General features: G+C 39.1%; 2 protein-coding genes and 1 long non-coding RNA gene across 4 annotated transcripts; 1 reads left to right on the forward strand and 2 right to left on the reverse strand.

The window, feature by feature from the left end:
• The first annotated feature begins 23,521 nt into the window (after positions 1-23,521).
• Positions 23,522-87,813, forward strand: SLC5A8 (solute carrier family 5 member 8). 2 transcript variants are annotated; one of them, XM_055336582.1, is made up of 15 exons: positions 23,522-23,951; positions 29,427-29,492; positions 31,508-31,559; positions 36,673-36,740; positions 37,703-37,857; positions 40,485-40,625; positions 43,604-43,733; positions 46,509-46,597; positions 47,706-47,818; positions 50,304-50,371; positions 70,081-70,167; positions 73,663-73,865; positions 79,730-79,833; positions 83,898-83,977; positions 84,238-87,813. In XM_055336582.1, exons 1-15 carry the CDS (start codon positions 23,601-23,603, stop codon positions 84,358-84,360), a joined length of 1,830 nt encoding a protein of 609 aa, XP_055192557.1. In that variant the 5' UTR covers positions 23,522-23,600; the 3' UTR covers positions 84,361-87,813. The 2 variants fall into 2 exon arrangements, with proteins under 2 accessions (XP_055192557.1, XP_055192558.1); XM_055336583.1 differs by having other exon boundaries at positions 84,241-87,813.
• Positions 87,814-113,213: 25,400 nt separating this feature from the next.
• ANO4 (anoctamin 4) lies at positions 113,214-440,479 on the reverse strand. Its single transcript, XM_055336489.1, has 28 exons — positions 440,370-440,479; positions 334,316-334,507; positions 316,295-316,399; positions 300,435-300,571; positions 297,661-297,819; positions 264,095-264,195; positions 260,423-260,467; positions 250,732-250,863; positions 220,703-220,809; positions 208,546-208,601; positions 206,051-206,172; positions 202,190-202,324; positions 200,808-200,904; positions 196,394-196,454; positions 174,966-175,048; positions 172,112-172,252; positions 169,158-169,322; positions 156,597-156,633; positions 154,441-154,552; positions 153,407-153,464; positions 153,171-153,268; positions 151,284-151,426; positions 136,645-136,797; positions 134,851-134,998; positions 128,583-128,702; positions 117,682-117,787; positions 116,051-116,246; positions 113,214-113,853 (listed from the first exon to the last, which is right to left on the reverse strand). Exons 2-27 carry the CDS (start codon positions 334,368-334,370, stop codon positions 116,055-116,057), a joined length of 2,868 nt encoding a protein of 955 aa, XP_055192464.1. The 5' UTR covers positions 334,371-334,507; positions 440,370-440,479; the 3' UTR covers positions 113,214-113,853; positions 116,051-116,054.
• Positions 440,480-560,872: 120,393 nt separating this feature from the next.
• Positions 560,873-564,197, reverse strand: LOC129516978 (uncharacterized). Its single transcript, XR_008665913.1, has 3 exons — positions 562,529-564,197; positions 562,134-562,218; positions 560,873-561,476 (listed from the first exon to the last, which is right to left on the reverse strand). It is a non-coding gene; the product is annotated as an uncharacterized LOC129516978 (long non-coding RNA).
• Between the last annotated feature and the right edge of the window lie 1,214 nt (positions 564,198-565,411).

Here is a 565,411-nt window from a genome sequence, read left to right on the forward strand (position 1 = left end):
TAATTACGAAGGTATCAAAACCAAGTTTTCCAATTTGGATTTAGAGATTTGTTTTAATTTACTATGCATCATTTCCAAGCTCCTTGACCTTCTAGATCCCCTAGACCATTCTTTTTTCTCTTTTCTTTTTAAAACTATATTTTTAAATTTATCTGACAGAGAGAGAGAGAGAGAGAAAGCACACGCATGTGAGCACAAACAGGTAGAGCAGCAGAGGGAGAGGGAGAAGCAGGCTCTCTGCTCAGCAGAAAGCCTGATATGGGGCTTTATCCCAGGATCCTGGGATCATGACCTGAGCTGAAGACAGACACTTAACCATCTGAGCCACCCAGGCAACCCCTTAGCCCATTCTTTTTTTTTTTTTAATAAATTTATTTTTTATTGGTGTTCAATTTGTCAACATATAGAATAACACCCAGTGCTCATCCCATCAAGTGCCCCCCTCAGTGCCCGTCACCCAGTCACCCCCAACCCCGCCCACCTCCCCTTCCACCACCCCTAGTTCGTTTCCCAGAGTTAGGAGTCTTTCATGTTCTGTCTCCCTTTCTGATATTTCCCACTTATTTTTTTCTCCTTTCCCCTTTATTCCCTTTCACTATTTTTATATTCCCCAAATGAGTAAGACCATATAATGTTTGTCCTTCTCCGATTTGACTTATTTCACTCAGCATAATACCCTCCAGTTCCCTCCACGTCTAAGCAAATAGTGGGTATTTGTGTTTCTAATGGCTGAGTATTATTCCATTGTATACATAAACCACATCTTCTTTATCCATTCATCTTTCGATGGACACCAAGGCTCCTTCCACAGTTTGGCTATTGTGGACATGGCTGCTAGAAACATCGGGGTGCAGGTGTCCCGCCCTTAGCCCATTCTTAATGAATACATATACCAGCCATGGATACATACCACGGCAAACAGAGGGTGCAGGCAAGCTAATAATTTGGTCCCCCTTCAAAGTGATATTACTTATGTTTGTATTCAATACCCAGTCAAGCTTTCAGAGGAGACCCTTGGCTGACAGTTGATTGCAACCTTGTGTGAAACCATGAAGAAGAGTATCAAGGTAAGCCATGCCTGGATTCCTGACTCACAGAAACAGGGAGATAATAAACATGTGCTGTTTTAAGCCACTACATTTGCAGTATTTGTTACACAGCAATAGATTAATCTTTCAGAGACCTTACCATCTGTACTGGTCAGAACTCTGGGCTGCAGGCAACAGAAACCTACTCATATGTAAAAATGAGATTTATTGGCTGACATGCCTGAATGTCAAAGGGTATACCAAGTACCCTCAACCTCAAATCTACTAGAGGGGACTATAATTGACTCTTTTGGGGATATATGCCAGTATTGGACCAATCATTGTGTCTAGATGGATAGAGTGCTCTAAATAGATGGCTTGAGTTGCCCATATACGCTGGTAGTAGGGAAGCCTCACCATGAGGCTGAAAGCCTCACCATGTAATAATAGAGAGTTATAAAAAGGAAAATTGAAATTTCATTTCTAGAAGAGCAGGAAGTATATAGGGCAGGCAAAAGAGCAGCTGTCTACCGTTCTGTCTTCTACTCAGCATTTCATGAAAATATTGCTTTCAACTTCATACAAACATCTCCAGAGAAAATCTGGTAAATATGGAGTACTGGACTCTATGATTTTGGTGATTAAAAAGAACTTTTTACTTAACAACGATGTGCATTGTAATACACACAGAAGAGTCCAGATGGGTGAGTTTTCATAAACTGAGTGTACCGTTATAGCCAGTACCCAGATCTAGAAATATTACCGTCACCACAGAAGCCCTGCTGCATGCTCTTTTACAGTCATTATCTGCACTCCCCTTCCCCTTTCAAGGATAACCACTGTCCAGGAGCACCTGAGTGGCTCCATTGGTTGGTTGGTTTTGGCTCAGGTCATGATCTCACAAGTCATGTGATAGAGCCCTGTATGGAGCCCTGCATGGAGCCACATGTCAGGTTTTGCTCCACTTGGAGTCCACTTGGGATTCTTTCCCTCATCCTGTCCCTCCTCCTCTGCCCCCTCAACCCCACTTAGGTCTGTTCTCTCTCTCAAATAAATAAATAAATCTAAACAAACAAACAAAAAAGAACCACTGTCCACTTCTAATAACATTGATTAATTTTGCCTATTTTAATATTTTATATAAAAGGAACAATAGTATATGCTCTCTTTCACGTTTGACTTCTTTACCCAACATTGTTTTCAAGATTCATCCATGTTGCTATTATGGTTCTAAATTACTCATTCCTATTTCTGTACAGAATTTCATTGTGTGACTACATTAAAATTTATTTATCCATTCTACTATTGATGTGCTCTCAGGAAATTTCCATTTTGGGGCAACTATTTAGAGTGCTGCTACAAACATGCTAGTACATGTTTTTTTGGGAACACATGTATGAATTTTTGTTAGTTATATAAATAGTAGAATTGTATACATTAACTTTAGTGCCAAACAATTTTCCAAGAGGTTGTGTCAATTTTTTTTAATAATAAATTTATTTTTTATTGGTGTTCAATTTGCCATCATACAGAATAACACCCAGTGCTCATCCCTTCAAGTGCCCCCCTCAGTGCCCGTCACCCATTCACCCCCATCCCCCACCCTCCTCCCCTTCCACCACCCCTAGTTCGTTTCCCAGAGTTAGGAGTCTTTATGTTCTGTCTCCCTTTCTGATATTTCCTACCCATTTCTTCTCCCTTCCCTTCTATTCCCTTTCACTATTATTTATATTCCCCAAATGAATGAGACCATATAATGTTTGTCCTTCTCTGATTGACTCATTTCACTCAGCATAATACCCTCCAGTTCCATCCACGTTGCAGCAAATGGTGGGTATTTGTCATTTCTAATGGTTGTGTCAATTTATATGCTCACTATTCGTGTATGTGGATTCTGATTGCTGCAAATATTTGCCAAGTCCTAGTATTTTTCATCTTTTTTCATCTTAGCCATTCTGGCAGGTTAGTTGTAATAACATATTATGGTTTTAATTTCTAGTTCCCTGATGACTAATGAAGATTAACACTTTTTAATACACTTATTAGCTATTTGGTATCATTTTTAAAGTAAATCTTCTAGCTATTGTCCTATTGTCTTTTTCTTAATAATTTGTAGTTCTTTATATATTCTGGATATAAATCATTTGTCAAATATATTATTGCAAATATCTTCTCCAACCTTATGGTTGCTTTTTCATTCATAACCTTGTCTTTTAATGAACAAAATTCTCAATTTTAACATAATCTAATTTATCAATTTTTCCTTTATGTTTAGTGGGTTTTATTTTCTATTTAAGAAACTTTTGCAAACCAATTGCAGCAATGTTTTATCATATCTCAGTGACACTTTAGGGGCCACAAATTTAGTGACTTCTCACTAATAATGGACATCAACTTAGGTTGATATTTCAGTTATTTTTGGAAGACCCTTGAGTTTTTTTGTTTGTGGGTAGAACCTAATTTAGCCAGCAAATTGTGTTTTGGAATGTTACATTTTAGTAAAATGTTATTTTCATCTATTTTTTGGAAGGTTATCTTTTTCACTTTTCAAATTGGAAAGGAAACTCAAAGTGTTGGGCAGCCCTGGTGGTGCAGTGGTTTAGCACCGCCTGTAGCCCAGGGTGTGATCCTGGAGACCCTGGATCGAGTCCCACGTCAGGCCCTCTGCATGGTGCCTGCTTCTGTCTCTGCCTCTCTCTGTGTCTCTATGAATAAATAAATAAAATCTTAAAAAACATTTTAAAAAAGAAAACTAAAAGTAATATTTACTTTGTGAGAGATAGGCCTAAAGAAAAAAACCACCCGTTTACTACAATGAGCTTTTGTTAGATGCTTTTTGGTAGCAAATCATTTACTCTCTCTTAGCCACAGTAAACACATCTGCAAGTTGGGGAATAATTCCTCCCATCTCAATATCACAGTGTTTTAATGAAAATAACAGCAACAGTAATAACAGTAACAATAAAATGATAAAATGCCTGCAATACACCAATTCTTTACAGTGTAATTGACATAGGAAGACACACTGTCAAGAAGTTTGGCAAATAAGAATGAGTATAACATAGAATCTGAGGCTTACTGCCCACTAAGAGTGATAGGAAGGTATCAAAAATGATTGCAATTATGAGGAAAATACAGTCTCTTCCATAAATTGTTCTGGTAAAACTGGATAGCTACGTACAAAGGAATGAAACTGGTCCATTTTCTTATGCCATACACAAAAATAAAATCAAAATGGATTAAAGATGTAAATGTGAGACCCAAAACCATAAAATTCCTGGAAGAAAACATAGGCAGTATTTTTTGACATTGGCCATAGAAACATATTTATAGATATGTCTCCTTAAGCAAGAGAAACAAAGCCAAAATAAAGTATTGGGACTAAGTTAAAATAAAGCTTTTGTGCAGTGAAAGAAACCATCAACAAAACAAAAAGGCAACCTACTGAATGGAGAAGATATTTGCAAGTGATATATCTAGTAAGGGGTTAGTATCCAAAATATATAAAGAACTTACACAAGTAAATGGCCCCACCAAAACAGTCTGATTAAAAATGAACAGAGGACTTGAGTAGACATTTTCCCAAAGAAGACATGCGGATGACCAATAGACACATGAAAAGATGCTCAACATAGTAATCATTATGGAAATGCAAATCAAAACCACAATGAGATATTACCTCATATCTGTCAGAATGGCTAGTATCAAAAAGACAAGATATAACAAGTGTTGGCAGAAGGAGTGGAGAAAAAGATGCACTGTTGTGAGAATACAAATTGGTGCAGCCACTGTAGAAAACAGTATGGAGATTCGTTAAAAAATTAAAAATAGAATTTTCATACATTCCAGTAATTCCATTACTGAATACTTACCCATATATACCAAAAACACTAATTTTTAAAAGACATATGCACCCCTATGTTTATTATAACTTCATTTACAATAGACAAGATATGGAAGCAACCCAAGTGTCCATCCATGGATGAATGGGTAAAGAAGATGCCTTGTATATATATGGAATGGAATAATTAAAAGGGCATACAAAAGGGCCTTAAAGATCATGAAATCTTTTTTTTTAAGATTTTATTTATTTATTCATGAGACACACACACACACACACACACACACACACAGGCAGAGACATAGGCAGAGGGAGAAAGCAGGCTCCACACAGGGAGCCCTATATGGAACTTGATCCTGGGACTCCAGGACCACACCCTGGGCTGAAGGCAGGTGCTAAACCGCTGAGCCACCCAGGGATCCCCATGAAATCTTGAAAAGAAAAAAAAATCATGAAAGCATTCAACAAATGAATGGATCTAGAGTATATAAGGCTAAGTGAAATGAGTCAGAGAAAGACAAATACCATATGATTTCACTTATGTGGACTTTAAGAAATTAGACAAATGAACAAAAAAGACAAACAAATATAAAACCAGGGTCTTATATACACAGAACAAACTGATGGCTGCCAGATGGTAGGTGGGTGGGGGGTGGGTTGATGAAATAGATCAAGGGGAATAAGAGTGCACTTATTTTGGTGAGCACTGAGCAATGTATAGAATTGTGGAATCATTCTATCATACACTTGAAACTAAAATAAAATTGTAAATTATGCTTCAATAATAAAGATGTTCAAAAATGGAAGCAAGAAAAGGCTTTTTAGAGAAAGGGATCAGTAATTTTGCTTAACTATTCTGTTGAGGTCTGTTCAAATATCTCCCTATTTCAACAAACCCTGAGATTTTTTTCAGGAAAAAAAAATGATTGCAGTTTTTCATGGAGAAAGTTAATTTACCAGGGAGTAAACTCATTTGAATTTCTCTAGAGAAATCTTCTTTCTTATACACTTCTTCCCAAAGAACAGCGAAAGACTTAATAGAGTTACGTGCCGATGATAAAACTAAGCCAGAGATAGAGCCAAATATATAAAATGTTTGGTAGTTGAATGCAAATCCTTAATCTGACACTAATATTTGATAACTTACACAAACTTGTGGTTCTGTTTTGTTAGTTTCTGCTCAGAATCTGGCTTTCTCATTGATTATTTTGGAAGGCTAACTACTTTTTTCAAAGCCTGCCATTAATTAAAGCCATTTTAGAACACTCTAAGCAGACAGCCCTTTATAAAGCCTATCAGAAAACCTGTCTGCTTACTTTTTAATGTTATTTTAAACCCAAAGTGGCATTAATCCTTCTTGGCATCACCTCACTTTAAAAGACTTTAGACTGTCTGAAATCATGATCACCTTCATGGAAGACTGTTGTCATAAGTTGTTTACATAGAAATGCCCTTGATATAGGCTTGCCAGAGTTAGCTAATAAAAATACAAGATGCCCAGTTACATTTGAATTTCAGATAAATATCAAATACTTTTTTAATATAAGCATGTTCCATTTTTATGCTTAAATTCAGATTTAGCTGGGCATCTTGTAATTTATCTGCAATCTCCACCCAGGTATTGAAGATAATTTAAAGAAAAGGATTTTAAAAAAAAAAAGCTGCTTTGTATAAGTGGCATTACAGAACTAGAAAACACATCTAAATGATATTTTTTTTAAAAAAAGGATCACCTTATCTTACTATGAGACTTTACACCTCTATAGCCAAGAAAAGTATGCATCAGGAGACAACAAACCACAAAAATATGTGTATTTCATTAGCATATACTGTTTATTACATCTTGACCAGTCTCTTAAATTAATAAAGTCTCTTGTAACCTCTCTGAAGTCAGTCTAAGTTTATTTAATGAGTCAGATTGACTTAAAAAAACACTTTAGGAAGTATGATATGTAAAAAGTCATACATATTTAATATATACAACTCCGTGAGTTTGGGTAGGTCCACTGGTTTTATGCAAATATCGTAGGGAACAACGAATAAAACAAATAGAAAAATTGTACTACTATGCCAACAAATGAAATGGGGAATTTCCCATTGGAGATTAGTTTTAACTTTGATTAGTTCCTGGTCTCCACTTTGTTTCCTCTGATTTCAGTGGTGGAGAGGTACAAGAATCTGGAAGGGAGCGCCGTAGAGTCTCATGCCTTGTTTAACCATTATCTAGTACTAGCAACTTGTTCTTACATAACCCAAGCAGTAAAACACCATCAGCATACAGAGGACTTGACTTGATAGAAATGAGAGGGCTGGGACTGGGATGTATGAGGCATGCCTTCAAGAAATTTTGTGTCCTTTTAAGTATTTTAATAATGCCTTATATACAGTCAGTGTTTTCCTGACACGGTATGCCTTCTATACTCAACATGAATTTCCTTTGAGTTACATTTCCTTATGCTCTTGGTAGCTATAGTTTTATTTTTTTAAGTGAAAGTTTACTTTTCTGTGGAAGGAAATGAATAGGGGAATTTTGCCAGAAGGCAGGCAAGGCAATAAGGAGGTTTTTTTTTTTTTGTACTGTCAATAAGAAGTATCTTTTAAAAACGTAGACTTTGTTTGATGAGCCAGTTATTTTTTTTTTCAAGAATTGTATCTCAATGAGTACAAAGTGAGATTCCTGAAAGTTGGGAAAAAAGTTGAAGATTGTTACTGTTTTTGCAAATCTGATCTTGCAAATCTAAATCTTGCCTAAGGACAGAGTAATTAGGGGATTAAAGATAAAAGACTTGTTAAGAGATTCAAAGAAAATAAGCAAATAAAAAAGAAGAGAAAAGCAAAAGATTACATAAGAAAACACTTTATACACTATGTGACTTGGCTATGAATAATTATATAACCATAGTAAAACATATCCTGAATTTTTCTCTAACAAAAAATTATGATACATCTCTATGAGGAAAATTGGGAACAGGATGTGTGTGTGAAGATGAAGAAACGAGGGACCTGATAAGGGCACTAAATCCTCAGTTTCCCTGGTAGGGGGGTAATAGAAAATACCTAAGCCTTAAAACATCAAGAAATAGCTATAGTACATAGCTACTTAGAAACCTGGGGTCAATACTAGAAGAAACAGCTAAAAGAATGAAAAATGGTTTTTCAGGAGTGAGGACTTGTCGGACCGGGGTGCTTTAGCTATAAGCCTTATAGTCTCATTTGACTTTTTAAAAATCATATACATGTATTAGCTTAATTAAATTAAAATTTTAATAAAACCAAGGACACCCCCCAATAAAACATGTCAAAATTTTTAAAATAATAAAACAAAAGGAGGGGACTGTTTTAGGGCATGGTGTGGGAATATATTCTTAGTTCCAAACATGTTTTGTAAATAAATAAATAAGAAGACTTAGATCCATCAATAGATTATAGAAAGATAGATATAATGTAGACATCCAGGTAGATATCCAGATAGGTATTAGAGAGATATATAAATATAGAGAGACATATATAAATATATTACTTAGCCATAAAAAAGAATGATATCTTACCATTTATGACAAGGTAAATGGACCGAGATGGTATTGTGCTAAGTGAAATAAGTCACAGAACAAAAAATACCATATTATATCATTTATATGTGGAATCAAAAAAAATGAACAAAAAGCAGAAATAGACCCATAAATCTAGAGAACAAATTGATGGCTGCCAGAAGGGAGGAGGGATGGGCAAAATGGGTGAAGGGGAATGGGAGATACAAGGTTCCCATTATGGAGTGAATAAGTCATGGCAATAAATGGTAGGATCATAGGGACTACAGTCAGTTGTATTATAATAGAGTTGTTTGGAGACAAATGGCAGCAACACTTGTGAGCTTGGCATAATGTATAGACTTGTTGAATGTTGTACACCTGGAACTAATGTAGCACTTTGTGTCAACTATACTTCCATAAAAAAAATGCAAAAAACAGACTTTAGGAGCATAACCTAGTCATGAGGATGGGACTTTCTACCTTTCAAACTCAATCATGGTATGAGATCCACCTTAGGAAATTCTAGATTCAGCTTGGCTTCCCCCACCTGGCTCTCTTGCTCAATCCTTTCCTGTTATATATTGGGGGTGAATAGCATTATTGCCTTTTGGAGGATTGCAAAGCAGTAGCCTAACAAAGCTAATGTTTCTAGGACCAACGAACTCAGTTTTCCTAGAAATAAACATGGGGATGAAGTTTTGAAACCTAATGAACCTTTTTATGATCAGAGAATGAGTTGAGAAACTCAAACCTCCTTTCTTCCTTTGCTCTTTTCAAGAAGGTGAAGGGGCTTGTGATGGCACAGAGAGGGGAGGCTTTGGCCAGATTAAGCACACAGGGTGCTATGGGAAATAAATAAAATTGACAGTAGATTCAGTTTAATGAGACTTTCAGAATTCTTTAGTCAACTTTCAAATTTGAGGGAGATAAGAGAAAGCTCTTAGTCTATTAGGTTAACACTTGGGTTTAGATTGGGGTGGGTGCTTTCCACGTGGCTAACAAAATTCTTCCAACTTCTAGAATTTGAAAAACAGCCAGGGCTGAGCTGGGAGCATTTCTCACCACTGTGCTAAGCCAAGTTTCCCCTAGGACCCAATTATCTTTTGGCATCAAACAACCCTAGGCCAGTTAAAGTTTCAGCACTCCACCTGGTCTAGGTGGCTGCCGTTTTGGAGAAGAAAGGGGCAAAGGGGTTATTCACATTGCCAGTGAGCAGAGCTCTCACAATGTGGGAAAGCATTCCTTCCCTTCTACCTTTACAAGAAAGGAATTTCGGGTGTTTGTTCTCTGCTATTCGCCCTTCTCCTTATCCCCGAGGCTCTGGGCCTATTTGGTATAGTAGATTGTTCTGTACTAGTTCTGTTGCTGAGAGGACAACAATCCCTAGAGATGATTTTCTATTATTATAGATTTTTTTTGCTTTCTTCTTTTTTAAAAATATTTTATTTATTTATTTTGAGAGAGAGAGAGAGAGAGAGAGCACGAGCAAGCGAGAGGGAAGGGCAGAGGGAGAGGGAGACGCAGACTAGCAGGCTCTCTGCTGAGCGGACATAAGACTCCATCTCAGGATCATGACCTGAGCCAAAGGCAGATGCGTAACCGACTGAGCCACCCAAATATCCCTTTACTTTTCTTCTTAAGTCCTAGCTCTACAATGAGAATATAAGATTCTTGAAATTGGGGCAGCCCGGGTGGTGCAGTGGTTTAGCGCCGCCTGCAGCCCAGGGCGTGATCCTGGAGATTCAGGATCGAGTCCCACATCAGGCTCCCTGCATGGAGCCTGCTTCTCCCTCTGCCTGTGTCTCTGCCTCTCTCTCTCCTGCTCTGAATCTCTCATGATTAAATAAAATAAAATCTTTAAAAAAAAAGATTCTTGAAATTGAAAATGGTGAACAGATCTTTTGATCTGTTTATTTTATTTGTTCTGATTCTATCATAGATCTTACACAACAGACCGTACTATATATGCTATGTGTTGATGATGACATTTACAAGTACTTTCCTCTATTTAAGCAGAATATTGAAAAATAGCCATCATAAAAAACCTGGGTTAGGTCTTCTTTTTGCTTATCTGCATATTCTAATTTTTCTACAATGATTGGGGGTGGGAGAGACCCTCTTCCTTCAATAACATTCTTGCCTCCTAAAAGGAAAAGAGGCCACAAATTGTATTGGAACATTAAAACTAATTTAAGTACATATATATATATGTGTATATATATACACACATTAAAAAATAATCGAAGCTCTTTTATTGAATACTTTATGCCAGGAACTACTTTAAGCACTTGATATGTGTTAGCTCATTTAATCCTAAAAATTATTCTTGTAATCACTGATGTCTCACATTATATTAAGAAACATCCTATACTCAAAAGCTGGGTTGTTTCCTGATTTTACGCAAGCAGACTGACATACTTACTTTATAATCCTAGTCATTATGTTACAGTAACACCTGTCTGTACATTCATTTGAAAGGCTTTAGGGAAATGGTCAATATGTTGGCACAGAGGTGTGCCTTCACGCCATCATGAAATCAGGACTCGTACATGTCACAAGCACAAACACAAGTGAACTAAAGAAATTATTTTTAATTAGTGGAGGTTTTTAAACTGATGGTCTACTGGGTCCCACATCACTGCCTCATGACATAACAAGAACTCGCTCACCAGGTGACAATTCTCCAAATATCCCTCTGCTTAACTAATTCATAGTAAGGAGCATGGAGGGACCACACGTGCCCTTAAAATGATTCTATTTAAAGTGAAATATAGCCTGTGTCGTGGAGTTTTTGAGGTTGGCCTTCTAGCTCTGAGGATTCCCCCATCAGACGGGGCACTGGAAGCCACCTGAGATTCTCTGATCTTGCCAGGGAAGCGAAAATCATACGTAATGAAAGCAGAGAAGTTGGTGCCAACCCAAGGCCAACCCATCACCCCACCCAAACCAGAAAAGCAGGAGCTGGATGCCATGGAATGTGCTAATTCCTCCTGCCAACCAGGCTGAGGGCTTCCTGATGAACAAATGGACTTGAGAGAACAGGTCGTGCCACCACTGTCAAACTGGAGCAGCCACTGCACGAATAACAGAATCTATCACTTTAAAGAAAATAATAATCATAAAGACTGTTAACAATGAAAACAATCCTACCTATTTAGATTGGCCTACTGACATTGTAAGAACATTTCTCCACTGTGGCCCAGAGTGAAGAACAGATGCTATAGAGGGAAGAAGTAGGAGTAACTATCGTTGGCAGAAAGAACAATCAGAATTTCGAAGCTGGGAAGTCCTAAGACCTTCCATTTCCCAAAGAGGAAACAGAGGCTAAAGAGCTTCAGAGACTTACCTGTGATGACACACAGCACAGTCAGTACCGGAATCCAGATTTCTGGACTTACCGTTCAGTGTGCTTTCTCTTGGATATTGCCTTTTTAAAAAAATAAAATAATGTAACATTTCGGAAAATGGAAAGTTTAGGAAAAAAATGCCCATGATCACAACTTTCCAATAACTACTGTCATTTTTGTTTTCTTCTAATGTCATTATTTTCAAGTCTTTAACGTAACTATAATCATTAATCATTTGTTTCTCTTTTTCAAACCAAAAGAATACGCGTTTTCTCCCTTAAAATTTAAGTGAATTTTTATGTTCCTATTATTACTTTTTTTTCTTATAGTTATGAACAGTTATATGAACTATATGTTCCTATAGTTAACATATAGTGTAATAATAGTTTCAGGTATAGGGTTTAGTGATTCAGCACTTACATACAACCCCAAGTGCTCATCCCAAGTGTGGTCTTTAATCCCCATGACCCATTTAACACACTCATGCCCGTGCACCTCCCCTCCAGGAGTCTTCAGTGTGTTCGCTATAGTTAAGAGTTATGGTTTGCCTCTGTCTGTCTGTCGCCCTTTTCCCCTCACCATGTTCTTGTGTTTCATTTCTTAAATTCCACATGAGAGTGAAGTCATATGGTTATTATTGAATGTCTATAGGCAGCAGTGTACCATTCCCTGTCCCACAGAACTAACGTTCTAGTGAGATAGAGATAGAATACATAAATAAGGAATGTACAATGTCCCCCAACCAATGAGGATAATTTATTTCTGAATAAAGGCCCTTGTGGGAGAAAATGTAGCTCATTTTATCATAGGCTGAAATTGTAACTAGCATTAATTTCAATTGGAAAAACACTTTTTCTCAAAAGTCCATTTATGCTAAAAACAAAGCCAATCCTGTTAAAAATAGACACAATTCTACCACAGGTGAATAACTATCCTAGGACTGTGCTCACAAAGCCTCTGTATGCTACCCAGTGTTTATGTAATTAAATGTTTAAAAAAAAGTAATAAAGAATAAAGACATGAACGAAAATGGTGTACAAAATGAATACTTCCATGAGTACTTTAAAGGGAGAAGCATGAGTGCTTATGCCAAACGTGCCCAGTGGCTTCCTAGCCCAAGAAGTCCGAATCCATCTTTCCGAATGTGAAGAATGACTCATGAGCTGAAATGAAGATATTACTTCTTGTAACATCCCCCCTACCTCTGCTGCAAACACAGTTCTATCCAGCACAGCAGAACTGAATAAAATCGTGGCAGGTAGTGGTAAGGAAACAAACATTCAAAAATATTTTAAATATTTTAAATATATTTTAATAAACATGTATGTAAATGTATATGTACCTTGTGAGTACAGTCCATATATGTATGTATACTACTATACAGAGTATAACTAGTAGGTTAGAGTCTCTCTGGTTCAACCTCTTCTGGAAGTGGCATTCAGTCTTTTGCTGGGGTGGAGGAGTAGCTGTTGCCCACGTGCCCAGGGTAGGGATAAAATTTCCTCATATATAGATTTTCAACCAATTCTATTTTCAGCACCCCCGTCCCCAGCACTCTGTCCCCTTCAAGAACTATTGCTACTGCCAATTCCTGATCTTTTGGGGATTTGGGGGACACAAATAACTCTGCTTCCCAGGCTTCCTACTTTGTTGGCTTTAATTTTAGCTTCCTCTCTCTTCTAAGTAAGTTTCTACTTATTCATCTGCTTTCTAGCTCCCAAAATTTTATTCTTCTTCTTTTGTTTTTCACTCTGTTCCTCTTTTATGGCCTATGCTATTTTTGTTTCAGTACAGTCATGTCGTTGAGGTTTGAGAGGGAACAGAGGTGGATACGTGTTCAATCTGTCATGCTGTTTAAAAACTAGTTTTCTTTTAAATTGTAAAGTATTTGCATACAGTTTAATGAATGATTATAAAGTGGGCAATCATTGACCAATGCTCAAATCAAGAGATAAGACGTTGCCAGCACCCTGAGCACTCTTTATGTGTCCCTTCCAGAGGGCAATGAGCTCCCTCTCCCCAGAGATAATACCATTCTACCTTTTACGATTACAGCTTCCTTCTTTTTCCTTATGGTTTTACCACTGTTTGTAATCAATGTGAAACAACACAGTCCAGTTTGGTCTATTTTGGAATTTTATATAGAGTCCTACAGTGCATATTCTTTTGTGTCTGACTTCTTTTGGCCAACTTTATCAAATTCTACTGTGTCATTGCACACATCCATTTTGATCATATGCGGATACTACAAACTCTTAATCCGTGTTACTGTGGATGCACTTTTGGGACTGTTTCCAGTTTGACGTAAACCTTATTGCTATGGACGTTCTTGTGTATACTCCTCGGTGCCCAGATACGTAAATTCCACTTGGTATACAATGAGAATTGAAAATTTGGGGCCACATTGCGTGAATACCTTCATCCTTATATTACCAGTCATTGTACAGGGTATTCATACCAACATTGCATGCATGTTTGCATGTTCCCACTGCCCTACATCCTCACCAATGCTTGGTGTTATTTGACTGTAGTTTTTGCCAATTTGGTATCTGTACAACCTGACATACTTAGCAGGAAATACAGTTGACCCTTGAACAACGTGGCTTTGTACTGTGTCTATCCACTTGTCAATGCATATATTTTCAAAAAAATACAGAACAGTACGTAAATGTATTTTCTCTTTCTTATGATTTTCTTAATAACATTTTCTTTTCTCCTAGTTTATTCTATTGTAAAAATACAGTATATAATCTATATCTACACACACCATACAGAATATATGTTAACTAACTGTTATTATTATTGGTAAGGCTTCCTGTCAACAGCAGGCTATTATTCAGGGAGTCAAAGGTTATCTGTGGATTTCCACCATTCAGTTAGGGTCAACGCCCCTAACTCACACATTGGTCAAGAGTCAACTGTATTTTGCTTAGTTTTCCATGTATCTGCCATCACTTTATCACTCCCACTTTTTGAAAGAATTTTTAAAACTCCTCCCTCATCAAGGTCAAGCTGTAAGGCGATCTATATGCTTCATTGTTTTTTTCTTGGATGTGTTCCACATAGAGCTTCCTAATCTCCCTGGATCCCCGGTTTCCTCACCCCCATGTCTTCCTCTTTCTGCATTTCTCCCTGTTTTTATAGAGCACATTCTCCAGAAGCTTCATAAGAAATGTGTTTGAGAATACAATTTTGGAGACCTTGCATATTTGAAAACATCTTTATTGTCCTCTGACATTTCCTTGGCAGTTTGACTGGGGTAGAATTTTAGGTTGGAAATAATTTTCTAAAGAATTTTGAAGGTACTTTATTGTCCGCTAGCTAACAATGTCGCCGTTGAAAAATCTGATGTGATTCTGATTTGATCTGTATGTGACTTCATTTTTTTTAATCTCTAGAACCATTTAGGCTTGTTTATGTATGAGGTTCTAACATTTCAGAATGTTAGGTCTTGATGTGGGTCTTTTTTTAAAAAAATATTTTATTTATCTATTTAAGAAAGAGAGTGCATGTACTTGCAAGCTAGGAGAGGAGCAGAGTGAGGAGGACACAGAATCCCAAGCAGATTCTGTGCTGAGTATGGAGCCGAACATGGGGCTTGATCCCAGGATCCTGAGATCATGACCTGAGCTGAAATCCAGAGTCTGGTAGCTTAACTCATGTAGGCACCACGGTACTCCTTTTTGTGGGTCTTTTTAAGTTCACTGTCTATATATTTGGTGAATACTTTCAATCTGAAGAATCATGTTCTCAAGATTTGGGGGAAATTTTCTTGAATTTTCCTTTGATAATTTCCTCCATTCTCTCTCTAGAGTTCATAAAGTCAAGTTTTTGACTCCCAAGAGTGAATTTCTAAATTTCTCCTGTGTTTCATCCCTCTGTGCTTTTGTGCTGCATTGTAGAAGGTTTCTTCAACTGTATCTTCTGACCTTTCAGTAATTGTTAATTTCTACTTCTGTATTTTTTGATTTTTCAAGAGCACCTTCTTATCCTCTGCGAAATTTAATATCAAACTCTTCACATTTCACAGCATGCAGAATTCTTCTTGTTTTCTCAGAAAATAATAACTCTAGATTTTTAGGGTTTCCCTTTGCTTCCTGCATTGACTCTGTTTTTTTTCTTTTAAAGATTTTATTTATTTATTTATTTATTTATTTATTTATTTATTTATTGAAAGAGAGAGCATGAGCAGGAGAGATGGACAGAGGGAGAGGGAGAAGCAGACTCCTTGCTGAGCAGGGACCCCTCCATGCCAGGGCCCTGGGATCATGATCTGAGCTGAAGGCAGGATGCTTAACCGACTGAGCCACCAAGCACTCTGTAATGTTTCTTTTCTAGTTTGTTTTTATCTCTGTCTTTCATGCAAAGGGTTTTTCTCTAATGGATAGTGATCCCTGACTATCCATTTGTATTAAGGAAAGAGGCACTAGAAACTAATGGGAAAGTGTGCGAGGGCTGAGCTCATTGATGAGAGGGCAACACTGTAGGATGGTCGGGGGGGGGGGCGGGCTGCTTTTTTATGGAACCCCTGAATGCCAGCATTCTCTTGGGCTGCTTGGTTACCTCAGGAAAAAATCCTCTCCAATCCTGCCTGAGGAAGGATACAAATCTGGGAGTCCTCATGCTGGGAGTCTTATAGAGAAAAGAATGGGGAGGGTGTCTCGCCATTCATTATACAAATTTTCTCTAATCTCTGTCCACTAGGAAACTGCCCCACTCTAGTCCTTAAGCTGTAATACAGGTGTCCTGAGCCAGAGGTTTTTTTGTCTTTTACTTTAACCTTTCCAGATTGTATCTGTAGTTTTCTACCAAGAAGAAGGGAGAGGCACTTGCTTGACTACTGGTCCCAAAGCACTCCTTTTAATTTTTATTTTTATAAATTTATTTTTATTGGTGTTCAATTTGCCAACATATAGAATAACACCCAGTGCTCATCCCATCAAGTGCCTCCCTCAGTGCCCGTCACCCAGTCACTCCCCCACCCCGCCCACCTCCCCTTCCACCACCCCTAGTTCGTTTCCCAGAGTTAGGAATCTTTCATGTTCTGTCTCCCTTTCTGATATTTCCCACTCATTTTTCCTCCATTCCCTTTTATATTCCCCAAATGAGTGAGACCATATAATGTTTGTCCTTCTCCGATTTGACTTATTTCACTCAGCATAATACCCTCTAGTTCCATCCACATTGCAGCAAATGGTGGGTGTTTGTCATTTCTAATGGCTGAGTAATATTCCATTGTATACATAGACCACATCTTCTTTATCCATTCATCTTTCGATGGACATCGAGGCTCCTTCCACAAGAATACAGTTGACCCTTTGGCTATTGTGGACATTGCTGCTATAAGCATCGGGGTGCATGTGTACGGGCGTTTCATTGCATCTGTATCTTTGGGGTAAATCCCCAGCAGTGCAATTGCTGGGTCGTAGGGCAGATCTATTTTTAACTCTTTGAGGAACCTCCACACAGTTTTCCAGAATGGCTGCACCAGTTCACATTCCCACCAACAGTGCAAGAGGGTTCCCCTTTCTCCACATCCTCTCCAACATTTGTGGTTTCCTGATTTGTTAATATTCCCCATTCTCACTGGTGTGAGGGGGTATCTCATTGTGTTTTTGTTTTTTTTTGTATTTCCCTGATGGCAAGTGATGCGGAGCATTTTCTCATGTGTGTGTTGGCCATGTCTATGTCTTCCTCTGTGAGATTTATGTTCATGTCTTTTGCCCATTTCATGATTGGATTGTTGTTTCTTTGGTGTTGAGTTTAATAAGTTCTTTATAGATCTTGGAAACTAGCCCTTTATCTGATACGTCATTTGCAAATATCTTCTCCCATTCTGTAGGTTGTCTTTCTTTGGGTTTTGTTGACAGTATCTTTTACAATTGCACCCAAAAGCATAAGATACCTAGGAATAAACCTAACCAAAGAGGTAAAGGATCTATACCCTAAAAACTATAGAACACTTCTGAAAGAAATTGAGGAAGACACAAAGAGATGGAAAAATATTCCATGCTCATGGATTGGCAGAATTAATATTGTGAAAATGTCAATGCTACCCAGGGCAATTTACACATTTAATGCAATCCCTATCAAAATACCATGGACTTTCTTCAGAGAGTTGGAGCAAATTATTTTAAGATTTGTGTGGAATCAGAAAAGACCCTGAATAGCCAGGGGAATATTAAAAGAGAAAACCATAGCTGGGGGCATCACAATGCCAGATTTCAGGTTGTACTACAAAGCTGTGGTCATCAAGACAGTGTGGTACTGGCACAAAAACAGACACATAGATCAATGGAACAGAATAGAGAATTCAGAAGTGGACCCTCAATTTTATGGCCAACCAATATTCGATAAAGGAGGAAAGACTATCCACCGGAAAAAAGACAGTCTCTTCAATAAATGGTGCTGGGAAAATTGGACATCCACATGCAGAAGAATGAAACTAGACCACTCCCTTGCACCATACACAAAGATAAACTCAAAATGGATGAAAGATCTTAATGTGAGACAAGATTCCATCCAAATCCTAGAGAAGCACACAGGCAACACCTTTTTGAACTTGGCCACAGTAACTTCTTGCAAGATTCATCCATGAAGGCAAGAGAAACAAAAGCAAAAATGAACTATTGGGACTTCATCAAGATAAGAAAAGAAGCTTTTGCACAGCAAAAGATACCATCAACAAAGCACTCCTTAATATGAATCTTCTGGGTTTTCATTCTACCTCATACCCCACCTTTATAGAAGTATATGGCCCTTCTGATTTCTGACTCTTCCTTGTACAAACTGCTTCGTTCTTGTTGGCTTCCTTTCCTCAAGGTATTTCACAAGTGAGGAAAGCTGAAACCTATGTCACTTTCCCTTCATCTGTCTGCATTCATTCTTCCCAAACTGTGGCAAACCTTTTATTGGCGTTCATCTCATCTTGCCTTCACCCAGTCCTTATGGGCTGACACCTATTTTTACTCCTTTGATGCCATGTTAGTGGTGATTTATGAGGTACTGGGGTATGTACAAGGAATATATTTTAGTACATGTTTTTCTTTCTTTGTGTATAATTTTCTGTATCCAAAAGAAGACTTGAGATTCCTTGCAATAAAAGATACATACATAGGAAAGGGTGAGACTTGGGGAAAACAACAAAAATCAAGTAGCAAAAGGAGGGAAATGTCTGTGCCAGAAAAGCAGGCTAAGGATCTGGGCTTTGATAGCACAAATATTGACCTTACTAATAAGCTGCTGTGGCAGTTTGCTAAAAGGAGAAATGTGAGGAGTTTCATAGCCCCTATTATTTAGCAGGAAGCATACCAAGACATTAGATAAGACTTTTCCTGCTAAGTGTATTGGGTTGGTAGATCCCATTATTTAGTAAAAGTACCTACCAAGACAACTCAGAATTGATTACATAGAGTTGGTTCGAGTGAGACTCAGATAAGAAAGGCACAAAAAAAGATGTGTGTGGGAATAGAGATGCTAAGTACTGATTCATATACATCTTTCCCAACACAAATCATGTGATAATGGCAATTGTACTGAAATTTCCAACTTTACTCAATATTCCTAGGTGGAAGGATGTTAAGAAAGTACTCCTAGAGGAAATTGTGTGCGTTTTATCTTTCTTTGCCAATTTAGAAAGATATTCTGAATTGTGATTGCTATTTCAAGGTAAATAGGCAGACAGTAGAAAAGCATATTGGTAGAACACTTTACTTTTCCTCTCAAAAACAAGAGGACCCCCCCCCTTGGTAAGCATATGAGTAAATCTGGATTCAGGATCCAATAAAATCACTCTCAGATTTCCTAATTTCACTTCTGGAAATTTTGGGGGAAATTCTGGATACCAACAAGCATCGTAAAGTAGGATCAGTACAGTAGATTTAGCATGTTTTTAAGGTAACAGTGATAGGTTCTGGGGGTTTACAAAGATGGGCAAGCACAGTCCCTTTTCCCAAGGAGCTTATCTTCCATCCACAGGAGATAATAAAATGGCATAGACTTTTAACAGAGGAGACACCTTTCAGAGCTTACCACCCTCCTACGTGGAGAACCAATCCCTCTTCCCTATCCTCAGGGTGAATCTATGCAGCCCATAATGAGAACCGTGCTCTTCTAGACAGGGATGATCAGATTAGAGGTCTGGGGACATGTAACCAAGGCTGCACCAAACGGATTTCTTCTCTCAGGTATTTATTTATTTATTTATTTATTTATTTATTTATTTATTTATTTTAAAGATTTTATTTATTTATTCATGAGAGTCACAGAGAGAGGCTGAGGGAGAAGCAGGCTCCCTGCAGGGAGCCCGATGCTGGGGGTGGGTGGGGGGGTAAGGGTAGGGGTGGGGTGGGGATGGGAATTGATCCCAGGACTCCAGGATCACGACCTGAGCCAAAGGCAGAGGCTCAACCACTGAGCCACCCAGGGATTCAGAATTAGAATTCAAATGTGCTGATGATTCTGTGCAGTCCACTGAATTAAGGGGATTTTTGACCATGTACCTGTGGCAATGCAGAGAACACATCTGGAGAAAAAGCGGGAAAAAATTAAGCTGGCATATAGAATGGCTTTCCAGTTCCTGCTTTTGGACTCATAGCATCTATAAGATGCTCCTACATTAAGAGCCTTAATCAAAACAACTGTAGTACTGTACTACCATGAGGGCCAACAAATGAGTAAAAACATGCTAAGAGGGCTAAAATAGTTGAGAGAGTATAGCAGGTGTACTGTAAAGCAGGTGGGATTAGGAGATCTTGTTTCCTGTTGAGTTTGAGTGCCAGGCACTGAGAACAGGAGAAAATGCTGTGTCTGTCCAAGAGAGTCATAATAAGTGCAATGATAGTAAATTTCACACAGTTGGCACATAATTCCAAGCCACATATTTGTTTAAATGATTGAACTGCTTGGGTTTAGCTTCTATTTCCTTCTTTATTTCCCTTTGAAAATGTTATACAAATAGTGCCAGCTCACAAAAAAATAAAATCTGAGATGGCTTTCTTTGCATACTGGCTTGGGTTAAATGCATTCTGTGGATTGTTTACCAAGGATCAGCTGGTAAATCATAAAGATGTATGACAATGAACAAGGAGGGCCTGAAGTAGAACTATGCCACGTACTTTTGACTGGAGGGTGTATTTTACAGGAAAAACCTGGGAGTCACATTGCTTTACAAGAGTGACTCGGGTATTTGTTAGTAATATTTCAAGGCAAGCCACCTAAAATATCACTGGAAATGATCTTGTTTTCCATATCTTAGCATCTTCATTTAAGTGTACATATTTATGTCTGCATTTAACATCTATCTACATTTGAACTCTACAAAATATAGCATTGTGATTCGAAGAACAAATTCTGCTATCAGACCTGGAATAAAAATCTTAATTGTCACCATTTCCTTGGGCACATGTTTTTTTTTTTCAGATTTTATTTATTTATTCATGAGAGACACACAGAGAGAGGCAGAGACACAGGTAGAGAGAGAAGCAGACCCCGTGCAGGGACTTGATCCAGGGACTCTAGGATCATGCCCTGAACCAAAGGCAGATGCTTAACCACTGAGCCACCCGGGTGTCCCGGGCACATGTTTTCATCTTGCTAAGCCTGTTCCTTCATTTGAAAAATGGAGATGATTCCTACCTCAAGGGTAATTTTAAGAATTACACTAGTAATTGCACAAGATGCTAAGCATGTTCTATGTCACATAAAAAGGCTCCTTAAATAGGTATTATACTATTATAATTATACTCTTATACTATCTCTATTAATAATATAGAAATTATCATGTTTAGAAGAGACTGTTCAGGATCAGAAATATTTATTGAATGAAAAGACAGGCACCAATAGGTCAGATTTCTTCCTCTCCTTTGTGTTCGCTTACCTGCCTAAGAACTGCGACCCTCAACTCAGCGCACACCGTCACCAGAATCGCCCATTCAGTTATCAGATAAAGCGGTCTAGAAACTAGGTGTATCTTCTCGTAAGAACCCGGACTGTTGAACTGTAAAGCTAAAAGTACAGGCGTGACAACTGTCCTTCGACCCACGCCGCCTTATTTAAACGGTGCGTCCACTCAGGTGCCACTGGAGGCTCCGCGCTCCCTGCGGATCCGACGCCGGACGCAACCCGAGGCTCCAGTCCCCGTAGGTGTCCGCGGCGCTCGGCCTCCCGGCCGCCTAGCCCGAGCCGCGCACCGGGTGAGGATGCAGCGAGGCGGGGGCGCCCCCCCGCAGTCCCGGAGGGAGGAGCTCGGCTGCTGCGGGGGGCGCAGAGGCCGCTGGCGGCGCCTTCCCGTGTCCTTACCTCCGCAGGGCCGCTCGGGGTCGGTCCGGGTCGGACACCTGCGGCCGCCTCCAATCCCCGCCGCCCCGCCCGCAGCGCCGGAATAAGAAGGGAGCGCAGGGCCGGTCCCGGTCGGACACCTGCGGCCGCCTCCAATCCCCTCCCGCCCCGCCCGCAGCGCCGGGAATAAGAAGGGAGCGCAGGGCCGGTCCGGGTCGGACACCTGCGGCCGCCTCCAATCCCCGCCGCCCCGCCCGCAGCGCCGGGAATAAGAAGGGAGCGCGGGGCCGGTCCGGGTCGGACACCTGCGGCCGCCTCCAATCCCCGCCGCCCCGCCCGCAGCGCCGGGAATAAGAAGGGAGCGCGGGGCCGGTCCGGGTCGGACACCTGCGGCCGCCTCCAATCCCCGCCGCCCCGCCCGCAGCGCCGGGAATAAGAAGGGAGCGCGGGGCCGGTCCCGGTCCGACACCTGCGGCCGCCTCCAATCCCCTCCCGCCCCGCCCGCAGCGCCGGGAATAAGAAGGGAGCGCGGGGCCGGTCCGGGTCGGACACCTGCGGCCGCCTCCAATCCCCGCCGCCCCGCCCGCAGCGCCGGGAATAAGAAGGGAGCGCGGGGCCGGTCCGGGTCGGACACCTGCGGCCGCCTCCAATCCCCGCCGCCCCGCCCGCAGCGCCGGGAATAAGAAGGGAGCGCGGGGCCGGTCCCGGTCCGACACCTGCGGCCGCCTCCAATCCCCTCCCGCCCCGCCCGCAGCGCCGGGAATAAGAAGGGAGCGCGGGGCCGGTCCGGGTCGGACACCTGCGGCCGCCTCCAATCCCCGCCGCCCCGCCCGCAGCGCCGGGAATAAGAAGGGAGCGCGGGGCCGGTCCGGGTCGGACACCTGCGGCCGCCTCCAATCCCCGCCGCCCCGCCCGCAGCGCCGGGAATAAGAAGGGAGCGCGGGGCCGGTCCCGGTCCGACACCTGCGGCCGCCTCCAATCCCCTCCCGCCCCGCCCGCAGCGCCGGAATAAGAAGGGAGCGCGGGGCCGGTCCGGGTCGGACACCTGCGGCCGCCTCCAATCCCCGCCGCCCCGCCCGCAGCGCCGGGAATAAGAAGGGAGCGCGGGGCCGGTCCCGGTCCGACACCTGCGGCCGCCTCCAATCCCCTCCCGCCCCGCCCGCAGCGCCGGAATAAGAAGGGAGCGCGGGGCCGGTCCGGGTGGGACACCTGCGGCCGCCTCCAATCCCCGCCGCCCCGCCCGCAGCGCCGGAATAAGAAGGGAGCGCGGGGCCGGTCCGGGTGGGACACCTGCGGCCGCCTCCAATCCCCGCCGCCCCGCCCGCAGCGCCGGAATAAGAAGGGAGCGCGGGGCCGGTCCCGGTCCGACACCTGCGGCCGCCTCCAATCCCCGCCCGCCCCGCCCGCAGCGCCGGAATAAGAAGGGAGCGCGGGGCCGGTCCCGGTCCGACACCTGCGGCCGCCTCCAATCCCCGCCGCCCCGCCCGCAGCGCCGGAATAAGAAGGGAGCGCGGGGCCGGTCCGGGTCGGACACCTGCGGCCGCGGGGCCCCGGCTGTGAGCGCGGCAGGGCGAGCATGGGCGCGGCGCGGGACATCGGCAGCTTCGCCGTGTGGGACTACGTGGTGTTCGCTGCGATGCTGCTCATCTCGGCCGCCATCGGCATCTACTACGCCTTCGCGGGGGGCGGCCAGCAGACGTCCAAGGACTTCCTGATGGGCGGCCGCAGGATGACCGCCGTGCCCGTGGCGTTGTCCCTCACCGCCAGCTTCATGTCGGCCGTCACGGTCCTGGGCACCCCCTCCGAGGTCTACCGTTTTGGGGCCATCTTCAGCATCTTCGCCATCACCTACTTCTTTGTGGTGGCCATCAGCGCCGAGGTCTTCCTCCCGGTGTTCTACAAGCTGGGGATCACCAGCACCTATGAGGTAGGGGGACAGTGGGCTGGGGACGAAGTGGACGGTCGGGAAGGGCTTTTCAGGATCGTGGGGGGATTTTCCGGGGGGGGGGACTCACTACCATAGCGGAATCTCTCCGCGTCCAGGTCCTCACCTCCGCTGCCCTCCCCTTTAGGTAGCCCGGTAGAGGCGACAGGATCTTGGAGGTGAGCTCAGCGAAGCAGGGCGACTTCCGAAGTAAAGGCACTGATTCCGACTAGTGCTCCCTAAGGCCATTCCTTGTCTGCTTTAACATCTTTGATTCAGAGTCAAGGGGAAAGATTGTAAAACTTTTTATTTGGGGGAGAGCAAGTTGTTCAAGTCTTAGTCCCTCCTCCTCAAAGGGGACCCCCTTGTCCCAGGCCCACAGTCACCATTGTCATTCCCAGGACCCGGAATAGAATTTGCCCCCCTTCCCTTGGTGCCCTAACCCATCTCAGTACCTGTGTGTGCGGCCAGATTCTACCACTCACTAGCTGGGTACACCTGGGTGACCCATTGTGCCCACTTTTTCATCCCAGAATGAAAATAATACCAATGACCCTACCCAGGCCTTGGGAGGATTAAATGAGGGGACTCAAGTGCAGCACTCACAGGAGTGTCTCCAGCCCGGCGAGTGCGGGATAAACGCTTGCTGGCTGAGTTTTTGTGGCGGTAGTGGCAGAGGTGGTCACCTTGGAGTCCCCCGGAGGATTTGGCCGCAGGGCTCTTAGCCTCACCTTCTCCAAATGTGGAAAGATGATGAAGGAAAACCGTCTCTCCTGTGGTTATAGTCTTTCTTCAGTTTTTGGAAGGAAAGGCTTTGCAAAGATGGGGATATTGGGTTTAGTTTAAAAAGCTATCAAATGGCACCTGGGTGGCTGGTGGTTAAGCGCCTCCCTTCAGCTCAGGGTGTGACCCCAGGGTCCTGGAATCAAGTCCCATATCAGGGTCTCCACAGGGAGCCTGCCTCTCCCGCTGCCTGTGTCTCTCATGAATAAATAAATAAAATCTTAAAAAAGAAGAGCTGTGGAATGGGAGTGTGGGATGGGGGATAATAAAATCTCAAGGCAGTAGGGGGCCTGTTTAGTGCCCTCCGTGGTCTCCTTTACCGAGATACTAGCCCATGAACAGCATGGACAAACCTGGTGTAGTTTCCTCTCTCACAGGTCATTATCCAGAGGATGCTGATGCTACTTCTTAGCAGTCACCTCAGTCTTTGAGTTTAGGTTACTGTCTCCTCTAAGTCATGGGAAGGTGATTTCCTAATGAGGCTGGTTCAACTGGTGCTGGCCACGGGGCCTCAATGGCACAAATGTTGGTGACATAGTGCCTGGCTATAGTGACGCCATCCAGGGCAAGGCACCCGTGGGGCAGCGGTGCCTTCCCTTCACTCTGCCCATTGTGTTTGGGAAAGTTTAGTCATCATCCCGGAGGTGAGCAGGATGGAATTTCTCTGTTTTACTCATAGGTAGCAAATTGGCTATCCCAGGCCAATCTCTGTTCTCTTTTTTTTTTTTGACCCTTGCGGTGTTTTGAAAGAAAATTAATTTAGCATTTATGATGTTGCAAGGTCAAATAGAATTCCAGATTCTAGCATCTTTTGAAAATTTAGAAGCCTGGTGACATTGGGCTCACATTCCCTGTGTGCAGAAACTCCAGTTTTAAGGCCATGACTCTCACTCCCTGCTAATTTCTACATTGAGGCCTCATCATTGTCAGTGCCTAGTTACTTTTTTTTTTTCAGCCTGATTACGTTCTTATGATAGAGAAACCTCTGTCTTCTTCTTTTTGTCTTCCTCAAAAATGCAAAAGGGGAAAGGGAGAGGGGTGAAGGGAATACTTGGTTTGGAGGGAGATGTGAGAGGACTTATTTCTTAGTGGATATGAGGGATAGTCCAATATTTTAATATACGAACATCTGGCCGATCCACTTGTGTGTGTTCCCTGATGAGCCCTTACCTTAGGCAGTTTGAGTCCGTGAGCTCTGCTCTGTAGTTAACCAACTCCAGGACTCAGAAAGAGCTTCAAGAACCTGGCAAGAGGACTTCAGTCCCCAGAGGTGAATGCTCCTCTCATAAGCACTGACCTATGCCTCCTCGGAGCAGTGACATTAAACCAGAAACAGAGTTCCCACATTTCTCCCGTGGTGGAGGCTGTTAGCAGGATTCTATCTAAAACGTCGCAAAAAGTTAATGTTCACCGAACGCTTAATACACATGTGGCACTGGGCAGCATGTTCTACACACGGTCATCATCCAACTCAGTACTCAAAAATGATCCTGAGGAGGGGGGCTGCTCGGAGAGCCCCGTTCTGCAGGTACAGTTAAGCTACAGAAGAGGGTGAGGCCAAGTAGCCTGGAGGCCATGCAGTGATGTCTACTGGCTACTTCTAAGGCTTTGGTAAGTCTGTTTATGCCCCCCAGGCAGGGCTTATACACGCAGGGAGAACAGGAGAAGCAGAATAGAACACCTAGAGTCATGTTCATGCTGGCGGTGCCCCGCGGCAGGTGTCAGCAAGGTTAGAGCACGTGCTTTGTCCCTGACAGTTGGCCACTGCAGACACTTTCTTGTGCATATTTTTTGTTGGTTTTATGCTGAGAGTGGAACCACCTACACAGAATAACAAGTCCAGCATTGAGTAATACCCTGGCATTCTTGCTCAACTCCGAAATCTCTTCATAAGAAACTTAAGAAATCTTATGTTTCTTTAGCTAGAATTGACTGTTCAGAGCACATTTGTCATCTATTTATCCCTGTCTTCAAAGATTAGGCCTGAGAGATGTTTAGCCACTAGCAGACCTACAGACTAGTAGTATGATGCAGGAATCCAGTTTCATTCCCTGCTTCTGCAAGATTTTCTGGATCCATGAAATCTGTTTGTTGGAACTGAGCTTTCCAGAATATATGTGTATGTGTATGTATACATGTATGCACATATATATGTATATATAGATTATATTTATGTGTATATATTATTCATATGTAGTTATGTTAATAACTACATATGGATTTGGATACCAACTTCTTTTTTTAAAAAAAGATTTTATTTATTCATGAGAGACTCAGAGAAAGAGGCAGAGACACAGGCAGAGGGAGAGGCAGGCTCCTGTTAGGAGGTCCTGGGATTATGCCCTGAGCCTAAGGGAGATGCTCAATCACTGAATCACCCAGGCATCCCTGGATACCAACTTCTTAATATCTTAGTTTTGAATAATAGTTTATGACATTTCTCCATCCATTTATATCATTTGAGAGTCTCCAAACCCCTGCAAAGTAAGAGGGAAAAGAATTAATACTGTGATCCTCACTTTTAAGAGGAGGAGCTTGAGATCTTCAGTGACTACCCCGAGTTTGTGCAGTCTATGAGGGGGACTGGGTGGAGGGCTGGAACTCATCCTAAACATGACACTGTGGTGTATAATTTTTTTTCCCTGTCAATTGTTTTGGAAGGTCCCACTGTGTGTCAGTGCCACCTACTCACTCAAAGCCATGTTCAGTGTGCTAACTTATTTATTTAGAATAATGTAGTTGTTCCCTGCCCAGGTTTGGGCATTGAATGGCTCTAGACTTGAATTGTGGTTCTGAGAGCTGTTAGGTTGCAATTTTGGTGTTCTCTCTGATCTCCGGTGCCCTCCCTGCTAAGAGGTAGTAATGGCCTCGGGGTTGTTGGGAGAACGTCCAGTGTACACAACGAGTACTCTATAGCCCTCACCTGTGATTCGAGAGCAAAAACATCTGGTGTCATTTCCCCTGATTATTACTTATGTCAGTTTTCCCTTCCTTTCCCCCCATGGTATATGAAAAGACTGTTTTCAGCTTTAAAATTCTAAGGGAGTAATAATATTCACGTTAAAGAAAATTTGAGATCCTAGCTTCCTTTTAGTTCTAAAATTCTATGATTCTAACTCTGTAATATATTATGATATATAATGTAAGAGATGAGCAGACTATATTTTAAGATATAACAGATGTCAAGGAGAATAGGAAAAATTAGCAGGGTTGTTGGCTTTGAACAGAAACTGACAGTCTGATTTAAGTAAAAAATAATAATTTATTTGGGAGGATATTGGGATAGCCCATAGAACAGAGTGAAAAACTGAACAAATAGTCTGTGAAAAGGACAGAAGCCAGAGAAGCCTCTTGAGGCCGCTGTCAGGATCAATCTACTTCTGCTCCAATCATTTTTTCTTTATATTTTACCTCCAAGATCCAAATACCCATTGGAAAGAGGAGCCAATTGGCTGAGTGTGGGTCAGGTGACCCTCCCTGGGTCAGAAGAGGCAGGGCACCTCAATGGACAAGTCCATCACAATTGCCTGCTGTGGGAAATGGCTAATTCCCAAGTGAATCAGGGAGGTGTCTGAAGTCGATACCAAGAGAAAGAGAAGAACAGCGCTTTGCTTATTCTAAAAATGCAGAATATAATCCATTTATTTGATATTCTGGGAAAGCCAAAACTAGGGATGGAGAACAGATCAGTGATTGCCAAGGTTTGGGGGCTGGGGGAAAGTATGATCATAAAGAAACAACATACCAGAGTTCTCTGAGGGCAAGAGAACTGTCCAGTTCTCTGAGGGCAAGAGAACTGTCCTGTGTGTGTTAAACCCAATGAACCGTGCTTTAAAGCAAGAGTAAATTTTGCTGCATGTAAAGAAAAATAGGAGGACATAACATAGGAATACGGAAGACAAATCCCTTATGAAGTTGCTTAAAATGTCTTTTTTAAAAATTTAAATTCAATGTAGTTAACATATAGTGAGTATATTATTAGTTTTGGGGGTAGAAGTTAATGATTCATCAGTCTTATCTAACACTCAGTGCTCTTCAAGTCACGTGTCCTCCTTAATGCCTGTCACCCCCTTACTCCATCCTCCCACCCTGCTTCCCCTCCAGCGACCCTCAATTTGTTTCCTATTGTTTAGAGTCTCATATGGTTTGCTTCCCTTTCTGTTTTTATCCTATTTTATTTTTTCCTCCCTTGACCTGTGTTCATTTGTTTTGTTTCTTAAATTCCACATATGATTGAAATCATATGGTATTCGTCTTTCTCTGAAATCTGATGGATTTCACTTAGCATAATACCCTCTAGTTCCATCCACATCTTGCAAATGACAAGATTTTTTTTTTTTTTTTAAAATGCCAGTGAGAACAACTTTACTTTTTTTTTAATTTTTATTTATTTATGATAGTCACAGAGAGAGAGAAAGAGGCAGAGACACAGGCAGAGGGAGAAGCAGGCTCCATGCACCGGGAGCCCGACGTGGGACTCGATCCCGGGTCTCCAGGATCGCGCCCTGGGCCAAAGGCAGGCGCCAAACCGCTGCGCCACCCAGGGATCCCGCAAATGACAAGATTTTATTCTTTCTGATGGCTGAAGTTCCTTTGCATCTCTAACTCTTTTCCTTCTTACGCAGCCATTTTTTTTAAAAAGTATGTAAAGTTTTCACGTATTAACCATTTTTTCCTTTTTTTTTTTGGAAACAGTATTTAGAGCTTCGATTTAACAAATGTGTTCGTCTCTGTGGAACAGTCCTCTTCATTGTTCAAACAGTAAGTTACTCTCCACGAGCTTGCTTTACCTTTTGTTGTCTAAAATGTCATCAACCAAGGCATCCAGGCTAAGCTTACACATGAAGGATAAAAAAAGAGGTGTTAAAAATAGGAGGAAACCAAAAAAAGGGAAAACACTCATCGTTACACTGTGTCAACCCTTGAGATCATGAAAGAGTGTTTCAGCAAATGCCCCACTTCCTGGAAAAAATGATGGTTTAAGGGAATGCTAAATATTACATTAATCAAACAATAGTGATGTTGCTTCAGGAGCATGTGCCTTTTCCTATCCCACCTCCTCCTCCTCTTCTTCCCACCAAAGCGACTGAGGTGTTGTCATGGCCAAGATGACAAAGATGTTTCAAAGAGCTGAGGTAGCTGATAGTAGGAATCGTAACAAAGAGAAAGCAACTAGTACAGTTTCGTAGTATTTTTGCAGCATGTTCAGTAACAGGTTTGAAAAATAATAACTGACATAGGAAGACAATAGGAAATAATTTCATTTGCTCAAGAGCATACTTAAAAAAAATCAGTACTCTTTAAAGAAAGGAAACTTAAGCCCTGATTGAAGGAGTTACTGAGTGTAAGACAACAGAATCCTGCACTCTGAGGTTTTTAAAGTTTGAAAGTTTTTAAATGACGCAATCCAGTAGTACAAGGATATGTCAGTATAGATTTACTGGTTGACAAGAATGGAAAGCAAAGATTTGCCAAGCAATCAGTGACAGAGAAAACTTTCTGCTTCTCATCCAGGTGGCTGAAAGCTTGTCATGATTGTTGTGTCATTCATATTGATCTTCCTCTTGGCAGCTGCAGGCTTTAGAGATGAGTTTGATAATGCAGGTCCAGGAAGGAGTTCTTGTTTGTTCTCGTCCCTATTTGTAATTCACTTCCCGAACCACAAGCTACCTAAGCATTTGTAAATGATTTAACTTGACTCTATTTTATATCTCTGTAAATTGCATAACTTATATTGGTCCTTAACGCTTCTGGCATAAAAGCAAGGAACTCTTTGGGTCTGGTAGAGGTTCTGACACAGAACTGAGGGTGGTAGTTTGCATTTACCGACTGTTCAGACCCTCTCTGGATCATTTTTTAAAAGAAATTCCTACAATGAAAAGTGGGGAACAACTGTCAGGAAGATGGTCTGTGGTTACGTTTCCAAATCTTCAACTTGGTCGGGATAAGGACTGTGGAATGCTAGTTCATTCTTGCAAAAAAGGGGAAAGCTTTAGCATCTCCTATTTGAAGGACTTACTTCCATTGATATTCCCATGTAATATAACCATACATCCAAGTATTATATAATATGGCTTTTTCATAATATGTTTTCATAGAATAAACATAGAACCATAGGACAATAATATGTTTTTATAGAGCGTAAATCACATAGAATATATATGATATATTTGAAAGATCAAATGCAATAGAAATTATGTTCTGAGAAAAAAGACCACATTTATCATACTTCTGTATCCCTGATTGATAAATATTTGCTAGATGTATGAGTGAAAAATAATATATAATATAGAAAAGATGGAATACAGTTTTTGCTTTTGGGATTTGTTTTAGTGCAAATGTATACTTTTGTATACTTAATGAGCATGCAAACTTTTTAATATTGGTTTCTAAAATGTTCACTATTTTTCCAATTAGTTACACAATGATGAATAATAGTTTGAAAGCATATGAATGAGGGACCATCTCCTTTTAAATTTGTATTCTTTCTTTCTAATTGTTTGCATTGAGGAGAATTGATATTAAGTTTAAGGTGATGGATCAGTGACTATCTGCACTAAGCACCACGTGAAAAGTCCATCATTTTAACAAAGTTGGTGATATGAGATTTTTGTGACCTATGACCACATCACAGAAAAGGAGTATAACATTTTTAAGTCACAAACAAATTTTATTAAGTATACTGATACTACTGTTTTAATTCATTATTGAGTTTATAAAAAATATTGGTTTTTTTTATAATTCATACAGTTTATTTGGTTTCTTTTTTTCCGTAGATTCTGTATACTGGAATCGTTATTTATGCCCCTGCCCTGGCTTTGAATCAAGGTATACTTTAGAATTACCCATTATGTCACTCACATTTTGGGGGTCATTTTTAATAGAACTTATTCTCACTTTGGGGAGATGGGGAGATGGAGGAATGTTTCCAGTAACCTGCATCAGCTTGAGGAGAGGAGCAAGATGAGTTTATTGTTTACTGTAGCAGCTTCTTTGGGTTCCTGGACTGATAGCTCCAAAAGACCTATGATTAATAGAAGGGCAGGCTTCCATTCCTTCAGGATGAATACCCACTATGGTCTAAATCATGAATGGCTGCAGTTTCTTCCTTGGTGGCTATAATCTGGAGCTGCAATCAAAAGGCTTCTGTGTTACTCAGCTCCATCATAAAATCTGGCAGGGAGAGAGCTTTTCTTATTCTCATTTCTCACGTGGTCCAAAATGCAAGAGAAGGAGATCTATGTGATTTGAAATATCAGATCACTCTTAGTGACAAAAAAATGAAAGATGGCGATGGTGTCCTTTTAAACAAATGGATGAAGATGGTCCTAACCAACATACTACTTACTCTACTCTGGATTTGGGCAGATCAAAGCCATGCCACTGGAATAGTTCACTGAGGCAAAGGTGCCTGTTAGTCATATCCTTAAAAGGCTTTGGGAGCACCCCATATCCTTTGTATTCTTATCAATCCGATGTGAGTTTATCTCTAAAACTTCCTTATAAAATGGACAAGTGGACTCTGATGGGAGAAATGTGATGCAGTTCCTGGAGTTAATATAAAATGGAAAAGCTCCACTAAATCCACACTCTTTCTTGCTTTCCTGTTAGGTAGACAGTAATTATTACCTGAGTTTATAAAGTACAACAGTATCATTACAAAGGACAATTCCATTATATAACACGCTCTTGAATTCTGAATGTCAGGCATGTTCCATGTCAATATTACCAACATCATGAAGGGATCATGTCATGTATAAAGAACAGAGCCATAAACTTCATAAGTTACCTATTGGCTATAAGTGTAATTAAAGATGTGGCTTTAGGGTTTTAAAGTACAGTTCTGGCATCTATGAAGAAATCAAGGACTCTGTTATTCTCGATTTATTGAGCCATTCCCTAGGAATTAGGACCAAGAGACTGCATTATTACCACTTGAATATCAGTTGTATATTTTACTGTGACCGAGGAAATATGCATGAGCATATATGTAGTACTTGGTGTGCAAAAGATGCTCCATAGAAAGTTGTTTAATGTTCTCTTGGTCCAATCACTTAAAAAAAAAAACAGAAAACTTCAAACATACACTGGAAAAAAAGAGAATGGTATGCTGAACTCTAACGTACCTTTAAGTCTACACTAAAAATGATCCACTCTTGGTTCAATTCACTGTTTCCCTCACTAGATTGTTTTGCTGTAAATCTGAAGCATTTCATCGTTTCATCTGAATTCAAAATCTTTTAAAAATAAGGAGATGCTAACCTTTTCCACTGAGGTATAACTGACACGTAACACTGTATTATATTATAATGATCCAAGATTTGTATATATTGCAAAATGACTACCACAATGTCTAGTCAACATCAATCTTCATACATAGTTAGAAAACTTCTTTTTCTTGTGATGAGAGCTTTTAATATTTACCCACTTGGCAGCTTTCAAACACGCAATACAGAATTATTAATTATAGTCACTGTGCTGTCCATTACATCTCCATGACTTATGTATTTTATAACTGAAAGTTTGTACTAGGATGTGTTTTGTAAGCACAATTATACCATATTCATATCTAAAATATTAACATTATTTTTAAAAATATCAAAATGAAGTCGGTGTTCAGATTTCCCTGATTTTTTTCAGTGTTTGTTAGTTTCAGGATTCAAGCAAATTTATGTAATTGCAATTAGTTGATTTGTCTCTTAAGTTTCTCTTTCTTGCTTTTTTAAAAAAAGATTTTATTTATTTATTTGACAGAAAGAGAAAACACAAGTGGGGAGGAGCATATAGAAAGGGAGAAGCATGATGCAGGGCTCCATCCCAGGACCCCTGGCTCATGGCTTGAGCTGAAGGCAGATACTTAACCGACTGAGACATCCAAACACCCCTCTTTCTTGCTTTAAATTTTTTTTAAAGTAGGCTCCACATCTAGTGTGACACCCAATGCAGGGCTTGAACTTAACAACCCTGAGATCAAGACCTGAGCTGAGGGTGCTTAATTGACTGAGCTATCCGGGGACCCCTCTTGTTTTTTAAAATTAAAAACCATTTTTTTGTTGAGATTCAGTTTATACATAATAAAATACACAGAAATTAAGTGTACAGTCAGATGAGCTTTAACAATTGTACACAGTTGTGTGATCACCACCCAATTCAAAATACAAACATTTTCAACGTCTAATCTCAGAAGACTTTTTTGTGCCTCTTTATAATAAATCCCCCCTGCTAACCCAACTGCCACTTTCTGATTTTTATCACCCTAAATTGGTTTTCCTTGTCCTTTAGAGTTTGTGTAAATGGAATAATTGAGTGCCTTTTTTTTTTTTTTTGGTAACTGGTTTCTTTTGCTCAACAAAATGTTTCTGAGATTCATTTGTTGCTATAAGTTGGTTCAGTTTAACATATTAGTTTCTAGATGCCTGGATAGAAGACTTAAAAAAGTAGATCCTAGCCAGCAATAGTTGTTTTAACCAATATTTTTCTTTTAGATATCATGGTATAGCTCAGACCACCTCAATGGCAAAAATTTGGTCTTACTAAGGAATCTGCTTGATTGCTAAACACTTTAGACCACACAATTAGCATTAGGTTACATACATCTTACAACAAATATTACCTCCTCTTGTTAAAATAAGCCAATGTGGGACTAGGAACGAAAAATGAGCTGTGCTTAAGTTCCTAAATATCATAGCATCACACTCAAAGAAATCTTATCTTCCCCTTAAATAGTTCTCGTCCTATCAGATTTTTAAAATGTTAATAAAATAAAAACATCCCTGAAAATATATTACCAGAGAGAAAAGAAATTGAATACAACTACAAATAATTTGGGGGGGCGGCAGCACTTAGTCTACTTCTTCCACACGTGATTTGTTGTCATCCCCTTTGAGAGATGACATCCCTTCTGTCATGGCAACATCACCATCATCAGCAGTGGGGTCGCCTTCATGGATAACAAGACCAGGTTTGGTCATCCTGTAGATCCTGGTAGCCTGTGTTTGGAGATCTGCTTTTGACACATTTTTATTTCTATTTCTACCTTGAACCTGTGTAGTTAAACATACACTTGTTATGACCCAGAACAGGGCAGATGCGTGTATGAAATATAAGAGACACTGGGTTGTACCATTTTAGGTGTCCACTGCACAATGTGTGCACATCCAAGTTACTCCAGGTGTGCTTTTGCCCTGGCTTTGAGTCAAGTCAAGATACATCTAAAATTTACGAATTATGTCACACATTCAGGACTAATTTATTATATAGGGAAACAATAGACTTTTGTATATTAATCTTGTATCCTGCAACCTTGCTATAATCACTTACTAGTTCCAGGGTTTTGTTTTGTTGTTGTTTTTTTTTTACATCAATGATCATGTCATCTGTGAACAGAGAGAGTTTTATTTCTTCTTTCCCAGTCTATATACCTTTTGTTTCCTTTCTTGCCTTACTGCATTAGTAAGGACTTCTAGTACAATGTTAAGAATGAGCAGTGAGAGGGGGCATCCTTTTCTTGTACCTGATCTTAGTTGGAAAGGTTGGAGTCTCTCAGTATTGAGCAGGATGTTAGCTGTAGGATTTTTTAAAAAGTATTTTATTTATTTATTTGAGAGAGAGAGTGAGTGAGTGAGCAGGTACCATGGAGGGACAGAAGAAGAGGGAGAAGCTGACTCCCCACTGAGCAGGGAGCCCACCCTGGGACTCAATCCCAGCACCCCAGGAGCATGACCTGAGCCGAAGGCAGATGGTTAACCAACCGAACCAACCAGGTGCCCTTGCTGTAAGATTTTTGTAGACCGTCTTTATCAAGTTGAGAGACTTTTCCTTTATTCCTAGTTTTACCGAGACATTTTATCATGGACATTGCATTTTGTGCAATGCTTTCTCTCCATCTTTTGATATGATCATGTGATATTTATTTTTCAGTGTGTTGATATAATAGATTCCATTAATTGAGTTTTAAATACTTGACTAGCCTTGCATACCTGGGATAAATCCCTCTTGGTCATGGTGTATAATTCTTTTTATACTCTTTTTGGATTCAATTTACTAATCTTCAGTTTGTTGAGGATTTTTGCAACTGTGTTCGTGGGAAATATTGGTATGTAGTTTTCTTACAATGTCTTTATCTGGTTTTGGTATTAGAGCAACCCTGGCCTCATGGAATGAGTTAGGAAGTATTCCCTGTGCTTCTGTCTTCTGAAAGAGATTGCAGAGGCTTGGTATAATTTCTTCCTTAAATTGATAGAAATTACCAGTCAACCCATTTGAGCCTAGAGCTTTCTGTTTTGAAAGGTTTTTAATTATTGATACAATTCCTTTAATAGATATAGTCCTATTTAGATTATCTATTTCTTTTTGCATGAGGTTTGGCCCATTGTGTCTTTCAAGGAATTGGTCCATTTTATCTAGATTATCACATTTGTGGGCAAAGCTATTGTTCTTCCATTTAAAAAGAATGTAATATGCCCTCCACTTCTTAGATAAATGATAGCAAATTATACAACTTTTCCCCTTCGTGGTTCCATCTTAGTAACATTTACAACTTGTCTGGTAGAATAGTGTGTTTATTTGAACCATGATGACACATACTTTATGACCCCGTTCAGTCTGGATAGCTACCTCATAGTATCAACTTGTTTCATAGCTTTATTATAACATAAAGGATTTTTCATGTATTTAATTTAGCCAATTTTGGATCTAGATATAGTCTCTGAGGATAGAAACCAGGTCCATTTAACTCATTGAGTAAAATTTTAAACTCCACTTGTTTGGGGGCATTTTATGAGATTTGGGCCTAGTTTTAGGTAAGAGTAGAGAGGAAAGTAGAAAGATAGGTACCCCATAAATGATATAGATTTCTACTGATGATTTTTTTGAGAAGTATTTTTATTTTACATGTTTCACAGTTATGCGTGCATTTTTCTTTTCTTTTCCTTTTTTGCAGTCACAGGATTTGATCTGTGGGGCGCAGTAGTTGCAACAGGGGTGGTCTGCACATTCTACTGCACGCTGGTATGACAAGAACATTACTTCTTCTTTCACTCACCCACTTGTTTTGCAAAATTGCAAATTCCAATAGTTGTATTCTACAAGCTGGGTTTCATACATGCTCTCCTACTCCTGCCTCTCAACTTTGCATTGATCATAACTGAAACTTTTGTCTTTTATTTGAACCATTGCAGTGGTCCTGAGTCTTGTCTCCTAATTCAGCCTTACCGTGCTAAATTACTATAGTTGTGTTCATATTGTTCCTCAGCTTAGAAACCCAAGATAACTTTCCATAGCCTATAGGCAGGAATCATAGTAGAAATATATAACAACCAGATAGTATGGACACTGATATTATGGCTGCTAGTCCCTAAGCAGTGGTGCAACTCTATGGCATATCTGATATACTAAGTCTTATGACTCTAGTTGCTGGATCTTTTAGAAGATGGGGATCTCAGGGAGGGAATAGTTCAGCCAAGGGCATAGGGACTGGAGGGAGACACTTGGGAAGTTTTTGGCAGTGGCTAGTACAAAACAATTTTAGTATTTCAAAAACTGGTATGACTTTCTATTTGCATACTTGATTGCATATCAGCCCTGCCTATAAGATAAAATCTATGATATTGCCATCTGCAATTTGACTCTGAATTTTCTTCCCAGCAATATCCCTATACCATTTCACTGTGCTTCAAAATATTTATCTGGCCACACTCAACATGTCATGTACTTGGACTTATTTATACTTTTGCCCATGCTACTTTATCTTCTGGAATGAGCTTCATCTTTGCCTCTGCTTCTGTCTGAAGGCTTGGCTTAAATCACACTTTCTTTTGAAGGTTCTCCCAACCTTACTATCTACCACCTTAAGTGTATTCCTTGGCCAAGATCTATGTTTTCATTATTTTTGTCCAGCATAGTATATAAGCATGTAGATGATTAATAATGTCTGATACAAGCATTAATCCTAATATACTTTTCCCTCAAAGGGTGGTCTTAAAGCAGTTATCTGGACAGATGTTTTTCAAGTTGGGATCATGGTGGCTGGATTTGCATCTGTGATTATACAGGCTACGGTGATTCAAGGTGGGATCAGCACTATTCTAAATGATTCCTATAATGGTGGAAGATTAAACTTCTGGAAGTAAGTTGCTGTTTACCTTCTGGTCCATAGAACACACCTTTTATTTTTTTATTTTTCTGTAAAAATAATCTCATTGTTGAAATAGTAAATTTACATCAGAACACAAATAGATGGCTAAGAATGTGGTACAAAAAATTGAAGCTGACAAGTTAATGTGTGAAGTGTTTCCATAAGGTCTTTAACAGGTTAAAACAGTCAGATAGTTAGTTACCTGGTACTTAGGATGGTGCTTCCTCCTAAGAAAGGATTGATAGTGAAGGAGTGTTTTTCTTCCAAACGTTAAAATCTGGAACTGTTCAAAGGGTAGAATAGAGTAATTCAGGAAGAGATAGTGTAGAAATAAGAAAAGAAACCTCTTAAGAGAAAAACACTGGAAGACCCTGTCATTTTGACAGCTTTTTGTTTCAAGCAGCATAGAGAATTTTTCTATTGATATTGCCCTGGCAATATATGGTATATTATTATTACATTTCATAACTGTATATATGTATGAATATTTTATAATATTGTATGTTATTTCTAGAGAATTGACTAGGGAGTTATGACTAATGTCTCAAGCCAGTATATTGTGTGATTTAACATATCTTAAACAGCTACGTAGGCTTCTTAGAGAAAGACCAATAGCCCAGATATTTCATCACAAATATACCACACAGCTTAAAAGAATATTTAAAACAACTTCCACTGTGGATCAGTAATATCATTCTTGTTATGTTCAACATGAAGAGGAACTCATTTTTACATGGACTGGCTAATTTCGTCTTTAAGCAGCCCTACTTTGAGACAGGCAACCTGAAATACTGGCAAGAAGAAATAAAAAATACTTCTAACTTGGTAGCTTTTTTTGGTTTGGTGAAAATGGTGCTAATGATTGAGAAGAGCCTTTCAGAGATTGGACAGGGACAACATGTTAATTTGCAGAAATATTTTGAATTATGATGAATTAACTTCAACTATTTCAGTAATCTTTTTTTTAACCTCAAGATTCAGATTCTAAGGAAGAGCACCCCAATTGTCCTAGCTTGGGCATAATTCCATTCCTCAGTTGGGGAAGAGCAGGACATTTTATTGACAACCATTTAGACTATTTTATGGTGATTTGGTCATTTTCCCAAAGCAAATTTGGGTTGCTGTTACTAGAGGGCAGGAGAATGGATACCAAGAAGCAGAAACAACTGATGGCCACACGCTTGATTATGCCTAAATCTCTTCCTAGTAGGCGAGATTGAGGGGAAGGAGTGTGGAACCAACACCTTTTCTGCAAGGTAACTCACTGTGTGCAAAGGCAACCCATACTGCTGCATTGAAATGACAACTTATATATCAATAAGAGATTCTTAAAAGTAAGATATTAGATACTTTTATGACTTTTTCTTTGGAGGCTGCCAACCATTAAATAATAATGAAAAGCTTTATTGTGTATCCCTTATGAGTCTGATAATGTTTGAGAATATGGTGGGCAAAATATTTGCTCTGGTGGTATTTTCTGTATGGTCTGTAGTCATCATATGTATTCTGTGGATATATTCTGTAGGGACCAAAACCACTAAACTGGGTGTTCTAAATCCTGTCTTACTTACCTTAGGTAGCTTCCTGAATCCTTTTGGCTCTTGACTTCCATTAGCTAATATAGTAGTTGTTTTCTCTATGGGTTAAAGGGTTAATACCCTTGAAACATTTAAAGTTTGATATGAAGTGTTAGAGACTGGAATAGAGGCTCTTATATTTCCATATAAATGCTGGGATATACATAAAATTATAACATTTTATTCAACTAATCTTAAATATAAGATTGAAATGGATTTTCAGAATTCCATAAGTTTTAGAAAGTTTCTATGAAAGCCAATTTTGCAGAAATTTGTCAAGCTCATATTGTGTATCATGGATGAACAGAATCATTCCTTCCAAGAAAATGCATTAAGAAGAGTTAAAAGGCATATCAAATGTCGAAGTTGAGCTTTCTTTATAACAATATTTTTGACTTAAGTCATGTCATAAAGTGATTTTTCACTATCAGCATTTAGCTTGTGCGCACAGGATTTTAAGAAAGCATGATTATAATGCCATGGTAATTTTAGAACATGAAAATCTTTAAACTGCATTAACTGAGTTCTTAAGCTTGAATATAAATTAGAAGTATGACTGTACAGGTGCTGGGAGAGGAATTATATATGCAAAATGTATCAATTTTATGTTCATTTCAGTACCATACCTATCGCTGTTATGCACTAAAGAATTTCTCTGTTGCTCTTTTTAGTTTCATGCTCTTCTCTGATTATAGTATAGCAGACTTGTTTTTTTAAATTATTTATTTATTTAGTAGAGTTGTTTAAATAACAATTTTTAAGGTCACAGAACAATTTTTATGAAAGCTCAGAATAATTAGAATATTCATTTTCCCTTAATCCCCTCGAGTTTCTAGTTCTCCGAAAGTATCCATTTTTATTTCATTGAACTTAAGTTAGGAATATTTCTGCATTTTTATTGCTTAATGAATTTGTACATATTTACATCTGTATGCATATTTATGTAGGTATACATTGCTTGCTTCCAAAAAATATTCTAGGAGAATTTTCTGTAGTTTTTTTCTGATATTTCAGGTTTGTTTTCTGTTTCTTTTCATTTAGTTTTGATCCTAATCCTTTGCAAAGACATACGTTCTGGACAATTATTATAGGAGGGACCTTCACATGGACCAGCATCTATGGTGTCAACCAATCCCAAGTGCAGAGATATATTTCCTGTAAAAGCAGATTCCAGGCAAAAATGTAAGCCAAACTATGGTATGGAAATCATTAATAACTATCAGTTGTCTTTATTGAGACTCTTTGATTAGTCAAGCTTTGCTCAGATTTAAGTCTTTTGTATCATGAAATTCCAAGAAATAAATGAGATATTTAGTTATAAAAGGATCAAGTAAAACAAAGTGGTACTGTATATTTTAAATCAGATATTTGAAATATTTAAAGTAAATCTTATCAAATAAATAAGGATTTATTGTGTTATCTTATTTGCATAAGGAATTATGGAGGATAAAATTTTTATAAATATATGCTCTTATTGTGAAGGAACTTAACATCTAATTAGGAAAATATATACAAGTATGCAAAAAGTGAAATAACAGTAGAAAGGCATGACAGCTCCATGGAACAATATAACAACAGAAGAAATGGTCCAGGACAATATATTGCTAGATATGCTGGTATATCTTATTTTTAGACACAGTCAGGGGTTTATAACTCTGATCTAATACTTGCTACTTGAGTGATATTGGTCAGGTTACTTAGTCTTCCTGAGTCTCAGTTTCTAAACTTATAAATTAGCGTAAAAAATATTATACATCTCATGAGATGTATTGTAAACTGCTGTGCTTGGCACACACTTAGTAGGAGTCCAGTAAATGTGACCTCTAATCAGGACTGAAGACAGAGAATGGGTGAGAGATTCCTGTCAACCTGGAAGATCCTGAATAATGACCATATGTGGGCAAGTGGAGAATAGTGGGAGAACATTCCAGATAGACATTGATTTGGACACAACCCAGAGGTCAGAAGGATGACATGGTCAGGGAATTCTCAGGCCCATCTTGGTTTGAGCAAAGAGCTGGTTCTTTCTCTCAGATCAGTGCAGTGACTACCACTCCCCATGGTGATATATAAAGCTGGCTGAGCCCACAGACATTTAGGAACTTAAAAATTACAAATACATTAAGAGTAACAGGGTGGTTGGAGTAGGACAAGGAATGGAAATTCTATTTCTATTCAAAGGAGAACATGAAAATATTGTGATATCATATGTCATAACTCAATATATTGAGAGTAATTAGTTTAGACATTTTCTGTCTTTAGAAAATTCTATAGTAAAAGATCTACACAAAAATCAGTACAAGTAACCAGATATAAAATCCTTCAAAAGTGAGCTGAGGAGTTCTGGTATTTTAAGGAACTTTGAAGTAATGTAATTTATACATCCAGTAATCCACTGGACTTTAAATCCATACTAGAGCTGATGCCTCTCCCATATTAATTGTGCACATGCTCTTCTGTTCTTTTTTTTGAAACGTGAAACTCAAATGGTCTATTTTATAACTAAGAGACCAGCATTAGAGCTCCTGAACTGTCTTAATAAGAAGCAGTTTCCCTTGGAATGGCCCTGAGCAGACTCCCCAAGCTGAGAGGAACCATTTTATCCTATTTCTTAACACCGGCTCCAGGGGAAGAATGAATCCCAGTCAAAAAGTTAAGACCTACTGACATTGATTGATTCGGGACTGTATCAGATGTTGTTGATAAGTCATCTATGTGAATGGCATTAAAGTCAAATAAAACTATATAGTAAAATATTAAACTCAAATATGAACAAGGGTGTTTGAGCAGGAAAGTGTCTGGGTATATTTTCTGATGATTTGGAGAAGAGCTGTAGTTATATGCTATTTTTAGACAATAGCAAAACATACAGTAAATTTAGTCAGTCAAGGGAAAAGGCTAGCAATCTGTTGTTTCGCACCCGTTGAAGGTGGGTTCTCTTGAAACAGACTCTGAGATGGAAGTTGGCATGCCAGAGTCTGTGAGGGACTCACTACCTGTGGAAGAAAGCAAAGAGAAGAAAGCAGGATTGGCCGTAGAAGTTGGATTGTAATGCCTTCTCAATCAAGGCCTTAGGGGAAGCTGTGAAGCTAGGCTGGCCCCAGATTTGTCCCAGGTTAGGGTGAGGAGACTGGTTCTTTAAAATCGTGAATCCAGTAGTCATTGGACACAGGCACCTCAGGGAAGGAGGCATGACTTTGGAGGTTGTACCTCTCTTCAGCCTAGGGCAGCTTGTTACAGTATCCCCTACAGCACCACTGGGGGGAAAATGTAGATACCTCAGCGAGAGCAATGTTTACTATTCAACTGACTATCAAGACATAGAGCTCAATGCCATTAGCACTCGTAATATCAATAACTACCTTTTAACAAATATTATTACATGCGAAGCACTGGGCTATATGATACATACTATTTCATCTTATAACTTTGTGAGGTAGGCATTGTTGTCTCTAGGTGTAAACGAAGAAGTGGAAGATCAGAGAAAATAAATTACTTGTCCAGGGTCACATATAGTAGACAGAACCAAGATTTATGTTCATATCTGACCCCAGTGCAGTTATACAAACCTTTACAATCTCCTGGAACACATGCCAGGTATTATGATGTTGAATATTTGGAAGATACCTGTTCAAGGAATGCAGGGTTGCCTTTCATACTTATTAGATGATATTACAAACCACATTTAAACAACTTTGATGAGTTGCTACGTAGATGCTAACAATGTTTAGCAGTTTATAACTGCATTACTCTTAATTTTTTAAGTTTTTTTTATAACTGCATTACTTTTAAAAGGAAAATGAGTAATAGTTACTGCTCTGGTGACCCTTAAAAATCTTTATTTCATGACATGAAGCCCTGAAGTAGCATAACTGGATACCATTATGCAGCTGATAATGTTCATGGAACTCTGACCAGGAGGATACATTTATTCAATAGAAAACCCCCCATCTATTCCAAGTATTTCCAAATACATTGTTGACTGACAGCAAAGGCAGAAGTTTAGGCTAGAATAAAATAGATAGCATTTTTTGATAACCAAAAGATAATGTGCATTTGTTGAATAATCATGAAAATCTCTCCTGTTTATGTAACAAGTTTCCTAATCTTTGGGATGGAAATTACAATTGTCATTTGCTGGTTTGTTTTCACTTCCTTAGGTCTCTCTACATCAATCTTCTGGGACTCTGGGCAATCCTCATCTGCTCGGTGTTATGTGGGCTTGCCCTATATTCCAGGTACCATGACTGTGATCCTTGGACAGCCAACAAAGTATCTGCACCAGACCAGGTTCAGTACCCTGTTTTTCTTACATGTGCATTAATGATATCCAGAAAGCTTGTAATTGGCAGGACAGAGTCTTACTATTTTTGTAGAGATACAGCAAATGAGTACAATATCATCACATTTAAATTTCTAGAAAGCATTTGGCAAAAATTTATTTTAGCAGGCATAGCAGGAATGAAGAATGCTGTATCCAAGATTAAAATATTTAAATACCTGGAAAATTTCAAGCCTAGTGTTAAATAGAACTAGGTCAAGGCTGGGAGTAGAAATGTAAACACAGTTAAAGAAAAAACCAAACAAACACAAACCATGATAGTGTAAAACATTTTGTGTGTATTCTTAGATCACTTATTCATCAACATTTTACCTTCCAGTTTTTAAATGATAGAGAAACAGATCTAATGAATGAACATTTATTGAGTATTAACTATGAGATGAAATTCTGTGCCCAGAGCTTTGCATGATTTATCTCTTCTAATTCTCATAAATAGTAGTTCTAATTTTAGACATTAGGAAATGAGTAACTCACAGAGAGATTATATTACTTGGCCAAGGTCACATAGCTGATAAATAAGAATAGCTGCAAGTACTCATCGTACTATTATAAATGCTTTATTTAAATTTCAACTTTGAACCCCTAGAGCTATACTTTGAGGTAGGTGCCATGATTATCTCCCTTTCAAAGATGAGGAAACGTAAATCATAGACAAGTTATATAATAGCCAGTAAACCTGGAACCAGATTTCAAGCCCAGGCAGGCTGCAACCAGAGTCTTAACTTTAACCTCTATGCCATATACCACCTTCCCAGAAAGTGTAGCTAGAATTCAAACCCAGGACTGCTGGACTTTGAAGCTTGAGTTCCTTTTCTCAGAGTTCTTGCCAACATTATTTTCAGAGACGTTCTTGTAAATCAAGAGCCCAGGAGCCTCGTTAGATTGAAGATAGACTGGATTTTATGTTGATATAAATGCATCACATACTACTAGAAAGATGCAACTTTGTGTAATTGGAAAATTAGAGCCTTCTTGAGCTGTTCATCTGCACCCTATATTCACATGTATCCCTCTGTTCATAAATGGAGCTTTCCCATTTGCTCAGATAATCTAAGAATCATGTTTGCTCTTCCCTTATATTCTCTCTTTCTGTGATTTTTGTCAATCTCCTTTTGTTTGTAGTTTCTATCACGAAGACAATAAGGATGTTAAAAATGTTTCTCATGTATCCTCTCCTGTCCTTGGATAACAACAACAAAAAATGTCTACAAATTCCTACCCTTGAGACTCCTTGTCATAGACTGCATTCAGGATGTCTTTCATGCATGCACCTTTAAAGAGCCTGTGCTATTTTTTTTTTTAAGGAATGCAGTTTCCTCCTACTTGGATGATTCCAGTATTGTGTTAATTGTTGAGGAGCTAACTCAGTTAACATTTCCCTGGGGATACAATGGACATAAGGCACACTCTGTAGAAAGTCAGGTCAAAATCATAACCTGAGCAGAGCAAAGATACAATTCTATGACACTCTGCTGGAGCTCACCCTGAGGAAGCAAGATTAATGTCTAGATACAATTTTACTATTTTTCCATCAGTCTCACCTGGCTGATTCTGTCCCTGAGGGGGCCATTCAGAATATGAAATATCACATCAAAGACTTTTGAGAAAGTTGATGTTAGAGTAGAGGATTTTAGATCTCATTATAACAATGACAATGGAAACTTGACTTTTGCTTATGTGTGGAATATTGTTAAGATATCTTGGGGAAATTGGGTCTTGATTTCATATACAGATAAGTGCTGTTCTTTCCGAGAATAAAAAAAAAATTAGTAAGCTTTGGATAAAGTGGAGACATTCTTAAAATGACACAGACCCTTGTAGCAGTGGATGATGTTCTTTCATGTCCCATAACAAACTATTGTCAAATGAAATCAGAAGAGGCTGTTAAGATAGGACGTGACATCCACTCTATACAATCAGAGACGGAATCAAGAATGTTTCAGTGCAACTGAGGGGGGAATCTCCTTCTAGAAATTATCCTCTTAGGACCCTTTTGATTTAAAAAAAGCAGTTTTGTCAAAAGACTCTCATGTAACATAGTACTGGAGTACTACACCTTCCCTTCCTTATTTAATATTTATTTTAAAGTAATTTATCAAAAATTAAGTTGATATCATGAACTTTTTAAAAAGAAGCAAGTTTCAGGAACTTCCTGAGGTTACTCCACTTGTCACTATGTCTCATACTGTATATGGCTATAATTACACTTTCAATCCTGAGTAGTTATTGAAGTTCTCAAAGATATCTTTGAGTCATCAAGTAAAGTTAAATTAAGTTAAATGAATGCTGCTTACTTAAGCATAGAGATATGTAAAATATTTCCTTTAAAGTGATTTATTACTCTGAAGAATGAGAATAGCTACCTTTTATCAAGCATTTACTGTATTCCATGTACTATACTAAGAGCTTTACAAAGGTTATGTAATTTAACTTTTATAGCAAGTCTATGAGGTTAGTATTATTACCCCTATTTTACAGATGAGGAAACTGAGTCTTAGACAAGTAACAAAATCCATTTCTGTCTGAACTCAGAACCCATATCCTTAACTACTGTGCCATTCTTTCAAGTGTTAACACCAAAAGAGTTTACTTTTTCATATTTGAAAATTTCAATTATGTGGAATAGGTTCCTTTAGTTCTTGATGAACACAAGATAAATGAGGCATTGGTTCATTTTATTTGATAGCAAATAGCACTCAGGAGTAAATTTTGGAATTTTTCAGCTCATGCCTTATTTGGTACTGGACATCTTGCAAGATTTTCCAGGACTTCCTGGACTTTTTGTGGCCTGTGCTTACAGCGGAACGTTAAGGTATGAACTATGACTCTAACAACACATGGTTTCCCCATTGGGATCTTTCTTTTGTTACTGGATATTTTGGGAGATAAAGCTGAATTCTGGACATGAGCACAAATGCCCCAACTTGGGTAATCTACTCCATGTATCCTTTCTGTTGGTCTCACTCTTATCCCTATGGACTGCCAATCTATTATCCTCAGTCTCCACTTTTAACTTGGTCTCTACTGTCTAATACATCATCACATACTCTGTAGAGTCACCATAATAATGATCAGTTGATGGTAGTTTTCACTGGTCATCAAAAATGGGTGCCTATAATCTTGGTTTGAAATGTATGTATAGCTGAAGCATGGTCAAATGGAAAATTAGAATGAAAACCTCCTATTACATGCTGAGTAATATACACTGTTCAAAAAATCTTGTTCTGTGTTTGAACTTATTCATTGTACTTTCTTCCAGTGTTTGTGCCAGGGAATTCTTATTATTAACCATGTACAGCATATGTGTCTGAGGATCCAGGAAATTAATATTATTGATATTTATGACATAGATTTGTGAAAATTTATGACAGTCCTTTCTATACACAAAGAAAAATATATTTTAAAGTATATAGTAGTACTATACTACTATTATATAGTAGTACTATGTGGTCTGTGTGGATTCTTTCTATAGAAGCTGAGGATTTATTGCAAAGTGGAACCAATATAATATTGTTCTTTTTTGCCTATGGATCTTGCCTGAATCATTCTTGGATGATAACAGCTTCCAGAAAGTGGGTGTTGTGATCATCAAAAATACGGCAGAAATCTGGTTATATTTCAGAAATGATAGTTTGTTCCCCCTGTCTTATTCCTATATAAAGTATTATTAAGGTTAAAATATTATACATCAAGGGTGCCTGGTTGGCTCACTTGGCATGGGACTCCCTGCCCAGCTCAAACTCTCCCTCTTCTTATTCTCTGTCCTCCCACTCCTCCCTGCTTGTGCTCTCATAAATAAATAAATAAATAAATAAATAAATAAATAAATAAAATATTTTTAAAATAAAATAAAGTATTATATTTTATTATAAATATATATAATATATATAAAATCTTATAAATCAATTTTTCTCTTACAGCACAGTGTCCTCCAGTATTAATGCCTTAGCAGCAGTAACTGTGGAAGATCTAATTAAACCTCACTTCAGATCACTCTCAGAAAGGTCTCTCTCTTGGATTTCCCAGGGAATGAGTGAGTTTCCATTTCCACAATTCCATTTTGCCTCCAGGAGATGATTTTTAAAAATACCTGAAATTCTTTTCCATGGAAGATACAGAGTTAGAACTTCCAAGTATAAATGTATATATACATATGCATACCTCTGACTAAATGTAGTCATGCCATATTTGCAATCAAGATTTGAGGGACACTTCAAGCAATTAATTGTCAGGGGATCACAAGGAACAATTTCTAAGGTCCTTATATGGCTGTCCTTCTTTTCTCATTTCTTCCTATCCCAAATTCTTAGCCACAGAAAAATATTCAACCCTTTTCCTTTTCAAACTTTAGCCAAGGGTTTTAAGAAATACCCTTAGTTTGGAGCCAAGAGCCACACTTCTTCCTTATTACCTAAGAGGGCACTATCAGTTTAAAGTACATATATTTTCCATGTGTATGAATTGAAGATAAAGAAACAGTGTTCTGCTTTTTCACTTGATTATCTATTCGGTCTGTACATGTAGACTGACCTGGAGATAGTCATTTAAATTGTACAAGGAACTTCTATCAATAGATTGTAGCACCTTATTATGGGTTAAATATCAGTTGAATGGAAATATCAGTTTAAGACCTCAGTTCCCAGATGTCCCAAATGTAACAATCTGACTCAAAGAAATTTGTCTAGCATACTTCATTCTTTATGTTTGACATTGTGATTATATGTGTTCTGGAATGAATGACTAACAGACTTGTTTTTTAAAAAGAATGTTTAACCTCAATCCAGTAACACTAATAGGCTGTCAAAGAAATAGTAAATAATATCCTATTTTGAGCCATAATTCTTTATGTAATTGTCTCGACTATAGCCTGGAATAAATACTTAATTTATATTCTCCAGTGTCCTTTAAATTTAAATAGCATTGCATTGTTTTATTATGCACCCAATTTTAATCCTGGAGCATAATTTCAGAATGATACAATGTTTCCTGAAGAGTATTTAGATTAATTTATTATGATTATTGAAGCTGTATGATTTTAAATAGAAGCTTTTGAAGCCAGACAGACCCAATCTTGCTTTACCAATTTACTAGCTTCAAGTAAACCCAATAACCCAATACGGCTTGAATTTTTTGTATGAAAGGTGAAACAAAAAATATTCATCTTGTGGGTACTACAAGGTTTAGAGATAACAAATATAAAATAAGAGGTACTAACTGGTGCTCAAGGAAGGAAGTTGATAATAATAACAAATGAATTCTACTAGTATAGATGAGGTGTTCATTTACTTTGAAGGGTTATATATAAGTCATTGTCTTGAGGTATATATAGTAAGAACGTCACAGAGAATAACATGGCAAAAATAATTTGAATGTGTTTCCACTAACTTTGAATACCAAAACCCCACAGTGGTGACTAGTCATGAGCTATCAGAGAAGAATCAAGCTAAATATGTTAGAAATACTATTGACATTAGGATTTGGAGGCACAAAAAAATCATTGCAACATGAGCTCTTTGTAAAAACTTAATGCAAAATTTCCTTTCAGGTGCAATAAGGGTATTTACCCAATATATTTAACAAAGATGTGAGTGCTAGTGTAAATAAGATAGATGTAAGGATGCAATAACTTTATGATGAGCAAAGTTATCATTTCTTTTTTGTGTGTGTTTTGATTTTGATGTGTGGGAAATTATATTGACAGATTTCAGGTGATTTGTGCTGAATGGAAATATTCAAAAATAAAAACGTGGAGGCATGTGTGTAAGTTTTCCTATAATTTTAAAAGTAAAACATGTGTTTGGTAAAAATCTAGAAAATACTGAAAGCCAAAAGAGAAAAAAACATCCCATATTTCATAATCTAATCAGTAGTGGTGGCTTGAGAATTTCTATAAAGTTTGGGGAAACAGTTTGGTAGGATGGGTAATATATTTGATGCCATCTTTCTTTGCTATTTAAGGAAAGGCTTAGAGATATTGATGGAGACAACAAGAGGGCTAGAAGTCTTAAACCACCCATTGGTATGGATTGTCACTTCCCAGAATAAATGAACACTTCAAATCAGAGGATGCTAATTTCTGATGTTTATTACTCCTTCCCCTCCCCCATCATGTCATACAGAGCAGAGCTGGATTGTGTCCTGTTTCTGGCAAACTGAAAACAGAGACCTGAGCCTTCCTTTATAAACAAATGTTTATGGAGGATTAGATTAATAACACAATAGTTCTTAGCTTTTAAGTCCCTATAGTTAATGCTAGGGATTTTTTTTTACTTATATAACCTGATGTCATTAATCCTAGGTCACAATATCAGAATTTTCTTTCCTACTTGCACACTGCTGATCCTGTAGGAAAACACCTCTTCCTTTTTTTTTTTTTGTTTGGCTGACTTGATGTATGTGGTCATTTTTCACCACAATCATATTAATTACTTTGAATCAAAGGTGGGGTAACTTATTCTGCTGAGAATTGTAATCCTCTGGGTCTGAATTTTACACTGGCTCTTATATCATCCATCTAGGTGTGCTGTTTGGAGTTCTGTGCATAGGAATGGCTGCACTGGCATCACTAATGGGAGCTTTGCTGCAGGTAAGAGCTACTTCTTCAAGGTTTGAGTCATAAAAACTGAATTCTCCTTTTTTAAAAAAAATATTGGTATGACCGTCCTTCCAGTCTTCTCTATTCATCTGTACATAGCCATATCAAAGAACAGAGTTGACTAAATTCTTTAAAATTAAGCTTTCTATTTTGGTATAATTGTAGATGTATATGCAATTTAAAGAAATAATACAGAAAGATCCCATATACCCTTTACCTAGTTTTCCTCAAGGGCATGAACTTATATTGATTTTTTTCCCTCTTTCCTTATGGATGTTCAGTTTCCTTATGGAAAATTTTCCATTGAAAAAAGACAGCACCTATATAAAAGAATCAGTTAGGTAGGGTGTCTGGGTGGCTTAGTAATTTGGGCACCTGACTTGATTTTATCTCAGGTCATGATCTCAGGGTCAGGGGTTGACCCTGCTCAGCTCAGAGTCGGCTTGCCCCTTTCCCTCTGTTCCTCCCCTGCTCTCTCTCTCTCTCTCTCTCTCTTCCCTCTGTTCCTCCCCTGCTCTCTCTCTCTCTCTCTCTCTCACACACACACACACACACACACACACACTCTCTCTCTCAAATAAATAAAATCTTTAAAAAAATCAGTTAGGCATATTTGTGTGAGCTTATTTCTGGTTTTTCTATTCTTTTCTATTAATCTATGTGTCTGTCCCTCTGCCAGTACTAGGTGGTCTTGAGTTTTGTAGCTTTATCATAAGTCTAGAATCATGTACACTAACTCCTTCTACTGTATTCTTATTTTTCAAAATTGTTTTAGCTATTCCAGTTCCTTTGCCTTTCCATCTAAAGTTTAGAATGATAAACCATTAGCCACCCTTACTAAAAACAAAAGAGAAAGGACTCAAATTAATAAAATCACAAATGAAAAAGGAGAGATCACCACCAATACCAAGGAAATACAAATGATTTTTAAAACTTATTATGAGCAGCTATACACCAATAAATTAGGCAATCCAGAAGAAATGGACACATTAATGGAAAACCAAACTACCAAAACTGGAACTAGAAGAAATAGAAAACCTGAACAGGCCAATAACCAGGGAGGAAATTGAAGCAGTCATCAAAAACCTCTCAAGACACAAAAGTCCAGGGCCAGATGGCTTCCCAGGGGAATTCTATCAAACGTTTAAAGAAGAAACCATACCTATTCTACTAAAGCTGTTCGGAAAGATAGAAAGAAATGGAATACTTCCAAACTCATTCTATGAGGCCAGCATCACCTTAATTCCAAAACCAAAGACCCCACCAAAAAGAATTATGGACCAATATCCCTGATGAACATGGATGCAAAGATTCTCAGCAAGATACTAGCCAATAGGATCCAACAATACATTAAGAAGATTATTCACTATGACCAAGTGGGATTTATCCCCGGATGCAAGGCTGGTTCAACACTCATAAAACAATAAATGTGATTGATTATATCAACAAGAGAAAAAACAAGAACCATATGATCCTCTCAATAGATGTAGAAAAAGCATTTGACAAAATACAGCATCCATTCCTGATCAAAACTCTTCAGAGTAGGGGTAGAGGGAACATTCCTCAGCATCTTAAAAGCCATCTACAAAAATCCCACAGCAGATCTCATTCTCAATGCAGAAACACTGGGAACCTTTCCCCTAAGATCAGGAACAAGACAGGGATGTCCACTCTCACCACTGCTATTCAACATAATACTAGAAGTCCTAGCCTCAGCAATCAGGCAACAAAAAGACATTAAAGGCATTCAAATTGGCAAAGAAGAAGTCAAACTCTCCCTCTTCGCTGATGACATGATACTCTACATAGAAAACCCAAAAGCCTCCACCCCAAGATTGCTAGAACTCACACAGCAATTCGGCAGTGTGGCAGAATACAAAATCAATACCCAGAAATCTGTGGCATTTCTATACACTAACAATGAAACTGAAGAAAGAGAAATTAAGGAGTCAATCCCATTTACAATTGCACCCACAAACATAAGATACCTAGGAATAAACCTAACCAAAGAGGTAAAGAATCTATACCCTAAAAACTACAGAACACTTCTGAAAGAAATTGAGGAAGACACAAAGAGATGGAAAAATATTCCATGCTCATGGATTGGCAGAATTAATATTGTGAAAATGTCAATGTTACCCAGGGCAATTTACACGTTTAATGCAATCCCTATCAAAATACCATGGACTTTCTTCAGAGAGTTGGAAGAAATCATCTAAGATTTGTGTGGAATCAGAAAAGACCCCAAATAGCCAGGGGATTTTTTTTAGCCAGGGGAATATTAAAAAAGAAAACCATACCTGGGGGCATCACAATGCCAGCTTTCAGGTTGTACTACAAAGCTGTCGTCATCAAGACAGTGTGGTACTGTCACAAAAACAGACACATAGATCAATGGAACAGAATAGAGAATCCAGAAATGGACCCTCAACTCTATGGTCAACTAATATTTGACAAAGCAGGAAAAACTATCCACTGGAAGAAAGTCTTTTCAACGAATAATCTGTATTTCTAAAAAATGTTGCTTAGATTTTGATACAATTGCATTAAACCTATATATTAATTTGGGGGAGAACTGACATCTTTACTATGTTGAATCTTTGAATCCATAAATATAGTATATCTCTTCAGGTATTTAGGTCTCTGATTTTTCTCATATCCATTGTGTAATTTTCACTATATAAGTCCTGTATATGTTTAGTGAGATTTATGCCTTACAATTAAAAAAATTAGGTTTTTAAAAAAGATTTATTTGAGAGAGAGCAAGCATGAATGGGAATAGAGGCAGAGGGAGAGAATCTCAAGCAAACTCCCCACTGAGTGTGGAACCCAGTGAGGGGCTAGATCCCACAACCCTTCAGAACATGACCTGAGCCAAAATCTTGAGTTGGATGTTTAACCAACTGAGCCCCCAGGGGCCCCATAATTTTTTTAAAAGTTTTTATTATATTTCCAGTATATTAAGTAACATATACAGTGGTGTATTAGTTTCAGGGATACAATTTAATGATTCAAAAATTCCGTACATCACCTGGTGCTCATCATGACAAGTTCACTCCTTCATCCCCATCCCCTGTTTAATCTATCCCCCAACCACCTCCCCTCTAGTAACCATCTGTTTGTTCTCTTTAGTTAAGAGTCTGTTTCTAGGTTCATCTCTCTTTCTCTCTCTCTCTTTTTTTTTTACCTTTGCTCCTTTGTTTTGTTTCTTAAATTCCACATATGAGTAAAGTCATATGGTATTTGCCTTTCTCTGACCGACTTATTTCACATAGCATTATACTCTCATGCTCTATCCATGTCATTTAAATGGCAAGATTTCATCTGGTTGGCTACTATTCATATCTATTATATTGTTTTGTTGAATTTAGCCATTCTGATTGGTGTGAGGTGATATCTCCCTGTTGTTTTGGTTCACATTTCCCTGATGATGAGTGATGATGGGCATTTTTTCATGTGTCTGTTGGCTAATATCTTCTTTGGAGAAGTGTTTGTTCATGTCTTCTGCCCATTTTTTATTGGGTTATTTGTTTTATGGGTGTTGACTTTTATAATTTCTTTAAATATTTTGGATACAAACCCTTTATCAGATACGTCACTTGCAAAAATCTTCTCCCATTCAGTGAGTTGCCTTTTACTTTTGTGAATGGGTTTCTTTACTGTGCAGAGGCTTTTTATTTTGATGTAGTCCCAATGGTTTATTTTTGCTTTTGTTTCCTCTGCCTCCAGGGACCTATATAGAAAAAAGTTGCTGTGGGCCATGTCAGAGAAGTTACTGCCTGTTCTCTCCTAGGATTTTTATGGTTTAAGGTCTCACATTTAGGACTTTCATCTATTTTGAATTTATTTTTCTGTGTAGTATTAGAAAGTGGTCCAGTTTCATTCTTTTGCAAGCTGCTGACCAGTTTTCCTGACACCATTTGTTGAAGAGACTGTCTTTTTCCCATTAGATAATCTTTACTGCTTTGTTGAAGATTAATTGACCATTTTCTGTTGTGTTTCATTGATCCATAAGTCTCTTTTTGCATTAGTCTCACACTGTCTTGATCACTACAGCTTTGTAATATGACTTGAAGTCTGAAACTGTGATGCCTCGAGCTTTTTTTTTTTTTCAAGCTTACTTTGGCTATTTGGCATCTTTTGTGGTTCCATATAAATTTTAGAATTGTTTATTTTAGTTCTGTAAAAAAATGCTGTTGGTATTTTGATAGTGATTGCATTAAATGTGTAGATTGGGTAGTATAGACATTTTGAGAACATCTGTTCTTCCAATCCATGAAAAGGGAATATATTTCCATTTCTTTATGTCATCTTCGATGTATTTCATCAGTGCTTTATAGGTTTCAGAGAACAGGTCTTTCACTTCATTTGTTAAGTTTATTCCTAGCTATTTCATTGTTTTAGGTGTAATTGTAAATGGGATTGTTTTCTTAATTTGTCTTTCTTCTGCTTCATTATTGGTGTATAGAAATGCAACAGATTTTGAAGATCAGTTTGGTATCCTGCAACTTTATTGAATTTGCTTGTCAGTTCTAGCATATTTTTGGTAGATTTTTTCAGGTTTTCTATATACAGTGTCATGGAATCTGCAAATAATGAAAGTTTTACTTCTTCCTTACTGATTCAGATGACCTTTATTTCTTTATGTCCTATGGCTAGGACTTCCATAACTATATTGAATAAAAGTGGTGAGAGTGGGGGCCCTGGTGGCTTGAACAATTGAACATCTGACTCTTGATTTCAGCTCAGGTCATGAGATCAAGCACCATGTCAGGATCCACACTCAGCACAGAGTCTGCTTGGATTTCTCTCTCTCCCTCTCCCCACTTGTGCATGCTCTGTCTCTAAAATAAATACATAAAATTAAAAAAAAATTCTTGCTCCTGACCTTAAGGGAAAAATTGAGTTTTTTCCCATGAAGAATGATGTGATCTACAGGTTTTTTATATATGACCTTTGTTTTGCTGAAGCATGTTCCCCCTAAACCTTCTTTATTCAGGATTTTTACCATGAATGAATGTTGTACTTTGTGAAATGTTTTTTTTTCAGAATCTATTGAAATGATTATATAGTTCTTATTCTTTATCTTATTGATGTGATGTTTCACCTTGAGTGATTTGTGTAGTTTAACTACATTGAGTGTTTTCACATTGAGTGAATATTGAACCACTCTTGTAACCCAATGATAAATCCCACTTGATTGTAGTAAATAATATTTTTGTGGTAAATAATTTTTAAAAAATATTTTATTTATTTATTTATTTATTTATTTATTTATTTATTTATTTGAGAGAGAGAGAAAGAGAGAGCGCACAATAAAGAGTAAGGGCAGAGGGAAAGGGAGGAACAGATTCCCCACTGAGAAGAGAGCCTGATGAGGTGATCAATCCCAGGACCTTGAGATCATGACCTGAGCTGAGGGCAGATACTTCACTGACTGAGCCACCCAGGTGCCCCTATAAATGATTTTTCTTTTTTTTTTTTTATAAATTAATTTTTATTGGTGTTCAATTTACCAACATACAGAATAACACCCAGTGCTCATCCCTTCAAGTGTCCCCCTCCGTGCCCGTCACCCATTCACCCCCACCCCCCGCCCTCCTCCCCTTCCACCACCCCTAGTTCATTTCCCAGAGTTAGAAGTCTTTATGTTCTGTGTCCCTTTCTGATATCTCCCACACATTTCTTCTCCCTTCCCTTATATTCCCCTTCACTATTATTCATATTCCCCAAATGAGTGAGAACATACACTGTTTGTCCTTCTCCGATTGACTTACTTCACTCAGCATAATACCCTCCAGTTCCATCCACGTTGAAGCAAATGGTGGGTATTTGTTGTTTCTAATGGCTGAGTAATATTCCATTGTATACATAAACCAAATGATTTTTCAATGTATTGTTGGGTTCAGTTTGTTAGTATTTTTAAAAAATATTTTTACATCTAAGTTCATCAAAGATTTTAGCCTGTACTCTTTTTTTGTGATGTCTTTATCTGATTTTGGTATCATGGTAATGCTGGCCTTATAGAATGAATTTGGAAATTTTCTTTCCTTTTCTATTTTTTGGAACAGTTTGAAAAGAGTAAGTATTAATTCTTCTTTAAATGTTTGGTAAAATTCACCAGTGAAGCCACCTGGTCCTGGATTTCTGTTTGTTGGGAGTTTTTTGATTACTGATTCAAGTTCTTCGCTGGTAATTGATCTGTTCAAATTTTCTATTTCTTCCTGTTTCAGTTTTCATAGATTATGTTTCTAGGAATTTATTTCTTCTAGGTTGTCCAATTTGTTGTTTTCACAATATTTTCTTATAACTGTATTTCTGTGGTGTTGATTGTTATTTCTCCTCTCTCATTTGTAATTTTATTTATTTGAATCCTTTTTCTTTTTTCTTTAGGCTTATCAGTTTTACTAATTTTTTCAAAGAACTGGGTCCTGTTTTTCATCAATCTGTTTTATGATTTTTTAGTTTCTATATCAGTTTCTATATCATTTTTTCCTGCTCTAATCCTTATTGTTTCCTTCAATCTGCTGGTTTTAGGCATTGTTAATTTTTTTTCCTAGCTCATTTAGGTGTAATGTTAGGTTGTTTATTTGAGATTTTTCTTGCTTCTTGAGGTAGACCTATACTGCTATGAACTTCCCTCTTAGAACCACTTTCTGGAAAGCTTTTGAACCATTGTATTTTAATTTTCATTTGTTTCATGTACTTTTATATTTCTTCTTTTGCTTCCTAGTTGACCCACTTATTATTTAGCATGATGTTACTTAACCTCCATGTATTCATGGCCTTTCAGATTTTTTTTTCTTGTGATTGACTTCTGGTTTCGTAGTATTATGATCAGAAAAGATGCATGGTATGACCTAGATCTCTTTTAACTTGTTGAGGTTTGTTTTGTGGCTTAATATGTGACCTACTCTGTAGAATGTTCCATGTGCACTTGAAAAGAATGTGTATTCTGCTGTTTGACAATTGAATGATTTGAATATATCTGTTAAATCCATCTGGTAGTGTGTCATTCAAAACCATTGTTTGCTTGTTGATTTTCTGTTTAGATGATCTGTCCATTGTTGTAAGTGAGGTGTTAATATCCCCTAATATTATTGTATTACCATTAATTAGTGCATTTGTTTGTTACTGTTATATGTATTTTGACATATTTACAATTATTATATCTTCTTTTTGGATTGTTCCTTTTATTATTATATAGCGTCCTTCTTTGTCTCTTATTAGAATCTTTTTTATTTTTAAAAGATTTTTAAAATTAATTAATTAATTAATTAGGGAAGGGGCAGAGGGAGAGGGTGAGAATCTCAAGCAGACTGTGCTGAGCATGGAGCCTGATGTGGGTTTCAATCTCACAACCCTGAGAGCATCACCTGAGCCAAAATCAAGCCACATGCTTACCCGACTGAGCCCACCCAAATGCTCTACAATCTTTTTTTTAAAAAAATATTTATTTATTTATTCATGAGAGACAGACAGAGAGAGAGAGAGAGAGAGAGAGAGAGAGAGAGAGGTGGGGACACAGGCAGATGGAGAAGCAGGGTCCACGCAGGGAGCCCGATGCAGGACTTGATCCCTGGTCTCCAGGTTCACTCCCTGGGCTGAAGGCAGCGCTAAACTGCTGAGCCACCTGGCTGCCCTAGAATCTTTTTTTAAAGTCTAGTTTGTCTGATATAAGTATTGCCTCTCCAGCTTTCTTTTAACATCCATTTGCATATGGTTCTCCACCCTCTCATTTTTAATATGCAGGTGTGTTTAGGTCTAAAACGAGTCTCTTGTAAGAAACATATAGATGGGTCTTGTTTTTTTTTATCCTGTATTTTGATTGGGACATTTTTTCCATTTACATTTAAAGTAATTATTGATAGATATGTACTTATTGCCATTATATTACTTGTGGTTGTTTCTAAAGACTTTCTCTGATCCTTTCTTGTCTTTTCTTCATGGTTTGCTGGTTTTCTTTTTCTTTCTTTCTTTTTTTTTTTTTTGCTGGTTTTCTTTAGTGATAAATTTAGGTTTCTTTCTCTTTATTCTTTGCATATTTATTAGCATTTTTTGATTTGTGGTTACCATTAGGTTTGTATATAACATCTTCTGCATATAGCAGTCTATATTAACTTTGAACCTATTCTTTACTCCTCTCCTCCTCAAGTTTTAGGTATATGTTGTCATATATTGCACCCTTTATTTTGTGAGTTCCTTAACTGATATTTTATAGAAATATTCACTTTTTTTTCTTTTTGTGTTTCCTACCTTCATGTCATCACTTTTGATCTTTCCTTTCTACTCATAGAGTCCCCGTTAGTATTTCTTGCAGGGCTGGTTTATTTTATTTTATTTTATTTTTTTATATAAATTAATTTTTTTATTGGTGTTCAATTTACCAACATACAGAATAACACCCAGTGCTCATCCCGTCAAGTGTCCCCCTCAGTGCCCGTCACCCACTCACCCCCACCCCCCGCCCTCCTCCCCTTCCACCACCCCTAGTTCGTTTCCCAGAGTTAGGGCTGGTTTAATGGTGATGAACTCCTTTAGTTTTTGTTTGTCTGAGAAACTCTTTATCTCTCCTTCTTTTCTGGATGATAGCCTTGTTGGATAGAATATTCTTGACTTTAAATTTTTCCCATTCAACATTTTGGATATATATCATGCCAGTCCTTTCTGACATGGGAAGTTTCTGCTGGAAAATCTGCTAATAGCCTTAAGGGGTTTCCTTAATATGTAACTGTTGTCTTTTGTCTTGCTGCTTTTAAGATTCTTTTCTTTATAACTATATTTTGCCATTTTAATTACAATATGTCTTTGGTGTGGATATGCTTTTGTGGATTTTGTTGGGGATTCTCTGTGCCTCCTGGATCTGGATATCTGTTTCCTTTCCTAGATTAGGGAAGTTTTCAGCTATTCTTTCTTTAGGTAAATTTTCTGCCCCCTCTTCTCTCTCTTCTTCTGGGATTCCTATAATATGAGTGTTATTTGCTTGATGGAGTTACCAAGTTCTTTAAGTCTATTGTCATTTTTCATAATTTTTTTCTCTTTTTTTTGTTCAGCTTTATTACTTTCCATTAATATGTCTTCTAGGTCATTGATTTGTTCCTGTTTCTTCCAGCCTGCTGTTCATTCCATCAGGAATGTTTCTGATTTCATTTATTAGGCCCTTTATCTCTACTATGTTATTCTTTATCTCTGTGTTAATGTGATAAGAAAAGCATATTTCTGATTTCATTTATTGGGCCCTTTATCTCTGTTATATTATTCCTTATTGCTGTTAATCACTTTTCTCAAGTCCAGCAACAATTCTTATGATCATTACTGTAAATTCTCTATCAAGAATGTTACTTGTATCTGTTTCATTTAAATTTCTAGCTGTGGCCTTGTCCCATTCTTTCATTTGGGACAAATTCTTCTGTCCTCTCTCTTGTCTAAATTTCCATGCCTGCTTCTGTGTGTTAGAAGAGTCAGCTATGCTTCTTGCTCTTGAAGGTAATGGCATTATGAAGAAGAGGTTCTATAGCTCCCTGTGGTGTAGGGTCACCTGTTCGCCAGGGCCTGGCACTTCACAGAGTGTTTCCACTATGTGCTGGGTGCACTCTGCTGTGTGTCCTGACCACTTTATCCCTCAGGCCAATTGTCTGCATAGGCCCTCTGCCTGTTGTGAGCAGTGTTTATTCCCTGACCTGGAATGTGGGGAATTTTAACTAGGTATATTCTGGTCTCCTTGTGAAATGTGACCTGTTGCCACAGCTGCCAGAACTGAGGCCCTACAGAATTCACAGGTAGGAAGACATGGTGTGGGCAGGGGTTTGGGCCAGTCTTCTGTGGGAGAGGTCCCACTGTAGTGGGACTGAGGCAAGTGTGACTGGGATGGGCAGTTCCAGTGGAGTGTGTGTGTAGGGGGATGTCTTGGTGGAAGCAAGTTAGGTAGTGAGCGTCAGCACTATGTCAGTGCCCACAGGTGGCTCTGTGTTTATGCTGAAGGGCAGTGGAGGCCAGTATCTTTGTTCCCAGAGGGGTCTCTCCATGAATGCTGCCTCTCTGGGACATGTTCCAAGAAAAGCAAATAACCTCCCCTACTATGTGCCCCAGTTGCTCTTGGGGCTGTTTTCATGCTGTATATTTTCTGGCTATTTGCCCTGTCTTCTCTCCAAGAGAAGCCCCAATGCCTCTGGGCTCTCCCCAGCCCACTGACCTTTAAAACTCTAGGCTTTAAGCCCTGCTGGTTGCAAGAACTTATGAAATTCAGCTCTTTTCACTCTCCAAGCCAATTACTCTAGGGAATCGTCTTCCTCATGCACTCCCCTGAGTGATAGTCTGTCTCTTGCCCTTCCCTGGGACCGCAGCTCTCTTACCACCACAGTTGCCACAGTCTGTTTCTCTCCCAAACCATGTCTCTGCACTTCCTGCTTTCTCCCATGTGGTCTCTTCTCTACCTCTAGTTGTGGAGTTTGTTCTGCCTCTCTTCAAGTTGATTTCTGGAGTATGTAGGAGGAATTGATAGTTATATAGTTGTATTCATGGGACAAGAGGATCCTAGGGTCCTCCTACTCTGCCACTATTTTCCGCCTTAATTTTTATGAGTCATTATAAATGATACTGTATTTTTAATGTTAGTGCCTATGTGTTTGTTAATATGTAGAAATACAATTGATATTTGTATATTTCTGTTGTATCCTGAGACCTTGCTGAATCTACTTATTAGTTCTTGGTATTTTCTACACAATCATGTCATCTTCAAACAGAGAGAGTTTTATTGCTTCCTTTCCAATCTGTATATATAGCTTTTCTTTCTTTATTGCACTGGCTTCAACTTCCATATAATGTTGAATAAGAGTACTAAGAGTACATACCCTTTCCTTGTTCCCCAGTCTGGATGAAGAAAGCATTTAATCTTTCACTCTTAGATATAATGTTAGCTGTAAGACTTTAGTAGATGCCTTTACAAAATTGAGGAAATTCCCTATTTCCCATCTTTCTGAGAGTTTTTTTTTCTTATTATGGATGAATGTTGAATTTTGTCAAATGCTTTTCCTGCATTGATTGATATGGTAATATGATAGTTTTCTTTAGTCCTTTTACGTGATGAGTTACATTGATTGATTTTGAAATATTTAGCCATCCTTGTACTCCTGGAATAAACTTCACTTGGTTGTGATGTATATTTATTTTTATACATTTCTGAATTCTATCTGTTAACATTGTGTTAAGGATTTTTGCATCATGAGGAATATTGATCTGTAGTTCTTTTTTTTTATAATAGCTGTGTCTGGATTTGACATCACAGTTATTCTAGCTTCATTAAATAAATTGGGAATAATTCTATGTTTTCTTTTTTTTATAATAATAAATTTATTTTATTGGTGTTCGATTTGCCAACATACAGAATAACACCCAATGCTCATCCCGTCAAGTGCCCCCCTCAGTGCCTGTCACCCATCCACCCACACCCCCCACCCTCCTCCCCTTCCACCACCCCCAGCTCATTTCCCAGAGTTGGGAGTCTTTATGTTCTGTCTCCCTTTCTGATATTTCGTGCCATTTCTTTTCCTTCCCTTCTATTCCCTTTCACTATTATTTATATTCCCCAAATGAATGACAACATATAATGTTTGTCCTTCTCCGATTGACTCATTTCACTCAGCATAATACCCTCCAGGTCCATCCACGTTGAAGCAAATGGTGGGTATTTGTCATTTCTAATGGCTGAGTAATATTCCATTGTATACATAGACCACATCTTCTTTATCCATTCATCTTTCGATGGACACCGAGGCTCCTTCCACAGTTTGGCTATTGAGGACATTGCTGCTAGAAACATCAGGGTGCAGGTGTCCCGGCGTTTCACTGCATCTGTATCTTTGGGTAAATCCCCAGCTGTGCAATTGCTGGTTCGTAGGGAAGGTCTATTTTTAACTCTTTGAGGAACCTCCACACAGTTTTCCAGAGTGACTGCACCATTTCACATTCCCACCAACAGTGTAAGAGGGTTCTCTTTTCTCCGCATCCTCTCCAACATTTGTGATTTTCTGCCTTGTTAATTTTCCCCATTCTCACTGGTGTGAGGTGGTGTCTCACTGTGGTTTTGATTTGTATTTCCCTGATGGCAAGTGATGCAGAGCATTTTCTCATGTGCGTGTTGGCCATGTCTATGTCTTCCTCTGTGAGATTTCTGTTCATGTCTTTTGCCCATTTCATGGTTGGATTGTTTATTTCTTTGCTGTTGAGTTTAATAAGTTCTTTATAGATCTTGGATACTAGCCCTTTATCTGATAGGTCATTTGCAAATATCTTCTCCCATTCTGTAGGTTGTCTTTTAGTTTTGTTGACTGTATCCTTTGCCGTGCAAAAGCTTCTTATCTTGATGAAGTCCCAATAGTTCATTTTTGCTTTTGCTTCTTTTGCCTTCGTGGATGGATCTTGCAAGAAGTTACTGTGGCTGAGTTCAAAAAGGGTGTTGCCTGTGTTCTCCTCTAGGATTTGATGGAATCTTGTCTCACATTTAGATCTTTCATCCATTTTGAGTTTATCTTTGTGTATGGTGCAAGAGAGTGGTCTAGTTTCATTCTTCTGCACGTGGATGTCCAATTTTCCCAGCACCATTTATTGAAGAGACTGTCTTTCTTCCAGTGGATAATCTTTCCTCCTTTATCGAATATCAGTTGACCATAAAGTTGAGGGTCCACTTCTGGATTCTCTATCCTGTTCCATTGATCTATGTGTCTGTTTTTGTGCCAGTACCTCACTGTCTTGATGACCACAGCTTTGTAGTGCAACCTGAAATCTGGCATTGTGATGCCCCCAGCTATGGTTTTCTGTTTTAAAATTCCCCTGGCTATTTGGGGTCTTTTCTGATTCCACACAAATCTTAAAATAATTTGTTCTAACTCTCTGAAGAAAGTCCATGGTATTTTGATAGGGATTGCATTAAACGTGTAAATTGCCCTGGGTAACATTGACATTTTCACAGTATTAATTCTGCCAATCCATGAGCATGGAATATTTTTCCATCTCTTTGTGTCTTCCTCAATTTCTTTCAGAAGTGTTCTATAGTTTTTAGGGTATAGATCCTTTACCTCTTTGGTTAGGTTTATTCCTAGGTATCTTATGCTTTTGGGTGCAATTGTAAATGGGATTGACTCCTTAATTTCTCTTTCTTCAGTCTCATTGGTAGTGTATAGAAATGCCACTCACTTCTGGGCATTGATTTTGTATCCTGCCACACTGCCAAATTGCTGTATGAGTTCTAGCAATCTTGGGGTGGAGGCTTTTGGGTTTTCCATGTAGAGTATCATGTCATCGGTGAAGAGGGAGAGTTTGACTTCTTCTTTGCCAATTTGAATGCCTTTAATGTCTTTTTGTTGTCTGATTGCTGAGGCTAGGACTTCCAGTACCTATGTTGAATAGCAGTGGTGAGAGTGGATATCCCTGTCTTGTTCCTGATCTTAGGGGAAAGGCTCCCAGTGCCTCCCCATTGAGAATTATATTTGCTGTGGGTTTTTCATAGATGCCTTTTAAGATGTTGAGGAATATTCCCTCTATCCCTACATTCTGAAGAGTTTTGATCAGGAATGGATGCTATATTTTGTCAAATGCTTTCTCTGCATCTATTGAGAGGATCATATGGTTCTTGGTTTTTCTCTTGCTGATATGATGAATCACATTGATTGTTTTACGAGTGTTGAATCAGCCTTGTGTCCCGGGGATAAATCTTACTTGGTCATGGTGAATAATGTTCTTAATGTACTGTTGGATCCTATTGGCTAGTATCTTGTTGAGAATTTTTGCATCCATGTTCATCATGGATATTGGTCTGTAATTCTCCTTTTTGGTGGGGTCTTTGTCTGGTTTTGGAATTAAGGTGATGCTGGCCTCATAGAATGAATTTGGAAGTACTCCATCTCTTTCTATCTTTCCAAACAGCTTTAGTAGAATAGGTATGGTTTCTTCTTTAAAGGTTTGATAGAATTTCCCTGGGAAGCCATCTGTCCCTGGACTTTGTGTCTTGGGAGGTTTTTGATGACTGCTTCAACTTCCTCCCTGGATATTGCCCTGTTCAGGTTTTCTATTTCTTCCTGTTCCAGTTTTGGCAGTTTGTGGCTTTCCAGAAATGCGTCCATTTCTTCTAGATTGCCTAATTTATTGGCGTATAGCTGTTCATAATATGTTTTTAAAATCGTTTGTATTTCCTTGGTGTTGGTAGTGATCTCTCCTTTCTCATTCATGATTTTATTAATTTGAGCCTTCTCTCTCTTCTTTTTAATAAGGCTGGCTAATGGTTTATCTATCTTATCAATTCTTTCGAAAAACCAACTCCTGGTTTTGTTGATCTGTTCCACACTTGGCAGTCTCTTTTTATTAGCATATTAGACCATCTTTTATACTTAATGTAATTATTGGTATGTTAGAGTGTAAGTCTGCCATTTTTTTTATGTTTGTTCTTTTTATTTTTTCCCCTTGCCTTCCTATGGGATACTTGCACATTTTTTAGAATCCATTTTTATTTAGCTGTGTTGTTTTGAGTTTGTCTCTTAGTATATAGCATTTTCAATTGTTGCTTTAAGTAATACATTATATAAACTTGATACAATCTACTTGTCATTTTACCAGTTTGAGTATAAGACCCAAATCTCCCTTTATGTCTGTTTATCTAGTTTTTAATACAGTTGTCAATTATTTGCATAAAATTTGAATTATATTAAAATTTTATCATTTTTGCTTCAACAATGAAATGTACCTTAGAAAATTCAAGAGGAGAAGGAAAGCCTATTATATTTAGCCATATCTTTGCTTATTATATTCTTTCTTCTTTCCTGATATTCCAAGGTTCTTCCTTTTTATCATTTGTTTTCTTTTAGAGAACATTCCTTAGCCACTCTTTTAGCATAGATATACTAATAAAAATGGTGTTCATTTCCCTTCATCTTAATATGTATTGATGTCCCCGTTATTCTCAAAAGATATTTTTGTGGGGTATAGGATTCTGAGTCCACAGTTCTTTTTATCCAGCACTTAAAAAATATGTGCTACTTTCTTTTGGCTTCAATTATTTCTTGAAAAATTTGCTGTCACTCTGGTTATTTTCTTTATTTTTATTTTTATTTTTTAAATTTATTTTTTATTGGTGTTCAATTTGCCAACATATAGAATAACACCCAGTGCTCATCCCATAAAGTGCCCCCCTCAGTGCCTGTCACCCAGTCACCGCACCCCCGCCCACCGCCCCCTCCACTACCCCTAGTTCGCTTCCCAGAGTGATTATTTTCCTCATACAGGCAAGGTGTCATTTTTCTCTGGCTACTTTTAGAATTTTTTCTTTGTTACTAGTTTTCAGAAATTTATTTCAGTGTATCTTGGCATGTATTTCTTTGGGTTTATCCCATTTGGAGTTTGCTCAGCTTTTGAACCTGTAGGTTTATGTCTTTTGTAAAATTTGGGAAGTTCATACATTATTTCTTTGAGTACTTTTTATTTTTTTATTTTTTATTATTTTTTATTTTTTATGATAGGCACACAGTGAGAGAAAGAGAGGCAGAGACATAGGCAGAGGGTGAAGCAGGCTCCATGCAGCGGGAGCCCGACGTGGGATTCGATCCCGGGTCTCCAGGATCGCGCCCTGGGCCAAAGGCAGGCGCCAAACCGTGGCGCCACCCAGGGATCCCCTCTTTGAGTACTTTTTAGCTTTGCTCTGTCTTTTCTCCTCTAGGGCTCTGATGACATGGATGTTAGATTTTTTTGTTATACTTACACAGATCCTGGAAACTAATTTCATTTTTTAAAAGACTATGTTCTCTCTATTGTTCAGATTGGGTAATTTCTATTGAGTTTTCTTCCAGTTTGCTAATTCTTTCCTCTGTCTCTTCCATTCTCTGTTGAACCCATCTATTGAGATTTTTATTTTATTTAGTATTCTTCAGTTAAAAAAAATTTCCATTTGATTCTTTATATATGCTGTTTTTGCTGAGACAGTCTATTTTTTTCTAAGACCTTCTGTTTGTTTTTTTTTTTTCATTTATTTCTAGCATGTCCTAATTCCGGAAGCAGTCTTATTATGGCTGTCTTAAAATTTTGTCAAATAAGTCTGATATATCTATCACTTCTGTATTGGCATATATCAAATGTCTTTTTTCATTCAGTTTAAGATCTTCCTAGTTCCTGCTCTAAAAGGTGAATTTCAGTTGAAACCTGAACATTTTCATATTATGTCATGGGACCCTAGATATTACTTACACCTTCTGTTTTAGTTTGCTTTCTCTGACACCACTTCAGCAGGGTAAGGGAAAATAATACTTTGTTACTGTCAGGTGGAGGTAGAAGCCCAGGTTCCCTATTTGGTTTCTATTAATACCTAGTAGAGTGACTTATTACTTTTCTGGGTGGAAGTAGTCTTCACTGACACCATGGTGAAGGTGATCTTGTCACTACTGGGCAATGCTGAAAGTCCTGATTCTCTGGTAGACCTCCTATGACCTTATCCCAGAAGGAATGGAAAGGGGTACTTTGTTATAGGCTTGTGGTGATGGAAACTAGGCTTCCTAGTTGGCCTTTTCTGATGTGTGTTAGGGGGAACACTTCATTCTATGATATTTGGCTGGAATTGTACAGTCATTTTCTAAAACTTTTCTGTCTTGTTTAGCTGCCCATTTTCTGATCTAGGTTTTCTGTCCCCCAACCTCCACACACCTGTTGTCATTTCTGGGTTACCAGCTTCTTCAGCTCTAAGACTGGGATATATCAGGCAAAATAGATGCTCAGAGAACTCACCACTGTGTCATTCTTCATGTCCCAGAGGCCCTAGCCTGTCTGACCTTTTGTTATTCTCATATTTGTTTTATATGTAATGTCCAGGATTTTTAGTTTTACAGCAGTATTCTTCTTCAGCATTTTCACTCTTTATGGTTTCAATTACCTATGGTCAATTGCAATCTGGAAGCAGGTGTTCCTCCTTCTGACTTGTCATCAGGTGGTCAATAGTAGCATAAACTGCATCATTTACCTCACTTCATTTCATCATGTAGGCCGTTAATCTCATATCATCACAAGAAGATTGAATACAGTACAGTAAGTTATTTTGAGAGAGAGAGAGAGAGAGAGACCACAGTCATATAACTTACATTACAGTATATTATTATAATTATCCTATTTTATTATTAGTTATTGTTAACCTCTTACCATGCCTAATTTATAAATTAAACTTTATCAAAGGTGTGTATATATATAGGAAAAATATAGTATATATAGTGTTCAGTACCATCTATGGTTTCAGGCATTCACTGGTGTTCTTAGAACAAATCACTTTCAGATAAGGTGGAGCAGACTACTGTATGAATAGAAAGAATAGGAAAAAATATCTGCTTCATCTTTCCAGAAGTGGAAATACCTAATATTTTCCCACCTAAGGTTTCCTTCTCTTTCTGTGGCATCTGCTAAATTTTTTGTTAGAGAACATTTTGTGTTGGAAAGCTCTTGCCTGCTTCTCTGGAGGTGTTGGAAGGTAGAGAACAAACTAATCTTTAGAATAGCCCCTTCTTTCTGAACCTTGCATGAATTACACTGTTTTTAGTGTCAAAGCCTCAGCATAGACTTACCCACCCCTATCTGGGGTATTATTCAATTGTCTAAGTCTTATTTATTTTTCAAGTTTCAATATAAACATCCTTATACAAAAAGACCCTTTCTGTTCCCTGGATAAGTTTGGGTATCCCTCTTCTAAATATTCTCAAAGTACCTGTGTTTCTCTTATTCTTATTTCCATGATCATACTTTATTGCAGTTATTTATATGATGTCTATTTTACTAAATAGTGTATAATTCCATAAAGGTAAGAATTTTTTGTCCAAAGTTGTATCAAATATCTGGTGTCTACTGCAGTGCTATGACATTTAACAAATTTGGATTGAATGTACTCAGTTATGTATTTGCCCATAAACATCCACTTATCTGATTCACCCCAATTACTTCCTGGAACTTCTCTGGCCACATGACCACCTGGGCTCCCTCTCTGGGACTCCTGGACTTCCCCATGTCCAGAAAGTTGAAGGTCAAAACTAAGCAAAGCAGGTCCTCCAAACTCCTGCTTTAGATAGACCTAAGGCTTGGGTCCATTCTGATTGGTTATTGCTTATGGCATACCAGTTAGGAAAATAGTTTGATCTCATCCTGATTATATAAATTAATAAATGATGTCCAAAAGCTCCAAGCTTATCTAGCATATCTAAATGTGCTTTTTTCCATAGTCTGCATTACTGCTTATAATTCTTATTGTGGTTGATTGGCCTTTTTTCATATATCAGTTCTGGCCTGAGTATATACAGTGAGGTATTCTAGTACTGTCATCATAACCGTGGGCCAGTTCTTCCTTGCTTCATCTCTAACCAAGGTATTATTTCTTGAGACAGATCTTTTATGGGAGTATATTCCTTGTGCCTTCAAAACTGTCTCATAAGTCACACTGTCACACCTGCTTCATGGGCCATGTGACTTATTTGACATTTTGTGGTGAAGTCTGTATTCCTTCCTACTGGGCTCTGGTTCGAGAGAAGTTGTGAAATGACTCCCCAGGATTATATTCCCAAAACATATCCTCCTCAAACACTAGCTCTTTGTCACCTGTATCCACACCCCATTCCCTAGTTCCACAAGGTAGGCTTTACATTTTTTTTTTTAACCAAGAACTGCCATCTATATCCTATAAAATTTTTCTTGACTTGGTATTTTTTCTGTTTTACTGATTCTGTTATTAAGCCCCTTTACTCTGTAGACAAACCAGTGTGTTCACTAATCCTTATTTTATGGTTCTATTCACTCTTAAAAATTAGCCATTGGCTTATTGGGAACTCACATCTCTTGGAATTTTCAGCTTTTGCATTTCTCCATTATTCTCATTGTAATTGTAACTTTTTTTTCCACTAGCATGATTTTTGGCATCTATACATCAAAGCAAAGGTTGCAGTTAGCCAATTCGATTTTATTTTATTTTTTATTTTTAAAGATTTTATTTATTTATTCATGAGGGAGAAAGAGAGAGAGAGAGAGAGAGAGAGAGAGAGAGGCAGAGACACAGGCAGAGGGAGAAGCAGGCTCCATGCAGGGAGCCCGATGTGGGACTTGATCCCCGGGCCTCCGGATCACGCCCTGGACCAAAGGCAGGTGCTAAACCACTGGGCCACCGGGGCTGCTCTAGCCAATTAAATTTTAAATCTTTTTTGACATGATTTGATCAATCTTATTTTTTTAAATGATCATAGTTTTCATTTTAATTCCATTCTTTGGGAATCAAGGATGGCTCTCGGTTTCATTGCCAGCTGTGTTCACTTACAAATACTTATCCACAGTCTTGTTTTGCAAAAGTTTTGAAACTATCAAAGCACAAAGAAGTGATGTGATTGATTATTATCATTGCAAGAACAGTTGGGAGAAGTAGTATCTCTCTTGGCTGATGAATTCATATAGGTGTTCCCATTGTCTTGTGATTCTATCTCTTTGTATTCTTCTTCCTTTGTTGAGGATACCTGAATGAATAGATGGATAGTTGAGATTGGGAAGCAGAAGCATTTCAAGTTCTGATCACCTATTTGCCAATGACAAGGGCGCCATGATTTTCAGAGGGAGATTGACTACTTTAAATCCTCATTCTGATGAAATTATTTTGAAACACTTGGTATTTGAGATTGCTAGTTGCTGACTTTTTATTATTTTTGCAGGCAGCACTCAGCATATTTGGCATGGTTGGTGGACCACTTCTGGGCTTGTTTGCTTTGGGCATTTTGGTTCCCTTTGCCAACTCAATTGTAAGTATAAAGAATGAATGTTGTGTAAAGCTTCTTTCCCAACAATAGTAGTGTTTCCACAATTTTTTCTCAATTAGAAAGTTATAGTTGCTCTGATATCTGTCATTAGTGACGTGATGACTTAAAATACTCATACTGACTTCGCTGGAGTATAAAATAAAGTGCTATGCACTGGGACTCTGCATATATGAAGCCAAATGGACACTGCCAAAATTATATATTTTATAAATATTGTATAGCTAAATCATATATTACAACATAATTATATAACTAACAAAAATATAGAATATATAACATAACTAAAGAATATATATTATGGAACAATGTATATTGTATGTAATATGTATTATAACTATTATATAATATAACTAAAGAAGCAGCATTTATCTTTTTGCCCTTCTTGGAAAAATCACTAGGATTTATGTGATGAACATTTTTAAAATTTAAAATCAATTAATTAACATATAGTGCATTATTAGTTTCAGAGGTCACTAAACTCTGCCTCTGAAAATCACAAGGATTTAAAAAAAGGAGATCAGGGCAGCCTCTGTGGCTTAGCGGTTTAGCACTGCCTTCAGCCCAGGGCGTGATCCTGGAGACCTGGGATCAAGTCCCATGTCAGGCTCCCTGCGTGGAGCCTGCTTCTCCCTCTGCCTGTGTTTCTGCCTCTCTCTCTCTCTGTCTCTAATAAATAAATATAATCTAAAATAATAATAATAAATAAAGATAAATTTAAAAAGATCAACAGGCTCAAACATGAAATATTTAAGGATAATAGAGCTGAGGATACCTGTGAATAGCCAGAGTGCAGCAAAGAGAAGCAATAAGATAAACTCTTCACCACCTTGACCAGAATGTTTATATTCCTGATATTTAAAGCTATGGTCCCAATATCATGGTCCCGGCCCCAGAGGTGTGATCATAATTGGGAATAAGTATCCAGAATGAGGTGATATCTCTTTTCCACATAGGCACTTCTGTGCCTTTTTTAAAAAAAGATTTTATTTATTCATTCACGAGAGACACACACAGAGAGAGGCAGAGATACAGGCAGGAGGAGAAGCAGGCTCCACATAGGGAGCCTGATGTGGGACTCAATCCTGGGAATCCAGCATCATGCCCCCAGCCAAAGGCAGACGCTCAACGGTTGAGCCACTCAGTCATCCCACTTCTGTGCTTTGAAGTACTAAATTTTGTTTGGAATGAATGAGATTGAAGTTATTTCTATGAAAGCCAGGGGAAACTCCACTGAGTCAGTCCTGCTATAAGCTGAAGTTCAGGAAAAACTCATAATATATGTGTGGTGGTTTCATACAGACATAGAATAACTTCAGAACTCTGATTTTATATTTGGAATTCCATTTTCTTCATGAGGCACTAGGGATTGGTAAGGTAGATACTAATAAAGGCTATTACCATTATTATTAATGGTATAATTCTTAAAGAAAATAATTCTCAGCAGATGGTGACGACACTTATAGTAAGCATAGCATAATGTATAGAGATGCTGAATTACTGTGTTGTATCCTGAAACTAACGTAACAATGTGTGTTGACTGTACTAAAAAATTTTTTTAAAGTAATTCTCAAAAAAAATCATATAAAAAGCTAGTTTGGCAGAAATGAATTACAATGAAAGAGAGTAGTTTGAATCTACCTCAGAATGTTGAAACTTTGATTAGAGTCTTTGCATTATGAAATGCACAGTGCTTTGTTGAGTGTCTGAAACATTAGGAGAAACATTAGGACTTTTGGTTTTTGACATTTACAGCCACCATGGGTGGGTTGCCTCCAGAAAAGCTGTAGCAGACTAGGTCCCACATAACCTTTACTCAGGAGAAGTATGATACTATTCCTATCGTAGAAGGTACCCATTTTTACTATATCCATGTCTTTCATCAGCAGAATACCTACCCTTGCTTTGGAATGGACTTCCTGCCTCCCCCTCTCCCTCTATCCATCCCTCCCATCCTCTTCTTGTCCTTTTTTCTTTCCCTTCCTTTGCTTCTCCTTTCTCCCTCTTTCCCTCTCTTCCTCTCATTCATTCATTGAATATTTATGAACTAAGCACTGTCCTGGGAATAGAGAGCACTGAATATTTCTGCACTCGTGGGCTTTATGATTTTGTGGATCCTTGATCAAGCCATGGACAATACTGAGAATAAGCAAGTCTGGCCTGTCAACAGCTGGCCACACTACTATTCCAGCTTCATATTCCTGCAAAAATTTATTGCATATCTGCTGGATGTCCAGCACTGTAGTTAAGTGCTTGGGTACCAAAACAAAACAAAATGTAATTCTGCTTTCAAGGTTCACAGCTTAATGAAAGAGCTCAAGTCTTTGTTCCTGACATAAATCCTCTGATCTTGTCATCAGCCTTCATTTTATCCCATCAACAGACCATTCTTTTTTTCCTACCCTATGATTTTGCTTATGTTTCTCCCCTTACTTCATCTATTCCCCCCTGACCTCTCTATGGGGATCCCAAGGCACAAGCTGCCCTGACTTGTCTGGTCAGTATTCTTAAAGGAAGGGAGAGGGACACCTGGGTGGCTCAGCGGTTGAGTGTCTGCCTTTGGCTCAGGGTGTGACCCCACAGTCCTGGGATCGAGTCCCACATCGGGCTCCCTGCATGGAGCCTGCTTTTCTTTCTGCCTGTGTCTCTGCCTCTCTCCCTCTGTGTCTATCATGAATAAATGAATAAAATCACTTTTTTAAAAAAAGAAAGGGAAATTTTCACCACAGAAGAATAAAGAGTCTTACCAGCTGAAGGTTTGCTTTTGTCCCTATCATTTGGAACCAGGGCTTAAGTCATTCAAGGTCTAACAGAACACATGGATACTGATGAAAAGCATAAATGAGGAACTCAAGTTTTCCAAAGATTGAGAAATCAAGTATCTTCCGAGAGGACATCTCTTCTTGTCTTTAGAAATACTTGGTGTGGTTGTACACACCAATCATTTGTGAAAACTGCTTCCTATTTTCCCCCTAATTATCCCAAAGCACAATTACAATCATGCATGTTGTTAAGTATGGGAATAAACTCTACATATGCTTTCCCCTTCATAGTCTCTTGTTGATTTGGCATACTATTTTTTCAGAGATTAAATAAAAATAAAGGGGGCAATTGGCCTACTATCAACCATGTGATTGTTGTAGTTATTTGGGTGTGAAGAGAGGAGGAGGCTAGAGCAGAGTGCTAACTGTGGAAACAGAATAGAAGGAATGAATTATGAGACTGACAAAACAAAAAGTAAGCAGGATAAGATAGGGATGTGGAAAGGGAATGGGGTTGTAGAGTGTCCAGGGCTCTGGGCTTAGGGATCAGTGGCCCATGCTGCCCTTTGCAAGAGGCAGGGACCTTGAGAAAGAGAAGGATTTTAGGAGAGAAGCCAGTAGATCTGGTTTAGGACCGTGTTGAGCTTAACTTTCTAATGTTAATTTCCATCTCAGAAAGCTATATTATTTTTCTTTCAAAAACACTGTTGTTTTGCAGGGAGCACTTGCTGGTCTGATGGCTGGATTTGCTATTTCTTTGTGGGTTGGAATTGGAGCTCAACTTTATCCTCCACTGCCTGAGAGAACTATGCCATTAAGCCTTGAAACCTATGGCTGTAACAACACATACAATGCGACAAATTGGGTGACAACCACAGAAATGCCATTTACTAGTGCTTTTCAAGTACACAATGCTGAAAGGTATTGAATTAAGCTTTTTAATGTCACATTTTAAAGAAATGCGTGTAACAGGTAGAGAACCCCAGTTGCTTTTTTGTCTTGCTGCAGTGCTGTGATTTTCCCTAATTCTGAAATAGGTAAAGCCCTTGTGGCTTTCTCGCTGTAGTGTTTTGTTCACAAACAGCAAAAATTGCTATATGTTCTTAATTTTGATAGAAGCTTCTGCCTCACAGAACTGGAGAAGACTTGAATAGTGACAAAAAAATTCTGTTATGGGTAAATGCTACCAAATATCAGCTCTAGTTGAAAGCAAAATCATCTTTTTCAATTAAAAATGTTTTAAAATGAAAAGCAAAATTATAAAAGAAACTTTGCTTATATCGTTGTTGAGGTATAGCCTTTATAGTCTAAAAGCTACAATCATCTAAATATGTTAGATCATTGCCATTTGTTTAGGTTTAAAGATTCCAAATCTTTAGAGAACTGGCAATGAGTTGCAGTTGTGATCAACTCACTTGCTTGAGTTTTGTTTGTTTGTTTTTTAAAGATTTTATTTATGTATTCATGAGAGACAGAGAGAGGCAGAGACAGAGGCAAAGGGAGAAGCAGGTTCCCTGCAGGGAGCTCGATGTGGGACTTGATCCAAGGACCCGGGATCACGCCCTGAGCCTTAGGCAAACGCTGGGCCTCTGAGCCCAGCCACCCAGGCATCCCGACTTGCTAGAGTTTTCTGTATGCAGTGTACTTTTGGGCTTCTGGATCCTTATGTCATGTGATTTAATGAAATGATGTCTATCTCTTGGTAGGTGAGTGTTTTATAATATAGTGGACATAAGGGCAATACTTTAGTGGACAATTAAATGTCCAGCCTTAAAGCATAAACCCCTTGAAATATTCAAGGAATAGAGATGAGGCTGCCACTCCCAAATTATTGCCTCCAGTTCCAGCTTTCCCAGAGTGAAACCATTAAAAACTCATTCCCTTTGGGTCAAGACATGGTGTCTCCCTCTTATACTGGATGCACTCCTGAGAGAAGGAATGTGACTTATTATTAGTGATTCAGGTTCCAAGCAAAACTCAACTAAGAGAATGCTTTTGCCAATGGAAGTTCAAGGCTGGTAAATGCTGCACAGGTAGAGAGAAAAGGTAGTTCCAGAGCTTGAGGCATATTTGAGGAGGTTTGACTAGGTGGGGTGCTTAATGTATTTCAGTGACAATTTGAAAGGTGGCAGTATGGCATAGATTTGGACTATGAATCAAAAGACCTGAGTTTTTCAGATGCTCTTGCTATTGTCTGGGGGACTCAGAAAAGATAGTTGTCTGTATTTATTGTTTTTCCATTTAGATAACAACATCTGTCTTACCTTCCTCACAGACTTTTTGTATAGACCAAAGCAACAAATATTTATTGCCATGTATAACAGAAAATGAAACATGCAACAAAAGCACTTTGAAAAAAAAAAGGGAGTGAGGGGGGCAAGGAAATGCCGGGAGCAGTTTCGACAAGCACCGAAGCAATAATATATGTGGGGGAGGGGAGATGTAGTTGTTAGAATTAGAAAGGGAGAAAAAAAATAATTGAAGGTACATGGGAGGACATTCAGGATGTCCTTGTTTTACGATTTTGTTTAGCATTTATCCTGATTGTGTAAATATGTCTCTTAATTTAAGAGTCTGCAGCAAAACAGTTATTTGGATTTGGAAACAAATATATTAGCTGAAGTTTAGTATATGCCTGGTACCATAATAACTGGTTTTATATGTTAGCTTACTTATAAAATAACAGGTAATAAGCAAGAATGCCTAAGAATGAACTATCTATGCAGTTCTTGGCTGGCCATTTAGGTAGTATCCCAAGAAAGCCTTCCCCTCCTATTCACAGTGGCTCCTGTCTACTAGGAAGTTATAGTTTAGCTGGAGAGAGTGTGCTAATTTACAGAAAACAATTCAGTAAGCACAGTAAGTATAAAACTAGCATACAGGAAATAGTAATAAATACTTGATAAATATTTGTTAAAATAATGCATAGACATGGAGTGATTAGCATCAAGACTTTGGAAAGATACAGAGGTTGTCTAGAAGCAGAGGGTCTGGAAAGTTACAGAGAAACACCAGAAGGGAAATCGGGCGGGAAAATAAACACTTAAACAATATCCCGTGTTAAGTGGTATTCATAGGCGGTCGAGAGAGCAGAGAGGGGGCAAGCCTAACCCTTCCTAATGGAGTCAAGGAAACCTTCTTAGAGGAGGACTATGTGAGCGGGGGTTAATCAGGTGAGCAAGGTTTGGTGGGAAGGACAGAAGGAAGTGGGTATCACATGACAGAGAAGCAGTATATGCAAAGGCATGGAGGTCTAAAGTCAATATGGCATCATAGTCGATCCCACCCAGTTTGGTGTTGCTAGACTATAGGTGAGGAGTAAACGACACAGCTGAAGATGAAACAAAATACCCTTTGGTTGCCTAGATTCTGTGTTTCCATAACCTAGATTCAGTATTTAGTCTTTGACGTCCCAGTGCTTGTATGTATTGATAGATCATTGTAGTTTTAACTTACATTTCCTTGATGACCAGTTATAGTCAATATCTTTTTAGATGTTTTTTTGGCCATTGCCATCTAGATATCAACTTCTGTGACTTGTCTGTTGAAATCTTTGATCCAGTTTTAAATGGATTCTTAGGTTTTTTTCTTATTTATTTAGGAGTTTTTGATATGTTCTAGATACAAGATATATTTTGAAATAATTTTCTCCTGCTTTGTGTGTTGCCTTTTTACTCTCTGAATTATACTTTTTGGTAATCAGAATTTCATTTTAACTAAGTTCAACTTAAAGTCTTTTTTTTTATTTTAAGTTTTTATTTAAATACCAGTTAGTTAACACATAGTGTAATATTAGTTTCAGGAGTAGAATTGAGTGATTTATCATTTACATAGAACACCCAATGCTCGTTACAACAAGATACCCATCACTCATTTAACCCATCCCTCCATCCACTTCCCCTCCAGTACACCTCAGTTTGTTCTCTATAGTTAAGAATCTGTTTTATGGTTTGCCTCTCATTTTTACCCTCTTTGTTCATCTGTTTTGTTTCTTAAATTCCACATATAAGTGAAATCATAAGGTATTTGTCTTTCTCTGGCTGGCTTACTTTGCTTAACATAATACAATCTAGCACCATCCACATTGTTGCAAATGACAAGATATTCATTTTCACAGTTAAGTAATATTCCATTGTATATATGTACCACATCTTTATCCATTCATCAGTCAATGGACTTTTGAGCTCTTTCCATAATTTGACTATTGTTGATAATACTGCTATTGATAATGTTGATAATAAACATTGGAGCTCATGTATCTCTTCAAATCAGTATTTTTGTATCCTTTGGTAAATACCTAGTAGTGCAATTGCAGGATCATAGGGTAGTTCTGTGTTTAACTTTTTGAGGAACCTCCATACTGTTTTCCAGAGTGGCTGCACCAACTTGCATTCCCACCAACAGTGTAAGAGGGTTCCACTTTTTCCAAATCCTCACCAACATGTGTTATTTGTTGTGCTTTTCATTTTAGTCATTTTGACAGGTGTGAGTTGATATATTATTGTAGTTTTGATTTGTATTTCCCTGATGATGAGTGATGTTGAGCATCTTTTTGTGTCTTCCAGCCATCTGGATGTCTTCTTTGGAGAAATTTCTATTCGTGTCTTCTGTCGATTTCTTAATTGGATTATTTGTTCTTTGGGTATTGAATTTGATGAGTTTTGTATAGATCTTGGATACTAGCCTTTGGATACTAGCCTTTGGATACTAGCCTTGGATACAGATCCTCCTCTTGGATCTGGTATGTCATTTGCAAATATCTTCTCCCATTCTGTTGGTTGCCTTTTGGTTTTGTTGACTGCTTCATTTGCTGTGCAGAAGCATTTTATCTTGATGAAATTTCAATAGTTCATTTTTTTTTGCTTTTGTCTCCCTTGCCTCTGAAGATATGTCTAGCAAGAAGTTGCTATGGCCAAGGTTGAAGAGGTTGCTGTCTGTGTTCTTCTCTAGGATTTTGATGGATTCCTGTCTTACATTGAGGCCTTTCATCCATTTTGAGTTTATCTTTGTGAGTGGTACAAGAGAATGGTTCAGTTTCATTCTTCTGCATGTGACTGTCCAGTTTTCCCAGCAGCCTTTATGGAAGATACTGTCTTTTTCCCGTTGGATATTCTTTCCAGCTTTGTCAAAGATTAGTTGATCATAGAGTTGAGGGTCTAATTCTGGGTTCTCTATTGTGTTCCATTGATCTATGTGTCTGTTTTGTGCCAGTACCACACTGTCTTGATGATTGCAGCTTTGTAATGGAGCTTGAAGCCTGGGATTGTGATGCCACCAGCTTTGGTTTTCTTTTTCAACATTCCTCTGGTTATTTGGGGCCTTTTCTGGTTCCATAAAAATTTTAGGATTATTTGTTTTAGCTTTTTGAAAAATGTCAGTGATATTTTGATATGGATTGCATTGAATGTATAAATTGCCCTGGGTAGCATGAACACTTTAACAATATTTATTCTTCCAATCCATGAACATGGAATGTTTTTCCATTTCTTTGTTTTCCTCAATTTCTTTCATAAGTGTTCCATAGTTTTCAGAGTACAGATCCTTTGCCTTTCTGCTTAGGTTTATTTGTAGGTATGTTATGGATTTTGGTGCAATTGTAAATGGGATCTATTCCTTAATTTCTTTTTCTTCTGTCTTGTTGTTTGTGTATAGAAATGTAACTAATTTCTGTGCGTTGATTTTATATCCTGCCACATTGCTGAACTGTTGTATGAGTTCTAGCAATTTTGGGGTGGAGTCTTTTGGATTTTCTGCATAAAATATGTTATCTGTGAAAGGAAAGAAAATATCATGTCATCTGTGAATGGAAAGAAAACCTGCAAACTCATTCTATGAGGTCAGCATAATCTTGATCCCCAAACCAAAGACCCCACCAAAAAAGAGAATTATAGACCAATATTCCTGATGAACGTGGATGCTAAAATTCTCACCAAGGTACTAGCCAATGGGATCCAACAGTGTAAAAAAGATTCTTCAGAACAACCAAGTGGGATTTATTCCTGGGCTGTAAATGTGGCTCAACATTCGCAAATCAATCAGCATGATGCATCACATTAATAAAAGAAAGGACAAGAACACATTATCCTCTTCATTGATGCACAGAAAACATTTGACAAAATACAGTATCCTTTCTTGATTGAAACTCTTCACAGTGTAGGGGAAAAGGGAACATACCTCAATATCATAAAAGCCTTCTGTGAAAAGCCCACAGTAAATGTCATTCTCAATGGGGAAAAACTGAAAGCTTTTCCCCTAAGGTCAGGAGTATGACAGAGATGCCCACGCTCACCACTGTTCTTCAAATGTCACTTCTTCACAAAGGCTTTCTTTGACCACACATTAGAGTGTAGTTCCTTTTTTCCACTCTGTTTCACATTACCTTGTTTTATGTTCCTTATAGCACTTTCCACCAGTGGAAATAATTATATTTATTAGTTTACTTGTTTGTTATATTCCTTTCTCCATGAGAATGCAAACTTTATGAGGGCAGGAGCCTTATAAACCTTTTTTTGTGGTAGACTTTCCAATGACAAGAACAGTGCCTGGGACATAAAGCAGAGTTGAATGAATACACATGGACATTTAGTATTATAGTATATGGTCAAGGTTAAGTCAAGCTTTTAATTCTTTATCCAATAAGATAAAGTTAGAACAGCAGATTATGACATTAAAAACATTGTTAAATATTTTATTTTGACTTTGCCATGCATGACGATTATTGAGACTGCCTTAGTTGCTAGTAGCATCACATGAAATCTTACAGGTATGCTTTTGTTCTATTTTAGGACCCCACTGATGGATAACTGGTATTCTTTATCATATCTATACTTCAGTACTGTTGGAACTTTGGTAACGATGTTCATGGGAATGCTAATTAGTTTACCAACAGGTAACTTTCTAAACATTACTATTGTTTTTTTTTACCTCTTTTTAAAAAAGATTTTATTTATTTATTCATGAGAGACACACAGAGAGAGGCAAGACACAGGCAGAGGGAGAAGTAGGCTCCATGCAGGGAACCTGATATGGACTTGATCCCTGGACTCTGGGATCACACCCTGAGCCAAAGGCAGATGCTTAACTGCTGAGCCACCCCAGGCATCCCTGTATTTACCTCTATATTGGTTTTTATTATTTTTTAAATAAATTTATTTTTTAATTGGTGTTCAATTTGACAACGTACAGAGTAACACCCAGTGCTCATCCCGTCAAGTGTCCACCTCAGTGCCCATCACCCAGTCACCCCCACCCCCCGCCCACCTCCCCATCCACCACCCCTAGTTCGTTTCCCAGAGTTAGGAGTCTTTCATGTTCTGTCTCCCTTTCTGATATTTCCCACTCATTTTTTCTCCTTTCCCCTTTATTCCCTTTCACTATTTTTTATATTCCCCAAATGAATGAGACCATATAATGTTTGTCCTTCTCAGATTGACTTATTTCACTCAGCATAATACCCTCCAGTTCCATCCACGTCAAAGCAAATGGTGTGTATTTGTCGTTTCTAATAGCTGAGCAATATTCCATCTCTTTTATAGTATTTATGTTATTGCTCTATAGTCCTTTTAACAATTAGTTTACTTATTCCATTTTCCTCATGGAGATCTGAGTGCCTGTATTTGATTTGAAAGCAGAAGATTCTGTCTGAACCTTTGTTCTGCTATTTACTAGCTGCATAAACTTAGGGAAGTCCATATAGCTACTCTGAGGCTCAGCACTCTTATATGGTAAGTGAGGATGGTGGTTATTGACTTGCCTATCTCACATGTTGCTGTAAGATAAAAATAAAATGCTTGACAAAAATCATACGTAGGTATCACAGTGCTAGGGATTTTACATGTGTTATTACAAAAGTCCTGTGTCATGGTCTTTTCATTGTCCTAGGCTGACGTTTTGTAGACTGTAATGAAGTATACACCTGTAAAGAATGATAATTACAGTCCTTACATATAAACATAGGGTGAGGCTTTTTTCTCACATGTCCATAAACTTTAAAAACATTATTTAAAAAAAAAACAGACTGCTACTACACATAGTTTTCATTGCTCTCTGGGATTGCTATAGAACTTTTATCCTGGGACTTCATTTTGTCCCCATTCTGTGAATTCCCTTGGTCTCCCTCCTGTGTTGGATTCTCTGCTGCCTATATCCCATTATTCCTAATTCTTGTTTATCCCCTTAATTGAATGGAGCACATCCTTTAGTGTGTCCTTGAGAAAGGGTAGACAAGAGGTTTTGAAGATGTGGTGTCCCCAGAAAAAAATGTCTTTAATTCTCCCTTCTACTCGATTGATCATTTGTTCAAGTAGAGAATCCTAAAAAAATAACTTTCTTGTTTCTGAGAGGATGTCTTAATTTCCTCTGAGCTCATTATGTTATTGAGAATGCCAGGGGCATGCCACCTGCTGGCCCTTTGCATGTGATCCGTTTCACAATGACTGCTTTGCCCTAAGCCCTTGTGAGGGTCTTTTTGATCTGAAGACCCATGTCCTTCAGTTTGAGGATATTCTTCTATATTATTTCTTTTGTAATTTCCCCTGATTTTCTGTTTTCTCTTTCTGGAAACTCTAATCCAATGTTTGAGTCTCAGACAGTTATCCTAATTTTCTTTTCTTTTCTCTCCTATCTTCCATCACTGTGTCTTTAGGTCTACCACATGGGATACTTTTCCAATTTCTTTTCCAATAATTCTCAAAGGAGCACTCTGATCCAGTTTTAAGAATAGTGTGTAAGGAAAGGAGGGCAGGTAGGAAGCTACTGCAGTAATCCAGGTGAGCAATCATGGTGGCTCAAGCTCAAAGCAGGGTAGTAGTGGAGAGCTGGTGAGAAGTACTGGGCTCCTTGATTTCCTACATCCCCTCACCCCAGTACATTCATGGCATCAGAGTGGGGGAAGCAGCCCCACTGCCCTCTTCATCAAATGTGCAATAACTAGTCAGAAATCCTATATATTGTCCTAGAATGTCTAATATCTTTGCTTTATGCTACAAAAAAGCTACCAACACTGTACCATTTGATAGAATTCTTTTTTTTAAAAGATTTTATTTATTTATTCATGAGAGACACAAAGAAAGAGGCAGAAACATAGGAAGAGGGAGAAGCAGGCTCTCTGTAGGGAGCCCAATGGGAGACTCAACCACAGGACCCTGTGATCACAACCTAAGGTGAAAGCATAAGCTCAACCACTGAATCACCCAGGTGTTCCCCACTTGACGGAATCCTATCAGTCATTGTTTTGTGGCTCCTAAAAAGCACTGCCTTTCAAACTTCTGTGATACTTATATTTATAATTAATAAATTATATTAATAATTGGTGGTAATATTCATATAAGCATATCAACAATTATATTAATTGTAATTATCATATATTACAATACATAATTATACATTTATAATAAAGTTTGTAGCTATTTATTACCTCTCAAATAGTTGTTTTAAACTATTCTTTCTTTTCAAAAAGGGCTTTACCTTTCTTCATAAATAAAATTATCAACACAATAGATTTATACCTTTGTCTGTTTTCACATATTTTAAGACGGATTTTAAACTTTTTGTACCAATAACCCAATTATTCAGATCAGGAATACACCTAAACAATCTCTCCTTGTACTATTTGACCTTAGACTGTTACTCCACTCATTCCTTTTTTTTTTTCCCTTTAGGACAGTGGGGTATCAGAGCATTCCCTTTGAGTACTCCCTTTTTCCTTAAAAGTTTTTTTTCTGATGATCATATACAATTATATCTTTTGTTTTATAAAGTAATGCTTCATCTAGGTGAACAGGCATCCAGTGATAAAAAACAATTCAACTTTATCAATTTCACAAGTGACTTATTCTCACTTCACAGCAGTAGTGAGCACCTTGGGGAAAAAAATCTAGAAACATGAAATCCTAACTCTCCTTGGAATATAAATAGGAATACTAGGACTCAGTAAGAATTCAGGCCCTATAGATTTGGTTGGCATTTCATTTTCACCTAACCATGTACTGTGCACCGTGAGTGAGTCTGTCTCCTCATCCGTAAAGTGGAGTAAATAATGCCCTAAGTAGACCTTGAACTCTGACTGCAGTAATTGTTTTACTCATCTACAGGACCTAATAGAGTCTCTAGCCCATGGTAGGCACTCCACAGTGTTGCATGAATTAATTTAAGATTGATCCTGTCTCCAGAACAGCAGAGGTTCCCATAATTAAAAGCCTAATTTTGTACTGAAGTGGTGGTTCGCAAATATTAGAGGGCACGACGACTACTTTGGAAATTTGCTAAAAATCAGGATTCAGCAGCCCCACCTCAGAGTTTCTGACAGTTTCTCCAGGTTGGAGTCCAGGAATCTGCAATTAAAGTACATCTGCTGAATGATTTGTACAAAAGTAGTTTGAAAACCATACAGTTTTAAAAAGCTTTATCTTTGATGTACAAATAAAATACCAAAACAAAGAATAATGTTAGGGAAGAGGAGTTGAATCAAACACCAATGATCATATTGATTTTTATTTAATTTATTCAATAATTCATAATTTCCTGCATTTCTTTATGCACATGTACGTTCATAGCCATCAAACTGGGGAAAAGGTACCACCTCTGTCTGAAGTAGAGACAAATGGCTTGATATTTTATTGGTGGATCATAGAGGATGTTTTTGAATAAGTTTCCCAACAAGTATGGGGCTCTGGGTTAAGCACCATATAAAGTAGGTGGCTTGCATTTAAGAGCCAACTCGCTCATCCTTAAACACTAGACTTATTTATCACAGTGAGCGGCTTGCAGAATCTGAGACTGAGAGAAGGGAAACAGTGAGCCAAGTCTTCAGCACTACGTAAAAGATTCTCTTTCTCTGTGTGTTTTATGAGTGCATAGAGTTGAACTTGCACAAGTTGGATGCTTGCATGATGGGCCATGACTGGGTGGTTAGGATATCTTTTTAACAATGAAAATAATGTAAATCTTTTTCAGGAGGAAGAAAACAAAACTTAGATCGCAGATTCCTACTAACCAAAGAGGACTTTTTGTCCAATTTTGACATTTTTAAGAAGGTAAGTTGGCTTTCTTTCTCCTTAAATTAGTAAGACTGTGCTTTTATCACCAGGATAGAAGACTAGTTAGTCGTCAGATTCTCTTTTGAACTCTGATGGACAAGGAAGGAGCTTGCCTTATTCTTTGATGGTCTATTTCTGTTGTATCTCCCGTCTTTGATAGATTACAAAGCTGATTTAGAGAAGGAAAAGCAGTAACAATAATTTAGAAATGAATAGTGCCTTTTTCTAATCACTATGTTAACATTTTCTTTTGGAAGAAGCATATTTTAAGCTATAAATCTCACCCAGTAGAAGATGGTGGAACTGATAATCCTGCCTTCAACCATATTGAATTGAACTACACAGATCAAAGTGACAAGATCAGTGGGACTCATTTGTGAAGTGCCTGTGACCTAGGTGATCTTAAACATTGATTTAGTTACATATGTTTTCTAAGATAATTGGATCAGGTTTAGATTTCTTTTTGGGGGGAGGGTTCTATTATGAGTAAAGTTTTGGGGGGAGGCTTTTGGGGAGTAAAATTTTGTTAAAGCAAAGTGCTGACTCTTCACTTACTATACTCATTAACTGTTGCTACTCTGGAGTTGAGTTTCAGCATCAGCATTTTCCTCTATTTCTCTCTCTCTTTTTTTTAAATGAAGCTGTAGTTTTAAAAGTTATGACCACATATATGCTGAAGGATTAATACACACATATACACACATACTTGTTGGTCAAAAGACAGTATTCTTAAATTTGGGCATTATTAGAAATATTTTCCTTGCATTTGATGCTAGCATATAAATTTAAGGTTTTGCCAAAATCAGAAGTAATACTGAAAAGAGCTTTTCTCCTTCTATGAGATACCCTATTTTTAGGAAACAATGAGGTGACAGATTTACATTGTCTAGATCTTTGCTTCTCATTGATTCATATCAGCCCTATCAGGGAGCATATTAACCTTGGAACCAATTCTGGCTCAGGAGGGTGGTAGTCAAGAAGCATCCTGTTTGGGGCAGAACATGGGTCCCATGATCAATGTCTTTTTGGTGCTATGTATCTATTCTTGTGCCTTTTCACTAATTATCTGGAGCTCCTGGCTCACTGGCTGCTTATATTGCCTTACGCTCTGGTTCTTACACACAATCCTAGTTTCTCAGGTTGTGTTGTACACTTTACTCTGCTTGCCTTCCTATTTCCCTATTTACTCTATTGCCTTGGGTTTGTCTTGAGATACCCCATGTGAATCATGCTACCCCAGACCTTGGTTCACTAAATTCCAGACTATAAATTAGAAACTCATATGAGCCTGATATTAACAAAAGTACTTTCAACAGAGGTATTTAAGAATTTGGTGACCAAAGAACATTTATGTGATTCAGATGGTTAAATTTTGTGGAATTACATGATTATGTTGAATGATATTAATTTGCATGTCATCTAATTTGCAGTCAATTGATTTTAAAGGTACATAAGCTTAGGAGTCTTAAATTATGTGTATTCACCCATTTAAAGAGCTAAATTACATAGGCAAACACTACTGTTTTTTTAATGTTCTGGAATTATTAACCGTATGCTGTGTTCCATGCTTTAAAATTTCAAGTAGCAATCTCAAAGCTTGTTTTGTTAATTTTGCTGCATTTCTAGCTAAAAGTTTGGTCACAGATTTTTATCAATATTTCTTTTTCTACAGTTGCCACATCTATTGTTTAGAAATGTGTTTCTTTTGTTTGTTTTACAATGTTTTAAAATAATGTGAGAAACATTTAGGCACATTAAAAATATTTTAGAATTAAATACTTTTTTGCTTATTTTCTGATATTTAGGAAAGTATGTTCTGTACATTTATAGGTTGCCAATGGAAAACATTAAGAAATCAAAAAAATAAAGTAGTGTTTATCTAAAGCAAAGAGATTTATATAACATTTAAATTAATGATGTGTTCAGATATTTCATATGTGTATAAATGTTAATTTTTAATCAACATATTTGTAAGCATACATCAAACTTTGTAAATCTTTCTACAATTTTTTTAATGAGTAGGAAGATATAATCTTATTTGTTTTATGCAAGTGCGATTTGAACTCACTATTTATTTACTAAGTGTAAGCACAAGTCTGTAGAATGCTTCAATTTTGGAAATCAAAGTCCAGTTATTTAAATAATTCTTTTGTTTATCTAACTGCCGAGGGATATACCGTATGTTCGTAATGAGAGATCTGAGACTTCCATTCTTATTCACTTTTTTAAACAAAATATATCTCGTAACTTTGGGAACTGTTGGTATTTTTACCTTTATAAACAAATAAGGGTGTCAGACCAAATTCTTAAGAAATAAAAGTACTGTTATTAATTATGAAATATAATTTATCTTATGTGAATCTTTGGGTAAAATCAAACAATGTAAAATGCTACTATATCATAATGTAAATGAATCATCTAATGTTCTTAATTATTTCTGAATCACAACAATCCCAACAGGAAGGAAAAGCAACATAATTAGTCTGTTTTCATTTCGTCATTGACAAATTGACCTTGAATTTATCCTTAATCTCCTCTACTGATGGAATTTAAGACCAAACACTTAACTACCTTACAGAAATAATGTGAGTATAAAAGATCAGATAGCACTTTATTAGTTCAAATAATGTCACTTAACATTTTAATATGAATGGAAATCAAAATTTGAGTCAAGCTCACCTGCCAGTTTTAAAAAAAAAGACAAACTGTTCATAATTTGCAGTGTAATGATGTGGAGATAGTTCCTTCTCTAAAAAAATATGTGCCACAGAAATATTGAACTAGATTTAGGAATTAGCAAGATTATTCAGAGAGAATGAAACTTTAAGAAAGCTACAGACCAATTATATTCACTCAATAGAGAAATGAAAATTTTATATGCAGGATTTAAAATGGTATAAATGTATATGCATCTATTTGATTGCTTATGCATTAATTTTCTCTCCAGACCAGTAGTTTAGTTCTAATGAGGGCAGTTTTGCACCTGAAGGAACATTTGGAAATATGTGAATACAGTTTTGGTTGTCACAGCTGGTGATGAGGTGCTACTGGCATCTAGGGATAGAATTCAGGGACGCTATCAAACATCCTATGACACATAGGCTAGCCCCTCTCCACAGCAAAAAATGCTCCTGCCTCGAATATCAGATTGTTGCGTTTAAGAAATCCTGTTTTAGAGGCTAAGGTTGCAATCGCGATTTTCCCTAAGTCACACATGTTGGTTTTGTTCCTTTAGGGAAATCACCTTGACTCTTTTATCTGATTATTCTCATCTACAGATTAGGATTAAGGTGTCACTGGCATACACCATGTTATGAAACAGAAAAATGACCATATATATGTTTTCATAGCATTTTGAAAATATTAAGGAATATAAAATTGTAATTATGAAAACAACTCTTAAGAAAGTTTCATTTTGCAACATGATTTCCAACATTAATACATATTAAGATGAAGGAAATATTAAATATAGGAATATGAAGATTTCATAATTTTGTTTTATTTATGAAAACCTCAGAAATTGTAGTTTATTTGTTAACCACTCAGTGTCTGTCCATGATGTAGACTCAAGGGAGGGATGGACTTGAGATGAGGAATTAACTCTGTGTCAATTCCTGTAGAAAATTCTTAGTTTTTTCCAAGAATAGTTGTTGATATAGAATCAACTGAGTGCACACACAGTACTGAAAATTCAGTACACAGTTTAGTTATTGTAAAATTTACTTTTATATTTATGTGCCCATTGTGAAAAATCCTGAGGGAATTGAACTTATGATGTAAAACGTTTACATGTCTGACTTTTCAACTTGCTGATTAAACTCTCTACAAATGTCTTTGTTGTTGTCTTTTCTTGGGGAAGAAAATGTCAGATTGAATATAATTAAATTTATCAGCTTTTAAAGAGAGTTATTTCCACTTTACCACATAAAGGACTCTTTATACTACATACATATTATAAAAGTGTAAGCAAATAAACATGCAGGACTTTTTGTCACTGGAGAATATTTTATGCTTTAAGTTATTAACACTATTTGAAAATAAAAAGTAAGGTCTTCAAGAGTGAAAATTTCTTAGCCACTATCTCTTTGGATCTTCCCTCCTCCCATTTTCTCTGTCATATAATTCTTTAACTTCTATTAGAGGACTGGCATACCTCTTTATCCTATCCTCCATGTCTCCTATTCTGGTTCATATTTTCTATCTTTTTATATTTAAAAATTTCAGGATGTGTCCACACATATATATGAAAGGTCATTTTCTCTTCAGCTTCTCCTAACTGCTACTTAATCTATCCATTGAGTTTTCCATTTCAGTGACTTTATTCTCTTCATTTTTAGAGTTGTGTTTTTTCAAATTTTTCAAAGTTTCCTATTCTTTCCCAACATTGGGTTCTTCTTTCATTATGATTCCCAAATTTTTCCTTTATAACTAATAATCTTAACCATATTTATTATTACTGTTATGTTATCTGAAACTCTTGATATGCTAATTCTTTTACTTGTTCATTTGCTTACTCTCCACCTTAGTGGTTTCTTTCCTTGTGTAGTTGATCATTTAACTGAAAGTTTATCTTCAGCAGAGGTTGTAATTTTCCCAGTGAGAGTTCCCTGGGCTCCATTTAGTGAAAGTCTGTACAAAGAAGTGTTTAAATTATCTTTGGCTGTGCCCTTGTTTTAACTGCCTTCTACCAATCTTACATCATTATCTCAGGTTAGGGCTTCTGTCTTAGGTTCACAGTATCAATTTTCATCCCTTATCCATGTAAGGCCTGGGGTTTAGGGTTGGAGCTTCAGTTACTTTGTGCCCCATCAAAGACTTGGAAAGAGACAAACTTTCTTTAAACCTCTTTCCAAGTCTTTAAACCTCCCTTTTAAATAATGGGGCAGTTCTTCAAGGCTTCAGGCTTTCAGGGATATTTGGAAGAGTGTTCTCACTCTTCCACATTCTGGAAGCAGAAACCTCATCTTTGCCCCTGTGAGGACCAAAGAACTCATCAAGAACTATACCTTCACAGGTTATTCAACATCTGCTGATACCATTGCTATGGTTATGAATTTTTTTTAAATGAGGTAAAATTGGTATATAACATTATATTAGTTTGAAGTATAACCACATAATTTGGCATTTGCATACCCTGCAAAGTGATCCCTGTAATTAGTTACCATCTATCACTATAAAGTTGGCACACTTCGTCCTTTGCCCACCTCCCAACCCTCTTCCTTTCTGATAACCATCAAAATAATTTTTGTTTTTAAAGATTTTATTTATTTATGGGGGAGAGAGAGAGAGAGAGCGGAGCATGTGAGAGAGAGCACAAGTGGGGATGAGGGGCAGGTGGGGAGGGACAAGCAGACTCCCCACTGAGCAGGGAGCCTGATGTGGGGCTCGATCTCAGGACCCCAGGATCATTACCTGAGCTGAAGGGAGATGCTTAACCGAATGAGCCACCTAGGCGCCCCCAAAAATAATTTTCTTTTCAATATTGGGACTGGTGTTTCCCTTTTTGTTTTTACAAGTTTGACTATGTATTAAAATTTATGTTTTGTGACATATTTATCCAGAATTTCTGTGTTTATAGAAGGAGGGGGGATCCCTCTGTATGAGTATGGAGCACAACTTCTTGAAAATCCTGTTCTTATTATTTTTTTCATTTTCTTAATCCTGGGCTGTGGAGGCATAAGGAACTATTTAGCTCACTTAGCAATTCCGAAACAATGTGTAAAATAGTGTAATCTTTTATAAACTGAACACATGAATGCTGAGGTACATGGAGAGTCTTTTGTTTTTATATAAAAGCTTGATAAAGACATAATTCACATGCCATACATTTAACCAATTTGAAATATACAGCTTGATGCTTACTATATTCCCAGCATTATACAACCATTGCCACAATCTTAGAACATTTTCATCACCCACAAAAGCAGCCCCATATCCATTGTAGTCACTCCCCATTTTTTCCCAGCCCCCTTAGCCCTAGGTGGCCACTGATCTACTTTCTGTCTTTACAGATTTGTCTATTCTGGTCATTTTATATAAATGAAATCACACAATATGTAGTCTCTTGTGACTGGCTTCTTTCACATAGCATGTTTTCAATGTTTATCCATGTTGTAGCTTATATCAGTACTTCATTTTTATAGCCTTATGGCTATACCACATTTTATTTACCCATTTCTCAGTTGAAAAACATTTATATTTTTTCCATGTTTAGGTTATTATGAATGATGATGCTCTGAACACTGTGTACAAGTTTTTGTGTGGACATATATTTTCATTTCTCTTGAGTATGTATCTAGCAGTGGAATCACCGGGTCATATGGTAACTATGCTTAACCATTTGAAGAACTGACAGTTTTCCAAAATTTTTGCACATTTTACATTTCTATCAGCACTATCTAAGAGTTCTAATTTCTCTACATCTTGAAAAATGCTTGTTATTAACTATATTTTTTATTACAGCCATAGTGAGTGTGAAGTGGTATCTCATCATGGTTTTGACTTGCATTTCCCTAATAGTTAATGATGTTGAACATCTTTTATTGTTTATTGGTCATCTGTGTGTCTTATTTGGAGATATGTCTATTTAGACCCTTTTTAATTGGCTTGTCTTTTTATTATTGAGTTGTAAGAGTTTTTTGCATATTCAATATTTGTCTTTCATCAGATAAAAAATGTGCAAACACTTCTTCCATTCTGAGGGTTGGAGAGTTTTCTTTTGATTGATAGTGTCTGAGTTATAGAGAAAAGTATTTTGAGACCTAAACAGAAGTAACTCTAATGTGATTTTAGAAAAATATAAAGCCTCCTAATCATATGCTTAAGGCAGAGTCGAAAACATGATGTTCAAATTAATAAGGCATGCAAAGTACGGTGCAATTTATAATAGGACCAGGTGTGAAGGTAGATGGAGGGGGAAAAAGGAAAGAAGTAGAGAGACAAAAGATAGAGGAGAGAGAGGTAAATATATAGATTTACCTTCCTGCTGAGGCCGTACATAGTGTCACTATGTAATGTTGCATAAAAGCTGGGATACCTAGGTGAAGCCAAGACTGCAAAAAGGTGATAGGAATCAATGAGTTGAAGAGACAAGGGGCTGGCTCAAGGAGGCCATCTACAGAGGAGGTAATCAGGCAAAGAAGAAAGGTATGCGAGGAGGTTCTGTGGAAAGTATAATGGTGAGATAGAAAATTTAACCAATGACCTTCTGTATTCCCTGGAGCATTCATTTACCTCTTTGGCTCTTTCTCACATTCAAATAATCAGGTCTTTGATATTTATAGCTCACAAAAGGGAGGCTTCAGGAAATGCCAGACAAAAGAGGGATTTCTTGGAGGTTTTGAGTGTCAGAAGTCTACCTTTCTAGGTTAATAAGGATAAAATATCTTAGAAGATAAGACCTTGGTTCTGAAACTTCTAGGGTAGAAATGGACCCCCTAAGCTGGAAAGGTCAGAGGGAAGCAATGAGAATTAATTCATTGGTGTCTTAGAGGAAGGGTCTCTGTGCTCTACTCCATGTGCTGACCCAGGCATGGCAGCAGCAATGCCTGGCAGCAGTAGTTTGAAAACCAACACAACCCATGCCCCAACTCCTAGTTAGAGATTAGAGCCACAAGACCCTAGTAAATACATAGCTAAGTGGTGTGTCTGGGCAGGCTGGGAACTCGGGGTGTTAGAAAAACTTTATCATGTTTCATGAGCACTGAAGCAGAAATTGCTGCATTAGGTGTCCAGATGCATAGGACTTTCAATAGCCTAAAATTTCCTACAATCTATATAGTAGAAGAACAACACAATGATTTCTAAGCTCCCAAGGGCAGCACAGAGGTAAGGAAGAAAACGCTTATGAGAATTAGGCTCAAACAGGCTAAGATCTACTTAGACTAGCGATCAAGGATTTTATGGTTTCCAAACAGAACATGAATATTATAAGCTTAGAAATTAAAAAACAAAACAACAACAACAACAAAAACAAGCAGGCGAAGGAGTGGTGATGGGAGGAAGAAATACCTTCTCTTTTTTTAGCAAGTAGTCAATACTCTAGCTAAAAATGGATTTCCGAGGGGAGGGGCAAGATGGCGGAAGAGTAGGGTCCCCAGGTCACCTGTCCCCACCAAATTACCTAGATAACCTTCAAATTATCCTGAAAATCTACGAATTCGGCCTGAGATTTAAAGAGAGACCAGCTGGAACGCTACAGTGAGAAGAGTTCGCGCTTCTATCAAGGTAGGAAGACGGGGAAAAAGAAATAAAGAAACAAAAGGCCTCCGAGGGGGAGGGGCCCCGCGAGGAGCCGGGCTGAGGCCGGGGCGAGTGTCCCCAGGACAGGAGAGCCCCGTCCCGGAGGAGCAGGAGCTGCACCAACCTTCCCGGGCGGGCGGAAAGGGGCTCGCAGGGAGGTGGAGCAGGACCCAGGAGGGCGGGGATGCCCTCGGGCTCCCGGGGACACTAACAGACACCTGCGCCCCGGGAGAGTGCGCCGAGCTCCCTAAGGGCTGCAGCGCGCACGGAGGGACCGACCGGAGCAGCTCGGAGGGGCTCGGGAGCGGCTCCAGGGAGGGAGCTGCGGGGCGGGAGCGCGAATCCAACAGCGCAGGCCCCGGAGCACAGGGCGCCGGGACACAGCCCAGGATCCGGCCTCCCCCGGGACAGGCAGAGGCCGGGAGGGCCCAGGACAGCAAGGACGCTCCTGCCCCGAGCTGAGCAGATCAGCGGCCCCGCCCCGGAGCCTCCAGGCCCTGCAGACGGAGAGCCCCGGAGTTACTGCGGGAGCTGAGTCCAGGGCTCCAGAGCTGCCATAGCCACTGCGGCTGTTCCTCCTGGGGCCTCACGGGATAAACAACCCCCGCTGAGTCTCACAGTGGCCTCACCTGATAAACAGGATAAACATTAGTCACTGAGCCCTACACCAGGCAGGGGGCAAAGCAGCTCCCCCAAGAGCTGACACCAGAAAATCAGCACAACAGGCCCCTCCCCCAGAATACCAGCGAGAGGGACAGGGGAAAAACAAATTATTGACCAAGCAGCACTGGAAAGTTCCAGGGGGAAGTCAAGGGACTTACAGTAAACAAATGAGAGGCTACTCCCCCGTGTTTTTTTTTCTTTTTGATTTCTGTTTGCTTCCCCCAACCCCTTTTTTTCCTTTCTTTCTTTTTTCTCTTCTTTTCTTTTTTTTTCCTTTTCTTTCCTTCTTTCTCTTCTCCTTTTTCTCCTTTTCCCAATACAACTTGTTTTTGGCCACTCTGCACTGAGCAAAATGACTAGAAGGAAAACCTCACCTCAAAAGAAAGAATCAGAAACAGTCCTCTCTCCCACAGAGTTACAAAATCTGGATTACAATTCAATGTCAGAAAGCCAATTCAGAAGCACTATTATACAGCTACTGGTGGCTCTAGAAAAAAGCATAAAGGACTCACGAGACTTCATGACTGCAGAATTTAGATCCAATCAGGCAGAAATTAAAAATCAATCGAATGAGATGCAATCCAAACTAGAAGTCCTAACGACGAGGGATAACGAGGTGGAAGAACGAGTGAGTGACATAGAAGACAAGTTGATGGCAAAGAGGGAAACTGAGGAAAAAAGAGACAAACAATTAAAGGACCATGAGGATAGATTAAGGGAAATAAATGACAGCCTGAGGAAGAAAAACCTACGTTTAATTGGGGTTCCCGAGGGCACCAAAAGGGACAGAGGGCCAGAATATGTATTTGAACAAATCATAGCTGAAAACTTTCCTAATCTGGGAAGGGAAACAGGCATTCAGATCCAGGAAATAGATACCCCCCTAAAATCAATAAAAACCGTTCAACACCTCAACATTTAATAGTTAAGCTTGCAAATTCCAAAGATAAAGAGAAGATCCTTAAGGCAGCAAGAGACAAGAAATCCCTGACTTTTATGGGGAGGAGTATTAGGGTAACAGCAGACCTCTCCACAGAGACCTGGCAGGCCAGAAAGGGCTGGCAGGATATATTCAGGGTCCTAAATGAGAAGAACATGCAACCAAGAATACTTTATCCAGCAAGGCTCTCATTCAAAATGGAAGGAGAGATAAAGAGCTTCCAAGACAGGCAGGAACTGAAAGAATATGTGACCTCCAAACCAGCTCTGCAAGAAATTTTAAGGGGGACTCTTAAAATTCCCCTTTAAGAAGAAGTTCAGTGGAACAATCCACAAAAACAAGGAATGAATAGATATCATGATGACACTAAACTCATACCTTTCAATAGTAACTCTGAACGTGAAAGGGCTTAATGACCCCATCAAAAGGCGCAGGGTTTCAGACTGGATATAAAAGCAGGACCCATCTATTTGCTGTCTACAAGAGACTCATTTTAGACAGAAGGACACCTACAGCCTGAAAATAAAAGGTTGGAGAACCACTTACCATTCAAATGGTCCTCAAAAGAAAGCAGGGGTAGCCATCCTTATATCAGATACACTAAAATTTACCCCGAAGACTGTAGTGAGAGATGAAGAGGGACACTATATCATACTTAGAGGATCTATCCAACAAGAGGACTTAACAATCCTCAATATATATGCCCCAAATGTGGGAGCTCCCAAATATATCAATCAATTAATAACCAAAGTTAAGACATACTTAGATAATAATACACTTATACTTGGTGACTTCAATCTAGCACTTTCTACACTCAATAGGTCTTCTAAACACAACATCTCCAAAGAAACAAGAGCTTTAAATGATACACTGGACCAGATGGATTTCACAGATATCTACAGAACTTCACATCCAAACTCAACTAAATACACAATCTTCTCAAGTGCACATGGAACATTCTCCAGAATAGACCACAAACTGGGTCACAGATCGGGTCTGAACTGATACCAAAAGATTGGGATCGTCCCCTGCGTATTCTCAGACCATAATGCTTTGAAATTAGAACTAAGTCACAACAAGAAGTTTGGAAGGACCTCAAACACGTGGAGGTTAAGGACCATCTTGCTAAAAGATGAAAACCAAGAACCATAGGATCCTCTCATTAGATGCAGAGAAAGCATTTGACAGAATACAGCATCCTTTCCTGATCAAAACTCTTCAGAGTGTAGGGATAGAGGGAATATTCCTCAACATCTTAAAAGGCATCTACGAAAAACCCATAGCAAATATAATTCTCAATGGGGAGGCACTGGGAGCCTTTCCCCTAAGATCAGGAACAAGACAGGGATGTCCACTCTCACCACTGTTATTCAACATAGTACTGGAAGTCCTAGCCTCCGCAATCAGACAACAAAAAGACATTAAAGACATTCAAATTGGCAAAGAAGAAGTCAAACTCTCCCTCTTCGCCGATGACATGATACTCTACATAGAAAACCCAAAAGCCTCCACCCCAAGATTGCTAGAACTCATACAGCAATTTGGCAGTGTGGCAGAATACAAAATCAATGCCCAGAAGTGAGTGGCATTTCTATACACTAACAATGAGACTGAAGAAAGAGAAATTAAGGAGTCAATCCCATTTACAATTGCACCCAAAAGCATAAGATACCTAGGAATAAACCTAACCAAAGAGGTAAAGGATCTATACCCTAAAAACTATAGAACACTTCTCAAAGAAATTGAGGAAGACACAAAGAGATGGAAAAATATTCCATGCTCATGGATTGGCGGAATTAATATTGTGAAAATGTCAATGTTACCCAGGGCAATTTACACATTTAATTCAATCCCTATCAAAATACCATGGACTTTCTTCAAAGAGTTAGAACAAATTATTTTAAGATTTGTGTGGAATCAGAAAAGACCCCGAATAAGCCAGGCGAATTTTAAAAAGGAAAACCATAGCTGGGGGCATCACAATGCCATATTTCAGGTTGTACTACAAAACTGTGGTCCTCAAGACAGTGTGGTACTGGCACAAAAACAGACACATAGATCAATGGAACAGAATAGAGAACCGAGAAGTGGACCCTCAACTTTATGGTCAACTAATATTCGACAAAGGAGGAAAGACTATCCACTGGAAGAAAGACAGTCTCTTCAATAAATGGTGCTGGGAAAATTGGACATCCACATGCAGAAGAATGAAACTAGACCACTCTCTTTCACCATACACAAAGATAAACTCAAAATGGATGAAAGATCTAAATGTGAGACAAGATTCCATCAAATCCCAGAGGAGAACACAGGCAACACCCTTTTTGAACTCGGCCACAGTAACTTCTTGCAAGATATATCCACGAAGGCAAAAGAAACCAAAGCAAAAATGAACTATTGGGACTTCATCAAGATAAGAAGCTTTTGCACAGCAAAGGATACAGTCAACAAAAGTAAAAGACAACCTACAGAATGGGAGAAGATATTTGCAAATGACCTATCAGATAAAGGGCTAGTATCCAAGATCTTTTTTTTTATTTATTTATGACAGGCAGAGAGAGAGAGAGAGAGGCAGAGACACAGGCAGAGGGAGAAGCAGGCTCCATGCACCAGGAGCCCGGCGTGGGATTCGATCCCAGGTCTCCAGGATCGTGCCCTGGGCCAAAGGCAGGCGCCAAACCACCTGCGCCACCCAGGGATCCCTAGTATCCAAGATCTATAAAGAACTTATAAACTCAACAGCAAAGAAACAAACAATCCAATCATGAAATGGGCAAAAGACATGAGCAGAAATCTCACAGAGGAAGACATAGACATGGCCAACATGCACATGGGAAAATGCTCTGCGTCACTTGCCATCAGGGAAATACAAATCAAAACCACAATGAGACACCACCTCACACCAGTGAGAATGGGGAAAATTAACAAGGCAGAAAATCACAAATGTTGGAGAGGATGCGGAGCAAAGGGAACCCTCTTACACTGTTGGTGGGAATGTGAACTGGTGCAGCCACTCTGGAAAACTGTGTGGAGGTTCCTCAAAGAGATAAAAAATAGACTTGCCCTGCGACCCAGCAATTGCACTGCTGGGGATTTACCCCAAAGATACAGATGCAGTGAAACAGCAGGACACCTGCACCCGATGTTTCTAGCAGCAATGTCCACAATAGCCAAACTGTGGAAGGAGCCTCGGTGTCCATCGAAAGATGAATGGATAAAGAAGATGTGGTCTATGTATACAATGGAATATTCCTCAGCCATTAGAAACGACAAATACCCACCATTTGCTTCAACGTGGATGGAACTGGAGGGTATTATGCTGAGTGAAATGAGTCAATCGTAGGACAAACATTATATGGTCTCATTCATTTGGGGGAATATAAATAATAGCGAAAGGGAATAGAAGGGAAGGGAGAAGAAATGGGTAGGAAATATCAGAAAGGGAGACAGAACATAAAGACTAACTCTGGGAAATGAGCTGGGGGTGGTGGAAGAGGAGGAGGGCGGGGGATGGGGGTGGATGGGTGACGGGCACTGAGGGGGGCACTTGACGGGATGAGCACTGGGTGTTATTCTGTATGATGGCAAATTGAACACCAATAAAAAAATAAGTTTATTATTAAAAAATTAAAAAAATAAAAATTGATTTCCATCTCAATGCTTTTCACGATCTCTTTCCTTAAATTTAGTCATCGGGGTTCACTGTTCTTAGCATCCAGAACAGAGTGTGGCCCAATAAATGCTTGTTTAGTGAATGAATCAATACAATTCCTGTTTCTTAGAGCTTTCAATCACCTTTGGATTTGCTTGTTTTTAAGTGAGTGTCACTTGTTTAGTTCTCCAAGAAGCAGAGTCTAAGACAGAGTTTCATGTGTTTGCTGTTTATTAATGGAGAGCCTTTAGGATTAACACCTGTTGAAGGAAGACTAAAAAAGCAGATCTGGACAGAGGTGGAGGTTGAGCTGCAGTTTTTATCCAAGAACAGTTTCTCCAGAGATTCTAAAGTGAGAGGAGCCCTTTAGAGTTATCCCGAGTTGGGCCAAGACAACCAGAATTTCATGTTCCTGCATCAATCACTGATGTGGGTTATCACAGGAAGGGGCCTGGTCTTGGAGCAGGTGATCCTTTTAATGCAGCAGTTAAGAAGGGTCTGAGAGAGGAAAGCTGTCTGGCTTTACTACCCACAATGCCACGGCAAGAAGTCCTTCACTGAAGGAGGATCTCAGCAGTGTACTACAGTGTCCACTTAAAATATGCTTCTTCCAAAAGAAAATGTTAACATAGTGATTAGAAAAAGGCACTATTCAATTCTAAATTATTGTTACTGCTTTTCCTTCTCTAAATCAGCTTTGTAATCTATCAAAGACGGGAGATACAACAGAAATAGACCATCAAAGAATAAGGCAAGCTCCTTCCTTGTCCATCAGAGTTCAAAAGAGAATCTGACGACTAACTAGTCTTCTATCCCGGTGATAAAAGCACAGTCTTACTAATTTAAGGAGAAAGAAAGCCAACTTACCTTCTTAAAAATGTCAAAATTGGACAAAAAGTCCTCTTTGGTTAGTAGGAATCTGCGATCTAAGTTTTGTTTTCTTCCTCCTGAAAAAGATTTACATTATTTTCATTGTTAAAAAGATATCCTAACCACCCAGTCATGGCCCATCATGCAAGCATCCAACTTGTGCAAGTTCAACTCTATGCACTCATAAAACACACAGAGAAAGAGAATCTTTTACGTAGTGCTGAAGACTTGGCTCACTGTTTCCCTTCTCTCAGTCTCAGATTCTGCAAGCCGCTCACTGTGATAAATAAGTCTAGTGTTTAAGGATGAGCGAGTTGGCTCTTAAATGCAAGCCACCTACTTTATATGGTGCTTAACCCAGAGCCCCATACTTGTTGGGAAACTTATTCAAAAACATCCTCTATGATCCACCAATAAAATATCAAGCCATTTGTCTCTACTTCAGACAGAGGTGGTACCTTTTCCCCAGTTTGATGGCTATGAACGTACATGTGCATAAAGAAATGCAGGAAATTATGAATTATTGAATAAATTAAATAAAAATCAATATGATCATTGGTGTTTGATTCAACTCCTCTTCCCTAACATTATTCTTTGTTTTGGTATTTTATTTGTACATCAAAGATAAAGCTTTTTAAAACTGTATGGTTTTCAAACTACTTTTGTACAAATCATTCAGCAGATGTACTTTAAATGCAGATTCCTGGACTCCAACCTGGAGAAACTGTCAGAAACTCTGAGGTGGGGCTGCTGAATCCTGATTTTTAGCAAATTTCCAAAGTAGTCGTCGTGCCCTCTAATATTTGCGAACCACCACTTCAGTACAAAATTAGGCTTTTAATTATGGGAACCTCTGCTGTTCTGGAGACAGGATCAATCTTAAATTAATTCATGCAACACTGTGGAGTGCCTACCATGGGCTAGAGACTCTATTAGGTCCTGTAGATGAGTAAAACAATTACTGCAGTTAGAGCTCAAGGTCTACTTAGGGCATTATTTACTCCACTTTACGGATGAGGAGACAGACTCACTCACGGTGCACAGTACATGGTTAGGTGAAAATGAAATGCCAACCAAATCTATAGGGCCTGAATTCTTACTGAGTCCTAGTATTCCTATTTATATTCCAAGGAGAGTTAGGATTTCATGTTTCTAGATTTTTTCCCCAAGGTGCTCACTACTGCTGTGAAGTGAGAATAAGTCACTTGTGAAATTAATAAAGTTGAATTGTTTTTTATCACTGGATGCCTGTTCACCTAGATGAAGCATTACTTTATACAACACCAGGGTGATATTCTCTAAAATATTGCACAGCCAGAGAAAATCTAGGTTTGGCTTGAGTTGTAGGATATATTAAAGTAATTCAAATTATAGCAAAATATTGACTAGAGCAGTAGTTTTCTAGTGGTCACTGGCCAACAGTATTAATACCACTTGAGTACTTGAAACAAAATTCTCTGGCCCACCTTAGACCTACCGAATTAGGAACAACAGTGGTCCAGGTGATTGTAATGCATACTAGAATTAGTTTGAGAACTGCTGAACTGGATGATAATGATCATTAGTAGGAAAAACAAACTGGTTTATGACTAGCAAATAAGCCATAAATGATTCCTTTGAAAATTGTTCAAATATTTACTCTATTTTGTTCACAGTATTTGCATATTTAACTTCAGCCCTTCAGTAGGAACCTCAACTTCCTAATTAGTGAGGCCTGAATGAATGAAAATTAAAAATTATCTCTCTGGGGGCTGATGTCTAGGCAAGCTGAGTGCAGCTCTACAGAGGACCATTAATAACAGCTCTGTATTTACCCTTCTCCCGCTAGTAGATTGAGTATATCAGGTATTCAAAACCACTCGTGTAATGAATGTGTTGTTAAGCAAGCCTTCTTAAATTTTTTTGTGAAATTTATAAAACTGTTATGTAAATCTGGACAATTGATGGGCAATCTGGAGAAATTACTCAATATCCCTGTTGGATAAAACAATATCGGTCATTTAAATCTGAGTCACTTTAATTTCTTCACTAAAGGATTAAAGTTAATGTCTTACACTTGTCCCTTTCACGATAAAATGTATTTACAGGAAAGTGAGCTTGAATCAGTTACACGCTATAAACCACCATGTCTCCCTCTCAGATTGATTGATTGATTGATTGATTTGAAGCAGCACTGAACACTTGACTGTAGGTGTCACACTCTGCTAGCCATTGAGGAAGGTTATGGTGTGGTTCTTGACCTCTATCATCTACAAGCTATGTGAGGGCACAACAGACATGCATGTGCTAGCTAAGCAAAGAGTCTGAGTGAACTTCCAGCAAGAGAGGAACTAGGGACACGACTTGTTGAGAGACATACTTGTGGAACAGTTGGAGTTTGAGTTGGACTTAAAGCTAGAGATGATCTGAACATGCAAAGAAGAGAGGGAATATGTTTTGTATGGAGTAGTACAAGCAAAGCTTTGAGAGGGGTTAAGGCATCCACTCTTCTGGGGGTGTGAGAGGTAGTCCTGGTGAGCATGGAGATGGGACTGAAGTGAAAAATGTTGTGTAAGTAGAGTGGCCAGCTCTGAAGGCCAAGATGCAAGTGAGGTCTTTTACCAGAACTTTCCTGATAATCATTTGAGGTTCTGGAGCATTGAATCTAGAAAGGTCTGCTGCCCGGCAGGGGCATTTGCTATCTTCTTAATCTGTCTCTACTGTACATTAGAATAATTACAGTGCTGACACTGAAGCAACAAGAGAAGGGTACATGGGTTTCAATTTCCTTTAAGAACTTCTGGAAAGCTGGGATGCCTGGGTGGCTCAGCGGTTGAGTGTCTGCCTCTGGCTCAGGGCATGATCCCACAGTCCCGGGATTGAGTCCCACACTGGGCTCTCTCCATGAAGCCTGCTCCTCCCTCTGCCTGTGTCTCTGCCTCTCTCTGTGTGTCTCTCACAAATAAATAAACTCTTAAAAAAAAAAAGGAACCTCCGGAAAGTGGTACATTTGTAGAAAGATGTCCTTTTAAAAAATCAGCAAAAATAAAATTTTGTCAGTTCCAAGATGAACCACCCTTGCTATTTGGATAACTTTATATCTGGAATCACTATTCCACTTCAAAGTGGAATCACTTTGAAGGATCCAGATGGCTGAAGTTTTAATGAGGATTACAGTATTGAAGTAGGATATTTCTAATATTCTAGTCTTATAAAAACTTACAAGATTCAGTACATTAGAAAATCCTCAAATTATGGCATATTCAATATGCATGATATTTAAAATATTCCACCATCAAGACTGGGAAAGAAAGTTTAACGTATTTTTTGATGGTTATATTATTTGTTTTTGCATGCATTCATCCAATAAACATTTGATTTCTTTTTTTTATTTTTCCAGTTTGTTGAGATATAATTGGCATACTGGAACATATACATGTAAGGTGTACAGCATAATATCTGACTTGCATATATTGTTGAAATGATTTAAGTTTAGTTAACATTTATCACTGCCCATAGATACAAAATTTTTTTAAAGGTTGTTTTTCTTATGATGAGAAATTTAGAGATACACTCCGTTAAAAACTGAAATATTCATTCATCTTTTGATGGACACCGAGGCTACTTCCACAGTTTGGCTATTGTGGACATTGCTGCTATAAGCACTGAGGTGCAGGAATGGACAAAGAAGCTGTGGTCTATGTATACAATGGAATATTACTCAGCCATTAGAAACGACAAATACCCACTATTTGCTTCAACATGGACAGAACTGGAGGGTATTATGCTGAGTGAAATAAGTCAGTCAGAGAAGGACAAACATTATATGGTCTCATCCATTTGGGGAATATAAAAAATAGTGAAAGCGAATAAAGGGGAAAGGAAAGAAAATAAGTGGGAAATATTAGTGAGGGTGACAGAGCATGAGACACCTAACTCTGGGAAATGAACAAGGGGTAGTGGAAAGGAAGGTGGGTGGGGGGAGGGGTGATGGGCACTGAGGGTGGCACTTGACAGGATGAGCACTATGTGTTATGCTATGTGTTGGCAAATCAAACTCCATTAAAAAATAGACTAAATAAATAAATAAATAAATGAAAAAAGAACTGTGAAATATACCATAAAACAGTATTAATTATAGTCCTCCTGTTGTACATTATATCCCTAGTACTTATTTATATTTTTAAAATGTGATATAATAGATATAACATTATATTAGTTTTAGGTGTACTATATAATTCAATATTTGTATATATTTTGAAATGATCACAGCAAGTCTAGTTAACATCCTTTTCGACAGCTATAATTTTTTCTTATATTGAAAACACTTAGGATTTATTCTCTAGCAACTTTCAAATATGAAATACAGTATTATTAACTATAATCACCGTGACATATATTATATCCCTCGGATTTTTTTATTTTATATATGGAAGTTTGTGCCTTTGACCACCTTCACCCATATCACTCATCCTCCACCTCTGACTACCATCAATCTGTCCTCCTTTTCTATGAGTTCAGTGTTGGGGATTTTGGGGAGTTAGTTTTTTAGCTTCCACATCTAAGTGAGATCATATAGTATTTGTTTTTCTCTTTCTGACTTATTTTGCTCAGCCGAATGCCCTCAAGGTCCACATGTGTTGTTGTTGCAAACGATAAGATTTCCTTCTTTTAACAGTTGAATAATATTCCATTGTGTGTATATCTACACTCACACACACATCTATATACATAGCTATAAATGTATATCTAGATATCTCATAATTTCTTTAGCCTTTCATTCATCAATAGACACTTAGGTGCTTCCATGTCACGGCTATTATAAACAATTCCCCAATAAACACGAGTGTGCAGATAATTTTTTGAGTTAGTGTTTTTGTTTTCTTTGCATAAAATCCCAGAGTGGAATTGTTGGATCATGTTTTCTATTTGAAATTATTTCTATTTTCAGTTTTTTGAGAAACATCCATACTGTTTTTCATAGGGGCCACGCCAATTTTATTCCCACCAACAGTGCACAAGTGTTCTAGTTTCTCTACATCCTCGCCAATGCTTGTTATTTCTCTTCCATGTGATAATAGCCATTCTCACAGGTGTGAGGAGATACCTTATTGTGGTTTAGATTTGCACTTCTCTGATGATAGTGATATTAAGCACCTTTTAATATGTCTGTTGGCCATCTGCATGTCCTTTTTGAAAAAAAATGTCTAATCATATCCTTGGCCGATTTTAATTGGATTTTTTATGGTTATTATATTAGTTCCTTTTTGATGGAAGTATAAATAACATACAATATTAGTTTCAGGTGCACAAAATACTGTTTCAACAATTCTATGCATTACTCAATCCATGATAATTGCAGTCATCATCTGTCACCATACAACGTTACTGCAATATTATTGACTATATTCCTTCCCTATGCTGTACTTCTTATCTCCATGACTTACTCATTTTGTAACCAGAAGTTTGTATCTCATAAGCTCTTTTATCTATCTCACCCATCTTTCTACCCACCTTCCCTGGGCAACCACTAGTTTGTTCTCTGTATTTTAGAGTCTGCTTTTTTGTTTGTTTTATTTTTTAGAGTCCACATATAAGTGAAATCATAGGGTATTTGTCTTTTTCTGTCTTTTTTTCATTTAGTATTATTTTAGGTCTATCCATATAGTCACAAATGGCAAGATCTTATCCTTCTTATGGCTGAATAATATTCCATTATATATATGTAATATATTATAAAAGTGATATATATATAATATATATTCCATTATATATAATATATATTATATACATATATATCACTTTTTTATCCATTCATCTATCAATGAACACCTGGGTTGCTTCCATATCTTGGCTTTTGTAAATAATCCTATAATAAACATAGGGATACACATATTTTTTCAAATTAGTGTTTTTGTTTTCTTCAGTAAACATGCAGTAGTGGAAATATGGAATTACATTGTATTTCTATTTTTAATTTTTAAAAGAACTTCCATACTGTTTTCCAAAGTGGTTGCACCAGTTTACGCTTTCATTAACAGAGCACGAGGATTCCTTTCTCCACATCCTTGCCAATATTTGTTATTTCTTGTCTTTTTGAATCTAGTCATTTTGACAGGTGTAAGGTGGTATCTCAATGTGGTTTCAATTTGCATTTCTGATACTTAGTGATTATAGTCCAATAGTAATAATTTTTGCACTTGTTTCCCGTGCCTCAGGAGACCTGTAGAAAATGTTGCTAATGCCCATGTCCAAGAGATAATCCTCTATATTTTCTTCTAGGAGTTTTATGTTCTCACATTTAGGTCTTTAATCCATTTTGAGCTTACGTTTTGTATATGGTGTTAGAAAGTGATCAAGTTTCAGCCTTCTGCATGTACCTATCCAGTTTTCCTACCACCATTTATGGAAGAGAGAGTCCTTCCCTCATGTATATTCTTGCCTCTTTTGCTATAGATTGATAGACAATATAAGCTTGAGTTTATTTCTGGACTCTCTATTTTATCCCATGGATATATGTGTTTATTTTTATGCCAGTACCATACTGTTTTGATTATTGTGTCTGTAGTATATCTTGAAATCTGAGGTTATGATAGTTCTAGCTGTGTTCCTTTTCTTTTCCTTAAGATTGCTTTGGCTATTCAGGGTCTCTTGTTCTGTACAAATTTTAGTATTATTTGTCCTAGTTCTGTGAAAAATGTTGCAATTTTGATAGGGATTGCACTGAAGCTGTAGATTGCTTTGGGGAGTATGGACATTTTAACAATATTAATTCTCCCAATGAGCATGCAGTATATTTCCATTTGTTTGCATCATCTTCAATTTTTTTGATCTGTGTTTTATAGTTTTTAGACTACAGATCTTTCACCTCCTTGGTTAACTTTATTCCTAGGTATTTCATTATTTTTGGTGTAATTATAAATAGGATTGTTTTCTTAGTTTCTCTTTCTGCCACTTTATTATTAGTGTATAGAAACAGCAGATTTTTGTATATTGGTTCTGTATCTTGCAACTTACTGAATTTATCAGTTCTAATAGTTTTTTTTTGTGTCATCTTTAGGATTTTATATATATAGTATGCCATCTACAAATAGTGACAGACTTACTTCTTCCTTACCAATTTGTATGCCTTTTATTTAATGTCTTATTGTTGCTGCTAGGTCTTTCATTACTATGCAAATAAAAATGGTGAGAACAAACATTCTTGTTCTTGTCTTGTTCCTAATCTTAGAAGAAAAGCTCTCAGTTTTCATCATTGAATATAATGTTAGCTGTGGGTTTCTCCATATATGGCCTTTATTATGTTGAGTTGTCTTCTTTCTAAATCAACTTTGAGAGTTTTTTTTTTTATCATGAATGGATGTTGTATTTTGTTAAATGCTTTTTATGCATCTATTGAAATGATCATATGGTTTTTATCTATTCTCTGGTGAATGTGACCTCTAACATTGATTTGTGAATATTGAAACACAATTGTATTTCTGAAATAAATACTACTCGATTGTTGTAAATTATTTTCTTAAAACATATTGTTGAACTCAGTGTGCTGATATTTTGTTGAGGATTTTTGCATCTTTGTTCATCAGTGGTATTGGCCTGTAGTTTTCTGTGGTGTTTTTTAAAGATTTTTTATTTTATTTATTCATGAGAGACACAGAGAGAGAGAGGCAGAGACACAGGCAGAGAGAGAAACAGGCTCCATGCAGGGAGCCCGAAATGGAACTCAATCCCAAGTCTCCAGGATCACACCCTGGGTCAAAGGCAGCACTAAACCACTGAGCCACCTGGGCTGTCCTCTTTTTTGTGGTGTTTTTGTCTGTCTTTTAATTCCAGCATAGTTAACAAATAGTGTTATTATTAGTTTCATGTGTACAATATAGTGATTCAATAATTCTATACATTACTTAACACTTACCATAATAAGTGTACTCTTCAATCCCTGTCGCTTATTTCACCCATTCCCTCACTCACCTTCCCTCTGGTAATCATCAGTTCTCTACAATTAAGAGTGTGATTCTTGGTTTGCCTCTTTTTTTTCTTTGTTCATTCGTTTTGTTTCTTAAATTCCATATATGAGTGAAATCATATGGTATTTGTTATCTCTGACTGACTTATTTCACTTGGCATTATACTCTCTAGATCCATCAATGATATTGCAATGGCTGAATAATATTCCATTATATATTTATATGCACATGTACCATATCTTCTTTATCCATTCATCTATCAGTGGACATGGGCTGCTATTATAATTTGGCTGTTGTAAATGATGCTGCAATAAACATAGGAGTGCATGTATCCCCTTCAATTAATGTTTTTTGTATTTTGGGGGTAAATACCCAGTAGTGTGATTACTGGATACTAGGGTAGTTCAACTTTTAACTTTGAGGAACCTTCATATTGTTTACCACAGTGGCTGCACCAGTTTTCATTCCCATCAACAGTGTAAGAGGTTTCCTATTATTCCACATCCTTGACAAAAACTTTTGTTTCTTGTGTTGATTTTAGCCATTCTGACAGAGGTGAGGTGACATTTCTTTGTAGTTTTGATAATGACTGCCCGAGCATCTTTTCAATAATGTCTATTGGCCATCTGTATGTACTCTTTGGAGAAAGTCTATTCATGTCTTCTGCCTTTTTTTAAATAGGATTATTTGTTTTTTGGGTATTGAGTTGTTACCAGTTTTTTATTCTGGATACTAACCCTTTATTGGATATGTCATTTGCAAATATCTTTTCCCATTCTGTAGGTTGTCTTTTAGTTTGTTGATTATTTTTTTTTGTCGTGTGGAATCTTTTTATTTTGGTGTAGTCCCAATCGTTTAATTTTGCTTTTATTTCTCTTGCTTTAGGAGACCCATCTAGAAAAATGTTGCTACTGTCCATGTCATAGAAAGTACTGCCTGTGCTCTATTCTAGGATTTTTTTTTTATGGTTTAAAGTCTTACATTTAGGACTTTTATCCATTTTGAGTTTATTTTTGTATATGGTGTAAGAAAGTGTATCAGTTTCATCCTTTTACATGTACCTGACTGGTTTTCCCAACAACATGCATTGAAGAGACTTTTTCCCATTGCACATTCTCTACTGCTTTGTTGATTAATTGACCATGGAATTGTGGGTTTATTTCTGGATTTTATATTCTGTTACATTGATCTATGTGTATTTTTGTGCCAGTACCATACTGTTTTAATTACTACAGCTTGTAATATAACTTGAAGTCTAGAATTGTGATACCAACAGCTTTGCTTTTCTTTTTCAAGATTGCTTTGGCTAGTCAGTGTCTTTTGTGGTTCCATATTAATTTTAGGATTGTTTGTTCTAGTTCTGTAAAAAATACTGTGGTGTTTTGATAGGGATTACATTAAATGTGTAGATTGCTCTGGGTAGTACAGACATTTTATGAATATTTGTTTTTCCAATCAATGAGAAGGGAGTATATTTCCATTTCTTTGTGCCATCTTCAATTTCTTTCATCAGTGTTTTATAGTTTTTAGAGGGCAGGTCTTTTACCTCTTCAGTTAGGTTTATTACTATTATATGTATTAGTGGTTTTTGATTTATGGTTACCATTCAGTTTATATGGAACATCTTCTGCAGATAGCAGTCTGTATTAAGCTGATGGTTACTTAATTTTTTTTTGTTGGTTGCTTAATTTTGAACTCATTCTTTGCTCCTTTCCCCTCCTTGTTTCAGCTGTTGGGTATCATCTTTTATATCCTTTTTGTTCTATGCTTCTCTTGACTGATTTTTACAGATTTGCTTAAATTTATTTTTTTTATTTTTGTGCTTTTTGTTTTTCTTAGTCTTATTTACGGTTTTATTTTCCACTCAGAGTCACCCTTAACATGTAGGGCTGGCTTAGTGGTCATAATTTTGTGGTCATAATTTACACTTTTGTTTTTCTGGGAAACTCTTACTCTCCCCTATCCTGAAAGATTACCTTGCTGGATAAAATATTCTTGGTTGCAGTTTTTTCCCTTCCAGTACTTTAAATACATCATGCTACTTTCTTCTGATCTATAAAATTTCTGCTGAAAAATCACCTGATAGCCTTATGGGCTATACATACATAAATGAAAAAATAATAAAATAAATAATTCCTGGGGATATAAGGCACAGCATATTGACTACAGTTAATAATATCGTATATTTGAAAGTTACTAAGAGAATAATCTTAACATTTCTCATCGCAAAAGAAAAAAATTTTGTAATTCTGTTTGGTGATGGATATGAACTAGAGTTATTGTGGTGATCATTTTCTAATACATACACATTAAATTATTACATTGTGCACCTGCAACTAATGTAATGTACATAAATTATATTGTGGTTAAAAATGTGATTACAAGAAATTAAAAAAATCTGTAGTATTAAAAAAAAAAAACAAAGTCATGGGATTTAGCCCCTTCTAGTTTTCAAGACCAGACGTTATAGGGATTCATTTTCTCCACGTGGGCTCCCTGGTGCTCTCCCTTCTGCAAGGCTGCAGCTCCCTCCCTCATACAGGCAACTCCTGACACTGTCTTTGCCCTTCCTAACCTCCCCAATGAACTTCTGTACGTTTACTTGTGGAGTTTGTCTCTGGATCACTTTCTGGTTTATTTACTTAGATGTGAGTGACACCTGGTTGTAAACACGGGATGAGGGGAGCTTAGGGTTCTCCTACTCCCCATCTTCCCAAAGCTCTCCAGCATGATACCTCTGTTTTGTGTTTTGTTTTTCAAGATTGCACTAGCTATTCAGTGTCTTCAGTGGTTCCATACAAGCTTTAGGATTGTTCTAGTTCTGTGAAAAATGCTGTTGGTATTTTGATAGAGATTGCATTAAACCTGTAGATTGCTTTGGGAGTATGGACATTTTAACAATATTTGTCCTTCCAATCCATGAGAATGCCACTGATTTTTTTAATGTCAATTGTTTCCTACAACTTTACTGAGTTCGTTGATTAGATCTAACAGTTTTTTAGAATTTTAGTCTATATATTTTCTCTCTATAAAATCTTCTGTAAATAGAGACAATTTTACTTCTTCCTTTGCATTTCTGAGGTCTTTTATTTTTTTGTCTGACTGCAGTGGTTAGGACTTCAAGTGCTACGTTGAGTAGGAGTGGTAAGAATAGGCGTCTTTGTTCTTGCTCTTAGAGGAATAGCTTTCAGCTTTTCACTATTGAGTATGTTAACTGAGGGATAGCCATATATAACCTTTATTATGTTGAAGTATGTGCCTTCTCTACCTAATTTGTTGGAAGTTATTATGAACAAATGTTGAATTTTCTCAAAAATTTTCTGTGCATCTATTGAAATAATCATGATTTTTTTCTATTGATGTGATGTATCACATTTATTGATTTGTGTATGTTGAACAATCATTGCACTCAGGGATAGATCCCACTGTATCATCGTGAAAGACCCTCTTTTTTAAAAAAAATATTTATTGAGAGATAGAGTATGCATAAGCAGGAGAGAGGCGCAGAATGAGAGGGACAAGCAGACTCAGTGCTGAGTACAAGCCCAGGACTCTGGGATCATGACTTGAGCCCAATGCCGATGCTTAACCAACTGAGCCACTCAGGTTCCCCTGTGAATGACCCTCTTAATGTGCTGCTGAATTCAGCTTGCTACTACCTTATTGAGAATTTTTGCATCTTATTCATCAGGGACATTTGCCTGAGGTTTTCTTTCCTTATAGTGTCCTTCTTTGATTTTGGTATCAAAGTACTTCTTGCAAAATGAGTTTTATAGTCTTCTGTCTTATTCGATTTTTGTTAGGAAGATTTGAGAAGGATTGGCATTAATTCTTGCTTAAATATTTGGTAGACTATACCATTGAAGCCATCTGGCCTGGGCTTTTCTTCATTGGGAGATTTTTGAATGCTGATTTGATTACCTTATTAGAAATTGGTGTGTTCAGATTTTCTATTTCTTCCTGATTCAGTCTTGGTAGGTTGCATGTTTCTAGGAATGTTTTCATTTCTTCTAGGTACTCAAGTTTGTTGGCATGTGGTTGCTCTTAGTTGCCTTTTATGATCTTTATATTTCTGTAGATTCAGTTGTAATGTCTTTTTCATTTGTAATTTTTGTTGATTTAGTTTTGTTAAAAGTTTGTCAGTTTTAACAAAACGGTTTTATGAAAAGATAATCTTGAAATTTTTTTCTATTTTTTATTTATGCTCTAATATTTCTTTCCTCTGCTACCTTTGGGCTCAGTTTTTATTCTTTTTCTAGTTCCTTATGGTGTAGAGTTAGGTTGTTTATTTGAGCTAATTTCTTGTTTCTTAATGTAAGCATATGCTGTTATGAATTTCCCTCTTAGAACTGCTTTGTTGCAACCCATAGATTCTAGTATATTGCGTTTCCATTTTCATTTGTTCCAAGTTATTTTTAATTTCTTCTTTGATCCATTGGTTGTTCAGGAGAACATTATTTAATCTCCATGCATTTATGAATTTTCCAGTTTCTCTCCTTTATTGATGCTAGTTTCATACCAGTATGGGCAGAGAAGATACTTGGTATGATTTCAGTCTTTCTGAATTTGGTAAAACTTATTTTGTAGTTTAACATATGGTCTATCCTAGAAAATGTTCCATGTGCATTTGAGAAGAACGTGTCTTCTGGTGTTGTCAGAATGTTTTCTTAGGTCCTTTAGGTCCATTTGGTCTATAGTGTTATTCAAACCTGCCTTTCCTTATTGATTTTTTTTTCTGTCTGGATGATCTATCCATTATTGAGAGTGGGTATTGAAGTCCCCAACTATTGTATTGCTGTTCATTTCTCCTTTTAGCTCTATTACCTTTGATTTATATATTTAAGTATTCTGATGCTGGGTGCAAATATTTATAATTATTACATTTTCTAGATGGAGTAACCCCTTTATCATTGTATTATGACCTTCTTTGCCTTTTACCATTTTCGCTTAACACCTCTTTTGTCTGATAGAAGTATATCTACTCTTGAATTTTGTTTTGCTGGTTACCATTTATTTGAAATATCTTTTTCTATCTCTTCACTCAGTCTGATGTGTGTTTTTTAGGCAGCATGTCATTGGATTTTATTTTTGATGCATTTAGCCATTTTGTGTATTTTGAGGACCTGGATCAGGCAGAACTGCATCCCACCAAGCTTCCTGGTCATGGCTCTGCAGATAAATAAAACCACTGGCTGGGATGACTTCTTGGGCATTGTAGCTGGTTGCTCATTTTTCCAAGAACTTACTGTTGGTTGTTGCAAGCCCCTCCACACTTTTCCACCCAATCAGATTTCCAGTGGTCAAGTCCTGCTGTTTCATCTGTAATTCCTCTGGGGAAAATTGGAATGGGGACTGCTAAAAAGTAATCTACAACACTGGGGGTGCTGGATGTCCACACTGGGTTCTCTCCCCTCTCCCCGGAGGAACTGTAGGCTTAGGGGAGACCTGTTGGCATAGCACTGTACCAGCCTGGAGGAGGGGCAATGTAGTCAGCATGTAGCTGTTTCTCTTACTCTTCCAATGTGTTTTTTTTTTTTTGGTCTCCATGTGGGGAGATAGAGAGGAAAGGAGGAAGAGAGGAAGAAAAGAACTGTATGTCAGAAACATAACAGGAATTGTGATCATAAGAAACACTTGGAATAGCAAAGGTGGAATCCACAGGCAAAAAAAAAAAATCTGGCTATAGTGTTAAGTTCAGTTTATGCTCAGACCAGATAGAAAGTGATACTTAAATGTTTACTTCTTTATCTTGACCAGTGTGTTCAGTAGTCCTCTACCTAGGCTCTGAATGTTCATGGTCCATTCCAAATCCAAAGAGGGGCTCACAATTCTTTCCTTTGCCCTGGCTGCTCTCCCTGTCCCAAGGATTTATTGGGCCATGAGCATGGAGCTTCAGGCACAACAAACAAGAGTTATAGGCTGAGTCCAGTGCTGTGAGTTTTGTCTTATTGGAATGTCTCTTTCATTTCATCTCTTGAGACTTTTCATGGAAATTCCTCTCCCTGGGGCTGCTGTGAAGTATTTCACAGTCTTCTTAGCCAATGATTAAAAAGAAAACTCTTTCAATGGCCTTTTGTCTTCAGTTTCCATAAAGTGTATCCTTAGTTTAGGCCCTGCTAGGGTTGGAATTTCACTCCTAGGAACACCAGGCCATGGAAAGACAAAACTAAGAAATAGTTGAAGTTCTGGCCTGCCCAAAGCCACTCTGACTGACTGCTTCTATATAGGCTAAGAAAACATCTAAGGTCTTTGGGAATCAATCAGCTGAAGAGAACACACATCTAAGAGGGGATAGTGCTTGATGGACATGGTAATGGGAACACTCTCATCCCTTTAGCTAACATAGGCAAGATGATAATATAGTTCAAGAGTAGGTTCTGCTATCTCCAGAACAAGAGTTACCACAACAGGAATGCTTAGAAACTTTTTTTTTCCAAACAGATGGCTTCTTCCTTAGGATTAACAGACCAAACTAGTGTAAGCAGAGTAATCACGACAGCATAAATGTCATTGGCTATATTTCCTTTTTCTTCAACAAAGTGTGTCAAGGTCAACAAAGTGTGTGTAATTTTCCAAGTTTTTCTGAGTGATTTCTAATTAGTTGGGTTGGTACTCTAAAAAGGTAGCATAGAGACAAGATGGAAAAGGTGGATTTAGAAAAAATATAGTCTGTCTCAAAGGTGAAGTGATTTCTCAGGAGTGTGTGGGAGTAATAAACCTTTCTTTAAAGATCTCACTCTGATTTCTCTTATTTTATGAGAAAAAAAACATGATAGAATTTCAGAAGGCCCAACTGAAAATATTCCGTGTGCATAAATTTATTTTAAATTTTATTGCATCACATTATACAAGCATTAAACATGGCTTCATGTTGATGATTATTTAAATGTGAAAATTTATCATTCATGTCATTACCCTTTTGGCTATTTACAGGTAAGGAATTTCTATGTACTTTATATATCTCTGTATTTGTATGTACATATGTAAGAATACATGACTATACATATGTACACACAGAAATACATCTATGGCCATACACATAGCTATAGATATGTCATATATAATAATCTCCTCAGAAAGATCTGAAATTAAAAAGAAAGAAAAAAATTGTAAACAGGGTCTTGTCTGTATCATTTGGTGACATGGAATTAGGACATTACAACATTCTAGGAATGTGTGTCCAGGTGTCTGAATACCCTTATTCGCCCAGTGTCTGTAAAATTCATATGGGGTAGAATGCAAAAAAGGTAGCAAACAGGCTGAAAAACAGGCCCAGTATACAAGTTCCCCTTGGTTTTAAAAACTTGAGAATGTAACTGCCCATGATGTGCATGCTTGCTTGGTCAAGAATGGTCTATGGATAGATAGCAATTGTGTGCTGCAACGTGATTTCACAGCAGCATGATTTGCCAGGTAGTCCTTTAGGTGCTGACCCCCCTGCTGCTGCCAATGTCTGCGACATGCACTGCAGTTGCATTTTAGTCATTCACTTGAATGTGCTTTTGCACAGCTGGGAGAAGTAAACAGAATTCAGGTCCTTGGCTTGGAAATGAACTATTACCTAGGAAGAAAAAAGAAGTCATTGAAACCCTAGGTACACACAATGGCTTAAGAACACAGTGTACAATGGTTGGTTTGTACTCACCATGAGTCAAAGGCACTCAAAGAATTTGTAACCCCAAACTGAGTCAGGTATGGTATAAACATTATTGTGCCTGCTTTACAGATGAACAGACTGAGTCAGAAAGGCAGTCTGAAGCAAGGTGACATCCTGCCAACTGTTGGGGGAATAGAGACAGACAGACAAACACTATGCTTTCAAGCAAAAATTAGAAATGTTCTCTGGGGAGATAGCAGCCCCCAGTGATGAGGCCAGAAGAAACTCCCAACTGGTTACCAGCCCTGTAGCCCAGAGTGGCCCCTAGATGGAGGTAATGCTACTGCTGCACCTTGGTCTCTAGCTACTGGAGCTCCTGGGAGCAGCTCTCTTCTCCGATGTCTGCCTCCTACTCTCAAACATGGCCACCTGGATAGTCACTCTTTCTCCTTGGATGGCTGACCAGAGCCAGAGAAGAGGTGATCAGAATGGGGTTTGGGGCCAGGGGCTTGGAACCAATTCTAGGATCCCAGAAGGTTAAAGTTGCATAGGCTCTTAAAGTATTGCTCAGTCTAGCTTCTTTACTGTCGTAAAATGTGGAAATCAAATCCACATGAACACTCCATTCCAGGTCATACAGATAGAGAATGGAAAAGTCTAGAATCTGGCAGACTATATAACAAAATAGTTAACAATACGAACTCCGCCTAGTATTCTATAGCATTTTATTGTTTCACATATGTCTCATATACATTGCCTTATTTGAGCTGCATATTGGTTCTGCCAAATGAGCAGGCTCAGAAAAATTAAGCAATTTTCCCAAAATCACAGACCCAAATGGCAGATCCGGGAAATGGGAAAATTACTGTTACAAAAAATGTCTTGCCTTTAGTGAGACCAAGGCCTACTTTGGAATTGAGGGCGGGGGTATTGTTCAATATCTATATACCACTCTTATCCCTGGGGGTCTGGGTGATTTCCTACAAGTCTACCCTCATCTCCCATTCATAACAGCCTCCTGGACTCTTTACACATATCTGGGACGACACAAATTCACTAACTTAACAACAAACATCTCTACAGATAGCTGCTACACATTAACTGGTATGGAAAGTGAAAAACCTAACTTTCCTTCCTGTATATTTCATTCTTTTAGAGGCCAAATTTTGAACAACATTTTCAAAGTTCGTCTTCAAACCAGTGGAGACAGAGAAATGAAGGGTGAGGAAGGCAAAAGAAATGCCATAATGTCAGATTCACAGAGTACCAGAACTGAGAGCTCATCTAAGCATTTCATCCTTAAAGAAACTTAAGCCCAGAGGTTAATGTACTTGCCCAAGGACACACAGCCAATAGATTTGCCAGGGAGAAGGTTTCAAGACAACTTTCTGCTAAGATATGTGGGAACATTCTGAAACTTCTTTACACTGTTTGTCACCTTAATCCACTTAACCTTTATTGACTGAATTGCATTAATGGGTGCCATGTGCTTAATGCCATGTTAACTAGTAGGAAGGATAAAATCACCACCCAGAAAAACTTTCCTAAAGATGTTTACCATTCTGCTGGGGAAGCCTGATAACTATTGGGAAAATCATAAATTAACAATACAGATCAATATATATGCCAATACATGTAGCACTGATGTGATATTCAGAGAAGTTTATAAGAAGTGAGTCTCACTGGGCTGATGAGTCTGGGGAAAACTTCTTAGAGGGTATGGTGTGACATGGATCATCCTGGGAAGAAACGATAAATGTTTCCATAGAAATGTTTTCTTCCTTCCATAGAGGGAAGGCCATCTTGGGTGGGATAAAAAGGTGGCTTTAATATCCTCAAGGCAACATGACTCTTCTTTCTGCTTAAGGAGAATCGCCAGACTGGGAGTAAAAGGGAGAGAGAAGGTTTATTTCAGGGAACACTGAGGCCAACTCCTAAAGGCATTGACTGCCAGGCCAAAAGTGGCATTGGAGGTAGATAAGAGTTGTGCAAAGGGAAGAGAAAGTTAAATTACACAATTGAGAAACAATCTGGTTTGGGAAGCTTCTAAGGAGTTTGATTCCTATCAGTAGGACAATGGCAAGCTTTGATTCAAGGGAGTTTAAAGCATCCCTTTCAACCCAAGGAGAGGTTTTAGACTATGAGCACACCTCTCACCTACCTGGTCACGGCCACTCATTGTGGTGTGCTTTTCCATTTTTCTTCCTCTCCTTCCGTTCTTTCTGGAGACGCTCCAGTTCTGCTTCATACATCATCTCCTGAATCAAGTACTTCTCTCTTCTCATCCGATCCCTTAGATCTTTTGGGAGGTCTGGGATCAGATATGAAATGAGGTGCTTTATACAAAACACGAGATGCTAAAAACATAAAGGAGAATACAACACGTTAGATCTATTGCACCTCCTTAGCTGGAAAGAGATCTGGTAGGTGGTATAAGAACTCTTATTCCAGGGATGTGGAGCCTCTTGAGTGTCTGGAAAGTGGAATAAGGCCAGAGAATGTATGTGAGGAAAGAAGATCACAGGGATCGTGAGGACTGAACTTGGTCTGATGACACCTCACAGGGAATGAGGAAAGGAATCAGGAAAGAAGGTAGAGGAGTGGTCAGAGAATGCAAAGGAGAGCCAGAAGTACCTATACCATGGAGTCAGAAAACTCAGGGTTGAATCCTGGCTTTTATTACTTAAGAAATGTCTGCTTACCTGGGAAAAAGTCACTCTGAGTTTCAATTTGCTCATGTATAGAACGGGCATTATTGTGAAAATCATAAGAAAATGTTCAAGATGCTTTATCTATTGCTAAATTCACTTTGCCAATTTGACTGCAAGAATGATCAATAGGCCTTAAGAAAATGATCATTTCAGGAAGAAACTTTTTCTGGCACACTGCCACAAATTCTTTACACCTGACTTACTAACAGCTGAAACTAGAAACACTGTCATTTCTGTTTGTCTATATGATAATGACCAGTAAAGTACCAGATGATAATTTAATGACTCTCATAATTCTAAAGTATTAGATAAGTGAATTTCCAGGGAAGAACAGCTTATCTTTTCTTGGTTCCCTGGAATGAAGGAAAAAAAAATGATGGAAGAAGAGTATAGGAAATGTCAAGTCTAAGGCAAGAGGCAGTCCTGGTTTGCATTAATCTGGCTTTAATATTATGTGACAGGAGATGAAATTTCCATTTATAAAGTACAGTCATAGAAATGCAAATGATTTCTAGTAGCAATTTTCTTAAAAACTAAAAGAAAACAGGCAATGTATTTTTACTGACATATAAGTAATTGCTAGGTAGATATAAAGTTAATTTTGAGTCTTAGATAATGAATACTTATTTATGTCCTGAATATAAGTAATGTCATGATGACACACAAAGAGAGGCTACCATTTGTGTGATACCCAGCTTAGTTGTTTTCCAAACTATAGCCCCTGAACATCTACATCAGAAAGAATCACCTCGGAGGGCTTGTGGAAAGCAAATGACAAACATGATGTATCTGAGTCTGTAGGAGTAGGGATGGAAAAAACTGCAATTTTCCTAACGTCGAATAACAATGGTCCTAGAACATTAGAATAATGATTTCTGATGTATCCACTAACAATCAACAATGGACTTTCAATCGTTTCTTGGACAACTCAAGGTGAAGAAAAAGATTTAAAAAAGAGGCTATATAATATTACTATAATACTTCTGGACATAAATAACCACGTTGAACATTCTCACACTTGCATTCATGCATTATTCTTAGTTACTTAATTATGGCAAAGGAATTGGTTAAGAGAACATACCTCAAATACAATGATAAAAGCCAATCGAGCTGCTAGAACATGCCAGAATTGCAATGTGTAGCCATAGGGCACCAGTGAGTGCGGGGGGTCACGGTAGTCTCGGTATCTATAAATACATAGAACGAATGTTATGTTCCGAACTATGATTTTCTGACTCCCAAATCTCATTCATTCCCACATGTAGTCCTCATTCATGATAGATAGTTCAAAAAAGCTTCTCTATCCTAGACATTTGTCACTTATCCATTATTTTTTTTTCTTCTGGTAAAAGAGTATCTCTTCTCCTCTGGTGAATTATTCATGTGGCTTAGGCAGGGCTCACCTTCATCCCTGACCCCAGTTCAAAAGATGACTCAGACTTGATCAATGAGACTCCTCATCAGGGCTTCTGTTAGAATGGTCATTTAGTGAATTATAATTAAATCCATCATAGACTGTGTGTGGAGAGAGTTTGCTTAGAATGAGGTCATGTGAGGGCAGCCCGGGTGGCTCAGCGGTTTAGCACCACCTTCAGCCCAGGGCATGATCCTGGAGGCCCAGGATGGAGTCCCACGTTGGGCTCCCTGCATGGAGCCTGCTTCTCCCTCTGCCTGTGTCTCTGCCTCTCTCTCTCTCTCTCTCTCTCTCTCTCTGTGTCTCTCATGAATAAATAAAATCTTAAAAAAAAAAAAAAAGAATGAGGTCATGTGAAACAATGCAGAGCCAGTAGAGAAGCAGTGTCTTGCTGATGCTGCTGGAGGCTTGCGATCCAACCATTACTAACATTAGTATCATCCTGCCAACCTCCAGTTACCTGAACCAATGATGTTCTTTTTAAGTCAGTTTATACTGGATTTTTGCCACTTCCCACTAAAAAAGTCCTTTCTTTTTAAAAAATTTTTTATTATTTTTTAAAAGTCCTTTCTAATATATGCTCCAACTATAACTTTTGAGTCTGTATCAAATTCCACAAATATTTGTTGAACACCCATTAGGAAGTAGGCACCTGTCCTAGGAACTTAAATCTGTGTGACTCCACTTTATTTTTGCCATTATCATTACTATCACAGGTAGAAAAACTGAAAAAATGATTTTCCATATTATAGAGTTTCATGTTTCTTAGCCCAGTATTCTTTTCATTAGCCCCAGAAATGTGGAAAGATCTGGAGATGCTAATTCTTCTAATGATTCTGTGTGTAAACACACCAAATTCCCGTATCTGAGGAAAAGTTATGATTATCAAGGTGCTCATTTAGATTGTTCCTAACCTCAGGGTCAGCACTAAGTTGTGTATGAGGAGACAAGATAATTCCTGTGCAGAGCATCTTTTTTTTTAATTACACACAATTGACATACAATGTTATATTGGTGTCAGGTATAGAACATACTGATTTGACAATTCTATACATTAGTGCTCATCACAATAAGTATAGTCACCATCTGTTATCATTCAATGTTAGCACAATATTGACTATATTTCTTATGCTGTACTTTTTCATCCTGGGACTTATTTTATAACTGGAAGTCTGTATCTCTTAATCCCCATTCTATTTAGCCTATTCCCCTACCCACTTCCCTCTGACAATCACCAGTGTGTTTAAGGGTCTGGTTTTTTTGTTCATTTATTTTTTTTTAGATTCCATATATAAGTGAAATCATATAGTATTTGTTTTTGTCTGGCTTATTTCACTTAGCCTAATCTCCTCTAGGTCCATCCATAATGTCAAGATCTTGTTCTTTTTCATGGCTGAGTACTATTTCACTTTATGTATAAACTACCTCTTTAGGTACCTCAGCGGACTCTTGGGTTGCTCCATACCTTAGCTATTGTGAGCAATGCTTCAATAAAATGGGGTACATGTATCTTTTCAAATCTGTTTTCATTTTCTTTGGGTAAATATCTAGTGTAGAATTACTAGAGTATATGGTATTTCTTATTTTTTGAGGAACCTCCATAATGTTTTCCACAGTGGTTGCACCTATTTACATTCCCACTAATAGTGCACAAGGATTCCCTTTTCCCTGTATTCCTGCTAACACTTATTTCTTGTCTTTTTGATACTAGCCATTCTGGCTGGTGTGAGGTGATATCTCATTGTGGTTTTGATTTGCATTTTGCTCATGGTTAGAGATGTTGAGTACCTTTTTATTTCTCTCTTGGTCATCTGTATGTCTTCTTTGGGAAAATGTCTATTCAGATCCTCTGCCTATTTTTTAGTCTGATAGTTTATTTTTTTGGTGTTAAGTTCTTTATATATTTTGGATATAAACCCCTTATCAGATGCATCAATTGCAAAAATCTACTCCCATTTACTAGGTTGCCATTTTTTAAAATTTAAATTCTATTAGCCAACACATAGTACACCATTAGTTTCAGATGTAGAATTCAATTTCCTTTGCCTTGCAAAATCTTTTTATTTCCATGTAGTCCCCATAGTTTATTTTTGCTTTGTTTTCCTTGCCTGAGAACACATATCCATAATTTGCTGTGGCTGATGTCCAAGAGATTACTGCTCACCCAAACTCTCTTCCAGGAGTTTTATGGTTTCAGGTCTCATATTTAGGTCTTTAATCCATTCTGGGTTTATTTTTGTGTATGGTTATGAGAAAGTGGTTCAGTTTCATTATTTGCATGGAGCTGTCCAGTTTTCCTAACACCATTTGATTTTTTCCCCCACTGTATGTCTTGCCTCCTTTTTCATAGATTAATTGACCATATAGATGTGGGGTTATTTCTGGACTATCCTTTTCCATTGATCTATTTGTCTTTTTTTGTCCTGTGCAGAGTATCTTTGAAGAGTATTAAGGACTATAGAAATGAGCTGTCACTATTATCACAATCATCCTATTAATTATCATTAATAGTTATGGTAAATAATAATAGTGTATTTATTTTGTCAATAAAATTATATTTATGATGAGTATCTAGTGCTGAGATTAAAAATCAATCTATTAGTGCCTTTAAGCTGTTGGTTCTCTCTATAATGATGAGGATTAGGTAATTGCCTAGAATACTTTTATTCTGGTATATAGTTACATAAATAGCTCCTGTCAAAGGTCCAATTTATTCAAGAATAAAAGTTCTAACTTTCTTTTACTTTTTGCAGAGCACAACTAGTCAAGAATCAAAGTGTGTTTTCTACAATTAAAATAATGTGATTCCTATTGTCTTTAGCTACCTATATTTCAAATATAATCTGAATAAATATTCTAGAAGAAAAATGGCAGTATGCTTTTAATTATACATATGGTTGGTTATTTGGTAAACATATATTTATAAAAGGAGGGGACCTGGGATGCCTGGATGGCTCAGTGGTTGAGCGCCTGCCTTAGGCTCAGGTCATGATCCTGGGGTCCTGGGATCCAGTCCTGCATCGGGCTCCCTGCAGGGAGCCTGCTTCTCCTTCTGCCTGTGTGTGTTTCTCATGAATAAATAATTTTTTTTAAGGAGGGGACCTGAATATTTCAAGAGTTACCCTCATTAACTCCTTAAACTTAAAAAAAAAATTAACTCTAAATTCAATTAGCCAACATAAAGTATATACTTAATTACTTCACTAAAACAGAAAATTTTCAGAACCTACTGCTCCTTTCTTATTTATGCCTTAGCTGTGCTCTTGTGCCCTTCATGGTGACTGCTCAATCTCTCTTAGCTTCTCAGACTTTGTTCAGCTTTACTTTTGAAGAATATTAGTAAAGCTCTTTCTCCCCAGATCTCTTCTAAATTCATTGGGTAGAAAATCATGGTGTTATCCCCTAGACTCTTTCCAAAGACACCAATGTATTGTCCTCAAATTGCTGCTACACATTTGTAGCAAATAAATGAATTCATATATACATCTGTATAGTATAGTACAACCATTCATTAAAGTATGAGACTAGAAAGATAAAATACTTTTTATGACACAGCGAGAGAGATTATCAAACATGACTCTATTTTTAAAATTGGACATATATGCAAGTAGTTGCCCCTGCCCTCACTCCCATCCTACTGTTTGGCTCTCTGTGTTTCAGTTACCACATCCTCCCTGCCAGTCAGTAGGCACATGATCTTCTTTCTATTGTCACAAGGTCAACGGTAGCCTAATCCTAGGGCACAATGCCTATATCATTTGCCTCACTTCATCTCCTCACATAGGCATTTCATCATCTCTTATCATCATGAGGTGAAGGGTGAGTACAGCGCTAGATATTTTGAGAGAGATACCGTATAGCTTTTCTTAACAGTATATTGTTATGATTATTGTTATTGTTGTAAATCTCTTACTGTGCCTAATTTATAAATTAAACTTTACTATGTAAGTGTGTAAAGAAAAAACATGGTATATATAGGTTTTGGTATCATTCAGTTTCAGGCATCCACTTGGGGTATTGGAATGTATCTCCCACCAATAATCGAAGACTACTGAAATATGCAAAAATGAAAACACTTGTTTTTAGGTGGTGATCTTGCATTTTAATTAATAGATTTTTTATATTTTTTAAATTAACATTTTTTACATTTTTAATATGTAGAAAGCACTTATATTCATGGTTACGGTGAGTTGGCAATATATCAGATAGTTTCTTTTTTTTTTTTTTTGACATTTGGATGGTTAATTTATTTATATCTTATCCATAAACTAAAACTCTGTGCAGCCACTGAAACTGACATGGAGTATATCCATGATTTCTTCTTTTTCTTTTTTTTTTTTTTTTATAAATTAATTTTTATTGGTGTTCAATTTACCAACATACAGAATAACACCCAGTGCTCATCCCGTCAAGTGTCCCCCTCCGTGCCCGTCACCCATTCACCCCCACCCCCCGCCCTCCTCCCCTTCCACCACCCCTAGTTCATTTCCCAGAGTTAGAAGTCTTTATGTTCTGTGTCCCTTTCTGATATCTCCCACACATTTCTTCTCCCTTCCCTTATATTCCCCTTCACTATTATTCATATTCCCCAAATGAGTGAGAACATACACTGTTTGTCCTTCTCCGATTGACTTACTTCACTCAGCATAATACCCTCCAGTTCCATCCACGTTGAAGCAAATGGTGGGTATTTGTTGTTTCTAATGGCTGAGTAATATTCCATTTTATACATAAACCACATCTTCTTTATCCATTCATCTTTCGATGGGCACCGAGGCTCCTTCCACAGTTTGGCTATTGTGGACATGGCTGCTAGAAACATCGGGGTGCAGGTGCCCCGGCGTTTCATTGCATCTGAATCTTCGGGGTAAATCCCTAACAGTGCAATTGCTGGGTCGTAGGGCAGGTCTATTTTTAATTCTTTGAGGAACCTCCACACAGTTTTCCAGAGTGGCTGCACCAGTTCACATTCCCACCAACAGTGTAAGAGGGTTCCCTTTTCTCCGCATCCTCTCCAACATTTGTTGTTTCCTGCCTTATTAATTTTCCCCATTCTCACTGGTGTGAGGTGGTATCTCATTGTGGTTTTGATTTGTATTTCCCTGATGGCAAGTGATGCAGAGCATTTTCTCATGTGCATGTTGGCCATGTCTATGTCTTCCTCTGTGAGATTTCTCTTCATGTCTTTTGCCCATTTCATGATTGGATTGTTTGTTTCTTTGGTGTTGAGTTTAATAAGTTCTTTATAGATTTTGGAAACTAGCCCTTTATCTGATATGTTATTTGCAAATATCTTCTCCCATTCTGTAGGTTGTCTTTGAGTTTTGTTGACTGTATCCTTTGCTGTGCAAAAGCTTCTTATCTTGATGAAGTCCCAATAGTTCATTTTTGCTTTTGTTTCTTTTGTTTTCGTGGATGTATCTTGCAAGAAGTTACTGTGGCCAAGTTCAAAAAGGGTGTTGCCTGTGTTCTCCTCTAGGATTTTGATGGAGTCTTGTCTCACATTTAAATCTTTCATCCATTTTGAGTTTATCTTTGTGTATGGTGCAAGAGAGTGGTCTAGTTTCATTCTTCTGCATGTGGATGACCAATTTTCCCAGCACCATTTATTGAAGAGACTGTCTTTCTTCCAGTGGATCGTCTTTCCTCCTTTGTCGAATATTAGTTGACCATAAAGTTCAGGGTCCATTTCTGGATTCTCTATTCTGTTCCATTGGTCTATGTGTCTGTTTTTGTGCCAGTACCACACTGTCTTGATGACCACAGCTTTGTAGTACAACCTGAAATCCAGTTGTTGAGAATCTATATCTCGGGACGCCTGCATGGCTCAGTGGTTGAGGATCTGCCTTGGGCTCAGGTCATGACCCCGGGGTCCTGGAATTGAGTTCTGCATTGGGCTCCCCGCAGGGAGCCTGCTTCTCCCTCTGCCTATATCTCTGCCTCTCTCTGTGTGTCTCTCAGAAATAAATGAATAAATCTTAAAGAGAATATGCATCCGTTTGTTCAGCCCCTGTATAGTATACATCCATTTGTGGATCTATCACAGAGCTCTGCTAATTTGTGCAAAAAGGAATGCAATGTACCTACACTGGCACTTAACTTCTGATTCTTGGTTTCAGAATGAAATTTTTAGGAAGTTCCAGTTTTCAGAAGCAGCAGGTCTCTGGCCTTCCTGCTCTCTAAAGCTACTGTATCATAAAGTCAAGTTTCTCTCTAGAAAACTCCTTATTGCTATGAGTGATGCTAATGAGTCTGGCTCTCTTGTGCTTCACTGCCCACAGCTGTCTCTCCAATCATGCGCTCGCTGGAAAGCACACGCAAACCAAGGCTGGGGTCTGCCTGATGTTATGATCTTAGGTAATTAATGAAACTTCTATGGACATCAGTTTTCCCTAGTAACATAATTAGGGTCTCTCCATCTCACCAGGATCTATAAGTGTTGACTCTCACTCTTTTCTTTTAGTTTGCAGATGACTGTTTGAAGCAGAGCTCTCAGTTGAAGTGCTATCCTATACTCCTGATCCCACTGGCCTTTTCAATGAGGCAGGGGTTCGAGAGGTGCTCAGATGTCATTTGCGCCCCACACCTCTGTTTTTGATAGAGTGCTTTTTTTTTTTTTTGTCAAATGACTGGGTACATGTTTATTGTGCAAACAAAACACTTCCCTGGAAACAGACAGAAAGCCAAGCTTCAAAGCTAATTGAATCAATGTTTTACTTCTCTAATCTTCATTTAGTATCTTCAGAGAAACTAAGTGGTCCAGCAGTGTCAATGTTTGCAGGAATTTTTCCAAGTGAGTTAGAATTGTTTTCAAAACATAACACTTGTAATTTCTTGGCTTCAGTTTTACGTGTGGGAAAAGCAGGACGTTCCCACTTAGATTATGGCTTGTAAACATTTTTTTCCAGTTCCAGGTATACTTAATTCGTTCCCATTTTTGAAATGTAAAAGTACATGTACATTTGAAAGAACAAGAGTGAACTTCTCATAACCGCCATCTAAGGTAAGTCCTAGAACGTGGTTAGTAACTTAGAAATGCCTTGCTGGCAATCCCAGATACCCAGAGAGATAACTGCTATTTAATTTTCTGCTTCTCTTTATAGTTCTACTACTTATGCAAGTGTTTCTGAGTAAAACTGCTGAGTTTGTCTGCTTTGAACTCTATATAAATGAAATCATAATGTATGTGTTATTTTGTGATTATACCTTTAATTAATATGCAATTTTTGAGTTCTCAATTCTATTCCATTTTCTATTTATTTGATTCTGTGACACCATTACACTGATTATAATTTTATACTAATTCTAACATAAAGTAAATCTCTACTATTATTCTTCAGAAGTATCTTGACTATTCTTCATCTTTTGCATTTCCATAGAACATTATTTTCAACTTCAGGTACAACCTCATCATATTTAATTTTTTAAACTAATCTCATTGATCCATTCATATTCTTCTCTCTAACCTTTATATTTATTTAATACTTAGTATGATAAACCCTCATGTCTACCATGTAACGCAAGAATTAAAACATTTTCAGGAACTTATTATACCTTACCTTCTGCTCCTGATTTGGCCTTGATGGTTTATATGTTTCAAGGAATTTATCCATTTCTTTGAGGCTGTCAAGTTGTTGGTATATAATTGTCCACTGGTCTCTTATGAGCCTTTGTTTTTCTGTGGTATCAGTTATCATGTATCCTCTTTCACTTCTCATTCATTTGAATATTTTTTTTCTTGGAAAGTCTAGCTAAAGTTTCGTTTATTTATCTTTACAAAGAAGAACTACCTCCTAGTTTCATTGATCTTTTCTATTTGTTTTTAGTCTTATTTCTACTCTGATTTTGTTACTTTCTTCCTTCTCCTAACTTCATTCGTTTGTTCATTCATCTTTCCTTCCTTCCTTCTCCTGGAGATATAAAGTTAGGTTGAGATTTTTCTTGTTTCTTGAGGTAGGCATTTATTGCTATGAACATTCCTCTTAGAATTGCTTTTACCACATCTCATATGTTTTGGTACATTATGTGTCTATTTCTAAATGTCTCTAGCTATATCTTATTTCTCCTTTGACCCATTGGATGTTCAGTAGCATGTTTAATCTCCACATATTTGTGAGTTTTTCTAGTTTTCTTCTTGTAATTTCTCATTTCATACCATTGGCCTTGGGATCAGAAGAGATGCTTCATGTGATTTCAATCTTCTTAAATTGTTTAAGACTTGTTTTGTGGCAGAACATGATCTATTCTATTTCTTTTTATTTTTAACTTAAATTCAATTAACATATGATGTATTATTAGTTTGAGGTTAGTGATTCATCAGTTGCATATAACATCCAGTGCATATTACATCAAGTACCCTCCTTAATGCCCATCACCCAGTTACCCTCATGATCTTCTGTTTTGTTTCTTAACTTTCACATATGAGTGAGATCATATGATAATCATCTTTCTCTGACTGAGATATTTTGTTTAGCATAATACCCTCCAGTTCCATCCATGTTGATATAAATGGCAAGACTTCATTTTGATGGATGAGTAATATTCCTCTCTCTCTCTCCGTGTGTGTGTGTGTGTGTGTGTGTGTGTGTGTGTGTAAACACCACCTTCTTTATCCACTCATCTATTGATGGACATTTGGGCTCTTTCCATAGTTTGGCTATTGTGGAAATTGCTGATGTAAACAATGGGGTGAGGTGCCCCTTAGGATCACTATGTTTGTATCCTTTGGATAAATACCCAGTAGTGCAATTGCTGGGTCATAGGGTAGCTCTATTTTTAACTTCTTGAAGAACCTCCACATGTTTTCCAGAGTGGCTGCACCAGCTTGCATTCCCACCAACAGTGTAAAAGGTTTGTTCTCCTTTCTCCAAATCCTTGCCAACATCTGTTGTTTCCTGACTTGTTAATTTTAGCCATTCTCACTGCTGTGAGGTGGTATCTCATTGTGGTTTTGATTTGTATTCTGGAGAATGTTTCACATGCACTTGAAATGTATGCATTCTGTTGCTTTTGGATCGAATGCTCTGTATATACCTATAAAATGTTGTACAGACCACTTATTTTATTGACTTTTCTGTCTGGATGATTTATCCTTTGTTGTAAGTGGGGTATTAAAGTTCTCTACTATTAGTTTAATGCTATCTATTTCTCCCTAGGTCTATTAATATTTGTTTTATATATCAGGTGTCTATTGGTTGGGTATGTTGGGAAATGTATCTTCTTGTTGGACTGACTAACCCTTTTATCATTATATAATGATCTTTGTCTATTACATTCTTTTAAAAAAATCTGTATTTAAAGCAGACAACATAGCTATCTCAGCTTTCCTTAAAGTTTTATTTGCATGGAATATCTTTTTTAATCCCTTCAGTTTCAGCCTATTTGTGTCCTTACATCAGAAGTGAGTCTCTTATAGGAAGCAAATAGATCAGTCTTGTCTTTTAATTCATTCAGCCACTCTTTTGATTGAAGAATGTATTTTAGAATTTACATATAAAGTAGTTACTGATAGGTATGTACTTATTTGTTAATTATTTTCTGGCTATTTTGTAGTTCCTCTCTGTTCCTTTTTTTTTTTTTCCTTGCTCTCTTCCTTTATGATTTGATGGCTTTCCTTAGTGGTGTGCTTGGATTCCTTTCTCTTTCATGAATCTATGAGGTTTTTTCTTTGTGGTTATTACAAGGCTTACATATAACAACTAACAGTCTATTTTAAGTTGATAATTATTTAGGTCAGATTACATTATGAAACTATATTTTTTTACTCTACCTCCAACATTTTGTTCACATTTCCATATTTTTATATCCCTTAACTAGTTAATGTAGTTATAATGATTATTACTAGTTTTGTCTTTTACCCTCATACTAACATTATAAATGATTATTTCCACTTCTTTTCTATAATATTTACCAGTGAAATTTATGCTTTCATCTATTTTCTTGTTACTAACTAGTACCCCTCCATTTCAGCATAAAGAAATTTAACCTTAGAAATTAAAGATTAATTCCTTTAACCTTTGTTAGGCTGGTCTGGTGGTAATGAAATCCTTTAGCTTTTGCTTGCCTGGAAAACTCTTCATTTCTCCTTCAGTTTTGAAGGACACTGTTGCTGAGCAGAATTATTATTCATTGGCAGTTTTTTTTTCCTTTTGGCACTTTGAACAGATCATGCCATATCCTTCTGACCTATCAAGTTTCTACTGAGAAATCTGATCATTTTATTGGTGGGGGGGGTTTCCCCTCATAGTGTAACAAGTTGTTTTTCTCTTACTGCTGTAAATATCCTTATCTTTAACTTTTGACATCTTCATTATGTCTTGGTGTGGGTCTCTTTGGATTACTCTTATTTGACTCCCTGGATCTGGATGTCTGGGTTCCACGTGAGAGATTCTGTTTTAATTTACTAGGTCACAGTTGGTCCAGAGGAGATTTTAAAATTCTCCAGTGGATTTTAATGCATGATCAAGGTTGAGAACCACTTCTTTAAACCCATTCAGTCAGAAAGGGCTGTCTAAGCAAAACCTCCCCATGGCAGAGCCAGCCCAGGTTTGGCTGAGTGCCATCCTCACCTGCAGTACTTGAGAGGAGTACCGGAGAACTCACTGCCATCAGACTCAGGCTCAGATCGGTTCTCAAAGTCAGAAATTAGAAACACAGATAAACTGGCATTCACATAGCCAACCATGCACCTGAGAGAAAATGAATTATATAATTAGAGCTCTGGTCACCTCTGCATCCAATTCACTGAAGTCTCTACTTCCTACAAACTCTTGCACTTATAAATGCCTTTAGCTGGCTTTGCCTTGTCATAATCATTCAAATTAGGATATACTGAAAAACCCTCAGGAACAAGTCATTCTTTTATTCTAGTTCTTCTTGTTCAAAGTCATCATACAGACATCACTATCCCAATCAATAGATGAAAGACAGTACTGCATGATTAGTATAAATTACAGGTAAGCCACAGTTTCTTTCCTTGATGATGTAAACACACATGCACACACAAACACATTCCTTTATTAATGAATACCTGTATTCTCTCATAATACCCTGAATGTGACTGGTGTTACTACGCCTCCCCTCCAAACTCACATCCCTTGCTATAGTCATGCTAGACTATATTCCCTGCATAAGCTTTCATATCTCTGTTCAGTTTGTCTTTTCTCTTGGGATTCCCTCTTCATTTCTTTCTAAGTAGAAATTTTTCAATGACCAATTGAAATGGCACCCCATCTGGGAAGATGTCCTAATCTTCCCAGAAAAAGACTCATTTCTTCTTCTATATGGTGCTGCCTATATCTAACTTCACCATTACTGTACATATGGGTTTTCTTTAGATTGCAGTTGTTTTTTGGAGCAGAACAAGTGTCATAGGTATTTTTATATCCTAGGGCAGTTTTGTGTAGTGTAGGAATCCAGTAAATATCAAACTCAATTGATTTCATTTGAGGAAAGCTAAACTATCAGAGATAATATCACAGTCTTTAGAATGGATCAGAAATAAAGTTATTGTCTATATACCTTAGGGTTAATAAACTTACTGAGAACATGGCTTTTACTCTGTGCTAGGAGTCAGTATATTTCAATACTAAAAACTTGGGTTTGAGGGTCAAATTGTAGCTTTTCTGCTTTCTAACCATGCAAATTTAGTAAGTTATATAACTTCTTTAACAAAAGTGACTACCTGATAGAGTCATTGTGGGGATTAAACAAAATGATACATGTAAAGCCAGTGACAGAGTGCTTAGCCTATAGCAAGATCTTAATTAAACGTGAGTGGCTACTATTAATTTATTTCTTGTACCTTGCAGAAGGTACAATAAATAAATATTGATTTAATGAAAAAAATCATAGCTTTCTCATTCTCTCCATTAACTTGTCTGGCATGATTATTCCAAGATGCTGAACACCAAATCAAAATGATGACACAAACACAGACCCGATAGTACATGAGTTCTGTGTGTTGTCTTGCGCAAGACAAATCACTGAGGTTTTATCATGGCCTTAAAAAATGAACCAAGGGATCCCTGGGTGGCGCAGTGGTTTGGCGCCTGCCTTTGGCCCAGGGCGCGATCCTGGAGACCCGGGATCGAATCCCACGTCGGGCTTCCGATGCATGGAGCCTGCTTCTCCCTCTGCCTGTGTCTCTGCCTCTCTCTCTCTGTGTGTGACTATCATAAATAAATAAAAATTAAAAAAAAAATGAATCAAGCAGAAGTACCCATTTATCAAGTCACTGATGGGTGAAACAAATGTTCAGTGGGTGTGTAACATGCCTTAATCCAACCAGCAGCAGGTCCCCCCTACCACTCTTTGCAAGGGTAATTTGGAATAATGTCTCCCTCCTCTTTGAACTGCCTGGAACAGGACATGAAAGCAAATTAGTGCTTTGATGATTATTAGCTGTCATAGAGAGTGAGCCGGTTTTTGTGAACTATAGAATACAGCAGAATCTTCTTAGGAGCCAAACAGTGGGAAAGGAAAGGAGCTCTGGAAACTGGCAGAAAACATGACCAACATTGAAATGAAATATTCACAACCCCTCCTGCACTCTTTCTTAGGTGCAGCCCTGTGGCTTTACTGAGATTAAGCAGTGTCCTAATGGCTGCTCTGTCCAAAAACTCGATTGAGAAAAATCTAAATTTAAATAAAATACCAGCTTCATGGACAACACTCTACTTTCAAAATAAAGAGGATATATCTCTGACCTATTTATTAAGCATATTCATGTACTGTCAGTCATAAATCCAAGTTGAAAATGTGCCTTTGGCGGTTCTGTATTCCCATGTACAAAGCATGACACATGGATCTAGTATGTGTCCATATAGTTATCAGCTGTATAAGTCTTCCTTCCATTTCCTTTCCATAATCAGGAAGGAGAGGGACTGCTAATATTGAAATATCTGGGCATTTCTCAAAGTCTTTTCACTGCGGTAGAATCTTAGCTATTTTCCACAATAAATAGTTGAGGGTAGTCATCAATTCAGGGAAAGATTTCCCACAATTCCTTGTATGAAGTTCAGCCAATGGCATTCGTGTGTCAGTCTGGAGGAAACAGGCAGTAGCAGATCCCATGTCGATCCCTATCTGCTGTCAGGAGATCACTATGCCTCAATGTGGCACACCACCAGCTCCAAGTTAGAGGAAAAATGAAGTAGTAACTAGAAAAAAACTATCAGACAAAGGAAGGGTTTCTGTGAATATAAAAACACAAAGTTAATTTTCTTAAGGGGTGGGTAGAGGGCCCCTGAAGGTATTTCCAAGATAGGAGATTCAGAAAATATTTTATGTAAGGGTAGTATTGTTTGAATTATGATGCATGCCTCTTTCAAGTAAGTTCTGTGAAGACCACATTTATTTAAATGTGAGAATTCTGGTTTAAAAATCATTCATGATGTACTGTTTCCAGTCCTTTACTATAAGGAAAAAGATGAACTAATGATCATTAGTAATGAGTTTTAAGGGAAAGAAAAGAACTTGAAGTTGATTTTTGAATTTGTAGAATCCAGCTTAAATTGCAGAGTGTCTTTGAACTTTGCGATTAAATGTGCCTTTGTGTCACTATATCTAAAACCTCAAACAGAATGGGGGTAGGGTCCAAACAATGAAAAAGCTAGAAGAAATAAGATCTGGTTTATGCATTTAGAGTCAAATGTGCCTTATAGATAATAAATGACAAATTTATGAATTTATTTATAGATAGGCTAATAAGATGACAAAAGAAAGTGGACTTCTGACTTATTGCAATAAATAATGAATAAATAAATAAATATGACATGATAAAAGAGTATTATATAAAGCATTGTCAGCTTTATGTTTTTAAACAAAACCTTGTAATTGGTTATGATGTTGATCTATTGACTTACAATTTGCAAAAATATATTCCTTATAATTTATTAAGATATTTGTGGTTTGTTCTGTGACAGTTTGAGCATTGCGCTCTTGATCAAGTCTCTAACTCCTTACAATCTTTTAGTTAGATCACTAAATCAGATATATACCTCACAATAATCCTAAGGCCTGCACATATTCTTAGAGAATGTTCCACAACTCTGGCCTGATAACAATGTAGTTAATTACATTCAATGGATAGGAGTGGAGGGCTCAAAATGATTTTTTTGTGCTGTTTGAAAAATAATTTTAGTTTGTTGACTGAAATTCAACTCTGATCGACAGAACAGTCTTATAGTATACACCTTCAATTTTGCTTCATAATTTCTATCTCCTGATGCATACCAGAGATGACTTTAGTTCTCTAAGCACTTTTCTAGAGGGTTCAAGTGAAGATCTCCTGAAAGAGGAAGTGACTTTATTTTGTAAGCACTGAATAAGCTAAGCATGGGCATTGGTCCAGTAATCTACCTAGGCAGGGTGCAGCAAAAATGCCTTAATAAATGTCTTAAGAGGAAAGATGAAACACTTGAAAGTTTCTTGTGTACCCACTGTGTGGAGAATATTGCCTCAAATCACGGTATTCCTCTCATGTTCAGATCTGGCTAGAAAATGAGAACGTCTTCCCCTCTATGGCACTGAAAATGCATTCACTGACCACTCATGATAGCAGTGAGATTGTGGTTGGAAGTCCCTCTGTCATAGGGACAAGGGCATGTGACTGACTGACTCTGGGCATATGCATCAAACTCTCATCTTTGGAGAAGCCAGCGAAAGCTGAAAAAACAGTAAGAAGAAGGCTTTGAGGCAGTCTGGAGTTTTGAGGTTGGCTTAGTTGGAGTAACCTTGATTTAGAGGCAGCTTCAATTGAAATGTGGCATTTCTATAGGTGAATGGGATCATAACAAGTGGAATTTGACTATGCACATACTACCCCAAAAGCCTTTTACATTCTAAAATTTGACAATGCTGCTCCGCCATGAGTTCAATCATTTCTAAAGCATTTCCAAATGGGCAAAAACCAAACCAAACCAAACCAAACCAAAACCAAAAACAAACCAAAAAACCTTAAAAAGGATAATAGTGTAGCTGGTGGGGCAGAAAATAAGATTCATGAATAAACTTATACAAATTTAACTATTTGAAAACAAGAAACATGACTAACGGATTAGAATATAGAATGTATATCTATAAACATTGAAAATGGCAGAAGTCTCTTAAGGGAAAGAGAAAGGTTATATGTAAAAAAAAAAATAGTCCAGGTGAGCCCCATAAAACTGAATCAAGGAGACTGTTAAATTTTAATCTCCATGAACATGTCTTAACTCTAATAAACTCTCAACATTCTAAAGCTTTGATTCAGTATCAACTGCACATACATGTTCCTGCTTTATTTTTTGTGTTCCACCCAAACCAAGACAGGTTTCATTATATTTGCAATTGAGAAAAAAATTAAATAACCACTGGGACTTAAACCCCTGGGGAGTTAGATGAACTGGATAAACATTTATTGGCAATTGCCCCTGGGCCCTGTGGTTCAGAATGGAGAGCACTGTATGAGTCTAGGCTTTGCCTTCATGTGGGTTCTATCAGTTACTCTGCTTTGTGATTCTGGATTTAATCTCTCAATCTCTTTCTGTTCTTCAAAGTGAGGGTAATAATGCATGTCCCACTCCCAGGGTTGTTTTGAGAATCAAATGCAAAACAGACGGGAAAGTGGTTTAAACAAAGGCAAGCTTTTCTAGGCTCAGCCAAGCAGAGAATGTCGGCAATAGAATTAGAAAGAATAAGTGAATAGTATAACATGTCTTTAAATCTCTTAAAATGGGATGGTATGTTCACTTAAAGTTGCTAGATAATTAGCGTCTAATGGCCACATGATTATTATAGTAAAGAACTTTATAGAAGTCTCTTTGAATAGCTAGATGGTAAGCTTTATTACATTCAATCATCTATGCCTTAAAGCATTCATGTAGGATTAATAATGAAACTGGACCTAGGCTAGGGGTGCATGAATTTGGCTAACTTGATTTGGTAGCACTTTATTCCTTGGGGCTAATCCAACTACAGTGGTTATACAGGATTAGTTTAGTTCTGACTAGTAAACCAAGAGGCAGGGCTGCCTCTGTGAATTGCCATAGCCCACATGGGATAATTTCTGGGGTGTTAAAAAGACTCCCAAAACATACTCCACTGTGATCTACAGACATCTAAATCCCACAATTAGAACAGAATTATTTTATTTTAGCCAAAGATTTTTTTCCCATTAAAGTATGTTAAATTTATTGTCTCTGCCCAAAGTTATAGAAACGAAATCTAGGGGACATGTTTTAATTTTGCCTGGAATTTACCTGACCAGAAATACCCAGAAAGCTCTGGCTTTTGGGAATCACTTAGGTGATGCCATAGAATTGGATTTGCCTTGGGTAATATGTACATTGGTCAGGTCAATACCCAGGAAAGAATCATTCAGTTACTTATTCCACAAATATTTATAGAATACTTCTAGGGTACTTATAACATGGTTGCATATTTCCCATGTAGAACTTCCAAAGTCTCCATATGATGACACAAGAGGAATCAAATTGTAACTATCCTCTTACAAACTCATAAAGATGGCACAACTGTATACTAGAGTATGTGCTAATTTTTTTGGCTCAGAACATGAGCTTTAGCATAGCACTTCTGAATTCACAGTAGGCAAGGGTCAGGGGTGGGAGAAATTATTAATTCCACCTAAAACTTGGGTTACCTATGTTGAGCCCCATCTTTTCAGTAGATGAGAATGTATTTTCTTTGGCTGGTAGCGTCATCATAATTCTACCTCCCCCACTGCTGTCCTTCTCATCCTGGGTTACTCCAGTGCAGAAGCTTCTGTCTGAGTGTGCCAGCATCACACCGTGCATAGGAAATGGGGACTTCATGACAGTTTTAGGACAAACTTACTTTTGTCCAGCTTCTCCTTGGCCTGCACAAGGTCCATACTTATAAGCATACACCAAACGAGGGATAAAGTCAGATGTTATCGCTATGACAAATGCATTTGTAATAACAGAGAGAATGCCGATGCCTTCAAGGATTCCATACCAAATTCCTATTCAAAAAGAAGTGTTACCAGTGAGAATGGGGAACATTAACAAGGCAGGAAACCACAAATGTTGGAGAGGATGTGGAAAAAGGGGAACCCTCTTGCACTGTTGGTGGGAATGTGAACTGGTGCAGTCACTCTGGAACTGTGTGGAAGTTCCTCAAAGAGTTAAAAATAGATCTGCCCTATGAACCAGCAATTGCACTGCTGGGGATTTACCCCAAAGACACAGATGCAGTGAAACGCTGGGACACCTACACGCCGATGTTTATAGGAGCAATGTCCACAATAGCCAAACTGTGGAAGGAGCCTCGGTGTCCATCGAAAGACGAATGGACAAAGAAGCTGTGGTCTATGTATACAATGGAATATTACTCAGCCATTAGAAACGACATGGAACTGGAGGGTATTATGCTGAGTGAAATAAGTCAATCGGAGAAGGACAAACATATGGTCTCATTCATTTGGGGAATATAAAAAATAATGAAAGGGAATAAAGGGGAAAGGAGAAAATGTGAGTGGGAAATATCAGAGAGGGAGACAGAACATGAGAGACTCCTAACTCTGGGAAATGAACAAGGGGTGGTAGAAAGGGAGGTGGGCGGGGGGTGGGGGTGACTGGGTGACGGGCACTGAGGGGGGCACTTGACGGGATGAGCAATGGGTGTTATTCTATTTGTTGACAAATTGAACACCAATAAAAAATAAATTTATAAAAAAAGTGTTATATTAGTTCAAGACACAATAGCAGAAATAATAGTATAAAAACTACTGGGGAAACTAATTTTATCAGTCCTTTCAAATTACCCAATACTGATGCTTGTAACCAAGAGTAAGAATTTGTACTTGCAGATACTTTGGCTTTGAAGAAGTTTTTGTGGATGTGCTGATGCTCATGACTTACTGACTCGGTCAGGATCAAACGTAAGTCAGAGAGTTCTCATCAGCAATAAGGCACCAATACATTACCCAATAAGATGGGCACTCACACTGTCAAGTCACTATCAGGCTGGGAGCTCCTGAAGGGTGCAGACAGCTGGATGGGCCCAGCCCCTGTTGCGTTGATCCAGGGTAGGTGCTCACTGAATGTGGGTTTGTTTCATATGGAGGTTAAAGGCCACTGTGAGCCAAGACACACTGAGTGCCTGCTGGCTCTATACTAAGCATTTGATGCAGAAATGAATAAAAGATGGTCTCTGATCTCAAGCAGCACTCAAGAGGCTGCATCTGATTCAACTCAGCCTCTCCTGTCAAAGGCCAAAGCCATCTTCATCTTTAGAAAAACTGGATTGAGCTTTATGTGACACAGGGAAACATTTGAGCAAGGGCAAAACAAAATAAAGCAAGTGGGAGATTACTTTAAAAAGGAAATAAGTGATAATAAATAAAAATCCTAGATTCCAAGTTCAAATAACCAAATTGAAAGTCTATTTAAGCACAAATTCTCCAGTACTGGAAATTATAAATTTCCAAATAGGCAGCTTTATTTCTTGTCCAATATTATTTAAAGCTAACATAATTATTCTTTTGCAAGAATGAGTTACTTCATCTTACATGGAAACAATTAGTAAAAAATTTAAAGTTGATGTCTGTTTTTATTTTATCCACCAGATGGCTAATATCTTTAAAAAAAAACATCAAATCCAACTTACCTATGTCTTTGGCCCTTGAAGCTAAAGGTCGCCTCCACTGTGTGACAAATTTGTAAGCATCCAGCCGAATTTCAATTATGTTATTCAGTAAGGCCAGAAGTGGTGCTAGGGGAAAAGCTGCCACGAAGATAGTTGTGAATCCAAACTGAAGAACTAGAGAAGAAATAATGAAAAAGAACAAAGAGTTTTGTTTTTTTCCATTACTATTTTCAAAAGGATGATAATCTGAATACAAAAAGTACTTGGCTAAATGGATGATTGCATAGCTTGTTTTTGTCTTTTTAGACTATTTTAGAAAGTAACAAGAAAATACTGTGATAATTACTTCACATCTATCAGCTCATTTAGTTTTCACAATAACCTACCCTTATTTTACATGTGAGGAAATAGAGGCATTAAGAGGCCAAGTAACTTGCTTGACACACAATTGAGAAGTAATTCTAATGTGAGTACTGTGATTCCTGAGTCATGAAGAGCCTGTTGACTTCATCTCTGTGGCAATGCCACCTTCGGGGTGTTACCCATCTTTGATCACATTCATACCCCATGCCTATGCTGCTGGCTCTTCACCCACCAATAGGAACAGGCATCTCCCTTAGTTTTCTCCTTGGTTTCACCCTTCTGCTGACTTTCTTCTTCTCTTGGGTCAGTCCATCTACTCTCATGACTTCATTATCACTATCTCTGATAAGGATTCTCAATTTCCTCTCTCTCACCCTGAATCTTAGTGGGGAATTTCCAGTTGTGTGCTGTTATGCTATAGAAGCAACACTCTCCAAACCTTGATTCAATCATAAACCTCAATCTCATCCTTAAATCTGTTCCTCCCTTCATGTCTTCCTTTCCGTCAGATTAGTCTTGCATAAATACCAGGTCTCATCTAGCTTACCTTTCATGACCATTAGTCTCCACTCTTCCTACTAGAGGTCAGACTCTCACGTTCTAACGGACTTCTCTGCCTCAGACTTTCACCTCCCTCCCTCATCTCATTGCTGTCAATATTGGTTAAAGCCCATAATCATATCAATCATCTCCCTATTTTGAATGTTTCAGAAGATTGTCTATAGATTAAATCTTAAACTTTTCACTGTACCATTCAAGGATCTTCCAAACCTCATTTACAAACATACCTCATGCCTGGACAGGTTTCCCAAATAATCCTCTATTTTAGTCACACTGGACTTCTGGTTTGATGGGGCCATATCATCTACTTAGTGTTTTTATTCATACGATGGTGAGATTCGATTCTTCCTTCAAGGGTAAGCTCCATGTGACCTCTGGGGAACCTCTCATAATTGTAATTATTGCTTCCTTAGTAGCTCCTGCAACTCTGCTTATAGTGAAGAACTTACTTATTCTTGATTTTATGGCTCTTTTCCTGTATGTATGGTGCTGATTATTATGTTTAAATCTCTGATCTATTCTGAGTTCATTTTTTGTAAGTGATGTAAGACAGGAGTCCAATTTAATTTTTCTGCATGTGTCTATCCAGTTTTTCTAATACCATTTGTTGAAGAGACCATCCTTTCCCCATTAAGTATTCTTGGTTCTCTTGTCAAATATCAGTTGATCATACATGCAGGAGTTTAATTCTTGGGTTCCTATTTCATTCCATTGGTCTATATGTTTAATTTTATGGCAGTAAGATACGGTTTTTGTTACCATACTTATAACATAGTTTGAAATTAGGAAGTGTGATATTGTCAACTTTGTTCTTTTTCCACAGGGTTGTTTTGGCTATTCAGGGTTTTTGTGGTTCCATACAAATTTTAGTTTAGTTTTTGTTTGTTTGTTTCTGTGAAGAATGCCATTTGTATTTTAATGGAAATTGCACTGAATCTACAGACGGTTTTGGGTAGTATGGACATTTTAACAATATTAACTCTTCCAATCCATGAACACAGGATGTCTTTCCATTTGTGTCTTTTCAGTTTCGTTCAGCAAAGTCCTGTAGGTTTCATTGTACAGATCTGTCACTTCCTTGGTTAAATCTATTCCTAGGTACTGATTTTGATGCTATTCTAAACGGACTAGTTTTATCTCTTTCAGATGTTTCATTATTAGTGTATAGAAACGCAAATGATTTCTGTTGATTTTATACTGCAGCTTTACTGAAATTGTTGATTAGTGCTGACAGGTTTTTTTTTTTTTTGGTTGAATCTTTGAGATTTCCTATATATAAAATCATGAATTTCATCTGAAAATAGTGATAATTTTACTTCTTTTCTGATTTGGATGTCTTTTCTTTGTCTTGCCTAATTGTTCTAGCTGGGATTTCCAGTACTTCATTGAATAAGAGTAGGGAGAGTGAATATCCTTGTCTTGTTCTTGATCTTAGAGGAAAAACTTTCAATTTTTTCTCCACTGAGTATGTTAGCTGTGGGTTTATCATATACAGTCTTTATTATGTTGAGGTATGTTCCTTCTATACCAAATCTGTTGAGGGTTTTTATAATGAAAGGGTGTTGTATTTTATCAAATGCTTTCTCTGAATCTGTTGAGATAATCATATGATTTTTCTCTCTCATTCTACTAATGTATTATATTCAACTTGCCTATTTTCAACCAGCCTGCATCCCAGGGATAAATCCCATTTGGTCATGGTGTTTGAGTTCAAGAAGATACTAAAATGATTAGTTTACTAATATTTTGTTGAGAATTTTTGCATTTATATTTATCCAGGATACTTGCTCATGGTTTTCATGTAGTATCCTTACCTGGGTTTGGTATCAGTATAATGCTGGGGTTGCAGAATGAGTTTGAAAATGTTCCCTCTGCTTTTTTTTTGGAATAGTTTGAGAAGGATTTGTTATTAATTCTTCTTTAAATGTTTGGTAGAATTCACCAGTAAATCCATATGGTCCCAGGTTTGCTGTGGTAGGATATTTTTTATTACTGACTTAATCTCTTGCTAGTGGTCTATTCAGATTTTCTATTCCTTTCTGATTCACTCTTAGAGGTTTTACGTTTTTAGAAATCTATCCATTTCTTCTAGGTTATCTAATTTGTTGGCATGTAATTGTTCATTATAGTCTCATAATCCTACGTGTCTTTTTTCTTAGCTAAAGGTTTGTCAATTTTATTTTTTCAGCAAATCAGCTCTCAGTTTTGTTGATCTTGTCTATTGTTCTTCTGGTCTCTATTTCATTTATTTCTGTTTTGATCTTCATAATTTCTTTCCTTCTGGTAACTTTGGGCATAGTTCTTTTTTTTCTAGTTCCTTGAGTATAGTTAGGATATTTGAGATCTTTTAAATTTCTTAATACATGCATTTATTGCTATAAACAGTATTCTCAAAAACTGTCTTTGTGATTTCTGAGAATGATGGCAGAGTAATAGGATGCTAAGCTCACCTTATATCTAGATATACCTAGTTAATACCCACATCAGTAAAAATAACCCAGAAAATGACCCAAAGATGGGCAGAACATACTTTCCACAGCTAATCATAGAGGACAGGCTATATCATAAAAGAGTGAAGACACCATTGATAACCAAACTGACCTGTAAGACCATCCACTGGAGGAAGTGACACCACAGGCATGGAGAAAAGAGAAGAGTAGACTTCATATGATGCACCCCAGGTATGGGGAAACAGCCTTGGGAAGATGAATCCCCATAACATCTGGCTTTCTAAAAACTGATGAAGTGAAACACCTCTGGATTTCAAACAGTGGGGTGTAACACCTGGAACTTTTAAAAATTAGCAGCTCGGCTCTGGGAGATTTGGAGGGTGATAGGAAACTGAGTCCCTGCCCTTAAAGAGACAGCACAACAAATGACTCCATTGAGATACAGCATAAAAGCAGCAATTGAAAAACACCTAGGATATATGGGAAATTTTATTTACTAATATCAAAGCATGTGCTGGAAAGGCAGGGATCTTCAGGAGACTTCTTCAAGAACAGAAGAGCTGGTTGAGTGCCATTTCCTTCCCTGTCTCCTAGCTTAGATACATGGATACCTGTGAAAATCATCATGAACACTTTCCACGTAGCTTGCTAACAGCTCACTCTGCTGCCATGCTCTCCTATGAACATGCCCCATCCAGCCCACCAGTGGCAGGAGTACATTTAAGGCAGTTCCAAAGAGGTGGCATGTGTAAGCAGCCCCCACAGTGACCAGCAGCACTCCAAAGTGACTCATGCCCTGAGGAGAGGGGAAGATAAACCATACTTACCAGTCCAACTGCAACCCCAGCATTGGGCACATATCTGGTTTGACTGCAGGCCCCGCCAAACAACAAAAGCCTCTCAGGGGACAAAGAAGTGGTGTACCGTACAATTTGGTGTGACTACAACCCTAGCAAATGCTTGGTTTGACCTACTCAAGCCCAAGATGGCCCCAGACTAGCCCACTAACAAAATAGAGACTAAATGGTGCCCACAACAAGCAAAGAGAGCTATTGAAGATGACTGAAGGCAAACATGGTTCAGCCCCAGTAGTATGGCATACAAAACGCACATAGGAGATACTCCTGAAGTGCCCAATTCTGGTGAACAGGGGACATTGCACTGTAGGTCAGTCCAGGATCTCTTCTTCAAAAGGCCACTACTTTCAAGACCAGGAGATGCAGTTGACTTTCTTAACACATAGAAACAGACACAGTGAGTTAGTTAGACAAAATGAGACAGAAGAATGTGTCCCAAATTAAAGAACAAAATCATAGCAAAAGAGCTATACAAACCAGAGATAAGCAATATGCCTGATAGAGAATTTAAAGTATGGTCATAAAAATACTCAGTGGACTTAAAAGTGGAGGATCTCAGTGACACTCCAAAGAAAGAGACAGAAAATATAAAAAAATGACCAATAAGACATGAAGAACTTAAAATAGCTGAACTTAAAAATACCCTATAGGAGATGAATATAGTAGATCAAGGGAAGCAAAAGTGACATGGAGTACAGAATCCTAGAAGACAACCAAACTGAATAGGAAAAAAATATATTAAAAAAATGAGAATAGATTAAGGGAATTTAGTGACATCATTAAGCAGAATAGCAGTCTCATTATGGGGATTCTAGAAGGAGAAGAAAGTAAAGGATGCAGAAAAGTTGAGAAATGAAACTGAAAACTTCCCAAATCTGGGGAAGGAAATAGAAGTCCAGATCTATGAGGCACAGAAAGCCCCCAACAAAATCAACCCAAAGGAGGTCCATACAAGACACATAATAATCGAAATGGCAAAAAGTAGCAATAAAGACAAAATTTTAAAAGCAGCAAGGGGAAAAAAATTACATACAAAGGAAACCCCATAAGGCTATCCAGTTGTTTTTTCAACAGAAACTTTTCAGGCCAGAAGAAAGTGGCATGATATACTCAAAGTGCTGCAAGGAAAAACTTGTGGCCAAGAAAACTCTATCCCCCAAGGCTATTATTCAGAACAGAAGGAGAGATAAAGAATTTCCCAAATAAAAGTTATAGGAATTCATCACCACTAAACCAGTCTTACAAGAAATTTTAAAGGGGACTCTCTGACTGGAAAGGAAAGACCAGAAGAAGGAAAAGTAGGAAGCACAAAAGCAGTAAGATTAAGTACATCTGTAAAAATCAAAGTATTCACAAAATAAAAGGATGTAAAGTATGACACTATATATCTAAAATGTGGGGGAGAGGGAGAAAATTTAGTACTTTTAGAATGGGTTCAAACTTAAGTAACCACCAACTTAATATAGATTGCTATATGCATAAGATGCTATATATAAACCTAGTGTTAAACATGAATAAAAATCAGTAATAGATATACAAAAAAAATAGAAAGAAATACAAGTGTATCACCAAAGAAAGCCATAAACCTGTGAGAGAAGAGAGCAAGAGGAGAAACAGAATTACAAAACAACCATAAAAATCAATAACAAAATGGCACTAAATACCTAAATATCAATTACTTTGTACACTGATTAAACAATCAAAAGACACAGGGTGACTGAATGATTAAAAAAGCAAGACCCATCCATATGCTGCCTACAAAAGATCCATTTCAGATGAAAAGACACATGCAGATTGAAAGTAAGGGGAAAAACATTTATCATGCAAATGGAAAGCAGGGTAGCAATATTTATGTCAGACAAAATAGACTTTAAAACAGACTGCTTAAATAAATTTAAAAAATAATAAAAATTAAAAATAAGCAGCGTGCAAAAATAGATACAAAACACACACACACACACACACACACACACACACACAAAACAAACCAGACTGTAACAAGAGAAAAAGGGACAACTACATATTTATAAACAATTCAATAAGAAGATACAATAGTTATAAATATTTATGGGCCCAACATGGGAGCACTCAGATATATAAAGCAGCTATTAACAAACATAAAGGAAGTAATCAGTAATAGTACAATAATAGTATAAAAATCTACCACTCCATTTACATCAATGGATAGATGTTCCAAACAGAAAATCATCAAGGAAAGAGTGGCTTTGAATTGACACATTGGAAAAGATGGGTTTAACAGATACATTCAGAACATTCCAACCTAAAACAGCAGAATACATACTCTTTTCAAGTGCACACAGAACATTATCCAGAATAGATCACATTAGGCCACAAAACAAATCTCAACAAATTTGAAAGACTGAAATTATATTATAACTCTTTTCTGATCGCAATGCTATGAAACTAGAAATCAAACACAAGGAAAAATCTAGAAAGAACATAAATATATGGAAGTTAAATAATATGCTACTAAAAAATTAAATGAGTCAACCAAGAAAGCAAAGAGGAAATTAAAAAAAAATGCATGGAGACAAATGAAAATGAAAACACAGTGGTCCAAAATCTTTGGGATGCAGCAAAAGCTGCTCTACAAGGGAAGATTATAGCAATACAGACCTATGTTGAAGCAAGAAAAACCGCAAATAAACAATCTAGCCTTATACCTAAAGGAGCTAGAAAAAAAGAACAAACAAAACTCCAAACCAGTAGAAGGAAAAAAGTAATAAAAATTAGTGCAGAAATAAATGAAATAGAAAATTTAAAAAATATTAGAACAGATCAATGAAACCAGGAGATGATTTTTTTGGAAAGATCAATATAATGATAAACTTTTTGCCAGACTCATCAAAAAAAAAAAAGACTCAAAATCAGAAATGAAAAAGGAGAAATAAGAACCAATACCACAGAGATACAAAGGATTATAAGAGAATATTATGAAAAATTACATGCCAAGAAATGGAACAACCTAGAAGAAATAATTTCCTGGAAATATATAATCTCCTAAAACTGAATCAGGAGGAAATAGAAAATTTGATAGACTGATTACTAGCAACGAAACTGAATCAGTTATCAAACAACTTCTACCAAATGAAAAGTCCAGGACAGATAGCTTCACAGATGAATTCTATGAAACATTTAAGGAAGAGTTAATTCCTGTTCTTCTCAAACTACTCCAAAAAACAGAAGAGAAAGGGAAACTTCCAAATTCATTCTATGAGGCCAGCATTACCCTGATACCAAAACCAGATAAAGATACTACATAAAAAGAGAACTACAAGCTATTATCTCATAAGTGCAATTATTCTCAACAAAATATTAGCAAAGCAAATCCAACAATACATAAATAAATCATTCACCATGATCAGGTGGGATTCCTAGAATACAAGGGTGGTTTAATATTCATAAATCAATCAACATGATTTATCATGTCAATAAGAGAAAGGATAAAAACCAGATGTTCATTTCAATAGATGCAGAAAAGGCATTCAACAAATAAAACATCCACTCATGATAAAAAAAGAATCCTCAACAAAGTAGGTTTAGAGGGAATGTATCTCAACGTAATAAAGGCCATATCTGAAAAACCCACAGCTAACATCATACTCAATGGTGAAAACAGAGCTTTTCCCCTATGGCCAGGAACAAGACAAGGATGTCCACTCTCACCACTTTTATTCAACATAGTACTGGAAGTCCTAGGCACAGCAAGCAGACAAAAAGAAAAGGCATCCAAATTGCTAAGAATGTAGTAAAGCTTTCATTATTTGCAGATTACATGATATAGATATAGGAAACCGTAAAGTCTTCACCAAAAAGCTACCAAAACTGATAAATTCAGTAAAGTTGTGGAATGTAATATCAATATACATAAATCTGTTGTATTTCTACACACTAATAACAAAGTAAAAGAAAGAGAAGTTAGGAAAGCAATTCCATTTAACAATTGTACCAAAAAATAATAAAATGCCTAGGAATAAATTTAACCAAGGAAGTGAAAAACCTGTACTGTGAAAACTATAAAACATTGATCAAAAAAATTGAAGAGGATGCAAATGAAAATGTATTCCATGCTCACAGGTTGGGAGAATTAACATTATAAAAATGTCCACACTCCCCAAGGCAATCTACAGATTTAATGAAATCCCTATCAAAATACAAGCATCATTTTTCATAGAACTAAACTAATCCAAAAATTCCAAAATTTGTATGGAACCACAAAATACCTTGAATAGCTAAAGCAATCTTGAAACAGAAGAACAAAACTAGATATATCACAACCCCAGATTTCAAGATATACTACTAAGCTATAGTCATCAAAACAGTATGGTACAGGTGCAAAAGAGACACATAGATCATGGAACAGAATAGAGAGCCCAGAAATAAGCCCAGTTATATGGTTAAGTCATCTACGATGGAGGAGACAAGAATGTGCAATGTGAAAAAAAATCTCTTCAACAAATGTTGCTGGGAAAATTGGACACCTACAGATAAATGAATAAAATTGGACTACTTTCTCACTCTATATAGAAAAATAAACTCAAAATGGATTAAAGATCTAAATGTGAGATCTGAAACCATAAAAATCCTAGAAGAGAGCACAGGCAGTAATTTTTCCAACATTGGCCATAGTAACATTTTTCTAGATATGTCTTCTAAGGCAAGGGAAACAAAAGCAAAAATGAACTACTGAGAGTATATCAAAATAAAAAGCTTTTGCACAGCAAAGGAAACCATTAAGGAAACAAAAAGACAACCTAGTGAATTGGAGAAGATATTTGCAAATCATGTACCTGCTAAGGGATTAATATCCAAAATATATAAATAACTTATAACAACACCCCCCCAACTAATGCAATGAAAAATTGGGCAGAAGACATGGAAGAAACATTTCTCCAAAAAGGACATACAGGGCCCCCTGGGTGTCTCAGTGGTTGAGCATCTATCTGCCTTTGTCTCGTGTCATGATCCTAGGGTCCTGGGATCGAGTCTTGCATCAGGCTCCCTGTGGAGAGCCTGCTTCTCCCTCTGCCTGTGTCTCTGCTTCTCTCTGTGTGTCTCTTGTGTATAAAGAAATAAAATCTTTTTAAAAAAGACATACAGATGGCGAATAGACGCATGAAGGGCGTTGAACATCACGTCATCAGGGAAATGCAAATCAAACCCACAATGAAATATTACCTCATACCCATCAGAATGACTAAAATAAAAACCACAGAAAACAACAAGTGTTAGGGGGGGGTGTGGGGGAAGAAAGGAACCCTTGTACACTGTTGGTGGAAATGCAAACTAGTGCAGCCACTGTGGAAAACGGTATGGAGGTTCCTCAAAAAATTGAAAATACAATTATCATATGATTCAGTAATTCTACTACTGGGTATTTACCCAAAGACTACAAAAACACAAAATCAAAAAACAATGCACCCACCCCTATGTTTATTGTAGGATTACTTAAAATAGCTAAGACATGGAAGCAACCCAAGAGTCCACTGATAGATGCACTGAATGGACAAAGAAGGGGTGGTATTTATATACAATAGAATATTACTCAGCCATAAAAACACTGAAATCTTGCCATTTGCAACAACATGGTTGGACCTACAGGGTCTAATACTAAGTGAAATTGGTCAGAGAAAAACAAATACCATATGACTTCATTCATATTAGAGTTTAAGAAAAAAAAAAACAAAGAAAAAAAAAAAGACCAAAAACCTTGACTCTTAAATATAGAGAACAAACTAGCAATTCCTGTGAAGGGAAGTAGGTAGGGTGATGAGTAAAGTAGATGGGGATTAAAAGTACACTCATCATAGACGAGCACTGAGTAATGTACAGAACTGTACTGTACATCTGAAACTAATGTACCACTGTATGTTAATTGTACTGGAATTTTTTTTAAACTGTCTTTCCTATACATTTTGGCATTTTGTATTTCCATTTTCATTTCTTTTGAAATACTTTATTTTCCTTTAGATTTCTTTGATCCATTGGTTGTTCAGAAGTGTGTTGTTTAGTTTCCAAAATTTGTAGATTTAAAGCTTTCCTCATTTTGAGTTTCATACCATTGGGGTTGGAATAGTTAGTTGGTATGATTTCAGTCCTCTTATTAAATTTGCTCATTTGTTTTGTGTCCTACCATATGATCTATCATGGAGAATATTCCATGTACATAAGAGAGAAATATGTATTCGGCTGCTATTGGATGGAACGTTCTATGTTCTATATGTGTTTAAGCCTACTTGGCCTAAAGTTTGGTTAGTTTCCAATGTTTCCTTGTTGATTGTCTACCTGGATGGAGACAATTCACTGCTGAGAGTGGAGTATTAAAGTCCCCTGCTGTTATTATATTGATGTATTGATCCCTTTATTATTTTATAAGAGTTTTGTCTTGTTCCCATTTTTGCCTTGAATTCTATCTTGTCTGACACAAGTATGGCTAATCCCACTTTCTTTTGGTTTCTACTTGTATTCCTTTATGCTGAGTCCATGTGTGTCTTTAGAGCTGAAATGAGCCTCCTAATGGCAGCATATGGCTCTTGTTTTTTAATCCATCCAGTCGCTTTGTTCCTTTTAATTAATTGGTGAACTGAGTTCATTTACATTTAGAGTGACTATTAATATGTAAGGATTTACTACTGTCATCTTACCTTATGCCTTCTGGTTGTTTTGTACTTACATTGTTTATTTTTCCCTTTCTGTCTACCTCTTAAGTTTGTGTTTTCCACTGTGATATGCTCAGTCTTTTATTATGCTTCATGAATCTACTCCACATTTTTGCTTGGTGGTTGCCATCTGGCTTATATAAAATATCTCATAGGCAAAACAGTCCATTTTATGCTGATAACAACTCATCTTCATTTGCCTATAAAGCCTCCACACTTTTTACTCCCCCCTTTTCATGTTTTTGATGTCACAATTTACCTCTTTTTATGCTGTAAGTTCACTAATAAAGTATAGTAGCTATAGTTATTTGTAATGCTTTTTTTCTTTTAACCTTTATACTATAGTTAAAGGGTTAATACACTATCCTATTATAAGGTTAGTTTTCTATTCCAAATTCATTTTTCACCTCTACCAGAGTTTTGTGTACCTTCATATGGTACCAAAGTCACCAATCAGCATCTTTTCATTTCAGCTTGAAGAACTCTTTTAAGCATTTCTTGCAAGGCAGGTATAGTGGTGGTGTACTCCTTTAACTTTTGTTTGTATAGGAAACCCTTAATTTCTCCTTCATATCTGAGGGATAACTGCCAGATAAAGTATTCTTAGTGGGTAATTTTTATCTTTCAGTAAATAAGCAGCTCTCCTGGCCTGTGGAGTTTCTGAGAAATCTGCTGCTAGCCTAATGAGGATTCCATTGCAGGTTACTTTTTCTCCCCTGGATGCCTTTAAGATTCTTTATTACTGATTTTTGACATTTTCGTTATAATGTGTCTTGGAGAAGGTGTTTGGTTGATCTGTTTTGCATTGAGATAACATGGTGTTCTATTAGCTTTGTGCACTTGTATGTTCAATTCCTTTCCCTGATTTAGAAAGTTCTCAGCTATTTTTTCTTTAAATAAACTCTCTGACTCCCTCTCCCTCTCCCTCTCCTTATATTTGCTATTATGATTGAATCTGATACCTCTCATAGGGTTGTTCCATTTTTTAAAAATCTGAGTTCTCTATCCTCTTCTGAATTATTTCTATATTCATATCCTCAAAGCCATTTATTTTTTTCTTCCATCTGACTTGCTCTGTCACCTAACCCATGCTCTCTATTGCATTCTTCATCTTATTCACTGAATTCTTCTGCTCCAGAATTTCTACTTGGTTCTTTTTTAATAATTTTAATATCTTTGATAAAGACGTCCTTCTGTTCATTAATTTTATTCCTGAACTCACTGAATTGCCTTTCTGAGTTTTTGTGAGCTGACTGGAATCCCAGGATCGAGTCCCACATCAGGCTCCCTGCATGTAGCCTGTTTCTCTCTCTGCCTATGTCTTTTCCTCTCTCTCTGTGTGTGTCTCTGATGAATAATTAAAATATTTTTTTAAAAATAAAGAAAAAAAAGTATGACTAAGTATTTCCCTCAAGTTGCTGGGTTGGTGTAACAACTTTAACAATATCACCAAAAATCAGCGAAATTCACCACAGTAATAAAGAAGAAACATTTTAGTAGATTAGGAAAATTATTTGATAAAATTTAAGCTCTTCTTCTGTGTGAAGAAGAGAACATTGGGGAGTATCTGGGAGTAGAAATGCAAAAAAGAAAAAAAAGAAAGAAAAACCCTACATGTGCCTCAAGATGGAGGTATCAAAGAGAAACTCCACCTGCTGCATAATTTTGCTTCAGGTATACATTCTAGGAATACTCTACACAATGAAAATAGAGTTTACTACCTGTACCAACACAGAAGAATCTTATACACATGTCATTGAGTGAAAGAAGCCAGTTATAAATCAGTCCATATTGTACAATTTCATTCACATGAAGATAAAAAAAAGGGCAAAATTAATCTATGGTATTAGAAATCAAGAGAGTGGTTAGTAAAGGTGTTATGACTTGGAGAGAAAGCAAAGAGCTTTCTTTGATAATGATATAATGATAACATTCTATTTCTTGATTGACCACATGACATGGCAAACATTTTCTTTAAGGAGCCAGACAGTAAATATTTCAGGCATGGTAGGCCAGACAGTCTCTGTCAAAACTACTCAAGTATATGGTTGGGCAAAACCAACTATAGATAATATGTAAATAAATGGATTTAGCTGTGAACCAATAAAACTTTATTTACAAAAACAGGCAGTAGACTCAATTTGGTCTGAAGGCTATAATTTGCCAAATTCTCACCTGTAGAGATTGGTAAATTTGTAAAAATTTATTAATCTGTACAGTTCTTTATATACTTTCTGAACTATATATTATACTTCAATGAATACATTTAAAAATATAAATAACAAAGCAGGGAAGTCATGAAGAAAACAAAATGAGAAGAACAGAAGGAAACAGGGTTCACTAGTCTGCTTATGATGCTTCTGAGATTTGTTTCCTGCTGCAACTACTGCAGTATTTGGAGCACTACTAATTCTAGCCACATAAAAGTTTCTTTTCAAGCACTCAATATACCAACATTATTGTTCATTTCCTTCTTTATGGGAGAAAGTCCATTAAAAGACCTCAAAATGGTTGGTTCTCTTAATGAATTTCCTTTATTAAATTTTATTATTAATGCCCACATTGATTTCTTCTCCTAAATTATATCATCCTCCAAGAAACATCACTAGATACTTAAGACATAAGCAATCTAATAACATTAAACATCAATTCCACCTCTCTTTTAATTTTCAGATTTTCCCAGAACTACTACTTTCAGAAGTCACACTCTCGCCCATCCCTAGCCACTCTTACCCCAATGTTACAGAGCTTAATCATAATTTTAAAAAGACAACAACTGGTACACACTCAATATATTTCCTAAGCAATTTTTTTTAACTTTTCTCCCCTGGGAGAAGAGAACAGGAAAATAATAATGATGATACAAATAACATGTACCAAGTGTATCCTATGAGCCTCGTCATTGCTCTAAGCCCTTCTGTTCATTAACTCATTTAATCCACACGAAAACCCTCTGAGGTAGTTACTTTCATTATTATCCCCACTTCAGAGGTGAGAAAATTGAGATAGAGATTGTCTAAGGTTTCATAGTTAATAAGTGATAGAGTTAGGATCTGAACCCTGGTATTGTTTCCATGGCCTATGCTCTTGGATACATTGCTTGGGTACATGTACAACGTACAAGATAAATAGCTTGGGTTTGATTAATAAAGAAATCTAATTCCTTAAATGTAAGTGTAGCATAGCTTAAATGTTCTCAGCTTCCTGCCATCCCCACCAAGAGAAATGGCTGCTCCCCATACTTGCTGCTGATGGATCCTGCAGCATCGACACTTTACTGCACTTACCCTTTATATCTCTAGCTTTCTCCCCTCTAGCCCATGGACTCTTTAAGAGTGGGGACCATGCCTTATTCCTTCTTGTAGCTCCAGTGCCAAACATGGCATCTGTTTGGACATAGCATAGCTCAGTAGATGTCTGCTAAATGAATGAATCAATCATGCTGTGAGTGATAACTCCCCCCCCCCCTTTTTTTTGGTTCACCAAGTTTTCCAACCCATTTTTGTTTCCTGGTGATTGATTATGAGGGACAGGACACGATGTCATGAAGAGGTTGAAGGGACTAGGCTTTTGGCAACATCTCTATGGATTGAGCTTCTTAAAGTAAGAAACTCCCTCCTCTGCATTCAGCTAGAGAACCCCCACACACTGCTTGCCTCAATGATAGAGGGTGCATGTCTAGCTGAATATAGCTTGGGATCTAGAACTGGCATTTAGAATTAATAGGATAAAACAGGAGATTTGCATACTCATTTCTAAGTACTCATCGAAGAGTCCATACGCATTCATGGGTTGAAGGTTGTAGTCCTTTTCCCACTGTGGGAAACTTATTTTCCTTTCAGGTCCGCGTTCTTGTCGTACTTTCCTTCTGGTCCACCAATTCTGAATTAACCTGCACAACAAGATCAATTCCTTAAAAAAGAAATAGATGACTATTCACAAGACCTAAGTAATAAGACAGAGTTCAAATACAGAACCACAGTTTAAAAATATTTAGGATAGGGTGCTAAGGAAATAAAAACCTTGGATTAGGAAGACAGTATCAATGGCTATATCTCATGCATTTGTACTTGCAAGTGAACAGAATGACTTTCTAACTATTCGTGAAATTGTCTCATGTTCCATGTTGCCTTGGAAGGTTGGGTAAGGGACTAAGAACATCTAGAAACTGATCCTCTAGCACCATGGCAACACCCAGACCTCAGAGTAAAGGAAGGTTTGGCCTAGCTGACTTAATTCAGGACCCATGGGCAGTCTTACCATGTGGACGCTGACCTGCATATTCTGACTGAGGGCCTGGAAGTTCTGCAAATCCACTAAATGCTTCCTCTTTTGGCACACTGAAGTCTGCGCATCCACAACTTGCCTGCTTTTAGTGTGAGCTCGACAGGGGCTCTGATTCCTGGTAAAATGCATCTTACACTGGTAAGGTTCTCACATTAATCCTCAATAATGTTCAGGAGTGCATCTTATGATATGGAATAGGGCTGAGGAAATGGGTGTGGGGATCAGGTCTGCATGCTATAGGGGACAAGGACAAATTGAGGGGTAACCAAGAGTAGACATGCCAAAAATAGCCCCCAAACAAATTGTGAAATAAAGGAAATAATGGGGTGGGTATCAAAGACAAATGACCTCCTTCACAATTTTGCTCTTTATCCATATTAGACTAGAAGATAAAATGTTCTCTTGATGTCTCTGACATTTTAATAAATTATGGCTTATACTTTAAAGTAGCATGTAGTGCTAATTTTTAAATTTTATGCATTTATAAAAAAGCTTTATAGAAAACATCAGGCACTTGGAAAACATTTTCTAGAAATAAATCTAAGAATGGAAAATTGCTGGCATAGGTTTTGAGAGCTAAGAGGTGACTTTTTCGAAGTGAACCAAGTTCTAGCTAATTGCTTTGGATGAGTGGTCCTCCTTGAAACCTAGAGTTCTCTAACCAAGCTGACATGAAAACCAGTAGGTGTGGAATTAAAGCAGAAATAGAAGTTGCTGATTTATGTTTCTTTAAAACTTCACTGACCAGAGCTAAACAAACAGAGCAGAAGTCAAGGTTACCTTTACAAAAATGATTCAACTTTTTGCCTGTTGTCATCAACTTAAACTATTATCAACTAGATGATCATATTTTTGCTGGTTAAGATACGTTGACTCCAGTTTCTTTTCTGCATCCCTAAACTTTCCTCTTTTCCATAAATTCCTTTACTGTACAGTTTGAATTTAAGGTCATTTTAAAAAAATTACCAATCCTGATTTATCATGGGGGTGGGGGAGTAGAGCTCTAGTTAATGGGTCATAACTAGTGAGAGCCTCGCAGTGCTAGAGCTTCAGGGTCGGAGGCATTATTTAAAGAAGCTGCAAGCAAATGTTCAATATTTAGGGCCCCACGGAGACTTTGTTTAAAAGAATATTCACTATCTGTTGATACTCCTTATACTGAATCTTCCTAAAGAGCCAACGTTTATTACTTTCATGACTGCCTTTGAGTCACTGAGCATGAACACTGAGCTCTAGGCACGTGTACTGGCCTAACTGCTGAGTCTGCATTGCTTATCTTACTTGCCACACCTAGAAAAGCCAATAATGAGCAATGCTGCATCTCAATGGTAGAGGTCTATGGTACTTACGGGTAGCCAAGTTCCATGAAATTATTCCAGGTCTGCTTTAGCACCATTATAATACCCATTTGCATACAGAGATCAATAAGGCATCCACTAGGGTGGCACTGCGAGGTAAGCAAACACAGAGATTCCAGAATCAATGGAGAGGAAGAAAGAGTGTCTGGTTTCTAATTTGCACAAAGTTGCCCGAGACCATTTACTGCAAGGGGGTAGAAAATAAGGAGTGATGGAAGGATACAGACCTCTTCTAGTCTCCATCTGTTTATCAGCCTCAAGTAGGCACCTGGGTGTCCTGTAAATCTTCAACACACAGAAAAACAAACCATTAGTATCTGTAGGTCTAAGTTCTTGTTGACTATTATGCTCAGATTGGCACACCCTCCAGTGAAAAGGACTGGTATAGTCAGGTCTGAGGGATTCAGGAAACTGCAGGGCTGTTGTACGTACTGCAGCTCCTGGAATTCTCCAGGGAAAATTTTCCTTCTGAACTGTCTGGGCTGCTGACCACAGAGGCCAGCCCTTGCTGCTTGCATGTGACTCTGAACATTTTCTGTTAAATAAGTGCTCTGGCCTGTGTAACACACAGCATGTTGGACTGAAACACATTCTGATCTTTTTGAATAATAGTTTTTTTTTTTTTTTAAAAAAAAAAAACAACTTTACTGTTTGACTAGAAGTCCACACTGAAGTAGCTTGATACTGAGGGAAGCGACTGTATCTGTCCCACCAAAACCCAAAAGTCACCCGTTTCTGGTTCTTATCTCACAAAATATTTCCCAGTGCAAAGGAATTTATAGGACATTGACTACTTAACACAGGAGCCTTTCCCAATCCTAGCACTGCTGGATTCAGAAGCTGACCACTCTCCTCTGGCATCCTGTGTCAGCTCTTTCCTGTCTGGATATCCTTCCCTCTGTGTGAAGGCAGATGTCCAGGACACACTGCAGGCCACCCTCCCCATTAGGCCTCCTCCTCATATAGATGTGAGATCCAGGGGCCTAACTCAGGTGCAGAGGGAGCCCACAGGTTTTAAAATCCATCCTTCACTTGTACAAATGCTTTTCCTCTGTGAACCTTAGCAAGAAATGGTGCATAGGTCACTTGTGAGTGGAGCCACCATTCTCCAGGAGGGGAATGGGAAGGGAGAGGAGGAGGCTGATCACTTTTTACCCTTTTATGGATCACTCTAAAGGAGGTGCTCCTCTGTCACCCTCATCAGCGACCGCTGAGTGCTCTGTCCCTGGCCTGCAGAACCATGGAGAGACCAGGTCCTTACCTTCCAAGAAAGAATGCGATGTAAAATGTGGAGCTGTTCAGATTGACAAACTGAAAGAGAAACATCTTCAGGGTGAAGCTGTTCTCCCACTCGGACTCTGTGCGAGGCTGTTCTGTGGACAAAAGGGGAGTAGAGCTTGCAAGGTTGCACTTGACTCCTCCTCAGCTCCCTCTGCCCCACTCCCTGTACACAAAGGGTGGGAGCAGAGGTGTCCTAAGGGAGCCACAGGAGACCCCAGTTTGCCTATGTATGGCGTGTGATGGAATGGACCACCCATGGGATCCTCAAGCTTGCAGAACAGCCCCAACAAGGGTGCAGGGAGCAGCACTGACTGATGTGTGAGAGGGTACGAAATATCTGGTTTGTTCTGCTGTGATGGGGTGTTCAGAGAGCCTGGAGGAGACACAGCCAGGCTGAAGGGGCCTCATTCCCTTTTGCCCTTAATTTCCACCTGTGGGGTAGGGTCTGGGTGGGGTCAGGTCCCCTCCTGGATCCTTATTAATTCCTTCTTCTCAAATTCTATTCTGGTGAAATGCCTGGTGCTGCTGCATAAGAGGGAGGCAGACCCCCTCTCAGAATGCTGAGACTATCTGACTTCTGTGCCTGTCACCCTCATCCAACATTTTTCATTCTTATAGACAAAAACCAAGGGGATGACCTCATTTTAGAGCTTTAATTGTATATCACCATCTGTATCTTACAGTATCCTGACCTCAATCAGGCACCAATTCTCATCTCCTTGTATTTTGACTTCCATAAAGCAAATGCTCTTTGGACAGTGTTAGGAATCAAAATATGAATCAAACGTACAACTTGACACCTCACGTCAAATGTACCTACCTTTCCTTCCCTAGGAACTGCATCCTCAACCCAAGCAACGCCAAAGAAAATGTATTTAATGCCATCGTACGTTCTCTGTTTCCATATTTCCTAAGCTTCTAACTGCTTTTTACTATTTTACACCATCAATTCCTTTTCCGCTAATTATCACTCAAAATGCTTGCTGCGAGCATATCTGAGAAGGGGAGGGAGAATCATATTTAACAAGGCTGTTGAGGGAAAAAAAGACAAAGTATCTTTAAAGGGTTTTAGTTTTACTTCACTTCTGCTACTGAACTATTGGTTACACAGGAAGGTCTCTCAGGTTGTCAGGCAGCTGGGTGGGTGCTCAGGCATCCCAGCCACAGATGGGCCAGGGCTGTATCTCCTTGGCACCTTTGCAAGCCTGGATCAAGGTGCCACTGGACACAATCTGCCAATGCAGTTACCTCTTCTGTGGATATAAGCCTCTTTCTGCCTTTTTGGGCAAGGGGTGGTAATGATGGAGGATTTTAATGACATTAAAGGAGACATGCCTGGTACCTAGCTAGCTCTGTATCTGGCAGATAGAAAGGCTCAATCAATGGCATCTTGTATTATAATGATTATTATAAATAAAGGCACTTTTGTGATTTCTTCCCCCTCCAGACAAGCTACCTATGGGAACGTGCTACAATAGGTGTATGTGTGTGGGAGCATGTAATTTTCTCAACTTGCATAGAGTAAAATGACTAATGTTTCATTAATAAAATTGGGACAATCTCTACATCTTGAAAACGTGGAAAATGTGCAGGGTACAGTCAGCTACCAGATTGTTCTAATGCTTTATGAAGTCAGAGAAGTGTTCTCAGGGGTGACTTGTCCAGATGAATGTTATATCTATAAATGTCAGTAATGGTTAGGCGGCCTACATTCCTGGCAAAAGGCCCCTAGTCTTCAAAGCAATTAACCTTGCTGTGGATTCATGTGCCACGAAAACCTGATCCATCTCTAATTAAATAAAAATTATAGGCGATAGCAAATGAACTCTAAATGGCTCTGGGCATTTTATTCACTCCTTTTGTGCTACTATATTTTTTGTGCATGAAGAGAAAACCTGCTTTAAATTACATTAGCTCCTGAGAGATAATGTTTATGACTGGTTTGAAAGCTTTAACTAGGAATGATCCCCCAATTACTAGATGTATTGAAAATGTCCTGTTGAAGGCAAAGAACTAATGTATGCAATTCAAAATAAAAAGAATATATTTCTTTTCAGCAGTGTTTCAGAGACATCTTTAAAAAGATAATTCCCAGACTACAATACTGTGCCATGAAATTAGAAGGGTCTCACTTACCTAAATTTGTCAGAAGAAGTGCAACTTTTTCATAGAGCTGTAAAATAAATTTCATATATTTAACAAAAAACCCTGTTGATGCTATAAAATCCATAAGTATAAAGGAAATAGGTAATCGAGTCATGAGTGAAAATAATTTCATTAACTGTCTGTTACTCAACAATGAAAACATTGTAAACAAATAGTTGTGTCCTTTCAGGGCAAGAAAGAAATGCACAAAGTCCCATTTTACTATTTTAAAAATCTCACTGTCTATGTGGGAGTGGATAATTCTGTGGCAACAAGGGCTCGCTGCTTCTAATTACCAGCTTGGTAAGGGATGCTGGGCAAATCACAACATCCCTGGACCTCGGCATCTCTAGGACTGATTCCGATGGCAAGATTTTGTAATCTCATTGTTTATGGACTGCTGTATTTTCTAGATGAGAGCATTCATAAATACAGAAGTAATGAAACCTTCCTGGGAACTCCTAAGGTTTTGATACTCTTGTTTTTCCATTAGTGCATCAGATGCATCCTTAACTCACCCAGCCATCTGGCAAATGGAGGGTCCTAAGAGGGAAGGGAAAGTGTGTGTGTGTGAGTGCATCTGCACACATGTGTATATGGAAGTGCAGGGGGTACAGTTCAGGGAAAACCCAGCTCTAGGTGATTCCCCAGAAAGGGTATAAATCGAGAAAAAGAACAAATGTCTTCTCTAAAATGAGAGATGGTAAGCTGGAAAGGAAAACTAGACAAAGGGATTGGAAAAACATGAAAATTAAGACCACATTTAGATTAAAAGAGTGAACATACATTGGTTAAAATTCCCTAGGCTGGAATTATGACTCTTCTTCCAGCCAGCAAGCTGTAGCGTTTGGGCACATTACCTCCTTTCTTCTTCAGACCACTGTTTTTCTTTTACGTGACTGAGAAAGGGTATTAGACTCATTGACCTTAAAAAGTCCTTCCAAACTTTTGAATTCTCTTATCCAAGACTTCTGCTAACTACAGAATTAGGTAAAATACTGATTGTAGGACTCTAAACTTTCAGCAAGGACTATAGTTTGCTATAGTAAGATAATTTATATGGTCAAGGCATCAAATTTTGTGTATAGAAGCCACAGGCTCTTGGAGTCAAAAACTAAAAGAAATCGGTGTGATTTTCAATAAGAAATCCTGTGGTACAGTCACACATTTTATCTGAAAAATACCGGTTAACCACAGATCAGGACAGATGTTTTAATAAACTATATTTTTACTGTTACAAATACACTCTATCATTAAAGTTAATTACGTAATTTCCAAGGAAAATTAGATTTGACTAGTGAGACACCCTTTTCAAAATACAATTTTTGATTATCCAGTTTATCCTTTCTGTCTTTTGTGTTGACATGCTTTTGTCTATGTGCCTCACTTTGCATTCTTGTCCCACAGGTCTTCGTAGCTGGTGACATGCCAATGTTATTTTGGTTTGGACACTGAAAAAAATGGGACTCAAAAAAGGAGCAGCCTGGAAGTCAAAATATGATTAATATTAACCTTTTGAAAAATAAGGCAAAGTATACAAGGACATCACTGGGATCCATGGTATCTGTGAACATTTTGTAAAAGTTTAAGATGCACACAGATGGACAGTGAGGCTTTGAGCAGGATGCAACCACAAAGGGCACATAAGCAGAGGGCCTGACAGCCAGCAAGAGACCTTCAGATGAGTGCTTTCTGGAAAAGGTTTGATTTCTCATCAGGCAGTTGAGATAGAAATCATGGATGGTTTGTTCTGATAAAAGCAGTAGAAAATATGTTTCAAAACTGGATGCCACAAATTGTGAGTTAAAATCTGTGATTGTTGAAAAGCTTTCTGATCTTAGGTACATTTCCACAAGAAGCTATGAGTACTTCTATTTTGATCTTGTCTACCTAGTCAGTGCATGTGGGCTTGTTCTGATGCAAGCCGTATTTTCTGGTTCACTTTTTGGAATAAAACACTGTGGTTTTCACTGTTCAGAGTATAATGAAATAGCAGATTCTTATTGGTATGGCTGGGTAAAAAGGATGGTTATAACTTTTAGTTTCCTCCTGGGATATACTCTGTTGGCACCTTTTGTTTGTGACAACCATATTGAGATGTTCTTTGGTCCCTAGTGAAGAAGCATAGGATTTAAATTGTATGATAAGGAGCAAGAAAAATCCAACCTATTCATTCCATCTCTGAAGGATTTATTTTTCAAGAAGAAATAAGATGAAAACTAGGAAGTGCCCCTTACCCAGTCATTAAGAAGCATAATATTTTGTTGGGATTCAGAATACTTTTTTTTTTTTTGAAAGGGGGCTCTACTCTGGGAGCTGAATGTAGGGCTTGAACTCATGACCCTGAGATCAAGAGATGCTTAACTGGGGATCCCTGGGTGGCGCAGTGGTTTAGCGCCTGCCTTTGGCCCAGGGCGCGATCCTGGCGACCCGGGATCGAATCCCACGTCGGGCTCCCGATGCATGGAGCCTGCTTCTCTCTCTGCCTCTCTCTCTCTCTCTCTCTCTCTCTCTCTCTCTCTCTCTCTCTCTCTCTCGCTGTGACTATCATAAATTAAAAAAAAAAAAAAAAAACTGGTCTTTCCGGGCAGCCCCAGTGGCGCAGCGGTTTAGCGCCGCCTGCAGCCCAGGGCGTGATTCTGGAGACCCAGGACCGAGTCCTGCATCGGGCTCCCTGCATGGGGCCTGCTTCTCCCTCTTCCTGTGTCTCTGCCTGCCTCTCTCTCTGAATGAATTAATAAATAAATCTTAAAAAAAAAAATAGAGATGCTTAACTAAGTCACTCTGGTGCCCCCAAACGTAGAATATTTTTATCAAACAGATTTTATTTTTAAAGTACATACTACATAAGAGTAAATACATGAAAAACCCCCAAAACAAAAACGAGTAAATACACATCATAAAATCTAGAAAATATGCACCCCTTATAGAGCTACTTCTTCAGTTAGGGTTGGAAAACAGGGTATGTGACCTATAACAATATTATTTAAAAATTAGAGGCCATACTGAACATAAGTTAAAAACCAATCTAGCTCTCAAGGTCTTTATATTCAATCAATGGAAAGTATTAATGATTCATGTCTAAAATTTTTTTTTTTTGGCAAGACCAGTATGGCCAAAATTTTAAATAGTTGAAAATAATTTATGTAGCTATAAAGATGGGTATTGTAGGGTCATGAAAATATCTTAAATTGAGTAATTTCAGAAGCCAGCAGATAGTTTCGTCATGAACTGGTCAAAACTACATTATAGTTACTAGTCTGTCATTTGTCACTTATGTGATACTTGCTTCTTAAGGACTTACTTTTTTATTTTCTGCATATTCTGATGAAAACCTTTCCAAACTATATTACACACTCAGTTGCCTTCATAATGAAACCTGCAAGGCTTCAGAGGGTAAGAGAGGACTATGAATGTGTGTGCTGAGCTGGGGATGTCATCAGAGAAGGGCTGAGGACAATAAGCTGATTGCTTCTCACACAAAAAGGTCTTGGATGATGCTTCTTTGAGAGTTCTTACGTATGTTTTTTTTCTTTCTTTTCCCTTGCTATGGCTTGTATTTTCTGCCCTTGTCAGAATTCTTGCCTGAGTAACTTTCTGTATTTCTAGTCTGGTGTTGGTGAGAATTGGAACACCTAAGGTGTTCACCTGTACCTGAAATAAATGAAAATACCCCTTAAGCGTATTCGTAAGAATAGTACATGTGTAGACTGTACATCATCCATTTTGGTGACTCTGAAATGCTTGTTAGATAAAACATGGAAACGCCTAGTAGTCTAGCTTCCAGCACATAGTAAGTGCTTTGTGTTGTCCATAACTATATAGTTTCCCCACTTCCTATGCTCCCTTCTCCATTTTTAGTTTACTTTCTCTTTTCTTGGTTGTGTCTCAGGAAGTAGAGATTGCGGGATTTCCAGTTAAAGCATGACTCTGACAACATTGGTATCTCTGCTCCAAATGTATGAGCAACCATGTATTTATAGAGTCATCACATGTATTTATTTCTTCAGATGTATAAATTAAATTTTAACAAGACATTAGAGAAAAAGAGAGCTTTAATTCATTGCAAATTACCTGGACGCAGAATCTTTCACTGCTCTGGCTGTTTGGTTAATTTCACTATGAATCACCCCCTTCTCAGTGCATATATTCCACGATTAGCTTTAAGGCTAGCAGAGTCCTGGAGGAGAGAGTGCCAGGGTGCCACACATGCACTCTCAACCTCCACTTGACCGCAGAGTTACACAATCATATGTCAAGTGATCAACAACTACCCTTTTATCATTTTTAGCACTTCTGGATTCTGAAACTTATTATTTCTAAAATAATAAAGAGGTTCCTGTGTATTTTAATAATAACAATAAATGGTAATAGTAATAGCAGTAATAATATATCAACTACTTCATTAGTGATTACTAGTTGACTTAACAATGCTAAATTAAGTTGTTTACTATTATTATAAATTTTTAAAAAGATTTTATTTATTTATTCATGAGGTACACAGAGAGAGGCAGAGACACAGGCAGAGGGAGAAGCAGGCTCCCTGCAGGGAGCCCCACGCAGGACTCAATCCCAGGATTCCGGGATCACGACCTGAGCTGAAGGCAGACTCTCAACCAATGAGCTCCCCAGGCATCCCCAATGTCAGTATTTTTATGTATAGGTTGACCTCAAATCTAACAATGTCAGCAAATAATGTTATTTATTCTGCAAATAATAACACAATTTACTGCATATTCTGCATACTGCAATTTATGCATATTTACTGCATACTGCAATTTACTACTATGTGCTAGGCCATGTTCTAGACACAGGGAAATAGTAAGAGTAAAAAAAAAATAGCCAAAAGTTTTTGCCCTCATGGGCCTATATTCCAATGGAGAAGACATATAATATTAAATAAATTAAAAACAGCATATTTTAGGGTAATAAGTACCACAGAGAAATACAGAGCAGGCAAGGAGACAGGAAATTGTCAGGTGGCAGGAACAGGTTACAATTCTAAAACTGAGTGACCGTGGAAGCCTTGTATTAGAAAAGTAACATCTGAACAGAGACACGAAGGAGGTAAGGGAGCAAGTCATGCAGAGGCCATGGAGAAGCTATTCCAGGCAGAGAGACAGGCAAATAAAAAGCCCTGGAGTGAGAGCATGCCCAGCACATTCAGGGAACACAGGGAAGGCCAGCCTGGAGCAGGACGGGCAGAGTGAGCAGGGAGGAGACAAGGTCAGACATGTTGCTGGGGCCAGAAGCAGAGGTCACAGGAAGACACGACCTTTTATTCTGACACAGGGGCTGGCTCACAGGTAAGACGTGCACATGAGTTGTTGTGAGGAGTCTAAATGTGGGAGCCAGGAGACCAGCTAGAGAGCCACCAGGTGGGGGCTGCTGGGGTCGTGGACCAAAGGGGGACTTAGAGATATGTGAGAAGTGCTCAAACTCTGGAGACAGGGAGAGAAACAGAAGAGTCAAGGGTAATGCTAAGGTTTCCAGCCTGAGCAGCTGCCTCAGGGGAAACTGGAGGGATCGACTCTGGAGGGAAAAGAGGGAATTCGGGTGAGGACAACGGGGGTCAGTTGGATGTAGGAGTTGGGGGCTCAGGGGAGGCCTCCAGGCTGAAATACAGAACTGGGAAAAGCCCGAAATTAACCCAAGCACCATCTGGAGGTGTCCCTTGAGGGTTAGCTTAAACAATGCTTTGGATACCCACCACTTTCCTGTCACTCAGAATCAGAAGGAAATGGTGGGAGGGGTGCCTGGGGGCTCAGGTCCTGATCTCGGGATCCTGGGATCAACCCCTACCTCGTGTCATGGGCCCCCTGCTCATGCTCCCTCTTCTCTCTCAAATAGATGAATAAAATCTTTCAGACTCCTAAGTGCCTCCGTGGTTGAGCATCTGCCTTCAGCTCAGGTCCTCATAGTCCCACTTTGGGCTCCCTGCTGGGAGCCTGCTTCTCCCTCCGTTTGTGTCTCTGCCCCTCTCTGTGTGTCTCTCATGAATAAATAAAATCTTAAAAAAAATAAAATCTTGGAGGAGGGGCAAGGTGGCAGAAGAGTAAGGTCTCCAAATCACCTGTCCCCACCAAATTACCTAGATAACCTTCAAATTATCCTGAAAATCTACGAATTCGGCCTGAGATTTAAAGAGACCAGCTGGAACGCTACAGTGAGAAGAGTTCGCGCTTCTATCAAGGTAGGAAGACGGGGAAAAGAAATAAAGGAACAAAAGGCCTCCGAGGGGGAGGGGCCCCGCGAGGAGCCGGGCTGAGGCCGGGGCGAGTGTCCCCAGGACAGGAGAGCCCCGTCCCGGAGGAGCAGGAGCTGCACCAACCTTCCCGGGCGGGCGGAAAGGGGCTCGCAGGGAGTTAGAGCAGGACCCAGGAGGGCGGGCATGCCCTCGGGCTCCCGGGGACACTAACAGACACCTGCGCCCCGGGAGAGTGCGCCGAGCTCCCTAAGGGCTGCAGCGCGCACGGCGGGACCCGGAGCAGCTCGGAGGGGCTCGGGCGGCGGCTCCGCGGAGGGGGATGCGGGGCGGGAGCGCGAATCCACCAGCGCAGGCCCCGGAGCACAGGGCGCCGGGACACAGCCCAGGATCCGGCCTCCCCCGGGACAGGCAGAGGCCGGGAGGGCCCAGGACAGTGAGGACGCTCCTGCCCCGAGCTGAGCACATCAGCGGCCCCGCCCTGGAGCCTCCAGGCCCTGCAGACGGAGAGCTCTGGAGTTACTGGGGGGGCTGAATCCAGGCTTCCAGAGCTGGCCCCGCCACTGCGGTTGTTCCTCCTGGGGCCTCACGGGGTAAACAACCCCCACTGAGCCCTGCAGCATGCAGGGGGCAGAGCAGCTCCCCCAAGTGCTAACACCTGAAAATCAGCACAGCAGGCCCCACCCCCCCCCCCAGAAGACCAGCTAGACGGACAAGTTCCAGGGGAAGTTAGACTTAAAGTATACAGAATCAGGAGATACTCCCCCGTGGTTTTTTTTTTTTTTTTTGATTTTTGATTTGTTTGCTTCCCCCACCCTTTTTCCCCCTTTCTTTCTTTTTCTTTCTCTTTTTCTTTTTTTTCTTCCTTTTTTTCTTTTTTTTCTCTTTTCTTTCCTTCTTTCTCTCCTCTCTTTTTCTCCTTTTCCCATTACAACTTGTTTTTGGCCACTCTGCACTGAGCAAAATGACTAGAAGGAAAACCTCACCTCAAAAGAAAGAATCAGAAACTGTCCTCTCTCCCACAGAGTTACAAAATCTGGATTACAATTCAATGTCAGAAAGCCAATTGAGAAGCACTATTATACAGTTACTGGTGGCTCTAGAAAAAAGCATAAAGGACTCAAGAGACTTCATGACTGCAGAATTTAGATCCAATCAGGTAGAAATTAAAAATCAATCAAATGAGATGCAATCCAAACTAGAAGTCCTAACGACGAGGGTTAATGAGGTGGAAGAACGAGTGAGTGACATAGAAGACAAGTTGATGGCAAAGGGGGAAACTGAGGAAAAAAGAGACACACAATTAAAAGACCATGAAGATAGATTAAGGGAAATAAACGACAGCCTGAGGAAGAAAAACCTACGTTTAATTGGGGTTCCCAAGGGCACCAAAATGGACAGAGGGCCAGAATATGTATTTGAACAAATCATAGCTGAAAACTTTCCTAATCTGGGAAGGGAAACAGGCATTCAGATCCAGGAAATAGAGAGATCCCCCCCTAAAATCAATAAAAACCGTTCAACACCTCGACATTTAATAGTTAAGGTTGTAAATTCCAAAGATAAAGAGAAGATCCTTAAAGCAGTAAGAGACAAGAAATCCCTGACTTTTATGGGGAGGAGTATTAGGGTAACAGCAGACCTCTCCACAGAGACCTGGCAGGCCAGAAAGGGCTGGCAGGATATATTCAGGGTCCTAAATGAGAAGAACATGCAACCAAGAATACTTTATCCAGCAAGGCTCTCATTCAAAATGGAAGGAGAGATAAAGAGCTTCCAAGACAGGCAGGAACTGAAAGAATATGTGACCTCCAAACCAGCTCTGCAAGAAATTTTAAGGGGGACTCTTAAAATTCCCCTTTAAGAAGAAGTTCAGTGGAACAATCCACAAAAACAAGGAATGAATAGATATCATGATGACACTAAACTCATACCTTTCAATAGTAACTCTGAACGTGAAAGGGCTTAATGACCCCATCAAAAGGCGCAGGGTTTCAGACTGGATATAAAAGCAGGACCCATCTATTTGCTGTCTACAAGAGACTCATTTTAGACAGAAGGACACCTACAACCTGAAAATAAAAGGTTGGAGAACCACTTACCATTCAAATGGTCCTCAAAAGAAAGCAGGCGTAGCCATCCCTTTATCAGATAAACTAAAATTTACCCCGAAGACTGTAGTGAGAGATGAAGAGGGACACTATCTCATACTTAAAGGATCTATCCAACAAGAGGACTTAACAATCCTCAATATATATCCTGAATGTTGGAGCTGCCAAATATATCAATCAATTAATAACCAAAGTTAAGACATACTTAGATAATAATACACTTATACTTGGTGACTTCAATCTAGCGCTTTCTACCCTCGATAGGTCTTCTAAGCACAACATCTCCAAAGAAACGAGAGCTTTAAATGATACACTGGACCAGATAGATTTCACAGATATCTACAGAACTTTACATCCAAACTCAAGTGAATACATATTCTTCTCAAGTCCACATGGAACTTTCTCCAGAATACACCACATACTGGGTCACAAATCGGGTTTGAACCAATACCAAAAGATTGGGATTGTCCCCTGCATATTCTCAGACCATAATGCCTTGAAATTAGAACTAAATCACAACAAGAAGTTTGGAAGGACCTCAAACACGTGGAGGTTAAGGACCATCTTGCTAAAAGATGAAAGGGTCAGCCAGGAAATTAAGGAAGAATTAAAAAGATTCATGGAAACTAATGAGAATGAAGATACAACCGTTCAAAATCTTTGAGATGCGGCAAAAGCAGTCCTAAGGGGAAATACATCGCAATACAAGCATCCATTCAAAAACTGGACAGAACTCAAATACAAAAGCTAACCTTACACAAAAAGGAGCTAGAGAAAAAACAGCAAATAGATCCTACACCCAGCAGAAGAAGAGAGTTAATAAAGATTTGAGCAGAACTCAACGAAATCGAGACCAGAATAACTGTGGAACAGATCAACATAACCAGGAGTTGGTTCTTTGAAAGAATTAATAAGATTGATAAACCATTAGCCAGTCTTATTAAAAAGAAGATAGATAAGACTCAAATTAATAAAATAATGAATGAGAAAGGAGAGATCACTACCAACACCAAGGAAATACAAACGATTTTAAAAACATATTATGAACAGCTCTACACCAATAAATTAGGCAATCTAGAAGAAATGGACGCATTTCTGGAAAGCCACAAACTACCAAAACTGGAACAGGAAGAAATAGAAAACCTGAACAGGCCAATAACCAGGGAGGAAATTGAAGCAGTCACCAAAAACCTCCCAAGACACAAAAGTCCAGGGCCAGATGGCTTCCCAGGGGAATTCTATCAAACGTTTAAAGAAGAAACCATACCTATTCTACTAAAGCTGTTTGGAAAGATAGAAAGAGATGGGGTACTTCCAAATTCGTTCTATGAGGCCAGCATCACCTTAATTCCAAAACCAGACAAAGACCCCACCAAAAAGGAGAATTACAGACCAATATCCCTGATGAACATGGATGCAAAAATTCTCAACAAGATACTAGCCAATAGGATCCAACAATACATTAAGAAAATTATTCACCATGACCAAGTAGGATTTATCCCCAGGACACAAGGCTGATTCAACACTCGTAAAACAATCAATGTGATTCATCATATCAGCAAGAGAAAAACCAAGAACCATATGATCCTCTCAATAGATGCAGAGAAAGCATTTGACAAAATACAGCATCCATTCCTGATCAAAACTCTTCAGAGTGTAGGGATAGAGGGAATATTCCTCAACATGTTAAAAGCCATCTACAAAAAGCCCACAGCAAATATCATTCTCAATGGGGAAGCACTGGGAGCCTTTCCCCTAAGATCAGGAACAAGACAGGGATGTCCACTCTCACCACTGCTATTCAACATAGTACTGGAAGTCCTAGCCTCAGCAATCAGACAACAAAAAGACATTAAAGGCATTCAAATTGGCAAAGAAGTCAAACTCTCCCTCTTTGCTGATGACATGATACTCTACATAGAAAACCCAAAAGCCTCCACCCCAAGATTGCTAGAACTCATACAGCAATTTGGTAGCGTGGCAGGATACAAAGTCAATGCCCAGAAGTGAGTGAGGCATTTCTATATACTACCAATGAGACTGAAGAAAGAGAAATTAAGGAGTCAATCCCATTTACAATTGCACCCAAAAGCATAAGATACCTAGGAATAAACCTAACCAAAGTGGTAAAGGATCTATACCCTAAAAACTATAGAACACTTCTGAAAGAAATTGGGGAAGACACAAAGAGATGGAAAAATATTCCATGCTCATGGATTGGCAGAATTAATACTGTGAAAATATCAATGTTACCCAGGGCAATTTACACGTTTAATGCAATCCCTATCAAAATACCATGGACTTTCTTCAGAGAGTTAGAACAAATTATTTTAAGATTTGTGTGGAATCAGAAAAGACCCGAAATAGCCAGGGGAATTTTAAAAAAGAAAACCATAGCTGGGGGCATCACAATGCCAGATTTCAGGTTGTACTACAAAGCTGTGGTCATCAAGACAGTGTGGTACTGGCACAAAAACAGACACATAGATCAATGGAACAGAATAGAGAACCCAGAAGTGGATCCTCAACTTTATGGTCAACTAATATTTGATAAAGGAGGAAAGACTATCCACTGGAAGAAAGACAGTCTCTTCAATAAATGGTGCTGGGAAAATTGGACATCCACATGCAGAAGAATGAAACTAGACCACTCTCTTGTACCATACACAAAGATAAACTCAAAATGGATGAAAGATCTAAATGTGAGACAAGATTCCATCAAAATCCTAGAGGAGAACACAGGCAACACCCTTTTTGAACTCAGCCACAGTAACTTCTTGCAAGATACATCCACGAAAGCAAAAGAAACAAAAGCAAAAATGAACTATTGGGACTTCATCAAGATAAGAAGCTTTTGCACAGCAAAGGATACAGTCAACAAAACTAAAGACAACCTACAGAATGGGAGTAGATATTTGCAAATGATGTATCAGATAAAGGGCTAGTTTCCAAGATCTATAAAGAACTTTATTAAACTCAACAGCAAAGAAACAAACAATTCAATCATGCAATGGGCAAAAGACATGAAGAGAAATCTCACAGAGGAAGACATAGACATGGTCAACATGCACATGAGAAAATGCTCTGCATCACTTGCCATCAGGGAAATACAAATCAAAACCACAATGAGATACCACCTCACACCAGTGAGAATGGGGAAAATTAACAAGGCAGGAAACCACAAATGTTGGAGAGGATGCGGAGAAAAGGGAACCCTCCTGGACTGTTGGTGGGAATGTGAACTGGTGCAGCTACTCTGGAAAACTGTGCGGAGGTTCCTCAAAGAGTTAAAAATAGACCTGCCCTATGACAGCAATTGCACTGTTGGGGATTTACTCCAAAGATTCCGATGCAATGAAACGCCGGGACACCTGCACCCCAATGTTTATAGCAGCAATGTCCTCAATATCCAAACTGTGGAAGCCTTGGTGTCCATCAAAAGATGAATGGACAAAGAAGATGTGGTTTATGTATACAATGGAATATTACTCAGCCATTAGAAACGACAAATACCCACCATTTGCTTCAACGTGGATGGAACTGGAGGGTATTATGCTTAGTGAAGTAAGTCAATCGGAGAAGGACAAACATTATATGTTCTCATTTATTTGGGGAATAAATAATAGTGAAAGGGAATATAAGGGAAGGGAGAAGAAATGTGTGGGAAATATCAGAAAGGGAGACAGAACATGGAAGACTCCTAACTCTGGGAAACGAACTAGGGGTGGTGGAAGGGGAGGAGGGCGGGGGGTGGGGGTGAATGGGTGACGGGCACTGAGAGGGGCACTTGATGGGATGAGCACTGGGTGTTATCCTGTATGTTGGTAAATTGAACACCAATAAAAAATAAATTTATTAAAAAAAATAAAATCTTTAAGAAAACAAAAGGATATGGGAACCAACACTGTTGAACTATGTCAGAGTCTGGTCTGGGCCTTCAAAATATGTTTTCTCTGAGTCTCCAAAGGGTATCCATACAGGGTTAACTCACTGGGTAAATGAGGGAACTAAGATTTGGAGAGAGCTAGTGGCTTGCCTAATCTTCCCCCGTAGGAAACCCTGGAGCCGAAATTTGCCTCAAGGCTTCTCAATCCACAGAACTGAGTGCATCTCCTGTCAGGCAGTTTGCTGCCCAGCCATCAGCTCTACGTGACAGGCTGGGTCCCTCTCCCAAGAGAAGGAAACTGCAGCCCACATCTCTTCTCCATCAGGCTAGTTATCTGGTTATTCACTTACCACATTCAGCAGCATGATGATGCAGAAGTTGATGCACACAGCAGTCCCAGTGGTTGCAACCTGAGAGTTGTTCCTGATTAACGCCCACTTAAAGGCAGCGAATGTGCTGACAGTCACTACCCGGTAGATGACGATCCCAAACACGGCAGCGATCACCACACAGATCTGGGAGGAAGATGGAGACGCAGTGAGCACCAGCAGGGTAACGTCCCAGGAGGAGGGTTCGCTCCCCTGCAAAATCCCACCATTGGAAAACAAGAAAAGGAAATAAGGCAATGGTGGTATGGACTCAAGAAATCGCAATAAAATGCTTACTCTTCTTTGTGGTTAATACTCTCCTGCCTGTATTTTCTTTGTTGTTCAAACAGAAAAACCATAGTCCTCGAAAGCTGATAAACGCTGTAAGCTGGGGGGTAACATCATATTGAGCAGGTATTAGATCGAGCATTTTTATTATAGAAATCTTATGATGTCGTTCTTCTTTTGGATTGTTTTAGGATAAAAGCAAAGGCTTATTGGTGACATGTAGGACTCTATCTTGTTGAACGCCACCTTCTCTTGTGTCTGGGGCCTCCAGAACCTTTTGTTGTTTCAGATGGGCACATCTTCAAGACCATTCCTTTGCCTAAAGTGCTGACCATCCCCTATGCCCATGCCAAATGCTCACATACATGTTTGTGCATGTGTGTACACACACACAGCTTGGTTAATACCTACTCCTTCATACCTCAGCTCAAGAATCCCTTCAGAACTAAAACTCTTCATGACCCTCAGACCTTCTAGTTGTTATATGGTACCTATACTCTTCTTTTAGCATCCAATTTATAATTTCTAACAATTTGTTAGTTTGATTATTGCCAGTTTCCCCCATCTAGAAAGTATAATAGTTCCTCACCCTGCTGCCCTTATTTATCTATGGGGGATATTTTTAAGGCACCCAGTGGAGGCCTGATACCTCAGATAGTGCCAAACCCTATATACACCATATTTTTTTCCTATAGATCCATACCTATGAGAAAGTTTATTCCACAAATTAGGCACAGTAAGGGATTAACAACAGCAACTGATGATAAAAGAGGAAAATGCACTGTAATAAAGGCCATGTGAATATGGTCTCTGTCCCTCTCAAAATATCTTATTGTACTGTACTCACTCTTCTTGTGATGGTGTAAGACAATAAAATGCTCACACTATGAGATGAAATGAATAGGTATTGTGATGTAGCATTAGGCTACTACTGATCTTCTAAAGCTACGTTAGAAGGATCACTCGCTTCTAGCCTGGGGTTGACTGCAGGCACTAAATCCCAGAAGCAAAGCTGCAAATAAAGGGGGTGGGGACTACTTTAAGTTCCATCAGGGCAGACATAACATCTGTTTTGCTTATCACAGAATTCTATAGTACCTTAGCATAATTACAGGTGCACAGTAAGCATCCAGCTATCGGTTGCTGAATAAGCCAACGGCGTGAGAGGTACGTAATTTCTTATTAATCAGCTATGAACTCCACATTGGGCAATACTTCTCTGAAGATTTCATGGTACGTGAAAAGAATACAACACATCTTCTATATACTGGGAATCTTAGACTCCAAAAAGTTTTGTGTCTTTCATTAGGTGACTCAGTGTATCAGAGTAAAGGCCTTCACCTACTTAGTTATCAAAAACTTTAAGCTGGGCCTCAGGATGGAATCTGCTGATTTAGACATTGCTTTTCTTTATAGAAGCATTTCTCTGTTTTACACCAACTGTTTTTGGCTTCCTAATGAGTGACATGTTCGCTTGAGTATAAACTCTAGCTGGAACTGGCCAAAAACAACTGACCACATCTTAATCCTTGAGTTACTGCTAGGAAGATAGGGGAAATGTATATGGAATTTCAGACAAGTGTGGCAATATGGCAGAATGGACAGCTCACTGGACTCAGTCAGAAGTTGGGTCTGGGTCATAGCTCAGCTTCCACCTAGCATTGTGACCGTGGGCATGGAGTTTGCCCTCTCTGTGGCTTTGGCTTCCTATGCTCCATGTCGCCCATATGAAGAGTAGAAAACACTTACTCTATGTCTACAGGTCTTGTAAGAAACAAAAAGCAAGACAATATCTATGAATGTCCTTAGGAAAGCCAAGGCTTGACACAATTGCTTACAGAGCAGTGTTGGTAGAAAGGTGTGGATTTGAATATTGGTCTGAGCCAAGGGACTGCTGGGCAGGCTGCCCACCCTTTTGTCTCCCTGAGTTTATTTGGCTAAAAGGGGTCAGAGTGTCTAGATTTGCTGTCATCTTGTCCTTCCTCATCTAATGGTCTACAATACCTATTTACACACTCACCATTTGGAAAGAGGAAAGGAGAATCCTAACCACCCCTTACTGTTCTAAAATGATGCTTCTGAAAAATCAGCAAAAGTTTTGTTTGGTGATTAACAGGGTCAAAGTTGATTGCCCAGTGACTTTAGGAAAAGCCAACAATCCAGGTTCAAGTTAGTGTTTTTCAAAGCTGACATGACCATTATTGAATCTGGAAATCAATTTTAGGGGGATAGATCTGGCATTAATAAAAGACTATACTAAAAATAATAATCAGAGTATTGTATATTGCAGAGGTGAACACTGTTTCAGTAACTCTGCTTAGTTTTGTGCATCTTCTGGCATAGCATATGCTGGGTCATGACAGAGAATGTGTTTCTTACACAGGGAGGCAAACAGAATGAATTGGCACTCTTGGCTATTTACTGGCTGAATAAGCCCCTTCACCTTCTGGGCTCTGAGTTGTTCCATCTGTAATATGGGGACACCAGTCCCACTTCTGACCACCTCATGGAGTCATCATGACGAATAAATAACAGAATATGCAAAAATGTTTCGTAGAATTATGCAAATGCCTGATGTGATTATTGTTGTTATCACACTACAGGTATGTACTTTATGAAACAAAGAGTTTTGTAGAAAAGTTTCAAACCATAAAAAATATCCCAGATGCAGAAACAATAAGTCGGCTGCATTTATCTGCAAATGCTTGGTATGGTTCTGGCTTTCCCGAGATGGGATTCATTCGCTCCTTCTTGGAGTACTTAGCTTCAAACTGGGGCCGTATTTCTTCCTAAAGAACAGAGACACATTTTTTAATGCAATGAAGAGATATATACACAAAATAAAAAAATATTAAGAAAACCCTTTTTTACTCTAATGTAACAAGCCAGAATCAACAGCTACCACTCTCATCAGTCAATCAGTGAGGTGGACTCAGAGACCTAGGTTTAAATGTTTGGAAATTGGCCATTTGAAAAAAATCTAAAGGGGTGATGATCTAGACTTCTTGTCACCAAGGCAATGCAAATTTAGACTAATAGTTAAGGGTCTCTGTTATCTTATTAAACTGTGAAGAAACAAATAGAATTAGCAAAGGGACCACCTCTGCTAGGAATAGACCTAGCAGTTTGAAATAACTCTTAACCTTTTACATTTATTACCAGGGAATGATACAGACACCAGGGCAGAGAAAGTTTCTGAACAGCAAAATGTCTAGAATCCACGTTGTGAGTTAGGACGGTGACATAAGCCATAGTTTTCTCCTACAATTAAAAAAAAAAACTTTTTTTTCAATTGAAGCAGCCAAAACCAAAGACTTCTATGTCTACAGGTCTCGTAGGAAACAAAAAGCAAGACAATAAATATGAATATACTTAGGAAAGCCAAGGCTTGACACAATTGTTTACAGAGCAGTGTCTGTAGAAAGGTATGGATTTGAATCTTGGTCTGAGCCAAGAGACCAAGGTAAAATCTACTTTTTAATAAATTCCTGTAGGAGTCATTCACCTTGAACCAGTAGATTTTCAATGTATTAATTGGTTTTTTGAAAACAAGGTAAACATCTTTCAAATCCAGTTAAAATCAAGGCAGCCCTAATTTTGAATCAAGTTGAAGTTTTGTTTCATTTAGTGGAGCCCCATCTATTGTGAAAAGCTTCTGACTAAAAAAGCAACTACGGGATTAGAAACAGGAAATCAGCAAGAGGGTATATACTAATGGGTTCTGGTTAGTTAAGTACCTCGTCTATATGAATGTCTTACAAGAGGAGGGGAAATGAGTGGAAAATCTGGTGAAACAGAGATTGACTCAATCTAGGCAGAAACGCTCAGGACTTAGATGCAAAGGCTGACAAAGAGGGAAGAAGGAGCTGCCACGAGAGAGGTTACAGATGACAGGCACAGTCTGGCCATAGCCCGTCTGTGTAGGAGGAAGGGCAGCCTCACTCCTGCTGCAGCATAAGCCCAGGGCTGGACTTCACCCAGTGACGGGCCATGGGCGAAGGGCAGGGGGAGATGCAGCCCTAAACAGGTTCTGCTATCTTTTACTTATTTTAGGAAGTTACAACTTGAGAATATAAACAGAAAAGACCTGGAATCTTCTGGTTCTTTGGGGAACTCTGAATTGACTCATCTAAGTTACTGAGTTCATTACCCAGGGACTTGAGGCCAATCCTGGAGCCAGACCTACAAGTCTGGATGTTATGGGGATAAATTGCGTCTCCCCTTGCCTCCCCCTGCAAATTCATTTGTCAAAGCCCTAATGGTCAATAAGTAACTCAGCATGTGACTGTCCTGGGACAGAGCCTTTCCAGAGGTAATTAAGGTCAAGTGATGTCATTAGAGTGGCCCCCTAATCCAACATGACTGGCTCTTTATACAAAATCTAGGCACGGACATGCACAGAGAAATGATGATGTGAACACACAGGAGGGAGGTGGCTGTCTATCAGCCATGGAGAGGAGCCTGCAACAGATCCTGCCCTCGGGAGGCACCAACTGCGCTAAGGCCTCGATCTCAGGCTTCTGGCTTCCAGAAATCTGAGCAACTAATTTCTTTCTGTTGCTTAAGCCACCCAGTCTGTGATCCTCTGTTAGGGCAGCCCCAGGCAACTAATACCCTGGGTTATCCATGAAGAAGGCATACAGCAAGTCGGGGCTTTTCTGCCCAGCAATCTGAGTGCCACAGGCTTGTATACAAGGCATTTAGCCCCTTCCACCAAGGAGGCCTCTTGGGGAGTGATTTCTCCTGAGCATTTACCTACTTCCAATACTTCTAAGGCTTCACGGCTCTGTGCTCTGTCCAGGGTTCTGGAACGTTCACAGAAACCTGTCCTTGGAATTCTCTTACGAACTTTGCTTTCCTTGTCCCCAGAGCCTTAAAACTAGTATCTCCTGCTAAAGTAAAGTAAAGTAAAGTAAAGTAAAGTAAAGTAAAGTAAAGTAAAGTAAAGTAAAGTAAAAAGAAAAATTGCTACTAATTCTTCTGATGTGTCTATTGACAAGTGAAATGCTTCACTTAGCCATGGAGTCTTAATCTACTAAGCAATCACAATGTTGTCTCCTTTTAAATTCTGCTCATTTTTATACTACCCAAAGGTATTTTTTCTTCCTTCCTTCCTTCCTTCCTTCCTTCCTTCCTTCCTTCCTTCCTTCCTTCCTTTTTTCTTTTTCTTTCTTTCTTCCTTTCTTTTTCTTTCTTTCTTTCTCTTTCTCTCTTTTCTTCTTCTTCTTCTTCTTCTTCTTCTTCTTCTTCTTCTTTCTTCTTCTTCTTCTTCTTCTTCTTCTTCTTCTTCTTCTTCTTCTTCTTCTTCTTCTTCTTTTCTCCTTCTCCTCCTCCTCCTCCTCCTTCTTCTTCTTGTTTGTTTGTTTGTTTGTTTGCCAAGACAGGTATAAAAATGCTTTAGGGGTAACCTGACTTCTCGCCCAGAGCTGAGAGTAATGACTTGGGAGGACAGTGTATTTGTCGATTTGCTTTTTGAAACAATCCGAGATTAATAAAACAAACCTCCTCTTCTTCCCAGTCAATCAGATCCCAGTCATAAGCAATCACGGCTCGCCGTCTTTTCCAGAACTCTAGGAAAACTGTGGCTGGAACAAGCAGAGAAATACGAAGACGTGGTTAAATGAAACAAAGCTGTTAACTGTCACTGAATAATGAAGTCGTTGCAGAGAACGACAGTTGTTTGTGCAAGCATCCATGAATATCAGGATTTCTAGCTAAGCTTCATTTAACAAGGACCTTTTCTGAGAATTACTGAGCTGGTGTCAAACATAATGAAAAATTAAAGATTTCATTTAGAATTAAATTAAGCTGATTTGCAAGTCAAGGCAGGACAGACTTAGAATAACAAAGCTCCTGGGACATAAACATACAGAAAACCAAGTTACCAACATCTTTCTTATGGATAGAATATTTATTTTTAAAAGCAACGGGCAGGTAGGGGCATAAAAGCCAAAATAAAAACTGAGCAGTTTACATGCACTTGACTGGCAGTGATTTCTTGTCTCCCAAAGCCTCTGCACAACAGGATCTATGTAAAATGTATTTTACTATTTAATTGAAAGAAGCAATTTCACTCTACTCTTTTTCTCCAAACCATTCCTTTGTTGTCACATAAAAGTTTCCCTTGCATGCAAATTCTGTTAAGAACCTTTTTCATTGAGGTATATGGGTACCTGGCCTTCCCACCCAGAGACATCTGGAGGTTTCTCCTCATTCAGCTAATGCTACTCAGTTCAATTATACAACAAGAGAGGGGAAAAATCATCAAGACTTGACCTCGCTGCCTTGGAAGTCACAAGCCAAATGCCAGGACACACGATACATGCACATACACACACCGTCACACTTTGAGGATGGCTGCAACTAAAGGTGAACATGGAACGGGTGGGTCCGTCACTCTTCAGCCTTTTGCTATAGTACTTAGACTAGCAGAGGCAAGGGTCAGGGCCAGCCCGGCAAGCAGGATTTTCTAATGTAGGCCTGTGTATTAACCCAAAAGGGTTAAGAAGGCTGTACACTTGCTCTCTGCCCCACCAATTATCTTGTCTTTGCATGTCCCCCTCACCCCGGGACAATTCTTTTAGTAAGTTCTCCGGTCACTCAAGCAAATGGACTTTCTAAAGATTTTTCTTTTTTTTCTTTTCTTTTTTTTTTTTTTGTCTCCAGGGTCTCCCCTGTCCTTGAAGGGACAATTCTTCACTAAGAGTCAGGACTGTCCCCTGTGGCCTCAAAGAGGCCCAACGGGGGACCATTCTGGGACAGCCTAAGGCCACAGGATACCCTGTGCATCCAGGCTGTCTTACTGACTGCTGCTGCTGCTCCACCCAAGCCCTATCAACTCATCCGTGCATCTCATCTGAAGGAGCTGACGTCTAAGACAAATCAGGGGCTATCAGAAACAGTCCATCACCTTTCTTCTCCCTAGCACATGCTACATCCTGCTTGGAGGAGAGAGAAACTCTAACCAATAATTCCCTTTCCTCTCTTCCATTCAAGAACTTGAGAGTATGAGAAGAAGAAACTAATTGCTTGTATAATTGCCATTCTCTTGTGTTTTTGTGTGAAAGTTCATTCTAAGAAGATCTGCTGCTACCTCTAACCATGAACTAGGATCTCACCAAATATAGGTGGTCTCCTTTCAAGGCAAATCTTCAATCCCACACTCTTTATTATTCCACCTGTGATTTAAATCCCCTTGCCCCCCCCGGGAGCCCCCTGCACTTTGAGTGTGCCTAGTTATGTGTGGCCTTATGTAGTGAATTCACATTTTCCTCTTTGTCTCATTTGAAGCTGGTTTTATGTTAGCATATATAATTTGTCTTCTACTGCTAGATCACTCAGTACAATAAGTGTGATTAAAAAGTATTATTTCTTTGATGGGTTGATTCTTACAAGACTTAAAAATTCCTAAGTGGTTTGTCACGGTTTTCTACTTTACAGAATTCTTCCTGCAAAAAATTTTGATCCAAAATACTTTTTTCGAAGTATCAGAAGGTTTAATCTCACTGCTCGTATTCCGAGCTCCTTAGATTCCAATCTATCTTTCTATACAGATAATGCTTTTTTGAAAATGAGGTCTAGGCCTCGTCTGAGTGTCAGGGAGGCACACCAACTATAGAACAAGCCCCCATTTACCAGCACAGGATACAAGGCTCCTAATGACCCTGCTTGTGCCTACCTCTTTGCCCTAACTCATACTCTAGGCTCCAGGCTCCCTTACTAGCAGTCTTCACACCTGAGCTCTTACATCATTTTCTCAGCTTTGTCCATGCTATTTCTTCAGCTTATAATGTTCCATTTGGCCAAGTCGTACTCCTGCTTCCAGGTTTGGCCCTATGAGTTCTACAACCACTCCCTTTGAACCTTCTCTATACCCATGCTGAGCTATGTAGGTAACTCTGGGTCAGTGCTGAGCATAGCACTCAGCATTTCAAAACAAGAGAAAAACTTTATCATTCCTATCACTAGTCATGGGCTTCTTGAGAATAAGGGCTATGTATTAGCTGCCCCTATATAATTGGGACCAAGCACAGTGACTGGCATCCACAGAGGCACAGTAAATGGACAAATGACATGCTGTCATGAAAATGAATGCAATATGGCAAATTATTCTTTTCTTATTTATCTAGGCCCTATACAAAATTAGGGTAATTAGGGTATAAGTCTGAAAAACATGCAATTATATCTTGTGAATGCTTTATGCATCAGTGATGGTTAAATAATAAGTTACTAACATGAAAACTTAGTATCCTTCTCTTTTGCCTTGCAATAAAGTATCATTCTTTTTTCTTTTTTTTTCTTTTTTTCTTTTTTTAGTGAGTGAGAGAGCAAGAGAGAGCACAGGAGCAGGGCAGGGGAAGGGGCAGAGAGAGAGAGAGAAAATGAACCTCAAGTAGGCTCCACACCTAGCACAGAAGCACAGAGCCGGACACTGGGCTCCATCTCATGACCCTGAGATCATGACCTAAGTCAAAATTAAGAGCTGGATGCTTAACTAACTGAACACCCAGGTGTGACAACAACATTCTATTCTAATTATTACTCTTATGACCTTGTTGCATGGACCCTGAGGCAAGGACTTCTTTCCTTTGAGATGCATTATTGCCTTGTTCCACATAAAAGGACTATTGCCGGTGTTGCAGCCATCCACCTATGCTGTAGCTCTCAGATCTCCTTACTGTTAGATGTGGGCCAAAGAACAGTTCTCATCAGTGGAATGTGAACAGAAGTAATGTGATGCATGCCACTACTTGCCTGTTGATATCTTAAGACACTGAGGGTGTCTTTTCCACATTCTCTTTACCCTTTTGGATAGGTGGAACCCAAATGACTCAGGTGATATTATGCCAATGATGCCAAGGCCTGGGAGGATGGCCAATAACTTGTTTGTAGGAATAGGAGTCCCCAAATGACCATGTGATGGAGAGCTATCTGCCAGCCAGGAATGCTTACCCCATCTAATTACTGAGACACTGCACGAGGCATGAAGATGAAAAAAACTTACAAGTTACTTCTCTTACAGATTTTAGGGTGACATTGAGCCACAATATCTAAAACAGCAATAGTCTTAGTGATAAGATAGAGCTTTGTATGCTCTCATCTCTCTACACTCTCTTTTCTACTTTATACTACCTGTGGTACCGGTTAACCTACCCAAGAAGTTCATCTGAGGTGTTAACATTGGTGCCAAATAACAATCCCTTCACAACATTAGAAAAATCTGAGACTTCTGAATTTAAGTCTAGGTAGAATCATACACAGTTGAGAAGGTTGTCACATGTAGCCCATGAAGGATACAAATAGGACATAACAGTGTTCTGTAAGCCATGCTCCATTGCCATTTTCTTAAATTGAACAATTACTGTCAATTTCAAATGAATTTGTGGCAGACTTCTATGCATTTACCAAAACCATTTCTTGTCTTTCTAGGCATAGTTAGATTACATTTTCCAGTCTTTATGACAGTTAGATGTGGCCACATTTTGGCATATGGAAAGTAAGCAGAAGTGATGATGTATGTCAGCTTTGGACTAAAAAAATTAGGAAGTGATTATGTCATCTCTATGCTTCTTTTCTCCTTTTGAAGGGTGAGTGGAGAGGACTCTAAGGATCCAGAAGAGTATAGAGCCATAAAATAAAAGGAACCTGGGTACTTAAATGACTGCATAGAAGGCTGACAACCAGAAACATGTGGTTGGGTTTCATGTGCATGTTTTTCTTTTTTTTAATGATTTATTTCATTATTTGAGAGAGTGTGAGAGAGCAAGTATGGGGGTGGGGGTTGGGAAGGGGGGTGAATGCAGGGCTTGATTCCACAACCCTGAGATCATGACCTCAGTCAAAACCAAGAGTCAGACGCTTAACCTACTATGCCACCCAGGCGCCCCTCATGTGCATGGGTTCTGTTAAACATCTAGGTTTTGCTTTTTGTGTATTACAGCAGTTAACTGTAGTTATTCTAATGGATACACGTTTTTTTGGAAAGTACAACTATGGTTAACATTTTGCAAACAGGACGAAAAAAACCCACCGCGTTATTATTTTTGATGCCTTTTCTAAGGCATTTAGAGAGTTATGCAGGGAAATATCCCCTTTCAGCTGCATACCTTGGGTTCCATGGCAGGGCTGAGATACTGCACTGTTCAGTCATTTTAGGTCCTATGTTTTATTTTCTCAAAAGTCTGTCAAGGTGGGTATTATTTTCATCATCCTATGAATGAAGAATCTGAGATCCAAAGAAGTCACATGGCTAGTATATTACAGAACTGGGATTTGAGCCAAATGTGGCTTTTTTTATTTTTTGGTTGGGGAACTTAAAACAGCACATTTATTCTCTTATAGTTTTAGAGGTTAGAATTTCAAAATCAAGGTGCTGGCAGGGTTAGTATCTATTGGAGGCTCTGAGGGAGAATATCTTCTATGCCTCTCTCCTAGCTCCTGGTAGTTGGTGGCAATTTTTGGCATCCCCTGGTTGCAGAAGTGTTATTCCGATTTCTTGTCTGTCTTCACATGGCATCCTAGCCTATGAGTGTCTGTCTCTCCATTTCCTATTCTTGTAAGGACACCAGCCATCCTGGGAATACAGTATGGCCTTGTCCTAAGTTGATTACATCTTCAAAGACCTTATTTCTAAATAAAATCACTTGCATAGGCACCAGGAGCTAAGACTTATACTGTTTTGGAGGACACAATTCAAATCATAACAGAGTTATTTGGGCTATCAAAATGACCAGGGGAAACTAGCAATTAGGGTAAGAGCCAGGGATGCTACCTGTCTTGTAGCTAGAAGGTCACAGTCTAATCTGGGGCCTCTAATTTCTATTGAACCAAGAAGAGCCAAAAAGAAAAATAAAGCCTACTCTTTGAACCATAGGAGCACTTTGTTGTAACTAGTTATAAAAACCAAAGTACCATACCCCTGGTATAGTTCTCTGTGAGAGTCTGGCACTTACTCTCTATCCTTCCCTTAGATCTATTCTTTTCTTCTGGAGGCCTGGAAAAACCCACATTTATTCTCAAAATTGCTAGGAATACATGATGCTAGTATTTTTGCCCTTGGTAACATAATAGGTTTTCAAAGGCCTAATTTGATTCTTCATTTGGAAAATTTATAGCCTGGTAGTCCAGAAGAGAATTGTGTCTAATGCTAGAAAATTAATTATAAAGGCATGTTTACTTCTTATTTTTGAAAAAAAAAATACCCAAGGGCTTTAAGATCCTATAGTTTAACTTCTTTCCTTAACTTGTCAAAAGATTATGTTCTATTTGTATAAAAACAAGAATTGAACTGTGGCCAGCAATAAAATGAGTAGTATATAGGAAAAATAAAGGATGATTTTTATTTCGGTAAAGTGACCTGCTGTGTGATGATTCAAAGCATTTTCAGAAACTTGATCAGCATGATTCTCTTCCTAGGAAATCACACATAGTAATTTTTCTCCCAATTCTAATTTCCTTCTTTTTAAAAGTAAAATGAATAATACTAACAGATTTCATTATTTCTGTCCTTTATAACTTTCTGAGAATGTTCATTTAGAGAAGGTACAGGGGAGTTACATGGATGTGCTTCCCAAAAACTTAGAAATAGAGGAATGAGGTCACCCCCTGAGAGCTTAACTCATAAAATCTACACATAATGAATGAGCTTAGGGAGGAGTCACAAACTCAAATGCTAAAATGACCAGATCAGTACAAAACCTAAAAGAGGAAACCACATAACAGGAGTGGTCAGGAATGGGACCAGTGGGGAGTGTGAGTACCAAGTGATAGGTGTTCTTCAGTTTCCATTGATTACATTGTGGTCAGATATTCAATTTTTTCAAAAGACACTGTAAACATGTACCTTCATGTGAACTATCTCAGTTTCAAAATCATAGTTTATTTGTATATTTTTAAAATTGGTGAGGGCCAGAGTATTTTTTAAAAGATATTATTTATTTGAGAGAGTGGAGCATGAGAGAGAGTGCATGAGTAGCAGATGAGGGGCAGAGGGAGAGGGACAAACAGACTCCCTGCTGAATAGGGAACCCAATGTGGAGCTCAATCCCAGGACCCTGAGATCATGGCCTGAGCCACTGAGTGCCCTAGAACCAGAAGATTTTTATTAGTTGCTAATTTGCAACATCCGGAGTGGGCTTTGGCAATAATAATGCAAGTGAATGTAAATGAGCGAGTAGAGAGTTTGTAAAACACCCCAAAATGCCAAGATGAAGTTAATCTCAGGATCCAGGAAAAAATAGGAATGTGACTATATTTAAATGGAAGCTTAATTATTGGTATTAGAACCACTCTGGAGAAAGTTAATGTATCTAGATAGGGGGTTGCCAATCTGTAACTTAGGATAAACAAGGATCTTAGAATACAAATTTTGCATTTTGAGCTAATGTAGGATATTAAAGTGGTATCCTGACATAAACCCATCTCTAGGGGTATTCTATGAAATGAAATAAAGATGCCTAATATTCAGCAGAAAAAATAGTTCTTGCTCCTATTTTCCATTCATTTAACAGTTATTTACTGCATTCTTTTGATGTGCTAGGGGTTTTGCTAGCTGCACCAGTTTCCAAGCTCAAACAGCAGATGATGAGTAATTTGGCTTCCTAAGTATTCTGATACAGGAAGAAGGTGCTCTAGATGGTCATTATAAAATAATATTCTCTACCATATACTTGAATTTTCACATTCTGGATTATGCACTAGTGTTTGAAGAGTTTAGAAGAGGTGTCTGTAACCATAAGAGACTCTTAACCTTAGGAAACAAACTGAGCTGGAGGAGAGGGGTGTAGGGGGATGAGGTAACTGGCTGATAGACATTAAAGAGGGCACCTGATCTAATGAGCACTGGGTATTATGTAGGACTGGTGAATCACTGAACTCTACCTCTGAAAACCAATAATACATTATATGTTAATTAATTGAATGTAAATTTTAAAAAAGACTCCCCCCCTCAAAAAAAAAGAAGAGGTGTCTGCCCAAGTTCAATTATCTCTGGGTATTCAAAAAGTGCTTCTGAAAAAAAAAAAGTGCTTCTGAACTGGTAAAAATGAGGCTACACCATGTCAGTTTCCCCAAGTAACTGCAATTGCTTGAGGCCCTGCCTCAGTGTATGCTTCCCTTCTATAAAAAGCCATCAAGCTGCAGGAGACTGAGGATTTTTGCTTCTACCCATAAGGATTAACTGCTCAATATAAGAAACTGTTTTCAGTACTGGACAAGAGATAATGCAGGACTGTGATCCTTGAGAGAAAAAAAATAAGTAAGGTAAGCCTTAAGATCACACCAGCTCATTGTTTGGAAGCCATTTACAGGATACAATTCAGGTGGAGGAACTCAGAGGTCTTACTGAGCTCGGGAGATTAGAGTGGAGAGTGAGGTGGCAAGAGTTTGTGGGGCAGAGTACCAGAGAGAAGGGAACTATATTGAAAGAAAGCTCAAGGTATCAGTAACGAAGTCATTTCTGCTCTTCACATGCATGGAGGAAAACTACATGAGGTTGTTTGATGGTAGCTAAACAATCCTCAGAATTCATAGAAAGAAAAAAAAAAGAGAAAAAATTCATAGAGAGCTGAAAAAACGTTTACAATCTCACTAGTCAGAGTATGGAGATGTTGCAACACATAGCATGTATAAGAGGCCTCATAAAGGTCATCCCTTAGTAGTGGGTCTGGACCTAACCTAATAAGATAAAAACAAGTCTAAAGAAGATCTAACTGGACTGCAAGTGAATTAAACTGCATACCTGAACAAAGTAAACAGTTAGGAAACATAATGAAAAACAAAATTCAACACTTTTCAGCATTTAATAAAAAATTACTAGACATACAAATAAGCAGGAAAATAAAGCCTATAAACAGGAGAAAATTCAACCAATCCCAGGGAGACAGCCCTGGGAAATTATAGAATAAGGATGATAAAACAACTGTTATAAGTATGCTTTATATGTCAAGAAGGTAGATGAAAACATGAACACAGGGATCCCTGGGTGGCGCAGCGGTTTGGCGCCTGCCTTTGGCCCAGGGCGCGATCCTGGAGACCCGGGATCGAATCCCACATCGGGCTCCCAGTGCATGAAGCCTGCTTCTCCCTCTGCCTATGTCTCTGCCTCCCTCTCTCATTCTGTGTGACTATCATAAATAAATAATAAAAAAAAAATTAAAAAAAAATTAAAAAAAAAAAAGAAAACATGAACACAACAAGGAGAATAATACTAGGCATAAAAAGTCCAACTGATTGAGATTTGAGAATGGAAAATGAAAGTTATGAAAAGAAAAATACAAAGGATAGATTAACAGAAGATTAGACTTCAAAAAAAGATCGGTAAATCTGAAGACAAATCAATAGAAACAATACAAAAAGAAGTAGATAACACAACGACTAAAAAACTGAAAAAATGTGAACAAGGCATAAGTGACCTATAGAACAATACTAAGTGATTCTGGAAAAATTTCAAAATTGGATAAAAATGTAAACTTATTGATCTAAGAAACTTAATGAACCCCAATTGTAAGAAACACAAAGAAAATGACACAAAAGCACATATCAATCAAATTTCTTAGAATCAAAAGGAAAAAGGCTTCAAAGCAGATACAAAGAGAGGAAAATATTTTTTTTTAAAGATTTTATTTATTTATTTGACAGAGAGAGTGAGCAAGCAAGCAGGGGCAGAGGTAGGCAGAGGGAGACAGAAGCAGGCTCCCCCCAGAGCAGGGAGCCTGATGCAGGGCTTGATCCCAGAACCCTGGGATTATGACCTGAGCCAAAGGCAGATGCTTAAGCAACTGAGCCACCCAGGTGCCCCCAAAGGAGGAAAATCTTATATAGAAAAAAAAAAAAGAAAGAAAAGAAAGCAGATATCTTATAAAAACTGTGCAAACCTCCATGTAATGGAAAGGCATCCCTTAAGGCAGGGTTTTCAATCTTGACACAACTAACATTGTGTTAAGTATTTTGATAATATAAGTCATTATTTTACATCACAGCATTCCATATGTTAGTGGTACTTTAATTTTCAGATTAAACGAGAATCTGAGATAAAACTATAGATGAGAATGCTGAAATAGAACTGTCAGATGATTTTCCAAAAGAAACTTAACTAGGTTATGTGACTTCAGGAAAAGATAGATTGTAAATTTAGCAATGTTTCTCAAACTCAACACTATTGATATCTCAGACCATTTGATTCCTTGTGTGTGGGGGTGTTGTTTTATGCATCGTATGATGTTTAGCAGCATCCCTGACTTCTGGGTACTGGATCCAGATGCCAATATCTTTCTCTCAGTTATGACAACAAAAAAATGTGTCTACACATTGCCTAAAGTCTCCTGAGAGGCAAAAAAATCACTTCTGATTTAGAATCTGTACGCTACAGTATTGAAAGAAAACCCTGCCCACCTAGAATTCTATATCCAGCAACTATACCCATTCATGATAAAAACCCCATACCCTAGAAATAGAAGTAGAATTCTTCAACTTGATAAAGGGTATTTACAAAAATTTACATTTTCTATCATACTTAATAGTAAAAGACTTAATACTTTCCCCCCAACACTGAGAACAAGGGAAAGAAGTCTGATATCATAACTTCTATCTAACATTATCTTGTCAGTGTAATAAGGCAAGAAAAAAATAAACCCATTTGGATTATTAAAAAAGAAACAAAATTATACTTATTTATAAATGTCATAATCATCGATGTTGAAAATCTCACGGAATCTACAAGAAAGCTGGTAGCAGCTATAAATGAGGATATTTATAGAATATGAGGTAAATGTACTAAAGTCAATTGTATTTTTATACAGTAGAAATGAGCAACTGGAAAGTAAAGTTACAGAAATAAAACTATTGATAAAAAGTCAAAAATACTAAATAAATAGTGATAAATTGAACAAAATATCCAAACCTGTACATTGAAAATAATTGCACAGAGAAATAATGGAATACCTAAATAAAAATTTAAATAATGTTCATAGATAGATATATTTGATATTGGGTTTTCAACCTTCCCAAAATGATCTCTTGATTCAACTCCATCACAGTCAAAATATTAGCATCTTTTCTGGTAGAAACTGACAAATTGATTCTAAAATATACAGAGAAATGCAAAGTCCCTAAAATAGCCAAGACAATGTTTAAAATGACTAACACTTCAAGGATTACTATTATACTATAATGATCAAGACAGTGTGTTATTGCCATAAAAGTACACATATCCCAAGAAAGAAAAAAACAAGGACTAGACAGCTTCACTGGTGAATTCTACCAAATATTTAAAGAAGAATGAATACTAATCCTTTCTCAAATTCTTCAAAAAAAAAAAAAATAGAAGAGGGGGTACCATTTCTTTTTTTTTTAAGATTTATTTATTTTAGAGAGACAGAAAGCAAGAATGAGCAAGTGGGGGGAAGTGGTAGAGGGAAAGAAACCCAAGCAGACTTCATGCTGAATGTGGAGCAGATGTGGGGTGTGATCCCATGACCTGGAGTTATGACCTGAACTGAAATTCAGAGTTGGATGCTTAACTGACTGAGCCATCCAGGTGCCCCAAGGAGGTACCATTTCTAAATTCATTTTGTGAGTCTAGAATTACTCTGATACCAAAACCAGACAAGGATGCTACAACAAAAGAAAATTACAGGGCAATATTGAGATGAATACAGATGCAAAATCCTCAACAAAATATTGGTAAATCACTGAGTTATATGTAAAGGGATAACTAAATTCTACTCCTGAAAGCAATATTACACTATATGTTAACAACCAGAATTTAAATAAAAACTTAAAAAAATTAAAAAGTAAAAAAGAAAATATTAGCAAACCAAACTTAACATTACACTAAACTGATCATTCACTGTGATCATGTGGGATTTACTCCAGGGATGCAAGGATGGTTCAATATCCATAAATCAATCAACATGATACACCACATTAACAAAATGAAGGATACAAATCTTATAATCATCTCAACAGATATAGAGAAAGCACTTGACAAAATTCAACGTTGATTTATGATAAAAACTCTCAACAAAGTGAGTGTAAACGGAATGCACCTCAACATATTCAAGATCATGGAGGACAAGCCTACAACTATTAACGTTACACTTAATGGTGAGAAGCTAGAAGTTTTACCTCTAAGATCAAGAACAAGACAAGGATGCCTACTCTTACCACTTTTATCAACATAGTACTAGAAGTCCTAGCCACACCAATTAGGGAAGAAAAAGAAATAAACAGCATCCAAATTGAAAAGGAAGAAGTAAAACTGTTACTACTTGTAGATGACATGATACAGTGTGCAGAAAGACTAAAGATTCCAGTAAAAAAAAAACTGTTAAAAAACATTAATAAACAAATTCAGGAAAGTTTCAGGATACAAAAGCAATATATAAAATTTATATAATACATAGCTGCATCAAAAAGAATAAAATAGCTAGGAATATATATATATATATATATATATATATATATATATATATATATAAGGAGTTTGGAAGATCTGTACACTGAAAACTAAGACACAGTTAAGAAATTGAAATAAGACACAATTAGAAGATACAAAGACACAAAGAAATTGAAGAAGACACAATTAAATGGAAAGATATTCCATGTTCATGGATTGGAAGAAATACTAATATTGTTAAAATGTCTATAAGCTATAGATTCAATGCAATCCCTATCAAAATTTCAATGGCATTTTTCACAGAAACAGAAAAAAAAAGAAACAATCCTAAAATTGTATGGGACCATAATAGACCCTAAATAGCCAAAGCAATCTTGAGAAAAAACAAAGGGAAGCATCACTCTCCCTTAAAGAACTACATATAGAAACTTTGAATTGTCATTAAAATAAGTTTATTTGTACATGCAGTCTAAACATAAAGAATAAAAGAAATCCCATAAGCTGAGAGATACAGAGAACAGATTATGGTTTCCAGAAGTGGGGAAAAAGAGTGAAGGTGCTCAAAAGGTATGGATGTTTACTATAAAATATAAAACTATAAAATAAATGTCATGGGAATATAACATATAGCATAGTGAATATAATTAATAATACTCTATTGTTCATTGCTAAGAGAGTAGATCTTAAAAGTTCTTTACAAGAAAAAAGTCTAAAATGATATGTGGTAATGGATGTTAATTAACTAGTGTTATTGCAGTAATCATTTTGCAGTGTAAGCAAATATTAAATTATTATGTTGTACACGTGAAACTAATACATCAATTATAGCTCAATAAAAATGATTTTTTTAGGAGTACAGATATAAACAAAAAAAATTCCAGATGTAGATCCACACATATGTGGGTAAATATCGAGGAGGAAAAGGATAATCTTTCAACAAGTGGTAGTGGAACAACTGGCTATCCATTTATACAAAGAAATAGATCTGACCTTCACCTTAGATATAAAAATCAACTTGAAATAAACATGAATCTAAATATATGAGCTAAAACTATGAGCTTTTTATGAGAAGATATAGGACAAAATCTTAGAAACCTTGAGTTTGGCAAACATATCTTATTTTTTAAGATTTTATTTATTCATGATAGAGAGAGAGACACACACACAGGCAGAGACACAGGCAGAGGGAGAAGCAGGCTTCATACAGGGAGCCCGATGTGGGATTTGATCCCAGAACTCCAGTATCATATCCTGGACCAAAGGCAGGCACTAAACTGCAGAGCCACCCAAGGATCCCTGGCAAAGATATCTTAAACAAAAAAGTAAACACATACACAGAAAAGAAAAAAAAGTAAAACCTCTTGCTTTTCTAAAGGCACTATTAAGAAAAGGAAATGCAAGCCTCAAAATGGGAAAAATATTTGCAAAAATATATAAAGAATGCTTTTAATTTAAAAGTAAGAAAATTCAATAACAAATGGATAGCATTTCTATACACTAACAATGAGACTGAAGAAAGAGAAATTAAGGAGTCAAACCCATTTACAATTGCACCCAAAAGCCTAAGATACCTCGGAATAAACCTAACCAAAGAGGTAAAGGATCTATACCCTAAAAACTATAGAACACTTCTGAAAGAAATTGAGGAAGACACAAAGAGATGGAAAAATATTCCATGCTCATGGACTGGCAGAATTAATATTGTGAAAATGTCAATGTTACCCAGGGCAATTTACACCTTTAATGCAATCCCTATCAAAATACCATGGACTTTCTTCAGAGAGTTGGAACAAATTATTTTAAGATTTGTGTGGAATCAGAAAAGACCCCAAATAGCCAGGGGAATTTTAAAAAAGAAAACCATATCTGGGGCATCACAATGCCAGATTTCAGGTTGTACTACAAAGCTGTGGCCATCAAGACAGTGTGGTACTGGCACAAAAACAGACACATAGATCAATGGAACAGAATAGAGAACCCAGAAGTGGACCCTGAACTTTATGGTCAACTAATATTCGATAAAGGAGGAAAGACGATCCACTGGAAGAAAGACAGTCTCTTCAATAAATGGTGCTGGGAAAATTGGACATCCACCTGCAGAAGAATGAAACTAGACCACTCTCTTGCACCATACACAAAGATAAACTCAAAATGGATGAAAGATCTAAATGTGAGACAAGATTCCATCAAAATCCTAGAGGAGAACACAGGCAACACCCTTTTTGAACTCAGCCACAGTAACTTCTTGCAAGATACATCCACGAAAGCAAAAGAAACAAAAGCAAAAATGAACTATTGGGACTTCATCAAGATAAGAAGCTTTTGCACAGCAAAGGATACAGTCAGCAAAACTCAAAGACAACCTACAGAATGGGCGAATATATTTGCAAATAACATATCAGATAAAGGGCTAGCTTCCAAAATCTATAAAGAACTTATTAAACTCAACAGCAAAGAAACAAACAATCCAATCATGACATGGGCAAAAGACATGAAGAGAAATCTCACAGAGGAAGACATAGACATGGCCAACATGCACATGAGAAAATGCTCTGCATCACTTGCCATCAGGGAAATACAAATCAAAACCACAATAAGATACCACCTCACACCAGTGAGAATGGGGAAAATTAACAAGGCAGGAAACCACAAATGTTGGAGAGGATGCGGAGAATAGGGAACCCTCTTACACTGTTGGTGGGAATGTGAACTGGTGCAGCCACTCTGGAAAACTGTGTGGAGGTTCCTCAAAGAATTAAAAATAGACCTGCCGGGATCCTTGGGTGGTGCATTGGTTTGGCACCTGCCTTTGGCCCAGGGCGCGATCCTGGAGACCCGGGATCGAATCCCACGTCAGGCTCCCGGTGCATGGAGCCTGCTTCTCCCTCTGCCTGTGTCTCTGCCTCTCTCTCTCGCTCTCTCTCTATCATAAGTAAAAAAATAAAAATAAATAAAAAAATAAAAAATAAAAGAAAATAAAAATGGGGCCATATGATTAACCTCCTTTAAAAAAAAAATAGACCTGCCCTACGACCCAGCAATTGCACTGTTGGGGATTTACCCCAAAGATTCAGATGCAATGAAACGCCGGGACACCTGCACCCCGATGTTTCTAGCAGCCATGTCCACAATAGCCAAACTGTGGAAGGAGCCTCGGTGCCCATCAAAAGATGAATGGATAAAGAAGATGTGGTTTATGTATACAATGGAATATTACTCAGCCATTAGAAACGACAAATACCCACCATTTGCTTCAACGTGGATGGAACTGGAGGGTATTATGCTGAGTGAAGTAAGTCAATTGGAGAAGGACAAACAGTGTATGTTCTCATTCATTTGGGGAATATGAATAATAGTGAAAGGGAATATAAGGGAAGGGAGAAGAAATGTGTGGGAAATATCAGAAAGGGAGACAGAACATAAAGACTTCTAACTCTGGGAAATGAACTAGGGATGGTGGAGGGGGAGGAGGGTGGGGGGTGGGGGTGAATGGGTGACGGGCACTGAGGGGGACACTTGACGGGATGAGCACTGGGTGTTATTCTGTATGTTGGTAAATTGAACACCAATAAAAATTAATTTATTAAAAAATTTTTTTAAATACAGTCTTCATGTTCTATTACCTGCTTTGAAAGACTAACTTTTAATGGCAGCTTATAATTCCCTTAGTGATTCTTCTATTGTTGGATACTTATTTTGCCTATTGTATATAACTAACACTAGGAAAACATATTTATGTATAAGGCTTTTATTCTGTAATTTAGATCTTTTCTAAAGCCCAATTCTGCATAATATTCTGACTGAACATTGTTACAGCCTCCTAAGTGGCCCAACTTCCACTCCTCCCCTGCTGTTGCCAGAGTTACTTCCCAAGCACAACTGACGATGTCACTCCCCAGCTTATAATTTCAGCTGGCCTTCTGTTGTCTACAAGGTGAAGATATGGTTCCCTGTTGAAGCACAAATATCTTATGATAAACAAGCCTCAAGCCTCAACATATTCTCTGCTATGGGTTGAACTGTGTTTTCCCAAAGCCCCAATGTCTGAATATGACCTTATTTGGAAATAAGGTAACTGCAGATTAACTAGTTAAGATGAGGATAGGCTCTTAATCCAGTGTGATTAATCCAAAAGATGACCACGTGAAGCCACAGTGACAGGGAGAATGCAGGTGAAGAGGGAGACAGAGATTGGAGTGATGCACCCGCAGGCCAAGGAATGTCAAGGATTGCTGGCTGTCATAAGAATTTAGGGGAGAGACATGAACAGTTGTCCCCTTAGAGTCCTCAAAAGGAACTGACCCTTTTCATACCCTGATTGTTGACTTCTAGTCTCCAGACAAGCAAGAGAATAAATTTCTGTTGTTTTAAGCCATCTGGTTTGGGGTCCTTTGTTACAGCACTCCTAGGAAACTAATACATACTAAATATCCCTATCGCATTGAATGGACTCCCTTTTCAGAGACTTGCCCATGTCTGCTGTTCTCAGTTCAGAATGTTTTCCACACCTCCCTTCAACCCCACTCTTTGCTTGGCAAATTTAAGACACAGTTTCAGGATCCCCTTTTGAATGAAACCATCTTTGCTTTTCCTTTCTGCTTCAGGAAGTTGGCAGCATGGATCACCATTTTCCCATTGTAAATTGGACTTAATATACTATAGTATAATTACCAACTCACCCTTGACATACTAGGAGTTTTTTAAGAACAGAGATCACATCTTACTCATTTTTGTATACCCACTGCCAACTGATAGTGAGAATGCACGGTCTGCTGAGTCATGAAATCTTAACATATCCTACAAAAGGTACATGACATAGTATACAGACTTTGGAATGACTTCAGTTAGGCAGACCAAATCTGGTTTAAAATCCAGGCTCCATCACTTAGCAGTTGCTGGGTCATTGTGGGCAAATCACATGAGCTATCTGAACCTTGATATGTTCATCGATAAGATAGGGATTATATATTTCTTCCTGGTAGGTTATGAAAAATTGATGAGGTGCCATATGTAACTACACTTACACACCTAATAGGCATTTAGTAAATATACATCTTTTAAAAATATATATTCACTATTTTTTTGTTTTTTTTAATAATAAATTTATTTTTTATTGGTGTTCAATTTGCCAACATACAGAATAACACCCAGTGCTCATCCTGTCAAGTGCCCCCCTCAGTGCCCGTCACCCATTCACCCCCACCCCCCGCCCTCCTCCCCTTCCACCACCTCTAGTTCGTTTCCCAGAGTTAGGAGTCTTCATGTTCTGTCTATATTCACTATTTTTGTTGGACATATACATACGACTATAAAGTCAGTGTACATATGTAGAAATAAAAAGCAAGTATTATAAAACTTATTTTCAAAACTGAGATATACTTCATTTACAAATTACTGACAGACCATATAAAGAATCTTTGAATTTCCATGAAAATAATCACAATCTTGTTATTTTGATTGGAGAACATGGACCTTGATTTATTTATTTACTGAGGGCAATTTAATTTTTGGCAATGAAAGTAAAAGGAAAAGAAAACAGAAAAAAGAGAGAAAACCCCCCAAAATGAAGAAAAGAGAAAAATAATCTGCTTCCTGACAAGTCTCTGCCAACATCTAGGTCCCTAATGACTCATGTTTTTCCCCCTAGGGAGAAAGCTAATTTAGGCCAAAATTGTTCAGTCTCTTCAATCTTTCTGAACAAAAATGAACAATGAGGAAAGAGCCACACTGTGGTTTAAGCCCAGAGCCCTCGGGTCACAGTGTACCTTGAGGGTCCCTGGAAGGCCCCTGCTATCACAAAGGTAGTGAGTTCTGTCAAGCTTTTAACCCCACACAAAGGCCCTTCCCAGCTGCTGAAGACTGGTTCCAAATGGAGCCCTGTTGTTTTTCTGGTGAACACGCAAAGCAACAGAACAAACACATCAACCCCATCCTTCAGAGGTCTCATAAACCACTCACGTCTGTTTTTAACATCTCTGTATCCAGCAATTTACCCAAAATAAAGTGCATTTGTTTTCTTAAATGTAACTTGTCAGTCATAAAAGATGAGCCTGAGATCTTAACCTGAGCTCTATTAGAACTGACACACTTTTATAGAGCATCACCATCACAAAACAGTATAAATGGGGCTGGGGACAAATGTAACAGACCTTTTTGATCTCTGAAGCAGAAACAAATAGGGTTACAAACAGTATATGATCTAGCAATAGAGTGTAGAAGCTAAGAGCGCCCAGTTTAACTCCTGGTTTTGCCACTTTCTAGCTACTACCCCAGCTTCCTCATCTATCACATGAGGATAATAACAGTACCTTCCCTCAAATGATGCTATAAAAATTAACTGATTAGGATGATGTCTAGCACATAGTAACCCCTCAATAAGTGTATGCTATTATTAAAGATATTATTGGCCATTCCAGATTCCTGCAAAAAGCACGGACCCATCTACAAAGAAACATGTGGGGTAAATCATTCTTTTTTTCAAACTGTCACATTTCTGGGACCCATACAAGATTTAAGCAGTAAGCTGTCAACTAAGACAAAGCAATTCAGAGGATGAATTATTCCAGGCTTGCCTTGCCTAGAGTGTCCCTAAAATGTTCCCTTCTGCCCAAAGGCTATTGCAATACATCTATCAGATTTTTGCTGGATACCCTCTAAGGCCCAAGGACTGTCACATTTCTAATCTACCCATTTGCAACTCAGAAGCTTCTCAGCTCCAAGTTCTGGGCAGCCACCACCAATTAACTGAGGTTGGCAAGGATAAAATAACTATTTGTTATCACCAGCATAAGACATTAAAACCTGCAAAGATGGGATCCAATTCCCCTTATAATGGTGGTACTGGGTGAGGGGTAGGGAAGATGACGACCTATGCCTATAGACAAATGTCATTATACCAAAATTTCACTTCTCTAGACTCTCAGAAGATAAACTGGGAGAAGAAAACATTATTACAGTCAAAATTGGTGAAGTACTAAGTAAATAAGGGAGTTTTGTGTATTAATCCTTCCAGTAAATTACTCTCTATTCCTAAGAATTAACTTATTACATAGTAGACTCATGGGCCAAAGCAGAGCTGCCCAACAGGTATGCTAGGGATGATTATAGGTGTACAAGAGGTAATAATCCTTTCATCTCTTGGGGCAGGTAAGCAAAGGTACTTAGGGCAGTATCGCGTATCTCAGTATGCTGTGCAAATATTGCCGTTTCATATGTGTGTCATGACTGGAAAAAGCTTGGGAACCACTGGTTTAATAGATGATTGCATTTTCTACAGTATCCTCAATGGTAACTATGGCAAAGCTTAAGCACTGGGTGGCTTATTATATATACTTCCTATTATGGTTACCAATACAAATATATTCTAGAAAAACCCAATACACATTCTTGATCTGAGAGCTCAGTCCCATAACCAAAATTCTGTTCTGATTAGCTTCCTTTGTTTGCAAGGGATGGAGAGGCACATGCATTAAGGTGTAGCACAGATAATGAGGGCTCTTCACAAGTCCTATCAAGGAATCCCATGGGAATTAAAAGACAGCCTATTCAGAGACTGGATACAGAAGCCAGCAGTTTGAGAGACTTCAGCCACAAGAGATCCTAAGTCCTTACCCTGATATCCTAATAACACAATTTGGCTACATTCTCTCTTTCTCTTTGGGAGGCTCTCTTGCATTTTCTCCCAGTTGGCTACCAGTGACCTTTTGGACTCTCTACTTTATATATTTTTCACTAATACTTTGCTTTTGCTTTTTTCTAGGTTCTGATTTCTCATAACTTCAACCTGCTCATAACTTCTTCTGATCCCTACTTTTACCTCATGGTCAATCTCAATTTCCTTCTTTCTCCCCCCTTTCTGTCCTCTCTGGATCTTACAGTGTCAATTCCTATTTCTGACTCTGTCTCCACATTTTTCAATCCACATTGAAATGTGGATTATTCTTGAGAATAAGCCCATGGGTGATCTTGCCAGTTCTTCTTTGGGCAGAACCTTAGTTTTTCCTCCAGGCTATGGTTTGACTAGGTTCTTGGGCATCATGCTCCTTCAACAGAGCTGTAGTGGGAGAAACAATTTTCCTTTGAAGATTTCTAGATAGGGAAAACAGTATATCTAGAACAAGCCTCCTCAGGAGAACAAGATTTTTATATTTTCCATTGTCAAGGAGACCATTTAAACACATTCATTTTCTTATTTTTTTAAATAATTTTTGATAATTTGCTTCTTTTTCCCATCCATCCATCCAAAAAATGAAACTCTCTGTCTTCAAAAGAAATGTATGGAATTTGGGATCCCTGGGTGACTCAACAGTTTAGCACCTGCCTTCGGCCCAGGGTGTGATCCTGGAGACCCGGGATGGAGTCCCACATCAGGCTCCCTGCATGGAGCCTGCTTCTCCCTCTCTCTCTCTCTTCTCTCCCTCCCTCCCTCCCTCCCTCTCTCTCTGTCTCTCTCATGAATAAATAAATAAGTAAAATCTTAAAAAAAGAGAGAAACATATGAACTCTCCAATAATTATAATGATCCTTGAGGAACACAAATCTACTAGGGGAGATAAACTGTGTTTGCAAATCATTTTAAGTGTCTGAAGAATACCCAAAATCAAATGTTACAAAGTTCAAAGGACGAAGATGACAATTCATCTAGTCTCTGAAAGATGGAGAAGATCTGATGTTCATTCCAGACAGAAGGAACAACATGAGCCTAAGGCTTGAGTTAGCAGAGTTTTGTAATATCAAAACAGAGATTCTAGCAGAAATGTGTAATAATTGTGAAAAATTAAATTAAAACCAAGTTGAAAAAATAGAATGTAAAAAAAAAATCTGTCTTTCATTACTGCTCACTTACCCTTTCCACAGGGAAATCCTCTCTTCAAAGGTAATAACCATAAACTGCTATAAATTTGCCCAGACTCTTTTCTATACTACTAAACCAAAACATTAAAATGATTTGATGAGAAAGATACTAAAACTTATTTTTCGAAGTAGGTTAAGTACTTTCTTTGGGTTAAGAAATTCTTTAAGTGAATGTTCCATCACATTTTGTTATCATGGAGCTGTTGACTTAAACTGATGTAAAAGAACTCAATTCAGTTTTGTAAATAGCTCTCATTTTTAGGGAATCATTTTAACCAGAACTGGAAGGAAGCCAGAGGTGAGTACTCATACATTAGGGGGATGAAAAGATTCCACTCACAACAGAAAGTCCCACATACTTCAATGAGTACTTAGATCTTCACCAGATTTTTTTGATATACTATAAATTTTTGTCTCCAACAGAAGGCGAATTTTACTTTAATAATGGAATATTGACGAAATTGTCAAAGGCTTAAGAGAAATCAGATGTATTTCTCCTCTACAACACTGCTTTTTAAATAAACTAAATGATTTTTTTTAGCCTCTCGTATCTAATGGAATGGCCGACTGAATTTACTTAAGCCTCTTTCTTTCACATTTACATGACAAAATCAAATTTCTGAAAGAACATGTTCTAGAGCATATATGGGGAACTCAAGTTACATGGATGCAGGACACTTACCCCAGACTGCCATGAAAACAGCAAAGAATACAGTGGCTCCATTATCAAAGAGGTGGGTCACCTGGGAACATTATGAATCATAGTTAAACTAGTTTCTCATATACCAAGTTTCAATTCACAGTTTTTCAAAATAAAAATAAATGAATTTTGCGATGTTTCTTTGGGATATTTTCCTTTTGGATCATAATCAAGGAGGACGTTCCTCCAATTATGAAGTTGTTTGGGTACGTAAGGAGGATCTGTTCCCTTTACGTAGGTATCATTAAGTTGAACATAAATTTATCAACAGCCCCAATACTGTTAAGAACTTTCTTTGATGCCCCATAAAAACTATTATACGTGGACATATGTATATTATATACTTTTACTTAAGACTAGGAAGGTATTATTATTGCTGCTTTAAAGCCTTCTGATTTCTATTTTTAATGCCTCATTTATTCACTTGGAAAACCTGGCTATCTTGTCTGTGTAGTTTTGAACAAACATTTTCTGGGCTACCCTCTGGATTTTAGTATTACAAAGAAGAGAGAGTAGACCATTAACAAAATCCACTTCCACCTTTATTAAAGCCTCAGGTAATCACTGTATTTACCTATTATATATAACACAAAGACAGCTAGCAAATACTTTATTGCCAGATAATATATTCTATCACAAACACCACAGCAGAAAGCTATTTGTCCTGCAAAACTGCCATGGTCATTTCTACCTCCAGAATAAATCACACCAGTGTCATACCAAATTGAAATGATGACTGATACATTCATAAAGCATAATCTTTTTTGGGTACTTTATAGCTCTCTATAAAATATACTTTACTGTCCCTTGGAGAATGTGCCAACTATAAACAGGTATTTTCCTTTTATGTCAGAGTGTAAAGTATTTCAAAATTTTCCAAAAGTTCTTCTTTTTCTTTGAACATAGGAGAGATAAGCAGCATTCAAATACCTCATGTATACAAAAGGCAAAAGCCAATATTTCGTATGCCAGAGGGGAGTGTTAAGTGGTATGTTGCATATCATATAATGCACTGAACATTAAATCAAGCCTGAGACTTCCAGTGGTATGTGGCTGGTGTGCACTCTCTATTAGGGTATTTATAGGGTGTTGGTGGAAGTTGTAGCTTGTGCCATCAGATTAGATTCTGGAATCAGTTGTAGTGGTCATTGTTTTTGGCTGTTCACATTGTCTTTCTCCTTCCTCCTGGTAATAGATGCCTCTCATGTAGGTCCCTATGGGCATGTTGCTCAAAGAGAACCAATTAGAGTCCTTTCCTGGGACTGATATACAAACATCTGGAGAGGGACATTTTTCTGCTGTAGTTACTTGGGAATATGTGAATCAGGAGGGGTGAGTTAGTAAGGATTTTTGGTTCCTACTAAAACGGTACGTTAAAATAGCCTGATGGCTCCCTTTGCCAAAATCAACCCTAGGGAAGCAGACAACAGATTCTGGGAACCAAAAAAACACAAAAACAAAGACCCTAAGGAACCCCAGGGGAGGTGGAAAGTTGCCTTGAACTGGCGTGTGTGTGTGTGTGTGTGTGTGTAGGAAGTGGTGGTATACAGGGAGAGTTAGTGGCAGTTCCCTAGCAGAGTGGAAGCTTATCATGGAACAAAACATAATTTCTACTCTAGCCTCTCCCTCCATGGTCATTGGATATGTCTCCCATCAAATCAGCTGCAGCAGGCCAAGCCACAGGGGCTGGTTCTTGGAGTAGTATCAAGGATGCTCAGAGTTCTGACTGGCTGAGGAGAAAAGGAGATGCTCCCTGGCCAGCTGGCATTCTCTCCTCAGCCCAGGTCCTCTTAGACTCCAGGACTGGTAGATTACAGTCAGGGGACAGTGGCTCCACCCAATTCTGTTTTGTTCTAGGCAGATTTAAAAATGAAACTCTGACCAAAAAAGTCCTCTGGAAAAGTCAGCGCACGGAGCCTGGGACAAACTGTCCTCTCCTTTCTGTAAATTCACCAGGACTGACAGCTGAGTGCCTGGCCTCTGACCATTACTCAAAAGTGGTTGACACCTCCAGGGGATAGGCATGCACAGGCCAACATAATGAAGTATTTGGGGAGGACAGCGGACTCCAAAGAATTCCAAACTAGGCAACATCAATGTTCTGAAACTGACATTCTGTAACAGCAGACCAAGCATTTTTAAAAAGCATACAAATTTGCTTAAGGAGATAAAGAAGATAGAAATCTCATATTGTGGCAGTCGGTAGCCACCTTCCCTATCATGTGACGAGAACCTGTCTGCAGAAGGGTCATGCAGACAGAAAGCCAAAGAGCGACATCTTGGAGGACCAGTTTAGGCCTGGAGGCTCTTGTTCTCAGTGTGAGCTATTTTAGTATATTTTCCAGTGAAATGAGCCAATAAATCCCTTTCTGCTTAAGCCAATTTAAGTTGGGTTTCTGATCTTGCAAATGTAAAGGCCGAACTAAAGCATTCCTGACCAGCAGAACAGCCATTGATTAGAGTGATCTGGGCTCTGACTTGATCCAATATTCCTATGTATCCTCAGTCCTATGAAATTGGTTTGGCATTTCTAATAAATGCTTCTAAAGGAAACACTATAGACCTTCAATTCTTTCATTCTTAGACTTTTTCAGTTTTCATTTTACTAAATTTTTTAAGGCAAGACCAAATCTAAAATCTGGAATCCAAACATCTTGTAGCCTCAGTATGGCACAATGATATGTTTTGCAGTCAGATAAATCAAGGCCTAGCTACTTATTACTGTGTGACCATGGATGACTAATTTTTACCTCTGAGTAAAATAAGAGTAATAACATCTATCTTGAAGTTGCTGTAAGAATTAGAAATAAAAATGTAGGTTGCCTAGATACTTTTATATCTACAGCCCAGCTATTATTATAATTAATACTGTTCTAGATCTTACGTTCAGTAGAATAACTGTTCAACTATCTCCTATAAAATCGGAGCACTCTGAACTATCTATGATGAACCTTTCAGGGAATCATCACAGATCTCCTAAAAAGAAAACTTCACTCAAGTCCTATCTTTTCATGTAAAAAACAAATACCCTTAAACAACAATAACAATAAAAGACTGGCTTTCTGAGATTTCCCCCAAAGCAGAACTTTTGCACCTGCGTCATTCAAGCTTAACTCATGATCTTTAAACAAAATTATATTACTGACCAAACTCTTGATTCTCATCAGATCTGTACTTCCTAAGCTCATTCTGTTAAATTTGTCCTCACTCGCTCAGATCTATCTGTATGTTCTCCAAAGGTAGGGAGAGTATTTTGTGTCTTTTTGGTCCCTTGCAAGCACTTATCTAAATCTTTCGAATATCACAGCTGGCTGCTGTGGTTTGGGATCCACCCATATAGACTGGCCACTTGCAGTGCTATAGACATCATGGATGGGCAGCCTCCTGGGCTGTCTGTCAAATGTTTTCTCATTTAAAACAAAACTCTGCTATGCCAATAGTATAATCAGATAGATCCAAACTGCAGGGATTGCAGACATTCAGTAAAGTCTGAAATGTATCTGAAATCTGAGCAAGTCAACATGTAGTAGTTTTGGAAAAGTCTTTAGCAGCCCATACTCAGCTATCGCTTTGTATTAGTGACACTGCCCATAAGTAAAAAATAAGGAATTCGATGAATGAGTCTAAAATTTTAATAAAGTAAGGCCTAACATGATAAAGAGACATGCAATAACATATAATAGATGTAATGGTGCTATGTATTTGTTTTTTTTCAAAGGACTTTTCCATATATGTACTATCTTCTCTGGTCTTCATGATGAGCCATGGGGCAGAGAAGGCAGGTATCATCACTGCCTGCATTTTAGAGATGAGAGAGCTCAGCCTCAACGAGACTGTCTGTGCACACGGTCAAGGAGGCAAGTAGCTGAAGTAGTCTTGAATCTAATTTTTTTTTTTTGACAACAACAATAATGAAGGAAGAAAGTCATGGCAGCTCTCATTGACAAAGAGCTTACCATCTGCCAAGCACTTTGCTCTGTACACATTTTATCTCACTTCTTATAACAATCGTATGAAACAGGTATCACATTCTCCATCTTACAGATAAGAAAACTGTGGCTCAGAGGTAAATAACTTGTTCTGGGGCTGACAAGTGGTAAAGAGCAGAGTCAAGATCTGAGTCTTTCTCTGACTCTACCAACTGCACTCTTTGCAGTATGTATACTGTAGCTTCCTGTGATGACAATCAGAGCTAATACATTTAAAGTACATATACAGTAAATATATATATATATATATTTGAATTAGAACACCAAGTGATAGAGTAATTCTCTCCTACAATATAAACTTGAGAATCAAAGACCAGAAATGACAAAAAGAATACAGCTACCCTCTGTTCCTCATGAAAATACATGAAAAATTCAATCTACCCAGAATGCTGCAGATTTGAAATTACCTTGGCATAAACGCAGCTGTCTGATAGCCTCATGAATGGACAGTATTTATCGCACACAGGACACATGATGATATCTGTAGCTTGGCAGACTTCTTTACTGGAAAACAGAACAGAAAGGACTGCTTTTTAAACATAGCAGAGCATGTTTCCCCCTCCAATTTCACCAGAATCCTTAACCACTAAATAATATCCAGTAGATTAGATTTTTGTCTTTAGAAGCTTCCTAGTCAGGGATCCCTGGGTGGCGCAGCGGTTTAGCGCCTGCCTTTGGCCCAGGGGCAATCCTGGAGACCCGGGATTGAATCCCACGTCGGGCTCCTGGTGCATGGAGCCTGCTTCTCCCTCTGCCTATGTCTCTGCCTCTTTCTCTGTGTGTGTGTGACTATCATAAATAAATAAAAATTAAAAAAATAAAATTAAAAAATAGAAGCTTCCTAGTCATATCTGTTATTAATGTAAACAAGTGCCTGCACATTTTAATAATTTGATAAACCTACTCATTTATGAGGCTGTTTCTTGGTTTTACATATTAATAAGTTAAATTCTGAAAATACAGGAATCAAAACACTGGATGTTATGCCCTAAATTATACAAAAGTCATTCACAACATTGCACAGATTTGAAGCAATTTCATACTGAACTGTAGGAACAGTCAGGTACCTAAAAGTGCCTGCCTCAATCTCTATGTGCATGATAAGTGAAAAGTAATAATGGAGGGATAAATAAAAATATGATGCATTAGTTCTAGGGAAAAACTACATTCCTATTTAACAATTTCACCAGAAAGTAAAATATTTTTGCAGGTGGGAGAATCAATCAACCACTTTTACTTTTGCAATCACTTCTAAAAGGCACATTTATTATTTAAGATCATTGTCCAGCCTGGCAATAAAATCTCTGTGAATACCTTAAACTGTATCTGGTGAGAGAGCTGAGATAATAATCCTCAACAGTGAATTCTCAAGGCCCAAACAAGTTGGTATGATGTCTTTCTGGCTTAGGTTTAAAGGGTCCTTGTCAAACACAGAATTCATAAAAAGGACTGTCAACCCACCATTTTTTGCAGGATTAGCAGAAAAAGGTAAAAAGTCAGAGAAAGAGAGACACTTTTAGCCAGCGAAGGAAAGCCATTTTTCCATGGACACAGAGTAGCCTATAGGTCCATAAAGGTAAACTCTGCTTTCTTGGTAACTGAAGACAACAGCCACACTGGCAATGAATGGATGGAAGATCTAGTGAATTGAGCCTCCTGAATTCTTCCCAGCAGGGAATGAGAAGGAAGTGAGGAGGAAAAGTGGGCCCACATATGGGAAGATCCCCCAAAGCACCACCACCCATTTCTAAATAGAAGCAAAGGCAGGCTTACCCAGAGCTTCCCCTACCTGACTTGGCAGTGATCCAGAGTGATGACTCCATACAAAAAGACGAACAGTCCAATGAAGGCAGCTGGGAAGAGCATGCCAGTGTACCAGCCCAACCAGGCAAAATACAACCCAATCTTCTCTCCAAAGTACCGCCTGTTTAAGACATGAGAGCCTTGCATATCATAGTGAAGTGTTTAGAGTTTAGGCATTATAATACTTTGCTTAATCATTTTACTTTGTAGCAGCCTTGCTGATAAATAATGCATCCAAGAGAAGAGAGCGCTTCACCAAATTAAGGTTGTGGGCTTAAATTTCTTCTTCTTTTATTATATATCAGAAACAGAATGAGCCCTTCCATAAAAGAACATGATTATACACAAGCTTGTTCTCAGAACACAGAATAAACCCATGCCCATTCAGGAAGATACAACACTTAATACAGAACCAGGAGAATTTGAAACATGAGAGACAACACATAATCTCATCTTTGCCGTTTCTGAGGGTATGCTTGTTTGTAGCACATGTATTGTGATTACACATATCTTTAAAAATAGGAAACAAAGTTATTGTGAAAAACTTTAAACACCCCTTTCAAGATTTCATAGCTTTCTAAGATGTTTACAATGATATGATCACAAGATATTAGAAACTCTAATTATGGAGATTCAACATGAGTTGATACTGAGAGCAACTTTTCCTTTTAAGTGATGATTTTTCACGTTTCAACATCTACCTCAACAAATACTTCTCTGAGATTAACTAGTCTGCATAGTCCCCTGCAGTCTGCAAAGTTTACAAATATCCAGGGAATTCCTTGAATTTCTTTGCCTCTCAACAGCTTTATTTCATTGGAAAATGAAAATAAAGTTGGAGGTTAATTCTTTTTAGTCTAATATAAGAATATTCCAATTATTTTTTTCATTCTCATTCTAAACAAATGTTGTTTTGACCACCAGTTTCCAAATACTGGCTTCTGCTTTCCTCTTAGAATGTCCAGTAGTCCCTAAAAGCTCCTTAAAGATGGGGTAAAGATTACTTATTTATCCTAGCTTTCACTGTGTCCCAGAAGAAATTTTCTACTCTTGGAAGACTTTTCCAACAGACATTCAAATATGCAGATACATTCTTTCATTCATTCCACATATAAAAAAACACCTTCCCTGTGGCAAATATTGTGCTAGGAGCTGAGGATACAATGATGAGCAAAATAAGGTTGGTCCCTGCTCTTGTGCAGCTCACAGGCCGACAGAGGAGACAGATGTCAATCACTTAAAGAAATAAGTTTACAATTAGAACACTGGGAAAAGGGCTACAAAAGTAGAGGAATACAATTCCACAAGGACATAAACCAAGACCATGTGACCACCCTAGTTAGGGAAGACTTCTCTGAGGAGATGATTATTAACCAGGTGGGGTGGGGACAGGATAGAGTGCTTCCAGCAGAGGAACCATGAGTATAAAGACACTATGCTAGAAGGGACCAGATCAGTGGGCCCGGAACACTGATCACGAGATGTGGGCTGGTGAGATAGGTGGAGGCTGGGTGGGTCTTACAAACAATGTTAAATGCATTGATCCTTGTCTTTTTAAAATATTTTTATTTATTTATTCATAAGAGACACACAGAGAGAGGCAGCGACATAGGCAGTGGGAGAAAGAAGCAGGCTCCTGTGGGGAGCCTGATGCGGGACTCAATCCCAGGACTCCAGGATCACGACCTGAGCCAAAGGCAGACACTCAACCACTGAGCCATCCAGGTACCCCCTGATCCTTGACTTGGGAGAATGGGAAAATCCTACGAGAGTTTTAACATTCAAGGGACATAATTCGATTTATATTCCAAAGAGATCACTCTGTCTGAGGGTAGAGAATAAACTGGAAGGGGCCAGGGTGGGAAAGAGGGAAACCAAGTATGGGACAACAGCCATAGTTCAGATTATTAGGTGAAGGACATAGTATGACAGAGGAGGTCCTGGGATGTGGCCAGAATTGAGAGACATGGGGGAAACAAAATCTATAGGACAAGAGCTATTTAAGAGATGAGATTCCCTAGATATCCACAACTTCATTCTACTCAAATATTGCTTATGCTTTTCATTTCCCTTCCTTTTGGCCAATACAAATCCTACTCTCTTCCAGGCTCAGCTCTACAGAGCTTTCTACAGAGGTACCAACCCATACCTATCCTTTCCATTTTTCCAAACTCTTATGAAATTTATCACCCTGGAGCACCTGGATTGCTCAGTTAGGCGTCTGCCTTTGGCTTGGGTTGTGATCCCAGGGACCTGGGATGGAGCCTCACATTGGGCTCCCTGCTCAGTGGGGAGTCTGCCTCTCTCTCTCCTTCTCTCTCTGTTCCTCCCCCTACTCATGCTCTCTCTCAAGTAAATAAATAAAATCTTTAAAAAAAAATCATCTCTGGAAGGTATCATTGGTTGCCTGATCCAACCCCCAATCTCCATTAACAAAACTTATCACCTCCATCACACATTTTACCTAATTGTGCATAGTCTTGTATTGTTTTCTACTTGTTTCAAATATGCAGAGACTGTTTTCCTGAAGAAAACTGAGTTTCTCAGAGACTATTGTCTTTGGCAATAGTATTTAGCATCATACTAGAAACACAATGGGCAGTTAATACTCATTGACAAACTGCAAAGTCTTAAAATACTGTCAGGGAGGGCAGATATTTTGTTGCAGCAATTCTCTAATTTTTAATCAGTGTAATCCTGCAATATTGGGACCGAGGCTGGGAAGACCCCTGTGTTAGCATGTATTGAGACTCATCAAAAGAAAATGATCTTATCTCAGAAAATATTTTCCACTCATCCTGATCATCTGGATCATTTGTTACTAACACAAAAAGCAGTACACATTTCGTCAATGACCTTGAGTAACAACAGGAGTAAATGCTTAGTAACAATGACTCTGGCAGGAAGAATGATGGCCCGGGGAGACAAAATGTAAAGTGAGATGTCTTACTACTCCATTTTCCTCTGGGCTCATTTTTAAAAAGATTTTATATATTTGAGAGAAAGAGAAAGAGCAAGAGAGAGAGAGAGAGAGAATGCATGAGGGAGGGGTTGGGGCAGAGGGAGAAGGACAAACAGACTCCCTGCTGAGCAGGGAGCCCATGGTGGGGCTTGATCCCAGGACCCTGGTATCATGACCTGAGCTGAAGGTAGATGGCTAACCAACCAAGCCACCCAGGCGCCCCAGTTCTGGGTTCATCTTTTAAGGGCACTAGTGAAAGTAAAACAAATGTGTGGATTGTTGCTACCCAATCTTAATGATCAGTCTCTAAATAATAAGACATCAGAGTATAAGGCTGCCATAGCAGAAAGTTGGACATAAATAGTTAAATAAAAAATATACTTCCACTGTACAATTATCAGAGGTTAAAAGCTGATAGGCTAATTTGACTTGCAGAATTAAAACAATCTTGAAAAGTTGTTAGTGGAAAATTACAATAAGCCTGTAATGTATTAGAAAGACAGAACTCCATTTTTCCTACTTACACAGATAGTAACAGATATTCCATTTGTCACTAATATATGCAAGCACACCACCTTTCTGCAATTACCAATAGTTTGTAAATAAGGGTCATAGATGACCCGTTCCTTATAAAGTCCTGTTGGGGGGGGGGCTGAGCTGACCTCACAGGCTCCTTCCTAAGGCCTTTTTGGAGGAAGCCCCATCCTCATCAGAGTGAGGTCTAGTTTCCTAAGAATGACCCATGTCCTCTGATGAGTTGCCTTCTTGAGATGAAGCCAGATTTGAGTAAGAGCTGTGTAACTCCGAGTTTCATCTTGTCCCAGCCGACAGTCTGCCCTAATCGTTCTGTGCAAGTTTAATGTTTGCAGCTGATTAAGAACTCACCTTACAAGATCCAAAGGCTGGTATTTATACCACACGCCCCAGGAGGCCCAGCACTCATAGAGCAGATGTCGGTGGTTTTCCGCTCCATGAGTTCTAATGGAGTTTTTACTTCTGTAACTTCCCTGGGATAAAAACACAACTGCCAGTGAGGTTATACCCAAAAAAGCCATAAAGAAAAGCTGATAGTAATACTAGTCTCTTAACGGCAGAAGTAATGATAGGGGTAATTTAAAAAAGAAATGGATCCACACTACTGAAAGGAAAAGCGGTTATCGTGGACACAATCTTGGTGATGCTCCCGTGATTGTAAAAAGAACATGCTTGCTAGGAATCAGGCAGGTTTGAATGGATTCAAATTCAGCTCTGCTACTTTTTATGTAGAAGGTCTTAAACTCTCTGAGCCTCAGATTCTTGGTTCATAATGGAACTAATACCTGCCTTATTAGGTTTCTTTCATGGTTTAAGTGAATAGAGTGTCTTGCCTAAAGGTCATGCCCAAGACATAGCTCTCTTTTCTGTTTTGTCTCAAAACAGAGTAGTTGGTAAATAGCCATAGCTGTACACTTGCCTTCTCTACACAAAACCCCTAAAATATAAAAGCTGGATGTAACCTCAAAGTTACAATTCAAATCCAATTCAGCCATCTCAGGGAACAAATGAGGAGACCAAGGGCCAGACAAGCAGAGGTTTTTTTTCCTGAGTTCAAGTTAGTGGCAATGCTAGTTTCACAAACAGATAAAGTACTCTCTAGAAGTGGACTAATTTTTAACATTAACCTGAGAAGTTCTTTCTTAGTGGAAGGTGAACAAGGCTGAGCAACTAACTCAGGTTCTAGTTTCAGCTCAAACAACAACTCACACAGGAACTAAACAGGGCTAACTTTTCTCTAAACCTCTCTAAATTTTTAACATGAAACAAGGGGAACAGTATCTCTGCCCTTCTTGCTTTTATGCCTCTGAAGGTTATTATGATGTTAAATAATATTATTAAGTTAAACTGAGAGGAAAGAGTCAATAGACAGATTATGTTACTGTTGCTGCTGTTACTAATTTGGAAGGTCTCTTCTTAGAGAACATGGGGCTTTGCTGAGATATGAAAGCCAAAGAGAAGAGGCCTTGAGCTACTCTGTGGGGTTTTAGAGCTGCATCTTCTCAGACATCCTCCTACCTGCCAACTTCTCACCAAACAGATACTTCTGCTTACCTACCATTGCTCAGACACCGCCCTCACCAAGGGGAAGGGCTCCGCTGTGGGAGGATGCAGTTGTCACTGAAACATTTTTTGAGAATGCCAGCTAATAACTACAGGAAGCCACATGATATTTTTTGGGGGGGAGCAGAGTGATCTGTCTTTAGAGTTCAAAAATAACCTATGTGTGGCTTTAGAAAAACTTTGGGTCAAAATGTTTGCTTTTGTCATCTGAAAAGGATCATTCCAAAAATGCTTCAGGGGAGTCTGTGAATAGCGTCTTGGGCCAAAGCTTCTAGTTTTCTTACTGAATAAGATTTGTAAAATTCTACATCACCTTTGCATCCTTGTGGTGTTTAAAACAACAGAAACAGCACTATAAGCAACCCTCCCCCGCCCCCCAAAAAATAAAGGTATGCTTTGGAAAGAGTTGCCATTTGGGAACTGCTGGAGCTGTTCTCCAAGGTTTACCGGCAAACTGTTCACATTTTTTTTTTCTAGCAGAAGACTTTTGGAACCCACTCCTAGGAGTTCCAGCCTAGCTATTTGTGAGAACCTACAGGGCATGGGCTACGAGAGTCATTGTTGTGCTCTCCGCATCACACAGTAACTGATACAAAGTAGAGACTCAATACCAAATATCACGAAGATGACAATGATCTCTCACCAATCATGAGGACTATGTCCCTTAAAATCTATGTGTAAAAGAGAATTCTGAGTTAAATAACCCAAGATTGAATGCGGACAACAGAGTTAAGGGTAATCACAGGTACATTTACTAAAGTCCTCATATAAGACAAAAATCATGTAGCAAATAAAAAGAATATCAAAATTTACATATCTTAAATGAGCAATAATAGGCACAATACTCTTCATTTCCATTCATCACCCTTTGGGTACCAGAGACTTTTCAAGATGGCTCCTTCCTACTCTAAGGAATCATCATAGATTTCTTTGTTGCAGAGACTATGTATTTCAGGAACATTTTCCTCATGGGTCTGGTACCTCATGCAAATTTTCAATGCTTCTTTAATTTTATGACTTTGAGTCCCCTCAGCAATTCCTCTGGATTTGTTCTCATTGACTCTTGATTAAGTATTCTTACAATTACATAAAACAGATATATAGAAATAAATCTATGCTGGAGAAGTGATGTCACAATGCAAATAGGCCCTCCCTAATTATCCACTGAACAAATTAAATTCATTCTGAACAAATGTCATATCAGCAAACTCAACTGATGACTAATCCCAGAGCTGATTTAATAACAAGAAATTGACAGAGGAGGAGGAAAAGCAGGACAATACCTCATGCAGAGGAAATGCAGCTTCATAGGAGCCATTGGTAAGCAAACGATTCAGACCTAAAACAACAAACAAAAAAATTCAGTTTGAATTAATATTGACTCTGACTCCTCATTCAAGATGAACGTAAGGATGGTACTTTTTAGAGAAAACAATCTAGGCTTCCAAAAGTGATTCAAACCCAGCTGGGGATCCCAACAGTTTAGAAAGTTTCCTAGCTATCTGCTAGGAAATTGGACTCAAGCGCTGGGAAATTAGATTTTCAAATAGAAACAAAACAGTGAAGCATACCTAGTATAGTGCCTGGCACAGAGATGGGAATATACTGAGAAAAGTAGATGAATCTATCATATAAAAAAAGTTATTTTCTACCAAGAGCTCTTTTTATAATTTTCATCCAGAAGCTTCAATGTGGATAAATCTAACCCTTCTGCATTAGACTAGTGGTATGATTTTGAAAAAGTCACCTTGTCCTCAGACCTCAATTGTCTCATACATAAAATGGGGAAGAGGTGTTGGATATGTGGAATTTTTTTTTTAGAGACATCATGTATCACAAGGGAGGGAAGGGCAGAGGGAGACACGGAGAGAGAATCTTAAGCAGGCTCCATGTTGGGCGTGGAGCCTGATGCAGGGCTCAACCTCATGACCTGACTGAGGTTAGGACCTGAGCTGAAATCAAGAGTTGGACATTTAACCAACTGAGCCAACCTGTGCCCTGGATATGTGGATTATTTTAAAAAGAGCTTTATTGAGGCCTAACTGATATACCATAAATGGCACAGATTTAAAGCACAGAATTCGGGAAGATCTGACTTCTATATGCACACCTGAAACCATCAGCACATCAAGATAGTGGACATATTCATACCCCAAAGTTTTATCATGCCACTTTGTAACTGCATTCCTCTCTACACCATCTCCAAGGCAGACACTGATTTGCATTCTGTCATTATCAGTTTGCATTTTCTAGAGTTTTATATAAATGGTATTATAGAGCATTACTCTTTTTTATCTGAATTCTTTCACTTGGGATGATTATTTTGAGATTTATCCATGTTGTAACTCTTTTTTTTTATTGCTTAGCATTCCATCATATGGATATATAACTATTTGTTTATCTATTCCCCTTGATGTTTGTTTCCTGTCTTGAGCTATTACAAATAATGCCACTGTGAGCATTCATTTAGAAGTCTGTATGGATATCTGCTTTTATCTCTTTTGGGAAAATACTGAGAAGTGGAATAACTAGATCATATGGTGGATATATATTTAACATTATTTGCCATCTGCATATCTTCTCTTGTGAAATATCTGTTCAAATCTTATGCCATTAATTTTATTATTGTGTTATGATTTTAATATATTCTACATGTTTTTCATTAGACATATGCTTTGAAATTTTTTTTCTCATAGGATGTGGATTCTCTTTTCATTCTCTTAAAAATATACTTCAGAGAGTAAAAGCCTTAATTTTGATGAAGTCCAATTTATCCTTTTTTTTTTTTTTTTTTTTTTTTTACAAATTGTATTTAAGAAATTCCCAACTAACCCTAAGGCCACAAAGATTTTCTCCTGGAGTTTTTATAATTTTAGGTTTTATATTTAGATCTATGCTCCATTTGAGTTGATTTTTATATATGGGTTCATTTTTTTTTTTTTTTTTGCATCTGGGTATGAATTGTTTCAGCACCATTTGTTGAAAAGAGAATCCTTTATACACTGAATTATCTGAGTCTTTGTCAAGAATCAATTGTCCACATATGTGTGGCTCTACTTCTGGACTCTATTCTGTTCCACAGATCTATTTGTCTATCTTTACATCAATACTACACTCTTTTGATTACTATAGGTTTATAATAATTCTTGAAATCAAGTAGGGTTAGTCTTCCATTTGTGTTCTTTTTTTTTTTCAAAGCTATTTTGGTTATTCTAGGTTATGTAATTTTATTCAGCTTGTCAATTTCCATAGACACATACACATGCACAAGGTTGGGATTTTGTTTTTTTCTTTTTTAAAGATTTTATTTATTCATGAGAGACACAGAGAGTAGAGAGAGAGGCAGAGACACAGGAAGAGGGAGAAGCAGGCTCCATACAGGGAGCCTGATGTGAGACTCCATCCCGGGTCTCCAGGATCAGGCCTGGGCTGAAGGCAGCGCTAAACCACTGAGCCACCTAGGCTGCCCCAACCTTGGGATTCTGACTGAGATTGCACTGAATCTATAGATTAAACTGGACAGAATTGACAATGTTGAGTCTTCTGATCTATGATCAGGGTATATTTATTTAAGTCTTAAATTTTTCTCACCAATGTTCTATAGTTTTCAATGTATATACCTTGCATATATTTTTTTCTTTTTTAAAGATTTATTTATTTGAGAGAGATGAGGAGAGGCAGAGGGAGAAAGGAGAGTCTCAAGCAACCACACTGAGCATGGAGCCCAACACAGGCCTCCATCTCACGACCCCAAGGACTATGACCTGAGTTATAACCAAGAGTCGGATACTTAGCAGATTGTGCCACCCAGGCACCCCTTAACATATCTCCTGTCAGATAAGTATTTCATATTTTTTGATGTTATTATAAATGGTATGGTCTTTAAAATTTTAATTCCTTAGTTGCTGGTTTATAGAAATACAACTGAGTTTTGTGTATCAGTTTTGTTTCTTGCAACATAGCTATACTCACCCTACTAGTGTTTTTGCAGATCCTGTTGGAACTTCTATACACATGGTTATGTCATCTGAGAATAAAGACAGTTTTATTTCTTTTTCAATTTGGATGCCTATTATTCTTTTTCTTGTCTTTCTTTTTACTAGCACTGGCTAGTAAAATGATGAATATGAGAGCAGACATATTTGTCCTGCTCCTTATCTTGAGGAAAAAAGGCATTTAGTTTTTAACATTAAGTATAATGTTAACTATAAGCATTTTATAGATATACTTTACTGAGGTTGAGGAAATTCCTTTCTATTCATAGCTTGCTGAGTTTTTATCAGGAATGAATGTAGGATTTTGTCAAATACTTTTTCTGTGCCTCTGGAGATGACCATATTGTTTTCCTCTTTTATTTTGCCAAAGTATTAAACTATGTTGATTAATTTTTAAATTCTAAGCTAACTTACAGATCTGCATAAACCCTACTTGGTCATGATGGATTATATTTTTTATATATTTTTTTTATTTTAAACTTTGTTTATAATGTTTGCCTCTATTTTCATGAAGGATGTTTATTTGTAGTTTTCTAGTATAGTCTTTGCCTGGTTTGGGTACCTGGGTAATACTGCCCTATTCTCCATATTTCAATTTTGTGAAAGAGTTTAAAATTGGTATTATTTCTTTCTTGAATGTCTGATAGAATTCACCAGATAATCTGGGCAGGTAGGGGTATTTTTTGTGAGAAGATTTTCTTTCTTTCTTTTTTTTTTAAGATTTTATTTATTTATTCATGAGAGACACACACAGAGAGAGAGAGAGGCAGAGACACAGGCAGAGGTAGAAGCAGGCTCCATATGCAGGGAGCCTGATGTGGTACTTGATCCTGTGACTTCAGGATCATGCCCTGGGCCAAAGGCAGGTGCTTAACCGCTGAGCCACCCAGGGATCCCTGTGAGAAGATTTTCAAGTACAAATTCAATTTCTTTAACATATATGGAGCTAATTGGGTTATTTCTTTTTTTAAATGCTTATATACATAAGCTCATTTTTTTCAAGTTTTTATTTAAACCCAAGTTAGTTAACATACAGTGTTATATTAGTGTCAGGTCTACGATATAGTGATTCGACACTTCCATACACCACCCAGTGCTCATCATGGTGCACTCCTTAATCCCCATTACCTATTTAACTCATCCCCCCACCCACCTTCTTTCTGGTAGCCATTAGCTTATTCTATAGTGAAAAGTCTGGGTTTTTTTTTTTTTTTGGTTTAATCTCTCTTTTTGTCCCTTTGTGCATTTGTTTTGTTTCTTAAATTCCACATATGAGTGAAATCATATATTGTCTTTCCCTGACTTATTTTGCTTAATATAATACTCTCTAGCTCCACTCATGTAATTGCAAATGACAAGACTACCCCTGCTTGTGCTCTCTCTGTCAAACAAATAAATAAAAGTGTTAAAAACATAAATTAAAAAGCTGTAGTAATCAAAACAGTATAGTACTGGCACAAAAATAGACACATAGATCAACAGAACAAAATAAAAAACCCAGAAATGAACCCACAATTATATAGTCAATTAATCTTCAACAAAGCAGGAAAGAATATCAAATGAGAAAAAGTCACTTCAACAAATGGTATTGGGAAAACTGGACAGCAACATGCAAAAGAATGAAACTAGACCATTTTCTTACACTATACAAAAATAAACTCAAAATGGATTAAAGACCTAAATGTGAGACCCGAGACCATAAAAATTATAAAAAAGAACACAGTAACTTCTTTTACATCAGGTATGTCTCCTGAGGCAACGGAAACAAAAGCAAATATAAACTATTAGGACTTCCTCAAAATAAAAAGCTTAAGCACAGAAGGAAACAATCAACAAAACTAAAAGGCAACTTATGGAATGGGAGAAGATATTTTCAGATGACCTATCAGCTAAAGGGCTAATATCCAAAATATATAAAAAACACAACTCAACACCCAAAAAACAACCTAATTAAAAATGGGCAGGAGATATGAATAGACATTTTTGGAAAGACATACAGATGGCCAATAGAACTGACAAGATTCTCATCATTATTTACCAGGAAAATGCAAATAAAAACTACAATAAGATATTACCTCACACCAATCAGAATGGCCTAAATCAACAACACAAGGTTATTTTTTTCTTGAATGGGTTTTGATTATTTGCATCTGTCCAGAAATGTGTCCATTTAAGTTGTCAAATTTATTGACAAAAGGCTATTCACAATATTCCCTTAATATATCCCCAACTTTTTTGGTGGCAGCACCTCTACTATTCTTGGAAATTTAGGAATTTGTATTTTCTCTCTTTTCTTTCTGATAAGCCTGACAAGAAGTTTACATTAGTTTTCTATCACTGTGTAATAAATTACAAGAAATGTAGTAGCTAAAAACAAGAGCCATTTACTATCTCATACTTCTTTTGGTCAAAAGTCCGGGCATGCTCTACCTAGGTTCTCTGCTCTGGGTCTCACAACATCAAACTGCAAGTTTGGGCTAGACTGAATTCTTATCTGGAGGTTCAACTACAAAAGGATCCACTTCCAAGCTACCTTGGATTATTGACAGAACTGATTTCCTTGAGCTGCTACATTCATGACGACTTGCTTCTTAGAAACCAGCAACAGAGAGAGGGAGTCCCTGTTGCTGTAAGAGGCTGAGCTGGGGACAGGCCTAAACACTCTTTTAAAGGGCTTTCCTCCTTATGTCCCACCTAGGATTTTAAGTCAAAGTCAAACTGATTAAGAACTTTTTCACATCTGGAAGATCTCCTAAACTTTTCCACATAATGTAACACAATCACAGGAGTGACACAATCATCTATGCAATATTCCATTTGTTAAATGTAAGCTACAGTTTCTACCTACACTTAAGGGGAAGGAATTACACAGGACATGACTCACTGGAGAATCACCTTGGGTGTGTTTACCACAAGGTTTATAAATTTTGTTTTGTTTTTAAAAGAAACAGCTTTTGGTTTCACTTATGTTATCTACTGTTTTTTCTGTTTTCTATTTCATTCACTTCTCTTTTATTATTTCCTTTCATCTACCTATTTTAATTCCTTTTTCTTTTTCTTGTTTCTTAAGATGGAAGGGGGGTCATTAATTTTGACATTTCATTTCATATATAGGCATATAGTACTATACATTTCTCCCTAAGTAATGCACACTTTTTGTATATATTGTTTTTGTTTTTATTGAGTATAACATACCAATTTTTCTTTTTTCACTGATGGGTTATTTAAAAGGTATTAGTTGTAAATATTTGTAAAATTTTCAGAGATTATCTTCATATTAACATCTAATTTGTGTCCTCTGTGGTCAAAAAACAAATCTGTAGGACTTGAATCCCTTTAGATCTATTAAGTCTTGTTTCATGTTTCCAAATATGGCCTATCTTGTTAATGTTCTACATGCACTTGAAAAAAAACAAATAAGATGTGGTCTATGTATACAATGGAATATTACTCAGCCATTAGAAATGACAAATACCCACCATTTGCTTCGACATGGATGGAACTGGAGGGTATTATGTTGAGTGAAATAAGTCAGTCAGAGAAGGACAAACATTATATGGTCTCATTCATTTGGGGAATATAAAAAACAGTGAAAGGGAATAAAGGGGAAAGGGAAAGGAAAAAATGAGTGGGAAATGTCAGGGAGGGAGACAGAACATGAGAGACTCCTAACTCTGGGAAACGAACTAGGGGTGGTGGAAGGGGAGGTGGGCAGGGGGTGGGGCTGACTGGGTGACGGGCACTGAGGGGGGCACTTGATGGGATGAGCACTGGGTGTTATTCTATATGTTGCCAAATTGAACACCAATAAAAAATAAATTTATACATTTGGGGAATATAAATAATAGTGAAAGGGAATAGAAGGGAAGAGAGAAGAAATGGGTAGGAAATATCAGAAAGGGAGATGGAACATGAGAGACTCCTAACTCTGGGAAACGAACTAGGGGTGGTGGAAGGGGAGGAGGGCGTGGTGAATGGGTGACAGGCACTGAGGGGGGCACTTGACAGGATGAGCACTGGGTGTTATTCTGTATGTTGGCAAATTGAACGCCAATAAAAAATAAATTTATTATTAAAAAAATAAAAATAAATAAGTTTATAAAGAAAGAAAGAAGAAAGAAAGAAAGAAAGAAAGAAACGAAAGAAGAAGAAAGAAAGAAAAAAGAAAAAACAACAGGTATTCTGCTATTGTTGGAGTGATCTAAAAGATTAATTATATTCACTGATAATGTTGTTCCGGTCTTCTAACCCCTACTGATTTTCTATTTATTCTATTAATTACTGAGAAAGAAGTATTGAAATATCCAACTATAAGTGTGGAATTGTCTATTTTTCTTTGCAGTTCTGTCAGTTTTTGCTTCATGCAGTTTGAAGCTATAGGCTTTTAGGATTGTTATGTCCTCCTCATGAATTGATTGAATTTACTTTTATCCCTGGTAATATTCTTTGCTCTGAAATCTATTGTGTCTGATATCAATATAGCCACTTCAGCTTTATTTTGGGTAAGCATGTTATAACTTTTTGGAACCTTTTACTTTTAACCCATTTGTGTCTTTAAAGTTTCTTGCAGGCAGCAAAGAATTAGGGCCTTCTAACCTCTGAATTTTGGATTGGGATCTTTAGAACACTTACATTCAATGCTCTGTGAATTAGGAGGTATTCCAATTTCACTGAAAATCCTTTGGGGTTGTTATTTCACTGGGTTTGGGTAGTTTCCTGATATATATGCACTAATTAGTACTCTGCTAAATACTTGAAGAGAGCCCTCTGATGATCTTCAGGGTTTCCTCTTGGCAGAACATTCTGCTTTTTTGGTACTTTGTTCTGTGAACTCTATTGTTGTCTTGTTGGACTCTCAGTAACATCTTCTCAACTTAGAGTATACCAGGTTCTGACTGGGTTCTTCCTCCCTGGGCTGCTATCTAGAAACTATGCCAAAGTTGTAAACTGATGCAATCGTAGCACTCATCTCATTTGTTTTCTGTCTCTCCGGGATCCCTATTCTTGGCTGCTGAATGTTCAGTGCCTTGAAAAGAATGGACTCCTACATTTTTTTTCTGTGTTTCCTTTGCTTGTTTCAGGTGGAAAAGTAAATCTTGTGGCTCCTATTCTGTCTTGGCCAAAAGTAGAAGTTACATGTGTTGGTCTTTCAGATCAAGACTTACGCTACTTCCTAAAATGAACCTCAAAGATGATGACTAGGAGGATGTCTCTCTGGTGGCTAATAAGGAAATGCCCCCTATCCTCTGGATCCTGGTAGAGTCCAGAGGCTTAGCCTCCCTGGGAAATGGAATATGTACTGATTCACTTTTTATTGATGGAAGGTCAATCAATGTTTAGGTACTTTTAATCACAGTAACACAGTAATGTGTTTTAAGATGACTGACATTAACATTAAATGTCTAAGAAAAACACCTGAAATGCAAATACCTGTAGGGCTTTTGTATTTTGCCTAGCATGCAGGAAGCCCTCAATAAATAACCTTTGTAATGAATGAATAAATGATTATGTGGAAAGTTCTGATTTCCTGGAGTCTTTACTGAGAATTCCACATATCTCATCAATAAACTTTCAAACATCTCAGATGTTAGAAAAAGCAGAATTCCCAGGGACCTTTAATAAGAGACCTTGATAATGACCCCTCTAATTTTATCATAATTTATCAAAGTCCTGTGAAGTGAGAAAGTGGTTAACATTTGAAGTCTACCACTTCACTAATTTCCCCTTTGAGCACCAATTTTGAAAATGTAACTCAATTTCAAAATTTACTTTATGTACTCACACTGTTAAATAAATCCCTGTTGATCTATTAATTGCTCTATTTTGAAAGTGGATTTCAACAGGTTTGATTTTCACAGTTGTAATAAATTCAGAGTGAATCTGGAAAACTTACATAATAGTAGTTTACACTCCAGGAAAATGTCTTTAGGAAACATGTTTACAAATCAGTAGTTTTGTGTTATCTTAATCAATGTTGGCTCATGGAAGATGCCACTTTCACTCATATATAGAATTTAAGAAACAAAACAAATGGGCAAAGGGTGGGAAACCAAGAAATAGAATCCTAATTGTAGAGAAGAAACTGATGGCTACCAGGGAGAGATGGGTGGGAGAATGGGTTAAATTGGTGATGGGGGTTAAGCAGTGCACTTGTGATGAGCACCAGGTGTTGCATTAAATGTTGAATCACTATATTCAACACCTGAAATTAATATAACACTGTGTTAACTAACTGTAATTTAAATAAAAAATAAAAGACACTGGGATTCTTAAATAGAATTCTCTTTCAACAAATGAGGGAAATTTTATAAAGGTCATTGCTTACTAGTAACAATACAACACTTCCTGCATTACTTCAGAATATTTACCTCAAATCGCTGTCTCTGTCCTTTTGGATCCATCCTGACTACTTGTAAAAATAGCTCACATTTTGAGATGCAAAGTTAAGCACAATAATTGCTGAATGGCCATGTTGTACACAATTTTGACTCTAAGAATGCTGATGGTTAGACATTAATCATGTTTAAAAGATTTTCAATTCAGTTCAACAAACACTCCTACTCTATGCCAGAACTGCACTAGGCAATGATGATACAAACACCAACAGGGCAACTTAATTATAATTAAGGAGCTTATTGTCCAACTACCAATTTTTAGGAATAGATTCTCAACACACTAGTGTATTCTAATAAATTGTGAGGTGTGATGCAAATTATAACATCAATGTTAGTGAAGGTACTGTTTGCATTTTGTAAAATAATTCAGAATAGCTACTGCTATAATCATTTCATTTCCACTCGTTTCTTAGAATTTTCATGATACAATGTTAATTGAATAGGTATGATAAAAGTGTAGTATACCCTAAGTTTGTTAAAATTACATGGGCAAATAGGGGCTAAATATGAAAAAAGTAATTAATGAAATATTTAAATTATTTAATCCACCAAAATGTTAACAGTGGTTCTCTTTAGGTGGTAGAATTTTCATAACGTCACTGAAAATAAAGAATTCAAGATAATAAGACTTGTACATGATTAATTATCAAATAAACACTCCAAGTTAATTGCCATAGGAATTCACGGAAAGAGAGAATTCCTTCAGTGACCTTCCAATGGTCATGGAGGACTTCATGGAGAGAACGTGTCTCAAGGATGGGTGACTGTTGCAGAGAACACAAAGATGTACCAGTCCACAACCCGGCTAATGTTAAGAAAGATCTAAATCAGGTTTGATTTTACCATACCCACCTGGAAAGACTCTCACTGAACATATTATTTCAGATGTATCCAGATTTGGACTAGATTGCTATCATTTTCTATTATATTTTAATTTATGCAGCTTGGGATCAGAGTAGTTTTTGGCAGCTTCAGCATACTAGTGACTCACACTGAGCTTGCATTCAACTAAACCTCTCAAGTCTGTTCTCTCATGATGTTGTTGAGCAACATTTCTCCCACACTGTACCGGAGTCGTTGTTTTGCTGAATTCGAGTGTAGGACTTTACATTTACAAACTATTAAATGTCATCTTGTTGGATTTGGCTGAGATTTCCAGATCACTGAGACCTTTTATGCTCCTGACTCCAATGACAAACATATTTAATGCATCCTTCCAGAGTCCATCCCACCTGAAAGTTTGATGGTCAGGCTGTGTAGGCCATGTACCCGTTATCAATATATTTGCTCCTTAGTTCCAAGAACACTGTCATTGCCTACCTTGCAATAATGGAGTTAGACCTTGCAAATACTTCTCCTTTACCAGGTTGTACAATGATAAACTTTGTCAGCAGAAGGCAATGAAAATACCCTGGAGGAAGAAGCTTGTCTTCCTGGTACCTGTGCTCTCCTCAGCAGGCTTCTGCAACACATGGCTTCTATGGTACCAACTTCCTGCAGGGCATGGTGGCCGGTAGGTAGCACATAGCACCTCCCCAAGGGCAGGTATCTCCTTGAAAAGCAGGGCTGTTGTGAAACACCTCCCAGTGAATGGCTTCCCTGGAACCCCTCTAGGCAGTTTTCTCCGTGTTCCCCCAGAAAACTGCTTTGCTACCTGCTTTGCTGTGAACCACAGCTATACCACTTCCAACAGAGTCTGGATCTCAGCTTTGTGGAGGGCATCTTCCTAGGAGTGGTAGTTGCCCCTAACACCTGCTATTTCTTTATTCCCTACAGTTCTCCTTACCCTTCATAAACCAATCCCTGATGACTCTGACTCGCTCATAGTTTTTATATTAAACTTTCCCTGTAAAAATTATGTGTGATTTTTGTCTCCTGACTAGACCCTGAGAGAGACGGCTCATTATTCATACTATTGATAAAAATCTTGTTTGGACAGAGTTAAGGACAAAGCCACCTGAATCCTGCTAATATATGTTAATCTGTTTAATAATGGAGACAATTTGGTAATATGGAAAGGTTCTCACAAAAATGCCCCAAATATAAATTATGAGTGTCCATCAATACATGAATGGATAAAGATGTGATAAATATACATACACCACCCCTCCCCCACACACATAATGGAATATTATTCAGCTGTAAAAAAAGAATGAAATCTTGCCATTTGCAACAACATGGATGGATCTAGAAGATGTAATAGTAAGAGAAGTCAGTCAGAGGAAGACAAATAGTATATGATTTCGCTCCCATGTAGGATATAAGAAACAAAACAAAGAAAAAAGGAGACAACCCAAAAGACAAACTTTTAACTAGTTAAAAGAGAACAAACTGGTAGTTACCAAAGGTGGGAGGGGTTGAGTCAGTGAAATAGGTGAAGAGGATTATGGTACACTTATCATGATGAGCACTATGAATAGAATGGTTGAATCCCTATATTATACACCTTAAACTAACTTAACACTATGTTATTTATACTAGAATTTTAAAATAAATTTAAATAAAAATTAAAAAATAAAATACATATATATGAATTATGGAAGCTGTTTAATGGGGAAGGTGATTATTTGGAGAATTTCCTTATGTGTGACAGTTCATCTGTGCACTTGCCTAAAATAACTCCCCCCACCCTGCCATCTTCCCACACCAGCCCCTTCTTGTCATCAGGTCTCAGGTCAAACCCCAGCTTCTCAGTGAAGCTTCCCCTGACCACTCCATCTCATCTTGAACTCACTATTTCCATTTTTTCATGTTACTCACTGTATTTACTTATTTGTTTATTGTCAGCTTTTAACTTCTTAAACATACACTCTAGGAGAGAACCAGGCCCAATATCTAGTCCAGTGCCTGGCACATAACAAGCACTCCATAAAAGATTTGTTAAACTGAAAGAATTTCTCCATGATCTTAGGTAAATGAGGTAACATGCTGTTTTAAAGAGATCTAAGGATGTAATAAGATTTTTACACTTGTGAGTTATCCATCTAGGGAGTTAGAGATTTTATAAATGATGAGCAGTTCTAGAATCGTTATATGAATTTACCACTTACCAATTTTGTTTTTTCCTTCTTCATACTTTATTCTTTGTAAAATATGATGTACGATTCTACTTCTTGTGGCATTGTTGAAGAAAGTGTCTTTGTTGTGTATGATGAAGCTGCACACACATATTGAAAACACAAGCTGAAGGTTAATGGGAGGTGATGAATCTAATCTTTGACATAATTTGGTGTTACTCATAGAGGTGTCTTCAGTCAGTCATAGAGAGGTTAGTCTGGAACATCACTAGAGAGCCCAGAGATCACACCAGGGACAGGAGGCTCACACCTCTCAGGAGTTTTGGTTTCAGTCTCCTGAGCATTAACATAATTATGCCAGGAAGGAGCTGGAGCTAAACGCAATCAAGAAACCTTAAAATAAACTAGTAGCAAGTTTAGGCCTTATATCTTGCTTTTTTCCTCAGGAAGGTCATTAGATAAATTCACTAAAAATTTATTTTGTTTTTATCCCCTCCTGTCTCCCACCCACCCCCTTCCATGTCACAACCACCTGGTTTTCAGAAAATTTAAGATCTGAAACTGGTTTGGATGGTGAATATAGGAGTTAGGTAATGAGCTCTGGTCTAGCTCAGGACCTCTGTTCCTTCCCCATGTTTCTTGCTAGATGGGACACCTCTTTTAAAGCATATACTTAAAATCGCTTTCTTTCTTAGCCAGCGGCTGACCCAGCCACTGAAGTTTCTCATAGGGCTCATACACACACACACACACACACACACACACACACACACACACACACCAAGACCCTGGTTTTCCACTGGATACTCCTACCCTCCTGAGAGGTTTTCCAGGTGACAGAGCTTCCAGGACCATATAATCCAGCATGAAATGGCCATGTCTCCCCTTCCTAGCAATGTGTTAAATGGTACAATACTAGACATAACTGTAAATATAATTGCTTCATAAATTAACTCAGCAAACTTTTGGTACCTCCTATGAGTTGGACACCATAGAAGGTATGGTATGTTGGCAGCCACTGCCTTCAAAACCCAGCTCAGAAGTCACCTCCTCCAGCAGGTCTCTTCACTCCTCCAATGCCACTCCTTCTCTGCAAAGAGTTCAGTCCCTCCTCTGTGCTACTTCTTATCTTGTAAGCACATAGATTTATCAATTATTCAGTATTATCATTTGTTTCTTCATTTGTTCATTCACTCATTCCTTCAGCAACTGTTTACTGAGGGCTCTGTCTAGAGTACTGATTACACAATAGTAAACAAAACAGATAAAATCTCTGTTCTTGAGAGGCTCACAGTCTAGTGGGAAAGACAAACCATAAAGGAAATGAACATGATTGTATGGCAGAGATGGACAGAATCAACCTCCCTTTGCATCTCTGTATCCAACACAGGGCTGTGAACTCACTCAGGACAAAAGGCTGAATCATACTAATTTCTGTAGAACCAGCGTCTAGTGAGTAGCTGGTTCAAATACAGGTACAGGTTTTTGGATAGCAGTAAGTAAGGGCCATTGGTATGCACATTGGGGAAACTGCTATTTAATGTTTTTTTCAAGAAGATGGATTCCCAAGAGTAGTTCAAATATCAGGAAGAAGAGAGAAAACTGGCCTAGAGAAGATAGTCCAGGCATGGGGTCTAGTTTGGGAACAGCTGGGAATGTGAGTTTGGGGTAACATACAAAAGGAATTTATTTACCAGAGAATATGAAAATAAAATGCAAATCACATAAGCTGATTCCCCGGAGAAGTATTTTCCTCTCACTTTTACTTCCCTAGGAATCTGTTATAAAATACTGTTCTCAAAAAGTAATTTGACTTGGTGGATAAGAGATAAATGCTATGTGGGTGAATGAGGAAGCTGCAGAGCTTAGCTGGTATTTTCTTTAGGGTTTTCTGAAAACATTTTAATGCATCAAAGAGGAAGAGAGGAAAACTGAAAGTTACATTTAATGCAGCTCCTTTTATTTTATCTTCCTCTGCGTTTTCACCTTATTTAAGACAGAACATTCCATTTTAATACCAAATAAAGATGCCATAAAGAAATAGACAAATAAAAAAGCCCATTTTTTGACTCACAATACCAGATGATAACTGAAAACTGATAAGCATGACCATGCTTGACAGGACAATTCTGGCCTAAAAGCCCATGTCCTTCCTCCATTAAATGGTTTTCTGCTTTCTTCTCCTTTTATAGCACCACATTACATTTTGTGAGCTCATGTAATAGTTCTCTATAATAAGCACTGCAGATGAGCTTCAAAATTTTGTTTTCCTATTCCTTACATCTAGGTTGTACCTGGAGCCTGGAGGTTCTATAGTGGGAACAAATATATAGGGCACGTGCCAGGCACTATTCTAAGCATCCTAGATATATTAACTCATTCAATTCTTACAATCACCTGGGACACAATATTTTATAGCTTCATCTTACAGGTGAAGAGTCAGAGACAGTGAGTGATGCACCCAAAGTCACTCAACTAAGGGGGAGAGCCAGGATTTCAACTCAGACTGTCTGGCTCCAGAGGTTGCCTTCTTACCCATTCACCTGTCTCTCTGTATTAGAAACTTTCTGATTCCTGGAGGCTGACTTGCCTTGTGATCAGCCCAAGAGTTGCTCTACTTAGAATTCTTTCCTTGCTTCCACTCATTCCTTGAGCCTCATTTCAGGGCACATCTCCCTCTAAGGGTGTTCCTTGACCGAAAAGCGAGGTGGGCTACAATATGAGAGGGAAGGAGAAAACCATTTAATGCATAAGGAAGATGACCTTTAAGTTCTAACATTGCCCCTACTTCTCCTTAAGACTTTGAAGTGAGACAGTCCATGGACTAAACCCTAATTTTGTCACTTACTATGTGGTATTGTAACTGCCTTTCAAGTTCCCTGGATATTGGTTTCCTTATCTGTGAAATGGAGATAACACTGTAATTACCTAGCTTTTTGTAGACTCAGATGAGAAGTCTTGCAGAGCCCCACTGTCTGGCATTTAATAAGGTCTTGGAGTTAGCTGTCATCTCGTTGCTGTTGCTTCATATAGAAACTGTCTGCCTAACATACCTGACTTCTCTGGATGAGCTTGTTGAGGGCAGGGACTAGCCATGCTCATGTCTGAATTCCCAGCACTAGTATAGGGTGTGGCCCATGACAAGCCCTTACAATTGGCTCACATGGACTGACCTGGAGAATACCTGCTAACATTGGGGACTATGTGACTAAATATCATTTCCTTTTATCTTGGCATCTACTGCTTCCTGGAAAGATTTCTACCCATTTCATCTTTCCAGCTATCACCTGAACCATTTTCTGCATGTTACCAAAGGATTTTCTTACAGAGTGTGAAACAATCTCATTTTCTCTGTCACACTTTCACATTGAAGGGCCAAGAGAAGGCACAGTGATGATTCTTGAAATCATTGCTCTCAAGCTTTCCTTAGCCACTTAGCCAAAATGACCTTCTTCAAATGAAATCACTCACATACCCACATGCACACACACATCTTTTAGAAACGTATTCTATAAGTATGCTTACCCATGTACAAAGTGACAGATAATCAAAAACACTCATTATGGCATGGGTTATAATAGCAAGATTCTAAAAAATGACTTAAATAATTCATCAGTGAGGATTAAGATAAATTATTATACAACTTAACAATGAAATATTCTGCATCTGTAAAGAGACAGAGGGTGTTCAGTATAGATATAAAAAAATCTTCAAGATACTACAGGAGAAAACAAGGTTCAAGAAAATCCCACAGCCATTTGTATCAATCAAAGAGCCAAACATACACATATAAGGAAGTAGATATAAATGTAATGACATATTTATTTGCTTGCACATGCACAGGCTGACTATGATAAGGACACACAGACATCCAGAAATACTAGCTGCCTCTGGGGAGAACTGGAGAACTGGATGGCTGGAAAGGAAGGAAACTTCACTGACACATTTAAGAATTTTTTATCATATGCAAATACTACCTATAAAAATATGAAATATTTTTAAAAGAAATTTTTAAAGGGAAAATGCAATTTCTGCTCTAGGTTTGTTCTCTACTTCACCTTGAAGGATAAGGAGTAGAATAAACTGAATTGGCAGAGGAATAATTATGTGATCAAGACTCTGCACATATATCTCCTTATACTACCCTTTGGAACAGTTATGTAATATGCCTGAAGTCACACAACTGAGAAAGTATTCAAAATCCATCTGTTGGTTCCAAATTTTCCTACTCATTTGTAAAAGGAACTGCTGAGAGCACATGCCTGCCTGTATGCATGTGTGTGTGAATAGGACTTTCTAGATGCTTTCATCTTGCCCCATGAGGAAGGCCCTGCTGACCTGTCACCAAATAATAGGCAAACCTGAGCCTAAAGTTCCTATTGACTCCCCTTGAGGATTTCTACTCCTGCTTTCTCTGGAGGTGAGCCACCCTCAGTTTTTACTTGAATCTCCCAATCTCCCCCTTGCTAGAAAGGGCAAAAACTGGAAGAGAATATGCCATGAAATTATGTTTTAGCTACAGACTCCCTGAAGCTGTGGTTATTTCCACTCTGTTATATGTTCTCCTACAGCCAACTGTCCACAGGAGTGTTGGAAAGTACTGTGATATGCTGGTTGCAAACATCCTGTAAAATTCTGCTTGTTCTGTGCAAAGAACTGTTCACTGAGAGTGTAAAAGTGGTTAGGGGGTAGAAAGGGTTATGGGTATCATGCATGTATGTATTTTGAGTGAGGGTAATGCAAAGGTGGAAAGAACCTAGTTTCTCTCCTCAGAGGAGCCTCTATTCTTATTAGATGAAATGAGAAACACAAACATTCAAGGGTGTGAATTGGGGAAAGGTATTCATTAGAGCTGGGTATAAAATCAGCTTATCATCAAATGTGTTATCAACTAATTTTTTAAAAAATTTTCCTCTCAGGCAACAGCTATTAAGATATGACCACACTTTCTTCACAATTAATTTATATGAACTATCTAGAGCCTAGTGCTATTGAATAGGAATTTCTGAGATAATGAAAATGTTCTTTATCTATGCTGTCCAATATGGTAGCCACTAGTCACATGTCGCTAATGAACATTGAAACTGTGGCTAGCACAAATGAGAAAGTAAGTTTTTACTTTTACTTAATTTAAACTGATTAAAATTAAAATATAAATAGCCACATGCAGCTAGTAGATAGACAATTGCCTCAAATATGGAGCCAGTTTGAACATGTGGTCAAAGCCTCAGTAATGGGATCCTTATCCTGCATTTCCCTTTGGCTACAAAAACTGGAGCAGGACAGTGAGCAAGGGGTGACAATGCCCTATAGGACTGTGTATAGGTCTTGGGTTCAAGTCTTCCTCTTCATTTTAGTTGTATGGCTTGGGGAAGTCAATGAGTTTCTCTGGGATACAGTTACTTGTCAGGAAAATGAGGGTCATACAGTCTTAGTTGCCCAACAATGGGGTTAATCACAAAGTGAAGCTATAAAGTAGTGAGATAGATCATCAAACCTATGTGGTAGATGACTGAACTCCACACAAGTCTAAGAGACAACTTGAACCCGACATGTCCCAAACAGAACTCTTGATCTATATACCCTTGTAAGGTAAAAATCTGCTTTCTCCCTCACCTTTCCCAATTTAAAAAATGGCACTGTGGCACATTCACTTTCTCAAGTCACAAACTTGAGATGCATCCTCTATCCTCTCTTTCTCTAATGTCCAATATTCAATCAAATTCTTTGAGTTCCTTTTCCCAAATGTTATCCTGAATCTGATCCTTTATCACCCTCTTTGCTTTGAGGTTGTTTCCAAGAGCACTGTAATAATTTCCTAACTATTCCAATTTCACTTTCTACCATCAGTTCATTCTCTACCTAACAAGGATCTTTTAAAACAAATAAAATATCACCTCCTCTTCTATTTAAAACTCTTTATCAACCTCCTATAGATTTGGAATCAAGCCTAAACTCCTTTCCATGGTCTATATGCTCCTGCTACATGGTCTAGTCCTGCCTACACCAATGGTGCTTATCTCTTCTCTTCATCTTGCTCATTATAAACCAGCAACACTGCCTTTTCTTCTGCCCTTGGAAGAAACCCAGCTTGCCACTGTCCAGGGCTTCTGTTCATGCAACTCCCAGATTTTTGCACAACTTGTTTCTTTACAACATTTAGGTCTCAATTTAAATGTCATCTCTTTAATACCTTAGCTAGGATAGTTACTCTCCTGTCTCACAAGTCTGTCTGTCTTTCTCTCTTCCATTACCTTGCTTTTTTTTCCTTATGTTTTACTCTCTGAATTTTTTAAGGGGTGGGAGAAGATGCATCTACATTTTCAATGTCTGCCTACCTTTCCCTCTAGAATGATTGCAACAACATATTGACTCCACATGAACCAGTGGAAGAACTGGCCAGCACAACTGCTGGGTTAACCCAGCACAACTGCTAACATAAAAGAATCATGAGCAAATAAAACGTGTTTTAAGTTACTAAATTTTCTGATAGATTGTTATGGAGTAATAGGTGACCAATATGCCAGTCTTTTCTGATGGCTAAAGTTGTATTCTTTCATAATACAAAAGGAAAAGTGAAAGCTAATGCTTTGAAAAATATTTCAGAAAGCTTTCTCAATTAAAATTTTAAATAGGGATCCCTGGGTGGCGCAGTGGTTTGGCGCCTGCCTTTGGCCCAGGGCGCGATCCTGGAGACCCAGGATCGAATCCCACGTCGGGCTCCCGGTGCATGGAGCCTGCTTCTCCCTCTGCCTGTGTCTCTGCCTCTCTCTCTCTCTCTCTCTGTATGACTATCATAAATAAATAATAAAAAAAAATTTAAAAAAAAAATAAAATAAAATTTTAAATAGAGATTTATTTTTTAACAAGGAGAAGCAAAGGTGATACAGTTAACCGTCACTTAAATTATGTCCTCAAATTAATGAAAATCTAAGGAGGAACAAAGCAACCAATTAATTTTTTATGTGACAAACCTATTTTGAGAGTTTTTTTGGGCTTTAGGCACTGTGGTGCAATAATTAACTTCTTAAGTTTAATTGTTATGAGTAAAAGGATGAGATAACTATCAGGCCAAATACATAATATACATAATATTCAGAGTTCTCACCCTTTGGTAAAGATTTTAAAGCCTCTCCCTAGGATTAAGGTGATAAGCTGCTGAAATTTAAAGCAATGTGATATATTTTTCTTTTTCCATTGGTCATTTCTAATTGTACTTCATGACATTATCTTTTCTATTTGAACATTAAATATAAATTAAGAAATACTTGCTCTTGAGACTTCCAGGTAAAGATGGGAAATTAAATACTTGCATTTAATTTGGCTTTCTCTCAAAAACCCATGAAAATAATAGTAATATGTGTATGTTTACATATAGGCATAAACCCTCAAGCAACAAAGCAGAAAGCAACAGCAATAAAATGTTGGAATGTGAGAAGCAGACTCACAGGTAGTAACAGACTTAGCAGATTCCCAAACCAGCTTTGGACAATACCAAGAGCAGTCATATTTATACTACAAAATCTCATAAAATTTTAGAACTGGGGCACCAGTGGCCTCTGGAAGCAGGGTGAAAGGGATGTCAAAATAAATACTGAGATTGAAAGCTCTTTAGGAAGATGTTAGATCCTGAGATTTTTCCCTGTACTTTAACAGAAGCCCAGAAAGTTGTTGTTTTTTTTTTTTTTTTTGTGAGAGTTTTTTGTTTTTGTTTTTGTATGGGGTAATAATACAGCCCCTGAACTGTAAGACATCAGACATGGTTAGGGGTAGGGAAACTGGTAATGAAAACTGGTTTTCACTATGTGAATGTTTGCATCCTAGAAGCCAAGATTCCCAACGGTCTTCATCTGCTTAGGCTTCAGAACACTGGCAGCCAGGTTTTGACTTTCCAAGCAGGACACTGGCAGAGACTTCTCTGAAGAATCTGACCAGCTAAAGAGGAAAGATCAGAAGAGAAAGGGAATGGGGACTCCAAAATGAAACCCACCAGCCATTTCCCTACAACAAAATTACCAGTTGATGGGTCTCACCCACTACTCTGAAATTGTACTCAAGTTTTACATTTCCTATTATTTAACATCGACAGAGAGCCAAAGATTACTGGGTATCTGAAGAATTCACTAAGATAGAGAATAACAGAGAGAGCAAAAGCAAAACAGAAAGAAACATGTTAAGGATATTAGGCTCTGTGAAGTGGTGAAACATTAAAAAATATCATTATTCTCAGAAAGTTAAGATACTGTTATTGTAAAAAAAGGTCAAAATAGGATTTTAAAAAGCCAGAATACCATGAAATTCAAAATAGTCTTTGTAAATTAAAACAAAATGACAGCAAAATTTAAAAACATAATAGAAGCATTTGAAAATAAGTTGAAATCTTCTAGAAAATAAGTTCAGAAAAATCTCCTAGAGCAAAAATTTACAGATTAAAAAAAAGGAGAGAAAAGACAGACATGAGAGGATCAGTTAGGAATCCTATAAAGAGGGACGCCTGGGTGGCTCAGTGGTTGAGCGGCTGCCTTGGGCTCAGGTTGTGACCCCAGGGTCCTGGGAAGGAGTCCCACGTTGGGCTCCCCATAGAGAGCCTGCTTCTCTCTCTGTCTGTGTCTCTGCCTCTCTCTGTGTGTCTCTCATGAACAAATAAATAAAGTCTTTTTTAAAAAGGAATTCTACATATAAAGAAAGAAAAAGGGATAAATGATAGGCTAAATTCAAAAATTATTCAAGAGAATTTCCTTCATTTGCAAATATCTTCTCCCATTCTGTAGGTTGTCTTTTAGTATTGTTGACTGTATCCTTTGCTGTGCAAAAGCTTCTTATCTTGATGAAGTCCCAATAGTTCATTTTTGCTTTTGTTTCTTTTGCCTTCGTGGATGTATCTTGCAAGAAGTTACTGTGGCCGAGTTCAAAAAGGGTGTTGCCTGTGTTCTCCTCTAGGATTTTGATGGAATCTTGTCTCACATTTAGATCTTTCATCCATTTTGAGTTTATCTTTGTGGATGGTGCAAGGGAGTGGTCTAGTTTCATTCTTCTGCATGTGGATTTTCCCAGCACCATTTATTGAAGAGACTGTCTTTCTTCCAATGGATAGTCTTTCCTCCTTTATCTAATATTAGTTGACCATAAAGTTCAGGGTCCACTTCTGGATTCTCTATTCTGTTCCATTGATCTATGTGTCTGTTTTTGTGCCAGTACCACACACTGTCTTGATGACCACAGCTTTGTAGTACAACCTGAAATCTGGCATTGTGATGCCCCCAGCTATGGTTTTCTTTTTTTAAAATTCCTCTGGCTATTCGGGATCTTTTCTGATTCCACACAAATCTTAAAATAATTTGTTCTAACTCTCTGAAGAGAGTCCATGGTATTTTGATAGGGATTGCATTAAACGAGATATTTGCAAATAACGTATCAGATAAAGGACTAGTTTCCAAGATCTATAAAGAACTTATTAAACTCAACAGCAAAGAAACAAACAATCCAATCATGAAATGGGCAAAAGACATGAACAGAAATCTCACAGAGGAAGACATAGACATGGCCAACATGCACATGAGAAAATGCTCTGCATCACTTGCCATCAGGGAAATACAAATCAAAACCACAATGAGATACCACCTCACACCAGTGAGAATGGGGAAAATTAACAAGGCAGGAAACCACAAATGTTGGAGAGGATGCGGAGAAAAGGGAACCCTCTTACACTGTTGGTGGGAATGTGAAATGGCATAGCCACTCTGGAAAACTGTGTGGAGGTTCCTCAAAGAATTAAAAATAGACCTGCCCTATGAACCAGCAATTGCACTGCTGGGGATTTACCCCAAAAATTCCAATGCAATGAAACGCCAGGACACCTGCACCCCGATGTTTCTAGGAGCAATGTCCACAATAGCCAAACTGTGGAAGGAGCCTCGGTGTCCATAGAAAGATGAATGGATAAAGAAGATGTGGTTTATGTATACAATGGAATATTACTCAGCCATTAGAAATGACAAATACCCACCATTTGCTTCGACGTGGATGGAACTGGAGGGTATTATGCTGAGTGAAGTAAGTCAATCGGAGAAGGACAAACATTATATGGTCTCATTCACTTGGGGAATATAAATAATAGTGAAAGGGAATAGAAGGGAAGGGAGAAGAAATGTGTGGGAAATATCAGAAAGGGAGACAGAACATAAAGACTCCTAACTCTGGGAAACGAACTAGGGGTGGTGGAAGGGGAGGAGGGTGGGGGGAGGGGGTGAATGGGTGACAGGCACTAGGGGGGCACTTGATGGGATGAGCACTGGGTGTTATTCTGTATGTTGGTAAATTGAACACCAATAAAAAATAAATTTATTATTTAAAAAAAGAAAAGAAAATTTCCCTCAACTGAAAAAGAGTAGTTAAGTTGAAAGAGTCCACTGATGATTCAATAAAACAGATGAACACAGAGCCACCACAAGACATGTGACACATGTTGAGAACACTGGGGACAGAGAGAATACCATACAAACTCCCATAGAGGAGAAAACAGGTTACAATAGAGAGAATCAAGAATTGGAACACTTTTGAAGTTCCAAGTAGCAATATTGAATTTTGGAATCAAAGGAACAACACGTTCAAAATTCTAAGGGAAAAGTATTTATGATCAAACAATCATAAAGAGTGAAACACAATAAATATGTGCACTAGTTTGCTATAGCTGCTCTAACAAAGTCATAGAGATTAACAATAGAAACAATAGGAATTAATTTTTTCCCAGTTCTGGAGGAAGAAGCTGCCTCAAGGTTAGATGTAATTACTTTTTATAAAACTAAAAGATTGTGGGCAAGAAAAGGAGAAGGAAAGTTGTAGGAAAGAGGACGAGAGAAAAAAGTGGTATCTTGGAATTGCTAAATTATCTTCATGTTTAACAATGGACAAAGAAAATCAACATATGTGGAAAACCCGTATAGCAAAATTATCTATTCATATATTGTGTACATGTGTTTATTAATGGACAAATTTACTTAACATTTACCATAGACATATATACACTGTGCTAATTTCACATTACACAGGTATTATGAATCTCAATTTACAAATAAAAGAATTGAAGTTCAGAATCCAACAGCTTGTGAGTGTTACAGGGCTAGGATTCGGGGCCCAGGTCTCACAGACGCCAGAGCCTGTGTGAGCTCAACCACGAAGCCTTAAGGACAGACAACGTGAGTCATTCATCCTTGTCCAGCCCTACACAGTGCCTGTCAGAACTGTGCTTGATGTTGACTGAACTAAAATGGATACTCAGGATGCAAACATGAAAGCTCTGCAGTATTAAAATCTATTAGAGATCACTGTTATTTCCCATTCAAAAGTGAACCAGAATGAAGAGGAAATCTTTTTTTTTTTTTAAATCTATAACAACAAGTTTGGAAACCTAGTAATTTCCTGATTAATCCTCAGACCAGATAAATCCAATTTAGAACAATCTAGGCCTCAACTCTCTACTAATTAGGATGCTACTGTAATTGAGTCAATAGTAAGGTTTTGCCAGATTTACTAAGGCAATTGTCATTGCATGAATTGATCAGTCAGTGATTCATCTCTTAGTCTGGTTTTGGTCAGGGGCCTTAATTTTGTATTCCCTTATTGGAGCTGAATAGGACTGAGTGCTGACCAAAGGGACAGATCTATCTGCTTTCTTGCAGTTCATCTATATTGTTGTGGTCAGCAAAGACCTAGAAACCCTGCCAAGCAACCACATAACTTGAGAGTTGGTAAAAATTTATTTTCCATAATTCCCTGATCTTTTTTCTTTTTTGACATTTTCCCCCCTTCCATTTTAGTGAGATCCTTTGTCTATCCTGGCAATAGGCAAAGTACCCCCCCCCCTTAGCTCTTCCCTCCTCTCCTTTGTTTTTTAAAACTTTCATTTTACCCAGGGACATTTTAAATGCAGATAACTTTAGTCAAAGAATTAAAGTTTACACCATAGAACTCCAGGTATTAGAGGTTATTGCTGTCTCTCGCTTAGCTCCCTCCTCTGTAATGCCTGAGCAGGGACTCTGCCAACTAGAGTTCTATTTTGTGCCTGGCTCTCTGATATGGCCTGCTAGTTGGGGGCCCTACAGGGAGACTGGAAGGGGAACAACAGTGGGTGAAGGGATCTGGTCTTTCTTATTTGCCTACTGTCCTGTCAATGTTGCTCCAGCAGTGATTTTTAAACCTCAAAGTGGCAAGTGGTTCCAGTTTCCATCTTAGAAACACCCCAAACTAGACTCACTGCATTGCCCTGTAACCCAAAGGTACTAACACCAGCAGAGCAGCCTTTTCTCCTCAGTGGTGTGGGGGTCAGTTCCAGGGAACAACCTTCTTTGAGCTTCAAGGTTCTGATAAAACCCAACCTGTTCCTCCAGACCCCCTAGCCCTAGAGGCCCTAGCTCCTTCCTGCATCTCCTGCAGTTAATATCTGTGTGGACTCAGCACTCCCCGTGTCCCAAGTGATATTTTAGTTCTCTGATACTTATTTAACGGATGCCCAACATTAACCTCTCTGTTGAAACAACTGCAGGGTTTCAGTTTTCCTGAGTGGAGCCTGAGAGGTCCAGGGAGCTAGAAAGAGAAACAGGGGAAAAAGGCCTTCTCTCTCTTTGAAATCACATACAGTATAAACAACCATCTAGCTAGTCTGCTTGTTAATCTGACAGGAATATTATCATGGTATCAAGATGGTTTCTGAATTTGAATTTTGGAATATTTCTATTTCAAATCTTATTTCTACCCTATATACTTTTTCTCTCTTCTGCCTGTCTTTGCTAACTTGTAAGGAAACATTCCTTCCTAAAAGTATGGAGGGTGTTTAAAACAAAGCAATACAGTCCAGGACATCATCTGAACCCCAGAAAAGCTCACAGACTAATGTGTTACATAAATGTGACAAGACAAAATAATTTTGACAGAAGGTATTCCTGGGTAGATTGCTTTATTATTCCCAATTTGCTGCTTTTCTCTGTGAAGATTGTATATCCCTACCCATTATCATGGACTCACAGAGGAGTACGATTTCCCCTCCCATCTCCATAATTGGCCCTAAGACTTATTTTGGCCAATGGATTATGAGCAGGAGTGATTACGGCACATCTAAGCAGAAATTTTAAGAGCCAGTGTGTGGCTTTGCCATCGCTTTCTCCCTCTGCCCCCAGAATGCATGTCTTAGGTAGAGGTTTTATCTTTAGCCAATATCCCATAAGAAAGAAGACATGTAAAGCAGAGCAGAGCCCCAACTGGCCCAAAGCTAATATATTATGTGAGCAAGAAATACGTAAGCCACTTTGAGTAAGACACTGGGATTTGAGGGATGTTAGTGCAGCAGAATCTAGCATAATCTGACTGGAACAGTCAGGTGATCCTGTAATTTATGGCTTAATTGACTCTGTCCTGAAGAGGATGGATTTTTTTTCTCCCTCGTGGAGAAATTATGCCAGTCCACAATAAAGTGATGGGAGAGAAGGGTGAGGTTTGTGGGGAGGAGAGGAGCAAAAAGCTGTGGAGGCTTCAGTGGAGGAGGGATGCTTTTGTCAGAGGTAGTAAGGGAGGGTGTGAAGGAAGAAGAGATGATAAAAAATGGTTGCTGAGACCATGTACTTGGCTTTTTTGTGTCCTTTGAGAAACTTTAGTAAAAACTGGAAATCCCTTCTAATTACTTTTTGCTGCAGTATGTTTTGTGTCACATGGAGATATGGAAACAAATAATCATGGTACAATATAATCACTGCCATAATCACAGTATTTACGAAGGCTAATGGGCCCAGAATTCTAACGCCATCTGAATGAGACACAAGGGGTTTCAAAAAGATGACAACATGGGCAGCCCGGGTGGCTCAGCAGTTTAGTGTCACCTTCAGCCCAGGGCATGATCTTGGAGACCCAGGATTGAGTCCTATGTCAGGCTCCCTGCATGGAGCCTGCTTCTCCCTCTGCCTGTCTCTTCTCTCTCCACTCTCTGTGTCTCTCGTGAATAAATAAATAAAATCTTAAAAAAAAATAAAAGGATGATAACATCTGAACTAGTTCCTGAGGGAAGAACAGGCTTTCACCAGAAAGTGAGGAGAAGAGCACACTTTAGGAAAACACACTGGGAGTCACAGGACAGTTAGGTAGCCACGGCTGCTGTATGGTAAGAGCTTTCAGCACATTCAGACCAGGAAGCTGGGAGGAGGGGAGGAAAGTAGTTTTAAGTGCCATGCCCTAAGGAGTGTGAACTTGATCCCAAAGGGCTTAGGGAATCTTTGAAAGCTGTTAGGCAAGGAAACAATGCTACCACATGTGACAGTCAATTTATTCACTACTCAGGGATGAGGAAAGGTGCCTGGTTATGGGAAGAGGAAGGGTAGAAATCCAAGATATTCTGCTTGCCAGTCTGTGGGCTGTGAATTATTGGAGGAAGGATGTCCTAACTATACAAAGGCCTTATGTGGGCTAGTGGTAGGAGCCTTGCATGTGACCCCGCTACAGGGGTATGGTGGATATGGCAGTGCAGAAAGATGAAGAAGGTGAGTAGACTTAATAATTGTTCGTGCAAGAGTTGGTGGTCACTTTGATTAAGGCAGTGGCAGTGAGGTCAGAAAGAAGGAGCTAGGCCAGAAGGACTGAGTAGCAATGGTGGATGATGAGGAGGATGGTAGTGTCCAGGTTGGTCAACATCCAGTGGTGATACCATTAGTCAGGGGTAGACAACAGAAAACTGATGGTATGGGTGTTATACTAGGGTGAGAGAAGTGGGAAATGAAAAGAATCAAATTTATAAAGACATTTCTAAAACATTGTTCTGAGTTAGCAGCCATTTGAATAAAGTACTATTCGTGAAGGCCACAGGTTTAATTCCTCTCCCTATTCCCCCCCCCCCCCCCAACCTGTGCTTTTCTCAGATGTGAGATGCATCCTGTGCAGGCTCTGGATTTTAGATGGTTCACAAAGCAGCCTCCCCAGATGTATTGCTTCCCATAGGGTGAGGTCAGGTGAGGCCAGGCCAAGAAGGATGTGTCAACCTGGAGCCTGCCCCCAAATCACCAAGGCCACTTCTGGTCTTTATGGGCCTCTCAGGTCTACCCCCAACCCCAAAGACACTTCTATGCCTACCAAGTAGCCAAGCTGTTTGCAGGAGACATGGATGGCACCTGGACATGGGGCTGATGTGTCCATGACAGGAGCCTATGGCTCTTCAGCATGGGGCAGAGCTGTGGCTAGGAGGAAAAGAGAGTAGGCCATGAGGCTCAGCGGGGGCAGGGGGGCATTTTCCCCATACCTCACCAATGCAATGAATTTCTAAGAATCCTGAGAACTTAGAACTTTAAGTCTTCATGATGGTATATTTCTCAAGGTGGTAAAAGAAACTGTTGTACTTGTTAACATGATTTATCACTTCTAATTATTTCGATGTATGGTCTATAAGCTTCATTTGTACTCTTGCCCCAAGCCTTACAGTTGTTACAAATGAAGATAAATATGAGAGCCTGGGTTGGAGTACGCAGGCAGAGTAGATACAAGTGAGCTTGTAGAATCTGACTGTTTGGGAGGACTGCCTGCTTTTCCTAGCTCTGTAACTCAGATCATTGACTAACCCTCTCTGCTCCATTTCTCCATTTCTGGGTGGCTATAACAACACTACCAGTCTCATGAGTAACCTGATGTCTGGTAAGTGCTTGGTGAATATTAGCTACAATATCTTGGAAAGAGCATGGGTTTGAAATCAGGCAGATTTGGGGTTACCCAAAGTCTGCTTGTTACTGTGCAGCACTGGATAAAGTACTTAACATCTCTGAGTCTGAGTTCTACTTTCTGTAAAGAAAGGATAATGAAATTACATTGCAGGGCTATGGCAAAGGTCAAATGAGAAGATGAATGAAAAACAGGCAGGACAGAGCTCTCCCACCTCCCCGACCTCCCTTGTTCCTCCTGATGGCTGTTCCAGATGATGAAGCACAGCATAATGCTTCAACATGCACTCCATCCACAAATGCAGTGCTAGTCCCGTTGCTTCTCTTTTTGTTAACCCCTGCTTACTTTATTATATGTAAATGTGGCAAAACTTCCCTTTTCCTGTAAATTCTTTAAGTTGTCTTTCTATCATTTTGTGAGTAAAACAGCATCTTTCCCATAAAATGTAATATGCTCAAGTTAAATATTTAAAATAAAAATACGTTCACGGATACAAATACACATATGAACACAAGATAGCATTGTCTACTACAGTATAATACTTGGCACACAATACATTAAAAGCATTTGTTGAATGAATTGACAAAATAAATTAAACATAACACCAACAAATGGAAAGATATTCCATGGTGATGGACTGGAAGAATTGATACTGTTAAAATGTCCATATTTCCCAAAGCATTCTACAGACAATGCAATTCCTATCAAAACACCAATAGCATTTTTCATAGAACTAGAACAAATAATATTAAAATTTGTATGTAACCACAAAAGACCCTGAATATCCAAAGCAATCTTAAGAAAGAAGAATGAAGCTAGAGGTATCACAACCCCAGATTTCAAGATATACTATAAAGATACAGTCATCAAAACAGTATGGTACTGGCACTGAAACAGACACATAGATCCATGGAACAGAACAGAGAATTCAGAAATAAACTCATGCCTAAATGGTTAATTAATCTACAATGAAGGAGGTGAGAATATATAATTGGGAAAAGACAATTTTTCAATAACTGATACTGGGAATACAGCTACCTACAAAAGAATGAAACTAGATCACTTTCTTCAATCATACACAAAAAAAAATAAACTCAAAATGGACTAAAGACCTAAATGTGAGACCTGAAACCACAAAAATCCTAGAAGAGAACACAGGCAATAATCTCTTGGATATCAACCTTAGCAATGGTTTAGTAGATATCTTTCTCAGGGCAAGAGAAATACTTGCAAAAATAAACTATTGACACTCCACCAAATCGAAAAGCCTTTGCAAAGAAAACCATCAACAAAATTAAAAGACACCCTACTAAATGGGAGAAGATATTTGCAAATAATATATCCAACAAGGGGTTAATATCCCTATATAAAGAACTGATGTAACTCAACAACAAAAAACAAACAAAAAAAGCTTGAAGCCAAACCAAAACCCAACTAATCTGATTTTAAAACGGACAAAAAGCCTGAATAGATATTTTTCCAAAGAAGATGTATAAATGGCTGACAGACACATAAAAGAGTACTCAATATCACTCATCATCAGGGAAGTGCAAATCAAACTACAATGAAATATCACCTCACACCAGCCAGAGTGGCTAGAATAAAAAATGCAAGAAAAACAAGTGTTGGAGAGGATGTGGAGTCAAAGGAACCCCTCATGTGCTGTTGGTGAGAATGTAGAAAACAATATAAAGTGTCCTCAAAAAATTAAAACTAGAAATACCATATGATCTAGTAATCTCACTACTAGATATTTACCCAAAGAAAACAAAAGCACTAATTCAAAAAGATATATGCCCTATGCTTATTGCAGCATTATTTACAATAACCAACATATGAGATCAATTCAAGTGTCCACCCATAGATGAATAAAGAGATCTCACTCACACACACACACAATGGAATATTACTCAGCCATAAAAAGAATGAAACCTTGCCATTTGTGACAACATGGATGGACCTAGAGGGTATTATGCCATGTGAAATAAGTCAGATAGAGAAAGACAAATACCATCTTATATGTGTAATCTGCAAAAACAAAACAAATTAACAAAGAATCCAAAAAACACCTTTTAAGTATGGAGAATGAACTAGTTGTTGCCCTAGGGGAAGGGTTGGGGGAATGGATGAAATAGTTAAAGGGGATTATGAGGTATAAACTTCCAGTTATAAAATAAATAACTCATAGAGATGAAGACTACAACGTGGGGAATCTAGTCAACGATACTGTAGTAATGTTATATGGTGAACAGATGGTGACTACATTCACCATGGTGATCACTGTATAGAATTGTTCAATCAATACGTTGTACACCTGAAACTAATATAACACTATATGTTAATTATACTTCAATAAGATGTATTATTGAATGAATGAGTTAATAAATGAAAATCTATTTACAGGTCAGCCTGGGTGGCTCAGCAGTTTAGCACCGCCCTCAGCCCAGGGCGTGATCCTGGAGCCCATGTCAGGCTCCCTACATGGAGTCTGCTTCTCCCTCTGCTGCTTTTCCCTCTGCCTGTGTCTCTGTCTATGTGTGTCTCATGAATAAAAATAAATAAATAAAATCATGTAAAAAAACTATTCGCAGATGGATATATGGCAAAAAATGTCTAAGTGACTTATTCACAGTTCGTCCTATGGATACTAAGAGAACACAGCTAACTAACTACTAGGTCTCCAGACACCCAAAACGTGTCTGCACTTTCCACATACCACTAGGTGTATCTTTTGCCCTTCAACTAAACTCATTAAGTTATGTCCTACTTACTTAAAAGAAGCTGTGTCATCTTCAGAAACATAAATCTCAGACTGTGTGGCTTGTTTCATTTTCAACTCAGTATGAAACTTCCCAGGATAGATATAGGTTTCCTCTGACTTTGTGGATCAATAAAAAAACCTGCATATTGAGGATCCTAATGCCAAATAAGTGATTGCAATAAAACACGTGTTGTGAGACCTGCCATAAGTCATGGGGGCACTAAAAGAACATTAATCCTATCTAAATCAATATCAGTATCTCTTTGCCTAAAGGACTCTCTAAAGATTTCAGATTGATGAAAACACCAGAAAAACTCCAAACAGAAAATATTGAAACAGGCACATGCTGGAAGAATCTGTAGCTTCAGCCATCCATGGTGACAGGAGTTAGAAAACAAATGTACGCATATTACTGATAAATGTTAAATGGTGGTGTATCCTGCCTTTAGTCAGTTTGGGCTGCTATAACACACTTCCATAGCTGGGTGGGTGGCTTCTCAATTGAAATTTATTTCCAAGAGACTGGAAAACTGAGGTAAGGTGCTAGTCTGGTCAAGGTCTGGTGAGGGTCGTCCTCTTCTGGTTACAGACGTCTGGTTGCATTCTTTCATGGTGGGCATTAAGTTAGCTCTCTGGCCTCTTCTTTAAGGCACTCATCCCATTCCTGAGGGCTCCACCATCATGACCTAATCACTACCTAAAGGTCTCACCTCCTAATACTATCACAGTGGGGATTAGATGTCAACGTATGAATTTGGGTGGGGGGCGGGAAGTGGGTGACATAAATGTTCAGTCTGTAACATATCCACAACACTGAATAACATTTAGCTGGAAGAAATGCTTTTCCAGTTCAGGTCAGAGGTTCAACTCTGCAAAAATTAGTCTTTGTCATCTCAGACTTGCCCTTTATACATTGACTGCAGTGTATAAATTTGCAAATTTTCAGAGATTCTCCCAAGAATTCTTATTGTACTTGTGGTTCTTCTTCATCATCATTGTCACTATATTTACCAATTGTTGAGTGTTTTCTATGGGCCAGGTACTGGACTAAATATTTTACACAAATCATTTCATTTAAGGTCCCTAAATCCTATTGCCACAACCTTCTCTTCCTTCCTTCTTTTTTTCCCCTCTGCCAGAACTTACCTGTCTTCTGTTCTGGATCTCTGGGGCTTTGCAGATTGGCCAGTCTATATAGCTGTGTGAGGCAGAATAATGTCAATAACTTAATCCCTAGAATCTATGACTATTTTAAGCTACATGGCAAAGGGGAATTAATATTCCAGATAGAATTAGGGTTATTTGTCGGCTGACTTTATGGTAGGAAGATTATCCTGGACCATTAAGGCAGGCCCAGTGTAATCACAAGCATCCTTAAAAATGGAAGAAGAAGGAAGAAGAGTCAGAGAAGGAGATGGTATGACAGAAGCAGGGTCAGAGTGAAATGATGTGACGTGAAAAGAACTCAACCACCGTTGCTGACTTTGAGGACAAAGTAACAGGCCCAGAGTCAAGAATGCAGCAGCCTCCAATGCTGGAGGGGGCAAAGAAACAGGTTCTCCCCCAGCAACTCCACCAAAGAATACACCTTGATCTTAGCACAGTGAGACCCATGGCAGACTTCTAACCTACAGGACCATAGTACATTTTGCTAAGTCATGAAATTCATGGTGATTTTTTTTTTACAGCAGTCATAGAAAACTGATATATAATGTCAAGAGGATAAGACTGGAGCCAGAGTGCCTTACGTGAGAATCTATGTCTTACTACTTACCCACTGTGTTTCCTTGGGCAAGTCATTTAACCTCTCTGTTCCTGTTTCCTCCTCTATAAAAGTAGGGATAGTGACTATACCTCATTCACAAACCTAATATTCAACAAAATCCCTACTGTTGTGTTGAATTGCTCTCTCTGAAATTATCTGAGTTTTGAGGGAGGCCTTCTGGAACTACAATGCTCCAATGAACAACTAATCTTAATGCTGAAGCCTCTTAGGCTTGCATACAATTATGGCTGATAAGCAACCTGTAGGTCCAGTTTGGGTGATAACATGTAAAATGACCAAATGGCATCATACAATGATTTATAAAAATGAGTATCCACAGGTTTGCTTTTATTGTTTCTCAAACACAAATACACACTGAAATGGAACATGAGGCTATTTGCTTTTTAATTGATTCTCAGCTATAATTTTTGTAGAATGTAATTCAAACAATTGAGATTTACATGAGGTTAGTTTAGGATATACTGTAATATTTTGATGATGTCTAAACTCCTCCAAAATGTTATAGCCACACGCAATTAGTTCTCCAGAACCATGCTGAGGTACCTACCAAAAACAGCCCTACACAATGTTTGCTCTAAGGGGTTGGTAAGGAAATTGTTCACTGCTTTATTCACAGCCCTCCCCACTTTCCTTGTGTAAGAATTTTATTTCTTTCAAATGCTAGGAAAATGCTAAAAAAAAAAAAAACACCTCTGCTTCACTAAGGGATTGGTTTTCCTCCTCTGATAATCAGAACTATGTGACTTACTATGTTTCTCTCTCCCTTCTACCCACTATGCTTAAAGCCCAGTTCGATGGCTCATTTATCAACCATTACAGAGAGACCACTGAGGCCTGCAAATCTGAGCCTGTTTTTCTTTCTTCCAACTTGAATGCCTACTCTAAATTATATTCTCTTTAGTTCAGAATATTTACTTATATTTTACCATTTTATTTGTATGTTGAATCCACCTTAAATGTTTTAACGAATTCCAAGGGCATTTAGGTATATTTACATGCACCTGTTCACACTAGTGTAATGCTGCTAGAAGGTAAATTATACTTTGGCTCTGCCCACGTGGTATATACCCGAGGTATCAGCATTGTGGAGAAAACACACTTCTCTCCTGTTTGCTAATCTACCATTGACTGGAGTGACATGAGCAAGCTATTCAGTCTCTATGACCTTCATCATACTACCTCCACCCTCAGAGTTGTAATGCATCTATGATGCAACTCTGGAGTAGAGGAGGTATTTATAAATAGTGGCCATGGGGCATCTTGGTGGCTCAGTTGGTTAAGAGTCTGCCTTTGGCCCAGGTCATGATCCCAGGGTCCTACAACAGAGTCCCACATTGGGCTCCTTGCTCAGTGGGGAGTCTGCTTCTCCCTCTGCTCATGTGTGCGTTCTCTCTCTCTCTCTCTCTTTTTCTCTTTGTCTCTCAAATAAATAAAATCTTAAAAGTAAATAAATAAATGGGTGGCCACTACCACCTTATATCATTGCAATTGTTGCTACCAGTACTTGAAAATAGCCCTTAGCCCATTGGCTGATTACTACTGTCCATGCCTCACTGCCATGGTTTCCTGGCTTATTCAGCTGAGAAGGTTAAATGATAAGAAGGCAAAGAGAGGTTCCAGAGAACCTTCCACCAACAGCCCTTTAGGAACTTTCTCCTGTTCTTACCAGCCCTCACTGGCCCTAGCACCAAGATTTCCCTGGTTAGTGCTTTCTTGGGCAAAAGAGCCTTGTTGTTTTGTTATTCCCTGGACTTCTTTGTCATTCCCCAGGACCATGGTCTGGAAAGGGAGAAAATAGCATGTAAGCCAATTTTATGTCAAGTGGTCTTTTGATGTACACACTTGACATTTCCCACATGCACAAGATATATGAATTAAAAGGTGTAATGTAGGACTTAAAAGTCTTGGGGTCAGGCATTAATCCTGATAACAGAACTCAAGAGCCACAAAACTGGATAGGGAAGATAGTCTATTAGCAAAATTGAGACCAAAGATAAAACAACAAGCCCGAGGTAAATTCAAGCAGAACACTGAGACCACAATTGACTGACTAGCTGACTGCAGCTTTCAACTTTTCATATGGATGTTCTAGGCTTAGATGAAAGAACCAGATTCTGGATTCCTGGTGCTGTCCTCCAGCAGTGCCAACTCCGCTGTGGTCCTTTCCTGTTCTGCTATGTCTCATGATCATAACCATACCCTGGGTGCCACTGGCTGCCCTCAGGGAATTTCCTGCCCTCGGTTGCTCACAGTCTAGCAGGGAGAGAAAGGCATGCAAGCAAATATCATGTCAAGGGGTCCTTTTATAATGTCTATTTCATACATACACCAGACACATGCTAAAATATTTTGTATACAACCAAGCTTTGCAAGGAAATGGGTTGATACTAAGTTATATGTGGTATATGTTTTCACTACAGACTTTTAAAAGCTAGAAATGTAAATCAATCAATTTATCTATCTCATCTCATTTCATCTCTCCTCTCACTGGGATGTCTGCAGCTGTCCTCTGATTTCTGCTTCTACTCTTGCTTCCTACAGTCTGTTCTCAAAGGAGTCAGAATGATATTTTCAACAATTAAGTTAGACGATCTCTTTCCTTTGTAAAAGCCAAGGCTACATATGATCAGCCTCTCTCTTTCCCTTCTAACTCATCACTGTTGACTGTGTCATCATTTCTATTTCAGCCACAAAGGTCTTACTTTTCCCCCAAACACATCCATATGTGCTCACACATTTGGGCCTGTGCTTTGGCTTATTCCCTTACCTGGAACCCCCTGTCTGTTCCCTCCTCTTATCTCCTTCAAATCTTTTTCGAATCGTACCTTCTATCTGAGGCCTACAGAAGAATATAAACACCATCTTTTGAAAATTTAACCTGCACCCATATGCCCATGCCAGAGTTGTTCATTTTTAACACCCCTACTTCTCTTTTTCTCTTTTCCCATAGTATTTATCACATCCTAACAAGCTTTAAAATGGATTTTTAAAATGTTTACCTCAACACTACTGACACATAGGGCCAAAGACCTCTTTGCCATGGGGGTTGCCTGCACATGGAGTGATATTTGGCCCTCCATCCCCTCGATACCTGTAGCACTCTCCACTTCTAGTTGTGACCAAAAATGTTTCCAGACCTGGCCAAATCATGCCTCTGTTGGGAATCACTGGTTTATAATTTGTTGCCAGTTGGCCCCAGCCATAAGGTAAGCTCCAAGAGAGCAAGGATCTTGGCCTATTTGCTCACTGTTGATTCCCAACAACAGGCATGGAGCATGTGAATGATTGAGTACCTATTTAAACTTATGCACATACAACAAACACAAATTTTAAAATCTTCTATTAGGAAATAGTCAATATTTAATTTTACTTCATTTTTTTACAAATTTTCATAAAAATAAACTAATGGTAATAACAGGAATAAAATTATAGGGAGAAACATTTTTTCTGCTTATATCTAACATATTTTTCTGAAAGGCAATTCAGAATTGATCTATTTCTTGAATGAATATATTGTACATCTATTATAAAAAGTGTCATGAATCTTTTCTACATTTCCTTTTCTCTACTAGCAAAAACCTTTATTTTGAGTATCAACCTTAAGAAGTAATTTCCTCAAGGATACCACTGCAAATGCCATTGTAAGAATGAAGGGTGATGATATTTAAGCAGGCCAACATTCAGAGGCAAGGAGGTAACAAGGAAAAAAATTAAATCTTAAATAGATTTGTCTGTCATCATTATCAGATTCAGCTAGAGTTTAAATGATCTCAGATAGTGGGTGGTCCTGCCAGAAGGGCGGGTCCTGCCAGAAGGGCATCATGTGATAAAAGACAGTACAGCAATGATTCTCAAATGAAGAGAGTGCTGTGATTTTGAACCCATCCTCCTCCCCTCCCTAGGAAAATTTGGCAATGTCTGGAGACATTTTTGGTTTTCATAACTAAGAGAGGAAGAAGCTGCTTCTAGCATCAAAGGGATAGAGGACAGTGATCTACTAACCATGCTCTGATGCACAGGACAGCTCCCTACAACAGAGGTATTCAGCCCAAAATGGCAACAGTGCAAATGCTGAGAAATCCTGTAGTGGAGTGCAATGCTTAAGAATGTGGAGTCTGGAACCACCCTGTCTGAATCTGAAATTCTATTCCATCACTGAGACGGACTGCTTAGATGTTTAGAAACCTGTTTCCCTTTTCCCCTTGGGCACACATATGGACTAGTTATGATAGCATCCCTTGAGTAGAGGTAATTACATGACTGAACTCTGGTCCGTGAAATTTGGGTATAAGTGTTGTCCATCACTTCTTAGCCTGGCCCATAAAAACTTTCTACAAAATTACCCATCTCTCTTTTTCTACTAGGCCTAATTTCTTTGTGCTTTTCTTTCCTCATCCGCAAAATGTTAACAATAACACCTCCTCTCTCATAGCGTTGTTGTAAGGATTAAGGTTCTTAAAATAATGTCTGGCATCTAGTAAGACCTTTCCTAACTGTAGGCATTTGGTGATATCATAAAATGAGCAATAGCATCATATGTTGACTTAGAGACATGCATACTCACTGGTTTGCCTCCATTGCTTCACAAACATTGATATGTGTTCAAATGGGTTGCCAGGCCATTTGTTTTTTAGTCAATTCTCAATTTTAAATTTTTGTGCAATATAGTTCAGAATATAAAGATCCATGATTGGATTATCCCATGTTGCCTTTATTACTCTCATCCTTACTCCATTCATTTAGTGGACAAACATTGAGCATCTGTGGTATGCTCGGCACTGTGTTAAGTATCAGAGATATAATTGTGAGCAAAGGGATCCCTGGGTGGCGCAGCGGTTTAGCGCCTGCCTTTGGCCCAGGGCGCGATCCTGGAGACCCGGGATCAAATCCCACGTCGGGCTCCCGGTGCATGGAGCCTGCTTCTCCCTCTGCCTACGTCTCTGCCTCTCTCTCTCATTCTGTATGACTATCATAAAAAAAAAAATTATAATTGTGAGCAAAACCAGACATGGTGTATGCCTCCATGGAGTTCAGTTTATCTGGAGAGTTTAAGGATTAATCATGTAACAACCAAATGATTATAAGGTTATATCATTTCAAATTTTTAAAATGTTATATAGGAAACATATGACTGAAAGAGAAAACAGCAAGAAGACCTGGTCTTTGGAAAGAGGAGAGGAGGGCTTCCCTGGGAAGAGTTCTGGAGCTGGGTTTTGAAGTATAAATGAGTAAGCTGGGGAAGGGGTAAGCAATGAGAAGAGAATTCCAAGAGAAAACACAGCATATGCAAATGCCCTGAGGGGAGGTGCATCCAAAGAACTGAGAGAGGCTGTATGTGACTGGATCATAAGAAGGGAGGGTGGAAGACAGTGAAGGCAGATAAGGCTGGAGAAGAGTTGACCACTTGATCAGGCCATCTGAGGCCTTGTAGGTCACCTTAATAATTTTGGCATTTATTCTAAGGTTTTTAAGCAGGATCAGGTGACATGATTAGATGTGCATTTTAAAAAGATCATTCCATATGCATTTGGGAGAATGGATTGGAGATGGGCAAGGATAGAATCAGGGAGACCTGGTACATCACGTCTGGTTTCAGAAGAGAGGTAATGATGGTGGAGATAGAGAAAATTTGTTAGATTACAGAGACACTTAGCTTGTAAAATTGTCAGCCATTGGATATGTAGTGGATGCAGGAAGCAGAGGTGAAGCAGAGGTCTAGAACAGCTTCCTGGCTCTGGTTTCAACAACTGCACAAATATTAGTGCCATTTATTAGACTAGGGTGATGGAAGTGGGCCACACTGGAGAAGAGGATGGATTGAATTTGGTCTGGGAGGAGTGTGCCTGAGCTAACTTCATAGCATCTACATTCTTTATTCACATGATTGTCCTATTTTCATTTTTTATCTATTCACTTCTCATTTAACAAATCATCATTAAGCACCAACTATGGGATTCAAAAATGATGATACAGACATAGACTTTCAAGAACTTTATAGTCTATATGGTTCAACATTAAGAGCTATAATAGAAAATAGAAGTATTATCAGGATACAGAAAAATGCACCTCACCAAGAATTTACTTCTAAAACGTAGAAGTGTTATAACCTGTCTCCTAGTTCTATCCTCACCCAACTCCTATCCATTCTCCTGAGTGCATCATTCTGAGTGAATACAGATTGATGTTTTCGAAATGCATATCTAAGGTTGGAAGCCTTGGGAGGTTTTCTGAAGAAAACGCCCCTGATAAAACCTGAAAGAAGGGAATCTAAGGGAAAAAGTACACCAAGTAGAAGGAAGATGTGCAACAGAAGGTAGGGGGCACCATGAGTTAAGAAGGTCCAAGTAGTTCATTGTGGATCACGTGCTCAACAGAGAATGGAAGCAGGATTTAGTGAGTCAGCTTAGGAGTCTGGGCTTTATCCTGAGATCAAAGTATTTTTAAGACTTCTTTTCCATTTTGATCATTATTTATTAGACTCCTAATTTTTTCTCTCTCTTTTTCTGCTACATTCATGTACACACACATACACACACACACACACAAATCTATTATTCTCATTTATGCCTAGACAAACACAATATCAAATATTCTGCAAAATCAAGAAGTCACATGGGATTTTGGACTGCATTCGGAAAACCAGGAAGTCATATTATGAGCCTTAGAGCTCATTCATCAGCTACTTCTGATTACTTTAAACCCATTACTGTCACCTAAGGGAAGCATCCACTCGTAGGGAATTTTTTTTTCTGATTGTATCAATCATTTCCAACTAAACAGCCAGCACTCCTCGAGTCTCACTTTTACACATTCATTAAGGGGATTTTGTCTGCACAGCATGACAATTCTCAAAGAGAAAGAAATCCCCACTGTCCATGATGTTTAAGACTTGTGTTTAATTCTTCATCACCAGACTACATGATGGAACTCTCTAAACTACCCTCTTGATCCCACTGAGGCCTGATTCTTAGGTTTCCTTCCTTCCAACTATCCCTCTGCCTTTTTCCTCCTTCGGTCTCCTGTCTCAAAAGCTCATCTTCCACTGATCATCTCCATTTGCAAACAATAATGCCATGTTTTTTCACACCCTATGCCCATTCACAGAAAACCACTTATAGTTCTTTAAACATCCCATTCTGTTTCATGCCCCTCTCTCTGTCTCTCTGTGTCTCTGTCTGTCTCTCTCTCTCTCTCTCTACACACACACACACACACACACACACACAGCGCAGAACCTAATGTTGGACTTGATCTCATGACCCCAAGATCATGACCTGAGCCAAATCAAGAATGGGACGCTCAACTGACTGATCCAACCAGGTGCCCCATATCCATATACTTTTATACATATATTACTCTCCCTTGAGATATGGTTCTCCCATTACCTATCTGGACAAGTGTTATCCTTCAAGACCCATATCAAGCATTTTTTTGTGTGTGTTCAACTCTTAGTTTTTAGAGCCTCCATCCAAATCTGGAGTATGGAGCACTCTTTAAGCCACACCCATCATACTGTGTACAATTATTTAAAGTGGTCTTCTGTCTTTACTAGCTAGGCTGGGGCAAAGATTGTTTATTATTTGTCTTATATCCTCTGCACCTAGAGTGCCTGGCAAGAAGTTGACATCAAATCAGTGACTGTCAGATGAATTAATTATTCATTGAACCAATGCCCAAACATATTTAAAAAAAAGGCCTCTCAAATTTGTGATAGAAAGGGCCAAGTAGGGATGCCTGGGTGGCTTAGTGGTTGAGCATCAGCCTTTGGCTCAGGGCATGATCCTAGCATCCTGGAATTGAGTCCCAGGCTCCCCATAGGGAGCCTGTTTCTCCCTCTGCCTAGGTCTCTGTGTCTGTGTGTCTTTCATGAATAAATAAATAAAATCGTAAAAAAAAAGAAATGGCCGAAAACATCTGTGAGCCTATAAGCTATACAGTCCTTCTTTTATTATATATTTTAGAATATTTATAAAGTATAAAGGGTTTCATTCCTTAGGGATTCTGATGCATACCCAGGTGCATCAGAAACCCAAGTTTCTGCCTTTGGGAAACTTGCTAAAAATTTTTTTCTAAAGCAAGAAAGAACATCAGGAAATGTAACCAGCATGAAGATGACCTTCCTCTTCTATTTACCTATATCCCTTTGAAGTAAAGCAAAACCCCAGGCACTTACCCTATGTTTCATTGATTCTTCTGGCTACCTACTTATGAGCCATCTACTTATCCATTCATGATTCTATCCATCCAAAAACTGTAAGATGCTCCCTCACTGTTATGGTATTCTTTTAGACAGGTAAGAAGCAAAGGGAAAAATTTGCATATAAATCAGATTCTACTCCAGAAGAATTTAAAGCATACAATCACTTGCCTAAGAAACTTCAAGATGAACAACACAGGCAAAGGTTTAAGCTAAGAGCAGGAACATGTCAGCTCTCATTTATCTTTTTACCATAAAAAAACACCCATAGGTCTTATTTTTGAGTTAACATGAAACCCTTTTCATTTTTTAGTTCCTGTGGAGGATTTAACTAGGATTTTGAGGTCAGGCTGTGAGTTTCATGTCTTTTTCACTGACTCTTTTAAATGCTCACATAATGTGGCTGGGTTGGCATCAATCTGACATGTGGAGGTCCAGAGTTTGGCTATTTTAGAGGCTTACAAAGTTGTTTCCCTTGTATTATATATTATATGTATAATATAGAACATCTATTCTTTAATTTTTCTTTTCTCCTTTATCCTCTAGAAGTTCAAAGACATTAACTGATTTTCTGTTGCTGGAACATGCCCCCAACCATACATTCCCTGCCACCTGACAAGTGCTTTTTGATTTATTTCTTTTTCTCAAAGTTAGTAACTTATTTTTTTCCAAAAAAAAGGTTACCCTCCCCTTGGGTTGGACTCCCCTTGAGTAAGTCATTTCCTCCCCTTGAGTAAGTCATTTTGCTGTGTGTCTATGGCTAGGACAGGTAGAGCCAGGAATTTGGGTAAGTCATTTCCTCCCCTTGAGTAAGTCATTTTGCTGTGTCTATGGCTAGAACAGGGAGAGCCAGGAATTCGGGAAGTCTGGCTGAGAGCGAGGCTGTGTCAAACTTATTTGCCTTTTGAGAGGCTGTTTTTGCCTAGCTTTTTACAGTTTTTGGCATGCTTCCCTCTCCTACTACTGACACCACTATTCCAATGCTTGTCTTCTCAGAAGTTTTAGAGTCAGTTTCCTATCACTTTTGTAATTCCTCAAAGGCTCAATTACTTAGCCAACCATCCCCCCCAACATACACCAACCCCCCGCCACATGTCAAAAGTGACAAATTACTATTCAGAGCCTGAAAGAAGAGCCAGCAACTGGGCTACTCAGGGATGTGGCTTCTCCTGGGGGAAACCTGGTAAGTTGTTCAAGAAAGGGAACTGAGAAGTGTGTGGAGACTGGTGAAAACAAACAAAAGACCCCTCTTTTCAATGGGGCCATGGGTAGACCAGTTTCCCTGTCTGCTGGTTGGAAATGTTGAGCCTGCAGGGGCTCGGAGCATGGGGACTGGCAGAGATGCAAAACGGAAAGAGCCTGGGTCTCTGAATCACCATGGAGAAGGTCATTCACCAACACACACATGGATGCATGTTCTACTGTGTCAAGCCACGAAGACATGGGAATGGTCTGTTAGAACGGTCGGCTTACCCTAATACAGAAGGGACATGAACACTCACAGGACTTTCAGGGAAGAAAGGCACTAAGCTGTTCCTTCCACATGCCAAGGACTCAAAGGTGTGCAGGAGAAGGCTCTATCACAGCTGCATGTCCTTAGTAAGACAAGGGTTTTCACATGAAACACTCACTGGTGGATCCTTTGCTGGCTGAAAGGGGCAGTGTAGCAGTCATTCTCCTCCAGGTCTGGCAGTGTCTCCTTGTCCAGCCTCATGGGCTTCTTAGGTAACCATCTCCGAAACCTGCTTATTTGTTTATCGATCCTGTGGTACATGAAAGGCAAGACCAAAGGGTACAATATGTCAGCAATGCCCCAAAACACAGGCGGAAGTCTCTACAGAGCCATAATCACAACACCACACACACTAGACACTCTCACTTTATTCATGAAAGAAGAGAACCTCAACTCCAGTGTTTTTTCACATTTCATCATGGTACTTCAATATTATTGTCTGTGAAACAATGGCTGAGAGTTACATGTTTACCCACATGTCAATAAACAACCATGGCTGGAAGCCTCTGGAAAGGAGGTGGATAGCCTCTTAAGCAAAGCAACAGAGACCTTAACTTCTTACATTCTGCAGGTTTTAGAAACTCATTTTGTATTTGGAAAATTTCCCCATCTTTTCTTGGTTAGGAAAGTGCTCTAGCTGTAGTTAACTTTCAGCAGGGCAGCTGACAGCACATCCCAGTGGGTTGACTGTGTGCAGAGAGCGTGATGTCATGATTTTCTTCCTGCCTCTCACATCTTCCCTGAACTACCTCTCAGTAGACAGCAGCCTGTTTGGCTTTCATTCTGTCTTTCAAGCAGATTCCATGGTTCTCAAGGTATGGGGGCACGATGACACATGTGTCACTCTGGCCAGGGCACGCAATGATGCCAAATCACAGAAAACAACAGTGTCGTAAGTGCGGTTTACAAGCCACAGTTTTCCCCCTTCCCATGCCCTCTGACTTCTGCTGATGAAAACATCTGGCTTACAAGTGACCAGACTGTCATTCATTCACAGAAAACTACTAGAAGGAACAAAATCCACAGCACTCTTGAAAACAACTGTGCTACTTCAGATGTCTATACCACTGAAGAAACATCTTCCAAGAGCATATATCAAGTAGCATCTCTGTGAGGCAGAATGAACAGGTACCATACTCATTTTACACATCACAAAAGAGACTCACGGTGGGTAGGTATCCAGCACTAATTACTCAGCCGGTGAATAAAGCTAGGAACAGAATGCAGGTTTTGGACTCTTGATTTTAGGGATCACCCCAAAGTAGTTGATACTGGAAATCTTAAGCACTACTGAGTGGATGGGTTTCTCTAATGAAGAAAATATCTAAATGCCTTATAAGTCAAGGTGGCCCAGGTGGCTCAGTGGTTTAGCGCCACCTTTGGCCCAGGGCATGATCCTGGTGACCTGGGATGGAGTCCCACGTCGGGCTCCCTGTGTGCAGCCTGCTTCTCCCTCTGCTTATCTGTCTCTCTCTCTCACTGTCTCCCATAAATCAATCAGTCAATCAATCTTAAAAAAACAAATGCCTATAAGTCTATTAATTAAAAACATAGAGAATTTGGGAATGATTTTTTCCAATTAAAAAAAATATTTAACTGCAATTTATCCTTTTCAATGAAACTCCCAGGTGAAGGAATTGCTTTTTTATATAACCAATCAGCTCCAAGATGAAAAATAATGGTTAACTCTTTTACCATTTCTTTTATCCTCTGTAGGATTCCAGTTTCATCACAACCCCCTTTTGCCAGCGGTGGCTAACCTTTTTTCAGAATCCCTGAAATTTCAAATTGGAAAGAATCTCACAACTTCTCTAGACCCTTCCTTTCAAAGACAACTAATACCTACTACATATACACACACAGAAATAAAGATTCTATTCAAGGTCATGTGCCCAGAAGAGAATAGTACATTGGAAGGGCCCAAAGCCTCAGGAAGAGGAAACAGTTCCCATCTTCTCCATTTTTCTTCCTCCTGGTCCTCTCCTCCCTCACCACTCTCTTTGAAGATACTCTCTTTAAAGTATAGTGACATAATGTGCACCAGAGACACAGTATGACATAGTGATTGAGAACATGGGGTTGAAGTATCTGGACTCAAATCCTGACTGTAAATATTAGCAGTGTGACCTTGGGCAAGTTATCCAACTTTCCTGTGCCTTAATTTCCTTATCTATAAAGTGGGCATGATAATGATACTCAATTCATAGGGTTATGGTGATTCATCAATATGTACCTAAAATCTCAAGAAAGGTGTCTGGTGTACACTAAGTACTGGCTATTACAATCTCTTTTTCCACAAAAAATAAGAATTTGAGCAACCAGCTTGCCTCTTAACATTTTTGTCTTTCTCTTCAATTCAAAGTTAATTGTGCTTCACCAGCATCTATAACTTGTCCAAGTTCAATGATTTAGTCCTTAAATGGACTCATACATTACACGTCCTAGGCTAAGCTGGTGGCCTTCCCCATAACTGTTAGCTTTATTTCATCTGATTACCTTTAAACTTGTTCAGGAAAGAGGACATTGGCCCAGAGGCTTTTCATAATAGAGCTTTTACCTCCCACACATCTCCAGTCTGCAGCACTAATCAGATTACATTTTGCAAGGTTCACATTCTTACAGGATCTGGGCTCTGCATGCAATGACTATGAATTAAATCCAGCCGGGTACATTGCTCAGCATGGATAAAAACAAATAAAGCTGTGAAAAATCAGGCATAAATACTCTATGGGAATGAAATGGCAGCTTTCAGTAACAGCTTGTAGCATCACCATTTAAATGAAATGTGGGGATGGTGAAAAGAGAGTGGAACAGGGTAATGAAAATGATTCATTGAAAAATGAGGAGGGACCAGAAGTAGAAGGAAGATAGAGGAGGATCCTAAAAGAAGCTGGGATATATAATTGGAGTGCCTATGTCCTGGCTCTGTTGCCTATCAGCTGTGTGACCTTCCATGAATCACTCACCTTTTTAAGCATTATTTTAAAATGGGCTAATCATCATCATCACCATCTTACTACCTTGCAGGTTGTTAGGAAGCTTACAAAAGACGATGTGCATGAAATGCTTTGGAGAAGCTGCCAGGCAAATAGAGTGTTATTAGCAACTTCTTGAGGACCAAGATAGGCTACTATAAAAGTGACAGAAAGTAGAGGAACTGGGATTTTAAAACAGTCAGGTGGAAGAAAGATATTCAAAAGATATCATCTTAAAACAAAACTCTTTAGACACTGGCTGGGGGTGGGAGTGTGTGAATCAGTCTTCAGTGGGGTAGCCTGAGCAAAAGCAGGATGACAAAACGCAGATGGCACAGGTTCTACTACACATGCTGGTCCACGCTGTGTGTTCTTTAAAATGACAGAAATACTCAAATGTGCTCAGCGGTTTGTGCCCTCTTCTGATTGGCAGACTAGCTCCTGAAAGAGGTGGCGCTCTAATCAATGGAACCTGTGAATATGTCACATGACATGGCAAGACGGACTTTGAAGACCTTTAGAATGGGAGAGCATCCTGGATCAATCAGGTAGACCCAACCCAATCATATGAGCCATTTAAAAGAGAACTTTGCTTAGCATAATACCCTCTAGCTAAGTGAAGAAAGCCAGAGAACGACAAATATCATTTCACTTGTATGTGGAATTTAAGAAACAAAACAGATGGACATAGGGGAAGGGAAGGCAAAATAAAATAAGACAAAATCAGAGAGGGAGACAAACCATAAAACTCTAGGAAACAAACTGAGGGTCACTGGAGGGGAGAGGGTGGGGGGATGGGGTAACTGGGTAATGGACATTAAGGAGGGCACTTGATATAAGGAGCTCTGGGTGTTGTACAAGACCCAAGTCAGGTTTCTGATTCTGCCGTTTCTTAGATACTACATGTTGCTGGTGATTTGGGCAATAATACCTTAGCTATATCATCTAAACAAACATGAGTTAATAAAGAGCTTTCGTTTTCACAATATAATGGATAACCATTCTTATAGAATGATGGACTCTGAAGTTGAAGAAGGTTCAAAACTTAGTTGCACATCTCTCTAGTGATGAGTGCACCATGCTGGGCAAGCAACTAAACCTCTCTGAGTGAATGCACCTGTTTCATGAGTCAGTGCTGGGGATGGCACAGGATAACAAATATCAAGTGTTTGGTCAATGCCTTAGATATACAAAATGCTTAGTTCAGTGGTGGTATCTAGGATGAAGAAGAGGATGATAAACTTTTACGTAGTGTTGTCAATGGGAATTCAAGAGATAAGATTTTCACTTGTATATTGAGGTCCGTGCTTCCATCTTTCATCTAATAAACTTCCCTAAATAGGCAATCCTGAAATTCTCTAAGATATAGGAGTTAAGGAACCAACTAACTAGAAAGTATTCAATTTGTCGCTTAAGTATAGGAGTTGGGCTTTACTTAATAAAGTCACCACTAACAGGGAAAAGCAAAGAGAAAATGTAACTTCATGATTTAATATTGATTTTGGTTGGACACATTTGCTCTGTTTCTGCTATTTACTGAGCAAGAGCCCTCTTAAAGACTACAAAGGTAAACCAATAAAGAGATAATGGATTTATCATCCGTTGGGCATTTTTGGCCTTAACTTGTCAAGCTAATATCTGGACTAAAAGGTGGGTATTTTCATAGAAAGTTGCTATTACAGTAAGTTCAGGGTTCCCCTCCAAATTCTGGTTCATGGCAGGTCAGGTCCCGAGTAGCTGGAAAGAGTTGGCAGCACAGCATGAGCCAATGGCACAGATGGCCACCTCTGGGGTACTGTGCTTTCCAAGGTGGGCCTTGCAAATGTGCTTTGGGAAGTCTGCTTGAACCTCTTTGGCCCTTGGTCCCTTGGCTGTAAAGAGGAGACTGTCCTACCCACCTTAGGAGTGGTGGTGATTAAAGAAAAGACCGCATGCCAAAGGACTTCACTCCTCACTCACTAACCCATCGGTAGGCCTACCTACCTACCTACTGTGTGCAGAGCCCCAACTTGGAAGCTGTAGGTATACCCTGAAGAAGACAAAGGCCTTTCCCTCGACCTGCTAACAACCCAGGAGGGAGTTTGTACTAATGACAACTTAATTAGGCTAAATTAAATGAAACAGGCTACTTCAGAGATACCTGCTTTTCCCCAGACCAGGATATTATAATAGCATCACGTTTCAAATAGATTACATTTTTTAGGAATGATATACCTAGAGGGAACCTACAGATAAACTTTTCTTTTTTTAATGGAGGCACCACACAGAGCCCTCATTGCAATAAATGAAGCCCTCCTGGACTGATAACAGACAACAGGAGCCTTGGATTTCTTTTTCCTCTTCTGAAGCCAAGTCTCCTATATTTATAGCCTCTCTTTGGATAGGAGTTAGGATTCTTTTAGGTCACAAGGCTACTAACTGGGACAAACCTAAATATCTTATAGTCAAGTCCAAAGGCTTTGGGACATTTACATGTATTAATTTTTAAAAGTAGGATGGAAAATACAAGTCATTTTGCCATTTGTATACTCAACTGATAAGACTGCAACTGCACTGAATGTATAATGTAGTAGGGGCAGCAGTCATTCTGCCAAATGGCTCCAAAGGATAACATCAGGCAAGTGTGTATTGGGGAGCAGATGGAAAAGGAATGAGTAGTGATGAGACTTCAGCTACAAGCCACCTACAATGATCAAATTTCTTCCTTTGCAATCACATCTTCTACAGACTGTATTTGCAGTATTTGGTGAAGGCAAAAAAAAAAAAAGCCACCTACAATAATCACATTTGTTTCTTTGCAATCACATCTTCTACAGACTATTTGCAATATTTGGTGAAGGGGGGAAAAAAAGCAGGCAGAAGATAGATGATAAATTCCCTTTCTTTACAGGATAGGCAATTTATAAAGCCTATTAAGTCTGCCCAAAGAATCAAAGAAGCATTTAAAAGACCAAGCACATGATGAAATAGCCTTTACTCAAAGAATGTATGTCTGAACTACATAACTGTGCTTTATGGGAGTCAGCTGATTTTTAAAAATAAAGATATTTGTGAAAAGACGTTGTATCTCCCTGCCTGCTCAGAAACCTTATATATCATTTCCCTCAGCATTAAAAGAGATAGGTTTGTTTCAGGGATGCTTTTATGAAGTAATAAAATTATCATGTATGTGGGTGAAACTAAAAGCTAAATTAAATATCCATATTTAGTATGACATGAGAAGTTTAGAATAGTGGAGTCAATGTTTTATCACTGGTATACAACCAGGATAGCAAGATGTAGATGTTCCCTTCGACTGGGCATGTCAGAGCTGGCTACAAAAAGATACTCTCCATTGTCTAAATCTGTTCTGAGGTGAAACCAGAGTTAAGATAGATACCAACATTTCTGACAAACTGCACTTTAAACATTACACCAGACATCAGGCTTCACTAAGGTACATGACTACAGGGATGTGGTAAGCAATGAAGCTTATCTTAGGAGGCATTCCGAATCCATGTGTCAGACTAACACAGTGAGTTAGGATTTCTTTTCCCTTCACCTTGAGTCTTCCAATGCCTAAATTCTTTTCTGGTTATGATTTATTTATTTTTAAAGATTTTATTTATTTATGAGAGACACAGAAAGAGAGGCAGAGACACAGGCAGAGGGAGAAGCAGGCTCCATGCAGGGGAGCTTGATGTGGGACTCCATCCCAGGACCCCGGGATCACACCCTGAGCCAAAGGCAGATGCTCAACCACTGAGCCCCCCAGACATCCCTCTAGTTATGATTTATGCACTTGAAGTAGCACCAACTTTTTCAGGACAAAGATTACTGCTTAGTAACTTGTTCTTTCACTTCAAGAAACAAGGATTTCCCAGACTCTTACTCACTCAAAACCTCTCCCCTGCACACATGGAGACTATGTGATTGGTCACTTGTCAGAGTCTCTTCTCTTTCCTTCATCTTGGTTACTGTTCTTAAGCCTGTCCTCTCTCTATTTTCCTCTATCTCAAAATTTATCAAGGTAGTAATGAACCCTCACTGCCTCTGATTCATCAGGACCTTGTCCATTCTCCACCAGCTGTAATTTGGTTTCTATCACCTTCCTCTCCATGGTCATCATTATCAAAATGTAGTCCCAGATCAGCCATACTAGCATCACTTGGGAACTTGATAGAGCTGCAAATTATTGTACCTAACCTCAGAAACTCTGGGGAGGGGCCAGATAATCTGAGTACTGAGTACTGAAGATAGTCCTGATGTCCACTCAAGTTTGAGAACCACCTCTCACAGAGACTGCTATCATGGCAGTTATCACTAACTTCTAAATATTAAAAATCAGGGCAGCCCAGGTGGCTCAGCAGTTTAGTGCTGCCTTCCACCCAGGGTGTGATCCTGGAGACCTGGGATCAAGTCCCACGTCAGGCTCCCTGTATGGAGCTTGCTTCTCCCACTGCCTGTGTCTCTGCCTCTCTCTGTGTGTATCTCTCATGAATAAATAAATAAAATCTTAAAAAATAAATATTAAAAATCAATTCTCATTTCTCAACTTCCATCAGAAGTTGAAGAACACCCATTCTTATGGCAACTCACTCCTGGTCCCTTTGACACTGTCCTCCCTTAGGTCTCCTCCTTCTTAAAATACTCTTTTTTATCTTCCTTCCATCTCTTCCTGCCTTCTTAACATTAGTCTTTCCAAGGAATTGCCGCTGGCCTTCTTTCTGCACTTTACATCCCTCGCTGGGGAATTCCATCCACTCCTCTGGCTCAACTCATGACTTCTACACTTATGACTCCTAAATTGGATTCTCTCACTTTACTTCCAGTTTCAATTGCTTTGCCATCATTTCCAGAGGTCTTCAGGACATCTATGTGTCAAGGACCTATTGTGAGTTACCATACAGAATTATTAAAGCAAAAATCATCATTATTCTCACCTATAACTGTACCTCTGCTGGAGAATGGATTTCCCCTTTTACCTACAACATTTTCCCAGTCCCTTAGATATGGGAACCTCTTTCTTTCCCCCATCTCTCAATTTCCAAATACTTGCTAAGTTCTTTTGCCTATAATTTCACAGTCTTTCTCATTCACTTTACCTTTTTTGCTCTGTGGACTATTTTTTGTCTATCCAGGGCACAGAACTATAATCTGAACATTCTTTGGAGTAAAAGCTGAAGAGACAGAGATATTAGGCTTATTTTAAGGAAGAACTTCCTAAAAGTTAGGTGCCTACAGTTGCATCCAGAAATTCCCTGTCTCCACAGAAGTTCAAACATGGGCTGATTGACCATATAGTTGAGGCTCAAGTATCTGCTGAATGGTTGGACTTGATGACATTTGTTATCCAATCCAACCTTGAGATTTATGGTTCCTTTTGTCACCATTTTCTATTAAGCCTGCATTGCTTACCCCTCCCCCATAGTGAGAGAAAATGTTTCAGTTCCAAGTCTGTGTCTAACACTTTAGGGAGACCTGATTTTTCTATGCTTTCTTTTGTGACCTCCTTTTTCTTCACTCAAAATCTTCTTACATGTGTAGAGATTCAGTTTTCCATTAACCCCACCTGCTATGTGCTAGGTGCTAGAAATAGAGAATTGGACAAGCCATCTTTGCCTTCATGTACCATCCAGGTAGAGAGATGGACATCTACATCATAGATGATAGCACAGGTCCAACCTTGTGTCTTAATAAGCTCTCCAGGTTATTCTGATGCTGGCTAAAGCTTAGAACTATTGAGGACTACTGATATTGGCTAATGTGTTACATCAGGGCTTTATAGAAGGTCATTATGTGACAAGGAGCTAATCTAAACCACGGTCAATCCAAATGCCATGGCTACTGTCTAAGCAAAGTACTGCTAGTAAGGATATTGTAGAGTATTAGTTTCTTTGGATGTCAATTCTTATTCATACTTTATTGAGTGCACATGCATTTGAGTAAACCCACTAGACTATATCAGTTACTCTTACATTTATCATTCTGCATAGCATATAAACAGAGTAAGCTTGAATCTTAACTCAGAACTGAACAACAGGATTTTCAGAGAAATGCAATGGTCTCCAAGTTTAACCATCAACCCAGCTGAGAGGGTGAATGATCACATAAGACTAATTAAAATTTTGAAATTAGATTTCCAGTCATCACAATAGAATAAAATTAAAGGACATCATTGATGCTTCCCCTTTCTCCCTGACTTCTCAGAAAATGAGAAACAAACTTTAGGAGGATACATAGTACATTAAAGGCAATCTTTAGCCAGTAGAATTTTGGATTCATGGGGGAGATTTAAAAAAAAAGAAATTAGTAAGGGCTTCTAAGTCGGGTAATACATCTCCATACTTCATTAACAAAATGTTACTAACATAGGAGAGCACCACCCATGGGGAACTAAACAGCTATCAGCTTTTTGATATACTTATCATCTGTCTGCACTTCAAAATTTCAAGTTACTTATGGTGGAGGGTGGGATTTGTAGGATTTGTATGGAAAAAATAACATTCAAACCAAAAATGTGCTGAACAGCTGGTTTTCCTGTTTTGTTTTTTTTTTTTTTTTGTAATTCATCTAATAGAACGGGCTAAAAACAAAAAAATATGGTCCCAACACACCTGCAGATAAATTCTGTCCCTCCAAGTGTAGAGAAGTCACAGGGAAAATTCTGAGAGAAACATTTCCATCTTTGCTTTTTTCTTTTCAGGCTAATCTGAAACAGCTGTTTTTGGATTGTGCATGGCAGCCAGTTTTGTCATGGGACAAAGGCCCATCCTCCCCAGCTTATAGTCCTTGTCATTGGTGGAACATACAAGCCAACATATCAAACACATCATGACAGAGCATGCTACTAACCTGCTCATGAACTTGTACCGGCGGGGCAGGTAATAGATTTTTCTCCTGGAAGAACAGCAAAAATGAAGCCAGTCGAGAAGAAAACCCATCGTCAGTTACAGTTTGAACTAGCAAGGAAGGAAAGGAGATTGAAGATAGAAGCCTGTAAGAGGTGAAGAAGAAAAAACTAAAAAGAGATTAACAGTGAGAAATGTAGTGGGATCACAGGCATACATTTTTGAGTCATGAAATCTTATGAAATACTTTCCATTGATATTTCTTCCTCTCATTATCATAATTTTATATGGTTGCTCCTCGCCTACACAGCCTGTGCAGAGCAAAGATTTAGAGCAATTGGTATTCATATGAATTTAACAGAGGTCAGCTTTTTTTCAAGGAATGAAGAAATGGATTGCCAGCCTGCTGGCAACATGCACAACATGCAGGCATACTATTATATTAACTAATATTTATACAGCACTTTAAGTTTACAGAACACTTGTCTCATTTGATATAGGCAGGGTAATATAAAAAAGATGTATTTTATAACCAGTATGGGAAGAACACTAATCAACATCAACATCCTGCTGAAAATAACCACACTGGGAATACTGCCTAACCACTGGCTCTGATTATAGGTGAATTAAAGAGGTAAAACAAAGAACCTTGAAAAGAATCTTTTAAAAGTGAGACTTGTTAAGTAAGGATGTGTTGTACTTCTGTCTGACTGATTTTTTTTAAAGCATCACAGATTAAAATGTAGGGTGTAATTTGAATGGAGAGCATATGGATTAGATGCTTTATAAAAATGCAGTCAGCCTTTCCATATTTTGGGCTTCCACCAATGGAGTAGTAGTGAAACTAATGTGGTTTATATGTATTCTGAACAGTTACTGAGCTCTCTCACTTATGGAAATGGAAGTTTACATACCATTTACTTTGCATATCTGTTAAAATTTAAAATATATATTCATGTTTTTAATAGGCAAAACTATAGAGACAATAAGATCAATGGTTGCTAGGAGTTTGTTTTGAGGTGAGATGTGATGAACAAATGGAGTAAAGAGGATTTTTAGGGCAGTGAAACTATTATATGTGATACCTTAATGCTGGATACATGACATTATGGATTTTTCAAGACCCATAGAAATATACTACTCAGAGTGAACCCTAAAGGAAACTATGGACTTTAGATAATAATAAATCAACAGTGGTCCACTAATTGTAACAAATATACCAAACTAATGCAACATGTTAACAACAAGGAAACTGTGCATGGGGTGAGAGGAGATATATGGGAGCACTGTAGCATCAACTCAATTTTCTGTAAACCGAAAAATACCCTAAAATCAGTCTATTAATTAAAGAGCCCATATCCATGGATATTTAACTATTTAAGAAGCAAATTTTGTTCACAACTTCCCATAAGAAAATTATTCTTCAACTTTGTTTTAAGCATTGTAGGAATAAAAAATCCATAGAGACTAAACCTGGGATTCAGAAGTGCAATCTACAGAAAACAATACACATAACATTCTTTGAGGCATTTACAGGTAGCCAAACTGATGTTTTTACATTTTGTTGAAGTGATATGGCAGGAAAATTCTTCCTTTGGAAATACACAGATCTCCTTAGGCTAGAGTTATTTATCTGAAATGCTGGACAAAATAATAGCACACATTTTAAATGCATCAGGTTGTAGCTAGTGAAGCTATGCTTAGGTAAAAATCACATCAATATTAATGAGGCCAATTAATGTCCACACATTAACAGTATTTTCTCCTAAAACCATCCTGCAGGAATACCCACATTTAAAAAGAAAATTATTATTCATAGTTATTATGCTTTTCATTTATTCCCTGGATCACATTCTCTTAATGTGGCATAAGGAAAATATTAATGCTGCTTGCAGGCAGCACTTTTCTGCTATGTACTGAGCATGTAGAAGCATTAGCTATGACACTGTCAGGCCCTTCATATATGAGGTGCTTCCAGGCACCAGGAATTTGCTGTGCATTAACACTACTCAAGTTTCTACATTCTGCTTAGATTCTTTGCTTGTGAAAGAAGTTCTGGTGGAAGGTTTCGTGAGATTGCTGGGGAGGGATAACTCAACAATTTCACTAAGTTTTACTATATCATTTTTATCAGAACATAGACTTTTGACTGTTGGCTATAAGATGTTGGTCTGATATATGACTGTATCTAAGCATATATTTCTTTTCCTTTTGGTCTTTTTTTTTAAATAATAAACTTATTTTTTATTGGTGTTCAATTTGCCAACATACAGAATAACACCCAGTGCTCATCCCATCAAGTGCCCCCCTCAGTGCCCACCAACCAGTTACCCCCACCCCCCACCCTCCTCCCCTTCCACCACCCCTAGGTCGTTTCCCAGAGTTAGGAGTCTTCCATGTTCTGTCTCCCTTTCTGATATTTCCTACCCATTCCTTTTGGTCTTTATGTGTGATATAGTATTAATCCATATTGGGTGGTTATAGCTTTGATAAATAACTGGCTTTCATTATAATTATAGTGTAACAAGTTTCAATAGAAACTAAATTGATATATGACTCACGGATTTTATATATTTTTAAATCCGTGGGTTCTCAGATTTCCTTTGTTACATTTTAAATACAAAAATAAATCAAAAGTTTAGAACTATGTTTATCTCAGTTCCTCTGAGAATTTTGCCTTGACGTAAATAGATGCTAGAAATCTCAGCCTCTATTTTGACTTGGTATTAGAACATAAAGGCCAATAAACAAAGAAAATAAGATGCTCCAGGGAGATACATTATAGACCTCTGAATGGAAATTGCTCTTCTCTAAATGTGTCCCTAGCACCTCTCTGTCTCTATAATTTTCCACAGGTCATTAAGAGGTATATTTTAGAATTGGCACCAGTTTGCCTGGTTTCTGTCATCTGACTTGGTCTTATTGGCAAACTGGGAATCAAATGTATTTAATTCTTTATTCCTTTTAGAACTGTCCTTGGTACTAAATCCCTCCATCTCCTTTAGAAGATCCCATTATTTACTTCCCACATATCTTGGCATTTATAATTTCAAGTTTAATACTTTATTTCCATCTAGCAAATATAGATCACTTTTCCTTAATCTATATGGAAAATAAGAATATTCCCTATGAGATGAAGGTAAATTAATCCTTTAAACAACCAAGCAATTCCAGCAATTCACCTAAAATATTTTCTATTACTCTTGGAATAAATATCAATGTTTGTGCTTGCACAGTATTTATGATCCAACTTTTTAAAATTTAAAAATAGTTTATTTTTAAAAATAGACCACATTTTCATGAAATTTTTTGAATTTGCTTTAATGGAAGCAGATTTTAATGTCAGTTAGGACCTGCCTGGGGTCTAGCCATTCAAGAAGCAGGACATAGAGCTTCTGAAAATGGTATTTTGGGAATGAAAATGCTACTTGGACAAATGCTCCTTTCTCATAGGCACTTGACATATCTACCTGCTAAGAACTGAATTAGCCAGGAATTTTCACAAAAAGCCATGAAGTCATTAGAAGTCATGAAGACTTATGCATTTCCTAAACATCTTAAGAATTTTTTTCTAATAGTATTCCAGTCTGCATTTCAGTTTTATTTGTTTCAAGGGAGGAGCACATTAGTCTTACAGGGAAGCAGAAGAGAGTAGGGAAAATACATTTACACCTACCTGAAAGGCATTCTTACATTCATTTGTTCTGCATATCTTCCAAGCACTTCCCATGGGGCATGCAACTTCACAAAGATAATGTCACTATTTATTAGAGAGGACTGAAACAGAAAAAATAAACTAAATTGAAAAGTATATCCAAGTCTCCTATGGTTTAAATTGAATTGGAACTTAGAACCCATATGGAGTTCAAGATTTGGGGCACTCTTCAGCAAAAAATTGGGTCCTTGTGTGAATATATTACTGTGTGTTAAGTGCTGGAGACCTGTGTGTGAACAAAAGAGATATGAGTGGTAGTTACATCCTGCGAAAGTACAAAAAAAAAAAAAAGAAAGAAATAGACAAAAACAAGTTTAAAAGAAAGGGATAAATTCAGTAATGAATATTCTGAAGATAATGAAGTAAGGGAGAAGTTATGGGGAGGGGTGCACATGACTTAGGGCAAAGGGTCCAGAAAATGCCCCTTTGCAGAGGGAACATACAAATTTGAGACACAAAGGAGCCAGAGTTAGATAAGAGCATCGGATGAGTGTTCCAGGTACACAGGCCCTAAGCTGAGAAATAGATTGGCACATCTGACGTTCGAAGAACAGTAAGGAGAGTAGAATGTTTGGAGTGTATTCATCATGAAAATTAGCATACGAAGAGGCTGAAAAGGTGAGAGGAGCCAGGGTGTGCAGTGCTTTACCAGCCTGCAACAGGACAATTTGACATTATTTTAGGAACACTGAGAAGTCATTTTGATTCAGGTTTTCAGAGATCACTGTGGCTGTTGTGTGGGGAAAAAATAATAAGAGAGAGCTTCAGTAAAAGCAGAGAGAGGAAGAGATGCTCTCAATCATCCAGGCAAAAGCAAAAATTGGTGGTGGTGGTAGAGACAGAGGTACTTGAGTGATTGAGTCTTGAATCTGGGTTGGTGTCAAGGAAGGCTTTTTCAAAGGACTGTGGTCTTTGGCCCAAAACTTTTGCTGCTGTTGGGCTTTTTATCCATACGGCACATAAACAGGGAAGTAAACTAGGACTTTACATTTTAATAACCACCCAACAACTTTTGGTCTATGTCTCTGGCCAAAAGGACATCTCCAATTAGGTTTTCTTTGTAAGTCATTTCCCAGGGGGAGGGCTGGGTTGTGGAAGGAGGTAGAAGGAAAATAAGAAAACCGAGCCAAACCAGCTTAAATCAGAAAAGTGGTCTATTATTTAACCATATCTTTTTCACACAGGCTCATTCTTGACTGCATGCCATTTAAATTATTACAGTATAGGAATGTCAACAGATATGTTAGGCTTTTGTGGCTAGCCTCTCCTTGTAACAGTATTTATAAACAATCCAATGCTTTTACACAGCTGGCAAAAAAAGAGGCCCAAACTTATGGGGCAAATTTGCACTACAGGGAATTGTTTTTCAATTGCAGATGATGTGCAATTGCAATACATTGCTCATATTTTCATTCAGAGTCTTCTTGCTGGGCTTATCAATATTGTACTTAATTTATTAAGAACTCTTCAAGATATTATGAAAATCAAATTGTATTCAACTACAAAGTTCCCAGAGACTCTAATGGTGCTGAATTTCCCAAGGGGAGTTTGGGCCTAGGCCCAAATCCACAATGGCGGGGGTACCCCTTGAGAGTGGTCTGAAAAATCAAACTTTCTGGCAATCCAGACCAAAATGAGGTTTTATATTCTAGCTTGGGACAAGCAGACCTCTGACTGTAAGCCCCCTAAGAACAAGGAAGGTTCGTTATTCACAGTTAAATCCTCTGGTCCTAGCACAATGCCTGGTACAGAGGGAGCACACAACCAACACTTATATAATTCAAAATATGGTTAGTGAAATGTGAGCAGTTAGTCCTGGACCAGATGAAAGCTGCTTGTCTTGTGAAGTAAGAAGTAAGTGCAGATGAAGTGACTCTTTGAACCAACACAGCTGGTAACTGCAAATGAGGTGCCCACCCAGGGAACAGACAAGTCAGTACACACTGAAGATGTGATGGACCAGTGCTGGATCTCTTTGTATGAACTGGTTTTCTATTTAGTAACCCATTATATCCAACCCTCTCCATACTGAGTGCTTAGAGCTATGCAGCCAGGGCGAGTCTGAATGAGCTCACAGGTGACCATGTCCATATAGAACATGGAGAAACTACATACATACACAAAAATCTCCATCCTGTCCCATTCATGTCTGCAGATGCAAAACTGAGATGGTCTCAGAGTATCAGTTGACCATTTTTGTACATTGGAAAAGACCACCATTTGTTTTCCAACATATAGCACAGTTTTCAAGTTATAAAACAGAAGAAAGATTATTTTCTTTAAAAATGGATCTTATTGTTTATATTAAAGATATACTGGGATCCCTGGATGACTCAGAGGTTTAGCTCCTGCCTTCGGCCCAGGGCGTGGTCGTGGAGTCCCAGGATCAAGTCCCATATCAGGCTCCCTGCATGGAGCCAACTTCTCCCTCTGCCTGTGTCTCTGCCTCTCTCTCTCTCTCACTCTCTCTCTCTCTCTCCCTCTCTCTCTCTGTCTCTGTGCCTCTCATGAATAAATAAAATCTTTGAAGAAAAAAAAGGATATACTTCAGAATTTGGGAGGGTTTTGTGGCTTTCCCACCTGAAAATGTTAATTGTGATAATAGGAATTCTTTAAATTCACTTAGCTTCTCTAAGGTTCTACATTCACCTGTTTCTTCTCCCATCTTCCTCTGAGACAAAGAAGAAAACTGTACTACAAGAAATATGGGAATGTGACTGATTCACAGACTCAACCAAACTATGATTTATAGCAGAATACAATCTTAGGATATATCCTTCATGAAATTACTGTAATTGCTAGGTTTACAGAAATTGAATACAGTGGAAGAAAAATCTTTTTGTAGATAACCATGAATATATGAAAACATTAAAGAGAATACATTAAAATTTCTACTTAGGGCACATTTTAAATGCCACATGTCTGGGTGTGGAAAAGCCAAGTTCGTTACCTGAATACATAGTCAACTAAAATTCTAATGTGGGATCTCTACCACTTTCTGCATAAAAGTATAGCTGTTTTGATTCATTCAGCATGATAAAAATAACTTCATTTTGCTTGTTTCAACAATAACTATAAAGCTATCAGTTTATTATCATTTTCTAGAGCTTTATAATTTTGGAAGCACTTTCATATTGTTATGTCATTTTATTCCTACACAAACCTTGGAAGGGAGGCTTTCCTTCAATTTCTTAAAGGGGGAGAGAGAGGGGTCAAGTAATTCACTCACAGACTAACTGAACATTTATCCCAGAGATAACACTCACATCCCTTGACTCCCTTGTCAATTCTACTTAATAAATTCTGAGGTTTAAATAAATCCATGGTTATGTACATGCATTGAAGATGCATAATTTCTGAACTGTTCTTTTATCAGTTTATACAAGCTAATCTGAAGAGAATCCCATGTCTTAGAAAATAAACAACAAAAAAGCAAAATAAGCTATTAATGAACAGAGATTTGATTTGAGACAATTAAAAGTTATTTTCATAATCTCGAAAAAAATGTTAGCTGAATTCCCTTGGATGATGATGGATGTCTGTCTATTCATAGGTCGTGTGTGTGTGTGTGTATGCATGCGTGAGGGGAAACTATTACTTATATTCAGTTTTTCAAGGAGGAACTGAACTTCAGCTCAGAAAAATAAATATGAAACAGATTACTTCTAATCATATGGTTCATATATCACTCTTTTCCCTACCACTGAATGATTATACTATTGTTTCTAAGTAGGTTTTTCCTCATTATTAAGTATTCCTTTCCACATAAATCCAAGTGTGCAAGTGACAAAGCAAAGAGAAATGAAAATGATTTTTTGAAACAGAGTTGTTTCATTAGTATCCTGCCCCTTAGGTTAGAACCATGTGGAGAAGAAAAATGGCCATTGAGAGGAGTTTGGAAAAACATGCCTAGAAGAATGGCTGGAGAAATTAAGTAGTAGTATGAAAACTAACTGCAGTAAAAATAGATGATGTTCACAGAAAACATTCCTTCTTTCTTTCCTTCATTCAACACGATCCCATTCAATACCTTCTATGCACTAGATGCTAGGAGTGCAAGAATATATAAGTCCTGGTCCTTGTCTAGGTATATCAGGATTTAGTAAGGGTTAACCATGGCTAAGTCTAAGTCTGAAGGAACCCTGAGAGCCAAGCCCCCAATTCCTGTCTCCCATCTCTCCATGGTCCCCAGGGTCTCTTATATGTTCCTTTAAGGACATTCATTCAGCAAGATTCGACAGATACTCACTGACTACTACATATAAGATATTCTGCAAGGTGCTGAATATATAAGGTAGACAGAATGCACAATTTAGAGTAGTAGACAAACATAAAACAACAAATAAACACATGATTTAAAGTTATTAGTAGTGACAAAAAGGAAAAAAATGCTGTGGGAGACAAGAACTGGGGGCACCTGCTTTCGATTTCCTAGTTGACCTTTGAAGGTATGGCATCTAACATGAGGTCCAAAAGATGAGAGAGTGCTAGCCATGGAGAAGTCAAGTGAAGAGCATTCTAGACAGAGGGAACAGCAAGTACAAAGAACTAGAGATCACACCATAAATTGAAAGGCTCAGATGACTAGATAATGCAAAGTGTGAGGGAGTTACCTGAGATGGTCTGGAAAAAACATCTGTGGACAAACCATGCCAGACCAAGTTCAGATCATGCCAGACCAAGTTCAATGTTGTAAAGAGTTCAGATTTTATTTTGTAAGGTCACTGAGAAGTTAGAAATGGGTTCAAGGCAGAGAGGTAACAGAATTGCTTGTTTTATGATGTGTACTCTGAATGCCCTGTGGAAAATGTCCCAGAGGGAACGTAGGACTTGGAAGTTCAATAGGAAAGTTATTCCAGTAGGTCAGCTGAGATAAAACGATGGCTGAAACCAGAAGTAGATATAGTGAGGACAAAATGGGACAGACTTGAGATCAATTTGGAGATAGATTTGAAAGGATTTGGGATTGGTGAAATGAGGAGAGAGAGAGAAAAAAATCCAGTGTCCAGATTAGTGGGCATGTTGCTTCACCTAGAAAAGTGGATGGATGGTAATACCACACAATGAATTAGAGAAGAATCAGGGAAAGGGTGTCTGTTTTGGGGGGGATGTTCTATGTTTGGGATCCCCGGGAGATTTTTACATACAGGTATGAAGTAGGCAAATGAGTATGTGAGTCTGGCTCATGGCAAGTGTTGGGGAGATAGGCGTCATGAATTTGAGAATTACAGACACACCATTCGTACTTAAAAGCACAGAACTGGGCAACCCGGGTGGCTCAGCGGTTTAGCACCTTCTTCAGCCCAGGGCCTGATTCTGGAGACCCGGGATCGAGTCTCACGTCCGGCTCCCTGCATGGAGCCTGCTTCTCCCCCTGCCTGTGTCTTTGCCTCTCTCTCTCTCTCTCTCTCTCTCTCTCTCTCTCTCTCTCTCTCTGTCTGTCTCTCATGAATAAATAAATAATTTTTTTTAAAAAAAGCACAGAACTTAATGAGAAAGAAGGACCAAGGACTAGGAACTAGGGCACATCAACATGGAGAAGGTCTGGGAGGGGAGAAAGCAATTATCAAAGACTAAGAAGGAGCCAACAGGCAGGTAGGTAGAAAACAAGAAGAGGGACAAACAGAAGCTGAGACTAATGGGGGTTTCTAGAAGGATGACAGCCCAGAGACCCTTCCCACAGATACCTCAGGCTGCTGCCTGATGCTGGCCTTATTCAGTAGTGCCATTTGTCCTATCTCTGCTGTGCAGCTGCCTCTTTGTGCTTACTGACACTGCCACTTGACCCTGGTTCTGACGCTTATGCAGAGCTGAGGTGGAACTGTTTCCAACAGCATTCCACTTGTTTCCTGGAAAGCAGCCAAGAACTTCCATAAGGAGTTGGAGCTGATTTCAAGGAGGGCACACAAGTACCAAGCCATGTGTCTTCCAAGTGCCTCTCCCTGCCACACACAAACCAGCAGCAAAGAATGAAGCCTGCACACAGCTCCCTTTGTCCACCCTGGGAAGAGATGTCAGCTCTCCCAGAGCACTTTGTCAAGGAGTCATAAGTGGCTTGAGTCTGTGCTCTGCTCCTGGAGTTCCCTCTTTCTGGGTGTATGTTCTCTACATTTCTCCCAGGAATTCTCATCAAAAACTCCTGGTGACCTCTGAAAATGTCTGACATGGACATGCAGATTGACCTCTCCTCTTCCTCCATGCCCTCATCACACACACAAGTGCTGATTTCAAAGAAAAAGCTCACTGCAATTTGAGTTTAATTTTACATTGACGATATAGGTCTGAATGAGATTATGATCTTGTACACAGTCACACATGGATAGTGTGTGTGTGTGTGTGTGTCTGTGTGTGTGTATGTGTGTGTACATAAAGGAAACATCAGAAATCACATTTACCGCAGAAACCTTATTCTGGGAAAATTTTTCATCAATTTATTTCATTTCAGGTCCCTTTTCACTTGTTGGTTTATATTAAAATGGAATGGTGACAATTCTTAAAAAGTAGCAGGAGAAAGTAAAGCAGTTTAAAAAGATTTGGTTAAAAAAAGGATTTGGTTAATCACTTATATATCAAACATTTATTACATGTGTATTAATCACTAGCTATGTGCTGGAAAAGTGTCATTTGTGTTATAATGAGGCAGCTAACTCTGATGTGCCTTGACCTATGCAAAATAGGAGACAGTTCCTGTCCATGAGAAGCAAATACTCTAGCCATGGAGATATAGTAACTACATATTTGAGGAGAATTATAAAACAAGAAATAAACAAGTGAATGATATATAACCTTTCTTTATACACTGGAAAAAAATAAAGAAACCACTTGGTATAATGGTTAAAGGTCCTAGCTTTGGCATTTCTAAGCTTTGGAATTCCAGGTTCGAGGGCCAGATATGCTACCTTAGTAGCTGATGACCTTGAGCAAAATCATCTCTGTAAGCCTCCATTCTCTCATTTGTGAAATGTGAATGACAGCATTTACTTCAGATTTCTTCTGAGGACTACAAAGTTTAATGCATGTAAAGTAGTTAGTTCCGGGTGCACTAAAATGTTCTTTAAATGGTGAGGAAGGTATGTGATTCATCAAAGGCATTTGAAAATATTTTCCAAAGTTAAAGCTTTCATGGAGGAACAAAAAACATTGCTTTCTTCCAACATGGTGTGCAATTTTGGCTGTGAATATATAGTAATGGAACATTAGGAATATTAGTATAAAGAGGTATTTGCTTAGAGGGACTAGGAAGGGCAGGTGCATGTGAGAACTGAAGACTGTTGCTCTCCATGGACATTATAGAGTGAATGTCTGGTTCAAGGGAGCCTGCCTCTCTCACTTGCAAGCTCTTTAGATTCTGGTTTCATCTTATATAAAAAGTAAGACTGGGGTTGCATCTGTACCCAAAGGGAAGAGGGAACAGGTGAAATGGGAGAATGAAATGGAAATCTGTTTAGAAACAGTCTCCACAAATCGAGGTTCATCCACAGCACCCCAAGAAGTCTTGGGGCCCTACCAGAGATTGCCAAAGTTAAAAGGCCCCTTTATCATCTGTAGGCCACCTGAACTCAAAAGATGATGTCAAATCCTTTTTTTAAACTTGAATAAAATGGTCTTAAAAGAGCTGGAATTTAGGGCACAGAAGACTAAAGAAGACCTAGGCATACATACTTTCCAAAAGTACTCAGAAGTATCCTTGGCTTGTCTTGAAAGATAACCATTGGCCAACAACCAACTGGGTGCTGCTGTGCAGTAGAAAGATCACCTGGGCAGATTCTACTGCAGCTCTCCATTGCACACTTGGGTAAGTCACTTCACTCCTCTGACTCCAAGTTCCCCTCTGACCACACAGAGATAATGTGACCTCTGAGCTGCAAAATTTCAGGGCTATTTTGAGGCACAAACTGGAATAACCTGTGAAAGCATGTTGAAAACTACCCAGTCTTGGCCCTGTCTCTGACTGGACCTTTGATTTAAAAACTGGTTTCTGTGAACTGGTGCAGCCAAGAGGCTCCTCAAAGAGTTAAAAATAGATCTGCCCTATGACCCAGCAATTGCACTGCTGGGGATTTACCACAAAGATACAGATGCAATGAAGCGCCGGGACACCCACACCCCGATGTTTATAGCAGCAATGTCCACAAGAGCCAAACTGTGGAAGGAGCCTCGGTGTCCATCGAGAGATGAATGGATAAAGAAGATGTGGTCTATGTATACAATGGAATATTACTCAGCCATTAGAAACGACAAATACCCACCATTTGCTTCGACCTGTCTGGAACTGGAGGGTATTATGCTGAGTGAAATAAGTCAGTCGGAGAAGGACAAACATTATATGGTCTCCTTCATTTGGGGAATATAAATAATAGTGAAAGGGAATAAAGGAGAAGGGAGAAGAAATGGGTAGGAAATATCAGAAAGGGAGACAGAACATGGAAGACTCCTAACTCTGGGAAACGACCTAGGGGTGGTGGAAGGGGAGGAGGGTGGGGAGTGGGGATGCCTGGGTGGCGGGCACTGAGGGGGGCACTTGATGGGATGAGCACTGGGTGTTATTCTGTGTGTTAGCAAATTGAACCAATAAAAAATAAATTTAGTATTAAAAAAAAACTGGCTTCTTCCTCTCAGCTCTTGGTTTCCTCACCTGAAGAAGGAAGGTCTGGAATCACTCAGTTTGTTCCAAACATACTCAGTAGAAGTATACCTAGAAATCATAGTGGTCTTTCCAGATGACCATGAATCTCATCCTGGGAACCGCAATTTAACACTCACTCACTTATCGATTTATGTACTCCACAAACCTTTCCTCAGAGCCTACAAGTTTTTAGGAAGACAGCTATGAATAAAACAACTGAATCATTGCTTCCATGAATTCTACTGGGGAGAGAGACTCTCAATAAATAGGTATATAATATTTCTGATGGTATGCTTTGAAGAACAAAGAGGGTTAAGGAAATAGAAAGTAATGGTGGGAAGAAGACGTTATTTTAGACAGAGTGGTGTGAATAGGCTTTTTGATAAGGTGACATTTGAGCAGAAACCTGAAGAAAATGCATAAGAATGAAGTTTCATTATCCAGGGAAAAAACATTCCAGGCAGCAAGAAGAGTTAAAGTCAAGGGGCCTGAGGCATAAATATACTTCACATTTCATTTTATTGAGCACAAAGGGTCAAATGAGGTAGTCACTTGTACCTGTTCTGTATCCTCTTAGGCAAATAGCTGGATGTCACTTTCTCATAACTATACTCGTAGAAAAACAAAGCAACCCCTTAAAATGCTGGGTCAAAAAAAAGATATTAATTTCAGCTACAAACTCAGATAAGCCTCTTAGAGAAAAAGACTGCAGTGGTTCAGACTTGAAGACACATACAAATTGAAAGTGAAGGATTGAAAAAAAGATATTCCATGAGAATAGAAATGGAAAAAAAAAAGGCAGGGTAGCAATACTTATAGAAAAAATAGACTTTAAAGAAAGAGTGTAACAAGACACAGAGAAGAGCATTACACAATGATGAAGGGATCAGTCCAACAAGAGGATATAACAACTGTAAATCTCTATGCACCCAAGATAGGAGCTCCTAAATATATAAAGCAAATATTAGCAGACATAAAAGTAAAAACTGACAATAATACAGTAATAGTAGGAGACTTTAGCACCCCCCTCCCTTACATCACTGAATAGATCATTCAGACAGAAAAATCAACAAGAAAACAGTGGCTTTGAATGACACATTAGAACAGATGGACTAAGATACATACAGAACATTCTGTCCAAAAACAGCAGGATATTTTTTTCAAGTGCACACTGAATATTCTCCAAGAGAGATGTTATACGACAAAACAAGTTTCAATAAATTAAGAATATTTAAATCACATCAAGCATCTTTTCTGAGCAAAATGCCATGACTATAAATCAAGTATAAGAATGAAAAATGGAAAAAAAAACCCTCAAACACATGGAGGCTTAACAATATTCCAATAAACCGCCAATGGGTACATGAAGAAATCAAAGAGGAAATAAAAAAACACATGCAGACAAAATAAAATGGAAACACAATTGCCCCAAATCTTTGAGACATAGCAAAAGCAATTCTGAAAGTGACTTTATAGTGATACAGGTTTACCTCAAGAAACAAGAAAAATCTCAAACAAATCTAACCGTACATATAAAAAAAACTAGAAAAGAAGGAATCAAGTAGAAAGAAAGTAATAATAAAGATCAGAGTAGAGGGGTGCCTTGGTGGCTGGGTCGGTTGAACATCTGGCTCTTGGTTTTGGCTCAGGTCATGACCTCAGTGCCGTGGGATCCAGCGATGCCTCAGGCTCAGCGAGGAGTCTGCTGGAGATTCTCTCCCTCTCCCAGTGTCCCTCCCCCTGCTCATTCTCTCTCTCTCTTTCTTTTTAAAAAAGATTTTATTTATTTATTCATGAGAGATACAGAGAGAGGCAGAGACATAGGCAGAGGGAGAAGCAGGCTCCATGCAGGGAACCCAGTGTGGGACTCAATCCTGGGACTTTAGGATCACACCCTGGGCTAAAGGCAGGTGCTCAACCACTGAGCCACCCAGGCGTCCCTCTCTCTCTGTGTCTCTCAAATAATAGATAAAATATTTTGAAGATCAGAGTATAAATAAATGAAATGGAGGGGAAAAAACAATAGAAAAGATCAATGAAACCAAGAACGAGTTCCTTGAAAAGATAAGCAAAATTGATAAACCTTTAGCCAGATTCATCAAGACAAAAAGAGAGGATTTAAGTGTATAAATTTGTGAAACCACTGTGGAAAACAGTATGGTGGTTCCTCAAACAATTTAAAAAAGAAATACTATACAATCCAATAATTCCATTACTGGGTATTTACCCAGAGAAAATGAAAACACTAATTCAAAAAATATATGCAGCCCTATGTTTATTGCAGCATTATTTACAATAGCCAAGTTATGGAAGCAACCCAAGTGTCCATAGATGGATGAATGAATAAAGAAGATGTGGGCTGATGTATGTGTGTTACCCTATATTATGCTAGGTGAAATAATTAAGACACAGAAAGACAAATACTTTAGATTCCACTTATATATGGAATCTAAAAAACAAAACCAAACAGAATCATAAATACAGAGAACAAAATGGGTAGTTGCTGGGAGGAGGGTAAAGGAGATAATGAAGCACAAACTTCCAGTTATAAAATAAATCACAAAGATGAAAAGTATAACATAGGAAATATAGTCAGTAAAACTAATAACGTTATATGGTGACAGATGGTAACTTCACTTATGGTGAGCATAGAATAATGTATAGAAATCACTATGCTGCACACCTGGAATTAATATAACATTGTAGGTCAGCCATGGTTCAATTGAAAAAAAAATAGTGGCAGAGGCGGGAGCAGTTACATAGTGCTACCACATGCTAGAAAGTATTTTAGGGCTTTTAGGTAACGCAATCTCCACCCAACCCTATGAAGCAGGCATTATTGCTGACAAACCAAAACACAAAGCACCTTTGGTAAGATCACAGAGCAAGTAAGGCACGGAGCCTAGGTTCTCAAGGCAGCTGGAGTTCGAGAACAGCTGCTCCACAAGAGGAGAGCTGGGGCTAATATGATCATTTCTTTCTCATGGATTAAATTCTATCATCATTTTGTTTTTTGGAAAAAATGTTTAGTTACACATTTGAATCCAGGGTATAGTGCATACAGTTCCCTCTACACATCCTAAAATAAATGTAAGGCCAGGATTAAAAACAAATCTGAAACCCAGTTCTACCACTCGCTACCTGTGTTTCTGGGCATGTTACTTAGTTCATGAGCCTCCATTTCTTCATCTGTAAAATGGGGATAACCATATATACCCATAAGGTTGTTCTGATACTGGCTGTACTATAAATGGCTGAATAAGGATTTCCTCTTCCTTCCAGAGTTAGAATGCTTGGTGGACATTCTGTGAACCCCGAGCTGATGTGAGAATTCCTTGGTGGACCAAGAATCTACTCTCTGAAACTGATGGAGAATTGTACATCTCTGGAGGGGCAAAGGGCTGGAAGTAATCACTAAGCAATTTCTGTTCCTCTCAGCAGGGCTGCCATCTAGCCAGCTGTGTGTAATGCCATCTAGCAACTTGTACTTTTCTGAGCTTCTGTTTTCTCTGAAAAATGAGAGTGAACATCTCAAACGAGATTTTTTTTTCTTTTTTCCATTTTTATACTTGATTCCCTTAGGGACACATGAGAATTTATGAGTATAGTTCAAAGAAGCTCTTCAGCTGATTCCAATGTAATTCTCTGTCTACAACTCATGCACATACACATTCTCACTATGCCCTGGTGGATAGAAACCCCTGAAGTACTGTATATTTTCCTAAGCAGCCACCCTGTTTCTTCCTTGAGAATGATGTTAGCATTGGCTGCAGGAGAGTGTGTGAAATGACCACTCACTTCTCCTCAGTAGACCTTTAAATGGGGTTGCCCATTCACGCTCTAGTCTCCTCTACTTGTTTTCCCTAGATGATCTCCTCCCTTCCCAATGGATTTCAATGTCACCCATAGTCCAAAGTCTCACAGATTCTTATCTCTGGCCCAGACCTCTCTTCTGAGTTCTAGATAAGCATAGCCAACGACCACTGTGATACTTGCCTTTGGCTGTCTCATTGGCACATTGGACTCAATGTGTCTAAAATGGATCCACTTCTCCGGCAAAACTGCTCCTTCTCCTGGATGCCCTTGGATTCAGGAAATGGCAAAATCAAGTTGCTCAAGTCCAGGCCTATCTTTGACTTTTCCTTTTTCCTTACCCTACTTACAATTACTCATCATGTCTTATTGATTCTACCTCTTAAAATGCTTTTGAATCCGCCCTCTTCTCTCCATCTCCACTGCCACCATGCTCCTTTAAGACACCACTATCTATCTTCTCAAAGACGACAACAGCCTCTTAGCTGGGCTTGTTCCAATTCCATTCTTGCCTTGTGTATTCTCATTGGCAACAGAGATGTCTTTAAAAATGCACTATGATCCATGGTTTCCCGTGGCTCTCTGGAAAATCACTAAAGTGGTTATTTCATGCTATTCCTTCTTTCCCAAGGTTTCAATCACATGGGCCTTCTTTCTTCCTTCTGAATCACCAAGCCCCTGACAATGTCAGGGTTTTCTCATAAGCTATTTTCTATGCCTAACAGATTCCATTCTCTTTTAGGTCTCAAGTTACATGGCAGGCAGAATTTTAATGTTATCCCCAAGATTCCCACCCTCCTGGTGTACATATCCTATATAACCCCCTCTCCTTGAGGGTGGGTGGAACCTGTGAATTTAAGTGAATATACTCATCACTTCTGGGATTGGGATACGGATCTGCTGACTTTGAGTTAATTGCAAACACAGATTATCCTGGATTGGCCTGAACTAATTGGGTGAGTCCTTAAAAGAAGAGTCTCGAGATCAGAGAGGTTCTGCTGCTGCTTTTGAGGAAGTATGTTCTAAGAGAGTTTATGATGGCAAGGAATCATGAGTGGTTCTAGGAGCTGAGAGGAGTCCCTGGTTGGCAGGCAGCAATAAAATGGGGGTGTTGGTCCTACAACCTCTAGAAACTAAATTCTACTAATAACCATGTGAGAGAAACTTAAGCTCCAGAAAGGAATGCAGCCTAGCTGACACCTGATGGCAGCCTTGTGGGATCCTAATTGAAAGAACCTGTTGAATTATAACTGGGCTCCTGACACCTGCAGAAACTATGAAATCATAAACATAGGTTATTTTAAGCCTCTAAGTTTGAAGGAATCTCCTATGCAGTAATATAAAACTAATACAGGTCACATTTCAAGGAGTTAATTTTGTAATTATGTATTACACTGTTGTCTCTAGGAGACTGTTCAGCTTCTCCATAGCTGTATTCCCAATACCCAGTATGTTACTAAGTACACAGTCATTGAGAACGAATGTTCCCTAAATTAATTTATGAACATCTTGGGATCTAGACTATGACTAGCTTTTTCATGTTGTTGATTACTTTGTTAAAATCCGATTAGATAGAAAAAAAATCTTCTTCTTGCTACCACAAAGGTTTCAAAATGGCTTAAATTTATGAGGAGCTCAAGTAAGTACTCCTCTAGGTCACAATCAGGAGAGATCCAGTGCTAAGGACCTAAGCACAAATCTTCACACAGTTCATCAAAAGTTCCCTCTGTTGCTATTATGTGAACACCAATGCAACCTGCTCTTGGTACTCTGCATCGACCCTGGTGATCCCTACATCAAGGTTAGGAAACTTACTTCATCAGAATATCTAAAGAAAAATCAACGTTTGGTGTATTGGTCAAGATGGGCTAAGACTTAGAATATCTGAAATAAAGAATGTAAAATACCTAACTTCTTTATCGATTACGTGTTTAAATAAATTAGATTTACTGGATTAAATAAAACTATTAAAATTAATTTGATTTTTTTTTTTTACTTTTCACATATGATGACTAGAAAATTTTAAATTACCTAATTTTTATTGACTGGTACAATGATAAAGGTTTATATCTTGTTTTTGCTACCTGTCCATTGCAGGCCAGCTTACTTTAGTAATTCAGTTATTCATGATGATGGGTCACTGTGTCAGAGGGAAGAAAATCTCAGAGGGTCTCATAATGACACATGCCACTTCAGTGCTCATCCTATTGGACAGAAATGGTCATATGGATCCATTTGTCTATAAGACCATCAGGGAGAGGGATTATATCTGATGAGTAGTGTTAATACACACTGGCATAGAATAGCCTTCCTCCTACTTAGGATCACAGTATACCTAGTGTGTAAAGCAAATACATTTTCTTCCTTACAATCATAAAGTCATTCAAACAAACAACATTATTAAAGATAATCTTAACTACATCAAGCACTATATTGGCCCCTAGAGATATAGAGACAACTAAGACATGTTCCTGCATCTCAGGGAACTCACATTTCAGCAGAGCCATTATTATACTAACTATAAATAGTGTGATAGATATGAACAGAAGTTGGTTTAACTTCCTATGGGAGAACAGGAGTGAAAATGCTCCTTTTGTGGATGCTCCCTCTGTGTAGCACTAAATCTCTTCTTGGAAGTAAGCGATGTCATTTCTGATCTACACAACCTGAGAAGTCCTTTCACTTGTTACAGATCATCATAACATCTCCCTATTCCTTCAAGATGGCATATTAGATAAGTTGAACATGAGGACATCTATATCATCACTGTTGTGCTTTATATTATCATAAATAATCAACCCACTGATAACTATTTACAGTTATGACCCAGCCAATAACCCATGTGTCATTATGCCCTTACTAAATTACAGTGATTAACAAGTCATAAAATAAGCATGACCCAGAAAGGACAGATGAAAAGGGTGGCTGCTGCCAGTGAATAAGCAATTTAACTTTGGAAAACCTTCTAATTAGCTTGGAAAGGTTATGACATCCTTCCTAGGCCTATTCTATTTATCTTTTGGTGGCATTGCTGATCAAAATTGGAGGATACAGTAATGGGGCACATAGCTGTATAGCTTACAAAGTGTTTTTTGCCTAAAGGTTATGAAAAAGTTGTCAAAGTTGAAGTCCATATGAGTTTCAATAACAGAGAAATGTACCTGATGGATTATACCCAACTTAAATCAGCATTATACCAGTGAGGAACTGATGTAACTTCTTTGCCTACTTTATAGGACTAAGATATCTATCTATTGACAGACATAGATATAGATCTACTGATATAGGTTATTGGGTATTATCTGACATGATATATAAATGTTAAATATATTAGATTAAATATTATCAGATAATATTATAAATATAATTATATTAGATAATGCATTTGAAACTATGTTGCATGAGTTTAATTAATGTGTCCTTGAAACTGGATTCTCTTCTCCTTCAAGGCAAATGGTCTTCTGAGCTTCCTGGACCACCACAGTAGGCTAGAACCATATCATGAGCTCTGGCCATTGAGCTGTGAGCAGAACCTTGAAGATTGCTGTGGGATTCACCTTCCCCTGCCACAGAGGCAGGTGTCTGGGTGAAGTTCCCCTGTAACTATAAGAGCAGTCTCCTTCCCTCTCCCCTATTATCCTGAGATCAAGAAATAAATCCTGTTGCCTTAAGTCCTGAGATGACAAAGCCTTGAGTGACTGTGGAAGTTATATAAAGATCTGCATGGAACTTCACAAGATCACAAAGGGATCTAGAAGGAAAAGGAACCCAGGAACAAGACTGAGGATCCTCCACCATTTTGAGGTCAAAGAGAAGAGGTAAGCAAGCAAGGAAGATTGAAAAAGCGCCCGTGACAAGGTCCACAGCAAGAACATTTTTCAAGGCACAAACGATCCACCATGAGCAGCAATGCTGCTGACAATGGCAGTAAGATGACAGAGATAGCATGATTTCTGAATTTGGTCATGACTGACCCTTATGAAAGCAGTTTCTGTTGAATGAAGGAGAAAGCTAAGCCTGAGTAGTTTGAAAGGAAAATAGTAGGTGAGAAAGTGGAGACAGTGATCCTAGATAAAGCTTTCAAGATTTCCTGTGAGGCAGACAAAAATGGGGCAGTCGTTGGAGGAGAACATGGGGGTCAAGAAATTTCTCTCTTTAAGATGTGAGCTACAGGAGCATGATTGTAATGACTGAGAAGAGAGCAAAAAATTATGATGCAGGAAAAAGAGGAGACAGTTACAGGAGCAATGTCCTTGAGAAGGTGAAATGAGAGGGGACATAGCAGATAATAGAATGGCTCCTGGGATAGCAATAGACACTTCATGCATAGCAACAAAGGGAAGATATGAATGGAGATATATACAGAAGATCCTACCCGACTGTTTCTGTTCTCTATCAGAGCATAGGCAAGGTTATCAGCAGAGCCTGTGTGTGGTGTTTTGTAGGGGAAGGTACAAAAGTGAGATGGTAGAGGGGCAAGAAGAGAATGTGGACTAATAGTTGGCCAACTCCCTCATCTATTTATTTAGTCTTTGGTCAGATGTCACCTTCAGTGAGCCTCCTACTCAATACCCTAAATAAAATCAGAATCTTTTCACCCTCAGTACTCTCATATTCTAGTCTACTCTCTCCTCTGCCATATCATTTGCCACCTTCTAACAATACTATGCTATTTCCTTATTTATCATGTTTATTTTTCACCATCTTCCCCATTAGAATGTGGGCACCATGAGGATAGGGCTTGTTTTGTTCACTGATGTTGATGATGATAGTGATGAAACAATAGCTAAAAACATGGTTGGGACAATTAATCAGCAGGCTCATTATCATATTCGATGTGACAGTTTCCAACATTTAAAATCACTCAAAGCAAGTTTCAGCTCCAAATATTTAAGGATTTACTTAGAACTCTCCCTAAAGAGACTTCATTTAATATTTTTTAAGATTTATTTATTTATTTGAGGCAGGGCAGAGGGAGAGGGAGAAAAATAATCTCAAGCAGACACCCTGCTGAGCATGTAGCCCCAAGTGGGCTCAATCTCATGACCCTGAGATAATGACCTGAGCTGAAATCAAGAGCAATACGTCTAGCCTATTGAGCCACCCAAGGCGCCCCACAATACTTCATTTTAAAGGGATACAGAAGAACAAGTTCACTAAGTATAAACAGAAAAAAAAAAGGAAAATAACAAACTGAAGTTCAGTACTGACTTGGTGACCACTTTCTTTGTTTTGCCAACAAAATAGAGTGCTGTATGACATAATGAATTAAGACTAGTAGGTTTTTTTTTCATTCCAATAGTGTATGTACAGAGAATAATTGCAGGGCAGAAGATCCCTTCCAGCAATCAGAAGTAACAGTGGATTCCTGAAACATAATGTATACAGTGTTACCCATGAGTTGCCGAATAAAGGACCAGATTTCAGAAGACCCACAGGCACTTATTAGTCTGAAAAGTTGAATCAAGGAAGCCTCAGATGAATGCCAGAGTGATTTACTGCTGTGTGCTCCAAAATAATATCCTGACTAAACCAAGAAACCTAGAGACTGTGGAGGAAGAGAGGCCCCAAGAGGAGACATAATGCATTTCTGAAGCACTAATGGACATGAGGTCTTGGCGTGTGTAATTTTCTTTCCTGCCTTCTGGACTGCTAAGGTCAAGGGAAATAGAAAGTAGTACAGTTTCATTCTTCTGCTTGCTCTGTTCCCAGCCTTCCATAAAGCTCTTTATAATTTCAACATTTAGAAAAAGTCAGAATGGCAAACAGAGGTGAAAAACAACTCTAGTGAGCAACAAATATCATCTTCTTGGAAGACTATCACCATCTTGGTTAAGTTTGCAGGTAATGGCTGGTACTGTTGGTGCACTAAAACTCTTGGTTTGAAAGAAATCCAGCAATTAGATGACTCCTTAAATAGAAGCACAAGGGGTGCAGAGAAGCTAATTGATATTAGGGTAGATCACTTAAAAAATAACTAAAAATGCATACCTGGCTATTATCCATCCAGTCATTAAGGCCTAGGAAAACAATTATATCTGACAGGATTATATTCATGGGAAATTGCTTAATGAACATAAACAATGTGAAAGTCAAAATGAAATGATGATCCAGGCATTATGATTTGTTTCGTGGGGAAGCCCTTGCCGTCCTCATGGGATTTACGTGAACTAATTAAATGGGGGAAGCAGAGGTACACAGAGGAGCCCTGAGTCCTCAATAGCATAAGGTATGCCTTTGCTCATACTGTTCCCTTTCTGGAATACCATGCCCTTTATTTTCCTTCTCAGTAAATACCTACTAATTTATTCATCCTTCAAGACCTAAGTCACTTCCTCAAACCTTCCTAAAACCTCTGGACAGAGTCTGAAGTCCCCTTATGTTTTCACAGAAACTTTTTAGGCAGATAGCCTAAATTAAACTAAACAAGTTTTTTTGTATATTTTTTTATTGGAGTTTGATTTGTAAACATCTAGCATAACACCCAGTGCTCATCCCGTCAAGTGCTCCCCTCAGTGCCCGTCACCCAGTCACCCCAACCCCCCGTCCACCTCCTTTTCCACTACCCCTGGTTTGTTTCCCAGACTTATGAGTCTCTCATGTTGTGTCTCTCTCTCTGATATTTCTCACTCATTTTCTCTCCTTTCCCCTTTATTCCCTTTCACTATTTTTTATATTCCCCAAATGGATGAGACCATATAATGTTTGTCTTTCTCTGATTGACTTACTTTACTCAGCATAATACCCTCCAGTTCCATCCACTTTTAAGCAAATGGTGGGTACTCATCATGGGTATGAGGCAGGTTCTATTTTCCAAAGATGGCCCTGACAATAGCTTTTTCATCCCACACATCTTCTAGAACCTTGCCACTCTCCATCAAGATGCAGAATCTGTACCTTCCCTTTGATCCTCCCTCTGCCAATGCGCTGTGGAGGAAGAAATGCTTCTGTGTCTAAGTCATAAAAATGCGCTCTGCCTTATACTCTTGGAACCCAGCCACCATGTCACAGGGAAGCTTAAAGTCAAGGAGCCTCAGAAATGCCTATGGAGAGATCAGATGGAAAGGAACCAAGGTCCACAGCCCACAGGTCAGCTTGAGCTCTCTGCTGACAGCCAGCACTAATCTTCCAGCTCTGTGAGTCAACCATCTTAAAAAGGGGTCCACCAAAGCTGCTCTAGCTGAGGCCCTGGAGCAGAGAAGAGCTATCCCCGCCAGCCCTGCAGATCTGAGAATAAATAAATGAATGGTATCTTAAGACACAAGTTCTAGAGTTATTATGCAACCATAGATAACCAGAATCCTTTTTTATTTTTGATTCTCCACTGCCTGGCACAGTGCCTGGAATATGATAGACAATACACGTGTGTATGATGATCAATACTCTCACGCCACAAGAGTTGGAAGTGGTGGAGAGGACCTTCCTCTTTTATTCCTCTTCTGGGCAGTTGTGGGGGAAGGAGTTTTCAACTTGTCTTTTATTTTCCTCTCTGCATTACAAATACACAGATGTCTCTTTATGTGGGCTGTTGAGTTACTGTTTCCATGAGATTTGGTCCCAGTGAACTTAGCTCAGCTTTGAACAAAGAGAACCATTTGGTGGTAGCATCAAAACAAAACTATAGCTGTAGAAAAGACACTGTGATTGTGGACAATTTGCTCAGCCATGCCCATGTGAAACACCAGAAAGGGCATTCCCACCACCATCTTGGTGGGGGGAGTATTAAGATCTATGACTTACAAATGTAAAACCATTTGGATATGACCGATTGGGGACTGGCATAGCCCTAAGTGAAGGGATAGGTGGCTAGTCAATCTTGTTAGGAGGAGGGTTGATGGCTGCTCTATAATGTTTTTTGTAAGCGTGGCATCTCTGCCCCTTCCTAAGGCCTCCTCCTTATTGCTGAAAAAAAAAAAAAAAAAGCTAGGACTATATTTTTCAGAATCCCCTTTCCCGTGGAAAGATAACCAATGCTTAGGTGAAATCTGTAAAGTGGAGAAGAAGAAGCTGTTTTTCTACCCCAGGTAAACCGTTAGAGACAAGGGACACATTATTGTGTACATTATTTGTGTAAGTTAAAGACAGCTTCAGTAAGTTTTTTGAGAATCATCTGTGCCATACTCAGACATTCTTGAGATCCCTAGTGGCTCCTATGCCAGCTCCTGGGACCCACCCCTATGGTCCTTCCAGAAATAGATGAAGATGGCTTCCTTACCTTCACTCACTACTAGCCTTTTCAGTAGTGGTGTAAGCTTCTACATTAAATGCTTCATTCTTGGAAGACACAGAATGGCTTGTCCTTATTCAGAGAACCCTAACTCTAGGCAGTTACAAGCAGTAGGGAAGACATGAAAAGAAGTAACTTTGATGTATGTGTAGACAAAAATGTGAAAGAACTCAGAAGAGGCTGCACCTGAACTGATGAATGGCAAAGAATAAATTAGAAAGACAGTTTGCAACCAAACCCCGTCTTTGGCCTCCCAAAGACAAACAGCTCAAGTATTTGATATGTCCCTGCTTTGTGCCCTGAGAGAAGTCATTTAGATGCAATACACCACAATCCTTCCCCCAGCCAAATCCAGCTGGTGCCCCCTCCTGTACTATACCCTCGTATTCAATACTACTTACTCTTCTTAACCTCGTCTCTGCCCACATAAGAAGAAATGCAAGACAAAAGTGAACAGTGGAAAACTCTAAACTGCCTTAGAGTGTAGGGATTAGGAATGCAAATTTCAATTTCTCTGTGCTTAATAGTTCCCCATTATTTTAGAAACTTTCTTTGAGTTTCTGGAATGAAATAGTGACTCCTACACAGTATTGCTGCATATTTTATCCATATTTGACATATCACTTCTGACATATTTGTTTATGTAATGCAATAAGGGCCAATACTCATTAGATATTTGATGAATGAATCCATCTGGAAATAGACTCATCAGACACCAACAACTGCTCTTAAAGTATGCCTAAATGTAATAGGAAGTGAGTTAAACCTTGGTTCGTGCCTCAAGGGACAGAGCTGCATCATCACTTTTGCAACCAAAGTATATCAGGCTTGGTTAATAAAATTCAGCTTACAATTCATCTTTTTCAATGTTTCCACTTACAAGGATTAAAAGTAGACTTTAAGTTTACAGTTCTCTGGGCTGCTTCAAAACTTTGAAATCTCTCCATCTCCTTAATGAATAATTACTGTCATATCCCTAATATATACTTTGAGTAATCTTCAGCAATTTAATATAACACGTGGTAAAAACAACAGGAACAGAAATAACACCATAAAGAAAGGACTTCAGTTCCTCTAAGAGCTGCAACAATGCAGAGCCTACATTTGGTGTGTGATAAGTGATGACCATGCAAAATGTGTTTCACATTAGACAAGTTCAGTTTAGACCACTGAGGAAGTCTTTCATATTGTTTTGTCTTGTCTTGTGGGATGGTAACAATAGTTCATAACACCAACTCAGTTCTTCAGCTGTGTCTTGTATAATGGGTATTTTTTTCCCATTAATGTTGTCTGTCTTTAGAAAAGAATGTGCGTGAATCACATAAAATATGTATTGATTTAGAATAAATTTTTGCATAAATCAGCTTAAGATAACTTTGTACTGGTCATCGTGATCTGGCAACAGAAATGCTTTACTAAACAAGCAAAAGCAGTAGAGACAATAATAATTAGGCCCTCATGATCCTGGAGACCTGGGATCGAGTCCCACGTTGGGCTCCCTGCACGGAGCCTGTATCTCCCTCTGCCTCTCTCTCTCTCTCACGAATAAATAAATAAAATCTTTAAAAATAATAATAATAATTAGGCCCTCAGATACTTAACTGGTCTCAAAAATTATACTGAAAGTAAGGGAGCTGTCAGGAAGAAGAAGATAGAGGGAGAGAAACAGAAAAGAGAGACAGAAGACAGGGAGACAGAGAAAATGAGACAGAGAAGAGACAGAGGAGAGAGGGTCCTCACCCACAATTTGATAAAACTGCCTTAAGATGGAGCAGTGAGAACAAGGACATGATTCGGATGAACTAATATGGGGCAGTGACACCTTTTTGGTGACACCAAAAAGGACTAAGTCCTGGCAATGAGGTAAGACTTACCATTAGTATCTCTTGCTACCTACCAGATCCTTTCAGCATTCCCTAGACACAGTCCAAGGGCCCTGGGGCCAAGGGGTGATGGGGTTGAATGCCTGAGATCAGGAAGGACAGAACAGTCAAAACACAACAGCAAAGCACATGCAGTACACACCAGAGACACTCCCTGAAGTGCCAGGCCCTGGACACTCCATGACCTCTTCTTCATAAGGCCATTACTTTCATGAACAGGAGATATAACTGGCTTTACTAGGACACAGAAAAAGGCAGAGACTTGGACAAAATGTTAAAATCAAGTTTATATCAAAAGAAAGAACAAGATAGGGCCATAGGCAGAGGTCTAAGTGAAACACATATAAGTAATATGACTGATGGAGAATTTAAAGTAACAATTATAAGGATACTCACTGGACTTGAGAAAAGAAGATGAGTGAAACTCTTATAACACACATAAAGAATTTAAAAAAGAATGAATCTGAGATGAAGAATACAATAAGCAAGATTGGAAACAGGCTTGATGCTATGAACAGCAGGCCAGAAGAAGCAGAAGAATCAATTAATGCAGACCTAGAAGACAAAATAATGGAAAACTATAAACTTGAACAAAAGAGAAAAAGAATTATGCAACATAAGAAGACACTTAGGGAACTCAGTGCCACATCAAACATAATGACATTCATATTACAGGAGATGAAGAAGAAGAGAGTAAAGGGTCAGAAATTTCAAGAAATAAGAGCAGAAACTTCCCTAGTCTGGGGAAGGAAACAGACATCCAGATCTATCCAGAAGGCAGAGAATTCCCAACAAAATAAACAAAAACAGGACAACACCAAGACATATTGTAATTTAATTTGCAAAATACAGTGATAAAAAAATCTTAAAAGCAGCAAGACCAAAGTCCTTAACTTACAAGGGAAACTCTATAAGGCCAGCTGGAGATTCCTCACCAGAAACTTGGCAAGCCAGAAGAGCGTGACATAATCTATTCAAAGTGCTGAGTGGGAAAAGTTCTGCAGCCAAAACTACTCTATCCAGCAAGGCTATCATTCAGAATAGAAGGAAAGACAGTTTCCCAGACAAACAAAATCTAAAGAAGTTCATGACCACTAAACCAGATCTACAAGAAATATTAAAGGGGACTCTATGAGAGCAAAGAAGAGACCAAAAGTAACAAAGGAGCAGAGAAAATGTCCAGAAACTACCACAAAAAAAGTAATCAAATGGCAGTAAATACATATCTATCAATAATTACTTTGAATGTAAATGGACTAAATGCTACAATCAAAAGATACAGGGTGTCAGAATGGACTTTAAAAAAAAAGATCCATGTATATACTGCCTACAAGAGACTAATTTTTTACCTAAAGACACCTGCAGCTTGAAAGTGAGGGTGTGGAGAGATATTTCTCACACAAATGAATGTAAAAGAAAGTCAGAGTAGCAATATACATGTCAGACAAAATAGGCTTTTTTGTTCTTGTATTGTTTTTATCCTGCTTTGGTAATAGGGTAGTACTGACTTCATGGAATGATTTTGAATGTGTTCCTTCTATTTCATTATTTATAAGATTTGATAAAGATTATCACAAATTATTATTTTTTTAATGTTTGGGAGAATTCATCAATGAAATCATGTGGGCATGGGTTTTCCTGTCCTGGGAGATCTGGGGTTCCTAGTTCAACTTTCATTCCTTTTTTTTTTTTATGATAGTCACACAGAGACAGAGAGAGAGAGGCAGAGACACAGGCAGAGGGAGAAGCAGGCTCCATGCACTGGGAGCCCGACGTGGGACTCGATCCCGGGTCTCCAGGATCGCGCCCTGGGCCAAAGGCAGGCGCTAAACTGCTGCGCCACCCAGGGATCCCTCAACTTTCATTCTTGTTATTGGTCTAAGAATATTTCTATTTCTTGGATTCAAGATTCATGATTCAATCATGGTAGCTCAAGCATTTTTAGGAATTATCTTTTTTTTCTAAATTATCTGATTTGTTAGTATGTAATTGCTTATAGTAATCTGTTATCACACTATGCATTTCTGTGGTTATCTGTTGTATTGTTTGCTCTTCCATTTCTCATTTTGGTTTTTGAGATGTCTCTCTCTTTTTATCTTAATGTAGTTAAAGCATTGCCAACTTTGTTTTTAAAAAAAAAAAAACAAAAAACAAAAAACAAAACTGGCCATTACTTTCAACATTACATTATTGTTTATTTTGTTCTCTATTTTATTTCTGATTTTTCTCTGTTATTTCCTTCCTCTACTAAATTTCAGCTAAGTTTCTTCTTTTTCTAGTTCTTTGTGGTGTTAAGTTTATTTGAACTTTATTTCTTAATACAAGCATTACAGCATCAATTTCACTTTAACATCTGCTTTTGCTGTATCCCATAGGTTTTAGAATATTGTGTTTTCTTTTTCTTTTTCATTTTGATACCTATTTTGATTTGCCGTGTGATTTCTTATTTGGCTGATAGCTTGTAGAGTAGTTTGTTAATATTTAAATGTTAATATTTACATTGTAGATTTTCCAGTTTTGTTTTATTGTTGATCTTTAGTTTTGTACTACCTTTGTTGAAAAATATACTTGGTATGATTTCTGTCTTCTTAAATTTGTAGTATTTGTTATGTCTTTTAATGTGATTTAACCAGGGGATTATGTGTGTACTTGAAGAAAATCTGTATTCTATTTTTCTTGGATGGAATGTTTTATATATACTTTTAGAACCATGTATTCTTTTATTTTTTTATTTTTTAATTTATTTATGATAGACACACACACAGAGGAGAAAGAGAGAGAGAGAGAGAGAGGCAGAGACACAGGCAGAGGGAGAAGCAGGCTCCATGCCGGGAGCCCGACACGGAACTCGATCCCGGGACTCCAGGATCGTGCCCTGGGCCAAAGGCAGGCGCGAAACCGCTGAGCCACCCAGGGATCTCCTAGAACCATGTATTCTGAACTATGTTTCAAGTAAAAAAAATCTTAAAAATAAAAAATTAATCACTTTAATTGAGGGTACTCACTTAAAATAAAGCATATCAGGGGGTGATGGGTGAAATAGGTGAAGGATCTTAAAACACACTTATCATAATGAGCACTGAGTAACAATGTATAGAATTGTAGAATCATTACGTTGTACATTTGAAACTAATATAATACCGTATGTTAACTACAGTGGAACTAAAATTAAATGGAACCTTACCATTAAAATGGTAACCCCTAAAAGACACTATGACCTGAATGCTTTATGTCTCCCAAAAATATGTTGAAATCCTAATCCCCAACGTGATGATATTAAGAGATGAAAGCATGTGGAAGGTTATTAGGTCAGAAAGGTAGAAGCTTCATGAACAGCATTAGAGCCTTTATATATAAAAGAGACATGAGAGAGGTAGCTCACTCCTTCTGCCATGTGAAAACACAGTGAGAAGGCAATGGCTATGAACCAGGACTCAGGGCCTCAGCAGGCACCAAATTTGTGGGTTGCTTGTTCTTGAACTTCCCAGTGTCCAGAACTGTGAGAAATTTCTATTGTTTATAAACCATCCAGTCTGTGGTATTTTGTTATAAGAGCCTGAATGGGCTAACACAGACCTTCAAGGAATCTCTAGGGCTTTGATGTTCAGAGAAAATCTGTTTTCTCTGCTCAGTGCTTATGATTGTCCTTAAATTGCTTTTTCCCTTTATCTCAACCTGAGACCCTGGATAATACATACATGTGACATATAAGAAAGTGGAGATTAAGTAAAGTAAGTCTCTCTCTTCAGGCCAGAAAACACTAGAGGACTGGAATTTGGATAGTTGAGTTTGTCCTGACACTCATTTATTTTAGACACTCATCATTATGGTTTTACCTGTGAAGAAAGGGAAGAGTCCCTGGTTCTCTTCTCATATCTCAGAGCTCCTGAGAGAGCATCTACAGCAACTAGCTAGATGTGGTTATAAAACATAAACAGGGATGGAAAATAGAAAGGGTAGTATAGGCCAGAAGCCTGTGTAGGCAAAGAACATCTGGGTGAAATTAGAGTCTTAAATGGGGAAATCTTTGTGAAATTTTCCCTTGAATAGGGTAAAGCAAGACTAGGATGAGCAAACAAATACAGTTTAGTTGGTGTTATTGTGTTTGTTTGTTTGTTTGTTTGTTTGTTTGTTTGTTTTAAGCTCTGGATTGATCTATAACTTCATTCCCTAATGAACCCAAAACCAAATTCTCTGGAAGCAGATAAATACCTGAACCTTAACAATACTTAACTTGTTACCTGATGTATTCTGTTTTTCCAAGAGCATTAAAGATAACCATTCATCTCATTAGTGCATTAACAACATATGGTCAGCTGATGTTCCTATTCCTAATGGCTATAGTTTAAGGAATTTACAAACTCTATGAAAATTTTTCTAAAGTTTATCTTGAAAAACTATTTTAAAAGTGTTAATATACTTTATTTAGCTATTAAAATTATAATAATAATAAAGATTTATTAAATGCTTACAATATGAGATATAGAGCTAAGCACTTGATATGAATTATCTAATTTAACTATCATAATAACCATGAAATATATCTCATTAGTCTCGTTTTGTAGTTGAGCTAACTTCCCTAGGAGTACACAGCTTTTAGTGGCAGAAAAAATAAGCACTGAGAATATCTAGCCCCAGACTCTTAATCATTTTATTAGGTACCTACAACTGTATAACAGATTATACCATGAACTTAGAGGCTTACACTAGTGATCCCAGAGTTTCTGTAGGTCAGGAACCCAAGTACAACTTAGCTGGCTTTTCTGCTTTGGGGTCTTCACCAGGTTCCAACGCAGCTCTTGTTTAGGGCTACCATCTCATCAGAGGCTCAGCTGAGGAAACATGTGCTTTCAAATTCCCCCAGTTGTTGGTAGAATTCACCTCCTCATGGTTGTAGGACTGAGTTTCCTATTCTGTTGCTGGCTGTCAAGTGAGGGCAACTCTTGACTCTTAGAGGCCACCCCACCTTTTTTTGTACCTGACCCTCTTCACAGACTGTCTTACAAAATGGTAGTTTACTTCCTTAAATCCAACAAATAAGAGTCTTTCTAATGCCAGTCAGCTTGGGGTCTTATGTACCATAAACAATCACAGAAGTGACTTTCTACTACATTGGCTATAGCCTATGGTTAAAAGCAAGTCCCACATCCTGTCTGCATTTAAGGGGAGGAATTATACAAAGGTGTGAAAACCATGAGGCAGCCTTACTGACTTTAAGGTCTTTCCACCACAACCACTAGGCAAGTAAGAGTGGAACTGTGCTTGTGCCAACTTCTCAATCTTTGCCAAATCTGTACAGCATCTACTATTTTAAATTATATTTAAATATTCTAAATTACATATTTTAATTGCCTTTATTTTCTTAAGCTGACCCACTTTTAAAATAAAGAGCTTTTATAACACATATAGAGAAAAATCAATATTACTTGCCATAAAAAGAAGGTAAAACAAAGCAAAATAAAGGCAAAGTAAAAAAAAAAACAAAGATTTATACTGTACTATGTATTTACCTATATGGGATCACTTAATTGTCATGCAATTCATGGTAAACAGTATCATCCTCTTTATTAAAAATACAGAAACTGAGATCCAGAAAAGTTTGGTAAGCCATTCAAGACAACACAGCTTGTAAGTGGTTTTAACAAGATTCAGATCCATGGCAACTGGCAGCCAAAGTGCACAAGAACTATGGTCTAGCACTCAACTCATCATGAATCCCAACTTTCCTGGTTCCTTTTCCTTACTCCACCTGTCTCCTCAGCCTTTCTCCTAACCTCTTCAACCCCAAGATCCATCTTCAAATACCAGACATCAATACAATATAAGAATGAAGAGCAAGTATGCCCAGGTTTTACTCCTAGCTTTATCTCTTGTTGGCTTTTTCCCCTGGGGTAAAGTATTGCTTTGCTTCAGTTGTCTTATCTATAAAATGGGGGTGATAATAGTAGGAGCTTAATAAATAGGAGTTAAAATTTTAATACAGTTTTTATCACAGTCTCAAAGAAAAATGTCCAAGACACCTAACCTTGAGTATTGTGTGTTTATTGCAGTTAGGTTTTCAATCCTTCTAGGGAACAAGTGAAAACAGAAAAAAAATTGACAGAATGCTTTATTTTGCTTTTTTTGTCTGTTTTTAAAGCTTACTATAATTAATCATGTTTGAGGGCAATGCCCTTGAGTAGGACTGAGAGGATGGAGTCTTGTGCCCAAAGAGTTGGCCTTAGCTAGGAGGATGGTCAGGATACCCTGAGCACTAGAGGGAAGGTTGTTCATGGGCACAGATGCAGGCAATGGTGTCCCTGCAATGGGAGGAACTTGTGGTCATTCCTTTCTTATTGCTTCAAGGACTTGCTCTGTAAATTCTTCCTTCACACTTCTACAACGTCGATTTTGCCTCTCAGGTAAGTGATTTATATTAACATGAAAGCATGCAATTATTTCTCCTATCTTCAATAGAAAGAACTCTTTCCTGATGCAACGTCTTACTCCAGTTATCACTCCATTCTCTCAAAAGACCAATTTATCACTGCTGACTCCAAGTCTTTTCCTGCCATTCTTTCCTGAATATACTTTGGTCATGCTTTCACCTCCACCTCCCCACAGAAATGTTCCTTGCCCAGCTCACCAAACTCCTCCACATTGTTAAATTCAATAGCTAACTTTGGTCCTCATCTTTCTTGCTTCATCAGCAGCATGTGACATGACAGCTCCCTCCTGGGCACCACACCCTCTGAGTTCCCTCCTGCTTCCTGCTGCTTACTCTCTACCCTCCAAATTCACAACACAGGTATGCCCCACATTCAATACTCAGATCTCTCTTCCATTTGTAGTCATTCCTTTGGAGAGTTCATCCCAATGTGTATCTCCCAGTCAGAGCTCTCCTGTATTCCAGATTCTTCTGTCCTACTCAACATCTCCATGCTTAACCTGTCTACGAGAGGACCCACACTTTTCTGCATCCCTGTAAACAGCAGCTCCTTCCTTCCAACTCTTTAAATGAGTAGTATGTAACAGATAAACAGCCTGACTCTTCTCTCTCACATCACTTACCCAACCTGTTTGAAATTCCCATAAGGTCTACTTTCTACTCTTATCAGCATCTCTGCTGTGTGTTTGAACAACCCACCATCCTCTTCTTCCAGAATCCTTGCAACAAATCTAACTGATCTCCCTGCGTCTGTCCTTGCTAGGACTCCCAAAATCAATATGTAACATAAGTGACCTTAATAAAACAAAAATCAGATTTGTGTCATGCCTCTGCTCAAAACTGTCCCAGGATGTCCTTGTCACTCAGAAAAGCTAGTATCCCAGTGACCACTAAGGCCTGATGTCATCCATCTGCCATTGTCTTTCTGGTGTAATTCTTACTATTTTCCACCTTGCTCAGTAACTCCTGTTATATTGGCCTCCTCAGTGTATCATGAACACACCACGGAAGCTTCTGCCTCAGGGCCTTTGAACTTACTGTTCTCTTTTCATGGAAGAGAGGCCTACCCTTGCCAACTTCTACAAAGTTATAAGCCCCTTCCAACACTTTCTGCTTTACTTTCTTCCCCATAGTGTTTATTGATATTTTATGTATATTTACTTTTTTAAAAAGATTTCATTTATTCATGAGAGACAGAGAGAGAGAGAGAGAGAGAGAGGCAGAGACACAGGCAGAGGGAGAAGCAGGCTCCATGAAGAGAGCCCGACGCAGGACTTGATCTCAGGTCTCCAGGATCACGCCCTGGGCTGATGGCAGTGCTAAACTGCTGAGCCACCTGGGCTGCCCATATTTACTTTTTAATTTTGTGCTTCAGTTCCAGCAGAAATGGGCTTTTTGTTTTATTTACTGCTGAGTTCCTAGTACTCAAAGCAGGGCCTGGCATAGAGGGAGCGTGCAAGTTTGGTGAATGAATTAACTATCATCAAAATGGTATGATTTATCTACTTATAGTTATTTTGTAATTACTAATGAGAGAGGTTTTACCCCCATGTTCTGAGTCTAAAGAGAAAAAGTGCTTCATTAATACAACTACTACTCACACATTCCAAACAATTCAAAAATCATCCACAATTTGATTATTAGTATGCAGGAAAAGATAAACTTCTCACTGATGATAATCATTATTTCAAAATAGGTACCAAAGGGCCAGTGATGGGCATACAATTTAAAATGAAAAAAAAATCGAAATAGAAAATGTAAATAAGTAAATATGAGTTTACCTTTAAAAAGGAGATCTCTTTAAATAGACACTAAGCAGCAGATCATTTGGACCTAATGATACTTTACTTGGGAATTTTGCTGTGGACTACTTTCTCTAGGCTAATCTGGAAGATGAGTTACAGAATATTAAAGACCCAAGGTGCCAAAAGCAAGCAATTTGCTGCTGACTAATCAGGCAGAGACAATTTTTTTTTTTTTAGGAAAGCTCAAATTTGACTATGTCTTCCCTTTTATCATGAATTGAAGATTCTCCTAGTTGTTTCTTGAAATTCAGCGTTAAAAGAGATGATGATTCTCTTACTACCAAAATGTTCAGTGACAGAGCCTGTCTTTACCGATATGCAGGCAAAAACCTTAAGTCTGTGAAACATGTTTTCCATAATTGTTGGGCATCATGACACACATTGAATGAAGAAAAACACTAATCATAAAGTGTATTTAGTGTTAAGCATTTCAGACATGTATGGATTCACACCAGGCTTTCTAGGTTTTCTTTTTTCTTTTCCACCCTTAACTAAGTTCTTCGTTTCCTGTATAAGAGTGAAGCAATGTCTGGAAACTGAAATAGCTATTAATATTATTGTCTCTTTGCTATACCTGTTTATATAACACTTGATTTAAATAAGAGTGCTTTTGATGGCTTCTAAATCTAACAACACAATGTAGATACAAGTTAGTTATTCAACTAAGGGACATTTTATTTTAATTATTTGTGACAGGGAAAAAATGAATTTATCCATCATTTCCTGCTGCCTCCCAAGCAGAGAAGAACCTGCAAAGGCCCCTCTTGCTGAGCCTGCTGTGGCTATGAGAACACAAAACAGAGCTCAGAGGCTGAATGAGAGTCAATTGTGTCAATGTATGCAAAAGGTGTGGGCTCCAGGAAAGACTGGAGCGGGGCAGTGGGAAAGTCTGCTTAGAAGGAAGGTTCCAGAAGGAGGAAAACCTAGTTGTTGGTAGTGGATAGAGGATTGTGGGGAACTGGAGAAATAGGAAAGCTGTCATTCAGGGAAGACATTTCAGAGGGAAAAGTTAAAAGAAGTGCTTAGATTAAGTTTTTATGAATTTTTCTATATGGTGACACCACCTTTTTTCTAATTGCTGTTTTTTTCTAGCATGCATGAAACAAATACCTAGCTTCTAAAATTTCAAAAAATTACAAATGAACAAAATCAGCTTGTATACAACCCAAACCATATAGCACACCATGGGGAGCACAACTGGGTAACACAATTCTCTGCTGCATGCTTTAATTCCAGGAGGTGGATACTGTAGCACAGATGATATATTAGGACACACAGAAGATGTACTATCTTTGTAGTACTGGGTATTATTCAGAAGTATTGGGCTTTTTGAGTTATAACTAATAAGTCATAAAATGGCATTAAAATGATCTAGGCAGAAGAAACCCCAGTAATGGAGAACATAGTTACAAAGCTTAAGATAGAAATCTCAGTAATTGAACAAAGCCACCCTGTTTTGATGGGAGTTAAGACTCAGAATCAGAATGGATTCGAAGAAGGACTTTCGTTATTTAGGATCATGTGGCAATTCACATTGCTTGATATAAAAACTCTGAATAAGAAATAAGAGTAAGAGATGAAGGAATGATTTTTAAGGATAAGAATATTAATGCACTATCAGTGTTAAGAGAAGAGTATACAGTTGTCTCAATAGGCACTTAACAAGATTTATCAAAGATGTGTTCTGTGGGTAGAACAAAGATTTTCTGGAACCCCACAAAAGTGGAAACAGCAACACAGTTAACTCAGTGTGTTGCTCCAAGGAAATCTCCGACCGAGACAGTCTTCTGAGGAACCCGGATTCACTTTCCAAAGAAGCAGAACCTGTTATGGCCACAATCATCTCACCTTTGTTTTTTGCTTTAAGATCTATTTATTTATTTGAGAGAGAGATAGAAAAAGAGAAAGAGTGCACATGAGAGAGCACACTTGTGAGAGGAGGGGCAGAGGGAGAGGGAGAGAAACGGAGAGAAGTATACTCTGCGCTGAGCCTCAGCTGGGAGCTAGACTCTGCTCCATCTCAGTACCCTGACGTCACAACCTGAGCAGAAATCAAGAGTCAGATGCTCAATGGACTGAGACACTAAAGCACCCCACACTATTTTTCTAATTCCCTTTTGGAGAAATATTGCTTCTGTTTCTTAAATGCTCAAGAGTTGAGGTCAGTCTAACAGATCTGTAAAAGTCCCACGTATCTAAAGTGTCCCAAGATCAGCTTGCAACCGCATGTACCATACAAAGAAAAACCTGGATGTCTGATTTCAAAGATCTATCCCCTCAGCCTTGATGAGCAGAATCAGAAGCAAACATTTTTAACTGCCAGTATGTTCTCCTCATTGAACTCCTCCAGAGTGGGACGATTACATCTTATCCAAAGTTTTCTTAAATCCATGCACTAGAACCCTCCAATCACAAAGACAGAGCAACAGTAGACATAGGAAGTCAGGTAAAAAAAAAAAAAAAAAGAAGTCAGGTAAATCATAACACTTTGAAACAAGTGATTTAATTGAAATAGAGTATTTTGATTTTAATGGATTCTTTTGGCATTAAAATGCTCCCAGAAGCAAACTGTGCTTCAAAAAACTAATTATTGGAACACTCCCCAAACATTGCAGACTGGCAAACTCTGACCAAATGAAGTGTTCAGTTAACATAACAAACATAACATAACAGCTTATTTTTTAATTGCCTCTCGATATGAATAGATGCATATTTGTGTTTCTTCTTATCCAAGTAAACTACGTACCTCTTTCTCCATTTGTAATCCTTCTGCTCTAATATTTCGTTCAAACACTTCTCTCTTTTCGGTCTGTGGGTTAGATTTTCTGTACACAAGAATATAGTCAATCCGACACTTTCCATCTCTAAAGTAAAGTCCATTTGATTTGTTTTTTTCTGGCACTGTCTGCACAGAAAGAGAAAGAAACCAGTTTAAGACACTCATAAAACTGAGCCTAAGCCAATATTAAAGAATTAGAAGTCAATGAGTTTTCATTGTGTTTTCTCAAAATTACATTCTTATTAATGAAAAATGTAAGCAGTAGGGAACAAAAAATTAAAAATTGGAAAAAGAATGCAGTGAAAGTGAAAACACTAAAGATACCTAACAATACCAAATGGTGGCAAGGATCTGGAACACCTGAGAATGATCATATTCTAAAAGTGAGAGTGAAAACCACTATACTTACTCTGGAAACACACTAGCAATATCTTATAAAACTGAACATCTGCATAACACAAAACCCATAACAAGACAAATCCTTATTTAAGCAACTAAGAGATATGTATCTATAGCAGCACTGTTCATAGGAATAGAAAAATCAAAAAATGTGAATCAATTCAAATGTCCATGGACAGGCAAATAGGTAAATAAATGGTAGAACCATCATGAAGTGGAAGATTATATAACAGTAAAAATGAATGAAGTACAGTTACATCTAATAGTAAGCATGAATCTTAAAACAGTATTGACAGAAAAGAACCAAGTCATAGAAGACTTCATGCGACATGATTTTTAATAAAGCACAAAATAAACTGAATCTAGAAAGAAGTTATTAGGGCTATGGATGTGCATGGTGAAGCTATTTTTAGAGCAAGAGAACTAAAAAAACAAAACAAAAATTCAAGAATATGGAACTTGTGATAAGGTAGTGACAAGATTAAAAGTAGCTCTGGTAGTTTTAGTGTTTCTCTAGTTCAACATTCCTCAAACTTTCTGTCCACAATAAGAAAAAACATTTTACTTTGTTGTATCTGTGTACATATGTAACATAACCAGTATCTGAGACAAAAGATTCACAAGACAATACTCATCCTTTCTACTTGTGTATGTGCTAATATTAATTTTCCATTCCACTAAAAATAATTGGAGTTATAACATACAACTAGGTTGTCAACCTAATTTGAAAACTACCATCTTAGTTATAAGCTGGATAGTAGTTTAAGGTGTTCATTTTACAACTATGCTTCAAAACTTACATGTAAGTTATAAATATTATTTTGTAGTGAGTACACACATAAAAATTAAAGAACAAAATAATATAATTTCATCCAGGCTCCAAAGGCTTGTTGTAATCAAGTACAGCACTGAAAGTGACCATCAAGTACAGGCTGGTTAGGCTACAGTCAAGTTTCTCAAGCTGATAGGTTTCAAGAACATGTCCGTGAATCTAGCAAGGAGAAGTGAGGGGTGGGGGCTGGCTACCTTTTCTGTAGGTCCAGTTTACATCAGGTTTCAAATAGTGATAGATGGGAGGCAAATAAGCCAGACTTATTAGCAAGGCCATTGCTAGAATGGCAACTTTTTTTCACAAGTGCCATGCATGCAACCTCATCCAAAAGGGAAAATATTGGCCAGTAGGGATGGAAATGTCACATCCTATGTCTTGATACAAACATTTTCAATTGATGATCAATCCTCACTTTTTTTTTTTTTGGTTTTTGCTTTGAGAGGTACTCAGAAGTCTTCCCAAACAAATGCTTTCTTAACAATTATTTGCTAAGCAAGGGAACTACTCTTGCTTAGATTTAGCACATCAGTATCTGTCTGCAAAAACAAGGTTTCAGCAATGGCATCAGGTTAGTAAAGCCTTAACCCTCCTGAGACTGTTTGCTTATTTGTAAGTTTAGGTGATGAGACTAGGTGCTCTTTGAGATCCTTCAGGAGACCCCTCTTTTATGCCACATCATGGCATTCAACGTAACTGTGTGAAGGGGTGACAAAGGTATGAAGTTTTTCTTTGAGAAAAAAATAGTATATGGACAGTAGCAGTAGCATATGGTGTTGGCAGAAAGAGGTTTAGGAAGCTTGGTAGAAGTAAGCAATTTTCCCTGGTCAAAGGTGACATCCTGTCAATGGTTAACTGGCTCTGGAATAATAAATATAGTAAGAATATGCAATAAAGAAATGACTCTGATTTTGTGTTCCTATTACCTCTATCTAATGCATATACAAAGAAGGTATTATACTCCACTGAGACAAAATCTAAGCAAGAATGAATGCCCCTAACAAAAGTTGTTTTTTTTTTCCAAAATGACACATGAACAAATGGATCTATTTACAATTGCAATAAGATTACAGAGGCAAATGGAAACTCAGGGAGGCTTTGAACAGGATAATCTACTGAGAGCTGGTCCATTTTGTGTCATTGCTCTATGTACTGGGTGATTTATACGAGGAAGTCCATACTTGTAAAGCTTTCTCTCTCTGAGTGACACTCAGAATGTAGATTATCATAAAACGACAGGTGGCTTTAAGGATCTCCCTTTACATAAATGAAATGTCTCTAGGTATAAAAAGGGAAATATATCACTTAGTGAAAGTTTGTTTTAAGCACAGGTAGGTTCAGGATCACTGAAATGTGCTAGACTGATGAAGGAAATCAAAAGAATAAAGAACTGTCTCTTATTTTCCAGAAACCTACAGTTCAATGAGATAATGACTTTAAACAATCCATGGAATATGGTTCACAGATTCCTACCTGGGTGAAATACTGTATTTTTAAGAAATCATACACTTACCTCTCCCCCTGCTTCCAATCTGCTAGCATCATCTGAAGTACTGGTCAGGTTTCCAGGGTGAAGCAGAGAATCATCATCTTTGCAAGGACTGTTGACTGCTTCTAATTCATCAAAAAGAATATTGACATCCTTGGCCACTAAAACCAAAATAAATACATTACAAGTGGGGTTAAGAATCTGGGATCTTGAAAACAATACCAAAATAGAAAATATCTCCCTGTGGCCTCATATTTTTTCATTGTTTCAATTACACCTTGAATGATAAGTATATTATTTCCTAAGGAGAAAAGGATGTGAGGTGCAAAGCATGTTTGATCAAACAGTCTTGATTAGGCAAAATCCAGGACAATGTGAAGCAAAGTATCTCCATAATATAAATATAATTTGCCTTCCATGATAAGAGGAGGTGTTGCATTTTAGTTTTCCTTCATATACTTGTTTAGCATAAAGTACTTTCACTCAAGTCTTCTAAGAACTCATTAACTGTGTTAGACATAAACTTTTAAAATTTTATGATTTTATTCTTCATGAAAATGCCATACAACTTGCTAAGTGAACCCACGTGTGCGCCAACTGCAAGGTTGGGTAAGAGCTGTTATTTTCTTCCTTTGTTACTTCCCAAGGTCTAATAAAGAAAACCTCCTACAATAACAAAGCAGGCAGTTGGGTTTTCTGCATTTCTTCTTTCTCTAATCATGAACTGAAATCATGAAGTTACCCATTTAGGGGGTTTCCAAAGAGACTGTTGATGCCAATATATAGAGCCCTATGTATCAGAGCTCCAGATAAAGTCTATCACGTTCAAATGCATAGTGCCTTGCAGCATACCACAAATGACAGTTCAGCACTTGTAGCTGCAGATACATAGTGCCAGGTACAGGACGCTTCCTTAGCTACTCAAATTACAGACCAACATTGAAGTTACTTTTTCCTTTGATGCTTTAAAAATCTCTAAGGGTTTTTAACCTACCCTAAGCTGCTGCGCAGAATAATTTGTAGATGATATGGTACTATTTATATGTCACATACAAGAGTATTCATCCTTTCATTCAAAAAATTTTTAGAGATGTGCACAGAGTTGTGTGATAGCTACACCCTGATGAATGAAAATGACAGGTCTTCCTGCCCTTGTGGGGATAAGTAAACAAAACAAATAGTCATAGAATTATAAATTGCATTGAGTGCTATAAAGAAAAGAAAAGTTTGGGTATAGAGAGAATAGAGATCATTTCCTTAGATGACAGGTTCTAAAGCTATATCTAAATGTGTGACTTTAGGCAATTCATTTAACTTCTAAGTTCCTCTTCTATAAAATAGAATAGGCATGGCAATTAAAATTAACATTTACTGCTTACTGTGATAGGCTGATTCATGGCCCCCAAAGGTGATCTAAGTCCTGAAACATGTGAATGTGTTACCTTCTATGGCAAAAAGGACTCTGTAGACATGATTAATTCAAGATTCTTAAAATGGGAGATTATTTTGGATTATATGAGTGGGCCCAATATAATTAAAAGGGAGGCAACAGGGTCAGAATCAGAGAGACAGATTAGAAGATGCTATGATAATTGGCTTTGAAAACAGAAGATAGAGCCATGAATCAAGGAATGCAGATGCCCTATAAAGTAGAGAAAGACAAGAAAACAGATTCTCCCCTAGGCCTGCAGAAGGAACAGTCTCACTGGTACCTTGATGACTTCTGACCTCCAGAACTATAAGAAAATAAATCTGTGTTAAGTCACCAAGTTTGTTGTTAAATTGTGATAGCAGCAGAAGTAAATTAATACACTTACTACATGTTTTTAAGCTCTGCAGCTCCAAGGGAAAACACATTATGCTCTTTTCATAAAAATGGGATAGGAGCACCTATGCTGTGCCAGGAACTCAAGAAAAGGAATAGTTTTGAGAGAGCACAGTATGTCATGTTGTGGGGGATGTCAAGAGGAAAGTTAACTTCCCTGACAACCCTAAATAAACTGCCCCTCATCCAGTTATTCTCCATCCCCCACCACCACCACTCATTTCTTCACAGCACTTATCACAAACTGTAATTCAACTCTATATTCATTTGTTTATACTGTGTCCTGGGTATTTACCCTATGAGAATATAAGTTCCATAAGAACAGAGACCTTGTCTGTCTTGACATGTGTATAGAGGTCCTGGAACAGCCCTCAACATACATTTGTTTAATGACAGAATGATGATCTCAAGGTGGACATGGTCTAATGATGTCTGAGAGCCTCCTCTTCTCCAATAGCCTATGGTTCTAAGACCTTGCACATACATTTTTCCTAATGCAATTCTTATTCACAAGCCAGGAGATCCACAATTTCAGGTAGATACTAATTTTTAGTAGACAGTGATTCAATTTCAAGTAGATATGGATAAGACTTGAACAGAAGGATAAAAATATTTCAACAACATAGACCTGATTACTATTCTAAACCCCACCACTTAGCTGTGTGAACTTGTGCTCCCATTTCCTCACTGGTGAAACAGATATGGAAAACTCTCTCAGGGCGGCTGAGAGGATTCCATGAGATCATATGCATGTTGGTCTGACACACGGCAGATCTGCAGGAAATGCTGGTTTATTGATTTTAGGCACTGGGACTTAAGTTAGCATTTGAGCCTTATCAACACAAGATACCAGAAGAGGTGAGGCATTTACAAATTGGAACAGTGGTTATGAGGGCGTGGATTAGGGTAAGGTGTGAAGTAAAGAAACAAAAGAGGACACTGAGATTCATGTTTAAGTGACTGACTGGCTCACCCTCAGGACAAACTCTTGAATATCCATCATCCATCAATGAGAATTGCCCCTTCGCTTTTGCTAAGGACAGAAAATTACCAGAACATCTACCAGCATCACCCTCTGGTGTTGGTACAATCGGTTCAACAAAGCCCTATATATTCTGGGGTTCCCAACTGGACCATGTTGCCACCCTGGAGATATATGGCATTGTCCAGAGACATTTTTTATTATCATGGCTAAGGAGAGGGGGTGATGCTAACATCCAGTGGGTAGAGACCAAGGATACTGCTAAACATCCTACAAGGTACAGAATAGCCCTCTCCAAGAGTTATCCAACCCAAAACATCAATAGTGTTGAGCCTGAAAAATTGTGCTCTACATTAAAGACCCAACTATTTGATTCTAGAGGGACCAGCTAACTTGGAAAAGGAAGAGAAGCCCTTTGTTTCCCCTACTCCTGCCCATCAGTATTATTGTCTGGAAGTTGTTAGGGCGCTAATGTTACCTAAGTGCTCAAGGGAAATCAGGTTGTTGTGCAACCTGATTTTTAGAGAATTAAGTGATATTAAGGCACCATTATCACCTGTCAGCCTCTCAAGAGCCTGAGCAGGGATTAAAGATGCTTATCTGTCAAAAAATGTTCAGCTGAACACAAGATCGGTAAGAAGACTATAGAACAGGTAGCAATTATACAGAGAGAAGAAACATGTACCCTTATCAATACTCCACTATTGTTACTGACAGAGCAGCTTTACAAGTGAAGTTTTAGAAACCATGTACAATATCCTTGGATGCAAACTTACATCATTTCTTTAAGGAGAAAAATAGCCCCAACTTCCAAAATTAATCAATTTTTAAAAATCTGTTTATACAACCAGTACTTGGTGGGTGCCTACCTTACCTGGACCCTATGCTGGGCTACATCAAGTACTGGACGCGGCAGCCATGGCCCCTGTCCTCAAAGAGCTCACCATCAGCGACCGTGGCAGTGGGGCCTCTCCATCCAGGGCATGGATATGACAAAGATCCTCTACATACAAACAAGGTTACTTTTAATGGATCCCCTTACTTTCATCATACTTCTCCCCTCCCCAAAATGTTTGATAATTATCTGCTTAGTAGAATTCTGCTATTACATCCATTAAATAAGAAAGAACCAAATGTTCTGAGGAGTTAATTAAGAATGACAAGAGGAGAAGGACCCCTGGGTGGTTTAGTCAACTAACTGTCCAACTCTTGGTTTCAGCTCAGGAATCTCCGGGTTGGGAGATCAAGCCTGGTGTTGAGCGACCATGTCAAGCTCCTCACCTCAAGCTCCTTACTCAGTGCAGACTCTGCTTCAGATTCTTTCCCTCTCCCTCTGTCTCTCCTCTGTTCCTTTCATTCATAAACAAACAAATAAATAAATAAAATCTAAAAAAAAAACAACCCAAAACAAAAAAAGAATGACAAGAGGAAAGAGAATGCAAAAGTTCCATGCAACCCAGAAACAGACCTGCATTGCATAAACTTGGGAAGGGCTATGTGAACAGAATTGGGAACCTGAGTGGCAACAGGTAGATACCGTACATTTGGAAAGCAAGAAAGAGGCTCAAATGATTCTCCTTCACAAAAAAAAAAAAAAAAAAAAAAAAAAAAAAACCACAAAACAAAAACAAAAAAAACCAAAAACAAGGCACTCAGCCTAAGAAGACCAGGGAACAAAACAGTAAAGACTTACATATAACAGCTACACAAGACTCAAGAACCTCAAATTGCCTGGGAGACCAAAAATCTGGTCAAGTCTGAGTGTAACTCAAACTCAGCATAGGGAAGTGATTTCTATAGGCTAACTTGTTATACCATTCCAGAACAGAGACAGAGCAGAGAAATCAGAGGGCCATGAGGCAAGTAGATCCTGATGTTCTTTACATGATGGGATGGCAAATTTACCTCAACAGTACTGAATCTGCTCATTAAATATTGGTGATTATTTATTTAGTGAAAATCATTTGGATTATTAGCCATTATTCATTCACTAGGGGGGAAAAGGTTACAAATATGTTTCAAGGGCTCAAATAAACAAGTTAAGTATCTTCTGACATTTGTTTACAGAGCCAGTATTTAGGTTAGCTGCTAGAGGTACAGACATGAACAAGACAGGTGTGGATGAAATCAAATCAGTGCCACAAAGGCAAGGAAAACAAAAAGTGTGTCTTAAGAGATACCAAAAAATCAAAAAGCTCAACTCACTGCTTTTTTAACTCTATTCCTCAAATGCAGGAGAAAAACCCCACACCGGCATTATAGTACAGGAATACTTACATCTCAGTATTTTCTAATGCAGAGAAAATAAAGTGAAATATTAGGTCACTGAAGACAATACGAGAGGACCGTGCAGTGTAATCCAGGTATCTATATTTGTCCTCCAGAGGGCCAGTTCATTTTACTATTTTTGTCCCAAGTTCCCAATTATTACATCTGATATTCAGAATTCTGAAGATATTGCATATTGACCTCAAAGCCTCATTACAAAACATGAAAAAAAGGACACCTTCAGCAATAATTTAGAATGGAAAAAATGGCTTGTTTAAATCTTAATTTGAACATTTAGCTAGCTGTTTTATAACAAGCTCATCTTTACATCTAGCCCTAGGGTCTTTTCTAGGTGAAGGCCCAAAGCAGTTCTAAAATTGACATAAGGACTGGCAAATAGGAGGTGCTCAGTGCCCATTTTTAAGTAAATAAAAACTAGTTATAAGATTCTATCCATTTTTTTCTTCATTCTAGTTATCTTAGTGCAATTGCTTGAAAGTATCTGTTTCTCTCTCAGAAACTGAATATGAAGAAGTGGGAAGGGAGACACTAAGCAGGGCACTCACTACATTGTATTGAGGACTTTCAGGTCTGTTTTCCCTTTTTGTCCTCAAAATACCTTAGGCGAGGGGATTATGAATAAGAAGCCAGGTTCAGAGACACTATGTAAGTAAGTGTCTCTCACACAGCTAGTAAGTGACAGAGATGAAATCTAATTGAGTTCTTACCCTTAAATCCATGTTGTTTCTAACTGGCTCCTTATTTCTGTGGAAAGCATCCTACTGTTCTTAAATCATGTTTGGCTTGGGGTGCGTGGGTGACTCAGCCCATTAAGCATCCAACTCTTGGTTTCCGTTCAGGTGAGGGCCTTGGGGTCCTGGGATAGAGCCCTGTGTTGGGCTCCCTGCTCAGTGGGTCTGTTTCCCCCTTCTCCCTTTGCCCCTCCCACCCTCCTCCTCGCTACTCATGCACTTGCTCGCTCGTGCTCTCTCGCTCTCTCTCTCTCAAATAAATAAATCTAAAAAAAAAAGTCATGTTTGGCTTTCAAGCACAGAAGTCCTTTAACTGTCATCCAACTATATTGTCATCATTTTAATATTTATCTGAATAAAGCTAGACTTTACATCTGTCACTGAACAAGTCTGACACTTTAAAAAAATTTAATATATCAAATGAAATGTTTTTAGAAATCCAGAGAAACACACAGACTCAGCACAGCTTTGAGGACCTTAGGCTGGAATTTTAAAGACCACACACTAAACATTTGTATGATACCAGCAAGCCTAGGACTCTGCTCAATATGCTTCAAATGAATCTTATAACGTCCCTAAGGCAGACACTGTTTGGTTTACCAATGAGAGGGAAAAAAAGGGCCTAATTTGGAAAACTCCAAATAAAGTAATTGGAAAAGACACAGATCCTCCTTTAGCTAGTTTTATTCCTTTCCAAAGGCCAGTGGCTTTCAAAGTGTGTTTCCTGTAACCCCAAAATCCTTTTGGAGGAGCTTCAGGGGCCACTGAATGGACAAAGAGGGAATTGAGTGGGCTATGCCCTCTACCCCCAGCTACCCCCAAACAACTCAGTCACCTGCTTTAAAGTTTGGAAACCTCTGAATTACAGCAACAATTAAATGGCTGTACTAACACCTCTCCAAAGAAAACCCAGGGAAAGAAAGCTAGGGTTCTAATTGTTATAGATACGAAAGTAAGCATTTTTTTCCTGCCATAGGCAGTTTACTTGAAATACTTTATTTTTTTAAATTTTTATTTATTTATGATAGTCACACAGAGAGAGAGAGAGAGGCAGAGACATAGGCAGAGGGAGACTCCATGCACCGGGACCCTGACGTGGGATTCGATCCTGGGTCTCCAGGATCGCGCCCTGGGCCAAAGGCAGGCGCCAAACCGCTGCGCCACCCAGGGATCCCCTTGAAATACTTTAAAATTTAAAATATATCTTCGCAAAAAAAAAAAAAGAAAGAAAGAAGTTATAACATTTTTTTAAAATGTGGTTATTAAAAAATTTTCATTGGCATTTCCTGGCTCAGTAATGGTACCATTTATTAAAAAAAAAAAACATAGACAATAGCATGGGGCACCCACAGGACAGTCTGCCACAGGGCAAACATCACTGACTTGTTCCTGGGACAGCATGTCCTATGGACTCTTCTTATGAAGAGTTTTTCTTTCTACTACTTCATTCTAAAGAAAAGGACAGACACCTTGATTACTTCTATAACAAGGCAGATAATAATGGTACCTCTTATGACCTGAGAATGATACTTAGAAAAGAACCAAGTACCTAATTCAAGCTTTGCTCAATAGCCTTGGTTACCTTTTCACAATGTGAAATGAAGCCAATGATATTCTGCATCAAAGATCTCAGAGTCTCCTGACCATAGCTTGTTCTCCTTCTTTGGAAAGAATATGGATTCAGACAAGCTTTAATGTCTTTATCTTTTTGGTGAGAATAATACAATGTACCACATAGGATTGTTGAGAAGAATGACAAAGTACAGCCAACATTTATGCAGTACTTGCCATTTGCCAGGCACCATACTGAGGGCTTTACTAGATTTACTAGATTTACTCTAACTATGCCCCCCCTCTATCAGATGTGGAAATTAAGGCAAATAGAGTTCAAGACTAAATATAATAATATGTGTAAAAGGTCAACCACAGAGTTGTCAGGCAAGATTATGTGTTCAATATATGTCAGCACCTCCCTCTTCCCCATCTTCCCCTTTGAAAAAGCATGACCATATGGATTAAAAATAAAATTGGAAATCAGGGCTCAAGAAATTGGATTCAAAATGACTCACTGGATGTCACTGAGAAATGATTCAGTCTCCGCAGGCACAGAAGCACAAGAATGCCACCAATGCAGGAACAGCACTGCATTTATATAGACACATATACAAGTACAGAGGGTCAGACTACAGGATAGCAATGATCCTTCCAGGATCCATGTTCCTATTTCTTTTCTTTTTTTTTTTTTTTATAAATTAATTTTTATTGGTGTTCAATTTACCAACATACAGAATAACACCCAGTGCTCATCCCGTCAAGTGTACCCCCCAGTGCCCGTCACCCATTCACCCCCACCCCCCACTCTCCTCCCCCTCCACCACCCCTAGTTCATTTCCCAGAGTTAGAAGTCTTTATGTTCTGTCTCCCTTTCTGATATTTCTCACACATTTCTTTTCCCTTCCCTTATATTCCCTTTCGCTATTATTCATATTCCCCAAATGAATGAGAACATACACCGTTTGTCCTTCTCCGGTTACTGTGGCCAAGTTCAAAAAGGGTGTTGCCTGAGTTCTCCTCTGGGATTTTGATGGAATCTTGTCTCACATTTAGATCTTTCATCTATTTTGAGTTTATCTTTGTGTATGGTGCAAGAGAGTGGTCCAGTTTCATTCTTCTGCATGTGGATGTCCAATTTTCCCAGCACCATTTATTGAAGAGACTGTCTTTCTTCCAGTGGATCGTCTTTCCTCCTTTATCGCATATTAGTTGAGCATAAAGTTCAGGGTCCACTTCTGGGTTCTCTGTTCTGTTCCATTGATCTATATGTCTGTTTTTGTGCCAGTACCACACTGCCTTGATGAACACAGCTTTGTAGTACAACCTGAAATCTGGCATTGCGATGCCCCCAGATATGGTTTTCTTTTTTTAAAATTCCCTGGCTGTTTGGGGTCTTTTCTGATTCCACACAAATCTTAAAATAATTTGTTCTAAGTCTCTGAAGAAAGTCCATGGTATTTTGATAGGGATTGCATTATACGTGTAAATTGCCCTGGGTAACATTGACATTTTCACAATATTAATTCTGCCAATCCATGAGCATGGAATATTTTTCCATCTCTTTGTGTCTTCCTCAATTTCTTTCAGAAGTGTTCTGTAGTTTTTAGGGTATATTTTGAGAACCATTTGAATGGTAAATGGTTCTCCAACCTTTTATTTTCAGGTTGTAGGTGTCCTTCTGTCTAAAATGAGTCTCTTGTAGACAGCAAATAGATGGGTCCTGTTTTTTTATCCAGTCTGAAACTCTGCGCCTTTTGATGGGGTCATTAAGCCCATTCACGTTCAGAGTTACTTGAACTTCTTCTTAAAGGGGAGTTTTAAGAGTCCCCCTTAAAATTTCTTGCAGAGCTGGTTTGGAGGTCACATATTCTTTCAGTTCCTGCCTGTCTTGGAAGCTCTTTATCTCTCCTTCCATTTTGAATGAGAGCCTTGCTGGATAAAGTATTCTTGGTTGCATGTTCTTCTCATTTAGGACCCTGAATATATCCTGCCAGCCCTTTCTGGCCTGCCACGTCTCTGTGGAGAGGTCTGCTGTTACCCTAATATTCCTCCCCATGAAAGTCAGGGACTTCTTGTCTCTTGCTGCTTTAAGGATCTTCTCTTTATCTTTGGAATTTGCAAGCTTCACTATTAGATGTCGAGGTGTTGAACGGTTTTTATTGATTTTAGGGGGGGATCTCTCTATTTCCTGGATCTGAATGCCTGTTTCCCTTCCCAGATTGGGAAAGTTTTCAGCTAGGATTTGTTCAAATACATATTCTGGCCCTCTGTCCCTTTCGGCGCCCTCGGGAACCCCAATTAAACGTAGGTTTTTCTTCCTCAGGCTGTCGTTTATTTGCCTTAATCTGTCTTCATGGTCCTTCAATTGTTTATCTCTTTTTTCCTCAGTTTCCCTCTTTGCCATTAACTTGTCTTCTATGTCACTCACTCGTTCTTCCACCTCGTTAACCCTCGTCGTTAGGACTTCTAGTTTGGATTGCATCTCATTCAATTGATTTTTAATTTCTGCCTGATTGGATCTAAATTCTGCAGTCATGAAGTCTCGTGAGGCCTTAATGCTTTTTTCTAGAGCCACCAGTAGCTGTAGAATAGTGCTTCTGAATTGGCTTTCTGACATTGAAGTGTAATCCAGATTTTGTAACTCTGTGGGAGAGAGGGCTGTTTCTGATTCTTTCTTTTGAGTTGAGGTTTTCCTTCTAGTCATTTTGCTCAGTGCAGAGTGGCCAGAAACAAGTTGTATTGGAACACGGGGGAGTATCACTGGCCCCTCTAGCTGGTCTTCTGGGGGAGGGGCCTGTTGCGTTGATTTTCAGGTGTTAGCACTTGGGGGAGCTGCTCTGCCCCTGCCTGCTGCAGGGCTCTGCGGGGGTTGTTTACCCCGCCAGGCCCCAGGAGGAACAGCAGCAGTTGCTATGGCAACTCTGGAAGCCTGGATTCAGCCTCCGCAGGAACTATGGGGCTCGGGGCTCTCGGCTCTCCGTCCGCAGGGCCTGGAGGCTCCGGGGCGGGGCCGCTGATCTGCTCAGCTCGGGGCAGGAGCGTCCTCGCTGTCCTGGGCCCTCCCGGCCTCTGCCTGTCCCGGGGGAGGCCGGATCCTGGGCTGTGTCCCGGCGCCCTGTGCTCCGGGGCCTGCGCTGTTGGATTCGCGCTCCCGCCCTGCAGCTCCCTCCCTGGAGCCGCTCCCGAGCCCCTCCGAGCTGCTCCGGTCGGTCCCTCCGTGCGCGCTGCAGCCCTTAGGGAGCTCGGAGCACTCTCCTGCGCTCGCAGGTGTCTGTTAGTGTCCCCGGGAGCCTGAGGGCATCCCCGCTCTCCTGGGTCCTGCTCCAACTCCCTGCGAGCCCCTTTCCGCCCGCCCGGGAAGGTTGGTGCAGCTCCTGCTCCTCCGGGACGGGGCTCTCCTGTCCTGGGGACACTCGCCCCGGCCTCAGCCCGGCTCCTCGCGGGGCCCCTCCCCCTCGGAGGCCTTTTGTTCCTTTATTTCTTTTTCCCCGTCTTCCTACCTTGATAGAAGCGTGAACTCTTCTCACTGTAGCATTCCAGCTGGTCTCTCTTTACATCTCAGGCCGAATTCGTAAATTTTCAGGATGGTTTGAAGGTTATCTAGGTAATTTGGTGGGGACAGGTGATTTGGGGACCCTGCTCTTCCGCCATCTTGCCCCTCCCCCCTCCATGTTCCTATTTCAAACACTTTGCTTTTTGCTCTCTCTCCTTCATTAGGACCTAAGGGACTACATAACACAATAACGTGCCATGGTATGAGTGCCATGTGAGAGTCTCCACAGTCTATATCTATATATATTAGATATCAAGAAAAGAAAAACTAAGGACAAAGCAGGAGGGGTGATGGGTGACAAAAAGTGGGGGGAGGGGAGAGGAATGATCTCTAGAAAAGGCTGGACACTGTTAATAATTTAAAGTAAGAATTGAAAGGTTGAGTATAACCTTGATGATATCTTTCTTATTGGTTTGCTAATATAATAAATGCCCATACACATACACACAATCACCTGCTTCATGCACCATAGAGCATCAAGATGTGATTCTCAATCTAATTTTAGAATGAAATATTTCTAAATGTCTACTTTGCAAAAATGTCCAGATTTTTAAAATTGGGTGACTAAAAAGAAGCAGAATATTTTTAATTGATATTATAGTACATAATATAGTAGGCACTAAAATCCTTGGACTGTTAGAGGGTATGAACCTTACTAAGTGAACTTAAGAGTAGGAATTGACCCCATGACCTCGTCATCATTACATCAAGTTAAATCTGTCTCTAAGTCCGCACTCCAATGGGCCTGGGAGACCATTTAATTCCAGTTATTGCCTGCCAACATCCTCACCCCTCTACCTCACCTATGCAGGACTGTAAAAGGTTATGGAGGTTTTATAAACAGCAGAATGTTTGAGACCACTCAGATCTCCAAGTCCCACTACTACTGCTGAGCCACCCACTTTGCAAGTCTAGAATAGAATTCTCTCCTTCATTTGGGGAATATAAATAATAGTGAAAGGGAATAGAGGGGAAGGGAGAAGAAATGGGTAGGAAATATCAGAAAGGGAGACAGAACATGGAAGACTCCTAACTCTGGGAAACGAAGTAGGGGTGGTGGAAGGGGAGGAGGTGGGGGGTGGGGGTGACTGGGTGGCGGGCACTGAGGGGGGCACTTGACGGGATGAGCACTGGGTGTTATTCTGTATGTTGGCAAACTGAACACCAATAAAAAATAAACTTATATTAAAATAAATAAATAAATAAATAAATAAATAAATAAATAAATAAATAAAATAAAATAAAAAAAAATGAAAAAAAATAAAATTCAAGTGGAAAAAAAAAAGAATTCACTCCTTCACTCGTTCATTAACAAAATTTGTTGAGCAACTACTATACCCTATACTCTGCTTAAGGTACTTGAGATACAACAAAGGAACCGGAAGATGAAGCTGCCACCTTCCCAGAGCCCCCAAAGTGCCCTGAATTATGGAAGATCTGCTCCTTCCTCTGGCTGGATAATCTTAGCCAAGGCTGGCAGTTCAGGTGGCTCAGGTGCAGGCTCCCGGCACACAACCCAGCCATCTCCTCTTTTTCTCCACCACCCACAGGAAGCCATGCTACCACTGCAGGACAATCTAAGGGCCCTGGACAAGAAATTCCTTTTCTCCCTCTGTCTCTCTATGTGGCTGTCTCTGTGTGTATGTTGGTCTTTACCAAGCATTAGCCACTCAGAAGCCTGGGCTTTCAGAAACAGAAGCCCTGAACTTCAGGCAATACAGAGCTCTACTGAAACAAAGGAGTTCAGGGGACCTAGCTGCCATTTTGAAATGGGGAACAGAGAGAGAGAGGGGGAAAAAGTACATCAAGGAAAACACACACACACACACACACACACACACACACAGCCTTACATTATACGGCTACATATAAATGCTTTCCTCCTAGAAAGCAATCAAGTTGTTTTCATTTTGAACCACAGAACAAATGTGATCTGTGTTTTAATTTCTCTTGAGCTGAACTGTGCACCAAGATGTTCACCACCACATTACAATACTATGTGTAACATAGTGCCTGCCTAGTACATGACAGGTGAGATGGATAGATGGATGAATGGATAAAATAACTCTTTCCTTCCTTACCAGCTGTACAACTGTTATGAGGGAAGCCAAGAAACAATTTTTGGATGGCTACTATAGACTTACTCTTTTAAACAGCTACTATAGGACTTACTCTTTTAAACAGATTAAGCCATTGTTAGGGCATAAGCACCAGAGAAGAAAATGTAAACATATTTTTCAATGTAGAAGCATAAGTAAGAATTCTTGCATCAACACATAACAAAATATTAAAAAAAAACTCCAGAGTAGTTCATTTTTATTTAATCTTTCATTTTCAAAACAAGGGCCAACATACGATTAAATACCAACTATCGAATATTAACCATATAGCTGTGGGGAGGCATACTCAGTTTTTTACCTTTAAAATTGAGAAAACAGAAACTACTATTGTTTGTAGGGTTGTTTTAAGAATGAAAAGAGGTAGTAAGGGGGCACCTGGGTGGCTTAGATGGTTAAGCATCTGCCTTTGGTTCAGGTCATGATCTCAGGGTCTGGGATTGAGCCCCACATCTGGCTTCCTTCTTAGTGGGTAACCTGCTTCTCCTTCTGCCCTTCCCTTGCTCATGTGTGCTCTCTCTCTCTCTCTCTCTCAATTAAATAAAACTTAATTTGAAAAGAAAAGAATATGGAAGAGCACTTACCAATAATGGCTGGACTACCTTAGACACTCAAAAAATGTTTCAAATTCTCTCTTCTAGCTTGATCTTAAAGGTCATACATATACGTCCACAAAATTTCAAGAAAATAATGAAATCTTTCTATCTTAACAAAAACGTTTGTAGGAAAGAAGGAATTTCCTTGATGTCCAAATCCTATATATTTTTAAATTTTTGTAAGTTGGTCTCTCAAAGTTTCCTATAAACAGTAATCTAAGGTACAGTCCCTTGAAGAACCAAACTATGTATTTTTATACTTAGAAATTTCAATTAACCTGTTAAATATCTGAATCATATTTGGAATGTAGGGTGAAACTGAAGGTAGGTAAATGGCCCAAATCTTTCCTACAAGAAGTGACTCAGGCCATGTAGGCAGCTTCCTAAACCTATAGAGCATAAAACTTATTTTTTTTAACAAGAAAATAGAATAGTTCCAAAGTATTAGAAAATTCTTAAACCTATAAAAAGTTGGGCAGCCCCAGTGGTGCAGTGGTTTGGCGCCACCTGCAGCCAGGGGTGTGGTCCTGGGGACCCAGGATCAAGTCCCATGTCCGGCTCCCTGCGTGGAGCCTGCTTCTCCCTCTGCCTGTCTCTCTCTCTCCTTCTCTCTCTCTGTGTCTCTATGAATAAATAAATAAAATATTTTTAAAAACCCTATAAAAAGTTGATTTGCACTTTAAGGATATTTCCCTTTTCTTATTTTAAAATTTAAATATAATTCATAAACTTCTAAAGAACTCACCATTCTAAACAATAAACGTTATCATATATGAATGTGTCTTTAGTAAGATATGCTAACATAATTTACTATAAAAAATAACTTCCTGAACATTTAATTCATTTTGATATAAGTTCATGAAGCCCTAAAAAATTTTAAGTTGATCCCCCACACTTACATAGAAGCCAACTTTTATCATTTATTAAAATTTTTTTAAAAAATCCTTTCAACACTATATAATCTATCATCTTTCAAATCAGATGAGGTAATTACAGAATTTTATAACTTTCCATGAAAAAATTATTTTCTCTCTAATGTCTATTAATTGGATTTTTAATCTCCTGGGGAGATTTTTTTCTCTGTTATTCATTAACTTAATATGAAGGGATTGCCCAAGCAGAACAAATAGCTGGTCCTCTTGTATTTTTCATTAAAAATATTTCTTTTAGAACCAGCCTCATCTTCAATTTCAGGATCCTTCCCCTTGATGTGTTTAAACCCCATACTGAGCACATTCAGAAAGAAATTAAATGAGGGATAGGAGACCCTCCATTCCTTCCTGGTCTCCATTCTTGATCATATTACCTTGGTATGTAACTTCTCCCACCCTCAGTTGTCCTACCTATAAAGTGAAAGCATTAATTATCTCAGAAGGTCAGGAAGGCAGTCTGATGACAAAAGGGAATAACTGTTATGGAAATCCCTAAAGTTGTTCATTAAAAATTTAGTATAGAAATACAGTGTCACAAAACCAAAAGTAGCAAAAAATTACAGTGGTTCTTCCTGCAGTGCTCTTCAGATCTAATCCCTTTGAGTGCGATACTGTAGAATACTATTTGATCTTAAAAGAGTATTACTATCTAGTATTAGAGCTCTAATAATGAAAAACAAATGTGAATGACTTATTCTATGATACCACCTCATCCATCCTCAATGCTAAATCTACAACTAGAGTAAATGTATTGATTATGACCAAATTCTTAGTAAAAACTATAAAACAAAGTAATGTAAGAAGAGAAAACAATCAAAATGCTTAGAAGACAGAAGTCACTTCTGGTTCACAGCCCATCATCAGTGACTCAAGACACCATTTTCGAGAATAAATTCCTGATTTTAGGTTAGTATCAACATTTAGTTCTTACTACTCTTATATCTGAGCAAAGGAATAATATTCTAGTAATAGTATTCTCAAAAATTCTTTATTTGATCATGATTAATCAAGAAACCTAAAATATTATAGTACCTAGTGATTTATAAATATTACAATATTCTAAATATAGAACTCTAGTTCTTCCATCAGGCTTCTTCAAAGACCCCAATATTATGTGGCTCAGTTTCACAAATTAAATATTCATTTCACTAACCATCTCTTCTGGTCTCAAAATTATTTTACACAGTATCCCTCTTAAGACATTTTTTTAAGCTTGTCATTTAAGGTTTCTAGTTTTATTAACCCTCCCAAATATTAGAATAGTTTCTCCTTTCACGGTCAAATTAAAATTTGAGTGAAACTTACTTTCTTGTATTGCATTAAGAATCTCTGAAAAGTCCACATCACTCTTTGGGCCGTCAGGTAGTATTTGCATATCCAGCTGGTAGCCTTGCAAATCCACACCTCCTTCTAAAGAAATGAAAGATATTCATGGAGTTTGCACTGGTTATCAGAGAGCCCAGCATTAGGGTCCCAAAGAGAAGCAATGTCAAAATCTAAAATGAACAGTCAACTGATTTGCCAATGATCCTCCCTTTTGGAAAAATGACTTTTCCAAAAAAAAAAAAAAATGAGAAACGTTACCAGCCATTTGCTCCTTATGGGACCAAAAAGGTTTAATTGTATTTCCAATGTAAAAATAAGGCAATTACTTTATTAAAATACCACACACTTTATACTATTTACTGACGACTTCCTAGGTGAAGAATAAAACATGTTAGCCTCCAGCCAAGGACATTTAAAATTCTCAGCTTCATATTGGCAAAAAAGTGACATTCAACAAATATACTTTATATCATCTCTAAAATTATAATAATTCATTCTTAGAAAAGGATTTAATATTCTTGCTATCACAGGAAAAAAGGTATCATTTTTCCCATCACAGTTTTGGACTTCCCTGCTACTTCATTTATTTCTCAGTTACACCAGGACACTTTTATTTATTCTGTGATGTAATTTAACCTCTTATATTTGATTTGTCTGATGTATTTCTGGTGTATTCTAAAGAGGGTTTTTTTTGATGCTGTTCCACACACCTATAGAACATTTAAGGATGTCAAAGTCACCAAGATATCAAAAAGTAGTTTTATCACTACCAATAATAAACCTTTAAATGCTTCTTAATATAGTCACTAAGAACTAAGAATATAGTCACTAAGAACATTTCCAATTCTGAGGAGTCTGGAAAGGCTAAAAAGCCAGTGCTGAAGTAAAAAGATGGCCTAATGAATAGAGTGGGGTATGCCCAAGCTTTTAATGTTTTTGTAGAAATAATTATTTCATAAGCCCAGGAATTATTCTTAGCCTTGAATAAATTTCAGTTACATCCCTAAAACTCAAAAGAATATGACACAGTCACTATCACATAAGAATACTGATTCAAGGAGAGACATGGACACAAGTAACCTAATATAATAGTGAAGCTTCAGAAGGGCAGGAACTTTTACCTGCATGCACCTAATACCTAGAACAGTACCTAACACCGAGTAGGCCCTCAACAAATGTAGGCTGAATGAATGACTACGGCTACATGATAATTATAAAACAATGGCCGCAAATGAGTGAGAACATACACTGTTTGTCCTCATTTGGGGAATATGAATAATAGTGAAGGGGAATATAAGGGAAGGGAGAAGAAATGTGTGGGAGATATCAGAAAGGGACACAGAACATAAAGACTCCTAACTCTGGGAAATGAACTAGGGGTGGTGGAAGGGGAGGAGGGCGGGGGGTGGGGGTGAATGGGTGACGGGCACGGAGGGGGACACTTGACGGGATGAGCACTGGGTGTTATTCTGTATGTTGGTAAATTGTACACCAATAAAAATTAATTTATAAAAAAAAATAAATAAATAAAACAATGGCCGATGGAACTTCAAGGAAAGCTATAAGCCCAGATTCTGGAGTCCTGCGAACCAGCATTCAAATTCTTATTAGAAAACACTGAATCTCTCTAAATCTTGGTTTCCTCCTCTATAAAATAGGGGTGATAATAATAGTCTCACAGAATAGCCATGAAGACTAAATGAGATAATGCATGAAAAGCTCTTAGCTGTCAAATGCTCAGTGCTCAGTAAATGGAAGCCATTACTATTATCATCCATACTAATGTATTAAAGGAACATTGACATTTATATAGAAACCAGCTACTGAATAATGAGAAGGAAACCACAAGTCTGTTCTTTGGGACACCAGCATGCATTTCAGTGACTGTCAAGCACTGCAGGCACAGTGAACTTCTTAAATGCATGCACGTGGTGAAATTAACTGTTGAGACTAAGCTTCTCAACAGGAATTAAAATGGGTTATTTGGTTTTTCCCTCAGAATAAGTAGGGAGAAGTTCTGCTACTTCTCAACCTCTGCTATGGGTAGCTGCCTTTGTTCTGCTCAATAACCAAAGACCTCATAATAGCAAAGACAAAAGATAAATAAGAATATTCAATACCACCTAAAGGCTGGCTCTGGGCTATGCACTCTATCATCTCATTTAGTCTCTACTTTTGAAAAGAAGGTGCCATGAGAAGGAATAATTTGTCCAAAGTCACACATATACTCAGTTGTAAAGATGCAACACCAATCCAGGCTCCTGCCAGTCTTAAATACCCCCCATATCAAAGCAGTTACAAATACAGGCTGTTAGATATAAGAGAAATGGATTTACCAATAGTCCCATGTTCTAGTGCTTCAGACATGGACAAATATTATTATATAAACCAAAAAGCAAATGACTTGCTAAATAGACTAATAAATAGGAGCCCAACTTATTTATCTTTGTCTTGGTCAGGAGCTCATAAATTCACACAGAAGTAGTTTTGATTAATAACTACAATTTTTAATAACCAAAATCCTACAAATTTTTAACAATTGTTTTTTTTTTTTTTTTGTTAGAGAACAGTATAGGAGTGTGAGAAGGCACAAAAGCAGCAACATAAAGGATGTATTCAGGTCAATATAGTCTGCCTTTAAAGAATATTTAATGCTTAAGATATAATGAAAATGTGGGGAAATGGATATAACGATACAGATAAATTTGTCCTAAGTATATATTTTTTTAAAAAACATCATTTTATATGACTAGAAAAAAAGACAGGAAGAAAACAGTCCAAATGGATACGCAGGTTATTTCTCACCTATAAAATTATGGGTATATTTTGCTTTATTCTTTATCTTCTCCATTTTTTTTACAGTAAACATAAAATATTGTTATAATTTCAAAGCCATTGAAAATTAAGATTGTGGCAGTGGAGAACATTAATATTTGGAGTTCAGGATTCAAGACTTAAAAACTACAGATGTTAAGCCAGTAAGGGATTAATTTAACATAAAATTTTCTAAATTAATGCAATTTTTAAAATATAGAAGTTAAAGAGCTCCAAAGTCCAGGATGCAACAGTATTTATGGTAAACTGCAAAATCACATTTAGATTCCCTAAAATATAAGGTGTTTTCCTCCCTCTGCTCTAGAAGAAATATGAAATACACTTTCATAAAATGCAATATAAGGGGTATGGAACTTCTGGCAGGAAGTCATTCATTAAAGTCCAACATGACAAAGTAGGGGATGTTGTAATACAAGGACTTCTGTAAACTTTCCTAAATAGAAAGTGATCACTTCTGCAAGGACATTTTCAAATGAATCCTTCAAGGTGACAATCTTTACCTTTAGCACATACTGCCCAGTGAACAAGACAAAATACTTCAATACAAAAGTTCTATGTCTACTTTGAACTTCTAATATTTATTTGTTAGTTCGATAGTTTTGATGTGATTTCTAAAAAGTTGAAAATCAAAGCTCTCTCTACAGTCATAGGTGCCGAAGACTTTGAGTCAAAACAGCTCTTTTCAGAGGCAAGATGGTGAAAAGGTCATGGTTTCAAACTGATGAAGATTTAAAATAAAATACAACTTCACTGGGCCTCAGTAATTGCCATGCAACCTAATGTAATCCCAAGGAAACTAAACCAGTAAGTTATATTAAAGAGAAACTGAAAACAGTCCTGAAGATGTGGAGAACATAATGAACAATTTTAAAAATCAAAAATAGCCAAAAATTTGTGTTATTTCCAAATCTGCTTTGAGCTTTTCTCATACTCGATTGAGTGATTATACTCAAATCTTAATTGTGATTTTGTTGTGTGAAAGTTGAAAGTAGTTTCAATTAAAAGTAACCTCGATAACTGCTTACATTTAATAAAAGATCTTCAGCTGAGCAAACGATAGGTTAAAAATTCATTTTAGATGTGTAACTGGCTTACACAGATTTAGCTAAATGTTTATATACAAAATGAACCAAAAAAAGAAAAAAAACAATCTCTAAACAGGAGTTTCGATTAGCACAAATGTCAGTGCCTCTCCCATTCTATCTCTGTCTATAGAAATCCCTTTTTACTTTTAAGGCTCATCCTAAATGCTCTACTTCAGGAAGCATTACTTGATCCTAACAAGCAAACACCATTTTCTACCATTTTTTGAACTTCTGTAGCTACCTATATTTTATCTTTTCTATGGCACATGTTTTCCATCAAAAATAAGGTAGGAAAAGTACCGAATACAGACACAGACAACACGTGAGCTCCTATTTCTTCCCATCTAGATTTCTTCATCTCTAGCACCATCAACTAGACTGTAACAAAATGGAGGCCTGGGACCAAACTGCAGTACATTTTTATCTCTTACAGAATCTAGATGAAGGCCTTTGAAGAATTAAATTAGACAATTAAGGGCAGCCCGGGTGGCTCAGCGTTTTAGTGCTGCCTTCAGCCCAGGGTGTGGTCCTGGAGACCCGGGATCAAGTCCCCACATCAGGCTCCCTGAATGGAATGGACCCTGCTTCTCCCTCTGCCTGTGTCTGTGCCTCTCTCTCTCTCTCATAAATAAAAAAATTTAAATCTTTAAAAAAATAAATTAGACAATTAAGCTCTTATACTGCAATTCCATGTTACTAGTAACAGTGGCTACAGACTGAGAAAACATCCCAGTTTTCTTTCGTAGTCCTTCATTTTAAGGCAGCTTGATAAGTTGCCTATAAACTATGAGAGACATATTCTAGATCATACATTTAGTTTTTTGTGAATTCTTCTCAAATCTTGTCAAATAATAAAGGAAACACTGAGGTACCAACATCTCAAAGCTTATAATGAAAGTCAATAGTTGAGTTGTCAACCTTATCCCTTTCTCAACCCCAAATCTATTCCTTTAGCACAAATACTCTCCAGAATTTGTTTTTACTTCTTTTGGCTATTTCCATGTAGGTGTTCCATTGTCTTGATCAATTTTATATATTACTTATTATTTCCTGCTCTAAGACCATATAAGTTATATTACTGTCACTTCCTCTAGTCCTCCACTCACCCCTCCAATCACTATTATTGTTATATTGCTTTAGTTTAATAACTTTAAATGACTAAAATTCAATTTCTTGTTCAAATATAGATAGATCTTATATTTGCAAATTAACATAAAGTGGTATAAAAAGCAGATTCTGACATTACATTAACCTAAATTTGAATTCCATTTTTATGTGGCCCTGAGCCATTAAATAATAAGCCTCATTTTTCTTATTTATAAAATGGAAAGGATGAAATTTTTGAGAGGTTCCATTAAAAATTATGGGAAACAGTTTACATATATGCAAATATGGCTCATAGTGTTAGATCATTAGGTGATGATCTATTTTTTGTCTCATCTATCTAGTTTTAGAGGACATGTGCCATCTCTGCAAAATTGAAGGCCAATTCCAAATTGAGGGTCTAGACTAAATAAAAAACAATGCATTAAAAAATTCTGTAATTGAACTTGGAATAGTCATTTCACGTTGAAACAGAAATAAAGAGAAGTGTGACAAGTCAAATCTTACCCTTTACCATGCAACACAAGGGATGGGGAACTCTATAAAGTAGGCTAAAGGGGACAATGGTATTTTCTGTCATTTCCTCATAATTAATGATGCTTGATCTGAGCATCTGTCTATATTGTATTTATATTCTGCAAATAAAAATTGGCAATTCCTATCCTGAGAGGCATTTTTAATACAAATTGTCAAATGCAATACTTTTACAGAATGGAAACAGTGATATATCAAAACTTGATATAAATATCTAAAATAAATCCTCACATGTAATATTTTTGAACTTAATAGACTGCAAAAAAACCACACCATTTTTGTAATTTAGAGTTTGTTTTCAATTCCTGATAGTGAATTCAGTGTTTCTATGACAGTGCTAAGATGAAGAACGGTATTAAGAAGGGGGAGCGGTACATTCTGTCTTCTTTACAAACATTCCCTGCACTAGACAGCATTCAAGATATATCTTTTAAGAAGGAAGAAAATAAATTCAGTTCTTCTCAGGGATCTGAAATTGGAAACTCTAGATTCACATGTGGGATCTTCCACTGGTTCTAGAAAAACTTTCCATCTCTGTGTCTTAACTTCACTTACAGTGCTTACCAAAAATCTATTTAGCATGCCATAAGCTAAAAAGGCTTTGCAACAGAGGATGCTTTGTAAGTGCTATTGGAAAAAGACACAGGAATTGTTCATATTAGTGTTGCATCACTATAAATCTAGTGACATTGCAAGATCATTCTCTTACAAAAGAAAGCTCAGCATTAGAAGAAATCAACAGACTACTTCACCCACACCAGTCACTGTAAAAGCTAAAGATATTCCTTCAAATGATTAACATTGAGTAGTTCTATGGACTCAATTCTGGACAGAGTCCTGACTGGAGAACCACATTTGGCCTAATAGGGGTAGATGTTTTTCAGGTCTAAAATGGAAAAAAATCATTCCAGTGCTTCAGCCAGTAATGTCTGACTTTCAACAAAATTGTTTTCATGTTTCTCAGGATTGTCAAGACAGTAAACTCCTAAATTATAATGCATCCTTGTACTAGAAGTTCCAAAGTGGGCTTGGAAATCAGAGCTGCAAATCTCCAAAAGGCAGGAAGGATTTGTGAGTCCTGCAGGCAGGGCTCCGTTGGGGGCAGAGCGAGGAGGTCTTCCAATTTTCCAGCTGTTGAGTTCTGTTGCTATGATGACAGGCATTTTTGCAGAGGAAGGGAAGAGAAAAACTCAGGATCAGGAGGGGTTGTGGATTAGAAACCATGAGACCTTCAGCATTACTATATTAGTTTATTCTCTTAACTTGCATGAGAAATCTACAGAAGAGCTTGAGATGAATGTACAAAGAGTATGGCCTTGCAAGACAACAGGAGTGCTATGGTTCTGTCCATTTTGAACATCACCCTCACCTCTAAGGAAATTACGCAGTAGAAGCTTACTATTGATATTAACTATCTACTACAATTAAGGGCTTGGGTTGGGGTTAGGTCACTTGTTATATGATCTTGAGTTACATTGTTATTTAAATCTCTCCAAGCTTCTTAAATATAAAATTTTTGAAAAACCTTGGGCAGAAGATAGAGCCTTATGTTCCACAAAACACAATCTTTGTTCCAGAAATCAATCATTTGGTTTTTTTCTTGTGGCTGCCTATTTTACAGCTTTCTTTCATTCATTCTGTGCGTTCAAATGGTTGTGAGAGATTCTTCAAAAAATTCTCTCTACATGTATCACATAAGTTGAAATATATGCATAGGTCCCTCAGCAAAGGGAAAAGAAAATGCAAATATCTAAGCGAAGAATTTGATATATATTTTTAGAAAACACAATTTTGATATTCAGCAAATGAGAGCAAGGAGCACAGATACCAATGCCCAAAATAACTTGTTTTCCTAAGCACCCCATATTTACTAAACTCACATCACACATTAAAAAAAAAACACTTAAAGAGGAAGAGATTCAAATGAAGGATGATTAGTGTCATTTCCAAATCACACCACTGACTGTTCTGAAAGACATAGCATTCACCTTCAACGCAATGAGAAATAAAACAAAAGTCCAAAGTAACTCCTATAGGTTTTCTACCACATAATTTCAAAGCCATGCGGAAGCTCTTATCTTCCAGTCACATGAAAAATCTATTTCACAAATAAAACAATTATGTAATTTCACCCAGCTTCAGATCTATTCAGAAAGAGTAGCCAGGTTCTTTAGGTTCAACTTCAGCCATAATTCTCAATGTTTGTTTACAGATAAAGTGATGAGAAAAACAAAATTTCACATTCAACTAATTCTCATCTTCAAGGGGAAAAAAATGGCAGAGCTGGAAAAAAAAAACCCACACTTGTAAGAAATTAAAGACATAGGTCTTAGGGTGTACCAATTACTAATTTTGTACTTTTGGGTAAGCAATTTCATTTCCTGAGCCATAGTAAAATAAGAGTAATTCTACCTCATGGGATGCTGGAAGAACTAAGTGAGGTATAGGAGAAATATTCGTGAAAGCCCTTTGGAAACAATGAAGCATCATTCAATGTGATGTGGCTATATCATAATTATTATTGTTATAAAGAATGGCCATCAATTTGCTTTTTCCTTACTTTTTCCTCCTAAACCATAATTGAATCTCAACTTTCATTTTGACAGAACTAGAGGTAAGTCAGACTTTGCTTGGCTTCTTAAGAAAAACACGAGTCTTTCATTTTTTAAAAAGATTTTATTTATTTATTCATGACAGACGGAGAGAGAGAGAGAGAGAGAGAGAGAGAGAGACAGAGACACATGAAGAGAGAGAAGCAGGCTCCCCAGAGGAGACTGCGGAACTCGATCCCGGGACCCCAGGATCACAACCAGAACCGAAGGCAGACGCTCAACCTCTGAGCCCCCCAGGACTCCTGACACAAGTCTTTCTCGGCTTTTTAAAAAAATCTCTCCCTCCCTGCTCCTTGTCTCTCCCTGTCCTCCTCCCCATAGTTCCTGGGACTGCTGTTTAAGACGTGTAAGAGAACATGAAAGGCACCTCTTGAGTTCTGTTTCTTAATTTGAGACCAGATCTTGACATGAGGGCCAGAAAGCAATTGCTAAAACTCAGGGAAATGGGAATGTGTTTCATAATATTGGAACTAGAAAAAGGAAGGATTAAAACAAACAAAACCCCCCCCAAGAAAAAAACAAAAAACAAAAAAACAAACAAAAACAAAGCCCTAACGCTGAGTACAACAAAAAAGAAGCTACAAAGTTGGAGCATCGCTTTTATAGGTTTTTTTCCGGTGGAATCTGACTGGTCCCCTCTTCAGTGTGGTCCTCTTATGCTAAGGTCTGAACTAGTATAGGGCTGGTAATTTAAATTTTTCCAAGGCTTTGTTATCCTAAGTTGCTAGAAATATATTGCCACCAAGTTGTTTGAAGAAGGAGATAACATCAGCACACTGAGTGAATCAGACTACCTGATGTGGAATCCTTCCTCCACCATTTACTGGATGTATGTCCTTGGGCAAGGTATTTACCTTCTCTGTGTGTTAGTTTCCCCAGCCATGAAATAAGGATAACAACATGAGATTATTAGGAGAATTAAATGAGACAAGGAACGCAAGCAGCTTAACAGTTCTTGAGGTTGACAGTATGGTAGAGACCTTAACAAATTGTAGTTGCAATTTTATTTATGTCAAACACTTAATACCTCTGTATACAGACAGAACTACAGACATTCTAGCTTCACTGGAAAAAACAAAATCCTCACATTTCTCTTGTGAAATCAAGTTGTCCCAGCACTTATTTAGATACCATCTATACATAAGGGAAAAATAATCATGCATGAAGGGCTGCTCGGATTTTAAAATTAAAAGATAAAAGGAATTGTGTTAGAAGTTATTTGGGAAAACCATGAAATGTATCAGTAAAAACACCATTTTATAAACTCTAAAAGAGAATAAAGGACTAATTCTGGGCTTGATGATATTCCTCTGGGACTGTATGATAGGCCAACTAGATAAAGGAAAAGCAATAGAGGAACTATTTTAGATTGCATAGGCTTGTAATTCTATTTTATATGGCACAGTCACTAAACTGAAATGATATGATCTATATCCAGTAAGTTTTACAGTTTCAAATTCAAAAAATTGCAATCAATGCTTCAGTTTACTCTGCTCTTAACCCTCATAGTCCCAAGCCTGGTGCTATTTAATACTTCTATTATTAGCCTATAAAGGGGAATAGAAAATAAAATTCATTAATTATGAGTGGCTAAAAGATAAGGTCAAATTGAAATCAACACACAAGAGAAACGTCTGAAACAATGAGAAGAAAAATGAAACCACACAAACACGAGACAAAGTTAAACAGCTCATGTGTCAGTACAGCACAGTAAAAACATCATCCCAGCACAAATTAACAGGGAAAACTGCTCTGTGGTACAGTGACTGAGCAAGAAAGGGTTCTGGGTGGCGGGGGGGGGGGGTGGAAGGGGAGGTGGGCGCGGGGTGGGGGTGACTGGGTGATGGGCACCAAGGGGGGCACTTGATGGGATGAGCACTGGGTGTTATTCTATATGTTGGCAAATTGAACACCAATAAAAATAAATTTATATATTAAAAAAAAAAGAAAGGGTTCTGGGACATATTCACTTACAGGCTTCTGAATTTTGTCTGTGATGGTGAAAACAAAAGTGATCACTATCTATTTATTACTGTGCACCTACTATGTGCCAAGGGTCATACTGAGCATTTTACATTAATGAATTTATTAGCTTGTCCTAACAATGCTGTATAGAATTGCCAGACATAGTAGTACATAAAAATAGAGTACCCAGCTAAATTTTAATTTCAAATAAACATTTTTTTTTATTATAAATGTGTCCCAAGCAATATTGGGAAATACACCAAAGAGCCTTTGCTGTTTGAAATTTACCCGTGAGTGCTGTATTTCATCTGGCAACTCTAACACCATGAAACAGGCATTAATATCCGCCTTTTGCTGCTGAAAAAAAGTGAGATTTATAGAAGTTAAGTGGTTTGCCCAAGTCTGCATAGCCAGCAGGTAACATATCTGAGTTCAAAATGTCTAACAAAGCTTGATTCATAACCAGTACAATGCACTGTCTCTGTTACTATGTTCTCTCCTACATATGAGTGGCCATCCCTCCATCTGCCTGTTGATATTCTGGTTGACCTTCAAAGTCCAATTTGTAGACTATATAACCTTGTGAATCATTCTTAAATTTTTCCCACTAAGAATATTCCCTTAACTGTATTTATATCTTTGTTCCAGCCTTTAAAACCGCTTGACTTCTATTACAGCAGATTGCGTATGAGTCTATGTAGTGGACATTTTTCTATGTACATTTCTCTTTTCTAATATCCCCTTTATTTCTTTTTGGGGCAATGTCTTTTCCTTGCTATATGTAGCCCAGGTGGGAGGAGAAATTAAGGGGTGCTACAATCCAATTACAACAGCTGAAGGGAGAAGTCTTCTGTTCTATCTTTTCTTTCATCACCACCTACCCAGTCAAGGGAAAGATATGTGTCCAATAAGACTGTCTCTCCCAAGTCTTTAAAACTTGAGCCAAATAATGCAAAACTAAGACAAATGGTAAGGGTTCATTCATTTGAGATAATAACATAATTCATTTTGGTTTCTGCTCCTTTTCCAAGGCTGGTTCCATCCATAGGCTTTCCATCCATATCCTCCAGATTTAAATTCCTGATTTGCTTGGATTAAATACTTAGTTTCAGTTGTTTATAAGCAAAGAACCCTGACTGATTATCTCTTTGGACATGACTGTAAGCTCCCTAAGGTCCATGTGTAATAGAGTTCTACACCATTCTAGTCCCAAGGAATTATCTTCCAAATAAATATTTGTTTGTATGTAGTAGGGACTCAGAAAAAATTGTAAACTCAAAGGAGGATAAATGAATTGAAGTTGTACAGGGCTAATGTCATAGAAGATCAAGAAGACTTTTGTTTTTTCTTTTTGTACTTCACAACCAGTCTGAGTGAGCTTTTAGAAAGCACTTTAAGAATTGGGATTATTAACTTTGTAAAAAGCAGATGGATCACTTAATAGGCCTCAATATTACTAAAATATCCATGATGTTTCTAAGATCTATGACTCACTACAAATAAGTTTGAAAGCTCTTTTATAATTTCCCAACAGAGAGCTATGATGCATTAGTGTAAGTATACTAAAAATAAAAGGATGTAACTGAAGTCACATCTATCTTGAAGAATAGTTTTAAATATACATATTCTATAACAGGCTTTTAATTATAATTTGTTTAATATAATTTTTAATTGTAATTCTGTGCCAAATAATTGCCTTTATTTGTATTTTCTACCATTAACCAATACAAGTAGGGTTCAATATCTATGATAAAATTATGGATAAACATAGTGATATGTTAAGGTGAGATCAGTGGCTTGAGATATGCTAAATTATCTCACACTGATATTACACCATGAGCAAATACCTTAACATTTCTTTAAATTTTTATTACATTGATGTCAGTGTAGGATGTCAAGTAAACACTGACTTACTCTGCCTGGGTCAGACATGAACAGAATACTCTATGTAATTCTGGGCACTGTACATTCAAAGAGGCAGAAATTGAATAAAATGGTTTCTAACAGCAGAGTGGGTAGGATAGTAAACAATCTGAATACCACATCACTGAAGGAAGCATTGAGGAAACTAGGAAATGTGGCAGTTGGCAAATAGCTCAAGATGAGTTTTTAAAGGAACATCATTTGAAAGAATTAGATTTAGTCTGTGTAACTTCAGAATGCAAACCTATACCCAATGGGTAGAATAGATTTCGACAAACAGCAAATAATCATTTAGTAAACCTTTTCTGAATAAAGCATGGGGTTAGTGGAGATGGAAAACATGAAGATAAATGGAATACAATTCCTGCCTTCCAGGAGAATGATGAAATCTAAAAAAAACATATGGACTTTGATTAGGCTTCCAAATTCTGTAGAAGTACTAGGAAGTGGGAGACCAATTCTGACCAGTGAGATCTAGGAAGGCTTTTGAGAGGATATGGAATTGGGTTATGTTTTGAGAAATGAGATGGGCTAGGTAGGGATTTACTGGGGCAAAGGGCATTTCCAAAAGTGAGAGGAGCTTATTTGAGAAATAGTGAAGAGCTATAGATGTTTATAGTAGAATAAGGCAGGCTGTGGTACAAAAGATAAGCCAGGAATCATAGAGAGAGGTTAAACTGCAGAGGGCTTGAAAAGCTGGACCCCAAGCTTGCACTTTCTTCTGGAGAGTCATAAAGATTATTAAGTAGAGAAGGGATAATATTACCGGTCTTCTTTGGTGGAACACTTGGGGATGGTCCAGAAAAATAAAGAAAGCTGTGGAAGGCAATTTGTCCAAATCACCCTTCCACTGGGCCCTACAGAATATTCCTCTTGTCATCAGTCTTTCCTCAGACTGTTCCCTTTATCATCTTACTCTCATGAAAGCCTGGCTCTTCCAGAGCTCAATGCTTCCCTGTGGCTCTTTCCCATGGTACTATTTTTCTTCCATTGTCTTGACACAACAGACCTGGAGAGGAGGAGGTATCTTCCTTGTGTCTTAATGTCACCTTCAGACCACTGGTCTTCCCTCTTCCCTAAACATCCCGGGTCTTGAATCTCAGGTTGTTATGTCACCTTCAGTCCTTCATCTGCATTTTCTTGCTGCCTCCAGGTCATGCTCTCTCATTTCTAGGTGAGGTCAAGTCCTAGCTTATTATCCCTCTTCCAAACACTATTCAATTCTTGATAGTTTCAATATCTATATAGACAATCTTTCCCAAACCCTGGCCTCTCAGTCCCTGAGAATTGTTTCCTCCAATGTCTTGCCCTCCACACTATTAAAGCCACACATTTCATACCCTAATGTAGACCTTGCCATTACTAATAACAGCAAACTCCCCCATAATATCAGTGCCAGGCATTCCACTCACTCTCTTATAACCACTTCTTAACTTTCTAGCTCTTCTTCTCCCTACCTTAAACTTGACACCCTTTCAACCCCTCTGGAACCTTCCACCAATTATCCTATCAATTTCCCACTGCTCCTCATTCCCTTATCGGCTTCACGCCCCTCTTTACCAAGTTTGAATCACATAACAAATTATTATCATTCCCTCTCATGCACCTTTGATTGTTTCTCTCTTTCCCTAATTCCTTGGGAAAACCACAACCCTGACTAAAATGTAATTGTCCATCTATTCTGTCTTCATGGATGTGCCTAAACAAAGTTAAAGAAAAACACACAACCATGATGACCTGTCCTACTTTAATTTCATGACCATGAATCTCAGACAGCCCTTTAATGTGGGCTGGCTGGCAATCATATTTCCCCTGTCCATATCATCTATCATTATAACATCTCCCTCTCTAAACAAGGCTTTCTTCTCTTTCTCAGTGATGACTTTGCTCCCCACATTACAGATAAAGCTGACACAGTAGGAGAGAACTTTTTAGACCCTCATCACACTGCCAACAGCCACACATACTCTCCCTGCCCATCTGTAATGATAGATAATTTATTCATAATTCTATTGTGCATAGCTCTCCTCTCTAACTGATACCCACATCATGAATTCTCCCCTCTTCTGAACATCATAAATTATCTGCTGAAGATATGCTATTTTGAAAAACAAAATTATCCCTTGACTTTACTTCTTCTCCAGGCAGGGCCTATTTTCTTCACTAGCCTTCATAGCAAAACTGCTTTTAAAAAGTTGTCTATATTCACAATATCTAATTCATATCCTTCCATTTTCTCTTAAGCCCATTTTAATCAAGGTTTCATCCCCACCACTTCACCAAAACTGTTCTTATCAAAATCACCATTGATCATCACTTTACTAAAATCAATGGCCAACTCTTAGCTCTCATCCTACTTGACGTTCAGCAACATTTAACCTCTCTTCTTGATAAGCTTTGCTTCCAAAACATGTAATTTCTAGTTTCTCAACATCCCTGATGGTCATTAGTTCCTGATCTTCATTCTCTCCTACCTTTACTATCAGAGTCACCTAGATTCCAGGCCTTAATCCTTTTTCCTTCTCCATCTTTACTTCTTCCATCTGTCATCTCTTTTCATCACATGGCTTTAAAGACCATTTATATGTCAACAACAGTTGATTTTATATATCTTTCTCAAAATAATCTCTCCAACTCCAGACATGCTTATTTCACCAGCCACATGATCTCACCAGTTCTTATTATTATCATGTCCACAATTGGACTTCTGATCTTGACCCCACTTCTTCCCTAAACCCCACCAAATCTGCCTCCCCTGCAGCCCTCTCATAACAGTTGATACCAATCCAATTTACTTAGGCCAAAAATCTCAGAACCATCCTTAGCTCTCCTTTGTCTCTTACCCAACGTCCAATTCACTAGGAAATCCTGATGGTCCAACTTTAAAATGCTTCCAGAATCCAAATTCTCACTACCATTTCTGCCACTCCTAGTTAGAGCTACTATCATCCCTTTTACCAGACTGTTATGATGGCCTCCAATCTGACCTTTCTCCTTTCACCCACTCCTTCTATAATGTATTCTCACATAGTTGCCAATGTGGTCCTCTTAAAATATAAGTCACATCAGGGTGCCTGGGTGGCTCAGTCAGTTAAGCATCCCACTCTTGATTTTGACTCAGGTCATGATCTCAGGGTCCCAAGATCAAGCCCTACAGTGGGTTCTGTGCTCAGCGGGAAATCTGCTTGATGATTCTCTCTCCCTTTCCCCCTACCTGCTCTCGTGCTCTCAACACTCTCTCTCTGGAATAAATAAATCTTGAAAAAAAAGTCAGATCATGAGATTCTTCTGCTCAAACACCTGTAAGAAGTCCCATTTTGCAAAGAGCTCTAAGTCTTTATAATGCCCTACAAAGCCCTGCTTCATCTGATCTATCTAGGTTGGTTTTCCCCCTAACTCCAGGCTCCGGGGTCTCCTTGCTGTTCCTCAAAATTCTAGACTCACTCCTCATTTGCTGATGTTTCCCAAATACTTAAAGAGTGCCTGATAATCTAATAGGCCTTCAATAAACATGTATCAAAAGAAAGTCAGGTAGAACAATTAGAAAGTTATTGTAATTTGTCAATGATATCCCAATAAAACTGGGAAAAAATGTAAAATAAAGCTATTGTGGTAGTCTGAAAAACAGCTAATGAAGGTTCAGTTCAATCCTACCTTGCAAATTGAAAGTACAAAGATAAACAATCCAGAATCCCTGTCCTTGAAGACATTATGGTGGAGAGGTAAGTAATTTCAAAATGTTAAAAGATAATGGAACAAAACCAGGGCATCCTAGAGGGAGCAGCATGAAAAAAGGTTAGGAGACATGAAATAGGATCATGTGTTGGAGAACTGAAAGCAAGTAAGTCAGATTAGATGCGATGATCTGGTTGATATGACTACTTGGCTAGACTACAGTCCCCCATTACTCAATGAACATTCTATATTCCTGTGAAGGTGTTTTGTAGATATAATTAGTCTATAATCAGTTGCTTTCAGTAAAAAAGGTTATCCTAAACAATCTGAGCAGGACTTATCTAATCAATTGAAAGGTCTCAAAAGCTGAAATGAGCCTTCTCTGAAGAAATTCCCCTATAGACAGCAGCTTCAGCTACACCCAAAAGTTCCAGCACATCATTCATGATGGCCTGCTCTATGGATTTCAGACCTGCCTACACAGTCTTCTCACTTATCGAACCAATTTCTTGTAACAAATCTCTAAATATCCATCTTCTACTGGTTCCACTTTTTCTGGTTGAACTGGGATTAATATACTAGAATATAAAGCTTAACTCAGAAAGGGGCAAAAAAGATGAATGAGAGGCAGTAGGGCTAGATTAGGAAGGGCATTTGTTTCTAACATACTCAGAGGTTTGGACTTTACCTCACAATCATCAGGATCAACAAGGTGAATGGCATGATTAAGGGTAGAGATGAATCACTGTGGATTTGATATAAAAGATATACTGGGACGGGAAGCAAGAGGTAGAGAGATGCTGATGGTTGGGAAACCATCCAAGTTACCTATGAGATAAACAAGAGAACAAAGAAAGAAGCCAGGGAACAGTGTTGTAGGGGAAAAGTGATGGTCTGCTCTGGTCTAGTGCATTGGAAGAGTGTGCCTCTCAGCATACTGTGGTAATAGGAGGTCACTAAGGGCCTCAAGAATATCTATGACAGAGTGAAGAATCTCGAAACCAGATTGTATTAGGTTCAAGAGTCGATGGGAAGTGAGAAAGAAGAGAAAACAAGACTAGATTATTCTTTTAGAGGAGAAACATAGCAGAAAAAAGTTCAGTGTCAAATGAAAACAAGAAGAATAGGATAAGCTTAAGCCTTCTTCAGTCAAAGGCATGGGAGGGGGAAGTGACAAGAATGAGGGTACACATTCTCCTGAGTGAGGTTCAAGTCAGGAGAGGTGGCCAAGGTCATACGTAAGGCTTGGTCAAGGATAGTGGGAAGACCTTCACTTCCTGAAAACTGGAGGAAAGAGAAGTAGGATGAAAGCAAGCAGAGATAAATTTGGAGATGAAGGATAAGGCATCTGCAGTAATTCATGCCCAGTATCTCTGGGATAGCACAGTGAGGTTAGGACACAAGGCTATCAGTTGAGAGAAAAATGGTATGTCATATTGAGAGATGGAGGCTCAGCTTTAGATGAGGCTGGGTGGCCACCTGCCACAACATAACACAGACAATCAGGATCAGGTGACAGTTATACTAAAGGACTTCTGAACTGCCTTACAATTCAACGTTTCTATGAATCAGACAGGCAGAAATATGGCCTTATTCACTGATGTATTCTCAGCACCCAAAACAACGCCTGGCATACAGAAGACACTTGATAAATTCACTGAATGAACAAATGAGTGAATGCTTAGATGAGCTTCTCATCTAAACAAGCAGATAAAATCTTTTAATTGAAATTATCTATTTTAAATAGACTCATTTTAACATTTTTAAGAAATCACAGATGTTTTCCAGAGCCTTGAAATTTAATACAACTCCAGTCTTCGTCTTCATCTCCAGACATTATAGCCAAGGCAAGCCAAATAACTCAGGTTTCAAAGTGGACATTTTTACCTTGATTTTTTTCCCTGGACTATCTTAGAGCAAATTATCAAGAGAATGGCCAAATCTCTATTTTGTTTTATTATACACCAAACTTTTTTGAACTGAGTAAGAGTTTGCTCAGATTTCCATTTAGATTCTATGCTACCATAGGTAGAATGTAGCCTTAACCTTTTGACACATCAAGCTATTTCTCTCTTTATTGGTCTTGGTGACATTTACCACAGACCAAAGGGAAAAGAGGGGAGAAAAACAAGACTTTTTAAAAAGGCAAGTTTAAAAAAATAAACATAAAAAAGAAAAAGGTAATTTCAACTGGAATAAAAACATAAGGCAGGCAATATTAGGTTGCTACCAACATGGGTCTCTGTAGAACATTACCCACACATTACCTGGATGGAAGACTTTGGTTTTCCCATTAGTGATTCCAGAAGAGCTTGCCTCCATTTTTATTGACCTTTGGCCTGGTGGAAGTGAGGAATGCCTGACCACGGGCAGGTGACGGGACCCTGGGCGGCTTGCCACACTTCGCCGTTGATGGATTTGCAAACGCTTTTCAGCCCCATGAATAGATAAACTTAAACCTGGAATGAGAAATAGCACCATTATCATTAAAGAAGTCAGTTCTGAATGGTTAAAATGCCAAATTATTTTCTGGCATGAAATACAGACAGCATAAGTAACTACGGTTCAAATACTCAAGGGATGCTAATAACACTAGAATTCTGATACTGATTGATTTTCACATTTCATTATTCACTGAACATTATTTCATTCCAAAGTGGATATCCTCAGTTATCATGACAAGAGTTTTAGGAATGAAAATCCCATAATTTCAAATATTAAAATTCTTTCCAAAATTCTGGGAAAATATGCACTTATTTGGATTAGTTAACTGTTGCTAAGTTCCTAAATTGGAATTCCAATAAAAATCAAGCAATTCTTCTCTCTTTTTAAAAAATATTTTAATTCCAGTAGAGTTAATATACAACGTTATAGCAGTTTCAGGTATGCAATATAGTGATTCAACAATTCCTTACATCACCCAGTGTTCATCACAAGTGCCCTCCTTCATCCCCATCACCTATATCACCCATCCCCCCACCCACTCACCTCTGGTAACCATCAGTTTGTTCTCTATCACTGAGAGTCTGTTTCTTGGTTTATCTTTTCTTCTTTTGCTCATCTGTTTCTTAAATTCCACATGAGTGAAATCACATGGTATTTCACTTTCTCTGACTTATTTCACTTGGTATTATATTCTCTAGCTCCATCCATGTTGTTGCAAATGGCAAGATATTATACTTTTATGGCTGAATAATATTCTATTATATATATCGCATCTTCTTTTTTTAAGATTTTATGTATTTATTCACAAGAGACACAAAGAGGCGGAGACATAGTCAGAGGGAGAAGCAGGCTCCCCATGGGGAGCCCATTGTGGGACTCGATCCCAGGACCCCAGGATCACGACCTCAGCCAAAGGCAGACGCTCAACCACTGAGCCCCGTAGGTGCCCCTATACTACATCTTTATTCATTTATCAATTGGTGGACACTTGAGCTGTTTCCATAATTTGGCTATTGTAGATGATGCTGCAAAAAAACACAGAGATGCATGAATCTCTTTGAATTAGTGTTTTTGTATTTTTTGGTTAAATATCCAGTAGTACGATTACTGGATCATGCAGTAGTTCTATTTTTAACTTTTGAGGAATCTCCATACTGTTTTCCACAGTGGCTTCACCAGTTTGCATTCCCACCAACAGTATAAAAGGGTTCCCTTACTCCACATACTCACCAACACTCATTTCTTGTGTTGTTGATTTTAGCCACTCTGACGGGTGTGAGGTAATACCTGACTGTAGTTTTGATTTGCATTTCCCTGATGATGAATGATGTTGAGCATCTTTTCATGTGTCTGTTTCTTTGGAGAAATGTCTATTCGTGTCTTCTGCCCATTTTGAGGGGCTTTAGGTGTTGAGTTTTTAAATATACTTTGGATACTAACCCTTTATCCGATATGCCCCTTGCAAATATCTTCTCCCAATTAGTAGGCTGCCTTTTAGTTTTGCAGATGGTTTCCTTTGCTGTGCAGAAACTTTTTATTTTGATGTAGTCCCAATAGTATATATTTGCTTTTACTTATATAGTGTCCTTCTTTGTATCTTTTTACAGACTTTGATTTAAATATTGCTACTCCAGCTTTCTTTTGACAACCGTTTGCATGATAAATGTTTCTCCAACCCCTCAATTTCAATCTGCAGGTGTCTTTAGGTCTGAAATGAATCTCTTGTAGGCAATATATAGATGGGTCTTGTTTTTTTATCCACTATCAGTGTATTATTTTGATTAGAGCATTTAGTCCATTTATATTCAAGGTAATTATTGATAGATATGTATTAACTGCCATTTTGCTACTTGTTTTGTGGTTGTTTTTGTAGTTTTTCTAGATCCTTTCTTCTCTTTCTTTCATGGTTTATTAGTTTTCTTTATTGATGTATTTGGAGTCCTTTCTCTTTATTCTTTGCATATCTATTAGCAGGCTTTGATTTGTGGTTACCATGAGGTTTGTAGATAATATCTTCTGCACATGGTAGTCTATATTAAGTTGATAGTCACTTAAGTTAAACTCATTTTTTATTCTTCTCCATGTTTTAGTTACATGGTATCATAGTTTATATCCTTTCATGGATCCCTTGACTGATTTTTTACAGAGATACAGAGTCCCCTTTAATATTATTTGTATGGCTGGTTCAGTGCTCATGAGCTCCTTTAGTTTTTGTCTATCTCTGAAACTCTATCTCTCCTTCTATTCTGAATGATAGCCTTGCGGGATAGAGTATTCTTGGCTATAGACCTTCCCTTCACAGCACTTTGAATATATCATGCCACTCTCTTCTGGCTTGCAAAGTTTCTGCTGAAAAATCCATGGATTGCCTTACACAGACTCCCTTGTTTGTAACTGATTTCTCTTGCTTTTAATTTTTTTTAAAAGATTTTATTTTTTTATTCATGAGAGACACAGAGAGAGGCAGAGACACAGGCAGAGAGAGAAGCAGACTCCTTGCAGGGAGCTTGATGAGGGACTCGATCTCAGGACCCCAGGACCACGCCCGGAGCCAAAGGCAGATGCTCAACCACTGAGCCACCCAGGCATCCCACTTTTAAATTTTTTTATCACTAATTTTTACCATTTTGATTACCATGTATCTTGGTGTGGACCACCTTTGGTTTATTTTGTTGGGGGATCTCTACACCTTCTGGATCTGGATATCTGTTTCCTTTCCCAGGTCAGAGAAGTTTTCAGCTACTATATCTTCAAATAAATTTTATGCCTCCCTTTCTCTCTTGGCCTTCTAGGTTTCCTATAGTGCAATATTATTATGCTTGATGGAGTCACTGAGTTCCCTAAGTCTATTCTTGTTTTACATAAATTATTTTTTTCTCTCAAATTTTCAGCTTTATTACTTGTCATTACTCTGTCTTCTAGTCAATTCATTCTGCTTCTTCCAGCTTATTTATTCCATCAAGTTTATTTTTAATTTCATTTACTGTATTCTATATCTCTGATTGGTTCTTTTTCATGTTTTCTATCTCTGTGTTAAGGGTCTCACTGAGGTCCTCCAGTCTTTTCTCAAATCCAGTGGGTGTCTTTTGATCACTATTTTAAATTGTCTCTCAGGCATGTTACTTACATCCATTTCTCTTAGGTCTCTACTGTGGTTTTGTCCTGTTCTATGTGACATATTCCTCTGTCTCTTCATTTTGTCTAGTTCTCTGTGTGTGTTTCTGTGTGTTTGGGAAGTCAGCTACATCTCTTGCTCTTGAAAGTAGTGGACCAGCTGTACACTTTTTAACTAAGTAGTGCTGGTCCTCCTCCGCAGGGGATGCACAGTGCTATTAGAGACCTGGGCCAACCTGGCTGTTCCACAAACACCTCAGGTGAGAAATACAGTTTTAACAAAGCACCCACATCTTCCTTAGGGGGTCACAGGATATAATGTTGGCAAGGTTTGTGTGAGTCTTCTCAGGGATGGAATCTACAGCACTGGGACTGAGACAGGATTGGTTGGAGGGGCAGGGCACAGTGTAAGCAAGTTATGGGGGAGTGCTGGTGCCATGCTGGTTCCCACAGGTGGCTCTTTATGATGAGCGGTAGGGAAAGGAAATGGCATCTGCCAGCTCCTTTGCTTCTGGAAAAGTCTCTCAGCTAACTCAGATTAGTAACTATACTTCCTGTAAGCTCCAGATGCTTTTCAAACTGCTTATATCTTCAGAGGCTGTTTGCGGTGCTGTCTCTTTAAGGCCAAGGGCTCAGCTTCCTATTGCCCTCTGGGCTCTGAGAGCAGAGCTAGCTGATTTTTCAGGTTTCAAACTGTAAGTTCTGCTGATGGTCAGTACTCACGAAATTCAGCCCTGATTCTCAGAGCCAAATGCTATGGGGATTTCTCTTTCCCTTATATGCTCCCCAGTCAGTCTGTTTCTCACCCCTCTCTTGACCCATGGCTCCCTCCCCTCAGCAGTTAGACTCATGGGGTTTAGGTTCCCACCAAGTCCTTGCCCTTCCTACTCTCTTGATGTGACCTCTTCACTACATTTAGTTGTAGATTTTGTTTGGCCAGTTTTTGGTTCCTTTTCTGGGTTGCTTGTTCTGAAGTGAGTATGATTCTAGTTGTATGTGTGAGATGAGATGAATTTAGAGTCCTGCTACTCTGTCATCTTCCCTGGGAGTCCCCAAGCAAATTTTATTTTATTTTTTTATTTTTTTTCCCCAAGCAAATTTTAATTAAAAAAAAATCAAGCAACTTTTTCCACAGCATTCATGTACAGACCAGAGCTGAAGACTGAACTCAGATTTAGGCCTCTGGTAATCTTAAAATTACATAACTTTTTAGAGCAAGTTATCCAGGAAAATTTCAAACATACTAAAGGCAAAAAGGGTAGAATAATAAACCCCATGTACTCATCACCTAGCTTCAACAAATACCGCTTTTCCATAAAGCTGGAGAGAAAAAAAAGATTTTTCTCATCTTGTTTTTTCTGTTCCACTCCCTTTGTTGATTTGCTCCTTAGGTGCTAGTTTTTGTTTTTGTTTTAAAGATTTTATTTATTTGAGAGAAAGAGTACACATGAGCAGGGGGGAGGGGCAGAGGGAGAAGCAGACTTCTAGCTGAGTGCTGAGCCCAACGTGGGGCCTAAGACCCTGAGGTCATGACCAGAGCTGAAGGCACCTGCTTAACCACTTAACTGACTGAGCCACTGAGACACCCCTGGTACTACAGTAGTTTAAAGCAAGCTCTAGACATCATGTAAATCTCATCAAAAACAATATTGATCATGTTGACTTGCATTGATTGTATCAATATGGACTATACCTACTGATTCATATGAACCATATAAAAAATTCAAGATTTTTAAAATAAAATAAGCAAAAGATTTTTAAAAAAGAACACACATTGATCACCATTAGAGTTTGCTAAAATGCCAATTCGTTATTCAGAAAACTGATAAAGGGAAAGAAGCATCTATCCCTGCCTTTCCCTTACTAACTGTATTTCAAGGTAACCAGACGGTTGATAAGATAAAGTTCTTCACTACAGATTTCCCAGTAATAAATTACTGATGAAAAAGAGAATTGGAAAATAACTTTAGAAGCCTCGGTGAAATATTAAAGATAAGTTTTGTCCAAAGAAGCCCTATGAAGACAGAGCTGGAATTCAAACTCTGGGAAGACTAAATTCAGATCTTTTAAAAAAGCCAAGGAAAGGTATTAGCCTTATTTAATGCCAATCAGCCAGGGGAACATGGTCAGGAATCATGCTATCTGATGGAGGAAAGCTGAGCTTCACCAAATCGCAGAATTTTTTATTAAGAGGAGAATATCTTGAAATAAGAAGGTAAAAATTTAGAGTTGGAAGCTACTTTAGTGGTTGGCTAATTAATTTGGTGCCTTATATGGATGAACAAACTGAGACTGACAGGGAGAAACAGTCTACTTATTATCAGTACTGGGAGGCCACAGTAAGAAGTCTACTAAAACCCCAGAAATGAAGGAAATAAAAGCCTTCCCAGAGGTATATTGTAAATCAGCAATCATGGGTCATGTCAGAGGTATTATGATTTTCTCAGGTGCAACAGGTGTGAGCCTTCTACTCCTAGCCTGCTCCCTACTATGGTTGTATGTTCCATATGTCCAGAGAGATGCAAAACAAACATCTATAGACACACCAAGACTCCAAAAGAATGCAGATAAATTTTTAGGTGACAGATGAGGGGCTAGCAGATATTTTAAGGCAACATCAGACAGTACATGCAGTCTGAATCTGCAACCATGAAACAGACCACTCTTGAAAAAACATGTCTCTTTGTACCTATTTCAGAGGATTACTAGGCTAACGGAACCAGGACCGTGACTCAGTGTGGCACTTCCAGCTCTTATAAAACTCCCTTCAAGGTAGTATAAAATGTTAGAAATGACAATAAAAATTACACTGTGGAAATAAATGGTCTAGGTACTTGGAATTATTGAATTCTATATTAAAAATATAATAATGTAGATCAGGGGGAAAATGTCAAAAAAAATCATGAGTATTGCCAGGAGAAGATGGATATGGGGAAGATGGGTATGTTATACTGGAATTAGGGAGGAATCCTTACTGCCTCAGCAAATCCATATAGTCCTCCAGAAATTAAGATTTCTCAGAGGTGCAGATAAAGGACCTGGTCCTTCAGAGCTCTCTTCATACAATTGCTAAGTCTATGGGGGAGAGAGATATGTAAACCAATAGCACGTAATATGTCAAATATACTCCAGACATGAAAAGTTAACATTTATTGAATACTTAGCAGTTACACATTCAGAAATGAATTGTCAGCCAATAAATTGCATCATCCAATTTGTTCTTAATTACTTTGGAAAAAAGCGTTGACACTGATTATCTATTAAATGCCAGGTACTGCACCAAATATTGATCATTAACCCATTAATGCCTCACCCCAATCCTACAAGACAGACATTTTACAGATAGGAAACCTGAGGCTCAAGAGGTAAAGTTATTTGTCCAAAGTCACACAAGTGAGTAACAAATTTTAACACTAGTTTTTTCCACTATAGCACGTAGCCTGATTAATTTAATTAACTTAATTAAATTAATTGAATGCCAGGCAATATATAGGCTGTTTTTGTGTGGGTGTTTTTGTTTTTTTTGTTTTGTTTTAAAGAGGGAGGGGGGTAGGGGCTGAGGAAGAAAAGAGTTTTTAGCAGGCTCCAAGCCCAGTGTGGAGCCTGATGCAGGGCTCAATTTCACAACCCTGAGATCATAACCTAAGCCAATCAAGAGTTGGACACTTAACTGACTGAGCTACCGAGGTGCCCCTAAAAATGCTGTGTTAAGTCTACAGTGGTTCTAAATAATTTAACAAGGCAAGGTTAGAAGGTATGGTATACTGACACTCCTATGACCCAAACTCTTATGAAACCATCTCTTTTCCATCCATTTTGAAATATCTTCCTGGTTTCTGACCAGCTATCAAATGCCTTAGTCAAAAAGAACCAGCCCAAACTGCACCCTCCCCTTGAAGCCCTTCCAGTCCCTCTAGCTCTAAGTCAATAAATACTCTGTCTCCAATCTTGCAGTGAGACTTTACCATGTAGTACTCTTAGACTCTCATTCACCTGTCAGCACATGGCTGTCCCATTTCTCCAACTATCTCAAGAGTCTCTAAGGGCAAGGATCTGTGTACTTCCCAGATTCCTTCCTCAGCTCTGAACAAAGTACACTCCATACAGAGATGTGGGATGACAATTTGCCATTGGTTCCTTCTCCCTCTGCACAATGCATACCACATGGTGCAAAGACTTGCTGGGCATAGGTAGAGCAGATTCAAAAACCAGTCAAGGAAATAGCATTGAGTATGTTGACCTGTGCAACCAATTTTTAATTTCATGCTTCCTATATCACTATATACTCATCATCTTTCCTAGAGTCTTTTAGGCCTGAAACTTGGCTGCTTTCCCCTGCTTCAGCACACAGCTTCCTCCCCAACGCACACTGCTGAGAAGGTGGAGCCCAAGCCATGTTAAGTTTGTAATCTTTCCACCTTTCTACCTCCACATATCTTTCCAAAAAAAAAAAAAGTACCTTTTCCCTTGAGACCTATCATCTACCTTACTTGATAAAAGATATGGAAGCAGAACCTTGAGAAACACACACCTTTAGAGGTGAAGAGAGCAAGCATAGTAGGTATTAAAATGTGAATGCTGGGGTCAGGGTTTCTGGGTCCAATTTTTGGCTAGCCCACCATTCCCTATCTATTTTACCTGTGCAAGTTATTTAATCTTTTGTGCCTCAGTTTAATCACCTATAAAATGGGGATAATAACAGTTTTAACAGTTTTTGCCTCACAGAGTCAAGAGAATGAGTTAATACCCGCAAAGTAGGGATCCCTGGGTGGCGCAGCGGTTTGGCGCCTACCTTTGGCCCAGGGCGCGATCCTGAAGACCCGGGATCGAATCCTACGTCAGGCTCCCGGTGCATGGAGCCTGCTTCTCCCTCTGCCTGTGTCTCTGCCTCTGCCTCTCTCTCTCTCTCTCTCTCTCTGTGACTATCATAAATAAATTAATTAATTAATTTAAAAAAATACCCACAAAGTACTTAGGGCAGTGCTCACCATACAGCAGGTGTTCAGTGCAAGGCAGAGGTCATCACTGCCTTCTATCTTATCAGGGCAGCCCAGGTGGCTCAGGGGTTTAGCGTTGCCTTCAGCAGGATCCTGGAGACCCAGGATGGAGTCCAGCATCGGGCTCCCTGCATGGAGCCTGCTTCTCCCTCTGCCTCTTTCTCTCTCTCTATGTCTCTCATGAATAAATAAATAAAAATCTTTTAAAAAAAAAGTTTATACTATCAGTGACTTCCCTACACTTTTTGCTCTTACCCCTTAGGCCCTGGAATTTAATACCATTGCCTCTACCCATCTGTTTTTTAAACTTTTCCTTTGGTTTCCATGACACGCACACTTCTCACCACTCCCTCTCCTAACTGTAAACTCTCTTCTCTCCCTTGTTCTCCAAGGGCAGGGGTGGGGTGGGGGTGTTAGTTTCCTTGGGCTACCATAACTTATTACCACTGCCCTGGTGGCTTGAAACAACAGAAATTTATTATCACCCTGTTCTGGAAGCTAGACATCTGAAATCAAGGTGTTAGAAGGACTGTGATTTCTCCAGAAGTTCTGTAGGTGGAATTTTCTCCTTGCTTCTCTTACCCTCTCATGGGTGCTGCATTCCTTGGTATTTCTTGTTTGTGACAACATCACTCCAATGTCTCTCTCCATTGTCTCATCACCTCCTATCTCCCTCTGCCTTTCTCTTATAAGGACATGCCTGTTGGCATTTAGGAGCCACCTGGATAAAACAGAATAATATCTTGATCTTAAGGTCCTTAATGACATCTACAAACTCTTTCCAAATAAGATCACTTCCACAAGGTCTACGGATTAGAACATGGATGTATATTTGGGGACCATTATCAGCCTACCACAGGGAGGGGGATTCCAAAGGTTTTGACTTTGCTATTTTTCTCTCCATCCTCTCTCCAAGTGATCTTGCAAATTTCATGTCTCCAGCTGTTGCCTTCATGAGGTTACCTCCCAAAGTCACTCTTGCTCTACCTCCCAAATTTCAAATCTATCTTTCCTACTTGGTTTGAATCCTTCTCCTGAGAAATTAGATGAGTTCACAGAAACACAGTAAATATTTAATATTTTGATAAGAGAAACAAGCTCAGACCTCTTTTAAATACCTCATATATTTTCCTTAAAATCCTATCTAAAATGTGAGTACTTTTCTCAATAAAATAAAATTCTTTGGTGCTCTTTCTCTCTGGCCCACTTCCAACTGCACTAGCTCTAGATGCATTGCAAAGTAGAAGTGCACCCATGTAAAAGTGATTTGCTTTCATCTAAATGTCACTCATGTGATTCAGAAGAACTCTGTGCCACAGGAACATCTGCAGCTCTGTAGATGTTTTACAACTTGCAGCCATACCGTCTCTGTGTTGCATCACTCTCCTTGTCATTTCTTAGATAATTTACTTTTCAAACCAAGAAAACCTATGTTTTGAATGTCACTACCATAAGCAAAATATAAAACTTATGTATTCCTGATTAAGAAAAAAAGTAATTTGTGCAAGGGGATATTTATTTCTAGTTTCCTCTTTTTCTCAGATTTAACTGCAGAGTAGAGAACGAATCCAGCACTTCCTCTTCCCAAAACACTTATGAGAACAGAGGTGAAAATTCTCCTGGCTGCTTCTCAGGCTTAGAATTGCTTTCCCAAACTTCTGGAGCTTTTCTAGTATCTTCTTTTTATTGGGTTCAAAATACATGTTACAAAATAGGCTGATACCCTCCCATATCCTTGGGATAAAGAAGACTCAAACACATAGATTGCATATAGCCAAAGGTGCACCCCAATTATCATCTTAGGTATATGTACATTACAGGGGGCAGAATTTTGCAACCTCCATCATGATGAGCTCAGGTGAACCCACAGCAAACATTATGAGGAGCTTTGAGTATCAGAAATGGTGGGTAACTGAATGTGAGTGCCTTCCAGGGAGCAGTCACAGATGCTGAGATGTAACCCATATGAGACCCCTTTGGAGGCCTGATGATGGAGCACTGTTTAGTCTTAGTAGACCTAACAAGAGGATTAGCTACAATCCAACCTTATCTGGTCCTTGAGTGTGTCATGTAATCTTCTGTTTGGTCTCCCTGCATTGTAACAGGCCATTTGATGGCCTGGCATCAGCATATTACACAAATCTAGCAGTACCAACATATCAAAAGACATCAAAACTGCCAAGTTATTGTCATTTGTAAATTTTTTGTGACAGTTGTCTATCTAATACTACATGAATCTGGCATTCAAGCTCTTTGAAAAAAAGACCAAAATGCTAAGGATTAGATATAATACTACCCAGATTTAATTCTTGGCTCAGTGTCTACATAAAGAATTTACAGAATCAGAATGGATAAGAGTCTGTAAGAATGTGTAACCAGCATTACTAAATTCAAATAAAGTGCTGGAGATAAATTATCAGGGTTTCTCTCCTTCAAACCCATCTTTAGACCAGAGACATGAAATGTGCTTGCATAATTTTGCCTGAGTTACTTATTCTCTGACCCCTCCCTATTTCAGCACTTCTAAGGGTCCTCTACAAGATCTACTCCTATTGGAGGGCCCCTTTTTCCGTGGCTTTCCTTCGGGTAGGCTCTAATATTACCCTTGTTTCTTTACAAATAGTGAAGCCCCCACTATTGCTAGACCCTGAGTGCTTCACTACTCTTAACTTCCTTAACACAACCCCTCCTTTGCAACATAAGAATTCCCTTTATTAAAATCTGTTCATTGGTTAGAATTCTGTTTTCTCTTGAGCCTTGGTTATCAGAGACTCAGAAATCCATCCCTTTTGATTTTAATACTTAAAGGTTCTACATCTTCATCAGTCAACAATATCATCATGGAAAACTTCCCTGGAAGGTTTTCAAAAACTTCATGTGTGCTATCCTTCACCTTTACCCCCTAAGACTTTCTTGTTTTATGACATTTTAGTCATCTTTCTTTTTCTTTACTACTCCGAAGTCTAATCTAAACCCTGGATTTCTCACTTCACCTCATTCTGTGATATTTAACTTACCTGTATTTTTACATTCTCACTCAGGGAAGCAATGAGAAAATGGCTATGGAATTATTGTCATCTCATGAAAGTTTAAGGGTTTTCTTTGTGTTCTGTGGCCTTAGACACAATGTACTCCCCCTCTAATCCCCCCACCCCACACGCAGATATAAAACTTCTAACAGAAAATTGTCATAGATTATATTTTAGGATGTAAATAAGATGGAAGTAGGCAATTACAAGAGTATAGCTTAAAATTAATACCTTGGGAAAGAGCTCTTTTTGAGACTTTCAATTGTTCATTGATTTATTCATGGAGCAAACATTTGTTAAGAGCTCACTATGCTAAGCACCAAGGATTCAAGGATTCAGAGATTAAGGGATAAAGTCCTTACACTCACAGAGCTCGAAGTCTGACAGAGGAGACATACCCTAGTCCTAAAGCAGCAAAGAGCTAGAGCTTCTAATGTCATCTGGAGAAAGATCAACAATTTCTGGGTTTAAAAAAAAAACAAGATCAGGTCATTTGGGCTTTCCTTAAGCAGCTAGTGAAAAGGCATCTCTGGTTGACCTAAAACAAATTTAACTATTTGGCATTTTTCATAATAGAGTGGTGTGGTCAAATGTTATTACATCCAAGTACATAGAGTTGGGGGCGGCAACAAAAATAACCAAGAAACTAGGTATCTACTTCACCTGGTAAAATCCACACATTGTGAAAAAGTGAACACTACAATTCCTAAATTTCAGTGGAACCACTTATTAAGTGATATCACCAAGTGAGCAACTTAAATAGCATAAGAATATTAGACCTTAAGATCCTTGGACTCAACTTTAACTTAGCAGTCAATAAAATGGTCTAGAAGTGAAACAAAATGGTTTATTTCCAGGAACATCAAATGATAAACACTAATCCTCTAAAAGGAACATTACTTTAAATAAGATTTTGGTCATTTTGACAAGTGAGCAAAAATTTAGTTTAAAATATTTCTTTTTTTCTTTTAACAAAGTAACTTGTGTCTACTGACAATGAGCTCTACACTCTATCCTAGGCCTAATGACAGAAACAAGGATGATGGTGGCAGAATCTGTGCCCCTGCAAGGAAAAAAAAAGTATATAGAAGTTACTCTAACAAAAGGGAGAGGTAAAAGGACCACAAGGAGGTATGATTCAGACTATGTGCACTCCAAGCATACTTCTCCTGTAAAGAGCTGTATAGTAAATATTTTTGGCTTTGTGGGCCATATGATCTCTGTTGCAATTACTCAACTCTGCTGGTATAGCCCCAAAGCAGCCATTGACAATATATAAACAAAGGAATGTGGCTGAGTTCCAATAAAGTTTTACTTTTAAAACCAGGCAATGGGTCAGGTTTGGTCCTTTGGCTGTAGCATTCCCCACTCAGAGTTATGTGGATAGGCAAAGATGGAGGGAAAGAGCATTCCTGGCAACAGGGTATGAAAGAACAAAATGGGGATGCCTGGGTTGCTCAGCGGTTAGGACGTGATCCTGGAATTCCAGGATCAAATCCCACATCGGGCTCCCTACATGGAGCCTGCTTCTCCCTCTGCCTATGTCTCTGCTTCTCTGTGTGTGTGTGACTCTCATGAATAAATAAAATCTTAAAAAAAAAGAACAAAATTAATTCATGGAAGGAAAAGGTGTCCAGTTTCAAGCATGTTTAAGACGTGTGAGCAGTTAACATTGGCTCTTTAGACTGAAAGTAATAACAACTGACTTTTGTATGGAATTTTAAATTTTTTTAGACATTTTGTCAAGAGCCTTGAATGCTGCACTAAGAGTATAATCTTCTTTTTAGGACAGTGAGGAATCACTGAAGATATGTGAGCAAGGTTGGGAGGGTGCATCACTAGAACAGAGATTTAGGAAGAGATTGACTACTTCAACTGGGGAAATAGATCACAGTAAGAACACAGGGTTCTGGGTCAGAACAGTGTAGTAAGGACACAAACAGATTCAAGAGAGGCTGAAAGTAGATTCCATAGAATTTAAGGATAACTTTTTGAGGTTTAGGGGTGTGAGGAGAGAATCAAAATTAACTTTGGATCTGGAGATAGTAACAGAAATAAAAACAGATGGGATATTTGATAGGCAAGATGTTGAGTTAAGCTTTGGATATGCTAGCTCTCTGGCTCCCCCTGGAAAAATAAGCCTTTTCCAAGGTATTAATTTTAAGCCATACTCTGGATTTGGACATCCAAATAAAATGTTCACCCAGTACTGCCAGAAATAGAGGTGTGGAGTTTGGAAATCTTTCTGGCTGGAGTTCTTTGCCTAGAACTGCACTGAAGGGGCCAGTGAAGGAGACAGATTAATGCTAAAGCTCTGAGAGATACTATACTTTTTGTAGAGAAGAAATGAGAACTCAGATAAGTCTTGAGGGAACTTCTAGAAGGGGAATAACCAAAACAACAGTGACAATAGCACTTGTTGAGGATTTATCATATGCCAGGCATCATTCTAAGAGTAATAAATATATTAACTCATTTAAACATTGTGTCAACCATATGTGGGACATACATATTATTTATTTCAATTTTACAGATGAGAAAATTAATGTATAGAAATAGTGTGTAAGTTACCAAAGGTCACACAAAAGTGCCACAGCCATCATTTGAACTCAGGCAGCCTGACAACCTCACACAGCAATATTGCTTTCAGCAGAAGGGAGTCAAGGGGGCTGACTGCATGCTAAAGAAAGGTCAAAGAAGTTGAGAATGGACGAGAGAAAGGTTTATTTTTTTTAAAGACTTTTATTTTTTTATTTTTTTATAATTTTTTAATTTATTATTTATGCTAGTCATACGAGAGAGAGAGAGAGAGAGGGAGAGGCAGAGACACAGGCAGAGGGAGAAGCAGGCTCCATGCACCGGGAGCCCGACGTGGGATTCGATCCCGGGTCTCCAGGATCGCGCCCTGGGCCAAAGGCAGGCGCCAAACCACTGCGCCACCCAGGGATCCCGAGAGAAAGGTTTAAAATGAAGTGAGACAGAAGTGGATGCCAAAACACAAGAAGCTGAAGAATAAGAAGATGGGAAATGAGCACAGGAACTGCAAACAGTGAATCCAATACACTGAATTCAGGTCCTGCAGCCAGTAGAATAATGGCTTTCCTGGAATCTGTCAATATGATACCTACACATAGCAAAGAGGAATCTGCAACTTGATTAAGGACTTTGATATGAGGGAGATTTTGCTGGGTTATATGAGGAAACCCAATCTCATCAACAGTCCTTAAAAGCAGACAGCCTTTGTGGCTGGGGTCAAAGAGAGATGCTCTACTGCTGGCTTATGGAAGCAGCCACAAGGCAAAGAATGTGGCAGCTCTAGAAACTGGAAAAGGAAGAGAAACAAATTCTCCAGAGCCTCCAAAAAAAAAAAAAAACTGATTTAGGCAAGTGAGAACTGTGTCAAACTTCTACCTTTGAAGAACTTTCAGATAATACATTTGTGTCATTTTCAGCCACCAAGTGTGTGGTAATTTCTCACCATAGAAATAAAACACTAATCCAGGTTCCCATCTCTCCTTAATCACATTAATATTTTTGCTAATGATTCCAATACCCTGGTCTATCAGCCTATCCCAGGCCACCAACACTGACAATGAACTTTCCCCAGAGTCAGCATGGCCTCCCAGATGTTCAAGGCCATGTACCTAGGGGACAAGGAAGGAGATAGATGGTGAAGTTGGTTCTGTCTGAATTCCCTTAACCAATATTTGATTTAACTGACCATAAAACAAATGTTAACTCAGAAAAGTCCAAAAATTTATCAAAACCAACTATAGAATACAACCCACTAATTATTTACTGACCAGCTCTATGCTAATAATGGTGCAATTAGATACTGAGCTGTATAAACCCTTGATTTAACAAATGTTTGAAGAACAGAACAAAATGACATTAAAATATAAGCACTTTGAGATATAACTTTTTAATCAAATTTACAATGATTATTTCCAAAAGAATGATGAAGGTTACTTATGTGATTTGGGTTATAAAATTGATCTTAATTAATTTCAGTATTAATTAAATTTCTGACACTGTTAATAATGAAAATTTGTCTGGCAGACAATTTTTATACCTTAAGGTCCATCGGAGATGCCTTAAATTGTAAATGTATATTTTTCCTTTAACATTTAAAACAATTTATTCCCTACTTTGCAAAAATATTTAGCAAACGGATTTGAGGTAGCTCAAAGCAAGATACATTTTTATTCTAAACACTCTTTTGACAAAACACTCTTTTGACAAAACTGTTTTGTCATCTGTTACACAGTGTTGAAAGCCTGCCCATAGCCAAAATTGGCCTAAATAACATGTTAGTCCAGATAGACTTAATAGATATACACAGTACATTCCATCCAACAGCCGCAGAATACAAATTCTTCTCAAGTGCGATAGACCACTCTCCAAGATGGATCATATGTTAGGCCACAAACAGGTCCTAATAAATTTAGGAATACTGAAATAATATCAAGCATCACTTCTGACCACAATGATATAAAACTAGAAATTAATTATAAGAAAAAAGAAAAAATCTACAAATGTGTAGAGATTAAACATGTTCCTGAACAACCAACAGGTCAAAGACGAAATCAACAGGGAAATCAGAATATATGAGCCAAATAAAATGGTAACACAACATACTAAATGTATAGAGATCAGCAAAAGCAGTTCCAAGAGAGAAGCTTATAGTGATAACACCTACATTAAGAAAAAAGAAATGTCTCGAGACACCTGGGTGGCTCAGTGATTGATCATCTGCCTTTGACTCAGGGCATGATCCCAGAGTCCTGGGATTGAGTCCCACATCAGGCTCCCTGCACGGAGCCTGCTTCTCCCTCTCCCTATGTCTCTGCCTCTTGTGCCCTTGTATGTCTCTCATGAATAAATAAAAATCTTTAAAAAAAAGAAAAAAGAAACATCTCAAATAAACAACCTAACTCTACACCTCATAGAACTAGAAAAGGAAAACAACTGAGGCCAAAGTTAGCAGAAGGAAGAAGCTAACAAAGATCAGAGTGAAAAGAAAACAGATTCAAAATATCAATGAAACAGAGAGTTGTTTTTTTGAAACGATCAACAAAATTGACAAACCTTTAACTAGACTAAGAAAGAAAACTAAATATAAAAGAGGAATTATAACTGATAACACAGAAATACTAAGAATCAATAGAAAACTACTATTGAATAGTTGTATGCCAACAAAGTAGATAACCTAGAAAGAATGGATACATTCCTAGAAATGTAAAACCTACCAGTATTGGATCATAAATAAACAGAAAATGTGAATAGACTAATTACTAATAAGGAGATAAAAATCAATAATAAAAACCTCCTAAGAAACAAGAATCTAAGACCAAATGGATTCATTGGGGAATTACCCACATTTTAAAAAAATGAATAGTAATCATTCTCAAACTCTTCCAAAAAAAAAAAAAAACCCAACTAAAGAGGAAAGAACACATCTCAACTCGTGTTGTATGAGGCCAACATTACCTTGATACCAACTCCAGACAAGAACATTACAAGAAAAGGAAATTACAGGCCAATATCCCTGATGAACATCCTCAAAAATCCTCAGAAATTATTAGCAAATTCAATTCACCAATACATTAAAAAGATCATGCACCATGATCAAACTGGATTTATTCCTGGAATGCAAAGATAGTTCAACATATGCAAATCAATATATGTGATACACCACATTGACGAAATGAAAGATTAAAATGATATGATCATTTCAATAGATGCAGAAAAAGCATTTGACAAAATTCAACATCCTTTCATAATAAAACTCTCAACAATCTGAGTATAGAAGAAATGTACCTCAACCTAATAAAAATAAAAACATATGACAGGCCTATAGCAGAATACAAAACAACATGCAAAAATCAGTCACATTTCTATACACTAACAAACTAAAAAGAGAAATTAAGAGAACAATCTCAATAGTAGCATCAAAAAGAATAAAATATTTAGAAATAAATTTAACCAAGTAGTACACTGAAAAATCACAAAAAAACTGAAGAAATTGAAGAAGACCCAAATAAATGATCAGATATTCCATGCTAATGAATTTGAAGAATATTGTTAAATTATACATACTACCCAAAATAATCTACAGATTGAATACAGTCTATCAAAATTGAAACAGCATTTTGTCAGAAAAAGACAAATACTGTATGATCTCACTTCTATGTATAATCTTTAAAGAAAAAAAAAAGAACTCCTAGAAACAGCAGATAGAAATATAGTGTAGTGATTAAGAACAGATTCTGGAGCCAGACCTTCTGGATTCAAGTCTGGACTGAGACCTTGCATTTCTATGCCTCAATTTCCTCATATGTCAACAAAGGATACAGACAAAAATCTACCGCAAAGGAGCTACTGGAAAGATTAGGTGAGTCATGTGCTTAGAGTCTGTCTCTAACAAGCCTCAATAAATATTAGCCATTGCTCTGTCACTACTAAGAAAGGACCTAAAGAATTTAATTTTAGTCTTCTAGAAAAGTACACACACCATTCAAATTTTCCTATCTTGTTATGTTCTTCAGGATCTGACTGTTAATAATCTCCCATAATTATCTATTTCTCAGCTCTCCGTCCACAACCTTTTTCCTGTTACCTGCCTCCAGCCATCCTACACTACCTCCCACAGTGTGTGTTGTGCTGTCACGACTCCCATAAACATGTGTATGCCATCTTCTCCACCTGGAGTACCTCCTCCGCCCCCCAATCCTGCTCCACTATGACAAGCCCTACTTTCTTTTTTTTTATTTTAATTTTTATTTATTTTTTTATAAATTTATTTTTTATTGGTGTTCAATTTGCCAATATATAAAATAATACCCAGTGCTCATCCCGTCAAGTGCCCACCTCAGTGCCCGTCACCCAGACAATGAAACGCTGGGACACCTGCACCCCAGTGTTTATAGCAGCAATGTCCACGATAGCCAAACTGTGGAAGTAGCCTCAGTGTCCATCGAAAGATAAATGGAAAAAGAAAATGTGGCTTATGTATACAATGGAATATTACTAAGCCCTACTTTCTTGTCTAGAAACCACGATTTGAAGTACCTTCCCCAGTTCTCAAGGAGATGTAAGTTCTCCCCTCCATGCTTTCTTGTCTAGAAACCACCATTTGAAGTACCTTCCCCAATTCTCAAGGAGATGTAAGTTCTCCTCCCCTCCATGCAGTGAAACTCTGCATATTTTTATTGTAGCCATTATCCTATTACTTTTAAGTGTCTACACATATAACTCTATCCCCTCTAGACTGCGTTCTCTCATTGATGTATCCCAAGTGGCTGGCACTTAGAAGAAATTCAATAAATTTCTGTAGAAGGATTAAAGAAAAACAGGAACAGAAGGGAGTCAGCGAACATTACTGAATACCTCCTAGGTCCTTACTATTTCATCTGATGCTAGAAATACAAGATAAACAAGAAACGTCTCTACCTTCATTGTGCCCCAACTTCCTTGAAGAATAATTGACAAATAATATTGTATATATTTGAAGTATAAAACATAATGATTTGATATACAAATACATTATAGAATGATTACCAAGATCAAAGTAATTAACACATCTGTGATATCACATAGGTAATGCTTTTTCATGTGTCATGAAAATGCTCAAGATCTCAACAATTTTCAACTGTACAAAAAATGTCTATATACATGCTTTTCCAAATACTTAGCTTTTAATTCATCAAATACTTATTACACGTTTACAATATGCCTAGCACTGTGCTAAGTGCCAAAACAGATACAAAAGGAGATGATTAGCTCTCAGGGATATCTGATCTCACGAGTAGACCACAATCACATTCATAAGCTCTAATTCCATCCCTGATCCCCAAATGAAGCTGGAGCTCACACCTATCTAAAGCTATTAGTTCCACTAGTGGAGGCTGAGACTAATACACAGGTCTCCAAACTTAATTTCTTACTCCTTTATCTACAACAGGATTTCCACTTGGACAGGAATTATACAAAATAGCAGGCAAAGTTGAGCAAATGATAATACTTCTAATATTGACAAGGATATATCTTACTAGCTTGTTTCACTATCAGAAAATTTAACAGCACTAGAAAATTTCAAAAGTGAGATTTATGGCACTAAACTAAAATACATTAATACCAAACAAGCCCTTTTCCCAACTGTGGGTCTACTCCTGCATTTATTTTTACAAACTTTCCTGCAATAGATCTTTTGATGCAGGGATGAAAGACAAAATACTTTCCCCTCCAGGAGCACAAAATCCACCCTCATCTGTGATATGAAACAAGCATCATCCCAAGGGTTGGCTTCTCAGGAAACATGAATTCAAGTACCACAGACAGAGTTTTCAAGGTCTGAAGCTCAGAAATAAATATTGACTGGTGAATCACAGCATGCATCACTGAGAACATAAAATTTAAGGTCTTTCAATGGTTGATTCATTTCACTTAAAGAATTCTTACCAGTTTTAGGGATCAAATAAACCACAAAAAAGCTGATGTTTCTTTCATTATAAAATAAAATACATAATTGCCAACTAGACAGTAGCACTACTCAGGGATTATTGCCAATAGGTAATCATGCTAAATTGTGTTCAATCCTATTGCTTTAAGAAAATATTATTTTGGAGGAGGAGCAAGATGGCGGAAGATCAGGGTCCCCAAATCACCTGTCCCCACCAAATTACCTAGATAACCTTCAAATCATCCTGAAAATCTACGAATTCGGCCTGAGATTTAAAGAGAGACCAGCTGAAACGCTACAGTGAGAAGAGTTCGCGCTTCTATCAAGGTAGGAAGACGGGGAAAAAGAAATAAAGGAACAAAAGGCCTCCGAGGGGGAGGGGCCCCGCGAGGAGCCGGGCTGAGGCCGGGGCGAGTGTCCCCAGGACAGGAGAGCCCCGTCCCGGAGAAGCAGGAGCTGCACCAACCTGCCCGGCGGGCGGAAAGGGGCTCGCAGGGAGTTGGAGCAGGACCCAGGAGGGCGGGGATGCCCTCGGGCTCCCGGGACACTAACAGACACCTGCGCCCCGGGAGAGTGCGCCGAGCTCCCTAAGGGCTGCAGCGCGCACGGCGGGACCGACGGAGCAGCTCGGAGGGGCTCGGGCGGCGGCTCCGCGGAGGGGGCTGCGGGGCGGGAGCGCGAATCCACCAGCGCAGGCCCGGAGCACAGGGCGCCGGACAAAGCCCAGGATCCGGCCTCCACCCAGGACAGGCAGAAGCCGGGAGGGCCCAGGACAGAGAGGACGCTCCTGCCCGAGCTGAGCAGATCAGCGGCCCCGCCCCGGAGCATCCAGGCCCTGCAGACGGAGAGCTCCGAAGTTACTGCCGGAGCTGACTCCAGGGCTCCAGAGCTGGCCGCAGCCACTGCGGTTGTTCCTCCTGGGGCCTCACGGGATAAACAACCCCCGCTGAGCCCTGCACCAGGCAGGGGGCAGAGCAGCTCCCCCAAGAGCTGACACCTGAAAATCAGCACAGCAGGCCCCTCCCCCAGAAGACCAGCTAGACGGACCAGTTCCAGGGGAAGTCAAGGGACTTAAAGTCTACAGAATCAGAAGATGCTCCCCCGTGATTTTGTTTTTTGTTTGTTTGTTTTTTCTTTTTGACTTCTGATTGCTTCCCCCCACCCTTTCTTTCACCTTTCTTTCTTTTTCTTTATCTTTTTCTTCTCTTTTTTTCTTTTTTTCTTCCTTTTTTCTTTTTTCTCTTTTCTTTCCTTCTCTCTCTCTCTTTTTCTCCTTTTCCCAATACAACTTGTTTTTGGCCACTCTGCACTGAGCAAAATGACTAGAAGGAAAACCTCACCTCAAAAGAAAGAATCAGAAACAGCCCTCTCTCCCACAGAGTTACAAAATCTGGATTACAATTCAATGTCAGAAAGTCAATTGAGAAGCACTATTATACAGCTACTGGTGGCTCTAGAAAAAAGCATTAAGGACTCACGAGACTTCATGACTGCAGAATTTAGATCCAATCAGGCAGAAATTAAAAATCAATTGAATGAGATGCAATCCAAACTAGAAGTCCTAACGATGAGGGTCAACGAGGTGGAAGAACGAGTGAGTGACATAGAAGACAAGTTAATGGCAAAGAGGGACACTGAGGAAAAAAGAGACAAACAATTAAGAGACAATGAAGACAGATTAAGGGAAATAAATGACAGCCTGAGGAAGAAAAACCTACGTTTAATTGGGGTTCCCGAGGGCGCCGAAAGGGACAGAGGGCCAGAATATGTATTTGAACAAATCATAGCTGAAAACTTTCCCAATCTGGGAAGGGAAACAGGCATTCAGATCCAGGAAATAGAGAGATCCCCCCCTAAAATCAATAAAAACCGTTCAACACCTCGACATTTAATAGTGAAGCTTGCAAATTCCAAAGATAAAGAGAAGATCCTTAAAGCAGCAAGAGACAAGAAGTCCCTGACTTTTATGGGGAGGAATATTAGGGTAACAGCAGACCTCTCCACAGAGACCTGGCAGGCCAGAAAGGGCTGGCAGGATATGTTCAGGGTCCTAAATGAGAAGAACATGCAGCCAAGAATACTTTATCCAGCAAGGCTCTCATTCAAAATGGAAGGAGAGATAAAGAGCTTCCAAGACAGGCAGGAACTGAAAGAATATGTGACCTCCAAACCAGCTCTGCAAGAAATTTTAAGGGGGACTCTTAAAATTCCCCTTTAAGAAGAAGTTCAGTGGAACAATCCACAAAAACAAGGACTGAATAGATATCATGATGACACTAAACTCATATCTGTCAATAGTAACTCTGAACGTGAACGGGCTTAATGACCCCATCAAAAGGCGACGGGTGTCAGACTGGATAAAAAAGCAGGACCCATCTATTTGCTGTCTACAAGAGACTCATTTTTTTTTATAAATTAATTTTTATTGGTGTTCAATTTACCAACATACAGAATAACACCCAGTGCTCATCCCGTCAAGTGTCCCCCTCCGTGCCCGTCACCCATTCACCCCCACCCCCCGCCCTCCTCCCCTTCCACCACCCCTAGTTCGTTTCCCAGAGTTAGGAGTCTTTATGTTCTGTGTCCCTTTCTGATATCTCCCACACATTTCTTCTCCCTTCCCTTATATTCCCCTTCACTATTATTCATATTCCCCAAATGAGTGAGAACATACACTGTTTGTCCTTCTCCGATTGACTTACTTCACTCAGCATAATACCCTCCAGTTCCATCCACGTTGAAGCAAATGGTGGGTATTTGTCGTTTCTAATGGCTGAGTAATATTCCATTGTATACATAAACCACATCTTCTTTATCCATTCATCTTTCGATGGGCACCGAGGCTCCTTCCACAGTTTGGCTATTGTGGACATGGCTGCTAGAAACATCGGGGTGCAGGTGCCCCGGCGTTTCATTGCATCTGAATCTTCGGGGTAAATCCCTAACAGTGCAATTGCTGGGTCGTAGGGCAGGTCTATTTTTAATTCTTTGAGGAACCTCCACACAGTTTTCCAGAGTGGCTGCACCAGTTCACATTCCCACCAACAGTGTAAAAAGGGTTCCCTTTTCTCCACATCCTCTCCAACATTTGTTGTTTCCTGCCTTATTAATTTTCCCCATTCTCACTGGTGTGAGGTGGTATCTCATTGTGGTTTTGATTTGTATTTCCCTGATGGCAAGTGATGCAGAGCATTTTCTCATGTGCATGTTGGCCATGTCTATGTCTTCCTCTGTGAGATTTCTCTTCATGTCTTTTGCCCATTTCATGATTGGATTGTTTGTTTCTTTGGTGTTGAGTTTAATAAGTTCTTTATAGATTTTGGAAACTAGCCCTTTATCTGATATGTTATTTGCAAATATCTTCTCCCATTCTGTAGGTTGTCTTTGAGTTTTGTTGACTGTATCCTTTGCTGTGCAAAAGCTTCTTATCTTGATGAAGTCCCAATAGTTCATTTTTGCTTTTGTTTCTTTTGTTTTCGTGGATGTATCTTGCAAGAAGTTACTGTGGCCAAGTTCAAAAAGGGTGTTGCCTGTGTTCTCCTCTAGGATTTTGATGGAGTCTTGTCTCACATTTAGATCTTTCATCCATTTTGAGTTTATCTTTGTGTATGGTGCAAGAGAGTGGTCTAGTTTCATTCTTCTGCATGTGGATGTCCAATTTTCCCAGCACCATTTATTGAAGAGACTGTCTTTCTTCCAGTGGATCGTCTTTCCTCCTTTGTCGAATATTAGTTGACCATAAAGTTCAGGGTCCATTTCTGGATTCTCTATTCTGTTCCATTGGTCTATGTGTCTGTTTTTGTGCCAGTACCACACTGTCTTGATGACCACAGCTTTGTAGTACAACCTGAAATCTGGCATTGTGATGCCCCCAGCTATGGTTTTCTTTTTTAAAATTCCCCTGGCTATTCGGGGTCTTTTCTGATTCCACACAAATCTTACAATAATTTGTTCTAAGTCTCTGAAAAAAGTCCATGGTATTTTGATAGGGATTGCATTGAACGTGTAAATTGCCCTGGGTAGCATTGACATTTTCACAATATTAATTCTGCCAATCCATGAGCATGGAATATTTTTCCATCCAAGAGACTCATTTTAAATATTTTTTTTTTAATTTTTATTTATTTATGATAGGCACACAGTGACAGAGAGAGAGGCAGAGGCACAGGCAGAGGGAGAAGCAGGCTCCATGCACCGGGAGCCCGACGTGGGACTCGATCCCGGGTCTCCAGGATCGCGCCCTGGGCCAAAGGCAGGCGCCAAACCACTGCGCCACCCAGGGATCCCAAGAGACTCATTTTAGACAGAAGGACACCTACAACCTGAAAATAAAAGGTTGGAGGACCTTTTACCATTCAAATGGTTCTCAAAAAAAGCAGGGGTAGCCATCCTTATATCAGATAAACTAAAATTTACCCCGAAGACAGTAGTGAGAGACGAAGAGGGACACTATATCATACTTAAAGGATCTATCCAGCAAGAGGACTTAACAATCCTCAATATATATGCCCCAAATGTGGGAGCTGCCAAATACTTAAACGAATTATTAACCAAAGTGAAGAAATACTTAGATAATAATACACTTATACTTGGTGACTTCAATCTAGCTCTTTCTACCCTCGATAGGCCTTCTAAGCACAACATCTCCAAAGAAACGAGATATTTAAATGATACACTGGACCAGATGGATTTCACAGATATCTACAGAACTTTACATCCAAACTCAACTGAATACACATTCTTCTCAAGTGCACATGGAACTTTCTCCAGAATAGACCACATACTGGGTCACAGATCGGGTCTGAACCGGTACCAAAAGATTGGGATCATCCCCTGCATATTCTCAGACCATAATGCCTTGAAATTAGAACTAAATCACAACAAGAAGTTTGGAAGGACTTCAAACACGTGGAGGTTAAGGACCATCCTGCTAAAAGATGAAGGGGTCAACCAGGAAATTAAGGAAGAATTAAAAAGATTCATGGAAACTAATGAGAATGAAGATACAACCGTTCAAAATCTTTGGATGCAGCAAAAGCAGTCCTAAGGGGAAATACATCGCAATACAAGCATCCATTCAAAAACTAGAAAGAACTCAAATACAAAAGCTAACCTTACACATAAAGGAGCTAGAGAAAAAACAGCAGATGTACCCTACGCCCAGCAGAAGAAGAGAGTTAATTAAAATTCAAGCAGAACTCAACGAAATCGAGACCAGAAGAACTGTGGAACAGATCAACATAACCAGGAGTTGGTTCTTTGAAAGAATTAATAAGATAGAGAAACCATTAGCCAACCTTATTAAAAAGAAGAGAGAGAAGACTCAAATTAATAAAATCATGAATGAGAAAGGAGAGATCACTACCAACACCAAGGAAATACAAACGATTTTAAAAACATATTATGAACAGCTATACGCCAATAAATTAGGCAACCAAAAAAAATGGACGCATTCCTGGAAAGCCACAAACTACAAAAACTGGAGCAGGAAGAAACAGAAAACCTGAACAGGCCAATAACCAGGGAGGAAATTGAAGCAGTCACCAAAAACCTCCCAAGACACAAGAGTCCAGGGCCACATGGCTTCCCAGGGGAATTCTATCAAACGTTTAAAGAAGAAATCATACCTATTCTACTAAAGCTGTTTAGAAAGATAGAAAGAGATGGAGTACTTCCAAATTCGTTCTATGAGGCCAGCATCACCTTAATTCCAAAACCAGACAAAGACCCCACCAAAAAGGAGAATTACAGACCAATATCCCTGATGAACATGGATGCAAAAATTCTCAACAAGATACTAGCCAATAGGATCCAACAACACATTATGAAAATTATTCACCATGACCAAGTAGGATTTATCCCCGGGACACAAGGCTGGTTCAACACTCGTAAAACAAGCAATGTGATTCATCATATCAGCAAGAGAAAAACCAAGAACCATAGGATCCTCTCATTAGATGCAGAGAAAGCATTTGACAAAATACAGCATCCATTCCTGATCAAAACTCTTCAGAGTGTAGGGATAGAGGGAATTTTCCTCGACATCTTAAAAGCCATCTACGAAAAGCCCACAGCAAATATCATTCTCAATGGGGAAGCACTGGGAGCCTTTCCCCTAAGATCAGGAACAAGACAGGGATGTCCACTCTCACCACTGCTATTCAACATAGTACTGGAAGTCCTAGCCTCAGCAATCAGACAACAAAAAGACATTAAAGGCATTCAAATTGGCAAAGAAGAAGTCAAACTCTCCCTCTTCGCCGATGACATGATACTCTACATAGAAAACCCAAAAGCCTCCACCCCAAGATGGCTAGAACTCATACAGCAATTTGGTAGCGTGCAGGATACAAAATCAATGCCCAGAAGTGAGTGAGGCATTTCTATACACTACCAATGAGACTGAAGAAAGAGAAATTAAGGAGTCAATCCCATTTACAATTGCACCCAAAAGCATAAGATACCTAGGAATAAACCTAACCAAAGAGGTAAAGGATCTATACCCTAAAAACTATAGAACACTTCTGAAAGAAATTGAGGAAGACACAAAGAGATGGAAAAATATTCCATGCTCATGGATTGGCAGAATTAATATTGTGAAAATGTCAATGTTACCCAGGGCAATTTACACGTTTAATGGAATCCCTATCAAAATACAATGGACTTTCTTCAGAGAGTTAGAACAAATTATTTTAAGATTAGTGTGGAATCAGAAAAGACCCCGAATAGCCAGGGGAATTTTAAAAAAGAAAACCATATCTGGGGGCATCACAATGCCAGATTTCAGGCTGTACTACAAAGCTGTGGTTATCAAGACAGTATGGTACTGGCACAAAAACAGACACACAGATCAATGGAACAGAATAGAGAACCCAGAAGTGAACCCTGAACTTTATGGTCAACTAATATTTGATAAAGGAGGAAAGACTATCCATTGGAAGAAAGACAGTCTCTTCAATAAATGGTGCTGGGAAAACTGGACATCCACATGCGGAAGAATGAAACTAGACCACTCTCTTGCACCATACACAAAGATAAACTCAAAATGGATGAAAGATCTAAATGTGAGATTCCATCAAAATCCTAGAGGAGAACACAGGCAACACCCTTTTTGAACTCAGCCATAGTAACTTCTTGCAAGATACATCCACGAAGGCAAAAGAAACAAAAGCAAAAATGAACTATTGGGACTTCATCAAGATAAGAAGCTTTTGCACAGCAAAGGATACAGTCAACAGAACTAAAAGACAACCTACAGAATGGGAGAAGATATTTGCAAATGACATATCAGATAAAGAGCTAGTTTCCAAAATCTATAAAGAACATATTATACTCAACACCAAAGAAACAAACAATCCAATCATGACATGGGCAAAAGACATGAAGAGAAATCTCACAGAGGAAGACATAGACATGGCCAACATGCACATGAGAAAATGCTCTGCATCACTTGCCATCAGGGAAATACAAATCAAAACCACAATGAGATACCACCTCACACCAGTGAGAATGGGGAAAATTAACAAGGCAGGAGAGGATGCGGAGAAAAGGGAACCCTTTTTACACTGTTGGTGGGAATGTGAACTGGTGCAGCCATTCTGGAAGACTGTGTGGAGGTTCCTCAAAGAGTTAAAAATAGACCTGCCCTATGACCCAGCAATTGCACTGTTGGGGATTTACCCCAAGAATACAAATGCAGTGAAACACCGGGACACCTGCACCCCGATGTTTCTAGCAGCAATGTCCACAATAGCCAAACTGTGGAAGGAGCCTCGGTGTCCATCGAAAGATGAATGGATAAAGAAGATGTGGTTTATGTATACAATGGAATATTACTCAGCCATTAGAAGTGACAAATACCCACCATTTGCTTCTACGTGGATGGAACTGGAGGGTATTATGCTGAGTGAAATGAGTCAATTGGAGAAGGACAAACATTGTATGTTCTCATTCATTTGGGGAATATAAATAATAGTGAAAGGGAATATAAGGGAAGGGAGAAGAAATGTGTGGGAAATATCAGAAAGGGAGACAGAACATAAAGACTCCTAACTCTGGGAAACGAACTAGGGGTGGTAAAAGGGGTGGAGAGTGGGGGTTGGAGGTGCATGGGTGACGGGCACTGAGGGGGGCACTTGACGGGATGAGCACTGGGTGTTATTCTGTATGTTGGCAAATTGAACAGCAATAAAAAATAAATTTATTATTAAAAAAATGTTAAAAGTATATATATCCCTAATCTGATCAACTTTTTACTACTGTTTCCACTTTAGCTTGATACTTAGCCCAGAGAAGCACAATAAGTATGTACCAATGAACCAAATGGTAAATGGGGTTATTGTGAAAATTATGAGGCAATTAGGATAAAATCCTTATTACAAGTTGGTGCTCAATACACGGTGATTATAGATAATGTCATTAATAATAGCAACAGTACAGCTTTATTGTGGAAGAGACTAGCTAGCTATCTACCAAACCTGGTTCTTTTTTTCTTTTTCCCCTTGGGTACACACAGCTAGACTATATTCCCCAAGGCCCCGATCCTGCAGTGTTGTGTCCATGTACCTGAGTTCCAACCAGTGGGATAAGGGCACAGGACACATGTGCCACCCTGGCTCACAGAGCTTTCCTACAGGAAATCACCCATCTCCCTTCAGGGTGTCAGCATATTGGTATACCCCAGGGTGACCTTGTAAACCACGTGTTGATGATGGCAGAGGCCAGCCCTGGGTCCCTGGAAATGGGGCCGACTTTCACTTCCTCCCTTCAGGACAGTTGGATCTGATGTGAGAGACTCCTGTTGTGTTCGGCCACAGGGGTTTTGAGGTTTGTCTGCTACAGTGACTTGAATTAACACACACTCATCGCTTTTCTGGCAGCAGGGCTCTGGAGTTCCAGAAGGGGAGAGCCCCACAAAGGACCAGCTTAGGAGTTCTAAATCATAGGATGTTGGAAGGAGCCTCTGAAAGTATCCTTTCCAGTAATTATTCTTTTTTATAAAGATTTTATTTATTCATGAGAAACAGGCAGAGGGAGAAGCAGGCTCCCTGTGGGAGCCCAATGCAGGACTCCATTCCCGGACCCCAGATCATGACTTGAGCCAAAGGCAGATGCTCAACCACTGAGCACCCAGGCGTCCTTCCAGGAATTATTCTATGTGACCTCAGGAGTCAGGCCAAGAGTAAACTTATGATTTCTGTCGTAATCTTTGCTGGCACATAGTGGGCACTCAGTAAGTATTTGTTAAATTAATAGACGGTGGGGAGAAAAGGTCCTAGGTACTTAGGACTGAATATCCTCTACTTCCTTATGAGAATCTTAGGGAAGCATTTGCACTATATGACAATTACTTTCAATGACTTGTAGGAACCACATAGTAAGTACTTTGTGGATGGCCAATGTGTCCCATTTTTATAAAATTACAGCTGCTTGAATATAAATTAAAGTGCAAATCAGGTCATTTTTGTGGCTTTTTCCTACAAATGTACAAATTAACAAGGTTCTTACGATAACATATTAGTTTATTAAAGCTAAAAGAGTAGCTAAATTGGATTTACATTTATTTTTAATGACTTGCTTCGTTGAAAATGTGCATTAATTCTGCAGCTAATCCTCATTATCACTTGGCGTCACAGAATAAAACATGAATGGTTTTACCATTCGGTTACCGGGACACACAAACCCCATGTTTCCGACTACACTGGCTTGCCAGGGGTGCTCAGAAAATGGAACTGACCTCATGATCATGCATTCACTGTCCCTTGGGGGCTGGTAAGTATCCTTCTGCCATCCGCTGCTCCTTGGCTCCCACTCTGCCCTGTGACAGCATGTACAGCGCTGTGTTGTGACACTATTCTGTATATACGTTTTCTTCATAACTGAAAGAAGGGCAAGGCAGCACAAGGTATTACTTTTGTAATTCTCAAAGCTTAAGTGAGAGCTTGACATTTAATAGGTGCTTAATAAATGCTGAATGAATGAGTGGAAAAATACTGAAAAAGTTCATCCAGTAACCATTTGGCTGCTGAGACTAGGAAAACAATCACCAACGGATCATAAATTCAGTTTTTAGTGGCAATCCCATATACATGCAAAGACATGTCAGCTAAGCTTACTGCTCAAAATTCGCTCAGTCAGCCATAATGCACTGAGCAGCCCTGTGTACAGCAAGGTAAATAATTAACAGTCTGTGCTCTCAGGGCACTCAGTCTATAGGAGAAAGACTTATAAAAAGATGCATTAACAAACCAAGAGGTATTTAGTGCTATAGCAGAAATGCATACAAAGTGCATGGGGTCACTGCTCTGGGAACAGCTAATTGCTTCTCATAGTCTCAAAAAAAAAAAGAGCACTTCATAGAGAAGCAGACTCTCAAGATATATATTAAAAGGAGCTAAAAAGTTTGGCATGGAGAGAAGGGTTTCTCACAAACAGCACCCCATTTATTTTGTACAGAGTTTGATTAAAGAAAATTTTATCTATTGAAGAATATGGCTTAGAAACTTTCATGGGCATAATGGGTTATGTAGCACCTCTTTGTCTTGTCTAGTCCTTTCAATAAAACAGACATGATAAATGGCCTTCTTTCTTGCAGCAACACCTCATCAAAATTTAAGGTGATATAAAAACTCAGTGATCACAAAGTGATGGATGGAGATAGACCACTAGGAACTGCCCTAGTAAAATGATTTCCAGGGAATAATTAATAGCCCCATATATGGGGACAGTAATGTTAAGAGGCATGTGTGCCACCTATTGAGATTTTATGTCTTCTTCTAGTACTGAGTAGGAAAGATGTGAAGAGTAAGAGGACCCATTCTCCAGACAACTAAGGACATATCCCAAAAATACCTGAAAATCACCACTGTGGAGGAGGACACTTAGAACCAATGAACCTGCACCCTTAATTTATAGAATGTTACATGATTTTATGTTTGGAAATCTAAAGTAATTTCAAGAGCAAATGAGAAAATAGTTCTTGTCTTGAACTAATGCATATAGAACCCTGGATATTGATTTTTCTGGAATATGGATCACCTTGCCACACTACAAAAGTTTATTTATTGTTCTGCAGTCTCTAAAGGAAGGGCTTGCAAACCCTAATTAAAATTTAAATGAAAGTACTCATCAGATAAAAGTGACCCACAGGCTAAAGGATTAAAATAAATTATGCTATGATGGTACTTAAAGAAAATAGATCAGGATGATTTTCTAAAAAAAAAAAATCCTACAAATCTATGGAATGATAAACTGTCATGTTTCAAGGACTATGCTGTAAAAAAAATTAAGGAAAACCAAAAAGAAATCTTCACTGTATTCATTTAGTTTTTCAATATAGCTAAGGCTGCTTAACTGAATTCCATCAGCTGAAAAACATAAGGATGTCTAAAGAAAGTGAAATAATTATTTTGTGAACTTAAAAACAGGAGCCATATGATGCTCTGGAGTTATAAATAAGGTACGTCAAAAATGAGATTGGCTGCATACCTGCATAAAATATTACAGGAAAATGTCAAAAGTGCTGACTCTGCCCCCCAACTTAGCATCATCTTAGCTCTTTTCTGGCAACCCCTCCTACACAGTTATAACTGCTTGGGTTCCAGCAACTGCTCTCTCCCATCACTGCTTCCGGCCTCTATATCCCTTTGTGAAATTCTTCTCAAATTATCCTAACCTGAACATGCTGTTTTCTACTAAGACTGTGAAGTGGGATTCTCATGTATTTGAGAAATGCAGGCAACACCTCCTTGCCAAGAAAAAAGGAAAGCCCAATTACCCAGGCCAAGGGTGAAATCAGCTACTCAGCTGTCACCAGTGGTGGCAAGAAATTAAATACAGGTGGAAGGGAAGGTGCTGGGAGGTTAAGAGGCCTCATCTTTACTGCTCTGGTGATGGTAGTGATTAGAAATATTGTCAAGTTTCTTGCTTCTTCTTGCAGCCCTAGAAGGTGTACAAATGGAAAGTGAGAAATTGAAATCTGGGAATATACGATTGAGAGCATGCATGGAGAAGACAGAATGTTCCCATAGCTACTCATCTCCCACAGCATCACAACCCCTCATCTTCTAGAGTCACAGAGCAGATGTGGCTGAGGACCAAGCCCAGAACCAGATTAGAAAGGCTGTAGAAAAGGCTGCAGTGCCAATCAGATGATCAACTTCATCAGGTGTGTAATACTAAGGTAAGGTTTTGGTGGGCAAAGGCTGTGACCCTGATAAATGAGCAGAACCAGACAAAGACAAAAAGTCTGAACACACAAAATCCTCCTGCACGTGGGGACAGACATTTCCTCCCTAAGAAAATCAGCCTCTCCCTGCAAAATAACCTGTTGTTGGCTCATCCTCTCCCAGGACCCATTCCTACCATCTCTCATTGCCTCTAGGTCTATACCTAAGTTAGGTCCTAGGAAAGCACAGAGAGAGGAGTAGCAGACAGCCAACATGCCTCAGCAGTTACAGAACCCTACTAATCTGCAGTGTCAGGAATCAGTAGAGGATTTGTGAGGTTTCAAGGGCATTGGTCTGGTTTAATTCAGTGACAGTGTATACTCACCTAAGCACCAGAGAGTGGCATCAGTGACCTGACAAATTGTCAAATTAAAGCCTGGAGTCAAAGGTGGCCTAAGTTTATGATGTCACAGTGAACCTCCCTGCCATCCTGTACAGTAAGGGTCAGCAAACTATGGTCTGTGGGCCCAATCTGGACTGCTGTCTATTCTGGTATCATCCACAAACTAAGAATCATTTTTCAGTTCTTTTGATGTTAAAAAAAATAAACATACAAACAAAAACAACAAGAACCATTTCAGTCTTTGGCAAAAATAGTTAATGAATTTTGTGTCTTGATAAAATATTTACCATCTAACCTTGCACAGAAGTTGAGTGAGCTGACTCCTACTGGAGCAGAAAGAGTCTAAAGCCTTAGAGAGCTGGGATGCTGAAGCGGCTTCATTATGAGCAATCACCACAACCAGAACTCCCACACTTCACAGAGACCGGGGAGGGAGGCACCCTTGAAAAGCTTGTGGTGGCTGTCCCCTGCAGGTGAGGATGGTATGTGGCAGGGAGGATGCTGAAATAAAATCAAGTTCTTTGATCTCAATGGAGATAAAGGGATCCATGCATGGTAGAAGCCAGCTGGTGGTACTTGACTGTCAGTGACAAGGTAGGTGCAACTAACCACAGGAATGAGAGGTAATCAGAGCCTTGATCCACAAGGTCAAGATTCCAAGAAATGAAATAAAAATAGGTTGACCTATAAAAATGCTACTTGACACATATTAGAGGAAATATTCTAGGTCTGATGGGCCAAAATCTAATGCAGTAGGGATTTCTAAGCCTCTTACTAAATTTCACTAACTCAGCCTCTCCCTCTGTTGAAAAGCTGAGTTCTCCTGAGGATGACCCTACAATGCTGCCATAGGCATCCCTCAAGTCTTTCACAGAGGATCCTATGGCTGTTGCTAGGGTGACTATGCACGAGAAAAGGAAAACATTCAGAACTTCCACTGACTAGGTACTGGATCTGAATTTACACTGCTCCCTGAAATACTGCTTTGGTGCACCATTCAAAGGAGGGAAGCTTGCAGAGATAGGGGATAAGAGCCTTGGCTTGAGTCTGCCTCACAGTAGGTCCACTGGCACCAGAGACTTATCCCAGGGCTACTTCCCCAGTCCTAGAACATATTGTGGAAATAGATATCTATCAATCAGCAAAACCCCCACAATGGCTCACTATTTGTTGAGAGAGGGTCACATGGATGCTCCTAGAACTACCCCACCCAATAGAATAAGCTAAAATCATTGCCACACCTTAGGAGAATTGCAGAGATTGTTGCTACTACCCAAGACTGGAAGAATTAAAGGGTGGTGATTCCCATCTTATCTTTATTTAACTCAGAAAAAGCCAGATGGTTGGTAGAGACTATTGGGAGACAATCACAAACTGAACCAACTGGCTTTGCCAATCACAACTGCGGCTCCAGCAGCAGTATTTTTATTGTAGAAATCAACAGACTGTGGCATATGGTATGCAGCTACTAACCAGGCAAATGCTATTTCCTTCCATCCCCATAGTAAAGAAAATCAGAATTAATTTGCCTTCAGTTACTGGGAAAAACAGTATACCTATACTGTAGCATCAGATGTCTCTGTCCTGTCATTCTCTAGAGCATCCTGCCAACACCACTACTCATGGACTTGCCGATGCTTTATTCATTTGCTCTGTTATCTTATCCAACACTGCCTGTGTCCAAGGAATGTATTTTGAGACAAAAGAAGTGCAGCATTGCACTCTTGTCCATGCATTTACTGATCTTACAATTTTTCCCCCATAAAGAGCATTTTATATAATCTATCTCCTTCTCCACCAAAATATAGAAGGAGGAGAGGTAGAGACTCACTCACCCTTAACACCTAACAATCCACTTATAGAATTTTTGCTTTTCATCCCCATGAACTTGGCCACCTGACCTGGGAAGTCTTAGTGTCTTAGTACTTGGTGACATGCTTCTAATCAGAAAACACAGCCAGAGTTGCACTGAGTTGGAAGCTGAGGTTGCTTTGGGTCATTTGGGTTGGCCATATGACTAAGCAGGCAAGAGAAGGACTCGCTGACTAAACCCAATTACCAGGGGGAGAAACTGGGCTAATGCAACATGGAGGACTATACTCCTCCATGGAACCAGGGAACATGGAAGCAACCCAACAAAGAAGGGACAGCCAGAACCAAGATTCTGCAGGAATAAAGGTTTGGTTCACCCTCATCCTGCCCTATCTAGCTGCGAAGCTGGAGGAAGTAAGGAGCACACTGAGTGAGGATGAGGAAAGACAACTCATGCAACAGGATCTAGCACTACAGCAGCTGTGCTTTGCATTGTCCCTTGCTCCTGGTTTGAGGAACAAGGGTCACCGAAGTGACATTATTCAACAATGAGTCACAGCTGATGGGACTTCCTGAGACCCCTGTGAAGGCAACAAGGACATTACACTTACACAAAAGATAAATGCCTATACTGAGAAGCAAAAGCAGTAGAAAGTATCACCCACTGTCCCTCTGGATCTTCTCTCTACCCTCTCCATCCTGTCTTATGCCCTGAGAGGCTGACTTGGGAGCTCTTCTGCTCTGTGGCTTCTGGTTGGGTTCTGCCAGTGGGAGCCAGCAGTAGAAGACAGGAGAGCTAAAGGAGAGTGATGTCAGGGTATTAATGCCCCTATGTTCATTGTTGCCATCTGGAGGTCAATTTTAGGGTTGGCCTCTAGACTTAAGCAGACTCCAATAATACATCTTCATTTCCAGCAACAACTGGCTGTGTACCCTCCCTGCACAAGTTTACCAGAGGCCTCCATCCGCCTCTACCCCCTCAGGCCTGGGGAGGGAGGTAAATAGAGCTACAATTACTAGCCCCAGAGTGCAGTACTGTCCTTGTGGTTTTCTTACATCCTGCCCACACCTTTGCAAATGGTCCCTTTATTACATTCTTCTCAAATTATCCTAATTTGAGTGTTCCATCTGTTTCATGCTGAGACCCAGATTTATATAGCACCAACAGGGTAAAACAAAATGCAGCTTTTGTGAGGCATTATTTTGTTTTTCTGTACACACAAGAAATATGATGAGATCAGCTCAAATAAAGTCCTTGAGGCAAAAAGCAGAGCTTATTATGAAAGGGGGATGTGTGTGTGTGAGACAGAGAGAGAGAGAGAGAGGGAGGGAGGTTGAAAAGGGGATTCCCACTGAGAAAGCTAACCCTAACGGAAGAGGAAGCCATAGTGACAAGGGAGAAAGAGACCCAGGCCTGTCTGGCCAATCAGAATATCATATCCCCTTGGCCATTGTGATTGATTCAAGAATGAACATACAGTGGTATTGGAGTGATATTTTGGGACTTTTGCCACAGTGAACCAGAGCAAGGTATCCACAGGGCTGAAGCCACTGTCAGCCACCTTGCAGCTAAGAGTAGACAGCCCACCTGAGAAAGAAAATGATCTAGAGGAAAACTGAATCCCTGGATCAAATCATGCCTGAAGCTAGATATTCCTTTGAATTTCTCTTTTGCTCAAAGCACTTCAAGTTGGGTGCTCTGTCACCTACAAGAAAGTTCTTACTGTCAGTGACAAACCAAGGACGTGGTGGGATTAGCCCGCCCTGGGTGCAGGCATTAAAAGGGTAGATTATAAAGAATTTAAAAACAATAATAGAACCCATTATGAGTTAGTCTGTTTTTTATTATCATCATTCACTAGTAATTTTTTTAATAATAAATTTATTTTTTATTGCTGTTCAATTTGCCAACATACAGAATAACACTCAGTGCTCATCCCATCAAGTGCCCCCCTCAGTGCAAGTCACACATTCACCCCCAACCCTTCCACCACCCCCAGTTCGTTTCCCAGAGTTAGGAGTCTTTATGTTCTGTCTCCCTTTCTGATATTTCCCACACATTTCTTCTCCCTTCCCTTATATTCCCTTTCACTATTATTTATATTCCCCAAATGAATGAGAACATACAATGTTTGTCCTTCTCCAATTGACTCATTTCACTCAGCATAATACCATCCAGTTCCATCCACGTTGAAGCAAATGGTGGGTATTTGTCATTTCTAATGGCTGAGTAATATTCCATTGTATACATAAACCACATCTTCTTTATACAATCATCTTTCGATGAACACTGAGGCTCCTTCCACAGTTTGGCTATTGTGGACATTGCTGCTAGAAACATCAGGGTGCAGGTGTCCCGGCGTTTCATTGCATCTGTATCTTTGGGGTAAATCCCCAACAGTGCAATTGCTGGGTCGTAGGGCAGGTCTATTTTTAACTCTTTGAGGAATCTCCACACAGTTTTCCAGAGTGGCTGCACCAGTTCACATTCCCACCAACAGTGTAAGAGGGTTCCCTTTTCTCCACATCCTCTCCAACATTTGTGGTTTCCTGCCTTGTTAATGTTCCCCATTCTCACTGGTGTGAGGTGGTATCTCATTGTGGTTTTGATTTGTATTTCCCTGATGGCAAGTGATGCAGAGCATTTTCTCATGTGCGTGTTGGCCATGTCTGTGTCTTCCTCTGTGAGATTTCTGTTCATGTCTTTTTAAACCATATCAAAATAGGGATCCCTGGGTGGCGCAGCGGTTTGGCGCCTGCCTTTGGCCCAGGGTGCAATCCTGAAGACCCGGGATCGAATCCCACATCGGGCTCCTGGTGCATGGAGCCTGCTTCTCCCTCTGCCTGTGTCTCTGACTCTCTCTCTCTCTCTCTCTGTGTATGTGTGTGTGTGTGTGTGACTATCATAAATAAATAAAAATTTATTTAAAAAAAAACCATATCAAAATATTCTTCCCCCTGAAGTTCTAAATAATTCTGGCAGTGACTGTGAAGTTTAATAACATGATATATATATATATATATATATATATATATATATATATATATATTATTATCTTTAAACTTAGTATTCTAATTGGCAATGAACTCAGAGAACTCTCAATTCTATAACTGACCTTCAGACTTAAGCCAACTCAAGTACACACTTTCATTTCAAAAATAAGTTTATTATGGGAGCTCGGAAGTGGGCCCAACTCAGCCTAGGAAAATGAGGAGAGCTTCTCAGAAAAGCCAACACTTCAACTGAGTATTGAAAGTCAGTGCCTTTAGCTCATGTCTAAATAAGTCTAAAAGATTCCTAACTGGTCACCCATTCCCTGTTCTACCCACCTGACAATCTATTCTCATCACATTAGTCAGATCCTATTAAGACACACCTCTGCCCAAAAAAACACACAACAGCTTCCCACTTCATTCAGACCAAAGATCTAAACACATTTATTTAAAAAAGGAAAAAAAAAAAAAGCCCTATGTGGTTTGTGCAACCCACCCCTAGCTTACCCCTCTGACTCGGGCAAGGATTCCTTTTTCTTCTTTGAGTCCCTCAAGCATGCTTCTGCCTCAGATCCTTTGTATTTGCATTTCTCTTTGCTGTGAACTTTTCAGTTCCTCTTCATCCCTGTGCTCATGGCTTTCCTTCTCACTTCCTTAAGGCATCTAATAAGCACCATATCTACCATATCTATCAGGCTTTCCTTTCCCTGCAAAAATTAGCATCACTGCCCTGCCCCACTCCCACATTCATGATCCCACTCATCCTCTTTATTATCACCACCTGGCATACTATATATTTACTTATTTGTTAGTCATCGGTTTCTTCCAATAGAATGTAAATTCTCCAAAAGCTATCTTCATGAGGCTTAGAGCAAAGGCTTGTGTAGAGTAGGCTCTTAATAAATATTTGAGAATAAATGAATAAGCCCAGGGATTGGCTTTTTGGGCACTTGAGGATGTACTTAGACAAAAGACAAACATGAGGAAGTGTGTTGCATTTAGGGAATTTAAATTTAGGGAGGAGGGAGAGAATGGAAGTAGGCAAGTAGGAACGTGATCACAACAGCTTGGTGTATGCATGTTCTCCCAGATGCCTGAAATCCTTTTCAGGAAGAAAGAAATAAAATGGGGATGGTGAGAGGAGAAGAGGGATTGAAGCAGAGCTTCCACTGGACCAAGGCAAGCACACAAGTAGCCACATTGATAATTCCTCAATATTCAGAGTAACATGTATTAAGCACTTTTTAAACCAAGTAAAATTCTTCACAATCTCTAGTGAAATAATAAACTTTGAATCAATAACTATGCACTAGCCAAGCTTTAGCATCAGGATTTCTTCCTAATTATCATGCCCAGTGGAAAGATGTCAAGATGCAAGCTCAGCACCTGCTGCAAACAAGCTTATATGAAAGTACATCATCCCTCCCACCACAGTTGTACTAATGGTACTTAACTTTAAATAAAGCTTTTTAAAGGCCCTGGTGGCATGGAAAATACAACTTGAGAATCCACATTAAACTGTTCCTTTATGCCTGGAAAATTAGCCAAGACGCTACCACCAAGGAGGTGAATGCACTTTGTGCAACCACAAACATTGAGATATTTAAAACCAAATAGTTATTGATCAACTATTATGTGCTAGGCAAATTTTTTGGTCCTTTTCATTAATCTATCATCATCTAGTGCCCACTAAACATCACACATAGTGCTAGGTGCCCAGGGTTAAGAAAGAATGAGACATCATCTTGCCCTTAAGGAGCCTCTAGAACCATGGCAGATCTATAAACACAAAACTATAGTGCATTTGGTTAGGCACTACTAGAGAGATGCAGAAAAAGTGTGTCCTCAGAGTTAATACTCTAAAACTACTTTGATTTTTCAAGTCTGCAAATCATAATACCTTTCATCTGGTATTATGAGATTTGCATCTGTTACACATTTTTTATGGGCCTAAGATGCTAGAAGAGTTTAGTGTATTAATCAGGATGAATTACGTTTTGCCACAGAAACAAACAACCCCAAAAATCTCGGACTTAAAACAACAAATATTTATTTCTTGCTCAGGTTACATGCCCTGCTGTGAGTCAGCGAGGGGACTGTTCATATCATCACTCAGAGACTCCAGTTGAGAGCAGCTACTGTCAAGAATTAGAATACATTAAAGTATGCACTGATTCTTGAATCTTCTGCTCAGACGTGACATCTTTCACTACTACTCGCATTTCGCTGTCTCTGACAAGTCATATGGCCATATCTGAATTCAGTTGATCACGGAAGAGCAACTGTATGATATTGTATCCCAAAGCGGGAAGGAATCAAATAATTGTGAACAGCCTGGAGGAAGTCTATCTTAAAGATGTAACGGAAGTGGAAATATAGGAAAGTGCTATTCCTGAACATGTTTATTATGTTACTTTGTGCCTTAAGTCTTGACTTTCCTTAAAGGTCCTTGCTCTTTTTCTTTAGGAGATAAAAATCCAGATGCACAATGACTCCTTTTGTGAAATTCCTACTCCTATTTGGCAACTGTGTGAATCTTGCTTCTAATACATATTTGAGTCACTGCTGTTGGGAGTAATTAGAAAATGAGGAAACACGGGTGGAAAATAGAGAAAGGAAGCAGGGCAGATGGCAGCAGAGAAGTGTTTTTTGCGATGAAATTATTGGCAAGAAACAGGAAGCTAAGGGAAAATAGACCCCAAATCCCGATACTCCACTTCGTATCTGTAAGAAAAGAGGAAGTTAAGTCACACATGCATTGATTATTTTCTGTGCCTGGTTCTCCATTTCAAATAAGACAAAAGACTTTTTTACATGCCAGTTAATGTAAACAGAGGAAATTAAAAGGGATCTTCTTTGAATTATGAAGGAGTATAAAGTTTCTAAGAAGCAAGGAATGATAAGCAGAAATTAATTACATAATCCACCATATAAATATAAAAAATGTCTGTTTTCTATATCTAGTATGAGGTTTATAGTTTTATTTTAGCAAATATAAATTGTGTATATGGTTTTCATTGGCGTAATTTTAAAAAAATCTGTTCTTCCCAACCCATGAAATCCTCGATCTCAAATTCTTCTACTTCTGATGATAGAATTTATGTTTTCATACATATGTCCCTGGCAAGAAATTGAGGAATGGTTACATTTAATTTTCTTTGCTGGTTCTAATGGTTTGATTTCCAATGGAGGCCTTTAATATTTAATCTGTTTCATTTCATCTTCTTGCATTGACCTATTTAAGCAAGAAAAATCTTTCATAAGAGAAGTAGTGACATTTCATAATTTGGTTTAAGGAGGTTACAGTTCTGCTATAAACTCAGAGAGCTTCAGAGACCATCTAACTTCTTTCATCCATCTACCACTTCTCAAACAGCTGATTTAAAGCCCTCAACCTCTTACTTCACATGGGTGATTCAATGATGCCATCATTTTGACAGCTGAACCCTGAAAATCTCGATGTGGCACCACACCCATTGCATATCAGCTTCATAGGGAGGCAGAATGGCCTGGAGTTTATGAGTGAGGGCCTTAGAGTTGAGGGCCTTAGAGTTGGTATCCCACAGTGTACTCATTAATTAGTGACCCTGGGCAAGTAATTACATTTACTGTGCCCTCATTTCCTCATTTAAGAGCTATAGTGAAGATTAAATAAAATCACAAATGTAAAGCATTAGTACCACACGTGGAAGATAATGAGTGCCCCACAAATGTTAGTAACTATTATTATCTAGTATTGTCATTCTCTAATGAGGAGTTTCTCTACCCTTAAGAACTTCTGGTTTGGCCTTGCCTGTTGTACATTTGAAATTGCCCATTTAAGAAGGTTTCCTGAAACTTATAATGATTTATTATGCCTGCAAACTTCTTGGCAATAAAGAAGGGTTTTTAAAAACGTGATGATGTCCATGGCCCCTGGCAGAGACCTTCAAATGCACCTGGATGTCCCCTCAATCATTTCAAAAACACTTGAGCTTCCATATGCCCAGTAAAATCTGCTCCATGGCCATAGCTACCACACTGCACTGCTTCTCCTGAAACAAAAGCACCACCACCTTAAATCTTGATGAACCCAACTAACTAGAGAAGAAACCTAAATCCACGTGAGAATCATATTCTGCTCTTCTCTCCCTCAGCCTCACCCTTACCTCCAATCATTCGGAGAGTTCTGCCAAGTTTCCCTCTTAAATATTTTAAGATCCTCTGCTATCCTAAAAGATAAAGCTCATACTGCTTACCACAGCAAACACAATGTAGCCATTTAGTTTCTGCTTTAGATCTTGACACTCTCTGCCTCACAATTGATTCTCCTACAATATGCAATGGCTTTGGGTCCCATACCACCTTGCTTCTTTTACCTCGTGCCTTCATTCATACTACAACACCTTTCCTTCACCACTGTCTTCATATGACTGGCAAACTTCTTCCTACCTACTCTTTATGATACAATATAGACCTCACCTTCCACAATTTCTCTCCCATCCACCTTGCCAAGCTAAAATAGCTGCCCCTCTTCTGTGTTTTCCAAATACCCTCTACCCATCTCTATCATTGTCTCCACTCTGTTTTACAATTATTGATTTTTCTATTTTCCCTGACCAGCTATGACTTGTCACTGGCCATATACTTCATTCATCTTCTTCTCTTCAGAAGCAGTGCTCAGTATGGAGCCATGAAGAGATGTTCAACAAATATTTCCTGAAAAAGGGAACTAGTTTACCATCAGATATACCTCAACATTATCAGTGTAAACCTGAAAAAGTTTCTTAAATTCTATAGCAATCACTTCTCTCATTTATAAAATAGAGAACTGGCTAAGTCCTCTGCTGACCATAAGTTACCATGATGCTACAACGTGTGCTTTTCTCTTTATTTTTTTTTTAAAGTATTTTTTTATAATTTTTTATTTACTTAGGATAGTCACAGAGAGAGAGAGGCAGAGAAAGAAGCAGGCTCCATGCACTGGGAGCCCGACATGGGATTCGATTCCGGGTCTCCAGGATCGCGCCCTGGGCCAAAGGCAGGCGCCAAACCGCTGCGCCACCCAGGGATCCCAACGTGTGCTTTTCTAAACCCAGCATTTGCAATGAGGTAAAAATGAAAACTCTGGCTGATTATATTCAAAACCATTTAGCAAAAAATACTCAAGATCTACAATCCAACAACCTTCTTCAACTTCATCTGCCACCTGCTCCTTTCCCTCACCCACTGTTCCAGCCACACCATCAATTTCAATGTTCTCTAAATGCACTGTAGAATTTTCCACGCCTCTGGCTTTGCCCATTAAGTTTTCTCAGCATGGAACATTGTCCAGCCTCTCTTTTCCCAGGGAGATCCCACTCTATCCTCTACCTATGGCTGAAAAACAAGCTCTTCTGTGAAATTTCTTCCTTGATTAGATTTGACTACAGCATTTGTTCCTTTTGCCCTAATATTATAAAATGTAGCAAGCTACATCCTTGACTTCACTATAAGTTACTTGAAACATGAAGTAAATCTTATTCATCACTATGGTATTCAAAATGCACAGAGCTGCCCACACAGTAGGTGTTAAATAAATGCTTTTGGTTGCTATGAAAATGTATTCCTAATGTTACTGTAAAATGAGAAAATCCACTCAAAGGACAAATTGGCAATGCCTGAACCAGAATTTTTAATTGAACATCTTCCTTCCTGAGATTTTAGCCATAGAAAATAACATAAAAGCTACATATGCAAAAAATATATTCTGGAAAAAATTATTTAAAATAATGAAAAACTGAAAACAGGAAACTCTTTAAGCATGACAGAGTGCATCAATTCAAGAAACTATCATAAAGCCATTAAAAGTGGTAATCTGGGCAGCCCTGGTGGCTCAGCGGTTTAGCACCGCCTTCAGCCTGGGGTGTGATCCTGGAGAACCAGGATCAAGTCCCATGTCAGCCTCCCTGCATGGAGCCTGCTCCTCCCTCTACCTGTGTCTCTGCCTCTCTGTGTGTGTCTCTCATGAATAAATAAATAAAATCTTTTTTAAAAAGTCGTGATCTGAGGATTACTTAGAAATGTGGGGAAAAGTATAAACGAAAGAATACAAAATTAAATATGCCGCATAGTTGTAACTACAAAATCCTATGTATAAAGATTTGAAGAATATCCAGAGACTACAAATAGATCATTCTGTTCCAATTATGGGATTATGGGGAAGTTTTCTTTTTTAATAAATTTCCTCCAATGTTAACATAAAGTTGTTTTAGTAAATAAAGATAATAATAAAAAGATTAAGGAGAGAAAGTAGAAGTTAATGAAGATAAAGACAGAAATAAAGGAGAAAAAAGAACGTGCTGAACCAAGATGACATACAAGATGACTAACATACAGAAATCACATACAAAGTGATCAGAGCCAAGATTGAAAATAAGAAATGGAATACCTCAGCTACAAAACAAATAAGAAACTCAATTCCTAATAAGAAAGCAGAAACTGGGGACACCTGAGTGGCTTAGTGGTTGAGCATCTGCTTCAGCTCAGGTCATGATCCCGGGGTCCTGGGATCGAGTCCCACATCGAGCTCCCCGCAGGGAGCCTGCTTCTCCTTCTGCCTGTGTCTTTGCCTCTCTCTCTGGGTGTCTCTCATGAATAAATAAACTTTTTTTAAAAAAAGCAGAAATTGATACACTTTGGTCCAAATGGGTTTCAGATTAAGACATAAGAACCTAGGAACTTGGGTCATAGAGTGTATGAAGAGGCAAAAGAAATGGGCTTGGAACCACATGAGTTAAGAGTTAGTATTAAGTCTCCCTAAACAAATCCCAGGAAAGCAAGATGTCACCCAGTCCATGAAAAAAAGGCAGGAGATAAACTCTGCCCACTAACTCAAGAAAGTAGTAAGGAATCTTGCTGATTGAACAATGCCATGTAGGAAAAAAGAAAAGCCACCTATGAGAAATCCAACCCTAGATTTACTCATGCATAGGTATAGAATCCAAATTCATATTTGCATGGAGTGAGACTCCTGAGTTGAAAATTGAGATAGAAACAGTTCAAGATATAGGTCAGTTAGAGGCAAACATAAAATGTTTCTGAAAGGAACCATGAAGGAGCCAAGACATATATAGAACCCCCCTCCACCAATGCACACATAAACAACTACAACAATCAAAACTCCTGCAGAAAGTCAATTCACAAGAGAAAGCTATAAACCACATGAGGAAATGGAACATTTGAAGAAGATTAAGTATATAAAGAATAATAATGTGTGCCTTAGGAACTAAAGAAATAGGAAACTTCTAAAGAGACAATATTTTACTATATCATATTAATAAAAAGGACAAGGACATAGTTCTATGAGAACATAAGGTTGTTTAAAAAGAAACAAAAGGAAGCCAACTTAAGAGAGAGTTAATAAACTAGAAGATAAAACTGGGGAAATCATGCAGAATACAGCACAAGGAAATGAAATGGAAAAATATACAAGATCCAGTAAGAAAGCATGAAGCATAGAATAGTCAACCCTGTATATACACAGGTTTCAAAATGAAAGAAGACAGTAGCAGGGGAGAAAATTCAAAACAGTGATTGAAAAATGTTCAGAACTGAAAGACACTATGGATCTCTAATACTTCGTAACCTGACCACAGCTACCACAACTTAAAACTGCACTCCTTCAAAGAAAAGGGGAAATAGCTAAAGCAAATAAAGACCACTGCCCACAAAGAAACCATAAGTAGACTGACAGATTTCTCATTAGCTAGAATAGATACAGGAAGCAGTCAAAAAATACCTTCCAAGAACTTTAAAAATTATCTTCTAAGAATTGAGGAAAAGCAACTCATTTTATTTATTTTTTTAATAATAAATTTATTTTTTATTGATGTTCCATTTGCCAACATACAGAATAACACCCAGTAACTCATTTTAGAATTCTATACACAGCAACACTATTATTCATGAATGAAGTAAAAGAAACATTTTCAAGAAAACAAGAAAGGTTTTACCAGGCATACAACCAAAGATGCTCCTTATTAAGAACAAAGTAGAATCCAGAAGGAATAAGTGAAAAGCAAAAAGCACTAATAAGCAAATAAACTGGTTACTGTGTTGGTAAATCTACATTAAACTACTGACTATAAAAATAACAGCGGGTTAGTGCCACCTGCAGCCTGGGGTGTGATCCTGGAGACCCGGAATCAAGTCCCACGTCGGGCCCCCTGCCTGGGGCCTGCTTCTCCCTCTGCCTGTGTCTCTGCCTCTCCCTCTCTCTCTCTCTCTCTCTGAATAAATGAATAAATGAATAAATCTTTAAAAAAATAACAAGAAATAACGGTCAATATGGAGAGGACTAGAAAGTAGGTGTAAGTAAAATACTAAACCAAAGTACTACATAAAAGTGTGGGAAGATGGTTAACCAGTATTTAGATCCTTGTGCTATTGGGAAAGAGGACAGGGATATTATCTTCAGCCCTTGACTAATATACATGTTAGACATCTATGGATGCTATTATTAAGACTAGACTATAATAATAAGTCAAGGAAAAATACTATAATTTATATATAAGGTAAAGGTAAGGAAAAGACTATAGACTTTAGAAGATTTGAGGTAAGGTAAGGTAAGGAAAAGACTATAGACTATAGAAGATTTGAAAGAAAAAAAAACAAAAATTTTTTAAATGTCCACACCAAAAGGAAGAAAAAAAAATAGAGAAAAGACAAACAGTGTATGTTCTCATTCATTTGGGGAATATGAATAATAGTGAAGGGGAATATAAGGGAAGGGAGAAGAAATGTGTGGGAAATATCAGAAAGAGAGACAGAACATAAAGACTTCTAACTCTGGGAAATGAACTAGAGGTGGTGGAAGGGGAGGAGGGCGGGGGGTGGGGGTGAATGGGTGATGGGCACGGAGGGGGACACTTGACGGGATGAGCACTGGGTGTTATTCTGTATGTTGGTAAATTGAACACCAATAAAAATTAATTTATTAAAAAAAAAGAAAACTAGAAAGCACATAGTATAAGTGAAGACAAAGGAAAGTTGAGGTTCCAGATTAAAGGAAACTAAAGAGATAAGACAACTAAATACAATGCCTATGCCCAGTGAGGAAAAACTTTTCTGTAAAGGACATTATTGGAGCAATTAGGTTAATTTGACTATGGACTGCACATTAGATAATAGAATCAAATCAATGTTATATTTCTTGAATTTGATCATTGTACAGTAGCTTATAAAAAGATATCCTTGTTTTTAGAAGATATTTAGGACTATGGTGTCAAATAACTGCATCTGATTCCCAAATGGTTTAGGAATAGTTAAAATAAAAATATGAATAAACTAATAAATGCAGAAAAATGTTAACAATAAAAGAATCTAAATAAAGAGTATTAAGAAATACATGGCACTATCCTTGTAACCTTTAAGTTTGAAATTTTTTAAAATAAAAAGTTTAAAAGTCAACAGAATAAAGGAGAGAAATCATATGTATACTAGGGGAAAATGGGAAATTTCTCAATCTGATGATTAATTTGCAAAAAAACAACATACTGAATGGTGAATTACTGAAAGTTTTTCTTTGAGATAGAGTACAAGGTATGTATGTATGCTATCACCAGTTCAACAATGAATAGGTGGAATTAGCCAGGGCAGTAAAACAAGAAAATTAAAAGGTTTGAAAAGAAACAAACATGACTATCATTATTTATAGATGATATGATTATATCCATTGAAAACCCAAGAGAATCTACAAATACATTTAGCAATGTTGCTCAGTATAATGTCAGTAATTTAAACATTAATTGTATCTCTAATACCAGCAATAAAGAGAAGATTAAAGAAAATATCATTGAGCATCAAAATAACAAATATCTAAGACTAAATCTAAAAATGCTATGCCTTATTATATATAGAGAAAACTGGAAAATAAGACTAAGAAAACTAAGTAGACTTAAATTAATAAAGAGCTACATATACTGTGTTCACGTATGAAAAGTTTCAATATGTTTAAAATATCAATTCTCCTCCAAATTGGCCTCCAAATATTGCTCCAAAGCAATCTTAGTCAAGATCCTAACAGGTTTTACATGACAAGTTTATGCTAGAATTGATATGTAAACCCAAAAGACATAATAGAACACCTTCTTGAAAAAGATAAATAAGAATCTTATGTTGTTTGGGATAGAAACACTATCTGTAGCCTTCAGTCAGTATACATAAGAAACACTTCTGTGTACCTCAATTAATGGTAGACTTTAATAGGTCAAGGAAGTATACTAATTTCTACAGTAAAGATAAGTGAAGGACTTTATAGGTTTCAAATGAACAGGGAAAAAACATAGATGAATTTGCCAAATGTTGGATAGCAAAAGTCACTTTAAAACTAAAGAAAGAGTAATATTACTGCATTAATTGATAAACAGACAATGCAGCAGAAGCAAGAGCTCAGAAGATGGATGCAAATAAAAGTATATAAATTATAGCAAAGATAATGACTAAGAAAGGAAATCTTTTAAATAAGCATGTTTAGATCTAAATATGAGGGTAAAAACAATAAAGTTTCCAGAACACCTTATAAGAAATATCTCTATGAATTTGGAGTAAGGAAAAATTTCCTCAATAGGACATATGATGTACTAACATCAAAGAAAAAGATTGATATATTAGATAACACTGAAATTAAGCAATTCTGCTTATAAAAGACATTATTAGGAAAGCTTTGAAAAATCAAGCTACAGACTGGGAGCAGATGTTTTCAACACATATCCCAGACAAATGGCTTGTATCCAGAAAATACAAAGAACTTCATATTAGTAAGAAAAAATAATTAAGTAGAAAAATGGGCAAGACTTGAACAGGCAACTCACCAAAGAGGAAATTCAAATGGTCACGAAACCTCTGAAAGGTATTCAACTTCATTAGTCATCAGGGAAATGCAAAACAAACTCTCAATAAGATACTCTTACACACACAGCACATGTATTATTAAATTGCTTCCAGAAAGGTTATACCAAGTTATACTTCCTAAAGGAATACCATTTCACTTTATGCATGCTAATTTTGAGTATTATCACTTTTATTTAATTTCTCAACTGAATGAGCCAGAGTAATAACAGTTATTAGCCTGTATTTTTGGAATTTTATAGATTTTATCATTTTTACATATATATTGACTAGACCATGTATATTTTTCTTTTGAGACTCATCTGTACTGCTTCTACTACAGGCTGTCCATTGTGGCAAACACTGTTCTCTTTCTTCACTAAGAAAATGCAGATTGTACTCAAAGCAGCAACATACCCAGTTCAAAACACTTGCTCCTAGAGACTCCCCTGAAGGTAAGAGCAGTTATGTGACCCACTTTGGGCCACGAAGTAATCAGATGCTTATTACTGGAAGTGCTGGAAAATAACTTGTTTCCTAATGAAAAAGGAACATCTTAGCTGCCCTCTATCCTTCCTCTTATTTCTCTTGTCTGGAATCGGAACTTCATTTTCAGAGGACAATTTTGTGAACAGGATAGCCACATACATGCTTAATAGAGTAGAAGAGGCCTATATCCTCAATGCCTTCCTAGAGGCTTCTGAGCTAGCCTTGATTTACCTTCCTACTGGCTTTCTTCAATGTGAGAAAAATAAAGCCCCATTAGGTTGAACCTTCACAGTAGGGTTTATCACATATATCTGAATGCAACCTAACTGGTATTTACAGATGAATTAAAAAAAAAAGGATAGGAAAGTTATTTTTTAAATATACTATTTTCATTAATTAATGTTGCAAATGGATTTTAGCAAGTTTATAAGCAATAAAACAGAAATTTCAAGAGTAAAAGGGCAGATACAGATGTATAAAAAGTCCTTGAGAGAAAATTAAGCAGCTGAGTACTGAAAAATGTAAAAACGTAAATGGATAATTTTCTGATAAACTATAAGCTAGCAAATTTAACCCAGAAAGGAGGAAAAACTAGATAATAATAAGAAAGTGAGAAATGGAAGGAGGAACACTTCCTCACCCACCTCCTACGTTTTCTGACCTTACCCTCCACCTTCCTCAGCCACACTAGACTTGTTCCCATTCATCCCACATGCCAGGCTGCTCTGAAATTATAAAAAATATATAGGAGAAAATATAGGTAAATTTCTGTCTGCATGATGGGTGTGGAAAGGATTTCTAAATACAAAAGCTACGAAAGACTCACAATGAAAAACATCAATACATTTGATCTAAACAAAAATTTCCTGAACTTGCCTAATTCAAGAAAATTAAAATGTAAGCAAACTAGAATTCTCTGAAAAAAATATCTGTGACCATAGACATATAGTTTACATGGAAACAGCATTAAAGATTCATGAAGTATTAAATCTCCTAAAGACAGAAATACAAAAGAACATGTAGGGATATATATATTTAATAAAAAGGATGAGGAAACGAGAAACAGATTTCTAAAATACTCTATTTCACTAATAAAAAGTTTAACCAAGAAGATTTAATTTTCATGGCTTTAAAAAAATAACAATGTTGAAAGACCGTAGCGATATGGGCAATCTCATAAATTGATGACAGAGCTGTAAATTAGTAGACTCTTGCTGGAAGCATTTTGGTAGTTTGTATCAAGAGTTTAAAAAATATTTATACCCTATGATCCAGTGTTGAGACTTTGAGGTATATATCTAGGGTAATTATATATGCAGACCAACATTCAAAGATAATGTCACTGCAGTGTATTTTATAAAAGCTGAAAACTGGAAACATATATCTCACAATAAAAGAATGGTTAGGGATCCCTGGGTGGCGCAGCGGTTTGGCGCCTGCCTTTGGCCCATGGTGCGATCCTGGAGACCCGGGATCGAATCCCACATCGGGCTCCTGGTGCATGGAGCCTGCTTCTCCCTCTGCCTGTGTCTCTGCCTCTCTCTCTCTCTCTCTGTGTGACTATCATAAATAAATAAAAATTTAAAAAAAATAAATAAAAGAATGGTTAAATAAATTATGTTGTATACATAACATGGACTATTAAATTTTTTAAATTATTTCAATGGGGCATTAACAACCTGGGAAATGTATATTAAAATATTATGGCAGTTGAAAAATGCAGGATGGCCACACAGGTTACAGAGTAAACTTCTGATTACTTGAAAATACCTGTATCATCAAAAATATCAAAGGAAATAGACCAAATATCAATAGCTTCTGTATTTATATTACAAGATTAGGATTTTATTCCCTTTTTATTTATTTTTTTATTCCCTTTTTAAAATATATTTCTGTATTTCCTAAAATTGTATTAGTGATCAGCAAAAAAAGAACAAATGAATCTTATTTAAAAAGACAATAAAATGCAAAAATATAGTGCTTGTGATTCAACTTCTGGCAGTTTAATTATGAGCTACAGTGAATATTAATCATTATATTGGGTATTTCAGATAAAATTGATGTCCATGATTTAGATATAAGGAATAATAGACTATCATTGTGTAATGCCAGAAAAATCACCTAAGGCAAAAATCAATAATTCCAAAACAGAAAAACAAAAGAAAGTGATATTGAGCCTGGCACCAGTACTATGGGAAATTCTACCAGAAAGTGTTGTCCATAATCATGATCTCTTATCAAAATAGAAAGAATAAAAGAATGATTCTCTTTAGTGGGTAAGATGGTACCTTTGCAGGGAAGAAGAACTATGCCCATCTAGGTCAATCTTTAAACTGTCTCAGTCAACTGTTGTGTTTGCTATTATTTACTACCATTTCCAAATCCCTTCCTTTATTCACACACACACACAGTCCCCTCTCCAAGAATCAGTGACAGAATAGTGTTGAAACTGATGAAAACATGTTGAGAATTATCTTTATTAACAATATTTAATCAAGTGCCCTCAAATTATTAAATATTTAGTCTATAAACACAAACATTCTAAAAACTCAGCCTCACTGGTAACTCTCAGGTAGCTCAAGTTCCAACTGCCCTCAGATACTTCCGATTCATTTCCACCAACTCTATGTATTAAGAAAAGACCGTGTGCTTAATGGTCAGAGCCACAGGTCCTAGATATTCAAGGTACCACTGGAGATTTATGAGATAATTGACAGGACAATTAAGATGATACCTATTTTTGGCAGTTTGTCAATATTACAAGATTATTGCAATTATTGTACTCAATAATCTAGCAAGTGTAACTCTAAAAATTTCCCTGCATATACAAACGTACATCCCAAATAACATGTACAAGGAAATTAATTCATAGATACAGCTTGAAATAGGAACCTAAATATCTATCAATAAGGTACTATAGTAAATGAATGTATTGGGATACATTCATAAAGTACATTACTTTGAAGTCGTAAGAGAGATAAAAGAGAAGGTCCTTATGTATTCATTTACATCAGATGTTTACCAAAACATAACAGTCAGTAAAAAAAAAAATCTGAGTAAAACAAATGTTTAGCATATGGTACCATTTGTCTTTTATTTATTTTTTTAAGATTTTATTTATTCATTCATGAGAACAGAGAGAGAGGAGAGAGAGAGAGAGAGAGAGGCAGAGACATAGGCAAAGGGAGAAGCAGGCTCCATGCAGGGAGCCCGATGTGGGACTCGATCCTGGGACTCCAGGATCATGCTGTGGGCCAAAGGCAGGCGCTAAACCGCTGAGCCACCCAGGGACCCCCACCATTTGTCTTTTGAAAGGTATAAAACTGCAGCCCTGATTGCCTTGAAGAAATTGGTAACTGGGGAACAAAGGCAGGAAGGAGACTTCTCTGTATATCTTCTTGTATCTCTAGAATTCTCAACAGGTTATACAGGTGTTACCGCTGTAAAAATAAAACACTTGAAAAATCCATACAGTACAATTTACCTGTATGTTCCTATTTCTCCAATATACACAATAACAACACTTCTAACAGCCCGAGGTCTTTTTTTATTCTACTAAAATATGTGTCTATTGTAATAGGTAAATGTTCTCTGACTCAGAACAATGACAACCATCAAAATATCTAGCCAAAAATAAGGATTCTTTTATTTTCCTTATAAGTTCATTCATATCATTGATTTAACTATGATTACTTGAATACTTTCCACTGGCCAACATCTGTGTTAGGGTTGCTAAGTAGAAAAGATAGGGGTCTTTTTTTTTTAAGATTTATTTATTTGCTTATTTATTTAGGGGAAGAAAGAGAGAGACAGAACACACACAAGCCTAGGAGGTAGATGGAGGAGGGAAGAGAAAGAGAGGGAGAGAGAGAATCTAAAGCAGACTCCCCACTGAGTACAAAGCCTGATGTGAAGCTCCATCTCATGACCCTGAGATCATGACCTGAATGGAAATCAAGAGTCAGAAGTCACCCAGGTGTCCCAACAGAGGTCTTATTTTCAGATGCTCACTATACAGTAAGAAAGACAGAAGTAAACAAGCAATTTACTCAGTTCACAGCTATTTATTTGGCATCCACTATGTGCAGGGCAAATTAACACAGTGCAATAAGTTTAGAAGGGAAGGGAAGAGCAAAGGCCAAGGACTGTCCAGACAAGGGATGCCAATTCAATCAAAAGAGGACAGAGAAGTCCAAGAGGTAAGTAGGGATTACCCAGGGCATGGAAGGGTAGGAACTCTCCACCATGTCCAAGTGTCGACAAAACCTGTGGTACATTCTGCAACCTACCAGGGCCCAAGTTGGCTTGGTTTGGGAGAAAGTGCGAGAGGGTCATGAGGAGAAATGAACTTGGGAGCAATGGACCAGCAGAAGTGAGATCACAAAGGACCAAGTTGGTGCATTGAGATGTTAGCCCAAAAGCAATCAAAGGGACACTAACCATAAAGTTCAGGGTCCACTTCTGGGTTCTCTATTCTGTTCCATTGATCTATATGTCTACATGCAGAAGAATGAAAGTGGACCACTCTCTTGCACCATACACAAAGATAAACTCAAAATAGATGAAAGATCTAAATGTGAGACAAGATTCCATCAAAATCCCAGAGGAGAACTCAGGCAACACCCTTTTTGAACTTGGCCACAGTAACCGGAGAAGGACAAACAGTGTATGTTCTCATTCATTTGGGGAATATGAATAATAGTGAAAGGGAATATAAGGGAAGGGAGAAGAAATGTGTGAGAAATATCAGAAAGGGAGACAAAACATAAAGACTTCTAACTCTGGGAAATGAACTAGGGGTGGTGGAGGGGGAGGAGGGCGGGGGGTGGGGGTGAATGGGTGACGGGCACTGAGGGGGACACTTGACGGGATGAGCACTGGGTGTTATTCTGTATGTTGGTAAATTGAACACCAATAAAAATTAATTTATATATATAAAAAAAGGGACACTAACATTTTCACGCATTTGGGATTCCCACAGTTTCCTTTATTTTTAATCCTGCAGTTTCCAAATGTGATTGTACATCATTATCACCAAAAGAGCTTGATTTTCAGGTTCCACTTCAGACATACTGAATAATTTTAGAGCATGAGGCCCTGAATTTTTTTGTTTTTAAGATGTTTGGTGATCTTGATGGGATATAAAGTACAAGAATCATTGGTATCTAAAATCTCTGACAAAAGTTCAAAATACTTTGTTGATGGCTGAGAAAGAGACACGAGAGAGGTTCTGACTCCTCCCTCTCTAAATGTTGAGTAAGCAGAAAGCTGGCTTCAGTGGGATTTTCCCAACACTTAAGACAGAGAAAACGGAAAGCAGGAACAAGATAAATCAAGGCCAGCTCCCCAAAGGGGAACATTTACAAGTCTCCTCTTACAAGGAGAAAAAAATCCATGAGATCTCAGTAGACAGAGACAAAAGATTTCTTCTTTGATTTTTTTTTTCAGTACAAAAGCAGATAGCACACTTTTAGCATTATTTTATCCCAGAAACATAGAGTTACAGCATCATATTGGGCATTCAGATGCACAGAGCATGCACAACCTCTATTGGCCTGAAAACTGCAAGGTATTTTCACCATCTAAGGCAGAATGAGAAGCAGCAATTTGCTACCACGTATGCTTTACTGGGGACTTTAGCAAGAGCTTTACGTTCACAAATCTTTAATGCATTAAAGTAAACATTCTTCTCTATTTTGGGCTGCCTTCCTTTTTAAAATTCGTCTTGGCCACATTCTGAGGTATTTTGCAAGATAATTACATAGCAATTGTGAAATGAAAAACAAAAGGAATAAAAATTAAGGAAAGCTGAAGTACCCCACAAAGATATATTTTTAAACATTTAATGGTCTTAAATCTAGATGAGTCACATACTGAATAAATGCCACCCACAGTCCCACCTGACCTGCATAGTGTTTTCTTCCAAAAAAGCTAAATGTATGTTTATTTAATTTATTCAGTCATTTATTCCATGGATATTTATTAGGCACCCACTCTGCATCAGGTACTGCGATAGATACAATGAAGCAATGATAGAAGAAATACAGAAAAGTCTCTTTCCTGCATTTACTTCCTATACTGGTGAAAACAGGCACCAGACAAAGCACAGCAAGGACATGGGATAAGTCCCACGAAATAAAGGCACAGGATGCTAAGGGAACATACAATGTGGGGACCTAATCCAGCCTGAGGGTCATGGGGAACTTCCCTTATAGACATTGCTAAAGATATGACCTGGAAAATAAGTAGGATTAGGACATAGAAAGGGATGGGAAGAGAAGGAGGGAGGAAGTATATGTGTGTGAATAGCTTAAGAGGCATGGCAGACAGGGAATGAGGGTATATTCCAGGTAGAGGGAAGAGCATGAGAAAATGAGCAGAAATGAAATAGAACATGCTCTGCTTGAGGAACTGAGAACATTCTTACAGCCAAGCATAGAAGGCAAAAGGAGAGTGTCAAGAGAGGAAGCTGGAAAGATAGGCAGGGGATAGATAAACATGATACCTAATTGAACCAGAACATTCTCGTGAATTAGTCAGAGACACATACTTTTGCCCCAGTTTACAATTAGCTCTAGAATATAAAAGTTAAATGTCTTGGACAAAGTCACCAAATTAAAGTCAGAAGTCTGCTGTAGTAGAACCTCTTATCTAATCGTTCTATCAGATGTTCAAATCAGGACATAGCTTTAGCTACAAATTACATAAAGTTCATCATAACTTTTAAAAAGAGAATCAAAATGCATGCTATTCATACTTCCATTTGAGCAATGATCGAATTTGGAAGCTTCATAATTTTTATTTTCTATTGGAGGAATGTGTACTAAAGAGTAACTTCTGATGTCTTAATAGATATTAGCATCAATAAAAAAAGACTTTCTGTTTATAACAAATTGTTGAGTGATATTACAGTTTTTTCAAAATGTTCCCACGGGAGCAAACTGAATAATCTATATGTTGGTTTTCTCTGTATTATTTATTTTGATTTCATGTGAATCTATGACTAATCTAAATAATAATTTCAACTGAAAAGTCAAATTATTGGTGTACCCAAAACTAACAATAAGATGACAAGAGAAAAAGTATGACCCTTATTATTGTGATCCTCAAGTTTTTAGTGTTTAGACTATTAATTCGTTCAGGCTTTGGGACTGTATAGAGGTAACACTAAACAAAGGTATCTAGGTACCTTACTAATTAATTTGCAATCTAATTTATGCCTCACAATAACTGTAAGGTCAATGTATGAATGCATCGGGTTATATATTAGAAAACACACACTGAGCAATTAAATAATTTTTATAAGCTTAGGACTTGTGAGGGGCAGTGCTCCAGGATCCAAATCCGTATCTGTGTGACCCCAAAACCTGGTTTCTAAGTTACAACACAGGTCCTGGATTCTTTCCTTCCACAAGTCTTTCACTCACTTGAGGCATCCATGTCTTCTATTCAGTAAAATATTTGAACCAGATGGCATCAGATTTCATTTCCAATTCTAAATATCTGGTAACTTAAATTGAAATTGTAAAGTAAATGTTATATATGCCACCAAAAAAAAAAACAACTCTATAATAAAATATTACTTTTTCCCCATCTCCCCCCTCCCTGACCTTCCCCCCACCCTCTTTATCTGGATGTCTATCAGAGGGAACTATACAGTGTGCTTTTCAAAATTCTTTGGAAATTCATCATATAGACGTGTCATATAGACAAAAGAATTCTATAGAAGTATCTATCTTAAGCTATGCAAAAAGGAAGCAAATTTATTGGTGCATGTTTCTAAGATGTGCAGGGACAGGCTAATTTCAGTCACGGATGGATTCTCAAAAAACCACTGGCAAGAGACAAAGGAGAGACAGAGAGAGAGAGATGGACTTAAGCTGAAAAGGGAGCAGAGACCTTGACTCCAAGCTATCTCTACTCTCTAAGCCCCAGAGTAGTTACCATATGCTAGCCAGTCTTTTGCTCAGATGAACTTTTCTTTCAGGTGTCATCTCATATGTCTAAGATTCCCTTAAACTCACATCCCCCTCTGGGTTTCACTCTCTCTGGCCCCTTTATAGATTCTTAAGAGAACTCAATGCACTCACCATCTCCATCTGCTTTCCTCTCCTTCTGTTCACTCCTTAATCCCTCCAATCTCCACCCCCCGCCCCCCCCAAATCCCACCAAAATCACTTTTGCTTAGGGCACGAGGACTCCATCTTGCCAATATGATGCACCTTCTGTTCTTTCAGCTTCTTAATCTTCCAGTAGAACTTAACATGATAGACAGCTACCCTCCTCAAACTTCTCAGATTCAGCAATAAAATATTCTCCTGGCTTCCCCCCCCCTTCCTCCCTGGCTGTTTCTTTTCAATCCTTCAGCTGTTGTGTAAGGACTTCAGATCCCTGAAGGCTGCCATATGGAGAGACATCGAAGAGAGAGAGTTGCCTGAGGAGCCCCCAGCCACTGGAGTCTTTCTAGCCAAACAATCTTTATGGGATGAAGAAGCTTTGAGAGGACCCTAGCCCCTGTTGCTGTTTGAAAGGACAACTAAGAACTATCTAGATGAGCCCACTCAACTCCCAGAATCATGAGGAGGGAAAAAAATTGTTAAAACTGAAACTTTTTTTAAACAATAGCAATCTTCTCTTCCTCTACTTACCAATTAAATTGGATTTCACCAAGGTTTCTCCAGGGCTCTTTTATTCTTTCTCCTCCTTGCCAATCTCCCTCATTCCCATAGTATTAATACGATGAATATACGGACCCTCCCAAATTCAACTCTTGTTTTGATTGTTCTGCTGGCTGGCTATCTATACCTCCATGTGGATGCCTCATAGGCTTCTCAAGCATAACATACTCCAACCTCCCTCTTTATCCCCCTCTCTCCAAAAAGCCAGCTTCTCTTCTGCTCTTCTCAATAAAGGGCTAGCTCCACCCTTCACCCATTAGATAGGCCAGAAACATCCTTCCATCTTATCCCACACAGCTAGTCTACTGGCAGGTCTTATTAGCTCAGCTCCCAAAATAAATCTTGAACCATTTTTCTCCAAGTCCACTTCCCCATCCAGTCCAAATTACCATCCTCCTTCCTATAGACACAACTCTTAACCAGTCTCCTCACACAGAGTCTAGTCTCTTTCTAATACATTATTGGCAAGAGACAGAGGAATTGTCCTGAAATGAAATTCAGAGCATGTTACTCTCCTGCTGGAAACTAATAATGGCTCCCCAATCCATATAGGAGAAAATATAAAACCCAGTTTTACTTCCAAATACTTCCCCCTAGAACTGCAACTCATCCTTCCTATTTCTTTCTTCAGTATTATACTTCTTTCCTCTTGGCACTACTCCTGTTCCGCTTTACTGTTTTTCTTCATAGCCCTTAGCACCAGCTGGAAATATCATTCTGATTTACTTAACATCTAATTCCTGCTTCTAGAATGTAAGTCCTGTGAAGGCAGGCACCTTGTTTATCTTGTTCACCTCTGTAACCCTAATGCCCAGATTGGTGCCTGACATACAGTGGACACTGGGTAGATAATGAATGAATGAATGAATGAATGAATGAATGAATGAATGAATGAATGAATGAAGCATTAACATCTTTGATATGCTTTGTCTTAAGTGAAAGAAACAGAAATAAAGTAGTAAGTTTATTAGCTTAAATTCTTTCTGAAGATAAGTGTCTAATAACCAATATTCTTTCCTTCTGACCAGTTTTTCAATATGAACGGTATCATATATTTCAGACTAAATATATATTTATATATATTTCAGACCAAACTCCTACCACCACTCTCAGATTATTCCATGCTACTCTATCAGCATGGTTGAATTATTTACCCTAAAATGAGTCATTCAGCTATTCTTTTCTCCTTGTTTAAAATTCTAATCAAGTTAAAAGTAATTTGTCTATCTTGGAGGGATGGCAATATATTCCTAACAGTAACAGAATGTTATCTCCCTATTTTCTAAGTTACAGGGTACTTTTTGATACAGTAAGGCCCTCCATTCTGTTGAACACCTTGATGAGGGTTTGGATATGATAAGTCTAGGGCCAGAAATTAAGGAGAAGTAAACTGCTCTATGAAAAGAAATTAAAGTTCTTAGGAACAGAGGAGTGAAGGATATTTTCTTAATATAGGTGAGAAATATTTTTATAGCTACAATATCATAGTAATGGGAAACTTTATCAATCCAGATGCTTCTTTAGAGAATCTGCTAATTCTTAACTGGCTTTGACCATTTGTTTTATCAGAAACATGATTTGATGATGGTGGTAGTGACCACTAAAATTATTAAGTAGGCTCCACTCATGACCCTGAGATCAAGAGTCAGATCCCAGTTGACTGAGCCACTCAGGCACCTCAGTGACCACTAAAATTATTAAGTGATGACTATGTACCAAGCACTGTCCTAAGCAACTAGACTTCAGTCTTCCTTACAACTTGCCTAGAGTCACCCAGAGAGTAAGTGGCAGAGTTGGATTTGAAACTATAATTGTCCCTGCTCTTGATCACTATGCTATCAGAAGAGCAAGAGCTCCCTTACCACAATTTCAACAAAGAACCACTGGCTGGCGATGCTGGTGAAACAGGAACTTTGGGAAAAAGAAATTGTATCATGTAGGAGTTTTTCCACAAAAGAAGAGAAAGACTAAGTAAAGACATGAACTTAGGATTTTAACAGAAATATTTATCAACCTTAGAAGTAAAGTAAGCATGATGTTATGCTCAAGACATTCTAAATAGAAACCCACTTGCCTCAAAAGGAACCAGAGACTGTAGGACTGACATCTACCCATACACAGGTGCTTGTGTGTGCACATATGCACAAACAGCTCTGAAGAACAGGGAAAACAGTAGGCTTCTAGAGAAAATAACATAGGAGAGAACCTTCTGAGGGTGTCAGGTTATAAAACAAGCACACAGAACATGGAAGGGGAAACAAGAAACAAAGAATGAAACAGACGAAAAACACTGACCTGTAAGAATGTCAGTAAAGTCTAACTAAAGGAATGAGACAGAGCCTTTGAAAAATACCAAAGATGACAAAAAGGTTAGGCTATAAAAACGAAAACATTCAGAGCCAGAAAATGAGTAAGAATATTATGTCCTTGGCATTGGATCGGGGGGGAGAGGGAGGGACACCACAATATGAGCATTTATCAGAAACTATACAGTATATTTGGCCGAACTACATGCCAGCGTTGGGTCCACCAATCTGGTTGACTCAGCTACAAGGAAGATTCTAGACAACCACAAGGAGGCGACACATCTTTCTTAAAACACACTAACAAAAATGTCATGGAAGATACACATTCAACTTCCATTATTGTCTTCTACAAGGAGCAAACAGAAAAAGGGAGACTAAATATTGTTTTAAAAAAAAAGTACTTGACTAAGAAAATGATAATGAGAAAACCCCTAAATTGTTTCAATAAAGTTCGACCTTCAACAGGCCAGATATCTTCCTGTGCAACATTGAAGACCCAAGCCTCACTCATGTTGAACAGAATCAGCTGGTCTGTTAGAAAGAAAGGAGAAGTTATAAGAGGCATGGGGGCTCTGTGAGAATTGCTTCAATACGTCTATGAGGCTTATATCAAACAATCGTATGTTGACCTGGAAATCAAAAACCTGTTAGAGCTATACTGTTATGTGACTCAACCACCAAAACTTTTGGGCCCTGACCTTTGGGCATAATAAAACAATTTTTATTCATAATACTTCTCCCCAACAATGGTTAAGACTATTAAGAGGTAAAAAAAAAAGACTATTAAGAGAGATAATATGGTTATGGGTTGAGAGTTCAGACTCTGGAGCCACGCTGCCTCTGTTGGGAGTCCCAGATCCATTGCTTAGTAGCTGTGTGACCATTGGCAAGTGACGTTAAATCTTTGTGCCTTGGTCTCATCTATAAAACTGGAATGATGACAATATTGCTTATCTCACAGGGTTGCTATAAGGATTAAATATAAAATTCTTAGAACACATCTGGTACAGAGTAAGTGGTCAATAAACACTAGCTACCACTATCATTAGCATCATTGTCTTTATTACTGTTATTATCTTTTACTATTAAAAGAATAGCTGGCAGATCTGTTCCAAACACATGGCAAAGCCTGGATCCTTTGACATCCTCTCCTCAACCCACCCTTAAATAGTACTTTTCTCTGACCTCCTGTTATCATCAGCCCTTTTTACTTTCCATGTAAATTCCTTCTCTAGGATATCAACCCAGTTTCTCTCATGAGTTCCACACCTATGGTCTTTCAATGGTCTTCTGACATCCTCATTTAAACAAACCTTCCACGAGAACTTTACATATAACATCTCCCTCCTGGGTCTCCATTACCAATGGGATAAATTCAGATTTTTGAGCCAGCCTTCTTGTGTCCATCTCACTTGGCACTATTACAGTGTTTTCCTTTATCAGTGATCTAGACCCTGGCTCATGCTTTCCCTTCACCTGGAATCTCTTTCTCCATTTTTTCATAAACTTTCTCAAGAAGCATTTCCTGTGTCCTGCTAGAATACCTTTCTCCTTCCAGTAGAATCTCGCGTTGTATTCCAAATATTCTGGTATCATAGCCCTCATCCCATGATATGTTAGTTAACGGCTTCTCTCCTTCTTGTTAAAAGTTTAAGGAAAAGACTTCATATTTAAATTCATCTTTGCTTACTTCACTCAGCATAATACCCTCCAATTCCATCCACATCGAAGCAAATGGTGGGCATTCGTCCTTTCTAATGGCTGAGTAATATTCGATTGTATGTGTGTGTATGTGTGTGTGTGTGTGTGTGTGTGTGTGTGTGTGTATATATATATATATATATATATATATATATATATACCACATTATGCTGAGTGAAGTAAGTCAATAGGAGAAGGACAATCATCATATGGTTTCATTCATATGGGAATATAAGAAATAGTGAAAGGGATTATAGGGGCAAGTAGGAAAATGAGTGGGAAAAATTAGAGAGGGAGATAAAACATGAGAGACTCCTAACTCTGGGAAATGAACAAGGGGTAGTGGAAGGGGAAGTGGGCAGGGGGTATGGGGTGACTGGGTGATGGGCACTGAGGGGGGCACTTGATGGGATGAGCACTGGGTGTTTTACTATATTTGGCAAATCAAACTCCAATAAAAATATTTTTAAAAATAATAAGAAATAAATTCATTTTGCACCCGTAATGCCTAATACAATACCTGACACAAAATGCCTTTCAACTTGGGCTTCTGAGCCCAGGCAAGACTTTAATAGGTGTTTTAAACACTTAACACAAATTTACATTTACATTTCCAAAACTTATTGACAGATGGAATATAAATGGAAGTAAGCGATAGGTATTTTCCAAAGATTATCGACTCCAATAAATATTGGTTCAGCAGACAGAATATTATAAGAAATGCTTTATATTTTTCTGGCATTGTCACATTTTTCACCTGATGAAGGGGCCCTCAGGCAGTGGTCCTGCTGTCACTAATTGAATTGTGTTTTCCCCATTTCAGCTTGGATTGTTTTGTTGATTCATGTAGCACCTTGCTTAATTAAAAAATACAAGCGTTGGGTTACATAAGAGCACCAAACTTCCACTTCACAATTCAAGAGGCCTGGTGGAAAGACCCTCTCAACATTAAGTAATACTAAATAGCTGAATATACTAGCAGCACCAGTTGCAATAGACAAATTCAAATTATCAGCTCCCTGATAGCTCCCTGCAGCCATTAGGGATGTGTTTCATTTTACATTTGGATGTTCTTTGGGTACACTGCAGAAAAAAAATTACAATAACAAGCGCAAAAATTTCCACGTGGAGATAAAACAGTACAAATAAAGCAATAAATCAAGTCCCTATACTGCAGTAAGACAGTCAACTCCACCGGCATCACAAATCATGCAATTAATGCAGATATTATATGTATCTTTCCAAAATCTTTTTAGCAGTTTTTGTTTTCAGTATTTTGTAACATCAAAGCAATGATGCCAGGGACAGGAAAAATACTGAGTAGAGAATAAATTTCAGAGATTCAAATCCCAGTTCTTCCATCCTCTGTGACTTTTCCTTATTCCCTGTAATCTCTGTAAGCTTCACCTACATGTGATTAAGGAAAATAAGCTCCTCCTTACCTATTGTGCCCAAAATACTCATTGTTTAGTCACTCAAAATGAATTTTAAAATATATACATAAAAGATATATGCCAGTAGGGCACCAGGTGGCTTGGTGGGTTAAGCGTTTGACTCTTGATTTTGGCTCAGGTCATGATCTCACAGTCGAAGGATCCAGTGGGGTGTGGGGCTCTGTGCTGGATGCAGTCTGTTTCAGATTCTTTCTCCCTCTCCCTCCCCCTCTGCTCTTCCCCACACATGTTCTTTCTAAAATAAATATATATAAATCTTAAAAAAAAAAAAGATACATGCCAGAAACTCTACAAGCAGTTAAGGAAATAAAATGAGTAAGATAAGTCTTTCCATTAAAGAGCTCACAGGCAGTTAGAAACCTAGCCAGGCCTGCTCTGCTGCCTGGGTGCAGCGAACCCCACCTGCATGCCTAATGTGGATACTCACTGTTGGGCTGGCTGAGAGACAGGGGCACCCAAAATAGTGGACATCTCAAATTGGGTCAAAATGGCTGATCTTCCCGCCAAAGCAGCCATGACCACCACATCATCTCCAGTAAATCGAAGCCTAGACGGAAACCGAAACTTTCCATCCAGGACTTTCCAGCCGGGGACCACCTCCCATCGGCTGTACTATCCCCACCCCCAGCCAATCACCTAGGGACACGGTGTTCCCTTGCCTAATTTGGCAAGAGACCCACCCGGATCCGACCTGTAACTGGAACCAGAACCAATAAGGCTTAAAAACCCCCACACTCCCCAACCCCAGAGCGACTTCCCTGACTTGGGCCACCTCTCCGAGTCATGGAACCTCGCCCGGGAGTGCTCCCCATTAAAGCACTCTCGAACCTACTGCCTGGCTCTGCTGTTTTTTGTTTTGTTTTGTTTTGTTTTTTAATTTCTCCGCCGTTCATTTTGGAAAAAACCTAACACTCACTATAATGTACTGAAGTAGGTCTTTACACTCTGCACCTCCTATGAGACCATAAGGCCCGTGGAAACAGAGGCCACATGTTGTTCATGCATTGCCTTCATGCTGGTCTACTTCTCACCTACGTCTCTGATCTCATCTCCTCCTCCTTCACTCCACTCCAACCATACCAGCCTCCCTGGTGTTCCTCAACATGCCAAGGGAACACATGCCTCAGGGCCTTTACATTTGTTGTTTCCTTTGACTTGATCTTTCTTCCTCTCCATATCTGCATTGCTTGCTCCCTGTGCAAATCAGTTTTTATTCAAATGTCCCCTTCTTAGAGACCTTCCTTGACACTTTTTGAAACTGCACATTCTGTCCCAAAATATTTTCTACCACCTTGCCATGTTTTAATTTTTCCTCCACCACCACCATTACTAACCCAATCCAAATTTTACTATTTGCTCGTCAGCAAGATACCCAAAGAAAGGAATGTTTATGTATACACTACTGAATACAGCATACACAACACTTACTTAGGTACTGGTGCACACAAAAGGAATTAGTAAATATGCAATGAATAAATTTTAGGAACTCCAACAAAATAGTATGATACAATCTGCGCTCTCAAAGAAATGAAAGTTTCTGGAGGTTGAGGGGCAAAACTGGTAGGGAACATCTTGTTTGGTCACTGACCATCTATTTCTCCTTAACAACATCATTTTAAGTGGGTTAGCTATCTCCTACTACAGATAGTCTTTGGGGATGGTTAATCCAGGCATCTGGTCTTCTTCTATGGCAATCAAAAAGGCAAATACTTTCTGGGATCCCTGGGTGGCGCAGCAGTTTGGCGCCTGCCTTTGGCCCAGGGCCCAATCCTGGAGACCCGGGATCGAATCCCACATCAGGCTCCTGGTGCATGGAGCCTGCTTCTCCCTCTGCCTGTGTCTCTGCCTCTCTCTCTCTCTCTCTCTCTCTCTCTCTCTCTCTCTCTGTGACTATCATAAATAAATAAAAAATTAAAAAAAATTTAAAAAAAAAGGCAAATACTTTCATTGCCCTGGTGTAGCTGGGCTGAGCTCATTACCTGGTCTCTTCCTATTCACATCCGAGAAACTGCCGTAACAGTGGAAGAAGTGGTTGGAGTTCATTCATCTCAGCTGTGGCTCACTGATCAGACTGTTCTAGCTACAAGACTATTCACCAGATTCTTCATTCCTCATCCATGTGATACTGTCTTGTTCCTCTCCTCCCATCCATTTCTAGCCCTGGTTCTCCAGGCTCTGGTGAATTCTGTGGGCTACCCACGACCTTCCCCCAAATTTTCTTTTTTCACTCAAGTTAGCCCAATCCATTTTTAAAGCTTCTAACCCAAGAGCCCCAACTAATATGACATGAAAAAGAAAATTATTCATGGTGGTATTCATTTAGTGACAAATAATGTTCCCTATTTGGCTCAGAAAAGGATGTAAGTCCCACAGGTCTCACATAGGAGATGTAACCAGACCTAGTCCTGAAGAATAGACAGGATCTGGATGATCAAGAAGGGTGAGGCTCTGAGGCAAGGGAGATAAAACCGAGATTTTAACAATTCCTATGAGCCAGGCACTCTGCTGCACACCTGACCCACGAACCCACAACTAGCAAGAAAGTGGTAGAGCTTGGACTGGAGGTAATATCAAAGTGTTGTTTCAAGGGGATGTCAGATTAAGTGAGTAACAGAAAAGCTGCTTAATTCAAGATGAGCTGAAAGATTTGCGGTGAAGTATGAGACAGTAAATGATAGAACATTTCAGTTTAGATCTGCAGGCTATGACTACTCATCTCTGAATAGGATTCAGGAATGAAAGTGAGGCTAGAAACAAATTTGTTAAGAAACACAAATTTGAATATGGAATAGTGAATGAGTTATCTAAAATAGTAAACTAATGTATTTATGCTTATTACTAACAGTATGTTCCCTTTGTTTATTATTCTTTTTGTACAATGTTTTCCTTGAGCTGCAACAAACCCCAATGACTATCATCAGGTACTGGAATGAAGGTGTTAAATGTTAGTTTTTAATTTCCCAATCACTTAAAAATAGAGACTTGGCACTATAAGTCACCTATTCCTTTTTTCATTACACTGTCCAGTTCCTCAATACTTTTTCTTGAAACTATGCATACCCTACCCCATACCCTTCATATGGCCTGAGTTCTGGTTTCACAAATAAATGGAGAAAATAAACCACAGAGTGTTTTGAAAAAAAAATTTTTTTTACCTGGTTAGAAGTGTCAGTCCCAGGCAATCGGTCTGCTAAAAAGTCTAAAAATCAGTTGCTTAACACAAGTTTAAATATTTATTGAGCTTAAGTGTTTGAAACATTAGCAGGAAATGAACAATATATTAAAGATGAGCTAGAGCTGAGAAAGAAGGCAATGATTGAAATCTTGTTTCCTTTACTTTCTCTTTAAGATGGTATCTTTAAGACCATGTAGCCTAAAATGGTCCAGTAAATTCATTTCTATTGTGATAAGATAAAAACTAACTCAGCACATCTTGAGAGGCAAGTGGTTTTGACTTAGGCCAGTGACTACCTGAAATCATTGATCAATAGGTCTGAAAACATACACACACACAAGCAAAAAGCACAGCCAGGAAAAAGAACTATTAGCTGAATATTCCTGACTACAGCAAATGTTCCAGTATCAGCAACATAAAATAATGCTTCCCTAAGTGGACACTTTACACATGTTTCTGAGAAATCAGAATGACTCCTGAGGTGATGAGTGAACGCTGGCAAATGTCATCAGTTCTACGTGGGTTAGAAGACCAGGTTATTCAAAGAGACATTCTTTTCTCACTGCTAATTCTCCCTAACAGCTATTTCAAAGAAACCCTAGTCTTTCTTCTTTGCCGGTTGGCCCCAACACCTGCCCTTACTCACCCTTTAGCAAGATCATAGTTTTGGTCATAGATTTCTTATAGAAAAGATTTTTTATAGAAAAAAAATAGGTTTGGACCTCAGGGGGCCTGTCAGGCATCCTGAAATATAAGGGTACATAGTTCTCCTGCAAAGGTAATCTGTGTTCTTCCATGATAGGAGGCATCTTTCAGAGTGACCTTGAAAACTCACACAGAGGATCAGGGAAAGGCGAGCCTCCCTTTCTTAATCAGCCTCCATTCAGAGGCTGTACCATATAATGGCTAAGCACCAGGATAGCAGGAACTGATAGGTCTCTGGTCAAATCCTGACTCTGACACCAGAGCTGAGTATAGGATTGGTATCCTATACATCATATCATTTGTATGGTAATAAAGATGGTGACTGCCATATTTTAACTTCCCAATAAGTATTAACAACCAATATTTTCAATCGGAAAAGGACAAACATTATATGGTCTCACTCATTTGGGGAATAAAAAATTAGTGAAAGAGAATAAAGGGTAAGGAGAGAAAATGAGTGAAAATATCAGTGAGGGTGACAAAACATGAGAGACACCTAACTCTGGGAAATGAACAAGGGGTAGTGGAAGGGGAGATGGGTGGGAGGTTGGGGTGACTGGGTGATGGGCATGGAGGGGGGCACTTGGTGGGATGAGCACTGGGTGTTATATGTTGCCAAATAAATTAAAAAATTTAAAAAAACAATATTTTCATTAAAACTCAGGTACACAGGTTTTAGAAATGAAGACTCATTTTATAAATCATTTAGTTCCATCCATCACTCCACTAATAAGCTGTAGCCCAGAGAAGTAAGGCAACTTGCTCAAGGGGTCACAGCTAAGTGGCTTTAGTGGCAGAGAGCCACACAAAACCATGTTTGCCTACATCTAGGCCACTGGACATTCCACTAGAGTACAACTTAAGCCAGGATCACAGATTTATAGTTCACTAACTATATTTCATTTAAGTTTATTAAACATACCCTGTGGTCAAACTTGCACAGAGCCTTTTCCAATGCCAGTTCTTTGTAACTATACTCAGGAGCCCAGTGTTCTCAGATTGTTTTCTTCCCTCTCAGTCCCAGCAAAACCAGCTCATCACTTTTCCATGAGCAGAAACAGTTAATTCTGGTACATATCACATAGTAGACACACAAATATTCCTTGAATAACTCAAAATTGAGTGACTTTATTTATGAAGCTACCTGTTCAAAAAACAAAAATTCAAAAGGAACCAATCTGTAATTTTAGCAAATCTCCATCAGAAAGCTGATAGAGGGATCCCTGGGTGGCTCATTGATTTGACACCTGCCTTTGGCCCAGGGCGTGATCCTGGAGTCTGGGGATTGAGTCCCACGTCGGGCCCCCTGCATGGAGCCTGCTTCTCCCTCTGCCTGTGTCTCTGCCTCTCTCTGTGTCTCTCATGAATAACTAAATAAAAATATTGGAAAAAAAAGAAAGCTGATAGAGAAAACATTTTCTTTTTTGGAGGCTCTCTCCAGGTACTTCCAAAATGTATAATTCACAAGTTATCAATATACTAAGAAGGCCTTATGCAAGGTACTTGGCATCAGGAAAATGGCTATATATCAACTATCAGATGTTTTAACAATGTCAAAGAAAAGTCACCGAGTACAGTGTGGCAAGGTTTTAAATGTCACAGTGTTTCCTACCAAAGTACTTTTATCAATAGCCACAGGATCTTTATACAGTTTTAAACATCAGTTAAAATGGCATATTTAGCCAAGTTACAATGCAGTAGAAAACCCAACTTGTAAACACATTAAAATTTTAAAATGTACTGTACGCATGTTAATCTCTTTGTGAGAGGGAAGTATAGTTTTATGCCACTCACTAAGGTATAGGTCTAGTCTACTTTCCACAAGAATCAGGTTTCTTATAACACTTAATAAAAGCCTGCTATCACTGAAACAGCAAAAAAAAGAAACAAAAAACAATTCTAAAAATCTTTTTAAAAAATATCCAGACTTTTATGCACAAAGTAGATGTATAAACTGCCATTGAATACACGTCAGATTAACCATGTCTTAAGATAAATATGCTGGAGTAGTAAATAAAATGTGAGAAACGTTACCTCAGCAGCCAGGTCACAACTGATGGCAGGCAAAGAACACTGTATGAAACCCCTGTTCACGCAAGGCAGGTGACAAAAGAGCCCTGGAAGAGAGGCTGGAGAGCCCACAGGATGTTCATTATTGCCCAGGAAGCAGCCCCCTAGGTGTCATTTGCTGTAAAAGCTGAGAGCAGATGGTGCCAGATGACAGAACCCACTATGGTGTCATCCCACATAAGGGATAACTCACATTAAGATTAGTTAGGAGAATCTGTCTGGGTCCTACTCAAGAATACATTGAAACACATAGAAAACTGTAACAGACTCCTAAATACTAATTTCCAAATCATTCTAAAAACATCATTCATTTTCTTAAGCAAATGTAGAACCATCCACTAATTAATCTCCTGGCTTTCCATCTCAGACTTACCACTGCCATTTGAAGAATAAAGTAGAAAAAGATGGTTTCCCCACATCATCTGGGGCTTCTTACATAGTCTCGACTTCAGCAACTCTATATTGCTTCAGAAACATGATTGACAAGCGGAAGAAGCAGCCAGCAGTCCAGCAATAAAAACCATCCTACATTTGGAGAGCATCTTACAGTTTATAAAAGCCCTCATGTCTATATTTTCACATAAGCCCCAATGCAAGGATATGCAATAAGCAAAATTACTATTTTTCTCTATAGACAGTAATTCTATTTCAAACAAATTAATGGACTTGCCCAAAGTCACACAATTATTAGAAGAATCAATACATACTGTCATCACTCTCTAACAGAGTACAGCAACCTAGACAAATTGTGGACACATTACCTGTGAAACCTACAAAAAATATGGAGTGACAGATAATTTTGCGTAGACAACACATCATGGAAAGCTATGGCACCCATTTCACAGAGGAATAGGTCTTGGCATTCATTAAGTCAAAGAAAGAACTTCATACAAATTTTTTTGTGCAGCTCACTATCCTTAAAATTTATTCCTCCTGTGGTGTTTCTATCAAGCACACCTCAATATGCATGACTTTAATATTGAGTGAATTACCTCATACTGATTTCTTCGCTGAATTCCACCCAGGAGAAATAAAAATATCTTCATGAAGCAAAATACTGGTTTTTACTTACATTCCAAAAATTCTAATGACAGAATTCCTACTAGTGATTTCTACACATATTGTACTATGTTAAGGGAGAACAAAGTCAGTTTCTAACTTTTCCACTAGCACCGGGATAATCTAACAACTAAATTAAAAATCTCGAGATTAAAGTGAAAAGGGAAAGGGACCACCTTCTGCAGAGCAGCTACTGCATGCCATACTTCGTGCTGCTGACCATTATACACAGACATGTGCATTTGTGTGTTTTATATGCATATATAAAGAATTTCACAAGTACTACAATGATATGGATATAGACACATAAATCTCTAGAAATGCTCACAATTACTTTATGGGGTAGGGATTATTAAATTTATTGGACTGATGAGGAAATTGAGGATCAAGAGAGACCTAATAACTTGCCTGGAGTAACTCACCTAATAAGCAGCAGTTAGTTACTTTCTTGTTATTGCTGTTATTTTTTAAGTAGGCTCCATGCTCAGTGTGGAGTCCAATGTGGGGTTTGAACTCACAACCCTGAGATTACAATCTGAGTTATAATCAAAAGTCAGATGCCTAAAGGACTGAGCCATCCAGGTGCACCCAACAACAGAGTCAGTTTTAAGCCAAGGTCTGTTAACACCAAAGAACTTGATTTTAACCCCTACATTATAACAATATATATTGATTCAGTTTTTCCATATAGTAACGTATTGAAAGACATCAAGATATGTCTCTCACACATGGATTTCTACCGGCAGAGGACTCTAATAAGGGCACTTTGTCTTAATTAAAGAAGAACAAAGTTTAACTTAAGGATCTAGTAAGCTGGGGTGCCTGGGTGGCTCAGCAGATGAGCATCTTCTTTCAGCTCAGGGCATGATCCCAGGGTCCTGGGATCAAGTCCCACATTGGGTTCCCCACAGGGAACCTGTTTTTCCCTCTGCCTATGTCTCTGCCCCTCTCTGTCTTTCATGAAAAAATATATAAAATCCCCCCCAAAAAAAGAAAAGGATCTAGTAAGCTATATTAGGTTAAGAGACAAGAAAAATACTTGTGTATGTATTTCTACGTTCACTTTTTGCCCCTGTTCTTATCTGATTCCCGCTTAACTCTTGGCCACAGGATACTGGCCTTCCTATTATCTTTAAATAATAGTGAAAGGGAATATAAGGGAAGGGAGAAGAAATGTGTGGGAATATCAGAAAGGGAGACAGAACATAAAGACTCCTTCCTAACTCTGGGAAATGAACTAGGGGTGGTGGAAGGGGAGGAGGGTGGGGGGTGGGGGTGAATGGGTGACAGGCACTGAGGGGGGCACTTGACGGGATGAGCACTGGGTGTTATTCTGTATGTTGGCAAATTGAACACCAATAAAAAATAAATTTATTATAAAAATAAATAAATAAATAAAATCAATCGTGTATAAAAAATCACCAACAATAAGGTGGTGCTGTGTAGCCTGTTATTTTCCTAAACTAAAATAGCACAAAACCAAAAACTTAAAAAAAATAGGGACTCATAAATACTACTAATTTTGAGGATTTTTTTTTTCTTTTTTGCCTTCTACACACACAGGTGAAATCACTTAAAAGCCTTGTACACTTTTTAGGAAACTGAGGGATTACTAAAGGTGGAAAAGCAGTAGCAGAGCTGCAGTTCCATAACCCTCCTTGCATGAGCCACTGCCACTTGGCAAATGGGAATGAGATTATCAATAATTAAACACAGTATCTAAAGATGAGAAACCAAATGATCCCATAATTGCCCTCTCTGACTGGAGAATATATTGGGGAGAAGATGAGTGGGTAAATGTTAAATATATGTAAGCTTATCGAAAATACTACGAGAAACACAAATAAGGAAATGGTCTGAAGTTAGACTAGACATCCTAGCCGGCCAAGATACAGACTGTGGACCCTACTCTGAATGTAAATGCTCAGCACCCCCTAGTGGCTGGTGCACATTTATAACAAAATTTTCTTTTAATCAAGAACACAATATTAAATCTCATTTCTAGAAATACGACTAAGATACAACCTACCTCTTTCTATCTGAAATCGTTTCAGGGGAATACTCACTCCCCTTAGCCCTATGGCACTAGAAATAGTTTCTCTAAGACATATATGTTAGAAGTGGTGGTAAATAATGAAAGCAGGATACATAGGATAAAGGGACTTCATGTAAGCTTTCTCCTTGGGAAACTGATCAGCTCTGGAACTTTTGCTAAAGTCCTTTCCATCTTAAATGGCTGGACTTCATACCTATCTTATTACACACAAAAACCAGAATCTAAACCATAAAGTAATCAATGCTAAGAACATTTTCTTTGTTATCTAAAACAATAATCTTACAGAATGGGACATGTCTAATTATATCAAGTATTGACATTTAATTTGCTTCCAAACCAATCATTTGTGAATTTGATTCATTCCGTTAATATTTATTGAACTCCTACTATGTGCCAGGCATTCTTCCAGGCATAGCAGTAGACAAAGCAGAAAAAGAAATCCCTAGTTTCATTGACTTTACATCTTAGAGAGAAACAAACAATAATACATTTAATTAAAGTACATAGTTTCTTGGATTATAGACATTCTAAGGGGGAAAAAATCAAAGAAGGGGAGATATAAACTGTTATGTGGGAGGGGTTTCTTTTTGTTTGTTTGAGAAACAAACAATAATACATTTAATTAAAGTACATAGTTTCTTGGATTATAGACATTCTAAGGGGGAAAAAATCAAAGAAGGGGAGATATAAACTGTTATGTGGGAGGGGTTTCTTTTTGTTTGTTTGTTTGTTTTTATACATTTAAATAAGAAAACCAGAGAGAAGTCCATGAAAAAGAGATTTTGAATAAAGACCTGAAGTAAGAAAGTGAGTCATGCATAAAATGATGGGAAAAGTACCCAGGCAGAAGGGAAACAGCAAGTATAAAGGTCTTAAGCAAGAACATAATTGGATGGGCTCAGGATCGTCAAAAGCACCTGGGTGACTGAAATAAGGTATTTAGGAGGTGAAAAGTTGATCAGCTGAATACAGAAGAGTAAAGAGAGCCACAGCATATAAGGGACATCATAGGGACTTTGGCTTTTATTCTGACTGAAGCAGGAAGCCATTATAGGATTTCAGAAAAGGAGTGATATGATCTGACTTTAACATTTTGTAAAATTACTCTGGCTGCTGGATCGAGAAGACTTTGAAAGTGAAGATGAGGATGGGGCAGGGCATTAGCAAGGAAGACCAGTTGAAAATTCTTTAAAACTGAGAGAGAATGGTGGTTTACCCAAGGATGGACGCAGTGGTATGGTGAGAACTGGTCAGATTCTGAGTACATTTTGAAGGTAGATCTGATAGAGGTAGGATATGAAAGAGTGCAGGAAAGGATGATACCAAAGGTTTCAGCCTGAGTAATGCAGAACAAATATGCCATTAATTGAGATGGGGAAGACTGCAGGAGAAATTAGTTTGGGGAAAATATTGGAAGCTCGGTTTAGCCATTTTAAGTTTGGAATCTCTATGAAATCCCATACTTGGAAACGGCAGTAACAAGAAATATTTAACAAGAAATATTTCCGAAAGATTTTCACGTTGCATTTACAAGCAAACACAGTGCAAGTTAAGGAAATAGGGCATTGCAGTTGGGAGAAGGAAAACATCCCTACGACTGTTCACGGGCAATGCTAGTTCAGCACCGTGGACAGCGCCCGGTATATCTGCAGGCACAAAAAGAAAAAAAAAAAAGACAGTTATTTGTCATAGTACATCCTGAGTTCGATGAGCAGAACTCAATGTTCAATGAGTGGAACATTAATGGATCATCCTGGTTTTCTGTAGCCATTTTATTAGTTGCATCCATCGAATCATATCTTACTGAACAAATGGCCTCTTCAGTGGCCAATCACCATTTTCCATCTTTCTTTTAACTGAATCTTCAGATATGTTTTTCTTTAAACACACACTTCAGAAAAAAATCTGCTTATACGTTTTCCAGAGTTGTCCTGTTCGGTCATTTTCCATGTTCCAGCTCAAATTTTCAGTCTCTATTACATTGCCTTTCACTTCTAAATGTTAACTCTTTTCCAACTAGTCTATGGCTATTTATATAAAATATCACATCAACCACAGTAGAGCATGGTGCAACTAAAATGTCCATCACTGGTGCTTGGTTGAGGTCTGGATCATTACATTTCTCTGCCTAATGGTTTCACTATTCCAAATTCCCAGTGATTGATTGATTGATGGATTGAACCCAAGTTGGTTAATGTTGGTAACAAGTTCTATGATAAAGTAATTTTGTGCAATTTAAGCTTTTTATTTAATAATATCTAACATGTTATAAACAACAACACATGGATATTGCAGGGAAATCTCTGAAAATGTCTAGTCAATAGGCTATAATAAAAAATCCAGAATTACATCAATCCCTTTTTAAAAAGCTGAAAACATGAACAGACACACTTTGGATCGTTTACCAAAGCAGTGTTAGTTAAATTATGTGGGAATATGTTAATGTCCATACTTAAGGCTTTCAAATTTTCACACCAGGCTGGAAATTCGGTTATTAAAGTATAACCCCATATCTAACTTGGTCCTTCACAGGTGAGGCCTGGACAACATCCGAGTTCTACTTACTACAGTCTTTATCTCAGTCTTATTTATCCTAACATGTCCATTCTGTTCCTTAGATTTTGTATCCAGTTAATTATATGTGGCAGCATGGTGCTACTGTGGAAGCCCAATGGGTTTAAATTCCACATTAGCCCCTCTACCTACATATGATCTTGGCCCACATCATTGCATATATCTTAGCCTTAGTTTATACATCAAAAAATAAAAAGATATATTACAGAGTAGTTAGAAGATTAAATGGAATTATGTACATAGAGAGTCTAGCATAGCCAGGCTCATAACAGGCCCTCAATAAATACTAGCTCTCCAGATAATCCAGTAATTCAGTATTTGTTTGTTTTCCCAAATGGCTATTAAGTAGATTGAAATGCTTTTTATTGGTAAACCAATAATAGCTACTACCCGATTCCTTAAATAAAAGATTTAGGATTCTATGTATGAAAATGTAGATAGTTGGGTCATATTCCTTCCTATGTCACTATTGATACCAGTGAAATTATTTTTAATTCAAGTAAAAGGATAATTTATGGTGAGAAACATGAGAAAGCTCACCATTTTATAACAAACAAATTCAATGTCATCAACTTTTCAGCAAAAATCTATAGATGATTTGCACAAAAATATTTTACTCCCATCTAGATATTAAGAATCTTTTTTTAAATGGACAATTAATCAAGTTAAAAAGTAAAACCACAATATTTGAATTTAATATTCATGATATACTTCCTTTGTTTCTGACTTCACTTAATGTGTCAATACTAATCTGTCATGGGAGTTTCTATGACAACTTAGTTTTCTGATCTGTGAAGCCACTTCCTCTGTGAAGTAAACATTCACTGTTTTTGTGTACTTCATTGATAAGATCTTTCCCACAGGCTGCCAGTGTTGCTTTATGCATCACATACTCAAATGTTTTGGACAACTAATTCATCCCCATCTGTGACAACTTGGCATTATCCAGAGTTGTATTTCTGTAGAATACAAGACTCTTTCTAAATCAGTTAATATGGCATTGTACTCTGGGACCAGAAGTCATTTTGTGCCCATCTAAGAAAATGCATTCTCTGGAAAAATCTCTAAATCTACAGACAAATTTAAACTAAATAGAATGAGTGTTTAGCTGGAGGTTTTCTGGAAATCTGTGATGCTGTCTTTTATGTCTTTTTAAATTCCTAATGGAATTTCTTAATCTTGGAAAGGAATTTCTTAAAAGTTTCATTCATTCAATAAGCATTTACTACTCTGCAATACAGAATCTTTTTTTAAAGTGAAGAATTTGAGAGTTGGAGGAACAAGCAACATGACTAATGTACAGAAGAGCCAAGTCTACACCAGATCTTCCTGCTCCTAATCTAGTGCTCTTTCAAAAGTGCATAGTCTCCTACACAGCTTAAAAAGCTCTCAATTGTGAAAAACAAGCTCAGAAATCCTTGGTTTGATTTTTATGTTGGCATTGCTTTTTCAATTGCTCATCTGCCCATTAACACCCACCAAAATTCTCAATATGAAGAAGGCCTGTCATTTGATGGCACTATTCATAAATAAGTTTTTTTAAAGATTTTATTTATTTATTCATGAGACACACAGAGAGAGAGAGAGAGAGAGAGAGAGAGAGAGAGAGAGAGTCAGAGACACAGGCAGAGAGAGAAGCAGGCTCCATGCAGGGAGCCTGATGTGGGACTCGATCCCGGGACTCCAGGATCACACCCTGGGCTGAAGGCAGGCACTAAACCGCTGTGCCACCCAGGGATCCCCTCATAAATAAGTTTTATAGCACTTTTATCCCTATTGTCTAACTGGTTGGTTACTGTACCAAAAAATCCAATTATCTTTGCTATATATGTACTCTAACCTAGTACATGTTTATGTAAACTTTAATTGCCTACCATTTCATCAAATCTACTCTGTGGTGTATAATAGCTCATTCTCCAAATAGATTTTGTTGCTACCTGCAGAGTCATCTCAAACTGTAAAACATAGTTTTATCAGATTTATAAAATACTAAGAGGTTGTACAGTTTGTAGTTTCATTCCATGTAACTTCCATTCCAAGGGGGGGAAAAAACCTAAGAACTTCATGGAGAAAAAAGGAAATCTCTTGATTTATACAAATAAATTAGTTTTAAAAAATTGTTAATATAAAACTGCTTTAAAATATCTGGTTCATGACTTAAGAATGACGTTATAAAGCCTTTAATTTCCCAGAATTCTATCCTACATGTGAAAGTAAAAGGTAGCAGTAATATATATCCCAACCGTCTGGCAAGCAACCACAAGAAATGAGGGAGAATGGGAAGTGTGGAAAAGAAGACATGGGTGTTTAAACAAAAAGGAGGGATCCCTGGGTGGCACAGCGGTTTATCACCTGCCTTTGGCCCAGGGCGCGATCCTGGAGACCCGGGATCAAATCCCATGTCGGGCTCCCAGTGCATGGAGCCTGCTTCTCCCTCTGCCTATGTCTCTGCCTCTGTGTGTGTGTGTGTGTGTGTGTGTGACTATCATAAAATAAAATAAAAATTAAAAAATAAATAAATAAATAAACAAAAAGGAGTGTCACTCTACCTTTAAGTGATATAACATATTTTATCAATTCTTTCTCATGATAATCTACTTATAGATGATTTCCTGAATTGGTATGGAATTTGAGCTGGCTTACCTTAGAATTTACCATGTGTATAAGTAAATTAATTTTTAAGTAGAAGACATAATTTGGCTGCCAATTCCCTATGAAGGCACAGTTTTAAAAAAAAAGGTGTTTCTATGCCTTTAATAACCTGAGTGTTTATATCATGTAGGAGGTAGGTGGCAAAGATGACACTGGACCCAGATATAACTGCAGCATAAAATTACTTCTGTGCATTATCCATAAGTATAATTTAAAAAACACATACTTGAATGAAAAAGTTAAGGTTGGATTTTTTTTCAAGTAGATTTGTTGTTTTAAAGCAAAAAAAAAAGCATCAAGAGAAGGAAAATATAGATCAAAGTATAATGTAGTAAATTGTAAGGTCTGAAAAGAAATAACAAATAGAAATTCAAGTTTTAGCCACAAAGGTAATATGGATAAGAGCTGCAAAGGTAAGCGGTACACATCTACTACAATGGGTAATGGTTCCCATGGGAAGTTTAAGCTCTGTTACCTACTCCTCTGCCCCTCTCTCTATCAAGTAATAAACTGATCAAGATTTAAGACTCTGTCTTTAAAAAGGTCCCCCACCCACCCACACTCTCTTATTCATCCTCTTTGCTCATTTTTTGGACCCCCTTGGAAAAAAATGTTTCCTTCTGTCTTGCTCTATGGATGTGTGTGCATCAGGTTAGGAAGGGGTGTTCGTTCTCCCAGACTCTCTCACACACTTGCTGCCAGGTCCAGGGGCTGCTGTCTCACTTGAGAAGATGTGAGAAGGGGGGACTGTCGTCTCAAAGCAGATGCTAACACTTGAACACTAGTAGGTGTGGACTTTTTGTTCAAATGAAAGTGGTTAGACCCAAGACTCAGGCTGGGAATTTGGAGGAAGAAGTGGAGAAGCACATCTGACTTGCTAACTGGTTCACAACAATCCAGCTTTGTGTGGGAGGTCTCCATGTGACAGCCCCGCTGCCTGTTTAGCACAGGGGTGAGCAGAAGACTCTGCTGGTAAGTCACTTTATTTGCTTTGTTTAGGTTTTGTTAAGCTGCTCAAAAGATCTGTATCCTCAGTTTTTTTCTTTATTTTTGTACTCTCTATGGAATGTAATAGGGATCTATTTAGTGAGTGTGGGTCAGGGTGGGGATTATGGGCCCGAACACCAAAGAACCTTAGAACATTTTTCCATCAAGAAAAGCACTGGTCATGGATTGGGGTGTGGGACAAATAAACACTTGCATTCAATGCTGATGACCATGTCAATGAAAAGAATATCTGGGGAGAAGCAGTTTGAGAATATCTATCAGAATTCAAAATATGTATAACTGTTGAGTGATAAATTCCATTTCTACATGTTAATACTACAGAAATGTAAGCCTATTTATTCCAAGAGTAGGTAGGACAATATTCACCAAGTCACTATATACAGTACTGAAACACTAGAAAAGGCCTGTGTTTATCAATAGAGAAGACTCACCTAAATTATTGCACATTGTATGTATGTATGATCTGGGAGTACCACACTGGGGTTAAAAAAAAGAATAAGGCTGACCTACATAATCTGACATGTAACATGTTCCAAGATAAATTAACTGAAAAAAAAGTTGAATATATACACAGATTCATTTTTTTAATTTCATATATTTGGCTGACTCAATCTCTATTTCTATGATTATCTGAAAGCATACTGCTGAGAGTAGTTTAAGAGTAGCAGGGAGATAAGTTGAGTCAGTTCATTTTTATTCTTCTACTGCATGTTGCTTTTTTAAAATATTTATTAATAAGAGACACAGAGAGAGAGACAGAGACATAGGCAGAAGGAGAAGCAGGCTCCCTGCAGGGAGTCTGATGCAGGACTCGATCCCAGGACCTTGGGATCATGACCTACCCCAAAGGCAGATGCTCAACCACTGAGCCACCCAGGCGTCCCTCCATATTGATTTTTAATTATAAAAATAAAACATTTTAAAGTACCATCCTAGGTATACTGATTTAAAAACTGCTACCAAACAGCTTAGAGAAAGGCAAAACCTTTTTCTGTTCCAGTCACTGATGCCTAGACTATCCCAAATAAAGCTCATTCTATATATCACATTTATTAGTTCTTAGAAATTGGTCTCTAAGCTTTGATTACCCATTTGATGGCATACTCAGGTACCAAATGGCAGCTCACTAAATAGGACTACACTGGATAAACCATTTCTATAAATAAAACAACTGACAATTACCTTCAGGGCATCAACAGATAAATTTAGGAACCAGTCAGAAATACAGTAATGTCCCTTCAGTTCTGACAACCGTAAGCACTTCTATTCGAAAGTGTGCCAGCTATGGCATAGTGAGATTGTGCTAGGTAAATGAGCTCCAAGACTATTCAATAAAGTGCTGACCAACACGAAAGTAGGATATGAAAAAGGATGCCCAGCAAAGCACCATGCAGGTAAGTGGAACTTGCATCATTAATGAAGAAGTCAACCAGAAAAACCAGGGTCAGAATGTCCAAGCAGAAGGGAGAAGGATCCATTCCTTTATCATTTTCCCTTTCAGCACACACAAAAAGAAATTAAGACTACTCTGCATTGCAAACCAGGGATCAACTGGCCCTTGGGAGACACTATGGAGTTAAATCCAGAGGTGGAGGTAGTCCAGAATCTCTACTGCTAGTTTAAATTTTGCCTATACACCAGTTCCATTTTGAGGGGGCGAAAAGTAATTGACATAGCAGTAGAGAAAGAACTGTACAATATTACTGACAGCTCTAACACACTCAATTTCTTTTAACATGGGGAGTTAGAGATAAGCTTGCTGACATTTTTCTCAGTTTTGAGCCAAGTGTTTGATTTTCCTTGAGACAGTAATGCCACAAATGTATTTCAACACAGAATGAAAGAATTGTTCTATAATCATCCCCTATCATAGCTCTGTCAAATCTCATGCTACATAATAATCAGGGTAAAGAAAGGGGGCATTGGTTTTGAGAAACTGATCCTCTTGCTGGGGTGGAAAGAAAACCAGAAGAGACCCATCAGGTAGCTGTCTGAAAGTTTCTTTGGTAATAAAATGATGGAGTAAGATAGATTGAAGAATGAATGGGTTCCAGCAGTGTGGCAGGTTGAGGTCAGTTGGGAGGGCTTCTCTTCCACTCTAAACATCTACAAATGCTAAAATGTGGCTACACAATCACACAAGTTTTAAATGCCAAGTCAAGTAAAAAGGAAGAAGAGAGGTAGGCAAAGGGGACTAGAGGGAAAAAGAGACTCAAACACAGAGCAAAAAGCAGAAGCTACATCAGGCGTGCCTAAAAACAGAAGAAATTTAGAGCCACCATATACCAGACATTAGAGATAGAAAGACAAATAAGACATGGGACCACCATCAAAGGAACTTGGCATGGGCTTCAACTGGGGTTCCATGCAGGACATGGACAAGTGACAAAAGGCAGAGACCCCCTCCAACTTGTCCTTCTATAGCTACCTCAAGCCTTTCATGCTTTCACCACAATCTTTAAAAGATCTTGTAGACAACAAATAAAAAACTATCTTACGCTTGGAAAAAGGGTGCTTGGTACCTATGCTTTGCTTCTAAAACCTTTATATCATAAAAATATGGAGCAGATAGGCTATAATCATTAATCATCACCAAGAATTTCAAAGTACACATTTCCTCCAAAATAATTTAGAATTCTACTAGCATTGATTGATTCTTAACTATCCCATGCCATAAAATTCAATATACTAAAATATTTTATACCACTGATGAATCTTACTTTAAATCACAGGGATACATATCCACCCCTAAAGCTGTTATTTACTTAAATAGGTTTTCAAAGAAATTATAGTATTTACATTCGCCAACATTGAATACTTTTCTCCCCTTTTCTCTAAATACTAGTAGTACCTATCTGACAGTTAGCATTGGAGAACTGTTACATTACTGAAAAAAATAAACATCTTCATCTATCCTGGGTTTTCTATGATCATAGTTAGCTTACATTTGAGAATACTGAATCAGAAAAAGTACAGAGTAGTAAAATTTGACATTTCTTCTCTACTTATGTTATTTAATCTATTCTAAATTATTGAAACACCATTCAATGATGTATCAGACAACTGAATTCTTTGAATGTCATATTTATGGTATTCAGGTCATTTAAAACAGACAAACAAATACACAATCAGCCTAAGTTTGAGAATAAGAGATACTTAGGTTGAAAAAGTCCTTCCTAGGATAGGTGATCTAGCCTAGAATGTCTCAATCTTGGCACTATTGAGATTTGGGATGCATAATTCTTTGTCGTTGGCAGCTGTTCTGTGTGTTATGGATATGCTTGGCAGTAGCTCTGGTCTCTATGTACCAATAACATCCCCCCAATCATAATAATCAAAAATGTCTCCAGACATTGCCAAATGTCCCTTGTGGAACAAAATCATCTATAGTTGAGAACTACCAGCCTGCAAATTTGGAAATCGAATCACAGAGTTTCAGCCACTTACTCAAGGCCACAAAGCTAGAGTAAGGTATCACTGGGAATAGAGACAAATTATCTGAATCTTCCGTTAATATTCTTTCAACAATGCCTCTCTGTTTCGACCATTAGATATTACCATGTTAGGTACTTAATTCATTCATGGTCATTCATTGTTTACAATGATGAAGCTGATTAATAAATAATTTTTTAGGGCAGCCCAGGTGACTCAGCGGTTTAGTGCCGCCTTCAGCCCAGGGCATGATCCTGGAGTCCCGGAATCGAGTCCCGTGTCGGGCTCCCTGCATGGAGCCTGCTTCTCCCTCTGCCTGTGTCTCTGCCTCTCTCTCTCTCTCTCTCTCTCTCATGAATAAATAAATAAATAAATAAATAAATAAATAAATAAATAAAATCTTTAAAATAAATAAATAAATATTTTTTTACGGCTTTAAAAAATCAGTTAACCAGTTGCACTACATGAAAACTTCCCCCGCCTTCAATTTTCTTTTTCCTTGAGGGCAATCTAAGATTTACAAAAAATTAGCCTGGGATGATTTAATATGCGCAACTTTAGATGAACATATCTAAGCTTCTACCATTTGTACGCCCACTACTATAGCTCACCCAAATTTTTCAAAGCCTAACATGACAATATCAGCATGCAGCCAAGATACAAATCTATTATACCACCAGCAATTTTAAAATGCAAATTTTCACATTATTCCTTTTTTAGTCCTTTGCCAACTGTCTGCTCTCTACAGCCAATCTTTATAAGAGCTCATCATAAAATTCTAGACCTAAATAGTTGTTTCGAACTTTGCAAAACATGAGCTTCAGCACATTGCTCTTCCGTTATACACACACTGAGTGTCTAGTATGTTCCCCTTGCTAAGTCCTGTGTATAAAAGTAAATGAGAGAGTGCTTACCTTTGAAAGACATATAATCCCATGTACAATATGCACAATTTTAAAATAATTCTACAAAAGGTGCCACGGTATCAAAAATCAGGAGCAATGAGCCCAAACTAGGATGTTGGGAAAGATTTCCTGAAGAAAGACACATATGAACTGAATTTTTAAAGATAATATATTAGAAAGCCAATCAAAAGTGGGAAGAGTATATCAATAAGGGAAATGGCAAAGGCAAAGGCAAAGGCAAAGGGTCATGAAATAGTGGGAACTGCAATTTGTTATCTTTCAAACCATGAAAAGATAAGGTTAAGCAACTAAGGAGACCAGGATGCAAAGGTTTTCGAAAACAAATTACTCATGAATATGTTCCAAAGCAGACATATCCTCATTTAAAAACAGGATTAGTTTTTAACACACATGAATTAAATTTATATTAAGTATATTATAAAACCTATACATAATTAGAAAGTAAAAATTTTATTTTTGCCTGTGAAGCATAGTCCTACATTCCCAGTCTTAAGTTATGACAGTCTTCTGAATATTTTACAGAGAGATTGAAGATTGTTGGTTAAATTGAGGGTAGGTTGGTCAAGTTGGCAATGTCTAGAAATCATGACCTTGTGGATTGTGATGGGCATGATTGGCTTGTGAGTTGGTGTTTCTAAGAAAAACAGTCAAAAGAAATACCTGATAAAGCTAAATCATATATAAAAATTGCTATAGAACAAGAAACTATAATAATGAGGAAAATCAGAAAACACTAAACAAAAAGGTACTTAGATTATTTTCATAAGCGTCTAAGTCCTCATAAGTCATGAATGACAGGCATGGTTTATACAAAACAACATAGAACAGATTAACAAATTAACAGATTCTTACTTGAAGAAAAGCTCCTAGCCCCACACAAAAAATAAGCAAATCAGCCTAATTTGTATCTTCAATTAATATAAAATGTCAAAAATGCATATATTAAGTTGTTTTAATTATTCTCACTTAAACAACTTTTTCCATTGACCAAACAAAATTGGTCCTAAGTAATAAAGTAAAAGGGCTTCCAACTATTTCTGATATTAAGAAAGTTTTCACTTCATCACAGTCATCAGGGAAAAGCAGATTAAAACAATTAGATACCAGTCACATCTATTGGAATTGTCAAAATCCAGAATATTGATTGGTGAGGATATGGAGCAACAAAACTATCATCCAGTGCTGATGGGAATGCAAAACAGTACAGCCACTTGGAAGACAGTTTAAGGATTTCTTATAAAACTAAAAATACTCTCACCATATGATCCAGTAATACTACTGCTTAGTATTTACTCCAAGGAGTTGAAATTTTATGTCCACATAAATATCTGTCCACAAATATCTATAGCAACTTTATTCATAATGGCCAACACTTAGAAGCAACTAAGACGTCCTTCAGTAGGTGAACAGATAAGTAAACTGTAACATATCTAGACAATGGAATTTTATTCTATGCTAAAAAGAAATGAGCTATCAAGCCATGAAAAGGCAGTGGGGGTTGGGAGAGGAGGACATTAAAAGTGTATATTACTCAATGAAAAAAAGCCAAGCTGAAAAAGCTACCTAAATAATTCCAACTACAGCATATTCTGGTAAAAGCAATACTACAGAGGCAGTAAAAAGATCAGTGGTTGCTAGAGTTTGGGTGGAGGAGGGATGAAGAGGCAGAAGGATTCCCATCACAAAGGATTTTTCGGGCCATGAAAATACTCTATCATATCATGAGGATAAATAGTATCACACATTTGTCCAAACCTACAGAATGTACAACATCAAGAATGAACCATAATGTAAACTATGGACTTTGTGCAATTATGAGGGGTCCACATAGATTTATCAACTGTAACAAATGTACCTCTCTGATGAAGGATGTTGATCATGGGAGAGACGATGCAGGTGTGGGGTTAGTGGTCTGGGAAAATTATCTGTACTTTCTGCTCAATTTTGCTGTTAGCTGAAAACTTCCCTTAAAAATGTTAAGTCAATAAAAAAAAGAAAAGAAAAACAAAGTCTAGAGTATGAAAGTCAATGGCCAGTTTAGCAGATAAAAATATGGAACCCAACAACTGAACAACAGTGTTTCCTCCTGTCATTCATGGCTACAAAGCTTATCCATCATGTTGGTAAGGAGACAGTGATTACATTATAGTAAAACCTGCTTTTCACATATATTATAATTTGTTAGATACATGGCTAAGTGAGGTGTTCAGTAAACCTGTTTCCAGATTCATTACATTATTGCTCTGATTCTTTTTAAGTGTTTTGTTTTCAAAATCTCCAGCCATACTCAAACCAACCAAAAAGACCTACGCTTTGCCTAAACAGGTATTATAATCCTTCGTTCTATTGGGAACCAGTTAAATTACTCAGAAACAACAATTGCTAATGGAAAATAAACTGTTTGTCTTCCTGTTTGAACCTTACCAAGCAGGCAAGTTCTACGAGTATACCCAAGTCAGATAATCAAGTACTTTTGACCTTTTTAACTCATCCTTTGAAAATTCTTGATGGCATATACTTAAGGAACTATATAAATGCCTAATCATGTCCATTAATTGAATTTTGTATTTTCCTAGATCTCTACAAAATAACCCAAAGGCAAATAGTAAAGGATTTACATGTCATATCTCTGCCTTCAAGAAAACTCTAAGTCGTTCCCCCACCAAATAAATATTTAAGATTTTTTCTCTAAAATTAAATGCTCTTCTCTCTACATAAAAAATAAATAAATTTGATGCAAGAACTGAGTTTATAGGGCTAAGAACTCTGAAGACACATCAAGAAAAGAAGATACAAATCTTCAATTCTAAGAAGCTTACAATTGTAAAGCCTAGAACAAATAAGTAGTATTGTTAGAAAGGGTGCCACCATAAGCACATAAATTGCTTTGCGATGTTCACAGAAGATAAAATATAACCATAACTTTAATCTGATAGATTCCAGTTCACCCATTTTTACCAATTGCTTTATTTTATTAAAACCTCCTTCTCCTCTTATACCAAATTCATCCCTCAGTCATAGGTGATTCTAACATCTATGTATTTCTTAAATCCATTCACTTCTAACTTTACAGCCACTAACCTAGTCTGGTCTAGGCTCTAGACTACCTTATTTCTTGACTGAATTACTCCTATAGCCTGCTGAGCCACTCATACCCATTTCTTGCTTCCTCCTTAAATAGTTCATATCCCTTCCCAACCGTGGCTTTTGCAGATGCTGTTCCCTCCATCTGAGCTACTCTTAACCTACTCTAAACCAAATACCACCTCATCATCTTTTGGATCTTCATATAGATACCATTTTGTCAGAGAAGTCTTCCCCACAAATTAAATTATGATTCCCCAGTTATTCTTACTCATGTAATTTGCTTATTATTCATAGCAATGACTATAATTTATCATATAGTCATGTATTAACTTCATATGTCTATCACACTGAACTCTAGGTTCTTTAAGGACAGAGATTACACCACATTTAATCACTATTGTATGCCCACTTTTAGCAGTTTGCCTGGCATATAGTATGCTCGGTAAATATTTTAAATTAAAAAAATAAAATAAAAAAATAAAAATTTATGTCATGTGGCTAGTGCTATGATAATTACATGTTTTAAATGCTTTGGGAACATAATTAAAGAACACTGATTTAAACATATTTTAAAAATTAACTTCAATCTCTTCTAAATCGTACCAAACTTTCCTCTTAACATTCATAGATCCCATCTGCCAATGTGCAAGAGGTATTTCTATACACAAATTGCACAGTTTAAGTATTCTTATTTATCACAATATTTAGATATGCCAAATTTTTCAATTGTTTAGTTTTATGGTCATAAATACTCAATCTCGTCCTCAAAAGACTCCAGTTCGTCAACGAAAATAGACACTCAAATTCACACATACTCATATACACAGTCTTACTAACAATAATGCCTAAAATAGTCTTATTTTAAAATTAGCAAGTCTAAATTATAGTCTAGACAAAATAGGAATTACCATTTATACTCATATTTTATTTCTAGTTCCAAAGTATATGAAAACAAGTTTATAAAAACTTCTAACAAATTTAATCTGAATAAGTACATGGCAGTATAATAAGTGAAATACCATGGATTTTGCTAAATATTGAATGTTATATGCTAAATATTCAAGTTATCTATTAATGACTATTTCAGATCTCTAAATCATGAACATTAATTATTTATATAGAATGATTATATTTGTCTTTCATCAACAAATGTCAAATATCAATAATTTCAACACTTGAAATCCAAGTTCCAGGATTAACAAAGTCAATGATTGTATTATTACAACACACACTGGTTATAATAACTCTGAAAGCTCAAAGTAATTTGCTGAGGGCCACGGAGAGACTTAAATCCAGGCTTGTCAGATTCTATCACTCTACACAATGGCCAGATTGCAAATGGATCACTTTTTGTATGATTTATTTAGACTACATTCCTATGCTTTCCATAATATTTAGGGAAATGACAATCATATTATTTTTATATTACATATTATATTTATATGTAATTTTATATTAATATTTATATATTAAATATATAGTATCTGTCTATTATTCTCTCTCTCTCTCTCTCATCCAGCCTCTCAGGCAGTCCTCTTGAATTCACTCCTTTTAAAATGATCTCAGAGCATCTACTTAATCTGTGAAAAAAATCTCACAATCCTGCCCCACCAATTTATAGTCCTGTCCCTACTGCCCCCTCTCCCCCTCTTTGTTCTCAGGGGAACTCTACTCACAGCTTTTCACATATTCAGGCTTGTACTACAGAGGAGATTCCAGAACCTCATGGCCCCTAAATTTCATCTGGTGGACATATATCAAGCTCAATTACAGTTCCTCTCACTTGGTTTAGACTAAAGGATGAGCACACTCCTTCCACTCCCACATGCTCAACAGGACCCTAACTTCAATCTCACGCATAGGCTGGTGTAGACAGTAACTAATTCTGGCAGGATTCTTAACATCTTCTGAATGAGTAACTGATATGGACAAACCTATTTTACTAGTCTTTGTCTTTGGGATCTCTGGCAAAAGTGAGATAGAGCCTATTTTGATATCTTGTTGAATTTATAGTAATAAAAATATATGAAGAACTAGGAAAAAAACACATCATTTTAAAAAATAAAAATAGGAGATCCTATCATTCACATGCTTTGATAAATGATAAAATTCTCATCCTGTCCCTTTTGCTTTCCTCCATCCTTAGCTTACTATTCCTGGGCATTTTGTCAGGTGAACTTATAGTCTCTTAAAAATTAGAAGAAAAAAACACTCAGGAATATTAATGTAAATAGGCATGACAAATCTTACTGATGTGATGAAAATATTTTAAAGCTGGTTTATGGTGATGATTTCACAACTTGAAAAATTTACTAAAAATTACTGATTTCTATACAGTTGACCCTTAAACAACTGTGTAAGTCCACTTATATGCAGAATTTTTTTCAATAAATATATTAGAAAAATTGAGATTTTTGATATTTTAAAAAAACTTGCAGATGAGCTTCATAGCCTAGAAATACAAAGAAATAAGGAAAAGTTGTTACTTTAAGAATACAGTATATAATATACAAAATATTTGTTAATTAAGTATTTATGTTATTGGTAAGACTTCCAATCAGTATCAGACTACCAGTAGTTGAGTTTCTGAGAAGTTGAAAGTTATATCCAGATTTTTGACAGTGCAGGGGATCAGCGACCCTAACCCCCACATTGTTCAAGTGTCAATTATACTTGAAATGGATGAATTATATGCTATGTAGAATATACCTCATTAAAGTTAAGTTTTTAAGTATGTCCTTCTATATTCTATAAGCCACCACAAAAAAAATTCCTGGGAAATATTATACAGTTTTCTAGAACTAAGGATATTTTTATTTGCTAGAATTAGTATAGACACAATCCAATCTGTTAGAATTATATTCAAGTATACAGCCAAGTACTGATGGGAACAAAAAGGAAAATCATAGCTAGAGGCTGACCTGACATTCTGTACAGGTACAAAAACTGGAGATCTGATCTAGAGCAAGGATTTGATGATCCAGGCAAGGAACTAATGCTGAGAGGGAGGAGGCTTCTCCCCCGCTGTCAAAGGCGGGGCATGAGGTGAAGTTACCAGGGATCAGAAAAGGAAAAAACAGGATGATAAAAGGATCAAGAGTTAAAAGATATGGGTCTTTGTCCTGATTCTGTTAGGGATTTCCTGACCTGAGTAATTCATTTTATCTGAGTTCCAGTTTTTGTTATCTATAAAATGAACCCTCAAATGACATATAATGATAATAACAATCCTTGCCTACCTCCCATAACTATTATAAAGATACAATAGGACAGTGTGTGTGAAGTATGCTGAAAAACGCATTGTAGTATCAAGATGCTAACACTGCAAACAGGCTTAATGGGGAAACAAAAGATCTGCTTTTGCTTTGAAGGATTTAGCAGGTAATAGGACACTAGGCTGAAAATATCTTACCCTGACAGAGAATCCATAAGAGTAAGAGAGAGCACATGTGCATGAACCACCATCAGACAAACAACTTGTTAAAGGTTGGAGTCTGTAGGACCACAAATAGAAAAGTGGTCTCATCTGATTAAAAAAAGTTCCTAGAAATATTAGAATTTCTTGAAGGACATTAATAGTCTTTTTTTTTAGTAAGAACAATGACTATTTTAGAGCTATTCCAAAATTATATCTGTAGATACATATGTGTACATATATACATATATATGAAAATAATTGTATTTCACATGGCACAATAGGTCTTCATATGGGTTGGTAGAAAAAACTGCATACCACCACCACGGGCCCTTCAAAGCAGTCACTGACACCACTACTAACAATTCCAATACCGTCAACATAAATATTCCCAACAACCCCATCGCCACTAGCGACACACACACCTCCTGGCTATAAATTCCTAATTAAGTTCTCTATGCTTGCTAAATAAACATGAAAAAGAAAAGGTATCTACACCAAGTAGGGAGAGATGCAGCATATCTTACTTAGCATGAGCTTCCCTTCTTCCTTCCATTCGCTATGTTTACTTGTAAACAGTAAAATTCCACCCATGACCTTCCCTCTCCATGGAGACAGAGTACTGCCAGAATTGAGAGAGAAATCTAAATCTCACCAAATTTCTACCCTTTCCTTCTCAGGCTTAGTTTACTACTCTGGAAGAATTTATACTAACAACATCACTGTTCCTTTTAAAGTGGTGCTACAAACATATCCTAGTTCTTGAACCCAGCTGCGCATGTGCAACGTGATATTCTCAATGTAACAAAGTAGGAGAGAACTGGAGGAAGAGAGTCAACACCTGAGTACCCTTGGGCAATAGTCCCTCCTCTAGAAGAGTGTTCCCAGGTGCAGGGAATAACAGCGGGAAGACTTGAGATTGTAAAGTGCATGGTGACCTGCTGCAGAACCAGCAAGGAGGGCATGGCATGCTAGCTGAGTATGGGGGGAAATTAGATAGAGTGAGGAAAGCATTTAGGTCCAGGGAAAGTCAAAACAGGATTTTGAGCAGAGGACTGACATGACACAACTTACTGTTTTGTTTGTTTTTGTTTTGTTTTGTTTTCTTTTATTCATTTATTCATGAGAGACACAAAGAGACAGAGAGAGAGAGAGGCAGAGACACAGGCAGAGGGGGAAGCAGGCTCCCTGCAAGATCCCCATGCAGGACTCGATCTCAGGACCCCAGGACCACACCCTGAGCCACAGGCAGACGCTCAACTATGGAACCACCCAGGCATCCCAACAGGACTTCTGTTTTAACCAGATAACCCTGGGCATCCACACTGAGAACACAGGGTAATAGTCAAGGTCACCGCAGGGAGGCTGCTGTGATGATTCAGTCACAACAGGACTGTAGCTGTGACCAAGGTGGTGGTGAAAGTGAAAGTTGCTGTAATGACATATTTTGAACCTATGCTCTTTACCTAACCTTCAACCTACCTTTGAGATTTTGTTTTGGGTAAAGGATGTATCAAGCTAACAATTATTTTGGTCATACTATAGGAACAAACACTTTTGTTCGTGTATCTCCTAAAAATTAAAAACAAAAGACAAATAAAAACCTATGTATCCCCCCACCAAAGTTTTGATTCCCACCGCCCATGGAGTTTAAAGTTGACATCAGCATAAATTTATACAGAATTACCAAAAATATAATTTCTGGCATATGTAAACAGTAAAATTTCAATACGTAACTTCTATTTCCCACCAGGATGGTTAATTTTATGTCTCAACTTCACTGGGCCACAAGGTATGCAGACTTTTGGTCCAACATTATCCTGGAACAGTTGTTTCTGGATGAGATCAACATTTGAATGAATAGAGCAGTTTGTCCTCCCTGAGGTAGGTGGGACTTTATCCAGTCAATTGAAGACCTGAATAGAACAAAAAGGCTAATAGGGAACTCCTTCCTGACTGCCCTTATTTGGGATATTGGTCTCTTCCTGCCCTTGAACTAGAACTGAAACAATGGCTCTGCTTGGGTCCCAAGCCTGCTGGCTTTTGGACTGAAATTTATACCATTGGCTCTACTGGATCTCCAGTTTTCCAAGAGCAGAATTTGGGATTTCTCTGCTTTCATAATCAAGAGTCAATTCCTTATTATCCCTCTTTTACTCTAAGATTTATTTATTCGTGAGAGACACAAAGAGAGAGGCAAAGACACAGGCAGAGGGAGAAGCAGGCTCCCTACAGGGAGCCCGATGTGGGACTTGATCCCAGGACTCCAAGATCATGCCCTGAGTCCTGAGTCGAAGGCAGACACTCAACCACTGAGCCACCCAGTCTTCCTACCATCATCCACTTCTAAAATAACTTAAGTTCAAGTGCCTCCTTACCAGCTGGAAAATTTATATAGTGACTTTTTCTTCTTTCTTCTTTGTGCAGTCTATCTTCCCACAGAAGTTAATCCCAAGATAGCATATGTTTATGTTAGGCAGTCTTTTATTGCTCACACCACTGTACTACTTGAGCAAGAAAATATTTCAAATTGCTGCTCTGTTCAGTGCCCAGGTGGATTCTACATCCATGCACAATGCATTACAGCAAGCTTTAGGACAGTAAGAGATGCCTTTCTTCGCTAAAACGGGGACAGAGTAATTGTGAAAGGGCAGGGAGAAACGAGACTGAGCACACAGTCCAGATTTTGGAACTGATGCCCTTTGAACCTTCCATGCTTTCCTAAGTGTTGAGGTACACCCCAGGAATACCTGTTTAAAGGCCCTGGAGCGGACCACCCATTTGAGCACTAAAGAACCTTCTATGTATCATCCTGGCCTAGCTGCTTGGTTCCACCCATTCTACCCTTGGAAATAAGGAGGGCAGCATTCTATTCAGGCAAATGTCTTTGTTCTGCACTCAGCTCACACTAAGGGACACCAACCCCAGCTTTAATAGGACACTCTGCTAGGGCAGTGTCTCCCCATAACTGGCCACACAGAACCACTGTGCTCTAGGCATCTGTAGGAGGGAGTAACACCACCTCTAAGATCAAAGTCAATGAGTAATTCTCAAAACCTCAGTTGAGAAAAACAATACACAGGAAAAGACTGAAGGACAAGTAGTTCATCCACTCTTCACCTCCCTGGGCCAAACCACATCCGCCGAGTATGGAGTACCTGAACAGAAATGTGCAGTTACTTTTACAAAATCTGCTTTGAGCCATGCTATGAAAACAAATGTTTTAGGAGAATCAGCCTTACAAGACTTGATGATTTTCAAAACAAAACACAGTGTACTCTTTATGGGGAGTCCTAGGAGAAATTCTTGTCTGATGTTGGTGCCAAGAATACTTATAATCATCCTGAGCAACTGGCTTCTCTCTACTCCTACAAGAGCTTCCTCTTCTTGCTGGCTGACAAAGAGCTTAGCACCAAAGTTGTGGCTCTATGTCCTATGCTTAGGTCATTCTGACACACAGTTTAATTGCATACCTCATTCCATTCTATTCCCACCGTTTCTTCCTTGCTTTTTGAACTTTTACCATGTCAAATATCATCTATTCCTTTCAGCAGCATAAAATTCCTTCTAGCAGGAGATAACAGACCTATAATTCCTAAATATGTACCTATGTGCTGAAGTTTTATCCTACAATCTCATGCTCCTTCCAATCCTTCTACATTCATGTACAGAGTCACTTCCCTTTAAAAGGTTGCCCTCTATTATGCTGAGTGAAATAAGTCAATTGGAGAAGGACAAACATTATATGGTCTCATTCATTTGGGAAATATAAATAATAGTGAAAGGGAATAGAGGGGAAGGGAGAAGAAATGGGTAGGAAATATCAGAAAGGGAGACAGAACATGGAAGACTCCTAACTCTGGGAAACGAACTAGGGGTGGTGGAAGGGGAGGAGAGCGGGGAGTGGGGATGACTGGGTGGCGGGCAATGAGGGGGGCACTTGACGGGATGAGCACTGGGTGTTATTCTGTATGTTGGCAAATTGAACACCAATAAAAAATAAATTTATTATTACAAAAAATATAAATAAATAAATAAATAAATAAATAAATAAATAAATAAATAAATAAATAAATAATGGTTGCCCTCACCTTTTTTTAATGTTTGGAGTCATGACTAAGCAATAGACTGTCATATTAAACCAGAGACACAGGGTAAAATAATTAGGGTCTCTAAAAGTAAATCAATATGAAACAGGGTCCAGCACTATTTAATCAACAGAACAACAAAACAAAACAAACCAATCTGTTTCTAGGTTTTGATTAAGAATAATTTTCTGAGCTTCTACTTTGTGTCAGACACTAAGCTAGATGTAAAGAAAAGAAAAATAGGAATGGCTCATTCTGTAAAAAGACTACTATGGTCTGGGGAAGAGAAGGGAGGAATCACTTAATGTCTATGTATCTAAAGGTAGGTAGATAGTATATCATTAACACAATGACCCAAGTTTATATGAGCCTATAGAAGTTATAAAAACAGAAGCCAATTAACAGAATAAAGATTTTATATTGACTGCCCTGGTTTAAGAGATGCCTTTGTATCCATCACTCTCGGTATAATAACTGAAGAAGTCGGGATCCCTGGGTGGCGCAGTGGTTTGGCGCCTGCCTTTGGCCCAGGGCGCGATCCTGGAGACCCGGGGTCGAATCCCACATCAGGCTCCCTGCATGGAGCCTGCTTCTCCCTCTGCCTGTGTCTCTGCCTCTCTGTCTCTCTCTGTGTGACTATCATGAATAAATAAATAAAATCTTTAAAAAAAAAATAACTGAAGAAGTCTTTAATTTTGTGACTTATGAGGACAACACAGATGAATTTAAGAAACAATAGACCCCACCCAATTCAATGAGGACTGCACACAGTTTACTGTACATACAGTTAACTAGAGAAAAACAGGTGTCAAACTAGAGCCCTTGAACAGTTAGGGCCAGGAGAACAGTTTCTAGTCCCATCCAGTTTTGATCTCTTGTCTTATACTGAGGAAATCTACCCAACCCACAGCAACTGGATCATTCTCGGGTATGGTTTTCATCCTCAATTTTGCAACAGATATCTGAATTCTTATGAACAGCCTAAAATCCATTTTTCAAAAGGCAAGGTCTGACCAAAGGGATACCTAGCCTGGATCCATGCAAAACTTTCAAGAACGTATTTTCTGTTTCATAATAGAACACAAACCATGATTTATAGAAATATACTCACTATTTAGAATAGATAACACTGCATCTCTCAAAGATAACTTCCAAAGATAAGGGAACTCACCTTGACTCAACTCTCTGGAACATTTTATAACCTTTTTGCTAATAAAGGAAAGTACCTTTACAGAAAACCCTTAGCCCTTGGATAAAATGTTATGCAATTTTTGATTTTCAGCCACACTTAATTCATGTTCCCCATACTCCTAAGATCCAGGATCTGTGGGTTCTGTGTCCCCCACATTGTTCTTCTGACCCATGTCAATGCAAATAGGCTTCAATTTCTTATATTATTAAACACCCTGATTGCTGTTTGCTGAAAATTCTCAGACTGTGAAATTGCTTAAAATTAAAGTGTAGCCTCTTTATCAATTTTATTGCCCAGGAAACTAGACACCATTTATATACTTCCAATTAACCCTATTTAACACAGCTTCTTGGAGTAAGGCAATTCGAGGAATTCTCTATTGAATCATTTTACACATTCCCGTGTGGCTGACAAGTATACAGATGCATAGAAGAACCCTGCAAGAGTTCATGATGGCCCACTCACCACACTGACTGCAGTGACCACGCTTGCTACAGTGCCCTCCTCCCAGCCCCCACAGCCATTCTTTTCTCATCTCCCTTTAAAATACTGCAAATTTCCTTCGCAGCAGTTCTCTTACCCACATTTGCCCATTTCACTTCCTGGGCATATCTTCCTGAAGCCTTTAAGCTCCAATTTGGAAACAGAACCATAATCCTACCACCTCTCAACCCCATAAAATGCCACCACCCCGGTCCACCATCACCTCTCCAGATTTCTGGACCCAGCCTCCTGATCTATTTACACCATGACTCCCTACGATCTGTTCTCCATGCAGCAAACAAGCAAATGCTTCCAAGGCTACCGGACCAGTCGTTATACCCCAGTACTCAAAACACTGCCCTGACTTCCCATCTCACTCTAACATCTAATTAATACCTGCCACGACCTCTGGCTCCCAGCTCCTCCTTTGTCGCTCTTCTCCAGCTCTTCCAGTCTCTTTGCTATTCTTTTTTTTTTTTTTAATTTTTTTTTTATTTATTTATGATAGTCACAGAGAGATAGAGAGAGAGAGGCAGAGATACAGGCAGAGGGAGAAGCAGGCTCCATGCACCGGGAGCCCGACGTGGGATTCGATCCCGGGTCTCCAGGATCGCGCCCTGGGCCAAAGGCAGGCGCCAAACCGCTGCGCCACCCAGGGATCCCTCTTTGCTATTCTTTAATTATGCCAAGCACCATGTTTTCTCAGGACCCTTGCACTAGCTGTTCTCTCTTCTTGGACACTCTTTCCCATGTATCCTTATATGGGAGGCTCATGCCCTCCCCCACTCCCTTTCGGGTCTCTATTCAACTATCACTCTGCCAAGAGGACTCCTGATGACCATGCTCCACACCATCCTCCCTTTGCCTTGCTTCATTGAACTTACAGTGCCTGTCTTATCAGTTTATCAGCTTCTTGTTGGTCTCCTCCCACTCGAATATACTCTCACTGGAAGCAGAGAATGCATCTATCTTCTTCACTGCTGCATCCTAGAAGCCTAGCACAAAGCCTGGCCTATTGGTGAATGTAATCAATAATTGTTGAATGAATGAATCTTACATAGGATGCCCATCATTCTTAATTCCACAGCCCTAGTTTAAGAGAAAACAGTCTCACTGGGCTTTGTGTTGTAACCTCCATACTAGTATTCCTGATTGGTATACTGCCCTTCCCATTTGTCTTCCATATAGCTGCCAGAGTGATGTACTCTACAATCTGATCTTGTCTCTTCTGCTCAAAAATCGTCTCCAATGCCTACAGAATACAGGAAAACTTCCTCCGCATGTCACATAGTTTTTTGAGATGTGGCACCTGCCCATTGGCTAACCATCATCTCCTTCCATAGTCTCACAGACTAAATCACTTGTAACTCACTCATTTCCCAGAGACTCTGCACTTGCTCGTTTCTCCCCTGGACTCCTCACTTAGCAGCAGCTCATTTAAATGGTCCCAGTTCAGATGCCACCTCCTTAGCGAAGCCTTCCCTGATTATCCCAAGATAGCCTTAAACAGTCCTACTCCAGGATTCGATTCTTCCCTTCATATAATTTCAAGAAAGTACATTACTTTATTATATTGTTTTCAGGTCAGTCTCCTAGTGAACAGCAAATCCCTTGATGACATCTTATTAGCATATTCCTAATGCTTGACTGAAAGTAAGTACTCGTTAAATGCCTCCTGAATTAACATATTAGTAGGCAAATAATAATACAAGACAATGTTACAGAACACTGTGCAAAAGGATCTGAGCAACTGGTGCTCTCAATTTGGGAGAAAAACACAATAAATTCAATTAGAGATTTAAGACAAATCTATAGTTATAGTTAGATCACAATTCAAAAGATGGGGTTTTATTTTTTTTTAAGAACCATTTTAGGCAGCTCCTTTTTTTTAAAGATTTTATTTATTTATTCATGAGAGACAGAGAGAGAGAGAAAGGTAGAGACACAGGCAGAGGGAAAGGCAAAGACACAGGCAGAGGGAGAGACAGAGACATAGGCAGAGGGAGAAGCATGCTCCATGTTGGGAGCCTGATGTGGGACTCGATCCTGGGTCTCCAGGATCACGCCCTGGGCTTAAGGCAGCACTAAACCGCTAAGCCACTGGGGCTGCCCAAAAGATGGGATTTTAAAAGAGAGATAAAAGAAAAAAAAATGAGTCAATAACATCCCAATAACATCCCTCTATGCTAATTTTCAGTATTTTTCTCCTAGGTTATTTATTTATTCTATGGTGCCTGAAGAATGCTCCCATTCCCTTCTCATCCCTCAGTACCTCTGGAAACACATGAAGGCTTACACAAGAACCTATCATGAAAGCCTATTAAATTGTTTAAATAAAAACTACTATCAAGATATAGGAAGAATACTTTAAAAACATTACTTAGATCCATAAAAAAGATTTGAGTAAATGGGAACATATACTCTGGCGACAGGTTGATTCAATTTCATAAATTCTCGATCTATAAACTTAATCCTTCCCCCAAAATATGATTTTTTTCTAGTACTAGGCAATTTCTAAGGTTTATATAGAAAAACAAACATGTAAGAAGATGCAGGAAACTCCTGGAAGGAGGAATAAGAGGTGACAAGCCATACCAGATATTAAAACAAAACAAAAAAAACTGGAGAGATTAACAGTGTGGAACTAGTCAACAAACTAACAAGTAACAAAACAGAGCAAACCCTCCTAATAGTCCAAACTGCTTAAGGGGATTTAATAGAGGATGCTACCCTTTCATGCCACCTCTACCCTGGTCTAAGTAAACATCACCCTTTTCAAGAACTAACCTACAACAGGCAAAGAAAAGATACATAGCTCAAAAAATGGGGGGGGGGGCACTAGGTAGTTCTTGGGAAGAAATAAAATTGGATGTCTACTTCATTATTAAACTGAAATATGTGTGAATAAGGATAAAATCATTAAAATATATAAAAAGACATTGTTGAACTAGTTTTATAATCCCAAAGTGGGTTAGGCTTTTTTGTTATTACATAAAATCCAGAAACAACAGAAGTAACGTGACAAGTTTAATTACTTAAAACTTAAGAATTTCTTATCCCCAAAATGCAACAATATCAAAGGCAGATGATAAAATAGGGGAAAATCATAAGGAAATATTAATTAATATATAAAGAGCTCCTAAAAATCAAGACCAAAAAAAAAATCAAGACCAAAACTCAAAAGTGAGCTGGCAAAAAAAAAAAAAAAATTAACAGACTGTTCACAGAAGAGGAAAATATAGGTAAACATGCAAAAAGATGCTCAATCTAAACTATGAGATGATACTTTTTACCTAGCAGATTAGCAAACAAATCAAAATGTTTGCTGGTGGGCTTAGGAATAAGGAAACAGGTGTTCTCATTCAGTGCTGGTGGGAGTACAAACGGGCACACTTCTGTCACTAGCAATTCAATAAGAGCTATCAAAATTTTAAGCCCACACACCCTGTGACCCAGGCATTCTGCTTTTAGAAATCTTTCCTACAAACTAAATGCCACATAACAACTTCTCCCTAACCACCCTGGCTCCATCTACACCAATCCCATCTCCTTGCTTATTCTCTCTAGGAAACTGCTTACACACACACACCACCTAAGGAGCAACCATCCCTAACCCCCCCTGGTCCCTGTCAAAGGATTTTAATCTTATTTGCTGCTAGATTCTTGCTCCTTTTTCCCCCTCCACCTCACTTTTCTCTTTCTCTGCCAGAAAGTCACGTACTATGTCTAGTAGGTCCTCCTGCATGGACTCCTGAAGTCTTTCACTCCTTCAGTACCCCTGCTCATATGTCACTGTGATACTGACTTGCAACTCAAGTCAATTGAATAAGCATTTAAGAGACTAAGAGTAAAAACTGAGATCCTTCCAAAAAGTTTCACTATAAAAATCACTTATCTAAACATGAAGAAGAAAGGATGATCATCATTAGAAGAAAGTCTGCTAAGCAGGTGAAATACACACACATAAACTACACACAGAATTTCTCTAAACTCCTAACACCAGAGAGACAAATCATGGTAATGAGTTAACAACTGCTGGGCAACATGAGCACCTTGCAGACACTGCACTAAGCAGGTCCATGTACGACCGCGTGATTTAACACTCACAATAACTCTATGAGGCAGGAACTGTTAGTTACTCTCATTTTTACAGCTGAGGACAATGATATATGAAGAGACTATGTGAACTGTCCAAGGTCCACAAGTGAGTAAGTGGCAGAGCAAGGATAGGAACCAGCCTGCCTGCCCTAGAGCCCAGGCTCTCCACCACCAGGAGACAGTCTCCTTTAAGCCCTAATTCTTTGATGGGAAAGGTAGGAAGTATCGACCAAGAGCTTGCACAGGATAGAACAGAACACTGATACTAAGTTAAAGATCACGCATAACATGGCAGGAATTTTTTTTAAAATTCATAAATACCACTTTCTGTTTCAAGGCACCATTTCCACGAACTGACTGACCCAGATATTCTATGCCAGGCAGGACCGGTTTTTATAAATGATGCCTCTCACTAGCTTTATCTTTCTTCCCTCCCTCCCAAACTGAAATTCCTTGCCCATTTCTCATATGTTCATTTTCTGGTTCGCTCTCATCTCTCTCTATTGAGCTGTGCTCGCTGGTGATGTCATCCATCATTTCCCTGTCCCCCTCCCAGGGCCAGAGCTCCCTAAGCTCAAGCTCCCAGTCTCCCCGAAGAACACTCCAACCTGCTCCCCTCAGGCTCAAGCGACAGGTCTGTTTCCATCCTCTATTCTTCATCTAAATTTTGACAACTCTACCTTGAGAAAAATACTCATGGGCTCTGATGTCCATCTCACTTTTCTTTTACGTCATTTTCAGAGCAAAATGCCTGATTATAACTTTTTCACAGTACTCCAAATGTTTCAACAGCTGCACTTACCTAGGGGGGGAAATCCTCAAGATTGCAGTTTGGGTAGACGAGTCAGAAAATAAGTATAAAAACAGTGAGCTAAAAACACCGCATGGAGCCAAGTGATCTAAACATCATGAATACATTCAGTAAATGGAAACCCCAAATATGAAGGTGGCAGCAGGATAAACATTCTTCACTTTCACCACTGCGCACATCACCATCTCTCATACTCTGCATCTACTAATGTGTTTGTCTGTTTGCTCCTCCCATTTCTACTACATCATTAGTTCCATGAAGGCAAGATGCAGATGGTTTTATTCTCCAGCGCCCAGAGCTGTACCTGAAGCATAGGGAGGGCTTAAGTAGCACTTGCTTAGTGAGTGAGCCAATGAAGTGAGCTTCTTTTTTACCTCATCATCTCTCACTCAAGATCTATTTGCTTTCATGCTCTGGCCAACCGATCTAGAGATTAGCCTTACAACTCCTCCTTCAGTTACATCTGAGGTGGAGAGGCACCTGACCAGATCCAATTCTCAGATGCACAAAACTTAACTCACTGCTCCCTAAACACATGTTTCCTGATTCTTTAAAAAAAAAAAAAAAGAAAAGAAAAGAAAGAAAAAAGTGGGAAGAAGCACAGCAGAAATCGTACCTCGGGGATGGATGGGACTGATTACAGATAGAGCTTTTTAATAAGCTACTTTTTCACCAACATGAACACAGCTTATCCATTCATATCCCCACTGATTAATAAAATGATTGTATCCTTTGTAAAGAGCACAAAGCTAATTGTCAAAGAAAAAAGAAATAAAAGTTTTATGAGGAATAAAGCACTAAAGGACCATGGGGTTCTTTACACTCTAGATAGGATTTTCACAGGCACTTCAGTGACCTCCATCCTAAATTCTCTCTAGGTCTAAACTGATTGATTCAGATTACATTTCCTGGCTTCATTTCCTTGTGATGACTTTGAATGTCAAAGTGTACCCTCAAGGGTAAACGGGCTGGGTGAGAAGCAAACGTCTTATGTGGTTATGTACTGAGCAACTGCTCTCCTTCCCTGCTGAATACAGACTTTTGATTTAATTAAACCTGAGCAGAGATTCCATTTTGGCTCTATCTAGACCCTATTAATTATCTCCCACCTTTCAGTAATAATAAACTGCCACTTGGCTCTTCTGATATGTATCCCCATCTCCCCCACCCAAAGGTCCCTGGTCTTTCTCTTCATGTCTTCATGTTCCCTTTCACCACCACCATTACCACCACCACCACCCGAGCCATCTCCCTGCTGACACACCATCAGATCTCCAGGTTCTGGCTCTGTCTGGAATGCCCTTTCTACCCCCTGCCTTATCTGCATATATCGACAGCCTTAGAATCTCTGTAATCCTCTGTCTCATAACCAGGTCATTCACACGTGAAACAAATCCTTACTGGTTTGTGGCTTTCAAAAAAATCTTTCCTTCCTGGGAACCTAAAACAATGCTTTATTTAGAAAAGACATTTAATAAGTTCTTGTTGTTTACTCTATGGAAACTCATCTGGAGACAAACATTTCTGGGGGCTCTCCACAGAATTTCTAATGGATTGCATCAGGATGGCTGCCAATCTCTCTTCCTTCTCAGTTTAACTCATAGAGTCACATTATTCTGAAAAACTAAGTTCTCCACATATAGCAGGAGCTACCAATACCAGCACCATAGGTTTTACATGGTGATTCCCATCAAGGATTACTGGGTATCATCTAGGTATCGGTATCCGCAGTCCACTTAAACCAGGCCTTGAGATACAGAGATGAACATACAGTCCCTGCCCTCAAAGAACAAAATGTCTATTTGGGGAAAAAGAACTGTAGACAAATAATCACAATACCATTTGTAAAGCCCTGTGATATCTTTGTACTAAGGGATATCAGAGGACAGACACTGCCTACCTAGTTCTGCCTCTGCACACGAGGTCAGTCAAGGTGGTGAGTGTCACAAAGCATCCTTGAGAGTCCTTGAAAGTCCGTCTGAAGAGAGGAGAAACATTTTAGGCCGAGGAACCGGCACAGGCAAAGGCACTGGGTCCAGTGAGAGCAGCGGCTATTTCTAAGCACTGCAGTAGGTTTGGTGCTTCTGAAACACTCCATAGGAGCTGCAGAAAAAGAGGCAAAACCAGCAAACACAGACCGCATATAATAACTGGCTTGCTGTGCAGGGCCAAGGGATTTTGTCTTTAACCCGCGATTAGTTCCCTAGACACCATGCAACCCAGACCACACATTGAGGATTCCAGGGAACAGTTTTTCCAAAGAAGGGAACACTCATTTTGTGAATCACAATAGTACAAACAAGTTTAGCTAATTAATCTCTTTTGTTCAGTCGGGAAACAGAACAGAAGCTACAGATACTGTTTTGGAAAACTGGAAGGTACACGTTACAAGGATGGCGAGGTGCCTTTTCAGGAAAAGAACACATCAGTGGAATAAGCAGAAACAAGACCAAGAAAACAGCTTTTCAACTGGATCCTTTCACAAACCATGTGAAACAGTAAGATCACTGGCAAAGCATCAAGACAAACTCCACGAAGCATAACCAGAGCCTGAATGCCCTGTCCTGGGCGATGGCAGCATCCAGCTGTTTTACCACCAGATCTCTGCCGCATGGCATTTGGATGGACAAAACAGGTACTCAGTAAGTATCAGTTGAATAAATGGATGAATCAATCCATAAATATCACACCCTCCCAAAAAACTGATCAGTTCAATAGTTGAGATGCAGGAGGAAAAAACTAAGCACAGTATTTGTAAAATTCTTAAAATGTTTACAAGGAGAGCAAAACTGCAATGTAAAAAAATGCATTTCTACATAAACATGAACAACTTTCCACTAATATTGGCTTGATGTGACTCACGCTGACTGGTACAGCCACGTAATCTGCATGAAATGAACCCAGAAATAATGGACACCAGTGAGTTAGATGCCACAAAGCAGTTTTGTGAGCAATGAATGACATAGTAAGCGTCAGCTGTGTATCGTGGAAAGGGTCCCACACCAGCAATGGAAAAATAATCTGAGTAAATCCATGCACACTGCACCAAAACATCTTACCCAGGTGCTAATGGGACCTCCAACCCTGGGGAGGGCACTTAGCCTCCCTGAGCCTCAGCTTCCCTACCTAGGCAATGAGAGGGTTGATAAGACACTCCTCAAGGTGTTTTTTTTTTTTTTTGAAAGTTAAGTTAGGAGAAACATTTCAAAATGCACCAGGGTAAGCAGGTAGTCAGAGTCATGATTCTATGATCAAGGGAATGTACAGCCTACCTCCTCTCCAAGAATATCTAACCTGGATCAACTGCCTTAAAAATTACCATCCAACTAGTAAAAAAAGAAGTAAAAATAACAGTTCATCCTTTTCAATAGTTGAGGGAGCCCTCTGAGATGGTCTGGCCCAAGCCCAAGGTAGCAGATAGGAGTCCTAGTCTCCCAGCAGTTGGTGCCTGGGGCTGCCCTGGAAGCCAGGGTCCTGAAGGCGTCCCACCGTGCCTGTCTTCTCCGTCTCCAGACACTCGTTCCCTCTGACACTCACAGGAGGTCCCCAGTGGGAGACCAACAGGAAAAATATAAGTAAGGAAATTCCTGCTGTATTACAAGATGTCTACTTTCTATAAGAATGGCTGCTGGCTCACACAGGCCAGGAGGTCATGGAGCAGATGCCTCATTATAAGGGTCAAGGATTCCTATTAGCGAGAAGGCTCCTGAAACATACCATTATGTGTTTTTAACAATTTCTTGGATCTTCAGACTCAAGAGCCAACAGCTTGCCTGGAGAATTAAATGCTAAATAAAGGGAAGAATTTCCCCTTTCGTCTTGCATTATTTTGGGGCTGTGATTTGGTTCTCCTCCAAAATCCTGCCATCTCTCTCCACAACCCAAGAGATATAACTTGCAGCATAAACATTTATGACAGTCTGGCTAGATTATTATGCTCCTGAGGACATGATTTTCTTCTGCAAAGCTGTCTGGTGACTATGGTCCTAGATGAATTCAATAGGAAGGCACAGATCAAAAATGCAATATTTGACACAGCTCATGAAGCATTTCTTCTATTTTATACAATCCAAGTTGCCAATTGAATAGCAAGTTCCTTTCAAAGTAGATCACCCTAGTGTTAGAAGTGGTCTTGAATCTCTGTTAAAGAACAGTCCTCTCCCTAAGCAGCTTTATGTGGGAGTTATACATTCCTCTTTTTCCTCTGTTCAAAAAAGAGGCTCACAGAGAGATGGTAAAGGAACTACATTAATTATACTGGAAAAAGCAACAGAAAAATTCAGCCAACATCCCCAATAATGTGGTTCATCCAATTCCCAAAGAAACTCTGTCACATAATCACAGATTTTTTTCTACTCTGTAAAAATAGGCTCTATAAACTCCCCCACTTAATACAAAGACCTTTCAGGTAGTAAACATGTCAAAATTTGAGGACAGTCCAACCTAGACCGACCTAGAATGTCATTAATTAAAATGCAAAACTGATTCTATTTCTGGTCTTGGTAATCAACTATGGAAAATAGTTTCAATGACAAGAATGCCTGCAGAAGCATGAGGTTGTATTGGTATTAATGGGGGCAATTTCTTTCCCCATAAACAGGATTGCAGATTGAACTCCGGAGTTCGGCTCCTAAGAGAGAAGCTGCAACCAAGTCTTCGTTAGCCATCAACTTCCACTGCCTGAGTTACTACATGTACACACATGTAGGCTCACAGACAGAAACACACATAAAGCCGAAGATGGAGAGAATAGAGACGAAGAGGATCAACAGGGAATACTGGTTTACAACAGAAGCTGCAGGTTCCAAACTAAACCACCACCAAAAAGAGACAGTAAAAGCACAGTTTCAACCACAGCTGTCATTAAGGAGTGTGAAAAATGAATAAGTGCATCTACACCAATCTCAGAGCTTCCAGACCCATTTCAAATCAGCAACATGGGTTTCAAGGTGCAGCAGCTAAATTAATACACATGAATTAAAATGTGGTGATTTCATCAACCAAGAGGCTACTGGCTACACTCATCATCTCTTCTTATCAATTTTTCCCCCTGCAGTTGTTTTCTATGTTGCCTCAGAGACCCTGCAAAGGAATTAACAGGACACCATGCTGTGAGACAAGGAGATGTTGTAGAACGCATTATCCCAATTCAAAGAAATTCCCAAAGGCGTTATCTGGAGGAGGGGTGTAAGAAGTGGGGAAATCCCTACAAAAAAAAAAAAAGCAGCAGCAGCAGCAGCAGCAGCTAGAAGATGCTGAGCAACAGCTTAGGAATTCTGTTCCTACTTTCTAAAAGAGCATGCCGCAACTATTAAAAGTATACTCATATAACAGTCATAAGTAAACAGTACATTTGTGTATATGCTTGCATATATATGTATTACATATACACACACACACAATTCTGCTTGCATGGGCAAACATTCTGCTCAGCAAGACAAAGAAGCCTAAGGAATTTTTTTTCCCTCTCAAAGCTAAAGTTGCTAGGAATTAAAAGGAGATATTTTCAAATGCATCCAAAATTGCTTGCAGTGTGAAGTACGGAGCCTATTTCCATGACATACAAGCTGATTCTAACTCTTTCCATCTTGGGGAATACCTCAAATTGTGTTGCCAGGCACCTGATAAAAATCCTTGCAACTGGAGGGGGCAAAAAAGAGTAAGCAAGGTAAGAAGATACCATTAAGGATGAAAGTAAACAAGTAAGCTAGCTTGAAAGAACAATCAAAGGAAGCCAAGAAGTCTACTGGTCAGATCACAACACTGCTGTGAGCCACAGCTGAGTGTAGGAAAAAGAGGGGATATTAGAACGGCTCATCCAAACAATGCTGAAAGTATTTCAAACATTACTTGAGGATTCAGGGACTATGGTCTGCAAGGGTCTTAATTTTTTGTTTTGTTGTCATTAACCTGATATGCCGGTTTCACTCTGAAACTGGGCTATCATGTAAACATCCACAAATTCTTGCTCTTTATTTAAATGTATGCTTTCATGTAAGAACACGCCACCAAATATATCTACTTTGAACCCAGGGAACGGAATAAAAGCATATGCCGGATGTCATCACCACTATTTTAAGAAAAATCCACACAGGCAGTGGAAATAAAAGTGGTGAGAATGAGCAAGACAGTTAAGGAACTTTATATTCCAAAACTCCCAGTCAACAGGGGGAACGACCAGAAATTTCATACCACCTTTTTCTTCTCTCATTTGTTACCAAAAAAAAAAAATCACATTTATTAGTGCAGTATCTTACAAATCACAGACTGAATTACATTTGATCGGAACCCTTCCTAAAGTGAAATGGACCAGAACTGGAAATACACACACACACACACACACACACACACACACACACACAAAGACGACAACCCAGCTCCATCCCAAGGCTGGAAAAGAACTAAGGAGAACTACAACTGGGAAGCTGCATCTTCGGAATGCCAAAATAATTCAACACACCTGCTACCAAAAACCAAAAGAGAAGAAGAAAATCTTATACAGAGAGCTCCTCCCATCAAGCACCATTGAGAGCTACATCAAAATGCTCTTGGCTCCCTTTGGGCTGCGAGAGGCAGGGAGCCGGGAACAGACCTGAGCTGTGGTTCGTCCGCAGCGAGCCTCAGGGTACCAGGTGAAGAATCAGGGCACGCTTCCAAGAGGGGTGCCCCAGAATCCGCCGGCTGCCACCCGTGGGTGCTGCCACACGCACGCTCTTCCCCGGAAACCTGCTTATTTTCACTTAGAGAAGTCCCACCATTCCAGTAGCCTCAAAGCATCTCCGCCTCCCGGGAGGATGAAACTATGCTGTCCGCTCCCACATGTTCCTATGCTGTCTGCCCCGCCAGCCTCCTAACAGGATGTAAAGCGCGTTTCGCCGCGCAGGCACCCTGCGGTTCCACCGGCGGAGCGGCAGTGAGGTCATGAATCAGCCCATCCGCCGGTGCAGGATTCCTCCCGCTGCCAACCGACTGCCCAAGTGCAAAGCCCACAGGACCGGGGCCCCCGGGACTCGGAGCAGGTGCTCCAAACGCCGCCCCCTCCCCCGCCCCCGCCCCCGCCCCGGCACAGGCTCCGACACAACTCACGGGGGCCGCCGGGCTTCACCTGGGAAGACGGGAGAGTTTGCTCCGCGGGCCGCCCAGCCCCGGCCCCGCGGGTCCCAGGGAGCCCCCGGCACCCCGAGGATTCATCTTGCCCAGATTTGTCAGTCCCCCCTCCCCCCAACTCTCCCGGCGCGGCGCTGCGGCTCACTGCCGTGCACACTCCCGGCTGCGCTTCAAGGACAAAGAGAGAGGGCGGGGGGGGGGGGGGATGGAAAAAAATTAAAAATTAAAATTAAAAAAAAAAAAAGCCCAAACGTCCGGACAATGACCCCTGGCGTGTTGGTTAGCTGGATCCCCCCAGACATGGCTCCATGAGAAAGGCAGAAACGCAGAGGGAAGGTCACTAAAGCTTAGCTGGGGAGCCGGCGAGCAAGCCGGAGCCTCCAGTTCCCCGCCGCAGGAGCAGCTCGCCGAAGGCAAGCACTTACCATAAAAATACAAAGAGTCAAAAGGAGGAGAAGGGAGCCTTTCTCGGTGTCTCAGGCAGAAAGAAATGCAGGCGAGGCCGAGGATGAGGCCAGCAAAGTGTTGACAGGCGACGGATCCACCACACACAAGTCCTCTTCCGCGTCCCCTCGGCCTGCACGCACCGTGCGCGCTGTGCAAGCCCGAGGAGTCGGGGCAGGACCGTCTCCCCAGGGCGAGGGCGAGGGCGAGGGCGAGCGACCGGGGAGGAAGCAGCCTGCTGGGTCCCCGGCGACTCAGAGCCTCCCGCCGTGCAGGGGCGGGGTGGGCTGGGCACCGGGGTCGGGACGCGCGGGGAGAGGGGCCCCTCCGGGGTGGAGGGCCCTGCCGGCCGGCGAGGGTGTCGGTGTTCCACATCAGTGCTGGGGCGGCCAATCAGCCCCGTGGGGCCGCGGCGGGGCTGCGAGAGCGCGGGGACCGCGGGTTCCAGAGGGGTAGCACACCCCTGCCTCCGGCAGAACTTCCGCGGGACTGGCATCTCCCTCTCCATCCAGTTGCTGATAATATGCGCTGGTTTTTAAAAACAAGTTCTCAAGCCCTGTCGCGACACCAGAGGCTCAGGAAGTTTCCTGTGCACCCCCCACCCCCCCCACACACACACACACCCACACACACAGCATCTCTGCAAGATGCTGGACCTGAAACCCACCCTGAAGATCTCCTGGCATCTCCAAGCCAGACAAGCCTGCTAAGGTGCACAGAGAGGTCACCCTGAGTACAGGAATGTCGCTTCTTTATGGCCAAGGCACAGGATGAGAGAACAAGGCACTTGTCTCCCTCTTACACAAGGGAAAGATTTAGGCAGAAAAGGGTCAAAAGGTCTCTCCAGAAACTTGCCTCTCCGTTCCTTCATTTTCTTGTGCAATATAGGCACAGAAGTAATCGTTAGAGATGAACGTACAAAGACGGCTAAACGTTCCCCTGGAGGGCTCTTCAATCACCCTTAATACTGGGAACTTGTGGTTTTGGGTAAAGACACCTCATAATAGTTCACAAGCACACTGTAGTGTGAGAAGCCAAGCTGGACTGATGAAGAGGGACTGGAGGAAACCCCTTCATGGGGACAGAGGGTGAGTAGACAAGCTGACGTTCGTCCCTCTTGCATTTTCTCCCCATTCCATTTTCATACTGAACCTATCAACTTAGCACCTACACATGAACCTATTTTCGGTTGTGACAATTAGGGGAGTAGGTTCTAGAGTCAAATGCCAGTCAAACAGGACTCCATGCTAACACTTTAGAACTTTTTTTTTTTTTTAAACGTGGGGAGATGGTCTCGGTTCACCTTGTCATCCTTGCAAGAAAGACCACTTCCCTTGTGCTAGCCAAGACCTACTGGGGAGACACACATGCTCCGAGGCTGGCTTTACAGGTGGCTGACGCAATACAGAGGGTTTCACTTTAGTGCTATCTTTCCCTAGAAATTAAAGTATCACCTGGGCATTTTGTGGTGCTCTCTACCCAGAGGCAAACTAACTTTGGGGAGCCTGAATTCCACAGCTTAAAAGGAAAGGCTGGGCTCCAAGGAGGCAGTTAACTCACCACCCAAATGAGTCACAGCAGGAAGCCATAAAAAAAAATTCCACAAAGATGAACATAATAAGATGGAATTTCTGAAGTGAAGAAAGGACAGTTTGCCAGGGTAGGCCTATGTACATTCAGGAAGGAAAACCTGGAGGGCAGAGTCCCAAATCCTGTTCCATTATGCACCTCAGTTCACCTTCAACCAGCAGACATTTAAAGAACAGTCAACTAGGTTTCAGAGCTACAGAGATGAAAGCGGCAAACCCTGCTTTCAAGACGTGTAGAGTCTCATGGACACATTTTTTTTTAAGATTTTATTTTATTTATTCATGAGAGACACACAGAGAGAGGCAGAGACACAAGCAGAGGGAGAAGCAGGCTCCCTGCGGGGAGCCTGATGTGGGACACAATCCCAGGTGTGGGACTTGATCCCAGGACCCAGGGATCACAACCTGAACCCAAGGCAGAGGTCAACCGCTGAGCCCCCCAGGTGTCCTTCACGGACACATTTAAATCCTCTTTTCAAAATTTCAACACTCTTACTCTGGCCAAGACTGAAAGCGTCCTACTATCTTCATTCACATCCCTCCAACGAAACCAAGCCATGAAGTTGCACTTCAGACTCAAAGTTCCAAATTAGCTTAATAAGGTGTTTTCCGTAACCCAAACCTCAGGAAATATGAATGTGCATGTTATTTTTTTAATCTCATTAAAATATAAAAGGTTTTTTAACTAAATGTTTGCTTTTATCAGCATCAACAGCTTCTGACACTGCAAAAACACGGGCAGCATAACAAAGAATATATTTAATAAGGGAATATTATTTAAAGCTCCCAAAGTAATTGAGATTAATACTGTTTATGGAACAGGTTCAATAGCTTGACTACACAGGGTGATAATGAAGCATGAAAACGATAAAACTGCAGAAGTACAAATGATTTAGATTAAATAATTGCACATCTATATAACAATTAGGTCAATGAAAATGGGTATTCCAGTCACTTACCCTGATGCAATTAAATTTTAAAGTTTGGCCACTACTCCCTTCCTCTCTCCTCAAAAGATGATAGAGCCACCTTCCATTTCAGATAGCAACAAATGCCAATCAAATTTTGTGAAGGACAAAATATCTAAGTCAACTAAACTTGGACAATTTCTGGGACTGTATCTTGGCTCATAGGTATAACACCAGTATTGAATGCATCAGAGGTTCTCAATAAGAATTTTTAGATGGCCATTTGAATGACCAAGAGAATCTGCCCTAAGTTCTACAATGGCATGATTTAATACTTTTTTTTTTTCCGAAGACTAGAAGGTAATTTGAATCATGTACCTATACATGCCATTTGTTTTAAAAGAAAAAAAAAAGATAGCTTTTTCAGGAAATTTGCTTCAGAAAAGTCTGCTGACAGAGCTTAATGAAATCTGAAAGACCAGGATTCCTAAACCTTAGTCTTTTAATCCTGAAATGATTCTACTTTCCATAACCAGCCTGAAGATAAAAAGTAAAAACATACCTATTTTCTAGATGACCAAGAGGGTAAATGGAAGGAACTAATACATACTGAGCCCTACCTGGTGTCAGACTTTATTCAAGTGGCCTCACATACACGTCTTCACAGCACTCCCAGGACATGAACAGAATTATGTCCATTGCAGCAATTGGGCATCACGGAGGTTGAAGGAGCCTGCTTGCCCTTGAGGTAATACTAGTACATTAACCACCAGAACAGCCTCAAAATGCTGCTGCTTCTCCATGGAAACCCAGGACTTGGAAATATAGGAGAGAACCCCCCAAAATCTTTTTGACTAAACAGATCAGAGGACTTGGGGATTCTTCCCACAGTGTTATATGAATCTGGGTGAAGTAGGAATGAGACAGGTCCGTGTTAAAGCAGAAACACTCATTTTACCCCAGATTAAACATAACCCTTTTGTGCAACAGAAATGAATTCTTGATGCTTATAATTTGAAAAGCAAGCCATTAACATTTGTTGATTTCTTTTTCCCCAACTCTGACTCTACATTACATTTTAAAACCAGGATGAGTGGTCCCTAATTATTAAAAGGGTTGAAGAGTATTCCAGAAAAGTACGGGATCTGACATAAGCACTGCAGTATAACCTCTTATCTAATACCTAAATTCTCCTTCAGCATTCAGTGGGAAGCCTGAAATGGAAAGAGACTAAGTTGCTCTGCTAATGTTTCCCTACCAGAGGTCACTGGATGAGAATAATTTCTGCAAAGTGCTTAGTAGGTGGGCTTTCAAATAGGCAACAGCAGTTTCAAATACATAAAAGGTAAATAATCTGTAAAACATAAATTTAGGGGGATCCCTGGGTGGCTCAGTGGTTTAGTGCCTGCCTTTAGCCCAGAGCGTGATTCTGGAGCCCCAGGATCGAGTCCCACCCACATCAGGCTCCCTGCATGGAGCCTGCTTCTCCCTCTGCCTGTGTCTCTGCCTCTCATTCTCTGTGTCTCTCATGAGTAAATAAATAAAATCTTTAAAAAAAAACAAAAAAGCAAAAAACATAAATTTAGTCATAGCATTCACATCTTCAAAAATGTGTTTGTACCAGCATTTCTCAGCCAGAAGAATCCTATGGGATCAACAATCATATCACACAGAAAGGATCCCTAAGATCACAGACCTAAAACTTTCCCTTTTAAGGACAGAAAAATAAATCGATGGTTGGCTTGAAGAATCAAAGAATTGAGTCTGGGGAGATGAAAACAAGGGGTGTGGTGTGTGTGTGTGTGTGTGTGTGTGTGTGTGTGTGTGTGTACAAATGGAAAACCAGTATGTGTATCCCAACATCCAACAGGTATGTCTCCACATCCAAATCCAATTAGTCTTTTAAGCCTCACTAACGTTACCCCAACAGTTCTCCTCAATGTGTAATTAGCCATGACAATCAATTCAGGGATTTGTTCCTTCTCCTAAACTATTATAATAATTTCTGACTTTTCCCTTGTCCCAATCCTGTGACCCCTTGCCAATAGCATTTGCTTTCTAAAACATAGCAAAAGTATACTCATACCACTGTCTCACTTAAAAAAAACCTGGCATTCTCAGGCCAAATACAGCACTTCCTGAGCCTGGCACTCAAGGCCCGTTACAGTTGGACTTCAATCTACCAGCATCATTTCCCATCATTCCTTCTTGCATTTCCTATGCTCTGTATACACCCAATTACCATGATAAAGTGATGGGCTATTTGAGGAACAGTAAGTATGTTTTTCCTAGAACAACCTTCTCTCCCTGGAGAAAGCCTATTATTCATCCTTTAAAGCCCAGTGTATGGTTCTGTTCTTGGTGAAGCTTTCCCAAAGTGACTTAATCACATTTTCCTCTGTATTTTCATAGCATTATTTCTAGTCTTGTATAGTAACATTGTACTAAAACAATCTGTATCTTTTAACCTATTTGAGATCCTCTGATAGTCCCAGGGTCTGCCACACAATAGGAGCTCGATATATTCATGAGAGAGTCCATTTTTTATACCTCTTTTTTACAGGCAAAAGCATTTTGAAGAAGGCACAAATTTGTTTTCTGGATGTCTGAGGGACACAGGCTTATGGGCCATATATACCTCCTCCTTCTATGGGGAGTCTCTGTGGTTTAAGGCAAGGACTCTGATTCTAATTCAGGGTTAAGCCAAGTCCCAACCTTGTCCCTTGCATCACCTCAGGTAATCTCATAACCTAAACGAGAAGAATAAAACAAGTTCTGCTTACCTTTGAGGGGTCCCCTGAGCCACAAATGAGGAACCAGGTAATGTACCTTGCAAACTATAAAACTAAATGGTAGTGGGCAGAGTTATTGCCACTGTTATCATCGTTGCTTGATCGTTGTCAATATTCCATCAAAGCCATCACAAAATTCAAGACAAATATCTTCTGAAAGGCAGCCTAGGAGGCCAGTGACTCAGCACTTCTTCATTCCAAGTGCCTTGCTCAGTCCTGCCGGCCTGCAGTGAGGGGCAGTGGAAGAATCAGAAGACCTGGGCTCAGGTCCTAAAAACCTTGTCCCTCACCCCCAGGTCCCTCCACCTAGGAGATGGGAGTCACAATGCCTATCTCACTAAGCTGCTGCAGGAGATGGGATAGATGCATTTATACGCAGTCTACATAAGTCTGAGTCTCTAATAAGCATTCCATTACTGGTTAGAAAAGTTGGCCATCTATCCCTCACTCTACAGTATCTACATACAGCCAACCACTGGCTCTCCTTCTGTTTCTTGAACTCATTGAGCTCATTCCCACCATAAGATCTGTGTATGTGTTTCTTCTGCCTGGAATTCCTCTTCTTGAGATCCAAGCATGGCCTCTCATCCAAAGGGCTTCCCTGACTCCATCAATCATTTTCCAGCACATTACTATCTACTCTTCTCACATCTATCTCTATCTGTAACCATCTTATTTGATTATTGATTTAACATTTGTCCTCCGCATTATAAAGTAGGCTCCCTTTGGGCAAGGATGGTCTCTTGGGCCTACTGTGTCCCCAGAGCCCAAAAGTAAGTGTCCAGAACATGATATGTACTCTATATACATTTCTTTAATATTTATTGCATGAACAATACGTATATACTGTTTAACTGCTCCTATGTTCTCTACATGTATACAAAATTCTAATCATCCTTGACTATTGAAGGGGAATGAAATCTTGGAGGTCACTCAATTGGACACTCAGGACAATACCACAATGTTCAAGTTTATATAGATATCTAATAATGTATTGAAATGTTATTCAAGGACAAGGAACACCTACATGTAATATGCCAACTCCTGCCCCATTAGAAACAGGAATTACCAAGAATGGCATACTGATTCTCACCTATACAGTAGGAACTGAAGAAGGGAGCCAAAATGTTAAATTATGTTTACTTCATAAATCAGGGGTTTGCTAGATCCTTATTTCACTTTTTCCTTTTCTTTTTTAATCTTAAAATTGTTCTGGCCCAAGCTTATCCTGAGAAGAAGTTGACAAGGTCCTTGAGTTCTGAAGCTTCACCTAGAACAAATGGTTTCAGATATGAGCAGCCCAGGAATCTAGGCAATTTCTCTTCCCTCCCAGGGAGCTATCTCGAAGGCAAGATACAGAAATCCTCCCGAGCCTGACCACATCATCCCTGTTTCTGATTAGCCCAGCCCGAGAGGAGGCCTAATAAATAAATAACCATGGCAATCCTGTATAATGTATGAAGGTTATTTTCCAATGGTCATCTGGAAGGACATAGTTTTCAATTAGAGTATTTTCAATTAGCAATAGCATGTCAATCTACAGAACAGGCATATGGATTTGTCATCGGCAGAAACAGATTTCAAAAAAACCTAAGGAAAAAATATCCTAGACTCAATATCAAATGTATCTTCTTCTCCCTAACCTACTCTTTCTCTGGATTTCCTTTTTTCCATTTAAGAGCGTCACTATGTATGCTGTTGCCCAAATAAAATATTTATTGACCCTTACATAGAAGACTATTTTGGCTACTCTAAAGGGTACCTAGAAATCTCAGCATCATTCTTTTAGCTTTAATTATTTATTTTAGAGAGAGTGAGAGAGAGCGAGCAGGAGGGGGAGAGAGAAGGGGAGAGAGAATCTCAAGAACACCCCTCCCACCAAGTGTGAAGCCTGATGCAGGGCTTGATCTCATGACCCTGAGATCATGCCCTGAGCTGAATCCAAGAGTGGGACCTTGAGCCACCCAGGTGCCCCCAGGCATCATTCTTTAACTCATCTTGCCCATATTCTCTCCAAAATATTTCTTTCTTCCATCCATCAGCTCCCCACTGCCACTGCCCCAAGTCTCCCCCAGGCTAACATGATGGTCTCAGAGGCAGCTTTTCTGACTTGCTTCTCAACTCTGTCCAATTCATCCCTCACAGCTACCTGATACTTTTTAAGTGAAAACACCATCATGCCCTCTCCCACGGAAAACCCTTCCCTGCTTCTGTGTGCAGGATGATGGATACTCCTTAAGTTGCAAGATAGCCCCCAAGACTGTCCTCCTGTCTTTCTCCTCTTGCCATCACTTCCCATTTGACTCCTCCTATTCATCCATGTCCTAATATTCAGAGCTCTAGAATCTGCCAAGGTATTTAAATTTCCAGCATCCTGGCACAAGCTTTTTCTACTGCTTAGAGTTTCTCCTCCCTGCCCTTCTCCTCCTGAACTTTTACTCTGAGACCCAGTTCAAGCATCTCCCTCCTCTCTGAAGCATTTCTAGACACCCACTCCCTACACTCTAAAGTTAACCATTTCTACATCATGACACTGGTCACATGGCCTCCTGTCTTATTAGCGGATTTCTTCAGAAAAGTCCTAGTCCTGAATTTTATTTACTTTTGTATCCTCAGAGATGAACTCTCCCTGGACACACTCAATAAATGGTAATAGGGAGCCTGGGCTTCTCTGTGTATCTGACTCTTCTATTAGAGTCTGTGTTCCCTGAGGGAAGTAAGAGTATCTTTTCTTTCTGACCTCTCAGTTTATCACAATGCCTGGTATATATAGATACTCAGTTTGTATTTGTGGAATTGTTTTTAATATGATTTGGGGGAAAATCTTTGAATTCAACAAATTTAAAAATCCCCCTGAGCTGATTTTTTAATTAACATACTTTTTTATTTAAGAATTCTCCTTCTCCTTGAAATTATAGAACCCCACAGGCATTAATTTACTCCACAAAGATTCAACCTCTGAAACTCCTGGCTTTTAATGGTAACCCAACTAATTAAGGCACCTTGGGGACAATAAGGCATTCTAAACATACTTTCTACTTTGAATTGCCTGGCAAAGGAAAAGCTATTGATTTTCTCGAGCAGAAGGGCCTTCTTAGAGAAATTTCACCAACATTTAAGTTTGAAGAGGACAGAGCCCTGTGTTCCTGAATGTAGAATTTCACTTTTAAGAGCAGAATTTCACTGCCCCATGCAACATACAAGCACCATTACAAGAAGGGGTGTGGCTTAAGAAAGTAGGGAAAGACCTAAGGCCTATAATGGACCCTCCACACCAGCCAGAGGATTATCTCATTTTCTCACCCACTGCCCCTCCCTACCTCACAGGAAATTAGCTATGATGGATCTAAAGAACAGGAATGAAACTCCTCTGTCTGTAGCTGCAGTAGCCATTAGCACCTAAAGAACTAGTTTCCCCTTGGTGTGACTTAACTGGGGGACATCCTCATCAGCAAGTGACCCAAGTGACTGCAGATGCCTGCCCAAGTCAGCTGGGGTGAGGAGCAGAAGAACATCTGCATTCTTCATTCTTCCATAGTTACTGATCCACAAGCAGAAAAATCAAGAATGAACCATAGTATCAGAGCTACACATGTGATTATCTAGTCTGCCTGTTTTTTTAAAATTTTTTTTAATTTATTTATGATAGAGAGAGAGAGAGAGAGAGAGAGAGAGAGAGAGAGAGAGAGAAGCAGAGACACAGGCAGAGGGAGAAGCAGGCTCCATGCACTGGGAGCCCGATGTGGGACTCGATCCCAGGTCTCCAGGATTGCGTCCTGGGCCAAAGGCAGGCGCCAAACCGCTGCGCCACCCAGGGATCCCTAGTCTGCCTGTTTTTATACAATTTCCCCTCATTCTCTATAACCAATCTTGAGTTCTATTATCAGAGTTGAGAGGAGAAACAGAATGAGCATTTTAATTAACTGTGACATGCTCATATTTTGGTAAAATGAAACTAGGCCATACACTGACCATTCTATACCTTCATAAGGATGGATTTTTCCATTTATGATTTTTTTTAAATTTTTTTTATTTATTTATGATAGTCACACAGAGAGAGAAAGAGAGAGAGGCAGAGACATAGACAGAGGGAGAAGCAGGCTCCACGCACCAGGAGCCCGACGTGGGATTCGATCCCGAGTCTCCAGGATTGCGCCCTGGGCCAAAGGCAGGCGCCAAACCACTGCGCCACCCAGGGATCCCTCCATTTATGAATTTTTAAGAAATCCCTTGAACCTCTAACAAAAATAAATCTGTATCTCTGGTAGGAATGAAAAATCATAGAGCCACTTTAGAAAACAGTTTAGTGGTTTCTTTAAAACACATGCTTATACTCTTACCGTACAATCCAACTGTGCTCCTTATTTTTTACCCAAACGAGTTGAAAACCTATGTCCACACAAAAACCAGTATGCAAATATTTATAGCAGCTATATTCATAATTGCCAACACTTATTAACACCCAAGTCCTTTGATAGGTGAATGTCCCAAAACACACATCCAGACAATGGAATATTATTAATTGGCGCTAAAAAATAAAATGACCTACCAAACCACTAAAAGTCATGGAGGAAACTTGGATGCGTATTACACTAAGTGAAAAAAGCCAATATTAAAAGAGCACATACAGTATAATTCCAACTATATGGCATTCTAGAAAACCCAAAACTATGGAGATAGTTAACAAGAAATGGATGTCAGGGGCTAAGTAGGTAGAGGAACAAGTTGAGAACAATAGAATTTTATGGCATATAACTACTCTATGATACTGTAATGGTAGACACATCATATATTTCATGGGTTTTGACAAAGACATAACGCCAAGAGTGATCCCTCACATTCCCTATGGATTTTGGACGATGATAATGTGTTCATGTAGGTTCACCAGTTGTAAGAGACATACCACTGTGGTGAGGTATGCTGATAATGGGGGAGGCAATGGGTATAGGGACAGATGTATATGTGAATCCTCTGTACCTGTGCTCAGTTTCGTTGGGAACCTAAAACTGCTCTAAGGCAGTGTATTTAAGTACAAAAAAAGAAAAAAAAAAACCTCACTTTCCCTAAAGACTATGGGGTCATTTTTTGTTTGTTTACAAATGTCAGTTGTCTTATGAAATCGATACTTCTAGAAAATGAACTTTTTAAAAGAATAGTGAGGATTCCCCATACTCTAAGCAAAGTGAAGTCAAGTTCTAAGAAATTCACTGTGACAAACACAGACAAATCACACGGCCCTGTCTTTATTACCTCAGAATCCCAACAATGAAGGTGATAATATCTGGAATGTTCCACTAATACAGTTTCTATTGACAAGGCCTAGAAAACCAGGACACTGAACATATTGTGAATTCCACTAAAAATTTTAAAAGAAATTAAATTTTTTTTCTTTCCTTCTAAGACTCTTCCCCTTTTAGGTTTATTCTATATTACTGCCTAGGAGTAACACAGGAAAAATGTGTTAGGATATTAAAAAATTGGCATGCAGGTCTCCATGCAGGACAAGAGAAAGGTAGCCACAAAGATTTATCCACATCTATAAATTGTCAGGTTTCAATTACAATTACAGGAAAATAAGAAAAGTGAATGGAAAGTCTTTACAAAAGAAGGTTCTTAGAGTGGCTATGTCTGGAGAAAAGGAGGTGGTCAGAAAAGCATAAGGGAAACAAGGAGGGAAAAGGTGCAGTGTCAGTGAATAAAACACTGTTCTCCTTAAGTTCACAACATGGTAGGTTAAAAAGATAAATACTAGTACATAGCTAAATGCAACACAGGCAGATAGTGATAAGCTCTAGGATACAGGTACAAGGTTGTGGTGGGATACAGGGGAATTTTAGAAGACCTTCTGAGAAGGGCATATTTGGCTGGGCCTCAGAAATGGCAGGCTTTCTGCAGGTAGCAGTTAGGACCAGCCATGAAGGCCACACCTAATAAAGTCATGGCCAGAAGTAAGACAGAACTGAGTCAGGAATGAATGAATTCATTTGTTCATTCACACATTCAAAAAGCATCTTTTTTGGATCTGCCAGTGGCGGACATCACAGGTAGAAGAAGGAGATTAAGCAAAATGTGATGAGCAGGGATGAAACTGCACACAGCTTTAACATTAGGTTGCATTTGTTACAGTATAAGCAGAGTCTGGTGGAATGGATGATGTGGGTGTCTTGCTCACCCTTAATTCCTCCCTCTTTCTAGTCTCCCTTCCCATACAGAGGCTGGCAAATTAAAACCTATATTTACCCAACTCCATGAAGCCAAGACTCTGAAGGAGAATTAGGTTCCATGAATTTGATGCATTTGCATGAGCTTTGGAAAGTGGAAACCAGAAAGACCATTTTGTTGACCTCTTTTGGCTGCTTTTCACTTTGGTAAGATTATAGAGGCATGATGTTTTCCCGCATCACCATTCTGGGGTACATCATCCTCCTGGGCAGTTGGAAAGGCAGTTGATGGGCAATAGCACCACTGACTTCTTGATCCACGAACAACTATGGCTGGATGTTCTTAAACTCCAGATTTAAGGGGGACCCGGTGGCTCAGTCAGTTAAGCATCTGTCTTCAGCTCAGGTCATGATCCCAGGATCCTGGGATCTAGCCCCCTACCACTTCTCAATCTCCCTCTCCCTCTGCCTGCTGCTCCTCCTGCTTGTACTTTCTCTGTCAAATACATAAAAACTCCAGACTTTTAGTAGAGACCTTACAGGTAGACCCTTGGTGCATCCTTCCTGTGACTGCTCCTCTAACCCTCCTCCAATTTTATAATCCCTAATCCCCCATGTTAAATCCTTTCATGGGCAGTCTCAGTGGCTTAGCAGTTTAGCGCTGCCTTCGGAATAGGGTGTGATCCTGGAGACCCAGGATCGAGTCCCACATCAGGCTCCCTGCGTGAAGCCTGCTTCTCCCTCTGCCTGTGTCTCTGCCTCTCTCTCTCTCTCTCTCTCTCTCTCTCTCTCTCTGTGTGTGTGTCTCTCATGAATAAAAAAAATAAAATCTTTTAAAAAAATCCTTTCATGATTGGGAAACCTAGAGGAGCCTCTGCTTTCTACACTGAATCCTGAAAGGGGAGCCAATAAAGAGTTTTAAGCAAGAGAGATATAATCGGATATGGGCTTCAGGAAGAGACTTTGGTGGCTGCTTATACAAGATGGGCTGGAGATAGATTTGGAAAACTCTTAGGAATGTCCAGCCTAGCCAATGTGCCTGCAATATCAAGACTTAACAAAAATAGTTGTAATGGGAACAGAGAAAAAAGCAATGGAAATAAGATATTTCCTAAGTAGAACTTACAGGATCTATTGAAAATGGAGATGGAAGAAGAAATTTAAGCTTGGTCCTATCAGAAGGGGTGGCAGGATATATTCAGGGTCCTAAATGAGAAGAACATGCAGCCAAGAATACTATATCCATCAAGGCTCTCATTCAGAATAGAAAGAGAGATAAAGAGCTTCCAAGATAGGCAGAAATGGAAAGAATATGTGACCACCAAACCAGCTCTGCAAGAAATATTAAGGGGGACTCTGTAAAAGAAAGAGGATGCCCAAAGAAATAGTCCACAAAAACAGGGATTTTGATGACACTAAACTCTGAACGTGAATAGGCTTAATGATCCCATCAAAAGATGCAGGGTTTCACACTGGATAAAACAGCAAGACCCATCTTTTTGCTGTCTACAAGAGCTCATTTTAGACCTAAGGACACCTCCAGCCTGAAAATTAAAGGTTGGAGAACCATTTACCATTCAAATGGTCCTCAAAAGAAAGCAGGGGTAGCCATCCTCATATCAGATAAATTAAAGTTTATCCCAAAGACTGTAGTAAGAGATGAAGAGGGACACGAGATCATACTTAAAAGATCTATCCAACAAGAGGACCTAACAATCATGAATATTTATGCTCCTAATGTGGGAGCTGCCAAGTATATCAATCAATTAATAACCAAAGTAAAGACATACTTGGATAATAATACACTAATACTGGGAGACTTCAACATGGCACTTTCTGCAAATGACAGATCTTCTAAGCATATCTCCAAAGAAACAAGAGCTTTAAATGATACACTGGACCAGATGGATTTCACAGATATTTACAGAACTTTACATCCAAACTCAACTGAATACACATTCTTCTCAAGTGTACATGGAACTTTCTCCAGAATAGACCACATACCGGGTCACAAATCAGATCTTAACTGATACCAAAAGACTGAGAATGTCTCCTGCATATTTTCAGACCATAATGCTTTGAAACTTGAACTCAATGACAAGAAGAAATTTGGAAGAAATTCAAACATGTGGAGGTTAAAGAGCATCCTGCTAAAAGATGAAAGGGTCAACCAGGAAATTAGAAAATAATTAAAAATATTTATGGAAACTAATGAGAATGAAGATACAACCGTTCAAATCTTTGGGATACAGCAAAAGCAGTCCTGAGAGAGAAATACATCACAATAGCATCCCTCAAAAAATTGGAAAGAACTCAAATACACAAGCTTTCCTTGCACCAAAAGGAACTGAAAAAGAACAACAAATAAAACCTACACCAAGCAGAAGAAGAGAGTTAATAAAGATTAGAGAAGAACTCAATAAAATAGAGACCAGAAGAACTGTAGAACAGATCAACAAAACCAGGAGTTGCTTCTTTGAAAGAATTAATAAGATAGATAAACCATTAGCCAGCCTTATTAAAAACAAAAGATAAAAAAAAACAAAGATAAAAGATTCTAATAAAATCATGAATGAAAAAGGAGAGATCACAACCAATACCAAGGAAATACAAACAATTTTAAAAACATATTATGAACAGCTCTATGCCAATAAATTAGGCAATCTAGAAGAAATGGGCCCATTTCTGGAAAACCACAAACTACCAAAACTGGAACAGGAAGAAATAGAAAACCTGAACAGGCCAATAACCAGGGAGGAAATTGAAGCAGTCATCAAAAACCTCCCAAGACACAAGAGTCCAGGGCCAGATGGCTTCCCAGGGTAATTCTATCAAACATTTAAAGAAGAAACAATACCTATTCTACTAAAGCTGTTCAGAAAGATAGAAAGGGATGGAATACTTCCAAACTCGTTCTATGAGACCAGCATCACCTTAATTCCAAAACCAAAGACCTCACCAAAAGGAGAATTATAGAACAATATCCCTGATGAACACAGCTGCAAAGATTCTCAACAAGATACTAGCCAATAGGATCCAATAGTACATTAAGAAGATTATTCACCATGACCAAGTGGGATTTATCCCCAGGATGCAAGGTTGGTTCAACACTCATAAAGCAATCAACGTGATTGATCATATCAACAAGAGAAAAAACAAGAACCATATGATCCTTTCAATAGATGCAGAGAAAGCATTTGGCAAAATACAGCATCCATTCCTGATCAAAACTCTTCAGAGTGTAGGGATAGAAGGAACATTCCTGAGCATCCTAAAAGCCATCTATGAAAAGCCCACAGCAAATCTCATTCTCAATGGGAAAACACTGGGAGCCTTTCCCCTAAGATCAGGAACAGGACAGGGATGCCCACTCTCACCACTGCTATTCAACAAGGTACTAGAAGTCCTAGCCTCAGCAATCAGGCAACAAAAAGAAATAAAAGTCATTCAAATTGGCAAAGAAGAAGTCAAACTCTCCCTCTTTGCAGATGACATAATACTGTACATAGAAAACCCAAAAGTCTCCACCCCAAGATTACTAGAACTCATACAGCAATTTTGTATCCTGTGGCAGGATACAAAATCAATGTCCAGAAATCAGTGGCATTTCATAACAATGAAACTGAAGAAAGAGAAATTAAGGAGTCAATCCCATTTACAATTGCACCCAAAAGCAGAAGATACCTAGGAATAAACCTAACCAAAGAGGTAAAGGATCTATACTCTAAAAACTGCAGAACACTTCTGAAAGAAATTGAGGAAGACACAAAGAGATGGAAAAATATCCCGTGCTCATGGATTGGAAGAATTAATATTGTGAAAATGTCTATGCTACCCAGGGCAATTTACACATTTAATTCAATCCCTATCAAAATACCATGGACTTTCTTTAGAGAGTTGGAACAAATTATCTTAAGATTTGTATGGAATCAGAAAAGATCCCGAATAGCCAGGGGAATATTGAAAAATAAAACCAGATCCGGGGGCATCATAATGCCAGATTTCAATTTGTACTACAAAGCTGTGGTCATCAAGACAGTGTGGTACTTGCACAAAAACGGACACATGGATCAATGGAACAGAATAGAGAATCCAGAAGTGGGCCTTTAACTCTATGGTCAACTATTATTCAACAAAGCAGGAAAGACTATCCACTGGAAAAAGGACAGTCTCTTCAATAAATGGTGCTAGGAAAATTGGACATCCACATACAGAAGGATGAAACTAGACCATTCTCTTACATCATACACAAAGATATACTCAAAATGGATGAAAGATCTAAATGTGAGACAAGATTCCATCAAATCCTAGAGGAGAATACAGGCAACACCCTTTTTGAACTTGGACACAGCAACTTCTTGCAAGATACATCTATGAAGGCAAGGGAAACAAAATCAAAAATGAATGATTGGAACGTAATCAAGATAAAAATCTTCTGCACAGCAAAAGAAACAGTCAACAAAACTAAAAGACAACCTAAAGAATGGGAGAATATATTTGCAAATGACCTATCAGATAAAGGGCTAGTATCCAAGATCTATAAAGAACTTATTAAATTCAACAGCAAAGAAACAAACAATCAAATCATGAAATGGGCAAAAGACATGAAGAGAAATCTCACAGAGGAAGACATAGACATGGCCAACAAGCACATGAGAAAATGCTCCGCATCACTTGCCATCAGGGAAATACAAATCAAAACCACAATGAGATACCACCTCACACCAGTGAGAATGGGGAAAATTAACAAGGCAGGAAACAACAAATGTTGGAGAGGATGTGGAGAAAGGGGAACCCTCTTGCACTGTTGGTGGGAATGTGAACTAGTACAGCTACCTGGAAGACTGTGTGGAGGTTCCTCAAAGAGTTAAAAATAGAACTGCCCTGCAACCCAGCAATTGCACTATTAGGGATTTACCCCAAAGATTCAGATGCAATGAAACGCCGGGACACCTGCACCCCGATGTTTCTAGCAGCCATGTCCACAATAGCCAAACTGTGGAAGGAGGCTCGGTGTCCATCGAAAGATGAATGAATAAAGAAGATGTGGTCTATGTATACAATGGAATATTACTCAGCCATTAGAAAGGATAAATAGCCACCATTTCCTTCAACATGGATAGAACTGGAGGGTATTACTCTGAGTGAAGTAAGTCAACTGGAGAAGGACAAACATTATACGGTTTCATCCATTTGGGGAATATAAAAAATAGTGAAAGGGAATAAAGGGGAAAGGAGAGAAAATGAGTGGGAAATATCAGTGAGGGTGACAAAACATGAGAGACTCCTAACTCTGGGAAATGAACAAGGGGTGGTGGCCAGGGAGGTGGGCGGGGGGATGGGGTGACTGGGTGACGGGCACTGAGGGGGGGCACTTGACAGGATGAGTATTGGGTGTTATGCTATATGCTGGCAGTAAATAAACAAACTAACTAACTTGGCCCTATTTCATCCTAACTCTGTCAAGGTTCTCTGTCCTCTGCACTCTGTTCACCATCACAGCATCCATCACACTTCCTTAAAACTCATCCTTCTCTCCAGGCTTCAGACCTTTATGCTCTTTGCTGCATCCTAAGTGCAAAGCACAATGAATAGCCCATAACAGAATGGGTGGTGCACACTGGTTGGGTGGATAGAATGGAGGAGGAAAAAAGGGAAGGCGGGAATCTCCAACCTCAGAGCTCCTGTGAGGATTCAGATTCTGTTAACCAAGTAATCACAGGGTGAGTACTGCTTGAATAATGTTGAATCTTGGATTAGATGGGGCATCCAGGTGAAAATAATTAGCACACCAGTAGACAGGAGTCTGGAGGCTAGGAAGTAGGAGTTTGACACAAATTTTGGAATTACTACACAGAATGAAAACTCAGTGCTTCATAGAAAAGACAACGCCTCAGTAAAGTTTGGGTAATATACATATTATTACCACTATGAAGAGAAGAAAGTCTATAAAATGCCAGTCATCACTTGAGACATTTAATCGTTACAACAACTTATAAGTGAGTTCTTATCATCCTCATTTACAGAGAAGGAAACCGAAGCTCAGCAAAGTCAGGCACTGCCCAAGGTCACATACCTGTCGAGGACAGAGCTGAGGTTCAAATCCAGATATGCCCGACTCCAAAACCTGTGCTCATTATTGTCCCTCAGCCTCCATGAGAAGAATTAACAAAATTGACAAAGAACTGGTCAGAGAGGAAAGAAGAGAAGTAGAGTAATGCTAGAACATAAAAGCCAATTAAGCAGAGCAACAACAAGAAATCAGAGTAGACTAGAACATGCTCACAAGAATGCAAAGTCAATCAGGACCTTCTTTAACAAGAGCAAGATGCTTACGAACAAAGAGAATAGTGAAAGGAGGAATAAGAGATGTGAGGGGTGAAGGCAATGAATAAGAAAGGTCCCAAAAAGATGGAAAGAATGGATGAGCAACCTTTAAGAAAGAAAGGAAAACAGACAAATTTTTAAGATCAAGTTGCAGTCCCTCACCTGATACCTACAAAGGAAACGACAAGTATCTGAGAAATGATTTCATTTGCCAATACACCTAACAGATATTAGGCACATGCACTGATCAGGCAACATACAAACAGAAACAATTTTCCTTTTTGATTGGAATTCTATCAATCTATTTTGTAGCACTGATTAGCTCGTGCAAATAAGAAGCTCTGATAGGAAGTGAAATCTGTCTTTGGTCAGCCAAAAGAAAGCGATCAGTAATTATCATTTATTAAATGTTGCCCTTTTTTCAGTCTTCCAAAATCCATGGTAGAGGATAATAAAAGGGTCCTTCATAGCAAAACAATTATTAACTGTCATTAAAGACTATGTCAGCAGAACTACAGAAATACACAGAATACAATCATATTATCTAAATAGCTACAAACATTGGAATGAGAAGAGAAAATGAAATATAATCAAGCAGTAAATAGATTGGTTATGTCCAATCTAGTAGTGAAGCAACCCAGATGGATGATTATAGACCTAAATCAGACTGAAGAAGATATATCCAGAATCTATCAGATGACAACTTGTAAAACCATCTGTTCCACGTGGACATGTGGATTTAGAGACCTCCCTGGTATAGCAACTATGAAAGAGAGGGCTACATGTCCCCCATGGTTTTAAGAAAAATCCACCTGAACATCAGCACCTCCTCACCTCAAAACCTAGTAGAATGGTTGATGGTAGAATTACTTGTTTGGTGGATAAACATCTGTTAAGCCTGGGAGTATCTAGAAATTCATGGAAATAATATAAATCTGTCATATCAGTATGTGCTTGAAATTTAAAATGTTTATAATGTTTGAGAAAGTTTGGCACATTGGATAGCTAGCAGATTATCAACACAATTCCAATGTAAATGTGATTCTGTGACTTCAAGTTAAAAGGTATGGCAGGACTTTGCTAAATTTGTTACAATACTGGAAGGTTTAGGAGAAGCTTCACCATATTATACATTTATTAGATTTATAATAATTAGGAAAATTTTATTAGTCAGGAAAATGAGGTCTTAAAAAAGAAAACAGAATATTAGAATTATTTTAATGCACTAGAGTGCTGAAGATAATTTAATTAACTAAATGAGACCAAACTGTAGCCAGACTCCTTGTGACTATGAACATTTACAGGTTTAAAATTGAATAATAAGGTTTGTGAGTTTAAAGTTTTAAGGAAAAACTAGAATTTCAAATTTGAAACTTTAATAAAATATTAATGCTTAAATGGCTGGCAAATTCAAAATCTTTGGGAGCACAAAAGTCTAATCAAGGATAGCAAGAAACTCACATTGACATGGGTCACTGATAATGGAGAGACAAACACTTGGAACCTACATATCAAGCACCTACTGCATGTCATCAATAGAGAGAACAAAGATATATAAGATAGTATGATGGGTCGAACAGAACAGAGAACCCAGAAATGTACCCTTAACTCTATGGTCAACTAATCTTCAACAAAGCAGGGAAGAATATCCAATGGAAAAAAGATAGTCTCTTCAACAAATGGTGGTGGGAAAATTGGACAGACACAAGCTGAAGAATGAAACTGGACCATTTCCTTATACCATACACAAAAAGAGACTTAAAGTGAATAAAATACCTACATGTGATACAGGAACCCATCAAATCCTAGAAGAGAATACAGGCAGCAATCTCTATGACCTTGGCAACAGCAACTTCTTGCTAGATACATCTCCAAAGGCAAGAGAAACAAAGGCAAAACTGAACTCTGGGACTTCATCAAGATAAAAAGCTTTTGCACAGCAAAGGTTAACAGTCAACAAACCAAAAGACAATCAACAGAATGGGAGACAGTATTTGCAAATGTCTTACCAGATAAAGGGCTAGTATCCAACATCTATAAAGAACTTAACAAGCTCAACATGCAAAAATCAAATAATCCAATCAAGAAATGGGCAGAAAACATGAACAAGACATTTCTCCAAAGACAACACACATGGCCAAGAGACACATGAAAAAATTCTCCACATCACTTGGCATCAGGGATATTTCAAATCAAAATCTCAATAAGATCCCACCTCACACCAGTCAGAATGGCTAAAATTAACAAGTCAGGAAATGACAGATGAGGAGGAGGATGTGGAGAAAGGGGGAACCCTCTTACACTCTTACAGTGTTGGTGGGAATGCAAGCTGGAACAGCCACTCTGGAAAACAGTATGGAGGTCCCTCAAACAGTTGAAAATAGAGCTACCCTACAACCCAGCAATTGCACTACTAGGAATCTACCCCAAAGATAAAAACACAGTGATCCTAAGGGGCAACTGCACCCTAATGCTTACAGCAGCACTGTCCACAATAGCCAAACTATGGAAAGAACCCAGATGTCCATCAACATATGAATGGATTAAAAAGATGTGGTCTATACTTGTATAACAGAGTACTAATCAGTCATTAAAAAACAAAAATCAAGAATCTTGCCATTTCCGACTACATGGATAGAACTAGAGGGTATTATGCTAAGCAAATAAGTCAGAGAAAGACAATGATCATATGATCTCACTCATAAATGGAATTTAAGAAACAAAACAGGATCATGATGGAAAGGAGGGAAAAATAAAACAAGACAAAATCAGAGCGGAAGATAAACCATGAGACTCCTATTCATAGGAAACAAACTGAGGGTCACTGGAGGGGAGAGGGTAGGGTACCTGGGTGATGGGCATTAAGGAGGGCACGTGATATAATGAGCCCTGGGTGTTATATAAGATTGATGAATCACTGACCTCTACCTTTGAAACTAATAATACATTATATTAATTAATGGAAGTCTTTAAAAAAAGATAGCATGGTGGGAAGACACAAAGAAGCACAGATGAGCAACTGCAACATGACTGAGAAAAGTACCTCAAAAGGAAGAAGGGTCAGGCTGTTTGGGGAGCTTGGCACTCCCAAACCAGATCTGAGGGTTACAGGTTTCCCTGAAGAGCAAGCACTTCAAAGGGAGTAGAATGAGGAGCCACCTAGAACAGCAAGGGTCTCAGTCCTAGCAAACCAGGCAGTCATCTACAAAGAAAGGAGCAAAGAAGGTGGTTTTAAGGGATTTAGAGAGATCTCAAACACTCCCATGGTAGAATTTAAAAAAAAAAAAAAAAAGACGAGAAGCCAGGCTGCATTGCCTGAAATAGGTTTTTTTCTGCTTGCATAGGGATGCTCCTTATACTGACTTACTATGACAATAGCAGCACTCAGCTGCATGCCTATATAAACCAGGAAAAAATCTGGAATCAATCTAGAAGAAACCGGAACCCATCTACTATGGAGGGGAATTTCTGGTTAACAAAAAAGGAGAGTTCATAGCCCCTTAGAATATTAAACCTCAGTGGCATGTCAGCGACTGCATAGTCCTGTGTTCTCAGTCCTTCCTACCTTTCAGGAAAATAGATGCCAAAGCCCCATCCCAGGCCTGATCTATCACTCTTTGAGTCCCACAATATATATGTATAATTTGTTTTGTTACGGTGGTTTTTAGTAATAGCAATAGTAGCAGTTGCAATACACGTTCACTGTTAAACAAAACCTCAACCACCACAAGTATATAAAGAAATTTCCCTTCTTCCCCTTCCCTAACCCCAGAGGTATTTATTCCATAATGTGTATGAGTGTATAAGTGTGTATTTTAAAGCCCTCCCCCAAAACTAACAGATAATGGGTTAATGGGTGGGTTTCCACTATAAAATTCAACAACATTTCTGTTTTAAGACTGTCATAATAAAATGTCCAGGAAACAAAATCTTTCCAACTGATTAGGAGGCATAGCTAGGGTTGGCAACCGCTGGTTTAAGCGATAACCCAAGTTACAAACGAGAGAGCTTTGGGCTACAGAGGTAATGTTATGTGCCCCAAACCTAACAGGGTAGAGGGCAGCATCGGCCCACTGGACTTTCCCACTTTCTGTCCAGCATTCTTTCCAGCACACCACACAATCTCTAACAGGAGGGGCGGCCGCAGAGCGGACCAGGAAAGGAGACACAGGAGTTGCCTTTTCTGGCCTTTAAATTATTAGGGGTTATGTATTTTGATTCTTCCTTGTGGCAGAAAACAACACTGGAACTCAGTTGCCATCATCTTTAATTTTGTATGTTAATTAAATTATACATAGCTACCTTATGGACTCACTCTGCCTTCCAGTACTTTAAGATTCTACAGGAAACTTAAGCATACATTCACCCTCATTGGTCTTCAAACATATCAGAGTCTACTGAAACTCCTTGCTGTGGCAGAGAGCAAGAAAAAGGATGTTTTCTAAAATGTTAAGTGTTACCTCCTGAAGCCAATGAGGAATGACAATGTAAGAACATTCCTGATCATAGGTGAATACCAAGACAGTGAATTGCAATTTCTGAATGGGGGCTATTAGTATAAGTAAAAGACTGGAAAATAATCTTTGTAGACACTAAGATTCATTTTGTAGAAGGAAGTGGAAAGACATAAATTAAGTCTGAATTCCGAGCAATATCATTACAAAGTAAGGGCACTGTTTGTTGCCAAATTTTACATGTAACAAAGGCAGCTTTTTCCCTTTCTCACTTAAAACTTAGACAAAGCCTAACTTATAGAATCTCTTTGTGAAAGAGCCCAAACATTAGGGAAACTAAATATTAAGGCTGTGTCTGCCAGCCCTAGGGAGAATTGTGGCAGCTGCCTCTTTGTCATAGCCTTTTGGTCTTCCCAGCAGTCAGTTCAAAATAGAAAAAGATAGACAGAAATCAAGAGACCTGGTTTCTAGTCCTCGCTTTGTTGCTCAATTGCTTTTTCTCAGCCTCCTTACCTGCAAAAAAATGGGGACTAAATGGTCTTTGAGGTGTCTTATAATGCTGAAAGCCTGGACTGAATACCTGTATGTTCCATTTAAGACATTTGGCAGTGTCCCCAAGGAGTCATCTTAAATACCACTACCTGTATATTTTTCTCCTATGTTATCATTCTTGCTCGCCTTCCATTCATTCCTATCCAGTTCTTAAAAATGTAGTCTACAAAGAAGAGCAATCCCAAAAGGAAAAGAAAAGGCTAGAGGTTATTTGAAAAGGCATTCCTTTTTCGTTTTCTTTGATTAGTACTTGTAAAAGAAATAAATGCAAATAAATAAATAATAAACAAACAAACTGACCAGTGGGTGACCCCTGAAGATGAAGGAAATTTTATTCAGTCTTAAGTTAATCCTCAGAAACAACTCTTACAGGCTGTAATTTTTTTTAACCACAAATTCAAGGAGCCCTTTCACATTAAAAGGGTCCTTGAAAGATATCCCATCAACAGACTCCAGCAATTACACTGGAGTCTATATTCCTTGACTCCCATAAAGAAAGATCTAGAAAGAAAAGTAGACTGAGGCCTCCCCCAGGCAGGGAAGCCCTGAATCATTTCTGGTGCTGCATCCCTAGGGTGATTTTGAACCAAACCATTAACTTACTTGAGTTCGTGGGTCTAGATCTCCATAGACTGCTCTGAGGAGTTCACCCTGACAGCCTCAGCTCCAACAACCACTCTACTCACCACCAAGATGATGTCAGAAACATCTGAGCAGGGATGCCTGGGTGGCTGAGCAGTTGGGCATCTGTCTTCAGCTCAGGGTGTGATCCTGGAGTCCCGAGAACAAGTCTCACATCGGGCTCCCTGCATGGAGCCTGCTTCTCCCTCTTCTTATGTCTCTGCCTCTCTCTCTGTGTCTCTTTCGTAAATAAATAAATAAAATCTTTTTTAAAAAAAGAAAAGAAACATCTGAGCATCCAGGACCCAATGACATGCCTAGACTTGGGACGTTTGGGAGCCAGACTACCTGGCCGTGAGTCTTCTGTCTACCCATTGCTAGCTGTGTAACCTGGACAGGTTACCCGCCTCCTATATAATGAGAATAACAACTGCTACCTTCTAAAGTTTTATAAAGAACAAGAGAACTAGTTTGTGAAGGAATAGCACTGGGCATTATGGCAAGCAGTCACTAGATGTTTAACCTTAACCTTTTGGCACCTTTACTCGGTGCTGCTTTTAATCATGTACTGGCAAGAAGTCCATAGTTACAGTACAGATTGCAAATTTTTTAAGATTTTAAGTCCCTAAAAACGCAGCTGGGTGAAAGCTATTAAATGTTTTCCTTAACAAGCAAACGGCTCTTATTTCTAAAATGTCAGAATGGCAATCACGCAATCACACACACACACACACACACACACACACACACACAAATAACAACCTAGTTATCAGTTTCACCCCTGGAGAGACAACTAACAAAGATGTGAGCATCCTGCTCATTTTTCTCTCACTCCTTTACTATGTTCTAGGTACAACATTAAGGCTCTTATATGCATTATTTCATTTAATACTTAAAACAACACTATGGTAGAGACCAGAACTGTTTTCATTTTTCAGGTGAGCTACTTAAGATTCTGAGAGGACAAAAAACTTCCCCAAGGTCACACAATTAGGAAGTCTTGGATCTAGAAAGCGACCCCAGGTGTGATGACAAACTCCCAACCACTGTATCCCACTGCCACGTGTCATTTACACCTGCTTTGATGAAAGATGTAAAGGAATTAATAATGCGAGAGATATGTGTGCACATTCATATGGGTCATTCTTCTTAGGGGAGAGGGTTCCGGTTTGGGTCTATGGCCTCCTTCTGATCTCCAAGTCACCCACGTTCTACACATCATTTTTAAGAAATGTGTTTCCAAAGAACTCTACTTTCAGTAGTTACTTTCTGGAGGAAGGAACAATAATTCTATTTCAAAGACTGCTATTTTAACGTGTTTAGTTTTTCACTCAGAAACCCTAAACAAGCATTCTTTAAATGCAAATTTGAAAAGCAAAGCATTTTTATCTATAATTTTTTTTAAATTGTAGAGGGAAGGAGGAAGGTGGTATAATCAGGTTTTGAACTGCATAGCCCTTTCTTAGAGTGCAGTTCACTCTTTGTCTCAGAGAAGCACAACCAAAAGTACCCGCCCCATGAACATATCAGACTGAAGTACAGCTTGGAGAAGAGATTACACTGGAATTTTTTTTGAGCAAACTTGATACAATCACTGAGTTTCAACTGCACTTCTCTTATAGGCAGGTCCATTAAAATTATTCCTTTTTATTTGTGAGATTGTCCAAAGAAAATTAGATGGGTTTTGCTATGGTGAAATTGAAAGTTATGGCAAAGGAAGCCCAAACTTCCTGTGTTCCAGTAGAAAACATATGACAGGGGTCATACCATTCTGGTTTGTATTTGACCAAGCATCATCCTGTTTGTGCACTGCAGGGTAGGGTGCAGTGTGCATGCGCACTTCCCAAATGTCAATTCAAGAATGAAGCATGCTCTCGCTCTATTCCCCATCAAGTATTTTCATCTGTTTGGACGTTTCACCTCTACTCACTAAGGAATAAGTTAATCAAAAAACTCAATCTGTTTCAGGTGTTGCCTTCTCCAGGGATATAATCTCAAGATGTTGATCTCTTTTTCTATTCAATTAGTTATACCCTGTGACCTAAAAAATTATTGGGTTGCTCCAGTCTTTTCATTATAAAATGTTGTTGATGCAGTTCAGCACACCTTTAAGGAGGTCAAGATTTAATTTGCTTTGGGTTTTGTTTCTGGCTATTCTTAATATTCATTAAAACAGATCCTAGAGTATATTGTTCTCGAATGTTAAAATTATTTAACTTCCTTTTCTCAAACAAAGATTTTCTAGAGTTTATGGAGAAGAAGAAACCACACAAGACATGGAGGCAGTTTTGTTGTTCCAAGTTGGACTTTAGAATTACAGTTGGCAAACTTTCTATGAAGGGCCAGTAAATATTTTCTGCCTTGCAGGCCATAGTCTCTGCTACAACTACTCAACTCTGCTGTTATAGCATGAAAGTAGCCAGAGATTACATGAAAAATTAGCATGATTGTGTTCTAAATAAAACTTTATTTACAAGACCAAGCGGTGGGCTACATGCAGTCCACGGGCCACAGTTTGCAAACCCTCTGAGACCACATGGAGAGGCTGAATTTCTAAGGATGGCTGATACTCTACTCAACATAACAATAGAGGTTGTTTTAAAAATTGAGTGACTTGTATATTTTATATACTTGTCTACATATCTGTGTTGTATGTCAAGATAAAGTTGGGTTTTGTTTTTAAGTAAGTGACTAAGTGATCCAGGGAGCTGGCTGGTCAAGGCTTAGAAGCAGGATACAAAGGGAAATTTCCTGGATAGGTCAAAGATTTTCACAGGCATTGAAAAATGTTTAAGTTGGAAAAAAGTTAATATTATATAGTCCAACCTCCTTTCCAATGGAAGGGTTATTTTTGCAACATCCCTGGCAGGTATTCAGTTAATTCCTGAGGGAAAAGGTTTCAGGCTGGATTGGGAGAGGGATTACCATTCTGAAAAGCAAAATTGCCCTTCTCTATTTCATTCAATAAATACCCCCTATGGACACCAAAAGCAAAGACAACAAAAGAAAAAAAATTAAAAAGCTTCTGCACAGTAAGGAAAACCATCAACAAACTGAAAAGACAATCTATAGAATATGAGAAAATATTTGCAAATCATATATCTGATAATGGTTTAATACCCCCAAAATCCCTACAACTCAATAGTCAAAAATCTGATTAAAAACTGGGTAGAGGAACTGAATAGACAATTAAAATGGCTAACCTGTATACACGTGAAAAGATATTCAACATCACTAACCAGGGAAATGCAAATCAAAATGCAATGTCTGTTAGAATGGCTACATTAAAAAGATGAAAAATAAGTGCTGGCAAGGATACAGAAAAGGGAATCCTTGACACTGTTGGTAGGAAGTAAATTGATACAATCACTATGGGAAATCGTCTGGAAGTTCCTCAGATAATTAGAAAAAGAGCTACCATATGAACCAGTAATCTTACTTCTGGATATATAGTCAAAAGAAATGGAAATGGGATATTGAAGAGTGATCTGCTCTCCCATGTTCATTGCAGCACTGAGTGTGTGTAGGTTTCCTCACACCAACAAGCAATTCCCTCATACCAGCAGGGTGTGTAAGATTTCAACTCAATTTAACTCCATTCTGACACTACCTACCTGGAGACTATCAGATGCCACAGACAAGAGGCTCAGCCCCACAAGACAATCCTCCACTCAGGGCCAACACCCAGCTGAGATTATACATTACCTGCGCATCTAACCAACTAGCTAAATGAAAATCAGAGGTTTCCAAAAACCTCTACTTGGCTTTAATTTGCTAGAACAGCTTATAGAACCTAGACAAACATTTCACTTTTGGGAAACAGTGAGATGGAAGAGAAGCATAGGGCAAGGAATGGGGAAAAGGCACAGAGCTTTCATGACCTATCTAAGTAGGCTCTTCTAGCATCTCCACATGCTCACCAATCCAGCAGCAATCTGAACCCTGACGTTTTGGGATTTTAGGGAAGCTTCATTATGTAGTCCTGATGGTTTAAGTCATTGGCCATCGACAATTAATGAACCCTTCGCTCTTCTTCCCTTCTGAGACTGAAAGTTCTAACCCTCTAATCACATGATTATCTCCACTGGCAAGCAACCTCCTTTATTAGTGCTTTATAGAAGTCACCTCATTCACAAGAGTTCCATTGCTCCCATCACTTAGAAAAGCCCAAGAGTTTTAGGAACTCTGTACCAGAATCAGGGACAAAAAATTTATTATGAATCACAGTATCACAACAAGATACACATACACATACATGAATATTATCCAGCCATGAGAAAGAAGGAAATCCTGCCATCTGCAATATGGATGGACCCTGAGTTCATTACACTTAAGTGAAAAAGCCAGACAGAGAAATACTGCACAATATCATTTATATGTAGAATATTAAAAAAAAGTCATACTCATAGAAAATAGTAGAAAACTGGTGTTTAGGAACTAGGGAAAACAGAAAGAGGTTGGTAAAAGGGTACAAGCTTTCAAAAAATAAATATTCCTATGCAATGACCAGGTTCAAATCCTAATGGTTGGCTCTGTGAGAGCATAAACATCTAAGACAGGTCAGTGCCGTAGGGAGTGAAAAGTGAAATGGAAGAAATAAGATAGGATGAAAAATAGTTAAAACAGAAGGTAAGAAAGTACAGTCATTAGGACTTAAAGATAACCACAGACAACCCAATTTAAAAATGGGGGAAGGACTCCAACAGACGCTCCACAGACCTATGAAGAGACACTCCATGTCATCAGTAACCACAGAAATACAAAGTAAAAAACCACAATAAGTCATTGTTCCACATCCACCAGGCTGGCAAAATGTCAAAGTCAGATACTTTCAGTGCTGGCAAGGATTCAGAGCAAGGAGGACACTCAGAGCTGTTGTGGGGACTGAATGAGTTTATAGGTGTGAAGTGTTCAGAGGACTGCCAGGCACATGGTCAACAGCATGTGAGGTAGCCATCAGTTATCATTACCAGGTTGGTGAAATTACGTACTGATGCTGAAAGTGCAAATGGATATAACCAATCTAGCCTTTAATATGGCTGAGCAGGTTTACACCATATGGCCCAGCAATTTCACTCCTGGGTAGATCCCCAGAGAAACTCTCGCACCTAGAGACATATACAAGAGGATTCATAAAAAACATTATTCTTTAAAAGAAAAAGATTTATTTATTTGAAGGAGAGGGAGGGACAGAGGGAGGAGTAGACCCTTTGCTTGGTGCAGCACCCAACACCGGGCTCGATCTCATGACCTTGATATCACAACCTGAGGGGAAACTAAGAGTCGGACCCTTAACCAAGTGTGCCACCCATGTGTCCCAAGAAAATTGTTCTTAGTAGCCCCAGACTGGAATCCTGCAAGTGTCCAAAATGGCAGAATAGAGATGTTAGGTATATTAATACCTTGGAATACTACACAGGAACAGATATGAATATAATAATGGAGCAACAAGTTTTAAGTTTTGAAGGAAAAGAAGTCATGAACCAAATTTGTAACCCACACAATTGTTATTCCAAAGTGAAGGTATGGTAGAAATATTCTCAGGCATAGAAGATCTTATAGGCTTTGCCAAAGACAGAAATTGAAAAACTTTTAAGCAAAGTTCCCATTATGAAAGCTACACCTGCCCATAACAACACAGATGAATGTATAGTAAATCTATAGTATAGAATGTATAGTAAATCTATAAAATAAAGCTAGAAAATAAAAATCCCCAAACTTAGAAGAGTAGTTACCTTTTAATGTGGGGGAAAGAAAATAAAATACACTCAGGGAGAGCCCACAGGAGTGTTTAAAGGCAAGGTTTGTGGCCTTTTGTTTAAGCTGGGTGGTGGATAAACAGGTGTTTGAGATATTGTCATTCTTTATCTTATGTACACTTTATATTTTATAACTACTCAATAATTAATAAACCTTTTTAAAAAAATTAAAGGAGAAGGACAGGTTACTTCTGACTGGGAAGAACCGGAAAGGTTGGCCACCATGGCCAATAGGAGTTTTGTTTTGTTTTTTTTTTTAATCAGCCTAACTGCTTGGTGGCATGGCCTTGGGATTGTGCAACTGCATTGGGCTCCAAGGGGGGAAAATTATCTACAATTAATTAGCATGCCCTGGTCACAGATCTCAAAGTGTCCATATTTCCTGAGGGTTTGGAACTCTTGAGTTGAGGTGTTCCCGGCCTATAGTCATCACATTATGCCACACCATCTCCCTATGACTCAAATGCCATCTATGTTGGGTGTTGAAAGAGATGCAGAGATTTGGGAGTGAAGGAATACAGGTCAAACAGAATGATAGGAGTATTTCAAGAAAACCAAAGAGCATTTTGGTTTCAGACCAAAATCTTCTAGTTCTAATTTAACCTATTCCTTTTTTCAAGAGTCCATGAGATGAGGAGTATTACAGAATCAATCATTGTAAAATCACTTCGATTTGGCTCTAAAAGGTATATTTTCAGAGACAGGCATATAAGAGAATTCTCAGCAACTTAAACCAATAGGTTAAATTTGGATTCTGGACGCCCCTCAGCACCTCTGCTCCTCCCACCGCAATCTTAGTGCCAGGCTCTGTGCTCTGCTCAAAAGATAGAAAAATTCCCCGCCCCCAAGGATCTCAGCATCGCACTAGAAACAGTTAAGTAAATGCAATTCACACACCACACCTCTGCCCCAAACCAGGGCCTCTTACACTCTCAACTATGAGGTCTACGGATCTCCAGCCCTTTTATATTCTCTACATCAGCACTCCTGCCTGAACCAAGGGGTCAAATAGGTGCTGGCAGTTTCCAACCACAAGTCTCCTTTCTCACTTCCTTCAACACAGAAGGTGATCTGAAGCCCTTACTTACATCTCAGAAAAGGGAATACAAGGAAACTGGCAGAAAGTACTTTATAAAAACCAAGACAGTCAGAATAATCTTTTTCAAACAGACATAAATGTTTTTTTTAAGATACTGTTATAGAATTTTTTTATTTTTATTTATTTATGATAGTCACAGAGAGAGAGAGAGAGAGAGAGAGAGAGAGGCAGAGACACAGGCAGAGGGAGAAGCAGGCTCCATGCACTGGGAGCCCGATGTGGGATTCGATCCCGGGTCTCCAGGATCGCGCCCTGGGCCAAAGGCAGGCATTAAACCGCTGCGCCACCCAGGGATCCCCAGACATAAATGTTTTTTAGAGTAATTCTGCTTTGTCTCTTCTGAAAAGTTTATGGGTGATGATAGGACATAAAATATGGCTATTAAAAGTTAGAACTCATGTAATGCAAGGAAGAATCAAGATTCTAAAATCTTAAGCCAGGAATTTTCAAACTTTAAGGACCCTAATAATACCCAGTGTTCCATCTAAAATGCAGATTATTGGGGTGCCTGGGGGGCTCAATCAGTTAAGCATCTGCCTTCAGCTCAGGTCATGATCCCAGGATCCTGGAATGGAGCCCTGTATCAGGCTCCCTGCTCAGTCAGAAGTCTGCTTCTCGCTCTCCCTCTTCCCCCTGCTCTTGTTCTCTGTCTTGCTCTCTCTCTCTCTCTCAAGTAAATAAATTAAAAAATTTTAAATAAAATGCAGAGTATTAAGGCCCAAGGCCTGAGAAATCTACACCAGAACTGGGGAAAGGTCCAGAGTCCATATGAACAGCACTCCAGGTGATTTCTGATGCTAATAGTCTAAGGACAGCCCTCCTAAAACTGACTTTGGCTGAAAGTCATTATAATTGCATGTTGAGCTTTAAGTTCTGGTAGTCAAAGCAAAAAAGGGGGAAATATGATATATTACATAACAAAGCAAAAAAGGGAAATCATGATATATTACATAACTATCACTATATTTACCTAGACAAATATTTTATACATTCTAAAAGTAATCTAACATTTTTTTAAAGATTTTATTTATTCATGAGAGACACACAGAGAGAGAGAGAGAGAGAGAGAGAGAGAGAGAGAGAGGCAGAGGGAGAAGCAGACTCCATGCAGGTAGCCTGATGTGGGACTTGATCCCAGGACTCCAGGATCACGCCCTGGGCCAAAGGCAGGCACTAGGGGATCCCTGGGTGGCGCAGTGGTTTAGCGCCTGCCTTTGGCCCAGGGCACGATCCTGGAGACCTGGGATCGAATCCCACGTCGGGCTCCCGGTGCATGGAGCCTGCTTCTCTCTCTGCCTGTGTCTCTGCCTCTGTGTGTGTGTGTGTGTGTGACTATCATAAATAAATAAAAATTTAAAAAAAAAAGGCAGGCGCTAAACCTCTGAGTCACCCAGGGATCCCCTAACATGTGTTTTTATCACTATCCACATAGCAAACAATCTCTAAGCTGAATGACTTAAAATATGCAAATGCTATGTCCTAAAAGTTTGAATAATTTGATTGAGAAAAAAATAGTTATTAGTCAACTAAATTCTAGTTTTACTTTACCCCCGGAAATAATGTATTAAGCCAATATCCTATAACAATTTTAATTCTGCCTCTAGCTCCTAAGCCTCCCCAGGAGATAGCGTTCATATTGTTTAAGTTCAAGAGACTTAATGGAGCCCTACCATAGTCCTATGGGGTAGGAAACAAAGAGGTCATACTAGACATGGAAGTGAGTATGTCATTCTAAAACGTACCTATACTTTATAACGTCCGTAGAACTGACAAAGACTTCCTAGGAGTTCTATAATCCCGATGACCTGTGCCCTTCTAGGATACATCTTTATATTTGTATATTCCTTTACAGTTCTTATCAAGATTTCCCCTATTCATTAAAACAGCACAATAACCCTGCATGCAAATTTCTAACAGCCTTACATCACAAATCAGGAATCTAGGCTCAGAGATGCTAAGAGAGATGCCCAGTGGACAACAGCTGGTAAGGGCAGAGGCAAGAATGAAACCCCAGAGTTTCTTCCCTCCTTCCCCATGGGATGACCATGCTAGACACTCATCGTTAGATCCTAATACCAAAGTAGCAATTACATTTTTATTATCTTCGTGAATATCCTCTGAAATCTTTCTGCATTATTTATGAAGAGGTCAGATCAATTGCAGGAACCAGCTAGATCAGTAGCATTTTTCCTTTGTATTAAAAAAAAATCACAAATGCATACTTTTCACGACATCCCTATTCTCTAGATGAGAAAGGTGAGATTTATAAGGATGCATGATGTTGTAATTAAATGAATGACACCCAAGAAAATTTATTTCTAAAGTTCTGTGAGAAAGCATGGATGTTTTGTAGGCTTTAAAAAATGACTCCATGAATAGGTTTCTTTATCTTTGTATTTTGGGGTTTTTTTTCTTAGTTTCAACAGAGAAGCTATTTGTCACATTGTAAATAGCTGCCTAAACAGATGGTTCCTCACACATTAGATGCTATCAGAGGCACAGAGATTTGTGACATGACATTTTTAATATTTGGTAATTACTTAGATTTAAAGGATCAAAGTCAGATTCTATAAAAACATAATTTTGCCCTTATGATTAATGCTACTCCCACTCCCCCTAAAACATCTAAGTGCAATGTGAACTCAGTGTGGGGAAATCTAAAAATGTAGGGAAATTGTAGCATTTTTAAGTCACAGAAAAATAGGTCTTTCATTCAAAGATACTAGTAAAAACTAATCTCAAAATATGGCACTTACTGCTCAAAGCTGTAACAAACCAAGTAAAGCAATTTGATTCAATGAACGCATCAAGGACCCATGATGCCCAGGCCCTGTGTTAAAAATAGACTTAAAACACAGGAATAAGATGAAGTTCTTGATCCAGAGGCACTCAGAGACCCAAGAGAGAGCTGGATATGTAAGCACATAAGTTAAAATGCAGCATGAGGGCTGAAATAAATATAAAATGTACAAGGTCAATGTCATAACATTTTCCATGGGTTTAAAATAATTTGTCATCTCCACAACCTTCATTTCACCCACTGTGTGAAACACGTGGGTTACAAAGCATTGAGGACTGGTCTCTGGCCCCTCTGGTTTGGTTTTGACCTTGTTTTCTGCTGAGTTAGAAGAAAGATTCCAGTGAGCATCATGCGTTCCGTAGATACGAAGACTCCAATCCTCTAGCACTACGATTCCATGTAGTCTCATGTAGCATGGGCTCTGGCATTCCTCAAACCTTGCCTGAATAGCTCTTCCTGCTGTTTTGTCCAACAGCTTTACTACATTAGTGAGCTCCTAAGACTCTCTGGCCCAGTTAATGACTGACCAGACTTGAACACTTAGAGCCCAACTCAAAATCCAAAACTTCAAGCACTCACTCACTTCTCCAGAGAGTTTACTTTGCTGTCCACCGAGGATAATCAAGAAAATGTTTCATCCCCCCCCCCCCCAGTTTTAGGAAAACAAGGCTTTACCACATTGTCATTCCTTCTCAGTACATTTCTTTAAGTAAATAAAGCAATTTGACCTCTTTACTCGCTTTAACTGATGTCTTTCTTAGATAGGGTTCTCCTTGCAAACCCTAATCGCTGCAATGACAGTATCATCAAGCAAGCAGTACCACTAACTTACCTATAATCACCACAGCTGATGGACTCACTTCTCATCATCTTCAATAAGAGTGTAACCAAGAGGATCTGCTTTCGCTTTATACGTTACCAGCGTTGTTCCTTCCAGAATGCACATCTGGTTGAACGATGCCCCAAGGAAGCATACAAACAACAACCATCACCTGGTAATTAGCCCAACCGTCCATGAGTATCAAGCAATTTTCCAGTTTAAAAGTAGTCTGCAGCTAAATGTATTAGGTCTCCTCAGAGGCCACTCTTACCCAAATGTGCACCACCACCACCTCCATCCCTGATCTTGGGTTTTCTCCTTGAGATGCTAAAAGAGGGCCCTCAGTTGAGGAAATAAGTAGTTACTAGGCTTTTTGTTTAGAAGTCAGAGAGGAAGCTCACCATGTAACCAAGGAGCACGTACCTCTTCTACCATCAGGGTGAAGCACCAGTGCTGGCCCACACATAATGAACGTGGGGTAGACTAGTGAATGGATGCAAGAAGTTGGGTTATAAATCATGGTAAGATTCAAGGTCACTACACAAACGCCCACATGACTAAACTAAAGCACCCAAACACACAAACTGAGGGTGAAGCACTCTGAACACTAGTAGCAGCTCCTGCATCAGGGCTGGAAAGGGTGCAGGAGCCACTCATCTAGAAAGGCAGACAGACCAGAGAGGTCAGGAAGCTCATGCACAGTCACACAGCCAGGCCCCTAACTCTCCCCCTATACGTAAAGGGCAGCTGCAATTTGAGGAACAGTGTGGTACAGTCAGACAGGTACTAACTGTTAGACTTTGGGGCAACTACCTCCCATTTCTGTCCTTGGTTTTCACAGCTGTAAAATAAGGATAATGACCCCAAATGCTGACAGGTGAGGTAAATGCTGCCAATATCACAATGAGCACACGGAAGACACTGGACGCAGGACCTGGTGCACAGTGGGTACCCAATAGATATCAGCACCTTACCTTTCCCGTAAACATCACCTGAAATGGCCTCCTCCAAAGCCCAAAGCAGCTCTGCCTTCCCTTGGGATCAAGACCATGTGTCACATAGGGACAGAGGCAATGCAGTAACCATGTAAAGAAATGCATGGGAATGAGGAACCTCAAATTCAGAGTAGCACTTACCTCTAGGTGGCGTGGGGGAGGCAGGTAAAGGAAAGGTACATGAGGGCTTCAAATCTACCAGCAATATTGGAGGTCTTCAGGTAAGCGGTGGGTATGTGTTTCATATTTTAATGTGTTTCCTCCCATCTGAGATATTTCATAATAAAGGGTTTATTAGACAAAAGCCCTTGAGAAAAAGGCACATGGGACCACAGTGTATATATAATAGGGCAAAAAAGGGGGAAACTATGGGAATGTGGGAAGTGTCCTGAACAAAAGAGTAGGACTTGGGGGTGGGGGATCTCCAGGGAAATAGACCCAAGAAGCATTCATTGCAACCATGAACTCTGTCACAGTTTCACCAGGCCCTCCTAAGCAAGGACATAGGGAAACACAGCATTGTTTAGATTTACATTTCCTTTTTTTTTTTTTTTTTTACATTCCCTTTCAAGCTTCAGGTTTGAGGTATAAGTGCCTTTTGTCCAGGGCCTGAAAAAAAAAAAAAAAAGCAGGCACCGTGAATGGGTCACATTTCCTCAGTGAGGTGGCTCAGACCACAGATCTCAGCAGCTATGTTTTGTGTAGCCCCGTCCTGACAGCTCTGAAGATGCAGGAAAGAGAAGAATTAGGGGAGAAAAACAATTGAGCCAAGACAGAGGACTCTGTTATAAACTCCTTCTCTCCTCATTCTGGTCTCAGCCAAATTTTAAAAAGCTCTTATATTAATCTGTTCTTAATTTGACAGGGATATATGCATTTCACAAGGATGTTGTAGGTTCCTAACTAAACAGAATGAAAGCAATACCCCCACCATGTACAGGTGGCCTGTGTTTAGGGAGATGGGGAACTAAGAAGACCCGGTGAAAAGAAGAGATGTGCTGTCCATAGACTAAACATGTTTCAATGTGTCTCTGAGCAAAAACGCCCTCTAAGTTTCCAAGTCCTCAAAGGAGTATATCAATAGCTAAGGATAGTGAGTTGAACAGTGCCCCCCTACAATACACGTTCACCTAGAATCCCAGAAGGTGACCTTACTTGGAATGAGGGTCTTCACAGATATAATTCTTAAGGCGAAGATCTCAAGATAGCTCATCCCAGATTAGAATGGGTCCCTAATAGTGAAAGGGAATAGAGGGGAAGGGAGAAGAAATGGGTAGGAAATATCAGAAAGGGAGACAGAACATGGAAGACTCCTAACTCTGGGAAACAAACTAGGGGTGGTGGAAGGGGAGGAGGGCGGGGGGTGGGGGTGACTGGGTGGTGGGCACTGAGGGGAGCACTTGACGGGATGAGCACTGGGTGTTATTCTGTATGTTGGCAAATTGAACACCAATAAAAAATAAATTTATTATTAAAAAAAAAAAAGAATGGGTCCCTAAAGGGGCACCTGGGTGGCTCAGTCAGTAGAGTATCTGACTCTGCATTTTGGCTCAGGTCGTGGTCTCAGGGTCCTGGGATCGAGCCACACATCTGGCTCCGCACTCAGTGGGGATTCTTCTTAGGGGTCCTCTCCTTCTCCCTCTGCCCCTTGCCCTCCTTGCTCTCGTGTTCTCTCTCTCTCTCTCTCTCGCATAAATAAATCTTTTAAAAAAAGAATGAGCCCTAAATCCAATAACAGCTGTCCTCCTAAGAGACAGAGAAGGGGAAAACACACCCAGGGGCAGCCATGTGAAGACAAAGACAAAGAGGAGTCACCAGAAACTGGGAAAGGAAATTCTTTCCTAGAGTTGCTTGGAGGAAGCACAGTCCTGCTGATCTTTTGATTTCAAACTTCTGGCCTCTAGAATCCTTAGAGAAAACTTCCTGTCATTTCACACCACTAAGTCTATGGTAATCTGCTCACCATCCGAGGAAGCTAATAAACTGCCTTCCAGGGGCACTGTAAACATCACATAAGACTATGCATGTGAAAGCATACAAGGAACTATTTGGGGGAGGGGGGTGAGTGGTCACTATCTTTGAGTCACAGAATAACTTATCTTCTGTGAGGAAACAAATCCAAGACCTGCCCCCAAGGACATGTATCCAGTAGCTCTCTCCAGACAGGACTGTCAGAATGCTGGGGCTGCCTCCTCGTCTGGCTAGCTCTACACCTACTCACTCCACCTGCGTGGTGTGCCTTTGAGGAGGACTCAAGCATCAGCTGGTGCAGAAAAAAGGCACCCAACTGCTCTTGGACGCGGACCACATGCAAGCATCGCACTCTGAGGTCACCATCTGCACTAACAACTCACATCCAAGAACGGTTCAATGTCAACCTTACTCTAATCCCAAATGAGCCAGGAACAAGCGCAGGTGACTCTGGGGCCAGAGTCTTTCCACAAACAGTGCAGTTCTGGGTCAGTATTTCAGAGCAGACCAACACCAGGCTGAAGAAGGAAGGGCCCAAGGCAAGGCCCTCAAAGATCCAAAAAACCTTATCTAGGACATTCCCCACTATAATGTGATCTGGGGCATCTTGGGCATTTATTATTTTCCTTTATACCAAAACCCACAGTACTTGAGGGAATGGGGAGTAGATAGATATATGCTAATTGAAGTACGTGAGCAGAAAGAGCAACATCTCAGATGACACACAGAGAAGGAAAACGTGTTACAAGAACCATAAAGGAAAAGAAATGGAAGAGGATGGTGGGCTGGTCATCTTTGATGGATTCAATGGTAACTTTAGACTTCACAATTTGTTTGCATAAAAGCTGGTACTCTTTCCGTTTTATACATCAGAACAAAGATCAGGAGGCAGGCTGGCAATCTGTGTTCAGAGAACCGACATCCACTTATCAGGAATTAACAGTAGACTCGGTGGCCTTCATTGGCATCTGAAATTCACGTTCCTCAAGTGCAAAGTTTGCAGTCCCTCCATCCTCCATAAGGTCAAGGTTCTAGGATACAGCACTTAAGGCCCTCACCATCAGGCCTCCCCTAGTAGCTACACCAGGGAAAGAAGAATCTATAGGAGTGATCAGAGATAAGACAAAAAAGAGGCAGGCAGAGACCCAACCATCCAGGGCTAAAGAAATCCAATTTTATTTTTTAGACAACTGGGAATCACTAAAGTTACAAAGGGAGTGACATAACCAGATTTGCACTTCAGAAAGATTAAGGCAACAGCCATGGGGAGAATGGACCAGAGAGACTCCAAGGAAGACCTGGGACTAAATACGGTCCAGATACCCGTGAAAAAGTTTGGACCAAGGCAGGGAGAGTGGGGATGAGGATGATACAGACTCAGCAAGGCTTACCGCCTGGATGTGGGAAACAGGACAAAGCAGAGAACCTAGGATTAGTCTAGTTTTCTGGCTAATTCAACAAGACATAAGATACAGAAGGGAGAGAAAAGAATTTGATGCAAAAAGATAGTTTTTGGTTAAAAACCAAAGTTAGGGTGCTGTGGGACATCTATATGGACATGTCAAGAAAAAAAGTCAGAAAGGGTCAGGTGGAGGATCTCAGCCCGAAATACAGAATGTAGACCTCAGATGAAATAGGATTAGTGGCTACAGACCAGGAGGGGCAGATGGAGTAAGAAAGGAGGCAAAGGGCAGACTTATTTAAGGGGCATATGTAGGGGAAGTTCTAGTGAGACAGAGGAATAAAACAGAACTCATGGCTGAAGAGCTTTAGGGAGGACACCTCCCAAGAGGTGAAATATCCCATAAAGGAAGAAAGGTAAGGATAGGAAAATATCTCCTGGGTATGGCAATTAGGTGGTCACTGATGACCTGAGGATATATCCTATGCAGGGTGGGGGGGAATGTCAGATGCAGAATTAAGGAATACAAGGTTAAAAAAAATTTTACAAAAGGAAGAGAATGAGCGCTGGCTTCTCCTGGATGGAGTTTGGCTGTTAAGAGAAGGACTGTTGGCAGAAGCTGGAGGGGATTCAAGGTAAGAATTGGCTTTTGCTTATTTTGTTTGGGTTTTGGGGGAGGTATATTTTTTTTTATAGATTGAGAATTGAGCTTTGTTTCTCTGTGTATGAGATGTGGAATTAGTGAATGTATACACTAACTGGAAAGAAGGGGAACCGAGAAAGTAAAGTACCTAAAGAAACCAAAGGGACAGAACCCACTATTATAAACAGCAGCCATGAAACAAAGAAGGGGTGTGAAGGAAGGAGGTGATGAGAGAGGAGTGTAATCCAGCCCATTGTAACTACTTACATAATAATTTTGTCTTCTGGAAGCCTCAAAGGGGCCAAAGACACCACATTTCCATTTTTACGTGCTCAATACTTTACACAATACAATTGCAGGTACACAGGAGGCACTCAGTAAGTGCCTTAAGATGACCTAAGTACAATACATAGATTTATGATCATGAAAATTACTGTATTGTGATTTTGTTGGCCCTAAAAACCTTAAATTGATTGACTTTTTGAATCCTTACAGAAACAACAGTGTAGGTATTATCACTCCTACTTTATTTTTATTATTTTTTTATTGGAGTTCAATTTGCCAACATAGAACATAATACCCAGCGCTCATCCCGCCAAGTGCCCCCCTCAGTGCCCATCACCCAGTCACCCCAACCTCCCGCCCACCTCCCCTTCCACTATCCCTTGTTCATTTCCCAGAGTTAGGTGTCTCTCATGTTTTATCACTCTCACTGATATTTTCACTCATTTTCTCTCCTTTACCTTTATTCCCTTTCACTAATTTTTATATTCCCCAAATGAATGAGACCATATAATGTTTGTCCTTTTCCGATTGACTTCTACTTTATTTTTAAACATTCAGAGCAATTAAGACCAAACTGAATGTTCATATTTCTTGTCTATTATTCTGGGTTTTAGTCAAATGATAAAAATATATCTCAATAACTAGTGCAATGAAGCTTATACAGCAACTTTTCCTCAAGATGCAAGACAGACTTAAAAAAGAAATCACATGTTGAGTTGGTTGAGATGAAGTATCACCTAATTGTCCTCCTGTCCCTTGTTAAGTCTTGAGCTTTCTGGTCAATTCCTATTTCATCACTAAACCACATTATAAAATAATTTTCTGTGTGCAAATTAAAGTGACACTTTCCTAAATCTTCAACTCAAAAATAATTAGCTTTGGCAGCCTTCACTATGTTGAAATTTGAAGCCACCAGTACAAACTATATAATTTCTTGAAGAAAACATGATGGGTGGCAAGGTCCTTAATAGTCTTGACAATGACTGTCTGGGGTTTTTGGATTTGCAAAGACAAAAGTAAAAACAAACAAGTGGGACTACGTCAGTCACATTAAAAGCTTCTACAGAGCCAATGAAAACCATCAACAACATGCAAAGCCAATCTACAGAATACATGTATTCTTATGTTGTACACCTTAAATTAATACAATGTTATACATCAATTATATATCCATAAAACTGGGAGGGAAAAATACTAGGAGGACAGATGGATAATGTAAAATATCCAAAATCACTTAGCTGGAACTTTTAAATCTTTGTCATTGCATTTTATTTAGTAAGGAGATGGTATCTAATGCTCCATAAAATGGTGACAGTAATACTAATGAAGCTTGGAGCCCTGACTTGGGATTAAGTAGAGAAAACTACCCTAAAAATAAATAAATAAATAAATAAATAAATAAATAAATAAATAAATAAATAAATAAAATAAAATAAAAAAAAGAAAGAAAACTACCCTTTCGTGCTTTTCCACTCAGACCCTCTTTGCCAACTATGCTGTTCTAAGGCTAAATGATCCTTTGATACAAGGGTAAGAAATTAAAATAGGAAAAGATTTGTCCTCTGTCAGACTTTCCCTAGAACAGAGAAAACGGTTCAAGGTTTCAAAAGACTTCTCTGCATAGGGAAAGGAAGTAAGAGAGTATCAGCTGCAATATCAACAAAGGTGAAAGTAAGCAAAAGCAAAATGAGTGCTCAAACTGCCAGGACAACAAGTCATTGTGCTGATCAGGTGCTAGTAAACCGGGAAGAAATTTAAAGATAACACCATTAATGATAATCAGCTGATAATCAAGGATGATTGTTATCAAAGTATAATGATTACTACCAAGAGTTTTAAGGATTAAGGACACAACTTTAAGGACAGAACCAAGACTTCAACAACCAAGACATTTAATTCAACAAAGATTGATCAATAATTATAGATCACTTACTGTCCAAGGCCACAGGGATCCAAATTCAAATCAGACATTTTCCCTGCCTGCATGGCGCTCACTGTCTGGCAGGATGATGACAGACACTCAACAAGGACTTGCTGCAGTTAGCTGTCTGAATAAGGTGCTATGGGGAACACAGAGCAAGGAGCATGGCAAAACCCTCACAAACACATGGTATTTGATCCAGACCTTAAATTTTAGCAGGAGAAGAGAAGGAAGAACAGGACAGTCTAGGTAAGAGTTCAGCATAAGTAAAGGCGGGAAGACACTACCATATACCAGCAGGGCCAGAACATAGAGTCTTTGGAAGCCACAGAGGTAAGAAGACAGGCCAGGCAAGAGCAGCAGAGTTTTAAACCCCATACTATGAAGTTCAGACTCAAATTACCAATGGTCCCTGACCACAGACGGTTTGCATTTTTGTTTTAAATTTTTTTATTGAAGTTCAATTTACCAACATTTAGCATAACACCCACTGCTCATCCCGCCAAGTGCCCCCCTGAGTGCCCATCACCCAGTCACCCCAACCCCCCACCCACTTCCCCTTCCACTACTCCTTGTTCATTTCCCAGAGTTAGGTGTCTCTCATGTTTTGTCACCCTCACTGATATTTTCACTCATTTTCTCTCCTTTCCCTTATTCTCTTTCAATATTTTTTATATTCCCCAAATGAATGAGACCATATAATATTTGTCCTTTTCCCATTGACTTATTTCACTCTGCATAATACCTTCCAGGTCCCTCCATGTCGAAGCAAATAGTGGGTATTTGTCATTTCTAATGGCTGAGTAATATTCCATTGTATACATAGACCACATCTTTATCCATTCATCTTTCAATGGACACTGAGGCTCCTTCCACAGTTTGGCTATTGTGGACATTGCTGCTACAAACATCAGTTATATTGGCAGGTGTCCCGGCGTTTCACTGCATCTGTATCTTTGGGGTAAATCGCCAGCAGTGCAATTGCTGGGTCGTAGGGTAGTTCTATTCTTAACTCTTTGAGGAACCTCCACACAGTTTTCCAGAGTGTCTGTACCAGTTCACATTCCCACCAACAGTGCAAGAGGGTTCCCCTTTCTCCACATCCTCTCCAACATTTGTTGTTTCCTGCCTTGTTAATTTTCCCCATTCTCACTGTTGTGAGGTGGCATCTAATTGTGGTTTTGATTGGTATTTCCCTGATGGCCAGTGATGCGGAGCATTTTCTCATATGCTTGTTGGCCATGTCTATGTCTTCCTCTGTCAGATTTCTGTTCATGTCTTTTGCCCATTTCATGATTGGATTGTTTGTTTCTTTGCTGTTGAGCTTAATAAGTTTTTTATAGATCTTGGATACTAGACCTTTATCTGACAGGTCAGTTACCCAGGGCAATGTTCACATTTAATGCAATCCCTATCAAAATACCATGGACTTTCTTCAGAGAGTTGGAACAAATCATCTTAAGATTTGTGTGGAATCAGAAAGGACCCCGAATAGCCAGGGGAATATTAAAAAAGAAAACCATATCTGGGGGCATCACAATGCCAGATTTCAGGTTGTACTACAAAGCTGTGGTCATCAAGACAGTGTGGTACTGGCACAAAAACAGACACATAGATCAATGGAACAGAATAGAGAATCCAGAAGTGGACTCTCAACTTTATGGTCAACTAATATTCGACAAAGCAGGTTTGCATTTTTTAAATTTGTGTAACACATAAAATTTATCATTAGAAACATTTACTATATTCCTAATGTGTGAAACCACATCACTATCCAGTTCCAGAAAACTTCAAGCATTCCAAGAAAAACACCCTATATATATTAAGCAATCACTCCTCATTTTCCCCTGGCAACCACTAATCTGCCTTCTGTGCCTACAGGTTTGCCCATTCTGGATATTTCATATAAATGGAATCATAAAATATATGGCCTCTTCTGTCCAGCTTCTTTCACTTAACACAATGTTTTCAAGGCTCATCTACACTGTAGCATCTATCAGTACTTAATTCTGGGTGAATAATGCCTCATTGTATGAGTATACCATATTTTCTTTATCCATTCATCAGTAGATGGACATCTAGACTCTATACTTTTTGGCTATTGTGAATAGTGCCACTATGAGACACTGGTGTACAAGTTTTTTTGAACACCCATTTTCAATTCTTTTGAGAATGTACCTAGGAGTGGAATTTCTGGGTCATAGGATAATTCAATGTTCCAGTTACTGTAGAAGTACCAAACCCACTGATGGTTTTCAGGCCAAGGAATGGCATCTTGGGATTGAGGGTTTAGCCAATGATAGCCCGTGGCTGGAGAAGGATAGAAGAAACTGGTGAGTGAGTGAAGACCAAGAAGCCATCCATGACACTTCTGCACCAGTCAGGAGTAGAAAGCTTTAATCCATGGTAGGGGAAGTGACCACAAGAATGAAGAAAGAGAAAAGGGTAGATTTGAGGTACATTTCTGAGGCAGAATGAGTAAGAAATTGATGAACAACTAAATATGGGAAAGGATGGAAGAAATTTTATTTGTAGCTCTATGTTAGACCATGAATTACATGTTGACAATGCATCTCCTTGGACGGATGCTGGGCTTCAGAGAGGAGTCATGTCTTAGTGACCCTCTAATCTCCAGTGCTTTGAACAGGAAAACTGCTCCATAAGTGACCAAAGAACAGTGTCATTTCTGGCTGAATAATGATGCCTGCCATTATTCAGAAGAGAATGGACAGATCAGTACTGTTGATGAAGGGTTAAGAGGACTTTCTACTCTTTGAGAAACAGGATGGATAGTGATGCATGTCGTTGAAACAAGGAATGCTGAAATGGTTTAGACAGATGTTTATGGAAACAGGAAAGGATGTCCAGTAGACAGCTAGAAATTAAGAGAAAAGTCTCAGGGGAAAAAATTGGGACAAAAGACAATATTTTGACACAGGTAGCTTTACTCATTAGGATCTCTCATTTTAGATATCTAATATCTAAATCAACTCCTAATACTTCATATATCAACTTCATAAATCAACTCAAAATATCGTAATATAATGGCATAAATATCTTCTCAGGAATAACTGGGGGAAAGGAATACAAACAATGATGTGGGACGTGGCTTAATCTAAATTATGCCCACAGCGAGGACTCAGGCATACCCGGCACATCTCGTGTTAGCAGAACATGCAACTTTTGAGTATCTACTTTCCTAAGACTGCACTGGAAAGGAGGGGCTACTATGAGAAGTCTGGGTAAAAGGAAGATAATATAACCAGAGTATAGGGAGGACAGCATCATGTCTCTTTTGGGCAAATAACATAAGCTCAGCTCCAAGGACTCAGATCTGACACCCACTTGAGAAAAGAGCCTCCTTCGAGTCAAGGAAACAATGTATGTGAGAAAAGCTGTGATAAATGGTGTCATTGGCTCTAATTCTTTGTTCTTCCCTAATTCCACATCCTTTTGCCATGTAACTTTGCAGTGCCTCCCACTGAGAGACACCCCGCCCTATTCTTAACTCTGTGCCCAGCCATTTGACATGGTTTGGTCAATGGGACCTGAGCAAGTATGTTGCCAGCAAAAGCTTGCAAAGCTTTCTCTTTCATGACAGCACACTAGGGCTAACTTACTGGAGTATGGAAGACTTGTGGAACAGAGCATAATCATCTAGTTGCTCCAGCTGAGGTCAGCTCAGATTAGCCAACAGTCAGCCAAGACCCTGAATGAACCCCACCCAGATCAACAGAGCCACCGAATTCCAGACGCACAAGTAAATGCTTATTAGTGTTGTATGTCACTGAGGTTTTGCAGTTGCTTGATATACAGTATTATTGTGATAATGGTCAATGGAAACAGGGTCCTTTGCCACAGCTCTTTGTTAACTCACTGTGGAAATTTCAAAGAACATACAGCCCATTTGTGGGATCCAGCTCTGAGACAGTCCCATTGTCACAGGCATCATGGAGGATTTAAGGAACATTAATAATCAGTCTTCAAAGAAATAGTTTCCTTATACAATAGATCTTGCACTATCTAAGAAAAATGGTTCCTTATACATAGATCTGCACTATCTAAGAAAAATGGTTCTTATGACCCCTACATGGTTTCAGAAGGATTCAAGGTAATAATGTTTTTCAATTTATAAGCTGCAATTCTTTAGTAGGAATGACATCAATTTAATGGATCTTAATGAGCACTTTGGGGCGGGGGGGATGAATGGAATGAAAAATAGCAGAAAATATAACAAATAATAAAGCTAAGTGTCTTTTGAAACTTTTTTCAGTGGAGATGGAGGGAGGGCAGGATCACAATACAAAAGTATTCCTCACTCTAGGAATGCATCCTCGAGGTCGCGCTCAACCTGCTGCCACACTCAGGGACTGCACCTGCTCTCCAAGTCTGGAGCACACCCCCTGACGTCACACTCCCTAGTGGGCTTTGGTTCTTGGGCGCTTGGGGCAGGTCACCGCCGCCCCCGCTGCGGGAGCAGGGATTCCCCTGCGCCTCCAGGTGGCTCCGCTCACCCTTGGCTGCCCTGCAGTGCCCCTCCCCGCTGCACCTGAGCCCCCTGCTGCTCTGCGCTCCCCCTGCCACCTCCATGGTCCGCCAGCATCCTCGGCCCCCACCTCCACCGTCCACCAGGAACCGTGTCCACCCCCCACCCCTCCACCCCCGCCAACACCGAGGCCCCGGCCACACCTGGGCCAGTGGCTGCGCTGCACCCCGCCAGCCGCCCTCCACCCGCGAGAGCCCCCATTAGTGTCTGTCACCGAGCGGACCACACATTCTTATCATCCTTCCTTAAGGTCCACAGCGCCCACAGGCCCGCACCCCCACCATTCCGCAAGGGCCCGGCTGCCCTGCCACAGCACACCCCGCACCCGACACGGTGCCCGACACACAGCAGGCACCTGGCAGGGCAGCTGTGAGCACACACGGATCACACCACCTCTGAGGAGAGACATTCAGTCAACTCTCACACCCTCCAACTAGAACCATAAGTCAAGGGTGGCCTTATTCTCCGAAAAAGAAGAAAACTGTGCAAAGTTTCCAAACACAGAGGCTCATGACAAGGTGAACAGGACCAGAGGGGGGCTCCTCGGTCCTTCGGCGGCCTCTGCTGGAGAAAGCTACCAGCCCAGCCTGAATCCAGGGCTCAGAAGATCCGCCCAGATGCTGGGCTTCTTTTTCCACAGAACCAAGCCCTGATCCTCTACCCAGTCTTGGCCTTCAAAATTATTTACAGTCTGGCTGGTGCCGACACACCTGCTGAATTCCGATGAGCACACCTCAAGTGCCCTCACCTACTTCAGCTCGGCACCCTAACAACCAAGCTGCCAGCGTCTCCTCCCCAACCTGCCAACCTCTGCGGGACTTACTTCCCCAGGGCTGGAGAGCTCCACAGCGAGGAGCCTCCCCACACCTGCCCAGTTGTACCCTCTTCCTTCACTGCAACCAGCCAACACGCTGGGTGCCAGCTGCGCCACCCTACTCCCCCAGCCACTACAAAGTGTCGGCACTCTATGGCGCTCAGCTGGGCCTCTCTTGAGGCCTTGCTCTCAAAGCAAAGTTCTCAAAGTCAGTCCCTTCCCAGCAGCAGATTGCATTCAGGCGATGATGGGAGGGTCCAAAAGCCCCATGGTGGGACAATTCTGTAGGGTCATCCCAGCTCCGGATCTCCCTTTGTGATGGGCTGAGTCCTTTGTGCAACATTACAGTCCAGATCATCTCTCTGTCTAATCTTCCACCCTTCCATCCCCCCTACACATACATACACACACACACACACACACACACACACACACACACTCACCTTGATCCCAAGGGCTCTCCCCAATAAACTTACATGTACATCTCTGGTTCAGCATCTATTTCCCAGGGAGCCCAAACTAAGATAACTAAGTTCCCTCTCAAGTCAGTACCATGGTGGTTGGGTTTTTTGTTTGGTTTTTAGTGTCTAAACATTTATACTCATAGGTCAATAATTTTCCCAACCCAAGCAGACCTTCCACTTAAAGCTGGGGGTAAAGCAAATGTCTTTACAGAGCACGGTTTGGGGAACTCAGAGGCATGTTTTGATCAAAACAATACTACCTGGGATCCCTGGGTGGTGCAGCGGTTTAGCGCCTGCCTTTGGCCCAGGGCACGATCCTGGAGACCCGGGATCGAATCCCACGTCGGGCTCCCAGTGCATGGAGCCTGCTTCTCCCTCTGCCTATATCTCTGCCTCTCTCTCTCTCTCTGTGTGTGACTATCATAAATAAATAAAAATTAAAAAAAAAAACAATACTACCAAGATTCTACCAAGAATACTACCAAGAATATCCCTTCCTTTCACAGCACCTGCTTGTTGGTAACCATATGCTCTTTGGTATAATATTGTTATCTGCATCTCGTACTAAATTCCAAGCTCCACAACCAGCACATGGGAGCTTGTTAGAAATGCAGAATCTCACCCCCCATCCCTCCACAGCTACTAAGAGGATCTGCGGTTTAACAAGCTCTCCAGGTGATTTTCATTCACATTAAAGTTTGAAAATCTAGGGATCCCCAGGTGGCTTAGCGGTTTAGCACCCCCTTTCAGCCCAGGGCGTGATCCTGGAGACCCAGGATCTAGTCCCACGTCAGGCTCCCCCTAGGGAGCCTGCTTCTCTCTCTGCCTGTGTCTCTGCCTCTCTGTCTCTCATGAATTAATAAATAAAAAATCTTAAAAAAATAAAGTTTGAGAATCTTTGGTCTAAGCTCCAAAGCTTCAGTATCATATTTTAACTTTAAGGCATTACTCAGGATCTCCACTCACTCACATACCACATCTATTAATCACAAGTCCAATTGAACCTATCTCTAAAATGCCCATCATATCCACACCTTTCGACTGTTTCAACCAGGCCCGCTTATCTCTTGAGGACAACACTTTGAGTAGCAGGAGCTTAGACAACTAGATGAATAGATGACTTTATTGGAGCATCTGAATGCCTTTGATTCTAAAATATATTATTCTTTACAAATCAAATTAAATACAGCCTTAAGTCAAGCTTTTCAATTTCTTATACCAGAAATCCTGAAGTAACTTCATAGCTGTATCATTTAATTGACTTTGTCCTCATGTGCCATTAATCACTTCTTGATGTCACTGGTGTCTTTAATCTTCTAAAACTAAATAACCACCACACACAGGGAAGGAATTAACAAGATTGTGCTAGAATCAGAAATCAAATGACAGGGCAGGGCCTTGAATTCTGAAAAGAACAATATAGCCAAATTTAAGAGAACAAAGGGAAATTAGGAACTCTGAAGAGAGCTCAGCAATTTATGTCTCTGAGCCAATTCTCTTGTCAAATGAATATTTCCAGTGATCCTCTTAGTCCTCAAGTGCAGGGAATCCCCAACTAATGTCAGTTTTTCTAAGAAGTGGCATATACATGGTGGTTAAGATTTTGGATCTGAATGCCAAAAAAAATTAGAAATACCAGAGTGACAGCTGAGAGAACCCAATTACCTTGTGCAACAGTATCTCTATGAACAACGCATTCAGTGTTGAACCTTGAAGGGAAGGACACAACTACTCCCAGCTGCCCTGGAATCAACCTTGGCACGCTGACCCACTGCCTAGAACATCAGCCCCTTACCTAACCAACCTCCACTCAAATGCCTGCCCTTCTATTGTGATACCTTCTACCCAAACAGTATTTCAGAAAACCACAAATCACCTTCCAAAAAACCAGGACAAGTGGTTTGACTTGTTATGACCACCCAACTTATATAGGTTAACCATCAGACACACATTTCACATAAACCTTACCGGGAAATCTTTTCTATAGCATACAATTAAAATTGAAACACTCCTGGCACCTTGGTGGCTTAGTTACACACCCAACTCTTAGTTTCGGCTCAGCTCGTCATCTCAGAGTCCTGAGATCCAGCCCCAAGTCAGACTCAGAGAGGAGTCTCACTTGAGATTCTTTTTCCCTCTTCCTCTGCCCCTCCCACCCTAAATAACAAACAAAATCTTTAAAAAAAATTGAAACACTCCTTCAGGGACATTTTGACAAAAGGAACCTTTTTTTGTTGTTGTTAGAAGTTTTTTTTTTTTTTTATTGTAGTTGACACACAATGTCACATGAGGTTCAGGTGAAAACTTTTAGAAGTTTTATTTTTTATTTTTTTATATTTCTTTTTTTTTAATCAAAAGGAACATTTTTAAGGCAGAGGAAGAAGCAGGTGTGTACCCACTCCATTAAAGAAGATTCATAGAGGGACGCCTGGATTGCTCAGCGGTTGGAGGTCTGCCTTCGGCTCGGGGCGTAATCCCGGGGTCCTAAGATCGAGTTCCACATCAGGCTCCCCAGAGGGAGCCTGCTTCTCCCTCTCCCTGTGTCTCTGCCTCTCTGTGTGTCTTTCATGAATAAATAAATAAAATCTTAAAAAAAAAAAGAAACCATGAACAAATGCAATGAAGAGCAGCTACAAAGGGTCTAGCTTTTACCTGTATACCTGTATAGAAATTCCCTCCATGCTTTCGATGAGGATACAGTTTGCAAAAGGCTCTTGTTAAAGATAAGGTCAAACTCATTACAACCCACAAATACATTCTCAACAATTAGGTTACCAGCTTACTCCCACTAAGCAGAACTCCAAAGAACAGGGCCAGGTTCAATTGACGTAAGTCAATGATTTTTAACTGGGGACAATTTTGCGCGCGCACACACACACATACACACACCCCAGGGACATCTGGCAATGTTTGGAGATATTTTTGGTTGTCATAATGAGCATCCAGAGGGATAGAGGCCAGAGATGCTGCTAAACCTCTACGGTGCACAGGACAGCCCCCACAGCAAAGAATCACTCTGCTCAAAACGGTCAATAATGACAAGGCTGAGAAACTGATCAAGTGCACGAGAAGAGAAAAGGCCTAGGTGCAGCATGAAATAAAACTTAGGAAGAGTTTAAAGGACAGGAAGAAATACAGAAAAGGGAAAATCCAAAGTGCCAAAGGCACACTTTATCAAGGATAGCCTCAGAAAGAACAGAGCCCTGGAAATGCCACAATGGCAGGGCCCATTGCAAGGGCAAGGTGCAACACCCAGGAAGAGAAACACAAAGGAAGGAAGGAAGCAACATGAAGAATGAATGATGAACGTGAAACAATGAGTTAGTGACCATGTCACATGCATTGCACAATGTTTAGCAGCATTCCTGTAGCTCCTCCTCACTTGGGTCAACCAAAAACATCTCCTGACATTGCCGAATGTCCGCCAGAAACAAAATCAGTTTTGTTTGAAAACTATTCTTCTAGAGAGTATCCTTTGGAATTAAAAAGATATAGTTTCCCCTCATTATTTCTTTCATCTTGGTCCTTCCTTCTAGGTTCAATTTCCTTCTTTTCTAAAACAGGCTTTTCAGTCATCCTTCACTAGGGGTGCATGGGGTATACTTTCCCAATCTTTTTCCAAAAGAAAAATGTTTTAAAGCTGACCTCCCTCTTCAGTTATCATTTAGCTGGATTTAGAATTCTGAATTGACTGTTATTTCCTTCAGTACTTTTAAGACATCAATCTACTGTCCTCTGGCCATTATCACTACTATTGGAAAGTCTACCCTCAGTTTGTTTCTCATTTGTAAGAAATCTGTTTTTTCCCCTCAGAATTCTAATATTTTTGTTACTGTGTTTTGCTGACTCACCAGAATATGTTTATAATATGTGGATTTAATTTTACTTATTTTTCTTGGCACTCATTGTGTTCTTGAATCAAAATATTTGTATCTCTCGTCAATTCTGGGAAATTATTGTTGTTGCTTTTTAATATTCTATGTCTCTCCATTCTTTCTATTCTCTTAATCCATAAAAGGATTTCTATTAATTGCATGTTGGACTTTCTCATTCTGTCTTCTATATTTCAGCCTCCTCCTTCTCGTTTTTCTGCCTCCTATCTCTCTATTCTGCATTTGGAGTAATTTCTTCAGCTCTATCTTCCAGGCCTAATTGTCTCTTCCACTGTGTCTAATCAACAGTTGAAACAGTCATAGAAAATACACTTCCTATATGCCAGGCTCAACAATGACCAAAAAATGCATGATTAAGACACCAATTCTCAACAGAAGAACTTTCCATCTACTAGGCCAGCCACACACGAAAACTATTCTGCAGTCTAACAAGAGCAGAATTCAAGATGTCAATAGGAGTTGCCAGTGGAAACAGAAAGAGCGATTAAATATGCTGAGGAGAAAAAAAGAATTCACAGAGGAGGTCCCCTGTTAGGTACATCTGAAGAAAAAATTTCCTAGGAGGAGAGTATAAGGAAGGGTATCCATACAAATGGCACAGCATGTGCAAAATTGTGAATCTTTGAGGAACAGTAAAGAATAACATGTAACTACTGCATGGATGCATCTGAAGAGGGTGGTGAGAGATGTTAGGGGGTCAGGTAAGTTAGTCAGGAAGGCCCTCAAGTACCATATATGAAGGGTTTAGACTTTATCCTGTTGGCCATGGGGAAATAACAGAAGTTTTCACAGGTGGCAGGAGAGGGCAGTAATGGAAGAAGGAAGAGAGAAAGACAGAGAGATGGATTTGGACAAGTGAACCCTGTGGACATGGAAGAATTAAGATGTAGGGAGGCTGGCTTTAAGACTGCTGTACTAGTCCAGGTAGAGATGATGAGAATTTGAGCTAGTCTCTGTTAGGGATGATGAGAATGCTCTTAATTGGAGATATTTCTCAGGTAAATATAATGCATGTGTTAGCCAGCTGGCTCCGGAGGCAGATCGCCAGCAGAGAGTTGAGCATGAGGACACCAACTTCTTGGCTTAGGAGTCTGGACAGACTGTGACACCATTAAATAGAGTAAGAAAATGAACTCTGAGAGCTACCAGGAGAAAGTTCCTTTAGTGGCACGTAATTTTGAGATGTCTGGGATACATCCAGGCTGAAAGTTCTGGAAGGCAAATACATCTTTAAAGCTTGGCAGGGAAATCAGACAGGGCAATAGCACTTTGGAGTCATCAGCATGCCGCTGGACACTGAATACAATGGGAGAGAGTGACTGAGAATCTGCTGGAGGCAGAGAGTGACCATAAATGCAAGTCATGTGCTGGTAGTGAAGCAAGTTGGAAAGCTTGATCATCAAAAACTGGGTATCAAATCTACCCAGAATGTCTGAGACAGAGCCAGTTCCCAGACTTCCCTCCTATGGTTCTCTCAAACTCATCTTATTTTAATTGAAGAAATAATTTAGTAACATCTTTTGTGCTCAATATATTTTTATGAATATATCTTCATATTATATTTTTATAATAGCATATTTTAATACTTTATTATTTATATTTTAATACTATGTTAATGAAATAATAACAAAAATGTGTATGTGATCACCTAATGTTAAATCTTCTATCTTAGCATTTACCACACTAAATTAAAATACTTTATTTGCTTATATGTCTCCTCCGGCAGACTTTGAGCTCCTCAGGGGTGACACCTTATCACTTTTGTATTCCAAGGACTTATCACAGTACATGGCATGGAGTGGGAATTCGGTGTGTATCAGAGGATGGATGGCTAGAAGGATGAAATTGATGCAGCCAGCCTGTGGAGACTGCTGGAAAAATGGAGACTGTTTTTCCAACTTAACCTGCCTCAATTTATTTACTGATTAAAACATTCTGCACCATGAGGAAGGGGTGCCATGTCCAGGGCCACCATGCAGTTTCATAGGCTGTTCACTGTGCAAGGTGGCAAGTAGGGTTAGGTAAAGTCAAACCTAGAGAACCTATTGTAAGAGTTAGTCATGCAATAATGGGAAAGGATGATGGCACAGGATGATGGCAAGAGTAAACAGAGCTCAGTAAAAGGAGAATTCCAGAAACTCTAGTCATTCTGTGTCTTTTTAGTTGCTTCTAGAATTGTAGAGTGGGTTTATTAAATGGAAACATTATTTTTAAATATGTTTGGAGAAATTCTTATGCATAAGAAAACTCCGACAATCAAGAGAGAAGTGTAAAGTGATTTTGTGACTAAAATGGGTTGGTTCCTCCAACATCAGACCTACAGCCTTGCAGAAGAGAGATGGCTTAGAAATGTGAAGGGATAGCTGGCACAGCCTGGAATCTTTAGGAAATTCTGGTGTAGTGGAACCAACTTGTCTCACCCTAGAGGTTTCTTCAAACGAGCAATAAAGGTTTCTTCTTTATTTAGCAAAAACTAAAATATAAACAAATAATAACATCAACCTTATTTAAAAAAAAAAAAGAAAGTAAGGAGAAAGGAAACTGGATGCATTCACACAGAAATATGTATTAAAATCAATAAATTGTAAGAAATCAAACAAATATATTTTGATTACATATAATCAAAATTGAGACTTACAGAAGCTATACTAGCATCTCTAATTTTCTATAATAAAATACTACATGCTCATTTAATATATCTGTAAATGCTGAGGATGACTTTATAAGCATAGAAATAAAAATAATAAAAAACAATTGGGTGGGGAAAAAATCCAGAATTTTATTGCTAATGGAAAGTTCCCAGGAACGAAGAAAACTATGGGCTTTTAATTTGTTTTTGAAAATCTGCGAGTTAAAAATAGAAACCTCCTCTAGAAATTGGATCGCTTCTGAGGATGGCACTCTGTGGAAAGAAAAAAGTCAACTTGTGGAGAAACGTGATAAAATGTTAATCTGGCAGCTGCCAGTTCATGCTCCTCTTTGCCAAAGAAATGCCAGAACCCTGCAGCTACCCTGGCCAAAGGCAGCACTGCAGTTTTTTAACTTCAGACTTTATTAAGCTTTTAAAGTAAGCACAGAGTCCTTTTTCATTCACAATTACATCAAGACCCAGGAAATTTTGAAGTTCAACCCAGATCGTGGTTTTTCTATTCTTAAATCAGTCCTCAGGCCTGGAAAGACAGTTCGTGTATGCAAATGTCCCTTAACAAGCCAGGCAAGACCATCTAGCCACTTAACCGAAGGGGAACCCCAAGGCATCTAGAGAAACCTCAGAAACCAAACTCTCCGGAGAGGGTGGCCTGCAGAACACAGACTGCTGAAGCTTACTCCCTGCCATGGACACAGCCTCCCCGGGGCGGGGGGGGGGGGGGGGCGAGAATGTGCATCATTAACAAGTCGGTGGAGATCCTGCACATTTAGGGGAGCCTACAGTCTCCTGTTTCAGACGTGGCCTTTGACAATCCTGAACTTCTGCAACATCAGCATCTCACCTCCAGATGGCGGCATCTATGAGCTGTTCAGTGTCATCCTGAATGTCGCATTGTCAACTTCATAGATTTATATTCCAGAACGGAGATTACCCATTGGATTTGTCCGACTAAGCCATTACTTCTAAGTGCTATATCTACAGGAGGACAATGTGGCAGGAGAGGTTTTTCATAATTTAAAGTGCCAAGTGAGACTTTAGAAATAAAAACAACGGGTTATCCTTGCATAAAGCATTCTTTAACTCATCTAAAGTGCAAGGTAAGTTATACATTTTAAGGCAATGTGTCGTGAGCATTTTTCTTGCCCTGGCTGTTTAAGTCATGACTCCCGGAGATCCCACAGATTGGCGGCTGGCAAACATTTTTCTGCAAAGGGCCGGATTGTAAATATCTTAGGCTTTGCGGGCCATACAGGCTCTGTCATAATTACTCAATTGGGCCATTGTCACTAAAAACCGCCAGAGACAATAATACATAAATGAATGTGGCTATGTCCCAATATAACTTTATACATGAACAGTGAAATCTAAATTTCACATAATTTATGTATGTCTCCAAATATTATTATTCTTTTTTTTCCAGCTTATGGTCTGAATATTTATCCCCTCATCCCCCAAATTCTTATGTTGAGATCCTAATACCTGAGGTGATGGTATTAATGAGATGGGGCCTTCAGAAGATGTTTAGGTCATGAGGGTGGAGCCTGCAAGAATAAGATTAGTGTTCTCATAAAAGGGACCTCACAGAGATCCCTCACCCCTTCCATCATAGGAGGATAACATAAGAAGTCTACGACCTGACCAAGGGCCCTCACCTGGCCCCACTGGCACCCTGATCTTAAACCTCCAGCCTCCACGACTGTGATAAATAAGTTTCTGTTGTTTATAGACCACCTGGTCCGGGTATTGTTATAGCAGCTACAATCAATACTAAGTCAGACTTAATGAATGAACGATGACACCAATCATTTTTTAAAAAGTAAAACCTATTCCTAGTTCTTGAGCCACACAAATAACAGGTGGACAGCTCAGATTTGGCTGACAGGCAGCAGTTAGCAAAGCCCTGACAAAGAGCAATGTGGTGGCACAGCATGACTTGCTAGTAACTAAGGTATTCAAAAATGATGTTTCTGAAGACTAGAGTGTAGTCCATGAAAGATGCCTCATCACTAAACAGAGAATTAAAGACATCAAACAAAAATTCATATGACAAAACTCAGAATTCTGATGGAGAGTTGATTTCCAGATGATGTTTACCCAATAGAATCAACACCATGGTCAAATATTCCTAAACACATCTAACCATCCCCATGGTATGGTCAAGCTACCAAGGGCCAGTGAATAGAGGGGAATTGTCGGAGTCCACAGCATTGTACAAGCAGAAATGCAGATGCAGTTTGTTCAGCAGGAAAATGCGTGAAGGAACGTGTAAGTGCAAGTTCTGATTCTCTATCAGAGAGCCAACACTCTTACCTGTTGTGTCTTGACTGAGGGTTTCCTGGCTGCTGCTGCTGTAAGAAGGCACTGGAGTGATGGACAGTGAGGCTGGGCAAGATAAAGGTGTGGCCAGCTCAGTCCTGTGGGTGAAGGATCGATGGTACACAGGGATGCCTGCATCTTTGGAGATGAAGAGAGGCAGATCTGATGGGAGGGTGGGTCTGCCTTGTGCGTATGGATTTTTCCAGTGGGTGAGCCCAATTGCAACAGGCCCAGCAACATCATAACCTGGAGAGACAAACACATCAGGTTAGAAGCAGCAAGCAAAGCCTCCTACCATATCTGTTTCTGTATTTCCCAAAAATCTGAGCTATGACTCAAATTGAACACCACTTGAGATAAGGATGCATGTTACTAATAAGCAGACAGGGATCGTCACACTTAATGGGTCGTGTTCACCACTCAACATACGTTTAGTAAGTGCATACCATGTGCAACTGTGCAGTCGTTGCCCGTAAGGAGCTCAGAGTCCAATAAAGGAGATAAGTATGATGTTCATAATGAAAAAAAATTCCTGAGGGCCTACTATGTGCTAGATACTTTGCACAACTGACACTAATCCTCACAGCATGTGTACAAGGAGACTGTTACTATTTCAGCTCCATGGATGAGGAAACTGGATCGCAACTTGCCCTAGGTCAAGCAGCCAGTAAGTGCCAGAGGCAGAATTTAAGCCCAGAACTGTCTGACTCCAAAATCTGTGTTCTACCTCGTAAACCACAACTCACTACAGTACAAAGTAAGTTGAAAGAAACAGTTTAAAGCAGTACACGGAAGTTCCCGCAGGATCTCATGGGAGGAAGCACTCCTAGTTAGAGGGACTAGGTCACAGAGAGGGTGGTATGAACTCAGCCTTATAGGCAAGGGTTGTGACCCAGAGGCCAGAGGAGACAGAGGGATACATCTGTTCTGCAGATATGTTTTATGTAGCCCGTGCTTGCCTTAACTGGAAATAAAATGCAAATTCAAATTAACAACAATAAAAATCTAGAAAGTCCTTAAGAGAATCCAGCTTTCTGGCTTCTCTTGAAACATCTCTCTTGATCTTCTCCTAAAGACCAAGCAACACGGGACCCCATTCCCAAATGGCAAGTGTTGGCCAGAGTGACCACAGTAGCTCCCATCTTCGAGTGCATGGAACGGAGGGAATTGCAGTGGGCTGCAGTTCCCATCACTCCCTAATTTCTTACTTCCAGCCCACTTCCCTCATTTATCTTCCATTCCTGACTTCTCCAAGCCTTTATATTTGCAACCTGGATAGAGAATTTAGGAATAGGAGTTTAATCTGGAAGGGAAATAAAAAGCAAAGATGGAAAGGTAGGTTGATATACAGGGTTGAGGGTCTTAAATGCCAATGTAAGAAAATGGAATTTTTTGGCAAGCAAAACAATATCCCTGAAAGTTTGTGAGCTGAGGATCCCATCATCAAATGGCAGCAGAAGTAGCCAGAATCTGTCCCTTCTCACTCTGGGCGGGTATCTCTCCTGGGAGGCCTCCCCTGTCACCCCCAAGGTTTTTGAAGCCTTTATGAAGGAACGGCCACTCAAGAGTGCTGGTGACGTGGGGACTGGAGGTGTCAGAAAAGAAAGTCCGAACTGGGGAGGGTGGGTCGAGGAATCAAGGAATCCCAGAAGAGGTAACAAGGGAGGACACCTGTGTAGATTCTACAGCCTGAACCCATGGTGTCAGGGGCAACCCACCCACACTGCACTGGAAATGTGGGGACAGGGTACAGGTCAAACAATCCCTGCCTACATTTTACAGCCAAGTCTTTTATTTTATCTATGCCTGGATCCCTCATGAACCGAGCCTCCCTCAAGGTTTGACGGTGTGTCAGTCGTCTTTGAAACTCTCTCCCAATGTTCGTTTGGCTCTTTTCCTCCCTCCTCTCCCACTAGTACCTAACACAAAGCTGGGCTCAGAGCTGGCACCCAGTAGATTCCACTGTTCACTGGGTTCCTAGATGCCAGCAGCCAGGAGATGATGCAACAAGCTGTAAAGGAGAGGCTAGGGAGGCATTCTCAAGGGACCGAATGTAAGTGTGGACAGGAGAAAAGGAGAAGTCCAAAGAGATACATGACGTGGACTAAAGAAAGGAGCTCGGGGCTACCAGGTAGGTCTGTCCCTCCCTAGCAAGATGTCTGAGAAGACTTGCGGCAAACAGAATTTCCTCATCCTCACCATGGCAGTCAGAACGACTGGCCTTGCAAGGGCTGAGTAAGGTTGGCTGTGTTTTTAGACACGAGCAGTTTGAGTTTCAGTGGAAGTATCTGTGTGGAAATATCTGGAAGGTAGCTGGGGGAAAAAATTTGGAAATGAGGATTAAGAGAAATAGGACCAGAGCCATAAATCTAGCAGTTACCCACATAGAAGTCATGGGTGAGGCCTAGGAACAAATAATATTTCAATATTTCGCTGGCACAAAATAATAAATCCACTAAAAATTATAATACTGCCTAACACTTACCAGCATCATGCTAAGGGACTACCAGCACCACCTCATTCAAACCTCGCAATAACCTTGTCAGACAGATACTAATATTCTCATTTGACAGATAAGGAAACTGAGGCCAAAGGACATTATTACTTCTCCAAGAGCAAAGCTCCACAGAAGTAACAGTCAAGATTCAAGCCCAGGCTCACTGAAGACAACATGGGTGTGAAGAGAGCAAGTGGCAAGAGGGGTTCCAGGGGGCCTTGAAATGGGGCCCATCCCCCTACAAATCACCCTCATATTGTTTATTCCTTCCTGAACAACTTTTCACAGACCAATCCCAATGGACAAGAATGCTAGAGCAAAGGGAAAGGTGACACACTTGAGAATTGGCCTATCGGATTGTTTGGACTCTTCTGGGTAAGTCGCCTTCCTAAGAGGTGAGCTCCAGGATGTGGAACAGAGTGGTGATGAAGATGAGTGCATCCCTCCTGAGTAAGGGTCCTGGGGCCGCCAGTGATGGCCAACAGGAACACAGATTCTCAGGGCTTGGAACTCTGAACCGAATGCTCCCGAGCCCAGGGCTGTCCTGGTCATGCCTGCTGGACTAAACCGCGGATGCAACTTTGTTTGTTGTGTGATCAATACTTTCCCGGAGCTCACTGGGCCCTAGAAATGAAATTCCAGGATTCTCCATTTAACTTGGCTTTCGTTATGTTTGTATTAAAAACTTGAAGAGGCGTTACCTTCTATTCATGCCAGGGAACCCTTTTACATTAGAGTGACTATCAGACCATGTTTTTCCCTTGCCTGTTGCTTCTTTCGGAAATGTGCTCAAACTCCTCTTTCCCCTTCCACATTCCCAAGCTCCTCTCTGGAGTCATGATACCAAATAGAGCACAGCACAGAAGTGTCATGTGTAAAAGTCCCAGGGAAATCTGGATTCTCCATAATTCCAGATTTTACCATTTCTTTAATAAAAGGATAGCTGACTTATCATGTATCGTTGATTTGAAAAAACATTGTTCACATAGCTAACAAGCTCCTCCCCCCCTTTTTTTTTGTTTAGAAAATGACCACATCATTTCCTCCAGAAATGGAGTTCTTTAGCAAAATTTTAAACCATGCTATTTATAGAAATTAACTATATGATAATATCTGCATGATTATAATGGAATATAAACATACCAGCCTGGATTTGTAATGAGGTCAAAGTATTTTGAGGGGATAACCAACCATCCAGGGGAACAGCTGGCGTCTAAATGTCCAAGAGCCAAGTAACAGAAATGTCACATTGGCAGCCAAGCCATTGTCCCTCATCCACCAACCTGTCCCTGGGCAGGGGGCGGGGAGGGAGTGGAGTCGGAGCAGGGGTCTCAGGTCCCTGGGAGTTCTAGGTCAACATCTCACCCAAAATTGTGAGAGGAGACATATAAGGAACACTCAAAACTGTAAGCTGTTTTAAGAAAAAGCTGTTCATTAACTCTGACGTTTTAAAATCTCTCACACATGGGTAAAATCGGAGTTCACCATCAGAACACGAGGAGTTGTCCATGTCTCATGAATACATGGATTCCAGAAGGAGTCTTCTTCTGTTCCCAGTTGTCTTTGTCATCATTGTTATTGTTCCTTAGCTGTTGTTTTGTTTGTTCGCCAACACTTCTTTGGACAGAACATGGGCTCTTGTATTCACAGGAAGCCCACAGGAATGCTATTTTCTTAAATGAAATGCATGAGTAAGTATTGAGTAAGAGGAGAACCCAGGTGCAGGAGATGAAAGAGAACAAAAAGAACTTTTAAAAAAAGAAACTGCTGTGTGACCCAGAGATCCGTCCTCCCCCTAGAACTTCAAGTCTAACTAAATCTGTTCATTATTTTCTTCTTTTGCTATAAACATTGCTAAAGTGCTTTGTACCAGAGAGATGGTGGGAAGTGGGGGGGTGCCCGGGTGGCTCGGTGGGTTAGGCCCTGCCTCTGGCTCAGGTCCTGGGATGGAGCCCTGCCTTGGGCTCCCTGCTAAGCGGGGACCTGCTTCTCCCTCTCCCACTGTCCCTCCTATGCTCATTCTCTCTCTCTCTCCCTCTTGCTCTCTCAAATAAATAAATAAAATCTTAAAAAAAAAAAAGACTGTGGGGCATGGACAGTGCCTGATGCCAGTGCCAAATCACCCCTCTCCCTCCTCCCTGCAGAGGCCCACTTTGGGCATTCGGCATACCTACCCCCCCATCAGCCACTGGGAAAGCTGACATTGCCCCCTTCCCTCCCCAGGAACTCTGACGTGTCCAAGGAGACTCTCACCTCCCCATCTCCCCTGCCAATGATGGGTTCAAGGTGGGGGGATGGGTTGTGAGATCCACCCCTGCCCAATGGGATAGGAGCAGTGTGTGGGGGCTTCAGGAGAAGGTGTCAGCTCCGCAAGGGAAAGCCCGAGGAAGTCTCCAAAGCTCCTCTCCTGTGATCATTGTGCCTGAACGCAATGCCTGGAACCACGGCAGCTACCTGGCTGCTGCACTAACATAAACTCAACCAGAAGGCAAAGGGGAGGAGGTCTTTGGCAACATCATGGGGCAGCTTCCTGAACCCGTCCCAAGGACAGGCATGTCTTTGGGCCTCCTGTTATATGAAATAAATTTCCTTATGGTTTCAGACACTTTGGGTCAGGGAACTGAAGCAACATTAAAGAGCCTTTTAGTGACCCCATCACCTTCTGAGAAAACTATGTGTCATGCCCACCTCCCCTCAGAGGCACCTCTGCACTGGGAGGACCTGCTGTATCATTATCTGGGGCTGCTAATGAAGGACTACAAACTGGGCAGTTTATAAAAAACAAATTTATTCTCTCACAGCTTTGAAGGCTAGAGGTCTGAAATCAAGATGTCAGCAGGACCGTGGTCTTTCCGAAGCCTCTAGGGAGAGCCTGTTCCAGGCCTTTCTCTTAGTTTCTGAGGTTGCTGGCAATCCTTAGCATTCCTTGACTTGCACACACATCCCTCTAATCTCTGCCTGCACCATCATGCAATGTTTTTCCCCGTGTGTCCGTGTGTCTTCTCCTCTACACCCACCATACTGGATTAGAAGGCCACTCTAATGGAGTCTCTTCTTAACTTGATTCTATCTGCAAAGACCCCATTTCCAAATAAGGTCACATTCAGAGGTTAGGACTTTCAGGGGACACAGTTCAACCCATAACACGTTAACATGGTGGCTGAGGCTGACTAGACAAGGTACAACATAAAGACTTGGAAGAAATAGATACTTGGTCATTGAAGTGACCAAAATATGTTCTCCAGATACATCTGGTCTTCATCCACAGTTGCTGAAAATGTGTCAGAACCATAGAAGTGACATGGGTGTCTTGTTACCAATGAAAGCGATTTTTGGTGTCAGAACTGAATTGAAATATCAAAAACCCCGCTGGTGTCTAAAAATTGCTTGGTACTGGTGAGGGGTGGGGAGAACCTCCACACACATTGGACTTGGAGCTAGGAACCCAAGAAGGCCAGGAAAGGATGCTAGGCCTGTGGCAAATAGCAAGAGCATTGTCCAATGGGCACTAGATTACCTGGGTTCAAATTCCAGCTGCTCCTACCCATGGATCCCTCTGTAACATGTTAACCTCTCTAGAATTTAGTTTCCTCATCTGAAAAAAATGGGGGAAATAATAGTATCTGACTTGGAAGATTTTTGTGAAGAGTAAATGAGTAAGTATGGAAAAAGCACCCAGCACAGTGCTTGGCACCGAGAAAGCTCCCACGTGGTCCTCAGGCACCTCAAGTCTGACATAGCTACCCTCTAAGCCATCAAGTCCTCTTCTTGTCTGCTGTATTTCTAGGGGTGGCTCAGACCCCCTGCCACATTGACCCAAAGTCTCAAGGCACACCTGTCTTTCCCCCAGCCAGTCAATGACTAGTCCTGCCAGCACTCCCACATCTCTACCTCCAGACTTGCTCATATCCCACCTCTCAAGTCCATTACTGTCCCATGTCAAAAGCAAAGTCACAGCCACTTATTCTGTTATGACACCAGACCCCCAGCCCCACGAAATCTGTCTTGTTCACCGTCAGAATCCCTTTCATTCATGTGTATTCATCTTGTCACCCTCCTCCTCTGAACCTCCCTCTACTTAACAAATGTCTTTAGGAAGTGATTGCCAGTTATTTAGTGTTTTCAAACCAGGGCCCATGAACACTCCACAAGAACTTTTTTTTTAATTTATTTTTTTAAGAACTTTTCCTTTTTAATTTTTCATTTTAAAGTTAATCATTTAAAAAGTCATAGATGCATATTGTGGACCCAGTTCCACCACTTAATTTTAGCACCTAGATTTGCTTTTGTGTTTCCATCAAGTTGGCACCAATCAGTAAACCCAGTAAGAGATGAAACAGATGGATGTGGCCAGGCACCTTCATACCAAGGGAAAATCCAATAACCTCACCAGCATTTGCAGAGGTTTCATAGTAGGCTGAACAGAGTTATCATGAATACCTAGCAAAAAAGCTGTACTGAACTCAAAGACTCCACGCTGCTGCACCACACTGCATTACAAGTAACTGTACCTCAGCAAAACAATGTCTAGCATATTAAATTAATGTGATATATTTGTAATATTTTTGCTTGTCAATGTTTTAAGTTTTACTTGTAAATTCAACTTGATTTGTACGGCTATTAATATGGCCATAAGGTCCCTATACTTAGTTTTATGTTTGAACACACTTAAGTATCATTATAATAATAAAAATAATTTAAATCAATTCTAGGGGTTCATAATTATTCTTTCTTTTTACAGGTGTCCACATTACTGAGTTTTGAATAGTACCCTCCTCATTTAGTCCCAATTAAGCAAAATAATGTATATTAATGGCCAATAGCAGCAATAGATGAATACAAATCTTAAAAATGAAATCAATTTTATAATTAAGCACATAATAATACAGGTGATATACAAATTAATGAATCAAAGCAAATGATGAAATGTTGGGCAAACATGGGGATTTTTTTTTTTTTTGAGCTACCTGTGATCTATGTAAAAGCAGTAAGAATCCACAAGAGGGTGCTCTAGCAAGGTGAGTTCACTGAGTATTAGCTCTCATTCTGAAAATACAGGGCCCTGCTAATATGTTTTCTACTCACTTACAACCCCACCCCAGGCATTTCCAAGCAATAATAAGTTCTACAAAACAACATGTCAAAATTGCTCACCTATGGTGATCTGGCTGACACAACTGTAGTAGCTGCCTGTCGTTGCAGAGGAAAGGTTATAACTCCCACTGCTCACATCTCTGTCTGTTGAAAAAAAAAAATACAAGAAAAGGTTGATTACACCCTGGTAGATACCATGAACACAGCATAAATAAATGAGTGCTGGTAGGCTACCCGGCTCCCTGTTCTGGGATGTCTCAGGCGCCTTCCTTGGTTCGCTCGTTGATGCTTAGCTAGTGCTCAGTGCCAGGTGCTTGGAACACCCAACAAACATCCCAGACTGTTGCCCCACACAGGCAATCTCAGTTGGGCGCCACTTTATATAATATATATAACATTATATATATATTATATATATATATATATATAATTTATATACACTTGACATGTGTATATAAACAGACGGGAAGAAGCAAGCTGAGAGGCAGAGAGACTCCTTTCTAGGGCCGCCGCAATCATCCCACAATCATGACAAGTGAGGGTGGCCGGGCCACGGAACAAGTGCCGCTGGGGACACAACAAAAGTGGATACGGTGCCCTTCGGGGCTAAAGGTACAACAGCCTGCACCGAATTGTGAGTAGAAAATGTTCTAGGTGCAGAAACGCAAACACTCCATGGACACAGCATCTTAGTATTCTCCTCCACATCGCATCGCGCATGAGGTAGGACAGGGTAGGCATCACCCCCGTCCGCCCCACCCCAGTCTCTGATGGGAAGGCTGAGAGGTCCCTGGGCCCCAGGCTCACACCAGGCTAGAATGGAGCCCACATTGAGATCAGAATGACTTCAAATTGTGTATGAAACACAGCAGGGCAAGTGGTTTTAAAATATCAAATAAATATATATTTTCTAAGATAAAACTCTACCAGGTTAGAGACAAAGAGTCACTACGATAATGGTTACCAAACTGATCTAAAAGAACTATTTGAATATTATGTAATATTTGGAAAACTCTGATCTATAAAATGGTGAAAATCAAAGGTTTGAGGGGAAGAATAATTATTAGGAGTTAAGTTAATTGCGCTCAAAGAGAAGGGTTTACAGAAACATTCTGAGAGTCAGATTTTAATGAGACCATGATGTGGACTGGGGTCGAGAAGATGGTATGGTGTGTGAATGCCCTTAGAAGGAAAGAACAGCAGGGACGTGGACAGAAGGAAGGAAATGAGAGGCATCTGCAGGCATCCCTATGTGCCCACGGTTTCATAGCAGTTGGGAAACATTAACAAAGCAGATGGTGAGCCAGAGGGCAGAGAAATGGTGGTAGGACCCTCAGAAGCCATATCAAGGCCACTGTAGGTCCACAGACAGGAAGGTAAAATGTTAAAAAAATGTATATTTTTAAAACTATTTTTAATGTGGGGAAAAATAATTTCAGCAAGTGCATGTGGCCACATTCTCCTCTAAGAAACATTCCCAGAGCATCCGCACTCTCTAGGGTATTTCTGGAACCTCAGAGGCGCCCCCACCAGCACTGAGCAGGAAAGACCACACTGGTTCACACACATCTAAACCACGGGCTTGTCAAGGACACAGCCACTCACTATTCAATTTGTGATTTCCAGAACTTAGTGCTGTGCCTGCCATCAGGTGAATCTTTAGAACATGTTCATTCATTGAAAGAAAGAAAAAGGATGCATGAAATTAAAAAAAGATAAACAAATGACTATTTCCCTTTTCTGTTAGTATTCCTTCATTAGAGGTGGCTGAGATCAGAGGAAGAACAGTGGGCAGGGAGTCCACAGGCCTGTGTCTGAAGCCCCGTTCTGCTGCACATAAACTCTCATAAATTAGTCAAGCAGTTGGCCGTTTCTACTTGAAAATGGTGACAATAATGTTTATCTCACTTTTTTTTTTTTTTGGTGGTGGGTGGGTTAACTTATTATGGTTAATACAAATAAGTAGGCTACACAAATGCACAGTTAGCAAATAATTCAGTATATGTTTGTGGAATTGGCTGAATCACCAAAATCCAGACCTAAAACATCTAACTGCTCTAAGGTTGTCATTTCTAATTCTTTGTAAACCACTTGCTAATGATCTGTCCTTAAAAGGTTTTTGGAAGGGAGGAGAACTGCAAGGGAAAAGGTCAATGGCATCAAAGGTGATATATAAATAAGTATATATAGAGAAAAATTCACAAGCTTAGAAGTGGCTATGCATGGGAGGAAGAGGAAATAAATGAAAGAGAAAAGTGTACTTAGAAATCGGCAATCAACAAAGAAGCAGGATGTTGAATAAGGAATGAATGCTTGGGAAGAGGCCATAAACAAAACTTAATGGTTAAACTACTGAAATTTGAATAAAAGCTGAATGTTAAAACTAGGGCATTATTTTGGTGCCAATATTCTGAAAAGACTCAAAGGACAAAAGTATAAAGACTTGTGGCAATTATGGCACAAGTTATTGCATTCTATGGAACAGAAGGTGCTTCCCCTCTATAGGAATTAAAATTAAAATGCTAGAGTTTTTTGGGGGTAGGGCCTAAATATCTATTTAATCCTATAAGGCCCAATTGTAGGTAAAGAAAAAAAATCAGGTAACTAGTGGGAAAATTTGAGACTGTGAATGAGATTAATAAATCTTGTAGGTTTTGGGGTCAGCATCTACATTAGACAACCTGGCTCCAACCCTTGGGCACATCACTTCATCCATCTGTAGCTCTGTTTCCTTGTATATGTGATGAGATAATGAAGACACTTACCTTGTAAGGTAGCAGATACAAGGTGTTCAATTAGTATAGGCTATGATTTATCTTGTACTTTGAGAGAACAAGGATAGCCACAAAATGGAATGCCATACAGCAAAGAAAATAAATGAAGTAAAGCTACACAAAATATTATGGGTAGATCTCACAAACACTGTTGAATGAAAGAAGCAACCCCGAAACAATACATGATCCTACTGATGAAAATTTCCACCATAGAACTAAATTATATCCTTTAGAGATGCATATATGGATGGTAATACTGTAGAGTAACAAAAAAATTAGGACAGAAGTCAGCATGTGGTTCTGTGCAGTAGACAAGGACCATCTCTGACTCAGGAGAAGGTACGGGTAGGTGGGTAGGTTCTACAGGACTGGAAATATTCTGTGCTTTGACTTAGGTAGTGGTCACACAGTACTCCTTTTATAAGTACTCATTAAACTATAAATTTCTCTCTCCCCCCATCCGTAGTTATGCTATGACTCACAGTAATTTTTTTTAAAAGAAATAAAGATGGGCAGAAATCATGACAGGGCAAACCAGGGATGCAAATTCTATAAAAACATCTAAGGAAAGGAGATGGTGGTGGAATTAGATAACACCAGTAATTGAGTACTGGCTCTTTACCAGGCGCTATGCTAAACATTGATTATTTCATTTACGTCCATATTTCACGTAAAGCTTCAAAACAGCTCTTCTAAGGTATGTATGGTTATTCCACTCTACAGATGAAGAACTAGAGGTTCACAAAATTAGGGAACGTGCACATACTCATACTTCTGAGAAGTCATGAGGCTGGAATTAAAACCCAGGTTTAGTCCTACGTGAGAAACTATTTGAGGACAGAGGGGAAGACAGAAGGAGGGCAGATTAATATCACAAGCTGGCTCAGATGGATTCCTCTGGCATCTGGTGCTAAATCTTTGACGGTCATTTATCTGTTGTGCTAAGCATTGAGGTTCTACAGGGAACAAGGTAGACATCATCTTGTGTGTTTCTGTTAACAGAAATGTTGTGACCAAACTAGCACACTTTTTATTTTTTTGGTCTCAAATTATTTTGAGTATACTCCTCAACAGAATGCTCTTGTAATAAAATAAAACATCACCCATTTCAACACTCAATCTATCTTACTTTCATCTTAACCACAGGAGAGAAAAAAGGAAGCACTGCACCTATTTATTCTTTCCACTAGCTGCAGAATTCTAGGAAATACATAGGCAAACCTAAACAAAAATTTTCAATATAAAATTATCATTATAATGCCTCATTTGGGAGATTTAAGAACAAAGAATAGAACTAAAATACTAAATAACAAAAGTATATGAGCCAGGAGTTGGGTACTCAAAGTCAAAGGGCTATTCAGGGGAGAGGTCAACATATTAAATTTAGAGTTAAACAAAGTATAATGAATAAGTATAGGATTTGTTAGGTATAATGTAAGTGAAAGTAGAAGAGTAATTATTAAAACAACAGAAATAGACTGTATTTCCAAACCAGTTTATCCTGCTCAAGGGAGAAACAGACACATGGTAGGGAAGAATGAGAGAGGGGATTTAATAATTTAAAAAAAAAAGTTAACTTAGAAAAAGGAAATAAATTGGAATAAAGCATAGGAATAAAAAAACAAAACAAAGAAATACAATGTAAGATGCAAGAATTCAGTTCAAATAGATTAGCAATCACAATACATGTAAATGGTCCAAATTTGCTATTTAAGAGATTGTGAGAAAGATTTCCTTTAAAAAAATGCTATTTATAAAAGAAATGCCTAAAACATAGGCATACAGAAATATTAAAAGTAAAAGATACATAAAAAAAAAACAAGCAAATACTAACCAAAATAAAGCCAGAGTAACTATGCTATTTTCAGATTAAAAAGGCTTTAAGGCAAAAAGCATCGTTAAGGATACAAAGAGTCAATTAATAATGATAAAAAGTTCAAGCTCAATGCCTCAGGAAGATACAAAAAATATTACATCTGTGCTTAAAATAAAATAACCTCAAAATACATGAAGCAAAAATTAATAGAACTGCAGGAAGAAACTGACAAATCCACCAGCATATGGAGAGATTTCAACACACACTAACTGGTTGAATAAGCAAAAATTTAGTAAAAATAAGGAAAATTTAAGGTCATACAACACTTGAGCATCTTATTAAAATGAAAAAATAATAAAGATCTTGATTTTGTAAGTCTTGGGTGGACCTAAATTTGGCTTTTCTTTTCTTTTCGTTTTTTAAAGTTTTGCTGAGATAAAACTGATAATTGCATTTTGAATAGACTTTTAGCTGGTGCCAATGTTGCTGGTAGAGGGACTCCAGACTGAGGTAAAGCCCTCTCCTGGAATCTACAAAGCCTGGGAAAACATCTCACCACACCACCACCAACAACAAAAGGATGGGGATTTTTTTAAAAAGGAAAGACAATGTTTTCACTAAACCCTCAAAATCATATCATAAATCTTCTTGCACACATGAACAGATGAAACAAGAATTCACCAAAAAGACAAATGATATGTAACTACTGACTATACAATAATAAACACCCTACAATTCCTTTCATAACTATCCACACTAGTGCACTGGAAATACTATTTCATTTTCAAAATACATATTTCTCACTTAGCATGAGCTACCTACTGCATCTGATTTTTTTAAATCACTTTAAATTGTTTATAAGAGGTTCTAGAGGAGCTACTAGTAAAAATAAAAAAAAAATACCCACGTAATGATATGTGTGTATGTACATAGGCCTATATTCCTCAGAAGTATTGGTGTGATTTATTCCATGTTTGCTGTATATTTTAGAGGCTTACAGAAAAGTTAATATTCAAGACCCGCCCTTTCCGCTGGGCCATAGGACCTGCCTATCATCAGCTAATCTCCCTGGGCTACGACTTCCTCCCTTTAGTCGTGACTGAAATTCATGCATTCAAAAATGTGTCGGCTGCCACCACATACAGGGGACACAGGCTAGCCCCAGGTAGGAACTGGTGCCTCCAGGGGTCAAACTGGTGCATCCAGGGGTCTCACTGAGGTGCTGATGAATCATTTATGGGCAGAAAGTGTATTTCCACTCAACGCAGCCCTTCCCATAAACACAGATCTCTTTACCACTACAATTAAAACAACAAATCGTTGTGTGGGATGCTAAATGGCGAATAGGGCTTTCTGTGTTTTCATAAAATGTTTGCATTTGTGCTTTCATGTGATTTTTGCAACAGCACGAGGAGACCATCAGGGCACGTACCGGTTGTAAGCGTACTAGTAGCAGCAGCCTCTGTATCACCCATGGAACCTGAGTTAGACCCAAACCCCTGGAGGGCAGAGTTATCCTTTATTCATCCCGTGCCATAGTGCCTGGCTCTGCCTAATGCATAGAAGGCACAAGGAATGTTTGCCAAGGCCTCTAGCAGGCTTTCAAATACTTTAATCACCGTTCCTGAATTTTAAACACTGTGCCCGATACTCATTATCTCAGCTTCCCTTTGATTCCACTCTCACAGTCTCCACAGTGGCAAAAGCCCTTTTATGAGCTCTAATTAGACAAAAGTCTTTCCTTTCTTTCCACCTTTACCTATGGGACTCCGTGTTGAAAATCCTATATTCTGTTTTCATTTTTCCCAGAAGGTAAAGATCCATTTCTCATTAGGACAACATAAGATTCGTGAAAACAGGTAGTTTTCGTTTTTTGTGTACCTCCAGGACCTACAACAGTGCCTGACACACAGTGAGCACTCAAAAAACATATGTTCTTTTGTTCTAGAAACTTCCTTAGTTGCCGTGAACCGTGTGCCTAGGGGGATGTTCTAAGAGAAAACTCCACATGGCTATGACAAAGAATGAAATGTTTGAAAGGAAAAGATTAAAATACTTCTTCACAGGATCAAAATGAAATTTTAATTTAACCTCACCCCCAGAAAGAGGCTTTTACAATGCAAAGGCCGAAGGTCAAAAAATAGTGTGTACCTGCTTGGCTGCAGCTTCTTAATCAAAAGGATCCTAACCGATGTTGACCATGAGTGTCTGGATCACATAGTAACAGGCATGCCAGGTGGTGGAGGGCAAAAATAAGTCATCAAATACCTCCTTGGATTTATTTTGTAAATAAAGCCTGAGTCCCAGGTAGTTTGCCTGCATCTGATTGTACCAAATGGTGTAGGATGCTTTTTGCCTTTTGCTTGTTCCTCTTTTCCCAAAGGTAAAAGTTACTTTGCATGTCATCTGCAGTGGGGAGATGAGTTTTTAAAAACTTGTGTGCAGTGTACTGCCCCTGCCACGGTCCATCCATCCCAACGGTTGGATGGCCAAGTTGTGATTGCCTGTCGCAGGTCGGGTACCGTGCAGGGCACCGGGAACACAGAGATATAGGATACACAGCCATGTCCTCTGGGATTTTACAGCACACAGAAGAGCTGGGTGGGAGAAAACTCACCCTGAGACCTCCTGGGGAAGGGGACAGGGGGGAAGGGGGCAGAGGTGGGGGGCAAGGGGCAGGAGGAGGGACGTGGCCCGGTAAAGGAGGAGGTGGTGTGTTTCAGAGGTAGGGCCAAGGGCCAGACCCTGAGGAAGCAGGTTATCAGTCATGCCCCCCCACCCTCTGCCCCTAGACAGGGTTGCCGGGACCTGGAAAGGTGTAGTCAGCTCCCCAAGGCCCTTGGTAACCAGGACTCCTAGAGAGGGAGGAGGGCTGTGGCGGCAGGGGCAGGAGGAGATGGGAGCAGGGGGTAAGGGGCCAAAGGGGACCAGGGGCACAGAAACCAGCCGGGAGGAGCCCCTGCTGTCCGAATGGGCCACGCGGACGGGGAACCCGGTGAAGGACAGACAGGTGTCCAAAGAGGAACCTCGGCGCCTTAGAGGCTGAGTGCATGTGGGTGAGACTGCCAGGGCTCTGAGTCCTCCCGGTGCACCCAGCACAGGACACACAGCACCCCGGCCACCGCCCCGCGGCACGAATGAGGACACTGAGCCTCATGAGCGGAATTCCTTTGCCCCTGTACCGTTATTACGTTCCGGGGAGGACTCAGACGGGGCTGCAGGATTGTGGCCCAGGGGCCTACATGGAGCGCAGTGGCCCCGGCCAACCCCAACAGGGGGTCACCGCCTCCCAGGGCCTCCCCAATGCCCCCTGCCACCTCTCCTCCACCTCCATTGGCGCAGCTGTCCTTCCCCGCAATGCCCTCCTCCTCCAAGTCCCCTTCGTCCCCCCACTCCGGCCCACAACCACATTATAAGTCTTAGGTCAGAAATGTGTCTCCTCAGGTGGAGAAATACAGAGATCTCCCTGGTTCAGGCCCCCTGGGTCGGGTGAGGGCCTGGCATGTAGTTTGAGCCCAGCAGCCAGGCAGCTGGAGTCATTCTAGGGAAACAGGAACGGGAGGGGTTCTGTTTTGAATACTTGAGCTGCTAACCTGCAGCTGGGCACACAGGCACGGCCCCCTGGAAAGGTGATCTGAGCTGTGGATTTCCACTGAGAAATCACCCCAACAAAGGTAAGTGAGAGGAGGGGAAATGGTCTGCTATGCTCTCACCCTTCCTCTGCCTCATTTCACGCGCCTGTTACAGTGATGAGGCCTGGTTTTCCTGCCCCCCTCCTATGCCCTCTTCTAATCACAAGTGCTGGACTTCTGGTCACCCCTAGACTCTTAGCCTTCACTCAAGCCATGCCTTCCACCTGGAATTACCCACACACACATCTGTTCCTTTTCCTCCTCTTCCTAATAAAAATTGCATCATCCACTGAACAGATATTTGTTAGCGTACATGTTACAGTTACTGATTACCTGCATCTCATTTCACATTTTTGGAATATATAAGTCTAGATGGCTCTCTGAAAGTAAAAATGCGTGCTAAAATACAGAAAGAACAAGTTCCAATGTAGGATCAAAAATGCATATTTAGATGGGAAGCTAATGAGGTTTACTGGAGGCTGCTGCTAATGAAATGCATACACAAGCTAAATTTTTCTCTCAGGAACCTAAAACATACAGTCTACAGTATAACTGTACATTCTCTTGGCAGCCCCTGTGCTAAAGATAGGACTTAAGCATTTATTAAGTCAGTCAAATGAATATAAAAATTGAACCCTATAAATTCTGGGCAAAAAACTTAGATCATCCCCTATCGTGATAGCTAAACCCAAATCCAACAGAACTGAAAGGGAACATTCTTTTTAAAAACAGTTCAGTTGTCAGAGAGATGACTTGTAGAAGGTTCCAGGGCTGGACCAAGCTCTCATCAGATAATGATCTCAACAGCATTCCGTGGGTGAGGAATATACTGAATGTGCTCAAATTTGTTCTTCCTTAACAAGTTCACTAGGATGGGAACCCCGACGGACTAACTTTGTCACGTCTTGAGTCAGTTTGCCTTGGGCCAAAGAATGAACGTGTACTTTGTTGGTCAAATACATTCACTACTTTATGGATACGGAAGGAAGAAGGGTGTTAAGAATATATTTAAACAAGTGCAACTTCTAATTGATATATAGTCATTGAAATCTGTTTCGGTTCTCTTTAAGGTCCTAAAGAGAAACCTATGTAATTTTTAGCTGCCAGAAAAAAAATGATCTACCCCTTTAATTACTGAAATATACTTGCTTTTCAAAACCAATTTCATGACTTCTGACTTCATTTTCTCTACCTGGGTGCCCAGTTAAGCTTTTAAAGTTTCTAGACATTTAAAGAACTGATTATCACCATCACTGACAGTATCCACAGGGGAGCATGTGAAATCTAACACGGTGGATCCCTCTGATAGAAAAAGGTGTAAAAAGAGATGTCTGGCAACAAAGATTAAAAAAAAAAAAAAACCCATCAGAATGTTGGATTATGCCCAGATGGTAACCTAAGAATGACAATGTTATGTGTACAACCTACAGCAGGAGTAAGAACAATTCACAGTCCAACGGAAGATGCACTAAGTTTAAAAAAAAAAAAAGCCACTAGTATGCAATTCGTAATCTTTTCACAATTCCTTATCAGTTCACAAGGATCAACTGCAAACCCTCAGAGCCACCTGAGTGATCATTTTAAAACAGTTTAGATCTCCCCCCTCCCCCCAAAAAAGACTGACCCATTTAACCTTGGGAAAATGGCAGGGGACATCCCTGGCCTGGAGATGAAGCCTCCAAAGCGAAAAGCAGCAAATTCCCTCCCACCAACCCCGGGGCTTGGAGAGGTCCGTGCACAACATTCTCCAACAATTCTCATTACCTTCACGTATAAAACTCCCAAAACTAGATGTTATCACACAGCAACTGATTGCAAGCCAGGGGAGGGTGGGGGAAGACTGCTTGGGTTTCAGCCTCCTAGAACCCAATCTCTGCCGAAATCTCTGAAAGGTCTACAGAGAATTGCTTTTTCGTACAAAAGCAGTAATGTTAATAAAAGAAAAACAAAACCAAAAAAAAAAAAAAAAAAACAAAAAACAAAAAAAACAAAGCCTTGCTGGCTTCCCCAGTGCCCTGGGATTTCCAGCTGAGCTGGAAACCTTCATACTGTGATTTTGCTTTCCTCGGAATTCTGCAATGCCTTTAAAGAAATAATACAAATATATATTTCTTTAGTCAAAATGGGAGGGGAGGAGTGGGAGAGTAATGCCTTCTATGTCCATGAAACTTTTATTTCCAAGCTGATTTTCTTTTTGCCTTAAAAACATATTCGGGTGCATATTATTTTAACCCCATACATGGCATCTGTCAGGGGGCTGTTCTCATGGCTCATTTAAAGATGGAGAAAAACAAGATCAAAAAAGTTTAAATAACTCGCCCAAGGTCGGTCGGGGCCAAGACAGACGCTCCCTGAACGCCGACCTCCTACCTCCAGCCTCGCTCCCCTGGAAGCGGACTTGACGCCCTTCCCCGCGGCGCGCGCGGGACCGAAGCCCCGAAGCCGCCCGGCACCTACCGGTTAGGCGTGTGTGCGGCCTCCAGCGCTGCGCGAACAGCCCCTGCCCAGATGCGGGGCCCGGGCGCCCCCCCCCCCCGCCCACGGGAGCCGGACCCCGGAGCGCCCCGCCGCCCCGCCGCCCCGAGAGCCGCGGCCGCGCACCGTCACCGTGGGCCGCCAGGGAGGCTATCCGCGCTCGCGTCCCGCGCAGGGGGCCCCGGGCGTCGGCAGGAGCGGCTGCCTGCGCGCCTCGGCCCTGGACGGCGGGAGCCCGGCCCCGCGAGTGCATGCGCTCGGCTCCCGCGGCGCCCGGCCGCCCCGCTCCTGGGCATGCCCAGTCGGCCCGCAGGGCCCCGGCCCGGGTGGCCGCGGGGGTGTGCGCTCCGAGGGCGCAGACGGCCAGCCGCGCGCCGGGTCCCCGCGCTCCGGGTCCTCGCGGGGACTGAACCCGCGCGGGAGGGCGGGCGGCAGGGAGGGGAGGAGCGAGGCGAGCAGTGGGAGGCGCCGGGCGCGCGGCGGCTGCGGTCCCCTCCAAGGGGGCGCCCCTCCGCGTGGCGGTGAGAGGGCGACGCGGGCAAACGCGGGATCGGGGAGTCCCGAGCGGGCCACAGCCTCCCGGACCGAAGCTCCACGGGACGCCTGGGCACGCCGGGGGTGGCACCGACCGCCCGTGACCCTCGGGCGCGACTCCCAGCCTAGGGGACACTGTCGAGGAGGGGTTGCCTCCGAGGCCGAAGCCCAGGGGACGGGGCATCTGAGTCCTGTGGATTTTTGTGAACGAAGTCCCTCACCGCTAAGTACGGACTTCTGACCTGAACAGCCCAGACCTGTGCCAGCACATCACCCCGTCACCCTGGTTGGGGCGTTTGTCTCCCCACGGGGCCGTGGCTGGCGCCCGACTGCACACCCACTGCCCCTGCCTCCATCCGGGCGCGAGCTGGTGCTTGTCGAGTGCCTGAACGCGGGCGGCGCTCCCAGCCCCCCCCCCCCCCCCCCCCCCGCCCAGCCATCCCGCGCCGCGGGCTCTGCCTTAGGGATCCTTTCAGGGTCGGGGTGGCGCGGGGACAGAGACCGGGAGGCCGGCGGCTCCCGGGGCACGGGGGGGGGAGGGGGAAATAAACGCGGAGGCCGCCCAACGACCCCTCGGGGTCGGGAGCACCCGGGTTTGCAGGTCCCCGCGAGTGACCCCGGGCCTGCCCTGGCCTGGTCGCGATTCCCGGGCAGCGTGGTCGCCGGGAATCGCGGCCCCGGAAGCCGCCCGCGTCCAACACCTCGGCTGTTCACTTGCGTTTGGGGTTGTGCCCACTCGGGCGAGGCACCGGGAGGGCAGAGAAGTCTGGCGACCGTAGCGCTGGGCTCTCCTCGGGCAGCTTCCCGCGCCCCCGCCCTGGCCACCCCGCCCTGGGCGCCCCGCTCCCCGGGAGGGCCGCGACCCGGCAGCAGGTGACCCGCGCTGGGGCTGCGGCTGACACACCGGTGCCCGCACGTCGTCCCCGGGGGCGCAGCGGGTGAGCCATCCCAGGAAAAGAGTGCACAGATCTGGTAGTTTCAGCCGGCGCCGGCAACAACCCCCAGCCAAGGACCCTGGGTCCAGACGCCCTCTCCGGGCCTTCATCTTCCCCACCTGTAAAGTGGGGATGCCCACTGTTACTGCCCATCTCACAGGACGACCGGTGGGCTTCGGTGGATGCAGGCCTATGGTCCCTGAGGCTCTCTGAGGCTCTCATGGACACTCCTCCTGCCTTGAACTTGCCTCCTGAGAGCCCACACCCCGCCCCCTCCAGGTCTCTTCAGCCTCTCGCTCCTCCTGGCCCCACACTGAATTGCCACCCCCAAGTCCAGAGCAATGTGGAAACCTGCCCCAGATCCAGGAGGAGGAGACTGGTGGCGCCCAGACACGGGCTTCGGAGCAGGCCAGTCTCCCTCACTGTGCCCCAAGCCCCTCCTGACCTCAGCAGCCAGTCACCCCCCAATCCCCCCACTCCCCCACCCACCGACGCCCCCCTTGCACCGCCATCCCCCCCCCCCTCCTTAGCACCCGAGGCCAGGCCCTGAGGTCAGCCTGTTCTACCTCCAGGGACTGCTCTGTGTCACCCCTGGGACCCAAGGATATTTGCAAGTTGTCTTCTGACTTCTAGCTTCCCTCTCCCTTTACCTCCACATTTTAGCTCAGGTAGGGTCACGAAGAAGGACGATCAAAATGAGTTACAAATTGCAGTTTAATTCTTCTTGGCAGCTCTTTCTAATTAGCAAGAACTAAAATGTAGTGTCTAGTTAATTAACCTCTCTTAAGGCCACCTGAACCTCTGCCCACATAATACCACTCCAAGTCCTTGAGCTAGTCAGTGCCCTCAATAAAATTAATATTGAAAATATTGGGCCTCTTGGTTGAAGAACTGATGGACAAATAAATACACCTTAGATTTGCTAAGCACCCTGCGTTGTCAGGTGCAGCAGGAGGTCTTTAAGCAGCCTCCTATCTTCTGGGTCTGCAGCAGCAGGGGTGGTCCCCCTACCTCCCATTCTCCAGAACAAAGGCCAACAAAGAATTATGATACTGTCATGGAGCACAGGCTATTAAAGAAGGATTCACAGATGACTTCAACCAAGGAAGTGACATTTGAAAGATGAGGTTCAGGATTTGTGTTGTCGCCAGTAAAATTTCTTAAAGACAAGCTTGTCATTCAAATTTTCTTATGTTTTATTCATTCACCATGTTTTCAGGAGTAAAAGATGAACTGCCACACCTTGATGAAAGCTGTGTTCTACATCTTCTCAGGAAAATGCTTTTTGTTTAGATGATAGGCTGAGGAAAATTAGTTCTCCCCTTTTCAGTGTGCTCTGAACGGGAGCTATTTGACTCACCATGCACAGCCTGAATGGGACTATATGGCATTTGACAATGGAAGAGGGTGACTCTCTGCAATTAACATTTTTAATAACATTTTAATTCTGGAGTTTAGTAACTACTCAGCAAATACTCATTTTAGACTATTGCTTGTGAAAAGTCCTTTAGTGTTCATTTGCCCATGATCAGTTTGGCTTTAGAATTTGGTCCATTATCAAAGATTTAATAAACTGGTCATTTTGAACTATTGCTGCTATTGACTGATCAAAGCTTTTGATATGGCCCTACCTCCTTTGTATTACTGTGACACTTAATACACTTGGATAATCCTTATTATGCCATTATGGCATCATATTACAATTTGTCTATTTGTCCAACCATCTCCCCACTGGAAGGCAGGGAACATGTCTTATATTTCAGCATATCACAATACCTAACCCATGATTTGGCCCATATTAGGTATTTGAGAAATATTAATTGAACCAATTAGTGTGAGAGGAAAAAAATGTTTGACCAAGGGGGAAGGGTTGTTGGAAAAGGGTCAGTGCTTAGGAGACCTGAGTGGTAGGTAAGTTTATTCCATAGATCTCAATCATCTTCCTGACTCAAGAAAGACTATTGCATGAAACCATTTAACAGCACACTTAGGCCAGGCCAGAGAGCTCTGTGAGAACTGCAAAGTCTATTCTGTTGAGGCACAAACAAATGAATTTCCTCCTGGAACTGGAGAGTTGGACAAGGATCCATAAGTGGGCTTCATGAGTTCCCCCCAAAATGACATTCAAAACTGGTTGTATATGCACATTCTTTTCTGGGATGGGGAGAGGATCCATAATTTTCATCAGATTTTTAGTGGTAGGCCTGATCCAATAGAGATTTTAAAAATTAACAGATGTCAGATATTTTACAACCAAAACATAGTCTTTAAAGAAAACTAATTACAGCAATGGAGAATTATAGCTATATATTAGATCCTTTTGCTATAACAGTAATGGTTCCCTTAGATCCATGCTTTAATTTGCTATGCCTGAAAAAATATATATAGATAAAATGAAATAACATTGTTTTTCAAAATTCCAAAATTAAACAAATTTATATTATATGAAGCATTTAGCCCTTCGTGGTTAAACCTGGAGTTTTTAAATGAAAATGCAAAATTCCCAAACTGTTTTTCTGAAACAAAACAAAAACAAAAACCCAGTAACATTAGAGGTCAAAGAAACAGATACACCAAGTTCACGTTTTAGGACTTTAAATTAATGTTTATAACACATTCTTATAAAATTTGGCAAATTTCTAATATTGAATGGTACAATTATTTACATGTTATAATTAATTACATATATACATATTCATTTTTATATATATTTAAGCAAATATAGAAAACCCTATATATTTATATATTAATAATACATATATAGTCTTAACCAATATTAAGGCTAACAAAATAGATACTATTGGCCATTTGACAGTTAGGGAAACTGAGTCATAGAGTGACTAACTGTTAGTAAGGGATGAACCCAATACTTGAAACCAGATTCCAGAGCTCAGGATATCCTGTTCCCAAATGTTGTTGAATATACCTAAACTATCTGATTGTCTTGTTTTCTGAATCTTCTCTTTAAAATATCATTTTTTTCATACTTTTTTTCTTAAGAAAAAAATGGGTAAGTTGCACTGAAAGATAGGTGTAATAGTCTAGCAGAGGCCAGGTAAGGTTTTCCTAAATACATCAGGGCCAGCCAGTCAAATCACACTGCAGAAGTAAATATGAACAGTGAGTTCTTATCTCAAAGAAGAGAATAGATTATTTGATTTCTGGCTTCCTGGGTCTCCATTTCTCAAATGTCATGAAAATCTTGCTTCAATTTATAACAGAAAAACTTGCCAGTACTATGTGTTTGGAGTCTGCTTCCTGCATTTCGTCCTTATATGAATGCCTTTCATAACATATCACACTAATTATTGTCATGGCAAATTAACTGAATACATGAAAAAAATACAATTTGCTCTTAGAGGACACTGCCTTTTTATCAAATCCCATGCATTAATGCACAGAAAATTTATTGTAGGATCCAATCACATGTACCTTAAATGTGCTTTACACTGTTATATAAATGACAATTTTTTTCTGAAAACAGACACATGTATCTCATCCTAAAGTTCTGAGTATTGCAATAGCTGTATGGGTGAAATATTCAGGTCCATTTTATTGGGATACAGTTTGATCTACCTTATTTTAAATTCATATTTATGAAAAACATTGCCACAAACTTCCATCTCAATGTGAAAAGTCAAAATGTCTACATTAAAAAACTATTTCCTGTGTCCCAGAAAGCAACCTTCGAAAATATTACCTTTCAGATCTTCAATGACACCATTAAATAAAAGTCCTATGTGCCCAATATTCCCTCTGAAGTTTGTCCATCAAATGGTCTCTCTGACATGGAATAGGATTATGCGGGACTTGTGTTGTCCAGATCAGGAGAAGAGGAGCTTGACCAAATTTGCTAGATGATAAACTATGAAAAGATAGGATTTAGGTATTTTTCTATATTTCACCCATGGTGCTTTTCCCAGTACTCTATTTGGCAGGAGCCCAATCAATGTTTCTTGCTTAGAGACTCACAAAAGGTCAGAGCTATAAGGGGATTAAAAAAAAAAACTGGTTTTGGGGTCAGCTTGAGTTCCGATTCCAAATTCCTCCACTTATTAGTTGTGTGACCTTGGGCAAGTAACCTAATGTAGGCCTCAGCTCCTCATCTGTAAAATGGGGATAATAATAATAGCTAGAGCATAGGATTGTCGAGGGTGTTGAATGAGTTAATAGAGTTCTTTAAAACAGTTCCCCATAGATGTTAACCCCTATGATTATGTTCAGTTTTCCAGGATTCCCTTAGGAATGCCAATCATGTTGTAATTCCTTTCCATTCCGTTAGCCAAGTGGTGGTATTCGTAATACTGAACAGACTATACTGTGCAAGGCACCCCCAGTCAAACAGGGATCCCAGGCTCACCAGGCTTAACCATCTCGCTGCTGGGGAAGTCTAGGGGAACCAAGGTGCCAGGCAATGGGGGGTCATGGGGCAATTTCTGTTTAGTACCAAAGAAGTATGGAGGTATTTTAATACTTAACAAGTGATATCAATGTGTCCTGGCTGCATATCAGCTCTGCTTCACCCCTTCCCACCCAGGACATTCAAGCCAGTGAACTCCCTAATCATTCCAAAGATCAAACTAGACATTATCTGAAGCATATGTCGGTTTCTAATTCCCTATTGAGAGAAGTGAAAGTGAACATAACAGGATTATCAGAATGCACATAACAATTTGATATCTGGGGGAGACATTTAAACCCTCTATTTAGGAGCACTTGTTAATAAGAGATATTTTAAATATCTTTTGGATACAACATGTAAGGTGGCTTAAAATAACATCCACTCAATTGAAGTAAGTAAACTAATAGCCAAGGGAAATGCTGAATGGATTTTGCTAGCTGTCTACTGAGAATAAATTCCGTGCAAGAAGAATATGGTCATTAGGGAGGAAAATATTTGCCTGCACTGCAGAAAAGCAGACTAAGAAATAAAAAGTAAACAAAACCCAGAGATGATTTAAACAATGGCAGAAGAGTCCTTAAGTGCAAAGAACATGTTAAATGAAAGAGCTCCCCAGTTCTCCATTCGTTGACTTGGACTGAGGATTCTCCATTTGGTGAAACAATCCAAAGTCCAGAGAACTCAGGCTGGGTCACAGTAGCCTTTCATGTCAGGTCAGACCTTTCTCTCTGTCATGGGGCACTTTTGTGGGTTCCTCAGAGAGTTCCCCTCTGAGAATATCCCTCTAAACTTCTCAGGATGCAGGCAATCTTCTCTGGAAAGCTGCTCTTCCTTGGTCTCTCAGCCCTCAGGACTCTTGTAGTTCACCCTTCCCATTTTCAATATTGTATTTTTAAGGCGATTGTAGAGCTTGGGGTTGCAAAACCCGTGTCTGACTACTTCATTTGCAAGCTCTGAATGAGGAATATAACATCTCATTTGGGAATGGAACATTTTTCCTTTGTTTGGCTTTGGGCTTCCAGGGGTATCAGCCAGAAAAAGAAGAAAAAAAGGAGAAGGGAGGAGATTGGAAGGAAGGGAAGGGAAAGGGAGAGGAGGAGAGGAAAAAGAAACAAAACAAAAAAAGAAACAAAGAAAAAAAAGAGAATTCCATTTTTTTTAACAAGACTTTATTTTTTTAGAGCAGCTTTCGGTTCACAGCAAAATTGAGGGAAACGTACAGAGATTTCTCATAAAGCCCTACTCTGACTTATGCATAACCTCCCCCATTACCAACATTCTACACCAGAGTGGTACAGTTGCAACAACTGTTGAACCCACATTGACACATCATAGTCTTTCACAGTCCAGAGTTCACATTAGGGTCTCCTGATAGGGTCCATTCTATGGGCTTGGACCAATGTAGAATGACACATACACATCAACATGGTATCACACAGAGTATTTTCACTGCCCCCAAAATTCTCTGTAATCCACCTATTCATCCTTCCCCCCAACTCCTGGCAACTACTTATCTTTTCATTGTCTCCATAGTTTTGTTTTTTTTTAATAATAAATTTATTTTTTATTGGTGTTCAATTTGCCAATATACAGAATAACACCCAGTGCTCATCCCAAGTGCCCCCCTCAGTGCCCGTCACCCATACACCCCCACCCCCCGCCCCCCTCCCCTTCCACCACCCCTAGTTTGTTTCCCATAGTTTGCTTTTTCCAGAATGTTATATAGTTGGACTTATACAGTGTGTAGCCTTGTCAAATTGGCTTCTTTCACTTAGTAAAATACATTTAAATTTATTCCATGTCTTTTCTTTTTTTTTTTAAGATTTCATTTATTTATTCATGAGAGACACAGAGAGAGAGGGAGAGAGAGGCAGAGACACAGGCAGAGGGAGAAGCAGGCTCCGTGCAGGGAGCCTGACATGGGACTCGATCCCAGGTCTCCAGGATCAGGCCCTGGATTGAAGGCAGCACTAAACCACTGAGCCACCTGGGCTGCCCTCTTCCATGTCTTTTCATGGCTTGATAGCACATTTATTTTTAGTGCTGAGTAATCTTCCATTGTCTAGGTGTACGCTTCTGTTTATCCATTCACCTACTGAGGGACATCTTGACTCTTTCACATTTTAGCAATTATGAATCAGGCTGCTGTAAACATCTATATGCAGGTTTTTGTGTGGACATAAGTTTTTAACTGCTTTGGGTAAATAGCAAGGATGGTCTAGCAAGGGTATATTCGGTTTGGTAAGAAACCGCCAAATTGTTTTCCAAAGAGGCTATACCATTTTACATCTCCCCTCCACTCCGGAAATGAATGAGTTCCTATTGCTCCATAAATCCTCTCAGCCATTTGTTGTAGCCAGTTTTCTGGATTTGGACCATACTAATAGGTATGTAGTGGTTTCTCATTGTTTTAAGTTACATTTATTTCCCTGATGACATATAATGTGGAGTACCTTTTCATTATGCTTAGCTGCCTTCTGTATCTTCTTTGGTGATATATCTGTTAAGGTCATTGGTCCATTTTTTAATTAGGTTGTTTGTTTTCTTACTGTTGAGTTTTAAGAGTTCTTTGTATATTTTTAGATAACAGCCTTTTATCAATGTGTCTTTATCAATCATTTTCTCCTAGCTTGCCCGCTCCTCTTCCCATTCTCTTTACATTGTCTCTCACAGAGCAAAAGTTCTTAATGAAGACCAGCTTATCAGTTCTTTCTTTTATGGATCATGTCTTTGGTGTTGTATATAAAGTCATCATCATACTCAAGGTCACCTAGGTTTTCTTCTATGGTATCTTCTAGTAGTTTAATAGCTTTGCATCTTACATTTATGTCTGTGGTCATTTTGAGTTAAGTTTTTAAAAGATTTTATTTATTTATTCATGAGACACAGAGAGAGAGAGGCAGAGATATAGGCAGAGGGAGAAGCAGGCTCCCTGCAAGGAGCCTGATGTGAGACTCATCCCAGGACCCTGGGGTCATGACCTGAGCCAAAGCCAGATTCTCAACCACTGAGTCACCCAGGTGCCCCCATTTTGAATTAATTTTTATGAATGCTGTAAGATCTATGTTTACATTTATTGTTTTGTTTTGTTTTTGCATGTAGCTGACCAGTTGTTCAGCACCATCTAAGAGACTATTTTTGCTCCACTATATTATCTTTGCTCCATTGTCAAAGATGAGTTGGCTATATTCATATGGGTCTATTTCTGGGCTCTCTGTTTTATCCCATTGATCTATTTGTCTATTCTTTCATCAATACCACTGTCTTGATTACTGAAGCTTTACAGTAAGTCTTAAAGTCAAGTAGTGTCAGCCTCCAACTTTGTTCTTCTCCTTTAATATTGTGTTGACCATTCTGAGTCTTTTGCCTCACCATACAAACTTTAGAATCAGTTTGCCAATATCCACAAAATAACTTGCTGAAAATATTAACAACTTGACAATATTGAATCTTCCTATCCATGATCATGATTTTGTTCGTCCGCCTTACAGACTTCCCCCATAGATCTGGTACATTACCTTATATCCTGAACCTTGCTACAGTCACTTAGTAATGCTAGGAGAGTTTTTTTTTTTTTGTTTGGGGGTGGGTAGGAGTTATCAATTCTTTTGGATTTTCTACATAGGTGATCATGTCCTCTGCAAACAAGGACAATTTTATTTCTTCTTTCCCAATCTGTATATCTTTTGTTTCCTTTTCTTGCATTAGCTTCAATTTACAATATAATGTGAAAAGGAATGGTGAGAGAGACATCCCTGCCTTGTATCTGATCTCACCACTAAGTGTGACATAAGCTGTAGGTTTTTGTAAACAATCTTTATCAAGTTGAGGGAATTCCTCTATGTTTCTAGTTTACTGAGAGTTTTCATATGAACAGGTGATGAGATTTATCAAATATTTTTTCTACATTTTTATATAATCATGTGATTGTTTTCTTTTTAAGCCTAATGATGTGATAGATTATATTAATTGATTTTCAAAAACTCCATTTGACTATTTTCTGTTAATCAATCTTTTTGATAAACTGTATGGTAAGATACTTGTCCTATATGTTATACATTCCCAGGAGTGCTATGCAAAACAGAAGAATTATACCTACCATTGAATAAAATGAATTGCAACCCATATATCAATGCATTGACATGAGTATTACACAATAATGATATTAAACCATACCAAGAAACCTAATCAATCAAATCATATAAAACTGGTCTTAGAGTGTGTCTATTTGAGTTTCTAGTGAATGACCACCACTCAAAGTAGTCTAATTGAATTAAATTAGAAATCAATAGTAGATAGATATCTGGAAAATCTCAAAATACTTAGAAATGAAACATACACTTCTAAATAACCCCTGGGACAATAGAGATAACAGTTGAAACCAAAGTAGTAGAGCCAGATCCATTAAAAATTATTAAGGAAATAACTTGACCCAGTGGCCATTGCTGGTTACCTAGACCATATCATTTACTTCCTTTGCCCTTTAAAACACAACAAAATTTGTTTTTTCATGTTTCTATTTCTTCTCTAAAAACCCTATGTTCTTCAGGAAAAGTGTGCATCCAGGTTAGTGTTTCTATAGGCCTAAGTGGTCTAAAAATAAATCCATCCCCCTTGGACAGTGATTCATTCTGTTAATCATACTAAGCAAATCAACTCATGGTGTTCAACTAGTCATGAGCTAATGTGTTTAAGAATGAGGATATAGTTTCTTAATTTCTTTAGAAGATAACTATCTAAAGTAAAAAATAATAGTAATGTTTTGCAGGACTTCTAAAATTTATAGATATAAAAATATACAAAAATAGAGATGGTGTTAAATAGAACACATAGTATTGAAAGATTCTTGCATTATATGTGAAGAGGCATGTTATTAATTCATACTGCTGTATGATGAGTTAAGGAAGCCTGCTCTAATCCTCAAGCAAAAAGTACAACAAAGAGTAATAGCTAATAAACCAGTAGTGGAGATAAAGTGAAAAAAAAAAACTCAATCCCAAAGAAGATAGGAAAAGAAGAAGAGAGGAATAAAAAAAAGGTTGGACAAATAGAAAATAAATAGAAAGAAGGTAGAATTAAACCCAGCAATAAAAATAATTGCATTAAATATAACTGTTACACATACCAATTAAAAGAAGAGCGAGACCCAACTATACACTATTTACAAGATATACTTTACAAGATATACTTTACAAGATATACTTTAAATATAAAGACATAGATAGGTTAAAAATAACAAGAGTAAGAAAAATAAAACATGAACCACTAATTATAAGAATTTAGAGGAGGTATATTAACATCAGATTAAGTAAACTTTAAAACAAGCAATGCTGCCAATAATAAAGATGCACATTTCTTATTAAAGGTATCAATCCATCAAAAGAATATAGCAATCCTTTTTTTTTAAGTTTTATTTATTTACTCATGAGACACACACACACACAGAGGCAGAGACACAGGCAGAAGCAAGCTCTTCGCAGGAGCCTGATGTGGGACTCGATCCCAGATCCCAGAATAATGACCTGAGCCGAAGGCAACTGCCCAACCGCTGAGCCATGCAGGCATCCCAGAACATAGCAACCTAAATATTTGTGGACTTCATAACAAAATAGATGAGGCAAAAAAGTGACAGAACTAAAAAAATAAATGAACAAATTTACAGTGATAATTGGCTACTTTAACATTATCTCTGTCAGTAACTGATAAAACAAGTAGGACAAAAAAATCGGTAAGGCTATAGATTTGAAAAAACATGAATTAGCAGAATGCATAGTCTTTTCAGTTGCATATGGAATAATCACTGAAATAAATCACGCTTGTGCTATAAATAAGTCTCAGCAAATTTAAAATGATTGGATCCTATAGAGTGTGTGCCCCAATTACAATTGAATTAAATTAGAAATCAACAGTAAATAGATATCTGGAAAATCTCAAAATACTTAGAAATGAAACATACACTTCTAAATAACCCATGGGTCAAAGAACAAGCAAGCAAAAATAGAAAATATTTTGAACTGGATAAAAATTGGCCAAAAGCATATCAAAATTTGTAGTGCACAGTAAATTAGCACTTAAGGGGAAATTTATAACTCTCATTGCTTATATTAGAAAATAAGAAAGGTCTCAAATCAAAGATCTAAGTTTCCACCTAAATACACTACAGAAGAGAAATAAATCAAACCAAAGCAAGTAGAAGGGAGGAAATAATAGAGGTAACTGTTGAAACCAAAGGAATAGAAACCATAAAGCAGTGAAGAAAGTCAATAAAACCAAAAGCTGTTTCCTTGAATAGATTAATACAATTGAAACCACCTAGCTAAACTGATCGAGAAAAAAAATGGGAAAAAACACAAATCATCAATATTAGAGATGAAAGAAGGACTGCAACTATAGATTTTACAGATATTAAAATAATAAGACAATGTTACGATAACTTCATGCCAAGAAATTTGAAAACTTATTTTTTTAAAGATTTTATTAATTTATTCATGAGAGAGAGACACACATACACACAGAGACACAGGCAGAGACACAGGCAGTGAGAGAAGCAGGCTCCATGCAGGGAACCCAATATGGGACTGGATCCTGGGACTCCAGGATCACACCCTGAGCCGAAGGCAGGCACTCAACTGCTGAGCCACCAAGGCGTCCCAAATTTGACAACTTAAATGAAAATGACAAATTCCTTTAGAGACACAAACTACCAAAACCGAATAAAAGTTATTCTATATCTAATACCAGCAACATTTTTTAAAGTTCCATTTATAATAGCATAAAAATACTTAAGAATGAAGTTAATGAAAATTGTACAAAATCTGTATTCTTAAAACTAGAAAAGATTGTTGAACATCCTAAATAGATGGATGGACATATTATGTTTGTGGATTGGGAAACTCAATACTGTTGAGATATCAATTCTCCCCAGACTGAACTACAGATTAAATGCAATCCATATGAAAATTCCAGCAGGCCTCCTTTAAAAAAAAAAAAGTAATAAGATAATTCTAAAGTGTATATGAAAATGGAAAGTCAAACAATTTAAAAAAGATAAAAACTATCCTGGAAGGTTACACTACTCGATTCAAGATTTACTCTAAAGCTGCAGAATCAAGACAGTGTAGTATTGGCATAAGCATAGACATATAGATCAATGGGACAGAATAAAGCATCCAGAAATAGATCCACACTTATATGGCCAATTGATTTTCAACAAAGATGCCAAGGTAATTCAATGAGGAAAGGATAGTCTTGTCAACAAATGGTTCTGAAATGATTGGACATTCATATCCAAAGGAAGGAAGGGAAGAAGAAAAGAAGGAAAGAAGGAGGGAAGGAGGAAGATGAACCTTTACCTATCTTACATCAGAAGAAAATTTAATTTAAAATGGATCATAGCCTTAAATGTAAAAAGCTAAAACAATAAAAATTTTCCAGTAAAAAGCATAGGAGAAAAATCTTTGTGATCTTGGGTTAAGTAAAAATTTCTAAAATAAGACATAAAAATCATGAACCATTTAAAATATTGATAAATGAGAGGCACCTGGATGGCTCAGTCAGTTAAGAATCCAACTCTTCATCTCAACTCAGGTCACAACCTCAGGGTTGTGGGTTCAAACCCTATATTAAGCTCCATGCTGGTTGTGGAGCCCACTTTAAAAGAATAAAAAATAAAAAATAAAATAAAATATTGATAAATAAACTTAAAATTATAAAGCTCGCTGTTCAAAAAACACCAGTAAGAAAACAAAAAAGGTGAGCTCTAGACTGGAAAAAAAAGTCATAATATTTGTATCTAACAGAGGACTTGTATCTAGGATATATGAAGAATTCTTATAACTTAATGAGCTAGTCCTCCCTCCTCCCCAAATGAACAAACTATTTGAACAGACACTCCCCAAAAGAAGTTTGCAAATAGTCAATAAAGCTGAGATACTCAGCTTCTCCATGGTTTTTCCCTCCACAGTTCTTTCCTTCCTAAAGCAATCAGTGTTGGAACCAATTCTATGGACAAGACATATCTCTTAAGTTTCCCTATTCATTTTAAGCATTTATTTAGGGCATAGTTATTGAGCATTTACTTACATGCTCATTAAACTATTACAAAATTGATATGCTTTAAAAAGGGCAAAACAAGCGGCTCCTGGGTGGCTCAGTTGGTTAAGTGTCTGCCTTTAGCTCAGGTCATGATCTCAGGGTCCTGGGATTGAGTCCCACATTGGACTCCCTGCTCAGTTGGGGAGCCTGCTTCTCCTTCTGCCCTTCCTCCCCATTCATGCTTTCTCTCTCTCTCTCTCTCAAATAAACTTAAAAAATAAAAAGGGCAAGAAGGATATAAAAGAACTATCAAAACAGAGTTGCAGCAAGTAGCACTCCTTTGTTGGCAAATGTATCAGTCAGCTTTTGCTCCCTGACAAACTACCCCAAATTCTATTAATTTAAAATAAGCAATCATTTATTTGGGTGAAGATCCTGCTGGGAAGTTTTTCAGGTATGAACAAAGCTTGGCCAATCTATGCTGGGCTTTTTCATATGTAGGTGGTTAGTTTGTAGATTGGTCCGGCTGGTTAATCTCAGATGACTCAGCTAAGGCAATTCTGTTTCATGATCTCTCAGTATTCCTCAAGGAATTGATCTGTACTTATTCACATAGCAGTAGTGATGAGGGATCTAAAGAGCATCAAGAGAGGAAAACTCTGATGCACACATGGTTTTCAAACCTCTTCTGTATCCTGTTTATGGGCATCTTTTGTCCAAAGCAAATCACCTGACTAGGCCCAGAGTCAGTGTGGAAAGCCCTCACAGTTGTATGAAAACAAGGAGGGGAAAAATTTGTGGCCATTTTTGCAATCTACCACTATAAGTCACACAACCCAAATCAATCCAAGTTGACCAAAAGGAGAAATTACTGGTTCAAGTTATTGAAAACACCAGAAAGCCAGTAGTGGCTGAATCTAGAGTTTCAAATACTATCAGCAGAACTCATTCTCATGACTCCTTGGTATTCCTACTTTTTTTATTTCATTTCTAGAAGGCTCTTACTTTGGTCACAAGATGACCTTCAGCAGGTACAGACTTTCATCCTAACCTCTCAACATCCTAAGAAGAAAAAGAGGATATCCCCCCCTTTCCATTGGCAGTTTTAGGATTGAGTCACGCTGGACCAAGTTGAGTGGAACACCTATCTCAGTTAACCTATCTCAGTGGCCAGTAAGATAAGAATAAATTGATTCTTTAGGCCTTGGCTATATGCCCACTCCTAGTGGTAGGAGAACAGGAGCACTCCCATCTAAATCACATGGACAAAGATGAGAAGAGGTGAATCTACCTAAGAACTCCCTAAGAAGGGGGATTTGATGCTTAGCCACTGAAACAACCAAGTATCTTGAGCTATAAAAATATCCTGATGAAGATGTTGCTATGTCATGATTGGAAAGATAGGGCTATTGCTGCTGTTGTCAACCTACTATCCTTGACTACTAGTCATAATGAATTTGCCCTATGCCAGGCACTAGCCACCCTAGGAACTGTAAATCATAGGGCTCTGGATTAAGAGAAGCAAAATTTATTTTCTTTAAATATTTTATTCATTTATTCATGAGAGACACAGAGAGAAGGCAGAAACATAGGCAGAGGGAGAAGCAGACTCCTCGCAGGAGCCTGATATGGGACTCGATCCCAGAACTCCAGGATCACACCCTGGGCCAAAGGCAGATACTCAACCACTGAGCCACCCAGGCGTCCCAAGAGAAGCAAAATTTAGATCTGAAGTATGCTTCATCCTGGACTCAGAGAGATGGAACTATTGGGTTGTCACCTTGGAGAAGGGTGAATGGATTCTGTGTGCAGAGAACAGTACACTGGACACTCGGTGGGGAAAGCAGATTGGGGTAGATATTAGTGGTGCTCACCCACATTTCCATTCTTCCATTCTGCATGGATAGGAGCACTGCATTTCTTTAGCTTGTTGAAATCAGGAATTTCAAGAAACTGTTTATTAATTAAAAAGGAAATGTGAGCAGAAATGATACATGTCACTTCTAGGCTGAAGTATTTAATTGCTATGGTGATCATACAAGACTATGTTAATACCCGCATGCCATAAAAATGAGGTAAAGTGGAATGCTGAACCTGGAGTCACCCAGACCCACAGAAGACTTTGCTCAAATGAGAAATAACCTTGAATTGTTATTGCAGTAGAATCAAGCCTAATTGGACCATTACACACTAAATAATACTATAAGACAAATACCTGCACATCAATTTTATAGGTGAAGAAACTGACACATAGGGAGTTTAAACAAACTTCATGGAGTCCCATATTCAGCAACCAGCAGACCCAAGATTCAAATCCAGGTCTGTCTGATTCCCAATTCCATGCAGGAAAGACGGAAGGGAAGGAGGGAGGGAAAAGGGAGGGAAGGAAAGCCAAGTAAGGAACAAGGGCATTATTTTAAAATAGTTCTATGTCCTTAACCTGCCCTCAAGCACATACAAAATATGAGAATATAAAAAGGGGACTTTTTAGCTGAATAGGTTCGCTGTTCACTTGCATGATGTGAACATCCATTTTTAGTGGGAGAACCCATTAGCTAAGTATAAGAAAGCCCAGGTTCTAGCTCAGTTTGTCTCTGTGTCTTGTTATGTCACTTAACTTCTCTGGTTGTATGTATTTATATATATTTTTTAATTAATAAGTCACCAGGTCTACTCATAGTGTGATTAAATGATATAATGCCTCTCCTAGCTGCTGCTTCTTGTCTTCTCTCCTCAACTTCATTCTCATTTTCAAATTGTCTGTAAATTGACTGTTTTCACCAAATGTATCCACTGGTACATGGTTGGAACATGATTTCATTTGTCCAGATTTAAGCAGGTATTGGCACATTCCAGGCATAAAGCATCACTGCGTATCTGTGTATTTCTTGGACATCCTGGACACCACACCAAGTGATCACGGTTAGAACAAAGAAACACATATAGGTTGCCTCAAACAATATGAGGTTTTCTTGTTTACTTTTCTATAATTTTCAAATTTTCTATGAAGAACATAACTTGAAAATACAAATTTCTTAAAGGGAAAACTGAGGCCTAAATGATTTAAAGATGTTAGAATAAAGATATCAGGGAAGAATATTATACAAGTAATGTATATAAGTGCTACAAGTCAAATAGTTACATTGGTTTTACCCATGACAAATATATAATTAATTTTAGGCAATATTTAAAATACAAATGAAAATTATATATATTATATATATATTAATTATAATTAAGATAATTATAATTTCTGACAAAGGTAGCTAAGTACCATACAAATGAGAAAGAGCTCAGATAGCTATTTGCCCACCTTTCACACTTTTACCTAGTTCTGAAGATAGGTAATTTTTGCAGAATCAAGGTCCAAAAGTTCATGTTGCAGGCATCTTTCCGAGAAGCTCCTGAGACATGGCCTATTTTATATTGCACACCTCAGGACTCTAAGATCTATTTATATTCTGTTTAAGCTCTTGATGTAGTCTGAATCTTTTTTATAGCTTAAAATTAAATTGTGAATTTGGGGCCAACTCATCCCAGTGAATTACAACTGCCTCTCAAACAGATTCCAGGATATACTGTCCCCTAAATATATCTCGTTGTTTCAGAGAAATCAAGACAACATCACAGGAAGCTCTGTTATATTCTGTGATTGCAGTGAATCCTATTGCCATGACATTGTTACAGCAAACATATCTTCATTACTAAAAATAAGATTACTAAGTTTTACCACAAATATTTCTCAGTATAATGGAACCTCAAACCTCTTTGAAGTTGTGGTGATGTGTTTTGATCTCCAGTATATGTACTACAACATTTTTTAGTCCTCTCATTCTTCTCACAAAGAAAACAAGGTGGGTCCAAGACATAAATGCCAATAACATTCTTAGCCTTGCCTCTGAGAGCACCTTGAATTGGTAACCCCTCCCAATAGACTTGCTTCACTTTTTCTTGCTAATAAGATCCTGATTATGTACAAGATAGCAGGGCACCCAGCTAAAGACTTCATTTCCCAGGTTCTGCACGTAGGCAGTGGCCATGGTCCTGGCCAATGAGATGTAAGCCTGGGGTTTGCTCATACTCATGGTCTGCTAGGGATCTGCTGGACCTGCTCATTCCCTACCTTTTCCTCCTTCTTGCCTTGACTATGAGCATGGTGACTGGAATTCCTATCACCATGTTGAGACAATGAAGGAAAGGCCAAAGGAATCTCAGGGAGATATGCATAAATGTTGTCAAGCTGATAAATCAACAAAAGCAACAATCTGCTTCCCAACTTTGCTTTTATGGGAAAAATAAACTCTTGTTTGTTTAAGCCACTGAAGTCATGTACTTTATTACCTTCAGCTAGCAACATTCCTTATAGTTATACATCCTCAGACCAGTCTTGTCTGGGGTAGTTAGCAAAGCTTTTCTCTAATCCTTAATAGAAATCAAGAATGGGGATTCCTAACACATTAACTAGAACAGCTGCCTGTGCACCTGTCCTGCTAATGAGCCACCCCAGGTGACTTTTTGCTGTCAACTGTAAAATCAGCACTCAGATAAGCAATTATTTATGTTATTCCATAAGCTGCCCTTCTCCCAAACTTCTGACTCCTGCATCTGCCTGAAATTGTCAGCTCTTTGAGGTGGGGTCGTGTGAATGATAGATTTCCTCAATTCTCTGTGTTGCTATTGCATCCCAGTCTGAGCATTAAAGACAAATTGGCTGTGAAAGGAATCATGGGGGAAACACTAAGGTCCAGATAATTCCAGATGATTAAATGAAAGCTCAGTTGGCCACATAGGCCTAAGCTCAAAGGAGTGGGGGTGTATTCAACATGAGGTGCAATTTCTTTGGAAGAATGAGCCATGTAACTTAGAAAGATAAGAAATGCTATCTCCTGTTCTCATGAAGTAAGAGTTAAAGACTACAAAATATACTATAAACAGTCTTTTGGTTAGAAGCAAAGATGAATGTACAAAATGAAGCTAAGAATGAGTAATGATAATAATTCCAGTGGACCCTTACAAAGCACTTACTCTGCTACAGGCAAAGTACTTTATGTTCATTTTTTTTTCCTCATTTAACCCACACAACCATATCATGTAGAAGTCACTACTAAGATCTTTATTTTACAAATGAGGAAATAAAGACTTGGAGAAGTTAGGCAGTTTGCCTGAGCTTACACAGCTAGCAAGAGTCAGGATTCAGACCCAGGTCTCTCCAGTGCCAAAGCCCATGCATGCTCTCAGCCCTGCTCTGCCACCACTGTGCTGTACGACCCCTGCCAAGGAATCAAAGGACATCAGACCTGAGAGACCCTGAGTAAGAATCTGGTCCAGGGGCTCCCAATATTTTCAAGCATGAAGATCCTTGTTATCTTTCCTTTAAAATTCACAGGTTGAATACATTCATAGTGACAAAAGTAGCTGTGAATTCAATAGTGCTCATACATGACTCTACATTATATGTGTCATCCATATTCATTTGGAGAGTAGTAGTTCATATAAACATGAGACTTAGAATTCATAGAGTCTAAAGACATTGCTCATTGAAGATGTAATTTCTGGATCTTTTGAAATATTTTCCTGACCCTTCCTATCCAAGTTGAAAGTTGGTCCTCTGAGTAGCAGATACCAAGACCAGATTAGATTCACACAAGATTTATCGAGCGATATTTCTGTGAAGGATAAACGGGATGTGGGCAGGAGTAGGCTTGGAGAGGCTTCAGATCATGATGCAGTTCCAATACCTGGGAAGGAGGTGTTGGGTAGAAAGGATTGGGTAGGAGGAGGCTCAGACTGCAGTGCAGTCTAAGGAACTCTTGCCCAGCTGATGGTAAGTCCCTGAGCTAAACCTGCCCATCAGAGGAAGCTGGAATTGGCCCCGTACCCCTGCCATGTTCAGTCTTTGGCTGGAAGCAGCCTACTAGAAGTGTAGCCTTAGGTTCACAGGGGCAGTAGCTGGGGGCTGTAAGTCAACCATGTTCCCCACTGGATGGTTAAGCACATTTCTAAGGCAACCACAGGTTAAGGACCAGGGACATAATCCAATATCTCCATTTTACAGATGAGGAAAATAAGGCCCAATTACACTGAGCCACCTAATCCGGATGAGAATTTACTTGATCCAATTTGCATGCCAGCAGAGTGCTTAAACACTTTGTGAAGTTAAATTCACCTTAAGTCTTCCTAAATAGATGTTTAAAGGTACTTCCTTGCAAGTAGAACATAAATAAGTCCTGGAGCCCTAATACACAGGATAGGGATGACAGACAACAAAACTGTATTATAAACATTAAACTTAGTAAGAGACCAGAACTTTAATCATTCCCACCATGAAAAGAAATTATAGTTATTGATGTGATAGAGGTGTTAACTAATGCTGCAGAGTCAATCATATTTCAATAGTGTCTCAAACCAATATGCTGTGCAACTTAAATTTACATAATGTTATATGTCAAATGTATCTCAATAAAAAATGATAATAGCATCTAACTCATAAGACTGTTGTGAGCTTCAAAACAGAAAACACGTAAAAATGCTTAATATAGTACCTGGTACACACTAATCCCTCAACAAGTGGTAGCAATTATTATTTCCAATCCAGTGTTTTTCCACTGGATATAGATAAACTGAAAATGCAGAGAGCATCTTTATGTCCTTATACTTTTTCTTCAATTTATCCTTTCATAGATATTTGTAGAAAAGTAATCCAGTCCTATGGCAATTATTCCTAAATGTATGCAAAAATATCCAATGTTAGATACTATTATCAATATTCCAGACCTTATGTAAATATCAATATTAATATTCCAGGTCAGATGGCCTCTCTGGTCAAAGACACAAATATATTATAAATAAACAATTGAAGTAGTTTTAGGAAGACTCACTCAACAAGTTTTTAAAGTCGAATCATTTAGTGCTTTCAATATGAATTCAGTCAGGTTTTACTCAGGATAAAAATAAGCCTCTGATATTTAAAATCCGATTCAATGCCTTAAAATATTTACTAAAGTATAGGAGAACAAATCAATGCTACAAGGTCAGGGAGGAACTTGCACATACTTGGAGAGTTACCACTACTCCTCAGGCCTTTCATAGAGCTTGGTAAGTGGAAGTGAGCTGCCAGACAGAGGGGAGCTGCCTCTGGGGTGCTACATGATACTAAGAGAGTCTTATTAAAGGCCATGAGCTCTTAGTTCTAGGGAGGGCACAACTTTTTTCTCCTTGGCTTAAAAGTCTACTTTCCAGGGCTTCTGGGTAGCTCAGTTGGTTGAGCGTCCAGCTCTTAACTTCAGATCAGGTCATGATCTCAGGGTCAGAGATCTCAGGTTCAAGCCCTGCATTGGACTCCTCATTGGGTGTGGAGCCTGATTAAGATTCTCACTTTCCGGATCCCTGGGTGGCTCAGCGGTTTAGCACACCTGCCTTCAGCCCAGGGTGTGATCCTGGAGCCCCGGGATCAAGTCCCACATCAGGCTCCCTGCATGGAGCCTGCTTCTCCCTCTGCCTGTGCTTCTGCCATTCTCTCTCCCTCTCTCTCTCTCTCTGTATGTGTGAATAAATGAATAAATGAATAAAATCCTAAAAAAAAAAAAAAAGATTCTCGCTTTCCTTTCTCTCTGCCCCTACTTCCCTCCCCCCCTCAAAAAAAAAAAAAGACTACTTTGCACAATTGGAGTATAGTTGACTTTATTGAAGTATATATTTAAAAATGGTTAAGATAGTTAAAAAAAAAAGCAGTGGGGAAATTCTGTGTGAGGTGTGGTGAAACAAGGTACAAGAATTCTCTATTTTCTGCTTAATTTTTCTGTACACTGGGATCCCTGGGTGGTGCAGTGGTTTAGCGCCTGCCTTTGGCCCAGGGCGCGATCCTGCAGACCCGGGAATCGAATCCCACATCGGGCTCCCGGTGCATGGAGCCTGCTTCTCCCTCTGCCTGTGTCTCTGCCTCTCTGTCTCTCTCTCCCTCTGTGTGACCATCATAAATAAAAAAAAAAATTTCTGTACACTAAAACTGCTCTAAAAAATAAAATTTATTAATAAAAGAAAAAAAACATTATGCTAAGTGAAAGAAGCCAGATACAAAATGCTATATGCTTAATTCCATTTATATCAAATTCTCAGTATAGGCAAATCTATAGAAACAGAGAGTAGGTATATAGTGTGTATTGGGGGATGGGTGGGGAGCAGATGAATCGGAGTGCACAGAGAATTTTTAGAGAAATGAAAATACTCTATATTTGTCATGATGGATATGTGTCATCCTACACTTGCCCAAATCCATAGAATGTGCAACCCTGAGAGTGAATCCTAATGTAAACTTTGGGTGATTATGATATGCCAATGTAGGTTTATCCTTGGTTAAAAAAAAAATGCTCCATTCTGGTGAGTGATGTGGATAATGTAGGAGACTACACTTGTGTGAGAGCAGAAAGTATATGAGAATTCTCTGTATCTTCCCGTCAAGTTTTTGTAAACCTAAAACTGCTCTAAAAGAAATTAAGTAGATAGTGTGGCAAGAGGCGAGGAAGGGGAGTGACTACTCATGGGTGTGGGGTTTCTTTTGAGGATGATGAAAATAGACCGGAATTTGATAGTGGTGATGTTTGCACAAGTCTCTGACTATATGAAAGACCATGAAACTTCTACACTGTGAAAGGGCTGATTTCATATTATGTGAATATGTGAATAAAACAAAACAAAACCTTGTACTGAGTATAACGTTGATCTCATGTTTTTTCATTTGACCAGGAGACAGTGGAATATTGGAGAGTGGAGTATAGAAGAAAGGGAATCAGCAAAGGTGTTCCTTTCTTCTGCCTTACAAACTTACCCATCACCCTCCAATGAACTGCACAGCGAGGCTGGCTGCTGAACCAGCTCTCTATGCTCTTACACCCTCCTAGTTCCTCCAGTTATGTGTATTGTAAGGTGTATGTGGTCCTCTGCTTACCAGTAGTTTCTTCTGTGGACTTTTATTTCTGCTTTTCTTGATTAGCACCACAGTGGTCTGTTATCTCTTGATTTCTCCTTTCATTTCCTCGTATTCAATGCCTACACTTTCTAATTCTTTATCATTCTCACAGACAGGTAAAATTCCCTCTTGTTACCCAGTTATTTATCCAAACATTCTTTCCTCCAGTCATTCACCTATTTACCCATTATCTATCTCAAGAATTTCCATCATTTTAGAAGGAAAGGGCTGACTCACTTCCTGGAAACACCAATAGGAAATATAGCTTAAGGAAACAATCACTATTATCTCCCAGCTTCTGTGACCAGGAACCATTGAGTTTCTTCACTTCATAAATATTTCCACCTGCTACTACAAAAAAGGGAATGAAGCAACTGACCACCAAGGCCATGGTCTGTCCAGGTGACTCATAGATAGATTGCTTTGGTACTTTGACAATGGCCATTTACAGATAATGGTTATTTCACATCTTCTATGGTGATGAACGAAGTTGCAAGAAATGGCTTAAGTGTTGTCTTGGCATATCCTTCAGTTTATTGACACACACTTATTGGCAAACAGTTACAGACAAAACCAGAAGTTTCCTTTCCAAAATTCCCCCTTCTAATTCCATCAGTTTTAGACTTATGAAAAAGAATGGGTTGAAAGTAATTTGGCAAGCAAATTGTTGTTTTTAGTTTCAAATACCTTTTTGGAGGAACATCCTTATTAGTGATTCAAGTATTAGTATGAATCAATTTAATGATATCCACACCTGGACATAATCAGCCCAGACTGGAGCTTTATCTATGAGAAAAGAAAGAACCGATGTAAGGTTGGGTCATTTTTTTATGCCTTTGAGAAAACTCCACCATGGTGAGCTCTCTTCTTTCAAGTGTAACTACTTCTTTCAAGTCTGAATTCAAAAGTCACCTCCTCTTATGGTAATTATTTCTTCTTGTCTCTCATTTTGGTTCTTTTTTTTTTCACCCACCAATAGCACTCTATGCTAGGAGAAAATATTAGCAATAATATGTAGATAACAAATAATTTGTATCAAAAATGTCTCTAAAGACCTCTTGCACAATAAGGCAAACAATCCCTCGTTTTTTAAATGGACAAAAGAATATGTAAAGAACATACATAAATAGGCAATTAGCACATGAAAAGATGCTAAAATAATTAGTTAACAGGGAAATGCAAATCAAGACACCATTAGAAAGTCTAAAATTAAAAGAGTAACAATATCAAGTGTTGGTGAGGTTGTGGAGTATTTATTGCTTGTGGAATGTAGACTGCTATAGCCACTTCAGAAAAGTCTGATGGTTTCTTACAAAGTTAAACGTATGTTTACCATATGACACAGCAATCCCATTTCTAGTTATCAAAGAAAAATGAAAATATTAGTCCACACAAAGACTTGTAAGTGAATGTGCACAGCGACTGTATCTACAATAGTCTCAAACTGTAAACAGCTCAAATGGTCAATCAGTGTGTGAATGGAAAAGCAAGTTGTCGTATACCCATACAATGGATAGATAAAAAGGAATTAACTGCTGGTATAAGCAACAACATGTATGGATCTCAAAGTGTTATGTTGAGTGAAAGAAACATGACACAAAAATGTCAATACTACATGATTCCATTTACGTGAAACTCACAGGAAATTTCAATTTAATCTATAGTTACAGAAGGCAGGTCAGTGGTTGCTTGGGTCCAGGAATGAGAGGGGAAAAAAGAGAAACTTCTGGGGTGATGGAAACACTCTGTATCTTGACAGTGGTGCTGGTATGGGTATATGCATTTGTCAAAACTCTTGAAACTGTACACTTGAAATGTGTGCATTTAAGTTATACCTCAATCAAGTTGGTTTAAAAGTATATGAATTCTCCCATATCTAACACTTAATCTCCTGTAATCTACCTGCACTATCTCATCTCTCATATTTATTACAGGGCCAAGTGTTTGCCCTTGTAACCTTCAAACCTATTCTATAGAAATATGGAAGCCTCAAGTACTTCCTTGCCTGTGGCCGATGCTTGACCTCAGATGGAAACTCTGTTTAGTCATTTCTGACCTCTGCTTCAGTCAAGGGACTGCCTCTGAGGGTAGCTGTTTTGCATCCTTCATGAGAAACCCTGAGTCATTCATTTCCCTCCATTTCTAAGCCTGTGTTCATTTTTGGCATGATTTCTAAGGATGGTCTAAGCCTAATGGAGACACTATATCTTTCTTCCTGCCCATGAGTGAAAGTGGTTTGTAAACTAGAGATATCTTCTCTCTCTCTCACCTTACTCTTTCGAGAAGGTGATTTTCAGATCAATAGCAAAGCTAGTGAGGCTCCCCCCTCCCCTTTGCTTGGCCAACTTCATTTGTGGACAGAGCACATTTGTCTTTCACTTTACTTAAGACGATCATGCTGACAGAAAGCCAATTTGATTCTTTGCAGAGCAGTTTTATTCTAACAGAGGAAAATGATTTTTTATTTTCCAAAAATCTTTCCCAGGGTCGCAGTGTGGCAGGGCTAATCATTCTTCCTTGGCCAAACAATAATTCCAATAATTCAACCCCTTTTGCCTGTAGTGGTTCAGCTTGCTAAATGGAAAGTTTTCACCAGGGAACCTCTTAAGGAAAATGGCTGGACCTAGCAACCAGTACAGACATTGAGGAGAGTTCAAGTTACTTTCAGAATAAAAAGGAGGATAAAAGAAAAATTCAAAAACAAACCACAAAATCAGCCAAGTGAACAGACCCACCAGACTGTAATGTTTCATAGGTGTAGCTGCTGCTCTGCTAACCCCCATTTCCATCCCTCTCTTCCTTACAGGTGCACTGTAAGCAGAAGACAATTGGAGCTTTGTGTGACCACTTTGGACATCTTAGGATGTTTTATTAAATGATTCTACAGATGTTACAAACTGCCCTCGGGCAGCATTAATAATCTTCTACATGAAACATTCTGCTCAAGGGCTCCATCAGCATCAGACAAGATGTGCCCTGTGTATAATTGCAGGGACTCTCATATTTTCCATATTAACAAGACTGTCTTTGAACCTGTTCTATTTCACCAGTGTTGGCCTTATTCTAAGGTTTTCAAAATCTTTTAGGCACAAGTAAGATGACTAGTAAAAATCTTTTGTAAACTCCAATGTTATCAGTAGAATCTGATGATTTCTGAAATATCCATTAAAAACCCATCAGATAGTAAAAGATGTAAGCAGGCAGTTCACAGAAAAAGATACACAAGAGGCCTTTAAATATATAATAATGCTCAACTTCACCCATAATAAAAATGATACAAATTAAAATTACACTGAAATGCCATTTCTCAACCATCTCATTGGCAAAAAATTCAAAACTTGAAAATATACTTAGGACAAGACTATGGGGAATAAAGAGAACTTTCATATATTGATGGTGAGAGAGAAAAATGGTACAGTCCACTTGGGGGGACTTTTGCATCTTCTAACAAAATTACATATGCATTAATCCTCTGACCTGCCAATCTCACTGCTAGAAATTTACCTTGGAAAATACACCTTCACAAATACAAAAAATATGTACAAGTTATTTATTATTACATTATCTGTAATAATAAAACATTAAGGACAATTGAAATACCCATCTACAGGGCATTATAAATAAATTATGGTACAGCTACATGATGGATTACTACACAGCCATCCAAAAGAATGAAGAAGATCTCTATAACTGATATAAAATAATTTGCAGGACATACTAGCAAGTGATAAAAAACAAAGTACAAGAGTGTTCATAGTTTGCTCTTTTCTATAAGAAGGAAGAAATTTAAATGTATGTGTGTCTATTTCCTTATTTTTGCAAAAAGAAAGTCAGGAAAGATAAATAAAAAAAACTCCCCATAGGGGGCAGCTGGTGGGGTGTAAGGAATAGGGATGCTAGAAAGACTATTCTTATTAGAATGTTTTTACTAATCTTAATTTGTAAGCTGTGTAAATGTTATTTAATCAAATCATAATTTTTTTAAAGATTTTATTCATTTATTCATGAGAGACACAGAGAGCGGCAGAGACCTAGGCAGAGGGAGAAGCAGGCTCCAGGCAGGGAGTCGGACTCAATCCTGGACCCTGGAATCACGACCTGAGGCAAAGGCAGACACACAACCACTGAGCTACCCAGGCGTCTCCAAATCATAAAATTAAATAAGAAGGAAACCTTAACACTGACTACAGAAAGAAGTGAATCTACAATAGGATAGCTACATAGAATAATAAATGCATTCAAGTAACTTTTAAATATAATACTGATTGTACATTTTTAAAATTTATTTATTTATTTATTTATTTATTTATTTATTTATTTATTTATTTGAGAGAGAGAGAGAGAGAGAGCACAAGCAAGAGGAGTGACAGGCAGAGGGAAAGGGAGAAGCGGGCTCCCTGCTGCTCAAGGAGCCAGATGCGGGGCTCCATCCCAGGACCCTGGGATCATGACCTGAGCCAAAGGTATGTTTAACCAACTGAGCCACCCAGGTGCCCCAGACTATATATTCATAATAGAATATATTTTAAGACCAAAATAATTGCAAACACGTCTTGAACTTAATAGGTTTATAATTGACAGGGTTATTGGTTATGTTTCTGAAACCATATATTGCTTATTGTATGGCAGTATAAACAAGTAAATCTACTGATGTTGAAAACCAAGGTTTTCACTGTGGGATAAGGAAAGTACATATGTGGAATGGGGGATTAGGGTTTTGGGTTGATTTCTATTTTAACTGAGGAATCATTATGAAGTCATCATTTAATTTTTTTCTAGCTTAATCTATAAAAAGGGCCAGAAGCAATGATACTCAAATAGTAATGAGCATACCTCACAGAGTTCTTTGTAAATGCCATTTCCCACTCAAGAAAACTAGGATTTCTTATAGACATGGTTCCAGGTCTGGGGCAGGGAACATAAAAGGTAATATCAAGACATCTTGGGCCAGATGTCAAAGAAGTATTCAAAGATCAATGGGGCAAAAAAAAAAAAAAGATTAATGGGGCTATGTCAAAAGGATAAAGAAGCATTGAATTAATTTTAATAAATTATGATCCCATAGTGATACTCAAAAGAGGAGGAGAAGCTTTTTTAAAAGAATAATGTCAGCAAAAAAAAAAAAGTGTAAGAAGAATAGGAAAAAAACCCATAGTTTGTCACCTTCCATATATTAATTGATTAAAGCAAATCATCAATAGATACTAAAGCCATTGGATGAAGGAGAGTTGAGAAGCAGAACATTCACAAAATCTCAAATAATCACAAGTTATTCATTACATGGGGAAAGTAACCTTAACAATGAAAAGATCTGTGACCATCACCCTAATCAAGTGATCAGACTTCATACAACCAATAGTGGGACAACCTGGCATGAGGTACCTACGAATTTGATGCAATAAAACATCACCTAGACACTTTCCAGCCAAAAATGTTTAATAGGCATTTAATCATGAGGAAACAACAAAGCAAATGCACAATGTGGTGCGGACTACAACACAATTGGCTCAGACTCTTCAAATGTCAATATAACGGGTAACAGAGTGAAGCAGAGGTTGTTCTGATTTAAACAGACTATAGACTCATCACAAGAAAATGCAATTCATAAAACTTGATTAGATCCTGGGTCAAAAACAAAAAAAGAAATGAAAATAGGAATAAAAGGTATTTTTAGGAAAAGCTACAGAAATATAAAAACAGCTCATATATTGGAACATAGTAGAGAATTGTTCATTTTCTTGTATGTGATCATAGTATTGTAAATGTAGAACAACCTTTTTCTTAGGAAATGCATGTTGAAGAATTTAGGAATGAGATGTCATGACATCTGCTACATATTTTTGTATGGTTAAGAAAAGATCTATCTGTATAGGCAAAATGTGCATACTGGTGAATTGACATGAAGGATATGTGGATGTTCATTGTATGCTTCTCACAACTTTTCTGTAGTTAGAAATATTTTAAAATACAAAGTTGGCAAGGAAAAAAATCCTACCTAGTTTCAAGGTTCCTTCTTGTGATCCATACCCTCATAGCCTATAGAAAAAGAAAAGGGATCCTCTTTAGATGCAGAAAGAAGCTCTAATCAGGGCAGTGGTTAAATGCTTGGGCTTTGGAGTCAGATCCAGGCTGAAGACCTATGCAAGTTACTCATACACTGTAAGCTTACTTCCCTCAACTATAAAATGAGGTTAATGACAGTACCCACTTCAAAGGACTGCCAGATTCATGAGATAATCCACATCAAGGGTTAGCATGAAACCAGCACATGGTCACCACTCACAAATGCTTGCTCTGATTTCCAGAGTGCAATGTGGCTTCTCATTAGCACATAAATATTGTTTACATGACATACCCTATGACTCAGATCAGAAATACTACTTTCGATGTCATCTATTTATCTGTTTACTTATTTTTCAAGAGTCTTCTCTGAAAAGCCCTAAAATAAAATTAATAAGGAGGAAGAGGAGGACAGTGATAGGATGATCACGTAGACAGAATGCAGATGACAACTCACATTTCTAAGTTTAAGGAAATGCCAAAGGAAAGGAAGTCAAAAAGAGGATGTAATTCAAAGTCAAATGCCCACATTTTTCAAAAGGTAAGAGTAATTTCAACACATCTTAATTTGTGATGGAGGGGTCACAAAATACTTTTAGAATCTGATAGACCCACTACCCTAAAAAAAAAAAAAGACATAGTGACATGACCCATGCAAATTAGAAGTTCATGGTCCCTCTGAGGCTAGTTCATGGATTAATAGGCAAGTATTATTGCCTCAAGAATAGGGAGCTGGTGGGACCAGAGGACAAGACCCTCACTCTCCAATACCTCCATGTAAAATGTCTACAATCCTGTCACTGGACAAGCACTACACCATCACTAGAAAACTGAAATTTGCAGTTCAACCTTGGGAGTAATAAAACAGATTCAAAACAAGTGAGCTGTATCAAAAACATTGGGACCTTGGAACAGAGTCTCTTAGGGAGCAGAGGGATGTGAAGGAGAACAGAGCTAGGTCAAAACATCCTGCTTATGTAACCGAAAGACAGGATTTAGTTTCAGTTGAGCTAGAATCCTGGGAGGGGCTGATGGCCTTGTTTTGTTCACATGGAGAACCTCTCACCTTTAGCAGGAGCCTCTACGTCTGGAATCTGTATTCAATGAGGCTTAAGAGCTTCTTCAACTCAGGAGTTTGTGTGGTTAACAAAATGATTTATTGAGCGTGATTGAGCCCACTCTGTTAGGAGCACTATTTATAGCGCTGACATAAACTTACCATCCACACACTACAGAGGATGTACAGTGGGTTCCAATAACAGTTTCCAGCCTTCCTCCTAAGTATGTGGTAAAAGAACTTTCTCTGGGCAGGTTTTGTCCAAATCCTCATCCGTGCACCCTGCATTGCCCTTGTCACCACAGCCACCTTACAAAAGAGTCTTAGTCTTTCCTCTCAGTACTTGCTCAAATTCCAGTCCTCATTGAGCTTCAGCCCTCCATTGATTACTGGAGGAAGCATTGCATCCCTCCAACATGCCCTGCAAGATGTCAACTGTGAATTGTGACAACAGAACTCTCCCCACCCTTCTTCAAGCACTCTAGTCCTGCTTCTCTCTGCAGAACTAAAATCCCTCAGCTCCAGCAAAGGCATTCTTAAAGGGTACTATTCTTAGTATTTTGTCAACAGGAGGAATACTTGAAATTCTTTTTGACTAGAAGAATCACTGGCTACTTGTGGTCTCTCTGAAAATGGATTGTCCATCAAAAAGAAACAGGGAAGCTAGGACACTCCCACATAGCTCCTCAGAGGCCATAAGTCAAGACATGCCTCTTTAATAATTTCCTGTCCAACATCATGAGACGTCATCAGGTGTTCTACTTGCTCTGAAATGCTGTTACCTTAATTAGACCCCAAACCATAAAATCTGGGTGTTAAGAAGCACAGCTGGAAATATCTTGCTGTTTGCCTGGAGCCATTCCTCTTAGGCTCAGCTAAGTATGTTTCAGAGGTGTTCCAGAGCTGGTTCATATGGGCATACAAGGGCAGACTGTTAAATTTTCAGGAATTTTGCAAGTCAGTTGTTGAACTGTTGGTGACTTAAAATTGACATGGTGGCACTATTTACTCCAAGGAAACAGGCAAACACTAAAAATAATGGTTCTCTCTTCCACCTGCAGCTGATTGTTAACTGTTTACTAGCATACTACTATTAGCAATGGTAACCTATGCAGTCTACGTCATGGTTAAGCACACAGGTTTTAGAATCAGGCTGAATTGAACCAGAGTCCTAGCTTTACACTTACTATATTACTTTAGTTTCATAGAATAAAATTAAGATTTAAAAAAGTACTATGCTGTGTAACACTAATTCCCCATTCCTCATGTTTCCTTTTGAAGAACTTCCTTTAGACTCACATTCCTGGCTTTCCTCTGATCCTCAAAGGAGAAGGAGTGATGTAGGTGATTGGTGAATTTAGGAGAAGCATCTCAGCATGTGACTCTGCCATCCTAGCACATGGCATCAAACATCATGGGCCAAGATAGCTGCTTGAGCATTTAAGGGTTCTGCACCCAATTCCAGTGTGTGTGTGTGGGGGGGCAGTCCCTATACCACTAAGCAATTCTTGGACACCAACTGGGTGTCCTACAATTCAGTTCAATTCTGACACCATCTACCAGGAGATACTGTCAGAACACAAAAGTTAAGGGACCAGTCCTATGAGACTGACCCCTCCTCCAGTTCAGATATCAACAGCCAAGTCCAAGTGCTTCTGATCAACTGGCTGTGAATCAGAGGGTCCCACAAACCCCTTCTCAGGTTCAATTAATTTGCTCACAGAACTCAGAGAAACATCTTACTAGATCACTGGTTTATCAGAGGATGTAACTCAAGACCAGCCAGATATGGGCAAGGGGATATAGAGTTTCTATGCTCTCTCAAAGAATGACATTCTCTCCCAAATCTCCATGTGTTCACCAATCTAGAAGCTCTCTAAACCCTGTACAGAGGGTTTTACAGAGGCTTAATTACATAGGCATGATTGATTAACCCTGGGTCATTGGTCATTGATTCAACCTCCAGCCACTCTCTCCTCCCTGGAGATCAAGGAGGGTATCACTAAAAGTTCCAACCCTCTCATGACAGGATTGGTTCTCCTGGCAACCAGCCCCTATCTTAGATGCTCTAAAAAATCACTCATTAAGATAACAAAAGACACCTTTATCACTCTCATCCCTTAGGAAATTCTAAGGGTTTTAGGAGCTTTGTGCCAGAAACAGTAACAAAGACCAAATATATATTTCTTATTATGAATTACAATATCCAGCATCCCTATCAGGTACACACTATAGCCAGCAGGAAAGAGGCAGGCACAAAGAAGGGCATGCCTTCTTCCTGTAAGGACATTTCTCAAGCAACTTCATGTGACACATATTTACATCCCATTGGCCAGAATTTGACCATATGGCCATTCCAACTGCAAAGGAAGCTGGAATTTTTTTTATTCCAGTCAGCCATATACCTAACTAAAAACCAAGACTTCTTTTAATATGTAAGAAATAAATAACAGATATTGGGAGGAAAGTAATAGTCTCTGCCACAGCATATTAACATTAGGCACAACTTGCTCATAGTAAACATTTAGTGAATACTACCCACAAGTATTTTCCTTTTTTAAAAAAAGATTTTATTCATTTATTCGTGACACACACACACACACACTCACACACAGAGAGAGAGAGAGAAAGAATGGCAGAGACACAGGCAGAGGGGAGAAGCAGGCTCCATGCAAGGAGCCTGACACGGGTCTCAGTCTCAGGACTCCAGGATCATGCCCTGGACCAAAGACAGGTGCCAAATCGCTGAGCCACCCAAGGATCCCCCCCACAAGTATTTTTTTATCAAAGCATCTAGGTTATTCTGTATCTCTATGCCTATAATGATATGGGAAGTTGGAAGCCAAAATATTCCTTTGGCTAAAGGTTTTTATTCCTATTTTCTAAATTTCTCTGCTTAAAATCCAAACACCCTTTGGAAGGGGCAATCTCTAAAAGGGAGAAGTGACTAATACACTAGCATGCATTGCTCTTGTGTGTTCTAGGCCCCCTGGGAACCAGGGAAGGAAGTGAGACATTTCAGTCAAGTGTGAGACTAGAGCCATAGGTTTGGCACAAACACTGTCCAAGATGTAAATAAATGGAGGGCACTGGAATGTAAGGGAGCCATGAGGATACTGGTTGGACATTGAAACAGGTGCATGGGATCCCTAGGTGGCTCAGTGGTTTAGCGCCTGCCTTCGGCCTAGGGCGTGATCATGGGGTCCTGGGATCGAGTCCCACATAGGGCTCCCTGTGTGGAGCCTGCTTCTCCCTCTGCCTGTGTCTTTGCCTCTCTCTCTCTCTCATTCTCTCTCTCTCTCTCTGTCTCTCATGAATAAATATTTTTTTAAAAAAAGAAACAGGTGCATAGGTGCAAATTATAAATATCTCCTAATTCCTTATTTTGCAAAAAAGCTGGCCCTGAATTTTTAAATGAAATAATCTGGATCTTTGCTCTTTTTTTCCTATAAAATTAAACCTTTCCCTCACATTCTTTCCCTTCTATCCAGCTAAGACATTTTCTAGGTGCCTTTCTTGACTCACCCTCCATCAGCTTCAACTGGATCTTTTCCTGGAGGGAAGGCCTGCCATGTGTTCCCTGTGTGAGCCTGGGCAAGTTGTAAACCCCTTTATGCCTCTGTTTCCTCAGATGTAGATGGAGATAATAATAGCATCTATCTTCTTATAAAGCTGTTGTGAGAACTTGAAATAGAGGCTGGTACATAGTAAGTACCATATAAATGTTGTTATTTTACTTAATTTTGGTCCATATCATATGCTACTATAACTTTCTAAAGGCAGGGATTTTTATGTCTTATCAAAAGAGTGGTGTCAAAACAATAGGTGTATGATCATTGTAATACTTTATCCCAGAGGTTATGAGTGTTACACTTATAGAAGTCATCACTGATATGAAATAAATGCATTAAGTATGACTCAGATGGTACCTGGGATTACCCACGTCCATTCTACTACATTGGTATATAGAGTTAGGATACTCACTAGACTTGAGAAAAGAATGAAAGACATCAGTGAGACCTCTACCACAGAGATAAAAGATTTAAGAAAGAATCAATCAGAGATGAAGAGTGCAATAAATGGAGAGTAGAAACATTCTTGATGCAATGAACAGCAGGCAGGAGGAAGCAGAGGAATGATTAATGACCTAGAAGACAAAGTAATGAAAAGCAATGAACAAAAGAGAGAAAATAATTATGCAAAATGAGAATAGACTTAGGAAACTCAGTGACTCCATTAAACATAATAATATTCATATAGGAGTCCCAGAAGAAGAAGAGAGAAATGGGGGTAGAACATTCATTTGAAGAAATAATACCTGAAAACTTCCTTAATTTGAGGAAAGAAACAGATATCCAGATCCAGGAGACACAAAGAACCCCCAACAAAATCAACAGAAACAGATCCATGCCAAGACATATTGTAATTAAACGGGCAAAATATGGTGATAAGGAAATTCTTAAGGGAAAAATACTTATAAGGGGAAACCCATAAGGCTATTAGCAGATTTTTCAGCAGAAACTCTCCAAGCCAGAAGGGATGGGAATGATCTATTCTAAATGCTGAATGGGAAGAATCTGCAGCCAAGAATACTCTATCCACCAAGGCTAACATTCAAAATAGAAGGAAAAATAAAGAGCTTTGCAGACAAATGAAAATTAAAGGAGTTCATGACCACTAAACCAGCCTTGCAAGAAATACTGAAGGGGATACTACAAGTGGAAAATAAAGACCAAAAGTGACAGTATGCAGGTAGGAAACACAGAAGCAGTAAAATGAATATTTCTATTAAAAAATCAGTGAAGGAAATCACAAAATAAAAGGATGTAAAATATGACAGCATATACCTAAAATGTGTGGAAGACAGGAGTAAAGAATATGCTCAAGTTTAAACAACCATCAACTAACATGGACTGCTTTAAGCAGATGTTATATACAAACCTAATGGAAACCACAAATCAAAAACTACTAACAAACATGCAAAAAATAAAGACAAATCTAAACACATCTCTAAAGAAAACCAGCAAACCATGAAAAAGATAAGATAGTATTAGAGAAAATCTCCAGAAACAACCACAAAACAAGTAATAAAACGGTAATAAATACATACCTATCAATAATTACTTTGAATGTAAATGGACTAAATACTCCAATCAAAAGACATAGGGTATGAGAATGGATTTAAAAAAGACCCATCTATTTGCTGCCTATAAGAGACTCATTTTAGACCTAAAGTCATCTGAAGATTGAAAGTAAGAGGATAAAGAAATGTTTATCATGCAACTGGATGTCAGAAGAAAGCCAGAGTAGCAGTACTCATATCAGACAAACTAGACTTAAAACAAAGACTGTAACAGGAGTCAGAGAAGGGCACTATATAATAATGAAAGGGACAATCCAACAAAAAACATAAAGCAATTGTAAACATTTATGTACCCAACACAGGAGCACTTGAATACATATAAACCAATAATAAACATAAAAGAACAAATTATAGTAATACAATAATAGTTGGAGACTTTAACATCCCTCTTAAATCAATGAATAGATCTTCCAAACAGAAAATCAACAAGGAAACAATGGCCTGGAATGACACACTGGATCAGATGGATTTAACAGATATTTTCAGAACATTCCATCCTAAAACAGCAGAATACATGTTTTTTTTTCAAGTACAGCTAGAACATTCTCCAAAAAAGATCTCATATTAGACTGCAAAACAGACCTCAACAAATTCATGAAGGTTGGAGTCATACCATGCACCTTTTCTGACCACACTGCTTCAAAACCAGAAGTTAACCACAAGAAAAAATTTGGAAAGAAAACAAATACATGGAGGTTACCATGTTACTAAACAATGAATGGGTCAACCCAGACATAAAAAAGAAATAAAACACTATATGGAAACACATGAAAATGAAAACACAATGTTTCAAAACCTTTGGGATTCAGAAAAGTGGTTCTAAGAAGGAAGTTTATAGCAATACAGGCCTACCTTAAGAAGCAAGAAAAATTTCAGACAACCAAACCTTACATCTAAAGTAGCTGGAAAAGAATAATAAATTAAGCCTAAAGCCAGCAGAAGAAAGGAAATAATAAAGATTAGAGCAGAAATAGATGATATAGAAACTACAAAAACAATAGAACAGATCAATGAAACCAGGAGCTAGTTCTTTGAAAAAATTAATAAAATTGATAGACCTAGCCAGATTGATCAAAAGAAAAGAGAAAGGACTCACATAAATAAAATCACAAATGAGAGAGGAGAAATAATAGCCAATACCACAGGAATACAAACAATTATAAGGGAATATTATGAAAAACTATATGCCAACAAATTGGACAACTTACAAGAAATGGATAAATTCCTAGAATCATATAATCTATGAAAATTGAAACTAGAAGAAATAGAAAATTTGGACAGACTTATAACCAGCAAAGAAATTGAATCAGTAATCCAAAAACTCCCAACAAACAAAAGTCCAGGGCTTGAATTCTATCAAACATTTAAAGAAGTGCTAATATCTTTTCTTCTTAAAGTCCTTCAAAAACTAGAAAAGGAAGGAAAACTCCCAAATTCATTCTATGAGGCCAACATTACCCTGATACCAAAATCAGATAAAGACACCACAAAAAAAGAGAACTATGGCCAATATCTCTGATAAATATAGATGAAAATATCCTCAACAAAATTCTACCAAACTGAACATGCATTAAAAAAAATCATTTACCACAATCAAGTGGGATTTATTCCTGGGTTACAAGGGTGGTTCAATATTTGCAAATCAATCAACTTGATACAGAACATTAATAAAGGAAAGGATAAGAACCATATAATCATTTCAATAGATGCAGAAAAAACATTGACAAGTACAACATCCATTCATAATAAAAACCCTCAACCAAGTAGGTTCAGAGGGAACATAACCCCAACATACTAAAGGCCATCTATGAAAAACCCACAGCTAACATCATCCTCAATGGGGATAAACAGAGAGCTTTTCCTCTATGGTCAAGAACAAGACAGGGATGTTCACTCTCACTGCTTTTATTCAACATATACTAGAAGTCTCAGCCACAGCAACTGGACAACAAAAAGAAATAAAAGGAGTCCAAATCAGCAAGAAGTAAAACGTTCACTATTTGCGCATGACATGACACCGTATATAGAAAACCCAAAAGGCTCCACCAAAATACTGCTAGAACTGATAAACGAATTCAGTAAACTTGCAGGATACAAAATCAATGTACAGAAATCTGCATTTCTATACACCAATAACAAAGCAGCAGAAAGAGAAATTAAGGAATCAATCTCATTTACAATTGCACCAAAGTAATAAGATACCTAGGAATAAACCTAACCAAAGAAATGAAAAATCTATACTCTGAAAACTATAAAACACTGATGAAAGAAATCAAAGACAGCACAAAACAATGGAAAAACATTCCATGATCATGGATTAGAACAAATTTTGTTAAAATGTCTATGCTACCCAAAGCAATCTACATATGTAATGCAATTCTTATCAAAATACCAATAGCATTCTTCACAGAACCAGAACAAACAATCCTAAAATTTGTATGGAACCAAAAAAATAAAAAAATAAATTAATAGCTAGAGCAATCTTGAAAAAGAAAAGCAAAGCTAGAGGCATCACAACTCTGGACTTCAGGTTATATTATAAAGCCACGGTGATCAAAACAGCATGATGATAGCACAAAAATAGACACATCAATAGAACAGAAAACCCAGAAATGAACCCACAATTATATGGCCAATTAATCTTTGACAAAGCAGGAAAGAATATCCAATGGGAAAAAGACAGTCTCTTCAACAAATGGTGGGGAAAACCCAACAGCCACATGCAAAAGAATGACACTAGACCATTCTCTTTCACCATCTGCAAAATGAACTCAAAGTGGATTGAAGACCTAAATGTGAGACTTGAAATGTGAGACCATAAAAGTCCTTGAAGAGAGCACAGGCAATAATTTTTTCTAACATCAGACATAGCAACTCTTTTCTAGATAGGTCTCCTAAGGCAAGGGAAACAAAAGCAAAAATAAACTCTTGGGCCTACATGAAAAACAAAAACAAAAAACAGAAAACATTTCTGCACAGCAAAGGAAACAACAAAACTAAAAGGCGATGTTATGGAATGGGAGAAGATATTTTCAATTGACAAATGTGATAAAGGGCTAGGATCCAAAATACATAAAGAACATATAATTCAACAACTTAAAAAATGAATAATTTGATTTAAAAATGGGTAGAAGACATGAATGGACATTTTTCCAAGGAAGACATCCAGATGACCAACAGACATATGAAAAGATGCTTGACATCACTCACCATCAGGAAAATATAAATCAAAACTACAATGAGATATCACCTCACACCTGTCAGAATGGCTGAAATCAACAACACAAGAAATTACAGGTGTTGGCAAGGATGTGGAGAAAGAGGAAATCCTCTTACATTGTTGGTGGGAATACAAACTGGAGTAGCCACTGTGGAAAAAGTATGGAGGTTCCTCAAAAAGTTACAAATAGAACTACACTATGGTCCTGCAATTACACTACTAGGTATTTAGCCAAAGAATACAAAAATTCTAATTCAAAGGGATACATACACCCAGCTGTTTATAGCAGCAGCATCTACAACAGCCAAATTATGGAAACAGCCCAGTTGTCCATTGGCTGATGAGTGGATAGAGATGTGAGATATATATATATATATAGATAGATTATATGGAATTATATATATATAATACTATTATATATATATATATATATATATATATATATATATATATATAAATGGAATAGTATTCCACTATAAAAAAAACATAATCTTGCCATTTTTCCATTTGCAATGACATGGATAGAGCTGGAGAGTATTACGCAAAGCAAATTAAGTCAATCAGAGAAAGACAAATAGCATATGAATGTCACTCATATGTGGGATTTGAGAAACAAAAAAAAAACAAAGGGAAATAGAGACAACCAAAAAACCAGACTCTTCATTACAGAGAACAAACTGATGGTTCCTGGGGGTGGGAGGAAGGTATCAAACAGATGAAGGGAATTAAGGAGGGCACCTGTGATGCGCACTGGGCGATGTCTGAAATTGTTGAATTGCTCTACTGTGTACCCAAAACCAATACTACACTGTATGTTAACTAACTGGAATTTAAATAAAAACTTAAAAAGAAAAAGAAAGTACATTAGTAAAATAGTTACCTCTGGGCCACAGGAACATAATCCACCTAGAGTCTCTGGGAGGTAGCATAAGAATGCTGCTCAGTCCTATCCCCAGTAAGGAGCAAGGAAGCCGGGGTGTTTATGCACCCGCTACCATCCATGGCAGTCAACAACTAGTGGGGGGGTCGGGAGGGGAATGAGTCTGATTCCCCAGCGCTGTGGCCAGCTCTGTGCTGTGGGGAGTCAGCCAGGGCCTGCCAGAGTGGTGAAGCCCTGAGAGCCATGGGGCAGGGTGCTGGCAGCACCTGTTAGCTGCTCAGCCTGTCAGGATCAGCCTGCCCTGGAGAAGGGGGGACGTGCACCTCACGCAGCACCTGTGAAACCAGCGGGAGGATGCACACAGCCTGCTGCACATCGGGGTGGGGGCCCAAGGGCTGGGCAGGGGAACAGGTGCAAGCCCAAGAGGACTGCGTAGGGAGACTAGAAGGTGGTACTAGGGGGAAAATAATAACTTTATGAGTTGAACATATGAAACAGACCCTGTGAAAGCAGCAATATGCCCCCACACATTCCAGCAGCAAACAGGGCCGCCCACAAAGGCCTTTCAAGAAGTTTGCTTCTGGAGAGTCAACGGGGAGGTTTGAACTGCAAAACCCTGCATTCCCTGAAGGCTGCTCAATACTGTGACAAGAAAGGGGGCAGAGGGGGAAGGATCTGCTTTCCTGAAACAAAGCTTCCAGCTTGCTGGCGATCCTTACCCGCGGGGAGAGCAAGGGGCTCCTTTAACAGGACAAGCGCGCACAAATGTCTGCCCTTCCTCCGAGGGAAAGGAAATTGCTTCAAAAAAGCACTGGCTCTATTTTTTACAAACGAAATGTAAACTCTTATTAATTCTAAATTGACTTATTTGTGTTAATGTATTTGTGATGGGTCTGGACTCTTGATGTCTTTCTTTCCAACAAGTTCTATCACTCGTGAACCCTCCTGACTGAGTAGGTTTTCTACGTGCTCTCTTCCTAGTTCAGATTCTCATCCTTTCTAGTGCAGGTGCTTCGTTCAACATCCACTTATCCCACCCAACTGGGTGTCCTACCATTCACTTCAATTCGGACACTATCTACCAGGAGGTAGCCTCAGAGTCCACAGATTAAGAGGGACCAGGCCTATGAAACTGACTGCTCCACTTCAGATGCCAACAGCCAAGTTCTGGTTGTCACCTGTGCCTCAGACCAACTGGCTGAGTCAGAGGGTTTGACAAGCCCCTCTTCAGGCTCAGTTGGTTTGCTCATAGAACTCAGAGGACCAACTCCCTGGATCACTGGTTCGTCAGAGGGTATAACTCAGGACAAGCCAATATGGGTAAGGGGATGTAGGGTTTCCCAGCAGGGGCATGAGCTCAGGGCAGGCCTCAGTGGGAGTGAAGCCCTGAAGGAAGTGCAGAGGTGAACCATGAGGTATCTGGGGAAACAATAGGGGCATGGGCTAAGGACAGGCTTCAGTGGGAGAGTAAAGCTGAGTGAAGACCTGAAGGAGGTACAGGGGTGAACCATGAGGTATCTGGGGAACAGCAGGGGCATGGGCTCAGGGCAGGCTTCAGTAGGAGAGTAAAGCTGAGTGAAGACCTGAAGGAGGTGAAGGCCTGAACCACGAGGGATGGGGAACTGCATTTCTAGCAGAGGGAACAGCAAGCACAAAGGCCATGAGGTGTTAAACACACTGTGAGATGCCAAATGGACATCCAAGTGGAGCTCCAGGTGGGTAGCTGTCAGCATGAAGACTCTGGAGCTCAGGGGACAGCATTCAGGACACCAACTCTTGCTTGGGCCCCCCTCCTCCTCCAGGAGGGTGAACAACTGTCCTGGTTTCTCTGGGCCAGAAGGGTTTTCCAGGATGCAAAGGCCCAGGTAACAGTCAGTCACCATCACTCCAGGCCAGCCTATATCTGGTTACTGGTGGAAAGCTTGTAAAATATGCTTTAAAAGGGAATCCTAAAAACCCTTCCACAGTTGCTTCCAGCTCAAAGGATGAAAGTTAAAGTTCTCTAGAGTATTCAGCACAAAAGCCCTTTGCTTCTCTGGTCAACATCTCCCCACCCCTCCCTCAGCAGCGCCCCCCCCCCCTCCCCGCTCCACTCTGGCCACCCCTACAGTCAACAGGCCTTTCTCAACAACCACTCAGCTCATGGCTTCCTGAGAAATGGACATATTCTCACCTGTCCTCCTTCCCCCCACACACCTGACCTCCTCTTCGTGGTGGAGCTCCTCTTGCTCAAGTGTTATCTCATGCATCAGCTCCTGTGAACCTTCCTGGCCTCTACACGTGTTTTATCCCCATGTCCTTGGTGCTCACACTCCATCCTGCCAGGGGGCCGAGTCCAGGCTTAGTGGCTTCTGATCTTATATAAGTTGGGGGGGGGTGCCCTCTTTAAGAAAAATAATACAAAATTATGAATGCAGATTCAGGCATAAATATCAGTATGTATTTAGAAGGGACACCCAAAAATAAGGAGTCCTAAAGTCCTAGAGATTAAGATTCACAGTGAATGTGAATGTCCCTCCGACCACATCCTCTGCAGCCTGTGGGGTAATGTGTAGGTCATCTGTCGCTTGTACCCTGTGAGCTCTCTGAGGGCCAGAGAATCTGCCTGGAGGGTCTCTGCATCTTTCCTGCCCAGCACATACCAGCAGTTCAATGGGTGTTTGTTGACTGACCGGTCAGGTTGAGGATGACTAAGGATGCCAGTCCTTTGAGTCAGATCCAAGTTTTGGCAACTGTAGCCACTGAGCAGTTGAAGAACCTGCAGACAAGAAGTAAGGAACTTAACCCTCCCAGAAATGAAAAGACATCAGGCAAGCTGCCCATGTGACATTGCCAGATGGGGTGCCTGGCCCCAAGGGCACTGAATAAATATCCATTTCCTGTCTTTTCCTGTCCGTGGGCTCCATGTGCCTTCCCCTGGTCGCATACCCCCAAGGCTGGGACACAAGCCAGGGTGATGCCACTACCTGGGAGTGCACGCACCTGTTTAGCTCTGCCCTCTTATGTCGCAGAACCAAGATCGATGTTTTAGCTGAAGTAGGTTCCCTGCCACTCGCGGGTTAGGATGATTTCATTGACTTTCTGACCCCCGTATAGGTCTGCAGGTGGGAAGGTACATCTCTAATGTGCCCCCTCACGCCTGAACTTGGCCCAGGGTCTGGAAGTAAGGACAGGAGAGTGCTGTTCTGCCATTTAAGCCAATCAATGTGATCGTTTTAAGGAAACCAATTTCCTTCCCTGTGAACCCAAGTCTATAATAAATAAATAATTCAGCTTCCCTGAGATATTTATATCATGGGCAGGTGGCACTTCTGCTCTCTGAGAAAAGCAGGTCGTCCAAGAATTGCCTGCCGTTAAGTAATGGTGCCCCCAGTACTAATCGCAGCAATTCTGTGTCCGCTGCCTTGGGTCATTTGTCTGGTGAGCACAGCAACCTTGAGACTTAAGTAGAGCATCTCCTTTTAAAGATGAAGAAACACAAGAAATAGGAGATAAGTTCACAGGGCAGGAAGGCTCCGGAGTCAACCTTACCATCCAGAACAATGGCTCTTATGCAGGACCACAGTCTCTACAACCTCCTTCCAGATGAACCCTCCTGCTTATCTGCAGCACCCGGCATATGCTATAGGATGCATTGTGCTGGGGCCGGGGGCCGGCATCCGAACCCAGGCTCTGACCTCTTGGGCCAGGTCACAGCTTTGGGCCGAGTGAAGAGCTACAGATAGCATCTCTTTGTATCGCCTTGGAAATCTCTGGTTCTGAGATGACTGCTTGCTTTGGCGTCTGCTAAACGTGGTTCAAGTGCCTGTTGCAACAACTCACTACTTTATCCTTGAATGGATATTACCTGTTGAGGACGATGATGGTGGTTAAAATGAACATTTATCCGGTACAAGCTGCATTGCTGAGGGCTGCACTAACAGCCTTCCAGCATTTTAATTCTCAGGTCTTCAAGGTAGATTATTAATGTCCTCCTTTTTTCATTGAGATGGGCAAGTTGCGAGAAATAACTGGTTCTAGATCACACAGGTGATAAGTAACCAGCACAGCCAGGATTCAGGTTGGGGCCTTACCCAGGATGTGCCTTTAGCCACTCCGATGGCTCCAGTGGGAGAAGGGTCAGTGTTAGCTATCATGTGGCATAAGCTCCAGCCACACTGAGGACATCCCTTTATTTCTAAGCAAAGAGTATGTAACTCTCCCTCCCTCCATTTGCCCATACTGGCTCTTCCCTTTGCCTGGACTATTGCTCTGCTCTCCCTGCATTGTGGCGCTAACCCCCTCCTCCACCATTAAGTCTTACATGTTAAATCTTACCTCCTCCTCATGCAGCTCTGCATAATCCCACTCCAGGGTGAAACCAGATGTTGCAGAGCCTTGGCCACAAGGTGCAGCCATGGGGATGACTCTAGGGGTGATCGAGGGTACCAGCTAGAATGAGACGGTGTCATGACAGCTCAGCTCCATTTCCCCGTCCGCTCTGGGGTTTTCCAGATGTGGAATGAGGCATAACCATGATCCTCTAGAGCTTAAAGTCTAACCCGAGCACCAGAGTGGCTTTTCTCTGAGATATTGAGCCATCTTAGCTCGGTAGATAAACCAAGGCTCAAACGATTTAAAACTGGTCACCGCTGTGATTGGGGTTTGAGCTGCTGGGCTGTGTCCTCCTGTGCAAACCTAGAATTGTTTGTGTCTGACACACTAACAGGAACTCAGCAAATGTCATTGCCCGCATTTTCTCGGGGCCACAGGACTGAGGCTGAGCCGTGTCCTGTGATCTCCTCGAGGGCAGAGAAGCTGGCAAATGGAGAGCTCACCAGGGTGTGATTACAATGTAAAAGCCCTTTGTACTGGGCCACACTGGGTCTCCCAAGAACTAAATCAGAAAAGGAAAATCAGAAAACTAGCTTTTATGGCTTTAGCAATCGTGTTCTGGATTTACACCCCTGCATACAAAGTAGTCTCACAAGGGAATAATAGATTGTTTGCAGATGATCCGACACCATTTGGAAACAAATGGTGTTTCCAAAAAGCCTGTATTGGAGCCATCTGAGTATTACTCCCTCCCCTTTGATTCCCTTTGTTGTTAGTTATGGAATTGAGACTAGTGGGTAATGCCCTGAAACCAGACATTGATTCCCATAGGACCATTCCTCTTACTAGCCTCTTTTTTTTTTTAATAAATTAATTTTTATTGGTGTTCAATTTACCAACATACAGAATAACACCCAGTGCTCATCCCGTCAAGTGTCCCCCCCAGTGCCCGTCACCCATTCACCCCCACTCCCCGCCCTCCTCCCCCTCCACCACCCCTAGTTCATTTCCCAGAGTTAGAAGTCTTTATGTTCTGTCTCCCTTTCTGATATTTCCCACACATTTCTTCTCCCTTCCCTTATATTCCCTTTCACTATTATTTATATTTCCCAAATGAATGAGAACATACACTGTCCTTCTCCGATTGACTTACTTCACTCAGCATAATACCCTCCAGTTCCATCCACGTTGAAGCAAATGGTGGGTATTTGCCATTTCTAATGGCTGAGTAATATTCCATTGTATACATAAACCACATCTTCTTTATCCATTCATCTTTCGATGGGCACCGAGGCTCCTTCCACAGTTTGGCTATTGTGGACATGGCTGCTAGAAACATCGGGATGCAGGCGTCCCGGCGTTTCACTGCATCTGAATCTTTGGGGTAAATCCCCAGAAGTGCAATTGCTGGGTCGTAGGGCAGGTCTATTTTTAATTCTTTGAGGAACCTCCACACAGTTTTCCAGAGTGGCTGCACCAGTTCACATTCCCACCAACAGTGTAAGAGGGTTCCCTTTTCTCCACATCCTCTCCAACATTTGTGGTTTCCTGCCTTGTTAATTTTCCCCATTCTCACTGGTGTGAGGTGGTATCTCATTGTGGTTTTGATTTGTATTTCCCTGATGGCAAGTGATGCAGAGCATTTTCTCATGTGCTTCTTGGCCATGTCTATGTCTTCCTCTGTGAGATTTCTCTTCATGTCTTTTGCCCATTTCATGATTGGATTGTTTGTTTCTTTGCTGTTGAGTTTAATAAGTTCTTTATAGATCTTGGAAACTAGCCCTTTATCTGATATGTTATTTGCAAATATCTTCTCCCATTCTGTAGGTTGTCTTTGAGTTTTGTTGACTGTATCCTTTGCTGTGCAAAAGCTTCTTATCTTGATGAAGTCCCAATAGTTCATTTTTGCTTTTGTTTCTTTTGCTTTCGTGGATGTATCTTGCAAGAAGTTACTGTGGCCAAGTACAAAAAGGGTGTTGCCTGTGTTCTCCTCTAGGATTTTGATGGAATCTTGTCTCACATTTAGATCTTTCATCCATTTTGAGTTTATCTTTGTGTATGGTGCAAGAGAGTGGTCTAGTTTCATTCTTCTGCATGTGGATGTCCAATTTTCCCAGCACCATTTATTGAAGAGACTGTCTTTCTTCCAGTGGATAGTCTTTCCTCCTTTATCGAATATTAGTTGACCATAAAGTTCAGGGTTCTTACTAGCCTCTTACTTCAGCCTCGAACCTTCTCCCTGAAGCTTTGCTTACAAATCCCTGGACATTTCCAAACCTACCTCTAGACTCCGGGTCCTCAGGGGAATTAAGGGAAAGCCACAAGCTGATCTCCCTAAGACCACCTGTGATTCCTTGACGCTGTCTGGAGCACCAGGGCACCAGCTCCAGCTTCCTCCAGATTCTGCTTCCCAGCCAGTTCAGTGCAACAACCCTGTATCCTTTCCCCTCTTCGGTAGCACCAGCTGTTTATCATCAGGAGAAGTCAACCTGAAATTATGGGCAGAACCCACACATCCCCTTTCACCTCCATTCCTGGGAGAAAAAAAAGGGAAGACTGGGGTTACATTTACAGTAATAAATCATATTGCTCTACATCTGTCCCACTCCCCTGTCCCGATTATTACTGGGAAGCCCGGGGGGCAAGAGCACTTATGAGCTCACCAATATGGGATTCCATGCTCCCTCTGGCCCCCACCATCCCAGCGCATCATGGACCATCTCTGTCCAGCTCTTGGCCACCAGGGCCGGTGTAGTACTCCTTCTTGGGCCCCTAGAGCACTGTCTCCATCATGCCATTGACCACCTGGGCTCACGGAGACCTGGGGACCCACAAAAGCTGCCCTCCGGTTCCTCCAGGCGGCTATGGTGGCGGCCACCACCCTTCATGCTCCCTGCATCAACCCCTGATGTCTCACAGTGAGGCCCACTGCGACTCTGCTGCAAAGAGGAAGTGTTCTTGCTGTGCACTTGGGTCTTTCCCCAAGCATGGCTCAAAGCCTTGCTGACTGTTCCAGACGCTCACAGAGAGGTGTGAGAACAGCTCTTGGGTTTTTATTTGTAGCTTCTCCTTGGGAGAAGGACTCTTGGGAGCACCTGGAAGGTGAACTGCACCATATTCAAACCACTCCTGCCTCAGACCAGTGAGACAGTCATTGTTTGGGGGCAGAATTCGTGTGCTGGACCTCTGACCTTAGCACCAACTCCATCCTGGGGAGATGTAATACCTCCTCAAGGGAATAGGTTCCGCCAGCCTCATGCCACTGGTCTTTCTCCTCTGCAAGTAAATTCAAGTAGAAAAAAAAAAAGATTACTCTTCCATCAGGACCCTTGGAACCAAGGTATGATCAAAACACCTGCTTCCAACCCTGAGCTTATAATCACTCAACCCCCAAATACCCAGGAAGTTGGGAAACTGCATTGATTGGCTTCCACAAGACACACTGGGCAGATTCTTTCCACACGAGGGAGATTGCTCGGGCAGGAGAGGTCTGAGCTGCACCCTCACTCCCTACTTCAGACACACCACAGAATGGGTACGAACTCATGCCGAGGACAGCCTGCCCCAGTCAGCAATGTCGTGTCACCTCTACTCATCTTCCAGGTGTGAGGTAAGCCAGGACATCTGTTTTCTCCTGTCTGGGGGTGCCCCTGGTTAGCAGTGGCTAGGGTGTGTAGAGCAAGAGCCAAGACAGTGCTGCAGTTGTGCAGGCCTTTGTGATCCCAAGATCCCTGTTATAGGCCTGAGTTGTCAAGGTGCTTAAGGAACCTCCATGATTTCTTCTCTGGGAACTTTACTTTTCCGAAAGACTATTTGAACCCTGGTCCCTTTGACAGCAACAGATACATGGCTTTTGTGGATTCTGACACAGCAAACTTCCTTCTGGAAATCACTGCAGAAAGAGGACAAATGAGACCAAAAACAATTGCAAATGGTAGCAGAAAAAATTTGAAAAATATCAACCCCAACATTTTTTTCTTCCTGCCCCTCCCCCTTCTGTCTAACCACCCAGCTTCAGGTTTAGCTCAAGCTGGAAGTGCCTGCAGCCAAAAACATCAGTGCAGTGAAGTTGCACTTAGCCTCACCCATGGCTGCTCTCCCACCCGGAACAGTAATGACCTAACCAACGCTGAGTACCCTCACAACATATTCAATGTTCTGTTGGTGTTGCTGCATTTATAGGACAAATGAAGAGAATACAACCACGATGATGACAGTGAGCAATGACTACTACCTGACCAAGCACTGTTCTCAGCAGAGTCTGACTCAGTCTGGGCAGAGGGGGAGAGTGGTCAAGGACACAGAGCAAATGGCAGCAGGCTGGCAGATGCCCTGGGCTTTCGTACACCTCCTAATGTGAGGCAGGCACTATGACAGACTCGCTGAGTTCCCTCCTTAATCCGTACAACCCTGCCGTGGGGATTATCATCCCTCATGTATGGCCCAAGAACTGGGGCCTCCTCACTGACGTGGCAGGGTTCTTACAGTCACAAAGAAAAATATCTCTGAGGTTCTTCTAACCACGTCCTTAAATCACGCGTGCATTAGTCAAAACTCAATTGTGTGAGATAGAAACCCAGCTCAAACTAGCTTGGGGTTGAGAGGGGCAGGGAGGAACCCTTAGAGGATCTAACCAATTTCAGACATGGCTAGGTCCATGGACTAAAATAATGTCACATGGATTAACTCCCTCTCTCCCTCCACCTGTTTATCCCAGCAGCTTGCCACTGCTTCACCTTGCGTGTGGGAATGCTATTCTCTTCTGCTGTAAAATATGCCCCTTAATATCAGAAAAAGGACCACAAATGGATCTAGCCAGAGTTATGCTTTATCTCATTATCCCAGGAGAAGCAAGAAATGTTCTTTTCCAGAATCCACAATTTCTCAGGGAAGACCATGGTGCTGTTCAGGTCATATCCTACTTACCCTTGAACCAAATCCCTCAGTAGGGAGGTTGAGTCCCATGATGGACAGCCAACCAGGGCCACGTGGAGAGGGGAGTAGTGGCTCTTTGAAAGGAAGGTTGCTGGTCAAACAATGCAGGTATCCATCAGAAACAGGATCCAAGAGAACTAGTCAGGACTTAATTTAGATGCAATCCCTTCTGAATGTGGGTCTACCAATTTTCATGGTGTTGGATTTCCTTTTGTTTTACATGCTCTCCATAATTTGTGATATATGTGCAGAAGTGGGATGTGGCGACAAACTTGGAAGCATTAATAACGTGTGTGTGTGTTTAAAAATTAATGTAAGTTAGCGGTTTTCTTTCTAGAACAAAAAGTTTGTGGTTAAAATAGAGTTGCTGGAATCTTTTAAAAACTGTTTTTAAGAGAAGGCAGCATCACCTTGCAGTGTTCTTGCCAAAAATGCTTAACCCAAATTTAATCATGAAAGAAAAAAGAATCAGACAAATGCAAAAAAAAAAAATTGACTTGGACTCTTTAAAAAATGGTAATTTCATAAAAGATCCCCTCCCCACCAAAGAGAAGGCTGAGTGGCCATGCTGGATCAGAGTAAGGAGACCCAAGAGTCATGACAACTAAATATAGCATGAGATCTTTGATTAGATCCTGGATTTAAAAAAAAAAATTCTAAGTGGCATTACCGGGACGATTTAAGAAATTCAATACAAAGATCTATATATGTGATGATAATATTGTAGAATGCCCCATTTTCTGAATGTGCCTGTTGTGTAGAAGAATGTCCTCATTCTTAGGAAACAATTTGCTAAAGTATTTAGTTGATGAAAAGTCAAGATGATGAAAGACATTTTCAAGTGGTTCGGGGTGGGGGGGGAGTACACGTAGATCTGGGGAGAGAGAATGAAACTGTGGCCAAATGTTAAGAATTAGTGAATGTAGGTGGAAGGTATATGGGTGTTCGTTACACACGACACTATCCTTGTAATTTTTCTCTAGGTTTCAAATTTTCCCAAGTACAATATTGATGGGAAGGAGGGAAAATTAAGGTATAGTCTCGTAGTCATCTAAACTTCAACTCTCCTTCTCATAATACAGAATGAGAAGTAAAAAAAAAAAAAAAAAGTCATGTAAATAAGGGGTTGTTATTGGCGGGTTAGTTAAATGGGTGAGTTTTTAAGAATTTAACAGAAAACAAATTTTCAAAAAAATAAAATTTTAACAGAGATGCAGGATCTGTTCAGCTCGTTCCTCTGGGACTTGTGGGTGGCACACCTGGCAGTAGTCATCGCTCCAGCTTCAAGTAGGGTGGTGGTGCCCTGGGTCCTCTTGGGAATGATGCCAGGAAGCTTAGGGAGAGAGACTTGATTTCCTTGCCCCACACCAGGAGGTTGGCCAGGCGTATTCCGGGCATGAGGAGACCCACCCTTCCTTCTCCTACTTCCCAAGCAGAATTGCAGGTGGGGATAAAGGTGACCAGGGTCTAGTCTATGTAGGGTGCGCTGGCATCCAGAGGTCTCCTCCTGGGACACAGGGTGGCAGGCTTGGGG

Source organism: Nyctereutes procyonoides, unplaced genomic scaffold, assembly GCF_905146905.1.
Source record: "Nyctereutes procyonoides isolate TBG_1078 unplaced genomic scaffold, NYPRO_anot_genome, whole genome shotgun sequence".
In the NCBI taxonomy this organism is placed as follows: domain Eukaryota; kingdom Metazoa; phylum Chordata; class Mammalia; order Carnivora; family Canidae; genus Nyctereutes; species Nyctereutes procyonoides.

Bases quoted from the DNA above. Each gene is read 5' to 3' on its own strand.
- ANO4 (XM_055336489.1), bottom strand. From the start codon at position 334,370: ATGGAGGCAAGCTCTTCTGGAATCACTAATGGGAAAACCAAAGTCTTC. The intron at 206,173-208,545 runs GTATTGTCCTGC...TTTTTATCCCAG, and splicing joins CTGCATTTCCTCTGCATGAG to GGAAGTTACAGAAGTAAAAA. The intron at 154,553-156,596 runs GTAAGTGAGACC...TTTTGTCCACAG, and splicing joins ACTTCTTCTGACAAATTTAG to AACAGCCTCGCACAGAGTCC.
- SLC5A8 (XM_055336582.1), top strand. From the start codon at position 23,601: ATGGGCGCGGCGCGGGACATCGGCAGCTTCGCCGTGTGGGACTACGTG. The intron at 29,493-31,507 runs GTAAGTTACTCT...TTTTTTCCGTAG, and splicing joins TCCTCTTCATTGTTCAAACA to ATTCTGTATACTGGAATCGT. The intron at 40,626-43,603 runs GTAAGCCAAACT...TCACTTCCTTAG, and splicing joins AGCAGATTCCAGGCAAAAAT to GTCTCTCTACATCAATCTTC.